This window comes from Schistocerca gregaria, unplaced genomic scaffold (assembly GCF_023897955.1).
Source record: "Schistocerca gregaria isolate iqSchGreg1 unplaced genomic scaffold, iqSchGreg1.2 ptg000077l, whole genome shotgun sequence".
Lineage (NCBI taxonomy): Eukaryota > Metazoa > Arthropoda > Insecta > Orthoptera > Acrididae > Schistocerca > Schistocerca gregaria.
This window is the reverse complement of record NW_026061710.1, coordinates 4,977,137-5,553,852: the sequence shown is the minus strand read 5'-3', so window position 1 is coordinate 5,553,852 and position 576,716 is coordinate 4,977,137.

Here is a 576,716-nt window from a genome sequence, read left to right as displayed (position 1 = left end):
AACAGTCACCATGCGCACTTTACTCCATGGGATTAATGTCTGAAACTGTCTTCGCTTTGATCGTTGCCTGGAAGACCAGTAGTTGTTTCCGACGCACATCTCGTGGCATTCTGTAATGTGTGGAATATCAGAGTGTTGATGAAACACAGAAATTGCATCGGGATTGAATACAACAGTCACCATGCGCACTTTTCTCCACGGGAGTATTGTCTCAAACAGTCTACGCTTTGATCGTTCCCTGGAAGACCAGTAGTAGTTTCCGATGCACGTCGGGTGGCATTCTGTAATCTGTGGACTATCAGAGTGTTGATGAAACACAGAAATTGCATCGGGATTTAATACAACAGTCACCATGCGCACTTTCCTACATGGGGTAAGCCTCAAACAGTCTACGCTTTAATCGTCCCCTGGAAGACCAGTAGTAGTTTCCGATGAACATCTGGAGGCATTCTGTAATCTGTGGACTATCAGAGTGTTATTGAAACACAGGAAATGCATCGGGATTAAATACAACAGTCACCACGCGCACTTTCCTCCATGGGAGTAATGTCTCAAACAGTCTACGCTTTGATCGTTCCCTGGAAGACCAGTAGTAGTTTCCGATGAACATCTGGAGGCATTCTCTAATCTGTGGACTATCAGAGTGTTGATGAAACACAGAAATTGCATCGGGATTGAATACAACAGTCACGATGCGCACTTTCCTCCACGGGAGTAATGTCTCAAACAGTCTATGCTTTGATCGTTCCCTGGAAGACCAGTAGTAGTTTCCGATGCACATCTGGTGGCATTCTGTAATCTGTACATTATCAGAGTGTTGATGAAACACAGATTTTGTATCGGGATTGAATACAACAGCCTCCATGTGCACTCTCCTCCATGGGAGTAATGTCTCTAACAGTCTACGATTTGATCGTTCCCTGGAAGACCAGTAATAGTTTCCGATGCACATCTGGAGGCTTTCTTTTATCTGTGGACTATCAGAGTGTTGATGAAACACAGTAATTGCATCGTGATTGAATACAACAGTCACCAGGCGCACTTTCCTCCACGGGAGTAATGTCTCAAACAGCCTACGATTTGATCGTTCACTGGAAGAAAAGTAGTAGTTTTAGATGCACATCTGGCGGCATTCTGTAATCTGTAGATTATCAGAGTGTTGATGAAATACTGAAATTGCATCGGGATTGAATATAACAGTCACCATGCGCACTTTCCTCCATGGAAGTAATGTCTCTAACAGTCTACGCTTTGATCGTTCCCTGGAAGACCAGTAGTAGTTACCGATGCACATATGGAGGCATTCTGTAATCTGGTGAATATCAGAGTGTTGATGAAACACAGAAATTGCACCGGGATTGAATACATCAGTCACCATGCGCACTTTCATACACGGGACGTATGTTTCAAACAGTCTACGCTTTGATCGTTCCCTGGAAGACCAGTAGTAGTTTCCGATGTACATCTGGTGGCATTCTGTAATCTGTGGAATATCAGAGTGTTGATGAACCACAGAATTTGCATCGGGATTGAATATAACAGTCAACATGCGCACTTTACTCCATGGGATTAATGTCTGAAACTGTCTTCGCTTTGATCGTTGCCTGGAAGACCAGTAGTTGTTTCCGACGCACATCTCGTGGCATTCTGTAATGTGTGGAATATCAGAGTGTTGATGAAACACAGAAATTGCATCGGGATTGAATAGAACAGTCACCATGCGCACTTTTCTCCACGGGAGTATTGTCTCAAACAGTCTACGCTTTGATCGTTCCCTGGAAGACCAGTAGTAGTTTCCGATGCACGTCTGGTGGCATTCTGAAATCTGTGGACTATCAGAGTGTTGATGAAACACAGTAATTGCATCGGGATTGAATACAACAGTCACCATGCGCACTTTCCTCCACGGGAGTAATGTCTCAAACAGCCTACGATTTGATCGTTCCCTGGAAGAAAAGTAGTAGTTTCAGATGCACATCTGGCGGCATTCTGTAATCTGTAGATTATCAGAGTGTTGATGAAACACAGAAATTGCATCGGGATTGAATATAACAGTCACCATGCGCACTTTCCTCCATGGGAGTAATCCACAAACAGTCTACGCTTTAATCGTTCCCTGGAAGACCAGTAGTAGTTTCCGATGCACATCTGGAGGCATTCTGTAATCTGTGGACTATCAGAGTGTTGATGAAACTCAGAAAATGCATCGGAATTGAATACAACAGTCACCATGCGCACTTTCTTCCATGGGAGTAATGTCTCAAACAGTCTACGCTTTGATCGTTCCCTGGAAGACCAGTAGTAGTTACCGATGCACATCTGGAGGCATTCTGTAATCTGTGGACTATCAGAGTGTTGATGAAACACAGAAATTGCACCGGGATTGAATACATCAGTCACCATGCACACTTTCATACACGGGAGGTATGTTTCAAACAGTCTACGCTTTGATCGTTCCCTGGAAGACCAGTAGTAGTTTCCGATGCACGTCTGGTGGCATTCTGTAATCTGTGGACTATCAGAGTGTTGATGAAACACAGAAATTGCATCGGGATTGAATACAACAGTCACCATGCGCACTTTCCTCCATGGGAGTAATCCTCAAACAGTCTACGTTTTAATCGTTCCCTGGAAGACCAGTAGTAGTTTCCGATGCACATCTCGTGGCATTCTGTTATCTGTAGACTATCAGAGTGTTGATGAAACACAGAAAATGCATCGGGATTCAATACAACAGTCACCATGCGAACTTTCCTCCATGGGAGTAATGTCTCAAAACTTTTTTGCTTTGGTCGTTCCCTGGAAGACCAGTAGTAGTTTCCGATGCACATCTGGTGGCATTCTGTAATCTGTGGACTATCAGAGTGTTGATGAAACACAGAAATTGCATCGGGATTGAATACAACAGTCACCATGCGCACTTTCCTCCACGGGAGTATTGTCTCAAACAGTCTACGATTTGATCGTTCCCTGGAAGACCAGTATTAGTTTCCGATGAACATCTGGTGGCATTCTGTAATCTGTAGAGTAGCAGAGTGTTGATGAAACACAGAAATTGCATCGGGATTGAAAACAACAGTCACCATGCGCACTCTCCTCCATGGGAGTAATGTCTCTAACAGTCTACACTTTGATCGTTCCTTGGAAGACCAGTAATAGTTTCCGATGCACATCTGGAGGCTTTCTATTATCTGTGGACTATCAGAGTGTTGATGAAACACAGTAATTGCATCGGGATTCAATACAACAGTCACCATGTACACTCTCCTCCACAGGAGTAATATCTCAAACAGTCTACGATTTGATCGTTCCCTGGAAGAAAAGTAGTAGTTTCAGATGCACATCTGGCGGCATTCTGTAATCTGTATATTATCAGAGTGTTCGTGAAACACAGAAATTGCACCGGGAATGAATACATCAGTCACCATGCGCACTTTCATACACGGGAGGTACGATTCAGACAGTCTACGCTTTGATCGTTTAATGGAAGACCAGTAGTAATTTCCGATGTACATCTGGTGTCACTCTGTAATCTGTGGACTATCAGAGTGTTGATGAACCACAGAATTTGCATCGGGATTAAATACAACAGTCACCATCCGCACTTTCCTCCATGGGATTAATGTCTGAAACAGTCTTCGCTTTGATCGTTGCCTGGAAGACCAGTAGTAGTTTCCGATGGACATCTCGTGGCATTCTGTAATGTGTGGACTATCAGAGTGTTGATGAAACACAGAAATTGCATCGGGATTGAATACAACAGTCACCATGCGCACTTTCCTCCACGGGAATAATGTCCCAAACCATCAACGATTTTATCGTTCCCTGGAAGACCAGTAGTAGTTTGCGATGCTCGTCGGGTGGCATTCTGTAATCTGTGGGCTATAAGAGTGTTGATGAAACACAGAAATTGCATCGGGATTTAATACAACAGTCACCATGCACACTTTCATACACGGGAGGTATGTTTCAAACAGTCTACGCTTTGATCGTTCCCTGGAAGACCAGTAGTAGTTTCCGATGCACGTCTGGTGGCATTCTGTAATCTGTGGACTATCAGAGTGTTGATGAAACACAGAAATTGCATCGGGATTAAATACAACAGTCACCACGCGCACTTTCCTCCATGGGAGTAATCCTCAAACAGTCTACGTTTTAATCGTTCCCTGGAAGACCAGTAGTAGTTTCCGATGCACATCTGGATGTATTCTGTAACCTGTGGGCTATCAGAGTGTTGATGAAACTCAGAAAATGCATCGGAATTGAATACAACAGTCACCATGCGCACTTTCTTCCATGGGAGTAATGTCTCAAAGAGTCGACGCTTTGATCGTTCCCTGGAAGACCAGTAGTAGTTACCGATGCACATCTGGAGGCATTCTGTAATCTGTGGACTATCAGAGTGTTGATGAAACACAGAAATTGCATCGGGATTGAATACAACAGTCACCATGCGCACTTTCCTCCATGGGAGTAATGTCTTAAACAGTCTACGCTTTGATCGTTACCTGGAAGACCAGTAGTAGTTTCCGATGCACATCTCGTGGCATTCTGTTATCTGTAGACTATCAGAGTGTTGATGAAACACAGAAAATGCATCGGGATTCAATACAACAGTCACCATGCGAACTTTCCTCCATGGGAGTAATGTCTCAAAATTTTTTTGCTTTGATCGTTCCCTGGAAGACCAGTAGTAGTTTCCGATGCACATCTGGTGGCATTCTGTAATCTGTGGACTATCAGAGTGTTGATGAAACACAGAAATTGCATCGGGATTGAATACAACAGTCACCATGCGCACTTTCCTCCACGGGAGTATTGTCTCAAACAGTCTACGATTTGATCGTTCCCTGGAAGACCAGTATTAGTTTCCGATGAACATCTGGTGGCATTCTGTAATCTGTAGACTAGCAGAGTGTTGATGAAACACAGAAATTGCATCGGGATTGAAAACAACAGTCACCATGCGCACTCTCCTCCATGGGAGTAATGTCTCTAACAGTCTACACTTTGATCGTTCCCTGGAAGACCAGTAATAGTTTCCGATGCACATCTGGAGGCTTTCTATTATCTGTGGACTATCAGAGTGTTGATGAAACACAGTAATTGCATCGGGATTCAATACAACAGTCACCATGTACACTCTCCTCCACAGGAGTAATATCTCAAACAGTCTACGATTTGATCGTTCCCTGGAAGAAAAGTAGTAGTTTCAGATGCACATCTGGCGGCATTCTGTAATCTGTATATTATCAGAGTGTTCGTGAAACACAGAAATTGCACCGGGAATGAATACATCAGTCACCATGCGCACTTTCATACACGGGAGGTACGATTCAGACAGTCTACGCTTTGATCGTTTAATGGAAGACCAGTAGTAATTTCCGATGTACATCTGGTGTCACTCTGTAATCTGTGGACTATCAGAGTGTTGATGAACCACAGAATTTGCATCGGGATTAAATACAACAGTCACCATCCGCACTTTCCTCCATGGGATTAATGTCTGAAACAGTCTTCGCTTTGATCGTTGCCTGGAAGACCAGTAGTAGTTTCCGATGGACATCTCGTGGCATTCTGTAATGTGTGGACTATCAGAGTGTTGATGACACACAGAAATTGCATCGGGATTGAATACAACAGTCACCATGCGCACTTTCCTCCACGGGAATAATGTCCCAAACAATCAACGATTTTATCGTTCCCTGGAAGACCAGTAGTAGTTTCCGATGCTCGTCGGGTGGCATTCTGTAATCTGTGGGCTATAAGAGTGTTGATGAAACACAGAAATTGCATCGGGATTTAATACAACAGTCACCATGCGCACTTTCCTACATGGGGTAATCCTCAAACAGTCTACGCTTTAATCGTCCCCTGGAAGACTAGTAGTAGTTTCCGATGAACATCTGGAGGCATTCTGTAATCTGTGGACTATCAGAGTGTTGATGAAACACAGGAAATGCATCGGGATTAAATACAACAGTCACCACGCGCACTTTCCTCCATGGGAGTAATGTCTCAAACAGTCTACGCTTTGATCGTTCCCTGGGAGACCAGTAGTAGTTTCCGATGCACGTCTGGTGGCATTCTGTAATCTGTGGACTATCAGAGTGTTGATGAAACAGAGAAATTGCATCGGGATTGAATACAACAGTCACCATGCGCACATTCCTCCATGGGAGTAATGCCTCAAACAGTCTACGCTTTGATCGTTCAATAAAACACCAGTAGTAGTTTCCGATGCACATCTGGAGGCATTCTGTAATCTGTGGACTATCAGAGTGTTGATGAAACACAGAAATTGCATCGGGATTGAATACAACAGTCACCATGTGCACTTTCCTCCATGGGAGTAATGTCTTAAACAGTCTACGCTTTCATCGTTCCCTGGAAGACCAGTAGTAGTTTCCGATGCATATCTCGTGGCATTCTGTTATCTGTAGACTATCAGAGTGTTGATGAAACAAAGAGAATGCATCGGGATTGAATACAAGAGTCACCATGCGAACTTTCCTCCATTGGAGTAATGTCTCAAAAATTTTTCGCTTTGATCGTTCACTGGAAGACCAGTAGTAGTTTCAGATGCACATCAGAAGTCATTCTGTAATCTGTGGACTATCAGAGTGTTGATGAAACACAGAAATTGCATCGGGATTGAATACAACAGTCACCATGCGCACTTTCCTACATGGGGTAATCCTCAAACAGTCTACGCTTTAATCGTCCCCTGGAAGACCAGTAGTAGTTTCCGATGAACATCTGGAGGCATTCTGTAATCTGTGGACTATCAGAGTGTTGATGAAACACAGGAAATGCATCGGGATTAAATACAACAGTCACCACGCGCACTTTCTTCCATGGGAGTAATGTCTCAAACAGTCTACGCTTTGATCGTTCCCTGGAAGACCAGTAGTAGTTTCCGATGTACATCTGGTGGCATTCTGTAATCTGTGGAATATCAGAGTGTTGATGAACCACAGAATTTGCATCGGGATTGAATATAACAGTCACCATGCGCACTTTCCTCCATGGGATTAATGTCTGAAACTGTCTTCGCTTTGATCGTTGCCTGGAAGACCAGTAGTTGTTTCCGATGCACATCTCGTGGCATTCTGTAATGTGTGGAATATCAGAGTGTTGATGAAACACAGAAGTTGCATCGGGATTGAATACAACAGTCACCATGCGCACTTTTCTCCACGGGAGTATTGTCTCAAACAGTCTACGCTTTGATCGTTCCCTGGAAGACCAGTAGTAGTTTCCGATGCACGTCTGGTGGCATTCTGAAATCTGTGGACTATCAGAGTGTTGATGAAACAAAGAAATTGCATCGGGATTGAATACAACAGTCACCATGCGCACTTTCCTCCATGGGAGTAATCCTCAAACAGTCTACGCTTTAATCGTTCCCTGGAAGACCAGTAGTAGTTTCCGATGCACATCTGGAGGCATTCTGTAATCTGTGGAGTATCAGAGTGTTGATGAAACTCAGAAAATGCATCGGAATTGAATACAACAGTCACCATGCGCACTTTCTTCCATGGGAGTAATGTCTCAAACAGTCTACGCTTTGTTCGTTCCCTGGAAGACCAGTAGTAGTTAGCGATGCACATCAGGAGGCAATCTGTAATCTGTGGACTATCAGAGTGTTGATGAAACACAGAAATTGTATCGGGATTGAATACAACAGTCACCATGCGCACATTCCTCCATGGGAGTAATGTCTCTAACTGTCTACGCTTTGATCGTTCCCTGGAAGACCAGTAGTAGTTACCGACGCACATCTGGAGGCATTCTGTAATCTGTGGACTATCAGAGTGTTGATGAAACACAGAAATTGCACCGGGATTGAATACATCAGTCACCATGCACACTTTCATACACGGGAGGTATGTTTCAAACAGTCTACGCTTTGATCGTTCCCTGGAAGACCAGTAGTAGTTTCCGATGCACGTCTGGTGGCATTCTGTAATCTGTGGACTATCAGAGTGTTGATGAAACACAGAAATTGCATCGGGATTGAATACAACAGTCACCATGCGCACTTTCCTCCATGGGAGTAATCCTCAAACAGTCTACGCTTTAATCGTTCCCTGGAAGACCAGTAGTAGTTTCCGATGCACATCTGGAGGTATTCTGTAACCTGTGGACTATCAGAGTGTTGATGAAACTCAGGAAATGCATCGGAATTGAATACAACAGTCACCATGCGCACTTTCTTCCATGGGAGTAATGTCTCAAACAGTCGACGCTTTGATCGTTCCCTGGAAGACCAGTAGTTGTTACCGATGCACATCTCGTGGCATTCTGTTATCTGTAGACTATCAGAGTGTTGATGAATCACAGAAAATGCATCGGGATTCAATACAACAGTCACCATGCGAACTTTCCTCCATGGGAGTAATGTCACAAAAATTTTTCGCTTTGATCGTTCCCTGGAAGACCAGTAGTAGTTTCCGTTGCACATCTGGTGGCATTCTGTAATCTGTGGACTATCAGAGTGTTGATGAAACACAGTAATTGCATCGGGATTGAATACAACAGTCACCATGTACACTTTCCTCCACAGGAGTAATATCTCAAACAGTCTACGATTTGATCGTTCCTTGGAAGAAAAGTAGTAGTTTCGTATGCACATCTGGCGGCATTCTGTAATCTGTATATTATCAAAGTGTTGATGAAACACAGAAATTGCATCGGGATTGAAGAAATCAGTCACCAGGCCTACATACCTCAATAAAAGTAATGTCTCAAACAGTCTACGGTTTGATCGTTCCCTGGAAGACCAGTAGTAGTTTACGATGCACATTTGGTGGCATTCTGTAATCTGTGGACTATCAGAGTGGTGATGAAACACAGTAATTGCATCGGGATTGAATACAACAGTCACCATCCGCACTTTCCTACATGGGAGTAATGTCTGAAACAGTCTTCGCTTTGATCGTTGCCTGGAAGACCAGTAGTAGTTTCCGATGCACATCTCGTGATATTCTGTAATGTGTGGACTATCAGAGTGTTGATGAAACACAGAAATTGCATCGGGATTGAATACAATAGTCACCATGCGCACTTTCCTCCACGGGAGTAATGTCTCAAACAGTCTACCCTTTGATCGTTCCCTGGAAGACCAGTAGTAGTTTCAGATGCACATCTGAAGGAATTCTGTAATCTGTGGACTATCAGAGTGTTGCCGAAACACAGAAATTGCATCGGGATTGAAGAAATCAGTCATCAGGCCTTCATTCCTCAATAAAAGTAATGTCTCAAACAGTCTACGGTTTGATCGTTCCCTGGTAGACCAGTAGTAGTTTCCGATGCACATCTGGAGGTATTCTGTAACCTGTGGACTATCAGAGTGTTGATGAAACTCAGGAAATGCATCGGAATTGAATACAACAGTCACCATGCGCACTTTCTTCCATGGGAGTAATGTCTTAAACAGTCTACGCTTTGATCGTTCCCTGGAAGACCAGTAGTAGTTTCCGATGCACGTCTGGTGGCATTCTGTAATATGTGGACTATCAGAGTGTTGATGAAACAGAGAAATTGCATTGGGATTGAATACAACAGTCACCATGCGCACATTCCTCCATATGAGTAATGTCTCTAACAGTCTACGATTTGATCGTTCCCTGGAAGACCAGTAATAGTTTCCGATGCACATCTGGAGGCTTTCTGTTATCTGTGGACTATCAGAGTGTTGATGAAACACAGAAATTGCACCGGGATTGAATACATCAGTCACCATGCGCACTTTCATACACGGGACGTATGTTTCAAACAGTCTACGCTTTGATCGTTCCCTGGAAGACCAGTAGTAGTTTCCGATGTACATCTGGTGGCATTCTGTAATCTGTGGAATATCAGAGTGTTGATGAACCACAGAATTTGCATCGGGATTGAATATAACAGTCACCATGCGCACTTTCCTCCATGGGATTAATGTCTGAAACTGTCTTCGCTTTGATCGTTGCCTGGAAGACCAGTAGTTGTTTCCGATGCACATCTCGTGGCATTCTGTAATGTGTGGAATATCAGAGTGTTGATGAAACACAGAAATTGCATCGGGATTGAATACAACAGTCACCATGCGCACTTTTCCCCACGGGAGTATTGTCTCAAACAGTCTACGCTTTGATCGTTCCCTGGAAGACCAGTAGTAGTTTCCGATGCACGTCTGGTGGCATTCTGAAATCTGTGGACTATCAGAGTGTTGATGAAACAAAGAAATTGCATCGGGATTGAATACAACAGTCACCATGCGCACTTTCCTCCATGGGAGTAATCCTCAAACAGTCTACGCTTTAATCGTTCCCTGGAAGACCAGTAGTAGTTTCCGATGCACATCTGGAGGCATTCTGTAATCTGTGGAGTATCAGAGTGTTGATGAAACTCAGAAAATGCATCGGAATTGAATACAACAGTCACCATGCGCACTTTCTTCCATGGGAGTAATGTCTCAAACAGTCTACGCTTTGATCGTTCCCTGGAAGACCAGTAGTAGTTTCCGATGAACATCTGGAGGCATTCTCTAATCTGTGGACTATCTGAGTGTTGATGAAACACAGAAATTGCACCGGGATTGAATACATCAGTCACCATGCACACTTTCATACACGGGAGGTATGTTTCAAACAGTCTACGCTTTGATCGTTCCCTGGAAGACCAGTTGTGTTTCCGATGCACGTCTGGTGGCATTCTGTAATCTGTGGACTATCAGAGTGTTGATGAAACACAGAAATTGCATCGGGATTGAATACAACAGTCACCATGCGCACTTTCCTCCATGGGAGTAATCTTCAAACAGTCTACGCTTCAATCGTTCCCTGGAAGACCAGTAGTAGTTTCCGATGCACATCTGGAGGTATTCTGTAACCTGTGGACTATCAGAGTGTTGATGAAACTCAGGAAATGCATCGGAATTGAATACAACAGTCACGATGCGCACTTTCTTCCATGGGAGTAATGTCTCAAACAGTCGACGCTTTGATCGTTCCCTGGAAGACCAGTAGTAGTTACCGATGCACATCTCGTGGCATTCTGTTATCTGTAGACTATCAGAGTGTTGATGAAACACAGAAAATGCATCGGGATTCAATACAACAGTCACCATGCGAACTTTCCTCCATGGGAGTAATGTCACAAAAATTTTTCGCTTTGATCGTTCCCTGGAAGACCAGTAGTAGTTTCCGTTGCACATCTGGTGGCATTCTGTAATCTGTGGACTATCAGAGTGTTGATGAAACACAGTAATTGCATCGGGATTGAATACAACAGTCACCATGTACACTTTCCTCCACAGGAGTAATATCTCAAACAGTCTACGATTTGATCGTTCCCTGGAAGACCAGTAGTAGTTTCCGATGAACATCTGGAGGCATTCTCTAATCTGTGGACTATGTGACTGTTGATGAGACACAGAAATTGCATCGGGATTGAATACAACAGTCGCCATTCGCACTTTCCTCCACGGGAGTAATGTCTCAAACAGCCTACGATTTGATCGTTCCCTGGAAGACCAGTATTAGTTTCCGGTGAACATCTGGTGGCATTCTGTAATCTGTAGACTTTTAGAGTGTTGATGAAACACAGAAATTGCATCGGGATTGAATACAACAGTCACCAGGCGCACTTTCCTCCACGGGAGTAATGTCTCAAACAGTCTACGATTTGATCGTTCCCTGGAAGAAAAGTAGTAGTTTCAGATGCACATCTGGCGGCATTCTGTATTCTGTAGATTATCAGAGTGTTGATGAAACACAGAAATTGCATCGGGATTGAATATAACAGTCACAATGCGCACTTTCCTCTATGGGAGTAATGTCTTTAACAGTCTACGCTTTGATCGTTCCCTGGAAGACCAGTAGTAGTTACCGATGCACACATGGAGGCATTCTGTAATCTGTGGACTATCAGAGTGTTGATGAAACACAGAAATTGCACCGGGATTGAATACATCAGTCACAATGCGCACTTTCATACACAGGAGGGATGTTTCAAACAGTCTACGCTTTGATCGTTCCCTGGAAGACCAGTAGCAGTTTCCGATGCACATCTGGTGGCATTCTGTAATCTGTGGACTATCAGAGTGTTGATGAACCACAGAATTTGCATCGGGATTGAATACAACAGTCACCATCCGCACTTTCCTCCTTGGGAGTAATGTCTGAAACAGTCTTCGATTTGATGGTTTCCTGGAAGACCAGTAGTAGTTTCCGATGCACATCGCGTGGCATTCTGTAATGTGTGGACTATCAGAGTGTTGATGAAACACAGAAATTGCATCGGGATTCAATACAACTGTCACCATGCGCACTTTCCTCCATGGGAGTAATATCTCAAACAGTCTACGCTTTGATCGTTCCCTGTAAGACCAGTAGTAGTTTCCGATGCACATCTCGTGGCATTCTGTAATCTGTGGACTATCAGAGTGTTGATGAAGCACAGAAATTGCATCGGGATTGAATACAGCAGTCACCATGCGCACTTTCCTCCATGGGAGCAGTGTCTCAAACAGTCTACGCTTTGATCGTTCCCTTTAAGACCAGTAGTCGTTTCCGATGCACATCTGGTGGCTTTCTGTAATCTGTGGACTATCAGAGTGTTGAAGAAACACAGAATTTAATCGTTATTGAATACAACAGTCACCATGCGCACTTTCCTCCATGGGAGTAATTCTCAAATATTCTACGATTTGATAGATCCCTGGAAGTCCCGTAGAAGTTTCCGATGCACGTCTGGTGGCATTCTGTAATCTGTGGAGTATCAGAGTGTTGATGAAGCACAGAAACTGCATCGGGATGGAATACAACAGTCACCATGCGCACTTTCTTCCATTGGAGTAATGTCTGTAACTGTGTACGCTTTGATCGTTCATTGAAAGACCAGTAGTAGTTTCCGATGCACATCTGGAGGCTTTCCGTATTCTGTGGACTATCAGAGTGTCGATGAAACACAGAAATTGCATCGGGATTGAATACAAAAGTCACCATGCGCACTTTCCTACATGGGAGTAATGTCTCAAACAGTCTACGCTTTGATCGTTCCCTGGAAGACCAGTACTAGTTTCCGATGCACATCTGGAGGCATTCTGTAACCTTTGGACTATCAGAGTGTTGATGAAACACAGAAATTGCATCGGGATTGAATACAACAGTCACCATCCGCACTTTCCTCCATGGGATGGATGTCTCAAACAGTCTACGCTTTGATCGTTCCCTGGAACACTAGTAGTAGTTTCCGATGCACATCTGGTGGCATTCTGTAATCTGTGGACTATCAGAGTGTTGATGAAACACAGAAATTGCATCGGGATTGAACACAACAGTCACCATGCGCACTTTCCTCCATGGGAGTAATGTCTCAAACAGTCTACGGTTTTATCGTTCCCTGGAAGACCAGTAGTAGTTTCCGATGCAAATCTGGAGGCATTCTGTAATCTGTGGACTATCCGAGTGTTGATGAAACACAGAAATGGCATCGGGATTGAATACAACAGTCACCATCCGCACTTTCATCTATGGGAGTAATGTCTGAAACAGTCTACGCTTTGATCGTTCCCTGGAAAACCAGTAGTAGTTTCCGATGCACATCTCGTGGCATTCTGTAATCTGTGGACTAACAGAGTGTTGATGAAACACAGAAAATGCATCGGGATTGAATACAACAGTCCCCATGCGAAATTTACTCCATGGGAGTAATGTCTAAAAAATTTTTCGCTTTGATCGTTCCCTGGAAGACCAGTAGTAGTATCCGATGCACATCTGAAGGCATTCTGTAATCTGTTTACTATCAGAGTGTTGACGAAACACAGAAATTGCATCGGGATTGAATACAACAGTCACCAGGCCTACATTAGTCAATAAAAGTAATGTCTCAAACAGTCTACGCTTTCATCGTTCCCTGGAAGACCAGTAGTAGTTTCCGATGAACATCTGGAGGCATTCTGTAATCTGTGGACTATCAGAGTGTTGATGAAACACAGAAATTGCATAGGGATTGAATACAACAGTCACCATGCGCACTTTCCTCCACGGGAGTAATGTCACAAACAGTCTACGCTTTGATCGTTCCCTGGAAGACCAGTAGTAGTTTCCGATGCACATCTGGTGGCATTCTGTAATCTGTAGGCTATCAGAGCGTTGACGAAACACAGAAATTGCATCGGGATCGAATACAAGAGTCACCATGCGCACTTTCCTCCATGGGAGTAATGTTTCTAACAGTCTACGCTTTGATCGTTCCCTAGAAGACCAGTAGTAGTTTCTGATGCACAAATGGAGGCTTTCTGTTATCTGTGGAGTATCAGAGTGTTGATGAAACACAGAAATTTCATCGGCATTGGGTACAGCAGTCAACATGCGCACTTTCTTCCACGAGAAGTATGTCTCAAACAGTCTACGCTTGGATTGTTCCCTGGAAGACCAGTAGTAGTTTCCGATGGACATCTGGTGGCATTCTTTAATCTGTGGACGATCAGAGTGTTGATGAAACACAGAAATTGCATCGGGATTGAATACATCAGTCACCATGCGCACTTTCCTCCATGGGAGTAATGTCTCAAAGAGTCCACGCTTTGATCGTTCCCTGGAAGACCAGTAGTAGTTTCCGATGAAAATCTGGAGGCATTCTGTAATCTGTGGACTATCAGAGTGTTGATGAAATACAGAAATTGCATCGGGATATAAAACAACATTCACCATGCACACTTTCCTCCATGTTAGTAATGTCTCTAACAGTCTACGCTTTGATCGTTCCCTGGAAGACCAGTAGTAGTTTCCGATGCACATCTGGAGGCTTTCTGTAAACTGTGGACTATCAGACTGTGACGAAACACAGATATGGCATCGGGAATGAATACAACAGTCTCCATGATCAGTTTCCTCCATGGGAGTAATGTCTCAATCAGTCTACGCTTTGATCGTTCCCTGGAAGACCAGTAGTAGTTTCCGATGCACATCTGAATTCATTCTGTAATCTGTGGACTATCATAGTGTTGATGAAACACAGAAATTGCTTCGGGATTGAATACAACAGTCACCATGCGCACTTTCCTCCATGGGAGTAATGTCTCAAACAGTCTACGCTTTCATCGTTCCCTGGAAGCTCAGTAGTAGTTTCCGATGCACATCTGGAGGCATTCTGTAATCTGTGGACTATCAGAGTGTTGGTGAAACACAGAAATTGCATCGGGATTGAATACAACAGTCACCATGCGCACTTTCCTCCACAGGAGTAATATCTCAAACAGTCTACGATTTCATCGTTCCCTGGAAGAAAAGTAGTAGTTTTAGATGCATATCTGGCGGCATTCTGTAATCTGTAGATTATCAGAGTGTTGATGAAACACAGAAATTGCATCGGGATTGAATATAACAGTCACAATGCGCACTTTCCTCCATGGGAGTAATGTCTCTAACAGTCTACGCTTTGATCGTTCCCTGGAAGACCAGTAGTAGTTACGAATGCATATATGGAGGCATTCTGTAATCTGTGGACTATCAGAGTGTTGATGAAACACAGAAATTGCATCTGGATTGAATACATCAGTCACCATGCGCACTTTCATACACAGGAGGTATGTTTCAAATAGTCTACGCTTTGATCGTTCCGTGGAAGACCAGTAGCAGTTTCCGATGCACATCTGGTGGCATTTTGTAATCTGTGAACTACTAGAGTGTTGATGAACCAGAGAATTTGCATCGGGATTGAATACAACAGTCAAAATCCGCACTTTCCTCCATGGGAGTAATGTCTGAAACAGTCTTCGCTTTGATCGTTGCCTGGAAGACCAGTAGTAGTTTCCGAAACACATCTCGTGGCATTCTGTAATGTGTGGACTATCAGAGTGTTGATGAAACACAGAAATTGCATCGGGATTGAATACAACAGTCACCATGCGCACTTTCCTCCACGGGAGTAATGTCTCAAACAGTCTACGCTTTGATCGTTCCCTAGAAGACCAGTAGTAGTTTCAGATGCACATCTGAAGGCAATCTGTAATCTGTGGACTATCAGAGTGTTGACGAAACACAGAAATTGCATCTTGATTGAATACATCAGTCACCATGCGCACTTTCATACACAGGAGGTATGTTTCAAATAGTCTACGCTTTGATCGTTCCGTGGAAGACCAGTAGCAGTTTCAGATGCACATCTGGTGGCACTCTGTAATCTGTGGACTATTAGAGTGTTGATGAACCAGAGAATTTGCATCGGGATTGAATACAACAGTCAAAATCCGCACTTTCCTCCATGGGAGTAATGTCTGAAACAGTCTTCGCTTTGATCGTTGCCTGGAAGACCAGTAGTAGTTTCCGAAACACATCTCGTGGCATTCTGTAATGTGTGGACTATCAGAGTGTTGATGAAACACGGAATTTCATCGGGATTGAATACAACAGTCACCATGCGCACTTTCCTCCATGGGAGTGATTCTCAAACATTCTACGATTTGATAGTTCCCTGGAAGACCTTAGAAGTTTCCGATGCACGTCTTGTGGAATTCTGTAATCTGTGGAGTATCATAGTGTTGATGAAACACAGAAATTGCATCGGGATTGAATACAACAGTCACCATGCGCCCTTTCCTCCATGGGAGTAATGTCTCAAACAGTCTACGGTTTTATCGTTCCCTGGAAGACCAGTAGTAGTTTCCGATGCAAATCTGGAGGCATTCTGTAAACTGTGGACTATCAGAGAGTTGATGAAACACAGAAATGGCATCGGGATTGAATACAACAGTCACCATCCGCACTTTCATCCATGCGAGTAATGTCTGAAACAGTCTACGCTTTGATCGTTCCCTGGAAAACCAGTAGTAGTTTCCGATGCACATCTCGTGGCATTCTGTAATCTGTGGACTAACAGAGTGTTGATGAAACACAGAAAATGCATCGGGATTGAATACAACAGTCTCCATGTGAACTTTCCTCCATGGGAGTAATGTCTAAAACATTTTCGCTTTGATCGATCCCTGGAAGACCAGTAGCAGTTTCCGATGCACATCTGAAGGCATTCTGTAATCTGTTTACTATCAGAGTGTTGACGAAACACAGAAATTGCACCAGGATTGAATACAACAGTCACCAGGCCTACAATAGTCAATAAAAGTAATGTCCCAAACAGTCTACGCTTTCATCGTTCCCTGGAAGACCAGTAGTAGTTTCCGATACACATCTGGATGCATTCTGTAATCTGTGGACTATCAGAGTGTTGGTGAAACACAGATATTGCATCGGGATTGAATACAACAGTCACCATGCGCACTTTCCTCCATGGGAGCAGTGTCTCAAACAGTCTACGCTTTGATCGTTCCCTTTAAGACCAGTAGTCGTTTCCGATGCACATCTGGTGGCTTTCTGTAATCTGTGGACTATCAGAGTGTTGAAGAAACACAGAATTTAATCGTTATTGAATACAACAGTCACCATGCGCACTTTCCTCCACGGGAGTAATTCTCAAATATTATACGATTTGATAGATCCCTGGAAGTCCCGTAGAAGTTTCCGATGCACGTCTGGTGGCATTCTGTAATCTGTGGAGTATCAGAGTGTTGATGAAGCACAGAAACTGCATCGGGATGGAATACAACAGTCACCATGCGCAGTTTCTTCCATTGGAGTAATGTCTGTAACTGTGTACGCTTTGATCGTTCATTGAAAGACCAGTAGTAGTTTCCGATGCACATCTGGAGGCTTTCCGTATTCTGTGGACTATCAGAGTGTCGATGAAACACAGAAATTGCATCGGGATTCAATACAACAGTCACCATGCGCACTTTCCTACATGGGAGTAACGTCTCAAACGGTCTACGCTTTGATCGCTTCCTGGAAGACCAGTACTAGTTTCCGATGCACATCTGGAGGCATTCTGTAACCTTTGGACTATCAGAGTGTTGATGAAACACAGAAATTGCATCGGGATTGAATACAACAGTCACCATCCGCACTTTCCTCCATGGGATGGATGTCTCAAACAGTCTACGCTTCGATCGTTCCCTGGAACACTAGTAGTAGTTTCCGATGCACATCTGGAGGCATTCTGTAATCTGTGGACTATCAGAGTGTTGATGAAACACAGAAATTGCATCGGGATTGAACACAACAGTCACCATGCGCACTTTCCTCCATGGGAGTAATGTCTCAAACAGTCTACGGTTTTATCGTTCCCTGGAAGACCAGTAGTAGTTTTCGATGCAAATCTGGAGGCATTCTGTAATCTGTGGACTATCCGAGTATTGATGAAACACAGAAATGGCATCGGGATTGAATACAACAGTCACCATCCGCACTTTCATCCATGGGAGTAATGTCTGAAACAGTCTACGCTTTGATCGTTCCCTGGAAAACCAGTAGTAGTTTCCGATGCACATCTCGTGGCATTCTGTAATCTGTGGACTAACAGAGTGTTGATGAAACACAGAAAATGCATCGGGATTGAATACAACAGTCCCCATGCGAAATTTACTCCATGGGAGTAATGTCTAAAAAATTTTTCGCTTTGATCGTTCCCTGGAAGACCAGTAGTAGTTTCCGATGCACATCTGAAGGCATTCTGTAATCTGTTTACTATCAGAGTGTTGACGAAACACAGAAATTGCATCGGGATTGAATACAACAGTCACCAGGCCTACATTAGTCAATAAAAGTAATGTCTCAAACAGTCTACGCTTTCATCGTTCCCTGGAAGACCAGTAGTAGTTTCCGATGAACATCTGGAGGCATTCTGTAATCTGTGGACTATCAGAGTGTTGATGAAACACAGAAATTGCATCGGGATTGAATACAACAGTCACCATGCGCACTTTCCTCCACGGGAGTAATGTCACAAACAGTCTACGCTTTGATCGTTCCCTGGAAGACCAGTAGTAGTTTCCGATGCACATCTGGTGGCATTCTGTAATCTGTAGGCTATCAGAGCGTTGACGAAACACAGAAATTGCATCGGGATCGAATACAAGAGTCACCATGCGCACTTTCCTCCATGGGAGTAATGTTTCTAACAGTCTACGCTTTAATCGTTCCCTAGAAGACCAGTAGTAGTTTCTGATGCACAACTGGAGGCTTTCTGTTATCTGTGGAGTATCAGAGTGTTGATGAAACACAGAAATTTCATCGGCATTGGGTACAACAGTCAACATGCGCACTTTCTTCCACGAGAAGTATGTCTCAAACAGTCTACGCTTGGATTGTTCCCTGGAAGACCAGTAGTAGTTTCCGATGGACATCTGGTGGCATTCTTTAATCTGTGGACGATCAGAGTGTTGATGGAACACAGAAATTGCATCGGGATTGAATACATCAGTCACCATGCGCACTTTCCTCCATGGGAGTAATGTCTCAAAGAGTCCACGCTTTGATCGTTCCCTGGAAGACCAGTAGTAGTTTCCGATGCACATCTGAATTCATTCTGTAATCTGTGGACTATCATAGTGTTGATGAAACACAGAAATTGCTTCGGGATTGAATACTTCAGTCACCATGCGCACTTTCATACACAGGAGGTATGTTTCAAATAGTCTACGCTTTGATCGTTCCGTGGAAGACCAGTAGCAGTTTCCGATGCACATCTGGTGGCATTTTGTAATCTGTGGACTACTAGAGTGTTGATGAACCAGAGAATTTGCATCGGGATTGAATACAACAGTCAAAATCCGCACTTTCCTCCATGGGAGTAATGTCTGAAACAGTCTTCGCTTTGATCGTTGCCTGGAAGACCAGTAGTAGTTTCCGAAACACATCTCGTGGCATTCTGTAATGTGTGGACTATCAGAGTGTTGATGAAACACGGAATTTAATCGGGATTGAATACAACAGTCACCATGCGCACTTTCCTCCATGGGAGTGATTCTCAAACATTCTACGATTTGATAGTTCCCTGGAAGACCTGTAGAAGTTTCCGATGCACGTCTTGTGGAATTCTGTAATCTGTGGAGTATCATAGTGTTGATGAAACACAGAAATTGCATCGGGATTGAATACAACAGTCACCATGCGCACTTCCCTACATGGGAGTAATTTCTCAAACAGTCTACGCTTTGATCGTTCCCTGGAAGACCAGTACTAGTTTCCGATGCACATCTGGAGGCATTCTGTAATCTGTGGACTATCAGAGTGTTGATGAAACACAGAAATTGCAACGGGATTGAATACAACAGTCACCATGCGCACTTTCCTCCATGGGAGTAATGTCTCAAACAGTCTACGGTTTTATCGTTCCCTGGAAGACCAGTAGTAGTTTCCGATGCAAATCTGGAGGCATTCTGTAATCTGTGGACTATCAGAGTGTTGATGAAACACAGAAATGGCATCGGGATTGAATACAACAGTCACCATCCGCACTTTCATCCATAGGAGTAATGTCTGAAACAGTCTACGCTTTGATCGTTCCCTGGAAAACCAGTAGTAGTTTCCGATGCACATCTCGTGGCATTCTGTAATCTGTGGACTAACAGAGTGTTGATGAAACACAGAAAATGCATCGGGATTGAATACAACAGTCTCCATGTGAACTTTCCTCCATGGGAGTAATGTCTAAAACATTTTCGCTTTGATCGTTCCCTGGAAGACCATTAGCAGTTTCAGATGCACATCTGAAGGCATTCTGTAATCTGTTTACTATCAGACTGTTGACGAAACACAGAAATTGCACCAGGATTGAATACAACAGTCACCAGGCCTACAATAGTCAATAAAAGTAATGTCCCAAACAGTCTACGCTTTCATCGTTCCCTGGAAGACCAGTAGTAGTTTCCGATACACATCTGGATGCATTCTGTAATCTGTGGACTATCAGAGTGTTGGTGAAACACAGATATTGCATCGGGATTGAATACAACAGTCACCATGCGCACTTTCCTCTCTTGGAGAAATGTCTTAAACAGTCTACGCTTTGATCGTTCCCTGGAAGACCAGTAGTAGTTTCCGATGCACATCTCGTGGCATTCTGTAATCTGTGGACTATCAGAGTGTTGATGAAGCACAGAAATTGCATCGGGATTGAATACAACAGTCACCATGCGCACTTTCCTCCATGGGAGCAGTGTCTCAAACAGTCTACGATTTGATCGTTCCCTTTAAGACCAGTAGTCGTTTCCGATGCACACCTGGTGGCTTTCTGTAATCTGTGGACTATCAGAGTGTTGAAGAAACACAGAATTTAATCGTTATTGAATACAACAGTCACCATGCGCACTTTCCTCCATGGGAGTAATTCTCAAATATTCTACGATTTGATAGATCTATGGAAGTCCCGTAGAAGTTTCCGATGCACGTCTGGTGGCATTCTGTAATCTGTGGAGTATCAGAGTGTTGATGAAACACAGAAACTGCATCGGGATGGAATACAACAGTCACCATGCGCACTTTCTTCCATTGGAGTAATGTCTGTAACTGTGTACGCTTTGATCGTTCATTGAAAGACCAGTAGTAGTTTCCGATGCACATCTGGAGGCTTTCCGTATTCTGTGGACTATCAGAGTGTCGATGAAACACAGAAATTGCATCGGGATTCAATACAACAGTCACCATGCGCACTTTCCTACATGGGAGTAATGTCTCAAACAGTCTACGCTTTGATCGTTCCCTGGAAGACTAGTACTAGTTTCCGATGCACATCTGGAGGCATTCTGTAATCTTTGGACTATCAGAGTGTTGATGAAACACAGAAATTGCATCGGGATTGAATACAACAGTCACCATCCGCACTTTCCTCCATGGGATGGATGTCTCAAACAGTCTACGCTTTGATCGTTCCCTGGAACACTAGTAGTAGTTTCCGATGCACATCTGGAGGCATTCTGTAATCTGTGGACTATCCGAGTGTTGATGAAACACAGAAATGGCATCGGGATTGAATACAACAGTCACCATCCGCACTTTCATCCATGGGAGTAATGTCTGAAACAGTCTACGCTTTGATCGTTCCCTGGAAAACCAGTAGTAGTTTCCGATGCACATCTCGTGGCATTCTGTAATCTGTGGACTAACAGAGTGTTGATGAAACACAGAAAATGCATCGGGATTGAATACAACAGTCCCCATGCGAAATTTCCTCCATGGGAGTAATGTCTAAAAAATTTTTCGCTTTGATCGTTCCCTGGAAGACCAGTAGTAGTTTCCGATGCACATCTGAAGGCATTCTGTAATCTGTTTACTATCAGAGTGTTGACGAAACACAGAAATTGCATCGGGATTGAATACAACAGTCACCAGGCCTACATTAGTCAATAAAAGTAATGTCTCAAACAGTCTACGCTTTCATCGTTCCCTGGAAGACCAGTAGTAGTTTCCGATGAACATCTGGAGGCATTCTGTAATCTGTGGACCATCAGAGTGTTGATGAAACACAGAAATTGCATCGGGATTGAATACAACAGTCACCATGCGCACTTTCCTCCACGGGAGTAATGTCACAAACAGTCTACGCTTTGATCGTTCCCTGGAAGACCAGTAGTAGTTTCCGATGCACATCTGGTGGCATTCTCTAATCTGTAGGCTATCAGAGCGTTGACGAAACACAGAAATTGCATCGGGATTGAATACAAGAGTCACCATGCGCACTTTCCTCCATGGGAGTAATGTTTCTAACAGTCTACGCTTTGATCGTTCCCTAGAAGACTAGTAGTAGTTTCTGATGCACAACTGGAGGCTTTCTGTAATCTGTGGAGTATCAGAGTGTTGATGAAACACAGAAATTTCATCGGCATTGGGTACAACAGTCAACATGCGCACTTTCATCCACGAGAAGTATGTCTCAAACAGTCTACGCTTGGATTGTTCCCTGGAAGACCAGTAGTAGTTTCCGATGGACATCTGGTGGCATTCTTTAATCTGTGGACGATCAGAGTGTTGATGAAACACAGAAATTGCATCGGGATTGAATACATCAGTCACCATGCGCACTTTCCTCCATGGGAGTAATGTCTCTAACAGTCTACGCTTTGATCGTTCCCTGGAAGACCAGTAGTAGTTACCAATGCATATATGGAGGCATTCTGTAATCTGTGGACTATCAGAGTGTTGATGAAACACAGAAATTGCATCTGGATTGAATACATCAGTCACCATGCGCACTTTCATACACAGGAGGTATGTTTCAAATAGTCTACGCTTTGATCGTTCCGTGGAAGGCCAGTAGCAGTTTCCGATGCACATCTGGTGGCATTTTGTAATCTGTGGACTACTAGAGAGTTGATGAACCAGAGAATTTGCATCGGGATTGAATACAACAGTCAAAATCCGCACTTTCCTCCATGGGAGTAATGTCTGAAACAGTCTTCGCTTTGATCGTTGCCTGGAAGACCAGTAGTAGTTTCCGAAACACATCTCTTAGCTTTCTGTAATAAGTGGACTATCAGAGTGTTGATGAAACACAGAAATTGCATCTGGATTGAATACATCAGTCACCATGCGCACTTTCATACGCAGCAGGTATGTTTCAAATAGTCTACGCTTTGATCGTTCCGTGGAAGACCAGTAGTAGTTTCCGATGCACATCTGGAGGCTTTCTGTAAACTGTGGACAATCAGACTGTGACGAAACACAGATACGGCATCGGGATTGAATACAACAGTCACCATGCGCACTTTCCTCCACGGGAGTAATGTCTCAAACAGTCTACGCTTTGATCGTTCCCTAGAAGACCAGTAATAGTGTCCGATGCACATCTGGAGGCTTTCCGTTATCTGTGGACTATCAGAGTGTTGATGAAACACAGAAATTGCATCGGGATTGAATACAACAGTCACCATGCTCACTTTCCTTAACGGGAGTAATGTCTCAAACACTCTTCGCTTTGATCGTTCCCTGGAAGACTAGTTTCCGATGCACATCTGGAGGCATTCTGTAATCTGTGTACTATCAGAGTGTTGGTGAAACACAGAAATTGCATCGGGATTGAATACAACAGTCACCATGCGCACTTTCCTCCATGGGAGAAATGTCTCAAACAGTCTACGTTTTGATCGTTCACTGGAAGACCAGTAGTAGTTTCCGATGCACATCTCGTGGCATTCTGTAATCTGTGGACTATCAGAGTGTTGATGAAACACAGAAATTGCATCGGGATTGAATACAACAGTCACCACACGCACTTTCCTCCATGGGAGCAGTGCCTCAAAGGGTTTACGCTTTGATCGTTCCCTGGAAGACCAGTAGTAGTTTCCGATGCACATCTGGTGGCATTCATTAATCTGTGGACTATCAGAGTGTTGATGAAACACAGAAATTGCATCGGGATTGAATACATCAGTCACCATGCGCACTTTCCTCCATGGGAGTAATGTCTCAAAGAGTCTACGCTTTGATCGTTATCTGGAAGACCAGTAGTAGTTTCCGATGAAAATCTGGAGGCATTCTGTAATCTGTGGACTATCAGAGTGTTGATGAAATACAGAAATTGCATCGGGATTGAAAACAACAGTCACCATGCGCACTTTCCTCCATGGGAGTAATGTCTCTAACAGTCTACGCTTTGATCGTTCCCAGGAAGACCAGTAGTAGTTTCCGATGCACATCTGGACGCATTCTGTAATCTGTGGACTATCAGAGTGTTGATGAAACACAGAAATTGCATCGGGATTGAATACAACAGTCACCATGCGCACTTTCCTCAATAGGAGTAATTTCTCTAACAGTCTACGCTTTGATCGTTCCCTCTAAGACCAGAAGTAGTTACCGATGCACATCTGGAGGCTTTCCGTAAACTGTGGACTATCAGAGTGTTGATGAAGCACAGAAATTGCATCGGATTGAATACAACAGTCACCATGCTCACTTTCCTTCACGGAAGTAATGTCTCAAACACTCTACGCTTTGATCGTTCCCTGGAAGACCAGTAGTAGTTTCCGATGCACATCTGGAGGCATTCTGTAATCTGTGTACTATCAGAGTGTTGATGAAATACAGAAATTGCATCGGGATTGAATACAACAGTCAGCATGCGCACATTCCTCCATGGGAGAAATGTCTCAATAAGTCTACGCTTTGATCGTTCACTGGAAGACCAGTAGTAGTTTCCGATGCACATCTCGTGGCATTCTGTAATCTGTGGACTATCAGAGTGTTGATGAAACACAGAAATTGCACCGGGTATGAATACAACAGTCACAATGCGCACTTTCCTCCATGGGAGTAATGTCTCTAACAGTCTACGCTTTGATCGTTTCCTGGAAGACCAGTAGTAGTTACCAATGCATATATGGAGACATTCTGTAATCTGTGGACTATCAGAGTGTTGATGAAACACAGAAATTGCATCTGGATTGAATACATCAGTCACCATGCGCACTTTCATTACACAGGAGGTATGTTTCAAATAGTCTACGCTTTGATCGTTCCGTGGAAGACCAGTAGCAGTTTCCGATGCACATCTGGTGGCATTCTGTAATCTGTGGACTATCAGAGTGTTGATGAACCAGAGAATTTGCATCGGGATTGAATACAACAGTCAAGATCCGCCCTTTCCTCCATGGGAGTAATGTCTGAAACAGTCTTCGCTTTGATCGTTGCCTGGAAGACCAGTAGTAGTTTCCGAAACACATCTCGTGGCATTGTGTAATGTGTGGACTATCAGAGTGTTGATGAAACACAGAAATTGCATCGGGATTGAATACAACAGTCACCATGCGCACTTTCCTCCACGGGAGTAATGTCTCAAACAGTCTACGCTTTGATCGTTCCCTAGAAGACCACTAGTAGGTTCAGATGCACATCTGAAGGCATTCTGTAATCTGTGGACTATCAGAGTGTTGACGAAACACAGAAATTCCATCGGGATTGAAGAAATCAGTCACAAGGCCTACATTCCTCAATAAAAGTAATGTCTCAAACAGTCTACGCTTTGATCGTTACCTGGAAGACCAGTATTAGTTTCCGATGAACATCTGTTGGCATTCTGTAATCTGTAGACTATCAGAGTGTTGATGAAACACAGACATTGCATCGGGATTGAATACAACAGTCACCATGCGCACTCTCCTCCATGGGAGTAATGTCTCTAACAGTCTACGCTTTGATCGTTCCCTGGAAGACCAGTAATAATTTCCGATGCACATCTGGAGGCTTTCCGTTATCTGTATACTATCAGAGTGTTGATGAAACACAGAAATTGCATCGGGATTGAATACAACAGTCACCATGCGCACTCTCCTCCATGGGAGTAATGTCTCTAACAGTCTACGCTTTGATCGTTCCCTGGAAGACCAGTAGTAGTTACCGATGCACATATGGAGGCATTCTGTAAACTGTGGACTATCAGAGTGTTGATGAAACACAGAGATTGCACCGGGATTAAATACATCAGTCACCATGCGCACTTTCATACACAGGAGGTATGTTTCAAACAGTCTACGCTTTGATCGTTCCCTGGAAGACCAGTAGCAGTTTTCGATGCACATCTGGTGGCATTCTGTAATCTGTGGACTATCAGAGTGTTGATGAACCACAGAATTTGCATCGGGATTGAATACAACAGTCACCATCCGCAGTTTCCTCCTTGGGAGTAATGTCTGAAACAGTCTTCGCTTTGATGGTTACCTGGAAGACCAGTAGTAGTTTCCGATGCACATCGCGTGGCATTCAGTAATGTGTGGACTATCAGAGTGTTGACGAAACACAGAAATTGCATCGGGATTGAATACAACAGTCACCATGCGCACTTTCCTACATGGGAGTAACGTCTCAAACAGTCTACGCTTTGATCACTTCCTGGAAGACCAGTAGTAGTTTCCGATGCACATCTGGTGCCATTCTGTAATCTGTGGACTATCAGAGTGTTGATGAAGCACAGAAATTGCATCGGGATTGAATACAACAGTCACCATGCGCACTTTCCTCCATGGGAGCAGTGTCTCAAACAGTCTACGCTTTGATCGTTCCCTTTAAGACAAGTAGTAGTTTCCGATGCACATCTGGTGGCTTTCTGTAATCTGTGGACTATCAGAGTGTTGATGAAACACGGAATTTAATAGGGATTGAATACAACAGTCACCATGCGCACTTTCCTCCATGGGAGTGATTCTCAAACATTCTACGATTTGATAGTTCCCTGGAAGACCCGTAGAAGTTTCCGATGCACGTCTTGTGGCATTCTGTAATCTGTGGAGTATCAGAGTGTTGATGAAACACAGAAATTGCATCGGGATTGAATGCAACAGTCCCCATGCGCACTTTCCTCCATGGGAGTAATGTCTCAAACAGTCTACGGTTTTATCGTTCCCTGGAAAACCAGTAGTAGTTTCCGATGCACATCTCGTGGCATTCTGTAATCTGTGGACTAACAGAGTGTTGATGAAACACAGAAAATGCATCGGGATTGAATACAACAGTCCCCATGCGAACTATCCTCCATGGGAGTAATGTCTAAAATATTTTCGCTTTGATCGTTCCCTGGAAGACCAGTAGTAGATTCCGATGCACATCTGAAGCCATTCTGTAATCTGTTTACTATCAGAGTGTTGACGAAACACAGAAATTGCATCGGGATGAATACAACAGTCACCAGGCCTACATTAGTCAATACAAGTAATGTCTCAAACAGTCTACGCTTTCATCGTTAGCTGGAAGACCAGTAGTAGTTTCCGATACACTTCTGGTGGCATTCTGTAATCTGTGGAGTATCAGAGTGTTGATGAAACACAGAAATTGCATCGGGATGGAATACAACAGTCACCATGCGCACTTTCCTCCATTGGAGTAATGTCTGTAACTGTGTACGCCTTGATCGTTCATTGAAAGACGAGTAGTAGTTTCCGATGCACATCTGGAGGCTTTCCGTATTCTGTGGACTATCAGAGTGTCGATGAAACACAGAAATTGCATCGGGATTGAATACAACAGTCACCATGCGCACTTTCCTACATGGGACTAATGTCTACGCTTTGATCGTTCCCTGGAAGACCAGTACTAGTTTCCGATGCACATCTGGAGGCATTCTTTAATCTTTGGACTATCAGAGTGTTGATGAAACACAGAAAGTGCGTCGGGATTTAATACAACAGTCACCATCCGCAATTTCCTCCATGGGAAGGATGTCTCAAACAGTCTACGCTTTGATCGTTCCCTGGAACACCAGTAGTAGTTTCCGATGCACATCTGGAGGCATTCTGTAATCTGTGGACTATCAGAGTGTTGATGAAACACAGAAATTGCATCGGGATTGAATACAACAGTCACCATGCGCACTTTCCTCCATGGGAGTAATGTCTCAAACAGTCTACGGTTTTATCGTTCCCTGGAAGACCAGTAGTAGTTTCCGATGCAAATCTGGAGGCATTCTGTAATCTGTGGACTATCAGAGTGTTGATGAAACACAGAAATGGCATCGGGATTGAATACAACATTCACCAGGCCTACATTAGTCAATAAAAGTAATGTCTCAAAGAGTCTAAGCTTTGATCGTTCCCTGGAACACCAGTAGTAGTTTCCGATGCACATCTGGAGGCATTCTGTAATCTGTGGACTATCAGAGTGTTGATGAAACTCAGAAATTGCATCGGGATGGAATACAACAGTCACCATGCGCACTTTCCTCCATTGGAGTAATGTCTGTAACTGTGTACGCTTTGATCGTTCATTGAAAGACCAGTAGTAGTTTCCGATGCACATCTGGAGGCTTTCCGTATTCTGTGGACTATCAGAGTGTCGATGAAACACAGAAATTGCATCGGGATTGAATACAACAGTCACCATGCGCACTTTCCTACATGGGAGTAATGTCTCCAACAGTCTACGCTTTGATCGTTCCCTGGAAGACCAGTACTAGTCTCCGATGCACATCTGGAGGCATTCTGTAATCTTTGGACTATCAGAGTGTTGATGAAACACAGAAATTGCATTGGGATTGAATACAACAGTCACTATGCGCACTTTCCTCCATGGGAGTAATGTCTCAAACAGTCTACGGTTTTATCGTTCCCTGGAAGACCAGTAGTAGTTTCCGATGCAAATCTGGAGGCATTCTGTAATTTGTGGACTATCAGAGTGTTGATGAAACACAGAAATGGCATCGGGATTGAATACAACATTCACCAGGCCCACACTAGTCAATAAAAGTAATGTCTCAAACAGTCTACGCTTTGATAGTTCCCTGGAGCACCATTAGTAATTTCCGATGCACATCTGGAGGCATTCTGTAATCTGTGGACTATCAGAGTGTTGATGAAACACAGAAATTGCATCGGGATTGAATACAACCGTCACCATGCGCACTTTCCTCCATGGGAGTAATGTCTCAAACAGTCTACGGTTTAATCGTTCCCTGGAAGACCAGTAGTAGTTTCCGATGCAAATCTGGAGGCATTCTGTAATCTGTGGACTATCATAGTGTTGATGAAACACAGAAATGGCATCGGGATTGAATACAACAGTCACCAAGCCTACATTAGTCAATAAAAGTAATGTCTCAAACAGTCTACGCTTTCATCGTTCCCTGGAACACCAGTAGTAGTTTCCGAAGCACATCTGGTGGCATTCTGTAATCTGTAGGCTTTCAGAGTGTTGATGAAACACAGAAATTGCATCGGGATTGAATACAACAGTCACCATGCGCACTTTCCTCCATGGGAGTTATGTCTCTAACAGTGTACGCTTTGATCGTTCCCTAGAAGACCAGTAGTAGTTTCTAATGCACAACTGGAGGCTTTCTGTAATCTGTTGAGTATCAGAGTGTTGATGAAACACAGAAATTTCATCGGCATTGGGTACAACAGTCACCATGCTCACTTTCCTTCACGGGAGTAATGTCTCAAACACTCTACGCTTTGATCGTTCCCTGGAAGACCAGTAATAATTTCCGATGCACATCTGGAGGCTTTCCGTTATCTGTATACTATCAGAGTGTTGATGAAACACAGAAATTGCATCGGGATTGAATACAACAGTCACCATGCGCACTCTCCTCCATGGGAGTAATGTCTCTAACAGTCTACGCTTTGATCGTTCCCTGGAAGACCAGTAGTAGTTACCGATGCACATATGGAGGCATTCTGTAAACTGTGGACTATCAGAGTGTTGATGAAACACAGAGATTGCACCGGGATTAAATACATCAGTCACCATGCGCACTTTCATACACAGGAGGTATGTTTCAAACAGTCTACGCTTTGATCGTTCCCTGGAAGACCAGTAGCAGTTTTCGATGCACATCTGGTGGCATTCTGTAATCTGTGGACTATCAGAGTGTTGATGAACCACAGAATTTGCATCGGGATTGAATACAACAGTCACCATCCGCAGTTTCCTCCTTGGGAGTAATGTCTGAAACAGTCTTCGCTTTGATGGTTACCTGGAAGACCAGTAGTAGTTTCCGATGCACATCGCGTGGCATTCAGTAATGTGTGGACTATCAGAGTGTTGACGAAACACAGAAATTGCATCGGGATTGAATACAACAGTCACCATGCGCACTTTCCTACATGGGAGTAACGTCTCAAACAGTCTACGCTTTGATCACTTCCTGGAAGACCAGTAGTAGTTTCCGATGCACATCTGGTGCCATTCTGTAATCTGTGGACTATCAGAGTGTTGATGAAGCACAGAAATTGCATCGGGATTGAATACAACAGTCACCATGCGCACTTTCCTCCATGGGAGCAGTGTCTCAAACAGTCTACGCTTTGATCGTTCCCTTTAAGACAAGTAGTAGTTTCCGATGCACATCTGGTGGCTTTCTGTAATCTGTGGACTATCAGAGTGTTGATGAAACACGGAATTTAATAGGGATTGAATACAACAGTCACCATGCGCACTTTCCTCCATGGGAGTGATTCTCAAACATTCTACGATTTGATAGTTCCCTGGAAGACCCGTAGAAGTTTCCGATGCACGTCTTGTGGCATTCTGTAATCTGTGGAGTATCAGAGTGTTGATGAAACACAGAAATTGCATCGGGATTGAATGCAACAGTCCCCATGCGCACTTTCCTCCATGGGAGTAATGTCTCAAACAGTCTACGGTTTTATCGTTCCCTGGAAAACCAGTAGTAGTTTCCGATGCACATCTCGTGGCATTCTGTAATCTGTGGACTAACAGAGTGTTGATGAAACACAGAAAATGCATCGGGATTGAATACAACAGTCCCCATGCGAACTATCCTCCATGGGAGTAATGTCTAAAATATTTTCGCTTTGATCGTTCCCTGGAAGACCAGTAGTAGATTCCGATGCACATCTGAAGCCATTCTGTAATCTGTTTACTATCAGAGTGTTGACGAAACACAGAAATTGCATCGGGATGAATACAACAGTCACCAGGCCTACATTAGTCAATACAAGTAATGTCTCAAACAGTCTACGCTTTCATCGTTAGCTGGAAGACCAGTAGTAGTTTCCGATACACTTCTGGTGGCATTCTGTAATCTGTGGAGTATCAGAGTGTTGATGAAACACAGAAATTGCATCGGGATGGAATACAACAGTCACCATGCGCACTTTCCTCCATTGGAGTAATGTCTGTAACTGTGTACGCCTTGATCGTTCATTGAAAGACGAGTAGTAGTTTCCGATGCACATCTGGAGGCTTTCCGTATTCTGTGGACTATCAGAGTGTCGATGAAACACAGAAATTGCATCGGGATTGAATACAACAGTCACCATGCGCACTTTCCTACATGGGACTAATGTCTACGCTTTGATCGTTCCCTGGAAGACCAGTACTAGTTTCCGATGCACATCTGGAGGCATTCTTTAATCTTTGGACTATCAGAGTGTTGATGAAACACAGAAAGTGCGTCGGGATTTAATACAACAGTCACCATCCGCAATTTCCTCCATGGGAAGGATGTCTCAAACAGTCTACGCTTTGATCGTTCCCTGGAACACCAGTAGTAGTTTCCGATGCACATCTGGAGGCATTCTGTAATCTGTGGACTATCAGAGTGTTGATGAAACACAGAAATTGCATCGGGATTGAATACAACAGTCACCATGCGCACTTTCCTCCATGGGAGTAATGTCTCAAACAGTCTACGGTTTTATCGTTCCCTGGAAGACCAGTAGTAGTTTCCGATGCAAATCTGGAGGCATTCTGTAATCTGTGGACTATCAGAGTGTTGATGAAACACAGAAATGGCATCGGGATTGAATACAACATTCACCAGGCCTACATTAGTCAATAAAAGTAATGTCTCAAAGAGTCTAAGCTTTGATCGTTCCCTGGAACACCAGTAGTAGTTTCCGATGCACATCTGGAGGCATTCTGTAATCTGTGGACTATCAGAGTGTTGATGAAACTCAGAAATTGCATCGGGATGGAATACAACAGTCACCATGCGCACTTTCCTCCATTGGAGTAATGTCTGTAACTGTGTACGCTTTGATCGTTCATTGAAAGACCAGTAGTAGTTTCCGATGCACATCTGGAGGCTTTCCGTATTCTGTGGACTATCAGAGTGTCGATGAAACACAGAAATTGCATCGGGATTGAATACAACAGTCACCATGCGCACTTTCCTACATGGGAGTAATGTCTCCAACAGTCTACGCTTTGATCGTTCCCTGGAAGACCAGTACTAGTCTCCGATGCACATCTGGAGGCATTCTGTAATCTTTGGACTATCAGAGTGTTGATGAAACACAGAAATTGCATTGGGATTGAATACAACAGTCACTATGCGCACTTTCCTCCATGGGAGTAATGTCTCAAACAGTCTACGGTTTTATCGTTCCCTGGAAGACCAGTAGTAGTTTCCGATGCAAATCTGGAGGCATTCTGTAATTTGTGGACTATCAGAGTGTTGATGAAACACAGAAATGGCATCGGGATTGAATACAACATTCACCAGGCCCACACTAGTCAATAAAAGTAATGTCTCAAACAGTCTACGCTTTGATAGTTCCCTGGAGCACCATTAGTAATTTCCGATGCACATCTGGAGGCATTCTGTAATCTGTGGACTATCAGAGTGTTGATGAAACACAGAAATTGCATCGGGATTGAATACAACCGTCACCATGCGCACTTTCCTCCATGGGAGTAATGTCTCAAACAGTCTACGGTTTAATCGTTCCCTGGAAGACCAGTAGTAGTTTCCGATGCAAATCTGGAGGCATTCTGTAATCTGTGGACTATCATAGTGTTGATGAAACACAGAAATGGCATCGGGATTGAATACAACAGTCACCAAGCCTACATTAGTCAATAAAAGTAATGTCTCAAACAGTCTACGCTTTCATCGTTCCCTGGAACACCAGTAGTAGTTTCCGAAGCACATCTGGTGGCATTCTGTAATCTGTAGGCTTTCAGAGTGTTGATGAAACACAGAAATTGCATCGGGATTGAATACAACAGTCACCATGCGCACTTTCCTCCATGGGAGTTATGTCTCTAACAGTGTACGCTTTGATCGTTCCCTAGAAGACCAGTAGTAGTTTCTAATGCACAACTGGAGGCTTTCTGTAATCTGTTGAGTATCAGAGTGTTGATGAAACACAGAAATTTCATCGGCATTGGGTACAACAGTCACCATGCTCACTTTCCTTCACGGGAGTAATGTCTCAAACACTCTACGCTTTGATCGTTCCCTGGAAGACCAGTAGTAGTTTCCGATGCACATCTGGAGGCATTCTGTAATCTGTGTACTATCAGAGTGTTGGTGAAACACAGAAATTGCATCGGAATTGAATACAACAGTCACCATGCGCTCTTTCCTCCATGGGAGAAATGTCTCAAACAGTCTACGCTTTGATCGTTCACTGGAAGACCAGTAGTAGTTTCCGATGCACATCTCGTGGCATTCTGTAATCTGTGGACTATCAGAGTGTTGATGAAACACAGAAATTGCATCGGAATTGAATACAACAGTCACCACGCGCACTTTTCTCCATGGGAGCAGTGCCTCAAAGGGTTTACGCTTTGATCGTTCCCTGGAAGACCAGTAGTAGTTTCCGATGCACATCTGGTGTCATTCTGTAATCTGTGGACTATCAGGGTGTTGATGAAACACATAAATTGCATCGGGAATGAATACAACAGTTATCATGCGCTTTTTCCTCCATAAAAGTAATGTCTCATACAGTCTACGATTTGATCGTTCCCTCGAAGAACAGCAGTAGTTTCGAAAGCACAGCTGGAGGCATTCCGTTATCTGTGGACTATCAGAGTGTTGATGAAGCACAGAAATTGCGTCGGGATTGAATACAACAGTCACCATGCGCACTTTCCTCCACAAAAGTAATGTCTCAAACAGTCTACGCTTTGATCGTTCCCTGGGAGACCAGTAGGAGTTTCGGAAGCACATCTGGAGGCATTCTGTAATCTGTGGACTATCAGAGTGTTGATGAAACACAGAAAATTCATCGGGATTGAATACAACAGTCACCATGCGCACTTTCCTCCATGGGAGTAATATCTCAAACAGTCTACGCTTTGATCGTCCCCTGGAAGACCAGTAGTAGCTTCTGATGAACATCTGGAGGCATTCTGTAATCGGTGGACTATCAGACTGTTGATGAAACACAGATATTGCGTCAGGATTGAATACAACAGTCACCATGCGCACTTTTCTCCATGGGAGTAATTACTCAAACAGTCTAAGCTTTTATCGTTCCCTGGAAGACCAGTAGTAGTTACCGATGGACATCTGGAGGCATTCTGTAATCTGTGGACCTTCATAATGCGGATTGAAACACAGAAATTTCCTCGGGAATGAATACAACAGTCACCATGCGCACTTTCCTCCATGTAGTAATGTCTCAAACAGTCTACGATTTGATCGTTCCCTGGAAGACCAGTAGTAGTTACCGATGCACATCTACAGGCATTCTGTAATCTGTGGACTATCAGAGTGTTTATGAAACACAGAAATTGCATCGGGATTGAATACAACAGTCACCATGCGCACTCTCCTCCATTGGAGTAATGTCTCTAACAGTCTACACTTTGATCATTACCTGGAAGACCTGTAGTAGTTTGCAATTCACATCTGGATGCATTCTGTAATCTGTGGACTATTTGAGTGTTGATGAAACACAGAAATTGAATCGGGATTGAATACAACAGTCACCAATCGCACTCTCCTCCATGGGAGTAATGTCTCAAACAGTCTACGCTTTGAACGTTCCCTTGAAGACCAGTAATAGTTTCCGATGCACATCTGGAGGAATTCTGTAATGTGTGGACCATCAGAGTGTTGATGAGACACAGATATCGCATTGGGATTCTATACAACAGTCAACATGCGCACTTTCCTAAATGGGAGCAGTGTCTCAAACAGTCTACGCTTTGATCGTTCCCTGGAAGACCAGTAGTAGTTTCTGATGCACGTTTCGTGGCATTCTGTAATCTGTGGGGTATCAGAGTGTTGATGAAACACAGAAATTACATCGGGATTGAATGCAACAGTCACCATGCGCCCTTCCTCCATGGGAGTAATCCTCAAACAGCCTACGCTTTAATCGATCCCTGGAAGACCAGTAGTAGTTTCCGATGCACATCTGGAGGCATTCTGTAATCTGTGGACTATCAGAGTGTTGATGAAACTCAGAAAATGCATCGGAATTGAATACAACAGTCACCATGCGCACTTTCCTCCATGGCAGTAATGTCTCAAACTGTCTACGCTTTGATCGTTCCCTGGAAGACCAGTAGTAGTTACCGATGCACATCTGGAGGCATTCTGTAATCTGTGGACTATCAGAGTGTTGATGAAACACAGAAATTGCATCGGGATTGAATACATCAGTCACCATGCTTACTTTCCTCCGTGGGAGTACTGTCTCCAACAGTCTACGCTTTGATCGTTCCCTGGAAGACCAGTAGTAGTTTCCGATGCACATCTGGTGGCATTCTGTAATCTGTGGACTATCAGAGTGTTGATGAAACACAGAAATTGCATCGGGATTGAATACAACAGTCACCATGCGCACTTACCTCAATGAGGGTAATTCTCAAACTGACTACGCTTTGATCGTTCCCTGGAAGACCAGTAGTAGTTACCGATGCACATCTGGAGGCATTCTGTAATCTGTGGACCTTCAAAGTGTGGATTGAAACACAGAAATTTCATCAGGATTGAATACAACAGTCACCATGTGCACTTTCCTCCATGGAGTAATGTCTCAATCAGTCTACGCTTTGATCGTTCCCTGGAAGACCAGTAGTAGTTACCGATGCACATCTAGAGGCATTCTGTAATCTGTGGACTATCAGAGTGTTGATGAAACACAGAAATTGCATCGGGATTGAATACAACAGTCACCATGCGCACTTTCCTCCATTGGAGTAATGTCTCTAACAGTCTACACTTTGATCATTACGTGGAAGACCTGTAGTAGTTTGCAATTCACATCTGGATGCATTCTGTAATCTGTGGACTATTTGAGTGTTGATGAAACACTGAAATTGAATAGGGATTGAATACAACAGTCACCATGCGCACTTTCCTCCATGGGAGTAATGTTTTAAACGGTCTACGCATTGAACGTTCCCTTGAAGACCAGTAGTAGTTTCCGATGTACATCTGGAGGAATTCTGTAATCTGTGGACTATCAGAGTGTTGATGAGACACAGATATTGCATCGGGATTCAATACAACAGTCAACATGCGCACTTTCCTAAATGGGAGCAGTGTCTCAAACAGTCTACGGTTTGATCGTTCCCTGGAAGACCAGTAGTAGTTTCCGATGCACGTCTGGTGGCATTCTGTAATCTGTGGGGTATCAGAGTGTTGATGAAACACAGAAATAGCATCGGGATTGAATGCAACAGTCACCATGCGCACTTTCCTCCATGGGAGTAATCCTCAAACAGTCTGCGCTTTAATCGATCCCTGGAAGACCAGTAGTAGTTTCCGATGCACATCTGGAGGCATTCTGTAATCTGTGGACTATCAGAGTGTTGATGAAACTCAGAAAATGCATCGGAATTGAATACAACAGTCACCATGCGCACTTTCCTCCATGGGAGTAATGTCTCAAACTGTCTACGCTTTTATCGTTCCCTGGACGACCAGAAGTAGTTACCGATGCACATCTGGAGGCATTCTGTAATCTGTGGACTATCAGAGTGTTGATGAAACACAGAAATTTTATCGGGATTGAATACCACAGTCACCATGCGCACTTTCCTCCATGGGAGTAATGTCTCTAACAGTCTACGCTTTGATCGTTCCCTGGAAACCAGTAGTAGTTACCGATGCACATCTGGAGGCGTTCTGTAATCTGTGGACTATCAGAGTGTTGATGAAACACAGAAATTGCATCGGAATTGAATACATCAGTCACCATGCTCACTTTCCTCCGTGGGAGTAATGTCTCCAACAGTCTACGCTTTGATCACTTCCTGGAAGACCAGTATTAGTTTCCGATGCACATCTGGTGCCATTCTGTAATCTGTGGATTATCAGAGTGTTGATGAAACACAGAAATAGCATCGGGATTGAATACAACAGTCACCATGCGCACTTTCCTCCACGGGAAGTATGTCTCAAACAGTCTACGCTTTCATCGTTACCTGGAAGCCCAGTAGTAGTTTCCGATGCACATCTGGATGCATTCTGTAATCAGTGGACTATCAGAGTGTTGGTGAAACACATAAATTGCATCGGGATTGAATACAACAGTCACCATGCGCACTTTCCTCCATGGGAGAAATGTCTTAAACAGTCTACGCTTTGATCGTTCCCTGGAAGACCAGTAGTAGTTTCCGATGCACATCTCGTGGCATTCTCTAATCTGTGGACTATCAGAGTGTTGATGAACCACAGAAATTGAATCGGGATTGAATACAACAGTCACCATGCGCACTTTCCTCCATGGGAGCAGTGTCTCAAACAGTCTACGATTTGATCGTTCCCTTTAAGACCAGTAGTAGTTTCCGATGCACATGTGGTGGCTTTCTGTAATCTGTGGACTATCAGAGTGTTTATGAAACACAGAAATTGCATCGGGATTGAATAAAACAGTCACAATGCGCACTTACCTCCATGGGAGCAATTCTCAAACATTCTACGATTTGAAACTTCCCTGGAGGACCAGCAGAAGTTTCCGATGCACGTCTGGTGGCATTCTGTAATATGTGGACTATCAGAGTGTTGATTAAATACAGAAATTCTATCGGAATTGATTACAACAGTCACCATGCGCACTTTCCTCCACGGGAGTGATGTCTCAAATAGTCTACGATTTGATCGTTCAGTGGAAGACCAGTAGTAGTTTCTGATGCACATCTGGTGGCATTCTGTATTCTGTGGAGTATCAGAGTGTTGATGAAACACAGAAATTGCATCGGGATTGAATACAACAGTCACCATTCGCACTTTCCTCCACTTTAGTAATGTTTCAAACAGTCTACGCTTTGATCGTTCCCTGGAAGACCAGTAGTAGTTTCCGATGCACATCTGGTGGCATTCTGTAATTTGTGGACTATCACAGTGTTGATTAAACACAGAAATTGCATCCGGATGGAATACAACAATCACCGTGCGCACTTTCCTCCATTGGAGTAATGTCTGTAACTGTGTACGCTTTGAACGTTCCCTGAAAGACCAGTAGTAGTTTCCGATGCACATCTTGAGGCTTTCCGTATTCTGTGGACTATCAGAGTGTTGATGAAACACAGAAATTGCTTCGGGATTGAATACAACTGTCACCATGCGCACTTTCCTACAGGGGAGTAATGTCTCAAACAGTCTACGCTTTGATCGTTCCCTGGAAGACCAGTAGCAAATTCCGATGCACATCTGGAGGCATTCTGTAATCTGTGGACTATCAGAGTGTTGATGAAACACAGATATTGCATCGGGATTGAATGCGACAGTCACCATGCGCACTTTCCTCCATGGGAGTAATGTCTCAAACAGTCTACGCTTTGAACGTTCCCTTGAAGACCAGTAGTAGTTTCCGATGCACATCTGGAGGAATTCTGTAATGTGTGGACTATCAGAGTGTTGATGAGACACAGATATTGCATCGGGATTCAATACAAGAGTCAACATGCACACTTTCCTAAATGGGAGCAGTGTCTCAAACAGTCTACGCTTTGATCGTTCCCTGGAAGACCAGTAGTAGATTCCGATGCACGTCTGGTGGCATTCTGTAATCAGAGTGTTGATGAAACACATAAATTGCAACGGGATTGAATGCAACAGTCACCATGCGCACTTTCCTCCATGGGAGTAATCCTCAAACAGTCTACGCTTTAATCGATCCCTGGAGGACCAGTAGTAGTTTCCGATGCACATCTGGAGGCATTCTGTAATCTGTGGACTATCAGAGTGTTGATGAAACTCAGAAAATGCATCGGAATTGAATACAACAGTCACCATGCGCACTTTCCTCCATGGGAGTAATGTCTCAAAATGTCTACGCTTTTATCGTTCCCTGGAAGACCAGAAGTAGTTACCGATGCACATCTGGAGGCATTCTGTAATCTGTGGACTATCAGAGTGTTGATGAAACACAGAAATTGTATCGGGATTGAATACCACAGTCACCATGCGCACTTTCCTCCATGGGAGTAATGTCTTTAACAGTCTACGCTTTGATCGTTCCCTGGAAGACCAGTAGTAGTTACCGATGCACATCTGGAGGCATTCTGTAATCTGTGGACTATCAGAGTGTTGATGAAACACAGAAATTGCATCGGGATTGAATACATCAGTCACCATGCTCACTTTCCTCCGTGGGAGTAATGTCTCCATCAGTCTACGCTTTGATCACTTCCTGGAAGACCAGTAGTAGTTTCCGATTCACATCTGGTGCCATTCTGTAATCTGTGGACTATCAGAGTGTTGGTGAAACACAGAAATTGCATCGAGATTGAATACAACAGTCACCATGCGCACTTACCTCAATGGGGGTAATTCTCAAACTGACTACGCTTTGATCGTTCCCTGGAAGACCAGTAGTAGTTACCGATGCACATCTGGAGGCATTCTGGAATCTGTGGACCTTCAAAGTGTGGATTGAAACACAGAAATTTCCTCGGGATTGAATACAACAGTCACCATGCGCACTTTCCTCCATGGGAGAAATGTCTTAAACAGTCTACGCTTTGATCGTTCCCTGGAAGACCAGTAGTGGTTTCCGATGCACATCTCGTGGCATTCTGTAATCTGTGGACTATCAGAGTGTTGATGAAACACAGAAATTGCATCGGGATTGAATACAACAGTCACCATGCGCACTTACCTCAATGGGGGTAATTCTCAAACTGACTACGCTTTGATCGTTCCCTGGAAGACCAGTAGTAGTTACCGATGCACATCTGGAGGCATTCTGTAATCTGTGGACCTTCAAAGTGTGGATTGAAACACAGAAATTTCCTCGGGATTGAATACAACAGTCACCATGCGCACTTTCCTCCATGGAGTAATGTCTCAAACAGTCTACGATTTGATCGTTCCCTGGAAGACCAGTAGTAGTTACCGATGCACATCTAGAGGCATTCTGTAATCTGTGGACTATCAGAGTGTTGATGAAACACAGAAATTGCATCGGGATTGAATACAACAGTCACCATGCGCACTTTCCTCCAATGGGAGTAATGTCTCTAACAGTCTACACTTTGATCATTACCTGGAAGACCTGTAGTAGTTTGCAATTCACATCTGGATGCATTCTGTAATCTGTGGACTATTTGAGTGTTGATGAAACACTGAAATTGAATCGGGATTGAATACAACAGTCACCATGCGCACCTTCCTCCATGGGAGTAATGTCTCAAACAGTCTACGCTTTGAACGTTCCATTGAAGACCAGTAGTAGTTTCCGATGCACATCTGGAGGAATTCTGTAATCTGTGGACTATCAGAGTGTTGATGAGACACAGATATTGCATCGGGATTCAATGCAACAGTCACCATGTGCAGTTTCCTAAATGGGAGCAGTGTCTCAAACAGTCTACGCTTTGATCGTTCCCTGGAAGACCAGTAGTAGTTTCCGATGCACGTCTGGTGGCATTCTGTAATCTGTGGGGTATCAGAGTGTTGATGAAACACAGAAATTGCATCGGGATTGAATGCAACAGTCACCATGCGCACTTTCCTCCATGGGAGTAATCGTCAAACAGTCTACGCATTAATCGATCCCTGGAAGACCAGTAGTAGTTTCCGATGCACATCTGGAGGCATTCTGTAATCTGTGGACTATCAGAGTGTTGATGAAACTCAGAAAATGCATCGGAATTGAATACAACAGTCACCATGCGCACTTTCCTCCATGGGAGTAATGCCTCAAACTGTCTACGCTTTTATCGTTCCCTGGAAGACCAGAAGTAGTTACCGATGCACATCTGGAGGCATTCTGTAATCTGTGGACTGTCAGAGTGTTGATGAAACACAGAAATTGTATCGGGATTGAATACCACAGTCACCATGCGCACTTTCCTCCATGGGAGTAAGTCTCTAACAGTCTACGCTTTGATCGTTCCCTGGAAGACCAGTAGTAGTTACCGATGCACATCTGGAGGCATTCTGTAATCTGTGGACTATCAGAGTGTTGATGAAACACAGAAATTGCATCGGAATTGAATACATCAGTCACCATGCTCACTTTCCTCCGTGGGAGTAATGTCTCCAACAGTCTACGCTTTGATCACTTCCTGGAAACCAGTAGTAGTTTCCGATGCACATCTGGTGCCATTCTGTAAACTGTGGACTATCAGAGTGTTGATGAAACACAGAAATAGCATCGGGATTAAATACAACAGTCACCATGCGCACTTTCCTCCACGGGAAGTATGTCTCAAACAGTCTACGCTTTCATCGTTACCTGGAAGACCAGTAGTAGTTCCCGACGCACATCTGGAAGCATTCTGTAAACTGTGGACTATCAGAGTGTTGGTGAAACACAGAAATTGCATCGGGATTGAATACAACAGTCACCATGCGCACTTTCCTCCATGGGAGAAATGTCTTAAACAGTCTACGATTTGATCGTTCCCTGGAAGACCAGTAGTAGTTTCCGATGCACATCTGGAGGCGTTCTGTAATCTGTGGACTATCAGAGTGTTGATGAAACACAGAAATTGAATCGGGATTGAATACAACAGTCACCATGCGCACTTTCCTCCATGGGATCAGTGTCTCAAACAGTCTACGATTTGATCGTTCCCTTTAAGACCTGTAGTAGTTTCCGTTGCTCATCTGGAGGTATTCTGTAATCTGTGGACTATCAGAGTGTTGGTGAAAGACAGAAATTGCATCGGGATTGAATACAACAGTCACCATGTGCACTTTCGTCCATGGGAGCAGTGCCTCAAACAGTCTACGCTTTGATCGTTCCCTTTAAGACCAGTAGTAGTTTCTGATGCACATCTGGAGGCATCCTGTAATCAGTGGAATATCAGAGTCTTGATGAAACACAGAAATTGCATCGGGATTGAATACAACAGTCACCATGCGCACCTTCCTCAATGGGAGTAATGTCTCAAAGAGTTTACGCTTTGATCGTTCCCTGGAAGACCAGTAGTAGTTACCGATGCACATCTGGAGGCATTCTGTAATCTGTGGACTATCAGAGTGTTGATGAAACACAGAAATTGATTCGGGTTGAATACAACAGTCACCATGCGCACTTTCCTCCATTGGAGTAATGTCTCTAACAGTCTACACTTTGATCATTCCCTGGAAGACCAGTAGTAGTTTGCAATTCACATCTGGTGGCATTCTGTAATCTGTGGACTATTTGAGTGTTGATAAAACACAGAAATTGCATCGGGATTGAATACAACAGCACCATGCGCACCTTCCTCCATGGGAGTAATGTCTCAAACAGTCTACGCTTTGAACGTACCCTTGAAGACCAGTAGTAGTTTCCGATGCACATCTGGAGGAATTCTGTAATCTGTAGACTATCAGAGTGTTGATGAGACACAGATATTGAAACGGGATTCAATACAACAGTCACCATGCGCACTTTCTTACATGGGAGCAGTGTCTTAAACAGTCTACGCTTTGATCGTTCCCTGGAAGACCAGTAGTAGTTTCCGATGCACATCTGGAGGCATTCTTTAATCTGTGGACTATCAGAGTGTTGATGAAACACAGAAATTGCATCCGGATTGAATACAACAGTCCCCATGCGCACTTTCCTCCATGGGAGTAGTGTCTCAAACATTCTACGTTTTAATCGTTCCCTGGAAGATCAGAAGTAGTTTCCGATGGACACCTGAAGGCTTTCTGTAATCTGTGGACTATCAGAGAGTTGATGAAACACAGAAATTGCATTGGGATTGAATACAACAGTCACCATGCGCACTTTCCTCCAAGGGAGCAATGTCTCAAACAGTCTACGCTTTGATCGTTCCCTGGAAGCCCAGTAGTAGTTTCCGTTGCTCATCTGGAGGCATTCTGTAATCTGTGGACTATCAGAGTGTTGGTGAAACACAGAAATTGCATCGGGATTGATTACAACAGTCACCATGCGCACTTTCCTCCATGGGAGCAGTGCCTCAAACAGTCTACGCTTTGATCGTTCCCTTTAAGACCAGTAGTAGTTTCTGATGCAAATCTGGAGGCATTCTGTAATCAGTAGAATATCAGAGTCTTGATGAAACACAGAAATTGCATCGGGATTGAATACAACTGTCACCATGCGGACCTTCCTCAATGGGAGTAATGTCTCAAAGAGTTACGCTTTGATCGTTCCCTGGGAAACCACTAGTAGTTTCCGATGCACAACTGGAGACATTCTGTAACCTGTGGAGTATCAGAGTGTTGATGAAACACAGAAATTGCATCGGGATTAATTACAACAGTCACCATGCGCACTTTCCTCCACGGGAGTAATGTCTCAAACAGTCTACGTTTTGATTGTTCCCTGGAAGACCAGTAGTAGTTTCCGATGGACATCTGGTGGCATTCTGTATTCTGTAGACTATCAGAGTGTTGATGAAACACAGTAATTGCATCGGGATTGAATACAACAGCCACCATGCCCACTTTCCTCCATAAAAGTAATGTCTCAAACAGTCTACGCTTTGATCGTTCCCAGGAAGACCAGCAGTAGCTTCCGATGCACATCTGGAAGCATTCGGTAAACTGTGGACTATCAGAGTGTAAATGAAACATAGAAATTGCATCGGGACTGAATACAACAGCCACCATGCGCACTTTCCTCCATGGGGTTATTCTCAATCAGTGTACGCTTTGATCGTTACCTGGAAGACCAGTAGTAGTTTCCGATGCACATCTGGAGGCATTCTGTAATCTGTCGACCTTCAAAGTGTAGATTGAAACACAGAAATTGCCTCGGGATTGAATACAACAGTCACCATGCGCACTTTCCTCCATAAAAATAATGTCTCAAACAGTATACGCTTTGATCGTTCCCTGGAAGACCAGTAGTAGTTTCCAAAGCACATCTGGAGGCATTCTGTAATCTGTGGACTATCAGAGTGTTGATGAAACACAGAAATTGCTTCGAGATTGAATACAACAGTAACCATGTGCACTTTCCTCCATGGGGGTAATTCTCAAACAGTCTATGCTTTGATTGTTCCCTGGAAGACTAGTAGTAGTTTCCGAAGCACATCTGGAGGCATTCTGTAATTTGTGGATCTTCAAAGTGTGGATAGAATACAACAGTCTCCATGGGCACTTTCCTCCATGGGAGTAATGTGGCATAGAGTCTACGCTTTGACCGTGTCCTATAAGACCAGTAAAAGTTTCCGATGCACATCTGGAGGCATTCTGTAATCTGTGGACCTTCAAAGTGTTGATGAAACACGGATATTGCGTCGGGATTGAAGACGACAGTCACCATGCGCACTTTCCTCTATGGAGTAATGTCTCAAACAGTCTATGCTTTGATCGTTCCCTGGAAGACCAGAAGTAGTTACCGATGCACATCTGGAGGCATTCTGTAATCTGTGGACTATCAGAGTGTTGATGAAACACAGAAATTGCATCGGGGTTGAATACAACAGTCACCGTGCGCACTTTCCTCCATTGGAGTAATGTCTCTAACAGTCTACACTTTGATCATACCCTGGAAGACCAGTAGTAGTTTGCAATTCACACATGGAGGCATTCTGTAATCTGTGGACTATTTGAGTGTTGATGAAACACAGAAATTGCATCGGGATTGAATACAACAGTCACCATGCGCACTTTCCTCCATGGGAGTAATGTCTCAAACAGTCTACGCTTTGAACGTTCCCTTGAAGCCCAGTAGTAGTTTCCGAAGCACATCTGGAGGAATTCTGTAAACTGTGGACTATCAGAGTGTTGATGAGACACAGATATTGCATCGGGATTCAATACAACAGTCACCATGCGCACTTTCCTACATGGGAGCAGTGTCTCAAACAGTCTACACTTTGATCGTTCCCTGGAAGACCAGTAGTAGTTGCCGATTCTTATCTGGAGGCATTCTGTAATCTGTGTACTATCAGAGTGTTAATGAAACACAGTAATTGCATCGGGATTGAATGCAACAGCCACCATGCCCACTTTCCTCCATAAAAGTAATGTCTCAAACAGTCTACGCTTTGATCGTTTCCTGGAAGACCAGCAGTAGTTTCCGATGCACATCTGGAAGCATTCTGTAAACTGTGGACTATCAGAGTGTAAATGAAACATAGAAATTGCATCGGGACTGAATACAACAGCCACCATGCGCACTTTCCTCCATGGGGTTCTTCTCAAACAGTGTACGCTTTGATCGTTCCCTGGAAGACCAGTAGTAGTTTCCGATGCACATCTGGAGGCATTCTGTAATCTGTGGACTATCAGAGTGTTGATGAAACACAGAAATTGCATCGGGATTGAATACAACAGTCCCCATGCGCACTTTCCTCCATGGGAGTAGTGTCTCAAACAGTCTACGTTTTAATCGTTCCCTGGAAGATCAGAAGTAGTTTCCGATGGACACCTGAAGGCTTTCTGTAATCTGTGGACTATCAGAGACTTGATGAAACACAGAAATTGCATCGGGATTGAATACAACAGTCACCATGCGCACTTTCCTCCACGGGAGCAATGTCTCAAACAGTCTACGCTTTGATCGTTCCCTGGAAGCCCAGTAGTAGTTTCCGTTGCTCATCTGGAGGCATTCTGTAATATGTGGACTATCAGAGTGTTGGTGAAACACAGAAATTGCATCGGGATTGATTACAACAGTCACCATGCGCACTTTCCTCCATGGGAGCAGTGCCTCAAACAGTCTACGCTTTGATCGTTCCCTTTAAGACCAGTAGTAGTTTCTGATGCACATCTGGAGGCATTCTGTAATCAGTAGAATATCAGAGTCTTGATGAAACACAGAAATTGCATCGGGATTGGATACAACAGTCACCATGCGCACCTTCCTCAATGGGAGTAATGTCTCAAAGAGTTACGCTTTGATCGTTCCCTGGGAAACCACTAGTAGTTTCCGATGCACAACTGGAGGCATTCTGTAACCTGTGGAGTATCAGAGTGTTGATGAAACACAGAAATTGCATCGGGATTAATTACAACAGTCACCGTGCGCATTTTCCTCCACGGGAGTAATGTCTCAAACAGTCTACGCTTTGATCGTTCCCTGGAAGACCAGTAGTAGTTTCCGATGGACATCTGGTGGCATTCTGTAATCTGTAGACTATCAGAGTGTGGATGAAACACAGTAATTGCATCGGGATTGAATACAACAGCCACCATGCCCACTTTCCTCCATAAAAGTAATGTCTCAAACAGTATACGCTTTGATCGTTCCCTGGAAGACCAGTAGTAGTTTCCAAAGCACATCTGGAGGCATTCTGTAATCTGTGGACTATCAGAGTGTTGATGAAACACAGAAATTGCATCGGGATTGAATACAACAGTAACCATTCGCATTTTTCCTCCATGGGAGTAATGTCTCAAACAGTTTACGTTTCGATCGTTCCCTGGAAGACCAGTAGTAGTTTCCGATGCACATCAGGGGGCATTCTTTTATGTGTGGACTATCAGAGTGTTGATGAAACACAGAAATTGCATCGGGATTGAATACAACAGACACCATGCGCACTTTCCTCCATGGGAGTAATGTCTCAAACAGTCTAAGCTTTGACCGTTCCCTGCAAGACCTGTAGTAGTTTCCGAAGCACATCTGGAGGTATTCTGTACCCTGTGGACCTTCAAAGTGTTGATGAAACACACAAATTGAAGCGGGATTGAATACAACAGTCACCATGCGAATTTCCCTCCATGGGAGTATTGTCTCAAACAGTCTAAGCTTTGACCGTTCCCTGGGAAACCACTAGTAGTTTCCGATGCACAACGGGAGGCATTCTGTAACCTGTGGAGTATCAGAGTGTTGATGAAACACAGAAATAGCATCGGGATTGAATACAACAGTCACCATGCGCACTTTCCAACTTGGGGGTAATTCTCAAACAGTCTACGCTTTGATGGTTCCCTGGAAGACCAGTAGTAGTTGCCGATTCTTATCTGGAGGCATTCTGTAATCTGTGGACTATCAGAGTGTTGATGAAACACAGTAATTGCATCGGGATTGAATACAACAGCCACCATGCCCACTTTCCTCCATAAAAGTAATGTCTCAAACAGTCTACGCTTTGATCGTTTCCTGGAAGACCAGCAGTAGTCTCCGATGCACATCTGGAAGCATTCTGTAAACTGTGGACTATCAGAGTGTAAATGAAACATAGAAATTGCATCGGGACTGAATACAACAGCCACCATGCGCACTTTCCTCCATGGGGTTCTTCTCAAACAGTGTACGCTTTGATCGTTCCCTGGAAGACCAGTAGTAGTTTCCGATGCACGTCTGGAGGCATTCTGCAATCTGAGGACTATCAGAGTGTTGATGAAACAAAGAAATTGCATCGGGATTGAATACAACAGTCCCCATGCGCACTTTCCTCCATGGGAGTAGTGTCTCAAACAGTCTACGTTTTAATCGTTCCCTGGAAGATCAGAAGTAGTTTCCGATGGACACCTGAAGGCTTCCTGTAATCTGTGGACTATCAGAGAGTTGATGAAACACAGAAATTGCATCGGGATTGAATACAACAGTCACCATGCGCACTTTCCTCCAAGGGAGCAATGTCTCAAACAGTCTACGCTTTGATCGTTCCCTGGAAGCCCAGTAGTAGTTTCCGTTGCTCATCTGGAGGCATTCTGTAATCTGTGGACCATCAGAGTGTTGGTGAAACACAGAAATTGCATCGGGATTGATTACAACAGTCACCATGCGCACTTTCCTCCATGGGAGCAGTGCCTCAAACAGTCTACGCTTTGATCGTTCCCTTTAAGACCAGTAGTAGTTTCTGATGCACATCTGGAGGCATTCTGTAATCAGTAGAATATCAGAGTCTTGATGAAACACAGAAATTGCATCGGGATTGGATACAACAGTCACCATGCGCACCTTCCTCAATGGGAGTAATGTCTCAAAGAAATACGCTTTGATCGTTCCCTGGGAAACCACTAGTAGTTTCCGATGCACAACTGGAGGCATTCTGTAACCTGTGGAGTATCAGAGTGTTGATGAAACACAGAAATTGCATCGGTATTAATTACAACAGTCACCGTGCGAACTTTCCTCCACGGGAGTAATGTCTCATACAGTCTACGCTTTGATCGTTCCCTGGAAGACCAGTAGTAGTTTCCGATGGACATCTGGTGGCATTCTGTAATCTGTAGACTATCAGAGTGTTGATGAAACACAGTAATTGCATCGGGATTGAATACAACAGCCACCATGCCCACTTTCCTCCATAAAAGTAATGCCTCAAACAGTCTACGCTTTGATCGTTCCCAGGAAGACCAGCAGTAGCTTCCGATGCACATCTGGAAGCATTCGGTAAACTGTGGACTATCAGAGTGTAAATGAAACATAGAAATTGCATCGGGACTGAATACAACAGCCACCATGCGCACTTTCCTCCATGGGGTTATTCTCAATCAGTGTACGCTTTGATCGTTACCTGGAAGACCAGTAGTAGTTTCCGATGCACATCTGGAGGCATTCTGTAATCTGTCGACCTTCAAAGTGTAGATTGAAACACAGAAATTGCCTCGGGATTGAATACAACAGTCACCATGCACACTTTCCTCCATAAAAATAATGTCTCAAACAGTATACGCTTTGATCGTTCCCTGGAAGACCAGTAGTAGTTTCCAAAGCACATCTGGAGGCATTCTGTAATCTGTGGACTATCAGAGTGTTGATGAAACACAGAAATTGCATCGGGATTGAATACAACAGTAACCATGCGCACTTTCCTCCATGGGGTTAATTCTCAAACAGTCTACGCTTTGATTGTTCCCTGGAAGACTAGTAGTAGTTTCCGATGCACATCTGGAGGCATTCTGTAATTTGTGGACCTTCAAAGTGTGGATTGAATACAACAGTCTCCATGGGCACTTTCCTCCATGGGAGTAATGTGGCATAGAGTCTACGCTTTGACTGTGTCCTGTAAGACCAGTAAAAGTTTCCGATGCACATCTGGAGGCATTCTGTAATCTGTGGACCTTCAAAGTGTTGATGAAACACGGGTATTGCGTCAGGATTGAATACGACAGTCACCATGCACACTTACCTTCTGGGAGTAATGTCTCAAACAGTCTACGCTTTGATCGTTCACTGGAAGACCAGTAGTAGTTTCCGACGCACATCTGGAGGCATTCTGTAATCTGTGGACCCTCAAAGTGTGGATTGAAACACAGAAATTGCCTCGGGATTGAATACAACAGTCACCATGCGCACTTTCCTCCATGGAGTAATGTCTCAAACAGTCTATGCTTTGATCGTTCCCTGGAATTCCAGAAGTAGTTACCGATGCACATCTGGAGGCATTCTGTAATCTGTGGACTATCAGAGTGTTGATGAAACACAGAAATTGCATCGGGATTGAATACAACAGTCACCGTGCGCACTTTCCTCCATTGGAGTAATGTCTCTAACAGTCTACACTTTGATCATTCCCTGGAAGACCAGTAGTAGTTTGCAATTCACACATGGAGGCATTCTGTAATCTGTGGACTATTTGAGTGTTGATGAAACACAGAAATTGCATCGGGATTGAATACAACAGTCACCATGCGCACTTTCCTCCATGGGAGTAATGTCTCAAACAGTCTACGCTTTGAACGTTCCCTTGAAGCCCAGTAGTAGTTTCCGAAGCACATCTGGAGGAATTCTGTAAAGTGTGGACTATCAGAGTGTTGATGAGACACAGATATTGCATCGGGATTCAATACAACAGTCACCATGCGCACTTTCCTACATGGGAGCAGTGTCTCAAACAGTCTACGCTTTGATCGTTCTCTGGAAGACCAGTAGTAGTTTCCGATGCACATCTGGAGGCATTCTGTAATCTGTGGACTATCAGAGTGTTGATGAATCACAGATATTGCATCGGGATTGAATACAACAGTCCCCATTCGCACTTTCCTCCTTGGGAGTAGTGTCTCAAACAGTCTACGTTTTAATCGTTCCCTGGAAGATCAGAAGTAGTTTCCGATGGACACCTGAAGGCATTCTGTAATCTGTGGACTATCAGAGAGTTGATGAAACACAGAAATTGCAAGGGGTTGAATACAACAGTCACCATGCGCACTTTCCTCCAAGGGAGTAATGTCTCAAACAGTCTACGTTTTGATCGTTCCCTGGAAGACCAGTAGTAGATTCCGATGCACATCTGGAGTCATTCTGTAATCTTTGTAGTATCAGAGTGTTGATGAAACACAGAAATTGCATCGGGATTGAATATAACAGTCACCATGCGCACTTTCCTCCATAAAAGTAAAGTCTCAAACAGTCTACGCTTTGATCGTTCCCTGGAAGACCGGTAGTAGTTTCCGAAGCACATCTGGAGACATTCTGTAATCTGTGGCCTATCAGAGTGTTGATGAAACACAGAAATTGCATCGGGATTGAATACAACAGTCACCATGCGCACTTTCCTCCATGGGAGTAATGTCTCAAACAGTCTAAGCATTGACCGCTCCCTGGGAAACCACTAGTAGTTTCCGATGCACAACGGGAGGCATTCTGTAACCTGTGGAGTATCAGAGTGTTGATGAAACACATAAATTGCATCGGGATTGAATACAACAGTCACCATGCGCACTTTACTACTAGGGGGTAATTCTCAAACAGTCTGCGCTTTCATCGTTCCCTGGAAGACCAGTAGTAGTTGCCGATTCTTATCTGGAGGCATTCTGTAATCTGTGGACGATCAGAGTGTTGATGAAACACAGTAATTGCATCGGGATTGAATACAACAGCCACCATGCCGACTTTCCTTTATAAAAGTAATGTCTCAAACAGTATACGCTTTGATCGTTCCCTGGAAGACCAGTAGTAGTTTCCAAAGCATATCTGGACGCATTCTGTAATCTGTGGTCTATCAGAGTGTTGATGAAACACAGAAATTGCATCGGGATTGAATACAACAGTAACCATGCGCATTTTTCCTCCATGGGAGTAATGTCTCAAACAGTTTACGTCTTGATCGTTCCCTGGAAGACCAGTAGTAGTTTCCGATGCACATCAGGGGGCATTCTTTTATGTGTGGACTATCAGAGTGTTGATGAAACACAGAAATTGCATCGGGAATGAATACAACAGACACCATGCGCACTTTCCTCCATGGGAGTAATGTCTCAAACAGTCTAAGCTTTGACCGTTCCCTGCAAGACCTGTAGTAGTTTCCGATGCACATCTGGAGGCATTCTGCACCCTGTGGACATTCAAAGTGTTGATAAAAGACAGAAATTGAAGCGGGATTGAATACAACAGTCACCATGCGAATTTCCCTCCATGGGAGTATTGTCTCAAACAGTCTAAGCTTTGACCGTTCCCTGGGAAACCACTAGTAGTTTCCGATGCACAACGGGAGGCATTCTGTAACCTGTGGAGTATCAGAGTGTTGATGAAACACAGAAATTGCATCGGGATTGAATACAACAGTCACCATGCGCACTTTCCTACTTGGGGGTAATTCTCAAACAGTCTACGCTTTGATCGTTCCCTGGAAGACCAGTAGTAGTTGCCGATTCTTATCTGGAGGCATTCTGTAATCTGTGGACTATCAGAGTGTTGATGAAACACAGTAATTGCATCGGGATTGAATACAACAGCCACCATGCCCACTTTCCTCCATAAAAGTAATGTCTCAAACAGTCTACGCTTTGATCGTTAACCTGGAAGACCAGCAGTAGTTTCCGATGCACATCTGGAAGCATTCTGTAAACTGTGCACTATCAGAGTGTAAATGAAACATAGAAATTGCATCGGGACTGAATACAACAGCCACCATGCGCACTTTCTTCCATGGGGTTCTTCTCAAAGAGTGTACGCTTTGATCGTTCCCTGGAAGACCAGAAGTAGTTTCCGATGCACATCTGGAGGCATTCTGTAATCTGTCGACCTTCAAAGTGTAGATTGAAACACAGAAATTGCTTCGGGATTGAATACAACAGTCACCATGCGCACTTTCCTCCATAAAACTAATGTCTCAAACAGTATACGCTTTGATCGTTCCCTGGAAGACCAGTAGTAGTTTCCAAAGCACATCTGGAGGCATTCTGTAATCTGTGGACTATCAGAGTGTTGATGAAACACAGAAATTGCATCGGGATTGAATACAACAGTAATCATGCGCACTTTCCTCCATGGGAGTAATGTCTCAAACAGTTTACGTCTTGATCGTTCCCTGGAAGACCAGTAGTACTTTCCGATGCACATCAGGGGGCAGTCTTTTATGTGTGGACTATCAGAGTGTTGATGAAACACAGAAATTGCATCGGGATTGAATACAACAGACACCATGCGCACTTTCCTCCATGGGAGTAATGTCTCAAACAGTCTACGCTTTGATCGTTCCCTGCAAGACCTGTAGTAGTTTCCGATGCACATCTGGAGGCATTCTGTACCCTGTGGACCTTCAAAGTGTTGATGAAACACAGAAATTGCATCGGGATTGAATACAACAGACACCATGCGCACTTTCCTCCATGGGAGTTATGTCTCAAACAGTCGACGATTTGATCGTTCCCTGCAAAACCAGTACTAGTTTCCTATGCATATCCGGAGGTATTCTGTAATCTGTGGACCTTCAAATTGTTGATGAAACACAGAAATTGCATCCGGATTGAATACAACAGGCATCATGTGCATTTTCGTCGATGGGAGTAATGTCTCAAACAGTCTACGCTTTGATCGTTCCCTGGAAGACCAGTAGTAGTTTCCGATGCACATCTGGTGTCATTCTATAATGTGTGGACTATCAGAGTGTTGTTGACACACAGAAATTGCATCGGGATTGAATACAACATTCACCATGCGCACATACTTCCATGGGAGTAATGTCCCAAACAGTCTACGCTTTGATCGATTCCTGGAAGTCCAGTAGTAGTTTCCGATGCACATCTGGAGGCATTCTATAATGTGTGGACTATCAGAGTGTTGAAGAAACACAGAAATAGCATCGGGATTGAATAAAACAGTCACCATGCGCACTTTCCTCCATGAGAGTAATGTCTCAAACAGTCTACGGTTTGATCGTACCCTGGAGGACTAGTAGTAGTTTCCGATGCACATCCGGTGTCATGCTGTAATCTGTGGACTATCAGAGTGTTGTTGAAACACAGAAATTTCATCGGGATTGTATACAACAGTCACTATGTGCACTTTCCTCCATGGGAGTAATGTCTCAAACAGTCTACGATTTGAACGTTCCCTGCAAGGCCAGTAGTAGTTTATGATGCACATCTGGAGGCATTCTGTAATCTGTGGTCCTTCAAAGTGTTGATGAAACACAGAAATTGTTTCGGGATTGAATACAACAGTCACCATGCGCACTTTCTTCTATGGGAGTAATGTCTCAAATAGTCTCCGCATTGATCGATTCCTGTAGGACCAGTAGTAGTTTCCGTTGCAGATCTTGAGGCATTCTGTATTCTGTGGCCCTTCAAAGTGTTGATGAAATACAGAAATTGCATCGGGAAGTAATACAACAGTCACCATGCGCACTTTCCTCAATGGGAGTAATGTCTCAAAGAGTTTACGATTTTATCATTCATGGAAGACCAGTAGTAGTTTCCGATGCACATCTGGGGCCATTCTGTGATGTGTGGACTATCAGAGTGTTGATAAAACACAGAAATTGCTTCTGGATTGAATACAACAGTGAAAATGCGCACTTTCCTCCATGGAAGTAATGTCTCAATCAGTCTACGATTTGATCGTTCCCTGCAAGACCAGTAGTAGTTTCCGATGCACATCTAGTGTCATTCTGTAATCTGTGGACATTTAAAGTGTTGATGAAACACAGAAATTGCCTCGGGATTGAATACAACAGTCACTATGTGCACTTTCCTCCATGGGAGTAATTTGGCATAGAGTCTACACTTTGACCGTTTCCTATAAGACCAGTAAAAGTTTCCGATGCACATCTGGAGGCATTCTGTAATCTGTGGACCTTCAAAGTGCTGATGAAACAGGGATATTGCGTCGGGATTGAATACAACAGTCATCATGCGCATTTTCCTCGATGGGAGTAATGTCTCAAACAGTCTACGCTTTGATCGTTCCCTGGAAGACCAGTAGTAGTTCCCGATGCACATCTGGTGTCATTCTATAATGTGTGTTTATCAGAGTGTTGTTGACACACAGAAATTGCATCGGGATTCAATACAACATTCACCAGGAGCACTTTCCTCCATGGGAGTATTATCCCAAACAGTCTACGCTTTGATCGATTCCTGGAAGTCCAGTAGTAGTTTCCGATGCACATCTGGAGGCATTCTGTAATCTGTGGACCTTCATAGTGTTGATGAAACACTGAAATTGCATCGGGATTGAATACAACAGTCACCATGCGCACTTTCCTCCGTGGGAGTAATGTCTCAAACAGTCTATGCTTTTATCGTTCCCTGGAACACCAGTAGTTGTTTCCGATGCACATCTGGAGGCATTCTGAAATCTGTCGACTATCAGAGTGTTGATGAAACACAGAAATTGCATCGGGATATTATACAACAGTCACCATGCGCACTTTCCTCCATGGGAGTAATGTCTCAAACAGTCTACACTTTTATCGTTCCCTGGAAGACCAGTAGATGTTTCCGATGCACATCTGGAGGCATTCTGAAATCTGTCGACTGTCAGAGTGTTGATGAAACACAGAAATTGCTTCGGGATATTATACAACAGACACCATGCGCACTTTTCTCCATGGCAGTAATGTCTCAATCAGTTTACGCTTTGATCGTTCCCTGGATGACCAGTAGTATTTTCCTATGCTTATCTGTTGGCATTCTGTAATGTGTGGAATATCAGAGTGTTGATGAAACACAGAAATTGCATCGTGGTTGAATACAACAGTCACCATGCGCACTTTCCTCCATGGGAGTAATGTCTCAAACAGTCTACGGTTTGCTCGTTCCCTGGAGGTCAAGTAGTAGTTTCCGATGCACATCCGGTGTCATGCTGTAATCTGTGGACTATCAGAGTGTTGTTGAAACACAGAAATTTCATCAGGATTGAATACAACAGTAACCATGTGCACTTTCCTGCATGGGAGTAATGTCTCAAACAGTCTACGATTTGATCGTTACCTGCAAGACCTGTAGTAGTTTCCGATGCACATCTGGAGGCATTCTGTAATCTGCGGACGTTCAAAGTGTTGATAAAACACAGAAATTGAAGCGGGATTGAATACAACAGTCACCATGCGAATTTCCCTCCATGGGATTAATTTCTAATACAGTCTACAATTTGATCGTTTCCTGGAGGACCGGTAGTAGCTTCCGATGCACATCTGGTGGCATTCTGTAATCTGTGGACCTTCCAAGTGTTGATGAAACACAAAAATTGCATCGGGATTGAATACAACAGTCACAATGCGCACTTTCCTCCATGGGAGTAATGTCTCAAACAGTCGACGATTTGATCGTTTCCTGCAAAACCAGTACTAGTTTCCTATGCATATCCGGAGGTATTCTGTAATCTGTGGATCTTCAAAGTGTTGATGAAACACAGAAATTGCATCCGGATTGAATACAACAGTCATCATGCGAATTTTCCTCGATGGGAGTAGTGTCTCAAACAGTCTACGCTTTGATCGTTCCCTGGAAGACCAGTAGTAGTTTTGGATGCACATCTGGTGTCATTCTATAATGTGTGGACTATCAGAGTGTTGTTGACACACAGAAATTGCATCGGGATTGAATACAACATTCACCAGGAGCACTTTCCTCCATGGGAGTAATGTCCCAAACAGTCTACGCTTTGATCGATTCCTGGAATTCCAGTAGTAGTTTCCGATGCACATCTGAAGGCATTCTGTAATCTGTGGACCTACAAAGTGTAGATAAAACACAGAAATTGCTTCTGGATTGAATACAACAGTCACCTTGACTCTTTCCTCCATGGAAGTAATGTCTCAATCAGTCTACGCTTTGATCGTTCCCTGCGAGACCAGTAGTAGTTTCCGATGCACATCTGGTGTCATTCTGTAATCTGTGGACATTTAAAGTGATGATGAAACACAGAAATTGCCTCGGGATTGAATACAACAGTCACCATGCGCACTTTCCTCCATGGCAGTAATTTGGCATACAGTCTACACTTTGACCGTTTCCTATAAGACCAGTAAGAGTTTCCGATGCACATCTGGAGGCATTCTGTAATCTGCGGTCCTTCGAAGTGTTGATGAATCAGGGATACTGCGTCGGGACTGAATACGACAGTCACCATGCGCACTTACCTTTTGGGAGTAATGTCTCAAACAGTCTTCGCTTTGATCGTTCACTGGAAGACCAGTAGTAGTTTCCGATGCACATCTGGTATCATTCTGTAATATGTGGCCTATCAGAGTGTTGATGAAACACAGAAATTGCATTGGGATTGAATACAACAGTCACCATGCGCACTTTCCTCAATGGGAGTAATGTCTCAAACAGTTTACGCTTTTATAGTTCCGTGGAAGACCAGTAGTTGTTTCCGATGCACATCTGGGGGCATTCTGTAATGTGTGGACTATCAGAGTGTTGATGAAACACAGAAATTGCATCGGGATTGAATTCAACAGTCACCATGCGCACTTTCCTCCATGGGAGTAATGTCTCGAACAGTCTACGCTTTGATCGTTCCCTGCAAGTCCAGTAGTAGTTTCCGATGCACACCTGGAGGCCTTCCGTAAATTGTGGACCTTCAAAGTGTTGATGAAACACAGAAATTGCCGCGGGATTGAATACAACAGTCACCATGCGCACTTTCCTCCATGGTAGTAATGTCTCAAACTGTCTACGCTTTGATCGTTTCCTATAGGACCAGTAGTAGTTTACGATGCACATCTGGAGGCATTCTGTATTCTATGGCCCTTCAGAGTGTTGATGAAACACAGAAATTGCATCAGGATTGAATACAACAGGCACCATGCGCACTTTCCCCCATGGGAGTAATGTCTCAAACAGTTTACGCTTTGATCTTTCCCTGGATCTCCAGTAGTAGTTTCCGATGCACGTATAGAGGCATCTTTTACGTGTGGACTATCAGAGTGTTGATGAAACACAGAAATTGCATCGGGATTGAATACAACAGACACCATGCGCACTTTCCACCATGGGAGTAATGTCTCAAACAGTGTACGCTTTGATCGTTCCCTTCAAGACCTGTAGTAGATTCCGATGCACATCTGGAGGCATTCTGTAATCTGTGGACCTTCAAAGTGTTGATGAAACACAGAAATTGCCTCGTGATTGAATACAACAGTCATCATGCGCTCTTTCCTCCTTGTAAGTAATGTCTCAAACAGTCAACGGTTTGATCGTTTCCTGGAAGACCAGTAGTAGTTTCCGATGCACATCTGGAGGCATTCTGTAATCTGTGGACCTTCATAGTTTTGACGAAACACAGAAATAGCATTGGGATTGAATACAACAGTCACCATGCGCACTTTCCTCCATGGGAGTAATGTCTCAAACAGTCTACGCTTTGATCGTTCCCTGGAAGACAAGTAGTAGTTTCCGATGCACATCTGGAGGCATTCTGAAATCTGTGGACTATCAGAGTGTTGATGAAGCACAGAAATTGCATCTGGATTGAATAAAACAGTCGCCATGCGCACTTTCCTCCATGGGGGTAATGTTTTAAGCAGTCTAAGTTTTGATCGTTCCCTGGAAGACCAGTAGTAGTTTCCGATGCACATCTGGAGGCATTTTGTAATCTGTAAACTATCAGAGTGTTGTTCAAACACAGAAATTGCATCGGGATTGAATACAGCAGACACCATGCGCACATTCCTCCATGGGGGTAATGTTTTAAACAGTCTACGCTTTGATCGTTCCCTGTAAGACCAGTAGTAGTTTCTGAAGCACATCTGGTGTCATTCTGTAATCTGTTGACTATCAGAGTGTTGATGAAACAAAGAAATTGCATCGGGACTGAATACAACAGTCACCATCCGCACTTTCCTCCATGTTAGTAATGTCTCAAACAGTCTACGCTTTGATCGTTCCCTGGAAGACCAGTAGTAGTTTCCGATTCACATCTGGTGACATTCTGTAATCTGTGGACTATCAGAGTGTTGTTGAAACACAGAAATTTCATGGGGATTGAATACAACAATTACCATTGGCACTTTCCTCCATGGGAGTAATGTCTCAAACAGTCTACGCTTTGAACGTTTCCTGGAAGACCAGTAGCAGTTTGCGATGCACATCTGGAGGCATTCTGTAATCTGTGGTCCTTCAAAGTGTTGATGAAGCACAGAAATTGCATCGGGATTGAATACAACAGTCACAATGCGCACTTGCCTCCATGGGAGTAATGTCTCAAACAGTTGACGATTTGATCGTTTCCTGCAAAACCAGTACTAGTTTCCTATGCATATCCGGAGGCATTCTGTAATCTGTGGTCCTTCAAAGTGTTGATGAAACACAGAAATTGCATCGGGATTGAATACAACAGTCACCATGCGTCCTTTCCTCCATGGGAGTAATGTCTCAAACAGTCTACGCTTTGATCGTTCCCTGGAAGACCAGTAGTAGTTTCCTATTCACATCTGGTGACATTCTGTAATCTGTGGACTATCAGAGTGTTGTTGAAACACAGAAATTGCATCGGGATTGAATACAACAGTCACCAAGCGCACTTTCCTCCATGGGAGTAATGTCTCAAACTGTCTACGTTTTGATCGATTCCTATAGGACCAGTAGTAGTTTACGATGCACATCTGGAGGCATTCTGTATTCTATGGCCCTTCAAAGTGTTGATGAAACACAGAAATTGCATCAGGATTGAATACAACAGGCACCATGCGCACTTTCCCCCATTGGAGTTATGTCTCAAACAGTTTACGCTTTGATCTTTCCCTGGATCTCCAGTAGTAGTTTCCGATGCACGTATAGAGGCATCTTTTACGTGTGGACTATCAGAGTGTTGATGAAACACAGAAATTGCATCGGGATTGAATACAACAGACACCATGCGCACTTTCCTCCATGGGAGTAATGTCTCAAACAGTCTACGCTTTGATCGTTCCCTTCAAGACCTGTAGTAGATTCCGATAAACATCTGGAGGCATTCTGTAATCTGTGGATCTTCATAGTGTTGATGAAACACAGAAATTGCCTCGTGATTGAATACAACAGTCATCATGCGCTCTTTCCTGCATGTAAGTAATGTCTCAAACAGTCTACGGTTTGATCGTTTCCTGGAAGACCAGTAGTAGTTTCCGATGCACATCTGGAGGCATTCTGTAATCTGTGGACCTTCATAGTTTTGACGAAACACAGAAATAGCATTGGGATTGAATACAACAGTCAACATGCGCACTTTCCTCCATGGGTGTAATGTCTCAAACAGTCTACGCTTGGATCGTTCCCTGGAAGACAAGTAGTAGTTTCCGATGCACATCTGGAGGCATTCTGAAATCTGTGGGCTATCAGAGTGTTGATGAAGCACAGAAATTGCATCTGGATTGAATAAAACAGTCGCCATGCGCACTTTCCTCCATGGGGGTAATGTTTTAAACAGTCTAAGATTTGATCGTTCCCTGGAAGACCAGTAGTAGTTTCCGATGCACATCTGGAGGCATTTTGTAATCAGTAAACTATCAGAGTGTTGTTCAAACACAGAAATTGCATCGGGATTGAATACAACAGTCACCATGCCAACTTTCCTCCATGGGAGTTATGTCTCAAACAGTTTACGTTTTGATCGTTCCCTGGAAGACCAGTAGTACTCTCCGATGCACATCTGGGGCCATTCTGTGATGCGTGGAGTATCAGAGTGTTGATGAAACACAAAAATTGAATCGGGATTGAATACAGCAGACACCATGCGCACTTTCCTCCATGGGAGTAATGTCTCATACAGTCTACGCTTTGATCGTTCCCTGGAAAACCAGTAGTAGTTTCCGATGCACATCTGGAGGCATTCTGTAATCTGTGGACTATCAGAGTGTTGATGAAACACAGAAATTGCATTAGGATTGAATACAACCTTCACCATGCGCTCTTTCCTCCATGGGAGTAATGTCTCAAACAATTTACGCTTTGATCGTTCCCTGTAAGACCAGTAGTAGTTTCTGAAGCACATCTGGTGTCATTCTGTAATCTGTTGACTATCAGAGTGTTGATGAAACAAAGAAATTGCATCGGGACTGAATACAACAGTCACCATCCGCACTTTCCTCCATGTTAGTAATGTCTCAAACAGTCTACGCTTTGATCGTTCCCTGGAAGACCAGTAGTAGTTTCCGATGCACATCTGGTGACATTCTGTAATCTGTGGACTATCAGAGTGTTGTTGAAACACAGAAATTGCATCGGGATTGAATACAACAGTCACCATTGGCACTTTCCTCCATGGGAGTAATGTCTCAAACAGTCTACGCTTTGAACGTTTCCTGGAAGACCAGTAGCAGTTTGCGATGCACATCTGGAGGCATTCTGTAATCTGTGGTCCTTCAAAGTGTTGATGAAGCACAGAAATTGCATCGGGATTGAATACAACAGTCACAATGCGCACTTGCCTCCATGGGAGTAATGTCTCAAACAGTTGACGATTTGATCGTTTCCTGCAAAACCAGTACTAGTTTCCTATGCATATCCGGAGGTATTCTGTAATCTGTGGACCTTCAAAGTGTTGATGAAACACAGAAATTGCATCCGGATTGAATACAACAGACATCATGCGCATTTTCCTCGATGGGAGTAATGTCTCAAACAGTCTACGCTTTGATCGTTCCCTGGAAGACCAGTAGTAGCTCCCGATGCACATCTGGTGTCATTCTACAATGTGTGTTTATCAGAGTGTTGTTGACACACAGAAATTGCATCGCGATTGAATACAACATTCACCAGGAGCACTTTCCTCCATGGGAGTAATAACCCAAACAGTCTACGCTTTGATCGATTCCTGGAAGTCCAGTAGTAGTTTCCGATGCACATCTGGAGGCATTCTGTAATCTGTGGACCTTCAAAGTGTTGATGAAACACTGAAATTGCATCGGGATTGAATACAACAGTCACCATGCGCACTTTCCTCCATGGGAGTAATGTCTCAAACAGTCTATGCTCTTATCGTTCCCTGGAAGACCAGTAGTTGTTTCCGATGCACATCTGGAGGCATTCTGAAATCTGTCGACTATCAGAGTGTTGATGAAACACAAAAAATTGCATCGGGATATTATACAACAGTCACCATGCGCACTTTCCTGCATGGGAGTAATGTCTCAAACAGTCTACGATTTGATCGTTACCTGCAAGACCTGTAGTGGTTTCCGATGCACATCTGGAGGCATTCTGTAATCTGCGGACCTTCAAAGTGTTGATGAAACACAGAAATTGAAGCGTGATTGAATACAACAGTCACCATGCGAATTTCCCTCCATGGGATTAATTTCTAATACAGTCTACAATTTGATCGTTTCCTGGAGGACCGGAAGTAGCTTCCGATGCACATCTGGTGGCATTCTGTAATCTGTGGACCTTCAAAGTGTTGATGAAACACAGAAATTGCATCGGGATTGAATACAACAGTCACAATGCGCACTTTCCTCCATGGGAGTAATGTCACAAACAGTCGATGATTTGATCGTTTCCTGCAAAACCAGTACTAGTTTCCTATGCATATCCGGAGGTATTCTGTAATCTGTGGACCTTCAAAGTGTTGATGAAACACAGAAATTGCATCCGGATTGAATACAACAGTCATCATGCTCATTTTCTTCGATGGGAGTAGTGTCTCAAACAGTCTACGCTTTGATCGTTCCCTGGAAGACCACTAGTAGTTTCCGATGCACATCTGGTGTCATTCTATAATGTGTGGAGTATCAGAGTGTTGTTGACACACAGAAATTGCATCGGGATTGAATACAACATTCACCAGGAGCACTTTCCTCCATGGGAGTAATGTCCCAAACAGTCTACGCTTTGATCGATTCCTGGAAGTCCAGTAGTAGTTTCCGATGCACATCTGGAGGCATTCTGTAATCTGTGGACCTTCAAAGTGTAGATAAAACACAGAAATTGCTTCTGGATTGAATACAACAGTCACCTTGGCTCTTCCCTCCATGGAAGTAATGTCTCAATCAGTCTACGCTTTGATCGTTCCCTGCAAGACCAGTAGTAGTTTCCGATGCACATCTGGTGTCATTCTGTAATCTGTGGACATTTAAAGTGTTGATGAAACACAGAAATTGCCTCGGGATTGAATACAACAGTCACCATGCGCACTTTCCTCCATGGGAGTAATTTGGCATAGAGTCTACACTTTGACCGTTTCCTATAAGACCAGTAAAAGTTTCCGATGCACATCTGGAGGCATTCTGTAATCTGCGGACCTTCAAAGTGTTGATGAAACAGGGATACAGCGTCGGGACTGAATACGACAGTCACCATGCGCACTTACCTTTTGGGAGTAATGTCTCAAACAGTCTTCGCTTTGATCGTTCACTGGAAGACTAGTAGTAGTTTCCGATGCACATCTGGTGTCATTCTGTAATCTGTGGCCTATCAGAGTGTTGATGAAACACAGAAATTGCATCGGGATTGAATACAACAGTCAACATACTCACATTCCTCCATGGGAGTAATGTCTCAAAAAGTTTACGCTTTGATCGATTCCTATAGGACCAGTAGTAGTTTACGATGCACATCTGGAGGCATTCTGTATTCTATGGCCCGTCAAAGTGTTGATGAAACACAGAAATTGCATCAGGATTGAATACAACAGGCACCATGCGCACTTTCCCCCATGGGAGTAATGTCTCAAACAGTTTACGCTTTGATCTTTCCCTGGATCTCCAGTAGTAGTTTCCGATGCACGTATAGAGGCATCTTTTACGTGTGGACTATCAGAGTGTTGATGAAACACAGAAATTGCATCGGGATTGAATACAACAGACACCATGCGCACTTTCCTCCATGGGAGTAATGTCTCAAACAGTCTACGCTTTGATCGTTCCCTTCAAGACCTGTAGTAGATTCCGATGCACATCTGGAGGCATTCTGTAATCTGTGGACCTTCAAAGTGTTGATGAAACACAGAAATTGCCTCGTGATTGAATACAACAGTCATCATGCGTTCTTTCCTCCGTGTAAGTAATGTCTCAAACAGTCTACGGTTTGATCGTTTCCTGGAAGACCAGTAGTAGTTTCCGATGCACATCTGGAGGCATTCTGTAATCTGTGGACCTTCATAGTTTTGACGAAACACAGAAATAGGATTGGGATTAAATACAACAGTCACCATGCGCACTTTCCTCCATGGGAGTAATGTCTCAAACAGTCTACGCTTTGATCGTTCCCTGGAAGACAAGTAGTAGTTTCCGAAGCACATCTGGAGGCTTTCTGAAATCTGTGGACTATCAGAGTGTTCATGAAGCACAGAAATTGCATCTGGATTGAATAAAACAGTCGCCATGCGCACTTTCCTCCATGGGGGTAATGTTTTAAACAGTCTAAGATTTGATCGTTCCCTGGAAGACCAGTAGTAGTTTCCGATGCACATCTGGAGGCATTTTGTAATCTGTAAACAATCAGAGTGTTGTTCAAACACAGAAATTGCATCGGGATTGAATACTACAGTCACCATGCCAACTTTCCTCCATGGGAGTTATGTCTCAAACAGTTTACGCTTTGATCGTTCCCTGGAAGACCAGTAGTACTCTCCGATGCACATCTGGGGCCATTCTGTGATGTGTGGACTATCAGAGTGTTGATGAAACACAAAAATTGAATCGGGATTGAATACAGCAGACACCATGCGCACTTTCCTCCATGGGAGTAATGTCTCATACAGTCTACGCTTTGATCGTTCCCTGGAAAACCAGTAGTAGTTTCCGATGCACATCTGGAGGCATTCTGTAATCTGTGGACTATCAGAGTGTTGATGAAACACAGAAATTGCATTAGGATTGAATACAACACTCACCATGCGCTCTTTCCTCCATGGGAGTAATGTCTCAAACAATTTACGCTTTGATCGTTCCCTGTAAGACCAGTAGTAGTTTCCGAAGCACATCTGGTGTCATTCTGTAATCTGTTGACTATCAGAGTGTTGATGAAACAAAGAAATTGCATCGGGACTGAATACAACAGTCACCATCCGCACTTTCCTCCATGTTAGTAATGTCTCAAACAGTCTACGCTTTGATCGTTCCCTGGAAGACCAGTAGTAGTTTCCGATTCACATCTGGTGACATTCTGTAATCTGTGGACTATCAGAGTGTCGTTGAACCACAGAAATTGCATCGGGATTGAATACAACAGTCACCATTGGCACTTTCCTCCATGGGAGTAATGTCTCAAACAGTCTACGCTTTGAACGTTTCCTGGAAGACCAGTAGCAGTTTGCGATGCACATCTGGAGGCATTCTGTAATCTGTGGTCCTTCAAAGTGTTAATGAAACACAGAAATTGCATCGGGATTGAATACTACAGTCACCATGCGTCCTTTCCTCCATGGGAGTAATGTCTCAAACAGTCTACGCTTTGATCGTTCCCTGCAAGACCAGTAGTAGTTTCCGATGCACATCTGGGAGCATTTTGTAATCTGTGGACCTTCAAAGTGTTGATGAAACACAGAAATTGCCGCGGGATTGAATACAACAGTCACCATGCGCTGTTTCCTCTATGGGAGTAATGTCTCATATAGTCTACGGTTTGATCGTTTCCTGGAGGACCGGTAGTAGTTTCCGATGCACATCTGGTGGCATTCTGTAATTTGTGGACCTTCAATGTGTTGATGAAACACAGAAATTGCATCGGGATTAAATACAACAGTCACCATGCGCACTTTCCTCCGTGGGAGTAATGTCTGAAACAGTCTACGTTTTGATCGTTCCCTGGAGGACAAGTAGTAGTTTCCGATGCACATCTGGTGGCATTCTGTAATCTGTGGACCTTCAAAGTGTTGATGAAACACAGAAATTGCCGCGGGATTGAATACAACAGTCACCATGAGCACTTTCCTCCATGGGAGTAATGTCTCAAACAGTTTACGCTTTGATCGTTCCCTGGAAGACCAGTAGTACTTTCCGATGCACATCTGGTGGCATTCTGTAATTTGTGGACCTTCAAAGTGTTGATGAAACACAGAGATTGCATCGGGATTGAATACAACAGTCACCATGCGCACTTTCTTCCATGGGAATAATGTATCAAACAGTCTACGCTTTGATCGTGCCCTGGAAGACCAGTAGTAATTCCCGATGCACATCTGGTGTCATTCTGTAATCTGTTGACTATCAGAGTGTTGATGAAACAAAGTAATTGCATCGGGACTGAATACAACAGTCACCATCCGCACTTTCCTCCATGTTAATAATGTCTCAAACAGTCTACGCTTTGATCGTTCCCTGGAAGACCAGTAGTAGTTTCCGATTCACATCTGGTGACATTCTATAATATGTGGACTATCAGAGTGTTGTTGACAAACAGAAATTGCATCGGGATTGAATACAACAGTCACCATGCGCACTTTCCTCCATAGGAGTAATGTCTCAAACAGTCTACGCTTTGATCGTTCCGTGGAAGACAAGTAGTAGTTTCCGATGCACATCTGGAGGCATTCTGAAATCTGTGGACTATCAGAGTGTTGATGAAACACAGAAATTGCATCTGGATTGAATAAAAAAAGGCGCCATGCGCACTTTCCTCCATGGGGGTAATGTTTTAAACAGTCTAAGTTTTGATCGTTCCCTGGAAGACCAGTAGTAGTTTCCGATGCACATCTGGAGGCATTTTGTAATCTGTAAACTATCAGAGTGTTGTTCAAACACAGAAATTGCATCGGGATTGAATACAACAGTCACCATGCCAACTTTCCTCCATGGGAGTTATGTCTCAAACAGATTACGCTTTGATCGTTCCCTGGAAGACCAGTAGTACTCTCCGATGCACATCTGGGGCCATTCTGTGATGTGTGGACTATCAGAGTGTTGATGAAACACAAAAATTGAATCGGGATTGAATACAGCAGACACCATGCGCACTTTCCTCCATGGGAGTAATGTCTCATACAGTCTACGCTTTGATCGTTCCCTGGAAAACCAGTTGTAGTTTCCGATGCACATCTGGAGGCATTCTGTAATCTGTGGACTATCAGAGTGTTGATGAAACACAGAAATTGCAACGGGATTAAATAAAACAGTCAACATGCGCACTTTCCTCCATGAGAGTAATGTCTCAAACAGTCTACGTTTTGATCGTTCCCTGGAGGACAAGTAGTAGTTTCCGATGCACATCTGGTGTCATTCTGTAATCTGTGGACTATCAGAGTGTTGATGAAACACAGAAATTGCATCGGGATTGAATACAACAGTCACCATGCGCACTTGCCTCCATGGGAGTAATATCTCAATCAGTTTACGCTTTGATCGTTCCCTCGAAGACCAGTAGTAGATTCCGATGCACATCTGGGGGCATTCTGTAATCTGTGGACTATCAGAGTGTTGATGAAACACAGAAATTGCATTAGGATTGAATACAACAGTCACCATGCGCTCTTTCCTCCATGGGAGTAATGTCTCAAACAATTTACGCTTTGGTCGTTCCCTGTAAGACCAGTAGTAGTTTCCGAAGCACATCTGGTGTCATTCTGTAATCTGTTGACTATCAGAGTGTTGATGAAACAAAGTAATTGCATCGGGACTGAATACAACAGTCACCATCCGCACTTTCCTCCATGTTAATAATGTCTCAAACAGTCTACGCTTTGATCGTTCCCTGGAAGACCAGTAGTAGTTTCCGATTCACATCTGGTGACATTCTATAATATGTGGACTATCAGAGTGTTGTTGACAAACAGAAATTGCATCGGGATTGAATACAACAGTCACCATGCGCACTTTCCTCCATAGGAGTAATGTCTCAAACAGTCTACGCTTTGATCGTTCCGTGGAAGACAAGTAGTAGTTTCCGATGCACATCTGGAGGCATTCTGAAATCTGTGGACTATCAGAGTGTTGATGAAACACAGAAATTGCATCTGGATTGAATAAAAAAAGGCGCCATGCGCACTTTCCTCCATGGGGGTAATGTTTTAAACAGTCTAAGTTTTGATCGTTCCCTGGAAGACCAGTAGTAGTTTCCGATGCACATCTGGAGGCATTTTGTAATCTGTAAACTATCAGAGTGTTGTTCAAACACAGAAATTGCATCGGGATTGAATACAACAGTCACCATGCCAACTTTCCTCCATGGGAGTTATGTCTCAAACAGATTACGCTTTGATCGTTCCCTGGAAGACCAGTAGTACTCTCCGATGCACATCTGGGGCCATTCTGTGATGTGTGGACTATCAGAGTGTTGATGAAACACAAAAATTGAATCGGGATTGAATACAGCAGACACCATGCGCACTTTCCTCCATGGGAGTAATGTCTCATACAGTCTACGCTTTGATCGTTCCCTGGAAAACCAGTTGTAGTTTCCGATGCACATCTGGAGGCATTCTGTAATCTGTGGACTATCAGAGTGTTGATGAAACACAGAAATTGCATTAGGATTGAATACAACAGTCACCATGCGCTCTTTCCTCCATGGGAGTAATGTCTCAAACAATTTACGCTTTGATCGTTCCCTGTAAGACCAGTAGTAGTTTCCGAAGCACATCTGGTGTCATTCTGTAATCTGTTGACTATCAGAGTGTTGATGAAACAAAGAAATTGCATCGGGACTGAATACAACAGTCACCATCCGCACTTTCCTCCATGTTAGTAATGTCTCAAACAGTCTACGCTTTGATCGTTCCGTGGAAGACCAGTAGTAGTTTCCGATTCACATCTGGTGACATTCTGTAATCTGTGGACTATCAGAGTGTCGTTGAAACACAGAAATTGCATCGGGATTGAATACAACAGTCACCATTGGCACTTTCCTCCATGGGAGTAATGTCTCAAACAGTCTACGCTTTGAACGTTTCCTGGAAGACCAGTAGCAGTTTGCGATGCACATCTGGAGGCATTCTGTAATCTGTGGTCCTTCAAAGTGTTAATGAAACACAGAAATTGCATCGGGATTGAATACAACAGTCACCATGCGTCCTTTCCTCCATGGGAGTAATGTCTCAAACAGTCTACGCTTTGATCGTTCCCTGCAAGACCAGTAGTAGTTTCCGATGCACATCTGGAGGGATTTTGTAATCTGTGGACCTTCAAAGTGTTGATGAAACACAGAAATTGCCGCGGGATTGAATACAACAGTCACCATGCGTCTTTCCTCTATGGGAGTAATGTCTCATATAGTCTACGGTTTGATCGTTTCCTGGAGGACCGGTAGTAGTTTCCGATGCACATCTGGTGGCATTCTGTATTTTGTGGACCTTCAAAGTGTTGATGAAACACAGAAATTGCATCGGGATTAAATACAACATTCACCATGCGCACTTTACTCCGTGGGAGTAATGTCTGAAACAGTCTACGTTTTGATCGTTCCCTGGAGGACAAGTAGTAGTTTCCGATGCACATCTGGTGGCATTCTGTAATCTGTGGACCTTCAAAGTGTTGATGAAACACAGAAATTGCCGCGGGATTGAATACAACAGTCACCACGCGTACTTTCCTCCATAGGAGTAATGTCTCAAACAGTTTACGCTTTGATCGTTCCCTGGGAGACCAGTAGTAGTTTCCGATGCACATCTGGTGGCATTCTGTAATTTGTGGACCTTCAAAGTGTTGATGAAACACAGAGATTGCATCGGGATTGAATACAACAGTCACCATGCGCACTTTCTTCCATGGGAGTAATGTACCAAACAGTCTACGCTTTGATCGTGCCCTGGAAGACCAGTAGTAGTTTCCGATGCACATCTGGAGGCATTCTGAAATCTGTCGACCATCAGAGTGTTGAGGAAACACAGGAATTGCATTGGGATTGTATACAACAGTCACCATGCGCACTTTTCTCCATCGGAGTAATGTCTCAAACTGTTTACGCTTTGATCGTTCCCTAGAAGACCAGTAGTATTTTCCCATGCGCATCTGGGGGCATTCTGTAATGTGTGGAATGTCAGAGTGTTGATGAAACACGTAATTGCATAGGGATTGAATACAACAGTCACCATGCGCACTTTCCTCCATGTTAGTAATGTCTCAAAAAGTTTACGCTTTGATCGTTCCCTGGAAGACCAGTAGTAGTTTCAGATGTACATTCGGGTTCATTCTGTAATCTGTGGACTATCAGAGTGTTGATGAAACACAGAAATTGCAACGGGATTAAATAAAACAGGCAACATGTGCACTTTCCTCCATGAGAGTAATGTCTCAAACAGTCTACGTTTTGATCGTTCCCTGGAGGACAAGTAATAGTTTCCGATGCACATGTGGTGTTATTCTGTAATCTGTGGACTATCAGAGTGTTGATGAAACACAGAAATTGCATCGGGATTTAATACAACAGTCACCATGCGCACTTGCCTCCATGGGAGTAATATCTCAAGCAGTTTACGCTTTGATCGTTCCCTCGAAGACCAGTAGTAGATTCCGATGCACATCTGGGGGCATTCTGTAATCTGTGGACTATCAGAGTGTTGATGAAACACAGAATTTGCATTAGGATTGAATACAACAGTCACCATGCGCTCTTTCCTCCATGGGAGTATTGTCTCAAACAATTTACGCTTTGATCATTCCCTGTAAGACCAGTAGTAGTTTCCGAAGCACATCTGGTGTCATTCTGTAATCTGTTGACTATCAGAGTGTTGATGAAACAAAGAAATTGCATTGGGACTGAATACAACAGTCACCATCCGCACTTTCCTCCATGTTAGTAATGTCTTAAACAGTCTACGCTTTGATCGTTTCCTGGAGGACCGGTAGTAGTTTCCGATTCACATCTGGTGACATTCTATAACATGTGGACTATCAGAGTGTTGTTGACAAACAGAAATTGCATCGGGATTGAATACAACAGTCACCATGCGCACTTTCCTCCATGGGAGTAATGTCTCAAACAGTCTACGCTTTGATCGTTCCGTGGAAGACAAGTAGTAGTTTCCGATGCACATCTGGAGGCATTCTGAAATCTGTGGACTATCAGAGTGTTGATGAAACACAGAAATTGCATCTGGATTGAATAAAAAAAGGCGCCATGCGCACTTTCCTCCATGGGGGTAATGTTTTAAACAGTCTAAGTTTTGATCGTTCCCTGGAAGACCAGTAGTAGTTTCCGATGCACATCTGGAGGCATTTTGTAATCTGTAAACTATCAGAGTGTTGTTCAAACACAGAAATTGCATCGGGATTGAATACAACAGTCACCATGCCAACTTTCCTCCATGGGAGTTATGTCTCAAACAGTTTACGCTTTGATCGTTCCCTGGAAGACCAGTAGTACTCTCCGTTGCACATCTGGGGCCATTCTGTGATGTGTGGACTATCAGAGTGTTGATGAAACACAAAAATTGAATCGGGATTGAATACAGCAGACGCCATGCGCACTTTCCTCCATGGGAGTAATGTCTCATACAGTCTACGCTTTGATCGTTCCCTGGAAAACCAGTAGTAGTTTCCGATGCACATCTGGAGGCATTCTGTAATCTGTGGACTATCAGAGTGTTGATGAAACACAGAAATTGCATTAGGATTGAATACAACAGTCACCATGCGCTCTTTCCTCCATGGGAGTAATGTCTCAAACAGTTTAGGCTTTGATCGTTCCCTGTAAGACCAGTAGTAGTTTCCGAAGCACATCTGGTGTCATTCTGTAATCTGTTGACTATCAGGGTGTTGATGAAACAAAGAAATTGCATCAAGACTGAATACAACAGTCACCATCCGCACTTTCCTCCATGTTAGTAATGTCTCAAACAGTCTACGCTTTGATCGTTCCCTGGAACACCAGTAGTAGTTTCCGATTCACATCTGGTGACATTCTGTAATCTGTGGACTATCAGAGTGTTGTTGAAACACAGAAATTGCATCGGGATTGAATACAACAGTCACCATTGGCACTTTCCTCCATGGGAGTAACGTCTCAAACAGTCTACGCTTGGAACGTTTCTTGGAAGACCAGTAGCAGTTTGCGATGCACATCTGGAGGCATTCTGTAATCTGTGGTCCTTCAAAGTCTTGATGAAACACAGAAATTGCATCGGGATTGAATACAACAGTCACCATGCGTCCTTTCCTCCATGGGAATAATGTCTCAAACAGTCTACGCTTTGATCGTTCCCTGCAAGACCAGTAGTAGTTTCCGATGCACATCTGGAGGATCCTTGTAATCTGTGGGCCTTCGAAGTGTTGATGAAACACAGAAATCGCCGCGGGATTGAATACAACAGTCACCATGCGCTCTTTCCTCTATGGGAGTAATGTCTCATATAGTCTACGGTTTGATCGTTTCCTGGAGGATCGGTAGTAGTTTCCGATGCACATCTGGTGGCATTCTGTAATTTGTGGGCCTTCAAAGTGTTGATGAAATACAGAAATTGCATCGGGACTAAATACAACAGTCACCATGCGCACTTTCCTCCATGGGAGTAATGTCTGAAACAGTCTACGTTTTGATCGTTCCCTGGAGGACAAGTAGTAGTTTCCGATGCACATCTGGTGGCATTCTGTAATCTGTGGACCTTCAAAGTGTTGATGAAACACAGAAATTGCCGCGGAATTGAAAACAACAGTCACCATGCGCACTTTCCTCCATGGGAGTAATGTCTCAAACAGTCTACGCTTTGATCGTTCCCTGGAAGACTAGTAGCAGTTTCCGATGCACATCTGGTGTCATTCTATAATATGTGGACTATCAGAGTGTTGTTGACAAACAGAAATTGCATCGGGATTGAATACAACAGTCACCATGCGAACTTTCCTCCATGGGAGTAATGTCACAAACAGTCTACGCCTTGATCGATTCCTGGAAGTCCAGTAGTAGATTCCGATGCACATCTGGGGGCATTCAATAATCTGTGGACTATCAGAGTGTTGATGAAACACAGAAATTGTATTGGGATTGAATACAACAGTCACCATGCGCACTTTCCTCCATGGGAGTAATGTCTCAATAATTTACGCTTTGGTCGTTCCCTGGAAGACCAGTAGTAGTTTCCGAAGCACATCTGGAGGCATTCAGTAATGCGTGGACTATCCGGGTGTTGATGAAACACAGAAATTGCAGAGGGATTGGATACAACAGACACCATACGCACTTCCCTCCATGGGAGTAATGTCTCAAACTGTCTACGCTTTGATCGTTCCCTGCAAGACCAGTAGTAGTTTCCGATGCACTTCTGGAGGCAATCTGTAATCTGTGGACCTTCAAAGTGTTGATGAAAGTCAGAAATTGCATCGGGATTGAATACAACAGTCATCATGCGCACTTTCCTCCATATGAGTAATGTCTCAAACAGTCTACGTTTTGATCGTTCCCTGGAGGACAAGTAGTAGTTTCCGATGCACATCTGGTGTCATTCTGTAATCTGTGGACTATCAGAGTGTTGATGAAACACAGAAATTGCATCGGGATTGAATACAACAGTCGCCATGCGCACTTGCCTATATGGGAGTAATATCTCAATCAGTTTACGCTTTGATCGTTCCCTCGAAGACCAGTAGTAGATTCCGATGCACATCTGGGTGCATTCTGTAATCTGTGGACTATCAGGGTGTTGATGAAACACAGAAATTGCATTAGGATTGAATACAACAGTCACCATGCGCTCTTTCCTCCATGGGAGTAATGTCTCAAACAATTTACGCTTTGATCGTTCCCTGTAAGACCAGTAATAGTTTCCGAAGCACATCTGGTGTCATTCTGTAATCTGTTGACTATCAGAGTGTTGATAAAACAAAGAAATTGCATCGGGACTGAATACAACAGTCACCATCCGCACTTTCCTCCATGTTAGTAATGTCTCAAACAGTCTACGCTTTGATCGTTCCGTGGAAGACAAGTAGTAGTTTCCGATGCACATCTGGAGGCATTCTGAAATCTGTGGACTATCAGAAGATTGATGAAACACAGAAATTGCATCTGGATTGAATAAAAAAAATCGCCATGCGCACTTTCCTCCATGGGGGTAATGTTTTAAACAGTCTAAGTTTTGATCGTTCCCTGGAAGACCAATAGTAGTTTCCGATGCACATCTGGAGGCATTTTGTAATCTGTAAACTATCAGAGTGTTGTTCAAACACAGAAATTGCATCGGGATTGAATACAACAGTCACCATGCCAACTCTCCTCCATGGGAGTTATGTCTCAAACAGATTACGCTTTGATCGTTCCCTGGAAGACCAGTAGTACTCTCCGATGCACATCTGGGGCCATTCTGTGATGTGTGGACTATCAGAGTGTTGATGAAACACAAAAATTTAATCGGGATTGAATACAGCAGACACCATGCGCACTTTCCTCCATGGGAGTAATGTCTCATACTGTCTACGCTTTGATCGTTCCCTGGAAAACCAGTAGTAGTTTCCGATGCACATCTGGAGGCATTCTGTAATCTGTGGACTATCAGAGTGTTGATGAAAAACAGAAATTGCATTAGGATTGAATACAACAGTCACCATGCGCTCTTTCCTCCATGGGAGTAATGTCTCAAACAATTTACGCTTTGATCGTTCCCTGTAAGACCAGTAGTAGTTTCCGAAGCACATCTGGTGTCATTCTGTAATCTGTTGACTATCAGAGTGTTGATGAACCAAAGAAATTGCATCGGGACAGAATACAACAGTCACCATCCGCACTTTCCTCCATGTTAGTAATGTCTCAAACAGTCTACGCTTTGATCGTTTCCTGGAGGACCGTTAGTAGTTTCCGATGCACATCTGGTGGCGTTCTGTAATTTGTGGGCCTTCAAAGTGTTGATGAAATACAGAAATTGCATCGGGATTAAATACAACAGTCACCATGCGCACTTTCCTCCATGGGAGTAATGTCTCATACAGTCTACGTTTTGATCGTTCCCTGGAGGACAAGTAGTAGTTTCCGATGCACATCTGGTGGCATTCTGTAATCTGTGGACCTTCAAAGTGTTGATGAAACACAGAAATTGCCGCGGGATTGAATACAACAGTCACCATGCGCACTTTCCTCCATGGGAGCAATGTCTCAAACAGTCTACGCTTTGATCGTTCCCTGGAAGACCAGTAGCAGTTTCCGATGCACATCTGGTGTCATTCTATAATATGTGGACTATCAGAGTGTTGTTGACAAACAGAAATTGCTTCGGGATTGAATACAACAGTCACCATGCGCACTTTCCTCCATGGGAGTAATGTCACAAACAGTCTACGCCTTGATCGATTCCTGGAAGCCCAGTAGTAGATTCCGATGCACATCTGGGGGCATTCTGTAATCTGTGGACTATCAGAGTGTTGATGAAACACAGAAATTGCATTGGGATTGAATACAACAGTCAACATTCGCACTTTCCTCCATGGGAGTAATGTCTCAATAATTTACGCTTTGGTCGTTCCCTGGAAGACCAGTAGTAGTTTCCGATTCACGTCTGGTGACATTCTGTAATCTGTGGACTATCAGAGTGTTGTTGAAACACAGAAATTGCATCGAGATTGAATACAACAGTCACCATTGGCACTTTCCTCCATGGGAGTAATGTCTCAAACAGTCTACGCTTTGAACGTTTCTTGGAAGACGAGTAGCAGTTTGCGATGCACATCTGGAGGCAGTCTGTAATCTGTGGTCCTTCAAAGTCTTGATGAAACACAGAAATTGCATCGGGATTGAATACAACAGTCACCATGCGTCCTTTCCTCCATGGGAATAATGTCTCAAACAGTCTACGCTTTATTCGTTCCCTGCAAGACCAGTAGTAGTTTCCGATGCACTTCTGGAGGATCCTTGTAATCTGTGGGCCTTCAAAGTGTTGATGAAACACAGAAATTGCCGCGGGATTGAATACAACAGTCACCATGCGCTCTTTCCTCTATGGGAGTAATGTCTCATATAGTCTACGGTTTGATCGTTCCCTGGAGGACCGGTAGTAGTTTCCGATGCACATCTGGTGGCGTTCTGTAATTTGTGGGAATTCAAAGTGTTGATGAAATACAGAAATTGCATCGGGATTAAATACAACAGTCACCATGCGCACTTTCCTCCATGGGAGTAATGTCTGAAACAGTCTACGTTTTCATCGTTCCCTGGAGGACAAGTAGTAGTTTCCGATGCACATCTGGTGGCATTCTGTAATCTGTGGACCTTCAAAGTGTTGATGAAACACAGAAATTGCCGCGGGATTGAATACAACAGTCACCATGCGCACTTTCCTCCATGGGAGTAATGTCTCAAACAGTCTACGCTTTGATCGTTCCAAGGAAGACCAGTAGCAGTTTCCGATGCACATCTGGTGTCATTCTATAATATGTGGACTATCAGAGTGTTGTTGAGAAACAGAAATTGCATCGGGATTGAATACAACAGTCACCATGCGCACTTTCCTCCATGGGAGTAATGTCACAAACAGTCTACGCCTTGATCGATTCCTGCAAGACCAGTAGTAGTTTCCGATGCACATCTGGAGGCATTCTGTAATCTGTGGACCTTCAAAGTGTTGATGAAAGTCAGAAATTGCATCGGGATTGAATACAACAGTCATCATGCGCACTTTCCTCCATGGGAGTAATGTCTCAAACAGTCTACGATTTGATCGTTTCCTGGAAGACCAGTAGTAGTTTCCGATGCTCATCTGGAGGCATTCTGTAATCTATGGACCCTCGAAGTTTAGATGAAACACAGAAATTGCATCGGGATTGAATACAACAGTCACCATGTGCACTTTTCTCCATGGGAGTATTGTCTCAAAGAGTCTACGCTTTGATCGTTCCCTGGAAGACCAGTAGCAGTTTCCGATGAACATCTGGTGTCATTCTGTAATCTGTTGACTATCAGAGTGTTGATGAAACACAGAAATTGCATCGGGACTGAATACAAAAGTCACCATCCGCACTTTCCTCCATGTTAGTAATGTCTCAAACAGTTTACGCTATGATCGTTACCTGGAAGACCTGTAGTAGTTTCCGATGCACATCTGGTGACATTCTGTAATCTGTGGACTATCAGAGTGTTGTTGAAACACAGAAATTGCATCGGGATTGAATACAACAGTCACCATTGGCACTTTCCTCCATGGGAGTAATGTCTCAAACAGTCTACGCTTTGAACGTTACCTGGAAGCCCAGTAGTAGTTTCCGATGCACATCTGGAGGCATTCTGTAATCTGTGGACCTTCAATGTGTCGATGAAACACCGAAATTGCATCGGGATTGAATACAACAGTCACCATGCGCACTTTCCTCCATGGGAGTAATGTCTCAAACAGTTTAGACTTTGATCGTTCCCTGGAAGATCAGTAGAAGTTTCCGATGCACATCTGGGGCCATTCTGTAATGTGTGGACTATCAGAGTGTTGATGAAACACAGAAATTGCATCAGGATTGAATACAACACACACCATGCTCACTTTCCTCCATGGGAGTAATGTCTCAAACAGTTTACGCATTGATCGTTCCCTGGAAGACCAGTAGTAGTTTCCGATGCACATCTTGGGAGCATTCTGTAATGTGTGGACTATCAGAGGGTTGATGAAACACAGAAATTGCATCGGTATTGAACACAACAGTCACCATGCGTCCTTTCCTCCATGGGAGTAATGTCTCAAACAGTCTACGCTTTGATCGTTCAGTGCAAAACCAGTAGTAGTTTCCGATGCACATCTGGAGGCATTTTGTAATCTGTGGACCTTCAAAGTGTTGATGAAACACAGAAATTGCCGCGGGATTGAATACAACAGTCACCATGCGCACTTTCCTCCATGGGAGAAATGTCTCATATAGTCTACGGTTTGATCGTTTCCTGGAGGACCGGTAGTAGTTTCCGATGCACATCTGGTGGCATTCTGTAATTTGTGGACCTTCAAAGTGTTGATGAAACACAGAAATTGCATCGGGATTGAATACAACAGTCACCTTGCGCACTTTCCTCCATGGGAATAATGTCTGAAACAGTCTACGTTTTGATCGTTCCCTGGAGGGCAAGTAGTAGTTTCCGATGCACATCTGGTGTCATGCTGTAATCTGTGGACTATCAGAGTGTTGATGAAAGACAGAAATTGCATCGGGATTGAATACAACAGTCACCATTGGCACTTACATCCATGGGAGGAATGTCTCAAACAGTCTACGCCTTGATCGTTACCTGGAAGACCAGTAGTAGTTTACGATGCACATCTGGGGGCATTCTGTATTCTGTGGACTATCGGAGTGTTGATGAAACACAGAAATTGCTTCGGGATTGAGTACAACGGTCACCATGCGCACTTTCCTCCATGGGAGTAATGTCTCAAACAGTCTACGCTTTGATCGTTCCCTGCAAAACCAGTAGTAGTTTCCGATGCACAACTGGTGTCATTCTGTAATATGTGGACTATCAGAGTGTTGTGGAAAAACAGAAATTGCATCGGGATTGAATACAACAGTCACCATGCACACTTTCCTCCAGGGGAGTAGTGTCTCAAACAGTCTACGCTTTGATCGTTTCCTGGAAGACCAGTAGTAGTTTCCGATGCACATCTGGAGGCATTCTGTAATCTGTGGACCTTCAAAGTGTTGATGAAACACAGAAATTGCATCGGGATTGAATACAACAGTCACCATGCGCACTTTCCTCCATGGGAGTAATGTCTAAAACAGTTCACGCTTTGATCGTTCCCTGGAAGACCAGTAGTAGTTTCCGATGCACATCTGGAGGCTATCTGAAATCTGTCGACTATCAGAGTGTTGTTGAAACACAGAAATTGCATCGGGATTGAATACAACAGTCAACATGTTCACTTTCCTCCATTGGAGTAATGTCTCAAACAGTTTACGCTTTGATCGTTCCTGGAAGACCGGTAGAAGTTTCCGATGCACATCTGGGGCATTCTGTAATGTGTGGACTATGAGAGTGTTGATGAAACACAGAAATTGCATCAGGATAGAATACAACACTCACCATACGTCGTTTCCTCCATGGGAGTAATGTCTCAAACAGTATACGCTTTGATCGTTCCCTACAAGACCAGTAGTAGTTTCCGATGCACATCTGGAAGCATTCTGTAATTTGTTGACCTTCAAAGTGTTGATGAAACACAGAAATTGCATCTGGAGTGATTACAAGAGTCACCATGCGCACTTTCCTCCATGGGAGTAATGTCTCAAACAGTTTAGGTTTTGATCGTTCCCTGGAAGATCAGTAGAAGTTTCCGATGCAAATCTGGGGCCATTCTGTAATCTCTTGACTATCAGAGTGTTGATGAAGCACAGAAATTGCATCGGGACTGAATAGAACAGTCACCATCCGCACTTTCCTCCATGTTAGTGATGTCCCAACAGTCTACGCTTTGAACGTTCCCTGGAAGACCAGTAGTAGTTTCCGATGCACATCTGGTGACATTCTGTAATCTGTGGACTATCAGAGTGTTGTTGAAACACAGTAATTGCATCGGGATTGAATACAACAGTCACCATTCTCACTTTCCTCCATGGGAGTAATGTCCCAAACAGAGTACGCTTTGAACATTTCCTGGAAGACCAGTAGTAGTTTCCGATGCACATCTGGAGCCATTCTGTAATCTGTGGACCTTCAAAGTGTTGATGAAACACAGAAATTGCATCGGGATTGAATACAACAGTCACCATGCGCACTTTCCTCCATGGGAGTAATGTCTCAAACAGTTTAGGCTTTGATCGTTCCCCGGAAGATCAGTAGAAGTTTCCGATGCACATCTGGGGCCATTCTGTAATGTGTGGACTATCAGAGTGTTGATGAAACACAGAAATTGCATCGGGATTGAATACAACAGTCACCATGCGCACTTTCCTACATGGGAGTAATGTCTCAAACAGTCTACGCTTTGATCGTTCCTTGCAATACCAGTTGTAGTTTCCGATGCACATCTGGAGGAATTTTGTAATCTGTGGACCTTCAAAGTGTTGATGAAACACAGAAATTGCATTGGGATTGAATACAACAGTCACCATGCGCACTTTCCTCCATGGGAGTAATGTCTCAAACAGTCTGCGTTTTGATCGTTCCCTGGAGGACAAGTAGTAGTTTCCGATGCACATCTGGAGGCATTCTGTAATTTGTAGACCTTCAAAGTGTTGCTGAATCACAGAAATTGCATCGGGACTGAATACAAGAGTCACCATCCGCACTTTCCTCCATGTTAGTAATGTCTCAAACAGTCTACGCTTTGAACGTTCCCTGGAAAACCAGTAGTAGTTTCCGATGCACATCTGGTGACATTCTGTAAACTGTGGACTATCAGAGTGTTGTTGAAACACAGAAATTGCATCGGGATTAAATACTACAGTCACCATTGGCACTTTCCTCCATGGGAGTAATGTCTCAAACAGAGTACGCTTTGAACATTTCCTGGAAGACCAGTAGTAGTTTCCGATGCACATCTTGGGGGCATTCTGTAATGTGTGGACTATCAGAGTGTTGATGAAACACAGAAATTGCATTGGCATAGAATACAACAGTCACCATGCGTCCTTTCCTCCATGGGAGTAATGTCTCAAACGGTCTACGCTTTGATCGTTCCCTGCAATACCAGTTGTAGTTTCCGATGCACATCTGGAGGAATTTTGTAATCTGTGGACCTTCAAAGTGTTGATGAAACACAGAAATTGCCGCGGGATTGAATACAACACTCACCATGCGCACTTTCCTCCATGGGAGTAATGTCTCAAACAGTTTACGCCTTGATCGTTCCCTGGAAGACCAGTAGTAGTTTCCGATGCACATCTTGGGGGCATTCTGTAATGTGTGGACTATCAGAGTGTTGATGAAACACAGAAATTGCATTGAAATTGAATACAACAGTCACCATGCGTACTTTCCTCCATGGGAGTAATGTCTCAAACAGTCTACGCTTTGATCGTTCCCTGCAATACCAGTTGTAGTTTCCGATGCACATCTGGAAGAATTTTGTAATCTGTGGACCTTCAAAGTGTTGATGAAACACAGAAATTGCCGCGGGATTGAATACAACAGTCACCATGAGCACTTTCCTCCATGGGAGTAATGTCTCAAACAGTCTACGTTTTGATCGTTCCCTCTAGGACAAGTAGTAGTTTCCGATGCACATCTGGTGTCATGCTGTAATCTGTGGACTATCAGAGTGTTGATGAAACACAGAAATTGCATCGGGATTGAATACAACTGTCACCATGCGCACTTTCATCCATGGGAGTAATGTCTCAAACAGTTTACGCTTTGATCGTTCCCTGGAAGACCAGTAGTAGTTTCCGATGCACATCTGGGGGCATTCTGTAATCTGTGGACTATCAGAGTGTTGATGAAAAACAGAAATTGCATCGGGATTGAATACAACAGTCACCATGCGCCCTTTCCTCCATGGGAGTAATGTCTCAAACAGTCTACGCTTTGATCGTTATCTGCAAAACCAGTAGTAGTTTCCGATGCACGTCTGGAGGCATTCTGTAATCTGTGGACTTTCAAAGTGTTGATGAAACACAGAAATTGAATCGGGATTGTATGCAACAGTCACCATGCGCACTTTCCTCCATGTGAGTAATGTCTCATACAGCCTACGCTTTGATCGTTTCCTGGAGGACCGGTTGTAGTTTCCGAGGCACATCTGGTATAATTATGTAATCTGTGGACCTTCAAAGTGATGATGAAACACAGAAATTGCATCGGGATTGAACACAACAGTCACAATGCGCACTTTCCTCCATGGGAGTAATGTCTCAAACAGTCTACGCTTTGATCGTTCCCTGGAAGACCAGTAGTAGTTTCCGATGCACATATGGAGCCATTCTGTAATCTGTGGACCTTCAAAGTGTTGATGAAACACAGAAATTGCATCGGGATTGAATACAACAGTCGCCATTGGCACTTTCCTCCATGGGAGTAATGTCTCAAACAGAGTACGCTTTGAACATTTCCTGGAAGACCAGTAGTAGTTTCCCATTCACATCTGGAGCCATTCTGTAATCTGTGGACCTTCAAAGTGTTGATGAAACACAGAAATTGCATCGGGATTGAATACAACAGTCACCATGCGCCCTTTCCTCCATGGGAGTAATGTCTCAAACAGTTTAGGCTTTGATCGTTCCCTGGAAGATCAGTAGAAGTTTCCGATGCACATCTGGGGCCATTCTGTAATGTGTGGACTATCAGAGTGTTGATGAAACACAGAAATTGCATCAGGATTGAATACAACACTCACCATGCGCACTTTCCTCCATGGGAGTAATGTCTCAAACAGTCTACGCTTTGATCTTTCCCTGCAATACCAGTAGTAGTTTCCGATGCACATCTGGAGGAATTTTGTAATCTGTGGACCTTCAAAGTGTTGATGAAACACAGAAATTGCCGCGGGATTGAATACAACAGTCACCATGCGCACTTTCCTCCAAAATGAGTAATGTCTCAAACAGTCTACGTTTTGATCGTTCCCTGGAGGACAAGTAGTAGTTTCCGATGCACATCTGGTGTCATGCTCTAATCTGTGGACTATCAGAGTGTTGATGAAACACAGAAATTGCATCCGGATTGAATACAACACTCACCATGCGCACTTTCCTCCATGGGAGTAATGTCTCAAACAGTCTACGCTTTCATCTTTCCCTGCAATATCAGTAGTAGTTTCCGATGCACATCTGGAGGAATTTTGTAATCTGTGGACCTTCAAAGTGTTGAGGAAACACAGAAATTGCATCCGGATTGAATACAACTGTCACCATGCGCACTTTCATCCATGGGAGTAATGTCTCAAACCGTTTACGCTTTGATCGTTCCCTGGAAGACCAGTAGTAGTTTCCGATGCACATCTGGGGGCATTTTGTAATCTGTGGACTATCAGAGTGTTGATGAAAAACAGAAATTACATCGGGATTGAATACAACAGTGACCATGCGCACTTTCCTCCATGGGAGTAATGTCTCATACAGTCTTCGCTTTGATCGTTCCCTGCAAAACCAGTAGTAGTTTCCGATGCACATCTGGAGGCATTCTGTAATCTGTGGACCTTCAAAGTGTTGATGAAACACAGAAATTGCATCGGGATTGTATACAACAGTCACCATGCGCACTTTCCTCCATGTGAGTAATGTCTCATACGGTCTACGATTTGATCGTTTCCTGGAGGACCGGTTGAAGTTTCCGATGCACATCTGGTATCATTATGTAATCTGTGGACCTTCAAAACGATGATGAAACACAGAAATTGCATCGGGATTCAACACAACAGTCACAATGCGCACTTTCCTCCATGGGAGTAATGTCTCAAACAGTCTACGCTTTGATCGTTCCCTGGAAGACCAGTAGTAGTTTCCGATGCACATCTGGAGCCATTCTGTAATCTGTGGACCTTCAAAGTGTTGATGAAACACTGAAATTGCCGCGGGATTGAATACAACAGTCACCATGCGCACTTTCCTCCATGGGAGTAATGTCCCAAACAGAGTACGCTTTAAACATTTCCTGGAAGACCAGTAGTAGTTTCCGATGCACATCTGGTGACATTCTGTAATCTGTGGACTATCAGAGTGTTGTTGAAACACAGAAATTGCATCGGGATTGAATACAACAGTCACCATTGGCACTTTCCTCCATGGGAGTAATGTCCCAAACAGAGTACGCTTTGAACATTTCCTGGAAGACCAGTAGTAGTTTCCGATGCACATCTGGAGCCATTATGTAATCTGTGGACCTTCAAAGTGTTGATGAAACACAGAAATTGCATCGGGATTGAATACAACAGTCACCATGCGCACTTTCCTCCATGGGAGTAAGGTCTCAAACAGTTTAGGCTTAGATCGTTCCCTGGCAGATCAGTAGAAGTTTACGATGCATATCTGGGGCCATTCTGTAATGTGTGGACTATCAGAATGCTGATGAAACACAGAAATTGCATCGGGATTGAATACAACACTCACCATGCGCACTTTCCTCCATGGGAGTAGTGTCTCAAACAGTTTACGCTTTGATCGTTCCCAGGAAGACCAGTAGTAGTTTCCGATGCACATCTTGGGGGCATTCTGTAATGTGTGGACTATCAGAGTGTTGATGAAACACAGAAATTGCATCGGGATTGAATACAACAGTCACCATGCGCACTTTCCTACATGGGAGTAATGTCTCAAACAGTCTACGCTTTGATCGTTCCCTGGAAGACCAGTAGTAGTTTCCGATGCACATCTTGGGGGCATTCTGTAATGTGTGGACTATCAGAGTGTTGATGAAACACAGAAATTGCATCGGGATTGAATACAACAGTAACCATGCGCACTTTCCTACATGGGAGTAATGTCTCAAACAGTCTACCCTTTGATCGTTCCCTGCAATACCAGTAGTAGTTTCCGATGCACATCTGAAGGCAATCTGTAATTTGTGGACCTTCAAAGTGTTGATGAATCACAGAAATTGCATCGGGATTGAATACAACAGTCACCATTGGCACTTTCCTCCATGGGAGTAATGTCTCAAACAGAGTACGCTTTGAACATTTCCTGGAAGACCAGTAGTAGTTTCCTATGCACATCTGGAGCCATTCTGTAATCTGTGGACCTTCGAAGTGTTGATGAAACACAGAAATTGCATCGGGATTGAATACAACAGTCACCATGCGCACTTTCCTCCATGCGAGTAATGTCTCAAACAGTCTGCGTTTTGATCGTTCCCTGGAGGACAAGTAGTAGTTTCCGATGCACATCTGGAGGCATTCTGTAATTTGTGGACCTTCAAAGTGTTGCTGAATCACAGAAATTGAATCGGGACTGAATACAAGAGTCACCATCCGCACTTTCCTCCATGTTAGTAATGTCTCAAACAGTCTACGCTTTGAACGTTCCCTGGAAGACCAGTAGTAGTTTCCGATGCACATCTGGTGACATTCTGTAATCTGTGGACTATCAGAGTGTTGTTGAAACACAGAAATTGCATCGGGATTGAATACAACAGTCACCATTGGCACTTTCCTCCATGGGAGTAATGTCTCAAACAGAGTACGCTTTGAACATTTCCTGGAAGACCAGTAGTAGTTTCCTATGCACATCTGGAGCCATTCTGTAATCTGTGGACCTTCAAAGTGTTGATGAAACACAGACATTGCATCGGGATTGAATACGACAGTCACCATGCGCACTTTCCTCCATGGGAGTAGTGTCTCAAACAGTTTAGGCTTTGATCGTTCCCTGGAAGATCAGTAGAAGTTTCCGATGCACAACTGGGCCATTCTGTAATGTGTGGACTATCAGAGTGTTGATGAAACACAGAAATTGCATCAGGATTGAATACAACAATCACCATGCGCACTTTCCCCCAAGGGAGTAATGTCTCAAACAATTTACGCTTTGATCGTTCCCTGGAAGACCAGTAGTAGTTTCCGATGCACATCTTGGGGGCATTCTGTAATGTGTGGACTATCAGAGTGTTGATGAAACACAGAAATTGCGTTGGCATAGAATACAACAGTCACCATGCGTCCTTTCCTCCATGGGAGTAATGTCTCAAACAGTCTACGCTTTGATCGTTCCCTGCAATACCAGTTGTAGTTTCCGATGCACATCTGGAGGAATTTTGTACTCTGTGGGCCTTCAAAGTGTTGATGAAATACAGAAATTGCCGCGGGATTGAATACAACACTCACCATGCGCACTTTCCTCCATGGGAGTAATGTTTCAAACAGTTTACGCTTTGATCGTTCCCTGGAAGACCAGTAGTAGTTTCCGATGCACATCTTGGGGGCATTCTGTAATGTGTGGACTATCAGAGTGTTGATGAAACACAGAAATTGCATCAGGATTGAATACAACACACACCATGCTCACTTTCCTCCATGGGAGTAATGTCTCAAACAGTTTACGCATTGATCGTTCCCTGGAAGACCAGTAGTAGTTTCCGATGCACATCTTGGGAGCATTCTGTAATGTGTGGACTATCAGAGGGTTGATGAAACACAGAAATTGCATCGGTATTGAACACAACAGTCACCATGCGTCCTTTCCTCCATGGGAGTAATGTCTCAAACAGTCTACGCTTTGATCGTTCAGTGCAAAACCAGTAGTAGTTTCCGATGCACATCTGGATGCATTTTGTAATCTGTGGACCTTCAAAGTGTTGATGAAACACAGAAATTGCCGCGGGATTGAATACAACAGTCACCATGCGCACTTTCCTCCATGGGAGAAATGTCTCATATAGTCTACGGTTTGATCGTTTCCTGGAGGACCGGTAGTAGTTTCCGATGCACATCTGGTGGCATTCTGTAATTTGTGGACCTTCAAAGTGTTGATGAAACACAGAAATTGCATCGGGATTGAATACAACAGTCACCTTGCGCACTTTCCTCCATGGGAATAATGTCTGAAACAGTCTACGTTTTGATCGTTCCCTGGAGGGCAAGTAGTAGTTTCCGATGCACATCTGGTGTCATGCTGTAATCTGTGGACTATCAGAGTGTTGATGAAAGACAGAAATTGCATCGGGATTGAATACAACAGTCACCATTGGCACTTACATCCATGGGAGGAATGTCTCAAACAGTCTACGCCTTGATCGTTACCTGGAAGACCAGTAGTAGTTTACGATGCACATCTGGGGGCATTCTGTATCCTGTGGACTATCGGAGTGTTGATGAAACACAGAAATTGCTTCGGGATTGAGTACAACGGTCACCATGCGCACTTTCCTCCATGGGAGTAATGTCTCAAACAGTCTACGCTTTGATCGTTCCCTGCAAAACCAGTAGTAGTTTCCGATGCACAACTGGTGTCATTCTGTAATATGTGGACTATCAGAGTGTTGTGGAAAAACAGAAATTGCATCGGGATTGAATACAACAGTCACCATGCACACTTTCCTCCAGGGGAGTAGTGTCTCAAACAGTCTGCGCTTTGATCGTTTCCTGGAAGACCAGTAGTAGTTTCCGATGCACATCTGGAGGCATTCTGTAATCTGTGGACCTTCAAAGTGTTGATGAAACACAGAAATTGCATCGGGATTGAATTCAACAGTCACCATGCGCACTTTCCTCCATGGGAGTAATGTCTAAAACAGTTCACGCTTTGATCGTTCCCTGGAAGACCAGTAGTAGTTTCCGATGCACATCTGGAGGCTATCTGAAATCTGTCGACTATCAGAGTGTTGTTGAAACACAGAAATTGCATCGGGATTGAATACAACAGTCAACATGTTCACTTTCCTCCATTGGAGTAATGTCTCAAACAGTTTACGCTTTGATCGTTCCTGGAAGACCGGTAGAAGTTTCCGATGCACATCTGGGGCATTCTGTAATGTGTGGACTATCAGAGTGTTGATGAAACACAGAAATTGCATCAGGATAGAATACAACACTCACCATACGTCGTTTCCTCCATGGGAGTAATGTCTCAAACAGTATACGCTTTGATCGTTCCCTACAAGACCAGTAGTAGTTTCCGATGCACATCTGGAAGCATTCTGTAATTTGTTGACCTTCAAAGTGTTGATGAAACACAGAAATTGCATCTGGATTGATTACAAGAGTCACCATGCGCACTTTCCTCCATGGGAGTAATGTCTCAAACAGTTTAGGTTTTGATCGTTCCCTGGAAGATCAGTAGAAGTTTCCGATGCAAATCTGGGGCCATTCTGTAATCTGTTGACTATCAGAGTGTTGATGAAGCACAGAAATTGCATCGGGACTGAATAGAACAGTCACCATCCGCACTTTCCTCCATGTTAGTGATGTCCCAACAGTCTACGCTTTGAACGTTCCCTGGAAGACCAGTAGTAGTTTCCGATGCACATCTGGTGACATTCTGTAATCTGTGGACTATCAGAGTGTTGTTGAAACACAGTAATTGCATCGGGATTGAATACAACAGTCACCATTCTCACTTTCCTCCATGGGAGTAATGTCCCAAACAGAGTACGCTTTGAACATTTCCTGGAAGACCAGTAGTAGTTTCCGATGCACATCTGGAGCCATTCTGTAATCTGTGGACCTTCAAAGTGTTGATGAAACACAGAAATTGCATCGGGATTGAATACAACAGTCACCATGCGCACTTTCCTCCATGGGAGTAATGTCTCAAACAGTTTAGGCTTTGATCGTTCCCTGGAAGATCAGTAGAAGTTTCCGATGCACATCTGGGGCCATTCTGTAATGTGTGGACTATCAGAGTGTTGATGAAACACAGAAATTGCATCAGGATTGAATACAACACTAACCATGCGCATTTTCCTCCATGGGAGTAATGTCACAAACAGTTTACGCTTTGATCGGTCCCTGGAAGACCAGTAGTAGTTTCCGATGCACATCTTGTGAGCATTCTGTAATGTGTGGACTATCAGAGTGTTGATGAAACACAGAAATTGCATCGGGATTGAATACAACAGTCACCATGCGCACTTTCCTACATGGGAGTAATGTCTCAAACAGTCTACGCTTTGATCGTTCCCTGCAATACCAGTTGTAGTTTCCGATGCACATCTGGAGGAATTTTGTAATCTGTGGACCTTCAAAGTGTTGATGAAACACAGAAATTGCATCGGGATTGAATACAACAGTCACCATGCGCACTTTCCTCCATGGGAGTAATGTCTCAAACAGTCTGCGTTTTGATCGTTCCCTGGAGGACAAGTAGTAGTTTCCGATGCACATCTGGAGGCATTCTGTAATTTGTAGACCTTCAAAGTGTTGCTGAATCACAGAAATTGCATCGGGACTGAATACAAGAGTCACCATCCGCACTTTCCTCCATGTTAGTAATGTCTCAAACAGTCTACGCTTTGAACGTTCCCTGGAAAACCAGTAGTAGTTTCCGATGCACATCTGGTGACATTCTGTAATTTGTGGACCTTCAAAGTGTTGATGAAACACAGAAATTGCATCGGGATTAAATACTACAGTCACCATTGGCACTTTCCTCCATGGGAGTAATGTCTCAAACAGAGTACGCTTTGAACATTTCCTGGAAGACCAGTAGTAGTTTCCGATGCACATCTTGGGGGCATTCTGTAATGTGTGGACTATCAGAGTGTTGATGAAACACAGAAATTGCATTGGCATAGAATACACAGTCACCATGCGTCCTTTCCTCCATGGGAGTAATGTCTCAAACGGTCTACGCTTTGATCGTTCCCTGCAATACCAGTTGTAGTTTCCGATGCACATCTGGAGGAATTTTGTACTCTGTGGGCCTTCAAAGTGTTGATGAAATACAGAAATTGCCGCGGGATTGAATACAACACTCACCATGCGCACTTTCCTCCATGGGAGTAATGTTTCAAACAGTTTACGCTTTGATCGTTCCCTGGAAGACCAGTAGTAGTTTCCGATGCACATCTTGGGGGCATTCTGTAATGTGTGGACTATCAGAGTGTTGATGAAACACAGAAATTGCATCAGGATTGAATACAACACACACCATGCTCACTTTCCTCCATGGGAGTAATGTCTCAAACAGTTTACGCATTGATCGTTCCCTGGAAGACCAGTAGTAGTTTCCGATGCACATCTTGGGAGCATTCTGTAATGTGTGGACTATCAGAGGGTTGATGAAACACAGAAATTGCATCGGTATTGAACACAACAGTCACCATGCGTCCTTTCCTCCATGGGAGTAATGTCTCAAACAGTCTACGCTTTGATCGTTCAGTGCAAAACCAGTAGTAGTTTCCGATGCACATCTGGATGCATTTTGTAATCTGTGGACCTTCAAAGTGTTGATGAAACACAGAAATTGCCGCGGGATTGAATACAACAGTCACCATGCGCACTTTCCTCCATGGGAGAAATGTCTCATATAGTCTACGGTTTGATCGTTTCCTGGAGGACCGGTAGTAGTTTCCGATGCACATCTGGTGGCATTCTGTAATTTGTGGACCTTCAAAGTGTTGATGAAACACAGAAATTGCATCGGGATTGAATACAACAGTCACCTTGCGCACTTTCCTCCATGGGAATAATGTCTGAAACAGTCTACGTTTTGATCGTTCCCTGGAGGGCAAGTAGTAGTTTCCGATGCACATCTGGTGTCATGCTGTAATCTGTGGACTATCAGAGTGTTGATGAAAGACAGAAATTGCATCGGGATTGAATACAACAGTCACCATTGGCACTTACATGAATTGGGAGGAATGTCTCAAACAGTCTACGCCTTGATCGTTACTTGGAAGACCAGTAGTAGTTTACGATGCACATCTGGGGGCATTCTGTATCCTGTGGACTATCGGAGTGTTGATGAAACACAGAAATTGCTTCGGGATTGAGTACAACGGTCACCATGCGCACTTTCCTCCATGGGAGTAATGTCTCAAACAGTCTACGCTTTGATCGTTCCCTGCAAAACCAGTAGTAGTTTCCGATGCACAACTGGTGTCATTCTGTAATATGTGGACTATCAGAGTGTTGTGGAAAAACAGAAATTGCATCGGGATTGAATACAACAGTCACCATGCACACTTTCCTCCAGGGGAGTAGTGTCTCAAACAGTCTGCGCTTTGATCGTTTCCTGGAAGACCAGTAGTAGTTTCCGATGCACATCTGGAGGCATTCTGTAATCTGTGGACCTTCAAAGTGTTGATGAAACACAGAAATTGCATCGGGATTGAATTCAACAGTCACCATGCGCACTTTCCTCCATGGGTGTAATGTCTAAAACAGTTCACGCTTTGATCGTTCCCTGGAAGACCAGTAGTAGTTTCCGATGCACATCTGGAGGCTATCTGAAATCTGTCGACTATCAGAGTGTTGTTGAAACACAGAAATTGCATCGGGATTGAATACAACAGTCAACATGTTCACTTTCCTCCATTGGAGTAATGTCTCAAACAGTTTACGCTTTGATCGTTCCTGGAAGACCGGTAGAAGTTTCCGATGCACATCTGGGGCATTCTGTAATGTGTGGACTATCAGAGTGTTGATGAAACACAGAAATTGCATCAGGATAGAATACAACACTCACCATACGTCGTTTCCTCCATGGGAGTAATGTCTCAAACAGTATACGCTTTGATCGTTCCCTACAAGACCAGTAGTAGTTTCCGATGCACATCTGGAAGCATTCTGTAATTTGTTGACCTTCAAAGTGTTGATGAAACACAGAAATTGCATCTGGATTGATTACAAGAGTCACCATGCGCACTTTCCTCCATGGGAGTAATGTCTCAAACAGTTTAGGTTTTGATCGTTCCCTGGAAGATCAGTAGAAGTTTCCGATGCAAATCTGGGGCCATTCTGTAATCTGTTGACTATCAGAGTGTTGATGAAGCACAGAAATTGCATCGGGACTGAATAGAACAGTCACCATCCGCACTTTCCTCCATGTTAGTGATGTCCCAACAGTCTACGCTTTGAACGTTCCCTGGAAGACCAGTAGTAGTTTCCGATGCACATCTGGTGACATTCTGTAATCTGTGGACTATCAGAGTGTTGTTGAAACACAGTAATTGCATCGGGATTGAATACAACAGTCACCATTCTCACTTTCCTCCATGGGAGTAATGTCCCAAACAGAGTACGCTTTGAACATTTCCTGGAAGACCAGTAGTAGTTTCCGATGCACATCTGGAGCCATTCTGTAATCTGTGGACCTTCAAAGTGTTGATGAAACACAGAAATTGCATCGGGATTGAATACAACAGTCACCATGCGCACTTTCCTCCATGGGAGTAATGTCTCAAACAGTTTAGGCTTTGATCGTTCCCTGGAAGATCAGTAGAAGTTTCCGATGCACATCTGGGGCCATTCTGTAATGTGTGGACTATCAGAGTGTTGATGAAACACAGAAATTGCATCAGGATTGAATACAACACTAACCATGCGCATTTTCCTCCATGGGAGTAATGTCTCAAACAGTTTACGCTTTGATCGGTCCCTGGAAGACCAGTAGTAGTTTCCGATGCACATCTTGTGAGCATTCTGTAATGTGTGGACTATCAGAGTGTTGATGAAACACAGAAATTGCATCGGGATTGAATACAACAGTCACCATGCGCACTTTCCTACATGGGAGTAATGTCTCAAACAGTCTACGCTTTGATCGTTCCCTGCAATACCAGTTGTAGTTTCCGATGCACATCTGGAGGAATTTTGTAATCTGTGGACCTTCAAAGTGTTGATGAAACACAGAAATTGCATCGGGATTGAATACAACAGTCACCATGCGCACTTTCCTCCATGGGAGTAATGTCTCAAACAGTCTGCGTTTTGATCGTTCCCTGGAGGACAAGTAGTAGTTTCCGATGCACATCTGGAGGCATTCTGTAATTTGTAGACCTTCAAAGTGTTGCTGAATCACAGAAATTGCATCGGGACCGAATACAAGAGTCACCATCCGCACTTTCCTCCATGTTAGTAATGTCTCAAACAGTCTACGCTTTGAACGTTCCCTGGAAAACCAGTAGTAGTTTCCGATGCACATCTGGTGACATTCTGTAAACTGTGGACTATCAGAGTGTTGTTGAAACACAGAAATTGCATCGGGATTAAATACTACAGTCACCATTGGCACTTTCCTCCATGGGAGTAATGTCTCAAACAGAGTACGCTTTGAACATTTCCTGGAAGACCAGTAGTAGTTTCCGATGCACATCTGGTGACATTCTGTAAACTGTGGACTATCAGAGTGTTGTTGAAACACAGTAATTGCATCGGGATTGAATACAACAGTCACCATTCTCACTTTCCTCCATGGGAGTAATGTCCCAAACAGAGTACGCTTTGAACATTTCCTGGAAGACCAGTAGTAGTTTCCGATGCACATCTGGAGCCATTCTGTAATCTGTGGACCTTCAAAGTGTTGATGAAACACAGAAATTGCCGCGGGATTGAATACAACACTCACCATGCGCACTTTCCTCCATGGGAGTAATGTCTCAAACAGTTTACGCCTTGATCGTTCCCTGGAAGACCAGTAGTAGTTTCCGATGCACATCTTGGGGGCATTCTGTAATGTGTGGACTATCAGAGTGTTGATGAAACACAGAAATTGCATTGAAATTGAATACAACAGTCACCATGCGTCCTTTCCTCCATGGGAGTAATGTCTCAAACAGTCTACGCTTTGATCGTTCCCTGCAATACCAGTTGTAGTTTCCGATGCACATCTGGAAGAATTTTGTAATCTGTGGACCTTCAAAGTGTTGATGAAACACAGAAATTGCCGCGGGATTGAATACAACAGTCACCATGAGCACTTTCCTCCATGGGAGTAATGTCTCAAACAGTCTACGTTTTGATCGTTCCCTGGAGGACAAGTAGTAGTTTCCGATGCACATCTGGTGTCATGCTGTAATCTGTGGACTATCAGAGTGTTGATGAAACACAGAAATTGCATCGGGATTGAATACAACTGTCACCATGCGCACTTTCATCCATGGGAGTAATGTCTCAAACAGTTTACGCTTTGATCGTTCCCTGGAAGACCAGTAGTAGTTTCCGATGCACATCTGGGGGCATTCTGTAATCTGTGGACTATCAGAGTGTTGATGAAAAACAGAAATTGCATCGGGATTGAATACAACAGTCACCATGCGCCCTTTCCTCCATGGGAGTAATGTCTCAAACAGTCTACGCTTTGATCGTTATCTGCAAAACCAGTAGTAGTTTCCGATGCACGTCTGGAGGCATTCTGTAATCTGTGGACTTTCAAAGTGTTGATGAAACACAGAAATTGCATCGGGATTGTATGCAACAGTCACCATGCGCACTTTCCTCCATGTGTGTAATGTCTCATACAGCCTACGCTTTGATCGTTTCCTGGAGGACCGGTTGTAGTTTCCGAGGCACATCTGGTATAATTATGTAATCTGTGGACCTTCAAAGTGATGATGAAACACAGAAATTGCATCGGGATTGAACACAACAGTCACAATGCGCACTTTCCTCCATGGGAGTAATGTCTCAAACAGTCTACGCTTTGATCGTTCCCTGGAAGACCAGTAGTAGTTTCCGATGCACATATGGAGCCATTCTGTAATCTGTGGACCTTCAAAGTGTTGATGAAACACAGAAATTGCATCGGGATTGAATACAACAGTCGCCATTGGCACTTTCCTCCATGGGAGTAATGTCTCAAACAGAGTACGCTTTGAACATTTCCTGGAAGACCAGTAGTAGTTTCCCATTCACATCTGGAGCCATTCTGTAATCTGTGGACCTTCAAAGTGTTGATGAAACACAGAAATTGCATCGGGATTGAATACAACAGTCACCATGCGCCCTTTCCTCCATGGGAGTAAAGTCTCAAACAGTTTAGGCTTTGATCGTTCCCTGGAAGATCAGTAGAAGTTTCCGATGCACATCTGGGGCCATTCTGTAATGTGTGGACTATCAGAGTGTTGATGAAACACAGAAATTGCATCAGGATTGAATACAACACTCACCATGCGCACTTTCCTCCATGGGAGTAATGTCTCAAACAGTCTACGCTTTGATCTTTCCCTGCAATACCAGTAGTAGTTTCCGATGCACATCTGGAGGAATTTTGTAATCTGTGGACCTTCAAAGTGTTGATGAAACACAGAAATTGCCGCGGGATTGAATACAACAGTCACCATGCGCACTTTCCTCCAAAATGAGTAATGTCTCAAACAGTCTACGTTTTGATCGATCCCTGGAGGACAAGTAGTAGTTTCCGATGCACATCTGGTGTCATGCTGTAATCTGTGGACTATCAGAGTGTTGATGAAACACAGAAATTGCATCCGGATTGAATACAACACTCACCATGCGCACTTTCCTCCATGGGAGTAATGTCTCAAACAGTCTACGCTTTCATCTTTCCCTGCAATATCAGTAGTAGTTTCCGATGCACATCTGGAGGAATTTTGTAATCTGTGGACCTTCAAAGTGTTGATGAAACACAGAAATTGCATCCGGATTGAATACAACTGTCACCATGCGCACTTTCATCCATGGGAGTAATGTCGCAAACCGTTTACGCTTTGATCGTTCCCTGGAAGACCAGTAGTAGTTTCCGATGCACATCTGGGGGCATTTTGTAATCTGTGGACTATCAGAGTGTTGATGAAAAACAGAAATTACATCGGGATTGAATACAACAGTGACCATGCGCACTTTCCTCCATGGGAGTAATGTCTCATACAGTCTACGCTTTGATCGTTCCCTGCAAAACCAGTAGTAGTTTCCGATGCACATCTGGAGGCATTCTGTAATCTGTGGACCTTCAAAGTGTTGATGAAACACAGAAATTGCATCGGGATTGTATACAACAGTCACCATGCGCACTTTCCTCCATGTGAGTAATGTCTCATACGGTCTACGATTTGATCGTTTCCTGGAGGACCGGTTGAAGTTTCCGATGCACATCTGGTATCATTATGTAATCTGTGGACCTTCAAAACGATGATGAAACACAGAAATTGCATCGGGATTCAACACAACAGTCACAATGCGCACTTTCCTCCATGGGAGTAATGTCTCAAACAGTCTACGCTTTGATCGTTCCCTGGAAGACCAGTAGTAGTTTCCGATGCACATCTGGAGCCATTCTGTAATCTGTGGACCTTCAAAGTGTTGATGAAACACTGAAATTGCCGCGGGATTGAATACAACAGTCACCATGCGCACTTTCCTCCATGGGAGTAATGTCCCAAACAGAGTACGCTTTAAACATTTCCTGGAAGACCAGTAGTAGTTTCCGATGCACATCTGGTGACATTCTGTAATCTGTGGACTATCAGAGTGTTGTTGAAACACAGAAATTGCATCGGGATTGAATACAACAGTCACCATGCGCACTTTCCTCCATGGGAGTAATGTCTCAAACAGTTTACGCCTTGATCGTTCCCTGGAAGACCAGTTGTAGTTTCCGATGCACATCTGGAGGAATTTTGTAATCTGTGGACCTTCAAAGTGTTGATGAAACACAGAAATTGCCGCGGGATTGAATACAACACTCACCATGCGCACTTTCCTCCATGGGAGTAATGTCTCAAACAGTTTACGCCTTGATCGTTCCCTGGAAGACCAGTAGTAGTTTCCGATGCACATCTTGGGGGCATTCTGTAATGTGTGGACTATCAGAGTGTTGATGAAACACAGAAATTGCATTGAAATTGAATACAACAGTCACCATGCGTCCTTTCCTCCATGGGAGTAATGTCTCAAACAGTCTACGCTTTGATCGTTCCCTGCAATACCAGTTGTAGTTTCCGATGCACATCTGGAAGAATTTTGTAATCTGTGGACCTTCAAAGTGTTGATGAAACACAGAAATTGCCGCGGGATTGAATACAACAGTCACCATGAGCACTTTCCTCCATGGGAGTAATGTCTCAAACAGTCTACGTTTTGATCGTTCCCTGGAGGACAAGTAGTAGTTTCCGATGCACATCTGGTGTCATGCTGTAATCTGTGGACTATCAGAGTGTTGATGAAACACAGAAATTGCATCGGGATTGAATACAACTGTCACCATGCGCACTTTCATCCATGGGAGTAATGTCTCAAACAGTTTACGCTTTGATCGTTCCCTGGAAGACCAGTAGTAGTTTCCGATGCACATCTGGGGGCATTCTGTAATCTGTGGACTATCAGAGTGTTGATGAAAAACAGAAATTGCATCGGGATTGAATACAACAGTCACCATGCGCCCTTTCCTCCATGGGAGTAATGTCTCAAACAGTCTACGCTTTGATCGTTATCTGCAAAACCAGTAGTAGTTTCCGATGCACGTCTGGAGGCATTCTGTAATCTGTGGACTTTCAAAGTGTTGATGAAACACAGAAATTGCATCGGGATTGTATGCAACAGTCACCATGCGCACTTTCCTCCATGTGTGTAATGTCTCATACAGCCTACGCTTTGATCGTTTCCTGGAGGACCGGTTGTAGTTTCCGAGGCACATCTGGTATAATTATGTAATCTGTGGACCTTCAAAGTGATGATGAAACACAGAAATTGCATCGGGATTGAACACAACAGTCACAATGCGCACTTTCCTCCATGGGAGTAATGTCTCAAACAGTCTACGCTTTGATCGTTCCCTGGAAGACCAGTAGTAGTTTCCGATGCACATATGGAGCCATTCTGTAATCTGTGGACCTTCAAAGTGTTGATGAAACACAGAAATTGCATCGGGATTGAATACAACAGTCGCCATTGGCACTTTCCTCCATGGGAGTAATGTCTCAAACAGAGTACGCTTTGAACATTTCCTGGAAGACCAGTAGTAGTTTCCCATTCACATCTGGAGCCATTCTGTAATCTGTGGACCTTCAAAGTGTTGATGAAACACAGAAATTGCATCGGGATTGAATACAACAGTCACCATGCGCCCTTTCCTCCATGGGAGTAAAGTCTCAAACAGTTTAGGCTTTGATCGTTCCCTGGAAGATCAGTAGAAGTTTCCGATGCACATCTGGGGCCATTCTGTAATGTGTGGACTATCAGAGTGTTGATGAAACACAGAAATTGCATCAGGATTGAATACAACACTCACCATGCGCACTTTCCTCCATGGGAGTAATGTCTCAAACAGTCTACGCTTTGATCTTTCCCTGCAATACCAGTAGTAGTTTCCGATGCACATCTGGAGGAATTTTGTAATCTGTGGACCTTCAAAGTGTTGATGAAACACAGAAATTGCCGCGGGATTGAATACAACAGTCACCATGCGCACTTTCCTCCAAAATGAGTAATGTCTCAAACAGTCTACGTTTTGATCGATCCCTGGAGGACAAGTAGTAGTTTCCGATGCACATCTGGTGTCATGCTGTAATCTGTGGACTATCAGAGTGTTGATGAAACACAGAAATTGCATCCGGATTGAATACAACACTCACCATGCGCACTTTCCTCCATGGGAGTAATGTCTCAAACAGTCTACGCTTTCATCTTTCCCTGCAATATCAGTAGTAGTTTCCGATGCACATCTGGAGGAATTTTGTAATCTGTGGACCTTCAAAGTGTTGATGAAACACAGAAATTGCATCCGGATTGAATACAACTGTCACCATGCGCACTTTCATCCATGGGAGTAATGTCGCAAACCGTTTACGCTTTGATCGTTCCCTGGAAGACCAGTAGTAGTTTCCGATGCACATCTGGGGGCATTTTGTAATCTGTGGACTATCAGAGTGTTGATGAAAAACAGAAATTACATCGGGATTGAATACAACAGTGACCATGCGCACTTTCCTCCATGGGAGTAATGTCTCATACAGTCTACGCTTTGATCGTTCCCTGCAAAACCAGTAGTAGTTTCCGATGCACATCTGGAGGCATTCTGTAATCTGTGGACCTTCAAAGTGTTGATGAAACACAGAAATTGCATCGGGATTGTATACAACAGTCACCATGCGCACTTTCCTCCATGTGAGTAATGTCTCATACGGTCTACGATTTGATCGTTTCCTGGAGGACCGGTTGAAGTTTCCGATGCACATCTGGTATCATTATGTAATCTGTGGACCTTCAAAACGATGATGAAACACAGAAATTGCATCGGGATTCAACACAACAGTCACAATGCGCACTTTCCTCCATGGGAGTAATGTCTCAAACAGTCTACGCTTTGATCGTTCCCTGGAAGACCAGTAGTAGTTTCCGATGCACATCTGGAGCCATTCTGTAATCTGTGGACCTTCAAAGTGTTGATGAAACACTGAAATTGCCGCGGGATTCAATACAACAGTCACCATGCGCACTTTCCTCCATGGGAGTAATGTCCCAAACAGAGTACGCTTTAAACATTTCCTGGAAGACCAGTAGTAGTTTCCGATGCACATCTGGTGACATTCTGTAATCTGTGGACTATCAGAGTGTTGTTGAAACACAGAAATTGCATCGGGATTGAATACAACAGTCACCATTGGCACTTTCCTCCATGGGAGTAATGTCCCAAACAGAGTACGCTTTGAACATTTCCTGGAAGACCAGTAGTAGTTTCCGATGCACATCTGGAGCCATTATGTAATCTGTGGACATTCAAAGTGTTGATGAAACACAGAAATTGCATCGGGATTGAATACAACAGTCACCATGCGCACTTTCCTCCATGGGAGTAAGGTCTCAAACAGTTTAGGCTTAGATCGTTCCCTGGCAGATCAGTAGAAGTTTACGATGCATATCTGGGGCCATTATGTAATGTGTGGACTATCAGAATGTCGATGAAACACAGAAATTGCATCGGGATTGAATACAACACTCACCATGCGCACTTTCCTCCATGGGAGTAGTGTCTCAAACAGTTTACGCTTTGATCGTTCCCAGGAAGACCAGTAGTAGTTTCCGATGCACATCTTGGGGGCATTCTGTAATGTGTGGACTATCAGAGTGTTGATGAAACACAGAAATTGCATCGGGATTGAATACAACAGTCTCCATGCGCACTTTCCTACATGGGAGTAATGTCTCAAACAGTCTACGCTTTGATCGTTCCCTGGAAGACCAGTAGTAGTTTCCGATGCACATCTTGGGGGCATTCTGTAATGTGTGGACTATCAGAGTGTTGATGAAACACAGAAATTGCATCGGGATTGAATACAACAGTAACCATGCGCACTTTCCTGCATGGGAGTAATGTCTCAAACAGTCTACCCTTTGATCGTTCCCTGCAATACCAGTAGTAGTTTCCGATGCACATCTGGAGGCAATCTGTAATTTGTGGACCTTCAAAGTGTTGATGAATCACAGAAATTGCATCGGGATTGAATACAACAGTCACCATTGGCACTTTCCTCCATGGGAGTAATGTCTCAAACAGAGTACGCTTTGAACATTTCCTGGAAGACCAGTAGTAGTTTCCTATGCACATCTGGAGCCATTCTGTAATCTGTGGACCTTCGAAGTGTTGATGAAACACAGAAATTGCATCGGGATTGAATACAACAGTCACCATGCGCACTTTCCTCCATGCGAGTAATGTCTCAAACAGTCTGCGTTTTGATCGTTCCCTGGAGGACAAGTAGTAGTTTCCGATGCACATCTGGAGGCATTCTGTAATTTGTGGACCTTCAAAGTGTTGCTGAATCACAGAAATTGAATCGGGACTGAATACAAGAGTCACCATCCGCACTTTCCTCCATGTCTCAAACAGTCTACGCTTTGAACGTTCCCTGGAAGACCAGTAGTAGTTTCCGATGCACATCTGGTGACATTCTGTAATCTGTGGACTATCAGAGTGTTGTTGAAACACAGAAATTGCATCGGGATTGAATACAACAGTCACCATTGGCACTTTCCTCCATGGGAGTAATGTCTCAAACAGAGTACGCTTTGAACATTTCCTGGAAGACCAGTAGTAGTTTCCTATGCACATCTGGAGCCATTCTGTAATCTGTGGACCTTCAAAGTGTTGATGAAACACAGACATTGCATCGGGATTGAATACGACAGTCACCATGCGCACTTTCCTCCATGGGAGTAATGTCTCAAACAGTTTAGGCTTTGATCGTTCCCTAGAAGATCAGTAGAAGTTTCCGATGCACAACTGGGGCCATTCTGTAATGTGTGGACTATCAGAGTGTTGATGAAACACAGAAATTGCATCAGGATTGAATACAACAATCACCATGCGCACTTTCCCCCAAGGGAGTAATGTCTCAAACAATTTACGCTTTGATCGTTCCCTGGAAGACCAGTAGTAGTTTCCGATGCACATCTTGGGGGCATTCTGTAATGTGTGGACTATCAGAGTGTTGATGAAACACAGAAATTGCGTTGGCATAGAATACAACAGTCACCATGCGTCCTTTCCTCCATGGGAGTAATGTCTCAAACAGTCTACGCTTTGATCGTTCCCTGCAATACCAGTTGTAGTTTCCGATGCACATCTGGAGGAATTTTGTACTCTGTGGGCCTTCAAAGTGTTGATGAAATACAGAAATTGCCGCGGGATTGAATACAACACTCACCATGCGCACTTTCCTCCATGGGAGTAATGTCTCAAACAGTCTACGTTTTGATCGTTCCCTGGAGGACAAGTAGTAGTTTCCGATGCACATCTGGTGTCATGCTGTAATCTGTGGACTATCAGAGTGTTGATGAAACACAGAAATTGCATCGGGATTGAATACAACTGTCACCATGCGCACTTTCATCCATGGGAGTAATGTCTCAAACAGTTTACGCTTTGATCGTTCCCTGGAAGACCAGTAGTAGTTTCCGATGCACATCTGGGGGCATTCTGTAATCTGTGGACTATCAGAGTGTTGATGAAAAACATAAATTGCATCGGGATAGAATACAACAGTCACCATGCGCACTTTCCTCCATGGGAGTAGTGTCTCAAACAGTCTACGTTTTGATCGTTATCTGCAAAACCAGTAGTAGTTTCCGATGCACATCTGGAGGCATTCTGTAATCTGTGGACTTTCAAAGTGTTGATGAAACACAGAAATTGCATCGGGATTGTATGCAACAGTCACCATGCGCACTTTCCTCCATGTGAGTAATGTCTCATACAGCCTACGCTTTGATCGTTTCCTGGAGGACCGGTTGTAGTTTCCGAGGCACATCTGGTATCATTATGTAATCTGTGGACCTTCAAAGTGATGATGAAACACAGAAATTGCATCGGGATTGAACACAACAGTCACAATGCGCACTATCCTCCATGGGAGTAATGTCTCAAACAGTCTACGCTTTGACCGTTCCCTGGAAGACCTGTAGTAGTTTCCGATGCACATCTGGAGCCATTCTGTAATCTGTGGACCTTCAAAGTGTTGATGAAACACAGAAATTGCCGCGAGACTGAATACAACAGTCACCATGCGCACTTTCCTCCATGGGAGTAATGTCTCAAATAGTTTACGCTTTGATCGTTCCCTGCAAGACCAGTAGTAGTTTCCGATGCACTTCTGGGGGCATTCTGTAATGTGTGGACTATCAGAGTGTTGATGAAACACAGAAATTGCATCAGGATACAATTCAACACTCACCATGCGCACTTTCCTCCATGGGAGTAATATCTCAAATAGTTTACGCTTTGATCGTTCCCTGGAAGACCAGTTGTAGTTTCCGATGCACATCTGGGGGCATTCTGTAATGTGTGGACTATCAGAGTGTTGATGAAACACAGAAATTGCATCAGGATACAATTCAACACTCACCATGCGCACTTTCCTCCATGGGAGTAATATCTCAAATAGTTTACGCTTTGATCGTTCCCTGGAAGACCAGTAGTAGATTCCGATGCACATCTGGAGGTATTCTGAAATCTGTCGACTATCACAGTGTTGTTGAAACACAGAGATTGCATCGGGATTGAATACAACAGTCAACATGCGCACTTTCCTCCATTGGAGTAATGTCTCAAACAGTTTACGCTTTGATCGTTCCTGGAAGACCGGTAGAAATTTCCGATGCACATCTGGGGGCATTCTGTAATGTGTGGACTATCAGAGTGTTGATGAAACACAGAAATTGCATCGGGATTGAATATAACAGTCACCATACGTCGTTTAGTCGATGGGAGTAATGTCTCAAACAGTATACGCTTTGATCGTTCCCTACAAGACCAGTAGTAGTTTCCGATGCACATCTGGAGGCATTCTGTAATTTGTGGACCTTCTAAGTGTTGATGAAACACAGTAATTGCATCGGGATTGAATACAAGAGTCACCATGCGCACTTTCCTCCATGGGAGTAATGTCTGAAAAGTTTAGGCTTTGATCGTTCCCTCGAAGATCAGTAGAAGTTTCCGATGCAAATCTGGGGCCATTCTGTTATCTGTTGAATATCAGAGTGTTGATGAAACACAGAAATTGCATCGGGACTAAATACAACAGTCACCATCCGCACTTTCCTCCATGTTAGTAATGTCTCAATTAGTATACGCTTTGAACGTTCCCTGGAAGACCAGTAGTAGTTTCCGATGCACATCTGGTGACATTCTGTAATCTGTGGACTATTAGAGTGTTGTTGAAACACAGAAATTGCATCGGGATTGAATACAACAGTCGCCATTGGCACTTTCGTCCATGGGAGTAATTTCTCAGACAGAGTACGCTTTGAGCATTTCCTGGAAGACCAGTAGTAGTTTCCGATTCACATCTGGAGCCATTCTGTAATCAGTGGACCTTCAAAGTGTTGATGAAACACAGAAATTGCAGCGGGATTGAATACAACAGTCACCATGCGCACTTTCCTCCATGGGAGTAATGTCTCAAACAGTTTAGGCTTTGGTCGTTCCCTGGAAGATCAGTAGAAGTTTCCGATGCACATCTGGGGCCATTCTGTAATGTGTGGACTATCAGAGTGTTGATGAAACACAGAAATTGCATCAGGATTGAATACAACACTCACCATGCGCACTTTCCTCCATGGGAGTAATGTCTCAAACTGTCTACGCTTTGATCTTTCCCTGCAATACCAGTAGTAGTTTCCGATGCACATCTGGAGGAATTTTGTAATCTGTGGTCCTTCAAAGTGTTGATGAAACACAGAAATTGCCGCGGGATTGAATACAACAGTCACCATGCGCACTTTCCTCCAAAATGAGTAATGTCTCAAACAGTCTACGTTTTGATCGTTCCCTGGATTACAAGTAGTAGTTTCCGATGCACATCTGGTGTCATGCAGTAATCTGTGGACTATCAGAGTGTTGATGAAACACTGAAATTGCCGCGAGATTGAATACAACAGTCACCATGCGCACTTTCCTCCATGGGAGTAATGTCCCAAACAGAGTACGCTTTGAACATTTCCTGGAAGACCAGTAGTAGTTTCCGATGCACATCTGGTGACATTCTGTAATCTGTGGACTATCAGAGTGTTGTTGAAACACAGAAATTGCATCGGGATGTAATACAACAGTCACCATTGGCTCTTTCCTCCATGGGAGTAATGTCCCAAACAGAGTACGCTTTGAACATTTCCTGGAAGACCAGTAGTAGTTTCCGATGCACATCTGGAGCCATTCTGTAATCTGTGGACCTTCAAAGTGTTGATGAAACACAGAAATTGCATCGGGATTGAATACAAAAGTCACCATGCGCACTTTCCTCCATGGGAGTAAGGTCTCAAACAGTTTAGGCTTTGATCGTTCCCTGGCAGATCAGTAGAAGTTTCTGATGCACATCTGGGGCCATTCTGTAATGTGTGGACTATCAGAATGTTGATGAAACACAGAAATTGCATCGGGATTGAATACAACACTCACCATGCGCACTTTCCTCCATGCTAGTAGTGTCTCAAACAGTTTACGCTTTGATCGTTCCCAGGAAGACCAGTAGTAGTTTCCGATGCACATCTTGGGGGCATTCTGTAATGTGTAGACTATCAGAGTGTTGATGAAACACAGAAATTGCATCGGGATTGAATACAAGAGACACTATGCGCATTTTCCTCCATGGGAGTAATGTCTCAAACAGTTTAGGCTTCGATCGTTCCCTCGAAGATCAGTTGAAGTTTCCGATGCAAATCTGGGGCCATTCTGTAATCTGTTGAATATCAGAGTGTTGATGAAACACAGAAATTGCATCGGGACTAAATACAACAGTCACCATCCGCACTTTCCTCCATGTTAGTAATGTCTCAAACAGTATACGCTTTGAACGTTCCCTGGAAGACCAGTAGTCGTTTCCGATGCACATCTGGTGACATTCCGTAATCTGTGGACTATCAGAGTGTTGTTGAAACACAGAAATTGCATCGGGATTGAATACAACAGTCGCCATTGGCACTTTCGACCATGGGAGTAATGTCTCAGACAGAGTACGCTTTGAACATTTCCTGGAAGGCCAGTAGTAGTTTCCGATGCACATCTGGAGCCATTCTGTAATCAGTGGACCTTCAAAGTGTTGATGAAACACAGAAATTGCATCGGGATTGAATACAACAGTCACCATGCGCACTTTCCTCCAAAATGAGTAATGTCTCAAACAGTCTACGTTTTGATCGTTCCCTGGAGGACAAGTAGTAGTTTCCGATGCACATCTGGTGTCATGCTGTAATCTGTGGACTATCAGAGTGTTGATGAAACACAGAAATTGCATCCAGATTGAATACAACTGTCACCATGCGCACTTTCATCCGTGGGAGTAATGTCTCAAACAGTTTATGCTTTGATCGTTCCCTGGAAGACCAGTAGTAGTTTCCGATGCACATCTGGGGGCATTTTGTAATCTGTAGACTATCAGAGTGTTGATTGAAAACAGAAATTACATCGGGATTGAATACAACAGTGACCATGCGCACTTTCCTCCATGGGAGTAATGTCTCATACAGTCTACGCTTTGATCGTTCCCTGCAAAACCAGTAGTAGTTTCCGATGCACATCTGGAGGCATTCTGTAATCTGTGGACCTTCAAAGTGTTGATGAAACACAGAAATTGCATCGGGATTGTATACAACAGTCACCATGCGCACTTTCCTCCATGTGAGTAATGTCTCATACAGTCTACGATTTGATCGTTTCCTGGAGGACCGGTTGTAGTTTCCGATGCACATCTGGTATCATTATGTAATCTGTGGACCTTCAAAGTGATGATGAAACACAGAAATTGCATCGGGATTCAACACAACATTCACAATGCGCACTTTCCTCCATGGGAGTAATGTCTCAAACAGTCTACGCTTTGATCGTTCCCTGGAAGACCAGTAGTAGTTTCCGATGCACATCTGGAGCCATTCTGTAATCTGTGGACCTTCAAAGTGTTGATGAAACACTGAAATTGCCGCGAGATTGAATACAACAGTCACCATGCGCACTTTCCTCCATGGGAGTAATGTCCCCAACAGAGTACGCTTTGAACATTTCCTGGAAGACCAGTAGTAGTTTCCGATGCACATCTGGTGACATTCTGTAATCTGTGGACTATCAGTGTGTTGTTGAAACACAGTAACTGCATCGGGATGTAATACAACAGTCACCATTGGCTCTTTCCTCCATGGGAGTAATGTCCCAAACAGAGTACGCTTTGAACATTTCCTGGAAGACCAGTAGTAGTTTCCGATGCACATCTGGAGCCATTCTGTAATCTGTGGACCTTCAAAGTGTTGATGAAACACAGAAATTGCATCGGGATTGAATACAACAATCACCATGCGCACTTTCCTCCATGGGAGTAAGGTCTCAAACAGTTTAGGCTTTGATCGTTCCCTGGCAGATCAGTAGAAGTTTCTGATGCGCATCTGGGGCCATTCTGTAATGTGTGGACTATCAGAATGTTGATGAAACACAGAAATTGCATCGGGATTGAATACAACACTCACCATGCGCACTTTCCTCCATGCTAGTAGTGTCTCAAACAGTTTACGCTTTGATCGTTCCCAGGAAGACCAGTAGTAGTTTCCGATGCACATCTTGGGGGCATTCTGTAATGTGTGGACTATCAGAGTGTTGATGAAACACAGAAATTGCATCGGGATTGAATACAAGAGTCACCATGCGCACTTTCCTTCATGGGAGTAATGTCTCAAACAGTCTACGCTTTGATCGTTCCCTGGAAGACCAGTAGTAGTTTCCGATGCACATCTTGGGGGCATTCTGTAATGTGTGGACTATCAGAGTGTTGATGAAACACAGAAATTGCATCGGGATTGAATATAACAGTCACCATACGTCGTTTAGTCGATGGGAGTAATGTCTCAAACAGTATACGCTTTGATCGTTCCCTACAAGACCAGTAGTAGTTTCCGATGCACATCTGGAGGCATTCTGTAATTTGTGGACCTTCTAAGTGTTGATGAAACACAGTAATTGCATCGGGATTGAATACAAGAGTCACCATGCGCACTTTCCTCCATGGGAGTAATGTCTGAAAAGTTTAGGCTTTGATCGTTCCCTCGAAGATCAGTAGAAGTTTCCGATGCAAATCTGGGGCCATTCTGTTATCTGTTGAATATCAGAGTGTTGATGAAACACAGAAATTGCATCGGGACTAAATACAACAGTCACCATCCGCACTTTCCTCCATGTTAGTAATGTCTCAATTAGTATACGCTTTGAACGTTCCCTGGAAGACCAGTAGTAGTTTCCGATGCACATCTGGTGACATTCTGTAATCTGTGGACTATTAGAGTGTTGTTGAAACACAGAAATTGCATCGGGATTGAATACAACAGTCGCCATTGGCACTTTCGTCCATGGGAGTAATTTCTCAGACAGAGTACGCTTTGAGCATTTCCATGGAAGACCAGTAGTAGTTTCCGATTCACATCTGGAGCCATTCTGTAATCAGTGGACCTTCAAAGTGTTGATGAAACACAGAAATTGCCGCGGGATTGAATACAACAGTCACCATGCGCACTTTCCTCCAAAATGAGTAATGTCTCAAACAGTCTACGTTTTGATCGTTCCCTGGATTACAAGTAGTAGTTTCCGATGCACATCTGGTGTCATGCAGTAATCTGTGGACTATCAGAGTGTTGATGAAACACAGAAATTGCATCCGGATTGAATACAACTGTCACCATGCGCACTTTCATCCATGGGAGTAATGTCTCAAACAGTTTACGCTTTGATCGTTCCCTGGAAGACCAGTAGTAGTTTCCGATGCACATCTGGGGGCATTTTGTAATCTGTGGACTATCAGAGTGTTGATGAAAAACAGAAATTACATCGGGATTGAATACAACAGTGACCATGCGCACTTTCCTCCATGGGAGTAATGTCTCATACAGTCTACGCTTTGATCGTTCCCTGCAAAACCAGTAGTAGTTTCCGATGCACATCTGGAGGCATTCTGTAATCTGTGGACCTTCAAAGTGTTGATGAAACACAGAAATTGCATCGGGATTGTATACAACAGTCACCATGCGCACTTTCCTCCATGTGAGTAATGTCTCATACAGTCTACGATTTGATCGTTTCCTGGAGAACCGGTTTTAGTTTCCGATGCACATCTGGTATCATTATGTAATCTGTGGACCTTCAAAGTGATGATGAAACACAGAAATTGCATCGGGATTCAAGACAACAGTCACAATGCGCACTTTCCTCCATGGGAGTAATGTCTCAAACAGTCTACGCTTTGATCGTTCCCTGGAAGACCAGTAGTAGTTTCCGATGCACATCTGGAGCCATTCTGTAATCTGTGGACCTTCAAAGTGTTGATGAAACACTGAAATTGCCGCGAGATTGAATACAACAGTCACCATGCGCACTTTCCTCCATGGGAGTAATGTCCCAAACAGAGTACGCTTTGAACATTTCCTGGAAGACCAGTAGTAGTTTCCGATGCACATCTGGTGACATTCTGTAATCTGTGGACCATCAGAGTGTTGTTGAAACACAGAAATTGCATCGGGATGTAATACAACAGTCACCATTGGCTCTTTCCTCCATGGGAGTAATGTCCCAAACAGAGTACGCTTTGAACATTTCCTGGAAGACCAGTAGTAGTTTCCGATGCACATCTGGAGCCATTCTGTAATCTGTGGACCTTCAAAGTGTTGATGAAACACAGAAATTGCATCGGGATTGAATACAAAAGTCACCATGCGCACTTTCCTCCATGGGAGTAAGGTCTCAAACAGTTTAGGCTTTGATCGTTCCCTGGCAGATCAGTAGAAGTTTCTGATGCACATCTGGGGCCATTCTGTAATGTGTGGACTATCAGAATGTTGATGAAACACAGAAATTGCATCGGGATTGAATACAACACTCACCATGCGCACTTTCCTCCATGCTAGTAGTGTCTCAAACAGTTTACGCTTTGATCGTTCCCAGGAAGACCAGTAGTAGTTTCCGATGCACATCTTGGGGGCATTCTGTAATGTGTAGACTATCAGAGTGTTGATGAAACACAGAAATTGCATCGGGATTGAATACAAGAGACACCATGCGCACTTTCCTCGATGGGAGTAATGTCTCAAACAGTTTAGGCTTTGATCGTTCCCTCGAAGATCAGTAGAAGTTTCCGATGCAAATCTGGGGCCATTCTGTAATCTGTTGAATATCAGAGTGTTGATGAAACACAGAAATTGCATCGGGACTATATACAACAGTCTCCATCCGCACTTTCCTCCATGTTAGTAATGTCTCAAACAGTATACGCTTTGAACGTTCCCTGGAAGACCAGTAGTCGTTTCCGATGCACATCTGGTGACATTCCGTAATCTGTGGACTATCAGAGTGTTGTTGAAACACAGAAATTGCATCGGGATTGAATACAACAGTCGCCATTGGCACTTTCGACCATGGGAGTAATGTCTCAGACAGAGTACGCTTTGAACATTTCCTGGAAGGCCAGTAGTAGTTTCCGATGCACATCTGGAGCCATTCTGTAATCAGTGGACCTTCAAAGTGTTGATGAAACACAGAAATTGCTTCGGGATTGAATACAACAGTCACCATGCGCACTTTCCTCCAAAATGAGTAATGTCTCAAACAGTCTACGTTTTGATCGTTCCCTGGAGGACAAGTAGTAGTTTCCGATGCACATCTGGTGTCATGCTGTAATCTGTGGACTATCAGAGTGTTGATGAAACACAGAAATTGCATCCAGATTGAATACAACTGTCACCATGCGCACTTTCATCCGTGGGAGTAATGTCTCAAACAGTTTATGCTTTGATCGTTCCCTGGAAGACCAGTAGTAGTTTCCGATGCACATCTGGGGGCATTTTGTAATCTGTAGACTATCAGAGTGTTGATTGAAAACAGAAATTACATCGGGATTGAATACAACAGTGACCATGCGCACTTTCCTCCATGGGAGTAATGTCTCATACAGTCTACGCTTTGATCGTTCCCTGCAAAACCAGTAGTAGTTTCCGATGCACATCTGGAGGCATTCTGTAATCTGTGGACCTTCAAAGTGTTGATGAAACACAGAAATTGCATCGGGATTGTATACAACAGTCACCATGCGCACTTTCCTCCATGTGAGTAATGTCTCATACAGTCTACGATTTGATCGTTTCCTGGAGGACCGGTTGTAGTTTCCGATGCACATCTGGTATCATTATGTAATCTGTGGACCTTCAAAGTGATGATGAAACACAGAAATTGCATCGGGATTCAACACAACATTCACAATGCGCACTTTCCTCCATGGGAGTAATGTCTCAAACAGTCTACGCTTTGATCGTTCCCTGGAAGACCAGTAGTAGTTTCCGATGCACATCTGGAGCCATTCTGTAATCTGTGGACCTTCAAAGTGTTGATGAAACACTGAAATTGCCGCGAGATTGAATACAACAGTCATCATGCGCACTTTCCTCCATGGGAGTAATGTCTCAAACAGAGTACGCTTTGAACATTTCCTGGAAGACCAGTAGTAGTTTCCGATGCACATCTGGTGACATTCTGTAATCTGTGGACTATCAGTGTGTTGTTGAAACACAGTAACTGCATCGGGATGTAATACAACAGTCACCATTGGCTCTTTCCTCCATAGGAGTAATGTCCCAAACTGAGTACGCTTTGAACATTTCCTGGAAGACCAGTAGTAGTTTCCGATGCACATCTGGAGCCATTCTGTAATCTGTGGACCTTCAAAGTGTTGATGAAACACAGAAATTGCATCGGGATTGAATACAACAATCACCATGCGCACTTTCCTCCATGGGAGTAAGGTCTCAAACAGTTTAGGCTTTGATCGTTCCCTGGCAGATCAGTGGAAGTTTCTGATGCGCATCTGGGGCCATTCTGTAATGTGTGGACTATCAGAATGTTGATGAAACACAGAAATTGCATCGGGATTGAATACAACACTCACCATGCGCACTTTCCTCCATGCTAGTAGTGTCTCAAACAGTTTACGCTTTGATCGTTCCCAGGAAGACCAGTAGTAGTTTCCGATGCACATCTTGGGGGCATTCTGTAATGTGTGGACTATCAGAGTGTTGATGAAACACAGAAATTGCATCGGGATTGAATACAAGAGTCACCATGCGCACTTTCCTTCATGGGAGTAATGTCTCAAACAGTCTACGCTTTGATCGTTCCCTGGAAGACCAGTAGTAGTTTCCGATGCACATCTTGGGGGCATTCTGTAATGTGTGGACTATCAGAGTGTTGATGAAACACAGAAATTGCATCGGGATTGAATACAACAGTAACCATGCGCACTTTCCTACATGGGAGTAATGTCTCAAACAGTCTACGCTTTGATCGTTCCCTGCAATACCAGTAGTAGTTTCCGATGCACATCTGGAGGCATTCTGTAATTTGTGGACCTTCAAAGTGTTGATGAATCACAGAAATTGCATCGGGATTGAATACAACAGTCACCATTGGCACTTTCCTCCATGGGAGTAATGTCTCAAACAGAGTACGCTTTGAACATATCCTGGAAGACCAGTAGTAGTTTCCGATTGACATCAGGAGCCATTCTGTAATCTGTGGACCTTCAAAGTGTTGATGAAACACAGAAATTGCATCGGGATTGAATACAACAGTCACCATGCGCCCTTTCCTCCATGGGAGTAATGTCTCAAACAGTTTAGGCTTTGATCGTTCCCTGGAAGATCAGTAGAAGTTTCCGATGCACATCTAGGGCCATTCTGTAATGTGTGGACTATCAGCCTGTTGATGAAACACAGAAAGTACATCGGGATTGAATCCAACACTCACCATGCGCACTTTCCTCCATGGGAGTAATGTCTCAGTTTACGCTTTTATCGTTCCCTGGAAGACCAGTAGCAGTTTCCGATGCACATCTTGGGGGCAATCTGTAATGTGTGGACTATCAGAGTGTTGATGAAACACAGAAATTGCATTGGCATTGAATACAACAGTCACCATGCGTCCTTTCCTCCATGGGAGTAATGTCTGAAACACTCTACGCTTTGATCGTTCCCTGCAATACCAGTTGTAGTTTCCGATGCACATCTGGAGGAATTTTGTAATCTGTGGACCTTCATAGTGTTGATGAAACACAGAAATTGCCGCGGGATTGAATACAACAGTCACCATGCGCACTTTCCTCCACGAGAGTAATGTCTCAAACAGTTTACGCTTTGATCGTTCCTGGAAGACCGGTAGAAGTTTCCGATGCACATCTGGGGGCATTCTGTAATGTGTGGACTATCAGAGTGTTGATGAAACACAGAAATTGCATCGGGATAGAATACAACAGTCACCATGCGAACTTTCCTCCATGGGAGTAATGTCTCAAACAGTTTACGCTTTGGTCGTTCCCTGGAAGACCAGTAGTAGTTTCCGATGCACATCTTGGGGGCATTCTGTAATGTGTGGACTATCAGTGTGTTGATGAAACACAGAAATTGCATCGGGATTGAATACAACAGTCACCATGTGTCCTTTCCTCCATGGGAGTAATGTCTCAAACAGACTACGCTTTGATCGTTCCCTGCAATACCAGTATTGGTTTCCGATGCTCATCTGGAGGAATTTTGTAATCTGTGGACCTTCAAAGTGTTGATGAAACACAGAAATTGCCGTGGAATTGAATACAACAGTCACCATGCGCACTCTCCTCCATGGGAGTAATGTCTCAAACAATCTACGTTTTGATCGTTCCCTGGAGGACAAGTAGTAGTTTCCGATGCACATCTGGTGTCATGCTGTAATCTGTGGACTATCAGAGTGTTGATGAAACACAGAAATTGCATCGGGATTGAATACAACTGTCACCATGCGCACTTTCATTAATGGGAGTAATGTCTCAAACAGTTTACGCTTTGATCGTTCCCTGGAAGACCAGTAGTAGTTTCCGATGCACATCTGGGGGCATTCTGTAATCAGTGGACCTTCAAAGTGTTGATGAAACACAGAAATTGCATCGGGATTGAATACAACAGTCACCATGCGCACTTTCCTCCATTGGAGTAATGTCTCAAACAGTCTACGCTTTGAACGTTGCCTGGAAGACCAGTAGTAGTTTCCGATGCAAATCTGGGGCCATTCTGTAATCTGTTGACTATCAGAGTGTTGATGAAACACAGAAATTGCATCGGGACTGAATACAACAGTCACCATCCGCACTTTCCACCATGTTAGTAATGTCTCAAACAGTCTACGCTTTGAACGTTCCCTGAAAGACCAGTAGTAGTTTCCGATGCACATCCGGTGACATTCTGTAATCTGTGGACTATCAGAGTGTTGTTGAAACACAGAAATTGCATCGAGATTGAATACAACAGTCACCATTGGCACTTTCCTCCATGGGAGTAATGTCTCAAACAGTCTACGCTTTGAAAATTTACTGGAAGACCAGTAGTAGTTTCCGATGCACATCTGGTGTCATGCTGTAATCTGTGGACTATCAGAGTGTTGATGAAACACAGAAATTGCATCGGGATTGAATACAACTGTCCCCATGCGCACTTTCATCCATGGGAGTAACGTCTCAAACAGTTTACGCTTTGATCGTTCCCTGGAAGACCATAGTAGTTTACGATGCACATCTGGGAGCATTCTGTAATCTGTGGACTATCAGAGTGTTGATGAATAACAGAATTTGCATCGGGATTGAATACAACAGTGACCATGCGCACTTTCCACCATGGGAGTAATGTCACAAACAGTCTAAGCTCTGATCGTTCCCTGCAAAACCAGTAGTAGTTTCCGATGCACATCTGGAGGCATTCTGTTATCTGTGGACCTTCAAAGTGTTGATGAAACACAGAAATTGCATCGGGATTGAATACAACTGTCACCATGCGCACTTTCCTCCATGTGAGTAATGTCTCATACAGTCTACGCTTTGATCGTTTCCTGGAGGACCGGTTGTAGTTTCCGATGCACATCTAGTATCATTATGTAATCTGTGGACCTTCAAAGTGATGATGAAACACAGAAGTTGCATCGGGATTGAACACAACAGTCACAATGCGCACTTTCCTCCATGGGAGTAATGTCTCAAACAGTCTACGCTTTGATCGTTCCCTGGAAGACCAGTAGTAGTTTCCGTTGCACATCTGGAGGCATTCTGAAATCTGTCGACTATCAGAGTGTTGTTGAAACACAGAAATTGCATCGGGATTGAATACAACAGTCAACATGCGCACTTTCCTCCATTGGAGTAATGTCTCAAACAGTTTACGCTTTGATCGTTCCCTGGAAGACCGGTAGAAGTTTCCGATGTTCATCTGGGGGCATTCTGTAATGTGTGGCCTATCAGAGTGTTGATGAAACACAGAAATTGCATCAGGATAGAATACAACACTCACCATGCGCACTTTCCTCCATGGGAGTAATGTCTCAAACAGTTTACGCTTTGAACATTTCCTGGAAGACCCGTAGTAGTTTCCGATGCACATCTGGAGGCATTCTGTAATCTGTGGACCTTCAAAGTGTTGATGAAACACAGAAATTGCATCGGGATTGAATACAACAGTCACCATGCGCACTTTCCTCCATTAGAGTAATGTCTCAAACAGTTTAGGCTTTGATCGTTCCCTTTAGGACAAGTAGTAGTTTCCGATGCACATCTGGTGACATTCTGTAATCTGTGGACTATCAGAGTGTTGATGAAACACAGAAATTGCATCGGGATTGAATACAACAGTCACCATTGGCACTTTCTTCCATGGGAGTAATGTCTCAAACAGAGTACGCTTTTAACATTTCCTGGAAGACCAGTAGTAGGTTCCGATACACATCTGGAGCCATTCTGTAATCTGTGGACCTTCAAAGTGTTGATGAAACACAGAAATTGCATCGGGATTGAATACAACACTCACCATTCGCACTTTCCTCCATGGGAGTAATGTCTCAAACAGTTTACGCTTTGATCGTTCCCTGGAAGACCACTAGTAGTTTCCGATGCACATCTTGGGGGCATTCTGTAATGTGTGGACTATCAGTGTGTTGATGAAACACAGAAATTGCATCGGGATTGAATACAACAGTCACCATGTGTCCTTTCCTCCATGGGAGTAATGTCTCAAACAGACTACGCTTTGATCGTTCCCTGCAATACCAGTAGTAGTTTCCGATGCACATCTGGAGGAATTTTGTAATCTGTGGACCTTCAAAGTGTTGATGAAACACAGATATTGCCGTGGGATTGAATACAACAGTCACCATGCGCACTTTCCTCCATGGGAGTAATGTCTCAAACAATCTACGTTTTGATCGTTCCCTGGAGGACAAGTAGTAGTTTCCGATGCACATCTGGTGTCATGCTGTAATCTGTGGACTATCAGAGTGTTGATGAAACACAGAAATTGCATCGGGATTGAATACAACTGTCACCATGCGCACTTTCATCCATGGGAGTAATGTCTCAAACAGTCTACGCTTTGATCGTTCCCTGGAAGACCAGTAGTAGTTTCCGATGCACATCTGGGGGCATTCTGTAATCAGTGGACCTTCAAGGTGTTGATGAAACACAGAAATTGCATCGGGATTGAATACAACAGTCACCATGCGCACTTTCCTCCATTGGAGTAATGTCTCAACAGTCTACGCTTTGAACGTTCCCTGGAAGACCAGTAGTAGTTTCCGATGCAAATCTGGGGCCATTCTGTAATCTGTTGACTATCAGAGTGTTGATGAAACACAGAAATTGCATCGGGACTGAATACAACAGTCACCATCCGCACTTTCCTCCATGTTAGTAATGTCTCAAACAGTCTACGCTTTGAACGTTCCCTGGAAGACCAGTAGTAGTTTCCGATGCACATCCGGTGACATTCTGTAGTCTGTGGACTATCAGAGTGTTGTTGAAACACAGAAATTGCATCGGGATTGAATACAACAGTCACCATTGGCACTTTCCTCCATGGGAGTAATGTCTCAAACAGTCTACGCTTTGAACATTTCCTGGAAGACCAGTAGTAGTTTCCGATGCACATCTGGTGTCATGCTGTAATCTGTGGACTATCAGAGTGTTGATGAAACACAGAAATTGCATCGGGATTGAATACAATTGTCACCATGCGCACTTTCATCCATGGGAGTATTGTCTCAAACAGTTTACGCTTTGATCGTTCCCTGGAAGACCAGTAGTACTTTCCGATGCACATCTGGGTGCATTCTGTAATCTGTGGACTATCAGAGTGTTGATGAATAACAGAATTTGCATCGGGATTGAATACAACAGTGACCATGCGCACTTTCCACCATGGGAGTAATGTCACAAACAGTCTACGATCTGATCGTTCCCTGCAAAACCAGTAGTAGTTTCCGATGCACATCTGGAGGCATTCTGTTATCTGTGGACCTTCAAAGTGTTGATGAAACACAGAAATTGCATCGGGATTGAATACAACTGTCACCATGCGCACTTCCCTCCATGTGAGTAATGTCTCATACAGTCTACGCTTTGTACGTTTCCTGGAGGACCAGTTGTAGTTTCCGATGCACATCTGGTTCATTATGTAATCTGTGGACCTTCAAAGTGATGATGAAACACAGAAATTGCATCGGGATTGAACACAACAGTCACAATGCGCACTTTCCTCCATGGGAGTAATGTCTCAAACAGTCTACGCTTTGATCGTTCCCTGGAAGACCAGTAGTAGTTTCCGATGCACATTTGGAGGCATTCTGAAATCTGTCGACTATCAGAGTGTTCTTGAAACACAGAAATTGCATCGGGATTGAATACAACAGTCAACATGCGCACTTTCCTCCATTGGAGTAATGTCTCAAACAGTTTACGCTTTGATCGTTCCCTGGAAGACCGCTAGAAGTTTCCGATGTTCATCTGGACGCATTCTGTAATGTGTGGCCTATCAGAGTGTTGATGAAACACAGAAATTGCATCAGGATATAATACAACACTCACAATGCGCACTTTCCTCCATGGGAGTAATGTCTCAAACAGTTTACGCTTTGAACATTTCCTGGAAGACCAGTAGTAGTATCCGATGCACATCTGGAGGCATTCTGTAATCTGTGGATCTTCAAAGTGTTGATGAAACACAGAAATTGCATCGGGATTGAATACAACAGTCACCATGCGCACTTTCCTCCATTAGAGTAATGTCTCAAACAGTTTAGGCTTTGATAGATCCCTGGAAGACCAGTAGTAGTTTCCGATGCACATCTGGTGACATTCTGTAATCTGTGGACTATCAGAGTGTTGTTGAAACACAGAAATTGCATCGGGATTGAATACAACAGTCACCATTGGCACTTTCCTCCATGGGAGTAATGTCTCAAACAGTCTACGCTTTGAACGTTACCTGGAAGACCAGTAGTAGTTTCCGATGCACATCTGGAGGCATTCTGTAATCTGTGGACCTTCAAAGTGTTGATGAAACACAGAAATGGCATCGGGATTGAATACAACAGTCACCATGCGCACTTTCCTCCATGTTAGTAATGTCTCAAACAGTCTACGCTTTGAACGTTCCCTGGAAGACCAGTAGTAGTTTCCGATGCACATCTGGTGACATTCTGTAATCTGTGGACTATCAGAGTGTTGTTGAAACACAGAAATTGCATCGGGATTGAATACAACAGTCACCATGCGCACTTTCCTCCATGGGAGTAGTGTCTCAAACAATCTACGTTTTGATCGTTCCCTGGAGGACAAGTAGTAGTTTCCGATGCACATCTTGTTGGCAATCTGTAATGTGTTGCTTATCAGAGTGTTGATGAAACACAGAAATTGCATCGGGATTGAATACAACAGTCACCATACGTCGTTTCCTCCATGGGAGTAATGTCTCAAACAGTCTACGCTTTGTTCGTTCCCTACAAGACCAGTAGTAGTTTCCGATGCACATCTGGAGGCATTCTGTAATCTGTGGACCTTCAAACTGTTGATGAAACACAGAAATTGCATCGGGATTGAATACAACAGTCACCATGCGAACTTTCCTCCATGTGAGTAATGTCTCAAACAGTCTACGCTTTGAACGTTCCCTGGAAGACCAGTACTAGTTTCCGATGCAAATCTGGGGCCATTCTGTAATCTGTTGACTATCAGAGTGTTGATGAAACAGAAATTGCATCGGGACTGAATACAACAGTCACCATCCGCACTTTCCTCCATGTTAGTAATGTCTCAAACAGTCTACGCTTTGAACGTTCCCTGGAAGACCACTAGTAGTTTCCGATGCACATCAGGTGACATTCTGTAATCTGTGGACTATCAGAGTGTTGTTGAAACACAGAAATTTCATAGCGATTGAATACAACAGTCACCATTGGCACTTTCCTCTATGGGAGTAATATCTCAAACAGTCTACGCTTTGAACATTTCCTGGAAGACCAGTAGTAGTTTCCGATGCATATCTGGTGCCATTCTGTAATCTGTGGACTATCAGAGTGTTGATGAAACACAGAAATTGCATCGGGATTGAATACAACTGTCACCATGCGCATTTTCCTCGATGGGAGTAATGTCTCAAACAGTCTACGCTTTGATCGTTCCCTGGAAGACCAGTAGCAGTTTCCGATGCACATCTGGTGTCATTCTATAATATGTGGACTATCAGAGTATTGTTGACACACAGAAATTGCATCGGGATTGAATACAACAGTCACCATGCGCACTTTCCTCCATGGGAGTAATGTCTCAAACAGTCTACGCTTTGATCGTTCCCTGGAAGACCAGTACTAGTTTCCGATGCAAATCTGGGGCCATTCTGTAATCTGTTGACTATCAGAGTGTTGATGAAACAGAAATTGCATCGGGACTGAATACAATAGTCACCATCCGCACTTTCCTCCATGTTAGTAATGTCTCAAAGAGTCTACGCTTTGAACGTTCCCTGGAAGACCAGTAGTAGTTTCCGATGCACATCAGGTGACATTCTGTAATCTGTGGACTATCAGAGTGTTGTTGAAACACAGAAATTTCATAGCGATTGAATACAACAGTCACCATTGGCACTTTCCTCCATGGGAGTAATATCTCAAACAGTCTACGCTTTGAACATTTCCTGGAAGACCAGTAGTAGTTTCCGATGCATATCTGGTGCCATTCTGTAATCTGTGGACTATCAGAGTGTTGATGAAACACAGAAATTGCATCGGGATTGAATACAACTGTCACCATGCGCATTTTCCTCGATGGGAGTAATGTCTCAAACAGTCTACGCTTTGATCGTTCCCTGGAAGACCAGTAGCAGTTTCCGATGCACATCTGGTGTCATTCTATAATATGTGGACTATCAGAGTATTGTTGACACACAGAAATTGCATCGTGATTGAATACAACAGTCACCATGCGCTCTTTCCTCCATGGGAGTAATGTCTCAAACATTTTACGCTTTGGTCGTTCCCTGGAAGACCAGTAGTAGTTTCCGAAGCACATCTGGGGGCATTCTGTAATGCGTGGACTATCCGAGTGTTGATGAAACACAGAAATTGCAGAGGGATTGCATACAACAAACAACCATGCGCACTTCCCTCCATGGGAGTAATGTCTCAAACTGTCTACGCTTTGATCCTTCCCTGCAAGACCAGTAATAGTTTCCGATGCACATCTTTAGACATTCTGTAATCTGTGGACCTTCAAAGTGTTGATGAAACACAGAAATTGCATCGGGACCGAATACAACAGTCACCATCCGCACTTTCTTTCATGTTAGTAATGTCTCAAACAGTCTACGCTTTGATCGTTCCCTGGAAGACCAGTAGTAGTTTCCGATGCACATCTGGTGACATTCTGCAATCTGTGGACTATCAGAGTGTTGTTGAAACACAGAAATTTCATCGCGATTGAATACAACAGTCACCATTGGCACTTTCCTCCATGGGAGTAATGTCTCAAACAGTCTACGCTTTGAACGTTACCTGGAAGACCAGTAGTAGTTTCCGATGCACATCTGGAGCCATTCTGTAATCTGTGGACCTTCAAAGTGTTGATGAAACACAGAAATTGCATCGGGATTGAATACAACAAACACCATGCGCACTTTCCTCCATGGGAGTAATGTCTCAAACAGTTTAGGCTTTGATCGTTCCCTGGACGATAAGTAGAAGTTTCCGATGCACATCTGGGGCCATTCTGTAATGTGTGGACTATCAGAGTGTTGATGAAACACAGAAATTGCATCAGGATTGAATACAACACTCACCATGCGCACTTTCCTCCATGGGAGTAATGTCTCAAACAGTTTATGCTTTGATCGTTCCCTGGAAGACCAGTAGTAGTTTCTGATGCACATCTTGGGGGCATTCTGTAATGTGTGGACTATCAGAATGTTGATGAAACACAGAAATTGCATCGGGATTGAATACAACAGTCACCATGCGTCCTTTCCTCCATGGGAGTAATGTCTCAAACAGTCTACGCTTTGATCGTTCCCTGCAAGACCAGTAGTAGTTTCCGATGCACATCTGGTGGCATTTTGTAATCTGTGGACCTTCAAAGTGTTGACGAAACACAGAAATTGAGGCGGGATTGAATACAACAGTCACCATGCGCACTTTCCTCCATGGGAGTAATGTCTCATATAGTCTACGGTTTGATCGTTTCCTGGACGACCAGTAGCAGTTTCCAATGCACATCTGGTGGCATTCTGTAATATGTGGACCTTCAAAGTGTTGATGAAACACAGACATTGCATCGGGATTGAATACAACAGTCACCATGCGCACTTTCCTCCATGGGAGTAAAGTCTGAAACAGTCTACGTTTTGATCGTTCCCTGGAGGACAAGTAGTAGTTTCCGATGCACATCTGGTGTCATGCTGTAATCTGTGGACTATCAGAGTGTTGATGAAACACAGAAATTGCATCGGGATTGAATACAACAGTCACCATGCGCACTTTCATCCATGGGAGTAATGTCTCAAACTGTCTACGCTTTGATCGTTCCCTGCAAGACTAGTAGTAGTTTCCGATGCACATCTGGAGACATTCTGTAATCTGTGGACCTTCAAAGTGTTGATGAAACACAGAAATTGCATCGGGACCGAATACAACAGTCACCATCCGCACTTTCCTTCATGTTAGTAATGTCTCAAACAGTCCACGCTTTGATCGTTCCCTGGAAGACCAGTAGTAGTTTCCGATGCACATCTGGTGACATTCTGCAATCTGTGGACTATCAGAGTGTTGTTGAAACACAGAAATTGCATCGCGATTGAATACAACAGTCACCATGTGTCCTTTCCTCCATGGGAGTAATGTCTCAAACAGTCTACGCTTTGAACGTTACCTGGAAGACCAGTAGTAGTTTCCGATGCACATCTGGAGCCATTCTGTAATCTGTGGACCTTCAAAGTGTTGATGAAACACAGAAATTGCATCGGGATTGAATACAACAAACACCATGCGCACTTTCCTCCATGGGAGTAATGTCTCAAACAGTTTAGGCTTTGATCGTTCCCTGGAAGATAAGTAGAAGTTTCCGATGCACATCTGGGGCCATTCTGTAATGTGTGGACTATCAGAGTGTTGATGAAACACAGAAATTGCATCAGGATTGAATACAACACTCACCATGCGCACTTTCCTCCATGGGAGTAATGTCTCAAACAGTTTATGCTTTGATCGTTCCGTGGAAGACCAGTAGTAGTTTCTGATGCACTTCTTGGGGGCATTCTGTAATGTGTGGACTATCAGAATGTTGATGAAACACAGATATTGCATCGGGATTGAGTACAACAGTCACCATGCGTCCTTTCCTCCATGGGAGTAATGTCTCAAACAGTCTACGCTTTGATCGTTCCCTGCAAGACCAGTAGTAGTTTCCGATGCACATCTGGTGGCATTATGTAATCTGTGGACCTTCAAAGTGTTGATGAAACACAGAAATTGAGGCGGGATTGAATACAACAGTCACCATGCGCACTTTCCTCCATGGGAGTAATGTCTCATATAGTCTACGGTTTGATCGTTTCCTGGACGACCAGTAGCAGTTTCCAATGCACATCTGGTGGCATTCTGTAATTTGTGGACCTTCAAAGTGTTGATGAAACACAGACATTGCATCGGGATTGAATACAACAGTCACCATGCGCACTTTCCTCCATGGGAGTAATGTCTGAAACAGTCTACGTTTTGATCGTTCCCTGGAGGACAAGTAGTAGTTTCCGATGCACATCTGGTGTCATGCTGTAATCTGTGGACTATCAGAGTGTTGATGAAACACAGAAATTGCATCGGGATTGAATACAACAGTCACCATGCGCACTTTCATCCATGGGAGTAATGTCTCAAACTGTCTACGATTTGATCGTTCCCTGCAAGACCAGTAGTAGTTTCCGATGCACATCTGGAGGCATTCTGTAATCTGTGGACCTTCAAAGTGTTGATGAAACACAGAAATTGCATCGGGACCGAATACAACAGTCACCATCCGCACTTTCCTTCATGTTAGTAATGTCTCAAACAGTCTACGCTTTGATCGTTCCCTGGAAGACCAGTAGTAGTTTCCGATGCACATCTGGTGACATTCTGCAATCTGTGGACTATCAGAGTGTTGTTGAAACACAGAAATTGCATCGGGATTGAATACAACAGTCACCATGCGCACTTTCCTCCATGGCAGTAATGTCTCAAACAGTTTAGGCTTTGATCGTTCCCTGGAAGACCAGTAGTAGTTTCCGATGCACATCTGGTGACATTCTGTAATCTGCGGACTATCAGAGTGTTGTTGAAACACAAAAATTGCATCGGGATTGAATACAACAGTCACCATGCGCACTTTCCTCCAGGGGAGTAATGTCTCAAACAGTTTAGGCTTTGATCGTTCCCTGGAAGATCAGTAGAAGTTTCCGATGCACATCTGGGGCCATTCTGTAATGTGAGGACTATGAGAGTGTTGATGAAACACAGAAATTGCATCAGGATTGAATACAACACTCACCATGCGCACTTTCCTCCATGGGAGTAATGTCTCAAACAGTTTACGCTTTGATCGTTCATGGGAAGACCAGTAGTAGTTTCCGATGCACATCTTGGGGGCATTATGTAATGTGTGGACTATCAGAGTGTTGATGAAACACAGAAATTGCAACGGGATTGAATACAACAGTCACCATGCGTCCTTTCCTCCATGGGAGTAATGTCTCAAACAGTCTACGCTTTGAACGTTCCCTGGAAGACCAGTAGTAGTTTCCGATGCTAATCTGGGGCCATTCTGTAATCTGTTGACTATCAGAGTGTTGATGAAACACAGAATTTGCATCGGGATTGAATACAACAGTCACCATTGGCACTTTCCTCCATGGGAGTAATGTCTCAAACAGTCTACGCTTTGAACATTTCCTGGGAGACCAGTAGTAGTTTCCGATGCACATCTGGTATCATTATGTAATCTGTGGAGCTTCAAAGTGATGATGAAACACAGAAATTGCATCGGGATTGAACACAACAGTCACAATGCGCACTTTCCTCCATGGGAATAATGTCTCAAACAGTCTACGCTTTGATCGTTCCCTGGAAGACCGGTAGAAGTTTCCGATGTTCATCTGGGGGCATTCTGTAATGTGTGGACTATCAGAGTGTTGATGAAACGCAGAAATTGCATCAGGATAGAATACAACACTCACCATGCGCACTTTCCTCCATGGGAGTAATGTCTCAAACAGTTTACGCTTTGATCGTTCCCTGGAAGACCAGTAGTAGTTTCCAATGCACATCTTGGGGGCAATCTGTAATGTGTGGCTTATCAGAGTGTTGATGAAACACAGAAATTGAATCGGGATTGAATACAACAGTCACCATACGTCGTTCCTCCATGGGAGTAATGTCTCAAACAGTCTACGCTTTGATCGTTCCCTACAAGACCAGTAGTAGTTTCCGATGCACATCTGGAGGCATTCTGTAATCTGTGGACCTTCAAAGTGTTGATGAAACACAGATATTGCATCGGGATTGAATACAACAGTCACCATGCGCACTTTCCTCCATGGGAGTAATATCTCAAACAGTCTACGCTTTGAACGTTCTCTGGAAGACCAGTACTAGTTTCCGATGCAAATCTGGGGCCATTCTGTAATCTGTTGACTATCAGAGTGTTGATGAAACACAGAAATTGCATCGGGACTGAATACAACAGTCACCATCCGCACTTTCCTCCATGTTAGTAATGTCTCAAACAGTCTACGCTTTGAACGTTCCCTGGAAGACCAGTAGTAGTTTCCGATGCACATCAGGTGACATCCTGTAATCTGTGGACTATCAGAGTGTTGTTGAAACACAGAAATTTCATCGCGATTGAATACAACAGTCACCATTGGCACTTTACTCCATGGGAGTAATGTCCCAAACAGTCTACGCTTTGAATATTTCCTGGAAGACCAGTAGTAGTTTCCGATGCACATCTGGAGCCATTCTGTAATCTGTGGACCTTCAAAGTGTTGATGAAACACAGAAATTGCATCGGGATTGAATACAACAGTCATCATGCGCACTTTCCTCCATGGGAGTAATGTCTCAAACAGTTTAGGCTTTGATCGTTCCCTGGAAGATCAGTAGAAGTTTCCGATGCACATCTGGGGCCATTCTGTAATGTGTGGACTATCAGAGTGTTGATGAAACACAGAAATTGCATCGGGATTCAATACAACAGTCACCATGCGTCCTTTCCTCCATGGGAGTAATGTCTCAAACAGTCTACGCTTTGATCGTTCCCTGCAATACCAGTAGTAGTTTCCGATGCACATCTGGAGGAATTTTGTAATCTGTGGACCTTCAAAGTGTTGATGAAACACAGAAATTGCCACGGGATTGAATACAACAGTCACCATGCGCACTTTCCTCCATGGGAGTAATGTCTCAAACAATCTACGTTTTGATCGTTCCCTGGAGGACAAGTAGTAGTGTCCGATGCACATCTGGTGTCATCCTGTAATCTGTGGACTATCAGAGTGTTGATGAAACACAGAAATTGCATCGGGATTGAATACAACTGTCACCATGCGCATTTTCCTCGATGGGAGTAATGTCTCAAACAGTCTACGCTTTGATCGTTCCCTGGAAGACCAGTAGCAGTTTCCGATGCACATCTGGTGTCATTCTATAATATTTGGACTATCAGAGTGTTGTTGACACACAGAAATTGCATCGGGATTCAATACAACAGTCACCATGCGCACTTTCCTCCATTGGAGTAATGTCTCAAACAGTCTACGCTTTGATCGTTCCCTGTAAGACCAGTAGTAGTTTCCGATGCACATCTGGACACATTCTGTAATCTGTGGACCTTCAAAGTGTTGATGAAACACAGAAATTGCATCGGGACCGAATACAACAGTCACCATCCGCACTTTCCTTCATGTTAGTAATGTCTCAAACAGTCTACGCTTTGATCGTTCCCTGGAAGACGAGTAGTAGTTTCCGATGCACATCTGGTGACATTCTGCAATCTGTGGACTATCAGAGTGTTGTTGAAACACAGAAATTGCATCGGGATTGAATACAACAGTCACCATTGGCACTTTCCTCCATGGGAGTGATGTCTCAAACAGTCTACGCTTTGAACGTTACCTGGAAGACCAGTAGTAGTTTCCGATGCACATCTGGAGCCATTCTGTAATCTGTGGACCTTCAAAGTGTTGATGAAACACAGAAATTGCATCGGGATTGAATAGAACAGTCACCATGCGCACTTTCCTCCATGGGAGTAATGTCTCAAACAGTTTAGGCTTTGATCGTTCCCTGGAAGATCAGTAGAAGTTTCCGATGCACATCTGGGGCCATTCTGTAATGTGTGGACTACCAGAGTGTTGATGAAACACGGAAATTGCATCAGGATTGAATACAACACTCACCATGCGCAATTTCCTCCAGGGGAGTAATGTCTCAAACAGTTTATGCTTTGATCGTTCCCTGGAAGACCAGTAGTAGTTTCTGATGCACATCTTGCGGGCATTCTGTAATGTGTGGACTATCAGAATGTTGATGAAACACAGAAATTGCATCGGGATTGAATACATCAGTCACCATGCGTCCTTTCCTCCATGGGAGTAATGTCTCAAACAGTCTACGCTTTGATCGTTCCCTGCAAGACCAGTAGTAGTTTCCGATGCATATCTGGTGGCATTTTGTAATCTGTGGACCTTCAAAGTGTTGATGAAACACAGAATTTGAGGCGGGATTGAATACAACAGTCACCAGGCGCACTTATCTCCATGGGAGTAATGTCTCATATAGTCTACGGTTTGATCGTTTCCTGGACGACCGGTAGTAGTTTCCAATGCACATCTGGTGGCATTCTGTAATTTGTGGACCTTCAAAGTGTTGATGAAACACAGACATTGCATCGGGATTGAATACAACAGTCACCATGCGCACTTTCCTCCATGGGAGTAATGTCTGAAACAGTCTACGTTTTGATCGTTCCCTGGAGGACAAGTAGTAGTTTCCGATGCACATCTGGTGTCATGCTGTAATCTGTGGATTATCAGAGTGTTGATGAAACACAGAAATTGCATCGGGATTGAATACAACAGTCACCATGCGCACTTTCATCCATGGGAGTAATGTCTCAAACAGTCTACGATTTGATCGTTCCCTGGAAGACCAGTAGTAGTTTCCGATGCACATCTTGGGGCATTCTGTATTCTGTGGACTATCGGAGTGTTGATGAAACACAGAAATTGCATCGGGATTGAATACAACAGTCACCATGCGCACTTTCCTCCATGGGAGTAATGTCTCAAACAGTTTACGCTTTGATCGTTCCCTGTAAGCCCAGTAGAAGTTTCCGATGCACATCTGGGGGCATTCTGTAATGTGTGGACTATCAGAGTGTTGATGAAACACAGAAATTGCGTCAGGATAGAATACAACACCCATCATGCGCACTTTCCTCCATGGGAGTAATGTCTCAAACAGTTTACGCTTTGATCGTTCCCTGGAAGACCAGTAGTAGTTTCCGATGCACATCTTGGGGGCAATCTGTAATGTGTGGACTATCAGAGTGTTGATGAAACACAGAAATTGCATCGGGATTGAATACAACAGTCACCATGCGTCCTTTCATCATGGGAGTAATGTCTCAAACAGTCTACAATTTGATTGTACCCTACAAGACCAGTAGTAGTTTCCGATTCACATGTGGAGGCATTTTGTAATCTGTGGACCTTCAAAGTGTTGATGAAACACAGAAATTGCCGCGGGACTGAATACAACAGTCACCATGCGCACTTTCCTCCATGGGAGTAATGTCTCATACAGTCTACGCTTTGATCGTTTCCTGGAGGACCGGTAGTAGTTTCCGATGCACTTCTGGTGTCATTCTGTAATCTGTGGACCTTCAAAGTGGTGATGAAACACAGAAATTGCTGCGGGATTGAACACAACAGTCACAATGCGCACTTTCCTCCATGGGAGTATTGTCTCAAACAGTTTACGCTTTGATCGTTCCCTGGAAGACCAGTAGTAGTTTCGGATGCACATCTTGGGGGCAATCTGTAATGTGTGGACTATCAGAGTGTTGTTGAAACACTGAAATTGCATCGGGATTGAATACAACAGTCACCACACGTCGTTTCCTCCATGGGAGTATTGTCTCAAACAGTCTACGCTTTGATCGTTCCCTACAAGACCAGTAGTAGTTTCCGATGCACATCTGGAGGCATTCTGTAATCTGTGGACCTTCAAAGTGTTGATGAAACACAGAAATTGCATCGGGATTGAATAGAACAGTCACCATGCGCACTTTCCTCCATGGGAGTAATGTCTCAAACAGTTTAGGCTTTGATCGTTCCCTGGAAGATCAGTAGAAGTTTCCGATGCACATCTGGGGCCATTCTGTAATGTGTGGACTACCAGAGTGTTGATGAAACACGGAAATTGCATCAGGATTGAATACAACACTCACCATGCGCAATTTCCTCCATGGGAGTAATGTCTCAAACAGTTTATGTTTGATCGTTCCCTGGAAGACCAGTAGTAGTTTCTGATGCACATCTTGCGGGCATTCTGTAATGTGTGGACTATCAGAATGTTGATGAAACACAGAAATTGCATCGGGATTGAATACATCAGTCACCATGCGTCCTTTCCTCCATGGGAGTAATGTCTCAAACAGTCTACGCTTTGATCGTTCCCTGCAAGACCAGTAGTAGTTTCCAATGCATATCTGGAGGCATTTTGTAATCTGTGGACCTTCAAAGTGTTGATGAAACACAGAATTTGAGGCGGGATTGAATACAACAGTCACCATGCGCACTTTCCTCCATGGGAGTAATGTCTCATATAGTCTACGGTTTGATCGTTTCCTGGACGACCGGTAGTAGTTTCCAATGCACATCTGGTGGCATTCTGTAATTTGTGGACCTTCAAAGTGTTGATGAAACACAGACATTGCATCGGGATTGAATACAACAGTCACCATGCGCACTTTCCTCCATGGGAGTAATGTCTGAAACAGTCTACGTTTTGATCGTTCCCTGGAGGACAAGTAGTAGTTTCCGATTCACATCTGGTGTCATGCTGTAATCTGTGGATTATCAGAGTGTTGATGAAACACAGAAATTGCATCGGGATTGAATACAACAGTCACCATGCGCACTTTCATCCATGGGAGTAATGTCTCAAACAGTCTACGATTTGATCGTTCCCTGGAAGACCAGTAGTAGTTTCCGATGCACATCTGGGGGCATTCTGTATTCTGTGGACTATCGGAGTGTTGATGAAACACAGAAATTGCATCGGGATTGAATACAACAGTCACCATGCGCACTTTCCTCCATGGGAGTAATGTCTCAAACAGTTTACGCTTTGATCGTTCCCTGTAAGCCCAGTAGAAGTTTCCGATGCACATCTGGGGGCATTCTGTAATGTGTGGACTATCAGAGTGTTGATGAAACACAGAAATTGCGTCAGGATAGAATACAACACTCACCATGCGCACTTTCCTCCATGGGAGTAATGTCTCAAACAGTTTACGCTTTGATCGTTCCCTGGAAGACCAGTAGTAGTTTCCGATGCACATCTTGGGGGCAATCTGTAATGTGTGGACTATCAGAGTGTTGATAAAACACAGAAATTGCATCGGGATTGAATACAACAGTCACCATGCGTCCTTTCATCATGGGAGTAATGTCTCAAACAGTCTACAATTTGATTGTTCCCTACAAGACCAGTAGTAGTTTCCGATTCACATGTGGAGGCATTTTGTAATCTGTGGACCTTCAAAGTGTTGATGAAACACAGAAATTGCCGCGGGACTGAATACAACAGTCACCATGCGCACTTTCCTCCATGGGAGTAATGTCTCATACAGTCTACGCTTTGATCGTTTCCTGGAGGACCGGTAGTAGTTTCCGATGCACATCTGGTGTCATTCTGTAATCTGTGGACCTTCAAAGTGATGATGAAACACAGAAATTGCATCGGGATTGAATACAACAGTCACCATGAGCACTTTCCTCCATGGGAGTAATGTCTCAAACAGTTTAGGCTTTGATCGTTCCCTGGAAGATCAGTAGAAGTTTCCGATGCAAATCTGGTGCCATTCTGTAATCTGTTGACTATCAGAGTGTTGATGAAACACAGAAATTGCATCGGGACTGAATACAACAGTCACCATCCGCACTTTCCCCCATGTTAGTAATGTCTCAAACAGTCTACGCTTTTAACGTTCCCTGGAAGACCAGTAGTAGTTTCCGATGCACATCTGGTGACATTCTGTAATCTGTGGACTATCAGAGTGTTGTTGAAACACAGAAATTGCATCGGGATTGAATACAACAGTCACCATGCGTCCTTTCCTCCATGGGAGTAATTTCTCAAACAGTCTACGCTGTGATCGTTCCCTGGAAGACCAGTAGTAGTTTCCGATGCACATCTGGAGGTATTCTGAAATCTGTCGACTATCAGAGTGTTGTTGAAACACATAAATTGCATCGGGATTTAATACAACAGTCAACATGCGCACTTTCCTCCATTGGAGTAATGTCTCAAACAGTTTACGCTTTGATCCTTCCCTGGAAGACCGGTAGAAGTTTCCGATGCACATCTGGGGGCATTCTGTAATGTGTGGACTATCAGAGTGTTGATGAAACACAGAAATTGCATCAGGATAGAATACAACACTCACCATGCGCACTCTCCTCCATGGGAGTAATGTCTCAAACAGTTTACGCTTTGATCGTTCCCTGGAAGACCAGTAGTAGTTTCCGATGCACATCTTGGGGGCAATCTGTAATGTGTGGACTATCAGAGTGTTGATGAAACACAGAAATTGCATCGGGATTGAATACAATAGTCACCATACGTCGTTTCCTCCATGGGAGTAATGTCTCAAACAGTCTACGCTTTGATCGTTCCCTACAAGACCATTAGTAGTTTCCGATGCACATCTGGAGGCATTCTGTAATCTGTGGACCTTCAAAGTGTTGATGAAACACAGAAATTGCATCGGGATTGAATACAACAGTCACCATGCGCACTTTCCTGCATGGGAGTAATGTCTCAAACAGTTTAGGCTTTGATTGTTCCCTGGAAGACCAGTAGTAGTTTCCGATGCACATCTGGTGACATTCTGTAATCTGTGGACTATCAGAGTGTTGTTGAAACACAGAAATTGCATCGGGATTGAATACAACAGTCACCATGCGTCCTTTTCTCCATGGGAGTAATGTCTCAAACAGTCTACGCTTTGAACGTTCCCTGGAAGACCAGTAGTAGTTTCCGATGCACATCTGGTGACATTCTGTAATCTGTGGACTATCAGAGTGTTGTTGAAACACAGAAATTGCATCGGGATTGAATACAACAGTCACCATGCGTCCTTTTCTCCATGGGAGTAATGTCTCAAACAGTTTACGCTTTGATCGTTCCTTGGAAGACCAGTAGTAGTTTCCGATGCACATCTTGGGGGCATTCTGAAATGTGTGGACTATCAGAGTGTTGATGAAACACAGAAATTGCATCGGGATTGAATACAACAGTCACCATGCGTCCTTTCCTCCATGGGAGTAATGTCTCAAACAGTCTACGCTTTGATCGTTACCTGCAATACCAGTATTAGTTTCCGATGCACATCTGGAGGAATTCGGTAATCTGTGGACCTTCAAACTGAAGAGGAAACACAGAAATTGCCGCGGGATTGAACACAACAGTCACAATGCGCACTTTCCTCCATGGGAGTAATGTCCCAAACAGTCTACGCTTTAATCGTTCCCTGGAAGACCAGTAGTAGTTTCCGATGCACATCTGGAGGCATTTTGAAAGCTGTCGTCTATCAGAGTGTTGTTGAAACACAGAAATTGCATCGGGATTGAATACAACAGTCAACATGCGCACTTTCCTCCATTGGAGTAATGTCTCAAACAGTTTACGATTTGATCGTTCCCTCTAAAGCCGGTGGAAGTTTCCGATGCACATCTGGGGGCATTCTGTAATGTGTGGACGATCAGAGTGTTGATGAAACACAGAAATTGCATCAGGATAGAATACAACACTCACCATGCGTACTTTCCTCCATGGGGGTAATGTCTCAAACAGTTTACGCTTTGATCGTTCCCTACAAGACCAGTAGTAGTTTCTCGATGCACAACTGGAGACATTCTGTAATCTGTGGACTATCAGAGTGTTGATGAAACACAGAAATTGCATCAGGATAGAATACAACACTAAACATGCGCACTTTCCTCCATGGGAGTAATGTCTCAAACAGTCTACGCTTTGATCGTTCCCTGGAAGACCAGTAGAAGTTTCCGATGCACATCTGGAGGCATTCTGTAATCTGTTGACTATCGGAGTGTTGATGAAACACAGAAATTGCATCGGGATTGAATACAACAGTCACCATGCGTCCTTTCCGCCATGGGAGTAATGTCTCAAACAGTCTACGTTTTGATCGTTCCCTACAAGACCAGTATTAGTTTCCGATGCACATCTGGCATTTTGTAATCTTTGGACCTTGAAAGTGTTGATGAAACACAGAAATGGCATCGGAATTTAATACAACAGTCACCATGCTCACTTTCCTCCATGGGAGTAATGTCTCATACAGTCTACGCTTTGATCGTTTCCTGGAGGACCGGTAGTAGTTTCCGATGCACATCTGGTGGCATTCTGTAATCTGTGGACCTTCAAAGTGTTGATGAAACACAGAAATTGCATCGGGATTGAATACAACAGTCACCATGCGCACTTTCCTCCATGGGAGTAATGTCTCAAACAGTCTACGTTTTGATCGTTCCCTGGAGGACAAGTAGTAGTTTCCGATGCACATCTGGTGTCATGCTGTCATCTGTGGACTATCAGAGTGTTGATGAAACACAGAAATTGCATCGGGAGTGAATACAACAGTCATCATGCGCATTTTCCTCCATGGGAGTAATGTCTCAAACAGTCTACGCTTTGATCATTCCCTGGAAGACCAGTAGTAGGTTCCGAAACACATCTGGTGTCATTCTGTAATGTGTGGACTATCAGAGTGTTGATGAAAAACAGAAACTGCATCGGGACTGAATACAACAGTCACCATGCGCACTTTCCTTCATGGGAGTAATGTCTGAAACAGTCTACGATTTTATCGTTCCTTGCAAACCCAGTAGTAGTTTCCGATGCATATCTAGAGGCATTCTGTAATCTGTGGACCTTCAAAGGGTTGAGGAAACACAGAAATTGCCTCGGGATTGAACACAACAGTCATCATGCGCATTTTCCTCCATGGGAGTAATGTCTCAATCAGTCTACGCTTTGATCATTCCCTGGAAGACCAGTTCCGATGCACATCTTGTGTCAGCCTGTAATGTGTGGACTAGCAGAGTGTTATTGACACACAGAAATAGCATCGGGATTGAATACAACAGTCACCATACGCACTTTCCTCCATGGGAGTAATGTTTCAAACAGTCTACGCTTTGATCTTTCCCTGCAAGACCAGTAGTAGTTTCCGATGCACATCTGGAGGCATTCTGTAATCTGTGGAACTTCAAAGTGTTGATGAAAAACAGAAATTGCATCGGGATTGAATACAACAGTCACCATGCGCACTTTCCTCCATGGGAGTAATGTCTCAAACAGTTTACTCTTTGATCGTTCCCTGGAAGACCGGTAGTAGGTTCCGATGCACATCTGGTGTCGTTCTGTAATGTGTGGACTATCAGAGTGTTGATGAAAAACAGAAATTGCATCGGGATTGAATACAACAGTCACCATGCGCACTTTCCTTCATGGGAGTAATGTCTCAAACAGTCTACGATTTGATCGTTCCCTGGAAGAGTAGTAGTAGTTTCCGATACTCATCTGGGGGCCTTTTGAAATGTGTGGACTATCAAAGTGTTGATGAAACACAGAAGTTGCCTCGGGATTGAATACAACAGTCATCATGCGCATTTCCCTCCATGGGAGTAATGTCTCAAACAGTCTACGCTTTGATCGTTTCCTGGAAGACCAGTAGTAGCTTCCGATGCACATCTGGAGGCATTCTGTAATCTGTGGACCTTCAAAGTGTTGATGAAACACAGAAATTGCATCGGGATTGAATACAACAGTCACCATGCGCACTTTCCTCCATGGGAGTAATGTCTCAAACAGTTTACGCTTTGATCGTTCCCTGGAAGACCAGTATTAGTTTCCGATGCACATCTGGCATTTTGTAATCTGTGGACCTTCATAGTGTTGATGAAACACAGAAATGGCATCGGGATTGAATACAACAGTCACCATGCGCACTTTCCTCCATGGGAGTAATGTCTCATACAGTCTACGATTTGATCGTTTCCTGGAGGACCGGTAGTAGGTTCCGATGCACATCTGGTGTCATTCTGTAATGTGTATACTATCAGAGTGTTGATGAAACACACAAATTGCATCAGGATAGAATACAACACTCTTCATGCGCACTTTCCTCCATGGGAGTAATGTCTCAAACAGTTTCACCTTTGATCGTTCCCTGGAAGACCAGTATTAGTTTCCGATGCACATCTGGCATTTTGTAATCTGTTGACCTTCATAGTGTTGATGAAACACAGAAATGGCATCGGGATTGAATACAACAGTCACCATGCATCCTTTCCGCCATGGGAGTAATGTCTCAAACAGTCTACGCTTTGATCGTCCCCTACAGAACCAGTATTAGTTTCCGATGCACATCTGGCATTTTGTAATCTTTGGACCTTCAAAGTGTTGATGAAACACAGAAATTGCATCGGCATTGAATACAACAGTCACCATGCGCACTTTCCTCCATGGGAGTAGTGTCTCAAACTGTCTACGTTTTGATCGTTTCCTGGAGGACCGGTAGTAGTTTCCGACGCACATCTGGTGGCATTCTGTAATCTGTGGACCTTCAAAGTGTTGATGAAACACAGAAATTGCATAGGCATTGAATACAACAGTCACCATGCGCACTTTTCTCCATGGGAGTAGTGTCTCAAACAGTCTACGTTTTGATCGTTCCCTGGAGGACAAGTAGTAGTTTCCGATGTACATCTGGTGTCATGCTGTAATCTGTGGACTATCAGAGTGTTGATGAAACACAGAAATTGCCTCGGGATTGAACACAACAGTCATCATGCGCATTTTCCTCCATGGGAGTAATGTCTCAGTCAGTCTACGCTTTGATCATTCCCTGGAAGACCAGTAGTAGGTTCCGATGCACATCTTGTGTCATTCTATAATGTGTAGACTAGCAGAGTGTTATTGACACACAGAAATTGCATCGGCACTGAATACAACAGTCACCATGCGCACTTTCCTGCATGGGAATAATGTTTCAAACAGTCTACGCTTTGATCTTTCCCTGCAAGACCAGTAGTAGTTTCCGATGCACATCTGGAGGCATTCTGTAATCTGTGGACCTTCAAAGTGTTGATGAAACACTGAAGTGCGCACTTTCCTCCACGGGAGTAATGTCTCAAACAGGCTACGCTTTGATCCTTCCCTACAAGAACAGTAGTAGTTTCCGATCCACATCTGGCATTTTGTAATCAGTGGACCTTCAAAGTGTTGATGGAACAAAGAAATTGCCGCGGGATTTAATACAACAGTCACCATGCGCACTTTCCTCCATGAAAGTAATGTCTCAATCAGTTTACGCTTTGATCGTTCCCTGGAAGATCGGTAGTAGGTTCCGATGCACATCTGGTGTCATTCTGTAATGTGTGGACTATCAGAGTGTTGATGAAAAACAGAAATTGCATCGGAATTGAATACAACAGTCACTATGCGCACTTTCCTTCATGGGAATAATGTCTCAATCAGTCTACGATTTGATCGTTCCCTGGAAGAGTAGTAGTAGTTTCCGATGCTCATCTGGGGGCCTTCCGAAATGTGTGGACTATCAAAGTGTTGATGAAACTCAGAAGTTGCCTCGGGATTGAATACAACGGGCATCATGCGCATTTCCCTCCATGAGAGTAATGTCTCAAACAGTCTACTCTTTGATCGTTTCCTGGAAGACCAGTAGTAGCTTCCGATGCACATCTGGAGGCATTCTGTAATCTGTGGACCTTCAAAGTGTTGATGAAACACAGAAATTGCATCGGGATTGAATACAACAGTCACCATGCGCACTTTCCTCCATGGGAGTAATGTCTCAAACAGTTTACGCTTTGATCGTTCCCTGGAAGACCAGTAGAGGTTTCCGATGCACGTCTGGGGGCATTCTGTAATGTGTGGACTATCAGAGTGTTGATGAAACACAGAAATTGCATCAGGATAGAATACAACACTCACCATGTGCACTTTCCTCCATGGGAGTAATGTCTCAAACAGTATACGCTTTGATCGTTCCCTACAAGACCAGTAGTAGTTTCCGATGCACATCTGGCATTTTGTAATCTGTGGACCTTCAAAGTGTAGATGAGACACAGAAATTACCGCGGGATTGGATACAACAGTCATCATGCGCATTTTCCTCCATGGGAGTAATGTCTCAAACAGTCTACGCTTTGATCATTTCCTGGAAGACCAGTAGTAGGGTCCGATGCACATCTGGTGTTATTCTGTAATGTGTGGACTATCAGAGTGTTATTGACACATAGAAATTGCATCGGGATTGAATACAACAGTCAGCATGCACACTTTCCTCCATGGGAGAAATGTCTCAATTAGTCTACGCTTTGATCGTTCCCGGCACGACCAGTAGTAGTTTCCGATGCACATCTGGAGGCATTCTGTAATCAGTGGACTTTCAAAGTGTTGATGAAACACAGAAATTGCATCGGGATTGAATACAACAGTCACAATGCGCACTTTCCTCCATGGTAGTAATGTCTCAAACAGTCTACGCTTTGATCGTTCCCTGGAAGACCAGTAGAAGTTTCCGATGCACATCTGGGGGCATTCTGTAATGTGTGGACTCTCAGAGTGTTGATGAAACACAGAAATTGCATCAGGATAGAATACAACACTCAACATGCGCACTTTCCTCCATAGGAGTAATGTCTCAAACAGTTTACGCTTTGATCGTTCCCTGGAAGACCAGTATTAGTTTCCTATGCACATCTGGCATTTTGTAATCTTTGGACCTTCAAAGTGTTGATGAAACACAGAAATGGCATCGGGATTGAATACAACAGTCACCATGCGCACTTTCCTCCATGGGAGTAATGTCTCATACAGTCTACGCTTTGATCGTTTCCTGGAGGACCGGTAGTAGTTTCCGATGCACATCTGGTGGCATTCTGTAATCTGTGGACCTTCAAAGTGTTGATGAAACACAGAAATTACATCGGGATTGAATACAACAGTCACCATGCGCACTTTCCTCCATGGGAGTAATGTCTCAAACAGTCTACGTTTTGATCGTTCCCTGGAGGACAAGTAGTAGTTTCCGATGCACATCTGGTTTCATGCTGTAATCTGTGGACTATCAGAGTGTTGATAAAACACAGAAATTGCATCGGGAGTGAATACAACAGTCATCATGCGCATTTTCCTCCATGGGAGTAATGTCTCAAACAGTCTACGCTTTGATCATTCCCTGGAAGACCAGTAGTAGGTCCCGATACACATCTGGTGTCATTCTGTAATGTGTGGACTATCAGAGTGTTGATGAAAAACAGAAATTGCATCGGGACTGAATACAACAGTCACCATGTGCACTTTCCTTCATGGGAGTAATGTCTGAAACAGTCTACGATTTTATCGTTCCCTGCAAAACCAGTAGTAGTTTCCGAAGCATATCTGGAGGCATTCTGTAATCTGTGGACCTTCAAAGTGTTGATGAAACACAGAAATTGCCTCGGGATTGAATACAACAGTCATCATGCACATTTTCCTCCATGGGAGTAATGTCTCAATCAGTCTACGCTTTGATCATTCCCTGGAAGACCAGTAGTAGGTTCCGATGCACATCTTGTGTCATTCTGTAATGTGTGGCCTAGCAGAGTGTTATTGACACACAGAAATTGCATCGGGATTGAATACAACAGTCTCCATGCGCACTTTCCTCTATGTTAGTAATGTTTCAAACAGTCTACGCTTTAATCTTTCCCTGCAAGACCAGTAGTAGTTTCCGATGCACATCTGGATGCATTCTGTAATCTGTGGACCTTCAAAGTGTTGATTAAACACTGAAGTGCGCACTTTCCTCCACGGGGGTAATGTCTCAAACAGGCTACGCTTTGATCGTTCCCTACAAGACCAGTAGTAGTTTCCGATCCACATCTGGAGGCATTCTGTAATCTGTGGACCTTCAAAGTGTTGATGAAACACAGAAATTGCATCGGGATTGAATACAACAGTCACCATACGCACTTTCCTCCATGGGAGTAATGTCTCAAACAGTTTACGCTTTGATCGTTCCCTGAAAGACCGGTAGAAGTTACCGATGCACATCTGGTGGCATTCTGTAATGTGTGGACTATCAGAGTGTTGATGAAACACAGAAATTGCATCGGGATTGAATACAACAGTCACCATGCGCACTTTCCTCCATGGGAGTAATGTCTCAAACAGTTTACGCTTTAATCGTTCCCTGGAAGACCAGCATTAGTTTCCGATGCACATCTCGCATTTTGTAATCTGTGGACCATCATAGTGTTGATGAAACACCGAAATCGCATCGGGATTGAATACAACAGTCACCATGCCCACATTCCTCCATGGGAGTAATGTCTCATACAGTCTACGCTTTGATCGTTTCCTGGAGGACCGGTAGTAGGTTCCGATGCACATCTGTTGTCATTCTGAAATGTGTGGACTATCAGAGTGTTGATGAAACACAGAAATTGCATCAGGATAGAATACAACACTCAACATGCGCACTTTCCTCCAGGGGAGTAATGTCTCAAACTGTTTACACTTTGATCGTTCCCTGGAAGACCGGTAGAAGTTACCGATGCACATCTGGGGGCATTCTGTAATGTGTGGACTATCAGAGTGTTGATGAAACACAGAAATTGCATCAGGATAGAACACAACACTCACCATGCGCACTTTCCTCCATGGGAGTAATGTCTCAAACAGTTTACGCTTTGATCGCTCACTGGAAGACCAGTAGTAGTTTCCGATGCACATCTTGGGGGCAATCTGTAATGTGTGGACTATCAGAGTGTTGCTGAGACACAGAAATTGCATTGGGATTGAATACAACAGTCACCATACGTCCTTTCCTCCATGGGTGTAATGTCTGAAACAGGCTACGCTTTGACCGTTCCCTACAAGACCAGTAGTAGTTTCCGATGCACATCTGGCATTTTGTAATCTGTGGACCTTCAAAGTGTTGATGAAACACAGTAATTGCATCGGGATTGAATACAACAGTCACCATGCGCACTTTCCTCCATGGGAGTAATGTCTCATACAGTCTACGCTTTGATCGTTTCCTGGAGGACCGGTAGTAGGTTCCGATGCACATCTGTTGTCATTCTGTAATGTGTGGACTATCAGAGTGTTGATGAAACACAGAAATTGCATCAGGATAGAATACAACACTCAACATGCGCACTTTCCTCCATGGGAGTAATGTCTCAAACAGTTTCAGCTTTGATCGTTCCCTGGAAGACCAGTACTAATTTCCGATGCACATCTGGCATTTTGTAATCTGTGGACCTTCATAGTGTTGATGAAACACAGAAATGGCATCGGGGTTGAATACAACAGTCACCATGCATCCTTTCCGCCATGGGAGTAATGTCTCAAACAGTCTACGCTTTGATCGTTCCCTACAAGACCAGTATTAGTTTCCGATGCACATCTGGCATTTTGTAATCTTTCGACCTTCAAAGTGTTGTTGAAACACAGAAATGGCTTCGGGATTGAATACAACAGTCACCATGCGCACTTTCCTCCATGGGAGTAATGTCTCATACAGTCTACGCTTTGATCGTTTCCTGGAGGACCGGTAGTAGTTTCCGATGCACATCTGGTGGCATTCTGTAATCTGTGGACCTTCAAAGTGTTGATGAAACAAAGAAATTGCATCTTGATTGAATACAACAGTCACCATGCGCACTTTCCTCCATGGGAGTAGTGTCTCAAACAGTCTGCGTTTTGATCGTTCCCTGGAGGACAAGTAGTAGTTTCCGATGCACATCTGGTGTCATGCTGTAATCTGTGGACTATCAGAGTGTTGATGAAACACAGAAATTGCATCGGGAGTGAATACAACAGTCATCGAGAGCCTTTTCCTCCATGGGAGTAATGTCTCAAACAGTCTACGCTTTGATCATTCCCTGGAAGACCAGTAGTAGGTTCCGATACACATCTGGTGTCATTCTGTAATGTGTGGACTATCAGAGTGTTGATGAAAAACAGAAATTGAATCGGGACTGAATACAATAGTCACCATGCGCACTTTCCTTCATGGGAGTAATGTCTGAAACAGTCTACGATTTGATCGTTCCCTGCAAAACCAGTAGTACTTTCCGAAGTATATCTGGAGGCATTCTGTAATCTGTGGACCTTCAAAGTGTTGATGAAACACAGAAATTGCCTCGGGCTTGAATACAACAGTCATCATGCGTATTTTCCTCCATGGGAGTAATGTCTCAATCAGTCTACGCTTTGATCATTCCCTGGAGGACCAGTAGTAGGTTCCGATGCACATCTTGTGTCATTCTGTAATGTGTGGCCTAGCAGAGTGTTATTGACACACAGAAATTGCATCGGGATTGAATACAACAATCACCATGCGCACTTTCCTCCATGGGAGTAATGTTTCAAACAGTCTACGCTTTGATCTTTCCCTGCAAGTCCAGTAGTAGTTTCCGATGCACATCTGGAGGCATTCTGTAATCTGTGGACATTCAAAGTGTTGATGAAACACTGAAGTGCGCACTTTCCTCCACGGGAGTAATGTCTCAAACAGGCTACGCTTTGATCGTTCCCGACAAGACCAGTAGTACTTTCCGATCAACATCTGGAGGCATTCTGTAATCTGTGGACCTTCAAAGTGTTGATGAAACACAAAAATTGCATCGGGATTGAATACAACAGTCACCATGCGCACTTTCCTCCATGGGAGTAATGTCTCAAACAGTTTACGCTTCGATCGTTCCCTGGAAGACCGGTAGAAGTTACCGATGCACATCTGGGGGCATTCTGTAATGTGTGGACTATCAGAGTGTTGATGAAACACAGAAATTGCATCAGGATAGAATACAACACTCAACATGCGCACTTTCCTCCATGGGAGTAATGTCTCAAACAGTTTACGCTTTGATCGCTCACTGGAAGGCCAGTAGTAGTTGCCGATGCACATCTTGGGGGCAATCTGTAATGTGTGGACTATCAGAGTGTTGATGAGACACAGAAATTGCATCGGGATTGAATACAACAGTCACCATACGTCCTTTCCTCCATGGGAGTAATGTCTCAAACAGTCTACGCTTTGATCGTTCCCTACAAGACCAGTAGTAGTTTCCGATGCACATCTGGCATTTTGTAATCTGTGGACCTTCAAAGTGTTGATGAAACACTAAAATTGCCGCGGGATTGAATGCAACAGTCACCATGCGCACTTTCCTCCATGGGAGTAATGTCTCATACAGTCTACGCTTTGATCGTTTCCTGGAGGACAGGTAGTAGTTTCCGATGCACATCTGGAGGCACTCTGTAATCTGTGGACCTTCAAAGTGTTGATGAAACACAGAAATTGCATCGGGATTGAATACAACAGTCACCATGCGCACTTTCCTCCGTGGGAGTAATGTCTCAAACAGTCTACGTTTTTATCGTTCCCTGGAGGACAAGTAGTAGTTTCCGATGCACATCTGGAGGCATTCTGTAATCTGTGGACCTTCAAAGTGTTGATGAAACACAGATATTGCATCGGGATTGAATACAACAGTCACCATGCGCACTTTCCTCCATGGGAGTAATGTCTCAAACAGTTTACGCTTTGATCGTTCCCTGGATGACCGGTAGTAGGTTCCGATGCACATCTGGTGTCATTCTGTAATATGTGGACTATCAGAGTGTTGAAGAAAAACAGATATTGCATCGGGATTGAATACAACAGTCACCATGCGCACTTTCCTTCATGGGAGTAATGTCTCAAACAGTCTACGATTTGATCGTTCCCTGGAAGAGTAGTAGTAGTTTCCGATGCTCATCTGGGGGCCTTCCGAAATGTGTGGACTATCAAAGTGTTGATGAAACACAGAAGTTGCCTCGGGATTGAATACAACAGTCATCATGCGCATTTCCCTCCATGGGAGTAATGTCCCAAACAGTCTACGCTTTGATCGTTCCCTGGAAGACCGGTAGAAGTTACCGATGCACATCTGGGGGCATTCTGTAATGTGTGGACTATCAGAGTGTTGATGAAACACAGAAATTGCATCAGGATAGAATACAACACTCAACATGCGCACTTTCCTCCATGGGAGTAATGTCTCAAACAGTTTACGCTTTGATCGCTCACTGGAAGGCCAGTAGTAGTTTCCGATGCACATCTTGGGGGCAATCTGTAATGTGTGGACTATCAGAGTGTTTATGAGACACAGAAATTGCATCGGGATTGAATACAACACTCACCATGCGCACTTCCCTCCATGGGAGTAATGTCTCAACCAGTATACGCTTTGATCGTTCCCTACAAGACCAGTAGTAGTTTCCGATGCACATCTGGCATTTTGTAATCTGTGGACCTTCAAAGTGTTGATGAAACACAGAAATTGCCTCGGTTTTGAATGCAACAGTCACCATGCGCACTTTCCTCCATGGGAGTAATGTCTCATACAGTCTACGCTTTGATCGTTTCCTGGAGGACAGGTAGTAGTTTCCGATGCACATCTGGTGGCATTCTGTAATCTGTGGACCTTCAAAGTATTGATGAAACACAGAAATTGCATCGGGATTGAATACAACAGTCACCATGCGCACTTTCCTCCATGGGAGTAATGTCTCAAACAGTCTACGTCTTTATCGTTCCCTGGAGGACAAGTAGTAGTTTCCGATGCACATCTGGAGGCATTCTGTAATCTGTGGACCTTCAAAGTGTTGATGAAACACAGAAATTGCATCGGGATTGAATACAACAGTCACCATGCGCACTTTCCTCCATGGGAGTAATGTCTCAAACAGTTTACGCTTTGATCGTTCCCTGGAAGACCAGTAGAATTTTCCGATGCACGCCTGGGGGCATTCTGTAATGTGTGGACTATCAGAGTGTTGATGAAACACAGAAATTGCATCAGGATAGAATACAACACTCACCATGCGCACTTCCCTCCATGGGAGTAATGTCTCAACCAGTATACGCTTTGATCGTTCCCTACAAGACCAGTAGTAGTTTCCGATGCACATCTGGCATTTTGTAATCTGTGGACCTTCAAAGTGTAGATGAAACACAGAAATTGCCGCGGTATTGGATACAACAGTCACCATGCGCACTTTCCTCCGTGGGAGTAATGTCTCATTCAGTCTACGTTTTCATCGTTTCCTGGAGGACAAGTAATAGATTCCGATGCACATCTGGTGTCATGCTTTAATCTGTGGACTATCAGAGTGTTGATGAAACACAGAAATTGCATCGGGATTGAATACAACAGTCATCATGCGCATTTTCCTCCATGGGAGAAATGTCTCATACAGTCTACGCTTTGATCGTTTCCTGGAGGACAGGTAGTAGTTTCCGATGCACATCTGGTGGCATTCTGTAATCTGTGGACCTTCAAAGTGTTGATGAAACACAGAAATTGCATCGGGATTGAATACAACAGTCACCATGCGCACTTTCCTCCATGGGAGAAATGTCTCAAACAGTCTACGCTTTGATCGTTCCCTGCAAGAACAGTAGTAGTTTCCGATGTACATCTGGAGGCATTCTGTAATCTGTGGACCTTCAAAGTGTTGATGAAACACAGAAATTGCGTCGAGATTGAATGCAACAGTCACCATGCGCACTTTCCTCCATGGGAGTAATGTCTCAAACAATTTACGCTTTGATCGATACCTGGAAGACCAGTAGTAGTTTCCGATGCACATCTGGGGGCATTCTGTAATGCGTGGACTATCAAAGTGTCGATGAAACACAGAAATTGCAGAGGGATTGAATACAACAGTCACCATGCGCACTTTCCTCCATGGGAGTAATGTCTCAAACAGTCTACTTTTTGAATGTTCCCTGGAGGACAAGTAGTAGTTTCCGATGCACATCTGGTGTCATGCTTTAATCTGTGGACTATCAGAGTGTTGATGAAAAACAGAAATTGTATCGGGATTGAATAGAACAGTCACCATGCGCACTTTCCTCCATGGGAGTAATGTCTCAAACAGTCTACGATTTGATCGTTCCCTGCAAAACCAGTTGTAGTTTCCGATGCATATCAGGAGGCATTCTGTAATCTGTGGACCTTCAAAGTGTTGATGAAACACTTAAGTGCGCACTTTCCTCCATGGGAGTAATGTCTCAAACAGTCTACGCTTTGATCATTCCCTGCAAGACCAGTAGTAGTTTCCGATCACATCTGGAGGCATTCTGTAATCTGTGGACCTTCAAAGTGTTGATGAAACACAGAAATTGCATCGGGATTGAATGCAACAGTCACCATGCGAACTTTCCTCCATGGGAGTAATGTCTCAAACAGTCTACGATTTGATCGTTCCCTGGATGACCAGTAGTAGTTTCCGATGCACATCTGGAGGCATTCTGTATTCTGTGGACTATCAGAGTGTTGATGAAACACAGAAATTGCATCGGGATTGAATACAACAGTCATCATTCGCATTTTCCTCCATGGGAGTAATGTCTCAAACAGTCTACTCTTTGATTATTCCCTGGAAGACCAGTAGTAGGTTCCGATGCACATCTGGTGTCATTCTGTAATGTGTGGACCTTCAAAGTGTAGATGAAACACAGAAATTGCCGCGGGATTGAATACAACAGTCACCATGCGCACTTTCCTCCATGGGAGTAATGTCTCAAACTGTCTACGCTTTGATGATCGTTCCCTGCAAGACCAGTAGTAGTTTCCGATGCACATCTGGAGGCATTCTGTAATGCGTGGACTATCAGAGTGTTGATGAAACACAGAAATTGCGGAGGGATTGAATACAACAGACAACATGCGCACTTTCCTCCATGGGAGTAATGTCTCAAACTGTCTACGCTTTGATCGTTCCCTGCAAGACCAGTAGTAGTTTCCGATGCACATCCTGAGGCATTCTGTAATCTGTGGACCTTCAAAGTGTTGATGAAACACAGAAATTGCATCAGGATAGAATACAACACTCACCATGCGCACATTCCTCCATGGGAGTAATGTCTCAAACAGTCTACGCTTTGATCGTTCCCTACAAGACCAGTAGTAGTTTCCGATGCACATCTGGCATTTTGTAATCTGTGGACCTTCAAAGTGTAGATGAAACACAGAAATTGCCGCGGTATTGGATACAACAGTCACCATGCGCACTTTCCTCCGTGGGAGTAATGTCTCATTCAGTCTACGTTTTCATCGTTTCCTGGAGGACAAGTAATAGATTCCGATGCACATCTGGTGTCATGCTTTAATCTGTGGACTATCAGAGTGTTGATGAAACACAGAAATTGCATCGGGATTGAATACAACAGTCATCATGCGCATTTTCCTCCATGGGAGAAATGTCTCATACAGTCTACGCTTTGATCGTTTCCTGGAGGACAGGTAGTAGTTTCCGATGCACATCTGGTGGCATTCTGTAATCTGTGGACCTTCAAAGTGTTGATGAAACACAGAAATTGCATCGGGATTGAATACAACAGTCACCATGCGCACTTTCCTCCATGGGAGAAATGTCTCAAACAGTCTACGCTTTGATCGTTCCCTGCAAGAACAGTAGTAGTTTCCGATGTACATCTGGAGGCATTCTGTAATCTGTGGACCTTCAAAGTGTTGATGAAACACAGAAATTGCGTCGAGATTGAATGCAACAGTCACCATGCGCACTTTCCTCCATGGGAGTAATGTCTCAAACAATTTACGCTTTGATCGATACCTGGAAGACCAGTAGTAGTTTCCGATGCACATCTGGGGGCATTCTGTAATGCGTGGACTATCAAAGTGTCGATGAAACACAGAAATTGCAGAGGGATTGAATACAACAGTCACCATGCGCACTTTCCTCCATGGGAGTAATGTCTCAAACAGTCTACTTTTTGAATGTTCCCTGGAGGACAAGTAGTAGTTTCCGATGCACATCTGGTGTCATGCTTTAATCTGTGGACTATCAGAGTGTTGATGAAAAACAGAAATTGTATCGGGATTGAATAGAACAGTCACCATGCGCACTTTCCTCCATGGGAGTAATGTCTCAAACAGTCTACGATTTGATCGTTCCCTGCAAAACCAGTTGTAGTTTCCGATGCATATCAGGAGGCATTCTGTAATCTGTGGACCTTCAAAGTGTTGATGAAACACTTAAGTGCGCACTTTCCTCCATGGGAGTAATGTCTCAAACAGTCTACGCTTTGATCATTCCCTGCAAGACCAGTAGTAGTTTCCGATCACATCTGGAGGCATTCTGTAATCTGTGGACCTTCAAAGTGTTGATGAAACACAGAAATTGCATCGGGATTGGATGCAACAGTCACCATGCGAACTTTCCTCCATGGGAGTAATGTCTCAAACAGTCTACGATTTGATCGTTCCCTGGATGACCAGTAGTAGTTTCCGATGCACATCTGGAGGCATTCTGTATTCTGTGGACTATCAGAGTGTTGATGAAACACAGAAATTGCATCGGGATTGAATACAACAGTCATCATTCGCATTTTCCTCCATGGGAGTAATGTCTCAAACAGTCTACTCTTTGATTATTCCCTGGAAGACCAGTAGTAGGTTCCGATGCACATCTGGTGTCATTCTGTAATGTGTGGACCTTCAAAGTGTAGATGAAACACAGAAATTGCCGCGGGATTGAATACAACAGTCACCATGCGCACTTTCCTCCATGGGAGTAATGTCTCAAACTGTCTACGCTTTGATGATCGTTCCCTGCAAGACCAGTAGTAGTTTCCGATGCACATCTGGAGGCATTCTGTAATGCGTGGACTATCAGAGTGTTGATGAAACACAGAAATTGCGGAGGGATTGAATACAACAGACAACATGCTCACTTTCCTCCATGGGAGTAATGTCTCAAACTGTCTACGCTTTGATCGTTCCCTGCAAGACCAGTAGTAGTTTCCGATGCACATCCTGAGGTATTCTGTAATCTGTGGACCTTCAAAGTGTTGATGAAACACAGAAATTGCATCAGGATAGAATACAACACTCACCATGCGCACATTCCTCCATGGGAGTAATGTCTCAAACAGTCTACGCTTTGATCGTTCCCTACAAGACCAGTAGTAGTTTCCGATGCACATCTGGCATTTTGTAATCTGTGGACCTTCAAAGTGTAGATGAAACACAGAAATTGCCGCGGGATTGAATACAACAGTCACCATGCGCACATTCCTCCATGGGGGTAATGTCTCAAACAGTCTACTCTTTGATCATTCCCTGGAAGACCAGTAGTAGGTTCCGATGCACATCTGGTGTCATTCTGTAATGTGTGGACAATCAGAGTGTTGATGAAATACAGAAATTGTATCGGGATTGAATAGAACAGTCACCATGCGCACTTTCCTCCATGGGAGTAATGTCTCAAACAGTCTACGATTTGATCGTTCCCTGCAAAACCAGTTGTAGTTTCCGATGCATATCTGGAGGCATTCTTTAATCTGTGGACCTTCAAAGTGTTGATGAAACACTTAAGTGCGCACTTTCCTCCATGGGAGTAATGTCTCAAACAGTCTAAGCTTTGATCGTTCCCTGCAATACCAGTTGTAGTTTCCGATGCAAATCTGGAGGCATTCTGTAATCCTTAGACCTTCAAAGTGTTGATGAAACACAGAAATTGCATCGGGATTGAATGCAACAGTCACCATGCGCACTTTCCTCCATGGGAGTAATGTCTCAAACAGTCTACGCTTTAATCGTTCCCTGGAAGACCAGTAGTAGTTTCTGATGCACATCTGGAGGCATTCTGTAATCTGTGGACTATCAGAGTGTTGATGAAACACAGAAATTGCATCAGGATAGAATACAACACTCACCATGCGCACATTCCTCCATGGGAGTAATGTCTCAAACAGTCTACGCTTTGATCGTTCCCTACAAGACCAGTAGTAGTTTCCGATGCACATCTGGCATTTTGTAATCTGTGGACCTTCAAAGTGTAGATGAAACACAGAAATTGCCGCGGGATTGAATACAACAGTCACCATGCGCACATTCCTCCATGGGGGTAATGTCTCAAACAGTCTACTCTTTGATCATTCCCTGGAAGACCAGTAGTAGGTTCCGATGCACATCTGGTGTCATTCTGTAATGTGTGGACAATCAGAGTGTTGATGAAATACAGAAATTGTATCGGGATTGAATAGAACAGTCACCATGCGCACTTTCCTCCATGGGAGTAATGTCTCAAACAGTCTACGATTTGATCGTTCCCTGCAAAACCAGTTGTAGTTTCCGATGCATATCTGGAGGCATTCTTTAATCTGTGGACCTTCAAAGTGTTGATGAAACACTTAAGTGCGCACTTTCCTCCATGGGAGTAATGTCTCAAACAGTCTAAGCTTTGATCGTTCCCTGCAATACCAGTTGTAGTTTCCGATGCAAATCTGGAGGCATTCTGTAATCTGTAGACCTTCAAAGTGTTGATGAAACACAGAAATTGCATCGGGATTGAATGCAACAGTCACCATGCGCACTTTCCTCCATGGGAGTAATGTCTCAAACAGTCTACGCTTTAATCGTTCCCTGGAAGACCAGTAGTAGTTTCTGATGCACATCTGGAGGCATTCTGTAATCTGTGGACTATCAGAGTGTTGATGAAACACAGAAATTGCATTGGGATTGAATACAACAGTCACCATGCGCACTTTCCTCCATGGGAGTAATGTCTCAAACAATTTACGCTTTGATCATTCCCTGCAAGACCAGTAGTAGTTTCCGATGCACATCTGGAGGCATTCTGTAATCTGTGGACCTTCAAAGTATTGATGAAACATAGAAATTGCATCGGGATTGAATACAACAGTCACTATGCACACATTCCTCCATGGGAGTAATGTCTCAAACAGTCTACGCTTTGATCGTCCCTGGAAGACCAGTAGTAGTTTCCGATGCACATCTGGAGGCATTCTGTAATCTGTGGACTATCAGAGTGTTGATGAAACACAGAAATTGCATCGGGATAGAATACAACAGTCATCATTCACATTTTCCTCCATAATAGTGATGTCTCAAACAGTCTACTCTTTGATTATTCCCTGGAAGCACAGTAGTAGGTTCCGATGCACATCTGGTGTCATTCTGTAATGTGTGGACCTTCAAAGTGTAGATGAAACACAGAAATTGCCGCGGGATTGAATACAACAGTCACCATGCGCACTTTCCTCCATGGGAGTAATGTCTCAAACAGTCTACGATTTGATCGTTCCCTGGAGGACAAGTAGTAGTTTCCGATGCATATCTGGAGGCATTCTGTAATCTATGGACCATCAAAGTGTTGATGAAACACAGATATTGCCTCGGGATTGAATACAACAGTCATCATGCGCATTTTCCTCCATGGGAGTAATGTCTCAAACAGTCTACGCTTTGATCATTTCCTGGAAGACCAGTAGTAGGTTCCGATGCACATCTGGTGTCATTCTGTAATGTGTGGACTATCAGAGTGTTATTGACACACAGAAATTGCATCGGGATTGAATCCAACAGTCACCATGCGCACTTTCCTCCATGGGAGTAATGTCTCAATCTGTCTACGCTTTGATCGTTCCCGGCACGACCTGTAGTAGTTTCCGATGCACATCTGGAGGCATTCTGTAATCTGTGGACCTTCAAAGTGTTGATGAAACACTGAAGTGCGCACTTTCCTCCATGGGAGTAATGTCTCAAACAGTCTACGCCTTGATCGTTCCCTGCAAGACCAGTAGTAGTTTCCGATGCACATCTGGAGGCATTCTGTAATCTGTGGACCTTCAAAGTGTTGATGAAACACAGAAATTGCATCGGGATTGAATGCAACAGTCACCATGCTCACTTTCCTCAATGGGAGTAATGTCTCAAACAATTTACGCTTTGATCGATCCCTGGAAGATTAGTAGTAGTTTCCGATGCACATCTGGGGGCATTCTGTAATGCGTGGACTATCAGAGTGTTATTGACACACAGAAATTGCATCGGGATTGAATCCAACAGTCACCATGCGCACTTTCCTCCATGGGAGTAATGTCTCATACTGTCTACGCTTTAATCGTTCCCTGCAAGACCAGTAGTAGTTTCCGATGCACATCTGGAGGAACTCTGTAATCTGTGGACCTTCAAAGTGTTGATGAAACACAGAAATTGCTTCAGGATAGAATACAACACTCACCATGCGCACTTTCCTCCATGGGAGTAATGTCTCAAACAGTCTACGCTTTGATCGTTCCCTACAAGACCAGTAGTAGTTTGCGATGCACATCTGGCATTTTGTAATCTGTGGACGTTCAAAGTGTAGATGAAACACAGAAATTGCCGCGGGATTGAATACAACAGTCACCATGCGCACATTCCTAAATGGGAGTAATGTCTCATTCAGTCTACGCTTTGATCGTTTCCTGGAGGACCGGTAGTAGTTTCCGATGCACATCTGGAGGCATTCTGTAATCTGTGGACCTTCAAAGTGTTGATGAAACACTGAAGTGCGCACTTTCCTCCATGGGAGTAATGTCTCAAACAGTCTACGCCTTGATCGTTCCCTGCAAGACCAGTAGTAGTTTACGATGCACATCTGGAGGCATTCTGTAATCTGTGGACCTTCAAAGTGTTGATGAAACACAGAAATTGCATCGGAATTGAATACAACAGTCACCATGCGCACTTTCCTCCATGGGAGTAATGTCTCAAACAGTCTACATTTTGAATGTTCCCTGGAGGACAAGTAGTAGTTTCCGATGCACATCTGGTGTCATGCTTTAATCTGTGGACTATCAGAGTGTTGATGAAAAACAGAAATTGTATCGGGATTGAATAGAACAGTCACCATGCGCACTTTCCTCCATGTGAGTAATGTCTCAAACAGTCTACGATTTGATCGTTCCCTGCAAAACCAGTTGTAGTTTCCGATGCATATCAGGAGGCATTCTGTAATCTGTGGACCTTCAAAGTGTTGATGAAACACTTAAGTGCGCACTTTCCTCCATGGGAGTAATGTCTCAAACAGTCTACGCTTTGATCATTCCCTGCAAGACCAGTAGTAGTTTCCGATCACATCTGGAGGCATTCTGTAATCTGTGGACCTTCAAAGTGTTGATGAAACACAGAAATTGCATCGGGATTGAATGCAACAGTCACCATGCGAACTTTCCTCCATGGGAGTAATGTCTCAAACAGTCTACGATTTGATCGTTCCCTGGATGACCAGTAGTAGTTTCCGATGCACATCTGGAGGCATTCTGTATTCTGTGGACTATCAGAGTGTTGATGAAACACAGAAATTGCATCGGGATTGAATACAACAGTCATCATTCGCATTTTCCTCCATGGGAGTAATGTCTCAAACAGTCTACTCTTTGATTATTCCCTGGAAGACCAGTAGTAGGTTCCGATGCACATCTGGTGTCATTCTGTAATGTGTGGACCTTCAAAGTGTAGATGAAACACAGAAATTGCCGCGGGATTGAATACAACAGTCACCATGCGCACTTTCCTCCATGGGAGTAATGTCTCAAACTGTCTACGCTTTGATGATCGTTCCCTGCAAGACCAGTAGTAGTTTCCGATGCACATCTGGAGGCATTCTGTAATGCGTGGACTATCAGAGTGTTGATGAAACACAGAAATTGCGGAGGGATTGAATACAACAGACAACATGCGCACTTTCCTCCATGGGAGTAATGTCTCAAACTGTCTACGCTTTGATCGTTCCCTGCAAGACCAGTAGTAGTTTCCGATGCACATCCTGAGGCATTCTGTAATCTGTGGACCTTCAAAGTGTTGATGAAACACAGAAATTGCATCAGGATAGAATACAACACTCACCATGCGCACATTCCTCCATGGGAGTAATGTCTCAAACAGTCTACGCTTTGATCGTTCCCTACAAGACCAGTAGTAGTTTCCGATGCACATCTGGCATTTTGTAATCTGTGGACCTTCAAAGTGTAGATGAAACACAGAAATTGCCGCGGGATTGAATACAACAGTCACCATGCGCACATTCCTCCATGGGGGTAATGTCTCAAACAGTCTACTCTTTGATCATTCCCTGGAAGACCAGTAGTAGGTTCCGATGCACATCTGGTGTCATTCTGTAATGTGTGGACAATCAGAGTGTTGATGAAATACAGAAATTGTATCGGGATTGAATAGAACAGTCACCATGCGCACTTTCCTCCATGGGAGTAATGTCTCAAACAGTCTACGATTTGATCGTTCCCTGCAAAACCAGTTGTAGTTTCCGATGCATATCTGGAGGCATTCTTTAATCTGTGGACCTTCAAAGTGTTGATGAAACACTTAAGTGCGCACTTTCCTCCATGGGAGTAATGTCTCAAACAGTCTAAGCTTTGATCGTTCCCTGCAATACCAGTTGTAGTTTCCGATGCAAATCTGGAGGCATTCTGTAATCCTTAGACCTTCAAAGTGTTGATGAAACACAGAAATTGCATCGGGATTGAATGCAACAGTCACCATGCGCACTTTCCTCCATGGGAGTAATGTCTCAAACGGTCTACGCTTTAATCGTTCCCTGGAAGACCAGTAGTAGTTTCTGATGCACATCTGGAGGCATTCTGTAATCTGTGGACTATCAGAGTGTTGATGAAACACAGAAATTGCATCAGGATAGAATACAACACTCACCATGCGCACATTCCTCCATGGGAGTAATGTCTCAAACAGTCTACGCTTTGATCGTTCCCTACAAGACCAGTAGTAGTTTCCGATGCACATCTGGCATTTTGTAATCTGTGGACCTTCAAAGTGTAGATGAAACACAGAAATTGCCGCGGGATTGAATACAACAGTCACCATGCGCACATTCCTCCATGGGGGTAATGTCTCAAACAGTCTACTCTTTGATCATTCCCTGGAAGACCAGTAGTAGGTTCCGATGCACATCTGGTGTCATTCTGTAATGTGTGGACAATCAGAGTGTTGATGAAATACAGAAATTGTATCGGGATTGAATAGAACAGTCACCATGCGCACTTTCCTCCATGGGAGTAATGTCTCAAACAGTCTACGATTTGATCGTTCCCTGCAAAACCAGTTGTAGTTTCCGATGCATATCTGGAGGCATTCTTTAATCTGTGGACCTTCAAAGTGTTGATGAAACACTTAAGTGCGCACTTTCCTCCATGGGAGTAATGTCTCAAACAGTCTAAGCTTTGATCGTTCCCTGCAATACCAGTTGTAGTTTCCGATGCAAATCTGGAGGCATTCTGTAATCTGTAGACCTTCAAAGTGTTGATGAAACACAGAAATTGCATCGGGATTGAATGCAACAGTCACCATGCGCACTTTCCTCCATGGGAGTAATGTCTCAAACAGTCTACGCTTTAATCGTTCCCTGGAAGACCAGTAGTAGTTTCTGATGCACATCTGGAGGCATTCTGTAATCTGTGGACTATCAGAGTGTTGATGAAACACAGAAATTGCATTGGGATTGAATACAACAGTCACCATGCGCACTTTCCTCCATGGGAGTAATGTCTCAAACAATTTACGCTTTGATCATTCCCTGCAAGACCAGTAGTAGTTTCCGATGCACATCTGGAGGCATTCTGTAATCTGTGGACCTTCAAAGTATTGATGAAACATAGAAATTGCATCGGGATTGAATACAACAGTCACTATGCACACATTCCTCCATGGGAGTAATGTCTCAAACAGTCTACGCTTTGATCGTCCCTGGAAGACCAGTAGTAGTTTCCGATGCACATCTGGAGGCATTCTGTAATCTGTGGACTATCAGAGTGTTGATGAAACACAGAAATTGCATCGGGATAGAATACAACAGTCATCATTCACATTTTCCTCCATAATAGTGATGTCTCAAACAGTCTACTCTTTGATTATTCCCTGGAAGCACAGTAGTAGGTTCCGATGCACATCTGGTGTCATTCTGTAATGTGTGGACCTTCAAAGTGTAGATGAAACACAGAAATTGCCGCGGGATTGAATACAACAGTCACCATGCGCACTTTCCTCCATGGGAGTAATGTCTCAAACAGTCTACGATTTGATCGTTCCCTGGAGGACAAGTAGTAGTTTCCGATGCATATCTGGAGGCATTCTGTAATCTATGGACCATCAAAGTGTTGATGAAACACAGATATTGCCTCGGGATTGAATACAACAGTCATCATGCGCATTTTCCTCCATGGGAGTAATGTCTCAAACAGTCTACGCTTTGATCATTTCCTGGAAGACCAGTAGTAGGTTCCGATGCACATCTGGTGTCATTCTGTAATGTGTGGACTATCAGAGTGTTATTGACACACAGAAATTGCATCGGGATTGAATCCAACAGTCACCATGCGCACTTTCCTCAATGGGAGTAATGTCTCAATCTGTCTACGCTTTGATCGTTCCCGGCACGACCTGTAGTAGTTTCCGATGCACATCTGGAGGCATTCTGTAATCTGTGGACCTTCAAAGTGTTGATGAAACACTGAAGTGCGCACTTTCCTCCATGGGAGTAATGTCTCAAACAGTCTACGCCTTGATCGTTCCCTGCAAGACCAGTAGTAGTTTCCGATGCACATCTGGAGGCATTCTGTAATCTGTGGACCTTCAAAGTGTTGATGAAACACAGAAATTGCATCGGGATTGAATGCAACAGTCACCATGCTTACTTTCCTCAATGGGAGTAATGTCTCAAACAATTTACGCTTTGATCGATCCCTGGAAGATTAGTAGTAGTTTCCGATGCACATCTGGGGGCATTCTGTAATGCGTGGACTATCAGAGTGTTATTGACACACAGAAATTGCATCGGGATTGAATCCAACAGTCACCATGCGCACTTTCCTCCATGGGAGTAATGTCTCATACTGTCTACGCTTTAATCGTTCCCTGCAAGACCAGTAGTAGTTTCCGATGCACATCTGGAGGAACTCTGTAATCTGTGGACCTTCAAAGTGTTGATGAAACACAGAAATTGCTTCAGGATAGAATACAACACTCACCATGCGCACTTTCCTCCATGGGAGTAATGTCTCAAACAGTCTACGTTTTGATCGCTCCCTGGAGGACAAGTAGTAGTTTCCGATGCACATCTGGTGTCATGCTTTAATCTGTGGACTATCAGGGTGTTGATGAAACACAGAAATTGCATCGGGATTGAATACAACAGTCATCATGCGCATTTTCCTCCATGGGAGTAATGTCTCAAACAGTCTGCTCTTTGATCATTCCATGGAAGACCAGTAGTAGGTTCCGGTGCACATCTGGTGTCATTCTGTAATGTGTGGACAATCAGAGTGTTGATGAAAAACAGAAATTGTATCGGGATTGAGTAGAACAGTCACCATGCGCACTTTCCTCCATGGGAGTAATGTCTCAAACAGTCTACGATTTGATCGTTCCCTGCAAAACCAGTTGTAGTTTCCGATGCATATCTGGAGGCATTCTGTAATCTGTGGACCTTCAAAGTGATGATGAAAAACTTAAGTGCGCAGTTTCCTCCATGGGAGTAATGTCTCAAACAGTGTAAGCTTTGATCGTTCCCTGCAAGACCAGTAGTAGTTTCCGATGCACATCTGGAGGCATTCTGTAATCTGTGGACCTTCAAAGTGTTGATGAAACACAGAAATTGTATCGGGATTGAATGCAACAGTCACCATGCGCACTTTCCTCCATTGGAGTAATGTCTCAAACAGTCTACGCTTTGATCGTTCCCTGGAAGACCAGTAGTAGTTTCCGATACACATCTGGAGGCATTCTGTAATCTGTGGTGTATCAGAGTGTGGATGAAACTAAGAAATTGCATCGGGAATGAATACAACAGTCACCATGCGCACTTTCCTCCATGGGAGTAATGTCTCAAACAGTCTACATTTTGATCGTTCCCTGGATGACAAGTAGTAGTTTCCGATGCACATCTGGTATCATGCTTTAATCTGTGGACTATCAGAATGTTGATGAAACGCAGAAATTGCATCGGGATTGAATACAACAGACATCATTCGCATTTTCCTCCATGGGAGTAATGTCTCAAACAGTCTACTCTTTGATTATTCCCTGGAAGCCCAGTAGTAGGTTCCGATGCACATCTTGTGTCATTCTGTAATGTGTGGACCTTCAAAGTGTAGATGAAACACAGAAATTGCCGCGGGATTGAATACAACAGTCACCATGCGCACTTTCCTCCATGGGAGTAATGTCTCAAACAGTCTACGCTTTGATCGTTCCCTGGAGGACAAGTAGTAGTTTCCGATGCATATCTGGAGGCATTCTGTAATCTATGGACCATCAAAGTGTTGATGAAACACAGAAATTGACTCGAGATTGAATACAACAGTCATCATGCGCATTTTCCTCCTTGGGAGTAATGTCTCAAACAGTCTACGCTTTGATCATTTCATGGAAGACCAGTAGTAGGTTCCGATGCACATCTGGTGTCATTCTGTAATGTGTGGACTATCAGAGTGTTATTGACACACAGAAATTGCATCAGGATTGAATCCAACAGTCACCATGCGCACTTTCCTCCATGGGAGTAATGTCTCAATCTGTCTACGCTTTGATCGTTCCCGGCACGACCAGTAGTAGTTTCCGATGCACATCTGGAGGCATTCTGTAATCTGTGGACCTTCAAAGTGTTGATGAAACACTGAAGTGCGCACTTTCCTCCATGGGAGTAATGTCTCAAACAGTCGACGCCTTGATCGTTCCCTGCAAGACCAGTAGTAGTTTCTGATGCACATCTGGAGGCATTCTGTAATCTGTGGACCTTCAAAGTGTTGATGAAACACAGAAATTGCATCGGGATTGAATGCAACAGTCACCATGCGCACTTTCCTCCATGGGAGTAATGTCTCAAACAATTTACGCTTTGATCGATCCCTGGAAGACCAGTAGTAGTTTCCGATGCACATCTGGGGGCATTCTGTAATGCGTGGACTATCAGAGTGTTGATGAAACACAGAAATTGCAGAGGGATTGAATACAACAGACACCATACGCACTTTCCTCCATGGGAGTAATGTCTCAAACTGTCTACGCTTTGATCGTTCCCTGCAAGACCAGTAGTAGTTTCCGATGCACATCTGGAGCCATTCTGTAATCTGTGGACCTTCAAAGTGTTGATGAAACACAGAAATTGCATCAGGATAGAATACAACACTCACCATGCGCACTTTCCTTCATGGGAGTAATGTCTCAAACAGTCTACGCTTTGATCGTTCCCTACAAGACCAGTAGTAGTTTGCGATGCACATCTGGCATTTTGTAATCTGTGGACCTTCAAAGTGTAGATGAAACACAGAAACTGCCGCGGGATTGAATACAACAGTCACCATGCGCACATTCCTCCATGGGAGTAATGTCTCATTCAGTCTACGCTTTGATCGTTTCCTGGAGGACCGGTAGTAGTTTCCGATGCACATCTGGTGGCATCCTGTAATCTGTTTCCTTTCAAATGTTGATGAAACACAGAAATTGCATCGGGATTGAGTGCAACAGTCATCATGCGATTTTTCCTCCATGGGATTAATGTCTCAAACAGTCTACTGTTTGATCATTCCCTGGAAGACCAGTAGTAGGTTCCGATGCACATCTGGTGTCATTCTGTAATGTGTGGACAATCAGAGTGTTGATGAAAAACAGAAATTGTATCGGGATTGAATAGAACAGTTATCATGCGCACTTTCCTCCATGGGAGTAATGTCTCAAACAGTCTACGAATTGATCGTTCCCTGCAAAACCAGTTGTAGTTTCCGATGCATATCTGGAGGCATTCTGTAATCTGTGGACCTTCAAAGTGTTGATGAAACACTGATGTGCGCACTTTCCTATATGGGAGTAATGTCTCAAACAGTCTAAGCTTTGATCGTTCCCTGCAAGACCAGTAGTAGTTTCCGATGCACATCTGGAGGCATTCTGTAATCTGTGGACCTTCAAAGTGTTGATGAAACACAGAAATTGCATCTGGGTTGAATACAACAGTCACTATGCGCACATTCCTCCGTGGGAGTAATGTCTCAAACAGTCTACGCTTTGATCGTTCCCTGGAAGACCAGTAGTAGTTTCCGATGCACATCTGGGGGCATTCTGTAATGCGTGGACTATCAGAGTGTTGATGAAACACAGAAATTGCAGAGGGATTGAATACAACAGGCACCATGCGCACTTTCCAACATGGGAGTAATGTCTCAAACAGTCTACGTTTGATCGTACCCTGGAAGACCAGTAGTAGTTTCCGATGCACATCTGGTGTCATTCTGTAATATGTGGACTATCAGAGTGTTGATGAAACACAGAAATTGCATCGGGATTGAATACAACAGTCACCATGCACACTTCCCTGCATGGGAGTAATATCTCATACAGTCCACGATTTGATCGTTTCCTGGAGGACCGGTAGTAGTTTCCGATGCACATCGGGTGGCATTCTGTAATCTGTGGCCCTTCAAAGTGTTGATGAAACATAGAAATAGCATCGGGATTGAATACAACAGTCACTATGCGCATAATTCCTCCATGGGAGTAATGTCTCAAACAGTCTACGCTTTGATCGTTCCCTGGAAGACCAGTAGTACTTTCCGATACACATCTGGAGGCATTCTGTAATCTGTGGACTATCAGAGTGTTGATGAAACACAGAAGTTGCATCGGGATTGAATACAACAGTCACCATGCGCACTTTTCTAAATGGGAGTAATGTCTCAAACAGTCTACGCTTTGATCGTTCCCTGGAAGACCAGTAGTATTTTCCGATTCACATCTGGACGCATTCTGAAATATGTGGACTATCAGAGTGTTGATGAAACACAGAAATTGCATCGGGATTGAATACAACAGTCACCATGCGCACTTTCCTCCATGGGAGTAATGTCTCAAACAGTTTACGCTTTGATCGTTCCCTGGAAGACCAGTAGTAGTTTCCGATGCACATCTGGGTGCATTCTGTATTCTGTGGACTATCGGAGTGTTGATGAAACACAGAAATTGCATAGGGATTGAATACAACAGTCAGCATGCGCAATTTCCCCCATGGGAGTAATGTCTCAAACAGTCTACGCTTTGATCGTTCCCTGCAAGACCAGTAGTAGTTTCCGAGGCACATCTGGAGGCATTCTGTAATCTGTGGACCTTCAAAGTGTTGATGAAACACAGAAATTGCCGCGGTATTGAATACAACAGTCACCATGCGCACTTTCCTCCATGTGAGTAATGTCTCATACAGTCTACGCTTTGATCGTTTCCTGGAGGACCGGTTGTAGTTTCCGATGCACATCTGGTATCGTTATGTAATCTGTGGACCTTCAAAGTGATGATGAAACACAGAAATTGCCTCGGGATTGAATACAACAGTCACCATGCGCACTTTCCTCAATGGGAGTAATGTCTCAAACAGTCTACGTTTTGATCGTTCCCAGGGGGACAAGTAGTAGTTTCCGATGCACATCTGGTGTCATTCTGTAATCTGTGGACAATCAGAGAGTTGTTGAAACACAGAAATTGCCTCGGGATTGAATACAACAGTCAACATGCGCACTTCCCTCCATGGGAGTAATGTCTCAAACAATTTACGCTTTGATCGTTCCCTGGAAGACCAGTAGTAGTTTCCGATGCACATCTGGGGGCATTCTGTAATGCGTGGACTATCAGAGTGTTGATGAAACACAAAAATATCAGAGGGATTGAATACAACAGGCACCATGCGCACTTTCCTGCATGGGAGTAATGTTTCAAACAGTCTACGCTTTGATCTTTCCCTGCAAGACCAGTAGTAGTTTCCGATCCACATCTGGAGGCATTCTGTAATCTGTGGACCTTCAAAGTGTTGATGAAACACTGAAGTGCGCACTTTCCTCCATGGGAGTAATGTCTCAAACAGGCTACGCTTTGATCGTTCCCTACAAGAACAGTAGTAGTTTCCGATCCACATCTGGCATTTTGTAATCTGTGGACCTTCAAAGTGTTGATGAAACACAGAAATTGCCGCGGGATTGAATACAACAGTCACCATGCGTACTTTCCTCCATGGGAGTAATATCTCATACAGTCTACGCTTTGATCGTTTCCTGGAGGACAGGTAGTAGTTTCCGATGCACATCAGGTGGCATTCTGTAATCTGTGGACCTTCAAAGTGTTGATGAAACACAGAAATTGCATCGGGATTGAATACAACAGTCACCATGCGCACTTTCCTCCATGGGAGTAATGTCTCAAACAGTCTACGCTTTTATCGTTCCCTGAAGGACAAGTAGTAGTTTCCGATGCACATCTGGAGGCATTCTGTAATCTGTGGACCTTCAAAGTGTTGATGAAACACAGAAATTGCATCGGGATTGAATACAACAGTCACCATGCGCACTTTCCTCCATGGGAGTAATGTCTCAAACAGTTTACGCTTTGATCGTTCCCTGGAAGATCGGTAGTAGGTTCCGATGCACATCTGGTGTCATTCTGTAATGTGTGGACTATCAGAGTGTTGATGAAAAACAGAAATTGCATCGGGATTGAATACAACAGTCACCATGCGCATATTCCTTCATGGGAATAATGTCTCAAACAGTCTACGATTTGATCGTTCCCTGGAAGAGTAGTAGTAGTTTCCGATGCTCATCTGGGGGCCTTCCGAAATGTGTGGACTATCAAAGTGTTGATGAAACACACAAGTTGCCTGGGGATTGAATACAACAGTCATCATGCGCATTTCCCTCCATGGGAGTAATGTCTCAAACAGTCTACTCTTTGATCGTCTCATGGAAGACCAGTAGTAGCTTCCGATGCACATCTGGAGGCATTCTGTAATCTGTGGACCATCAAACTGTTGATGAAACACAGAAATTGCATCGGGATTGAATACAACAGTCACCATGCGCACTTTCCTCCATGGGAGTAAAGTCTCAATCAGTTTACGCTTTGATCGTTCCCTGGAAGACCAGTAGAAGTTTCCGATGCACGTCTGGGGGCATTCTGTAATGTGTGGACTATCAGAGTGTTGATGAAACACAGAAATTGCATCAGGATAGAATACAACACTCACCATGTGCACTTTCCTCCATGGGAGTAATGTCTCAAACAGTATACGCTTTGATCGTTCCCTACAAGACCAGTACTAGTTTCCGATGCACATCTGGCATTTTGTAATCTGTGGACCTTCAAAGTGTTCATGAAACACTGAAGTGCGCACTTTCCTCCATGGGAGTAATGTCTCAAGCAGTCTACAATTTTATCGTTCCCTGCAAGACCAGTAGTAGTTTCCGATGCACATCTGGAGGCATTCTGTAATCTGTGGACCTTCAAAGTGTTGATGAAACTCAGAAATTGCATCGGGATTGAATACAACAGTCACCATGCGCACTTCCCTCCATGGGAGTAATGTCTCAAACAGTCTACGTTTTTATCGTTCCCTGGAGGACAAGTAGTAGTTTCCGATGCACATCTGGAGGCATTCTGTAATCTGTGGACCTTCAAAGTGTTGATGAAACACAGAAATTGCATCAGGATAGAATACAACACTCAACATGCGCACTTTCCTCCATGGAAGTAATGTCTCAAACAGTTTACGCTTTGATCGTTCCCTGGAAGACCAGTATTAGTTTCCTATGCACATCTGGCATTTTGTAATCTGTGGACCTTCATAGTGTTGATGAAACACAGAAATGGCATCGGGATTGAATACAACAGTCACCATGCGCACTTTCCTCCATGGGAGTAATGTCTCATACAGTCTACGCTTTGATCGTTTCCTGGAGGACCGGTAGTAGTTTCCGATGCACATCTGGTGTCATTTTGTAATCTGTGGACCTTCAAAGTGTTGATGAAACACAGAAATTGCATCGGGATTGAATACAACAGTCACCATGCGCACTTTCCTCCATGGGAATAATGTCTCAAACAGTCTACGTTTTGATCGTTCCCTGGAGGACAAGTAGTAGTTTCCGATGCACATCTGGTGTCTTGCTGTAATCTGTGGACTATCAGAGTGTTGATAAAACACAGAAATGGCATCGGGAGTGAATACAACAGTCATCATGCGCATTTTCCTCCATGGGAGTAATGTCTCAAACAGTCTACGTTTGATCGTACCCTGGAAGACCAGTAGTAGTTTCCGATGCACATCTGGTGTCATTCTGTAATATGTGGACTATCAGAGTGTTGATGAAACACAGAAATTGCATCGGGATTGAATACAACAGTCACCATGCACACTTTCCTCCATGGGAGTAATGTCTCAAAGAGTCTACGCTTTGATCGTTTCCTGGAAGACCAGTAGTAGTTTCCGATGCACATCTTGGGGGCAATCTGTAATGTGTGGACTATCAGAGTGTTGATAAAACACAGAAATGGCATCGGGAGTGAATACAACAGTCATCATGCGCATTTTCCTCCATGGGAGTAATGTCTCAAACAGTCTACGTTTGATCGTACCCTGGAAGACCAGTAGTAGTTTCCGATGCACATCTGGTGTCATTCTGTAATATGTGGACTATCAGAGTGTTGATGAAACACTGAAATTGCATCGGGATTGAATACAACAGTCACCATGCACACTTCCCTGCATGGGAGTAATATCTTATACAGTCCACGATTTGATCGTTTCCTGGAGGACCGGTAGTAGTTTCCGATGCACATCGGGTGGCATTCTGTAATCTGTGGCCCTTCAAAGTGTTGATGAAACATAGAAATAGCATCGGGATTGAATACAACAGTCACCATGCGCACTTTCCTAAATGGGAGTAATGTCTCAAACAGTCTACGCTTTGATCGTTCCCTGGAAGACCAGTAGTATTTTCCGATTCACATCTGGACGCATTCTGAAATATGTGGACTATCAGAGTGTTGATGAAACACAGAAATTGCATCGGGATTGAATACAACAGTCACCATGCGCTCTTTCCTCCATGGGAGTAATGTCTCAAACAGTTTACGCTTTGATCGTTCCCTGGAAGACCAGTAGTAGTTTGCGATGCACATCTGGGGGCATTCTGTATTCTGTGGACTATCGGAGTGTTGATGAAACACAGAAATTGCATAGGGATTGAATACAACAGTCAGCATGCGTAATTTCCTCCATGGGAGTAATGTCTCAAACAGTCTACGCTTTGATCGTTCCCTGCAAGACCAGTAGTAGTTTCCGAGGCACATCTGGAGGCATTCTGTAATCTGTGGACCTTCAAAGTGTTGATGAAACACAGAAATTGCCGCGGTATTGAATACAACAGTCACCATGCGCACTTTCCTCCATGTGAGTAATGTCTCATACAGTCTACGCTTTGATCGTTTCCTGGAGGACCGGTTGTAGTTTCCGATGCACATCTGGTATCGTTATGTAATCTGTGGACCTTCAAAGTGATGATGAAACACAGAAATTGCCTCGGGATTGAATACAACAGTCACCATGCGCACTTTCCTCAATGGGAGTAATGTCTCAAACAGTCTACGTTTTGATCGTTCCCAGGGGGACAAGTAGTAGTTTCCGATGCACATCTGGTGTCAATCTGTAATCTGTGGACAATCAGAGAGTTGTTGAAACACAGAAATTGCCTCGGGATTGAATACAACAGTCAACATGCGCACTTCCCTCCATGGGAGTAATGTCTCAAACAATTTACACTTTGATCGTTCCCTGGAAGACCAGTAGTAGTTTCCGATGCACATCTGGGGGCATTCTGTAATGCGTGGACTATCAGAGTGTTGATGAAACACAAAAATATCAGAGGGATTGAATACAACAGGCACCATGCGCACTTTCCTGCATGGGAGTAATGTTTCAAACAGTCTACGCTTTGATCTTTCCCTGCAAGACCAGTAGTAGTTTCCGATCCACATCTGGAGGCATTCTGTAATCTGTGGACCTTCAAAGTGTTGATGAAACACTGAAGTGCGCACTTTCCTCCATGGGAGTAATGTCTCAAACAGGCTACGCTTTGATCGTTCCCTACAAGAACAGTAGTAGTTTCCGATCCACATCTGGCATTTTGTAATCTGTGGACCTTCAAAGTGTTGATGAAACACAGAAATTGCCGCGGGATTGAATACAACAGTCACCATGCGTACTTTCCTCCATGGGAGTAATATCTCATACAGTCTACGCTTTGATCGTTTCCTGGAGGACAGGTAGTAGTTTCCGATGCACATCAGGTGGCATTCTGTAATCTGTGGACCTTCAAAGTGTTGATGAAACACAGAAATTGCATCGGGATTGAATACAACAGTCACCATGCGCACTTTCCTCCATGGGAGTAATGTCTCAAACAGTCTACGCTTTTATCGTTCCCTGAAGGACAAGTAGTAGTTTCCGATGCACATCTGGAGGCATTCTGTAATCTGTGGACCATCAAAGTGTTGATGAAACACAGAAATTGCATCGGGATTGAATACAACAGTCACCATGCGCACTTTCCTCCATGGGAGTAATGTCTCAAACAGTTTACGCTTTGATCGTTCCCTGGAAGATCGGTAGTAGGTTCCGATGCACATCTGGTGTCATTCTGTAATGTGTGGACTATCAGAGTGTTGATGAAAAACAGAAATTGCATCGGGATTGAATACAACAGTCACCATGCGCATATTCCTTCATGGGAATAATGTCTCAAACAGTCTACGATTTGATCGTTCCCTGGAAGAGTAGTAGTAGTTTCCGATGCTCATCTGGGGGCCTTCCGAAATGTGTGGACTATCAAAGTGTTGATGAAACACACAAGTTGCCTGGGGATTGAATACAACAGTCATCATGCGCATTTCCCTCCATGGGAGTAAAGTCTCAATCAGTTTACGCTTTGATCGTTCCCTGGAAGACCAGTACAAGTTTCCGATGCACGTCTGGGGGCATTCTGTAATGTGTGGACTATCAGAGTGTTGATGAAACACAGAAATTGCATCAGGATAGAATACAACACTCACCATGTGCACTTTCCTCCATGGGAGTAATGTCTCAAACAGTATACGCTTTGATCGTTCCCTACAAGACCAGTACTAGTTTCCGATGCACATCTGGCATTTTGTAATCTGTGGACCTTCAAAGTGTTCATGAAACACTGAAGTGCGCACTTTCCTCCATGGGAGTAATGTCTCAAGCAGTCTACAATTTTATCGTTCCCTGCAAGACCAGTAGTAGTTTCCGATGCACATCTGGAGGCATTCTGTAATCTGTGGACCTTCAAAGTGTTGATGAAACTCAGAAATTGCATCGGGATTGAATACAACAGTCACCATGCGCACTTCCCTCCATGGGAGTAATGTCTCAAACAGTCTACGTTTTTATCGTTCCCTGGAGGACAAGTAGTAGTTTCCGATGCACATCTGGAGGCATTCTGTAATCTGTGGACCTTCAAAGTGTTGATGAAACACAGAAATTGCATCAGGATAGAATACAACACTCAACATGCGCACTTTCCTCCATGGAAGTAATGTCTCAAACAGTTTACGCTTTGATCGTTCCCTGGAAGACCAGTATTAGTTTGATCTGCACATCTGGCATTTTGTAATCTGTGGACCTTCATAGTGTTGATGAAACACAGAAATGGCATCGGGATTGAATACAACAGTCACCATGCGTCCTTTCCGCCATGGGAGTAATGTCTCAAACAGTCTACGCTTTGATCGTTCCCTACAAGACCAGTATTAGTTTCCGATGCACATTTGGCATTTTGTAATCTTTGGACCTTCAAAGTGTTGATGAAACACAGAAATGGCATCGGGATTGAATACAACAGTCACCATGCGCACTTTCCTCCATGGGAATAATGTCTCAAACAGTCTACGTTTTCATCGTTCCCTGGAGGACAAGTAGTAGTTTCCGATGCACATCTGGTGTCTTGCTGTAATCTGTGGACTATCAGAGTGTTGATAAAACACAGAAATGGCATCGGGAGTGAATACAACAGTCATCATGCGCATTTTCCTCCATGGGAGTAATGTCTCAAACAGTCTACGCTTTGATCATTCCCTGGAAGACCAGTAGTAGGTTCCGATACACATCTGGTGTCATTCTGTAATGTGTGGACTATCAGAGTGTTGATGAAAAACAGAAATTGCATCGGGACTGAATACAACAGTCACCATGCGCACTTACCTTCATGGGAGTAATGTCTGAAACAGTCTACGATTTTATCGTTCCCTGCAAAACCAGTAGTAGTATCCGAAGCATATCTGGAGGCATTCTGTAATGTGTGGCCTAGCAGAGTGTTATTGACACACAGAAATTGCATCGGGATTGAATACAACAGTCACCATGTGCACTTTCCTCCATGGGAGTAATGTTTCAAACAGTCTACGCTTTGATCTTTCCCTGCAAGACCAGTAGTAGTTTCCGATGCACATCTGGAGGCATTCTGTAATTTGTGGACCTTCAAAGTGTTGATTAAACACTGATGTGCGCACTTTCCTCCACGGGAGTAATGTCTGAAACAGGCTACGCTTTGATCGTTCCCTACAAGACCAGAAGTAGTTTCCGATCCACATCTGGAGCCATTCTGTAATCTGTGGACCTTCAAAGTGTTGATGAAAAACAGAAATTGCATCGGGATTGAATACAACAGTCACCATGAGCACTTTCCTCCATGGGAGTAATGTCTCAAACAGTTTACGCTTTGATCGTTCACTGGAAGACCGGTAGAAGTTACCGATGCACATCTAGGGGCATTCTGTAATGTGTGGACTATCAGAGTGTTGATGAAACACAGAAATTGCATCATGATAGAACACAACACTCATCATGCGCACTTTCCTCCATGGGAGTAATGTCTCAAACAGTTTACGCTTTGATCGCTCACTGGAAGACCAGTAGTAGTTTCCGATGCACATCTTCGGAGCAATCTGTAATGGGTGGACTATCAGAGTGTTGATGAGACACAGAAATTGCATCGGGATTGAATACAACAGTCACCATACGTCCTTTCCTCCATGGGAGTAATGTCTGAAACAGTCTACGTGTTGATCGTTCCCTGGAGGACAAGTAATAGATTCCGATGCACATCTTGTGTCATGATTTAAACTGTGGACTATCAGAGTGTTGATGAAACACAGAAATTGCATCGGGATTGAATACAGCAGTCATCATTCGCATTTTCCTCCATGGGAGTAATGTCTCAAACAGTCTAGTCTTTGATCGTTCCCTGGAGGACATGTAGTAGTTTTCGATGCATATCTGGAGGCATTCTGTAATCTGTGGACCATCAAAGTGTTGATGAAACACAGAAATTGCCTCGGGATTGAATACAACAGTCACCATGCGCACTTTCCTCCATGGGAGTAATGTCTCATACAGTCTACGCTTTGATCGTTTCCTGGAGGACCGGTAGTAGTTTCCGATGCACATCTGGTGGCATTCTGTAATCTGTGGACCTTCAAAGTGTTGATGAAACACAGAAATTGTATCAAGATTGAATACAACAGTCACCATGCGCACTTTCCTCCATGGGAGTAATGTCTCAAACAGTCTACGCTTTGATCATTCCCTGGAAGACCAGTAGTAGGTTCCGATACACATCTGGTGTCATTCTGTAATGTGTGGACTATCAGAGTGTTGATGAAAAACAGAAATTGCATCGGGAGTGAATACAACAGTCACCATGCGCACTGTCCTTCATGGGAGTAATGTCTGAAACAGTCTACGATTTTATCGTTCCCTGCAAAACCAGTAGTAGTATCCGAAGCATATCTGGAGGCATTCTGTAATCTGTGGACCTTCAAAGTGTTGATGAAACACAGAAATTGCCTCGGGATTGAATACAACAGTCATCATGCGCATTTTCCTCCATGGGAGTAATGTCTCAATCAGTCTACGCTTCGATCATTCCCTGGAGGACCAGTAGTAGGTTCTGATGCACATCTTGTGTCATTCTGTAATGTGTGGCCTAGCAGAGTGTTATTGACACACAGAAATTGCATCGGGATTGAATACAACAGTCACCATGCGCACTTTCCTCCATGGGAGTAATGTTTCAAACAGTCTACGCTTTGATCTTTCCCTGCAAGACCAGTAGTAGTGTCCGATGCACATCTGGAGGCATTCTGTAATCTGTGGACCTTCAAAGTCTTGATTAAACACTGAAGTGCGCACTTTCCTCCACGGGAGTAATGTCTGGAACAGGCTACGCTTTGATCGTTCCCTACAAGACCAGTAGTAGTTTCCGATCCACATCTGGAGCCATTCTGTAATCTGTGGACCTTCAAAGTGTTGATGAAACACAGAAATTGCATCATGATAGAACACAACACTCACCATGCGCACTTTCCTCCATGGGAGTAATGTCTCAAACAGTTTACGCTTTGATCGCTCACCGGAAGACCAGTAGTAGTTTCCGATGCACATTTTGGGGGCAATCTGTAATGTGTGGACTATCAGAGTGTTGATGAGACACAGAAATTGCATCGGGATTGAATACAACAGTCACCATACGTCCTTTCCTCCATGGGAGTAATGTCTGAAACAGTCTACGCTTTGACCGTTCCCTACAAGACCAGTAGTAGTTTCCGATGCACATCTGGCATTTTGTGATCTGTTGGACCTTCAAAGTGTTGATGAAACACAGAAATTGCGGCGGGATTGAATACAACAGTCACCATGCGCACTTTCCTCCATGGGAGTAATGTCTCATACAGTCTACGCTTTGATTGTTTCCTGGAGGACAGGTAGTAGTTTCCGATGCACATCTGGTGTCATGCTGAGATCTGTGGACTTTCATAGTGTTGATGAAACACAGAAATTGCATCAGGATAGATTACAACACTCAACATGCGCACTTTCCTCCATGGGAGTAATGTCTCAAACAGTTTCAGCTTTGATCGTTCCATGGAAGACCAGTACTAGTTACCGATGCACATCTGGCATTTTGTAATCTGAGGACCTTCATAGTGTTGATGAAACACAGAAATGGCATCGGGATTGAATACAACAGTTACCATGCATCCTTTCCGCCATGGGAGTAATGTCTCAAACAGTCTACGCTTTGATCGTTCCCTACAAGACCAGTATTAGTTTCCGATGCACATCTGGCATTTTGTAATCTTTGGACATTCAAAGTGTAGGTGAAACACAGAAATGGCATCGGGATTGAATACAACAGTCACCATGGGCACTTTCCTCCATGGGAGTAATGTCTCATACAGTCTACGATTTGATCGTTTCCTGGAGGACCGGTAGTAGTTTCCGATGCAAATCTGGTGGCATTCTGTAATCTGTGGACCTTCAAAGTGTTGATGAAACGCAGAAATTGCATCGGGATTGAATACAACAGTCACCATGCTCACTTTCCTCCATGGGAGTAGTGTCTCAAACAGTCTACGTTTTGATCGTTCCCTTTAGGACAAGTAGTAGTTTCCGATGCACATCTGGTGTCATGCTGTAATCTGTGGACTATCAGAGTGTTGACGAAACACAGAAATTGCATCGGGAGTGAATACAACAGTCTTTACGCGCATTTTCCTCCATGGGAGTAATGTCTCAAACAGTCTACGCTTTGATCATTCCCTGGAATACCAGTAGTAGGTTCCGATACACATCTGGTGTCATTCTGTAATGTGTGGACTATCAGAGTGTTGATGAAAAACAGAAATTGAATCGGGACTGAATATAATAGTCACCATGCGCACTTTCCTTCATGGGAGTAATGTCTGAAACAGTCTACGATTTGATCGTTCCCTGCAAAACCAGTAGTAGTTCCCGAAGCATATCTGGAGGCATTCTGTAATCTGTGAACCTTCAAAGTGTTGATGAAACACATCACATTGCCTCGGGATTGAATACAACAGTCATCATGCGTATTTCCCTCCATGGGAGTAATGTCTCAATCAGTCTACGCTTTGATCATTCCCTGGAAGACCAGTAGTAGGTTCCGATGCACATCTTGTGTCATTCTGTAATGTGTGGACTAGCAGAGTGTTATTGACACACAGAAATTGCATCGGGATTGAATACAACAGTCACCATGCGCACTTTCCTCCATGGGAGTAATGTTTCAAACAGTCTACGCTTTGATCTTTCCCTGCAAGACCAGTAGTAGTTTCCGATGCACATCTGGAGGCATTCTGTAATCTGTGGACTTTCAAAGTGTTGATGAAACACTGAAGTGCGCACTTTCCTCCACGGGAGTAATGTCTCAAACAGGCTACGCTTTGATCGTTCCCTACAAGACCAGTAGTAGTTTCCGATCCACATCTGGAGGCATTCTGTAATCTGTGGACCTTCAAAGTGTTGATGAAACACAGAAATTGCATCGGGATTGAATACAACAGTCACCATGCGCACTTTCCTCCATGGGAGTGATGTCTCAAACAGTTTACGCTTTGATCGTTCCCTGGAAGACCGGTAGAAGTTACCGATGCACATCTGGGGGCATTCTGTAATGTGTGGACTATCAGAGTGTTGATGAAACACAGAAATTGCATCAGGATAGAATACAACACTCACCATGCGCACTTTCCTCCATGGGAGTAATGTCTCAAACAGTTTACGCTTTGATCGCTCACTGGAAGACCAGTAGTAGTTTCCGATGCACATCTTGGGGGCAATCTGTAATGTGTGGACTATCAGAGTGTTGATGAGACACAGAAATTGCATCGTGATTGAATACAACAGTCACCATACGTCCTTTCCTCCATGGGAGTAATGTCTCAAAAAGTCTACGCTTTGATCGTTCCCTACAAGACCAGTAGTAGTTTCCGATGCACATCTGGCATTTTGTAATCTGTGGACCTTCAATGTGTTGATGATACACAGAAATTGCCGCGGGATTGAATACAACAGTCACCATGCGCACTTTCCTCCATGGGAGTAATGTCTCATAGAGTCTACGCTTTGATCGTTTCCTGGAGGACAGGTAGTAGTTTCCGATGCACATCTGGTGCCATTCTGTAATCTGTGGTCCTTCAAAGTGTTGATGAAACACAGAAATTGCATCGGGATTGAATACAACACTCACCATGCGCACTTTCCTCCATGGAGTAATGTCTCAAACAGTCTACGTTTTTATCGTTCCCTGGAGGACAAGTAGTAGTTTCCGATGCACATCTGGAGGCATTCTGTAATCTGTGGACCTTCAAAGTGTTGATGAAACACAGAAATTGCATCGGGATTGAATACAACAGTCACCATGCGCACTTTCCTCCATGGGAGTAATGTCACAAACAGTTTACGCTTTGATCGTTCCCTGGAAGACCGGTAGTAGGTTCCGATGCACATCTGGTGTCATTCTTTAAGGTGTGGACTATCAGAGTGTTGATAAAAAACAGAAATTGCATCGGGATTGAATACAACAGCCACCATGCGCACTTTCCTTCATGGGAGTAATGTCTCAAACAGTCTACGATTTGATCGTTCCCTGGAAGAGTAGTAGTAGTTTCCGATGCTCATCTGGGGGCCTTCCGAAATGGGTGGACTATCAAAGTGTTGATGAAACACAGAAGTTGCCTCGGGATTGAATACAACAGTCATCATGCGCATTTCCCTCCATGGGAGTAATGTCTCAAACAGTCTACGCTTTGATCGTTTCCTGGAAGACCAGTAGTAGCTTCCGATGCACATCTGGAGGCATTCTGTAATCTGTGGACCTTCAAAGTGTTGATGAAACACAGAAATTGCATCGGGATTGAATACAACAGTCACCATGCGCACTTTCCTCCATGGGAGTAATGTCTCAAACAGTTTACGCTTTGATCGTTCCCTGGAAGACCAGTAGAAGTTTCCGATGCACGTCTGGGGGCATTCTGTAATGTGTGGACTATCAGAGTGTTGATGAAACACAGAAATTGCATCAGGATAGAATACAACACTCACCATGCGCACTTTCCTCCATGGGAGTAATGTCTCAAACAGTATACGGTTTGATCGTTCCCTGGAAGACCAGTAGTAGTTTCCGATGCACATCTGGCATTTTGTAATCTGTGGACCTTCAAAGTGTAGATGAAACACAGAAATTGCCGCGGGATTGGATACAACAGTCACCATGCGCACTTTCCTCCATGGGAGTAATGTCTCATACAGTCTACGCTTTCATCGTTTCCTGGAGGACAAGTAATAGACTCCGATGCACATCTGGTGTCATGCTTTAATCTGTGGACTATCAGAGTGTTGATGAAACACAGAAATTGCATCGGGAGTGAATACAACAGTCAACACGCGCATTTTCCTCCATGGGAGTAATGTCTCAAACAGTCTACGCTTTGATCATTCCCTGGAAGACCAGTAGTAGGTTCCGATACACATCTGGTGTCATTCTGTAATGTGTGGACTATCTGAGTGTTGGTGAAAAACAGAAATTGAATCGGGACTGAATACAATAGTCACCATGCGCACTTTCCTTCATGGGAGTAATGTCTGAAACAGTCTACGATTTGATCGTTCCCTGCAAAACCAGTAGTAGTTCCCGAAGCATATCTGAAGGCATTCTGTAATCTGTGGACCTTCAAAGTGTTGATGAAACACAGAAATTGCCTCGGGATTGAATACAACAGTCATCATGCGTATTTTCCTCCATGGGAGTAATGTCTCAATCAGTCTACGCTTTGATCATTCCCTGGAAGACCAGTAGTAGGTTCCGATGCACATCTTGTGTCATTCTGTAATGTGTGGACTAGCAGAGTGTTATTGACACACAGAAATTGTATCGGGATTGAATACAACAGTCACCATGCGCACTTTCCTCCATGGGAGTAATGTTTCAAACAGTCTACGCTTTGATCTTTCCGTGCAAGACCAGTAGTAGTTTCCGATGCACATCTGGAGGCATTCTGTAATCTGTGGACTTTCAAAGTGTTGATGAGACACTGAAGTGCGCACTTTCCTCCACGGGAGTAATGTCTCAAACAGGCTACGCTTTGATCGTTCCCTACAAGACCAGTAGTAGTTTCCGATCCACATCTGGAGGCATTCTGTAATCTGTGGACCTTCAAAGTGTTGATGAAACACAGAAATTGCATCGGGATTGAATACAACATTCACCATGCGCACTTTCCTCCATGGGAGTAATGTCTCAAAAAGTCTACGCTTTGATCGTTCCCTACAAGACCAGTAGTAGTTTCCGATGCACATCTGGCATTTTGTAATCTGTGGACCTTCAAAGTGTTGATGAAACACAGAAATTGCCGCGGGATTGAATACAACAGTCACCATGCGCACTTTCCTCCATGGGAGTAATGTCTCATACAGTCTACGCTTTGATCGTTTCCTGGAAGAGTGGTAGTAGTTTCCGATGCTCATCTGGCGGCCTTCCGAAATGTGTGGACTATCAAAGTGTTGATGAAACACAGAAGTTGCCTCGGGATTGAATACAACAGTCATCATGCGCATTTCCCTCCATGTGAGTAATGTCTCAAACAGTCTACGCTTTGATCGTTTCCTGGAAGACCAGTAGTAGCTTCCGATGCACATCTGGAGGCATTCTCTAATCTGTGGACCTTCAAAGTGTTGATGAAACACAGAAATTGCATCGGGATTGAATACAACAGTCACCATGCGCACTTTCCTCCATGGGAGTAATGTCTCAAACAGTTTCCGCTTTGATCGTTCCCTGGAAGACCAGTAGAAGTTTCCGATGCACGTCTGGGGGCATTCTGTAATGTGTGGACTATCAGAGTGTTGATGAAACACAGAAATTGCATCAGGATAGAATACAACACTCACCATGCGCACTTTCCTCCATGGAAGTAATGTCTCAAACAGTCTACGCTTTGATCATTTCCTGGAAGACCAGTAGTAGGGTCCGATGCACATCTGGTGTCATTCTGTAATGTGTGGACCTTGAAAGTGTTGATGAAACACTGAAGTGCACACTTTCCTCCATGGGAGAAATGTCTCAAACAGTCTACGCTTTGATCGTTCCCTGCAAGAACAGTAGTAGTTTCCGATGCACATCTGGAGGCATTCTGTAATCTGTGAACTATCAGAGTGTTGATGAAACACAGAAATTGCATCGAGATTGAATGCAACAGTCACCATGCGCACTTTCCTCCATGGAAGTAATGTCTCAAACAATTTACGCTTTGATCGATCCCTGGAAGACCAGTAGTAGTTTCCGATGCACATCTTGGGGCATTCTGTAATTCGTGGACTATCAGAGTGTCGATGAAACACAGAAATTGCAGAGGGATTGAATACAACAGTCACCATGCGCACTTTCCTCCATGGGAGTAATGTCTCAAACAGTCTACGCTTTGATCGTTCCCTGGAGGACATGTAGTAGTTTCCGATGCACATCTGGCATTTTGTAATCTGTGGACCTTCATAGTGTTGATGAAACACAGAAATGGCATCGGGATTGAATACAACAGTCACCATGCATCCTTTCCGCCATGGGAGTAATGTCTCAAACAGTCTACGCTTTGATCGTTCCCTACAAGACCAGTATTACTTTCCGATGCACATCTGGCATTTTGTAATCTTTGGACATTCAGAGTGTTGATGAAACACAGAAATGGCATCGGGATTGAATACAACAGTCACCATGCGCACTTTCCTCCATGGGAGTAATGTCTCATACAGTCTACGCTTTGATCGTTTCCTGGAGGACCGGCAGTAGTTTCCGATGCAAATCTGGTGGCATTCTGTAATCTGTGGACCTTCAAAGTGTTGATGAAACGCAGAAATTGCATCGGGATTGAATACAACAGTCACCATGCGCACTTTCCTCCATGGGAGTAGTGTCTCAAACAGTCTACGTTTTGATCGTTCCCTGGAGGACAAGTAGTAGTTTCCGATGCACATCTGGTGTCATGCTGTAATCCGTGGACTATCAGAGTGTTGATGAAACACAGAAATTGCATCGGGAGTGAATACAACAGTCATCACGCGCATTTTCCTCCATGGGAGTAATGTCTCAAACAGTCTACGTTTTGATCATTCCCTGGAAGACCAGTAGTAGGTTCCGATACACATCTGGTGTCATTCTGTAATGTGTGGACTATCTGAGTGTTGATGAAAAACAGAAATTGAATCGGGACTGAATACAATAGTCACCATGCGCACTTTCCTTCATGGGAGTAATGTCTGAAACAGTCTACGATTTGATCGTTCCCTGCAAAACCAGTAGTAGTTCCCGAAGCATATCTGGAGGCATTCTGTAATCTGTGGACCTTCAAAGTGTTGATGAAACACAGAAATTGCCTCGGGATCGAATGCAACAGTCATCATGCGTATTTTCCTCCATGGGAGTAATGTCTCAATCAGTCTACGCTTTGATCATTCCCTGGAAGACCAGTAGTAGGTTCCGATGCACATCTTGTGTCATTCTGTAATGTGTGGACTAGCAGAGTGTTATTGACACACAGAAATTGCATCGGGATTGAATACAACAGTCACCATGCGCACTTTCCTCCATGGGAGTAATGTTTCAAACAGTCTACGCTTTGATCTTTCCCTGCAAGACCAGTAGTAGTTTCCGATGCACATCTGGAGGCATTCTGTAATCTGTGGACTTTCAAAGTGTTGATGAAACACTGAAGTGCGCACTTTCCTCCACGGGAGTAATGTCTCAAACAGGCTACGCTTTGATCGTTCCCTACAAGACCAGTAGTAGTTTCCGATCCACATCTGGAGGCATTCTGTAATCTGTGGACCTTCAAAGTGTTGATGAAACACAGAAATTGCATCGGGATTGAATACAACAGTCACCATGCGCACTTTCCTCCATGGGACTAATGTCTCAAACAGTTTACGCTTTGATCGTTCCCTGGAAGACCAGTAGAAGTTACCGATGCACATCTGGGGGCATTCTGTAATGTGTGGACTATCAGAGTGTTGATGAAACACAGAAATTGCATCAGGATAGAATACAACACTCACCATGCGCACTTTCCTCCATGGGAGTAATGTCTCAAACAGTTTACGCTTTGATCGCTCACTGGAAGACCAGTAGTAGTTTCCGATGCACATCTTGGGGGCAATCTGTAATGTGTGGACTATCAGAGTGTTGATGAGACACAGAAATTGCATCGGGATTGAATACAACAGTCACCATACGTCCTTTCCTCCATGGGAGTAATGTCTCAAAAAGTCTACGCTTTGATCGTTGCCTACAAGACCAGTAGTAGTTTCCGATGCACATCTGGCATTTTGTAATCTGTGGATCTTCAAAGAGTTGATGAAACACAGAAATTGCCGCGGGATTGAATACAACAGTCACCATGCGCACTTTCCTCCATGGGAGTAATGTCTCATACAGTCTACGCTTTGATTGTTTCCTGGAGGACAGGTAGTAGTTTCCGATGCACATCTGGTGGCATTCTGTAACCTGTGGACCTTCAAAGTGTTGATGAAACACAGAAATTTGCAGCGGGATTGAATACAACAGTCACCATGCGCACATTCCCCCATGGAGTAATGTCTCAAACAGTCTACGTTTTTATCGTTCCCTGGAGGACAAGTAGTAGTTTCCGATGCACATCTGGAGGCATTCTGTAATCTGTGGACCTTCAAAGTGTTGATGAAACACAGAAATTGCATCGGGATTGAATACAACAGTCACCATGCGCACTTTCCTCCATGGGAGTAATGTCTCAAACAGTTTACGCTTTGATCGTTCCCTGGAAGACCGGTAGTAGGTTCCGATGCACATCTGGTGTCATTCTGTAATGTGTGGACTATCAGAGTGTTGATGAAAAACAGAAATTGCATCGGGATTGAATACAACAGTCACCATGCGCACTTTCCTTCATGGGAGTAATGTCTCAAACAGTCTACGATTTGATCGTTCCCTGGAAGAGTAGTAGTAGTTTCCGATGCTCATCTGGCTGCCTTCCGAAATGTGTGGACTATCAAAGTGTTGATGAAACACAGAAGTTGCCTCCGGATTGAATACCACAGTCATCATGGGCATCTCCCTCCATGGGAGTAATGTCTCAAACAGTATACGGTTTGATCGTTCCCTACGAGACCAGTAGTAGTTTCCGATGCACATCTGGCATTTTGTAATCTGTGGACCTTCTAAGTGTAGATGAAACACAGAAATTGCCGCGGGATTGGATACAACAGTCACCATGCGCACTTTCCTCCATGGGAGTAATGTCTCATACAGTCTACGCTTTCATCGTTTCCTGGAGGACAAGTAATAGATTCCGCTGCACATCTGGTGTCATGCTTTAATCTGTGGACTATCAGAGTGTTGATGAAACACAGAAATTGCATCGGGATTGAATACAACAGTCATCATTCGCATTTTCCTCCATGGGACTAATGTCTCAAACAGTCTACGCTTTGATCGTTCCCTGGAGGACATGTAGTAGTTTCCGATGCATATCTGGAGGCATTCTGTAATCTGTGGACCATCAAATTGTTGATGAAACACAGAAATTGTTTCGGGATTGAATACAACAGTCATCATGCGCATTTTCCTCCATGGGAGTAATGTCTCAAACAATTTACGCTTTGATCGATCCCTGGAAGACCAGTAGTAGTTTCCGATGCACATCTGGGGGCATTCTGTAATGCGTGGACTATCAGAGTGTCGATGAAACACAGAAATTGCAGAGGGATTGAATACAACAGTCACCATGCGCACTTTCCTCCATGGGAGTAATGTCTCAAACAGTCTACTTTTTGATCGTTCCCTGGAGGACCAGTAGTAGTTTCCGATGCACATCTGGTGTCATGCTTTAATCTGTGGACTATCAGAGTGTTGATGAAAAACAGAAATTGTATCGGGATTGAATAGAACAGTCACCATGCGCTCTTTCCTCCATGGGAGTAATGTCTCAAACTGTCTACGCTTTGATGATCGTTCCCTGCAAGACCAGTAGTAGTTTCCGATGCACATCTGGAGGCATTCTGTAATGCGTGGACTATCAGAGTGTTGATGAAACACAGAAATTGCAGAGGGATTGAATACAACAGACACCATGCGCACTTTCCTCCATGGGAGTAATGTCTCAAACTGTCTACGCTTTGATCGTTCCCTGCAAGACCAGTAGTAGTTTCCGATGCACATCTGGAGGCATTCTGTAATCTGTGGACCTTCAAAGTGTTGATGAAACACAGAAATTGCATCAGGATAGAATACAACACTCACCATGCGCACTTTCCTCCATGGGAGTAATGTCTCAAACAGTCTACGCTTTGATCGTCCCTGGAAGACCAGTAGTAGTTTCCGATGCACATCTGGTGACATTCTGTAATCTGTGGCCCTTCAAAGTGTTGATGAAACACAGAAATTGCATCGGGATTGAATACAACAGTCACCATGCGCACTTTCCTCCATGGGAGTAATGTCTCAAACAGTCTACGTTTTGATCGTTCCCTGGAGGACAAGTAGTAGTTTCCGATGCACATCTGGTGTAATGCTTTAATCTGTGGACTATCAGAGTGTTGATGAAACACAGAAATTGCATCGGGATTGAATACAACAGTCATCATGCGCATTTTCCTCCATGGGAGTAATGTCTCAAACAGTCTACTCTTTGATCATTCCCTGGAAGACCTGTAGTAGGTTCCGATGCACATCTGGTGTCATTCTGTAATGTGTGGACAATCAGAGTGTTGATGAAAAACAGAAATTGTATCGGGATAGAATAGAACAGTCACCATGCGCACTTTCCTCCATGGGAGAAATGTCTCAAACAGTCTACGATTTGATCGTTCCCTGCAAAACCAGTTGTAGTTTCCGATGCATATCTGGAGGCATTCTTTAATCTGTGGACCTTCAAAGTGTTGATGAAACACTTAAGTGCGCACTTTCCTCCATGAGAGTAATGTCTCAAACAGTCTAAGCTTTGATCGTTCCCTGCAAGACCAGTAGTAGTTTCCGATGCACATCTGGGGGCTTTCTGTAATGCGTGGACTATCAGTGTGTTGATGAAACACAGAAATTGCAAAGGGATTGAATGCAACAGTCACCATGCGCACTTTCCTCCATGGGAGTAATGTATCAAACAGTCTACGCTTTAATCGTTCCCTGGAAGACCAGTAGTAGTTTCCGATGCACATCTGGAGGCATTCTGTAATCTGTGGACTATCTGAGTGTTGATGAAACACAGAAATTGCTTTGGGATTGAATACAACAGTCACCATGCGCACTTTCCTCCATGGGAGTAATGTCTCAAACAATTTACGCTTTGATCATTCCCTGCAAGACCAGTAGTAGTTTCCGATGCACATCTTGAGGCTTTCTGTAATCTGTGGACCTTCAAAGTGTTGATGAAACATAGAAATTGCATCAGGATTGAATACAACAATCAGTATGCACACATTCAACCATGGGAGTAATGTCTCAAACAGTCTACGCTTTGATCGTCCCTGGAAGACCAGTAGTAGTTTCAGATGCACATCTGGAGGCATTCTGTAATGTGTGGACTATCAGAGTGTTGATGAAACACAGAAATTGCATCGGTATTGAATACAACAGTCATCATTCGCATTTTCCTCCATGGGAGTAATGTCTCAAACAGTCTACTCTTTGATTATTCCCTGGAAGACCAGTAGTAGGTTCCGATGGACATCTGGTGTCATTCTGTAATGTGTAGACCTTCAAAGTGTGGATGAAACACAGAAATTGCCGCGGGATTGAATACAATATTCACCATGCGCACTTTCCTCCATGGGAGTAATGTCTCAAACAGTCTACGTTTTGATCGTTCCCTGGTAGACAAGTAGTAGTTTCCGATGCATATCTGGAGGCATTCTGTAATCTATGGACCATCAAAGTGTTGATGAAACACAGAAATTGCCTCGGGATTGAATACAACAGTCATCATGCGCATTTTCCTCCATGGGAGTAATGTCTCAAACAGTCTACGCTTTGATCATTTCCTGGAAGACCAGTAGTAGGTTCCGATGCACATCTGGTGTCATTCTGTAATGTGTGGACTATCAGAGTGTTATTGACACACAGAAATTGCATCGGGATTGAATCCAACAGTCACCATGCGCACTTTCCTCCATGGGAGTAATGTCTCAATCTGTCTACGCTTTGATCGTTCCCGGCACGACCAGTAGTAGTTTCCGATGCACATCTGGAGGCATTCTGTAATCTGTGGACCTTCAAAGTGTTGATGAAACACTGAAGTGCGCACTTTCCTCCATGGGAGTAATGTCTCAAACAGTCTACGCCTTGACCGTTCCCTGCAAGACCAGTAGTAGTTTCCGATGCACATCTGGAGGCATTCTGTAATCTGTGGACCTTCAAAGTGTTGATGAAACACTGAAGTGCGCACTTTCCTCCATGGGAGTATTGTCTCAAACAGTCTACGCCTTGATCGTTCCCTGCAAGACCAGTAGTAGTTTCCGATGCACATCTGGAGGCATTCTGTAATCTGTGGACCTTCAAAGTGTTGATGAAACACAGAAATTGCATCGGGATTGAATACAACAGTCACCATTCGCACTTTCCTCCATGGGAGTAATGTCTCAAACAGTCTACTCTTTGATCATTCCCTGGAAGACCAGTAGTAGGTTCCGATGCACATCTGGTGTCATTCTGTAATGTGTGGACAATCAGAGTGTTGATGAAAAACAGAAATTGTATCGGGATTGAATAGAACATCACCATGCGCACTTTCCTCCATGGGAGTAATGTCTCAAACAGTCTACGATTTGATCGATCCCTGCAAAACCAGTTGTAGTTTCCGATGCATATCTGGAGGCATTCTGTAATCTGTGGACCTTCAAAGTGTTGATGAAACACTTAAGTGCGCACTTTCCTCCATGGGAGTAATGTCTCAAACAGTCTAAGCTTTGATCGTTCAATGCAAGACCAGTAGTAGTTTCCGATACACATCTGGAGGCATTCTGTAACCTGTGGACTATCAGAGTGTTGATGAAACACAGAAATTGCATCGGGATGAATACAACAGTCACCATGCGCACTTTCCTCCATGGGAGTAATGTCTCAAACAGTCTACGTTTTGATCTTTCCCTGGCGGACAAGTAGTAGTTTCCGATGCACATCTGGTGTCATGCTTTAATCTGTGGACTATCAGAGTGTTGATGAAACACAGAAATTGCATCGGGATTGAATACAACAGTCATCATTCGCATTTTCCTCCATGGGAGTAATGTCTCAAACAGTCTACTCTTTGATTATTCCCTGGAAGCCCAGTAGTAGGTTCCGATGCACATCTGGTGTCATTCTGTAATGTGTGGACCATCAAAGTGTAGATGAAACACAGAAATTGCCGCGGGATTGAATACAACAGTCACCATGCGCACTTTCCTCCATGGGAGTAATGTCTCAAACAGTCTACGTTTTGATCGTTCCCTGGAGGACAAGTAGTAGTTTCCGATGCATATCTGGAGGCATTCTGTAATCTATGGACCATCAAAGAGTTGATGAAACACAGAAATTGCCTCGGGATTGAATACAACAGTCATCATGCGCATTTTCCTCCATGGGAGTAATGTCTCAAACAGTCTACGCTTTGATCATTTCCTGGAAGACCAGTAGTAGGTTCCGATGCACATCTGGATGCATTCTGTAATGTGTGGACTATCAGAGTGTTATTCACACACAGAAATTGCATCGGGATTGAATCCAACAGTCACCATGCGCACTTTCCTCCATGGGAGTAATGTCTCAATCTGTCTACGCTTTGATCGTTCCCGGCACGACCAGTAGTAGTTTCCGATGCACATCTGGAGGCATTCTGTAATCTGTGGACCTTCAAAGTGTTGATGAAACACTGAAGTGCGCACTTTCCTCCATGGGAGTAATGTCTCAAACAGTCTACGCCTTGAACGTTCCCTGCAAGACCAGTAGTAGTTTCCGATGCACATTTGGATGCATTCTGTAATCTGTGGACCATCAAAGTGTTGATGAAACACAGAAATTGCCTCGGGATTGAATACAACAGTCATCATGCCGCATTTTCCTCCATGGGAGTAATGTCTCAAACAGTCTACGCTTTGATCATTTCCTGTAAGACCAGTAGTAGGGTCCGATGCACATCTGGTGTCATTCTGTAATGTGGTGACTATCAGAGTGTTATTGACACACAGAAATTGCATCGGGATTGACTACAACAGTCACCATTCGCACTTTCCTCCATGGGAGAAATGTCTCAATCAGTCTACGCTTTGATCGTTCCAGGCACAACCAGTAGTAGTTTCCGATTCACATCTGGAGGCATTCTGTAATCTGTGGACCTTCAAAGTGTTCATGAAACACTGAAGTGCGCACTATCCTCCATGGGAGTAATGTCTCAAGCAGTCTACGCTTTGATCGTTCCCTGCAAGACCAGTAGTAGTTTCCGATGCACATCTGGAAGCATTCTGTAATCTGTGGACCTTCAAAGTGTTGATGAAACTCAGAAATTGCATCGGGATTGAATACAACAGTCACCATGCGCACTTCCCTCCATGGGAGTAATGTCTGAAACAGTCTACGTTTTTATCGTTCCCTGGAGGACAAGTTGTAGTTTCCGATGCACATCTGGAGGCATTCTGTAATCTGTGGACCTTCAAAGTGTTGATGAAACACAGAAATTGCATCGGGATTGAATACAACAGTCACCATGCGCACTTTCCTCCATGGGAGTAATGTCTCAAACAGTCTACGCTTTGATCGTTCCCTGCAAGACTAGTAGAAGTTTCCGATGCACATCTGGGGGCATTCTGTAATGTGTGGACTATCAGTGTGTTGATGAAACACAGAAATTGCAGAGGGATTGAATACTACAGTCACCATGCGCACTTTCCTCCATGGGAGTAATGTCTCAAACAGTCTACTCTTTGATCATTCCCTGGAAGACCAGTAGTAGGTTCCGATGCACATCTGGTGTCATTCTGTAATGTGTTGACAATCAGAGTGTTGATGAAAAACAGAAATTGTATCGGGATTGAATAGAACAGTCACCATGCGCACTTTCCTCCATGGGAGTAATGTCTCAAACAGTCTACGATTTGATCGTTCCCTGCAAAACCAGTTGTAGTTTCCGATGCATATCTGGAGGCATTCTGTAATCTGTGGACCTTCAAAGTGTTGATGAAACACTTAAGTGCGCACTTTCCTCCATGGGAGTAATGTCTCAAACAGTCTAAGCTTTGATCGTTCCCTGCAAGACCAGTAGTAGTTTCCGATACACATCTGGAGGCATTCTGTAATCTGTGGACTATCAGAGTGTTGATGAAACACAGAAATTGCATCGGGATTGAATACAACAGTCACCATGCGCACTTTCCTCCATGGGAGTAATGTCTCAAACAGTCTACGATTTGATCGTTCCCAGGCGTACAAGTAGTAGTTTCCGATGCACATCTGGTGTCATGCTTTAATCTGTGGACTATCAGAGTGTTGATGAAACACAGAAATTGCATCGGGATGGAATACAACAGTCACCATGCGCACTTTCCTCCATGGGAGTAATGTCTCAAACAGTCTACGCTTTGATCGTTCCCTGGAGGACAAGTAGTAGTTTCCGATGCATATCTGGAGGCATTCTGTAATCTATGGACCATCAAAGTGTTGATGAAACACAGAAATTGCCTCGGGATTGAATACAACAGTCATCATGCGCATTTTCCTCCATTGGAGTAATGTCTCAAACAGTCTACGCTTTGATCATTTCCTGGAAGACCAGTAGTAGGTTCCGATGCACATCTGGTGTCTTTCTGTAATGTGTGGAATATCAGAGTGTTATTGAAACACAGAAATTGCATCGGGATTGAATCCAACAGTCACCATGCGCACTTTCCTCCATGGGAGTAATGTCTCAATCTGTCTACGCTTTGATCGTTCCCGGCACGACCAGTAGTAGTTTCCGATGCACATCTGGAGGCATTCTGTAATCTGTGGAACTTCAAAGTGTTGATGAAACACAGAAATTGCATCGGGATTGAATACAACAGTCACCATGCGCACTTTCCTCCATGGGAGTAATGTCTCAATCAGTCTACGCTTTGATCATTCCCTGGAAGACCAGTAGTAGGTCCCGATGCACATCTTGTGTCATTCTGTAATGTGTGGACTAGCAGAGTGTTATTGACACACAGAAATTGCATCGGGATTGAATACAACAGTCACCATGCGCACTTTCCTCCATGGGAGTAATGTTTCAAACAGTCTACGCTTTGATCTTTCCCTGCAAGACCAGTAGTAGTTTCCGATGCACATCTGGAGGCATTCTGTAATCTGTGGACTTTCAAAGTGTTGATGAAACACTGAAGTGCGCACTTTCCTCCACGGGAGTAATGTCTCATACAGTCTACGCTTTCATCGTTTCCTGGAGGACAAGTAATGGATTCCGCTGCACATCTGGTGTCATGCTTTAATCTGTGGACTATCAGAGTGTTGATGAAACACAGAAATTGTTTCGGGATTGAATACAACAGTCATCATGCGCATTTTCCTCCATGGGAGTAATGTCTCAAACAGTCTACGCTTTGATCATTTCCTGGAAGACCAGTAGTAGTTTCCGATGCACATCTGGGGGCATTCTGTAATGCGTGGACTATCAGAGTGTCGATGAAACACATAAACTGCAGAGGGATTGAATACAACAGTCACCATGCGCACTTTCCTCCATGGGAGTAATGTCTCAAACAGTCTACGATATGATCGTTCCCTGCAAAACCAGTTGTAGTTTCCGATGCATATCTGGAGGCATTCTGTAATCTGTGGACCTTCAAAGTGTTGATGAAACACTTAAATGCGCACTTTCCTCCATGGGAGTAATGTCTCAAACAGTCTATGCTTTGATCGTTCCCTGCAAGACCAGTAGTAGTTTCCGATGCACATCTGGAGGCATTCTGTAATCTGTGGACCTTCAAAGTGTTGATGAAACACAGAAATTGCATCGGGATTGAATGCAACAGTCACCATGCGCACTTTCCTCCATGGGAGTAATGTCTCAAATTGTCTACGCTTTGATGATCGTTCCCTGCAAGACCAGTAGTAGGTTCTGATGCACATCTGTTGGCATTCTGAAATGCGTGGACTATCAGAGTGTTGATGAAACACAGAAATTGCATTGGGATTGAATACAACAGTCACCATGCGCACTTTCCTCCATGGGAGTAATGTCTCAAACAATTTACGCTTTGATCATTCCCTGCAAGACCAGTAGTAGTTTCCGATGCACATCTGGAGGCATTCTGTAATCTGTGGACCTTCAAAGTGTTGATGAAACATAGAAATTGCATCGGGATTGAATACAACAATCACTATGCACACATTCCTCCATGGGAGTAATGTCTCAAAGAGTCTACGCTTTGATCGTCCCTGGAAGACCAGTAGTAGTTTCCGATGCACATCTGGAGGCATTCTGTAATCTGTAGACTATCAGAGTATTGATGAAACACAGAAATTGCATCGGGATTGAATACAACAGTCATCATTCGCATTTTCCTCCATGGGAGTAATGTCTCAAACAGTCTACTCTTCGATTATTCCCTGGAAGACCAGTAGTAGGTTCCGATGCACATCTGGTGTCATTCTGTAATGTGTTGACCTTCAAAGTGTAGATGAAACACAGAAATTGCCGCGGGATTGAATACAACATTCACCATGCGCACTTTCCTCCATGGGAGTAATGTCTCAAACAGTCTACGTTTTGATCGTTCCCTGGAGGACAAGTAGTAGTTTCCGATGCATATCTGGAGGCATTCTGTAATCTATGGACCATCAAAGTGTTGATGAAACACAGAAATTGCCTCGGGATTGAATACAACCGCCATCATGCGCATTTTCCTCCATGGGAGTAATATCTCAAACAGTCTACGCTTTGATCATTTCCTGGAAGACCAGTAGTAGGTTCCGATGCACATCTGGTATCATTCTGTAATGTGTGGACTATCAGAGTGTTATTGACACACAGAAATTGCATCGGGATTGAATCCAACAGTCACCATGCGCACTTTCCTCAATGGGAGTAATGTCTCAATCTGTCTACGCTTTCATCGTTCCCGGCACGACCAGTAGTAGTTTCCGATGCACATCTGGAGGCATTCTGTAATCGGTGGACCTTCAAAGTGTTGATGAAACACTGAAGTGCGCACTTTCCTCCATGGGAGTAATGTCTCAAACAGTCTACGCCTTGACCGTTCCCTGCAAGACCAGTAGTAGTTTCCGATGCACATCTTTAGGCATTCTGTAATCTGTGGACCTTCAAAGTGTTGATGAAACACTGAAGTGCGCACTTTCCTCATTGGGAGTAATGTCTCAAACAGTCTACGCCTTGATCGTTCCCTGCAAGACCAGTAGTAGTTTCCGATGCACATCTGGAGTCATTCTGTAATCTGTGGACCTTCAAAGTGTTGATGAAACACAGAAATTGCATCGGGATTGAATACAACAGTCACCATGCGCACTTTCCTCCATGGGAGTAATGTCTCAAACAGTCTACGTTTTGATCGTTCCCTGGAGGACAAGTAGTAGTTTCCGATGCACATCTGGTGTCATGCTTTAATCTGTGCACTATCAGTATGTTGATGAAACACAGAAATTGCATCGGGATTGAATACAACAGTCATCATGCGCATTTTCCTCCATGGGAGTAATGTCTCAAACAGTCTACTCTTTGATCATTCCCTGGAAGACCAGTAGTAGGTTCCGATGCACATCTGGTGTCATTCTGTAATGTGTGGACAATCAGAGTGTTGATGAAAAACAGAAATTGTATCGGGATTGAATAGAACAGTCACCATGCGCACTTTCCTCCATGGGAGTAATGTCTCAAACAGTCTACGATTTGATCGTTCCCTGCAAAACCAGTTGTAGTTTCCGATGCATATCTGGAGGCATTCTGTAATCTGTGGACCTTCAAAGTGTTGATGAAACACTTAAGTGCGCACTTTCCTCCATGGGAGTAATGTCTCAAACAGTCTAAGCTTTGATCGTTCCCTGCAAGACCAGTAGTAGTTTCCGATACACATCTGGAGGCATTCTGTAATCTGTGGACTATCAGAGTGTTGATGAAACACAGAAATTGCATCGGGATTGAATACAACAGTCATCATTCGCATTTTCCTCCATGGGAGTAATGTCTCAAACAGTCTACTCTTTGATTATTCCCTGGAAGCCCAGTAGTAGGTTCCGATGCACATCTTGTGTCATTCTGTAATGTGTGGCCTAGCAGAGTGTTATTGACACACAGAAATTGCATCGGGATTGAATACAACAGTCACCATGCGCACTTTCCTCCATGGGAGTATTGTTTCAAACAGTCTACACTTTGATCTTTCCCTGCAAGACCAGTAGTAGTTTCCGATGCACATCTGGAGGCATTCTGTAATCTGTGGACTTTCAAAGTGTTGATGAAACACTGAAGTGCGCACTTTCCTCCACGGGAGTAATGTCTCATACAGTCTACGCTTTCATCGTTTCCTGGAGGACAAGTAATGGATTCCGCTGCACATCTGGTGTCATGCTTTAATCTGTGGACTATCAGAGTGTTGATGAAACACAGAAATTGTTTCGGGATTGAATACAACAGTCATCATGCGCATTTTCCTCCATGGGAGTAATGTCTCAAACAGTCTACGCTTTGATCATTTCCTGGAAGACCAGTAGTAGTTTCCGATGCACATCTGGGGGCATTCTGTAATGCGTGGACTATCAGAGTGTCGATGAAACACATAAACTGCAGAGGGATTGAATACAACAGTCACCATGCGCACTTTCCTCCATGGGAGTAATGTCTCAAACAGTCTACGATTTGATCGTTCCCTGCAAAACCAGTTGTAGTTTCCGATGCATATCTGGAGGCATTCTGTAATCTGTGGACCTTCAAAGTGTTGAGGAAACACTTAAATGCGCACTTTCCTCCATGGGAGTAATGTCTCAAACAGTCTATGCTTTGATCGTTCCCTGCAAGACCAGTAGTAGTTTCCGATGCACATCTGGAGGCATTCTGTAATCTGTGGACCTTCAAAGTGTTGATGAAACACAGAAATTGCATCGGGATTGAATGCAACAGTCACCATGCGCACTTTCCTCCATGGGAGTAATGTCTCAAACTGTCTACGCTTTGATGATCGTTCCCTGCAAGACCAGTAGTAGTTTCCGATGCACATCTGTTGGCATTCTGAAATGCGTGGACTATCAGAGTGTTGATGAAACACAGAAATTGCATTGGGATTGAATACAACAGTCACCATGCGCACTTTCCTCCATGGGAGTAATGTCTCAAACAATTTACGCTTTGATCATTCCCTGCAAGACCAGTAGTAGTTTCCGATGCACATCTGGAGGCATTCTGTAATCTGTGGACCTTCAAAGTGTTGATGAAACATAGAAATTGCATAGGGATTGAATACAACAATCACTATGCACATATTCCTCCATGGGAGTAATGTCTCAAAGAGTCTACGCTTTGATCGTCCCTGGAAGACCAGTAGTAGTTTCCGATGCACATCTGGAGGCATTCTGTAATCTGTAGACTATCAGAGTATTGATGAAACACAGAAATTGCATCGGGATTGAATACAACAGTCATCATTCGCATTTTCCTCCATGGGAGTAATGTCTCAAACAGTCTACTCTTCGATTATTCCCTGGAAGACCAGTAGTAGGTTCCGATGCACATCTGGTGTCATTCTGTAATGTGTTGACCTTCAAAGTGTAGATGAAACACAGAAATTGCCGCGGGATTGAATACAACATTCACCATGCGCACTTTCCTCCATGGGAGTAATGTCTCAAACAGTCTACGTTTTGATCGTTCCCTGGAGGACAAGTAGTAGTTTCCGATGCATATCTGGAGGCATTCTGTAATCTATGGACCATCAAAGTGTTGATGAAACACAGAAATTGCCTCGGGATTGAATACAACAGCCATCATGCGCATTTTCCTCCATGGGAGTAATATCTCAAACAGTCTACGCTTTGATCATTTCCTGGAAGACCAGTAGTAGGTTCCGATGCACATCTGGTGTCATTCTGTAATGTGTGGACTATCAGAGTGTTATTGACACACAGAAATTGCATCGGGATTGAATCCAACAGTCACCATGCGCACTTTCCTCAATGGGAGTAATGTCTCAATCTGTCTACGCTTTCATCGTTCCCGGCACGACCAGTAGTAGTTTCCGATGCACATCTGGAGGCATTCTGTAATCGGTGGACCTTCAAAGTGTTGATGAAACACTGAAGTGCGCACTTTCCTCCATGGGAGTAATGTCTCAAACAGTCTACCCCTTGACCGTTCCCTGCAAGACCAGTAGTAGTTTCCGATGCACATCTTTAAGCATTCTGTAATCTGTGGACCTTCAAAGTGTTGATGAAACACTGAAGTGCGCACTTTCCTCATTGGGAGTAATGTCTCAAACAGTCTACGCCTTGATCGTTCCCTGCAAGACCAGTAGTAGTTTCCGATGCACATCTGGAGTCATTCTGTAATCTGTGGACCTTCAAAGTGTTGATGAAACACAGAAATTGCATCGGGATTGAATACAACAGTCACCATGCGCACTTTCCTCCATGGGAGTAATGTCTCAAACAGTCTACGTTTTGATCGTTCCCTGGAGGACAAGTAGTAGTTTCCGATGCACATCTGGTGTCATGCTTTAATCTGTGCACTATCAGCGTGTTGATGAAACACAGAAATTGCATCGGGATTGAATACAACAGTCATCATGCGCATTTTCCTCCATGGGAGTAATGTCTCAAACAGTCTACTCTTTGATCATTCCCTGGAAGACCAGTAGTAGGTTCCGATGCACATCTGGTGTCATTCTGTAATGTGTGGACAATCAGAGTGTTGATGAAAAACAGAAATTGTATCGGGATTGAATAGAACAGTCACCATGCGCACTTTCCTCCATGGGAGTAATGTCTCAAACAGTCTACGATTTGATCGTTCCCTGCAAAACCAGTTGTAGTTTCCGATGCATATCTGGAGGCATTCTGTAATCTGTGGACCTTCAAAGTGTTGATGAAACACTTAAGTGCGCACTTTCCTCCATGGGAGTAATGTCTCAAACAGTCTAAGCTTTGATCGTTCCCTGCAAGACCAGTAGTAGTTTCCGATACACATCTGGAGGCATTCTGTAATCTGTGGACTATCAGAGTGTTGATGAAACACAGAAATTGCATCGGGATTGAATACAACAGTCATCATTCGCATTTTCCTCCATGGGAGTAATGTCTCAAACAGTCTACTCTTTGATTATTCCCTGGAAGCCCAGTAGTAGGTTCCGATGCACATCTTGTGTCATTCTGTAATGTGTGGCCTAGCAGAGTGTTATTGACACACAGAAATTGCATCGGGATTGAATACAACAGTCACCATGCGCACTTTCCTCCATGGGAGTATTGTTTCAAACAGTCTACACTTTGATCTTTCCCTGCAAGACCAGTAGTAGTTTCCGATGCACATCTGGAGGCCTTCTGTAATCTGTGGACCTTCAAAGTGTTGATTAAACACTGAAGTGCGCACTTTCCTCCACAGGAGTAATGTCTGAAACAGGCTACGCTTTGATCGTTCCCTACAAGACCAATAGTAGTTTCCGATGCACATCTGGAGGCATTCTGTAATGCGTGGACTATCAGAGTGTTGATGAAACACAGAAATTGCATCGGGATTGAATACAACAGTCATCATTCGCATTTTCCTCCATGGGAGTAATGTCTCAAACAGTCTACTCTTCGATTATTCCCTGGAAGACCAGTAGTAGGTTCCGATGCACATCTGGTGTCATTCTGTAATGTGTTGACCTTCAAAGTGTAGATGAAACACAGAAATTGCCGCGGGATTGAATACAACATTCACCATGCGCACTTTCCTCCATGGGAGTAATGTCTCAAACAGTCTACGTTTTGATCGTTCCCTGGAGGACAAGTAGTAGTTTCCGATGCATATCTGGAGGCATTCTGTAATCTATGGACCATCAAAGTGTTGATGAAACACAGAAATTGCCTCGGGATTGAATACAACAGCCATCATGCGCATTTTCCTCCATGGGAGTAATGTCTCAAACAGTCTACGCTTTGATCATTTCCTGGAAGACCAGTAGTAGGTTCCGATGCACATCTGGTGTCATTCTGTAATGTGTGGACTATCAGAGTGTTATTGACACACAGAAATTGCATCGGGATTGAATCCAACAGTCACCATGCGCACTTTCCTCAATGGGAGTAATGTCTCAATCTGTCTACGCATTCATCGTTCCCGGCACGACCAGTAGTAGTTTCCGATGCACATCTGGTGGCATTCTGTAATCGGTGGACCTTCAAAGTGTTGATGAAACACTGAAGTGCGCACTTTCCTCCATGGGAGTAATGTCTCAAACAGTCTACGCCTTGACATTTCCCTGCAAGACCAGTAGTAGTTTCCGATGCACATCTTTAGGCATTCTGTAATCTGTGGACCTTCAAAGTGTTGATGAAACACTGAAGTGCGCACTTTCCTCATTGGGAGTAATGTCTCAAACAGTCTACGCCTTGATCGTTCCCTGCAAGACCAGTAGTAGTTTCCGATGCACATCTGGAGTCATTCTGTAATCTGTGGACCTTCAAAGTGTTGATGAAACACAGAAATTGCATCGGGATTGAATACAACAGTCACCATGCGCACTTTCCTCCATGGGAGTAATGTCTCAAACAGTCTACGTTTTGATCGTTCCCTGGAGGACAAGTAGTAGTTTCCGATGCACATCTGGTGTCATGCTTTAATCTGTGCACTATCAGCGTGTTGATGAAACACAGAAATTGCATCGGGATTGAATACAACAGTCATCATGCGCATTTTCCTCCATGGGAGTAATGTCTCAAACAGTCTACTCTTTGATCATTCCCTGGAAGACCAGTAGTAGGTTCCGATGCACATCTGGTGTCATTCTGTAATGTGTGGACAATCAGAGTGTTGATGAAAAACAGAAATTGTATCGGGATTGAATAGAACAGTCACCATGCGCACTTTCCTCCATGGGAGTAATGTCTCAAACAGTCTACGATTTGATCGTTCCCTGCAAAACCAGTTGTAGTTTCCGATGCATATCTGGAGGCATTCTGTAATCTGTGGACCTTCAAAGTGTTGATGAAACACTTAAGTGCGCACTTTCCTCCATGGGAGTAATGTCTCAAACAGTCTAAGCTTTGATCGTTCCCTGCAAGACCAGTAGTAGTTTCCGATACACATCTGGAGGCATTCTGTAATCTGTGGACTATCAGAGTGTTGATGAAACACAGAAATTGCATCGGGATTGAATACAACATTCATCATTCGCATTTTCCTCCATGGGAGTAATGTCTCAAACAGTCTACTCTTTGATTATTCCCTGGAAGCCCAGTAGTAGGTTCCGATGCACATCTTGTGTCATTCTGTAATGTGTGGCCTAGCAGAGTGTTATTGACACACAGAAATTGCATCGGGATTGAATACAACAGTCACCATGCGCACTTTCCTCCATGGGAGTATTGTTTCAAACAGTCTACACTTTGATCTTTCCCTGCAAGACCAGTAGTAGTTTCCGATGCACATCTGGAGGCCTTCTGTAATCTGTGGACCTTCAAAGTGTTGATTAAACACTGAAGTGCGCACTTTCCTCCACAGGAGTAATGTCTGAAACAGGCTACGCTTTGATCGTTCCCTACAAGACCAGTAGTAGTTTCCGATGCACATCTGGAGGCATTCTGTAATGCGTGGACTATCAGAGTGTTGATGAAACACAGAAATTGCATCGGGATTGAATACAACAGTCATCATTCGCATTTTCCTCCATGGGAGTAATGTCTCAAACAGTCTACTCTTCGATTATTCCCTGGAAGACCAGTAGTAGGTTCCGATGCACATCTGGTGTCATTCTGTAATGTGTTGACCTTCAAAGTGTAGATGAAACACAGAAATTGCCGCGGGATTGAATACAACATTCACCATGCGCACTTTCCTCCATGGGAGTAATGTCTCAAACAGTCTACGCTTTGATCGTTCCCTGGAGGACAAGTAGTAGTTTCCGATGCATATCTGGAGGCATTCTGTAATCTATGGACCATCAAAGTGTTGATGAAACACAGAAATTGCCTCGGGATTGAATACAACAGCCATCATGCGCATTTTCCTCCATGGGAGTAATGTCTCAAACAGTCTACGCTTTGATCATTTCCTGGAAGACCAGTAGTAGGTTCCGATGCACATCTGGTGTCATTCTGTAATGTGTGGACTATCAGAGTGTTATTGACACACAGAAATTGCATCGGGATTGAATCCAACAGTCACCATGCGCACTTTCCTCAATGGGAGTAATGTCTCAATCTGTCTACGCTTTCATCGTTCCCGGCACGACCAGTAGTAGTTTCCGATGCACATCTGGTGGCATTCTGTAATCGGTGGACCTTCAAAGTGTTGATGAAACACTGAAGTGCGCACTTTCCTCCATGGGAGTAATGTCTCAAACAGTCTACGCCTTGACATTTCCCTGCAAGACCAGTAGTAGTTTCCGATGCACATCTGGAGGCATTCTGTAATCTGTGGACCTTCAAAGTGTTGATGAAACACTGAAGTGCGCACTTTCCTTATTGGGAGTAATGTCTCAAACAGTCTACGCCTTGATCGTTCCCTGCAAGACCAGTAGTAGTTTCCGATGCACATCTGGAGTCATTCTGTAATCTGTGCACCTTCAAAGTGTTGATGAAACACAGAAATTGCATCGGGATTGAATACAACAGTCATCATGCGCATTTTCCTCCATGGGAGTAATGTCTCAAACAGTCTACTCTTTGATCATTCCCTGGAAGACCAGTAGTAGGTTCCGATGCACATCTGGTGTCATTCTGTAATGTGTGGACAATCAGAGTGTTGATGAAAAACAGAAATTGTATCGGGATTGAATAGAACAGTCACCATGCACACTTTCCTCCATGGGAATAATGTCTCAAACAGTCTACGCTTTGATCGTTCCCTGCAAGACCAGTAGTAGTTTCCGATGCACATCTGGGGGCCTTCTGTTATGTGTGGACTATCAGAGTGTTGATGAAACACAGAAATTGCATCGGCATTGAATACAACAGTCACCATGCGCACTTTCCTGCATGGGAGTAATGTCTCAAACCGTCTACGCTTTGATCGTTCCGTGGAAGACCAGTAGTAGTTTCCGATGCACATCTGGGGGCCTTCTGTAATGTGTAAACTATCAGAGTGTTGATGAAACACAGAAATTGCATCGGGATTGAATACAGCAGTCACCATGCGCACTTTCCTCCATGGGAGTAATGTCTCAAACAGTCTACGCTTTGATCCTTCCCTGGAAGACCAGTAGTAGTTTCCGATGCACATCTGGAAGCATTCTGTAATCTGTGGACCTTCAAAGTGTTGATGAAACACAGAGATTGCATCGGGATTGAATACAATAGTCACCATGCGCACTTTCCTCCATGATCGTTTCCTGGAGGACCGGTTGTGGTTTCCGATGCACATCAGGTATCATTATGTAATCTTAGTACCTTCAAAGTGTATAGAAACACAGAAATTGCATCGGGATTGAATACAACAGTCACCATGCGCACTCTCCTCCATGGGGTGTAATGTCTCAAACAGTCTACGTTTTGATCGTTCCCAGGAGGACAAGTAGTAGTTTCCAATGCACGTCTGGTGTCATTCTGTAATCTGTGCACTATCAGAGTGTTGATGAAACACAGAAATTGCATCGGGATTGAATACAGCAGTCACCATGCGCACTTTCCTCCCTGGGAGTAATGTCTCAAACAGTTAACGGTTTGTCGTTTCCTGGAAGAACAATAGTAGTTTCCGATGCACATCTGGGGGCATTCTGTAATCTGTGGACTATCAGAGTGTTGATGAAACACAGAAATTGCTTCGGCATTGAATACAACAGTCACCATGCGCTCTTTCCTCCATGGGAGTAATGTCTCAAACAGTCTACGTTTGATCCTTCCCTGGAAGACCAGTAGTAGTTTCCGATGCTCATCTGGGGGCCTTCTGAAATGTGTGGACTATCAGAGTGTTGATGAAACACAGAAGTTGCCTCGGGATTGAATACAACAGTCATCATGCGCATTTTCCTCCATGGGTAGTAATGTCTCAAACAGTCTATGCTTTGATCATTCCCTGGAAGACCAGTAGTAGATTCCGATGCACATCTGGAGGCATTCTGTAAAATGTGGACTATCAGAGTGCTGATGAAACACAGAAATTGCATCGGGATTGAAAACAACACTCACCATGCACACTTTCCTCCATGGGAGTAATGTCTCAAACAGTTTACGCTTTGATCGTTCCCTGGAAGACCAGTAGTAGTTTCCGGTGACCATCTGGGGGCATTCTGTAATGTGTGGAATATCAGAGTGTTGATGAAACAGAGATATTGCTTCGGGATTAAATACAACAGTCACCATGCGCACTTTCCTCCATGGGAGTAATGTCTCAGACAGTTTAAGCTTTGATCGTTCCCTGGAAGACCAGTAGTAGTTACCGATGCACATCTGTGGCATTCTGTAATGTGTGGACTATCAGTGTGTTGATGAAACACAGAAATTGCATCGGGATTGAAAACAACACTCACCATGCGCTCTTTCCTCCATGGGAGTAATGGCTCAAACAGTCTACGCTTTGATCGTTCCCTGCAAGACCAGTAGTAGTATCCGATGCACATCTGGAGGCATTCTGTAATCTGTGGACCTTCAAAGTGTTGATGAAACACAGAAATTTCATCGGGATTGAATACAACAGTCACAATGCGCACTTTCCTCCATGATCGTTTCCTGGAGGACCGGTTGTGGTTTCCGATGCACATCAGGTATCATTATGTAATCTTAGTACCTTCAAAGTGTATAGAAACACAGAAATTGCATCGGGATTGAATACAACAGTCACCATGCGCACTCTCCTCCATGGGGTGTAATGTCTCAAACAGTCTACGTTTTGATCGTTCCCAGGAGGACAAGTAGTAGTTTCCAATGCACATCTGGTGTCATTCTGTAATCTGTGCACTATCAGAGTGTTGATGAAACACAGAAATTGCATCGGGATTGAATGCAGCAGTCACCATGCGCACTTTCCTCCCTGGGAGTAATGTCTCAAACAGTTTACGGTTTGTCGTTCCCTGGAAGAAAAATAGTAGTTTCCGATGCACATCTGGGGGCATTCTGTAATCTGTGGACTATCAGAGTGTTGATGAAACACAGAAATTGCATCGGCATTGAATACAACAGTCACCATGCGCTCTTTCCTCCATGGGAGTAATGTCTCAAACAGTCTACGTTTGATCCTTCCCTGGAAGACCAGTAGTAGTTTCCGATGCTCATCTGGGGGCCTTCGGAAATGTGTGGACTATCAAAGTGTTGATGAAACACAGAAGTTGCCTAGGGATTGAATACAACAGTCATCATGCGCATTTTCCTCCATGGGTAGTAATGTCTCAAACAGTCTATGCTTTGATCATTCCCTGGAAGACCAGTAGTAGGTTCCGATGCACATCTGGTGTCATTCTGTAATGTGTGGACTATCAGAGTGTTATTGACACACAGAAATTGCATCGGGATTGAATACAACAGTCACCATGCGCACTTTCCTCCATGGGAGTAATGCCTCAAACAGTCTACGCTTTGATCGTTCCCTGCAAGACCAGTAGTAGTTTCCGATGCACATCTGGGGGCCTTCTGTTATGTGTGGACTATCAGAGTGTTGATGAAACACAGAAATTGCATCGGCATTGAATACAACAGTCACCATGCGCACTTTCCTGCATGGGAGTAATGTCTCAAACCGTCTACGCTTTGATCGTTCCGTGGAAGACCAGTAGTAGTTTCAGATGCACATCTGGGGGCCTTCTGTAATGTGTGGACTATCAGAGTGTTGATGAAACACAGAAATTGCATCGGGATTGAATACAGCAGTCACCATGCGCACTTTCCTCCATGGGAGTAATGTCTCAAACAGTCTACGCTTTGATCCTTCCCTGGAAGACCAGTAGTACTTTCCGATGCTCATCTGGGGGTCTTCTGTAATGTGTGGACTATCAGAGTGTTGATGAAACAAAGAAATTGCATCGGGATTGAATACAACAGTCACCATGCGCACTTTCCTCCATGGGAGTAATGTCTCGAACAGTCTACGCTTTGATCGATCCCTGCAAGACCAGTAGTAGTTTCCGATGCACATCTGGAGGCATTCTGTAATCTGTGGACCGTCAAAGTCTTGATGAAACACTGAAGTGAGCACTTTCCTCTATGGGAGTAATGTATCAAACATTCTACGCTTTGATCGTTCCCTGCAAGGCCAGTAGTACTTTCCGGTGCACATCTGGAAGCATTCTGTAATCTGTGGACCTTCACAGTGTTGATGAAACACAGAGATTGCATCGGGATTGAATACAACAGTCACCATTCGCACTTTCCTCCATGATCGTTTCCTGGATGACCGGTTGTAGTTTCCGATGGACATCTGGTGGCATTATGTAATCTTTGTACCTTCAAAGTGTTGATGAAACACAGAAATTGCATCGGGATTGAATACAACAGTCACCATGCGCACTTTCCTCCAAGGGAGTAGTGTCTCAAACAGTTTATGGTTTGATCGTTCCCTGGAAGACCGTTGTAGTTTCCGATGCACATCTGGGGGCATTCTGTATTGTGTGGACTATCAGAGTGTTGATGAAACAAAGAAATTGCATCGGGATTGAATACAGCAGTCACCATGCGCACTTTCCTCCATGGGAGTAATGACTCAAGCAGTCTACGCTTTGATCCTTCCCTGGAAGACCAGTAGTAGTTTCCGATGCTCATCTGGGGGTCTTCTGTAATGTGTGGACTATCAGAGTGTTGATGAAACACAGAAATGGCATCGGGATTGAAAACAACAGTCACCATGCACACTTTCCTCCATGGGAATAATGTCTCAAACAGTCTACGGTTTGATCGCTCCCTGCAAGACCAGTAGTAGTTTCCGATGCACATCTGGAAGCATTCTGTAATCTGTGGACCTTCAAAGTGTTGATGAAACACAGAGATTGCATCGGGATTGAATACAATAGTCACCATGCGCACTTTCCTCCATGATCGTTTCATGGAGGACCGGTTGTGGTTTCCGATGCACATCAGGTATCATTATGTAATCTTAGTACCTTCAAAGCGTATAGAAACACAGAAATTGCATCGGGATTGAATACAACAGTCACCATGCGCACTCTCCTCCATGGGGTGTAATGTCTCAAACAGTCTACGTTTTGATCGTTCCCAGGAGGACAAGTAGTAGTTTCCAATGCACATCTGGTGTCATTCTGTAATCTGTGCACTATCAGAGTGTTGATGAAACACAGAAATTGTATCGGGATTGAATACAGCAGTCACAATGCGCACTTTCCTCCCTGGGAGTAATGTCTCAAACAGTTTACGGTTTGTCGTTCCCTGGAAGAACAATAGTAGTTTTCGATGCACATCTGGGGGCATTCTGTAATCTGTGGACTATCAGAGTGTTGATGAAACACAGAAATTGCATCGGCATTGAATACAACAGTCACCATGCGCTCTTTCCTCCATGGGAGTAATGTCTCAAACAGTCAACGTTTGATCCTTCCCTGGAAGACCAGTAGTAGTTTCCGATGCTCATCTGGGGTCCTTCTGGAATGTGTGGACTATCAAAGTGTTGATGAAACACAGAAGTTGCCTCGGGATTGAATACAACAGTCATCATGCGCATTTTCCTCCATGGGTAGTAATGTCTCAAACAGTCTATGCTTTGATCATTCCCTGGAAGACCAGTAGTATGTTCCGATGCACATCTGGTGTCATTCTGTAATGTGTGGACTATTAGAGTGTTATTGACACACAGAAATTGCATCGGGATTGAATACAACAGTCACCATGCGCACTTTCCTCCATGGGAGTAATGCCTTAAACAGTCTACGCTTTGATCGTTCCCTGCAAGACCAGTAGTAGTTTCCGATGCACAACTGGGGGCCTTCTGTTATGTGTGGACTATCAGAGTGTTGATGAAACACAGAAATTGCATCGGCATTGAATACAACAGTCATCATGCGCACTTTCCTGCATGGGAGTAATGTCTCTAACCGTCTACGCTTTGATCGTTCCGTGGAAGACCAGTAGTAGTTTCCGATGCACATCTGGGGGCCTTCTGTAATGTGTGGACTATCAGAGTGTTGATGAAACACAGAAATTGCATCGGGATTGAATACAGCAGTCACCATGCGCACTTTCCTCCATGGGAGTAATGTCTCAGACAGCCTACGTTTTGATCCTTCCCTGGAAGACCAGTAGTAGTTTCCGATGCTCATCTGGGGGTCTTCTGTAATGTGTGGACTATCAAAGTGTTGATGAATCACAGAAATTGCCCCGGGATTGAATACAACAGTCATCATGAGCATTTACATCCATGGCCGTAATGTCTCAAACAGTCTTCGCTTTGATCGTTCCCTGGAAGACCAGTAGTAGTTTACGATGCACATCTGGAGGCATTCTGAAAAATGTGGACTATCAGAGTGTTGATGAAACACAGAAATTGCATCGGGATTGAAAACAACAGTCACCATGCACACTTTCCTCCATGGGAGTAATGTCTCAGACAGTTTAAGCTTTGATCGTTCCCTGGAAGTCCAGTAGTAGTTACCGATGCACATCTGTGGCATTCTGTAATGTGTGGACTATCAGTGTGTTGATGAAACACAGGAACTGCATCGGGATTGAATACAACAGTCACCATGCTCTCTTTCCTCCATGGGAGTAATGGCTCAAACAGTCTACGTTTTGATCGTTCCCTGCAAGACCAGTAGTAGTATCCGATGCAAATCTGGAGGCATTCTGTAATCTGTGGACCTTCAAATTGTTGATGAAACACAGAAATTTCATCGGGATTGAATACAACAGTCTCCATGCGCACATACCTCCATGGGCGTAATGTCTGAAACAGTTTACGCTTTCATCGTTCCCTGGAAGACTAATAGTAGTTTCCGATGAACATCTGGGGGCATTCTGTAATGTGTGGACTATCAGAGTGTTTATGAAAAAAAGAAATTGCATCGTGATTGAATAGAACAGTTACCATGCGCACTTTCCTCCATGGGAGTATTGTCTCAAACAGCCTACGTTTTGATCGTTCCCAGGAAAACAAGTAGTAGTTTCCGATGCACATTTGGAGGCATTCTGAAATCTGTGGACTATCAGAGTGTTATTGAAACACAGAAATTGCATCGTGATTGAATACAACAGTCACCATGCGCACTTTCCTGCATGGCAGGATTGTCTGAAACAATTTACGCTTGATCGTTTCCTAGAAGACCAGTAGTAGTTTCCGATGCTCATCTGGGGGCCTTCTGTAATGTGTGGATTATCAGAGTGTTGATGAATCACAGAAATTTCATCGGGATTGAATACAACAGTCACCATGCGCACATTCCTCCATGGGCGTAATGTCTCAAACAGTTTACGCTTTGTTCGTGCCCTGGAAGACCAATAGTACTTTCCGATGAACATCTGGGGTCATTCTGTAATGTGTGGACTATCAGAGTGTTGATGAAACAAAGAAATTGCATCGGGATTGAATACAACAGTCACCATGCGCACTTTCCTCCATGGGAGTAATGTCTCGAACAGTCTACGCTTTGATCGTTCCCTGCAAGACCAGTAGTAGTTTCCGATGCACATCTGGAGGCATTCTGTAATCTGTGGACCGTCAAAGTCTTGATGAAACACTGAAGTGAGCACTTTCCTCTATGGGAGTAATGTATCAAACATTCTACGCCTTGATCGTTCCCTGCAAAGCCAGTAGTACTTTCCAGTGCACATCTGGAAGCATTCTGTAATCTGTGGACCTTCACAGTGTTGATGAAACACAGAGATTGCATCGGGATTGAATACAACAGTCACCATTCGCACTTTCCTCCATAATCGTTTCCTGGATGACCGGTTGTAGTTTCCGATGGACATCTGGTGGCATTATGTAATCTTTGTACCTTCAAAGTGTTGATGAAACACAGAAATTGCATCGGGATTGAATACAACAGTCACCATGCGCACTTTCCTCCATGGGAGTAATGTCTCAAACAGTTTACGCTCTGATCGTTCCCTGGAAGACCAGTAGTAGTTTCCGATGCACATCTGGGGGCATACTGTAATATTTGGAATATCAGAGTGTTGATGAAACACAGAAATTGCATCGGGATTGAATACAACAGTCACCATGCGCACTTTCCTCCATGGGAGTAGTGTCTCAAACAGTTAATGGTTTGATCGTTCCGTGGAAGACAGTTGTAGTTTCCGATGCACATCTGGGGGCATTCTGTATTGTGTGGACTATCAGAGTGTTGATGAAACATAGAACTGGCATCGGGTTTGACTACAACTGTCACCATGCGCACTTTCCTCCATGGGAGTAATGTCTCAAACAGTCTACGCTTTGATCGTTCCCTGGAAGACCAGTAGTAGTTTCCGATGCACATCTGGTGTCATTCTGTAATCTGTGGACCTTCAAAGTGGTGATGAAACACAGAAATTGCAGCGGGATTGAACACTACAATCACAATGCGCACTTTCCTCCATGGGAGTAATGTCTCAAACAGTTTACGCTTTGATCGTTCCCTGGAAGACCAGTAGTAGTTACCCATGCACATCTGGGAGCATTCTGTAATCTGTGGACTATCAGAGTGTTGTTGAAACACAGAAATTGCATCGGGATTGTATACAACAGTCACCATGCGCAATTTTCCTCCATGGGAGTAATATCTCAATTAGTCTACGCTTTGATCGTTCCCTGGAAGACAAGTAGTAGTTTGCGATGCACATATGGTGTCATTCTGTAATCTGTGGACTATCAGAGTGTTGATGAAACACAGAAATTGCATCGGGATTGAATACAACAGTCACCATGCGCACTTTCCTCCACTGGAGTAATGTCTCAAACAGTTTACGCTTTGAACGTTCCCGGGAAGACCAGTAGTAGTTTCCCATGCACATCTGGGAGCATTCTGTAATCTGTGGACTATCAGAGTGTTGATGAAACACAGAAATTGCATCGGCATTGAATACAACAGTCACCATGCGCACTTTCCTGCATGGGAATAATGTCTCAAGCCGTCTACGCTTTGATCGTTCCGTGGAAGACCAGTAGTAGTTTCCGATGCACATCTGGGGGCCTTCTGTAATGTGTGGACTATCAGAGTGTTGATGAAACACAGTAATTGCATCGGGATTGAATACAACAGTCACCATGCGCACTTTCCTCCATGGGAGTAATGTCTCAAACAGTCTACGCTTTGATCGTTCCCTGGAAGACCAGTAGTAGTTTCCGATGCTCATCTGGGTGTCTTCTGTAATGTGTGGACTATCAAAGTGTTGATGAAACACAGAAATTGCCTCGGGATTGAATACAACAGTCATCATGCGCATTTACCTCCATGGCAGTAATGTCTCAAACAGTCTACGCTTTGATCGTTCCCTGGAAGACCAGTAGTAGTTTACGATGCACATCTGGAGGCATTCTGAAATCTGTGGACTATCAGAGTGTTGATGAAACACAGAAATTGCATCGGGATTGAATACAACAGTCACCATGCGCACTTTCCTCCATGGGAGTAATCTCTCAAACAGTTTACGCTTTAATCGTTATCTGGAAGACCAGTAGTAGTTTCATAATGCACATCTGGGGCATTCTGTAATGTGTGGAATATCAGAGTGTTGATGAAACACAGATATTGCTTCGGTATTAAATACAACAGTCACCATGCGCACTTTCCTCCATGGGAGTAATGTCTCAGACAGTTTACGCTTTGATCGTACCCTGGAAGACCAGTAGTAGTTTCCGATGCACATATGGGGCATTCTGTAATGTGTGGACTATCAGTGTGTTGATGAAACACAGAAATTGCATCGGGATTCAATACAACAGTCACCATGAGCTCTTTCCTCCATGGGAGTAATGTCTTAAACAGTCTACGCTTTGATCGTTCCCTGCAAGACCAGTAGTAGTATCCGATGCACATCTGGAGGCATTCTGTAATCTGTGGACCTTCAAAGTGTTGATGAAACACAGAAATTGCAGCGGGATTGAATACAACAGTCACCATGCGCACTTTCCTCCATGGCTGTAATGTCTCAAACAATTTACGCTTTGATCGTTTCCTGGAAGACCAGTAGTAGTTTCCGATGCTCATCTGGGGGCCTTCTGTAATGTGTGGATTATCAGACTGTTGATGAAACACAGAAATTTCATCGGGATTGAATACAATAGTCACCATGCGCACTTTCCTCCATGGGAGTAATGTCTCAAACAGTTAACGCTTTGATCGTTCCCTGGAAGACCAATAGTAGTTTCGGATGAAGATCTGGGGGCATTCTGTAATGTGTGGACTATCAGAGTGTTGATGAAACAAAGAAATTGCATCGGGATTGAATACAACAGTCACCATGCGCACTTTCCTCCATGGGAGTAATGTCTCAAACAGCCTACGCTTTGATCGTTCCCAGGAGGACAAGTAGTAGTTTCCGATGCACATCTGGAGGCATTCTGAAATCTGTGGACTATCAGAGTGTTGTTGAAACACAGAAATTACATCGGGATTGAATACAACAGTCATCATGCGCATTTTCCTCCATGGTAGTAATGTCTCAGTCTACGCTTTGATCATTCCCTGGAAGACCAGTAGTAGGATCCGATGCACATCTGGTGTCATTCTTTAATGTGCGGACTATCAGAGTGTTATTGACACACAGAAATTGCATCGGGATTGAATACAACAGTCACCATGCGCACTTTCCTCCATGGGAGTAATGTCTCAAACAGTCTACGCTTTGATCGTTCGTCTCAAGACCAGTAGTAGTTTCCGATGCACATCTAGAGGCATTCTGTAATCTGTGGACCTTCAAAGTGTTGATGAAACACTTAAGTGCGCACTTTCCTCCATAGGAATAATGTCTCAAACAGTCTACGCTTTGATCGTTCCCTGCAAGACCAGTAGTAGTTTCCGATGCACATCTGGAAGCATTCTGTAATCTGTGGACCTTCAAAGTGTTGATGAAACACAGAGATTGCATCGGGATTGAATACAACAGTCACCATGCGCACTCTCCTCCATGGGGTGTAATGTCTCAAACAGTCTACGTTTTGATCGTTCCCAGGAGGACAAGTAGTAGTTTCCAATGCACATCTGGTGTCATTCTGTAATCTGTGCACTATCAGAGTTTTGATGAAACACAGAAATTGCATCGGGATTGAATACAGCAGTCACCATGCGCACTTTCCTCCCTGGGAGTAATGTCTCAAACAGTTTACGGTTTGTCGTTCCCTGGAAGAACAATAGTAGTTTCCGATGCACATCTGCGGGCATTCTGTAATCTGTGGACTATCAGAGTGTTGATGAAACACAGAAATTGCATCTGGATTGATTAGAACAGTCACCATGCGCTCTTTCCTTCATGGGAGTAATGTCTCAAACAGTCTACGTTTGATCCTTCCCTGGAAGACCAGTAGTAGTTTCCGATGCTCATCTGGGGGCCTTCTGAAATGTGTGGACTATCAAAGTGTTGATGAAACACTGAAGTTGCCTCCGGATTGAATACAACAGTCATCATGCGCATTTTCCTCCGTGGGTAGTAATGTCTCAAACAGTCTATGCTTTGATCATTCCCTGGAAGACCAGTAGTAGGTTCCGATGCACATCTGGTGTCATTCTGTAATGTGTGGACTATCAGAGTGTTATTGACACACAGAAATTGCATCGGGATTGAATACAACAGTCACCATGCGCACTTTCCTCCATGGGAGTAATGTCTCAAACAGTCTACGCTTTGATCGTTCCCTGCAAGACCAGTAGTAGTTTCGATGCACATCTGGGGGCCTTCTGTTATGTGTGGACTATCAAAGTGTTGATGAAACACAGAAATTGCATTGGCATTGAATACAACAGTCACCATGCGCACTTTCCTGCATGGGAGTAATGTCTCAAACCGTCTACGCTTTGATCGTTCCGTGGAAGACCAGTAGTAGTTTCCGATGCACATCTGGGGGCCTTCTGTAAAGTGCGGACTATCAGAGTGTTGATGAAACACAGAAATTGCATCGGGATTGAATACAGCAGTCACCATGCGCACTTTCCTCCATGGGAGTAATGTCTCAAACAGTCTACGCTTTGATCCTTCCCTGGAAGACCAGTAGTAGTTTCCGATGCTCATCTGCGGGTCTTCTGTAATGTGTGGCCTATCAAAGTGTTGATGAAACACAGAAATTGCATCGGGATTGAAAACAACAGTCACCATGCACACTTTCCTCCATGGGAGTAATGTCTCAAACAGTTTACGCTTTGATCGTTCCCTGGAAGACCAGTAGTAGTTTCCGGTGCACATCTGGTGGCATTCTGTAATGTGTGGAATATCAGAGTGTTGATGAAACACAGATATTGCTTCGGGATTAAATACAACAGTCACCATGCGCACTTTCCTCCATGGGAGTATTGTCTCAGACAGTTTAAGCTTTGATCGTTCCCTGGAAGACCAGTAGTAGTTACCGATGCACATCTGTGGCATTCTGTAATGTGTGGACTATCAGTGTGTTGATGAAACACAGAAATTGCATCTTGATTGAATACAACAGTCACCATGCGCTCTTTCCTCCATGGGAGTAATGTCTCAAACAGTCTACGATTTGAACGTTCCCTGCAAGACCAGTAGTAGTATCCGATGCACATCTGGAGGCATTCTGTAATCTGTGGACCGTCAAAGTCTTGATGAAACACTGAAGTGAGCACTTTCCTCTATGGGAGTAATGTATCAAACATTCTACGCTTTGATCGTTCCCTGCAAAGCCAGTAGTACTTTCCAGTGCACATCTGGAAGCATTCTGTAATCTGTGGACCTTCACAGTGTTGATGAAACACAGAGATTGCATCGGGATTGAATACAACAGTCACCATTCGCACTTTCCTCCATAATCGTTTCCTGGATGACCGGTTGTAGTTTCCGATGGACATCTGGTGGCATTATGTAATCTTTGTACCTTCAAAGTGTTGATGAAACACAGAAATTGCATCGGGATTGAATACAACAGTCACCATGCGCACTTTCCTCCATGGGAGTAATGTCTCAAACAGTTTACGCTTTGATCGTTCCCTGGAAGACCAGTAGTAGTTTCCGATGCACATCTGGGGGCATACTGTAATATTTGGAATATCAGAGTGTTGATGAAACACAGAAATTGCATCGGGATTGAATACAACAGTCACCATGCGCACTTTCCTCCATGGGAGTAGTGTCTCAAACAGTTAATGGTTTGATCGTTCCCTGGAAGACAGTTGTAGTTTCCGATGCACATCTGGGGGCATTCTGTATTGTGTGGACTATCAGAGTGTTGATGAAACACAGAAATTGCATCGGGATTGAAAACAACAGTCACCATGCGAACTTTCCTCCATGGGAGTAATGTGTCAAAGAGTTTACGCTTTGATCGTTCCGTGGAAGACCAGTAATAGTTTCCGATGCACATCTGGGGGCATTCTGTAATGTGTGGACTATCAGAGTGTTGATGAAACATAGAACTGGCATCGGGTTTGACTACAACTGTCACCATGCGCACTTTCCTCCATGGGAGTAATGTCTCAAACAGTCTACGCTTTGATCGTTCCCTGGAAGACCAGTAGTAGTTTCCGATGCACATCTGGTGTCTTTCTGTAATCTGTGGACCTTCAAAGTGGTGATGAAACACAGAAATTGCAGCGGGATTGAACACTACAATCACAATGCGCACTTTCCTCCATGGGAGTAATGTCTCAAACAGTTTACGCTTTGATCGTTCCCTGGAAGACCAGTAGTAGTTACCCATGCACATCTGGGAGCATTCTGTAATCTGTGGACTATCAGAGTGTTGTTGAAACACAGAAATTGCATCGGGATTGTATACAACAGTCACCATGCGCAATTTTCCTCCATGGGAGTAATGTCTCAATTAATCTACGCTTTGATCGTTCCCTGGAAGACAAGTAGTAGTTTTTCGATGCACATATGGTGTCATTCTGTAATCTGTGGACTATCAGAGTGTTGATGAAACACAGAAATTGCATCGGGATTGAATACAACAGTCACCATGCGCACTTTCCTCCACTGGAGTAATGTCTCAAACAGTTTACGCTTTGAACGTTCCCGGGAAGACCAGTAGTAGTTTCCCATGCACATCTGGGAGCATTCTGTAATCTGTGGACTATCAGAGTGTTGATGAAACACAGAAATTGCATCGGCATTGAATACAACAGTCACCATGCGCACTTTCCTGCATGGGAATAATGTCTCAAGCCGTCTACGCTTTGATCGTTCCGTGGAAGACCAGTAGTAGTTTCCGATGCACATCTGGGGGCCTTCTGTAATGTGTGGACTATCAGAGTGTTGATGAAACACAGTAATTGCATCGGGATTGAATACAACAGTCACCATGCGCACTTTCCTCCATGGGAGTAATGTCTCAAACAGTCTACGCTTTGATCGTTCCCTGGAAGACCAGTAGTAGTTTCCGATGCTCATCTGGGTGTCTTCTGTAATGTGTGGACTATCAAAGTGTTGATGAAACACAGAAATTGCCTCGGGATTGAATACAACAGTCATCATGCGCATTTACCTCCATGGCAGTAATGTCTCAAACAGTCTACGCTTTGATCGTTCCCTGGAAGACCAGTAGTAGTTTACGATGCACATCTGGAGGCATTCTGAAATCTGTGGACTATCAGAGTGTTGATGAAACACAGATATTGCATCGGGATTGAATACAACAGTCACCATGCGCACTTTCCTCCATGGGAGTAATCTCTCAAACAGTTTACGCATTAATCGTTATCTGGAAGACCAGTAGTAGTTTCCTAATGCACATCTGGGGCATTCTGTAATGTGTGGAATATCAGAGTGTTGATGAAACACAGATATTGCTTCGGTATTAAATACAACAGTCACCATGCGCACTTTCCTCCATGGGAGTAATGTCTCGGACAGTTTACGCTTTGATCGTACCCTGGAAGACCAGTAGTAGTTTCCGATGCACATCTGGGGCATTCTGTAATGTGTGGACTATCAGTGTGTTGATGAAACACAGAAATTGCATCGGGATTCAATACAACAGTCACCATGAGCTCTTTCCTCCATGGGAGTAATGTCTTAAACAGTCTACGCTTTGATCGTTCCCTGCAAGACCAGTAGTAGTATCCGATGCACATCTGGAGGCATTCTGTAATCTGTGGACCTTCAAAGTGTTGATGAAACACAGAAATTGCAGCGGGATTGAATACAACAGTCACCATGCGCACTTTCCTCCATGGCTGTAATGTCTCAAACAATTTACGCTTTGATCGTTTCCTGGAAGACCAGTAGTAGTTTCCGATGCTCATCTGGGGGCCTTCTGTAATGTGTGGATTATCAGACTGTTGATGAAACACAGAAATTTCATCGGGATTGAATACAATAGTCACCATGCGCACTTTCCTCCATGGGAGTAATGTCTCAAACAGTTTACGCTTTGATCGTTCCCTGGAAGACCAATAGTAGTTTCGGATGAAGATCTGGGGGCATTCTGTAATGTGTGGACTATCAGAGTGTTGATGAAACAAAGAAATTGCATCGGGATTGAATACAACAGTCACCATGCGCACTTTCCTCCATGGGAGTAATGTCTCAAACAGCCTACGCTTTGATCGTTCCCAGGAGGACAAGTAGTAGTTTCCGATGCACATCTGGAGGCATTCTGAAATCTGTGGACTATCAGAGTGTTGTTGAAACACAGTAATTGCATCGGGATTGAATACAACAGTCATCATGCGCATTTTCCTCCATGGTAGTAATGTCTCAGTCTACGCTTTGATCATTCCCTGAAAGACCAGTAGCAGGATCTGATGCACATCTGGTGTCATTCTTTAATGTGCTGACTATCAGAGTGTTATTGACACACAGCAATTGCATCGGGATTGAATACAACAGTCACCATGCGCACTTTCCTCCATGGGAGTAATGTCTCAAACAGTCTACGCTTTGATCGTTCGTCGCAAGACCAGTAGTAGTTTCCGATGCACATCTAGAGGCATTCTGTAATCTGTGGACCTTCAAAGTGTTGATGAAACACTTAAGTGCGCACTTTCCTCCATAGGAATAATGTCTCAAACAGTCTACGCTTTGATCGTTCCCTGCAAGACCAGTAGTAGTTTCCGATGCACATCTGGAAGCATTCTGTAATCTGTGGACCTTCAAAGTGTTGATGAAACACAGAGATTGCATCGGGATTGAATACAAAAATCACCATGCGCACTCTCCTCCATGGGGTGTAATGTCTCAAACAGTCTACGTTTTGATCGTTCCCAGGAGGACAAGTAGTAGTTTCCAATGCACATCTGGTGTCATTCTGTAATCTGTGCACTATCAGAGTTTTGATGAAACACAGAAATTGCATCGGGATTGAATACAGCAGTCACCATGCGCACTTTCCTCCCTGGGAGTAATGTCTCAAACAGTTTACGGTTTGTCGTTCCCTGGTAGAACAATAGTAGTTTCCGATGCACATCTGCGGGCATTCTGTAATCTGTGGACTATCAGAGTGTTGATGAAACACAGAAATTGCATCTGGATTGAATACAACAGTCACCATGCGCTCTTTCCTTCATGGGAGTAATGTCTCAAACAGTCTACGTTTGATCCTTCCCTGGAAGACCAGTAGTAGTTTCCGATGCTCATCTGGGGGCCTTCTGAAATGTGTGGACTATCAAAGTGTTGATGAAACACTGAAGTTGCCTCCGGATTGAATACAACAGTCATCATGCGCATTTTCCTCCGTGGGTAGTAATGTCTCAAACAGTCTATGCTTTGATCATTCCCTGGAAGACCAGTAGTAGGTTCCGATGCACATCTGGTGTCATTCTGTAATGTGTGGACTATCAGAGTGTTATTGACACACAGAAATTGCATCGGGATTGAATACAACAGTCACCATGCGCACTTTCCTCCATGGGAGTAATGTCTCAAACAGTCTACGCTTTGATCGTTCCCTGCAAGACCAGTAGTAGTTTCGATGCACATCTGGGGGCCTTCTGTTATGTGTGGACTATCAAAGTGTTGATGAAACACAGAAATTGCATCGGCATTGAATACAACAGTCACCATGCGCACTTTCCTGCATGGGAGTAATGTCTCAAACCGTCTACGCTTTGATCGTTCCGTGGAAGACCAGTAGTAGTTTCCGATGCACATCTGGGGGCCTTCTGTAAAGTGCGGACTATCAGAGTGTTGATGAAACACAGAAATTGCATCGGGATTGAATACAGCAGTCACCATGCACACTTTCCTCCATGGGAGTAATGTCTCAAACAGTTTACGCTTTGATCGTTCCCTGGAAGACCAGTAGTAGTTTCCGGTGCACATCTGGTGGCATTCTGTAATGTGTGGAATATCAGAGTGTTGATGAAACACAGATATTGCTTCGGGATTAAATACAACAGTCACCATGCGCACTTTCCTCCATGGGAGTATTGTCTCAGACAGTTTAAGCTTTGATCGTTCCCTGGAAGACCAGTAGTAGTTACCGATGCACATCTGTGGCATTCTGTAATGTGTGGACTATCAGTGTGTTGATGAAACACAGAAATTGCATCGGGATTGAATACAACAGTCACCATGCGCTCTTTCCTCCATGGGAGTAATGTCTCAAACAGTCTACGCTTTGAACGTTCCCTGCAAGACCAGTAGTAGTATCCGATGCACATCTGGAGGCATTCTGTAATCTGTGGACCGTCAATGTCTTGATGAAACACTGAAGTGAGCACTTTCCTCTATAGGAGTAATGTATCAAACATTCTACGCTTTGATCGTTCCCTGCAAAGCCAGTAGTATTTTCCAGTGCACATCTGGAAGCATTCTGTAATCTGTGGACCTTCACAGTGTTGATGAAACACAGAGATTGCATCGGGATTGAATACAACAGTCACCATTCGCACTTTCCTTCATAATCGTTTCCTGGATGACCGGTTGTAGTTTCCGATGGACATCTGGTGGCATTATGTAATCTTTGTACCTTCAAAGTGTTGATGAAACACAGAAATTGCATCGGGATTGAATACAACAGTCACCATGCGCACTTTCCTCCATGGGAGTAATGTCTCAAACAGTTTACGCTTTGATCGTTCCCTGGAAGACCAGTAGTAGTTTCCGATGCACATCTGGGGGCATACTGTAATATTTGGAATATCAGAGTGTTGATGAAACACAGAAATTGCATCGGGATTGAATACAACAGTCACCATGCGCACTTTCCTCCATGGGAGTAGTGTCTCAAACAGTTAATGGTTTGATCGTTCCCTGGAAGACAGTTGTAGTTTCCGATGCACATCTGGGGGCATTCCGTATTGTGTGGACTATCAGAGTGTTGATGAAACACAGAAATTGCATCGGGATTGAAAACAACAGTCACCATGCGAACTTTCCTCCATGGGAGTAATGTGTCAAAGAGTTTACGCTTTGATCGTTCCGTGGAAGACCAGTAATAGTTTCCGATGCACATCTGGGGGCATTCTGTAATGTGTGGACTATCAGAGTGTTGATGAAACATAGAACTGGCATCGGGTTTGACTACAACTGTCACCATGCGCACTTTCCTCCATGGGAGTAATGTCTCAAACAGTCTACGCTTTGATCGTTCCCTGGAAGACCAGTAGTAGTTTCCGATGCACATCTGGTGTCATTCTGTAATCTGTGGACCTTCAAAGTGATGATGAAACACAGAAATTGCAGCGGGATTGAACACTACAATCACAATGCGCACTTTCCTCCATGGGAGTAATGTCTCAAACAGTTTACGCTTTGATCGTTCCCTGGAAGACCAGTAGTAGTTACCCATGCACATCTGGGAGCATTCTGTAATCTGTGGACTATCAGAGTGTTGTTGAAACACAGAAATTGCATCGGGATTGTATACAACAGTCACCATGCGCAATTTTCCTCCATGGGAGTAATGTCTCAATTAGTCTACGCTTTGATCGTTCCCTGGAAGACAAGTAGTAGTTTGCGATGCACATATGGTGTCATTCTGTAATCTGTGGACTATCAGAGTGTTGATGAAACACAAAAATTGCATCGGGATTGAATACAACAGTCACCATGCGCACTTTCCTCCACTGGAGTAATGTCTCAAACAGTTTACGCTTTGAACGTTCCCGGGAAGACCAGTAGTAGTTTCCCATGCACATCTGGGAGCATTCTGTAATCTGTGGACTATCAGAGTGTTGATGAAACACAGAAATTGCATCGGCATTGAATACAACAGTCACCATGCGCACTTTCCTGCATGGGAATAATGTCTCAAGCCGTCTACGCTTTGATCGTTCCGTGGAAGACCAGTAGTAGTTTCCGATGCACATCTGGGGGCCTTCTGTAATGTGTGGACTATCAGAGTGTTGATGAAACACAGTAATTGCATCGGGATTGAATACAACAGTCACCATGCGCACTTTCCTCCATGGGAGTAATGTCTCAAACAGTCTACGCTTTGATCGTTCCCTGGAAGACCAGTAGTAGTTTCCGATACTCATCTGGGTGTCTTCTGTAATGTGTGGACTATCAAAGTGTTGATGAAACACAGAAATTGCCTCGGGATTGAATACAACAGTCATCATGCGCATTTACCTCCATGGCAGTAATGTCTAAAACAGTCTACGCTTTGATCGTTCCCTGGAAGACCAGTAGTAGTTTACGATGCACATCTGGAGGCATTCTGAAATCTGTGGACTATCAGAGTGTTGATGAAACACAGAAATTGCATCGGGATTGAATACAACAGTCACCATGCGCACTTTCCTCCATGGGAGTAATGTCTCAAACAGTTTACGCTTTAATCGTTATCTGGAAGACCAGTAGTAGTTTCCTAATGCACATCTGGGGCATTCTGTAATGTGTGGAATATCAGAGTGTTGATGAAACACAGATATTGCTTCGGTATTAAATACAACAGTCACCATGCGCACTTTCCTCCATGGGAGTAATGTCTCAGACAGTTTACGCTTTGATCGTACCCTGGAAGACCAGTAGTAGTTTCCGATGCACATCTGGGGCATTCTGTAATGTGTGGACTATCAGTGTGTTGATGAAACACAGAAATTGCATCGGGATTCAATACAACAGTCACCATGAGCTCTTTCCTCCATGGGAGTAATGTCTTAAACAGTCTACGCTTTGATCGTTCCCTGCAAGACCAGTAGTAGTATCCGATGCACATCTGGAGGCATTCTGTAATCTGTGGACCTTCAAAGTGTTGATGAAACACAGAAATTGCAGCGGGATTGAATACAACAGTCACCATGCGCACTTTCCTCCATGGCTGTAATGTCTCAAACAATTTACGCTTTGATCGTTTCCTGGAAGACCAGTAGTAGTTTCCGATGCTCATCTGGGGGCCTTCTGTAATGTGTGGATTATCAGACTGTTGATGAAACACAGAAATTTCATGGGGATTGAATACAATAGTCACCATGCGCACTTTCCTCCATGGGAGTAATGTCTCAAACTGTTTACGCTTTGATCGTTCCCTGGAAGACCAATAGTAGTTTCGGATGAAGATCTGGGGGCATTCTGTAATGTGTGGACTATCAGAGTGTTGATGAAACAAAGAAATTGCATCGGGATTGAATACAACAGTCACCATGCGCACTTTCCTCCATGGGAGTAATGTCTCAAACAGCCTACGCTTTGATCGTTCCCAGGAGGACAAGTAGTAGTTTCCGATGCACATCTGGAGGCATTCTGAAATCTGTGGACTATCAGAGTGTTGTTGAAACACAGAAATTGCATCGCGATTGAATACAACAGTCATCATGCGCATTTTCCTCCATGGTAGTAATGTCTCAGTCTACGCTTTGATCATTCCCTGGAAGACCAGTAGTAGGATCCGATGCACATCTGGTGTCATTCTTTAATGTGCGGACTATCAGAGTGTTATTGACACACAGAAATTGCATCGGGATTGAATACAACAGTCACCATGCGCACTTTCCTCCATGGGAGTAATGTCTCAAACAGTCTACGCTTTGATCGTTCGTCGCAAGACCAGTAGTAGTTTCCGATGCACATCTAGAGGCATTCTGTAATCTGTGGACCTTCAAAGTGTTGATGAAACACAGAGATTGCATCGGGATTGAATACAACAGTCACCATGCGCACTCTCCTCCATGGGGTGTAATGTCTCAAACAGTCTACGTTTTGATCGTTCCCAGGAGGACAAGTAGTAGTTTCCAATGCACATCAGGTGTCATTCTGTAATCTGTGCACTATCAGAGTTTTGATGAAACACAGAAATTGCATCGGGATTGAATACAGCAGTCACCATGCGCACTTTCCTTCATGGGAGTAATGTCTCAAACAGTCTACGTTTGATCCTTCCCTGGAAGACCAGTAGTAGTTTCCGATGCTCATCTGGGGGCCTTCTGAAATGTGTGGACTATCAAAGTGTTGATGAAACACTGAAGTTGCCTCCGGATTGAATACAACAGTCATCATGCGCATTTTCCTCCGTGGGTAGTAATGTCTCAAACAGTCTATGCTTTGATCATTCCCTGGAAGACCAGTAGTAGGTTCCGATGCACATCTGGTGTCATTCTGTAATGTGTGGACTATCAGAGTGTTATTGACACACAGAAATTGCATCGGGATTGAATACAACAGTCACCATGCGCACTTTCCTCCATGGGAGTAATGTCTCAAGCAGTCTACGCTTTGATCGTTCCCTGCAAGACCAGTAGTAGTTTCGATGCACATCTGGGGGCCTTCTGTTATGTGTGGACTATCAAAGTGTTGATGAAACACAGAAATTGCATCGGCATTGAATACAACAGTCACCATGCGCACTTTCCTGCATGGGAGTAATGTCTCAAACCGTCTACGATTTGATCGTTCCGTGGAAGACCAGTAGTAGTTTCCGATGCACATCTGGGGGCCTTCTGTAAAGTGCGGACTATCAGAGTGTTGATGAAACACAGAAATTGCATCGGGATTGAATACAGCAGTCACCATGCGCACTTTCCTCCATGGGAGTAATGTCTCAAACAGTCTACGCTTTGATCCTTCCCTGGAAGACCAGTAGTAGTTTCCGATGCTCATCTGGGGGTCTTCTGTAATGTGTGGACTATCAAAGTGTTGATGAAACACAGAAATTGCATCGGGATTGAAAACAACAGTCACCATGCACACTTTCCTCCATGGGAGTAATGTCTCAAACAGTTTACGCTTTGATCGTTCCCTGGAAGACCAGTAGTAGTTTCCGGTGCACATCTGGTGGCATTCTGTAATGTGTGGAATATCAGAGTGTTGATGAAACACAGATATTGCTTCGGGATTAAATACAACAGTCACCATGCGCACTTTCCTCGATGGGAATATTGTCTCAGACAGTTTAAGCTTTGATCGTTCCCTGGAAGACCAGTAGTAGTTACCGATGCACATCTGTGGCATTCTGTAATGTGTGGACTATCAGTGTGTTGATGAAACACAGAAATTGCATCGGGATTGAATACAACAGTCACCATGCGCTCTTTCCTCCATGGGAGTAATGTCTCAAACAGTCTACGCTTTGAACGTTCCCTGCAAGACCAGTAGTAGTATCCGATGCACATCTGGAGGCATTCTGTAATCTGTGGACCTTCAAAGTGTTGATGAAACACAGAAATGTCATCGGGATTGAATACAGTCACCATGCGCACATTCCTCCATGGGCGTAATGGCTGAAACAGTTTACGATTTGATCGTTCCCTGGAAGACCAATAGTAGTTTCCGATGAACATCTGGGGGCATTCTGTAATGTGTGGACTATCAGAGTGTTTATGAAAAAAAGAAATTGCATCGTGATTGAATAGAACAGTTACCATGCGCACTTTCCTCCATGGGACTATTGTCTCAAACAGCCTATGTTTTGATCGTTCCCAGGAAAACAAGTAGTAGTTTCCGATGCACATTTGGAGGCATTCTGAAATCTGTGGACTATCAGAGTGTTGTTGAAACACAGAAATTGCATCGGTATTGAATACAACAGTCACCATGCGCACTTTCCTCCATGGCAGTAATGTCTCAAACTGTCTACGTTTTGATCGTTCCCTGGAGGACAAGTAGTAGTTTCCGATGTACATCTGGTGTCATGCTTTAATCTATGGGCTATCAGAGTGTTGATTAAACACAGAAATTGCATCGGGATTGAATACAACAGTCATCATGGGCATTTTCCTCCATGGGAGTAATGTCTCATACAGTCTACGCTTTGATCATTCCCTGGAAGACCAGTAGTAGGATCCAATGCACATCTGGTGTCATTCTGTAATGTGTGGACTATCAGAGTGTTATTGACACACATAAATTGCATCGGGATTGAATACAACAGTCACCATACGCACTTTCCTCCATGGCAGTAATGTCTCAAACAGTCCACGTTTTGATCGTTCCCTTTAGGACAAGTAGTAGTTTCCGATGCACATCTGGTGTCATGCTTTAATCTATGGACTATCAGAGTGTTGATGAAACACAGAAATTGCCTCGGGATTGAATACATCAGTCATCATGCGCACTTTCCTCCATGGGAGTAATGTCTCAGACAGTTTAAGCTTTGATCGTTCCCTGGAAGACCAGTAGAAGTTACCGATGCACATCTGTGGCATTCTATAATGTGTGCACTATCAGTGTGTTGATGAAACACAGAAATTGCATCGGAATTGAATACAACAGTCACCATGCGCACTATCCTCCATAGGAATAATGTCTCAAACAGTCTACGCTTTGATCGTTCCCTGCAAGACCAGTAGTAGTTTCCGATGCACATCTGGAAGCATTCTGTAATCTGTGGACCTTCAAAGTGTTGATGAAACACAGAGATTGCATCGGGATTGAATACAACAGTCACCATGCGCACTCTCCTCCATGGGGTGTAATGTCTCAAACAGTCTATGTTTTGATCGTTCCCAGGAGGACAAGTAGTAGTTTCCCATGCACATCTGGTGTCATTCTGTAATCTGTGCACTATCAGAGTTTTGATGAAACACAGAAATTGCATCGGGATTGAATACAGCAGTCACCATGCGCACTTTCCTCCCTGGGAGTAATGTCTCAAACAGTTTACGGTTTGTCGTTCCCTGGTAGAACAATAGTAGTTTCCGATGCACATCTGCGGGCATTCTGTAATCTGTGGACTATCAGAGTGTTGATGAAACACAGAAATTGCATCTGGATTGAATACAACAGTCACCATGCGCTCTTTCCTTCATGGGAGTAATGTCTCAAACAGTCTACGTTTGATCCTTCCCTGGAAGACCAGTAGTAGTTTCCGATGCTCATCTGGGGGCCTTCTGAAATGTGTGGACTATCAAAGTGTTGATGAAACACTGAAGTTGCCTCCGGATTGAATACAACAGTCATCATGCGCATTTTCCTTCGTGGGTAGTAATGTCTCAAACAGTCTATGCTTTGATCATTCCCTGGAAGACCAGTAGTAGGTTCCGATGCACATCTGGTGTCATTCTGTAATGTGTGGACTATCAGAGTGTTATTGACACACAGAAATTGCATCGGGATTGAATACAACAGTCACCATGCGCACTTTCCTCCATGGGAGTAATGTCTCAAACAGTCTACGCTTTGATCGTTCCCTGCAAGACCAGTAGTAGTTTCGATGCACATCTGGGGGCCTCCTGTTATGTGTGGACTATCAAAGTGTTGACGAAACACAGAAATTGCATCGGCATTGAATACAACAGTCACCATGCGCACTTTCCTGCATGGGAGTAATGTCTCAAACCGTCTACGCTTTGATCGTTCCGTGGAAAACCAGTAGTAGTTTCCGATGCACATCTGGGGGCCTTCTGTAAAGTGCGGACTATCAGAGTGTTGATGAAACACACAAATTGCATCGGGATTGAATACAGCAGTCACCATGCGCACTTTCCTCCATGGGAGTAATGTCTCAAACAGTCTACGCTTTGATCCTTCCCTGGAAGACCAGTAGTAGTTTCCGATGCTCATCTGGGGGTCTTCTGTAATGTGTGGACTATCAAAGTGTTGATGAAACACAGAAATTGCATCGGGATTGAAAACAACAGTCACAATGCACACTTTCCTCCATGGGAGTAATGTCTCAAACAGTTTACGCTTTGATCGTTCCCTGGAAGACCAGTAGTAGTTTCCGGTGCACATCTGGTGGCATTCTGTAATGTGTGGAATATCAGAGTGTTGATGAAACACAGATATTGCTTCGGGATTAAATACAACAGTCACCATGCGCACTTTCCTCGATGGGAGTATTGTCTCAGACAGTTTAAGCTTTGATCGTTCCCTGGAAGACCAGTAGTAGTTACCGATGCACATCTGTGGCATTCTGTAATGTGTGGACTATCACTGTGTTGATGAAACACAGAAATTGCATCGGGATTGAATACAACAGTCACCATGCGCTCTTTCCTCCATGGGAGTAATGTCTCAAACAGTCTACGCTTTGAACGTTCCCTGCAAGACCAGTAGTAGTAACCGATGCACATCTGGAGGCATTCTGTAATCTGTGGACCTTCAAAGTGTTGATGAAACACAGAAATGTCATCGGGATTGAATACAACAGTCACCATGCGCACATTCCTCCATGGGCGTAATGGCTGAAACAGTTTACGATTTGATCGTTCCCTGGAAGACCAATAGTAGTTTCCGATGAACATCTGGGGGCATTCTGTAATGTGTGGACTATCAGAGTGTTTATGAAAAAAAGAAATTGCATCGTGATTGAATAGAACAGTTACCATGCGCACTTTCCTCCATGGGAGTATTGTCTCAAACAGCCTATGTTTTGATCGTTCCCAGGAAAACAAGTAGTAGTTTCCGATGCACATTTGGAGGCATTCTGAAATCTGTGGACTATCAGAGTGTTGTTGAAACACAGAAATTGCATCGGTATTGAATACAACAGTCACCATGCGCACTTTCCTCCATGGCAGTAATGTCTCAAACTGTCTACGTTTTGATCGTTCCCTGGAGGACAAGTAGTAGTTTCCGATGTACATCTGGTGTCATGCTTTAATCTGTGGACTATCAGAGTGTTGTTGAAACACAGAAATTGCATCGGTATTGAATACAACAGTCACCATGCGCACTTTCCTCCATGGCAGTAATGTCTCAAACTGTCTACGTTTTGATCGTTCCCTGGAGGACAAGTAGTAGTTTCCGATGTACATCTGGTGTCATGCTTTAATCTATGGACTATCAGAGTGTTGATGAAACACAGAAATTGCCTCGGGATTGAATACAACAGTCATCATGCGCACTTTCCTCCATGGGAGTAATGTCTCAGACAGTTTAAGCTTTGATCGTTCCCTGGAAGACCAGTAGAAGTTACCGATGCACATCTGTGGCATTCTATAATGTGTGCACTATCAGTGTGTTGATGAAACACAGAAATTGCATCGGAATTGAATACAACAGTCACCATGCGCTCTTTCCTCTATGGGAGTAATCTCTCAAACAGTCTACGCTTTGATCGTTCCCTGCAAGACCAGTAGTAGTATCCGATGCACATCTGGAGGCATTCTGTAATCTGTGGACCTTCAAAGTGTTGATGAAACACAGAAATTGCAGTGGGATTGAATACATCAGTCACCATGCGCACTTTCCTCCATGGCAGTAATGTCTGAAACAATTTACGCTTGATCGTTTCCTAGGAGACCAGTAGTAGTTTCCGATGCTCATCTGGGGACTTTCTGTAATGTGTGGTTTATCAGAGTGTTCATGAAACACAGAAATTTCATCGGGATTGAATACAACAGTCACCATGCGCACATTCCTCCATGGGCGTAATGTCTCAAACAGTTTACGGTTTGTTCGTGCCTTGGAAGACCAATAGTACTTTCCGATGAACATCTGGGGGCATTCTGTAATGTGTGGACTATCAGAGTGTTGATGAAACAAAGAAATTGCATCGGGATTGAATACAACAGTCACCATGCGCACTTTCCTCCATGGGAGTAATGTCTCGAACAGTCTACGCTTTGATCGTTCCCTGCAAGACCAGTAGTAGTTTCCGATGCACATCTGGAGGCATTCTGTAATCTGTGGACCGTCAAAGTCTTGATGAAACACTGAAGTGAGCACTTTCCTCTATGGGAGTAATGTATCAAACATTCTACGCTTTGATCGTTCCCTGCAAGGCCAGTAGTACTTTCCGATGCACATCTGGAAGCATTCTGTAATCTGTGGACCTTCACATTGTTGATGAAACACAGAGATTTCATCGGGATTGAATACAACAGTCACAATTCGCACTTTCCTCCATGATCGTTTCCTGGATGACCGGTTGTAGTTTCCGATGGACATCTGGTGGCATTATGTAATCTTTGTACTTTCAAAGTGTTGATGAAACACAGAAATTGCATCGGGATTGAATACAACAGTCACCATGCGCACTCTCCTCCATGGGGTGTAATGTCTCAAACAGTCTACGTTTTGATCGTTCCCAGGAAGACAAGTAGTAGTTTCCAATGCACATATGGTGTCATTCTGTAATCTGTCTACTATCAGAGTGTTGATGAATCACAGAAATTGAATCGGGATTGAATACAACAGTCACCATGCACACTTTCCGCCACGGGAGTAATGTCTCCAACAGTTTACGTTTTGATCGTTACCTGGAAGACCAGTAGTAGTTTCCCATGCACATCTGGGAGCATTCGGTAATCTGTGGACTATCAGAATGTTGATGAAACACAGAAATTGCATCGGTATTTAATACAACAGTCACCATGCGCACTTTCCTCCATAGGAGTAATGTCTCAAACCGTCTACGCTTTGATTGTTCCCTGCAAGACCAGTAGTAGTTTCCGATGGACATCTGGGGGCCTTCCGTTATGTCTGGACTATCAGAGTGTTGATGAAACAGAGAAATTGCATCGGTATTGAATACAACAGTCACCATCGTACTTTCCTCCATGGGAGTAATGTCTCAAACAGTCTACGCTTTGATCGTTCCCTGCAAGACCAGTAGTAGTTTCCGATGCACATCTGGGGGCCTTCTGTTATGTGTGGACTATCAGAGTGTTGATGAAACACAGAAATTGCATCGGCATTGAATACAACAGTCACCATGCGCACTTTCCTACATCGCAGTAATGTCTCAAACAGTCTACGCTTTGATCGTTCCTTGGAAGACCAGTAGTTGTTTCCGATGCACATCTGGTGTCTTTCTGTAATGTGTGGACTATTTGATGTTGATGAAACACAGAAATTGCATCGGGATTGAATACAACAGTCACCATGCGCACTTTCCTCCATGGGAGTAATGTCACAAATAGTCTACGCTTTGATCGTTTCCTGGAAGACCAGTAGCAGTTTCCGATGCACATCTGGAGGGATTCTGTAATCTGTGTACCTTCAAAGTGTTGATGAAACACTGAAATTGCATCGGGATTGAATACAACAGTAACCATGCGCACATTCCTCCATGGCAGTAATCTCTCAAACAGTTTACGCTTTGATAGTTTCCTGGAAGACCAGTAGTAGTTTCCGATGCTCATCTGGGGGCCTTCTGTATTGTGTGGACTATCAGAGTGTTGATGAAACACAGAACTGGCATCGGGATTGAATACAACCCTCACCATGCGCACTTTCCTCCATGGGAGTAACGTCTCAAACAGTCTACGCTTTGATCGTTCCCTGCAAGACAATTAGTAGTTTCCGATGCACATCTGGGGGCCTTCTGTTATGTGTGGACTATCAGAGTGTTGATGAAACACAGAAATTGCATCGGCAGTGAATACAACTGTCACCATGCGCACTTTCCTGCATGGGAGTAATGTCTCAAACAGTTTACGCTTTGTCGTTCCCTGGAAGACCAGTAGTAGTTTCCGATGCACATCTTGGGGCATTCTGTAATGTTTGGAGTATCAGAGTGTTGATGAAACACAGAAATTGCAGCGGGATTGAATACAACAGTCACCATGCGCACTTTTCTCCATGGGAGTAAAGTCTCAAACAGTCTACGCTTTGATCGTTCCCTGGAAGACCAGTAGTAGTTTCCGATGCTCATCTGGGAGTCTTCTGTAATGTGTGGACTATCAAAGTGTTGATGAAACCCAGAAATTGCCTCGGGATTGAATACAACAGTCACCATGCGCATTTACCTCCATGGCAGTAATGTCTCAAACAGTCTACGCTTTGATCGTTCCCTGGAAGACCAGTAGTAGTTTACGATGCACATCTGGAGGCATTCTGAAATCTGTGGACTATCAGAGTGTTGATGAAACACAGAAATTGCATCGGGATTGAATACAACAGTCACCATGCGCACTTTCCTCCATGGGAGTAATGTCTCAAACAGTTTACGCTTTGTCGTTCCCTGGAAGACCAGTAGTAGTTTCCGATGCACATCTTGGGGCATTCTGTAATGTTTGGAGTAACAGAGTGTTGATGAAACACAGAAATTGCAGCGGGATTGACTACAACTGTCGCCATGCACACTTTCCTCCATGGCAGTAATGTCTCAAACAGTTTACGTTTTGATAGTTTCCTGGAAGACCAGTAGTAGTTTCCGATGCTCATCTGGGGGCCTTCTGTAATGTGTGGACTATCAGAGTGTTGATGAAAAACAGAATTTTCATCGGGATTGAATACAACAGTCACCATGCGCACTTTCCTCCATGGGAGTAATGTCTCAAACAGTCTACGCTTTGATCGTTCCCTGGAAGACCAGTAGTAGTTTCCGATGCAGATCTGGTGTCATTCTGTAATGTGTGGACTATCATAGTGTTGTTGACACACAGAATTTGCATCGGGATTGAATACAACAGTCACCATGCGCACTTTCCTCCATTGGAGTAATGTCTCAAACAGTCTACGCTTTGATCGATTCCTGGAAGACCAGTAGTAGTTTCCGATGCACATCTGGAGGCATTCTGCAATCTGTGGGCCTTCAAAGTGTTAATGAAACACTGAATTTGCATCGGGATTGAATACAACCGTCACCATGCGCACTTTCCTCCATGGGAGTCATGTCTCAAACAGTCTACGTTTTGATCGATTCCTGGAAGACCAGTAGTAGTTTCCGATGCACATCTGGAAGGATTCTGTAATCTGTGTACCTTCAAAGTGTTGATGAAACACTGAAATTGCATCGTGATTGAATACAACAGTAACCATGCGCACATTCCTCCATGGCAGTAATCTCTCAAACAGTTTACGCTTTGATAGTTTCCTTGAAGACCAGTAGTAGTTTCCGATGCTTATCTGGGGGCCTTCTGTATTGTGTCGACTATCAGAGTGTTGATGAAACACAGAACTGGCATCGGGATTGAATACAACCCTCACGATGCGCACTTTCCTCCATGGGAGTAATGTCTCAAACAGTTTACGCTTTGATCGTTCCCTGGAAGACCAGTAGTAGTTTCCGATGCACATCAGGGGGCATTTCGTAATCTGTGGACTATCAGAGTGTTGATGAAACACAGAAATTGCATCGGAATTGAATACAACAGTCACCATGCGCACTTTCCTCCATGGGAGTAATCTCTCAAACAGTCTACGCTTTGATCGTTCCCTGCAAGACCATTAGTAGTTTCCGATGCACATCTGGGGGCCTTCTGTTATGTGTGGACTATCAGAGTGTTGATGAAACACAGAAATTGCATCGGCAGTGAATACAACTGTCACCATGCGCACCTTCCTGCATGGGAGTAATGTCTCAAGCCGTATACGCTTTGATCGTTCCGTGGAAGACCAGTAGTAGTTTCCGACGCACATCTGGGGGCCTTCTGTAATGTGTGGACTATCAGAGTGTTGATGAAAGACAGAAATTGCATCGGGATTGAATACAACAGTCACCATGCGCACTTTTCTCCATGGGAGTAAAGTCTCAAACTGTCTACGCTTTGATCGTTCCCTGGAAGACCAGTAGTAGTTTCCGATGCTCATCTGGGAGTCTTCTGTAATGTGTGGAATATCAAAGTGTTGATGAAGCACAGAAATTGCCTTGGGATTGAATACAACAGTCAACATGCGCATTTACCTCCATGGCAGTAATGTCTCAAACAGTCTACGCTTTGATCGTTCCCTGGAAGACCAGTAGTAGTTTACGATGCACATCTGGAGGCATTCTGAAATCTGTGGACTATCAGAGTGTTGATGTAACACAGAAATTGCATCGGGATTGAATACAACAGTCACCATGCGCACTTTCCTCCATGGGAGTAATGTCTCAAACAGTTCACGCTTTGTCGTTCCCTGGAAGACCAGTAGTAGTTTCCGATGCACATCTTGTGGCATTCTGTAATGTTTGGAGTATCAGAGTGTTGATGAAACACAGAAATTGCAGCGGGATTGAATACAACTGTCACCATGCGCACTTTCCTCAATGGCAGTAATGTCTCAAACAGTCTACGCTTTGATCGTTCCCTGGAAGACCAGTAGTAGTTTCCGATGCACATCTGGAGGCATTCTGTAATCTGTGGACTATCAGAGTGTTGATGAAACACAGAAATTTCATCGGGATTGAATACAACATTCACCATGCGCACTTTCCTCCATGGGAGTAATGTCTCAAACAGTTTACGCTTTGATCGTTCCCTGGGAGACCTATTGTAGTTTCCGATGAACATCTGGGGGCATTCTGTAATGTGTGGACTATAAGAGTGTTGATGAAACACAGAAATTGCATCGGGATTGAATACAACAGTCACCATGCGCCCTTTCCTCCATGGCAGTAATGTCTCAAACAGTCTACGCTTTGATCGTTCCCTGGAAGACCAGTAGTAGTTTACGATGCACATCTGGAGGCATTCTGAAATCTGTGGACTATCAGAGTGTTGATGAAACACAGAACTGGCATCGGGATTGAATACAACCCTCACCATGCGCACTTTCCTCCATGGGAGTAACGTCTCAAACAGTCTACGCTTTGATCGTTCCCTGCAAGACAATTAGTAGTTTCCGATGCACATCTGGGGGCCTTCTGTTATGTGTGGACTATCAGAGTGTTGATGAAACACAGAAATTGCATCGGCAGTGAATACAACTGTCACCATGCGCACTTTCCTGCATGGGAGTAATGTCTCAAACAGTTTACGCTTTGTCGTTCCCTGGAAGACCAGTAGTAGTTTCCGATGCACATCTTGGGGCATTCTGTAATGTTTGGAGTATCAGAGTGTTGATGAAACACAGAAATTGCAGCGGGATTGAATACAACAGTCACCATGCGCACTTTTCTCCATGGGAGTAAAGTCTCAAACAGTCTACGCTTTGATCGTTCCCTGGAAGACCAGTAGTAGTTTCCGATGCTCATCTGGGAGTCTTCTGTAATGTGTGGACTATCAAAGTGTTGATGAAACACAGAAATTGCCTCGGGATTGAATACAACAGTCACCATGCGCATTTACCTCCATGGCAGTAATGTCTCAAACAGTCTACGCTTTGATCGTTCCCTGGAAGACCAGTAGTAGTTTACGATGCACATCTGGAGGCATTCTGAAATCTGTGGACTATCAGTGTGTTGATGAAACACAGAAATTGCATCGGGATTGAATACAACAGTCACCATGCGCACTTTCCTCCATGGGAGTAATGTCTCAAAGAGTTTACGCTTTGTCGTTCCCTGGAAGACCAGTAGTAGTTTCCGATGCACATCTTGGGGCATTCTGTAATGTTTGGAGTAACAGAGTGTTGATGAAACACAGAAATTGCAGCGGGATTGACTACAACTGTCGCCATGCACACTTTCCTCCATGGCAGTAATGTCTCAAACAGTTTACGTTTTGATAGTTTCCTGGAAGACCAGTAGTAGTTTCCGATGCTCATCTGGGGGCCTTCTGTAATGTGTGGACTATCAGAGTGTTGATGAAAAACAGAATTTTCATCGGGATTGAATACAACAGTCACCATGCGCACTTTCCTCCACGGGAGTAATGTCTCAAACAGTCTACGCTTTGATCGTTCCCTGGAAGACCAGTAGTAGTTTCCGATGCAGATCTGGTGTCATTCTGTAATGTGTGGACTATCATAGTGTTGTTGACACACAGAATTTGCATCGGGATTGAATACAACAGTCACCATGCGCACTTTCCTCCATTGGAGTAACGTCTCAAACAGTCTACGCTTTGATCGATTCCTGGAAGACCAGTAGTAGTTTCCGATGCACATCTGGAGGCATTCTGCAATCTGTGGGCCTTCAAAGTGTTAATGAAACACTGAAATTGCATCGGGATTGAATACAACCGTCACCATGCGCACTTTCCTCCATGGGAGTCATGTCTCAAACAGTCTACGATTTGATCGATTCCTGGAAGACCAGTAGTAGTTTCCGATGCACATCTGGAAGGATTCTGTAATCTGTGTACCTTCAAAGTGTTGATGAAACACTGAAATTGCATCGTGATTGAATACAACAGTAACCATGCGCACATTCCTCCATGGCAGTAATCTCTCAAACAGTTTACGCTTTGATAGTTTCCTGGAAGACCAGTAGTAGTTTCCGATGCTTATCTGGGGGCCTTCTGTATTGTGTCGACTATCAGAGTGTTGATGAAACACAGAACTGGCATCGGGATTGAATACAACCCTCACGATGCGCACTTTCCTCCATGGGAGTAATGTCTCAAACAGTTTACGCTTTGATCGTTCCCTGGAAGACCAGTAGTAGTTTCCGATGCACATCAGGGGGCATTTCGTAATCTGTGGACTATCAGAGTGTTGATGAAACACAGAAATTGCATCGGAATTGAATACAACAGTCACCATGCGCACTTTCCTCCATGGGAGTAATCTCTCAAACAGTCTACGCTTTGATCGTTCCCTGCAAGACCATTAGTAGTTTCCGATGCACATCTGGGGGCCTTCTGTTATGTGTGGACTATCAGAGTGTTGATGAAACACAGAAATTGCATCGGCAGTGAATACAACTGTCACCATGCGCACCTTCCTGCATGGGAGTAATGTCTCAAGCCGTATACGCTTTGATCGTTCCGTGGAAGACCAGTAGTAGTTTCCGACGCACATCTGGGGGCCTTCTGTAATGTGTGGACTATCAGAGTGTTGATGAAAGACAGAAATTGCATCGGGATTGAATACAACAGTCACCATGCGCACTTTTCTCCATGGGAGTAAAGTCTCAAACTGTCTACGCTTTGATCGTTCCCTGGAAGACCAGTAGTAGTTTCCGATGCTCATCTGGGAGTCTTCTGTAATGTGTGGACTATCAAAGTGTTGATGAAGCACAGAAATTGCCTTGGGATTGAATACAACAGTCAACATGCGCATTTACCTCCATGGCAGTAATGTCTCAAACAGTCTACGCTTTGATCGTTCCCTGGAAGACCAGTAGTAGTTTACGATGCACATCTGGAGGCATTCTGAAATCTGTGGACTATCAGAGTGTTGATGTAACACAGAAATTGCATCGGGATTGAATACAACAGTCACCATGCGCACTTTCCTCCATGGGAGTAATGTCTCAAACAGTTCACGCTTTGTCGTTCCCTGGAAGACCAGTAGTAGTTTCCGATGCACATCTTGTGGCATTCTGTAATGTTTGGAGTATCAGAGTGTTGATGAAACACAGAAATTGCAGCGGGATTGAATACAACTGTCACCATGCGCACTTTCCTCAATGGCAGTAATGTCTCAAACAGTCTACGCTTTGATCGTTCCCTGGAAGACCAGTAGTAGTTTCCGATGCACATCTGGAGGCATTCTGTAATCTGTGGACTATCAGAGTGTTGATGAAACACAGAAATTTCATCGGGATTGAATACAACAGTCACCATGCGCACTTTCCTCCATGGGAGTAATGTCTCAAACAGTTTACGCTTTGATCGTTCCCTGGGAGACCAATAGTAGTTTCCGATGAACATCTGGGGGCATTCTGTAATGTGTGGACTATAAGAGTGTTGATGAAACACAGAAATTGCATCGGGATTGAATACAACAGTCACCATGCGCCCTTTCCTCCATGGCAGTAATGTCTCAAACAGTCTACGCTTTGATCGTTCCCTGGAAGACCAGTAGTAGTTTCCGATGCAGATCTGGTGTCATTCTGTAATGTGTGGACTATCATAGTGTTGTTGACACACAGAAATTTCATCGGAATTGAATACAACAGTCACCATGCTCACTTTCCTCCATGGGAGTAGTGTCTCAAACAGTTTCCGCTTTGATCGTTCCTTGGAAGACCAGTAGTAGTTTCCCATGCACATCTGGGTGCGTTCTGTAATCTGTGGACTATCAGAGTGTTGATGAAACACAGATATTGCATCGGTATTGAATACAACAGTCACCATGCGCACTTCCCTCCATGGGAGTAATGTCTCAATTAGTCTACGTTTTGATCGTTCCCTGGAAGACAAGTAGTAGTTTCCGATGCACATATTGTGTCATTCTGTAACCTGTCTACTATCAGAGTGTTGATGAATCACAGAAATTGAATCGGGATTGAATACAACAGTCACCATGCGCACTATCCTCCTTAGGAGTAATGTCTCAAACCGTCTACGCTTTGATTGTTCCCTGCAAGACCAGTAGTAGTTTCCGATGCACATCTGGGGGCCTTCCGTTATGTGTGGACTATCAGAGTGTTGATGAAACAGAGAAATTGCATCGGTATTGAATACAACAGTCACCATCGTACTTTCCTCCATGGGAGTAATGTCACAAATAGTCTACGCTTTGATCGTTTCCTGGAAGACCAGTAGTAGTTTCCGATGCTCATCTGAGGGTCTTCTGTAATGTGTGGACTATTAAAGTGTTGATGAAACACAGAAATTGCCTCGGGATTTAATACAACAGTCATCATGCGCATTTACCTCCATAGAAGGAATGTCTCAAACAGTCTACGCTTTGATCGTTCCCTGGAAGACCAGTAGTAGTTTACGATGCACATCTGGAGGCATTCTGAAATCTGTGGACTATCAGAGTGTTGATGAAACAAAGAAATTGCATCGGGCTTGAATACAACAGTCACCATGCGCACTTTCCTCCATACGAGTAATGTCTCAAACAGTTTACGCTTTGATCGTTCCCTGGAAGACCAATAGTAGTTTCCGATGAACATCTGGGGGCATTCTGTAATGTGTGGACTATAAGAGTGTTGATGAAACAAAGAAATTGCATCGGGATTGAATACAACAGTCACCATGTTCCCTTTCCTCCATGGCAGTAATGTCTCAAACAGTCTACGCTTTGATCGTTCCCTGGAAGACCAGTAGTAGTTTCCGATGCAGATCTGGTGTCATTCTGTAATGTGTGGACTATCATAGTGTTGTTGACACACAGAAATTTCATCGGGATTGAATACAACAGTCATCCTGCGCACTTTCCTCCATGGGAGTAGTGTCTCAAACAGTTTCCGCTTTGATCGTTCCTTGGAAGACCAGTAGTAGTACTTCCCATGCACATCTGGGAGCATTCTGTAATCTGTGGACTATCAGAGTGTTGATGAAACACAGATATTGCATCGGTATAGAATACAACAGTCACCATGCGCACTTCCCTCCATGGGAGTAATGTCTTAATTAGTCTACGTTTTGATCGTTCCCTGGATGACAAGTAGTAGTTTCCGATGCACATATGGTGTCATTCTGTAATCTGTCTACTATCAGAGTGTTGATGAATCACAGAAATTGAATCGGGGTAGAATACAACAGTCACCATGCGCACTTTCCTCCACGGGAGTAATGTCTCCAACAGTTTACGCTTTGATCGTTACCTGGAAGACCAGTAGTAGTTTCCCATGCACATCTGGGAGCATTCGGTAATCTGTGGACTATCAGAATGTTGATGAAACACAGAAATTGCATCGGTATTTAATACAACAGTCACCATGCGCACTTTCCTCCATAGGAGTAATGTCTCAAACCGTCTACGCTTTGATTGTTCCCTGCAAGACCAGTAGTAGTTTCCGATGGACATGTGGGGGCCTTCCGTTATGTGTGGACTATCAGAGTGTTGATGAAACAGAGAAATTGCATCGGTATTGAATACAACAGTCACCATCGTACTTTCCTCCATGGGAGTAATGTCTCAAACAGTCTACGCTTTGATCGTTCCCTGCAAGACCAGTAGTAGTTTCCGATGCACATCTGGGGGCCTTCTGTTATGTGTGGACTATCAGAGTGTTGATGAAACACAGAAATTGCATCGGCATTGAATACAACAGTCACCATGCGCACTTTCCTACATCGCAGTAATGTCTCAAACAGTCTACGCTTTGATCGTTCCTTGGAAGACCAGTAGTAGTTTCCGATGCACATCTGGTGTCTTTCTGTAATGTGTAGACTATTTTATGTTGATGAAACACAGAAATTGCATCGGGATTGAATACAACAGTCACCATGCGCACTTTCCTCCATGGGAGTAATGTCACAAATAGTCTACGCTTTGATCGTTTCCTGGAAGACCAGTAGTAGTTTCCGATGCTCATCTGAGGGTCTTCTGTAATGTGTGGACTATTAAAGTGTTGATGAAACACAGAAATTGCCTCGGGATTTAATACAACAGTCATCATGCGCATTTACCTCCATAGCAGGAATGTCTCAAACAGTTTACGCTTTGATCGTTCCCTGGAAGACAAGTAGTAGTTTCCGATGCACATATGGTGTCATTCTGTAATCTGTCTACTATCAGAGTGTTGATGAATCACAGAAATTGAATCGGGATTGAATACAACAGTCACCATGCGCACTTTCCTCCACGGGAGTAATGTCTCCAACAGTTTAAGCTTTGATCGTTACCTGGAAGACCAGTAGTAGTTTCCCATGCACATCTGGAAGCATTCGGTAATCTGTGGACTATCAGAATGTTGATGAAACACAGAAATTGAATCGGTATTTAATACAACAGTCACCATGCGCACTTTCCTCCACAGGAGTAATGTCTCAAACCGTCTACGCTTTGATTGTTCCCTGCAAGACCAGTAGTAGTTTCCGATGGACATCTGGGGGCCTTCCGTTATGTGTGGACTAACAGAGTGTTGATGAAACAGAGAAATTGCATCGGTATTGAATACAACAGTCACCATCGTACTTTCCTTCATGGGAGTAATGTCTCAAACAGTCTACGCTTTGATCGTTCCCTGCAAGACCAGTAGTAGTTTCCGATGCACATCTGGGGGCCTTCTGTTATGTGTGGACTATCAGAGTGTTGATGAAACACAGAAATTGCATCGGCATTGAATACAACAGTCATCATGCGCATTTACCTCCATAGCAGGAATGTCTCAAACAGTTTACGCTTTGATCGTTCCCTGGAAGACAAGTAGTAGTTTCCGATGCACATATGGTGTCATTCTGTAATCTGTCTACTATCAGAGTGTTGATGAATCACAGAAATTGAATCGGGATTGAATACAACAGTCACCATGCGCACTTTCCTCCACGGGAGTAATGTCTCCAACAGTTTAAGCTTTGATCGTTACCTGGAAGACCAGTAGTAGTTTCCCATGCACATCTGGAAGCATTCGGTAATCTGTGGACTATCAGAATGTTGATGAAACACAGAAATTGAATCGGTATTTAATACAACAGTCACCATGCGCACTTTCCTCCACAGGAGTAATGTCTCAAACCGTCTACGCTTTGATTGTTCCCTGCAAGACCAGTAGTAGTTTCCGATGGACATCTGGGGGCCTTCCGTTATGTGTGGACTAATAGAGTGTTGATGAAACAGAGAAATTGCATCGGTATTGAATACAACATTAACCATCGTACTTTCCTCCATGGGAGTAATGTCTCAAACAGTCTACGCTTTGATCGTTCCCTGCAAGACCAGTAGTAGTTTCCGATGCACATCTGGGGGCCTTCTGTTATGTGTGGACTATCAGAGTGTTGATGAAACACAGAAATTGCATCGGCATTGAATACAACAGTCACCATGCGCACTTTCCTCCATCGCAGTAATGTCTCAAACAGTCTACGCTTTGATCGTTCCTTGGAAGACCAGTAGTAGTTTCCGATGCACATCTGGTGTCTTTCTGTAATGTGTGGACTATTTGATGTTCATGAAACACAGATATTGCATCGGGATTGAATATAACAGTCACCATGCGCACTTTCCTCCATGGGAGTAATGTCACAAATAGTCTACGCTTTGATCGTTTCCTGGAAGACCAGTAGTTGTTTCCGATGCTCATCTGAGGGTCTTCTGTAATGTGTGGACTATTAAAGTGTTGATGAAACACAGAAATTGCGTCGGGATTTAATACAACAGTCATCATGCGCATTTACCTCCATAGCAGGAATGTCTCAAACAGTCTACGCTTTGATCGTTCCCTGGAATACCAGTAGTAGTTTACGATGCACATCTGGAGGCATTCGGAAATCTGTGGACTATCAGAGTGTTGATGAAACAAAGAAATTGCATCGGGATTGAATACAACAGTCACCATGCGCACTTTCCTCCATACGAGTAATGTCTCAAACAGTTTACGCTTTGATCGTTCCCTGGAAGACCAGTAGTAGTTTCCGATGCACATCTGGAGGCATTCTGTAATGTGTGGAATATCAGAGTGTTGATGAAACACAGATATTGCTTCGGTATTAAATACAACAGTCACCGTGCGCACTTTCCTCCATGGGAGTAATGTCTCAGACAGTTTACGCTTTGATCGTTCCCTGGAAGACCAGTAGTAGTTTCCGATGCACATCTGGGGCATTCTGTAATGTGTGGACTATCAGTGTGTTGATGAAACACAGAAATTGCATCGGGATTGAATACAACAGTTACCATGCACTCTTTCCTCCATGGGAGAATTGTCTCAAACAGTCTAGGCTTTGATCGTTCCCTGCAAGACCAGTAGTAGTTTCCGATGCACATCTGGAGGCATTCTGTAATCTGTGGACCTTCAAAGTGTTGATGAAACACAGAAATTGCATCGGGATTGAATACAACATTCACCATGCGCACTTTCCTCCATTGGAGTAATGTCTCAAACACTCTACGTTTTCATCGTTCCCTGGAAGACCAGCAGTAGTTTCCGATGCATATCTGGTGGCCTTCTGTAATGTGTGGACTATCAGAGTGTTGATGAAACACAGAAATTGCATCGGAATTGAATACAACGGTCACCATTTGCACTTTCCTACATCACAGTAATAACTCAAACAGTCTACGCTTTGATCGTTCCTTGGAAGACCAGTAGTAGTTTCCGATGCACATCCGGTGTCTTTCTGTAATGTGTGGCCTATCAGAGTGTTGATGAAACACAGGAACAGCATCGGGATTGAATACAACAGTCACCATGCACACTTTCCTCCATGGGAGTAATGTCTCAAACAATCTACGCTTTGATCGTTCCCTGGAAGACCAGTAGTAGTTTCCGATGCTCATCTGGGGGTCTTCTGTAATGTGTGGACTATCAAAGTGTTAATGAAACACAGATATTGCCTCGGGATTGAATACAACAGTCATCATGCGCATTTACCTCCATGGCAGTAATGTCTCAAACAGTCTACGCTTTGATCGTTCGCTGGAAGACCAGTAGTAGTTTACGATGCACATCTGGAGGCATTCTGAAATCTGTGGACTATCAGAGTGTTGATGAAACACAGAAATTCCATCTTGATTGAATACAACAGTCACCATGCGCACTTTCCTCCATGGGAGTAATGTCAAAAACAGTTTACGCTTTGATCGTTCCCTGGAAGACCAGTAGTAGTTTCCGATGCACATCTGGGGGCATTCTGTAATTTGTGGACTATCATAGTGTTGTTGACACACAAAATTTGCATCGGGATTGAATACAACAGTCACCATGTGCACTTTCCTCCATTCGAGTAATGTCTCAAACAGTCTACGCTTTGATCTATTCCAGGAAGACCAGTAGTAGTTTCCCATGCACATCTGGAGGCATTCTGCAATCTGTGGGCCTTCAAAGTGTTAATGAAACACTGAAATTGCATCGGGATTGAATACAACAGTCACCATGCGCACTTTCCTCCATGGGAGTCATGTCTCAAACAGTCTACGTTTTGATCGATTCCTGGAAGACCAGTAGTAGTTTCCGATGCACATCTGGAGGGATTCTGTAATCTGTGTACCTTCAAAGTGTTGATGAAACACTGAAATTGCATCGGGATTGAATACAACAGTCACCATGCGCACTTTCCTCCATGGGAGTAATGTCTCAAACAGTCTACGCTTTGATCGTTCCCTGCAAGACCATTAGCAGTTTCCGATGCACATCTGGGGGCCTTCTGTTATGTGTGGACTATCAGAGTGTTGATGAAACACAGAAATTGCATCGGCAGTGAATACAACTGTCACCATGCGCACTTTCCTGCATGGGAGTAATGTCTCAAACCGTATACGCTTTGATCGTTCCGTGGAAGACCAGTAGTAGTTTCCGATGCACATCTGGGGGCCTTCTGTAATGTGTGGACTATCAGAGTGTTGATGAAACACAGAAATTGCGTCGGGATTGAATACAACAGTCACCATGCGCACTTTTCTCCATGGGAGTAAAGTCTCAAACAGTCTACGCTTTGATCGTTCCCTGGAAGACCAGTAGTAGTTTCCGATGCTCATCTGGGAGTCTTCTGTATTGTGTGGACTATCAAAGTGTTGATGAAACACAGAAATTGCCTCGGGATTGAATACAACAGACAACATGCGCATTTACCTCCATGGCAGTAATGTCTCAAACAGTCTACGCTTTGATCGTTCCCTGGAAGACCAGTGGTAGTTTACGATGCACATCTGGAGGCATTCTGAAATCTGTGGACTATGAGAATGTTGATGAAACACAGAAATTGCATCGGGATTGAATACGACAGTCACCATGAGCACTTTCTTCCATGTGAGTAATGTCTCAAACAGTTTACGCTTTGTCGTTCCCTGGAAGACCAGTAGTAGTTTCCGATGCACATCTTGGGGCATTCTGTAATGTTTGGAGTATCAGAGTGTTGATGAAACACAGAAATTGCAGCGGGATTGAATACAACTGTCACCATGCGCACTTTAATCCATGGCAGTAATGTCTCAAACAGTTTACGCTTTGATCGTTTCCTGGAAGACCAGTAGTAGTTTCCGATGCTCATCTGGGGGCCTTCTGTAATGTGTGGACTATCCGAGTGTTGATGAAACACAGAAATTTCATCGGGATTGAATACAACAGTCACCATGCGCACTTTCCTCCATGGGAGTAATGTCTCAAACAGTTTACGCTTTGATCGTTCCCTGGGAGACCAATAGTAGTTTCCGATGAACATCTGGGGGCATTCTGTAATGTGTGGACTATAAGAGTGTTGATGAAACACAGAAATTGCATCGGGATTGAATACAACAGTCACCATGCGCCCTTTCCTCCATGGCAGTAATGTCTCAAACAGTCTACGCTTTGATCGTTCCCTGGAAGACCAGTAGTAGTTTCCGATGCAGATCTGGTGTCATTCTGTAATGTGTGGACTATCATAGTGTTAATGACACACAGAAATTTCATCGGGATTGAATACAACAGTCACCATGCGCACTTTCCTCCATGGAGTAGTGTCTCAAACAGTTTCCGCTTTGATCGTTCCTTGGAAGACCAGTAGTAGTTTCCCATGCACATCTGGGAGCATTCTGTAATCTGTGGACTATCAGAGTGTTGATGAAACACAGATATTGCATCGGTATTGAATACAACAGTCACCATGCGCACTTACCTCCATGGGAGTAATGTCTTAATTAGTCTACGTTTTGAACGTTCCCTGGAAGACAAGTAGTAGTTTCCGATGCACATATGGTGTCATTCTGTAATCTGTCTACTATCAGAGTGTTGATGAATCACAGAAATTGAATCGGGATTGAATACAACAGTCACCAAGCGCACTTTCCTCCACGGGAGTAATGTCTCCATCAGTTTACGCTTTGATCGTTACCTGGAAGACCAGTAGTAGTTTCCCATGCACATCTGGGAGCATTCGGTAATCTGTGGACTATCAGAATGTTGATGAAACACTGAAATTGCATCGGTATTTAATACAACAGTCACCATACGCACTTTCCTCCATAGGAGTAATGTCTCAAACCGTCTACGCTTTGATCGTTCCCTGGAAGACCAGTAGTAGTTTCCGATGCACATCTGGGGGCCTTCTGTTATGTGTGGACTATCAGAGTGTTGATGAAACACAGAAATTGCATCGGCATTGAATACAACAGTCACCATGCGCACTTTCCTACATCGCAGTAATGTCTCAATCAGTCTACGCTTTGATCGTTCCTTGGAAGACCAGTAGTAGTTTCCGATGCACATCTGGTGTCTTTCTGTTATGTGTGGACTATTTGATGTTGATGAAACACAGAAATTGCATCGGGATTGAATACAACAGTCACCATGCGCACTTTCCTCCATGGGAGTAATGTCACAAATAGTCTACGCTTTGATCGTTTCCTGGAAGACCAGTAGTAGTTTCCGATGCTCATCTGAGGGTCTTCTGTAATGTGTGGACTATTAAAATGTTGATGAAACACAGAAATTGCCTCGGGATTTAATACAACAGTCATCATGCGCATTTACCTCCATAGCAGGAATGTCTCAAACAGTCTACGCTTTGATCGTTCCCTGGAAGACCAGTAGTAGTTTATGATGCACATCTGGAGGCATTCTGAAATCCGTGGACTATCAGAGTGTTGATGAAACAAAGAAATTGCATCGGGATTGAATACAACAGTCACCATGCGCACTTTCCTCCATACGAGTAATGTCTCAAACAGTTTACGCTTTGATCGTTCCCTGGAATAGCAGTAGTAGTTTCCGATGCACATCTGGAGGCATTCTGTAATGTGTGGAATATCAGAGTGTTGATGAAACACAGATATTGCTTCGGGATTAAATACAACAGTCACCATGCGCACTTTCCTCCCTGGGAGTAATGTCTCAGACAGTTTACGCTTTGTTTGTTCCCTGGAAGACCAGTAGTAGTTTCCGATGCACATCTGGGGCATTCTGTAATGTGTGGACTATCAGTGTGTTGATGAAACACAGAAATTGCATCGGGATTGAATACAACAGTCACCATGCGCTCTTTCCTCCATGGGAGTATTGTCTCAAACAGTCTACGCTTTGATCGTTCCCTGCAAGACCAGTAGTAGTTTCCGATGCACATCTGGAGGCGTTCTGTAATCTGTGGACCTTCAAAGTGTTGATGAAACACAGAAATTGCCGCGGGATTGAATACAACAGTCACCATGCGCACTTTCCTCCATGGCAGAAATGTCTCAAACAGTTTACGCTTTGATCGTTTCCTGGAAGACCAGTAGTAGTTTCCGATGCTCATCTGGGGGCCTTCTGTAATGTGTGGACTATCAGAGTGTTGATGAAACACAGAAATTTCATCGGGATTGAATACAACAGTCACCATGCGCATTTTCCTCCATGGGAGTAATGTCTCAAACAGTTTACGCTTTGATCTTTCCCTGGAAGACCAATAGTAGTATCCGATGAACATCTGGCGGCATTCTGTAATGTGTGGACTATCAGAGTGTTGATGAAACAAAGAAATTGCATCGGGATTGAATACAACAGTCACCATGCGCACTTTCCTCCATGGGAGTAATGTCTCAAACATTCTGCGTTTTGATCGTTCCCAGGAGGACAAGTAGTAGTTTCCGATGCACATCTGGTATCATTCTGTAATCTGTGGACTATCAGAGTGTTGATGAAACACAGAAATTGCATCTGGATTGAATACAACAGTCACCATGCGGACTTTCCTCCATTGGAGTAATTTCTCAAACACTCTACGCTTTGATCGATTCCTGGAAGACCAGTAGTAGTTTCCGATGCACATCTGGAGGCATTCTGTAATCTGTGGACCTTCAAAGTGTTGATGAAACACTGAAATTGCATCGGGATTGAATACAACAGTCTCCATGCGCACTTTCCTCTAGGGGAGTAATGTCTCAAACAGTCTATGCTTTGATCGTTCCCTGGAAGACAAGTAGTAGTTTCCGATGCACATCTGGAGGCATTCTGAAATCTGTGGACTATCAGAGTGTTGTTGAAACACAGAAATTGCATCCGGATTGAATACAACACTCACCATGCGCACTTTTCTCCATGGCAATAATGTCTCAAACAGTCTACGCTTTGATCGTTCCCTGGAAGACCAGTAGTAGTTTCCGATGCAGATCTGGTGTCATTCTGTAATGTGTGGACTATCATAGTGTTATTGACACACAGAAATTGCATCGCGATTGAATACAACAGTCACCATGCGAACTTTATTCCATTGGAGTAATGTCTCAAACAGTCTACGCTTTGATCGTTCCCTGCAAGTCCAGTAGTAGTTTCCGATGCTCATCTGGGGGCCTTCTGTTATGTGTGGACTATCAGAGTGTTGATGAAACACAGAAATTGCATCGGCATTTAATACAACAGTCACCATGCGCACTTTCCTGCATGGGAGTAATGTCTCATACAGTCTACGCTTTGATCGTTCCCTGGAAGACCAGTAGTAGTTTCCGATGCCCATCTGCGGGCCTTCTGTAATGTGCGGACTATTAGAATGTTGATGAAACACAGAACTTGCATCGGGATTGAATACAACAGTCACCATGCGCACTTTTCTACATCGCAGTAATGTCTCAAACAGTCTACGCTTTGATCGTTCCTTGGAATACCAGTAGTAGTTTCCGATGCACATCTGGTGTCTTTCTGTAATGTGTGGACTATCAGAGTGTTGATGAAACACAGAAATTGCCTCGGGATTGAATACAACAATCACCATGCGCACTTTCCTCCATGTGAGTAATGTCTCAAATAGTCTACGCTTTGATCGTTCCCTGGAAGACCAGTAGTAGTTTCCGATGCTCATCTGAGGGTCTTCTGTAATGTGTGGACTATCAAAGTGTTGATGAAACACAGAAATTGCCTCGGGATTTAATACAACAGTCATCAGGCGCATTTACCTCCATAGCAGTAATGTCTCAAACGGTTTACGCTTTGATCGTTCCCTGGAAGACCAGTAGTAGTTTACAATGCACATCTGGAGGCATTCTGAAATCTGTGGACTATCAGAGTGTTGATGAAACACAGAAATTGAATCGGGATTGAATACAAGTCACCATGCGCACTTTCCTCCATGTGAGTAATGTCTCAAATAGTCTACGCTTTGATCGTTCCCTGGAAGACCAGTAGTAGTTTCCGATGCACATCTGGGGCATTCTGTAATGTGTGGACTATCAGTGTGTTGAAGTAACACAGAAATTGCATCGGGATTGAACACAACAGTTACCATGCGCACTTTCCTCCATGGGAATAATGTCTCAAACAGTCTACGCTTTGATCGTTCCCTGCAAGACCAGTAGTAGTTTCCGATGCACATTTGGATGCATTCTGTAATCTGTGGACCTTCAAAGTGTTGATGAAACACAGAAATTGCATCGGGATTGAATACAACAGTCACCATGCGCACTTTCCTCCATTGGAGTAATTTCTCAAACTGTCTACGCTTTGATCGATCCTGGAAGACCAGTAGTAGTTTCCGATGCACATCTGGAGGCATATTGTAATCTGTGGCCCTTCAAAGTGTTGATGAAGCACTGAAATTGCATCGGGATTGAATACAACAGTCACCATGTGCACTTTCCTCTATGGAAGTAATGTCTCAAACAGTCTACGCTTTGATCGTTCCCTGGAAGACAAGTAGTAGTTTCCGATGCACATCTGGATTCATTCTGAAATCTGTGGACCATCAGAGGGTTGTTGAAACACAGAAATTGCATCGGGATTGAATACAACAGTCACCATGCGCACTTTCCTCCATGGCAGTAATGTCTCAAACAGTCTACACTTTGATCGTTCCCTGGAAGACCAGTAGTAGTTTCCGATGCAGATCTGGTGTCATTCTGTAATGTGTGGACTATGACAGTGTTGTTGACACACAGAAATTGCATCGGGATTGAATACAAAAGTCACCATGCGCACTTTCCTCCATTGGAGTAATGTCTCAAACAGTCTACGATTTGATCGATTCCTGGAAGACCAGTAGTAGTTTCCGATGCACATCTGGAGGCATTCTGTAATCTGTGTACCTTCAAAGAATTGATGAAACACTGAAATTGCATCGGGATTGAATACAACAGTCACCATCCGCACTTTCCTCCATGGGAGTAATGTCTCTAACAGTCTACGTTTTGATCGTTCCCTGGAAGACCAGTAGTAGTTTCCGATGCACTTCTGGGGGCCTTCTGTAATGTGTGGACTATCAGAGTGTTGATGAAACACAGAAATTGCATCGCGATTGAATACAACAGTCACCATGCGCACTTTCCTACATCGCAGTAATGTCTCAAACAGTCTTCGCTTTGATCGTTCCTTGGAAGACCAGTAGTAGTTTCCGATGCACATCTGGTGTCTTTCAGTAACGTGTGGACTATCAGAGTGTTGTTGAAACATAGGAATTGCATCGGGATTGACTACAACAGTCACCACGCGCACTTTCCTCCATGGGAGTAATGTCTCAAACAGTCTACGATTTGATCGTTCCCTGGAAGACCAGTAGTAGTTTTCGATGCTCATCTGGGGGTCTTCTGTAATGTGTGGACTATCAAAGTGTTGATGAAACACAGAAATTGCCTCGTGATTGAATACAACAGTCATCATGCGCATTTACCTCCATGGCAGTAATGTCTCAAACAGTCTACGATTTGATCGTTCCCTGGAAGACCAGTAGTAGTTTACGATGCACATCTGGAGGCATTCTGAAATCTGTGGACTATCAGAGTGTTGATGAAACACAGAAATTGCATCTTGATTGAATACCACATTCACCATGCGCACTTTCCTCCATGGGAGTAATGTCTCAAACAGTTTACGCTTTGATCGTTTCCTGGAAGACTAGTAGTAGTTTCCGATGCACATCTGAGGGCATTCTGTAATGTGTGGAATATCAGAGTGTTGATGAAACACCGATATTGCCTTCGGGATTAAATACAACAGTCACCATGCGCACATTCCTCCATGGGAGTAATGTCTCAGACAGTTTACGCTTTGATCGTTCCCTGGAAGACCAGTAGTTGTTTCCGATGCACATCTGGAGCATTCTGTAATGTGTGGACTATCAGTGTGTTGATGAAACACAGAAATTGCATCGTAATTAAATACAACAGTCACCATTTGCACTTCCTCCATGGTAGTAATGTCTCAAACAGTTTACACTTTGATCGTTTCCTGGAAGACCAGTAGTAGTTTCCGATGCTCATCTGGGGGCCTTCTGTAATGTGTGGACTATCAGAGTGTTGATGAAACACAGAAATTTCATCGGGATTGAATACAACAGTCACCATGCGCACTTTTCCTCCATGGGAGTAATGTCTCAAACAGTTTACGCTTTGATCGTTCCCTGGAAGACCAATAGTAGTATCCGATGAACATCTGGGGGCATTCTGTAATGTGTGGACTATCAGAGTGTTGATGAAACAAAGAAATTGCATCGGGATTGAATACAACAGTCACCATGCGCACTTTCCTCCATGGGAGTAATGTCTCAAACAGTCTACGTTTTGATCGTTCCCAGGAGGACAAGTAGTAGTTTCCGATGCACATCTGGTGTCATTCAATAATCTGTGGACGATCAGAGTGTTGATGAAACACAGAAATTGCATCGGGATTGAATACAACAGTCGCCATGTACACTTTCCTCCATTGGAGTAATTTTTCAGACAATCTACGCTTTGATCGATTCCTGGAAGACCAGTAGTAGTTTCCGATGCACATCTATAGGCATTCTGTAATCTGTGGACCTTCAATGTGTTGATGAAACACTGAAATTGCATCGGGATTGAATACAACAGTCACCATGCTCACTTTCCTCTAGGGGAGTAATGTCTCAAACAGTCTACGCTTTGATCGTTCCCTGGAAGACAAGTAGTAGTTTCCGATGCCCATCTGGAGGCATTCTGAAATCTGTGGACTATCAGAGTGTTGTTGACACACAGAAATTGCATCGGGATTGAATACAACAGTCACCATGCGCACTTTCCTCCATTGGAGTAATGTCTCAAAAAGTGTACGCTTTGATCGATTCCTGGAAGACCAGTAGTAGTTTCCGATGCACATCTGGAGGCATTCTGTATTCTGTGGACTATCAGAGTGTTGATGAATCACAGATTGCATCGGGATTCAATACAACAGTCACCATGCGCACTTTCCTCCACGGGAGTAATGTCTGAAACAGTTTTCGCTTTGATCGTTCCCTGAAAGACCAGTAGTAGTTTCCCATGCACATCTGGGAGCATTCTGTAATCGGTGGACTATCAGAGTGTTGATGAAACACAGGAATTGCATCGGGATTGAATACAACAGTCACCATGCGCACTTTCCTCCATGGGAGTAAAGTCTCAAACAGTCTACGCTTTGATCGATCCCTGGAAGACCAGTAGTAGTTTCCGATGCACATCTGGGGGCATTCTGTAATGTGTGGAATATCAGAGTGTTGATGAAACACTGAAATTGCATCGGGATTGAATACAACAGTCACCATGCGCACTTTCCTCTATGGGAGTAATGTCTCAAACAGTCTACGTTTTGATCGTTCCCTGGAAGACCAGTAGTAGTTTCCGATGCAGATCTGGTGTCATTCTGTAATGTGTGGACTATCAGTGTGTTGATGAAACACAGATATTGCATCGGAATGGATTGCAACAGTCACCATGCGCTCTTTCCTCCATGGGAGTAATGTCTCAAACAGTCTACGCTTTGATCGTTCCCTGCAAGACCAGTAGTAGTTTCCGATGCACATCTGGAGGCATTCTGTAATCTGTGGACATTCAAAGTGTTGATGAAACACAGAAATTGCCGCGGGATTTAATATACAGTCACCATGCGCACCTTCCTCCATGGCAGTAATGTCTCAAACAGTTTACGCTTTGATCGTTTCCTGGAAGACCAGTAGTAGCTTCCGAAGCTCATCTGGGGGCCTTCTGTAATTTGTTGACTATCATAGTGTTTTTGACACACAGAAATTACATCGGGATTGAATATAACAGTCACCAAGCGCACTGTCCTCCATGGGAGAAATGTCTCAAACAGTTTACGCTTTGATCGTTCCCTGGAAGACCAATATTAGTATCCGATGAACATCTGGGGGCATTCTGTAATGTGTGGACTACCAAAGTGTTGATGAAACACAGGAATTGCCTCGGTATTGAATACAACAGTCATCATGCGCATTTACCTCCATGGCAGTAATGTCTCAAACAGTCTACGTTTTGATCGTTCCGAGGAGGACAAGTAGTAGTTTCCGATGCACATCTGGTGTCGTTCAATAATCTGTGGACTATCAGAGTGTTGATGAAACACAGAAATTGCATCGGGATTGAATACAACAGTCACCGTGTGCACTTTCCTCCATTGGAGTAGTTTCTCAAACAGTCTACGCTATGATCGATTCCTGGAAGACCAGTAGTAGTTTCCGATGCACATCTGGGGGCATTCTGTAATGTGTGGAATATCAGAGTGTTGATGAAACACAGATATTGCTTCGGGATTAAACAAAACGGTCACCATGCGCACTTTCCTCCATGGGAGTAATGTCTCAGACAGTTTACTCATTGATCGTTCCCTGGAAGACCAGTAGTAGTTTCTGATGCACATCTGGGGCATTCTGTAATGTGTGGACTATCAGTGTGTTGATGAAACACAGAAATTGCATCGGGATTGAATACAACAGTCACCATGCGCTCTTTCCTCCATGGGAGTAATGTCTCAAACAGTCTACGCTTTGATCGTTCGCTGCCAGACCAGTAGTAGTTTCCGATGCACATCTGGAGGCATTCTGTAATCTGTGGACCTTCAAAGTGTTGATGAAACACAGAAATTGCCGCGGGATTGAATACAACAGTCACCATGTGCACTTTCCTCCATGGCAGTAATGTCTCAAAGAGTTTACGCTTTGATCGTTTCCTGGAAGACCAGTAGTAGTTTCCGATGCTCATCTGGGGGCCTTCTGTAACGTGTGGACTATCGGAGTCTTGATGAAACACAGTAATTTCATCGGGATTGAATACAACAGTCACCATGCGCACTTTCCTCCGTGGGAGTAATGTCTCAAACAGTTTACGCTTTGATCGTTCCTTGGAAGACCAATAGTAGTATCCGATGAACATCTGGGGGCATTCTGTATTCTGTGGACTATCAGAGTGTCGATGAAACACAGATTGCATCGGGATTCAATACAACAGTCACTATGCGCACTTTCCTCCACGGGAGTAATGTCTGAAACAGTTTTCGCTTTGATCGTTCCCTGGAAGACCAGTAGTAGTTTCCCATGCACATCTGGGAGCATTCTGTAATCTGTGGACTATCAGAGTGTTGATGAAACACAGAAATTGCATCGGTATTTAATACAACAGTCACCATGCGCACTTTCCTCCATGGGAGTAATGTCTCAAACCGTCTACGCTTTGATCGTTCCCTGCAAGACCAGTAGTAGTTTCCGATGCACATCTGTGGGCCTTCCGTTATGTGTGGACTATCAGAGTGTTGATGAAACACTGAAATTGCATCGGGATTGAATACAACAGTCACGATGCGCACTTTCCTCTATGGGAGTAATGTCTCAAACAGTCTACGTTTTGATCGTTCCCTGGAAGACCAGTAGTAGTTTCCGATGCAGATCTGGTGTCATTCTGTAATGTGTGGACTATCATAGTGTTGTTGACACACAGAAATTGCATCGGGATTGAATACAACAGTCACCATGCGCACTTTCCTCCATGGGTGTAATGTCTCAGACAGTTTACTCATTGATCGTTCCCTGGAAGACCAGTAGTAGTTTCTGATGCACATCTGGGGCATTCTGTAATGTGTGGACTATCAGTGTGTTGATGAAACACAGAAATTGCATCGGGATTGAATACAACAGTCACCATGCGCTCTTTCCTCCATGGGAGTAATGTCTCAAACAGTCTACGCTTTGATCGTTCCCTGCCAGACCAGTAGTAGTTTCCGATGCACATCTGGAGGCATTCTGAAATCTGTGGACTATCAGGGTGTTGTTGACACACAGAAATTGCATCGGGATTGAATACAACAGTCACCATGCGCACTTTCCTCCATGGCAGTAATGTCTCAAACAGTCTACGCTTTGATCGTTCCCTGGAAGACCAGTAGTAGTTTCCGATGCAGATCTGGTGTCATTCTGTAATGTGTGGAGTATCATAGTGTTTTTGACACACAGAAATTGCATCGGGATTGAATACAACAGTCACCATGCGCACTTACCTCCATTGGAGTAATATCTCAAAAAGTGTACGCTTTGATCGATTCCTGGAAGACCAGTAGTAGTTTCCGATGCACATCTGGAGGCATTCTGTATTCTGTGGACTATCAGAGTGTCGATGAAACACAGATTGCACCGGGATTCAATACAACAGTCACCATGCGCACTTTTCTCCACGGGAGTAATGTCTGAAACAGTTTTCGCTTTGATCGTTCCCTGGAAGACCAGTAGTAGTTTCCCATGCACATCTGGGAGCATTCTGTAATCTGTGGACTATCAGAGTGTTGATGAAACACAGAAATTGCATCGGTATTTAATACAACAGTCACCATGCGCACTTTCCTCCATGGGAGTAATGTCTCAAACCGTCTACGCTTTGATCGTTCCCTGCAAGACCAGTAGTAGTTTCCGATGCACATCTGTGGGCCTTCCGTTATGTGTGGACTATCAGAGTGTTGATGAAACACTGAAATTGCATCGGGATTGAATACAACAGTCACCATGCGCACTTTCCTCTATGGGAGTAATGTCTCAAACAGTCTACGTTTTGATCGTTCCCTGGAAGACCAGTAGTAGTTTCCGATGCAGATCTGGTGTCATTCTGTAATGTGTGGACTATCATAGTGTTGTTGACACACAGAAATTGCATCGGGATTGAATACAACAGTCACCATGCGCCCTTTCCTCCATTGGAGTAATGTCTCAAACAGTCTACGCTTTGATCGATTCCTGGAAGACCAGTAGTAGTTTCCGATGCACATCTGAAGGCTTTCTGTAATCTGTGTACCTTCAAAGTGTTGATGAAACACTGAAATTGCATCGGGATTGAATACAACAATCACCATGCGCACTTTCCTCCTTGGGAGTAATGTCTCAAACAGTCTACGATTTGATCGTTCCCTGGAAGACAAGTAGTAGTTTCCGATGCACATCTGGGGGCCTTCTGTAATGTGTGGACTATCAGAGTGTTGATGAAACAAAGAAATTGCATCGGGATTGAATACAACAGTCACCATGCGCACTTTCCTCCATGGGAGTAATGTCTCAAACAGTCTAAGTTTTGATCGTTCCCAGGAGGACAAGTAGTAGTTTCCGATGCACATCTGGTGTCATTCAATAATCTGTGGACTATCAGAGTGTTGATGAAACACAGTAATTGCATCGGGATTGAATACAACAGTCACCATGCGCACTTTCCTCCATTGGAGTAATGTCTCAAACAGTCTACGCTTTGATCGATTCCTGGAAGACCAGTAGTAGTTTCCGATGCACATCTGGAGGCATTCTGTAATCTGTGTACCTTCAAAGTGTTGATGAAACACTGACATTGCATCGGGATTGAATACAACAGTTACCATGCGCACTTTCCTCCACAGGAGTAATATCTCAAACAGTCTACGATATGATCGTTCCCTGGATGAAAAGTAGTAGTTTCAGATGCACATCAGCCGGTATTCTGTAATTTGTGGAATATCAGAGTGTTGATGAAACACAGATATTGCTTCGGGATTCAATACAACAGTCATCATGCGCATTTACCTCCATGGCAGTAATGTCTCAAACAGTTTACGCTTTGATCGTTCCCTGGAAGACCAGTAGTAGTTTCCGATACACATCTGGGCATTCTGTAATGTGTGGACTATCAGTGTGTTGATGAAACACAGAAATTGCATCGGGATTGAATACAACAGTCACCATGCGCTCTTTCTTCCATGGGAGTAATGTCTCAAACAGTCAACGCTTTGATCGTTCCCTGCAAGACCAGTAGTAGTTTCCGATGCACATCTGGAGGCATTCTGCAATCTGTGGACCTTCAAAGTGTTGATGAAACACAGAAATTGCCGCGGGATTGAATACAACAGTCACCACGCGCACTTTCCTCCATGGCAGTAATGTCTCAAACAGTTTACGCTTTGATCGTTCCCTGGAAGACCAATAGTAGTATCCGTTGAACATCTGGGGGCATTCTGTAATGTGTGGACTATCAGAGTGTTGATGGAACAAAGAAATAGCATCGGGATTGAATACAACAGTCACCATGCGCACTTAACTCCATGGGAGTAATGTCTCAAACAGTCTACGCTTTGATCGTTCCATGGAAGACAAGTTGTAGTTTCCGATGCACATCTGGAGGCATTCAATAATCTGTGGACTATCAGAGTGTTGATGAAACACAGAAATTGCATCGGGATAGAATACAACAGTCACCATGCGCACTTTCCTCCAATGGAGTAATGTCTCAAACAGTCTACGCTTTGATCGATTCCTGGAAGACCAGTAGTAGTTTCCGATGCACATCTGGAGGTATTCTGTAATCTGTGTACCTTCAAAGTGTTGATGAAACACTGAAATTGCATCGGGATTGAATACAACAGTCACCATGCGCACTTTCCTACATCGCAGTAATGTCTCAAACAGTCTACGCTTTGATCGTTCCCTGGAAGGCCAGTAGTAGTTTCCGATGCACATCTGGTGTCTTTCTGTAATGTGTGGACTATCAGAGTGTTGATGAAACACAGGAATTGCATCGGGATTGAATACAACAGTCAACATGCGCACTTTCCTCCATGGGAGTAATGTCTCAAACAGTCTACGCTTTGATCGTTCCCTGGAAGACCAGTAGTAGTTTTCGATGCTCATCTGGGGGTCTTCTGTAATGTGTGGACTATCAAAGTGTTGATGAAACACAGAAATTGCCTCGGGATTGAATACAACAGTCATCATGCGCATTTACCTGCATTGCAGTAATGTCTCAAACAGTCTACGCTTTGATCGTTCCCTGGAAGACAAGTTGCAGTTTCCGATGCACATCTGGAGGCATTCTGAAATCTGTGGACTATCAGAGTGTTGTTGACACACAGAAATTGCATCGGGATTGAATACAATAGTCACCATGCGCTCTTTCCTCCATGGCAGTTATGTCTCAAACAGTCTACGCTTTGATCGTTCCCTGGAAGACCAGTAGTAGTTTTCGATGCTCATATGGGGGTCTTCTGTAATGTGTGGACTACCAAAGTGTTGATGAAACACAGAAATTTCATCGGGATTGAATACAACAGCCATCATGCGCATTTACCTCCATGGCAGTAATGTCTCAAACAGTCTACGCTTTGATCGTTCGCTGGAAGACCAGTAGTAGTTTCCGATGCACATCTGGAGGCATTCTGAAATCTGTGGACTATCAGGGTGTTGTTGACACACAGAAATTGCATCGGGATTGAATACAACAGTCACCATGCGCACTTTCCTCCATGGCAGTAATGTCTCAAACAGTCTACGCTTTGATCGTTCCCTGGAAGACCAGTAGTAGTTTCCGATGCAGATCTGGTGTCATTCTGTAATGTGTGGAGTATCATAGTGTTTTTGACACACAGAAATTGCATCGGGATTGAAGACAACAGTCACCATGCGCACTTACCTCCATTGGAGTAATATCTCAAAAAGTGTACGCTTTGATCGATTCCTGGAAGACCAGTAGTAGTTTCCGATGCACATCTGGAGGCATTCTGTATTCTGTGGACTATCAGAGTGTCGATGAAACACAGATTGCACCGGGATTCAATACAACAGTCACCATGCGCACTTTTCTCCACGGGAGTAATGTCTGAAACAGTTTTCGCTTTGATCGTTCCCTGGAAGACCAGTAGTAGTTTCCCATGCACATCTGGGAGCATTCTGTAATCTGTGGACTATCAGAGTGTTGATGAAACACAGAAATTGCATCGGTATTTAATACAACAGTCACCATGCGCACTTTCCTCCATGGGAGTAATGTCTCAAACCGTCTACGCTTTGATCGTTCCCTGCAAGACCAGTAGTAGTTTCCGATGCACATCTGTGGGCCTTCCGTTATGTGTGGACTATCAGAGTGTTGATGAAACACTGAAATTGCATCGGGATTGAATACAACAGTCACCATGCGCACTTTCCTCTATGGGAGTAATGTCTCAAACAGTCTACGTTTTGATCGTTCCCTGGAAGACCAGTAGTAGTTTCCGATGCAGATCTGGTGTCATTCTGTAATGTGTGGACTATCATAGTGTTGTTGACACACAGAAATTGCATCGGGATTGAATACAACAGTCACCATGCGCCCTTTCCTCCATTGGAGTAATGTCTCAAACAGTCTACGCTTTGATCGATTCCTGGAAGACCAGTAGTAGTTTCCGATGCACATCTGAAGGATTTCTGTAATCTGTGTACCTTCAAAGTGTTGATGAAACACTGAAATTGCATCGGGATTGAATACAACAATCACCATGCGCACTTTCCTCCATGGGAGTAATGTCTCAAACAGTCTACGATTTGATCGTTCCCTGGAAGACAAGTAGTAGTTTCCGATGCACATCTGGGGGCCTTCTGTAATGTGTGGACTATCAGAGTGTTGATGAAACAAAGAAATTGCATCGGGATTGAATACAACAGTCACCATGCGCACTTTCCTCCATGGGAGTAATGTCTCAAACAGTCTAAGTTTTGATCGTTCCCAGGAGGACAAGTAGTAGTTTCCGATGCACATCTGGTGTCATTCAATAATCTGTGGACTATCAGAGTGTTGATGAAACACAGTAATTGCATCGGGATTGAATACAACAGTCACCATGCGCACTTTCCTCCATTGGAGTAATGTCTCAAACAGTCTACGCTTTGATCGATTCCTGGAAGACCAGTAGTAGTTTCCGATGCACATCTGGAGGCATTCTGTAATCTGTGTACCTTCAAAGTGTTGATGAAACACTGACATTGCATCGGGATTGAATACAACAGTTACCATGCGCACTTTCCTCCACAGGAGTAATATCTCAAACAGTCTACGATATGATCGTTCCCTGGATGAAAAGTAGTAGTTTCAGATGCACAACAGCCGGTATTCTGTAATTTGTGGAATATCAGAGTGTTGATGAAACACAGATATTGCTTCGGGATTCAATACAACAGTCATCATGCGCATTTACCTCCATGGCAGTAATGTCTCAAACAGTTTACGCTTTGATCGTTCCCTGGAAGACCAGTAGTAGTTTCCGATGCACATCTGGGCATTCTGTAATGTGTGGACTATCAGTGTGTTGATGAAACACAGAAATTGCATCGGGATTGAATACAACAGTCACCATGCGCTCTTTCTTCCATGGGAGTAATGTCTCAAACAGTCAACGCTTTGATCGTTCCCTGCAAGACCAGTAGTAGTTTCCGATGCACATCTGGAGGCATTCTGCAATCTGTGGACCTTCAAAGTGTTGATGAAACACAGAAATTGCCGCGGGATTGAATACAACAGTCACCACGCGCACTTTCCTCCATGGCAGTAATGTCTCAAACAGTTTACGCTTTGATCGTTCCCTGGAAGACCAATAGTAGTATCCGTTGAACATCTGGGGGCATTCTGTAATGTGTGGACTATCAGAGTGTTGATGGAACAAAGAAATAGCATCGGGATTGAATACAACAGTCACCATGCGCACTTAACTCCATGGGAGTAATGTCTCAAACAGTCTACGCTTTGATCGTTCCCTGGAAGACAAGTTGTAGTTTCCGATGCACATCTGGAGGCATTCAATAATCTGTGGACTATCAGAGTGTTGATGAAACACAGAAATTGCATCGGGATAGAATACAACAGTCACCATGCGCACTTTCCTCCAATGGAGTAATGTCTCAAACAGTCTACGCTTTGATCGATTCCTGGAAGACCAGTAGTAGTTTCCGATGCACATCTGGAGGTATTCTGTAATCTGTGTACCTTCAAAGTGTTGATGAAACACTGAAATTGCATCGGGATTGAATACAACAGTCACCATGCGCACTTTCCTACATCGCAGTAATGTCTCAAACAGTCTACGCTTTGATCGTTCCCTGGAAGACCAGTAGTAGTTTCCGATGCACATCTGGTGTCTTTCTGTAATGTGTGGACTATCAGAGTGTTGATGAAACACAGGAATTGCATCGGGATTGAATACAACAGTCAACATGCGCACTTTCCCCATGGGAGTAATGTCTCAAACAGTCTACGCTTTGATCGTTCCCTGGAAGACCAGTAGTAGTTTTCGATACTCATCTGGGGGTCTTCTGTAATGTGTGGACTATCAAAGTGTTGATGAAACACAGAAATTGCCTCGGGATTGAATACAACAGTCATCATGCGCATTTACCACCATGGCAGTAATGTCTCAAACAGTCTACGCTTTGATCGTTCCCTGGAAGACAAGTTGCAGTTTCCGATGCACATCTGGAGGCATTCTGAAATCTGTGGACTATCAGAGTGTTGTTGACACACAGAAATTGCATCGGGATTGAATACAATAGTCACCATGCGCTCTTTCCTCCATGGCAGTTATGTCTCAAACAGTCTACGCTTTGATCGTTCCCTGGAAGACCAGTGGTAGTTTTCGATGCTCATCTGGGGGTCTTCTGTAATGTGTGGACTACCAAAGTGTTGATGAAACACAGAAATTTCATCGGGATTGAATACAACAGCCATCATGCGCATTTACCTCCATGGCAGTAATGTCTAAAACAGTCTACGCTTTGATCGTTCGCTGGAAGACCAGTAGTAGTTTACGATGCACATCTGGAGGCATTCTGAAATCTGTGGACTATCAGAGTGTTTTTGACACACAGAAATTGCATCGGGATCGAATACAACAGTCACCATGCGCACTTTCCTCCATGGGAGTAATGTCTCAAACAGTCTAAGTTTTGATCGTTCCCAGGAGGACAAGTAGTAGTTTCCGATGCACATCTGGTGTCATTCAATAATCTGTGGACTATCAGAGTGTTGATGAAACACAGTAATTGCATCGGGATTGAATACAACAGTCACCATGCGCACTTTCCTCCATTGGAGTAATGTCTCAAACAGTCTACGCTTTGATCGATTCCTGGAAGACCAGTAGTAGTTTCCGATGCACATCTGGAGGCATTCTGTAATCTGTGTACCTTCAAAGTGTTGATGAAACACTGACATTGCATCGGGATTGAATACAACAGTTACCATGCGCACTTTCCTCCACAGGAGTAATATCTCAAACAGTCTACGATATGATCGTTCCCTGGATGAAAAGTAGTAGTTTCAGATGCACAACAGCCGGTATTCTGTAATTTGTGGAATATCAGAGTGTTGATGAAACACAGATATTGCTTCGGGATTCAATACAACAGTCATCATGCGCATTTACCTCCATGGCAGTAATGTCTCAAACAGTTTACGCTTTGATCGTTCCCTGGAAGACCAGTAGTAGTTTCCGATGCACATCTGGGCATTCTGTAATGTGTGGACTATCAGTGTGTTGATGAAACACAGAAATTGCATCGGGATTGAATACAACAGTCACCATGCGCTCTTTCTTCCATGGGAGTAATGTCTCAAACAGTCAACGCTTTGATCGTTCCCTGCAAGACCAGTAGTAGTTTCCGATGCACATCTGGAGGCATTCTGCAATCTGTGGACCTTCAAAGTGTTGATGAAACACAGAAATTGCCGCGGGATTGAATACAACAGTCACCACGCGCACTTTCCTCCATGGCAGTAATGTCTCAAACAGTTTACGCTTTGATCGTTCCCTGGAAGACCAATAGTAGTATCCGTTGAACATCTGGGGGCATTCTGTAATGTGTGGACTATCAGAGTGTTGATGGAACAAAGAAATAGCATCGGGATTGAATACAACAGTCACCATGCGCACTTAACTCCATGGGAGTAATGTCTCAAACAGTCTACGCTTTGATCGTTCCCTGGAAGACAAGTTGTAGTTTCCGATGCACATCTGGAGGCATTCAATAATCTGTGGACTATCAGAGTGTTGATGAAACACAGAAATTGCATCGGGATAGAATACAACAGTCACCATGCGCACTTTCCTCCAATGGAGTAATGTCTCAAACAGTCTACGCTTTGATCGATTCCTGGAAGACCAGTAGTAGTTTCCGATGCACATCTGGAGGTATTCTGTAATCTGTGTACCTTCAAAGTGTTGATGAAACACTGAAATTGCATCGGGATTGAATACAACAGTCACCATGCGCACTTTCCTACATCGCAGTAATGTCTCAAACAGTCTACGCTTTGATCGTTCCCTGGAAGACCAGTAGTAGTTTCCGATGCACATCTGGTGTCTTTCTGTAATGTGTGGACTATCAGAGTGTTGATGAAACACAGGAATTGCATCGGGATTGAATACAACAGTCAACATGCGCACTTTCCCCATGGGAGTAATGTCTCAAACAGTCTACGCTTTGATCGTTCCCTGGAAGACCAGTAGTAGTTTTCGATACTCATCTGGGGGTCTTCTGTAATGTGTGGACTATCAAAGTGTTGATGAAACACAGAAATTGCCTCGGGATTGAATACAACAGTCATCATGCGCATTTACCACCATGGCAGTAATGTCTCAAACAGTCTACGCTTTGATCGTTCCCTGGAAGACAAGTTGCAGTTTCCGATGCACATCTGGAGGCATTCTGAAATCTGTGGACTATCAGAGTGTTGTTGACACACAGAAATTGCATCGGGATTGAATACAATAGTCACCATGCGCTCTTTCCTCCATGGCAGTTATGTCTCAAACAGTCTACGCTTTGATCGTTCCCTGGAAGACCAGTGGTAGTTTTCGATGCTCATCTGGGGGTCTTCTGTAATGTGTGGACTACCAAAGTGTTGATGAAACACAGAAATTTCATCGGGATTGAATACAACAGCCATCATGCGCATTTACCTCCATGGCAGTAATGTCTCAAACAGTCTACGCTTTGATCGTTCGCTGGAAGACCAGTAGTAGTTTACGATGCACATCTGGAGGCATTCTGAAATCTGTGGACTATCAGAGTGTTTTTGACACACAGAAATTGCATCGGGATCGAATACAACAGTCACCATGCGCACTTTCCTCCATTGGAGTAATGTCTCAAACAGTCTACGCTTTGATCGATTCCTGGAAGACCAGTAGTAGTTTCCGATGCACATCTGGGGGCCTTCCGTTATGTGTGGACTATCAGAGTGTTGATGAAACAGAGAATTTGCATCGGTATTGAATACAACAGTCACCATGCGCACATTCCTCCATGGGAGTAATGTCTCAAACAGTCTACGCTTTGATCGTTCCCTGCAAGACCAGTAGTAGTTTCCGATGCACATCTGGGGGCCTTCTGTTATGTGTGGACTATCAGAGTGTTGATGAAACACAGAAATTGCATCGGCATTGAATACAACAGTCACCATGCGCACTTTCCTGCATGGGATTAATGTCTCAAACCGTCTACGCTTTGATCGTTCCTTGGAAGACCAGTAGTAGTTTACGATGCACATCTGGAGGCATTCTGAAATCTGTGGACTATCAGAGTGTTGATGAAACACAGAAATTGCATCGGGATTGAATACAACAGTCACCATGCGCACTTTCCTCCATGGGAGTAATGTCTCAAACAGTTTACGGTTTGATCGTTCCCTGGAAGACCAGTAGTAGTTTCCGATGCACATCTGGAGGCATTCTGTAATCTGTGGACCTTCAAAGTGTTGATGAAACACAGAAATTGCCGCGGGATTGAATACAGCAGTCACCATGCGCACTTTCGTCCATGGCAGTAGTGTCTCAAACTGTTTACGCGTTGATCGTTTCCTGGAAGACCAGTAGTAGTTTCCGATGCTCATCTGGGGGCCTTCTGTAATGTGTGGACCATCAGAGTGTTGATGAAACACAGAAATTTCATCGGGATTGAATACAACAGTCACCATGCGCACTTTCCTCCATGGGAGTTATGTCTCAAACAGTTTACGCTTTGATCGTTCCCTGGAAGACCAATAGTAGTATCCGATGAACATCTGGGGGCATTCTGTAATGTGTGGACTATCAGAGTGTTGATGAAACAAAGAAATAGCATCGGGATTGAATACAACAGTCACCATGCGCACTTTCCTCCATGGGAGTAATGTCTCAAACAGTCTACGTTTTTATCGTTCCGTGGAGGACAAGTAGTAGTTTCCGATGCACATCTGGTGTCATTCAATAATCTGTGGACTATCAAAGTGTTGATGAAACACAGAAATTGCATCGGGATTGAATACAACAGTCACCATGTGCACTTTCCTCCATTGGAGTAGTTTCTCAAACAGTCTACGCTTTGATCGATTCCTGGAAGACCAGTAGTAGTTTCCGATGCACATCTGGAGGCATTCTGTAATCTGTGGACCTTCAAAGTGTTGATGAAACACTGAAATTGCATCGGGATTGAATACAACAGTCACCATGCGCACTTACCTCCAGGGGAGTAATGTCTCAAACAGTCTACGCTTTGATCGTTCCCTGGAAGACAAGTAGTAGTTTCCGATGCACATCTGGAGGCATTCTGAAATCTGTGGACTATCAGAGTGTTGTTGACACACAGATATTGCATCGGGATTGAATACAATAGTCACCATGCGCGCTTTCCTCCATGGCAGTAATGTCTCAAACAGTCTACCCTTTGATCGATTCCTGGAAGACCAGTAGTAGTTTCCGATGCACATCTGGGGGCCTTCCGTTATGTGTGGACTATCAGAGTGTTGATGAAACAGAGAAATTGCATCGGTATTGAATACAACAGTCACAATGCGCACTTTCCTCCATGGGAGTAATGTCTCAAACAGTCTACGCTTTGATCGTTCCCTGGAAGACCAGTAGTAGTTTCCGATGCACATCTGTAGGCATTCTGTAATCTGTCGACCTTCAAAGTGTTGATGAAACACAGAAATTGCCGCGGGATTGAATACAACAGTCACCATGCGCACTTTCCTCCATGGCAGTAATGTCTCAAGGAGTTTTCGCTTTGATCGTTTCCTGGAAGACCAGTAGTAGTTTCCGATGCTCATCTGGGGGCCTTCTGTAATGTGTGGACTATCGGAGTGTTGATGAAACACAGAAATTTCATCGGGATTGAATACAACAGTCACCATGCGCACTTTCCTCCATGGGAGTAATGTCTCAAACAGTTTACGCTTTGATCGTTCCCTGGAAGACCAATAGTAGTATCCGATGAACATCTGGGGGCATTCTGTAATGTGTGGACTATCAGAGTGTTGATGAAACAAAGAAATTGCATCGGGATTGAATACAACAGTCACCATGCCAACTTTCCTCCATGGGAGTAATGTCTCAAACAGTCTACGTTTTGATCGTTCCCAGGAGGACAAGTAGTAGTTTCCGATGCACATCTGGTGTCATTCAATAATCTGTGGACTATCAGAGTGTTGATGAAACACAGAAATTGCATCGGGATTGAATACAACAGTCACCATGCGCACTTTCCTCCATTGGAGTAATGTCTCAAACAGTCTACGCTTTGATCGATTCCTGGAAGACCAGTAGTAGTTTCCGATGCACATCTTGAGGCATTCTGTAATCTGTGTACCTTCAAAGTGTTGATGAAACACTGAAATTGCATCGGGATTGAATACAACAGTTACCATGCGCACTTTCCTCCACAGGAGTAATATGTCAAACAGTCTACGATTTGATCGTTCCCTGGAAGAAAAGTAGTAGTTTCAGATGCACATCTGGCGGTATTCTGTAATGTGAGGAATATCAGAGTGTTGATGAAACACAGATATTGCTTCGGGATTGAATACAACAGTCATCATGCGCATTTACCTCCATGGCAGTAATGTCTCAAACAGTTTACGCTTTGATCGTTCCCTGGAAGACCAGTAGTAGTTTCCGATGCACATCTGGGGCATTCTGTAATGTGTGGACTATCAGTGTGTTGATGAAACACAGAAATTGCATCGGGATTGAATACAACAGTCACCATGCGCTCTTTCTTCCATGGGAGTAATGTCTCAAACAGTCAACGCTTTGATCGTTCCCTGCTAGACCAGTAGTAGTTTCCGATGCACATCTGGAAGCATTCTGTAATCTGTGGACCTTCAAAGTGTTGATGAAACAAAGAAATTGCCGCGGGATTGAATACAACAGTCACCATGCGCACTTTCCTCCATGGCAGTAATGTCTCAAACAGTTTACGCTTTGATCGTTCCCAGGAGGACAAGTAGTAGTTTCCGATGCACATCTGGTGTCATTCAATAATCTGTGGACTATCAGAGTGTTGATGAAACACAGAAATTTCATAGGGATGAATACAACAGTCACCATGCGCACTGTCCTCCATGGGAGTAATATCTCAAACAGTCTACGTTTTGATCGTTCCCAGGAGGACAAGTAGTAGTTTCCGATGCACATCTGGTGTCATTCAATAATCTGTGGACTATCAGAGTGTTGATGAAACACAGAAATTGCATCGGGATAGAATACAACAGTCACCATGCGCACTTTCCTCCAATGGAGTAATGTCTCAAACAGTCTACGCTTTGATCGATTCCTGGAAGACCAGTAGTAGTTTCCGAAGCACATCTTTAGGCATTCTGTAATCTGTGTACCTTCAAAGTGTTGATGAAACACTGAAATTGCATCGGGATTGAATACAATAGTCACCATGCGCACTTTCCTCCATGGGAGTAACGACTCAAACAGTCTACGTTTTGATCGTTCCCTGGAAGACCAGTAGTAGTTTCCGATGCACATCTGGGGGCCTTCTGTAATGTGTGGACTATCAGAGTGTTTATGAAACACAGAAATTGCATCGGGATTGAATGCAACAGTCACCATGCGCACTTTCCTACATCGCAGTAATGTCTCAAACAGTCTACGCTTTGATCGTTCCCTGGAAGACCAGTAGTAGTTTCCGATGCACATCTGGTGTCTTTCTGTAATGTGTGGACTATCAGAGTGTTGATGAAACACAGGAATTGATCGGGATTGAATACAACAGTCACCATTTGCACTTTCCTCCATGGGAGTAATGTCTCAAACAGTCTACGCTTTGATCGTTCCCTGGAAGACCAGTAGTAGTTTACGATGCACATCTGGAGGCATTCTGAAATCTGTGGACTATCAGAGTGTTGATGAAACACAGAATTGCATCTTGATTGAATACAACAGTCACCATGCGCTCTTTCCTCCAATGGAGTAATGTCTCAAACAGTCTACGCTTTGATCGATTCCTGGAAGACCAGTAGTAGTTTCCGATGCACATCTTTAGGCATTCTGTAATCTGTGTACCTTCAAAGTGTTGATGAAACACTGAAATTGCATCGGGATTGAATACAGCAGTCACCATGCGCACTTTCCTCCATGGGAGTAACGACTCAAACAGTCTACGTTTTGATCGTTCCCTGGAAGACCAGTAGTAGTTTCCGATGCACATCTGGGGGCCTTCTGTAATGTGTGGACTATCAGAGTGTTTATGAAACACAGAAATGGCATCGGGATTGAATGCAACAGTCACCATGCGCACTTTCCTACATCGCAGTAATGTCTCAAACAGTCTACGCTTTGATCGTTCCCTGGAAGACCAGTAGTAGTTTCCGATGCACATCTGGTGTCTTTCTGTAATGTGTGGACTATCAGAGTGTTGATGAAACTCAGGAATTGCTTCGGGATTGAATACAACAGTCACCATTTGCACTTTCCTCCATGGGAGTAATGTCTCAAACAGTCTACGCTTTGATCGTTCCCTGGAAGACCAGTAGTAGTTTTCGATGCTCGTCTGGGGGTCTTCTGTAATGTGTGGACTATCAAAGTGTTGATGAAACACAGAAATTGCCTCGGGATTGAATACAACAGTCATCATGCGCATTTACCTCCATGGCAGTAATGTCTCAAACAGTCTACGCTTTGATCGTTCCCTGGAAGACCAGTAGTAGTTTACGATGCACAATTGGAGGCATTCTGAAATCTGTGGACTATCAGAGTGTTGATGAAACACAGAAATTGCATCTTGATTGAATACAACAGTCACCATGCGCACTTTCCTCCATGGGAGTAATGTCTCAAACAGTTTACGCTTTGATCGTTCCCTGGAAGACCAGTAGTAGTTTCCGATGCACATCTGGGGGCATTCTGTAATGTGTGGAATATCAGAGTGTTGATGAAACACAGATATTGCTTCGGGATTAAATACAACAGTCACCATGCGCACTTTCCTCCATGGGAGTAATGTCTCAGACAGTTTACGCATTGATCGTTCCCTGGAAGACCAGTAGTAGTTTCCGATGCACATCTGAGGCATTCTGTAATGTGTGGACTATCAGTGTGTTGATGAAACACAGAAATTGCATCGGGATTGAATACAACAGTCACCATGCGCTCTTTCCTCCATGGGAGTAATGTCTCAAAGAGTCTACGCTTTGATCGTTCCCTGCAAGACCAGTAGTAATTTCCGATGCACATCTGGAGGCATTCTGTAATCTGTGGACCTTCAAAGTGTTGATGAAACACAGAAATTGCCGCGGGATTGAATACAACAGTCACCATGCGCACTTTCCTCCATGGCAGTAATGTCTCAAACAGTTTACGCTTTGATCGTTTCCTGGAAGACCAGTAGTAGTTTCCGATGCTCATCTGGGGGCCTTCTGTAATGTGTGGACTATCAGAGTGTTGATGAAACACAGAAATTTCATAGGGATGAATACAACAGTCACCATGCGCACTTTCCTCCATGGGAGTAATGTCTCAAACAGTTTACGCTCTGATCGTTCCCTGGAAGACCAATAGTAGTATCCGATGAACATCTGGGGGCATTCTGTAATGTGTGGGCTATCAGAGTGTTGATGGAACAAAGAAATTGAATCGGGATTGAATACAACAGTCACCATGCGCACTGTCCTCCATGGGAGTAATATCTCAAACAGTCTACGTTTTGATCGTTCCCAGGAGGACAAGTAGTAGTTTCCGATGCACATCTGGTGTCATTCAATAATCTGTGGACTATCAGAGTGTTGATGAAACACAGAAATTGCATCGGGATAGAATACAACAGTCACCATGCGCACTTTCCTCCAATGGAGTAATGTCTCAAACAGTCTACGCTTTGATCGTTCCCTGCAAGTCCAGTAGTAGTTTCCGAAGCACATCTTTAGGCATTCTGTAATCTGTGTACCTTCAAAGTGTTGATGAAACTCTGAAATTGCATCGGGATTGAATACAATAGTCACCATGCGCACGATCCTCCATGGGAGTAACGACTCAAACAGTCTACGTTTTGATCGTTCCCTGGAAGACCAGTAGTAGTTTCCGATGCACATCTGGGGGCCTTCTGTAATGTGTGGACTATCAGAGTGTTTATGAAACACAGAAATTGCATCGGGATTGAATGCAACAGTCACCATGCGCACTTTCCTACATCGCAGTAATGTCTCAAACAGTCTACGCTTTGATCGTTCCCTGGAAGACCAGTAGTAGTTTCCGATGCACATCTGGTGTCTTTCTGTAATCTGTGGACTATCAGAGTGTTGATGAAACACAGGAATTGATCGGGATTGAATACAACAGTCACCATTTGCACTTTCCTCCATGGGAGTAATGTCTCAAACAGTCTACGCTTTGATCGTTCCCTGGAAGACCAGTAGTAGTTTTCGATGCTCATCTGGGGGTCTTCTGTAATGTGTGGACTATCAAAGTGTTGATGAAACACAGAAATTGCCCCGGGATTGAATACAACAGTCATCATGCGCATTTACCTCCATGGTAGTAATGTCTCAAACAGTCTACGCTTTGATCGTTCCCTGGAAGACCAGTAGTAGTTTACGATGCACATCTGGAGGCATTCTGAAATCTGTGGACTATCAGAGTGTTGATGAAACACAGAAATTGCATCTTGATTGAATACAACAGTCACCATGCGCACTTTCCTCCAATGGAGTAATGTCTCAAACAGTCTACGCTTTGATCGATTCCTGGAAGACCAGTAGTAGTTTCCGATGCACATCTTTAGGCATTCTGTAATCTGTGTACCTTCAAAGTGTTGATGAAACACTGAAATTGCATCGGGATTGAATACAGCTGTCACCATGCGCACTTTCCTCCATGGGAGTAACGACTCAAACAGTCTACGTTTTGATCGTTCCCTGGAAGACCAGTAGTAGTTTCCGATGCACATCTGGGGGCCTTCTGTAATGTGTGGACTATCAGAGTGTTTATGAAACACAGAAATGGCATCGGGATTGAATGCAACAGTCACCATGCGCACTTTCCTACATCGCAGTAATGTCTCAAACAGTCTACGCTTTGATCGTTCCCTGGAAGACCAGTAGTAGTTTCCGATGCACATCTGGTGTCTTTCTGTAATGTGTGGACTATCAGAGTGTTGATGAAACTCAGGAATTGCTTCGGGATTGAATACAACAGTCACCATTTGCACTTTCCTCCATGGGAGTAATGTCTCAAACAGTCTACGCTTTGATCGTTCCCTGGAAGACCAGTAGTAGTTTTCGATGCTCATCTGGGGGTCTTCTGTAATGTGTGGACTATCAAAGTGTTGATGAAACACAGAAATTGCCTCGGGATTGAATACAACAGTCATCATGCGCATTTACCTCCATGACAGTAATGTCTCAAACAGTCTACGCTTTGATCGTTCCCTGGAAGACCAGTAGTAGTTTACGATGCACAATTGGAGGCATTCTGAAATCTGTGGACTATCAGAGTGTTGATGAAACACAGAAATTGCATCTTGATTGAATACAACAGTCACCATGCGCACTTTCCTCCATGGGAGTAATGTCTCAAACGGTTTACGCTTTGATCGTTCCCTGGAAGACCTGTAGTAGTTTCCGATGCACATCTGGGGGCATTCTGTAATGTGTGGAATATCAGAGTGTTGATGAAACACAGATATTGCTTCGGGATTAAATACAACAGTCACCATGCGCACTTTCCTCCATGGGAGTAATGTGTCAGACAGTTTACGCATTGATCGTTCCCTGGAAGACCAGTAGTAGTTTCCGATGCACATCTGAGGCATTCTGTAATGTGTGGACTATCAGTGTGTTGATGAAACACAGAAATTGCATCGGGATTGAATACAACAGTCACCATGCGCTCTTTCCTCCATGGGAGTAATGTCTCAAAGAGTCTACGCTTTGATCGTTCCCTGCAAGACCAGTAGTAATTTCCGATGCACATCTGGAGGCATTCTGTAATCTGTGGACCTTCAAAGTGTTGATGAAACACAGAAATTGCCGCGGGATTGAATACAACAGTCACCATGCGCACTTTCCTCCATGGCAGTAATGTCTCAAACAGTTTACGCTTTGATCGTTTCCTGGAAGACCAGTAGTAGTTTCCGATGCTCATCTGGGGGCCTTCTGTGATGTGTGGACTATCAGAGTGTTGATGAAACACAGAAATTTCATAGGGATGAATACAACAGTCACCATGCGCACTTTCCTCCATTCGAGTAATGTCTCAAACAGTTTACGCTCTGATCGTTCCCTGGAAGACCAATAGTAGTATCCGATGAACATCTGGGGGCATTCTGTAATGTGTGGGCTATCAGAGTGTTGATGGAACAAAGAAATTGCATCGGGATTGAATACAACAGTCACCATGGGCACTGTCCTCCATGGGAGTAATATCTCAAACAGTCTACGTTTTGATCGTTCCCAGGAGGACAAGTAGTAGTTTCCGATGCACATCTGGTGTCATTCAATAATCTGTGGACTATCAGAGTGTTGATGAAACACAGAAATTGCATCGGGATAGAATACAACAGTCACCATGCGCACTTTCCTCCAATGGAGTAATGTCTCAAACAGTCTACGCTTTGATCGATTCCTGGAAGACCAGTAGTAGTTTCCGAAGCACATCTTTAGGCATTCTGTAATCTGTGTACCTTCAAAGTGTTGATGAAACACTGAAATTGCATCGGGATTGAATACAATAGTCACCATGCGCACTTTCCTCCATGGGAGTAACGACTCAAACAGTCTACGTTTTGATCGTTCCCTGGAAGACCAGTAGTAGTTTCCGATGCACATCTGGGGGCCTTCTGTAATGTGTGGACTATCAGAGTGTTTATGAAACACAGAAATTGCATCGGGATTGAATGCAACAGTCACCATGCGCACTTTCCTACATCGCAGTAATGTCTCAAACAGTCTACGCTTTGATCGTTCCCTGGAAGACCAGTAGTGGTTTCCGATGCACATCTGGTGTCTTTCTGTAATGTGTGGACTATCAGAGTGTTGATGAAACACAGGAATTGATCGGGATTGAATACAACAGTCACCATTTGCACTTTCCTCCATGGGAGTAATGTCTCAAACAGTCTACGCTTTGATCGTTCCCTGGAAGACCAGTAGTAGTTTTCGATGCTCATCTGTGGGTCTTCTGTAATGTGTGGACTATCAAAGTGTTGATGAAACACAGAAATTGCCTCGGGATTGAATACAACAGTCATCATGCGCATTTACCTCCATGGCAGTAATGTCTCAAACAGTCTACGCTTTGATCGTTCCCTGGAAGACCAGTAGTAGTTTACGATGCACATCTGGAGGCATTCTGAAATCTGTGGACTATCAGAGTGTTGATGAAACACAGAAATTGCATCTTGATTGAATACAACAGTCACCATGCGCACTTTCCTCCATGGGAGTAATGTCTCAAACAGTTTACGCTTTGATCGTTCCCTGGAAGACCAGTAGTAGTTTCCGATGCACATCTGGGGGCATTCTGTAATGTGTGGAATATCAGAGTGTTGATGAAACACAGATATTGCTTCGGGATTAAATACAACAGTCACCATGCGCACTTTCCTCCATGGGAGTAATGTCTCAGACAGTTTACGCATTGATCGTTCCCTGGAAGACCAGTAGTAGTTTCCGATGCACATCTGAGGCATTCTGTAATGTGTGGACTATCAGTGTGTTGATGAAACACAGAAATTGCATCGGGATTGAATACAACAGTCACCATGCGCCCTTTCCTCCATGGGAGTAATGTCTCAAACAGTCTACGCTTTGATCGTTCCCTGCAAGACCAGTAGTAATTTCCGATGCACATCTGGAGGCATTCCGTAATCTGTGGACCTTCAAAGTGTTGATGAAACACAGAAATTGCCGCGGGATTGAATACAACAGTCACCATGCGCACTTTCCTCCATGGCAGTAATGTCTCAAACAGTTTACGCTTTGATCGTTTCCTGGAAGACCAGTAGTAGTTTCCGATGCTCATCTGGGGGCCTTCTGTAATGTGTGGACTATCAGAGTGTTGATGGAACAAAGAAATTGCATCGGGATTGAATACAACAGTCAGCATGCGCACTTTCCTCCATGGGAGTAATGTCTCAAACAGTCTACGTTTTGATCGTTCCGAGGAGGACAAGTAGTAGTTTCCGATGCACATCTGGTGTCATCCAATAATCTGTGGACTATCAGAGTGTTGATGAAACACAGAAATTGCATCGGGATTGAATACAACAGTCACCGTGTGCACTTTCCTATATAGGAGTAGTTTCTCAAACAGTCTACGCTTTGATCGATTCCTGGAAGACCAGTAGTAGTTTCCGATGCACATCTGGAGGCATTCTGTAATCTGTGGACTATCAGAGTGTTGACGATACACTGAAATTTAATCGGGATTGAATACAACAGTCACCATGCGCACTTTCCTCTAGGGGAGTAATGTCTCAAACAGTCTACGCTTTGATCGTTCCCTGGAAGACAAGTAGTAGTTTCCGATGCACATCTGGAGTCATTCTGAAATCTGTGGACTATCAGAGTGTTGTTGACACACAGAAATTGCATCGGGATTGAATACAATAGTCACCATGCGCTCTTTCCTCCATGGCAGTAATGTCTCAAACAGTGTACGCTTTGATCGTTCCCTGGAAGACCAGTAGTAGTTTCCGATGCAGATCTGGTGTCATTCTGTAATGTGTGGACTATCATAGTGTTTTTGACACACAGAAATTGCATCGGGATTGAATATAACAGTCACCAAGCGTACTTTCCTACATTGGAGTAATGTCTCAAACACTCTACGCTTTGATTGATTCCTGGAAGACCAGTAGTAGTTTCTGATGCACATCTGGGGGCCTTCCGTTATGTGTGGACTATCAGAGTGTTGATGAAACAGAGAAATTGCATCGGTATTGAATACAACAGTCACCATGCGCACTTTCCTCCATGGGAGTAATGTCTCAAACAGTCTACGTTTTGATCGTTCCCTGGAAGACCAGGAGTAGTTTTCGATGCTCATCTGGGGGTCTTCTGTAATGTGTGGACTACCAAAGTGTTGATGAAACACAGAAATTGCCTCGGGATTGAATACAACAGTCATCATGCGCATTTACCTCCATGGCAGTAATGTCTCAAACAGTCTACGCTTTGATCGTTCCCTGGAAGACCAGTAGTAGTTTACGATGCACATCTGGGGGCCTTCCGTTATGTGTGGACTCTCAGAGTGTTGATGAAACAGAGAAATTGCATCGGTATTGGATACAACAGTCACCATGCGCACATTCCTCCATGGGAGTAATGTCTCAAACAGTCTACGCTTTGATCGTTCCCTGCAAGACTAGTAGTAGTTTCCGATGCACATCTGGGGGCCTTATGTTATGTGTGGACTATCAGAGTGTTGATGAAACACAGAAATTGCATCGGCATGGAATACAACAGTCACCATGCGCACTTTCCTGCATTGGGATTAATGTCTCAAACCGTCTACGCTTTGATCGTTCGCTGGAAGACCAGTACTAGAATCCGATGCACATTTGGGGGCCTTCTGTAATGTGTGGACTATCAGAGTTTTGATGAAACACAGAAATTGCATCGGGATTGAATACAACAGTCACCATGCGCACTTTCCTACATCGCAGTAATGTCTCAAACATTCTACGCTTTGATCGTTCCTTGGAAGACCAGTAGTAGTTTCCAATGCTCATCTGGGGGCCTTCTGTAATGTGTGGACTATCGGAGTGTTGATGAAACACAGAAATTTCATCGGGATTGAATACAACAGTCACCATGCGCACTTTCCTCCATGGGAGTAATGTCTCAAACAGTTTACGCTTTGATCGTTCCCTGGAAGAAAAATAGTAGTATCCGTTGAACATCTGGGGGCATTCTGTAATGTGTGGACTATCAGAGTGTTGATGAAACAAAGAAATTGCATCGGGATTGAATACAACAGTCACCATGCGCACTTTCCTCCATGGGAGTAATTTCTCAACAGTCTACGTTTTGATCGTTCCCAGGAGGACAGGTACTAGTTTCCGATGCACATCTGGTGTCATTCAATAATCTGTGGACTATCAGAGTGTTGATGAAACACAGAAATTGCATCGGGATAGAATACAACAGTCACCATGCGCACTTTCCTCCAATGGAGTAATGTCTCAAACAGTCTACGCTTTGATCGATTCCTGGAAGACCAGTAGTAGTTTCCGATGCACATCTGGAGGCATTCTGTAATCTGTGTACCTTCAAAGTGTTGATGAAACACTGAAATTGCATCGGGATTGAATACAACAGTCACCATGCGCACTTTCCTCCATGGGAGTAATGTCTCAAACAGTTTACGCTTTGATCGTTCCCTGGAAGACCAGTAGTAGTTTCCGATGCACATCTGGGGGCATTCTGTAATGTGTGGAATATCAGAGTGTTGATGAAACACAGATATTGCTTCGGGATTAAATACAACAGTCACCATGCGCACTTTCCTCCATGGGAGTAATGTCTCAGACAGTTTACGCATTGATCGTTCCCTGGAAGACCAGTAGTAGTTTCCGATGCACATCTGAGGCATTCTGTAATGTGTGGACTATCAGTGTGTTGATGAAACACAGAAATTGCATCGGGATTGAATACAACAGTCACCATGCGCCCTTTCCTCCATGGGAGTAATGTCTCAAACAGTCTACGCTTTGATCGTTCCCTGCAAGACCAGTAGTAATTTCCGATGCACATCTGGAGGCATTCCGTAATCTGTGGACCTTCAAAGTGTTGATGAAACACAGAAATTGCCGCGGGATTGAATACAACAGTCACCATGCGCACTTTCCTCCATGGCAGTAATGTCTCAAACAGTTTACGCTTTGATCGTTTCCTGGAAGACCAGTAGTAGTTTCCGATGCTCATCTGGGGGCCTTCTGTAATGTGTGGACTATCAGAGTGTTGATGAAACACAGAAATTTCATAGGGATGAATACAACAGTCACCATGCGCACTTTCCTCCATGGGAGTAATGTCTCAAACAGTTTACGCTTTGATCGTTCCCTGGAAGACCAATAGTAGTATCCGATGAACATCTGGGGGCATTCTGTAATGTGTGGACTATCAGAGTGTTGATGGAACAAAGAAATTGCATCGGGATTGAATACAACAGTCACCATGCGCACTTTCCTCCATGGGAGTAATGTCTCAAACAGTCTACGTTTTGATCGTTCCGAGGAGGACAAGTAGTAGTTTCCGATGCACATCTGGTGTCATCCAATAATCTGTGGACTATCAGAGTGTTGATGAAACACAGAAATTGCATCGGGATTGAATACAACAGTCACCGTGTGCACTTTCCTATATAGGAGTAGTTTCTCAAACAGTCTACGCTTTGATCGATTCCTGGAAGACCAGTAGTAGTTTCCGATGCACATCTGGAGGCATTCTGTAATCTGTGGACTATCAGAGTGTTGACGATACACTGAAATTTAATCGGGATTGAATACAACAGTCACCATGCGCACTTTCCTCTAGGGGAGTAATGTCTCAAACAGTCTACGCTTTGATCGTTCCCTGGAAGACAAGTAGTAGTTTCCGATGCACATCTGGAGTCATTCTGAAATCTGTGGACTATCAGAGTGTTGTTGACACACAGAAATTGCATCGGGATTGAATACAATAGTCACCATGCGCTCTTTCCTCCATGGCAGTAATGTCTCAAACAGTGTACGCTTTGATCGTTCCCTGGAAGACCAGTAGTAGTTTCCGATGCAGATCTGGTGTCATTCTGTAATGTGTGGACTATCATAGTGTTTTTGACACACAGAAATTGCATCGGGATTGAATATAACAGTCACCAAGCGTACTTTCCTACATTGGAGTAATGTCTCAAACACTCTACGCTTTGATTGATTCCTGGAAGACCAGTAGTAGTTTCTGATGCACATCTGGGGGCCTTCCGTTATGTGTGGACTATCAGAGTGTTGATGAAACAGAGAAATTGCATCGGTATTGAATACAACAGTCACCATGCGCACTTCCCTCCATGGGAGTAATGTCTCAAACAGTCTACGTTTTGATCGTTCCCTGGAAGACCAGGAGTAGTTTTCGATGCTCATCTGGGGGTCTTCTGTTATGTGTGGACTACCAAAGTGTTGATGAAACACAGAAATTGCCTCGGGATTGAATACAACAGTCATCATGCGCATTTACCTCCATGGCAGTAATGTCTCAAACAGTCTACGCTTTGATCGTTCCCTGGAAGACCAGTAGTAGTTTACGATGCACATCTGGGGGCCTTCCGTTATGTGTGGACTCTCAGAGTGTTGATGAAACAGAGAAATTGCATCGGTATTGGATACAACAGTCACCATGCGCACATTCCTCCATGGGAGTAATGTCTCAAACAGTCTACGCTTTGATCGTTCCCTGCAAGACTAGTAGTAGTTTCCGATGCACATCTGGGGGCCTTATGTTATGTGTGGACTATCGGAGTGTTGATGAAACACAGAAATTTCATCGGGATTGAATACAACAGTCACCATGCGCACTTTCCTCCATGGGAGTAATGTCTCAAACAGTTTACGCTTTGATCGTTCCCTGGAAGACCAATAGTAGTATCCGTTGAACATCTGGGGGCATTCTGTAATGTGTGGACTATCAGAGTGTTGATGAAACAAAGAAATTGCATCGGGATTGAATACAACAGTCACCATGCGCACTTTCCTCCATGGGAGTAATTTCTCAACAGTCTACGTTTTGATCGTTCCCAGGAGGACAGGTACTAGTTTCCGATGCACATCTGGTGTCATTCAATAATCTGTGGACTATCAGAGTGTTGATGAAACACAGAAATTGCATCGGGATAGAATACAACAGTCACCATGCGCACTTTCCTCCAATGGAGTAATGTCTCAAACAGTCTACGCTTTGATCGATTCCTGGAAGACCAGTAGTAGTTTCCGATGCACATCTGGAGGCATTCTGTAATCTGTGTACCTTCAAAGTGTTGATGAAACACTGAAATTGCATCGGGATTGAATACAACAGTCACCATGCGCACTTTCCTCCATGGGAGTAATGTCTCAAACAGTTTACGCTTTGATCGTTCCCTGGAAGACCAGTAGTAGTTTCCGATGCACATCTGGGGGCATTCTGTAATGTGTGGAATATCAGAGTGTTGATGAAACACAGATATTGCTTCGGGATTAAATACAACAGTCACCATGCGCACTTTCCTCCATGGGAGTAATGTCTCAGACAGTTTACGCATTGATCGTTCCCTGGAAGACCAGTAGTAGTTTCCGATGCACATCTGAGGCATTCTGTAATGTGTGGACTATCAGTGTGTTGATGAAACACAGAAATTGCATCGGGATTGAATACAACAGTCACCATGCGCCCTTTCCTCCATGGGAGTAATGTCTCAAACAGTCTACGCTTTGATCGTTCCCTGCAAGACCAGTAGTAATTTCCGATGCACATCTGGAGGCATTCCGTAATCTGTGGACCTTCAAAGTGTTGATGAAACACAGAAATTGCCGCGGGATTGAATACAACAGTCACCATGCGCACTTTCCTCCATGGCAGTAATGTCTCAAACAGTTTACGCTTTGATCGTTTCCTGGAAGACCAGTAGTAGTTTCCGATGCTCATCTGGGGGCCTTCTGTAATGTGTGGACTATCAGAGTGTTGATGAAACACAGAAATTTCATAGGGATGAATACAACAGTCACCATGCGCACTTTCCTCCATGGGAGTAATGTCTCAAACAGTTTACGCTTTGATCGTTCCCTGGAAGACCAATAGTAGTATCCGATGAACATCTGGGGGCATTCTGTAATGTGTGGACTATCAGAGTGTTGATGGAACAAAGAAATTGCATCGGGATTGAATACAACAGTCACCATGCGCACTTTCCTCCATGGGAGTAATGTCTCAAACAGTCTACGTTTTGATCGTTCCGAGGAGGACAAGTAGTAGTTTCCGATGCACATCTGGTGTCATCCAATAATCTGTGGACTATCAGAGTGTTGATGAAACACAGAAATTGCATCGGGATTGAATACAACAGTCACCGTGTGCACTTTCCTATATAGGAGTAGTTTCTCAAACAGTCTACGCTTTGATCGATTCCTGGAAGACCAGTAGTAGTTTCCGATGCACATCTGGAGGCATTCTGTAATCTGTGGACTATCAGAGTGTTGACGATACACTGAAATTTAATCGGGATTGAATACAACAGTCACCATGCGCACTTTCCTCTAGGGGAGTAATGTCTCAAACAGTCTACGCTTTGATCGTTCCCTGGAAGACAAGTAGTAGTTTCCGATGCACATCTGGAGTCATTCTGAAATCTGTGGACTATCAGAGTGTTGTTGACACACAGAAATTGCATCGGGATTGAATACAATAGTCACCATGCGCTCTTTCCTCCATGGCAGTAATGTCTCAAACAGTGTACGCTTTGATCGTTCCCTGGAAGACCAGTAGTAGTTTCCGATGCAGATCTGGTGTCATTCTGTAATGTGTGGACTATCATAGTCTTTTTGACACACAGAAATTGCATCGGGATTGAATATAACAGTCACCAAGCGTACTTTCCTACATTGGAGTAATGTCTCAAACACTCTACGCTTTGATTGATTCCTGGAAGACCAGTAGTAGTTTCTGATGCACATCTGGGGGCCTTCCGTTATGTGTGGACTATCAGAGTGTTGATGAAACAGAGAAATTGCATCGGTATTGAATACAACAGTCACCATGCGCACTTTCCTCCATGGGAGTAATGTCTCAAACAGTCTACGTTTTGATCGTTCCCTGGAAGACCAGGAGTAGTTTTCGATGCTCATCTGGGGGTCTTCTGTAATGTGTGGACTACCAAAGTGTTGATGAAACAACTAAATTGCCTCGGGATTGAATACAACAGTCATCATGCGCATTTACCTCCATGGCAGTAATGTCTCAAACAGTCTACGCTTTGATCGTTCCCTGGAAGACCAGTAGTAGTTTACGATGCACATCTGGGGGCCTTCCGTTATGTGTGGACTATCAGAGTGTTGATGAAACAGAGAAATTGCATCGGTATTGGATACAACAGTCACCATGCGCACATTCCTCCATGGGAGTAATGTCTCAAACAGTCTACGCTTTGATCGTTCCCTGCAAGACCAGTAGTAGTTTTCGATGCACATCTGGGGGCCTTCTGTTATGTGTGGACTATCAGAGTGTTGATGAAACACAGAAATTGCATCGGCATTGAATACAACAGTCACCATGCGCACTTTCCTGCATTGGGATTAATGTCTCAAACCGTCTACGCTTTGATCGTTCCCTGGAAGACCAGTACTAGAATCCGATGCACATCTGGGGGCCTTCTGTAATGTGTGGACTATCAGAGTTTTGATGAAACACAGAAATTGCATCGGGATTGAATACAACAGTCACCATGCGCACTTTCCTACATCGCAGTAATGTCTCAAACATTCTACGCTTTGATCGTTCCTTGGAAGACCAGTAGTAGTTTCCAATGCTCATCTGGGGGCCTTCTGTAATGTGTGGAATATCAGAGTGTTGATGAAAAACAGATACTGCATCGGGATTAAATACAACACTCACCATGCGCACTTTCCTCCATGGGAGTAATGTCTCAAACAGTTTACGCTTTGATCGTTCCCTGGAAGACTAGTAGTAGTTTAAGATGCACATCTGGGGCCTTCTGTAATGTGTGGACTATCGGAGTGTTGATGAAAGAAAGAAATTGCATCGGGATTGAATACAACAGTCACCATGCGCACTTTCCTCCATGGGAGTAATTTCTCAACAGTCTACGTTTTGATCGTTCCCAGGAGGACAGGTACTAGTTTCCGATGCACATCTGGTGTCATTCAATAATCTGTGGACTATCAGAGTGTTGATGAAACACAGAAATTGCATCGGGATAGAATACAACAGTCACCATGCGCACTTTCCTCCAATGGAGTAATGTCTCAAACAGTCTACGCTTTGATCGATTCCTGGAAGACCAGTAGTAGTTTCCGATGCACATCTGGAGGCATTCTGTAATCTGTGTACCTTCAAAGTGTTGATGAAACACTGAAATTGCATCGGGATTGAATACAACAGTCACCATGCGCACTTTCCTCCATGGGAGTAATGTCTCAAACAGTCTACGCTTGGATCGTTCCCTGAAAGACCAGTAGTAGTTTTCGATGCTCATCTGGGGGTCTTCTGTAATGTGTGGACTATCAAAGTGTTGATGAAACACAGAAATTGCCTCGGGATTGAATACAACAGTCATCATGCGCATTTACCTCCATGGCAGTAATGTCTCAAACAGTCTACGCTTTGATCGTTCCCTGGAAGACCAGTAGTAGTTTACGATGCACATCTGGAGGCATTCTGAAATCTGTGGACTATCAGAGTGTTAATGAAACACAGAAATTGCATCCTGATTGAATACAACAGTAACCATGCGCCCTTTCCTCCATGGGAGTAATGTCTCAAACAGTTTACGCTTTGATCGTTCCCTGCAAGACCAGTAGTAGTTTCCGATGCACATCTGGAGGCACTCTGTACTCTGTGGACCTTCAATGTGTTGATGAAACACAGATATTACTTCGGGATTAAATACAACGGTCACCATGCGCACTTTCCTCCATGGGAGTAATGTCTCAGACAGTTTACGCTTTGATCGTTCCCTGGAAGACCAGTAGTAGTTTCCGATGCACATCTGAGGCATTCGGTATTGTGTGGACTATCAGTGTGTTGATGAAACACAGAAATTGCATCGGGATTGAATACAACAGTCACCATGCGCTCTTTCCTCCATGGAAGAAATGTCTCAAAGAGTCTACGCTTTGATCGTTCCCTGCAAGACCAGTAGTAGTTTCCGATGCACATCTGGAGGCATTCTGTAATCTGTGGACCTTCAAAGTGTTGATGAAACACAGAAACTGCCGCGGGATTGAATACAACATTCACCATGCGCACTTTCCTCCATGGCAGTAATGTCTCAAACAGTTTACGCTTTGATCGTTTCCTGGAAGACCAGTAGTAGCTTCCGATGCTCATCTGGGGGCCTTCTGTAATGTGTGGACTATCAGAGTGTTGATGAAACACAGAAATTTCATAGGGATTGAATACAACAGTCACCATGCGCACTTTCCTCCATGGGAGTAATGTCTCAAACAGTTTACCCTTTGATCGTTCCCTGGAAGACCAATAGTAGTATCCGATGAACATCTGGGGGCATTCTGTAATGTGTGGACTATCAGAGTGTTGATGGAACAAAGAAATTGCATCGGGATTGAATACAACAGTCACCATGCGCACTTTCCTCCATGGGAGTAATGTCTCAAACAGTCTACGTTTTGATCGTTCCGTGGAGGACAAGTAGTAGTTTCCGATGCACATCTGGTATCATCCAATAATCTGTGGACTATCAGAGTGTTGATGAAACACAGAAATTGCATCGGGATTAAATACAACAGTCACCGTGTGCACTTTCCTATATAGGAGTAGTTTCTCAAACAGTCTACGCTTTGATCGATTCCTGGAAGACCAGTAGTAGTTTCCGATGCACATCTGGAGGCATTCTGTAATCTGTGGACTATCAGAGTGTTGACGATACACTGAAATTGCATCGGGATTGAATACAACAGTCACCATGAGCACTTTCCTCTAGGGGAGTAATGTGTCAAACAGTCTACGCTTTGATCGTTCCCTGGAAGACAAGTAGTAGTTTCCGATGCACATCTGGAGTCATTCTGAAATCTGTGGACTATCAGAGTGTTGTTGACACACAGAAATTGCATCGGGATTGAATACAATAGTCACCATGCGCTCTTTCCTCCATGGCAGTAATGTCTCAAACAGTCTACGCTTAGATCGTTCCCTGGAAGACCAGTAGTAGTTTTCGATGCTCATCTGGGGGTCTTCTGTAATGTGTGGACTACCAAAGTGTTGATGAAACACAGAAATTGCCTCGGGATTGAATACAACAGTCATTATGCGCATTTACCTCCATGGCAGTAATGTCTCAAACAGTCTACGCTTTGATCGTTCGCTAGAAGTGCAGTAGTAGTTTACGATGCACATCTGGATGCATTCTGAAATCTGTGGACTATCAGAGTGTTTATGAAACACAGAAATTGCATCTTGATTGAATACAACAGTCACCATGCGCACTTTCCTCCATGGGAGTAATGTCTCAAACAGTTTACGCTTTGATCGTTCCTGGAAGACCAGTAGTAGTTTCCGATGCAGATCTGGTGTCATTCTGTAATGTGTGGACTATCATAGTGTTTTTGACACACAGAAATTGCATCGGGATCGAATACAACAGTCACCATGCGCACTTTCCTCCATGGGAGTAATGTCTCAAACAGTTTACGCTTTGATCGTTCCCTGGAAGACCAATAGTAGTGTCCGAAGAACATCTGGGGGCATTCTGTAATGTGTGGACTATCAGAGTGTTGATGAAACAAAGAAATAGCATCGGGATTGAATACAACAGTCACCATGCGCACTTTCCTCCATGGGAGTAATGTCTCAAACAGTCTATGTTTTGATCGTTCCGTGGAGGACAAGTAGTAGTTTCCGATGCACATCTGGTGTCATTTAATAATCAGTGGACTATCAGAGTGATGATGAAACAGAAATTGCATCGGGATTGAATACAACAGTCACCATGCGCACTTTCCTCCATGGGAGTAATGTCTCAAACAGTCTACGCTTTGATCGTTCCCTGGAAGACCAGTAGTAGTTTTCGATGCTCATCTGGGGGTCTTCTGTAATGTGTGGTCTATCAAAGTGTTGATGAAACACAGAAATTGCCTCAGGATTGAATACAACAGTCATCATGCGCATTTACCTCCATGGCAGTAATGTCTCAAACAGTCTACGCTTTGATCGTTCCCTGGAAGACCAGTAGAAGTTTACGATGCACATCTGGAGGCATTCTGAAATCTGTGGACTATCAGAGTGTTGATGAAACACAGAAATTGCATCTTGATTGAATACAACAGTCACCATGCGCACTTTCCTCCATGGGAGTAATGCCTCAAACAGTTTACGCTTTGATCGCTCCCTGGAATTCCAGTAGTAGTTTCCGATGCACATCTGGGGGCTTTCTGTAATGTGTGGAATATCAGAGTGTTGATGAAACACAGATATTGCTTCGGGATTAAATACAACAGTCACCATGCGCACTTTCCTCCATGGGAGTAATGTCTCAGACAGTTTACGCTTTGATCGTTCCCTGGAAGACCAGTAGTAGTTTCCGATGCACATCTGAGGCATTCTGTAATGTGTGGACTATCAGTGTGTTGATGAAACACAGAAATTGCATCGGGATTGAATACAACAGTCACCATGCGCTCTTTCCTCCATGGGAGTAAAGTCTCAAAGAGTCTACGCTTTGATCGTTCCCTGCAAGACCAGTAGTAGTTTCCGATGCACATCTGGAGGCATTCTGTAATCTGTGGACCTTCAAAGTGTTGATGAAACACAGAAATTGCCGCGGGATTGAATACAACAGTCACCATGCGCACTTTCCTCCATGGCAGTAATGTCTCAAACAGTTTACGCTTTGATCGTTTCCTGGAAGACCAGTAGTAGTTTCCGATGCTCATCTGGGGGCCTTCTGTAGTGTGTGGACTATCAGAGTGTTGATGAAACACAGAAATTTCATTGGGATTGAATACAACAGTCACCATGCGCACTTTCCTCCATGGGAGTAATGTCTCAAACAGTTTACGCTTTGATCGTTCCCTGGAAGACTAATAGTAGTATCCGATGAACATCTGGGGGCATTCCGTAATGTGTGGACTATCAGTGTGTTGATGGAACAAAGAAATTGCATCGGGATTGAATACAAAAGTCACCATGCGCACTTTCCTCCATGGGAGTAATGTCTCAAACAGTCTACGTTTTGAACGTTCCGAGGAGGACAAGTAGTAGTTTCCGATGCACATCTGGTGTCATCCAATAATCTGTGGACTATCAGAGTGTTGATGAAACACAGAAATTGCATCGGGATTGAATACAACAGTCACCGTGTGCACTTTCCTATATAGGAGTAGTTTCTCATACAGTCTACGCTTTGATCGATTCCTGGAAGACCAGTAGTAGTTTCCGATGCACATCTGGAGGCATTCTGTAATCTGTGGACTATCAGAGTGTTGACGATACACTGAAATTGCATCGGGATTGAATACAACAGTCACCATGCGCACTTTCCTCTAGGGGAGGAATGTCTCAAACAGTCTACGCTTTGATCGTTCCCTGGAAGACAAGTAGTAGTTTCCGATGCACATCTGGAATCATTCTGAAATCTGTGGACTATCAGAGTGTTGTTGACACACAGAAATTGCATCGGGATTGAATACAATAGTCACCATTTGCTCTTTCCTCCATGGCAGTAATGTGTCAAACAGTGTACGCTTTGATCATTCCCTGGAAGACCAGTAGTAGTTTCCGATGCAGATCTGGTGTCATTCTGTAATGTGTGGACTATCATAGTGTTTTTGACACACAGAAATTGCATCGGGATTGAATATAACAGTCACCATGTGCACTTTCCTCCATTGGAGTAATGTCTCAAACAGTCTACGCTTTGATCGATTCCTAAAAGACCAGTAGTAGTTTCTGATGCACATCTGGGGGCCTTCCGTTATGTGTGGACTATCAGAGTGTTGATGAAACAGAGAAATTGCATCGGTATTGAATACAACAGTCACCATGCGCACTTTCCTCCATGGGAGTAATGTCTCAAACAGTCTACGTTTTGATCGTTCCCTGGAAGACCAGTAGTAGTTTTCGATGCTCATCTGGTGGTCTTCTGTAATGTGTGGACTACCACAGTGTTGATGAAACACAGAAATTGCCTCGGGATTGAATACAACAAACGTCATGCGCATTTACCTCCATGGCAGTAATGTCTCAAACAGTCTACGCTTTGATCGTTCCCTGGAAGACCAGTAGTAGTTTACGATGCACATCTGGATGCATTCTGAAATCTGTGGACTATCAGAGTGTTTATGAAACACAGAAATTGCATCTTGATTGAATACAACAGTCACCATGCGCACTTTCCTCCATGGGAGTAATGTCTCAAACAGTTTACGCTTTGATCATTCCCTGGAAGACCAGTAGTAGTTTCCGATGCAGATCTGGTGTCATTCTGTAATGTGTGGACTATCATAGTGTTTTTGACACACAGAAATTGCATCGGGATCGAATACAACAGTCACCATGCGCACTTTCCTCCATTGGAGTAATGTCTCAAACAGTCTACGCTTTGATCGATTCCTGGAAGACCAGTAGTAGTTTCCGATGCACATCTGGGGGCCTTCCGTTATGTGTGGACTATCAGAGTGTTGATGAAACAGAGAAATTGCATCGGTATTGAATACAACAGTCACCATGCGCACATTCCTCCATGGGAGTAATGTCTCAAACAGTCTACGCTTTGATCGTTCCCTGCAAGACCAGTAGTAGTTTCCGATGCACATCTGGAGGCATTCTGTAATCTGTGGACCTTCAAAGTGTTGATGAAACACAGAGATTGCCGCGGGATTGAATACAGCAGTCACCATGAGCACATTCCTCCATGGCAGTAATGTCTCAAACTGTTTACGCTTTGATCGTTTCCTGGAAGACCAGTAGTAGTTTCCGATGCTCATCTGGGGGCCTTCTGTAATGTGTGGACTATCAGAGTGTTGATGAAACACAGAAATTTCATCGGGATTGAATACAACAGTCACCATGCGCACTTTCCTCCATGGGTGTAATGTCTCAAACAGTTTACGTTTTGATCGTTCCCTGGAAGACCAATAGTAGTATCCGATGAACATCTGGGGGCATTCTGTAATGTGTGGACTATCAGAGTGTTGATGAAACAAAGAAATAGCATCGGGATTGAATACAACAGTCACCATGCGCACTTTCCTCCATGGGAGTAATGTCTCAAACAGTCTACGTTTTGATCGTTCCGTGGAGGACAAGTAGTAGTTTCCGATGCACATCTGGTGTCATTAAATAATCTGTGGACTATCAGAGTGTTGATGAAACACAGAAATTGCATCGGGATTGAATACAACAGTCACCGTGTGCACTTTCCTCCATTGGAGTAGTTTCTCAAACAGTCTACGCTTTGATCGATTCCTGGAAGACCAGTAGTAGTTTCCGATGCACATCTCGAGGCATTCTGTAATCTGTGGACCTTCAAAGTGTTGATGAAACACTGAAATTCCATCGGGATTGAATACAACAGTCACCATGCGCACTTACCTCTAGGGGAGTAATGTCTCTAACAGTCTACGCTTTGATCGTTCCCTGGAAGACCAGTAGTAGTTTCCGATGCACATCTAGAGGCATTCTGAAATCTGTGGACTATCAGAGTGTTGTTGACACACAGATATTGCATCGGGATTGAATACAATAGTCACCATGCGCTCTTTCCTCCATGGCAGTAATATCTCAAACAGTCTACCCTTTGATCGATTCCTGGAAGACCAGTAGTAGTTTCCGATGCACATCTGGGGGCCTTCCGTTATGTGTGGACTATCAGAGTGTTGATGAATCAGAGAAATTGCATCGGTATTGAATACAACAGTCACCATGCGCACTTTCCGCCATGGGAGTAATGTCTCAAACAGTCTACGCTTTGATCGGTCCCTGGAAGACCAGTAGTAGTTTCCGATGCTCATCTGGGGGCCTTCTGTAGTGTGTGGACTATCAGAGTGTTGATGAAACACAGAAATTTCATAGGGATTAAATACAACAGTCACCATGCGCACTTTCCTCCATGGGAGTAATGTCTCAAACAGTTTACGCTTTGATCGTTCCCTGGAAGACTAATAGTAGTATCCGATGAACATCTGGGGGCATTCCGTAATGTGTGGACTATCAGAGTGTTGATGGAACAAAGAAATTGCATCGGGATTGAATACAAAAGTCACCATGCGCACTTTCCTCCATGGGAGTAATGTCTCAAACAGTCTACGTTTTGAACGTTCCGAGGAGGACAAGTAGTAGTTTCCGATGCACATCTGGTGTCATCCAATAATCTGTGGACTATCAGAGTGTTGATGAAACACAGAAATTGCATCGGGATTGAATACAACAGTCACCGTGTGCATTTTCCTATATAGGAGTAGTTTCTCATACAGTCTACGCTTTGATCGATTCCTGGAAGACCAGTAGTAGATTCCGATGCACATCTGGAGGCATTCTGTAATCTGTGGACTATCAGGGTGTTGACGATACACTGAAATTGCATCGGGATTGAATACAACAGTCACCATGCGCACTTTCCTCCATGGCAGTAATGTGTCAAACAGTGTACGCTTTGATCGTTCCCTGGAAGACCAGTAGTAGTTTCCGATGCAGATCTGGTGTCATTCTGTAATGTGTGGACTATCATAGTGTTTTTGACACACAGAAATTGCATCGGGATTGAATATAACTGTCACCATGTGCACTTTCCTCCATTGGAGTAATGTCTCAAACAGTCTACGCTTTGATCGATTCCTAAAAGACCAGTAGTAGTTTCTGATGCACATCTGGGGGCCTTCCGTTATGTGTGGACTATCAGAGTGTTGATGAAACAGAGAAATTGCATCGGTATTGAATACAACAGTCACCATGCGCACTTTCCTCCATGGGAGTAATGTCTCAAACAGTCTACGCTTTGATCGTTCCCTGGAAGACCAGTAGTAGTTTTCGATGCTCATCTGGGGGTCTTCTGTAATGTGTGGACTACCACAGTGTTGATGAAACACAGAAATTGCCTCGGGATTGAATACAACAAACATCATGCGCATTTACCTCCATGGCAGTAATGTCTCAAACAGTCTACGCTTTGATCGTTCCCTGGAAGACCAGTAGTAGTTTACGATGCACATCTGGATGCATTCTGAAATCTGTGGACTATCAGAGTGTTTATGAAACACAGAAATTGCATCTTGATTGAATACAACAGTCACCATGCGCACTTTCCTCCATGGGAGTAATGTCTCAAACAGTTTACGCTTTGATCATTCCCTGGAAGACCAGTAGTAGTTTCCGATGCAGATCTGGTGCCATTCTGTAATGTGTGGACTATCATAGTGTTTTTGACACACAGAAATTGCATCGGGATCGAATACAACAGTCACCATGCGCACTTTCCTCCATTGGAGTAATGTCTCAAACAGTCTACGCTTTGATCGATTCCTGGAAGACCAGTAGTAGTTTCCGATGCACATCTGGGGGCCTTCCGTTATGTGTAGACTATCAGAGTGTTGATGAAACAGAGAAATTGCATCGGTATTGAATACAACAGTCACCATGCGCACATTCCTCCATGGGAGTAATGTCTCAAACAGTCTACGCTTTGATCGTTCCCTGCAAGACCAGTAGTAGTTTCCGATGCACATCCGGGGGCCTTCTGTTATGTGTGGACTATCACAGTGTTGATGCAACACAGAAATTGCATCGGCATTGAATACAACAGTCACCATGCGCACTTTCCTGCATTGGGATTAATGTCTCAAACCGTCTACGCTTTGATCGTTCCCTGGAAGACCAGTACTAGATTCCGATGCTCATCTGGGGGCTTCTGTAATGTGCGGACTATCAGAGTTTTGATGAAACACAGAAATTGTATCGGGATTGAATACAACAGTCACCATGCGCACTTTCCTACATCGCAATAATGTCTCAAACAGTCTACGCTTTGATCGTTCCTTGGAAGACCAGTAGTAGTTTACGATGCACATCTGGAGGCATTCTGAAATCTGTGGACTATCAGAGTGTTGATGAAACACAGAAATTGCATCGGGATTGAATACAACAGTCACCATGCGCACTTTCCTCCATGGGAGTAATGTCTCACACAGTTTACGGTATGATCGTTCCCTGGAAGACCAGTAGTAGTTTCCGATGCACATCTGGGGGCATTCTGTAATGTGTGGAATATCAGAGTGTTGATGAGACACAGATATTGCTTCGGGATTGAATACAACAGTCACCATGCGCACTTTCCTCCATGGGAGTAATGTCTCAAACAGTCTACGCTTTGATCGTTCCCTGCAAGACCAGTAGTAGTTTCCGATGCACATCTGGAGGCATTCTGTAATCTGTGGACCTTCAAAGTGTTGATGAAACACAGAGATTGCCGCGGGATTGAATACAGCAGTCACCATGAGCACATTCCTCCATGGCAGTAATGTCTCAAACTGTTTACGCTTTGATCGTTTCCTGGAAGACCAGTAGTAGTTTCCGATGCTCATCTGGGGGCCTTCTGTAATGTGTGGACTATCAGAGTGTTGATGAAACACAGAAATTTCATCGGGATTGAATACAACAGTCACCATGCGCACTTTCCTCCATGGGAGTAATGTCTCAAACAGTTTATGTTTTGATCTTTCCCTGGAAGACCAATAGTAGTATCCGATGAACATCTGGGGGCATTCTGTAATGTGTGGACTATCAGAGTGTTGATGAAACAAAGAAATAGCATCGGGATTGAATACAACAGTCACCATGCGCACTTTCCTCCATGGGAGTAATGTCTCAAACAGTCTACGTTTTGATCGTTCCGTGGAGGACAAGTAGTAGTTTCCGATGCACATCTGGTGTCATTAAATAATCTGTGGACTATCAGAGCGTTGATGAAACACAGAAATTGCATCGGGATTGAATACAACAGTCACCGTGTGCACTTTCCTCCATTGGAGTAGTTTCTCAAACAGTCTACGCTTTGATCGATTCCTGGAAGACCAGTAGTAGTTTCCGATGCACATCTCGAGGCATTCTGTAATCTGTGGACCTTCAAAGTGTTGATGAAACACTGAAATTGCATCGGGATTGAATACAACAGTCACCATGCGCACTTACCTCTAGGGGAGTAATGTCTCTAACAGTCTACGCTTTGATCGTTCCCTGGAAGACAAGTAGTAGTTTTCGATGCTCATCTGGGGGTCTTCTGTAATGTGTGGACTCCCAAAGTGTTGATGAAACACAGAAATTGCCTCGGGATTGAATACAACACTCATCATGCGCATTTACCTCCATGGCAGTAATGTCTCAAACAGTCTACGCTTTGATCGTTCCCTGGAAGACCAGTAGTAGTTTACGATGCACATCTGGAGGCATTCTGAAATCTGTGGACTATCAGAGTGTTGATCAAACACAGAAATTGCATCTTGATTGAATACAACAGTCACCATGCGCACTTTCATCCATGAGAGTAATGTCTCATACAGTCTACGCTTTGATCGATTCCTGGAAGACCAGTAGTAGTTTCCGATGCACATCTGAAGGCATTCCGTAATCTTTGGACTATCAGAGTGTTGATGAATCACAGAAATTGCATCGGGATTGAATACAACAGTCACCATGCGCACTTTCCTCCATGGGAGTAATGTCTCAAACAGTCTACGCTTTGATCGTTCCCTGAAAGACCAGTAGTAGTTTCCGATGCACATCTGGTGGCATTCTGTAATCTGTGGACTGTCAGAGTGTTGATGAAACTCAGAAACTGCATCGGTATTGAATGCAACAGTCACCATGCGCACTTTCTTCCACGGGAGTAGTGTCTCAAACAGTCTACTCTTTGATCGTTCCCTGGAGGATCAGTAGTAGTTTCCGATGCACATCTGGAGGCTTTCTGTAATCTGTGGACCATCAGAGTGTTGATGAAACACAGAAATTGCATCGGGATTGAATACAACAGTCACCATGCGCACTTTCCTCCATGAGAGTAATGTCTCATACAGTCTACGCTTTGATCGATTGCTGGAAGACCAGTAGTAGTTTCCGATGCACATCTGGAGGCATTCTGTAATCTGTGGACTATCAGAGTGGTGATGAAACACAGAAATTGCATCGGGATTCAATACAACAGTCACCATGCGCACTTTCCTCCACAGGGGTAATGTCTAAAACAGTTTACGCTTTGATCGTTCCCTGGAAGACCAGTAGTTGTTTCCCATGCACATCTGGGAGCATTCTGTAATCTGTGGACTATCAGAGTGTTGATGAAACACAGAAATTGCATCGGTATTTAATACAACAGTCACCATGCGCACTTTCCTCCATGGGAGTATTGTCTCAAGCCGTCTACGCTTTGATCGTTCCCTGCAAGACCAGTAGTAGCTTTCGATGCACATCTGGGGGCCTTCTGTTATGTGTGGACTATCAGAGTGTTGATGAAACACTAAAATTGCATCGGGATTGAATACAACAGTCACCATGCGCACTTTCCTCCATGGGAGTAATGTCTCAGACAGTTTACGCTTTGATTGTTCCCTGGAAGACCAGTTGTAGTTTCCGATGCACATCTGGGGCATTCTGTAATTTGTGGACTATCAGTGTGTTGATGAAACACAGAAATTGCATCGGGATTGAATACAACAGTTACCATGCGCTCTTTCCTCCATGGGAGTAATGTCTCAAACAGTTTACGCTTTGATCGTTCCCTGCAAGACCAGTAGTAGTTTCCGATGTACATCTGGAGGCATTCAGTGATCTGTGGACCATCAAAGTGTTGATGAAACACAGAAATTGCATCGGGATTGAATACAACAGTCACCATGCGCACTTTCCTCCAATGGAGTAATTTCTCAAACAGTCTACGCTTTGATCGATTCCTGGAAGACCAGTAGTAGTTTCCGATGCACATCTGGAGGCATTCTGTAATCTGTGGACCTTCAATGTTTTGATGAAACACTAAAATTGCATCGGGATTGAATACAACAGTCACCATGCGCACTTTCCTCCATGTCAGTAATGTCCCAAACTGTCTACGCTTTAATCGTTCCTGGAAGACCAGTAGTAGTTTCCGATGCAGATCTGGTGTCATTCTGTAATGTGTAGACTATCATAGTGTTGTTGACAAACAGAAATTGCATCGGGATTGAATACAACAGTCACCATGCGCACATTCATCCATTGGAGTAATGTCTCAAACAGTCTACGCTTTGATCGATTCCTGGAAGACCAGTAGTAGTTTACGATGCACATCTGGAGGCATTCTGAAATCTGTGGACTATCAGAGTGTTGATGAAACACAGAAATTGCATCTTGATTGAATAAAACAGTCACCATGCTCACTTTCCTCCATGGGAGTAATGTCTCAAACAGTTTACGCTTTGATCGTTCCCTGGAAGACCAGTAGTAGTTTCCGATGCACATCTGGGGGCATTCTGTAATGTGTGGAATATCAGAGTGTTGATGAACCACTGATATTGCTTCGGGATTAAATACAACAGTCACCAAGCGCACTTTCCTCAATGGGAGTAATGTCTCAGACAGTTTACGCTTTAATCGTTCCCTGGAAGACCAGTAGTAGTTTCCGATGCACATCTGGGGCATTCTGTAATGTGTGAACTATCAGAGTGTTGATGTAACACAGAAATTTCATCGGGATTGAATACAACAGTCACCATGCGCTCTTTTCTCCATGGGAGTAATGTCTCAAACAGTTTACGCTTTGATCGTTCCCTTGAAGACCAATAGTGGTTTCCGATGAACATCTGGGGGCATTCTGTAATGTGTGGACTATCAGAGTTTTTATGAAACAAAGAAATTGCATCGGGATTGAATACAACAGTCACCATGCGCACTTTCCTCTATGGGAGTAATGTCTCAAACAGACTACATTTTGATCGTTCCCAGGAGGACAAGTAGTAGTTTCCGATGCACATCTGGTGTCATTCTGTAATCTGTGGACTATCAGAGTGTTGATGAAACACAGAAATTGCATCGGGATTGAATACAACAGTCACCATGCGCACTTTCCTCCATGGGAGTAATGTCTCAAACAGTTTACGCTTTGATCGTTCCCTGGAAGACCAGTAGTAGTTTCCGATGCACATCTGGGGGCATTCTGTAATGTGTGGAATATCAGAGTGTTGATGAAAAACAGATATTGCTTCGGGATTAAATACGATAGTCACCATGCGCACTTTCCTCCTTGGGAGTAATGTCTCAGATAGTTTACGCTTTGATCGTTCCCTGGAAGACCAGTAGTAGTTTCCGCTGCACATCTGGGGCATTCTGTAATGTGTGGACTATCAGTGTGTTGAAGAAACACAGAAATTTCATCGGGATTGAATACAACAGTTACCATGCGCTCTTTCCTCCATGGGAGTAATGTCTCAAACAGTCTACGCTTTGATCGTTCCCTGCAAGACCAGTAGTAGTTTCCGATGTACATCTGGAGGCATTCTGTAATCTGTGGACCTTCAAAGTGTTGATGAAACACAGAAATTGCATCGGGATTGAATACAACAGTCACCATGCGCACTTTCCTCCATGGGAGTAATGTCTCAAACGGTCTACGCTTTGATCGATTCCTGGAAGACCAGTAGTAGTTTCCAATGCACATCTGGAGGCATTCTGTAATCTGTGGACCTTCAAAGTTTTGATGAAACACTGAAATTGCATCGGGATTGAATACAACAGTCACCATGCGCACTTTCCTCCATGGCAGTAATGTCTCAAACAGTCTACGCTTTAATCGTTCCTGGAAGACCAGTAGTAGTTTCCGATGCACATCTGGTGGCATTCTGTAATCTGTGGACTATCAGAGTGTTGAACACATAATTTGCAACTTGATTGAATACAACAGTCACCATGCGCACTATCCTCCATGGGAGTAATGTCTCAGACAGTTTACGCTTTGATCGTTCCCTGGAAGACCAGTAGTAGTTTCCGATGCACATCTGGGGCATTTTGAAATGTGTGGACTATCAGTGTGTTGATGAAACACAGAAATTGCATCGGGATTGAATACAACAGTCACCATGCGCTCTTTCCTCCATGGGAGTAATGTCTCAAACAGTCTACGCTTTGATCGTTCCCTGCAAGACCAGTAGTAGTTTCCGATGCACATCTGGAGGCATTCTGTAATCTGTGGACCTTCAAAGTGTTGATGAAACACAGAAATTGGGCGGGATTGAATACAACAGTCACCATGCGCACTTTCCTCGATCAGAGTAATGTCTCAAACAGTTTACGCTTTGATCGTTCCCTGGAAGACCAGTAGTAGTTTAAGATGCACATCTGGGGCATTCTGTAATGTGTGGACTATCAGTGTGTTGATGAAACACAGAAATTGCATCGGGATTGAATACAACAGTCACCATGCGCTCTTTCCTCCATGGGAGTAATGTCTAAAAGAGTCTACGCTTTGATCGTTCCCTGCAAGACCAGTAGTAGTTTCCGATGCACATCTGGAGGCATTCGGTAATCTGTGGACCTTCAAAGTGTTGATGAACCACAGAAATTGCCGCGGGATTAAATACAACAGTCACCATGCGCACTTTCCTCCATGGCAGTAATGCCTCAAACAGTTTACGCTTTGATCGTTTCCTGGAAGACCAGTAGTAGTTTCCGATGCTCATCTGGGGTCTTTCTGTAATTTGTGTACTACCAGAGTGTTGATGAAACACAGAAATTTCATCGGGATTCAATACAACAGTCACCATGCGCAATTTCCTCCATGGGAGTAATGTCTCAAACAGTTTACGCTTTGATCGTTCCCTGGAAGACCAATAGTAGTTTCCGATGGACATCTGGGGGTATTCTGTAATGTGTGGACTATCAGAGTGTTGATGAAACAAAGAAATTGCATCGGGATTGAATACAACAGTCACCATGCGCACTTTCCTCCATGGGAGTAATGTCTCAAACCGTCTACGATTTGATCGTTCCCTGCAAGACCAGTAGTAGTTTCCGATGCACATCTGGAGGCATTCTGTAATCTGTGGACTATCAGAGTGTTGAACACATAATTTGCAACTTGATTGAATACAACAGTCACCATGCGCACTATCCTCCATGGGAGTAATGTCTCAGACAGTTTACGCTTTGATCGTTCCCTGGAAGACCAGTAGTAGTTTCCGATGCACATCTGGGGCATTTTGAAATGTGTGGACTATCAGTGTGTTGATGAAACACAGAAATTGCATCGGGATTGAATACAACAGTCACCATGCGCTCTTTCCTCCATGGGAGTAATGTCTCAAACAGTCTACGCTTTGATCGTTCCCTGCAAGACCAGTAGTAGTTTCCGATGCACATCTGGAGGCATTCTGTAATCTGTGGACCTTCAAAGTGTTGATGAAACACAGAAATTGGGCGGGATTGAATACAACAGTCACCATGCGCACTTTCCTCGATCAGAGTATCGTCTCAAACAGTTTACGCTTTGATCGTTCCCTGGAAGACCAGTAGTAGTTTAAGATGCACATCTGGGGCATTCTGTAATGTGTGGACTATCAGTGTGTTGATGAAACACAGAAATTGCATCGGGATTGAATACAACAGTCACCATGCGCTCTTTCCTCCATGGGAGTAATGTCTAAAAGAGTCTACGCTTTGATCGTTCCCTGCAAGACCAGTAGTAGTTTCCGATGCACATCTGGAGGCATTCGGTAATCTGTGGACCTTCAAAGTGTTGATGAACCACAGAAATTGCCGCGGGATTAAATACAACAGTCACCATGCGCACTTTCCTCCATGGCAGTAATGCCTCAAACAGTTTACGCTTTGATCGTTTCCTGGAAGACCAGTAGTAGTTTCCGATGCTCATCTGGGGTCTTTCTGTAATTTGTGTACTATCAGAGTGTTGATGAAACACAGAAATTTCATCGGGATTCAATACAACAGTCACCATGCGCAATTTCCTCCATGGGAGTAATGTCTCAAACAGTTTACGCTTTGATCGTTCCCTGGAAGACCAATAGTAGTTTCCGATGGACATCTGGGGGTATTCTGTAATCTGTGGACTATCAGAGTGTTGATGAAACAAAGAAATTGCATCGGGATTGAATACAACAGTCACCATGCGTACGTTCCTCCATGGGAGTAATGTCTCAAACAGTCTACGTTTTGATCGTTCCCAGGAGGACAAGTAGTAGTTTCCGATGCACATCTGGTGTCATTCTGTAATCTGTGGACTATCAGAGTGTTGATGAAACACAGAAATTGCATCGGGATTGAATTCAACAGTCACCATGCGCACTTTCCTCCATGGGAGTAATTTCTCAAACAGTCTACGCTTTGATCGATTTCTGGATGACCAGTAGTAGTTTCCGATGCACATCTGGAGGCATTCTGTAATCTGTGGACCTTCAAAGTGTTGATGAAACACTGAAATTGCATCGGGATTGAATACAACAGTCACCATGCGCACTTTCCTCTAGGGGAGTAATGTCTCAAACAGTCTACGCTTTGATCGTTCCCTGGCAGACAAGTAGTTGTTTCCGATACACATTTGGAGGCATTCTGAAATCTGTGGACTATCAGAGTGTTGTTGAAACACAGAAATTGCATGGGGATTGAATACAACAATCACCATGCTCACTTTCCTCCGTGGCAGTAATGTCTCAAACAGTCTTCGCTTTGATCGTTCCCTGGAAGACCAGTAGTAGTTTCCGATGCAGATCTGGTGTCATTCTGTAATGTGTGGATTATCATAGTGTCTTTGACACACAGAAATTGCATCGTGATTGAATACAACAGTCACCATGCACACTTTCCTCCATGGGAGTAATGTCTCAAACAGTTTACCCTTTCATCGTTCCCTGGAAGACCAATAGTAGTTTCCGATGAACATCTGGGGGCATTCTGTAAAGTGTGGACTATCAGAGTGTTGATGAAACGAAGAAATTGCATCGGGATTTAATACAACAGTCACCATGCGCACTTTCCTCCATGGGAGTAATGTCTCAAACAGTCTACGTTTTGATCGTTCCCAGGAGGACAAGTAGTAGTTTCCGATGCACATCTGGTGTCATTCTGTAATCTGTGGACTATCAGAGTGTTGATGAAACACAGAAATTGCATCAGGATTGAATACAACAGTCACCATGCTCACTTTCTTCCATTGGAGTAATTTCTCAAACAGTCTACGCTTTGATCGATTCCTGGAAGACCAGTAGTAGTTTCCGATGCACATCGGGAGGCATTCTGTAATCTGTGGACCTTCAAAGTGTTGATGAAACACTGAAATTGCATCGGGATTGAATACAACAGTCACCATGCGCACTTTCCTCTAGGGGAGTAATGTCTCAAAGAGTCTACGCTTTGATCGTTCCCTGGAAGACAAGTAGTAGTTTCCGATGCACATCTGGAGGCATTCTGAAATCTGTGACTATCAGAGTGTTGATAAAACACAGAAATTGCATCGGAAATGAATGCAACAGTCACCATGCGCACTTTACTCCACGGGAGTAATGTCTCAAACAGTTTACGCTTTGATCGTTCCCTGGAAGACCAGTAGTAGTTTCCGATGCACATCTGGGAGCATTCTGTAATCTGTGGACCTTCAAAGTGTTGATGAAACACAGAAATTGCCGCGGGATTGAATACAACAGTCACCATGCGCACTTTCCTCGATGGGAGTAATGTCTCAAACAGTTTACGCTTTGATCGTTCCCTGAAAGACCAGTAGTAGTTTCCGATGCACATCTGGGGGCATTCTCTAATGTGTGGAATATCAGAGTGTTGATGAAACACAGATATTGCATCGGTATTAAATACAACACTCACCATGGGCACTTATCTCCATGGGAGTAATGTCTCAACAGTTTACGCTTTGATCGTTCCCTGGAAGACCAGTAGTAGTTTAAGATGCACATCTGGGGCATTCTGTAATGTGTGGACTATCAGTGTCTTGATGAAACACAGAAATTGCATCGGGATTGAATACAACAGTCACCATGCGCACTTTCCTCCATGGGAGTAATTTCTCAAACAGTCTACGCTTTGATCGATTTCTGGAAGACCAGTAGTAGTTTCCGATGCACATCTGGAAGCATTCTGTAATCTGTGGACCTTCAAAGTGTTGATGAAACACTGAAATTGCATCGGGATTGAATACAACAGTCACCATGCGCACTTTCCTCTAGGGGAGTAATGTCTCAAACAGTCTACGCTTTGATCGTTCCCTGGAAGACAAGTAGTAGTTTCCGATGCACATCTGGAGGCATTCGGAAATCTGTGGACTATCAGAGTGTTGATGAAACACAGAAATTGCATCGGGATTGAATACAACAGTCACGATGCGCACTTTCCTGCACGGGAGTAATGTCTCAAACAGTTTACGCTTTGATCGTTCCCTGGAAGACCAGTAGCAGTTTCCGATGCACATCTGGGAGCATTCTGTAATCTGTGGACTATCAGAGTGTTGATGAAACACAGAAATTGCATCGGTATTTAATACAACAGTCACCATGCGCACTTTCCTCCATGGGAGTAATGTCTCAAACCGTCTACGCTTTGATCGTTCCCTGCAAGACCAGTAGTAATTTCCGATGCACATCTGGAGGCATTCTGAATCTGTGGACTATCAGAGTGTTGAACACAGATTTTGCAACTTGATTGAATACAACAGTCACCATGCACACTTTCCTCCATGGGAGTAATGTGTCATACAGTTTACGCTTTGATCGTTCCCTGGAAGACCAGTAGTAGCTTACGATGCACATCTCGGGGCATTCTGTAATGTGTGGAATATCAGAGTGTTGATGAAAAACAGATACTGCATCGGGATTAAATACAACACTCACCATGCGCACTTTCCTCCATGGGAGTAATGTCTCAAACAGTTTACGCTTTGATCGTTCCCTGGAAGACTAGTAGTAGTTTAAGATGCACATCTGGGGCATTCTGTAATGTGTGGACTATCAGTGTCTTGATGAAACACAGAAATTGCATCGGGATTGAATACAACAGTCATCATGCACTCTTTCCTCCATGGGAGTAATATCTCAAACAGTCTACGCTTTGATCGTTCCCTGCAAGACCAGTAGTAGGTTCCGATGCACATCTGGATTCATTCTGTAATCTGTGGACCTTCAAAGTGTTGATGAAACACAGAAATTGCCGCGGAATTAAACACAACAGTCACCATGCGCACTTTCCTCCATGGCATTAATGTCTCAAACAGTTTACGCTTCGATCGTTCCCTGGAAGACCAGTAGTAGATTCCGATGCACATCTTGGGGCATTCTGTAATGTGTGGACAATCAGTGTGTTGAAGAAACACAGAAATTGCATCGGGATTGAATACAACAGTCACCATGCGCACTTTACTCCATGGGAGTAATGTCTCAAACATTCTACGCTTTAACCGTTCCCTGCAAGACCAGTAGTAGTTTCCGATACACATCTGGGGGACTTCTGTAATGTGTGGACTATCAGAGTGTTGATGAAACACAGAAATTGCATCGGGATTGAATACAACAGTCACCATGCTCACTTTCCACCATGGGAGTAATGTCTCAAAAGTTTACGCTTGATCGTTCCCTGGAAGACCAGTAGTAGTTTCCGACGCACGTCTGGGGGCCTTCTGTAATCTGTGGACTATCAGAGTGTTGATGAAACACAGGAATTGCATCGGGATTGAATACAACAGTCACCATGCGCACTACCCTCCATGGCAGTAATATCTCAAACAGTCTACGCTTTGATCGATCCCAGGAAGACCAGTAGTAGTTTCCGATGAACATCTGCGGGCATTCTGTAATGTGTGGATTATCAGAGTGTTGTTGAAACACAGAAATTGCATCGGGAATGTATACAACAGTCACCATGCGCAAATTTCCTCCATGGGAGTAATGTCTCAAAGAGTCTAAGCTTTGATCGTTCCCTGGAAGCCCAGTAGTAGTTTCCGATGCCTATCTGGAGGCATTCTGTAATCTGTGGACAATCAGAGTGTTGTTGGAACACATAAAGTGCATCGGGATTGAATACAACAGTCACCATGCGCACTTTCGTCCATGGGAGTAATGTCTCAATTAGTCTACGCTTTGATCGTTCCCTGGAAGACAAGTAGTAGTTTCCGATGCACATATGGTGTCACTCTGTAATCTGTGGACTATCAGAGTGTTGATGAAACACAGAAATTGAATCGGGATTGAATACAACAGTCACCATGCGCACTTTCCTCCACGGGAGTAATGTCTCAAACAGTTTACGCTTTGATCGTTCCCTGGAAGACCAGTAGTAGTTTCCCATGCACATCTGGGAGCATTCTGTAATCTGTGGACCATCAGAGTGTTGATGAAACACAGAGATTGCATCGGTATTTAATACAACAGTCACCATGCGCACTTTCCTGCATGGGAGTAATGTCTCAAACCGTCTACGCTTTGATCGTTCCCTGCAAGACCAGTAGTAGTTTCCGATGCACATCTGGGGGCCTTCTGTTACGTGTGGACTATCAGAGTGTTGATGAATCACAGAAATTGCATCGGCATTGAATACAACAGTCGCAATGCGCACTTTCCTGAATGGGAGTAAGGTCTCAAACAGTTTACGCTTTGATCGTTACCTGGAAGACCAGTAGTAGTTTCCGATGCACATCTGGGGGCCTTCTGTAATGTGTGGACCATCAGAGTGTTGATGAAACACAGAAATTGCATCGTAATTGAATACAACTGTCACCATGCGCACTTTCCTACATCGCAGTAATGTCTCAAACAGTCTACGCTTTGATCGTTCCCTGCAAGTCCAGTAGTACTTTCCGATGCACATCTGGTGTCTTTCTGTAATGTGTGGACTATCAGGGTGTTGATGAAACACAGAAATAGCATCGGGATTAAATACAGCAGTCACCATGCGCACTTTCCTCAATGGAAGTAATGTCTCAAACAGTTTACGCTTTTGATCGTTCCCTGGAAGACCAGTAGTAGTTTCCGATGAACATCTGGGCTCATTCTGTAATGTGTGGACTATCGGAGTGTTGTTGAAACACAGAAATTGCATCGGGATTGTATACAACAGTCACCTTGCGCACTTTCCTCCATGGGAGTAATGTCTCAAACAATCTACGCTTTGATCGTTCCCTAGAAGACCAGTAGTAGTTTCCGATGCACAACTGGAGGCTTTCTGTAATCTGTGGACTATCAGAGTGTTGTTGAAACACAGAAATTGCATCGGGATTGAATACAACAGTCACCATGCGCACTTTCCTCCATGGCAGTAATGTCTCAAACAGTCTAGGCTTTGACGTTCCCTGGAAGACCAGTAGTAGTTTCCGATGAACATCTGGGGGCATTCTGTAATGTTTGGAATATCAGAGTGTTGATGAAACACAGTTATTGAATCGGGATTAAATATAACAGTCACCATGCGCACTTTCCTCCATGGGAGTAATGTCTCAAACAGTTTACGCTTTGATCGTTCCCTGGAAGACCAGTAGTAGTTTCCGATGCTCATCTGGGGCATTCTGTAATGTGTGTGCTATCAGTGACTTGATGAAACACAGAAATTGCATCGGGATTGAATACAACAGTCACCATGCGCACTTTCCTCCATGGCAGTAATGTCTCAAACAGTTTACGCTTTGATCGTTCCCTGGAAGACCAGTAGTAGTTTCCGATGCTCATCTGGGGGCATTCTGTAATGTGTGGACTATCAGAGTGTTGATGAAACACAGAAATTGCATCGGGATTGAATACAACAGTCACCTTGCGCACTTTACTGCATGGGAGTAAGGTCTGAAACAGTTTACGCTTTGATCGTTCCCTGCAAGACAAGTAGTAGTTTCCGATGCACATCTGGGGGCCTTCTGTTATGTGTGGACTATCAGAGTGTTGATGAAACACAGAAATTGCATCGGCATTGAATAGAACAGTCACCATGCGCACTTACCTGCATGGGAGTAATGTCTCAAACAGTCTACGCTTTGATCGTTCCCTGCAAGACCAGTGTTTGTTTCCGATGCACATCTGGAGGCATTCTGTAATCTGTGGACCTTCAAAGTGTTGATGAAACACAGAAATTGACGCGGGATTGAATCCAACAGTCACCATGCGCACTTTCCTCCATGGGAGTAATGTCTCAAACAGTTTACGCTTTGATCGTTCCCTTTAAGACCAGTAGTAGTTACCGATGCACATCTGGAAGCATTCTGTAATCTGTGGACCATCAGAGTGTTGATGAAACACAGAAATTGCATTAGCATTGAATACCACAGTCACCATTCGCACTTTCCTCCATATGAGTAATGTCTCAATTAGTCTACGCTTTGATCGTTCTCTCGAAGACAAGTAGTAGTTTCCGATGCTCATATGGTGTCATTCTGTAATCTGTGGACTATCAGAGTGTTGATGAAACACAGAAATTCCATCGGTATTTAATACAACAGTCACCATGCGCCCTTTCGTCCATGGGAGTAATGTCTCAATTAGTCTACGCTTTGATCGTTCCCTGGAAGGCAAGTAGTAGTTTCCGATGCACATATGGTGTCATTCTGTAATCTGTGGACTATCAGAGTGTTGATGAAACACAGAAATTGAATCGGGATTGAATACAACAGTCACCATGCGCACTTTCCTCCACGGGAGTAATGTCTCAAACAGTTTACGCTTTGATCGTTCCCTGGAAGACCAGTATTAGTTTCCCATGCACATCTGGGAGCATTCTGTAATCTGTGGACCATCAGAGTGTTGATGAATCACAGAAATTGCATCGGCATTGAATACAACAGTCGCAATGCGCACTTTCCTGAATGGGAGTAAGGTCTCAAACAGTTTACGCTTTGATCGTTCCCTGGAAGACCAGTAGTAGTTTCCGATGCACATCTGGGGGCCTTCTGTAATGTGTGGACCATCAGAGTGTTGATGAAACACAGAAATTGCATCGTAATTGAATACAACTGTCACCATGCGCACTTTCCTACATCGCAGTAATGTCTCAAACAGTCTACGCTTTGATCGTTCCCTGCAAGTCCAGTAGTACTTTCCGATGCACATCTGGTGTCTTTCTGTAATGTGTGGACTATCAGAGTGTTGATGAAACACAGAAATTGCATCGGCGTTGAATACAAGAGTCACCATGCGCACTTTCCAGCATGGGAGTAATGTCTCAAACAGTTTACGCTTTGATCGTTCCCTGGAAGACCAGTAGTAGTTCCCGATGCACATCTGGGGGCCTACTGTAATGTTTGGACTATCAGAGTGTTGATGAAACACAGAAATTGCATCGGGATTGAATACAACAGTCACCATGCGTAGTTTCATACATCGAAGTAATGTCTGAAACAGTCTACGATTTGAGCGTTCCCTGCAAGACCAGTAGTAGTTTCCGTTGCACATCTGGTGTCTTTCTGTAATGTGTGGACTATCAGGGTGTTGATGAAACACAGAAATAGCATCGGGATTAAATACAGCAGTCACCATGCGCACTTTCCTCAATGGAAGTAATGTCTCAAACAGTTTACGCTTTTGATCGTTCCCTGGAAGACCAGTAGTAGTTTCCGATGAACATCTGGGCTCATTCTGTAATGTGTGGACTATTGGAGTGTTGTTGAAACACAGAAATTGCATCGGGATTGTATACAACAGTCACCTTGCGCACTTTCCTCCATGGGAGTAAAGTCTCAAACAATCTATGCTTTGATCGTTCCCTAGAAGACCAGTAGTAGCTTCCGATGCACATCTGGAGGCTTTCTGTAATCTGTGGACTATCAGAGTGTTGTTGAAACACAGAAATTGCATCGGGATTGAATACAACAGTCACCATGCGCACTTTCCTCCATGACAGTAATGTCTCAGACAGTCTAGGCTTTGACGTTCCCTGGAAGACCAGTAGTAGTTTCCGATGAACATCTGGGGGCATTCTGTAATGTTTGGAATATCAGAGTGTTGATGAAACACAGATATTGAATCGGGATTATATATAACAGTCACCATGCGCACTTTCCTCCATGGGAGTAATGTCTCAAACAGTTTACGCTTTGATCGTTCCCTGGAAGACCAGTAGTAGTTTCCGATGCACATCTGGGGCATTCTGTAATGTGTGTGCTATCAGTGTCTTGATGAAACACAGAAATTGCATCGGGATTGAATACAACAGTCACCATGCGCACTTCCCTCCATGGCAGTAATGTCTCAAACAGTTTACGCCTTGATCGTTCCCTGGAAGACCAGTAGTAGTTTCCGATGCACATCTGGGGGCATTCTGTAATGTGTGGACTATCAGAGTGTTGATGAAACACAGAAATTGCATCGCGATTGAATACAACAGTCACCTTGCGCACTTTACTGCATGGGAGTAAGGTCTGAAACAGTTTACGCTTTGATCGTTCCCTGCAAGACAAGTAGTAGTTTCCGATGCACATCTGGGGGCCTTCTGTTATGTGTGGACTATCAGAGTGTTGATGAAACACAGAAATTGCATCGGCATTGAATAGAACAGTCACCATGCGCACTTACCTGCATGGGAGTAATGTCTCAAACAGTCTACGCTTTGATCGTTCCCTGCAAGACCAGTGTTTGTTTCCGATGCACATCTGGAGGCATTCTGTAATCTGTGGACCTTCAAAGTGTTGATGAAACACAGAAATTGACGCGGAATTGAATCCAACAGTCACCATGCGCACTTTCCTCCATGGGAGTTATGTCTCAAACAGTTTACGCTTTGATCGTTCCCTTTAAGACCAGTAGTAGTTACCGATGCACATCTGGAAGCATTCTGTAATCTGTGGACCATCAGAGTGTTGATGAAACACAGAAATTGCATTAGCATTGAATACCACAGTCACCATTCGCACTTTCCTAAATATGATTAATGTCTCAATTAGTCTACGCTTTGATCGTTCTCTCGAAGACAAGTAGTAGTTTCCGATGCTCATATGGTGTCATTCTGTAATCTGTGGACTATCAGAGTGTTGATGAAACACAGAAATTGCATCGGTATTTAATACAACAGTCACCATGCGCACTTTCCTCCATGGGAGTAATGTCTCACACAGTCTACGCTTTGATCGTTCCCTGCAAGACAAGTAGTAGTTTCCGATGCACATCTGTGGGCCTTCTGTTATGTGTGGACTATCAGAGTGTTGATGAAGCACAGAAATTGCATCGGAATTGAATACAACAGTCACCATGCGCACTTTCCTACATCGTAGTAATGTCTCAAACAGTCTACGCTTTGATCGTTCCCTGGAAGACCAGTAGTAGTTTACGATGCACATGTGGTGACTTTCTGTAATGTGTGGAATATCAGAGTGTTGATGAAACACAGAATTTGCATCGGGATAGTATACAGCTGTCATCATGCGCACTTTTTTCCATGGGAGTAGTGTCTCAAACGGTTTACGCTTTGATCGTTCAATGGAAGACCAGTAGTAGTTTCCGATGAACATCTGGGCTCATTCTGTAATGTGTGGTCTATCGGAGTGTTGGTGAAACACAGAAATTGCATTAGGATTGTATACAACAGTCACCATGCGCACTTTTCTCCATGGGAGCAATGTCTCAAACAATCTACGCTTTGATCGTTCCCTGGAAGACCAGTAGTAGTTTCAGGTGCACATCTGGAGGCATTCTGTAATCTGTGGACTATCAGAGTGTTCATGAAACACAGAAATTGCATCGGGATTGAATTCAACAGTCACCATGCACACTTTCCTACATCGCAGTAATGTCTCAAACAGTCTACGCTTTGATCGTTCCCTGGAAGACCAGTAGTAGTTTCCGATGGACATCTGGTGTCATTCCGTAATGTGTGGACTATCAGATTGTTGATGAAACACAGAAATTGCATCGGGATTGAATACAACAGTCACCATGCGCCATCTCCTCCATGGCAGTAATGTCGCAAACAGTTTACGCTTTGATCGTTCCCTGGAAGACCAGTAGTAGTTTCCGATGAACATCTGGGGAATTCTGTAATGTGTGGACTATCAGAGTGTTGTTGAAACACAGAAATTGCATCAGGATTGTATACAACAGTCACCATGCGCAATTTTCCTCCATCGGAGTAATGTCTCAAACAGTTTAGGCTTTGATCGTTCCCTGGAAGACCAGTAGTAGTTTCCGATGCACAGCTGGGGGCATTCTGTAATGTGTGGACTCTCAGAGTGTTGATGAAACACCGAAATTGCATCGGGATTGAATACAACAGTCACCATGCGCACTTTCTTCCATTAGAGTAATGTCTCAAACAGTCTACGATTTGATAGTTCCCTGCAAGACCAGTAGTAGATTCCGATGTACATCTGGAGGCATTCTGTAATCTGTGGACCTTCAAAGTGTTGATGAAACACAGAAATTGACGCGGGATTGAATACAACAGTCGCCATGCGCACTTTCCTCCATTGGAGTAATGTCTCAAACAATCTACGCTTTGATCGTTCCCTGCAAGACCAGTAGTAGTTTCCGATGCACATCTCGGGGCCTTCTGTTATGTGTGGACTATCAGAGTATTGATGAAACACAGAAATTGCATCGGCATTGAATAAACAGTCCCCATGCACACTTTCCTCAATGGGAGTAATGTCTCAAACAGTCTACGTTTTGATTGTTCCCTGGAAGACCATTATTAGTTTCCGATGCACATCTGGAGGCATTTTGTAATCTGTAATCTATCAGAGTGTTGTTCAAACACAGAAATTGCATCGAGATTGAATACAACAGTCTCGATGCGCACTTTCCTCCATGGGAGTTATGTCTCAAACAGTTTACGCTTTGATCGTTCCCTGGAAGACCAGTAGTACGTTCCGATGCACATCTGGGGCCATTCTGTGATGTGTGGACTATCAAAGTGTTGATGAAACACGGAAATTGCGTCGGGATTGAATACGACAGTCACCATGCACACTTACCTCCATGGGAGTAATGTCTCTAACAGTCTACGCTTTGAGCGTTCCCAGGAAGACCAGTATTAGTTTCCGATGCACATCCGGAGGCATTCTCTAATCTGTGGAATATCAGAGTGTTGATGAAACACAGAAATTGCATCGGGATTGAATACAACAGTCACCATGCGCACTTACCTCCATGGGAGTAATGTCTCAAACAGTCTACGCTTTGATCGTTCCCTGGAAGACCAGTAGTAGTTTGCGATGCACATCTGGTGTCTTTCTGTAATGTGTGGACTATCAGAGTGTTGATGAAACACAGAAATTGAATCGTAATTGAGTACAACTGTCACCATGCGCACTTTCCTCCATGGCAGTAATGTCTCAAACAGTCTACGCGTTTATCGTTCCCTGGAAGACCAGTAGTAGTTTCCGATGCTCATCTGGTGTCATTCCGTAATGTGTGGAATATCAGATTGTTGATGAAACACAGAAATTGCATCGGGATTGAATACAACAGTCACCATGCGCCATCTCCTCCATGGCAGTAATGCCGCAAACAGTTTACGCTTTGATCGTTCCCTGGAAGACCAGTAGTAGTTTCCGATGAACATCTGGGGAATTCTGTAATGTGTAGACTATCAGAGTGTTGATGAAACACATAAATTGCATCGGGATTGTAAACAACAGTCACCATGCGCTATTTTCCTCCATCGGAGTAATGTCTCAAACAGTTTAGGCTTTGATCGTTCCCTGGAAGACCAGTAGTAGTTTCCGATGCACAGCTGGGGGCATTCTGTAATGTGTGGACTATCAGAGTGTTGATGAAACACAGAAATTGCATCGTGATTGAATACAACAGTCACCGTGCGCCATCTCCTCCATGGCAGTAATGTCGCAAACAGTTCACCCTTTGATCGTTCCCTGGAAGACCAGTAGTAGTTTCCGATGAACATCCGGGGAATTCTGTAATGTGTGGACTATCAGAGTGTTGTTGAAGCACAGAAATTGCATCGGGATTGTATACAACAGTCACCATGCGTTATTTTCCTCCATCGGAGTAATGTCTCAAACAGTTTAGGCTTTGATCGTTCCCTGGAAGACCAGTAGTAGTTTCCGATGCACAGCTGGGGGCATTCTGTAATGTGTGGACTATCAGAGTGTTGATGAAACACAGAAATTGCATCGGGATTGAATACAACAGTCACCATGCGCACTTTCTTCCATTGGAGTAATGTCTCAAACAGTCTACGATTTGATCGTTCCCTGCAAGACCAGTAGTAGTTTCCGATGCACATCTGGAGGCATTCTGTAATCTGTGGACCTTCAAAGTGTTGATGAAACACAGAAATTGCCGCGGGATTGAATACAACAGTCACCATGCGCACTTTCTTCCATGGCAGTAATGTCTCAAACAGTCTACTATTTGATCGTTCCCTGCAAGACCAGTAGTAGTTTCAGATGCACATCTCGGGGCCTTCTGTTATGTGTATACTATCAGAGTGTTGATGAAACACAGAAATTGCACGGGCATTGAATAAAACAGTCACCATGCGCACTTTCCTCCATGGGAGTAATGTCTCAAACAGTCTACGTTTTGATCGTTCCCTGGAAGACCAGTATTAGTTTCCGATGCACATCTGGAGGCATTTTGTAATCTGTAAACTATCAGAGTGTTGTTCAAAGACAGAAATTGCATCGGGATTGAATACAACAGTCACCATGCGCACTTTCCTCCATGGGAGTAATGTCGCAAACAATTTACGGTTTGATCGGTACCAGGAAGACCAGTAGTAGTTTCCGATGCACATCTGGAGGCATTCAGTAATCTGTGGACCTTCAAAGTGTTGATGAAACACAGAAATTGACGCGGGATTGAATAAAACAGTCGCCATGCGCACTTTCCTCCATTGGAGTAATGTCTCATGCAATCTACGCTTTGATCGTTCCCTGCAAGACCAGTAGTAGTTTCCGATGCATATCTCGGGGCCTTCTGTTATGTGTGGACTATCAGAGTATTGATGAAACACAGAAATTGCATCGGCATTGAATAAACAGTCACCATGCACACTTTCCTCAATGGGAGTAATGTCTCAAACAGTCTACGTTTTGATCGTTCCCTGGAAGACCATTATTAGTTTCCGATGCACATCTGGAGGCATTTTGTAATCTGTAAACTATCAGAGTGTTGTTCAAACACAGAAATTGCATCGGGATTGAATACAACAGTCTCGATGCGCACTTTCCTCCATGGGAGTTATGTCTCAAACAGTTTACGCTTTGATCGTTCCCTGGAAGACCAGTAGTACGTTCCGATGGACATCTGGGGCCATTCTGTGATGTGTGGACTATCAAAGTGTTGATGAAACACGGAAATTGCGTCGGGATTGAATACGACAGTCACCATGCGCACTTACCTCCATGGGAGTAATGTCTCTAACAGTCTACGCTTTGATCGTTCCCAGGAAGACCAGTATTAGTTTCCGATGCACATCTGGAGGCATTCTCTATCTGTGGAATATCAGAGTGTTGATGAAACACAGAAATTGCATCGGGATTGAATACAACAGTCACCATGCGCACTTTCCTCCATGGGAGTAATGTCTCAAACAATTTACGCTTTGATCGGTCCCAGGAAGACCAGTAGTAGTTTCCTATGCACATCTGGGGGCATTCTGTAATGCGTGGACTATCAGAGTGTTGATGAAACACAGAAATTGCAGAGGGATAGAATACAACAGACACCATGCGCACTTTCCTCCATGGGAGTAATATCTCAAACAGTCTACATTTTGAGCGTTCCCTGCAAAACCAGTAGTAGTTTCCGATGCACATCTGGGGCTTTCTGTTATGTGTGGACTATCAGAGTGTTGATGAAACACAGAATTTGCATCGGCATTGAATACAACAGTCACCATGCGCACTTTCCTGCATGGGAGTAATGTCTCAAACAGTTTACGCTTTGATCGTTCCCTGGAAGACCAGTAGTAGTTCCCGATGCACATCTGGGGGCCTTCTGTAATGTGTGGACTATCAGAGTGTTGATGAAACACAGAAATTGCATCGGGATTGAATACAACAGTCACCATGCGCACTTCTCTCCATGGGAGTAATGTCTCAAACAGTCTACGCTTTGATCGTTCCCTGGAAGACCAGTAGTAGTTTCCGATGCACATCTGGTGTCTTTCTGTAATGTGTGGGCTATCAGAGTGTTGATGAAACACAGAAATTGAATCGTAATTGAGTACAACTGTCACCATGCGCACTTTCCTCCATGGCAGTAATGTCTCAAACAGGCTACGCTTTGATCGTTCCCTGGAAGACCAGTAGTAGTTTCCGATGCTCATCTGGTGTCATTCCGTAATGTGTATACTATCAGATTGTTGATGAAACACAGAAATTGCATCGGGATTGAATACAACAGTCACCATGCGCACTTTCTTCAATTGGAGTAATGTCTCAAACAGTCTACGATTTGATAGTTCCCTGCAAGACCAGTAGTAGCTTCCGATGCACATCTGGGGCCATTCTGTAATGCGTGGACTATCAGAGTGTTGATGAAACACAGAAATTGCAGAGGGATTGAATACAAGAGACACCATGCGCACTTTCCTCCATGGGAGTAATATCTCAAACAGTCTACATTTTGAGCGTTCCCTGCAAAACAAGTAGTAGTTTCCGATGCACATCTGGGGGCCTTCTGTTATGTGTGGACTATCAGAGTGTTGATGAAACACAGAACTTGCATCGGCATTGAATACAACAGTCACCATGCGCACTTTCCTGCATGGGAGTAATGTCTCAAACAGTTTACGCTTTGATCGTTCCCTGGAAGACCAGTAGTAGTTCCCGATGCACATCTGGGGGCCTTCTGTAATGTGTGGACTATCAGAGTGTTGATGAAACACAGATATTGCATCGGGATTGAATACAACAGTCACCATGCGCACTTCCCTCCATGGGAGTAATGTCTCAAACACTCTACGCTTTGATCGTTCCCTGGAAGACCAGTAGTAGTTTCCGATGCACATCTCGGGGCCTTCTGTTATGTGTATACTATCAGAGTGTTGATGAAACACAGAAATTGCATGGGCATTGAATAAAACAGTCACCATGCGCACTTTCCTCCATGGGAGTAATGTCGCAAACAATTTACGGTTTGATCGGTACCAGGAAGACCAGTAGTAGATTCTGATGCACATCTGGAGGCATTCTGTAATCTGTGGACCTTCAAAGTGTTGATGAAACACAGAAATTGACGCGGGATTGAATGCAACAGTCGCCATGCGCACTTTCCTCCATTGGAGTAATGTCTCAAACAATCTACGCTTTGATCGTTCCCTGCAAGACCAGTAGTAGTTTCCGATGCACATCTCGGGGCCTTCTGTTATGTGTGGACTATCAGAGTATTGATGAAACACAGAAATTGCATCGGCATTGCATAAACAGTCACCATGCACACTTTCCTCAATGGGAGTAATGTCTCAAACAGTCTACGTTTTGATCGTTCGCTGGAAGACCATTATTAGTTTCCGATGCACATCTGGAGGCATTTTGTAATCTGTAAACTATCAGAGTGTTGTTCAAACACAGAAATTGCATCGGGATTTAATACAACAGTCTCGATGCGCACTTTCCTCCATGGGAGTAATGTCTCTAACAGTCTACGCTTTGATCGTTCCCAGGAAGACCAGTATTAGTTTCCGATGCACATCTGGTGGCATTCTCTAATCTGTGGAATATCAGAGTGTTGATGAAACACAGAAATTGCAGAGGGATTGAATACAACAGACACCATGCGCACTTTCCTCCATGGGAGTAATATCTCAAACAGTCTACATTTTGAGCGTTCCCTGCAAAACCAGTAGTAGTTTCCGATGCACATCTGGGGGCCTTCAGTTATGTGTGGACTATCAGAGTGTTGATGAAACACAGAATTTGCATCGGCATTGAATACAACAGTCACCATGCGCACTTTCCTGCATGGGAGTAATGTCTCAAACAGTTTACGCTTTGATCGTTCCCTGGAAGACCAGTAGTAGTTCCCGATGCACATCTGGGGGCCTTCTGTAATGTGTGGACTATCAGAGTGTTGATGAAACACAGAAACTGCATCGGGATTGAATACAACAGTCACCATGCGCACTTCTCTCCATGGGAGTAATGTCTCAAACAGTCTACGCTTTGATCGTTCCCTGGAAGACCAGTAGTAGTTCCCGATGCACATCTGGGGGCCTTCTGTAATGTGTGGACTATCAGAGTGTTGATGAAACACAGAAATTGCATCGGGATTGAATACAACAGTCACCATGCGCACTTCTCTCCATGGGAGTAATGTCTCAAACTGTCTACGCTTTGATCGTTCCCTGGAAGACCAGTAGTAGTTTCCGATGAACATCTGGGGTATTCTATAATGTGTGGACTATCAGAGCGTTGTTGAAACACAGAAATTGCATCGGGATTGTATACAACAGTCACCATGTGCAATTTTCCACCATCTCAGTAATGTCTCAAACAGTTTAGGCTTTGATCGTTCCCTGGAAGACCAGTAGTAGTTTCCGATGTACAGCTGGGGGCATTCTGTAATGTGTGGACTATCAGAGTGTTGATGAAACACAGAAATTGCATCGGGATTGAATACAACAGTCACCATGCGCACTTTCTTCCATTGGAGTAATGTCTCAAACAGTCTACGATTCGATAGTTCCCTGCAAGACCAGTAGTAGTTTCCGATGCACATCTGGAGGCATTCTGTAATCTGTGGACCTTCAAAGTGTTGATGAAACACAGAAATTGACGCGGGATTGAATACAACAGTCGCCATGCGCACTTTCCTCCATTGGAGTAATGTCTCAAATAATCTACGCTTTGATCGTTCCCTGCAAGACCAGTAGTAGTTTCCGATGCACATCTCGTGGCCTTCTGTTATGTGTGGACTATCAGAGAGTTGATGAAACACAGAAAGTGTATCGGCATTGAATAAACAGTCACCATGCACACTTTCCTCAATGGGAGTAATGTCTCAAACAGTCTACGTTTTGATCGTTCCCTGGAAGACCATTATTAGTTTCCGATGCACATCTGGAGGCATTTTGTAATCTGTAAACTATCAGAGTGTTGTTCAAACACAGAAATTGCATCGGGATTGAATACAACAGTCTCGATGCGCACTTTCCTCCATGGGAGTTATGTCGCAAACAGTTTACGCTTTAATCGTTCAATGGAAGACCAGTAGTATGTTCCGATGCACATCTGGGGCCATTCTGTGATGTGTGGACTATCAAAGTGTTGATGAAACACGGAATTGCGTCGGGATTGAATACGACAGTCACCTTGCGCACTTACCTCCATGGGAGTAATGTCTCTAACAGTCTACGCTTTGATCGTTCCCAGGAAGGCCAGTATTAGTTTCCGATGCACATCTGGAGGCATTCTCTAATCTGTGGAATATCAGAGTGTTAATGAAACAAAGATATTGCATCGGGATTGAATACAACAGTCACCATGCGCACTTTCCTCCATGGGAGTAATGTCTTAAACAATTTACGCTTTGATCGGTCCCAGGAAGACCAGTAGTAGTTTCCGATGCACATCTGGGGGCATTCTGTAATGTGTGGACTATCAGAGTGTTGATGAAACACAGAAATTCCAGAGGGATTGAATACAACAGACACCATGCGCACTTTCCTCCATGGCAGTAATGTCTCAAACAGTCTACCCTTTGATCGTTCCCTGCAAGACCAGTAGTAGTTTCCGATGCACATTTCGGGGCCTTCTGTTATGTGTATACTATCAGAGTGTTGATGAAACACAGAAATTGCATGGGCATTGAATAAAACAGTCACCATGCGCACTTCCCTCCATGGGAGTAATGTCTCAAACAGTCTACGTTTTGATCGTTCCCTGGCAGACCAGTATTAGTTTCCGATGCACATCTCTAGGCATTTTGTAATCTGTAAACTATCAGAGTGTTGTTCAAAGACAGAATTTGCATCGGGATTAAATACAACAGTCACCATGCGCACTTTCCTTCATGGGAGTAATGTCTCAAACAGTTTACGCTTTGATCGTTCCCTGGAAGGCCAGTAGTAGTTCCCGATGCACCTCTGGGGGCCTTCTGTAATGTGTGGACTATCAGAGTGTTGATGAAACACAGAAATTGCATCGTCATTGAATACAACAGTCACCATGCGCACTTCCCTCCATGGGAGTAATGTCTCAAACAGTCTACGCTTTGATCGTTCCCTGGAAGACCAGTAGCAGTTTCCGATGCACATCTGGTGTCTTTCTGTAATGTGTGGACTATCAGAGTGTTGATGAAACACAGAAATTGCATCGGGATTGAATACAGCAGTCACCATGCGCACTTTCCTCCATGCGAGTAATGTCTCAAACAGTTTACGCTTTGATCGTTCCCTGGAAGACCAGTAGAAGTTTCCGATGAACATCTGGGCTCATACTGTAATGTGTGGACAATCAGATTGTTGATGAGACACAGAAATTGCATCGTGATTGAATACAACAGTCACCGTGCGCCATCTCCTCCATGGCAGTAATGTCGCAAACAGTTCACCCTTTGATCGTTCCCTGGAAGACCAGTGGTAGTTTCCGATGAACATCTGGGGAATTCTGTAATGTGTGGACTATCAGAGTGTTGTTGAAACACAGAAATTGCATCGGGATTGTATACAACAGTCACCATGCGAAATTTTCCTCCATCGGAGTAATGTCTCAAACAGTTTAGGCTTTGATCGTTCCCTGCAAGACCAGTAGTAGTTTCCGTTGCACATCTGGAGGCATTCTGTAATCTGTGGACCTTCAAAGTGTTGATGAAACACAGAAATTTCCGCGGGATTGCATACCACAGTCACCATGCGCACTTTCCTCCATGGGAGTAATGTCTCAAACAGTTTAAGATTTGATCGTTCCCTTTAAGACCAGTAGTAGTTACCGATTCACATCTGGGGGCATTCTGTAATCTGTGGACTATCAGAGTGTTGATGAAACACAGAAATTGCATCGGGATTGTATACAACAGTCACCATGCGCACTTTCCTCCTTGGGAGTAATGTCTCAAACAGTTTACGCTTTGATCGTTCCCTGGAAGTCCAGTAGTAGTTTCCGATGCACATCTGGGGGCATTCTGTAATGTGTGGACTATCAGTGTCTTGATGAAACACAGATATTGCATCGGCATTGAATACAACAGTCACCATGCGCACTTTCCTCCATAGAAGTAATGTCTCAAACAGTCTGCGCTTTGATCGTTCCCTGCTAGACCAGTAGTAGTTTCCGATGCACATCTGGGGCATTCTGCAATGTGTGGACTATCAGTGTCTTGATGAAACACAGATATTGCATCGGTATTGAATACAACAGTCACCATGCACACTTTCCTCCATGGGAGTAATGTCTCAAACAGTTTACGCTTTGATCGTCCCCTGGAAGACCGGTAGTAGTTTCCGATGCACATCCGGGGGACTTCTGTTATGTGTGGACTATCAGAGTGTTGATGAAACACAGAAATTGCATAGGAATTGAATACAACAGTCACCATGCGCACTTTCCTCCATGGCAGTAATGTCACAAACAGTCTACGCTTTGATCGTTCCCTGGAAGACCAGTAGTAGTTTCCGATGCATATCTGGTGTCATTCTGAAATGTGTGGACTATCAGAGTGTTGTTGAAACACAGAAATTGCATCGGGATTGTATACAACAGTCACCATGCGCAATTTTCCTCCATCGGAGTAATGTCTCAAACAGTTTAGGCTTTGATCGTTCCCTGGTAGACCAGTAGTAGTTTCTGATGCACAGCTGGGGGCATTCTGTAATGTGTGGACTATCAGAAGGTTGATGAAACACAGAAATTGCATCGGGATTGAATACAACAGTCACCATGCGCACTTTCCTCCATTGGAGTAATGTCTCAAACAGTCTACGCTTTGATCGTTCCCTGCAAGACCAGTAGTAGTTACCGATGCACATCTGGAGGCATTCTGTAATCTGTGTACCTTCAAAGTGTTGATGAAACACACAAATTGCCGCGGGATGGAATACAACAGTCGCCACGCGCACTTTCCTGTATTGGAGTAATGTCTCAATCAGTCTACGCTTTGATCGTTCCCTGCAAGACCAGTAGTAGTTTCCGATGAACATCTGGGCTCATTCTGTAATGTGTGGACTATTGGAGTGATGTCGGAACGCAGAAATTGCATCGGGATTGCATACAACAGTCACCATGCGCACTTTCCTCCATGGGAGTAATGTCTCAAACAATCTACGCTTTGATCTTTCCCTTTAAGACCAGTAGTAGTTTCCGATGCACATCTGGAGGAATTCTGTAATCTGTGGACTATCAGAGTGTTGTTGAAACACAGAAATTGCATCGGGATTGAATACAACAGTCACCATGCGCACTTTCCTCCATGGCAGTAATGTCTCAAACAGTCTACGCTTTGATCGTCCCCTGGAAGACCAGTAGTAGTTTCCGATGCACATCTGGGTGCATTCTGTAATGTGTGGAATATCAGAGTGTTGATGAAACACAGATATTGCATCGGGATTAAATACATCAGTCACCATGCGCACTTTCCTCCATGAGAGTAATGTCTCAAACAGTTTACGCTTTGATCGTTGCCTGGAAGACCAGTAGTAGTTCCCGAAGCACATCTGGGGCATTATGTAATGTGTGGACTATCAGTGTCTTGATGAAAGACAGAAATTGCATCAGGATTGAATACAACAGTCACCATGGCCTCTTTCCTCAGTGCGTGTAATGTCTCAAACAGTCTACGCTTTGATCGTTCCCTGCAAGACCAGTAGTAGTTTCCGATGCACATCTATTTCATTCTGTAATGTGTGGACTATCATTGTCTTGATGAAACACAGATATTGCATCGGTGTTGAATACAACAGTCACCATGCACACTTTCTTCCATGGGAGTAATGTCTCAAACAGTTTACGCTTTGATCCTTTCCTGGAAGACCGGTAGTAGTTTCCGATGCACATCTGGGGGACTTCTGTAATGTGTGGACTATCAGTGTGTTGACGAAACACAGAAATTGCACCGGGATTGAATACAACAGTCACCATGCGCACTTTCCTCCATGGCAGTAATGTCTCAAACAGTCTACGCTTTGATCGTTCCCTGGAAGACCAGTAGTGGTTTCCGATGTACATCTGGTGTCATTCTGTAATGTGAGGACTATCAGAGTGTTGTTGAAACACAGAAATTGCATCGGGATTGTATACAACAGTCACCATACGCAATTTTCCTCCATTGGAGTAATGTCTCAAACAGTCTACGCTTTGATAGTTCCCTGCAAGACCAGTAGTAGTTTCCGATGCACATCTGGGCATTCTGTAATGTGTGGACTATCAGTGTCTTGATGAAACACAGATATCGCATCGGTATTGAATACAACAGTCACCATGCACACTTTCCTCCATGGGAGTAATGTCTCAAACAGTTTACGCTTTGATCGTTCCCTGGAAGACCGGTAGTAGTTTCCGATGCACATCTGGGGGACTTCTGTAATGTGTGGACTATCAGAGTGTTGATGAAACACAGAAATTACATCGGAATTGAATACAACAGTCACCATGCGTACTTTCCTCCATGGCAGTAATGTCTCAAACAGTCTACGCTTTGATCGTTCCCTGGAAGACCAGTAGTAGTTTCCGATGCACATCTGGTGTCATTCTGTAATGTGTGGACTATCAGAGTGTTGTTGAAACACAGAAATTGCATCGGGATTGTATACAACAGTCACCATGCGCAATTTTCCTCCATCGGAGTAATGTCTCAAACAGTTTAGACTTAGATCGTTCCCTGGTAGACCAGTAGTAGTTTCCGATGCACATCTGGGGGCATTCTGTATTGTGTGGACTATCAGAGTGTTGATGAAACACAGAATTTGCATCGGGATTGAATACAACAGTCACCATGCGCACTTTCCTCCACTGGGGTAATGTCTCAAGCAGTCTACGCTTTGATCGTTCCCTGCAAGACCAGTAGTAGTTTCCGATGCACATCTGGAGCCATTCTGTAATCTGTGGACCTTCAAAGTGTTGATGAAACACAGAAATTGCCGCGGGATTGAATACAACAGTCGCCATGCGCACTTTCCTCCATTGGAGTAATGTCTCAAACAGTCTACGCTTTGATCGTTAACTGCAAGACCAGTAGTAGTTTCCGATGAACATCTGGGCTCATTCTGTAATGTGTGGACCATAGGAGTGATGTTGAAACGCAGAAATTGCATCGGGATATCATACAACTGGCACCATGCGCACTTTCCTCTATGGGAGTAATGTCTCAAACAATCTACGTTTTGATCTTTCCCTTTAAGACCAGTAGTAGCTTCCGATGCACATCTGGAGGCATTCTGTAATCTGTGGACTATCAGAGTGTTGTTGAAACACAGAAATTGCATCGGGATTGAATACAACAGTCACCATGCGCACTTTCCTCCATGGCAGTAATGTCTCAAACAGTCTACGCTTTGATCGTTCCCTGGAAGACCAGTAGTAGTTTCCGATGCACATCTGGGTGCATTCTGTAATGTGTGGAATATCAGAGTGTTGATGAAACACAGAAATTGCATCGGGATTGAGTACAACAGTAACCAGGCGCACTTTCCTCCATGGGAGTAATGTCTCAAACAGTCTACGCTTTGTTCGTTCCCTGCATGACCAGTAGTAGTTTCCGTTGCACATCTGGAGGCATTCTGTAATCTGTGGACCTTCAAAGTGTTGATGAAACACAGAAATTTCCGCGGGATTGCATACCACAGTCACCATGCGCACTTTCCTCCATGGGAGTAATGTCTCAAACAGTTTAAGATTTGATCGTTCCCTTTAAGACCAGTAGTAGTTACCGATTCACATCTGGGGGCATTCTGTAATCTGTGGACTATCAGAGTGTTGATGAAACACAGAAATTGCATCAGGATTGTATACAACAGTCACCATGCGCACTTTCCTCCTTGGGAGTAATGTCTCAAACAGTTTACGCTTTGATCGTTCCCTGGAAGTCCAGTAGTAGTTTCCGATGCACATCTGGGGGCATTCTGTAATGTGTGGACTGTCAGTGTCTTGATGAAACACAGATATTGCATCGGCATTGAATACAACAGTCACCATGCGCACTTTCCTCCATAGAAGTAATGTCTCAAACAGTCTGCGCTTTGATTGTTCCCTGCTAGACCAGTAGTAGTTTCCGATGCACATCTGGGGCGTTCTGTAATGTGTAGACTATCAGTGTCTTGATGAAATACAGATATTGCATCGGTATTGAATACAACAGTCACCATGCACACTTTCCTCCATGGGAGTAATGTCTCAAACAGTTTACGCTTTGATCGTCCCCTGGAAGACCGGTAGTAGTTTCCGATGCACATCTGGGGGACTTCTGTTATGTGTGGATTATCAGAGTGTTGATGAAACACAGAAATTGCATAGGAATTGAATACAACAGTCACCATGCGCACTTTCCTCCATGGCAGTAATGTCACAAACAGTCTACGCTTTGATCGTTCCCTGGAAGACCAGTAGTAGTTTCCGATGCATATCTGGTGTCATTCTGAAATGTGTGGACTATCAGAGTGTTGTTGAAACACAGAAATTCCATCGGGATTGTATACAACAGTCACCATGCCCAATTTTCCTCCATCGGAGTAATGTCTCAAACAGTTTAGGCTTTGATCGTTCCCTGGTAGACCAGTAGTAGTTTCTGATGCACAGCTGGGGGCATTCTGTAATGTGTGGACTATCAGAGTGTTGATGAAAGACAGAAATTGCATCGGGATTGAATACAACAGTCACCATGCGCACTTTCCTCCATTGGAGTAATGTCTCAAACAGTCTACGCTTTGATCGTTCCCTGCAAGACCAGTAGTAGTTACCGATGCACATCTGGAGGCATTCTGTAATCTGTGTACCTTCAAAGTGTTGATGAAACACACAAATTGCCGCGGGATTGAATACAACAGTCGCCACGCGCACTTTCCTATATCGGAGTAATGTCTCAATCAGTCTACGCTTTGATCGTTCCCTGCAAGACCAGTAGTAGTTTCCGATGAACATCTGGGCTCATTCTGTAATGTGTGGAGTATTGGAGTGATGTCGGAACGCAGAAATTGCATCGGGATTGCATACAACAGTCACCATGCGCACTCTCCTCCATGGGAGTAATGTCTCAAACAATCTACGCTTTGATCTTTCCCTTTAAGACCAGTAGTAGTTTCCGATGCACATCTGGAGGCATTCTGTAATCTGTGGACTATCAGAGTGTTGTTGAAACACAGAAATTGCATCGGGATTGAATACAACAGTCACCATGCGCACTTTCCTCCATGGCAGTAATGTCTCAAACAGTCTACGCTTTGATCGTCCCCTGGAAGACCAGTAGTAGTTTCCGATGCACATCTGGGAGCATTCTGTAATGTGTGGAATATCAGAGTGTTGATGAAACACAGATATTGCATCGGGATTAAATACATCAGTCACCATGCGCACTTTCCTCCATGAGAGTAATGTCTCAAACAGTTTACGCTTTGATCGTTGCCTGGAAGACCAGTAGTAGTTCCCGAAGCACATCTGGGGCATTATGTAATATGTGGACTATCAGTGTCTTGATGAAAGACAGAAATTGCATCAGGATTGAATACAACAGTCACCATGCCCTCTTTCCTCAGTGCGAGTAATGTCTCAAACAGTCTACGCTTTGATCGTTCCCTGCAAGACCAGTAGTAGTTTCCGATGCACATCTGGAGGCATTCTGTAATCTGTGGACCTTCAAAGTGTTGATGAAACACAGAAATTTCCGCGGGATAGCATACCACAGTCACCATGCGCACTTTCCTCCATGGGAGTAATGTCTCAAACAGTTAATGATTTGATCGTTCCCTTTAAGACCAGTAGTAGTTACCGATTCACATCTGGAGGCATTCTGTAATCTGTGGACTATCAGAGTGTTGATGAAACACAGAAATTGCATCAGGATTGTATACAACAGTCACCATGCGCACTTTGCTCCATGGGAGTAATGTGTCAAACAGTTTACGCTTTGATCGTTCCCTGGAAGTCCAGTAGTAAATTCCGATGCACTTCTGGGGGCATTCTGTAATGTCTGGACTATCAGTGTCTTGATGAAACACAGATATTGCATCGGGATTGAATACAACAGTCACCATGCGCACTTTCCTCCATGGGAGTAATGTCTCAAACAGTCTACGCTTTGATCGTTCCCTGCAAGACCAGTAGTAGTTTCCGATGCACATCTATTTCATTCTGTAATGTGTGGGCTATCATTGTCTTGATGAAACACAGATATTGCATCGGTGTTGAATACAACAGTCACCATGCACACTTTCTTCCATGGGAGTAATGTCTCAAACAGTTTACGCTTTGATCCTTCCCTGGAAGACCGGTAGTAGTTTCCGATGCACATCTGGGGGACTTCTGTAATGTGTGGACTATCAGTGTGTTGACGAAACACAGAAATTGCACCGGGATTGAATACAACAGTCACCATGCGCACTTTCCTCCATGGCAGTAATGTCTCAAACAGTCTACGCTTTGATCGTTCCCTGGAAGACCAGTAGTAGTTTCCGATGTACATCTGGTGTCATTCTGTAATGTGAGGACTATCAGAGTGTTGTTGAAACACAGAAATTGCATCGGGATTGTATACAACAGTCACCATACGCAATTTTCCTCCATCGGAGTAATGTCTCAAACAGTTTACGCTTTGATCGTTCCCTGGTAGACCAGTAGTAGTTTCCGATGCACATCTGGGGGCATTCTGTAATGTGTGGACTATCAGAGTGTTGATGAAACACAGAAATTGCATCGGGATTGAATACAACAGTCACCATGCGCACTTTCCTCCATTGGGGTAATGTCTCAAACAGTCTACGCTTTGATCGTTCCCTGCAAGACCAGTAGTAGTTTCCGATGCACATCTAGAGGCATTCTGTAATCTGTGGACCTTCAAAGTGTTGATGAAACACAGAAATTGCCGCGGGATTGAATACAACAGTCACCATGCGCACTTCCCTCCATGGGAGTAATGTCTCAAACAGTCTACGCTTTGATCGTTCCCTGGAAGACCAGTACTAGTTTCCGATGCACATCTGGAGGCAATCTGTAATCTGTGGACCTTCAAAGTGTTGATGAAACACAGAAATTTCCGCGGGATTGCATACCACAGTCACCATGCGCAATTTCCTCCATGGGAGTAATGTCTCAAACAGTTTACGATTTGATCGTTCCCTTTAAGACGAGTAGTAGTTACCGATTCACATCTGGAGGCATTCTGTAATCTGTGTACTATCAGAGTGTTGATGAAACACAGATATTGCATAAGGATTGTATACAACAGTCACCATGCGCACTTTGCTCCATGGGAGTAATGTCTCAAACAGTTTACGCTTTGATCGTTCCCTGAAAGTCCAGTAGTAGTTTCCGATGCACGTCTGGGGGCATTCTGTAATGTGTGGAATATCAGAGTGTTGATGAAACACAGAAATTGCATCGGGATTGAGTACAACAGTAACCAGGCGCACTTTCCTCCATGGGAGTAATGTCTCAAACAGTCTACGCTTTGTTCGTTCCCTGCATGACCAGTAGTAGTTTCCGTTGCACATCTGGAGGCATTCTGTAATCTGTGGACCTTCAAAGTGTTGATGAAACACAGAAATTTCCGCGGGATTGCATACCACAGTCACCATGCGCACTTTCCTCCATGGGAGTAATGTCTCAAACAGTTTAAGATTTGATCGTTCCCTTTAAGACCAGTAGTAGTTACCGATTCACATCTGGGGGCATTCTGTAATCTGTGGACTATCAGAGTGTTGATGAAACACAGAAATTGCATCAGGATTGTATACAACAGTCACCATGCGCACTTTCCTCCTTGGGAGTAATGTCTCAAACAGTTTACGCTTTGATCGTTCCCTGGAAGTCCAGTAGTAGTTTCCGATGCACATCTGGGGGCATTCTGTAATGTGTGGACTGTCAGTGTCTTGATGAAACACAGATATTGCATCGGCATTGAATACAACAGTCACCATGCGCACTTTCCTCCATAGAAGTAATGTCTCAAACAGTCTGCGCTTTGATTGTTCCCTGCTAGACCAGTAGTAGTTTCCGATGCACATCTGGGGCGTTCTGTAATGTGTAGACTATCAGTGTCTTGATGAAATACAGATATTGCATCGGTATTGAATACAACAGTCACCATGCACACTTTCCTCCATGGGAGTAATGTCTCAAACAGTTTACGCTTTGATCGTCCCCTGGAAGACCGGTAGTAGTTTCCGATGCACATCTGGGGGACTTCTGTTATGTGTGGATTATCAGAGTGTTGATGAAACACAGAAATTGCATAGGAATTGAATACAACAGTCACCATGCGCACTTTCCTCCATGGCAGTAATGTCACAAACAGTCTACGCTTTGATCGTTCCCTGGAAGACCAGTAGTAGTTTCCGATGCATATCTGGTGTCATTCTGAAATGTGTGGACTATCAGAGTGTTGTTGAAACACAGAAATTCCATCGGGATTGTATACAACAGTCACCATGCCCAATTTTCCTCCATCGGAGTAATGTCTCAAACAGTTTAGGCTTTGATCGTTCCCTGGTAGACCAGTAGTAGTTTCTGATGCACAGCTGGGGGCATTCTGTAATGTGTGGACTATCAGAGTGTTGATGAAAGACAGAAATTGCATCGGGATTGAATACAACAGTCACCATGCGCACTTTCCTCCATTGGAGTAATGTCTCAAACAGTCTACGCTTTGATCGTTCCCTGCAAGACCAGTAGTAGTTACCGATGCACATCTGGAGGCATTCTGTAATCTGTGTACCTTCAAAGTGTTGATGAAACACACAAATTGCCGCGGGATTGAATACAACAGTCGCCACGCGCACTTTCCTATATCGGAGTAATGTCTCAATCAGTCTACGCTTTGATCGTTCCCTGCAAGACCAGTAGTAGTTTCCGATGAACATCTGGGCTCATTCTGTAATGTGTGGAGTATTGGAGTGATGTCGGAACGCAGAAATTGCATCGGGATTGCATACAACAGTCACCATGCGCACTCTCCTCCATGGGAGTAATGTCTCAAACAATCTACGCTTTGATCTTTCCCTTTAAGACCAGTAGTAGTTTCCGATGCACATCTGGAGGCATTCTGTAATCTGTGGACTATCAGAGTGTTGTTGAAACACAGAAATTGCATCGGGATTGAATACAACAGTCACCATGCGCACTTTCCTCCATGGCAGTAATGTCTCAAACAGTCTACGCTTTGATCGTCCCCTGGAAGACCAGTAGTAGTTTCCGATGCACATCTGGGTGCATTCTGTAATGTGTGGAATATCAGAGTGTTGATGAAACACAGATATTGCATCGGGATTAAATACATCAGTCTCCATGCGCACTTTCCTCCATGAGAGTAATGTCTCAAACAGTTTACGCTTTGATCGTTGCCTGGAAGACCAGTAGTAGTTCCCGAAGCACATCTGGGGCATTATGTAATATGTGGACTATCAGTGTCTTGATGAAAGACAGAAATTGCATCAGGATTGAATACAACAGTCACCATGCCCTCTTTCCTCAGTGCGAGTAATGTCTCAAACAGTCTACGCTTTGATCGTTCCCTGCAAGACCAGTAGTAGTTTCCGATGCACATCTGGAGGCATTCTGTAATCTGTGGACCTTCAAAGTGTTGATGAAACACAGAAATTTCCGCGGGATAGCATACCACAGTCACCATGCGCACTTTCCTCCATGGGAGTAATGTCTCAAACAGTTAATGATTTGATCGTTCCCTTTAAGACCAGTAGTAGTTACCGATTCACATCTGGAGGCATTCTGTAATCTGTGGACTATCAGAGTGTTGATGAAACACAGAAATTGCATCAGGATTGTATACAACAGTCACCATGCGCACTTTGCTCCATGGGAGTAATGTGTCAAACAGTTTACGCTTTGATCGTTCCCTGGAAGTCCAGTAGTAAATTCCGATGCACTTCTGGGGGCATTCTGTAATGTCTGGACTATCAGTGTCTTGATGAAACACAGATATTGCATCGGGATTGAATACAACAGTCACCATGCGCACTTTCCTCCATGGGAGTAATGTCTCAAACAGTCTACGCTTTGATCGTTCCCTGCAAGACCAGTAGTAGTTTCCGATGCACATCTATTTCATTCTGTAATGTGTGGACTATCATTGTCTTGATGAAACACAGATATTGCATCGGTGTTGAATACAACAGTCACCATGCACACTTTCTTCCATGGGAGTAATGTCTCAAACAGTTTACGCTTTGATCCTTCCCTGGAAGACCGGTAGTAGTTTCCGATGCACATCTGGGGGACTTCTGTAATGTGTGGACTATCAGTGTGTTGACGAAACACAGAAATTGCACCGGGATTGAATACAACAGTCACCATGCGCACTTTCCTCCATGGCAGTAATGTCTCAAACAGTCTACGCTTTGATCGTTCCCTGGAAGACCAGTAGTAGTTTCCGATGTACATCTGGTGTCATTCTGTAATGTGAGGACTATCAGAGTGTTGTTGAAACACAGAAATTGCATCGGGATTGTATACAACAGTCACCATACGCAATTTTCCTCCATCGGAGTAATGTCTCAAACAGTTTACGCTTTGATCGTTCCCTGGTAGACCAGTAGTAGTTTCCGATGCACATCTGGGGGCATTCTGTAATGTGTGGACTATCAGAGTGTTGATGAAACACAGAAATTGCATCGGGATTGAATACAACAGTCACCATGCGCACTTTCCTCCATTGGGGTAATGTCTCAAACAGTCTACGCCTTGATCGTTCCCTGCAAGACCAGTAGTAGTTTCCGATGCACATCTAGAGGCATTCTGTAATCTGTGGACCTTCAAAGTGTTGATGAAACACAGAAATTGCCGCGGGATTGAATACAACAGTCACCATGCGCACTTCCCTCCATGGGAGTAATGTCTCAAACAGTCTACGCTTTGATCGTTCCCTGGAAGACCAGTACTAGTTTCCGATGCACATCTGGAGGCAATCTGTAATCTGTGGACCTTCAAAGTGTTGATGAAACACAGAAATTTCCGCGGGATTGCATACCACAGTCACCATGCGCAATTTCCTCCATGGGAGTAATGTCTCAAACAGTTTACGATTTGATCGTTCCCTTTAAGACGAGTAGTAGTTACCGATTCACATCTGGAGGCATTCTGTAATCTGTGTACTATCAGAGTGTTGATGAAACACAGATATTGCATAAGGATTGTATACAACAGTCACCATGCGCACTTTGCTCCATGGGAGTAATGTCTCAAACAGTTTACGCTTTGATCGTTCCCTGGAAGTCCAGTAGTAGTTTCCGATGCACGTCTGGGGGCATTCTGTAAGGTGTGGACTATCAGAGTGTTGATGAAACACAGATATTGCATCGGGATTGAATGCAACAGTCACCATGCGCGTTTTCCTCCATGGGAGTAATGTCTCAAACAGTCTACGCTTTGATAGTTCCCTGCAAGACCAGTAGTAGTTTCCGATGCACATCTGGGGGCATTCTGTATTGTGTGGACTATCAGAGTGTTGATGAAACACAGAAATTGCATCGGGATTGAATACAACAGTCACCATGCGCACTTTCCTCCACTGGGGTAATGTCTCAAGCAGTCTACGCTTTGATCGTTCCCTGCAAGACCAGTAGTAGTTTCCGATGCACATCTGGAGCCATTCTGTAATCTGTGGATCTTCAAAGTGTTGATGAAGCACAGAAATTGCCGCGGGATTGAATACAACTGTCGCCATGCGCACTTTCCTCCATTGGAGTAATGTCTCAAACAGTCTACGCTTTGATCGTTAACTGCAAGACCAGTAGTAGTTTCCGATGAACATCTGGGCTCATTCTGTAATGTGTGGACCATAGGAGTGATGTTGAAACGCAGAAATTGCATCGGGATATCATACAACTGGCACCATGCGCACTTTCCTCCATGGGAGTAATGTCTCAAACAATCTACGCTTTGATCTTTACCTTTAAGACCAGAAGTAGCTTCCGATGCACATCTGGAGGCATTCTGTAATCTGTGGACTATCAGAGTGTTGTTGAAACACAGAAATTGCATCGGGATTTAATACAACAGTCACCATGCGCACTTTCCTCCATGGCAGTAATGTCTCAAACATTCTACGCTTTGATCGTTCCCTGGAAGACCAGTAGTAGTTTCCGATGCACATCTGGGTGCATTCTGTAATGTGTGGAATATCAGAGTGTTGATGAAACACAGATATTGAATCGGTATTGAATACAACAGTCACCATGCACACTTTCTTAAAAGGGAGTAATGTCTCAAACAGTTTACGCTTTGATCGTTGCCTTGAAGACCAGTAGTAGTTTCCGAAGCACATCTGTTGCATTCTGTAATGTGTGATCTATCAGTGTCTTGATGAAACACAGAAATTGCATCGGGACTGAATACAATAGTCACCATGCGCTCTTTCCCCAGTGGGAGTAATGTCTCAAACAGTCTACGCTTTGATCGTTCCCTGCAAGACCAGTAGTAGTTTCCGATGCACATCTGGAAGTATTCTGTAATCTGTGGCAGTTCAAAGTGTTGATGAAATTTCCGCGGGATTGCATACCACAGTCACCATGCGCACTTTCCTCCATGGGAGTAGTGTCTCAAACACTTAATGATTTGATCGTTCCCTTTAAGGCCAGTAGTAGTTACCGAGTCAATCTCGGGGCATTCTGTAATCTGTGGACTATCAGAGTGTTGATGAAACACAGAAATTGCATCAGGATTGTATACAACAGTCACCATGCGCACTTTGCTCCATGGGAGTAATGTCTCAAACAGTTTACGCTTTGATCGTTCCCTGGAAGTCCAGTAGTAGTTTCCAATGCACTTCTGGGGGCATTCTGTAATGTGTGGACTATCAGTGTCTTGATGAAACACAGATATTGCATCGGGATTGAATACAACAGTCACCATGCGCACTTTCCTCCATGGGAGTAATGTCTCAAACAGTCTACGCTTTGATCATTCCCTGCAAGACCAGTAGTAGTTTCCGATGCACATCTGGGGCATTCTGTAATGTGTGGACTATCAGTGTCTCGATGAAACACAGATATTGCATCGGTATTGAATACAACAGTCACCATGCACACATTCTTAAAAGGGAGTAATGTCTCAAACAGTTTACGCTTTGATCGTTCCCTGGAAGACCGGTAGTAGTTTCCGATATACATCTGGGGGACTTCTGTAATGTGTAGACTATCAGAGTGTTGATTAAACACAGAAATTGCATCGGAATTGAATACAACAGTCACCATGCGCACTTTCCTCCATGGCAGTAATGTCTCAAACAGTCTATGCTTTGATCGTTCCCTGGAAGACCAGTAGTAGTTTCCGATGCACATCTGGTGTCATTCTGTAACGTGTGGACTATCAGAGTGTTGTTGAAACACAGAATTTGCATCGGGATTGTATACAACAGTCACCATGCTCAATTTTCCTCCATCGGAGTAATGTCTCAAACAGTTTAGGCTTTGATCGTTCCCTGGTAGACCAGTAGTAGTTTCCGATGCACTTCGGGGGGCATTCAGTAATGTTTGACTATCAGAGTGTTGATGAAACACAGAAATTGCATCGGGATTGAATACAACAGTCACCATGCGCACTTTCCTCCATTGGGGTAATGTCTCAAACAGTCTACGCTTTGATCGTTCCCTGCAGGACCAGTAGTAGTTTCCGATGCACATCTGGAGGCATTATGTAATCTGTGGACCTTCAAAGTGTTGATGAAACACAGAAATTGCCGCGGGATTGAAATCAACAGTCACCATGCGCAATTCCCTCCATGGTAGTAATGTCTCAAACAGTCTACGCTTTGATCGTTCCCTTGAAGACCAGTAGTAGTTTCCGATGCACATCTGGAGGCATTCTGTAATCTGTAGACCTTCAAAGTGTTGATGAAACACAGAAATTTCCGCGGGATTGCCTACCACAGTCACCATGCGCACTTTCCTCCATGGGAGTAATGTCTCAAACAGTTTACGATTTGTTCGTTCCCTTTAAGACCAGTAGTAGTTACCGATGCACTTCTGGCGGCATTCTGTAATGTGTGGACTATCAGTGTCTTGATGAAATACAGATATTGCATCGGGATTGAATGCAACAGTCACTATGCGCATTTCCCTCCATGGGAGTAATGTCTCAAACAGACTACGCTTTGATCGTTCCCTGCAAGACCAGTAGTAGTTTCCGATGCACATCTGGGGCATTCTGTAATGTGTGGACTATCAGTGCCTTGATGAAACACAGATATTGTATCGGTGTTGAATACAACAGTCACCATGCACACTTTCCTCCATGGGAGTAATGTCTCAAACAGTTTACGCTTTGATCGTTCCCTGGAAGACCGGTAGTAGTTTCCAATGCACATCTGGGGGACTTCTGTAATGTGTGGACTATCAGAGTGTTGATGAAACACAGAAATTGCATCGACATTGAATACAACAGTCACCATGCGCACTTTCCTAGATTGGGGAAATGTCTCAATCAGTCTACGATTTGATCGTTCCCTGCAAGACCAGTAGTAGTTTCCGATGCACATCTGGAGGCATTCTGTAATCTGTGGACTATAGGAGTGATGTTGAAACGAAGAAATTGCATCGGGATTGCATACAACAGTCACCATGCGCTCTTTCCTCCATGGGAGTAATGTCTCAAACAATCTACGCTTTGATCTTTCCCTTTAAGACCAGTAGTAGTTTAGGATGCACATCTCGAGGCATTCTGTAATCTGTGGACTATCAGAGTGTTGTTGAAACACAGAAATTGCATCGGGATTGAATACAACAGTCACCATGCGCACTTTCCTCCATGGCAGTAATGTTTCAAACAGTCTACGCTTTGATCGTTCCCTGGAAGACCAGTAGTAGTTTCCGATGCACATCTGGGTGCATTCTGTAATGTGTGGAATATCAGAGTGTTGATGAAACACAGATATTGCATCGGGATTAAATACATCAGTCACGATGCGCACTTTCCCCCATGGGAGTAATGTGTCAAACAGTTTACGCTTTGATCGTTCCCTGGAAGACCGGTAGTAGTTTCCGATATACATCTGGGGGACTTCTGTAATGTGTGGACTATCAGAGTGTTGATGAAACACAGAAATTGCATCGGAATTGAATACAACAATCACCATGCGCACTTTCCTCCATGGCAGTAATGTCTCAAACAGTCTACGCTTCGATCGTTCCCTGGAAGACCAGTAGTAGTTTCCGATGCACATCTGGTGTCATCTGTAATGTGTGGACTATCAGAGTGTTGTTGAAACACAGAAATTGCATCGGGACTGTATACAACAGTCACCATGCGCAATTTTCCTCCATCGGAGTAATGTCTCGAACAGTTTAGACTTTGATCGTTCCCTGGTAGACCAGTAGTAGTTTCCGATGCACATCTGGGGGCATTCTGTAATGTGTGGACTATCAGAGTGTTGATGAAACACAGAAATTGCATCGGGATTGAATACAACAGTCACCATGCGCACTTTCCTCCAATGGGGTAATGTCTCAATCAGTCTACGACTTGATCGTTCCCTGCAAGACCAGTAGTAGTTTCCGATGCACATCTGGAAGCATTATGTAATCTGTGGACCTTCAAAGTGTTGATGAAACACAGAAATTGCCGCGGGATTGAAATCAACAGTCACCATGCGCACTTCCCTCCATGGGAGTAATGTCTCAAACAGTCTACGCTTTCATCGTTCCCTGGAAGACCAGTAGCAGTTTCCGATGCACATCTGGAGGCATTCTGTAATCTGTAGACCTTCAAAGTGTTGATGAAACACAGAAATTTCCGCGGGATTGCCTACCACAGTCACCATGCGCACTTTCCTCCATGGGAGTAATGTCTCAAACAGTTTACGATTTGATCGTTCCCTTTAAGACCAGTAGTAGTTACCGATGCACTTCTGGCGGCATTCTGTAATGTGTGGACTATCAGTGTCTTGATGAAACACAGATATTGCATCGGGATTGAATGCAACAGTCACCATGCGCATTTTCCTCCATGGGAGTAATGTCTCAAACAGACTACGCTTTGATCGTTCCCTGCAAGACCAGTAGTAGTTTCCGATGCACATATGGGGCATTCTGTAATGTGTGGACTATCAGTGTCTTGATGAAACACAGATATTGTATCGGTGTTGAATACAACAGTCACCATGCACACTTTCCTCCATGGGAGTAATGTCTCTAACAGTTTACGCTTTGATCGTTCCCTGGAAGACCGGTAGTAGTTTCCGATGCACATCTGGGGGACTTCTGTAATATGTGGACTATCAGAGTGTTGATGAAACACAGAAATTGCATCGAAATTGTATACAACAGTCACCGTGCGCACTTTCCTCCATGGCAGTAATGTCTCAAACAGTCTACGCTTCGATCGTTCCCTGGAAGACCAGTAGTAGTTTCCGATGCACATCTGGTGTCATTCTGTAATGTGTGGACTATCAGAGTGTTGTTGAAACACAGAAATTGCATCGGGACTGTATACAACAGTCACCATGCGCAATTTTCCTCCATCGGAGTAATGTCTCGAACAGTTTAGACTTTGATCGTTCCCTGGTAGACCAGTAGTAGTTTCCGATGCACATCTGGGGGCATTCTGTAATGTGTGGACTATCAGAGTGTTGATGAAACACAGAAATTGCATCGGGATTGAATACAACAGTCACCATGCGCACTTTCCTCCATTGGGGTAATGTCTCAATCAGTCTACGATTTGATCGTTCCCTGCAAGACCAGTAGTAGTTTCCGATGCACATCTGGAGGCATTCTGTAATCTGTGGACCTTCAAAGTGTTGATGAAACACAGAAATTGCCGCGGGATTGAATACAACAGTCGCCATGCGCACTTTCCTCCATTGGAGTAATGTCTCAAACAGTCTACGCTTTGATCGTCAACTGCAAGTCCAGTAGTAGTTCCGATGAACATCTGGGCTCATTCTGTAATGTGTGGACTATAGGAGTGATGTTGAAACGAAGAAATTGCATCGGGATTGCATACAACAGTCACCATGCGCTCTTTCCTCCATGGGAGTAATGTCTCAAACAATCTACGCTTTGATCTTTCCCTTTAAGACCAGTAGTAGTTTCCGATGAACATCTCGAGGCATTCTGTAATCTGTGGACTATCAGTGTGTTGTTGAAACACAGAAATTGCATCGGGATTGAATACAACAGTCACCATGCGCACTTTCCTCCATGGCAGTAATGTCTCAAACAGTCTACGCTTTGATCGTTCCCTGGAAGACCAGTAGTAGTTTCCGATGCTCATCTGGGTGCATTCTGTAATGTGTGGAAAATCAGAGTGTTGATGAAACACAGATATTGCATCGGGATTAAATACAACAGTCACCATGCGCACTTTGGTCCATGGGAGTAATGTCTCAAACAGTTTAAGCTTTGATCGTTGCCTGGAAGACCAGTAGTAGTTTCCGAAGCACATCTGTTGCATTCTGTAATGTGTGGCCTATCAGTGTCTTGATGAAACACAGAAATTGCATCAGGATTGAATACAACAGTCACCATGCGCTCTTTCCTCAGTGGGAGTAATGTCTCAAACAGTCTACGCTTTGATCGTTCCCTGCAAGATCAGTAGTAGTTTCCGATGCACAACTGGAGACATTCTGTAATCTGTGGACCTTCAAAGTGTTGATGAAACAAAGAAATTGCCGCGGGATTGATTACAACAGTCACCATGCGCACTTTCCTCCATGGCAGTAATGTCTCAAACAGTCTACGCTCTGATCGTTGCCTGGAAGACCGGTAGTAGTTTCCGATGCACATCTTGGGCATTCTGTAATGTGTGGACTATCAGTGTCTTGATGAAACACAGAAATTGCATCAGGATTGAATACAACAGTCACCATGCGCTCTTTCCTCAGTGGGAGTAATGTCTCAAACAGTCTACGCTTTGATCGTTCCCTGCAAGACCAGTAGTAGTTTCCGATGCACATCTGGAGGCATTCTGTAATCTGTGGACCTTCGAAGTGTTGATGAAACAAAGAAATTTCCGCGGGATTGCATACCACAGTCTCCATGCGCACTTTCCTCCATGGGAGTAATGTCTCAAACAGTTAATGATTTGATCGTTCCCTTTAAACCCAGTAGTAGTTACCGAGTCAATCTCGAGGCATTCTGTAACCTGTGGACTATCAGAGTGCTGATGAAACACAGAAATTGCATCAGGATTGAATACAACAGTCACCATGCGCTCTTTCCTCAGTGGGAGTAATGTCTCCAAGAGTCTTTGCTTTGATCGTTCCCTGCAAGACCATTAGTAGTTTCCGATGCACATCTGGAGGCATTCTGTAATCTGTGGACCTTGAAAGTGTTGATGAAACACAGAAATTGCATCGGAATTGAATACAACAGTCACCATGCGCACTTTCCTCCATGGCAGTAATGTATCAAACAGTCTACGCTTTGATCGTTCCGTGGAAGACCAGTAGTAGTTTCCGATGCACATCTGGTGTCATTCTGTAATGTGTGGACTATCAGAGTGTTGTTGAAACACAGAAATTGCGTCGGGATTGTATACAACGGTCACCATGCGCAATTTTCCTCCATCGGAGTAATGTCTCAAACAGTTTAGGCTTTGATCGTTCCCTGGTAGACCAGTAGTAGTTTCCGATGCACATCAGGGGGCATTCTGTAATGTGTGGACTATGAGAGTGTTGATGAAACACAGAAATTGCATCGGGATTGAATACAACAGTCACCATGCGCACTTTCCTCCATTGGGGTAATGTCTCAAACAGTCTGCGCTTTGATCGTTCCCTGCAAGACCAGTAGTAGTTTTCGATGCACATCTGGAGGCATTCTGTAAACTGTGGACCTTCAAAGTGTTGATGAAACACAGAAATTGCATCGGGATTGAATACAACAGTCACCATGCGCACTTCCCTCCATGGGAGTAATGTCTCAAACAGTCTAGCGCTTTGATCGTTCCCTGGAAGACCAGTAGTAGCTTCCGATGCACATCTGGAGGCATTCTGTAATCTGTGGACCTGCAAAGTGTTGATGAAACACAGAAATTTCCGCGGGACTGCATACCACAGTCACCATGCGCACTTTCCTCCATGGGAGTAATGTCTCAAACAGTTTACGATTTGGTCGTTCCCTTTAAGACCAGTAGTAGTTACCGATTCACATCTGGAGGCATTCTGTAATCTGTGGACTATCAGAGTGTTGATGAAACACAGAAAATGCATCAGGATTGTACACAACAGTCACCAGGCGCACTTTGCTCCATGGGAGTAATGTCTCAAACAGTTTACGCTTTGATCGTTCCCTGGAAGTCCAGTAGTAGTTTCCGATGCACTTCTGGGGGCATTCTGTAATGTGTGGACTATCAGTGTCTTGATGAAACACAGATATTGCATCGGGATTGAATGCAACAGTCACCATGCTCACTTTCCTCCATGGGAGTAATGTCTCAAACAGTCTACGCTTTGATCGTTCCCTGCAAGACCAGTATTAGTTTCCGATGCACATCTGGGGCATTCTGTAATGTGTGGACTATCAGTGTCTTGATGAAACACAGATATTGCATCGGTATTGGATACAACAGTCACCATGCACACTTTCCTCCATGGGAGTAATATCTCAAACAGTATAGACTTTGAGCGTTCCCTGGAAGACCGGTAGTTGTTTCCGATGCACATCTGGTGGACTTCTGTAATGTGTGGACTATCAGAGTGTTGATGAAACACAGAAATTGCATAGGAATTGAATGCAACAGTCACCATGCGCACTTTCCTCCATGGCAGTAATGTCTCAAACAGTTTAGACTTTGATCGTTCCCTGGTAGACCAGTAGTAGTTTCCAATGCACATCTGGGGGCATTCTGTAATGTGTGGACTATCAGTGTCTTGATGAAACACAGATATTGCATCGGTATTGAATACAACAGTCACCATGTACACTTTCCTCCATGGCAGTAATGTCTCAAACAGTCTACGCTTTGATCGTTCCCTGGAAACCAGTAGTAGTTTCCGATGCACATCTGGGTGCATTCTGTAATGTGTGGAATATCAGAGAGTTGATGAAACACAGATATTGCATCGGGATTAAATACAACAGTCACCATGCGCACTTTCCTCCATGGGAGTAATGTCTCAAACAGTCTACGCTTTGATCGTTCCCTGGAAGACCAGTAGTAGCTTCCGATGCACATCTGGGGGCATTCTGTAATCTGTGGACCTTCAAAGTGTTGATGAAACACAGAAATTGAAGCGGGATTGAATACAACAGTCACCATGCGCACTTCCCTCCATGGGAGTAATGTCTCAAACAGTCTACGCTTTGATCGTTCCCTGGAGGACCAGTAGTAGCTTCCGATGCACATCTGGAGGCATTCTGTATTCTGTGGACCTGCAAAGTGTTGATGAAACACAGAAATTTCCGCGGGATTGCATACCACAGTCACCATGCGCACTTTCCTCCATGGGAGTAATGTCTGAAACAGTTTACGATTTGATCGTTCCCTTTAAGACCAGTACTAGTTACCGATTCACATCTGGAGGCATTCTGTAATCTGTGGACTATCAGAGTGTTGTTGAAGCACAGAAATTGCATCCGGATTGTATACAACAGTCACCATGCGCAATTTTCCTCCATCGGAGTAATGTCTCAAACAGTTTAGACTTTGATCGTTCCCTGGTAGACCAGTAGTAGTTTCCAATGCACATCTGGGGGCATTCTGTAATGTGTGGACCATCAGAGCGTTGATGAAACACAGAAATTGCATCGGGATTGAATACAACAGTCACCACGCGCACTTTCCTCCATTGGGGTAATGTCTCAATCAGTCTACGCTTTGATCGTTCCCTGCAAGACCAGTAGTAGTTTCCGATGCACATCTGGAGGCATTCTGTAATCTGTGGACCTTCAAAGTGTTGATGAAACAAAGAAATTGCCACGGGATTGAATACAACAGTCGCCATGCGCACTTTCCTCCATGGGAGTAATGTCTCAAACAATCTAAGTTTGATCTTTCCCTTTGAGAAAAGTAGTAGTTTCCGATGCACATCTGGAGGCATTCTGTAATCTGTGGACCATCAGAGTGTTGTTGAAACACAGAAATTGCATCGGGATTGAATACAACAGTCACCATGCGCACTTTCCTCCATGGCAGTAATGTCTCAAACAGTCTACGCTTTGATCGTTCCCTGGAAACCAGTAGTAGTTTCCGATGCACATCTGGGTGCATCTGTAATGTGTGGAATATCAGAGTGTTGATGAAACACAGATATTGCATCGGGATTAAATACAACAGTCACCATGCGCACTTCCCTCCTTGGGAGTAATGTCTCAAACAGTCTACGCTCTGATCGTTCCCTGGAAGACCAGTAGTAGTTTCCGATGCACATCTGGAAGCATTCTGTAATCTGTGGACCTTCAAAGTGTTGATGAAACACAGAAATTGCCGCTGGATTGAATACAACAGTCACCATCCGCACTTTCCTCCATGGGAGTAATGTCTCAAACAGTTTACGCTTTGATCGTTCCCTTTAAGACCAGTAGTAGCTACCGATGCACATCTGGAGGCATTCTGAAATCTGTGGACTATCAGAGTGTTGATGAAACACAGAAATTGCATCAGGATTGAATACAACCGTTACCATGCGCACTTTCCTCCATGGGAGTAACGTCTCAAACAGTTTACGCTTTGATCGTTCCCTGGATGACCAGTAGTAGTTTCCGATGCACATCTGGGGGCATTCTGTAATGTGTGGACTGTCGGAGTGTTGATGAAACACAGAAATTGCATCGGCATTGAATACAACAGTCACCATGCACACTTTCCTCCATTGGAGTAATGTCTCATTTAGTCTACGCTTTGATCGTTCCCTGGAAGACAAGTAGTAGTTTCCGATGCATATATGGTGTCATTCTGTAATCTGTGGACAATCAGAGTGATGTTGAAACACAGAAATTGCATCGGGATTGAATACAACAGTCACCATGCGCACTTTCCTCCACGGGAGTAATGTCTCAAACAGTCTACGCTTTGATCGTTCCCTGGAAGACCAGTAGTAGTTTCCCATGCACATCTGGAGGCATTCTGTAATCTGTGGACTCTCAGAGTGTTGTTGAAACACAGAAATTGCATCGGGATTGAATACAACAGTCACCATGCGCACTTTCCTTCATGGCAGTAATGTCTCAAACAGTTTACGCTTTGATCGTTCCCTGGAAGACCAGTAGTAGTTCCCGATGCACATCTGGGGGCCTTCTGTAATGTGTGGACTATCAGAGTGTTGATGAATCACAGAAAGTGCATCGTAATTGGATACAACAGTCACCATGCGCACTTCCCTCCATGGGAGTAATGTCTCAAACAGTCTACGCTTTGATCGTTCCCTGGAAGACCAGTAGTAGTTTCCGATGCACATCTGGAGGCATTCTGTAATCTGTGGACCTTCAAAGTGTTGATGAAACACAGAAATTGCCGCTGGATTGAATACAATAGTCACCTTCCGCACTTTCCTCAATGGGAGTAATGTCTCAAACAGTTTACGCTTTGATCGTTCCCTGGAAGACCAGTAGTAGTTTCCGATGCACATCTGGAGGCATTCCGTAATGTATGGACTATCAGAGTGTTGATGAAACACAGAAATTGCATCGGGATTGAATACAACAGTCACCATGCGCACTTTCCTGCATGGGAGTAAGGTCTCAAACCGTTTACACTTTGATCGTTCCCTGGAAGAACAGTCGTAGTTTCCGAAGCACATCTGGGGGGATTCTGTAGTTTGTGGACTATCAGAGTGTTGATGAAACACAGAAATTGCATCGGGACTGAATACAATAGTCACCATGCGCACTTTTCTCCATGGGAGTAATGTCTCAAACAGTCTACGCTTTGATAGTTCCCTGCAAGACCAGTAGTAGTTTCCGATGCACATCTGGTGGCATTCTGTAATCTGTGGACCTTCAAAGTGTTGATGAAACACAGAAAATGCCGCGGGATTGAATACAACAGTCACCATGCGCGCTTTCCTCCATGGGAGTAATGTCTCAAACCGTTTACGCTTTGATCGTTCCCTGGAAGAACAGTAGTAGTTTCCGATGCACTTCTGGGGGCATTCTGTAATGTGTGGACTGGCGGAGTGTTGATGAAACACAGAAATTGCATCGGCATTGAATGCAACAGTCACCATGCGCACTTTCCTGCATGGGAGTAATGTCTCAAACGGTTTACGCTTTGATCGTTCCCTGGAAGACCAGTAATAGTTTACGATGCACATCAGGAGGCATTCGTTAATCTGTGGACTATCAGAGTGTTGATGAAACGCAGAAATTGCATCGGGATTGAATACAACAGTCACCATGCGCACTTTCCTCCATGGGAGTAATGTCTCAAACAGTTTACGCTTTGATCGTTCCCTGGAGGACCAGGAGTAGTTTCCGATGCACATCTGGGGGCATTCTGTAATGTGTGGACTATCAGAGTGCTGATGAAACACAGAAATTGCATCGGGATTGAATACAACAGTCACCATGCGCACTTTCCTGCATGGGAGTAATGTCTCAAACAGTCTACGCTTTGATCGTTCCCTGCAAGACCAGCAGTAGTTTCCGATGCACATCTGGGGCATTCTGTAATGTGTGAACTATCAGTGTCTTGATGAAACACAGAAATTGCATCGGGATTGAATACAACAGTCACCATGCGCTCTTTGCTCCATGGGAGTAATGTCTCAAACAGTCTACGCTTTGATCGTTCCCTGCAAGACCAGTAGTAGTTTCCTATGCCTATCTGGAGGCTATCTGGAATCTGCGGACTATCAGAGTGTTGTTGAAACACATAAATTGCATCGGGATTGAATACAACAGTCACCATGCGCACTTTCCTCATGGCAGTAATGTCTCAAACAGTCTACGTTTGGATCGATTCCTGGAAGACCAGTAGTATTTTCCTATGCACATCTGGAGGCATTCTGTAATCTGTGGACCTTCAAAGTGTTGATGAAACACAGAAATTGCATCGGGATTTTATACAACAGTCACCATGCGCACTTTCCTCCACGGCATTAATGTCTCAAACAGTTTAAGCTTTGATCGTTCCCTGGAACACCAATATTAGTTTGAGATGTACATCTGGGGGCATTCGGTAATGTGTGGACTATCAGAGTGTTGATGAATCACAGAAATTGCATCTGGATTGAATACAACAGTCACCATGCGCACTTTCCTCCATGGGAGTAATGTCTCAAACAGTTTACGCTTTGATCGATCCCTGGAAGACCAATAGTAGTTTCCGATGAACATCTGGGGGCATTCTGTAATGTGTGGACTATCATAGTGTAGATGAAACACAGAAATTGCATCGGGATTGAATACAACAGTCACTATGCGCACTTTCCTCCATGGGAGTAATGTCTCAAATAGTTTACACTTTCATCCTTCCCTGGAAGACCAGTAGTAGTTTCCGATGAACATCTGGGGGAATTCTGTAATGTGTGGACTATCAGAGTGTTGTTGAAACACAGAAATTGCATCGGGTTTGAATACAACAGTCACCATGCGCTCTTTCCCCCATCTGAGTAATGTCTCAAACAGTTTACGCTTTGATCGTTCCCTGGAAGACCAGTAGTAGTTTCCGATGCACATCTGGGTGCATTCTGTAATGTGTGGAATATCAGAGTGTTGATGAAACACAGATATTGCATCGGGATTAAATACAACAGTCACCATGCGCACTTTCCTCCATGGGAGTAATGTCTCAAACAGTTTACGCTTTGATCGTTTCCTGGAAGACAAGTAGTAGTTTCCGAAGCACATCTGTTGCATTCTGTAATGTGTGGTCTATCAGTGTCTTGATGAAACACAGATATTGCATCAGGATTGAATACAACAGTCACCATGCGCTCTTTCCTCACTGGGAGTAATGTCTCAAACAGTCTACGCTTTGATCGTTCCCTGCAAGATCAGTATTAGTTTCCGATGCACATCTGGAGACATTCTGTAATCTGTGGACCTTCAAAGTGTTGATGAAACACAGAAATCGCCGCGGGATTGAATACAACAGTCACCATGCGCACTTTCCTCCATGGCAGTAATGTCTCAAACAGTTTACGCTTTGATCGTTCCCTGGAAGGCCAGTAGTAGTTCCCGATGAACATCTGGGGGCCTTCTGTAATGTGTGGACTATCAGATTGTTGATGAAACACAGAAATTGCATCGGGATTGAATGCAACAGTCACCATGCGCACTTCCCTCCATGGGAGTAATGTCTCAAACAGTCTACGCTTTGATCGTTCCCTGGAAGACCAGTAGTAGTTTCCGATGCACATCTGGAGGCATTCTGTAATCTGAGGACCTTCAAAGTGTTGATGAAACACAGAAATTGCCGCTGGATTGAATACAACAGTCACCATCCGCACTTTCGTCCAAGGGAGTAATGTCTCAAACAGTTTACGCTTTGATCGTTCCCTGGAAGACCAGTAGTAGTTTCCGATGTACATCTGGAGGCATTCCGTAAGGTGTGGACTATCAGAGTGTTGATGAAACACAGAAATTGCATCGGGATTGTATACAACAGTCACCATGCGCACTTTCCTGCATGGGAGTAAGGTCTCAAACCGTTTACACTTTGATCGTTCCCTGGAAGAACAGTCGTAGTTTCCGAAGCACATCTGGGGGGATTCTGTAGTTTGTGGACTATCAGATTGTTGATGAAACACAGAAATTGCATCGGGACTGAATACAATAGTCACCATGCGCACTTCTCTCCATGGGAGTAATGTCTCAAACAGTCTACGCTTTGATAGTTCCCTGCAAGACCAGTAGTAGTTTCCGATGCACATCTGGTGGCATTCTGTAATCTGTGGACCTTCAAAGTGTTGATGAAACACAGAAAATGCCGCGGGATTGAATACAACAGTCACCATGCACGCTTTCCTCCATGGGAGTAATGTCTCAAACCGTTTACGCTTTGATCGTTCCCTGGAAGAACAGTAGTAGTTTCCGATGCACTTCTGGGGGCATTCTGTAATGTGTGGACTGGCGGAGTGTTGATGAAACACAGAAATTGCATCGGCATTGAATGCAACAGTCACCATGCGCACTTTCCTGCATGGGAGTAATGTCTCAAACGGTTTACGCTTTGATCGTTCCCTGGAAGACCAGTAATAGTTTACGATGCACATCAGGAGGCATTCGTTAATCTGTGGACTATCAGAGTGTTGATGAAACGCAGAAATTGCATCGGGATTGAATACAACAGTCACCATGCGCACTTTCCTCCATGGGAGTAATGTCTCAAACAGTTTACGCTTTGATCGTTCCCTGAAGGACCAGGAGTAGTTTCCGATGCACATCTGGGGGCATTCTGTAATGTGTGGACTATCAGAGTGCTGATGAAACACAGAAATTGCATCGGGATTGAATACAACAGTCACCATGCGCACTTTCCTGCATGGGAGTAATGTCTCAAACAGTCTACGCTTTGATCGTTCCCTGCAAGACCAGCAGTAGTTTCCGATGCACATCTGGGGCATTCTGTAATGTGTGAACTATCAGTGTCTTGATGAAACACAGAAATTGCATCGGGATTGAATACAACAGTCACCATGCGCTCTTTGCTCCATGGGAGTAATGTCTCAAACAGTCTACGCTTTGATCGTTCCCTGCAAGACCAGTAGTAGTTTCCTATGCCTATCTGGAGGCTATCTGGAATCTGCGGACTATCAGAGTGTTGTTGAAACACATAAATTGCATCGGGATTGAATACAACAGTCACCATGCGCACTTTCCTCCATGGCAGTAATGTCTCAAACAGTCTACGTTTGGATCGATTCCTGGAAGACCAGTAGTATTTTCCTATGCACATCTGGAAGCATTCTGTAATCTGTGGACCTTCAAAGTGTTGATGAAACACAGAAATTGCATCGGGATTTTATACAACAGTCACCATGCGCACTTTCCTCCACGGCATTAATGTCTCAAACAGTTTAAGCTTTGATCGTTCCCTGGAACACCAATATTAGTTTGAGATGAACATCTGGGGGCATTCGGTAATGTGTGGACTATCAGAGTGTTGATGAATCACAGAAATTGCATCTGGATTGAATACAACAGTCACCATGCGCACTTTCCTCCATGGGAGTAATGTCTCAAACAGTTTACGCTTTGATCCTTCCCTGGAAGACCAGTAGTAGTTTCCGATGTACATCTGGGGGCATTCTCTAATGTATGGACTTTCAGAGTGTTGTTGAAACACAGAAATTGGATCGGGATTGTATACAACAGTCAGCATGCGCAATTTTCCTTCATCGGAGTAATGTCTCAAACAGTTTGGGCTTTGATCGTTCCCTGGAAGGCCAGTAGTAGTTTCCGATGCACATCTGGGGGCATTATGTAATGTGTGGACTATCGGAGTGTTGATGAAACACAGAAATTGCATCGGGATTGAATACAACAGCCACCATCCGCACTTACTTCCATGGGTGTAATGTCTCAAACAATCTACTCTTTGATCGTTCCCTGTAAGACCCGTAGTAGTTTCCGATGCACATCTGGAGCCATTCTGTAATCTGTGGACCTTCAAAGTGTTAATGAAACACAGAAATTGAAGCGGGATTGAATACAACAGTCACCATGCGCACTTTCCAACATGGGAGTAATGTCTCAATCAGTACAGGCTTTAATCGTTCCCTGGAAGACCAGTAGTAGTTTCCGATGCACATCTGGGGGCATTTTGTAATGTGTGGACTATCAGAGTGTTGATGAAACACAGAAATTGCATCGGGATTGAATACAACAGTCACCATGCGCTCTTTCCCGCATTTGAGTAATGTCTCAAACAGTTTACGCTTTGATCGTTCCCTGGAAGACCAATAGTAGTTTCCGATGAACATCTGGGGGCATTCTGTAATGTGTGGACTATCATAGTGTAGATGAAACACAAAAATTGCATCGGGATTGAATACAACAGTCACTATGCGCACTTTCCTCCATGGGAGTAATGTCTCAAATAGTTTACACTTTCATCCTTCCCTGGAAGACCAGTAGTAGTTTCCGATGAACATCTGGGGGAATTCTGTAATGTGTGGACTATCAGAGTGTTGTTGAAACACAGAAATTGCATCGGGTTTGAATACAACAGTCACCATGCTCTCTTTCCCCCATCTGAGTAATGTCTCAAACAGTTTACGCTTTGATCGTTCCCTGGAAGACCAGTAGTAGTTTCCGATGCACATCTGGGTGCATTCTGTAATGTGTGGAATATCAGAGTGTTGATGAAACACAGATATTGCATCGGGATTAAGTACAACAGTCACCATGCGCACTTTCCTCCATGGGAGTAATGTCTCAAACAGTTTACGCTTTGATCGTTTCCTGGAAGACAAGTAGTAGTTTCCGAAGCACATCTGTTGCATTCTGTAATGTGTGGTCTATCAGTGTCTTGATGAAACACAGATATTGCATCAGGATTGAATACAACAGTCACCATGCGCTCTTTCCTCACTGGGAGTAATGTCTCAAACAGTCTACGCTTTGATCGTTCCCTGCAAGATCAGTATTAGTTTCCGATGAACATCTGGAGACATTCTGTAATCTGTGGACCTTCAAAGTGTTGATGAAACACAGAAATCGCCGCGGGATTGAATACAACAGTCACCATGCGCACTTTCCTCCATGGCAGTAATGTCTCAAACAGTTTACGCTTTGATCGTTCCCTGGAAGGCCAGTAGTAGTTCCCGATGAACATCTGGGGGCCTTCTGTAATGTGTGGACTATCAGATTGTTGATGAAACACAGAAATTGCATCGGGATTGAATGCAACAGTCACCATGCGCACTTCCCTCCATGGGAGTAATGTCTCAAACAGTCTACGCTTTGATCGTTCCCTGGAAGACCAGTAGTAGTTTCCGATGCACATCTGGAGGCATTCTGTAATCTGAGGACCTTCAAAGTGTTGATGAAACACAGAAATTGCCGCTGGATTGAATACAACAGTCACCATCCGCACTTTCGTCCATGGGAGTAATGTCTCAAACAGTCTACGCTTTGATCGTTCCCTGGAAGACCAGTAGTAGTTTCCGATGCACATCTGGAGGCATTCTGTAATCTGAGGACCTTCAAAGTGTTGATGAAACACAGAAATTGCCGCTGGATTGAATACAACAGTCACCATCCGCACTTTCGTCCATGGGAGTAATGTCTCAAACAGTTTACGCTTTGATCGTTCCCTGGAAGACCAGTAGTAGTTTCCGATGCACATCTGGTGGCATTCTGTAATCTGTGGACACTCAAAGTGTTGATGAAACACAGAAAATGCCGCGGGATTGAATACAACAGTCACCATGCGCGCTTTCCTCCATGGGAGTAATGTCTCAAACAGTTTACGCTTTGATCGTTCCCTTTAAGACAAGCAGTAGTTACCGATGCACATCTGGAGGCATTCTGAAATCTGTGGACTATCAGAGTGTCGATGAAACACAGAAATTGCATCAGGATTGAATACAACCGTCACCATGCGCACTTTCCTCCATGGGAGTAATGTCTCAAACAGTTTACGCTTTGATCGTTCCCTGGATGACCAGTAGTAGTTTCCGATGCACATCTGGGGGCATTGTGTAATGTGTGAACTGTCGGAGTGTTGATGAAACACAGAAATTGCATCGGCATTGAATACAACAGTCACCATGCGCACTTTCCTCCATGGGAGTAATGTCTCATTTAGTCTACGCTTTGATCGTTCCCTGGAAGACAAGTAGTAGTTTCCGATGCACATATGGTGTCATTCTGTAATCTGTGGACAATCAGAGTGATGTTGAAACACAGAAATTGCATCGGGATTGAATACAACAGTCACCATGCGCACTTTACTCCACGGGAGTAATGTCTCAAACAGTCTACGCTTTGATCGTTCCCTGGAAGACCAGTAGTAGTTTCCCATGCACATCTGGGAGCATTCTGTAATGTGTGGACTATCAGAGTGTTGATGAAACACAGAAATTGCATCGGTATTTAATACAACAGTCACCATGCGCACTTTCGTCCATTGCAGTAATGTCTCAAACAGTCTACGCTTTGATCGTTAACTGCAAGACCAGTAGTAGTTTCCGATGAACATCTGGGCTCAATCTGTAATGTGTGGACTATAGGAGTGATGTTGAAACGCAGAAATTGCATCGGGATTGCATACAACATTCGCCATGCGCACTTTCCTCCATGGCAGTAATGTCTCAAACAATCTACGCTTTGATCTTTCCCTTTAAGACCAGTAGTAGTTTCCGATGCACATCTGGGTGCATTCTGTAATGTGTGGAATATCAGAGTGTTGATGAAACACAGATATTGCATCGGGATTAAATACAACAGTCACCATGCGCACTTTCCTCCATGGGAGTAATGTCTCAAACAGTTTACGCTTTGATCGTTGATTGGAAGACCAGTAGTAGTTTCCGAAGAGCATCTGTTGCATTCTGTAATGTGTTGTCTATCAGTGTCTTGATGAAACAAAGAAATTGCTTCAGGATTGAATACAACAGTCACCATGCGCTCTTTCCTCACTGGGAGTAATGTCTCAAACAGTCTACGCTTTGAACCTTCCCTGCAAGATCAGTAGTAGTTTCCGATGCACATCTGGAGACATTCTGTAATCTGTGGACCTTCAAAGTGTTGATGAAACACAGATAATGCCGCGGGATTGAATACAACAGTCACCATGCACACTTTCCTTCATGGCAGTAATGTCTCGAACAGTTTACGCTTTGATCGTTCCCTGGAACACCAATATTAGTTTGTGATGAACATCTGGGGGCATTCGGTAATGTGTGGACTATCAGAGTGTTGATAAATCACAGAACTTGCATCTGGATTGAATACAACAGTCACCATGCGCACTTTCCTCCATGGGAGTAATGTCTCAAACAGTTTACGCTTTGATCCTTCCCTGGAAGACCAGTAGTAGTTTCCGATGTACATCTGGGGGCATTCTCTAATGTGTGGACTTTCAGAGTGTTGTTGAAACACAGAAATTTGTTCGGGATTGTATACAACAGTCAGCATGCGCAATTTTCCTTCATCGGAGTAATGTCTCAAACACTTTAGGCTTTGATCGTTCCCTGAAAGGCCAGTAGTAGTTTCCGATGCACATCTGGGGGCATTCTGTAATGTGTGGACTATCGGAGTGTTGATGAAACACAGAAATTGCATCGGGATTGAATACAACAGTCAGCATGCGCAATTTTCCTTCATCGGAGCAATGTCTCAAACACTTTAGGCTTTGATCGTTCCCTGGAAGGCCAGTAGTAGTTTCCGATGCACATCTGGGGGCATTCTGTAATGTGTGGACTATCGGAGTGTTGATGAAACACAGAAATTGCATCGGGATTGAATACAACAGCCACCATGCGCACTTTCTTCCATGGGTGTAATGTCTCAAACAGTTTAGGCTTTGATCCTTCCCTGCAATACCAGTAGTAGTTTCCGATGCACATCTGGGGGGATTCTGTAATTTGTGGACTATCAGAGTGTTGATGAAACACAGAAATTGCATCGGGATTGAATACAACACTCACCATGCGCACTTTTCTCCATGGGAGTAATGTCTCAAACAGTCTACGCTTTGATCATTCCGTGCAAGACCAGTAGTAGTTTCCGATGCTCATCTGGGGGCCTTCTGTAATGTGTGGACTATCAGAGTGTTGATGAAACACAGAAATTGCATCGGGATTGAATACAACAGTCACCATGCGCTCTTTCCCCCATCTGAGTAATGTCTCAAACAGTTTACGCTTTGATCGTTCCCTGGAAGACCAATAGTAGTTTCCGATGAACATCTGGGGGCATTCTGTAATGTGTGGACTATCAGAGTGTAGATGAAACACAGAAATTGCATCGGGATTGAATACAACAGTCACTATGCGCACTTTCCTCCATGGGAGTAATATCTCAAATAGTTTACACTTTCATCCTTCCCTGGAAGACCAGTAGTAGTTTCCGATGAACATCTGGGGGAATTCTGTAATGTGTGGACTATCAGAGTGTTGTTGAAACACAGAAATTGCATCGGGTTTGAATACAACAGTCACCATGCGCTCTTTCCCCCATCTGAGTAATGTCTCAAACAGTTTACGCTTTGATCGTTCCCTGGAAGACCAGTAGTAGTTTCCGATGCACATCTGGGTGCATTCTGTAATGTGTGGACTATCAGTGTCTTGATGAAACACAGATATTGCATCAGGATTGAATACAACAGTCACCATGCGCTCTTTCCTCACTGGGAGTAATGTCTCAAACAGTCTACGCTTTGATCGTTCCCTGCAAGATCAGTATTAGTTTCCGATGCACATCTGGAGACATTCTGTAATCTGTGGACCTTCAAAGTGTTGATGAAACACAGAAATTGCCGCGGGATAGAATACAACAGTCACCATGCGCACTTTCCTCCATGGCAGTAATGTCTCAAACAGTTTACGCTTTGATCGTTCCCTGGAAGACCAGTAGTAGTTCCCGATGAACATCTGGGGGCCTTCTGTAATGTGTGGACTATCAGATTGATGATGAAACACAGAAATTGCATCGGGATTGAATACAACAGTCACCATGCGCACTTCCCTCCATGGGAGTAATGTCTCAAACAGTCTACGCTTTGATCGTTCCCTGGAAGACCAGTAGTAGTTTCCGATGCACATCTGGAGTCATTCTGTAATCTGTGGACCTTTAAAGTGTTGATGAAACACAGAAATTGCCGCTGGATTGAATACAACAGTCACCATCCGCACTTTCGTCCATGGGAGTAATGTCTCAAACAGTTTACGCTTTGATCGTTCCCTGGAAGACCAGTAGTAGTTTCCGATGAACATCTGGAGGCATTCCGTAAGGTGTGGACTATCAGAGTGTTGATGAAACACAGAAATTGCATCGGGATTGAATACAACATTCACCATGCGCACTTTCCTGCATGGGAGTAAGGTCTCAAACCGTTTACGCTTTGATCGTTCCCTGGGAGAACAGTAGTAGTTTCCGAAGCACATCTGGAGGGATTCTGTAATTTGTGGACTATCAGAGTGTTGATGAAACACAGATATTGCATCGGGACTGAATACAATAGTCACCATGCGCACTTTCCTCCATGGGAGTATGTCTCAAACAGTCTACGCTTTGATAGTTCCCTGCAAGACCAGTAGTAGTTTCCGATGCACATCTGGTGGCATTCTGTAATCTGTGGACCTTCAAAGTGTTGATGAAACACAGAAAATGCCGCGGGATTGAATACAACAGTCACCATGCGCGCTTTCCTCCATGGGAGTAATGTCTCAAACAGTTTACGCTTTGATCGTTCCCTTTAAGACCAGCAGTAGTTACCGATGCACATCTGGAGGCATTCTGAAATCTGTGGACTATCAGAGTGTCGATGAAACACAGAAATTGCATCAGGATTGAATACAACCGTCACCATGCGCACTTTCCTCCATGGGAGTAACGTCTCAAACAGTTTACGCTTTGATCGTTCCCTGGATGACCAGTAGTAGTTTCCGATGCACATCTGGGGGCATTCTGTAATGTGTGAACTGTCGGAGTGTTGATGAAACACAGAAATTGCATCGGCATTGAATACAACAGTCACCATGCGCACTTTCCTCCATGGAAGTAATGTCTCATTTAGTCTACGCTTTGATCGTTCCCTGGAAGACAAGTAGTAGTTTCCGATGCACATATGGTGTCATTCTGTAATCTGTGGACAATCAGAGTGATGTTGAAACACAGAAATTGCATCGGGATTGAATACAACAGTCACCATGCGCACTTTACTCCACGGGAGTAATGTCTCAAACAGTCTACGTTTTGATCGTTCCCTGGAAGACCAGTAGTAGTTTCCCATGCACATCTGGGAGCATTCTGTAATCTGTGGACTATCAGAGTGTTGATGAAACACAGAAATTGCATCGGTATTTAATACAACAGTCACCATGTGCACTTTCGTCCATTGCAGTAATGTCTCAAACAGTCTACGCTTTGATCGTTAACTGCAAGACCAGTAGTAGTTTCCGATGAACATCTGGGCTCAATCTGTAATGTGTGGACTATAGGAGTGATGTTGAAACGCAGAAATTGTATCGGGATTGCATACAACAGTCGCCATGCGCACTTTCCTCCATGGCAGTAATGTCTCAAACAATCTACGCTTTGATCTTTCCCTTTAAGACCAGTAGTAGTTTCCGATGCACATCTGGAGGCATTCTGTAATCTGTGGACTATCAGAGTGTTGTTGAAACACAGAAATTGCATCGGGATTGAATACAACAGTCACCATGCGCACTTTCCTCCATGGCAGTAATGTCTCAAACAGTCTACGCTTTGATCGTTCCCTGGAAGACCAGTAGTAGTTTCCGATGCACATCTGGGTGCATTCTGTAATGTGTGGAATATCAGAGTGTTGATGAAACACAGATATTGCATCGGGATTAAATACAACAGTCACCATGCGCACTTTCCTCCATGGGAGTAATGTCTCAAACAGTTTACGCTTTGATCGTTGATTGGAAGACCAGTAGTAGTTTCCGAAGAGCATCTGTTGCATTCTGTAATGTGTTGTCTATCAGTGTCTTGATGAAACACAGAAATTGCTTCAGGATTGAATACAACAGTCACCATGCGCTCTTTCCTCACTGGGAGTAATGTCTCAAACAGTCTACGCTTTGAACCTTCCCTGCAAGATCAGTAGTAGATTCCGATGCACATCTGGAGACATTCTGTAATCTGTGGACCTTCAAAGTGTTGATGAAACACAGAAATTGCCGCGGGATTGAATACAACAGTCACCATGCCCACTTTCCTTCATGGCAGTAATGTCTCGAACAGTTTACGCTTTGATCGTTCCCTGGAACACCAATATTAGTTTGAGATGAACATCTGGGGGCATTCGGTAATGTGTGGACTATCAGAGTGTTGATAAATCACAGAACTTGCATCTGGATTGAATACAACAGTCACCATGCGCACTTTCCTCCATGGGAGTAATGTCTCAAACAGTTTACGCTTTGATCCTTCCCTGGAAGACCAGTAGTAGTTTCCGATGTACATCTGGGGGCATTCTCTAATGTGTGGACTTTCAGAGTGTTGTTGAAACACAGAAATTGGATCGGGATTGTATACAACAGTCAGCATGCGCAATTTTCCTTCATCGGAGTAATGTCTCAAACACTTTAGGCTTTGATCGTTCCCTGGAAGGCCAGTAGTAGTTTCCGATGCACATCTGGGGGCATTCTGTAATGTGTGGACTATCGGAGTGTTGATGAAACACAGAAATTGCATCGGGATTGAATACAACAGCCACCATGCGCACTTTCTTCCATGGGTGTAATGTCTCAAACAATCTACTCTTTGATCGTTCCCTGCAAGACCCGTAGTAGTTTCCGATGCACATCTGGAGCCATTCTGTAATCTGTGGACCTTCAAAGTGTTAATGAAACACAGAAATTGAAGCGGGATTGAATACAACAGTCACCATGCGCACTTTCCAACATGGGAGTAATGTCTCAAACAGTTCACGCTTTAATCGTTCCCTGGAAGACCAGTAGTAGTTTCCGATGCACATCTGGGGGCATTTGGTAATGTGTGGACTATCAGAGTGTTGATGAAACACAGAAATTGCATCGGGATTGAATACAACAGTCACCATGTGCCCTTTCCTGCATGGGAGTAATGTCACAAACAGTTTACACTTTGATCGTTCCCTGGAAAACCAGTAGTAGTTTCCGATGCACATCTGGGTGCATTCTGTAATGTGTGGACTATCAGAGATTTGATGAAACACAGAAATTGCATCGGGATTGAATACAACAGTCACCATGCGCATTTCCCTCCATGGGAGTAATGTCTCAAACAGTTTACGCTTTGATCCTTCCCTGCAATACCAGTAGTAGTTTCCGATGCACATCTGGGGGGATTCTGTAATTTGTGGACTATCAGAGTGTTGATGAAACACAGAAATTGCATCGGGATTGAATACAACACTCACCATGCGCACTTTTCTCCATGGGAGTAATGTCTCAAACAGTCTACGCTTTGATCGTTCCGTGCAAGACCAGTAGTAGTTTCCGATGCTCATCTGGGGGCCTTCTGGAATGTGTGGACTATCAGAGTGTTGATGAAACACAGAAATTGCATCGGGATTGAATACAACAGTCACCATGCCCCCTTTCCCCCATCTGAGTAATGTCTCAAACAGTTTACGCTTTGATAGTTCCCTGGAAGACCAATAGTAGTTTCCGATGAACATCTGGGGGCATTCTGTAATGTGTGGACTATCAGAGTGTTGTTGAAACACAGAAATTGCATCGGGTTTGAATACAACAGTCACCATGCGCTCTTCCCCCATCTGAGTAATGTCTCAAACAGTTTACGCTTTGATCGTTCCCTGGAAGACCAGTAGTAGTTTCCGATGCACATCTGGGTGCATTCTGTAATGTGTGGACTATCAGTGTCTTGATGAAACACAGATATTGCATCAGGATTGAATACAACAGTCACCATGCGCACTTCCCTCCATGGGAGTAATGGCTCAAACAGTCTACGCTTTGATCGTTCCCTGGAAGACCAGTAGTAGTTTCCGATGCACATCTGGAGGCATTCTGTAATCTGTGGACCTTCAAAGTGTTGATGAAACACAGAAATTGCCGCTGGATTGAATACAACAGTCACCATCCGCACTTTCGTCCATGGGAGTAATGTCTCAAACAGTTTACGCTTTGATCGTTCCCTGGAAGACCAGTAGTAGTTTCCGATGCACATCTGGAGGCATTCCGTAAGGTGTGGACTATCAGTGTGTTGATGAAACACAGAAATTGCATCGGGATTGAATACAACAGTCACCATGCGCACTTTCCTGCATGGGAGTAAGGTATCAAACCGTTTACGCTTTGATCGTTCCCTGGAAGACCAGTAGTAGTTTCCGAAGCACATCTGGAGGGATTCTGTAATTTGTGGACTATCAGAGTGTTGATGAAACACAGATATTGCATCGGGACTGAATACAATAGTCACCATGCGCACTTTCCTCCATGGGAATATGTCTCAAACAGTCTACGCTTTGATAGTTCCCTGCAAGACCAGTAGTAGTTTCCGATGCACATCTGGTGGCATTCTGTAATCTGTGGACCTTCAAAGTGTTGATGAAACACAGAAAATGCCGCGGGATTGAATACAACAGTCACCATGCGCGCTTTCCTCCATGGGAGTAATGTCTCAAACAGTTTACGCTTTGATCGTTCCCTTTAAGACCAGCAGTAGTTACCGATGCACATCTGGAGGCATTCTGAAATCTGTGGACTATCAGAGTGTCGATGAAACACAGAAATTGCATCAGGATTGAATGCAACCGTCACCATGCGCACTTTCCTCCATGGGAGTAACGTCTCAAACAGTCTACGCTTTGATAGTTCCCTGCAAGACCAGTAGTAGTTTCCGATGCACATCTGGTGGCATTCTGTAATCTGTGGACCTTCAAAGTGTTGATGAAACACAGAAATTGAAGCGGGATTGAATACAACAGTCACCATGCGCACTTTCCAACATGGGAGTAATGTCTCAAACAGTTCACGCTTTAATCGTTCCCTGGAAGACCAGTAGTAGTTTCCGATGCACATCTGGGGGCATTTTGTAATGTGTGGACTATCAGAGTGTTGATGAAACACAGAAATTGCATCGCGATTGAATACAACAGTCACCATGCGCCCTTTCCTGCATGGGAGTAATGTCACAAACAGTTTACGCTTTGATCGTTCCCTGGAAGACCAGTAGTAGTTTCCGATGCACATCAGGGTGCATTCTGTAATGTGTGGACTATCAGAGATTTGATGAAACCCAGAAATTGCATCGGGATTCAATACAACAGTCACCATAAGCATTTTCCTCCATGGGAGTAATGTCTCAAACAGTCTACGCTTTGATCCTTCCCTGCAATACCAGTAGTAGTTTCCGATGCACATCTGGGGGGATTCTGTAATTTGTGGACTATCAGAGAGTTGATGAAACACAGAAATTGCATCGGGATTGAATACAACACTCACCATGCACACTTTTCTCCATGGGAGTAACGTCTCAAACAGTCTACGCTTTGATCATTCCGTGCAAGACCAGTAGTAGTTTCCGATGCTCATCTGGAGGCATTCCGTAAGGTGTGGACTATCAGAGTGTTGATGAAACACAGAAATTGCATCGGGATTGAATACAACAGTCACCATGCGCACTTTCCTGCATGGGAGTAAGGTCTCAAACCGTTTACGCTTTGATCGTTCCCTGGAAGAACAGTAGTAGTTTCCGAAGCAGATCTGGGAGGATTCTGTAATTTGTGGACTATCAGAGTGTTGATGAAACACAGATATTGCATCGGGACTGAATACAATAGTCACCATGCGCATTTTCCTCCATGGGAGTATGTCTCAAACAGTCTACGCTTTGATAGTTCCCTGCAAGACCAGTAGTAGTTTCCGATGCACATCTGGTGGCATTCTGTAATCTGTGGACACTCAAAGTGTTGATGAAACACAGAAAATGCCGCGGGATTGAATACAACAGTCACCATGCGCGCTTTCCTCCATGGGAGTAATGTCTCAAACAGTTTACGCTTTGATCGTTCCCTTTAAGACCAGCAGTAGTTACCGATGCACATCTGGAGGCATTCTGAAATCTGTGGACTATCAGAGTGTCGATGAAACACAGAAATTGCATCAGGATTGAATACAACCGTCACCATGCGCACTTTCCTCCATGGGAGTAATGTCTCAAACAGTTTACGCTTTGATCGTTCCCTGGATGACCAGTAGTAGTTTCCGATGCACATCTGGGGGCATTGTGTAATGTGTGAACTGTCGGAGTGTTGATGAAACACAGAAATTGCATCGGCATTGAATACAACAGTCACCATGCGCACTTTCCTCCATGGGAGTAATGTCTCATTTAGTCTACGCTTTGATCGTTCCCTGGAAGACAAGTAGTAGTTTCCGATGCACATATGGTGTCATTCTGTAATCTGTGGACAATCAGAGTGATGTTGAAACACAGAAATTGCATCGGGATTGAATACAACAGTCACCATGCGCACTTTACTCCACGGGAGTAATGTCTCAAACAGTCTACGCTTTGATCGTTCCCTGGAAGACCAGTAGTAGTTTCCCATGCACATCTGGGAGCATTCTGTAATGTGTGGACTATCAGAGTGTTGATGAAACACAGAAATTGCATCGGTATTTAATACAATAGTCACCATGCGCAATTTCGTCCATTGCAGTAATGTCTCAAACAGTCTACGCTTTGATCGTTAACTGCAAGACCAGTAGTAGTTTCCGATGAACATCTGGGCTCAATCTGTAATGTGTGGACTATAGGAGTGATGTTGAAACGCAGAAATTGCATCGGGATTGCATACAACAGTCGCCATGCGCACTTTCCTCCATGGCAGTAATGTCTCAAACAATCTACGCTTTGATCTTTCCCTTTAAGACCAGTAGTAGTTTCCGATGCACATCTGGGTGCATTCTGTAATGTGTGGAATATCAGAGTGTTGATGAAACACAGATATTGCATCGGGATTAAATACAACAGTCACCATGCGCACTTTCCTCCATGGGAGTAATGTCTCAAACAGTTTACGCTTTGATCGTTGATTGGAAGACCAGTAGTAGTTTCCGAAGAGCATCTGTTGCATTCTGTAATGTGTTGTCTATCAGTGTCTTGATGAAACAAAGAAATTGCTTCAGGATTGAATACAACAGTCACCATGCGCTCTTTCCTCACTGGGAGTAATGTCTCAAACAGTCTACGCTTTGAACCTTCCCTGCAAGATCAGTAGTAGTTTCCGATGCACATCTGGAGACATTCTGTAATCTGTGGACCTTCAAAGTGTTGATGAAACACAGAAAATGCCGCGGGATTGAATACAACAGTCACCATGCACACTTTCCTTCATGGCAGTAATGTCTCGAACAGTTTACGCTTTGATCGTTCCCTGGAACACCAATATTAGTTTGAGATGAACATCTGGGGGCATTCGGTAATGTGTGGACTATCAGAGTGTTGATAAATCACAGAACTTGCATCTGGATTGAATACAACAGTCACCATGCGCACTTTCCTCCATGGGAGTAATGTCTCAAACAGTTTACGCTTTGATCCTTCCCTGGAAGACCAGTAGTAGTTTCCGATGTACATCTGGGGGCATTCTCTAATGTGTGGACTTTCAGAGTGTTGTTGAAACACAGAAATTGGTTCGGGATTGTATACAACAGTCAGCATGCGCAATTTTCCTTCATCGGAGTAATGTCTCAAACACTTTAGGCTTTGATCGTTCCCTGAAAGGCCAGTAGTAGTTTCCGATGCACATCTGGGGGCATTCTGTAATGTGTGGACTATCGGAGTGTTGATGAAACACAGAAATTGCATCGGGATTGAATACAACAGCCACCATGCGCACTTTCTTCCATGGGTGTAATGTCTCAAACAATCTACTCTTTGATCGTTCCCTGCAAGACCCGTAGTAGTTTCCGATGCACATCTGGAGCCATTCTGTAATCTGTGGACCTTCAAAGTGTTAATGAAACACAGAAATTGAAGCGGGATTGAATACAACAGTCACCATGCGCACTTTCCAACATGGGAGTAATGTCTCAAACAGTTCACGCTTTAATCGTTCCCTGGAAGACCAGTAGTAGTTTCCGATGCACATCTGGGGGCATTCTGTAATGTGTGGACTATCGGAGTGTTGATGAAACACAGAAATTGCATCGGGATTGAATACAACAGCCACCATGCGCACTTTCTTCCATGGGTGTAATGTCTCAAACAGTTTAGGCTTTGATCCTTCCCTGCAATACCAGTAGTAGTTTCCGATGCACATCTGGGGGGATTCTGTAATTTGTGGACTATCAGAGTGTTGATGAAACACAGAAATTGCATCGGGATTGAATACAACACTCACCATGCGCACTTTTCTCCATGGGAGTAATGTCTCAAACAGTCTACGCTTTGATCATTCCGTGCAAGACCAGTAGTAGTTTCCGATGCTCATCTGGGGGCCTTCTGTAATGTGTGGACTATCAGAGTGTTGATGAAACACAGAAATTGCATCGGGATTGAATACAACAGTCACCATGCCCTCTTTCCCCCATCTGAGTAATGTCTCAAACAGTTTACGCTTTGATCGTTCCCTGGAAGACCAATAGTAGTTTCCGATGAACATCTGGGGGCATTCTGTAATGTGTGGACTATCAGAGTGTAGATGAAACACAGAAATTGCATCGGGATTGAATACAACAGTCACTATGCGCACTTTCCTCCATGGGAGTAATATCTCAAATAGTTTACACTTTCATCCTTCCCTGGAAGACCAGTAGTAGTTTCCGATGAACATCTGGGGGAATTCTGTAATGTGTGGACTATCAGAGTGTTGTTGAAACACAGAAATTGCATCGGGTTTGAATACAACAGTCACCATGCGCTCTTTCCCCCATCTGAGTAATGTCTCAAACAGTTTACGCTTTGATCGTTCCCTGGAAGACCAGTAGTAGTTTCCGATGCACATCTGGGTGCATTCTGTAATGTGTGGACTATCAGTGTCTTGATGAAACACAGATATTGCATCAGGATTGAATACAACAGTCACCATGCGCTCTTTCCTCACTGGGAGTAATGTCTCAAACAGTCTACGCTTTGATCGTTCCCTGCAAGATCAGTATTAGTTTCCGATGCACATCTGGAGACATTCTGTAATCTGTGGACCTTCAAAGTGTTGATGAAACACAGAAATTGCCGCGGGATTGAATACAACAGTCACCATGCGCACTTTCCTCCATGGCAGTAATGTCTCAAACAGTTTACGCTTTGATCGTTCCCTGGAAGACCAGTAGTAGTTCCCGATGAACATCTGGGGGCCTTCTGTAATGTGTGGACTATCAGATTGATGATGAAACACAGAAATTGCATCGGGATTGAATACAACAGTCACCATGCGCACATCCCTCCATGGGAGTAATGTCTCAAACAGTCTACGCTTTGATCGTTCCCTGGAAGACCAGTAGTAGTTCCCGATGAACATCTGGGGGCCTTCTGTAATGTGTGGACTATCAGATTGATGATGAAACACAGAAATTGCATCGGGATTGAATACAACAGTCACCATGCGCACATCCCTCCATGGGAGTAATGTCTCAAACAGTCTACGCTTTGATCGTTTCCTGGAAGACCAGTAGTAGTTTCCGATGCACATCTGGAGTCATTCTGTAATCTGTGGACCTTTAAAGTGTTGATGAAACACAGAAATTGCCGCTGGATTGAATACAACAGTCACCATCCGCACTTTCGTCCATGGGAGTAATGTCTCAAACAGTTTACGCTTTGATCGTTCCCTGGAAGACCAGTAGTAGTTTCCGATGAACATCTGGAGGCATTCCGTAAGGTGTGGACTATCAGAGTGTTGATGAAACACAGAAATTGCATCGGGATTGAATACAACAGTCACCATGCGCACTTTCCTGCATGGGAGTAAGGTATCAAACCGTTTACGCTTTGATCGTTCCCTGGAAGACCAGTAGTAGTTTCCGAAGCACATCTGGAGGGATTCTGTAATTTGTGGACTATCAGAGTGTTGATGAAACACAGATATTGCATCGGGACTGAATACAATAGTCACCATGCGCACTTTCCTCCATGGGAATATGTCTCAAACAGTCTACGCTTTGATAGTTCCCTGCAAGACCAGTAGTAGTTTCCGATGCACATCTGGTGGCATTCTGTAATCTGTGGACCTTCAAAGTGTTGATGAAACACAGAAAATGCCGCGGGATTGAATACAACAGTCACCATGCGCGCTTTCCTCCATGGGAGTAATGTCTCAAACAGTTTACGCTTTGATCGTTCCCTTTAAGACCAGCAGTAGTTACCGATGCACATCTGGAGGCATTCTGAAATCTGTGGACTATCAGAGTGTCGATGAAACACAGAAATTGCATCAGGATTGAATGCAACCGTCACCATGCGCACTTTCCTCCATGGGAGTAACGTCTCAAACAGTCTACGCTTTGATAGTTCCCTGCAAGACCAGTAGTAGTTTCCGATGCACATCTGGTGGCATTCTGTAATCTGTGGACCTTCAAAGTGTTGATGAAACACAGAAATTGAAGCGGGATTGAATACAACAGTCACCATGCGCACTTTCCAACATGGGAGTAATGTCTCAAACAGTTCACGCTTTAATCGTTCCCTGGAAGACCAGTAGTAGTTTCCGATGCACATCTGGGGGCATTTTGTAATGTGTGGACTATCAGAGTGTTGATGAAACACAGAAATTGCATCGCGATTGAATACAACAGTCACCATGCGCCCTTTCCTGCATGGGAGTAATGTCACAAACAGTTTACGCTTTGATCGTTCCCTGGAAGACCAGTAGTAGTTTCCGATGCACATCAGGGTGCATTCTGTAATGTGTGGACTATCAGAGATTTGATGAAACCCAGAAATTGCATCGGGATTCAATACAACAGTCACCATAAGCATTTTCCTCCATGGGAGTAATGTCTCAAACAGTCTACGCTTTGATCCTTCCCTGCAATACCAGTAGTAGTTTCCGATGCACATCTGGGGGGATTCTGTAATTTGTGGACTATCAGAGAGTTGATGAAACACAGAAATTGCATCGGGATTGAATACAACACTCACCATGCACACTTTTCTCCATGGGAGTAACGTCTCAAACAGTCTACGCTTTGATCATTCCGTGCAAGACCAGTAGTAGTTTCCGATGCTCATCTGGAGGCATTCCGTAAGGTGTGGACTATCAGAGTGTTGATGAAACACAGAAATTGCATCGGGATTGAATACAACAGTCACCATGCGCACTTTCCTGCATGGGAGTAAGGTCTCAAACCGTTTACGCTTTGATCGTTCCCTGGAAGAACAGTAGTAGTTTCCGAAGCAGATCTGGGAGGATTCTGTAATTTGTGGACTATCAGAGTGTTGATGAAACACAGATATTGCATCGGGACTGAATACAATAGTCACCATGCGCATTTTCCTCCATGGGAGTATGTCTCAAACAGTCTACGCTTTGATAGTTCCCTGCAAGACCAGTAGTAGTTTCCGATGCACATCTGGTGGCATTCTGTAATCTGTGGACACTCAAAGTGTTGATGAAACACAGAAAATGCCGCGGGATTGAATACAACAGTCACCATGCGCGCTTTCCTCCATGGGAGTAATGTCTCAAACAGTTTACGCTTTGATCGTTCCCTTTAAGACCAGCAGTAGTTACCGATGCACATCTGGAGGCATTCTGAAATCTGTGGACTATCAGAGTGTCGATGAAACACAGAAATTGCATCAGGATTGAATACAACCGTCACCATGCGCACTTTCCTCCATGGGAGTAATGTCTCAAACAGTTTACGCTTTGATCGTTCCCTGGATGACCAGTAGTAGTTTCCGATGCACATCTGGGGGCATTGTGTAATGTGTGAACTGTCGGAGTGTTGATGAAACACAGAAATTGCATCGGCATTGAATACAACAGTCACCATGCGCACTTTCCTCCATGGGAGTAATGTCTCATTTAGTCTACGCTTTGATCGTTCCCTGGAAGACAAGTAGTAGTTTCCGATGCACATATGGTGTCATTCTGTAATCTGTGGACAATCAGAGTGATGTTGAAACACAGAAATTGCATCGGGATTGAATACAACAGTCACCATGCGCACTTTACTCCACGGGAGTAATGTCTCAAACAGTCTACGCTTTGATCGTTCCCTGGAAGACCAGTAGTAGTTTCCCATGCACATCTGGGAGCATTCTGTAATGTGTGGACTATCAGAGTGTTGATGAAACACAGAAATTGCATCGGTATTTAATACAATAGTCACCATGCGCAATTTCGTCCATTGCAGTAATGTCTCAAACAGTCTACGCTTTGATCGTTAACTGCAAGACCAGTAGTAGTTTCCGATGAACATCTGGGCTCAATCTGTAATGTGTGGACTATAGGAGTGATGTTGAAACGCAGAAATTGCATCGGGATTGCATACAACAGTCGCCATGCGCACTTTCCTCCATGGCAGTAATGTCTCAAACAATCTACGCTTTGATCTTTCCCTTTAAGACCAGTAGTAGTTTCCGATGCACATCTGGGTGCATTCTGTAATGTGTGGAATATCAGAGTGTTGATGAAACACAGATATTGCATCGGGATTAAATACAACAGTCACCATGCGCACTTTCCTCCATGGGAGTAATGTCTCAAACAGTTTACGCTTTGATCGTTGATTGGAAGACCAGTAGTAGTTTCCGAAGAGCATCTGTTGCATTCTGTAATGTGTTGTCTATCAGTGTCTTGATGAAACAAAGAAATTGCTTCAGGATTGAATACAACAGTCACCATGCGCTCTTTCCTCACTGGGAGTAATGTCTCAAACAGTCTACGCTTTGAACCTTCCCTGCAAGATCAGTAGTAGTTTCCGATGCACATCTGGAGACATTCTGTAATCTGTGGACCTTCAAAGTGTTGATGAAACACAGAAAATGCCGCGGGATTGAATACAACAGTCACCATGCACACTTTCCTTCATGGCAGTAATGTCTCGAACAGTTTACGCTTTGATCGTTCCCTGGAACACCAATATTAGTTTGAGATGAACATCTGGGGGCATTCGGTAATGTGTGGACTATCAGAGTGTTGATAAATCACAGAACTTGCATCTGGATTGAATACAACAGTCACCATGCGCACTTTCCTCCATGGGAGTAATGTCTCAAACAGTTTACGCTTTGATCCTTCCCTGGAAGACCAGTAGTAGTTTCCGATGTACATCTGGGGGCATTCTCTAATGTGTGGACTTTCAGAGTGTTGTTGAAACACAGAAATTGGTTCGGGATTGTATACAACAGTCAGCATGCGCAATTTTCCTTCATCGGAGTAATGTCTCAAACACTTTAGGCTTTGATCGTTCCCTGAAAGGCCAGTAGTAGTTTCCGATGCACATCTGGGGGCATTCTGTAATGTGTGGACTATCGGAGTGTTGATGAAACACAGAAATTGCATCGGGATTGAATACAACAGCCACCATGCGCACTTTCTTCCATGGGTGTAATGTCTCAAACAATCTACTCTTTGATCGTTCCCTGCAAGACCCGTAGTAGTTTCCGATGCACATCTGGAGCCATTCTGTAATCTGTGGACCTTCAAAGTGTTAATGAAACACAGAAATTGAAGCGGGATTGAATACAACAGTCACCATGCGCACTTTCCAACATGGGAGTAATGTCTCAAACAGTTCACGCTTTAATCGTTCCCTGGAAGACCAGTAGTAGTTTCCGATGCACATCTGGGGGCATTCTGTAATGTGTGGACTATCGGAGTGTTGATGAAACACAGAAATTGCATCGGGATTGAATACAACAGCCACCATGCGCACTTTCTTCCATGGGTGTAATGTCTCAAACAGTTTAGGCTTTGATCCTTCCCTGCAATACCAGTAGTAGTTTCCGATGCACATCTGGGGGGATTCTGTAATTTGTGGACTATCAGAGTGTTGATGAAACACAGAAATTGCATCGGGATTGAATACAACACTCACCATGCGCACTTTTCTCCATGGGAGTAATGTCTCAAACAGTCTACGCTTTGATCATTCCGTGCAAGACCAGTAGTAGTTTCCGATGCTCATCTGGGGGCCTTCTGTAATGTGTGGACTATCAGAGTGTTGATGAAACACAGAAATTGCATCGGGATTGAATACAACAGTCACCATGCCCTCTTTCCCCCATCTGAGTAATGTCTCAAACAGTTTACGCTTTGATCGTTCCCTGGAAGACCAATAGTAGTTTCCGATGAACATCTGGGGGCATTCTGTAATGTGTGGACTATCAGAGTGTAGATGAAACACAGAAATTGCATCGGGATTGAATACAACAGTCACTATGCGCACTTTCCTCCATGGGAGTAATATCTCAAATAGTTTACACTTTCATCCTTCCCTGGAAGACCAGTAGTAGTTTCCGATGAACATCTGGGGGAATTCTGTAATGTGTGGACTATCAGAGTGTTGTTGAAACACAGAAATTGCATCGGGTTTGAATACAACAGTCACCATGCGCTCTTTCCCCCATCTGAGTAATGTCTCAAACAGTTTACGCTTTGATCGTTCCCTGGAAGACCAGTAGTAGTTTCCGATGCACATCTGGGTGCATTCTGTAATGTGTGGACTATCAGTGTCTTGATGAAACACAGATATTGCATCAGGATTGAATACAACAGTCACCATGCGCTCTTTCCTCACTGGGAGTAATGTCTCAAACAGTCTACGCTTTGATCGTTCCCTGCAAGATCAGTATTAGTTTCCGATGCACATCTGGAGACATTCTGTAATCTGTGGACCTTCAAAGTGTTGATGAAACACAGAAATTGCCGCGGGATTGAATACAACAGTCACCATGCGCACTTTCCTCCATGGCAGTAATGTCTCAAACAGTTTACGCTTTGATCGTTCCCTGGAAGACCAGTAGTAGTTCCCGATGAACATCTGGGGGCCTTCTGTAATGTGTGGACTATCAGATTGATGATGAAACACAGAAATTGCATCGGGATTGAATACAACAGTCACCATGCGCACATCCCTCCATGGGAGTAATGTCTCAAACAGTCTACGCTTTGATCGTTCCCTGGAAGACCAGTAGTAGTTCCCGATGAACATCTGGGGGCCTTCTGTAATGTGTGGACTATCAGATTGATGATGAAACACAGAAATTGCATCGGGATTGAATACAACAGTCACCATGCGCACATCCCTCCATGGGAGTAATGTCTCAAACAGTCTACGCTTTGATCGTTCCCTGGAAGACCAGTAGTAGTTTCCGATGCACATCTGGAGTCATTCTGTAATCTGTGGACCTTTAAAGTGTTGATGAAACACAGAAATTGCCGCTGGATTGAATACAACAGTCACCATCCGCACTTTCGTCCATGGGAGTAATGTCTCAAACAGTTTACGCTTTGATCGTTCCCTGGAAGACCAGTAGTAGTTTCCGATGAACATCTGGAGGCATTCCGTAAGGTGTGGACTATCAGAGTGTTGATGAAACACAGAAATTGCATCGGGATTGAATACAACAGTCACCATGCGCACTTTCCTGCATGGGAGTAAGGTCTCAAACCGTTTACGCTTTGATCGTTCCCTGGGAGAACAGTAGTAGTTTCCGAAGCACATCTGGAGGGATTCTGTAATTTGTGGACTATCAGAGTGTTGATGAAACACAGATATTGCATCGGGACTGAATACAACAGTCACCATGCGCACTTTCCTCCATGGGAGTATGTCTCAAACAGTCTACGCTTTGATAGTTCCCTGCAAGACCAGTAGTAGTTTCCGATGCACATCTGGTGGCATTCTGTAATCTGTGGACCTTCAAAGTGTTGATGAAACACAGAAAATGCCGCGGGATTGAATACAACAGTCACCATGCGCGCTTTCCTCCATGGGAGTAATGTCTCAAACAGTTTACGCTTTGATCGTTCCCTTTAAGACCAGCAGTAGTTACCGATGCACATCTGGAGGCATTCTGAAATCTGTGGACTATCAGAGTGTCGATGAAACACAGAAATTGCATCAGGATTGAATACAACCGTCACCATGCGCACTTTCCTCCATGGGAGTAACGTCTCAAACAGTTTACGCTTTGATCGTTCCCTGGATGACCAGTAGTAGTTTCCGATGCACATCTGGGGGCATTCTGTAATGTGTGAACTGTCGGAGTGTTGATGAAACACAGAAATTGCATCGGCATTGAATACAACAGTCACCATGCGCACTTTCCTCCATGGGAGTAATGTCTCATTTAGTCTACGCTTTGATCGTTCCCTGGAAGACAAGTAGTAGTTTCCGATGCACATATGGTGTCATTCTGTAATCTGTGGACAATCAGAGTGATGTTGAAACACAGAAATTGCATCGGGATTGAATACAACAGTCACCATGCGCACTTTACTCCACGGGAGTAATGTCTCAAACAGTCTACGCTTTGATCGTTCCCTGGAAGACCAGTAGTAGTTTCCCATGCACATCTGGGAGCATTCTGTAATCTGTGGACTATCAGAGTGTTGATGAAACACAGAAATTGCATCGGTATTTAATACAACAGTCACCATGTGCACTTTCGTCCATTGCAGTAATGTCTCAAACAGTCTACGCTTTGATCGTTAACTGCAAGACCAGTAGTAGTTTCCGATGAACATCTGGGCTCAATCTGTAATGTGTGGACTATAGGAGTGATGTTGAAACGCAGAAATTGCATCGGGATTGCATACAACAGTCGCCATGCGCACTTTCCTCCATGGCAGTAATGTCTCAAACAATCTACGCTTTGATCTTTCCCTTTAAGACCAGTAGTAGTTTCCGATGCACATCTGGAGGCATTCTGTAATCTGTGGACTATCAGAGTGTTGTTGAAACACAGAAATTGCATCGGGATTGAATACAACAGTCACCATGCGCACTTTCCTCCATGGCAGTAATGTCTCAAACAGTCTACGCTTTGATCGTTCCCTGGAAGACCAGTAGTAGTTTCCGATGCACATCTGGGTGCATTCTGTAATGTGTGGAATATCAGAGTGTTGATGAAACACAGATATTGCATCGGGATTAAATACAACAGTCACAATGCGCACTTTCCTCCATGGGAGTAATGTCTCAAACAGTTTACGCTTTGATCGTTGATTGGAAGACCAGTAGTAGTTTCCGAAGAGCATCTGTTGCATTCTGTAATGTGTTGTCTATCAGTGTCTTGATGAAACACAGAAATTGCTTCAGGATTGAATACAACAGTCACCATGCGCTCTTTCCTCACTGGGAGTAATGTCTCAAACAGTCTACGCTTTGAACCTTCCCTGCAAGATCAGTAGTAGATTCCGATGCACATCTGGAGACATTCTGTAATCTGTGGACCTTCAAAGTGTTGATGAAACACAGAAATTGCCGCGGGATTGAATACAACAGTCACCATGCCCACTTTCCTTCATGGCAGTAATGTCTCGAACAGTTTACGCTTTGATCGTTCCCTGGAACACCAATATTAGTTTGAGATGAACATCTGGGGGCATTCGGTAATGTGTGGACTATCAGAGTGTTGATAAATCACAGAACTTGCATCTGGATTGAATACAACAGTCACCATGCGCACTTTCCTCCATGGGAGTAATGTCTCAAACAGTTTACGCTTTGATCCTTCCCTGGAAGACCAGTAGTAGTTTCCGATGTACATCTGGGGGCATTCTCTAATGTGTGGACTTTCAGAGTGTTGTTGAAACACAGAAATTGGATCGGGATTGTATACAACAGTCAGCATGCGCAATTTTCCTTCATCGGAGTAATGTCTCAAACACTTTAGGCTTTGATCGTTCCCTGGAAGGCCAGTAGTAGTTTCCGATGCACATCTGGGGGCATTCTGTAATGTGTGGACTATCGGAGTGTTGATGAAACACAGAAATTGCATCGGGATTGAATACAACAGCCACCATGCGCACTTTCTTCCATGGGTGTAATGTCTCAAACAATCTACTCTTTGATCGTTCCCTGCAAGACCCGTAGTAGTTTCCGATGCACATCTGGAGCCATTCTGTAATCTGTGGACCTTCAAAGTGTTAATGAAACACAGAAATTGAAGCGGGATTGAATACAACAGTCACCATGCGCACTTTCCAACATGGGAGTTATGTCTCAAACAGTTCACGCTTTAATCGTTCCCTGGAAGACCAGTAGTAGTTTCCGATGCACATCTGGGGGCATTTGGTAATGTGTGGACTATCAGAGTGTTGATGAAACACAGAAATTGCATCGGGATTGAATACAACAGTCACCATGTGCCCTTTCCTGCATGGGAGTAATGTCACAAACAGTTTACACTTTGATCGTTCCCTGGAAAACCAGTAGTAGTTTCCGATGCACATCAGGGTGCATTCTGTAATGTGTGGACTATCAGAGATTTGATGAAACACAGAAATTGCATCGGGATTGAATACAACAGTCACCATGCGCATTTCCCTCCATGGGAGTAATGTCTCAAACAGTTTACGCTTTGATCCTTCCCTGCAATACCAGTAGTAGCTTCCGATGCACATCTGGGGGGATTCTGTAATTTGTGGACTATCAGAGTGTTGATGAAACACAGAAATTGCATCGGGATTGAATACAACACTCACCATGCGCACTTTTCTCCATGGGAGTAATGTCTCAAACAGTCTACGCTTTGATCGTTCCGTGCAAGACCAGTAGTAGTTTCCGATGCTCATCTGGGGGCCTTCTGGAATGTGTGGACTATCAGAGTGTTGATGAAACACAGAAATTGCATCGGGATTGAATACAACAGTCACCATGCCCCCTTTCCCCCATCTGAGTAATGTCTCAAACAGTTTACGCTTTGATCGTTCCCTGGAAGACCAATAGTAGTTTCCGATGAACATCTGGGGGCATTCTGTAATGTGTGGACTATCAGAGTGTTGTTGAAACACAGAAATTGCATCGGGTTTGAATACAACAGTCACCATGCGCTCTTCCCCCATCTGAGTAATGTCTCAAACAGTTTACGCTTTGATCGTTCCCTGGAAGACCAGTAGTAGTTTCCGATGCACATCTGGGTGCATTCTGTAATGTGTGGACTATCAGTGTCTTGATGAAACACAGATATTGCATCAGGATTGAATACAACAGTCACCATGCGCTCTTTCCTCACTGGGAGTAATGTCTCAAACAGTCTACGTTTTGATCGTTCCCTGCAAGATCAGTATTAGTTTCCGATGCACATCTGGAGACATTCTGTAATCTGTGGACCTTCAAAGTGTTGATGAAACACAGAAATTGCCGCGGGATTGAATACAACAGTCACCATGCGCACTTTCCTCCATGGCAGTAATGTCTCAAACAGTTTACGCTTTGATCGTTCCCTGGAAGACCAGTAGTAGTTCCCGATGAACATCTGGGGGCCTTCTGTAATGTGTGGACTATCAGATTGTTGATGAAACACAGAAATTGCATCGGGATTGAATACAACAGTCACCATGCGCACTTCCCTCCATGGGAGTAATGTCTCAAACAATCTACGCTTTGATCGTTCCCTGGAAGACCAGTAGTAGTTTCCGATGCACATCTGGAGGCATTCTGTAATCTGTGGACCTTCAAAGTGTTGATGAAACACAGAAATTGCCGCTGGATTGAATACAACAGTCACCATCCGCACTTTCGTCCATGGGAGTAATGTCTCAAACAGTTTACGCTTTGATCGTTCCCTGGAAGACCAGTAGTAGTTTCCGATGCACATCTGGAGGCATTCCGTAAGGTGTGGACTATCAGTGTGTTGATGAAACACAGAAATTGCATCGGGATTGAATACAACAGTCACCATGCGCACTTTCCTGCATGGGAGTAAGGTCTCAAACCGTTTACGCTTTGATCGTTCCCTGGAAGAACAGTAGTAGTTTCCGAAGCACATCTGGAGGGATTCTGTAATTTGTGGACTATCAGAGTGTTGATGAAACACAGATATTGCATCGGGACTGAATACAATAGTCACCATGCGCACTTTCCTCCATGGGAGTATGTCTCAAACAGTCTACGCTTTGATAGTTCCCTGCAAGACCAGTAGTAGTTTCCGATGCACATCTGGTGGCATTCTGTAATCTGTGGACCTTCAAAGTGTTGATGAAACACAGAAAATGCCGCGGGATTGAATACAACAGTCACCATGCGCGCTTTCCTCCATGGGAGTAATGTCTCAAACAGTTTACGCTTTGATCGTTCCCTTTAAGACCAGCAGTAGTTACCGATGCACATCTGGAGGCATTCTGAAATCTGTGGACTATCAGAGTGTCGATGAAACACAGAAATTGCATCAGGATTGAATACAACCGTCACCATGCGCACTTTCCTCCATGGGAGTAACGTCTCAAACAGTTTACGCTTTGATCGCTCCCTGGATGACCAGTAGTAGTTTCCGATGCACATCTGGGGGCATTCTGTAATGTGTGAACTGTCGGAGTGTTGATGAAACACAGAAATTGCATCGGCATTGAATACAACAGTCACCATGCGCACTTTCGTCCATTGCAGTAATGTCTCAAACAGTCTACGCTTTGATCGTTAACTGCAAGACCAGTAGTAGTTTCCGATGAACATCTGGGCTCAATCTGTAATGTGTGGACTATAGCAGTGATGTTGAAACGCAGATATTGCATCGGGATTAAATACAACAGTCACCATGCGCACTTTCCTCCATGGGAGTAATGTCTCAAACAGTTTACGCTTTGATCGTTGATTGGAAGACCAGTAGTAGTTTCCGAAGAGCATCTGTTGCATTCTGTAATGTGTTGTCTATCAGTGTCTTGATGAAACAAAGAAATTGCTTCAGGATTGAATACAACAGTCACCATGCGCTCTTTCCTCACTGGGAGAAATGTCTCAAACAGTCTACGCTTTGAACCTTCCCTGCAAGATCAGTAGTAGTTTCCGATGCACATCTGGAGACATTCTGTAATCTGTGGACCTTCAAAGTGTTGATGAAACACAGAAATTGCCGCGGGATTGAATACAACAGTCACCATGCCCACTTTCCTTCATGGCAGTAATGTCTCGAACAGTTTACGCTTTGATCGTTCCCTGGAAGACCAGTAGTAGTTCCCGATGCACATCTGGGGGCCTTCTGTAATGTGTGGACTATCAGAGTGTTGATGAAACACAGATTTTGCATCGGGATTGAATACAACAGTCACCATGCGCACTTTCCTGCATGGGAGTAAGGTCTCAATTCGTTTACGATTTGATCGTTCCCTGGAAGAACAGTAGTAGTTTCCGAAGCACATCTGGTGTCATTCTGTAATGTGTGGACCTTCAAAGTGTTGATGAAACACAGAAAATGCCGCGGGATTGAATACAACAGTCACCATGCGCGCTTTCCTCCATGGGAGTAATGTCTCAAACCGTTTACGCTTTGATCGTTCCCTGCAAGACCAGTAGTAGTTTCCGATGTACATCTGAGGGCCTTCTGTAATGTGTGGACTATCAGATTGTTGATGAAACACAGAAATTGCATCGGGGTTGAATACAACAGTCACCATGCGCACTTTCATACATCGCAGTAATGTCTCAAACAGTCTACGATTTGATCGTTCCCTGGAAGACCAGTAGTAGTTTCCGTTGCACATCTGCTGTCTTTCTGTAATGTGTGGACTATCAGAGTTTTGATGAAACACAGAAATTGCATCACGATTAAATACAACGGTCACCATGCGCACTTTCCTTCATGGGAGTAATGTCTCAAACAGTTTACGCTTTGATCTTTCCCTGGAAGACCAGTAGTAGTTTCCGATGAACATCTGGGCTATCTCTGTAATGTGTGGACTTTCGGAGTGTTGGTGAAACACAGAAATTGCATCGGGATTGTATACAACAGTCACCATGCGCACTTTCCTCCATGGGAGCAATGTCTCAAACAATCTACGCTTTGATCGTTCCCTGGTAGACCAGTAGTAGCTTCAGATGCACATCTGGAGGCATTCTGTAATCTGTGGACTATCAGAGTGTTGTTGAAACACAGAAATTGCATCGGGATTGAATACAACAGTCACCATGCGCACTTTCCTCCATGGCAGTAATGTCTCAAACAGTCTACGCTTTGATCGTTCCCTGGAAGACCAGTAGTAGTTTACGATGCACATCTGGAGGCATTCTGAAATCTGTGGACTATCAGAGTGTTAATGAAACACAGAAATTGCATCGGGATTGAATACAACAGTCACCATGCGCACTTTCCTCCATCGGAGTAATGTCTCAAACAGTTTAGGCTTTGATCGTTCCCTGGAAGGCCAGTAGTAGTTTCCGATGCACATCTGGGGGCATTCTGTAATGTGTGGACTATCGGAGTGTTGATGAAACGCAGAAATTGCATCGGGATTGAATACAACAGCCACCATGCGCACTTTCTTCCATGGGTGTAATATCTCAAAAAATCTACGCTTTGATCGTTCCCTGCAAGACCCGTAGTAGTTTCCGATGCACATCTGGGGGCATTTTGTAATGTGTGGACTATCAGAGTGTTGATGAAACACAGAAATTGCATCGGGATTGTATACAACAGTCACCATGCGCCCTTTCCTGCATGGGAAAAATGTCACAAACAGTTTACGCATTGATCGTTCCCTGGAAGACCAGTAGTAGTTTCCGATGCACATCAGGGTGCATTCTGTAATGTGTGGACTATCAGAGATTTGATGAAACACAGAAATTGCATCGGGATTGAATACAACAGTCACCATGCGCTCTTTCCCCCATCTGAGTAATGTCTCAAACAGTTTACGCTTTGATCGTTCCCTGGAAGACCAATAGTAGTTTCAGATGAACATCTGGGGGCATTCTGTAATGTGTGGACTATCAGAGTGTTCATGAAACACAGAAATTGCATCGGGGTTGAATACAACAGTCTCTATGCGCACTTTCCTCCATGGGAGTAATGTCTCAAATAGTTTACACTTTCATCCTTCCCTGGAAGACCAGTAGTAGTTTCCGATGAACATCTGGGGGAATTCAGTAATGTGTGGACTATCAGAGTGTTGTTGAAACACAGTAATTGCATCGGGATTGAATACAACAGCCACCATGCGCACTTTCTTCCATGGGAGTAATGTCTCAAACAGTCTACGCTTTGATCGCTCCCAGGAAGACCAGTAGTAGTTTCCGATGCACATCTGGGGGCATTCTGTAATGTGTGGACTATCAGAGTGTTGTTGAAACACAGAAATTGGATCGGGATTGTATACATCAGTCACCATGCGCAATTTTCTTTCAGCGGAGTAATGTCTCAAACAGTTTAGGCTTTGATCGTTCCCTGGAAGACCAGTAGCAGTTTCCGATGCTTATCTGGGGGCATTCTGTAATGTGTGGACTATCAGAGTGTTGATGAAACACAGAAATTGCATCGGGATTGAATACAACAGCCACCATGCGCACTTTCTTCCATGGGTGTAATATCTCAAAAAATCTACGCTTTGATCGTTCCCTGCAAGACCCGTAGTAGTTTCCGATGCACATATGGAGGCATTCTGTAATCTGTGGACCTTCAAAGTGTTGATGAAACACAGAAATTGCCGCGGGATTGAATACAACAGTCACCATGCGCACTTTCCTCCATGGGAGTAATGTCTCAAACAGTTCACGCTTTAATCGCTCCATGGAAGACCAGTAGTAGTTTCCGATGCACATCTGGGGGCATTTTGTAATGTGTGGACTATCAGAGTGTTGATGAAACACAGAAATTGCATCGGGATTGAATACAACAGTCACCATGCGCCCTTTCCTGCATGGGAGAAATGTCACAAACAGTTTACGCTTTGATCGTTCCCTGGAAGACCAGTAGTAGTATCCGATGCACATCAGGGTGCATTCTGTAATGTGTGGACTATCAGAGATTTGATGAAACACAGAAATTGCATCGGGATTGAATACAACAGCCACCATGCGCACTTTCTTCCATGGGAGTAATGTCTCAAACAGTCTATGTTTTGATCGTTCCCTGCAAGACCAGTAGTAGTTTCCGATACTCATCTGGGGGCCTTCTGTAATGTGTGGACTATCAGAGTGTTGATGAAACACAGAAATTGCATCGGGATTGAATACAACAGTCACCATGCGCACTTTCCTCCATGGCAGTAATGTCTCAAACAGTCTACGCTTTGATCGTTCCCTGGAAGACCAGTAGTAGTTTCCGATGCACATCTGGGGGGATTCTGTAATTTGTGGACTATCAGAGTGTTGTTGAAACACAGAAATTGCATCGGGATTGAATACAACAGCCATTATGCGCACTTTCTTCCATGGGAGTAATGTCTCAAACAGTCTATGTTTTGATCGTTCCCTGCAAGACCAGTAGTAGTTTCCGATACTCATCTGGGGGCCTTCTGTAATGTGTGGACTATCAGAGTGTTGATGAAACACAGAAATTGCATCGGGTTTGAATACAACAGTCACCATGCGCACTTTCCTCCATCGCAGTAATGTCTCAAACAGTCTACGCTTTGATCGTTCCCTGGAAGACCAGTAGTAGTTTCCGATGCACATCTGGGGGGATTCTGTAATTTGTGGACTATCAGAGTGTTGATGAAACACAGAAATTGCATCGGGATTGAATACAACAGTCACTATGCGCACTTTCCTCCATGGGAGTAATGTCTCAAATAGTTTACACTTTCATCCTTCCCTGGAAGACCAGTAGTAGTTTCCGATGAACATCTGTGGGAATTCTGTAATGTTTGGACTATCAGAGTGTTGTTGAAACACAGAAATTGCATCGGGATTGAATACAACAGTCACCATGCGCACTTTCCTCCATCGGAGTAATGTCTCAAACAGTCTACGCTTTGATAGTTCCCTGCAATACCAGTAGTAGTTTCCCATGCACATCTGGACGCATTCTGTAATCTGTGAACCTTCAAAGTGTTGATGAAACACAGAAATTGCATCGGGATTTAATACACCATGCGCGCTTTCCTCCATTGGAGTAATGTCTCAAACAGTTTACACTTTGATCGTTCCCTGCAAGACCAGTAGTAGTACCCGATGCACATCTGGGGGCTTTCTGTAATCTGTGGACCTTCAAAGTGTTCATGAAACACAGGAATGGCATCGGGATTGCATACAACAGTCACCATGCGCACATTCCTCCATTGGAGTAATGTCTCAAACAGTCTACGCTTTGATCGCTCCCTGCAAGACCAGTAGTAGTTTCCGATGCACATCTGGGGGCCTTGTGTTATGTGTGGACTATCAGAGTGTTGATGAAACACAGAAATTGCATCGGCATTGAATAAAACAGTCACCATGCGCACTTTCCTCCATGGGAGTAATGTCTCAAACAGTCTACGTTTTGATCGTTCCCTGGAAGACCAGAATTAGTTTCTGATGCACATCGGGGGGCATTCTGTAATGTGTGGACTATCAGAGTGTTGATGACAAACAGAAATTGCATCGGGATTGAATACAACAGCCACCATGCGCACTTTCTTCCATGGGAGTAATGTCTCAAACAGTCTACGCTTTGATCGTCCCCTGGAAGACCAGTAGTACTTTCCGATGCACATCTGGGGCCATTCTGTGATGTGTGGACTATCAGAGTGTTGGAGAAACCCAGAAATTGCATCGGGACTGAATACAACAGACACCATGCGCACTTTCCTTCATGGGAGTAATGTCTCATACAGTCTACGTTTTTGTTCGTTTCCTGGAAGACGAGTAAAAGTTTCCGATGCACATCTGAAAACATTCTGTAATCTGTGGACCTTCAAAGTGTTGATGAAACACAGAAATTGCCGCGGGATTGAATACGACAGTCACCATGCGCACTTACCTCCATGGGAGTAATGTCTCAAACAGTTCACGCTTTAATCGCTCCCTGGAAGACCAGTAGTAGTTTCCGATGCACATCTGGGGGCATTTTGTAATGTGTGGACTATCAGAGTGTTGATGAAACACAGAAATTGCATCGGGATTGAATACAACAGTCACCATGCGCCCTTTCCTGCATGGGAGAAATGTCACAAACAGTTTACGCTTTGATCGTTCCCTGGAAGACCAGTAGTAGTATCCGATGCACATCAGGGTGCATTCTGTAATGTGTGGACTATCAGAGATTTGATGAAACACAGAAAATGCATCGGGATTGAACACAACAGTCACCATGCGCTCTTTCCTCCATGGGAGTAATGTCTCAAGCAGTCTACGCTTTGATCGTTCCCTGCAAGACCAGTAGTAGTATCCGATGCACATCTGGGGCACTCTGTAATGTGTGGACTATCAGTGTCTTGATGAAACACAGAAATTGCATCGGGATTGAATACAACAGTCACCATGCGCTCTTTCCTCCATGGGAGTAATGTCTCAAACAGTCTACGATTTGATCGTTCCCTGCAAGACCAGTAGTAGTTTCCGATGCCTATCTGGAGGCTATGTGTAATCTGCGGACTATCAGAGTGTTGTTGAAACACATAAATTGCATCGGGATTGAATACAACAGTTACCATGCGCACTTTCCTCCATGGGAGTAATGTCTCTAACAGTCTACGATTTGATCGATTCCTGGAAGACCAGTAGTATTTTCCGATGCACATCTGGAGGCATTCTGTCATCAGTGGACCTTCAAAGTGTTGATGAAACACAGAAATTGCATCGGGATTTTATACAACAGTCACCATGCGCACTTTCCTCCATGGCATTAATGTCTCAAACAGTTTACGCTTTGATCGTTCCCTGGAAGACCAATAGTAGTTTGAGATGAACATCTGGGGGCATTCTGTAATGTGTGGACTATCAGTGTCTTGATGAAACACAGAAATTGCATCGGGATTGAACACAACAGTCACCATGCGCTCTTTCCACCATGGGAGCAATGTCTCAAGCAGTCTACGTTTTGATCGTTCCCTGCAAGACCCGTAGTAGTTTCCGATGCACATCTGGAGGCATTCCGTAATCTGTGGACCTCCAAAGTGTTGATGAAACACAGAAATTGCCGCGGTATTGAATACAACAGTCACCATGCGCACTTTCCTCCATGGGAGTAATGTCTCAAACAGTTTACGCTTTAATCGTTCCCTGGAAGACCAAAAGTAGTTTCCGATGCACATCTGGGCGCATTTTGTAATGTGTGGACTATGAGAGTGTTGATGAAAGACAGAAATTGCATCGGGATTGAATACAACAGTCACTATGCGCACTTTCCTCCATGGGAGTAATGTCTCAAATAGTTTACACTTTCATCCTTCCCTGGAAGACCAGTAGTAGTTTCCGATGAACATCTAGGGGAATTCTGTAATGTGTGGACTATCAGAGTGTTGTTGAAACACAGAAATTGCATTGGGATTGAATACAACAGTCACCATGCGCACTTTCCTCCATTGAAGTAATGTCTCAAACAGTCTACGCTTTGAACGCTCCCTGCAAGACCAGTAGTAGCTTCCGATGCACATCTGGGGGCCTTGTATTATGTGTGGACTATCAGAGTGTTGATGAAACACAGAAATTGCATCGGCATTGAATAAAACAGTCACCATGCGCACTTTCCTCCATGGGAGTAATGTCTCAAACAGTTTACGTTTTGATCATTCCCTGGAAGTCCAGTATTAGTTTCCGATGCACATCTGGATGCATTTTGTAATCTGTAAACTATCAGAGTGTTGTTCAAACACAGAAATAGCATTGGGATTGAATACAACAGTCACCATGCGCACTTTCCTCCATGGGAGTTATGTCTCAAACAATTTACGCTTTGATCGTCCCCTGGAAGACCAGTAGTACTTTCCGATGCACATCTGGGGCCATTGTGTGATGTGTGGACTATCAGAGTGTTGATGAAACACAGAAATTGCATCGGGACTGAATACAACAGACACCATGCACACTTTCCTCCATGGGAGTAATGTCTCATACAGTCTACGTTTTTCTTCGTTTCCTGGAAGTCCAGTAAAAGTTTCCGATGCACATCTGGAGGCATTCTGTAATCTGTGGACCTTCAAAGTGTTGATGAAAGACGGAAATTGCGTCGGGATTGAAAACGACAGTCACCATGCGCACTTACCTCCATGGGAGTAATGTCTCAAACAGTCTACGCTTTGATCGCTCCCAGGAAGACCAGTAGTAGTTTCCGATGCACATCTGGAGGCATTCTGTAATCTGAGGACATTCAAAGTGTTGACGAAACACAGAAATTGCATCGGGATTGAATACAACAGTCACCATGCGCACTGTCCTCCATGGGAGTAATGTCTCAAACAGTCTACGCTTTGATCGTTCCCTGGAAGACCAGTAGTAGTTTCCGATGTACACCTGGGGGCATTCTTTAATGTGTGGACTATCAGAGTGTTGTTGAAACATAGAAATTGGATCGGGATTGTATACAACAGTCACGATGCGCAATTTTCCTTCAGCGGAGTAATGTCTCAAACAGTTTAGGCTTTGATCGTTCCCTGGAAGACCAGTAGTTGTTTCCGATGCACATCTGGGGGCATTCTGTAATGTGTGGGCTATCAGAGTGTAGATGAAACACAGAAATTGCATCGGGATTGAATACAACAGTCACCATGCGCGCTTTCCTCCATTGGAGTAATGTCTCAAACAGTTTACGCTTTGATCGTTCCCTGCAAGACCAGTAGTAGTACCCGATGCACATCTGGGGGCTTTCTGTAATCTGTGGACCTTCAAAGTGTTGATGAAACACAGGAATGGCATCGGGATTGAATACAACAGTCACCATGCGCACATTCCTCCATTGGAGTAATGTCTCAAACAGTCTACGCTTTGATCGCTCCCTGCAAGACCAGTAGTAGTTTCCGATGCACATCTGGGTGCCTTGTGTTATGTGTGGACTATCAGAGTGTTGATGAAACACAGAAATTGCATCGGCATTGAATAAAACAGTCACCATGCGCACTTTCCTCCATGGGAGTAATGTCTCAAACAGTCTACGTTTCGATCGTTCCCTGGAAGACCAGTATTAGTTTCCGATGCACATCTGGGGGCATTCTGTTATGTGTGGACTATCAGAGTGTTGATGACAAACAGAAATTGCATCGGGATTGAATACAACAGCCACCATGCGCACTTTCTTCCATGGGAGTAATGTCTCAAACAGTCTACGCTTTGATCGTCCCCTGGAAGACCAGTAGTACTTTCCGATGCACATCTGGGGCCATTCTGTGATGTGTGGACTATCAGAGTGTTGGAGAAACACAGAAATTGCATCGGGACTGAATACAACAGATACCATGCGTACTTTCCTTCATGGGAGTAATGTCTCATACAGTCTACGTTTTTGTTCGTTTCCTGGAAGACCAGTAAAAGTTTCCGATGCACATCTGAAAACATTCTGTAATCTGTGGACCTTCAAAGTATTGATGAAAGACGGAAATTGCGTCGGGATTGAATACGACAGTCACCATGCGCACTTACCACCATGGGAGTAATGTCTCAAACAGTCTACGCTTTGATCGCTCCCAGGAAGACCAGTAGTAGTTTCCGATGCACATCTGGGGGCATTCTGTAATGTGTGGACTATCAGAGTGTTGTTGAAACACAGAAATTGGATCGGGATTGTATACAAAAGTCACCATGCGCAATTTTCCTTCAGCGGAGTAATGTCTCAAACAGTTTAGGCTTTGATCGTTCCCTGGAAGACCAGTAGTAGTTTCCGATGCACATCTGGGGCAATTCTGTAATGTGTGGACTATCAAAGTGTTGATGACAAACAGAAATTGCATAGGGATTGAATACAACAGCCACCATGCGCACTTTCTTCCATGGGAGTAATGTCTCAAACAGTCTACGATTTGATCGTTCCCTGCAAGACCCGTAGTAGTTTCCGATGCACATCTGGAGGCATTCTGTAATCTGTGGACTATCAGAGTGTTGATGAAACACAGAAATTGCCGCGGGATTGAATACAACAGTCACCATGCGCACTTTCCTCCATGGGAGTAATGTCTCAAACAGTTTACGCTTTAATCGTTCCCTGTCAGACCAGTAGTAGTTTCCGATGCACATCTGGGGGCATTTTGTAATGTGTGGACTATCTGAGTGTTGATGAAACACAGAAATTGCATCGGGATTGAATACAACAGTCACCATGCGCACTTTCCTGCATGGGAGTAATGTCACAAACAGTTTACGCTTTGATCGTTCCCTGGAAGACCAGTAGTAGTTTCCGATGCACATCAGGGGCATTCTGTAATGTGTGGACTATCACAGTTTTGATGAAACACAGAAATTGCATCGGGATTGAATACAACAGTCACCATCCGCATTTTCCTCCATGGGAGTAATGTCTCAAACAGTCTACGCTTTGATCCTTCCCTGCAAGACCAGTAGCACTTTCCGATGCACATCTGGGGGCATTCTGTAATGTGTGGACTATCAGTGTCTTGATGAAACACAGAAATTGCATCGGGATTGAACAAAACAGTCACCATGCGCTCTTTCCTCCATGGGAGTAATGTCTCAAGCAGTCTACGCTTTGATCGTTCCCTGCAAGACCAGTAGTAGTATCCGATGCACATCTGGGGCACTCTGTAATGTGTGGACTATCAGTGTCTTGATGAAACACGGAAATTGCATCGGGATTGAATACAACAGTCACCATGCGCTCTTTCCTCCATGGGAGTAATGTCTCAAACAGTCTACGATTTGATCGTTCCCTGCAAGACCAGTAGTAGTTTCCGATGCCTATCTGGAGGCTATCTGTAATCTGCGGACTATCAGAGTGTTGTTGAAACACATAAATTGCATCGGGATTGAATACAACAGTTACCATGCGCACTTTCCTCCATGGGAGTAATGTCTCTAACAGTCTACGCTTTGATCGATTCCTGGAAGACCAGTAGTATTTTCCCATGCACATCTGGAGGCATTCTGTCATCTGTGGACCTTCAAAGTGTTGATGAAACACAGAAATTGCATCGGGATTTTATACAACAGTCACCATGCGCACTTTCCTCCATGGCATTAATGTCTCAAACAGTTTACGCTTTGATCGTTCCCTGGAAGACCAATAGTAGTTTCCGATCCACATCTGGGCGCATTTTGTAATGTGTGGACTATCAGAGTGTTGATGAAAGACAGAAATTGCATCGGGATTGAATACAACAGTCACTATGCGCACTTTCCTCCATGGGAGTAATGTCTCAAATAGTTTACACTTTCATCCTTCCCTGGAAGAGTAGTAGTAGTTTCCGATGAACATCTGGGGGAATTCTGTAATGTGTGGACTATCAGAGTGTTGTTGAAACACAGAAATTGCATCGGGATTGAATACAACAGTCACCATGCGCACTTTCCTCCATTAAAGTAATGTCTCAAACAGTCTACGATTTGAACGCTCCCTGCAAGACCAGTAGTAGCTTCCGATGCACATCTGGGGGCCTTGTGTTATGTGTGGATTATCAGAGTGTTGATGAAACACAGAAATTGCATCGGCATTGAATAAAACAGTCACCATGCGCACTTTCCTCCATGGGAGTAATGTCTCAAACAGTTTACGTTTTGATCGTTCCCTGGAAGTCCAGTATTAGTTTCCGATGCACATCTGGATGCATTTTGTAATCTGTAAACTATCAGAGTGTTGTTCAAACACAGAAATAGCATTGAGATTGAATACAACAGTCACCATGCGCACTTTCCTCCATGGGAGTTATGTCTCAAACAATTTACGCTTTGATCGTTCCCTGGAAGACCAGTAGTAGTTTCCGATGTACATCTGGGGGCATTCTTTAATGTGTGGACTATCAGAGTGTTGTTGAAACACAGAAATTGGATCGGGATTGTATACAACAGCCACCATGCGCAATTTTCCTTCAGCGGAGTAATGTCTCAAACAGTTTAGGCTTTGATCGTTCCCTGGAAGACCAGTAGTAGTTTCCGATGCACATCTAGGGGCTTTCTGCAATGTGTGGGCTATCAGAGTGTAGATGAAAGACGGAAATTGCGTCGGGATTCAATACGACAGTCACCATGCGCACTTACCTCCATGGGAGTAATGTCTCAAACAGTCTACGCTTTGATCGCTCCCAGGAAGACCAGTAGTAGTTTCCGATGCACATCTGGGGGCATTCTGTAATGTGTGGACTATCAGAGTGTTGTTGAACACAGAAATTGGATCGGGATTGTATACATCAGTCACCATGCGCAATTTTCTTTCAGCGGAGTAATGTCTCAAACAGTTTAGGCTTTGATCGTTCCCTGGAAGACCAGTAGCAGTTTCCGATGCTTATCTGGGGGCATTCTGTAATGTGTGGACTATCAGAGTGTTGATGAAACACTGAAATTGCATCGGGATTGAATACAACAGCCACCATGCGCACTTTCTTCCATGGGTGTAATATCTCAAACAATCTACGCTTTGATCGTTCCCTGCAAGCCCCGTAGTAGTTTCCGATGCACATATGGAGGCATTCTGTAATCTGTGGACCTTCAAAGTGTTGATGAAACACAGAAATTGCCGCGGGATTGAATACAACAGTCACCATGCGCACTTTCCTCCATGGGAGTAATGTCTCAAACAGTTCACGCTTTAATCGTTCCCTGGAAGACCAGTAGTAGTTTCCGATGCACATCTGGGTGCATTTTGTAATGTGTGGACTATCAGAGTGTTGATGAAACACAGAAATTGCATCGGGTTTGAATACAACAGTCACCATGCGCCCTTTCCTGCATGGGAGAAATTTCACAAACAGTTTACGCTTTGATCGTTCCCTGGAAGACCAGTAGTAGTATCCGATACACATCAGGGTGCATTCTGTAATGTGTGGACTATCAGAGATTTGATGAAACACAGAAATTGCATCGGGATTGAATACAACAGCCACCATGCGCACTTTCTTCCATGGGAGTAATGTCTCAAACAGTCTATGCGTTGATCGTTCCCTGCAAGACCAGTAGTAGTTTCCGATGCTCATCTGGGGGCCTTCTGTAATGTGTGGACTATCAGATTGTTGATGAAACACAGAAATTGCATCGGGATTGAATACAACAGTCACCATGCGCACTTTCCTCCATGGCAGTAATGTCTCAAACAGTCTACGCTTTGATCGTTCCCTGGAAGACCAGTAGTAGTTTCCGATGCACATCTTGGGGAATCTGTAATTTGTGGACTATCAGAGTGTTGATGAAACACAGAAATTGCATCGGGATTGAATACAACAGTCACTATGCGCACTTTCCTCCATGGGAGTAATGTCTCAAACAGTTTACGCTTTGATCGTTGCCTGGAAGACCAGTAGTAGTTTCCGAAGCACATCTGGGGGAATTCTGTAATGTTTGGACTATCAGAGTGTTGTTGAAACACAGAAATTGCATCGGGATTGAATACAACAGTCACCATGCGCACTTTCCTCCATCGGAGTAATGTCTCAAACAGTCTACGCTTTGATAGTTCCCTGCAATACCAGTAGTAGTTTCCCATGCACATCTGGACGCATTCTGTAATCTGTGGACCTTCAAAGTGTTGATGAAACACAGAAATTGCATCGGGATTTAATACACCATGCGCGCTTTCCTCCATTGGAGTAATGTCTCAAACAGTTTACGCTTTGATCGTTCCCTGCAAGACCAGTAGTAGTACCCGATGCACATCTGGGGGCTTTCTGTAATCTGTGGACCTTCAAAGTGTTGATGAAACACAGGAATGGCATCGGGATTGAATACAACAGTCACCATGCGCACATTCCTCCATTGGAGTAATGTCTCAAACAGTCTACGCTTTGATCGCTCCCTGCAAGACCAGTAGTAGTTTCCGATGCACATCTGGGGGCCTTGTGTTATGTGTGGACTATCAGAGTGTTGATGAAACACAGAATTTGCATCGGCATTGAATAAAACAGTCACCATGCGCACTTTCCTCCATGGGAGTAATGTCTCAAACAGTCTACGCTTTGATCGTCCCCTGGAAGACCAGTAGTACTTTCCGATGCACATCTGGGGCCATTCTGTGATGTGTGGACTATCAGAGTGTTGGAGAAACACAGAAATTGCATCGGGACTGAATACAACAGACACCATGCGCACTTTCCTTCATGGGAGTAATGTCTCATACAGTCTACGTTTTTGTTCGTTTCCTGGAAGACCAGTAAAAGTTTCCGATGCACATCTGAAAACATTCTGTAATCTGTGGACCTTCAAAGTATTGATGAAAGACGGAAATTGCGTCGGGATTGAATACGACAGTCACCATGCGCACTTACCTCCATGGGAGTAATGTCTCAAACAGTCTACGCTTTGATCGCTCCCAGGAAGACCAGTAGTAGTTTCCGATGCACATCTGGGGGCATTCTGTAATGTGTGGACTATCAGAGTGTTGTTGAAACACAGAAATTGCATCGGGATTGAATACAACAGTTACCATGCGCACTTTCCTCCATGGGAGTAATGTTTCTAACAGTCTACGCTTTGATCGATTCCTGGAAGACCAGTAGTATTTTCCGATGCACATCTGGAGGCATTCTGTCATCTGTGGACCTTCAAAGTGTTGATGAAACACAGAAATTGCATCGGGATTTTATACAACAGTCACCATGCGCACTTTCCTCCATGGCATTAATGTCTCAAACAGTTTACGCTTTGATCGTTCCCTGGAAGACCAATAGTAGTTTGAGATGAACATCTGGGGGCATTCTGTAATGTGTGGACTATCAGTGTCTTGATGAAACACAGAAATTGCATCGGGATTGAATACAACAGTCACCATGCGCTCTTTCCTCCATGGGAGTAATGTCTCAAACAGTCTACGATTTGATCGTTCCCTGCAAGACCAGTAGTAGTTTCCGATGCCTATCTGGAGGCTATCTGTAATCTGCGGACTATCAGAGTGTTGATGAAACACAGAAATTGCATCGGCATTGAATAAAACAGTCACCATGCGCACTTTCCTCCATGGGAGTAATGTCTCAAACAGTCAACGTTTTGATCGTTCCCTGGAAGACCAGTATTAGTTTCCGATGCACATCTGGAGGCATTTTGTTATCTGTAAACTATCAGAGTGTTGTTCAAACACAGAAATTGCATTGGGATTGAATACAACAGTCACCATGCGCACTTTCCTCCATGGGAGTTATGTCTCAAACAATTTACGCTTTGATCGTCCCCAGGAAGACCAGTAGTACTTTCCGATGCACATCTGGGGCCATTCAGTGATGTGTGGACTATCAGAGTGTTGATGAAACACAGAAATTGCATCGGGACTGAATACAACAGACACCATGCGCACTTTCCTCCATGGGAGTAATGTCTCATACAGTCTACGTTTTTGTTCGTTTCCTGGAAGACCAGTAAAAGTTTCCGATGCACATCTGGAGGCATTCTGTAATCTGTGGACCTTCAAAGTGTTGATGAAAGACGGAAATTGCGGCGGGATTGAATACGACAGTCACCATGCGCACTTACCTCCATGGGAGTAATGTCTCAAAGAGTCTACGCTTTGATCGCTACCAGGAAGACCAGTAGTAGTTTCCGATGCACATCTGGAGGCATTCTGTAATCTGAGGACATTCAAAGTGTTGATGAAACACAGAAATTGCATCGGGATTGAATACAACAGTAACCATGCGCACTGTCCTCCATGGGAGTAATGTCTCAAACAGTCTACGTTTTGATCGTTCCCTGGAAGACCAGTAGTAGTTTCCGATGTACATCTGGGGGCATTCTTTAATGTGTGGACTATTAGAGTGTTGTTGAAACACAGAAATTGGATCGGGATTGTATACAACAGCCACCATGCGCAATTTTCCTTCAGCGGAGTAATGTCTCAAACAGTTTAGGCTTTGATCGTTCCCTGGAAGACCAGTAGTAGTTTGCGATGCACATCTGGGGGCATTCTGTAATGTGTGGGCTATCAGAGTGTAGATGAAACACAGAAATTGCATCGGGATTGAATACAACAGTCACCATGCGCGCTTTCCTGCATGGGAGTAATGTCACAAACAGTTTACGCTTTGATCGTTCCCTGGAAGACCAGTAGTAGTTTCCGATGCACATCAGGGGGCATTCTGTAATGTGTGGACTATCAGAGTTTTAATGAAACACAGAAATTGCATCGGGATTGAATACAACAGTCACCATCCGCATTTTCCTCCATGGGAGTAATGTCTCAAACAGTCTACACTTTGATCCTTCCCTGCAAGACCAGTAGTAGTTTCCAATGCACATCTGGGGGGATTCTGTAATTTGTGGACTATCTGAGTGTTGATGAAACACAGAAATTGCATCGGGATTGAATACAACAGTCACCATGCGCACTTTCCTCCATGGCAGTAATGTCCCAAACAGTTTACGCTTTGATCGTTCCCTGGAAGACCAATAGTAGTTTCCGATGCACATCTGGGGGCATTCTGTAATCTGTGGACCTTCAAAGTGTTGATGAAAGACGGAAATTGCGGCGGGATTGAATACGACAGTCACCATGCGCACTTACCTCCATGGGAGTAATGTCTCAAAGAGTCTACGCTTTGATCGCTCCCAGAAAGACCAGTAGTAGTTTCCGATGCACATCTGGAGGCATTCTGTAATCTGAGGACATTCAAAGTGTTGATGAAACACAGAAATTGCATCGGGATTGAATACAACAGTCACATTGCGCACTGTCCTCCATGGGAGTAATGTCTCAAACAGTCTACGTTTTGATCGTTCCCTGGAAGACCAGTAGTAGTTTCCGATGTACATCTGGGGGCATTCTTTAATGTGTGGACTATCAGAGTGTTGTTGAAACACAGAAATTGGATCGGGATTGTATACAACAGCCACCATGCGCAATTTTCCTTCAGCGGAGTAATGTCTCAAACAGTTTAGGCTTTGATCGTTCCCTGGAAGACCAGTAGTAGTTTCCGATGCACATCTAGGGGCTTTCTGCAATGTGTGGGCTATCAGAGTGTAGATGAAAGACGGAAACTGCGTCGGGATTGAATACGACAGTCACCATGCGCACTTACCTCCATGGGAGTAATGTCTCAAACAGTCTACGCTTTGATCGCTCCCAGGAAGACCAGTAGTAGTTTCCGATGCACATCTGGGGGCATTCTGTAATGTGTGGACTATCAGAGTGTTGTTGAACACAGAAATTGGAGCGGGATTGTATACATCAGTCACCATGCGCAATTTTCTTTCAGCGGAGTAATGTCTCAAACAGTTTAGGCTTTGATCGTTCCCTGGAAGACCAGTAGCAGTTTCCGATGCTTATCTGGGGGCATTCTGTAATGTGTGGACTATCAGTGTGTTGATGAAACACTGAAATTGCATCGGGATTGAATACAACAGCCACCATGCGCACTTTCTTCCATGGGTGTAATATCTCAAACAATCTACGCTTTGATCGTTCCCTGCAAGCCCCGTAGTAGTTTCCGATGCACATATGGAGGCATTCTGTAATCTGTGGACCTTCAAAGTGTTGATGAAACACAGAAATTGCCGCGGGATTGAATACAACAGTCACCATGCGCACTTTCCTCCATGGGAGTAATGTCTCAAACAGTTCACGCTTTAATCGTTCCCTGGAAGACCAGTAGTAGTTTCCGATGCACATCTGGGGGCATTTTGTAATGTGTGGACTATCAGAGTGTTGATGAAACACAGAAATTGCATCGGGATTGAATACAACAGTCACCATGCGCCCTTTCCTGCATGGGAGAAATGTCACAAACAGTTTACGCTTTGATCGTTCCCTGGAAGACCAGTAGTAGTATCCGATGCACATCAGGGTGCATTCTGTAATGTGTGGACTATCAGAGATTTGATGAAACACAGAAATTGCATCGGGATTGAATACAACAGCCACCATGCGCACTTTCTTCCATGGGAGTAATGTCTCAAACAGTCTATGCGTTGATCGTTCCCTGCAAGACCAGTAGTAGTTTCCGATGCTCATCTGGGGGCCTTCTGTAATGTGTGGACTATCAGATTGTTGATGAAACACAGAAATTGCATCGGGATTGAATACAACAGTCACCATGCGCACTTTCCTCCATGGCAGTAATGTCTCAAACAGTCTACGCTTTGATCGTTCCCTGGAAGACCAGTAGTAGTTTCCGATGCACATCTTGGGGAATCTGTAATTTGTGGACTATCAGAGTGTTGATGAAACACAGAAATTGCATCGGGATTGAATACAACAGTCACTATGCGCACTTTCCTCCATGGGAGTAATGTCTCAAACAGTTTACGCTTTGATCGTTGCCTGGAAGACCAGTAGTAGTTTCCGAAGCACATCTGGGGGAATTCTGTAATGTTTGGACTATCAGAGTGTTGTTGAAACACAGAAATTGCATCGGGATTGAATACAACAGTCACCATGCGCACTTTCCTCCATCGGAGTAATGTCTCAAACAGTCTACGCTTTGATAGTTCCCTGCAATACCAGTAGTAGTTTCCCATGCACATCTGGACGCATTCTGTAATCTGTGGACCTTCAAAGTGTTGATGAAACACAGAAATTGCATCGGGATTTAATACACCATGCGCGCTTTCCTCCATTGGAGTAATGTCTCAAACAGTTTACGCTTTGATCGTTCCCTGCAAGACCAGTAGTAGTACCCGATGCACATCTGGGGGCTTTCTGTAATCTGTGGACCTTCAAAGTGTTGATGAAACACAGGAATGGCATCGGGATTGAATACAACAGTCACCATGCGCACATTCCTCCATTGGAGTAATGTCTCAAACAGTCTACGCTTTGATCGCTCCCTGCAAGACCAGTAGTAGTTTCCGATGCACATCTGGGGGCCTTGTGTTATGTGTGGACTATCAGAGTGTTGATGAAACACAGAATTTGCATCGGCATTGAATAAAACAGTCACCATGCGCACTTTCCTCCATGGGAGTAATGTCTCAAACAGTCTACGCTTTGATCGTCCCCTGGAAGACCAGTAGTACTTTCCGATGCACATCTGGGGCCATTCTGTGATGTGTGGACTATCAGAGTGTTGGAGAAACACAGAAATTGCATCGGGACTGAATACAACAGACACCATGCGCACTTTCCTTCATGGGAGTAATGTCTCATACAGTCTACGTTTTTGTTCGTTTCCTGGAAGACCAGTAAAAGTTTCCGATGCACATCTGAAAACATTCTGTAATCTGTGGACCTTCAAAGTATTGATGAAAGACGGAAATTGCGTCGGGATTGAATACGACAGTCACCATGCGCACTTACCTCCATGGGAGTAATGTCTCAAACAGTCTACGCTTTGATCGCTCCCAGGAAGACCAGTAGTAGTTTCCGATGCACATCTGGGGGCATTCTGTAATGTGTGGACTATCAGAGTGTTGTTGAAACACAGAAATTGGATCGGTATTGTATACAACAGCCACGATGCGCAATTTTCCTTCAGCGGAGTAATGTCTCAAACAATTTAGGCTTTGATCGTTCCCTGGAAGACCAGTAGTAGTTTCCGATGCACATCTGGGGCAATTCTGTAATGTGTGGACTATCAAAGTTTTGATGACAAACAGAAATTGCATAGGGATTGAATACAACAGCCACCATGCGCACTTTCTTCCATGGGAGTAATGTCTCAAACAGTCTACGCTTTGATCGTTCCCTGCAAGACCCGTAGTAGTTTCCGATGCACATCTGGAGGCATTCTGTAATCTGTGGACTATCAGAGTGTTGATGAAACACAGACATTGCCGCGGGATTGAATACAACAGTCACTATGTGCACTTTCCTCCATGGGAGTAATGTCTCAAACAGTTTACGCTTTAATCGTTCCCTGTCAGACCAGTAGTAGTTTCCGATGCACATCTGGGGGCATTTTGTAATGTGTGGACCATCTGAGTGTTGATGAAACACAGAAATTGCATCGGGATTGAATACAACAGTCACCATGCGCACTTTCCTGCATGGGAGTAATGTCACAAACAGTTTACGCTTTGATCGTTCCCTGGAAGACCAGTAGTAGTTTCCGATGCACATCAGGGGCATTCTGTAATGTGTGGACTATCACAGTTTTGATGAAACACAGAAATTGCATCGGGATTGAATATAACAGTCACCATCCGCATTTTCCTCCATGGGAGTAATGTCTCAAACAGTCTACGCTTTGATCCTTCCCTGCAAGACCAGTAGCACTTTCCGATGCACATCTGGGGGCATTCTGTAATGTGTGGACTATCAGTGTCTTGATGAAACACAGAAATTGCATCGGGATTGAACACAACAGTCACCATGCGCTCTTTCGTCCATGGGAGTAATGTCTCAAGCAGTCTACGCTTTGATCGTTCCCTGCAAGACCAATAGTAGTATCCGATGCACATCTGGGGCACTCTGTAATGTGTGGACTATCAGTGTCTTGATGAAACACAGAAATTGCATCGGGATTGAATACAACAGTCACCATGCGCTCTTTCCTCCATGGGAGTAATGTCTCAAACAGTCTACGATTTGATCGTTCCCTGCAAGACCAGTAGTAGTTTCCGATGCCTATCTGGAGGCTATCTGTAATCTGCGGACTATCAGAGTGTTGTTGAAACACATAAATTGCATCGGGATTGAATACAACAGTTACCATGCGCACTTTCCTCCATGGGAGTAATGTTTCTAACAGTCTACGCTTTGATCGATTCCTGGAAGACCAGTAGTATTTTCCGATGCACATCTGGAGGCATTCTGTCATCTGTGGACCTTCAAAGTGTTGATGAAAAACAGAAATTGCATCGGGACTTTATACAACAGTCACCATGCGCACTTTCCTCCATGGCATTAATGTCTCAAACAGTTTACGCTTTGATCGTTCCCTGGAAGACCAATAGTAGTTTGAGATGAACATCTGGGGGCATTCTGTAATGTGTGGACTATCAGTGTCTTGATGAAACACAGAAATTGCATCGGGATTGAACACAACAGTCACCATGCGCTCTTTCCTCCATGGGAGCAATGTCTCAAGCAGTCTACGTTTTGATCGATCCCTGCAAGACCCGTAGTAGTTTCCGATGCACATCTGGAGGCATTCCGTAATCTGTGGACCTCCAAAGTGTTGATGAAACACAGAAATTGCCGCGGTATTGAATACAACAGTCACCATGCGCACTTTCCTCCATGGGAGTAATGTCTCAAACAGTTTACGCTTTAATCGTTCCCTGGAAGACCAAAAGTAGTTTCCGATTCACATCTGGGCGCATTTTGTAATGTGTGGACTATCAGAGTGTTGATGAAAGACAGAAATTGCATCGGGATTGAATACAACAGTCACTATGCGCACTTTCCTCCATGGGAGTAATGTCTCAAATGGTTTACACTTTCATCCTTCCCTGGAAGACCAGTAGTAGTTTCCGATGAACATCTGGGGGAATTCTGTAATGTGTGGACTATCAGAGTGTTGTTGAATCACAGAAATTGCATTGGGATTGAATACAACAGTCACCATGCGCACTTTCCTCCATTGAAGTAATGTCTCAAACAGTCTACGCTTTGAACGCTCCCTGCAAGACCAGTAGTAGCTTCCGATGCACATCTGGGGGCCTTGTGTTATGTGTGGACTATCAGAGTGTTGATGAAACACAGAAATTGCATCGGCATTGAATAAAACAGTCACCATGCGCACTTTCCTCCATGGGAGTAATGTCTCAAACAGTTTACGTTTTGATCGTTCCCTGGAAGTCCAGTATTAGTTTCCGATGCACATCTGGATGCATTTTGTAATCTGTAAACTATCAGAGTGTTGTTCAAACACAGAAATAGCATTGGGATTGAATACAACAGTCACCATGCGCACTTTCCTCCATGGGAGTTATGTCTCAAACAATTTACGCTTTGATCGTCCCCTGGAAGACCAGTAGTACTTTCCGATGCACATCTGGGGCCATTGTGTGATGTGTGGACTATCAAAGTGTTGATGAAACACAGAAATTGCATCGGGACTGAATACAACAGACACCATGCACACTTTCCTCCATGGGAGTAATGTCTCATACAGTCTACGTTTTTCTTCGTTTCCTGGAAGACCAGTAAAAGTTTCCGATGCACATCTGGAGGCATTCTGTAACCTGTGGACCTTCAAAGTGTTGATGAAAGACGGAAATTGCGTCGGGATTGAAAACGACAGTCACCATGCGCACTTACCTCCATGGTAGTAATGTCTCAAACAGTCTACGCTTTGATCGCTCCCAGGAAGACCAGTAGTAGTTTCCGATGCACATCTGGAGGCATTAGTAATCTGAGGACATTCAAAGTGTTGACGAAACACAGAAATTGCATCGGGATTGAATACAACAGTCACCATGCGCACTGTCCTCCATGGGAGTAATGTCTCAAAAAGTCTACGCTTTGATCGTTCCCTGGAAGACCAGTAGTAGTTTCCGATGCACATCAGGGGGCATTCTGTAATGTGTGGAATATCAGAGTTTTGATGAAACACAGAAATTGCATCGGGATTGAATACTACAGTCACCATCCGCATTTTCCTCCAAGGGAGTAATGTCTCAAACAGTCTACGCTTTGATCCTTCCCTGCAAGCCAGTAGTAGTGTCCGATGCACATCTGGGGTGATTCTGTAATTCGTGGACTATCAGAGTGTTGATGAAACACAGAAATTGCATCGGGATTGAATACAACAGTCACCATGCGCACTTTCCTCCATGGCAGTAATGTCTCAAACAGTTTACGCTTTAATCGTTCCCTGAAAAACCTGTAGTAGTTTCCGATGCACATCTGGAGGCATTCTGAGATCTGTGGACTATCAGAGTGTTGATGAAACACAGAAATTGCATCGGGATTGAATATAAGTCACCATGGGGACTTTCCTCCATGGGAGTAATGTCTCAAACCGTTTACGCTTTGATCGTTCCCTGGAAGATGCAAATCTGGGGGCATTCTGTAATGTGTGGACTATCAGTGTCTTGATGAAACACAGAAATTGCATCGGGATTGAATACAACAGTCACCATGCGCTCTTTCCTCCATGGGAGTAATGTCTCAACCAGTCTAGGCTTTGATCGTTCCCTGCAAGACCAGTAGTAGTTTCCGATGCCTATCTGGAGGCTATCTGTAATCTGCGGACTATCAGAGTGTTGTTGAAACACATAAATTGCTTCGGGATTGAATACAACAGTTACCATGCGCAGTTTCCTCCATGGGAGTAATGTCTCTAACAGTCTACGCTTTGATCGATTCCTGGAAGACCAGTAGTATTTTCCGATGCACATCTGGAGGCATTCTGTAATCTGTGGACCTTCAAAGTGTTGATGAAACACAGAAATTGCATCGGGATTTTATACAACAGTCACCATGCGCACTTTCCTCCATGGCATTAATGTCTCAAACAGTTTACGCTTTGATCGTTCCCTGGAAGACCAATAGTAGTTTGAGTTGAACATCTGGGGGCATTCTGTAATGTGTGGACTATCAGTGTCTTGATGAAACACAGAAATTGCATCGGGATTGAACACAACAGTCACCATGCGCTCTTTCCTCCATGGGAGTAATGTCTCATGCAGTCTACGTTTTGATCGTTCCCTGCAAGACCCGTAGTAGTTTCCGATGCACATCTGGAGGCATTCTGTAATCTGTGGACCTCCAAAGTGTTGATGAAACACAAAAATTGCCGCGGTATTAAATACAACAGTCACCATGCGCACTTTCCTATATGGGAGTAATGTCTCAAACAGTTTACGCTTTAATCGTTCCCTGGAAGACCAAAAGTAGTTTCCGATGCACATCTGGGTGCATTTTGTAATGTGTGGACTATCAGAGTGTTGATGAAACACACAAATTGCATCGGGATTGAATACAACAGTCACCATGCGCTCTTTCCCGCATCTGAGTAATGTCTCAAACAGTTTACGCTTTGATCGTTTACTGGAAGACCAATAGTAGTTTTCGATGAACATCTGGGGGCATTCTGAAATGTGTGGACTATCAGAGTGTTGATGAGACACAGAAATTGCATCGGGATTGAATACAACAGTCACTATGCGCACTTTCCTCCATGGGAGTAATGTCTCAAATAGTTGACACTTTCATCCTTCCCTGGAAGACCAGTAGTAGTTGCCGATGAACATCAGGGGGAATTCTGTAATGTGTGGACTATCAGAGTGTTGTTGAAACACAGAAATTGCATCGGGATAGAATACAACAGTCACCATGCGCACTTTCCTCCATCGGAGTAATGTCTCAAACAGTGTACGTTTTGATAGTTCCCTGCAATACCAGTAGTAGTTTCCCATGCACATCTGGACGCATTCTGTAATCTGTGGACCTTCAAAGTGTTGATGAAACACAGAAATTGCATCATGATTTAATACAACAGTCACCATGCGCAAATTCCTGCATTGGAGTAATGTCTCAAACAGTCTTCGCTTTGATCGTTCCCTGCAAGACCAGTAGTAGTACCCGATGCACATCTGGGGGCTTTCTGTAATCTGTGGACTTTCAAAGTGTTGATGAAACACAGAAATGGCATCGGGATTGAATACAACAGTCACCATGCGCACTTTCCTCCATTGGAGTAATGTCACAAACAGTCTACGCTTTGATCGCTCCCTGCAAGACCAGTAGTAGTTTCCGATGCACATCTGGGGGCCTTGTGTTATGTGTGGACTATCAGAGTGTTGATGTAACACAGAAATTGCATCGGCATTAAATAAATCAGTCACCATGCGCACTTTCCTCCATGGGAGTAATGTCTCAAACAGTCAACGTTTTGATCGTTCCCTGGAAGACCAGTATTAGTTTCCGATGCACATCTGGAGGCATTTTAAATCTGTAAACTATCAGAGTGTTGTTCAAACACAGAAATTGCATTGGGATTGAATACAACAGTCACCATGCGCACTTTCCTCCATGGGAGTTATGTCTCAAACAATTTACGATTTGATCGTCCCCTGGAAGACCAGTAGTACTTTCCGATGCACATCTGGGGCCATTCTGTGATGTGTGGACTATCAGAGTGTTGATGAAACACAGAAATTGCATCGGGACTGAATTCAACAGACACCATGCGCACTTTCCTCCATGGGAGTAATGTCTCATACAGTCTCCGTTTTTGTTCGTTTCCTGGAAGACCAGTAAAAGTTTCGGATGCACATCTGGAGGCATTCTGTAATCTGTGGACCTTCAAAGTGTTGATGAAAGACGGAAATTGCGGCGGGATTGAATACGACAGTCACCATGCGCACTTACCTCCATGGGAGTAATGTCTCAAAGAGTCTACGCTTTGATCGCTCCCAGGAAGACCAGTAGTAGTTTCCGATGCACATCTGGAGGCATTCTGTAATCTGAGGACATTCAAAGTGTTGATGAAACACAGAAATTGCATCGGGATTGAATACAACAGTAACCATGCGCACTGTCCTCCATGGGAGTAATGTCTCAAACAGTCTACGTTTTGATCGTTCCCTGGAAGACCAGTAGTAGTTTCCGATGTACATCTGGGGGCATTCTTTAATGTGTGGACTATTAGAGTGTTGTTGAAACACAGAAATTGGATCGGGATTGTATACAACAGCCACGATGCGCAATTTTCCTTCAGCGGAGTAATGTCTCAAACAGTTTAGGCTTTGATCGTTCCCTGGAAGACCAGTAGTAGTTTGCGATGCACATCTGGGGGCATTCTGTAATGTGTGGGCTATCAGAGTGTAGATGAAACACAGAAATTGCATCGGGATTGAATACAACAGTCACCATGCGCGCTTTCCTGCATGGGAGTAATGTCACAAACAGTTTACGCTTTGATCGTTCCCTGGAAGACCAGTAGTAGTTTCCGATGCCCATCAGGGGGCATTCTGTAATGTGTGGACTATCAGAGTTTTAATGAAACACAGAAATTGCATCGGGATTGAATACAACAGTCACCATCCGCATTTTCCTCCATGGGAGTAATGTCTCAAACAGTCTACACTTTGATCCTTCCCTGCAAGACCAGTAGTAGTTTCCGATGCACATCTGGGGGGATTCTGTAATTTGTGGACTATCTGAGTGTTGATGAAACACAGAAATTGCATCGGGATTGAATACAACAGTCACCATGCGCACTTTCCTCCATGGCAGTAAAGTCCCAAACAGTTTACGCTTTGATCGTTCCCTGGAAGACCAATAGTAGTTTCCGATGCACATCTGGGGGCATTCTGTAATCTGTGGACCTTCAAAGTGTTGATGAAAGACGGAAATTGCGGCGGGATTGAATACGACAGTCACCATGCGCACTTACCTCCATGGGAGTAATGTCTCAAAGAGTCTACGCTTTGATCGCTCCCAGAAAGACCAGTAGTAGTTTCCGATGCACATCTGGAGGCATTCTTAATCTGAGGACATTCAAAGTGTTGATGAAACACAGAAATTGCCGCGGTATTGAATACAACAGTCACCATGCGCACTTTCCTCCATGGGAGTAATGTCTCAAACCGTTTACGCTTTAATCGTTCCCTGGAAGACCAAAAGTAGTTTCCGATGCACATCTGGGTGCATTTTGTAATGTGTGGACTATTAGAGTGTTGTTGAAACACAGAAATTGGATCGGGATTGTATACAACAGCCACGATGCGCAATTTTCCTTCAGCGGAGTAATGTCTCAAACAGTTTAGGCTTTGATCGTTCCCTGGAAGACCAGTAGTAGTTTGCGATGCACATCTGGGGGCATTCTGTAATGTGTGGGCTATCAGAGTGTAGATGAAACACAGAAATTGTATCGGGATTGAATACAACAGTCACCATGCGCACTTTCCTCCATGGCAGTAATGTCTCAAACAGTTTACGCTTTAATCGTTCCCTGCAAGACCCGTAGTAGTTTCCGATGCACATCTGGAGGCATTCTGAAATCTGTGGACTATCAGAGTGTTGATGAAACACAGAAATTGCATCGGGATGGAATATAACAGTCACCATGCGGACTTTCCTCCATGGGAGTAATGTCTCAAACAGTTTACGCTTTGATCGTTCCCTGGAAGGCCAGTAGTACTATGCGATGCAAATCTGGGGGCATTCTTAAATGTGTGGTCTATCAGTGTCTTGATGAAACACAGAAATTGCATCGGGATTGAACACAACAGTCACCATTCGCTCTTTCCTCCATGGGAGTAATGTCTCAAGCAGTCTACGCTTTGATCGTTCCCTGCAAGACCAGTAGTAGTCTCCGATGCACATATGGAGGCATTCTGTAATCTGTGGACCTCCAAAGTGTTGATGAAACACAGAAATTGCCGCGGTATTGAATACAACAGTCACCATGCGCACTTTCCTCCATGGGAGTAATGTCTCAAACCGTTTACGCTTTAATCGTTCCCTGGAAGACCAAAAGTAGTTTCCGATGCACATCTGGGTGCATTTTGTAATGTGTGGACTATCAGAGTGTTGATGAAACACAGAAATTGCATCGGGATTGAATACAACAGTCACCATGCACACATTCCTGCATGGGAGTAATGTCTCAAACAGTCTACGCTTTGATCGTTCCCTGCAAGACCAGTAGTAGTTTCCGATGCACATCTGGAGCATTCTGTAATGTGTGGACCATCAGTGTCTTGATGAAACACAGAAATTGCATCGGGATTGAATACAACAGTCACCATGCGCTCTTTGCTCCATAGGAGTAATGTCTCAAACAGTCTACGCTTTGATCGTTCCCTGCAAGTCCAGTAGTAGTTTCCGATGCGTATCTGGAGGCTATCTGTAATCTGCGGACTACCAGAGTGTTGTTGCAACACATAAATTGCATCGGGATTGCATACAACAGTCACCATGCGCACTTTCCTCCATGGGAGTAATGTCTCAAACAGTCTACGTTTGGATCGATTCCTGGAAGACCAGTAGTATTTTCCGATGCACATCTGGAGGCATTCTGTAATCTGTGGACCTTCAAAGTGTTGATGAAACACAGAAATTGCATCGGGATTTTATACAACAGTCACCATGCGCACTTTCCGCCATGGCATTAATGTCTCAAACAGTTTACGCTTTGATCCTTCCCTGGAAGACCAGTAGTAGTTTCCGATGTACATCTGGGGGCATTCTGTAATGTGTGGACTATCAGAGTGTTGTTGAAACACAGAAATTGGATCGGGATTGTATACAAGAGTCACCATGCGCAATTTTCCTTCATCGGAGTAATGTCTCAAACAGTTTAGGCTTTGATCGTTCCCTGCAAGACCCGTAGTAGTTTCCGATGCACATCTGGAGGCATTCTGTAATCTGTGGACCTTCAAAGTGTTGATTAAAGACAGAAATTGCCGCGGGATTGAATACAACAGTCACCATGCGCACTTTCCTCCATGGGAGTAATGTCTCAAATAGTTTACGCTTTAATCGTTCCCTGGCAGACCAGTAGTAGTTTCCGATGCACATCTGAGGGCATTTTGTAATGTGTGGACAATCTGAGTGTTGATGAAACACAGAAATTGCATCGGGATTGAATACAACAGCCACCATGTGCACTTTCCTCCATGGGAGTAATGTCTCAAACAGTCTACGTTTGGATCGATTCCTGGAAGACCAGTAGTATTTTCCGATGCACATCTGGAGGCATTCTGTAATCTGTGGACCTTCAAAGTGTTGATGAAACACAGAAATTGCATCGGGATGTTATACAACAGTCACCATGCGCACTTTCCGCCATGGCATTAGTGTCTCAAACAGTTTACGCTTTGATCCTTCCCTGGAAGACCAGTAGTAGTTTCCATGTACATCTGGGGGCATTCTGTAATGTGTGGACTATCAGAGTGTTGTTGAAACACAGACATTGGATCGGGATTGTATCCAACAGTCACCATGCGCAATTTTCCTTCATCGGAGTAATGTCTCAAACAGTTTACGCTTTGATCGTTCCCTGGAAGACCAGTAGTAGTTTCCGATGCACATCAGGGGGCATTCTGTAATGTGTGGACTCTCAGAGTTTTGATGAAACACAGAAATTGCATCGGGATTGAATACAACAGTCACCATGCGCATTTTCCTCCATGGGAGTAATGTCTCAAACAGTCTACGCTTTGATCCTTCAATGCAAGACCAGTAGCAGTTTCCGATGCACATCTGGGGGGATTCTGTAATCTGTGGACTATCAGAGTGTTGATGAAACACAGAAATTTCATCGGGATTGAATACAACAGTCACAATGCGCACTTTCCTCCATGGGAGTAATGTCTCAAACAGTCTACGTTTGGATCGATTCCTGGAAGACCAGTAGTAGTTTCCGATGCACATCTGGGGGCATTCTGTAATGTGTGGAATATCAGAGTGTTGATGAAACACAGATATTTTTTCGGTATTTAATACAACAGTCACCATGCGCACTTTCCTCCATGGGAGTAATGCCTCAGACAGTTCCCTGGAAGACCAGTTGTAGTTTCGGATGCACATCTGGGGCATTCTGTAATGTGTGGACTATCAGTGTGTTGATGAAACACAGAAATTGCATCCAGATTGAATACAACAGTCACCATGGGCACTTTACGCCATGGCATTAATGTCTCAAACAGTTTACGCTTTGATCGTTCCCTGGAAGACCAATAGTAGTTTGACATGAACGTCTGGGGGCATTCTGTAATGTGTGGACTATCTGAGTGTTGATGAAACACAGAAATTGCTTCGGGATTGAATACAACAGTCACCATGCGCACTTTCCTCCATGGGAGTAATGTCTCAAACAGTTTACGCTTTGATCGTTCACTGCAACACCAGTAGTAGCTTCCAATGCTCATCTGGGGGTCTTCTGCAATGTGTGGACTATCAGAGTGTTGATGAAACACAGAAATTGCATCGGGATTGAATACAACAGTCACCATGCGCTCTTTCCCCCATCTGAGTAATGTCTCAAACAGTTTACGCTTTCATCGTTCCCTGGAAGACCAATAGTAGTTTCCGTTGAACATCTGGGGGCATTCTGTAATGTGTGGACTATCAGAGTGTTGTTGAAACACAGGAATTGCATCGGGATTGTATACTACAGTCACCATGCGCAATTTTCCTTCAGCGGAGTAATGTCTCAAACAGTTTAGGCTTTGATCGTTCCCTGGAAGACCAGTAGTAGTTTGCGATGCACATCTGGGGGCATTCTGTAATGTGTGGGCTATCAGAGTGTAGATGAAACACAGAAATTGCATCGGGATTGAATACAACAGTCACCATGCGCGCTTTCCTGCATGGGAGTAATGTCACAAACAGTTTACGCTTTGATCGTTCCCTGGAAGACCAGTAGTAGTTTCCGATGCACATCAGGGGGCATTCTGTAATGTGTGGACTATCGGTGTTTTAATGAAACACAGAAATTGCATCGGGATTGAATACAACAGTCACCATCCGTATTTTCCTCCATGGGAGTAATGTCTCAAACAGTCTACACTTTGATCCTTCCCTGCAAGACCAGTAGTAGTTTCCGATGCACATCTGGGGGGATTCTGTAATTTGTGGACTATCTGAGTGTTGATGAAACACTGAAATTGCATCGGGATTGAATACAACAGTCACCATGCGCACTTTCCTCCATGGCAGTAATGTCCCAAACAGTTTACGCTTTGATCGTTCCCTGGATGACCAATAGTAGTTTCCGATGCACATCTGGGGGCATTCTGTAATCTGTGGACCTTCAAAGTGTTGATGAAAGACGGAAATTGCGGCGGGATTGAATACGACAGTCACCAAGCGCACTTACCTCCATGGGAGTAATGTCTCAAAGAGTCTACGCCTTGATCGCTCCCAGAAAGACCAGTAGTAGTTTCCGATGCACATCTGGAGGCATTCTGTAATCTGAGGACATTCAAAGTGTTGATGAAACACAGAAATTGCATCGGGATTGAATACAACAGTCACCATGCGCACTGTCCTCCATGGGAGTAATGTCTCAAACAGTCTACGTTTTGATCGTTCCCTGGAAGACCAGTAGTAGTTTCCGATGTACATCTGGGGGCATTCTTTAATGTGTGGACTATCAGAGTGTTGTTGAAACACAGAAATTGGATCGGGATTGTATACAACAGCCACCATGCGCAATTTTCCTTCAGCGGAGTAATGTCTCAAACAGTTTAGGCTTTGATCGTTCCCTGGAAGACCAGTAGTAGTTTCCGATGCACATCTGGGGGCATTCTGTAATGTGTGGGCTATCAGAGTGTAGATGAAACACAAAAATTGCATCGGGATTGAATACAACAGTCACCATGCGCGCTTTCCTGCACGGGAGTAATGTCACAAACAGTTTACGCTTTGATCGTTCCCTGGAAGACCAGTAGTAGTTTCCGATGCACATCAGGGGGCATTCTGTAATGTGTGGACTATCAGAGTTTTGATGAAACACAGAAATTGCATCGGGATTGAATACAACAGTCACCATCCGCATTTTCCTCCATGGGAGTAATGTCTCAAACAGTCTACACTTTGATCCTTCCCTGCAAGACCAGTAGTAGTTTCCGATGCACATCTGGGGGGATTCTGTAATTTGTGGACTAACAGAGTGTTGATGAAACACAGAAATTGCATCGGGATTGAATACAACAGTCACCATGCGCACTTTCCTCCATGGCAGTAATGTCTCAAACAGTTTACGCTTTAATCGTTCCCTGCAAGACCCGTAGTAGTTTCCGATGCACATCTGGGGGCATTCTGAAATCTGTGGACTATCAGAGTGTTGATGAAACACAGAAATTGCATCGGGATGGAATATAACAGTCACCATGCGGACTTTCCTCCATGGGAGTAATGTCTCAAACAGTTTACGCTTTGATCGTTCCCTGGAAGGCCAGTAGTACTTTCCGATGCAAATCTGGAGGCATTCTTAAATGTGTGGTCTATCAGTGTCTTGATGAAACACAGAAATTGCATCGGGATTGAACACAACAGTCACCATTCGCTCTTTCCTCCATGGGAGTAATGTCTCAAGCAGTCTACGCTTTGATCGTTCCCTGCAAGACCAGTAGTAGTTTCCGATGCACATCTGGAGGCATTCTGTAATCTGTGGACCTCCAAAGTGTTGATGAAACACAGAAATTGCCGCGGTATTGAATACAACAGTCACCATGCGCACTTTCCTCCATGGGAGTAATGTCTCAAACCGTTTACGCTTTAATCGTTCCCTGGAAGACCAAAGTAGTTTCCGATGCACATCTGGGTGCATTTTGTAATGTGTGGACTATCAGAGTGTTGATGAAACACAGAAATTGCATCGGGATTGAATACAACAGTCACCATGCACACATACCTGCATGGGAGTAATGTCTCAAACAGTCTACGCTTTGATCGTTCCCTGCAAGACCAGTAGTAGTTTCCGATGCACATCTTGAGCATTCTATAATGTGTGGACTATCAGTGTCTTGATGAAACACAGAAATTGCATCGGGATTGAATACAACAGTCACCATGCGCTCTTTGCTCCATAGGAGTAATGTCTCAAACAGTCTACGCTTTGATCGTTCCCTGCAAGTCCAGTAGTAGTTTCCGATGCGTATCTGGAGGCTATCTGTAATCTGCGGACTACCAGAGTGTTGTTGAAACTCATAAATTGCATCGGGATTGCATACAACAGTCACCATGCGCACTTTCCTCCATGGGAGTAATGTCTCAAACAGTCTACGTTTGGATCGATTCCTGGAAGACCAGTAGTATTTTCCGATGCACATCCGGAGGCATTCTGTAATCTGTGGACCTTCAAAGTGTTGATGAAACTCAGAAATTGCATCGGGATTTTATACAACAGTCACCATGCGCACTTTCCGCCATGGCATTAATGTCTCAAACAGTTTACGCTTTGATCGTTCCCTGGAAGACCAATAGTAGTTAGACATGAACGTCTGGGGGCATTCTGTAATGTGTGGACTATCTGAGTGTTGATGAAACACAGAAATTGCTTCGGGATTGAATACAACAGTCACCATGCGCACTTTCCTCCATGGGAGTAATGTCTCAAACAGTTTACGCTTTGATCGTTCCCTGCAACACCAGTAGTAGTTTCCAATGCTCATCTGGGGGCCTTCTGCAATGTGTGGACTATCAGAGTGTTGATGAAACACAGAAATTGCATCGGGATTCAATACAACAGTCACCATGCGCTCTTTCCCCCATCTGAGTAATGTCTCAAACAGTTTACGCTTTGATCGTTCCCTGGAAGACCAATAGTAGTTTCCGTTGAACATCTGGGGGCATTCTGTAATGTGTGGACTATCAGTGTGTTGTTGAAACCCAGGAATTGCATCGGGATTGTATACTACAGTCACCATGCGCAGTTTTCCTCCATCGGAGTAATGTCTCAAACAGTTTAGGTTTTGATCGTTCCCTGGATGACCAGTAGTAGTTTCCGATGCACAGCTGAGGGCATTCTGTAAAATGTGGACTATCAGAGTGTTGATGAAACACAGAAATTGCATCGGGATTGAATACAACAGTCACCATGCGCACTTTCCTCCATTGGAGTAATGTCTCAAACAGTCTACGCTTTGATCGTTCCCTGCAAGACCAGTAGTAGTTTCCCATGCACATCTGGACGCATTCTGTAATCTGTGGTCCTTCAAAGTGTTGATGAAACACAGAAATTGCATCGGGATTGAATACAACAGTCACCATGCGCACTTTCCTCCATTGGAGTAATGTCTCAAACAGTCTACGCTTTGATCGCTCCCTGCAAGACCAGTAGTAGTTTCCGTTGCACATCTGGGGGCCTTGTGTTATGTGTGGACTATCAGAGTGTTGATGAAACACAGAAATTGCATCGGCATTCAATAAAACAGTCACCATGCGCACTTTCTGCCATGGGAGTAATGTCTCAAAGTGTCTACGTATTGATCGTTCCCTGGAAGACCAGTATTAGTTTCCGATGCACATCTGGAGGCATTTTGTAATTTGTAAAGTATCAGAGTGTTGTTCAAACACAGAAATTGCATTGGGATTGAATACAACAGTCACCATGCGCACTTTCCTCCATGGGAGTTATGTCTCAAACAGTTTACGCTTTGATCGTCCCCTGGAAGACCAGTAGTACTTTCCGATTCACATCTGGGGCCATTCTGTGATGTGTGGACTATCAGAGTGTAGATGAAACACAGAAATTGCATCGGGATTGAATACAACAGACACCATGCGCACTTTCCTCCATGGGAGTAATGTCTCATACAGTCTACGTTTTTGTTCGTTTCCTGGAAGACCAGTAAAAGTTTCCGATGCACATCTGGAGGCATTCTGTAATCTGTGGACCTTCAAAGTGTTGATGAAACACGGAAATTGCGTGGGGATTGAATACGACAGTCACCATGCGCACTGTCCTCCATGGGAGTAATGTCTCAAACAGTCTACGCTTTGATCGTTCCCTGCAAGACCAGTAGTAGCTTCCGATGTACATCTGGGGGCATTCTGTAATGTGTGGACTATCAGGGTGTTGATGAAACACAGAAATTGCATCGGGATTGAATACAACAGTCACCATGCGCACTGTCCTCCATGGGAGTAATGTCTCAAACAGTCTACGCTTTGATCGTTCCCTGGAAGACCAGAAGTAGTTTCCAATGTACATCTGGGGGCATTCTGTAATGTGTGGACTATCAGAGTGTTGTTGAAACACAGAAATTGGATCGGGATTGTATACAAAAGTCACCATGCGCAATTTTCCTTCAGCGGAGTAATGTCTCTAACAGTTTAGGCTTTGATCGTTCCCTGGAAGACCAGTTGTAGTTTCCGATGCACTTCTGGGGCATTCTGTAATGTGTGGACTATCAGAGTGTTGATGACAAACAGAAATTGCATCGGGATTGAATACAACAGCCACCATGCGCACTTTCTTCCATGGGAGTAATGTCTCAAACAGTCTACGCTTTGATCGTTCCCTGCAAGACCCGTAGTAGTTTCCGATGCCCATCTGGAGGCATTCTGTAATCTGTGGACCTTCAAAGTGTTGATGAAACACAGAAATTGCCGCGGGATTGAATACAACAGTCACCATGCGCACTTTCCACCATGGGAGTAATGTCTCAAACAGTTTACGCTTTAATCGTTCCCTGGCAGACCAGTAGTAGTTTCCGATGCACATCTGGGGGCATTTTGTAGTGTGTGGACTATCTGAGTGTTGATGAAACACAGAAATTGCATCGGGATTGAATACAACAGTCACCATGCGCACATTCCTGCATGGGAGTAATGTCTCAAACAGTTTACGCTTTGATCGTTCCCTGCAAGACCCGTAGTAGTTTCCGATGCCCATCTGGAGGCATTCTGTAATCTGTGGACCTTCAAAGTGTTTATGAAACACAGAAATTGCCGCGGGATTGAATACAACAGTCACCATGCGCACTTTCCTCCATGGGAGTAATGTCTCAAACAGTTTAGGCTTTAATCGTTCCCTGGCAGACCAGTAGTAGTTTCCGATGCACATCTGGGGGCATTTTGTAGTGTGTGGACTATCTGAGTGTTGATGAAACACAGAAATTGCATCGGGATTGAATACAACAGTCACCATGCGCACTTTCCTGCATGGGAGTAATGTCACAAACAGTTTACGCTTTGATCGTTCTCTGGAAGACCAATAGTAGTTTCCGATGCACATCAGGGGGCATTCTGTAATGTGTGGACTATCAGAGTTTTGATGAAACACAGAAATTGCATTGGGATTGAATACAACAGTCACCATGCGCACTTTCCTGCATGGGAGTAATGTCACAAACAGTTTACGCTTTGATCGTTCCCTGGAAGACCAGTAGTAGTTTCCGTTGCACATCAGGGGGCATTCTGTAATGTGTGGACTATCAGAGTGTTGATGAAAGACAGAAATTGCATCTGTATTGAATACAACAGTCACCATGCGCTCTTTCCTCCATGGGAGTAATGTCTCATACAGTCTACGTTTTTGTTCGTTTCCTGGAAGACCAGTAAAAGTTTCCGATGCACATCTGGAGGCATTGTGTAATCTGTGGACCTTCAAAGTGTTGATGAAACACGGAAATTGCGTCGGGATTGAATACGACAGTCACCATGCGCACTTACCTCCATGGGAGTAATGTCTCAAACAGTCTACGCTTTGATCGCTCCCAGGAAGACCAGTAGTAGTTTCCGATGCACATCTGGAGGCATTATGTAATCTGTGGACATTCAAAGTGTTGATGAAACACAGAAATTGCATCGGGATTGAATACAACAGTCACCATGCGCACTGTCCTCCATGGGAGTAATGTCTCAAACAGTCTTCGGTTTGATCGTTCCCTGGAAGACCAGTAGTAGTTTCCGATGTACATCTGGGGGCATTCTGTAATGTGTGGACTATCAGAGTGTTGTTGAAACACAGAAATTGGGTCGGGATTGTATACAAAAGTCACCATGCGCAATTTTCCTTCAGCGGAGTAATGTCTCTAACAGTTTAGGCTTTGATCGTTCCCTGGAAGACCAGTTGTAGTTTCCGATGCACATCTGGGGCATTCTGTAATGTGTGGACTATTAGAGTGTTGATGACAAACAGAAATTGCATCGGGATTGAATACAACAGCCACCATGCGCACTTTCTTCCATGGGAGTAATGTCTCAAACAGTCTACGCTTTGATCGTTCCCTGCAAGACCTGTAGTAGTTTCCGATGCCCATCTGGAGGCATTCTGTAATCTGTGGACCTTCAAAGTGTTGATGAAACACAGAAATTGCCGCGGGATTGAATACAACAGTCACCATGCGCACTTTCCTCCATGGGAGTAATGTCTCAAACAGTTTACGCTTTAATCGTTCCCTGGCAGACCAGTAGTAGTTTCCGATGCACATCTGGGGGCATTTTGTAGTGTGTGGACTATCTGAGTGTTGATGAAACACAGAAATTGCATCGGGATTGAATACAACAGTCACCATGCGCACATTCCTGCATGGGAGTAATGTCACAAACAGTTTACGCTTTGATCGTTCCCTGGAAGACCAATAGTAGTTTCCGATGCACATCAGGGGGCATTCTGTAATGTGTGGACTATCAGAGATTTGATGAAACACAGAAATTGCATCTGTATTGAATACAACAGTCACCATGCGCTCTTTCCTCCATGGGAGAAATGTCTCATACAGTCTACGTTTTTGTTCGTTTCCTGGAAGACCAGTAAAAGTTTCCGATGCACATCTGGAGGCATTGTGTAATCTGTGGACCTTCAAAGTGTTGATGAAACACGGAAATTGCGTCGGGATTGAATACGACAGTCACCATGCGCACTTACCTCCATGGGAGTAATGTCTCAAACAGTCTACGCTTTGATCGCTCCCAGGAAGACCAGTAGTAGTTTCCGATGCACATCTGGAGGCATTATGTAATCTGTGGACATTCAAAGTGTTGATGAAACACAGAAATTGCATCGGGATTGAATACAACAGTCACCATGCGCACTGTCCTCCATGGGAGTAATGTCTCAAACAGTCTTCGGTTTGATCGTTCCCTGGAAGACCAGTAGTAGTTTCCGATGTACATCTGGGGGCATTCTGTAATGTGTGGACTATCAGAGTGTTGTTGAAACACAGAAATTGGGTCGGGATTGTATACAAAAGTCAACATGCGCAATTTTCCTTCAGCGGAGTAATGTCTCTAACAGTTTAGGCTTTGATCGTTCCCTGGAAGACCAGTTGTAGTTTCCGATGCACATCTGGGGCATTCTGTAATGTGTGGACTATTAGAGTGTTGATGACAAACAGAAATTGCATCGGGATTGAATACAACAGCCACCATGCGCACTTTCTTCCATGGGAGTAATGTCTCAAACAGTCTACGCTTTGATCGTTCCCTGCAAGACCTGTAGTAGTTTCCGATGCCCATCTGGAGGCATTCTGTAATCTGTGGACCTTCAAAGTGTTGATGAAACACAGAAATTGCCGCGGGATTGAATACAACAGTCACCATGCGCACTTTCCTCCATTGGTGTATTGTCTCAAACAGTTTACGCTTTAATCGTTCCCTGGCAGACCAGTAGTAGTTTCCGATGCACATCTGGGGGCATTTTGTAATGTGTGGACCTTCAAAGTGTTTATGAAACACAGAAATTGCCGCGGGATTGAATACAACAGTCACCATGCGCACTTTCCTCCATGGGAGTAATGTCTCAAACAGTTTAGGCTTTAATCGTTCCCTGGCAGACCAGTAGTAGTTTCCGATGCACATCTGGGGGCATTTTGTAGTGTGTGGACTATCTGAGTGTTGATGAAACACAGAAATTGCATCGGGATTGAATACAACAGTCACCATGCGCACATTCCTGCATGGGAGTAATGTCTCAAACAGTTTACGCTTTGATCGTTCCCTGCAAGACCCGTAGTAGTTTCCGATGCCCATCTGGAGGCATTCTGTAATCTGTGGACCTTCAAAGTGTTTATGAAACACAGAAATTGCCGCGGGATTGAATACAACAGTCACCATGCGCACTTTCCTCCATGGGAGTAATGTCTCAAACAGTTTACGCTTTGATCGTTCCCTGGAAGACCAGTAGTAGTTTCCGTTGCACATCAGGGGGCATTCTGTAATGTGTGGACTATCAGAGTGTTGATGAAAGACAGAAATTGCATCTGTATTGAATACAACAGTCACCATGCGCTCTTTCCTCCATGGGAGTAATGTCTCATACAGTCTACGTTTTTGTTCGTTTCCTGGAAGACCAGTAAAAGTTTCCGATGCACATCTGGAGGCATTGTGTAATCTGTGGACCTTCAAAGTGTTGATGAAACACGGAAATTGCGTCGGGATTGAATACGACAGTCACCATGCGCACTTACCTCCATGGGAGTAATGTCTCAAACAGTCTACGCTTTGATCGCTCCCAGGAAGACCAGTAGTAGTTTCCGATGCACATCTGGAGGCATTATGTAATCTGTGGACATTCAAAGTGTTGATGAAACACAGAAATTGCATCGGGATTGAATACAACAGTCACCATGCGCACTGTCCTCCATGGGAGTAATGTCTCAAACAGTCTTCGGTTTGATCGTTCCCTGGAAGACCAGTAGTAGTTTCCGATGTACATCTGGGGGCATTCTGTAATGTGTGGACTATCAGAGTGTTGTTGAAACACAGAAATTGGGTCGGGATTGTATACAAAAGTCACCATGCGCAATTTTCCTTCAGCGGAGTAATGTCTCTAACAGTTTAGGCTTTGATCGTTCCCTGGAAGACCAGTTGTAGTTTCCGATGCACATCTCGGGCATTCTGTAATGTGTGGACTATTAGAGTGTTGATGACAAACAGAAATTGCATCGGGATTGAATACAACAGCCACCATGCGCACTTTCTTCCATGGGAGTAATGTCTCAAACAGTCTACGCTTTGATCGTTCCCTGCAAGACCTGTAGTAGTTTCCGATGCCCATCTGGAGGCATTCTGTAATCTGTGGACCTTCAAAGTGTTGATGAAACACAGAAATTGCCGCGGGATTGAATACAACAGTCACCATGCGCACTTTCCTCCATGGGAGTAATGTCTCAAACAGTTTACGCTTTAATCGTTCCCTGGCAGACCAGTAGTAGTTTCCGATGCACATCTGGGGGCATTTTGTAGTGTGTGGACTATCTGAGTGTTGATGAAACACAGAAATTGCATCGGGATTGAATACAACAGTCACCATGCGCACATTCCTGCATGGGAGTAATGTCACAAACAGTTTACGCTTTGATCGTTCCCTGGAAGACCAATAGTAGTTTCCGATGCACATCAGGGGGCATTCTGTAATGTGTGGACTATCAGAGTTTTGATGAAACACAGAAATTGCATTGGGATTGAATACAACAGTCACCATGCGCACTTTCCTGCATGGGAGTAATGTCACAAACAGTTTACGCTTTGATCGTTCCCTGGAAGACCAGTAGTAGTTTCCGTTGCACATCAGGGGGCATTCTGTAATGTGTGGACTATCAGAGTGTTGATGAAAGACAGAAATTGCATCTGTATTGAATACAACAGTCACCATGCGCTCTTTCCTCCATGGGAGAATTGTCTCATACAGTCTACGTTTTTGTTCGTTTCCTGGAAGACCAGTAAAAGTTTCCGATGCACATCTGGAGGCATTGTGTAATCTGTGGACCTTCAAAGTGTTGATGAAACACGGAAATTGCGTCGGGATTGAATACGACAGTCACCATGCGCACTTACCTCCATGGGAGTAATGTCTCAAACAGTCTACGCTTTGATCGCTCCCAGGAAGACCAGTAGTAGTTTCCGATGCACATCTGGAGGCATTATGTAATCTGTGGACATTCAAAGTGTTGATGAAACACAGAAATTGCATCGGGGATTGAATACAACAGTCACCATGCGCACTGTCCTCCATGGGAGTAATGTCTCAAACAGTCTTCGGTTTGATCGTTCCCTGGAAGACCAGTAGTAGTTTCCGATGTACATCTGGGGGCATTCTGTAATGTGTGGACTATCAGAGTGTTGTTGAAACACAGAAATTGGGTCGGGATTGTATACAAAAGTCAACATGCGCAATTTTCCTTCAGCGGAGTAATGTCTCTAACAGTTTAGGCTTTGATCGTTCCCTGGAAGACCAGTTGTAGTTTCCGATGCACATCTGGGGCATTCTGTAATGTGTGGACTATTAGAGTGTTGATGACAAACAGAAATTGCATCGGGATTGAATACAACAGCCACCATGCGCACTTTCTTCCATGGGAGTAATGTCTCAAACAGTCTACGCTTTGATCGTTCCCTGCATGACCTGTAGTAGTTTCCGATGCCCATCTGGAGGCATTCTGTAATCTGTGGACCTTCAAAGTGTTGATGAAACACAGAAATTGCCGCGGGATTGAATACAACAGTCACCATGCGCACTTTCCTCCATTGGTGTATTGTCTCAAACAGTTTACGCTTTAATCGTTCCCTGGCAGACCAGTAGTAGTTTCCGATGCACATCTGGGGGCATTTTGTAATGTGTGGACTATCTGAGTGTTGATGAAACACAGAAATTGCATCGGGATTGAATACAACAGTCACCATGCGCATTTTCCTCCATGGGAGTAATGTCTCAAACAGTTTACGCTTTGATCGTTAACTGGAAGACCAGTAGTACTTTCCGATGCACATCTGGGGGCATTCTGTAATGTGTGGACCATCAGTGTCTTGATGAAACACAGAAATTGCATCGGGATTGAACACAACAGTCACCATGCGCTCTTTCCTCCATGGGAGTAATGTCTCAAGCAGTCTACGCTTTGATCGTTCCCTGCAAGACCAGTAGTAGTTTCCGATGCACATCTGGGGCATTCTGTAATGTGTGGACTATCAGAGTGTTGATGACAAACAGAAGTTGCATCGGGATTGAATACAACAGCCACCATGCGCACTTTCTTCCATGGGAGTAATGTCTCAAACAGTCTACGCTTTGATCGTTCCCTGCAAGACCCGTAGTAGTTTCCGATGCCCATCTGGAGGCATTCTGTAATCTGTGGACCTTCAAAGTGTTTATGAAACACAGAAATTGCCGCGGGATTGAATACAACAGTCACCATGCGCACTTTCCTCCATGGGAGTAATGTCTCAAACAGTTTACGCTTTAATCGTTACCTGGCAGACCAGTAGTAGTTTCCGATGCACATCTGGGGGCATTTTGTAGTGTGTGGACTATCTGAGTGTTGATGAAACACAGAAATTGCATCGGGATTGAATACAACAGTCACCATGCGCACTTTCCTGCATGGGAGTAATGTCACAAACAGTTTACGCTTTGATCGTTCCCTGGAAGACCAATAGTAGTTTCCGATGCACATCAGGGGGCATTCTGTAACGTGTGGACTATCAGAGTTTTGATGAAACACAGATATTGCATCGGGATTGAATACAACAGTCACCATGCGCATTTTCCTCCATGGGAGTAATGTCTCCAACAGTTTACGCTTTGATCGTTAACTGGAAGACCAGTATTACTTTCCGATGCACATCAGGGGGCATTCTGTAATGTGTGGACTATCAGAGTGTTGATGAAACACAGAAATTGCATCTGGATTGAATACAACAGTCACCATGCGCACTTTCCTCCATGGGAGAAATGTCTCATACAGTCTACGTTTTTGTTCGTTCCCTGGAAGACCAGTTGTAGTTTCCGATGCACATCTGGGGCATTCTGTAATGTGTGGACTATCTGAGTGTTGATGACAAACAGAAATTGCATCGGGATTAAATACAACAGCCGCCATGCGCACTTTCTTCCATGGGAGTAATGTCTCAAACAGTCTACGCTTTGATCGTTCCCTGCAAGACCCGTAGTAGTTTCCGATTCCCATCTGGGGGCATTCTGTAATCTGTGGACCTTCAAAGTGTTGATGAAACACAGAAATTGCCGCGGGATTGAATACAACAGTCACCATGCGCACTTTCCTCCATGGGAGTAATGTCTCAAACAGTTTACGCTTTAATCGTTCCCTGGCAGAGCAGTAGTAGTTTCCGATGCACATCTGGGGGCATGTTGTAATGTGTGGACTATCTGAGTGTTGATGAAACACAGAAATTGCATCAGGATTGAATACAACAGTCACCATGCGCACTTTCCTGCATGGGAGTAATGTCACAAACAGTTTACGCTTTGATCGTTCACTGGAAGACCAATAGTAGTTTCCGATGCACATCAGGGGGCATTCTGTAATGTGTGGACTATCAGAGTTTTGATGAAACACAGAAACTGCATCGGGATTGAATACAACAGTTACCATGCGCACTTTCCTCCATGGGAGTAATGTCTCAAACAGTTTACGCATTAATCGTTCCCTGGCAGAGCAGTAGTAGTTTCCGATGCACATCTGGGGGCATTTTGTAATGTGTGGACTATCTGAGTGTTGATGAAACACAGAAATTGCATCGGGATTGAATACAACAGTCACCATGCGCACTTTCCTGCATGGGAGTAAAACTTTGATCGTTCCCTGGAAGACCAGTAGTAGTTTCCGATGCACATCAGGGGGCATTCTGTAATGTGTGGACTATCAGAGTTTTGATGAAACACAGAAATTGCATCGGGATTGAATACAACAGTCACCATGCGCACTGTCCTCCATGGGAGTAATGTCTCAAACAGTCTACGCTTTGATCGTTCCCTGGAAGACCAGTAGTAGTTTCCGATGTACATCTGGGGGCATTCTGTAATGTGTGGACTATCAGAGTGTTGTTGAAACACAGAAATTGGATCGGGATTGTATACAAAAGTCACCATGCGCAATTTTCCTTCAGCGGAGTAATGTCTCTAACAGTTTAGGCTTTGATCGTTCCCTGGAAGACCAGTTGTAGTTTCCGATGCACATCTGGGGCATTCTGTAATGTGTGGACTATCTGAGTGTTGATGACAAACAGAAATTGCATCGGGATTAAATACAACAGCCACCATGTGCACTTTCTTCCATGGGAGTAATGTCTCAAACAGTCTACGCTTTGATCGTTCCCTGCAAGACCCGTAGTAGTTTCCGATTCCCATCTGGGGGCAACCTGTAATCTGTGGACCTCCAAAGTGTTGATGAAACACAGAAATTGCCGCGGGATTGAATACAACAGTCACCATGCGCACTTTCCTCCATGGGAGTAATGTCTCAAACAGTTTACGCTTTAATCGTTCCCTGGCAGAGCAGTAGTAGTTTCCGATGCACATCTGGGGGCATGTTGTAATGTGTGGACTATCTGAGTGTTGATGAAACACAGAAATTGCATCGGGATTGAATACAACAGTCACCATGCGCACTTTCCTGCATGGGAGTAATGTCAGAAACAGTTCACGCTTTGATCGTTCCCTGGAAGACCAATAGTAGTTTCCGATGCACATCAGGGGGCATTCTGTAATCTGTGGACTATCAGAGTTTTGATGAAACACAGAAACTGCATCGGGATTGAATACAACAGTTACCATGCGCACTTTCCTCCATGGGAGTAATGTCTCAAACAGTTTACGCTTTAATCGTTCCCTGGCAGAGCAGTAGTAGTTTCCGATGCACATCTGGGGGCATTTTGTAATGTGTGGACTATCTGAGTATTGATGAAACACAGAAATTGCATTGGGATTGAATACAACAGTCTCCATGCGCACTTTCCTGCATGGGAGTAATGTCACAAACAGTTTAAACTTTGATCGTTCCCTGGAAGACCAATAGTAGTTTCCGATGCACATCAGGGGGCATTCTGTAATGTGTGGACTATCAGAGTTTTGATGAAACACAGAAATTGCATCGGGATTGAATACAACAGTCACCATGCGCACTGTCGTCCATGGGAGTAATGTCTCAAACAGTCTACGCTTTGATCGTTCCCTGCAAGACCAGTAGTAGTTTCCGATGTACATCTGGGGGCATTCTGTAATGTGTGGACTATCAGAGTGTTGTTGAAACCCAGAAATTGGATCGGGATTTTATACAACAGTCACCATGCGCAATTTTCCTTCAGCGGAGTAATGTCTCAAACAGTTTAGTCTTTGATCGTTCCCTGGAAGACCAGTAGTAGTTTCCGATGCACATCTGGGGGCATTCTGTAATGTGTGGACTATCAGAGTGTTGATGACAAACAGAAATATCATCGGGATTGAATACAACAGCCAACATGCGCACTTTCTTCCATGGGAGTAATGTCTCAAACAGTCTACGCTTTAATCGTTCCCTGGCAGACCAGTAGTAGTTTCCGATGCACATCTGGGGGCATGTTGTAATGTGTGGACTATCTGAGTGTTGATGAAACACAGAAATTGCATCGGGATTGAATACAACAGACACCATGCGCACTTTCCTGCATGGGAGTAATGTCACAAACAGTTTACGCTTTGATCGTTCCCTGGAAGACCTGTAGTAGTTTCCGATGCACATCAGGGGGCATTCTGTAATGTGTGGACTATCACAGTGTTGATGAAACACAGAAATAGCATCTGGATTGAATACAACAGTCACCATGCGCACTTTCCTCCATGGGAGTTATGTCTCAAACAGTTTACGCTTTGATCGTCCCCTGGAAGACCAGTAGTACTTTCCGATGCACATCTGGGGCCATTCTGCGATGTGTGGACTATCAGAGTGTAGATGAAACACAGAAATTGCATCGGGATTGAATACAACAGACACTATGCGCCCTTACCTCCGTGGGAGTAATGTCTCAAACAGTCTACGCTTTGATCGCTCCCAGGAAGACCAGTAGTAGTTTCCGATGCACATCTGGAGGCATTCTGTAATCTGTGGACATTCAAAGTGTTGATGAAACACAGAAATTGCAATGGGATTGAATACAACAGTCACCATGCGCACTGTCCTCCATGGGAGTAATGTCTCAAACAGTCTACGCTTTGATCGTTCCCTGCAAGACCAGTAGTAGTTTCCGATGTACATCTGGGGGCATTCTGTAATGTGTGGACTATCAGAGTGTTGTTGAAACACAGAAATTGGATCGGGATTTTATACAACAGTCACCATGCACAATTTTCCTTCAGCAGAGTAATGTCTCAAACAGTTTAGGCTTTGATCGTTCCCTGGAAGACCAGTAGTAGTTTCCGATGCACATCTGGGGGCATTCTGTAATGTGTGGACTATCAGAGTGTTGATGACAAACAGAAATTGCATCGGGATTGAATACAACAGTTACCATGCGCACTGTCCTCCATGGGAGTAATGTCTCAAACAGTCTACGTTTTTGTTCGTTTCCTGGAAGACCAGTAAAAGTTTCCGATGCACATCTGGAGGCATTCTGTAATCTGTGGACCTTCAAAGTGTTGATGAAACACGGAAATTGCGTCGGGATTGAATACGACAGTCACCATGCGCACTTACCTCCATGGGAGTAATGTCTCAAACAGTCTACGCTTTGATCGCTCCCAGGAAGACCAGTAGTAGTTTCCGATGCACATCTGGAGGCATTCTGTAATCTGTGGACATTCAAAGTGTTGATGAGACTCAGATATTGCATCGGGATTGAATACAACAGTCACCATGCGCACTGTCCTCCATGGGAGTAATGTCTCAAACAGTCTACGCTTTGATCGTTCCCTGGAAGACCAGTAGTAGTTTCCGATGTACACCTGGGGGCATTCTGTAATGTGTGGACTATCAGAGTGTTGTTGAAACACAGAAATTGGATCGGGATTGTATACAAAAGTCACCATGCGCAATTTTCCTTCAGCGGAGTAATGTCTCTAACAGTTTAGGCTTTGATCGTTCCCTGGAAGACCAGTTGTAGTTTCCGATGCACATCTGGGGCATTCTGTAATGTGTGGACTATCAGAGTGTTGATGACAAACAGAAATTGCATCGGGATTGAATACAACAGCCACCATGCGCTCTTTCTTCCATGGGAGTAATGTCTCAAACAGTCTACGCTTTGATCGTTCCCTGCAAGAAACGTAGTAGTTTCCGATGCCCATCTGGCGGCATTCTGTAATCTGTGGACCTTCAAAGTGTTGATGAAACACAGAAATTGCCGCGGGATTGAATACAACAGTCACCATGCGCACTTTCCTCCATGGGAGTAATGTCTCAAACAGTTTACGCTTTAATCGTTCCCTGGCAGACCAGTAGTAGTTTCCGATGCACATCTGGGGGCATTTTGTAATGTGTGGACTATCTGAGTGTTGATGAAACACAGAAATTGCATCGGGATTAAATACAACAGTCACCATGCGCACTTTCCTGCATGGGAGTAATGTCACAAACAGTTTACGCTTTGATCGTTCCCTGGAAGACCAATAGTAGTTTCCGATGCACATCTGGAGGCATTCTGTAATCTGTGGACCTTCAAAGTGTTGATGAAACACAGAAATTGCATCGGGATTTTATACAACATTCACCATGCACACTTTCCTCCATGGCATTAATGTCTCAAACAGTTTACGCTTTGATCGTTCCCTGGAAGACCAATAGTAGTTTCCGATGCACATCTGGGGCATTCTGTAATGTGTGGACTATCTGTGTCTTGATGAAACACAGAAATTACATCGGGATTGAATACAACAGTCGCCATGCGCTCTTTGCTCCATGGAATTAATGTCTCAAACAGTCTACGCTTTGATCGTTCCCTGCAAGACCAGTAGTAGTTTCCAATGCCTATCTGGAGGCTATCTGTAATCTGCGGACTACCAGAGTGTTGTTGAAACACATAAATTGCATCGGGCTTGCATACAACAGTCACCATGCGCACTTTCCTCCATGGGTGTAATGTCTCAAACAGTCTACGTTTGGATCGATTCCTGGAAGACCAGTAGTATTTTCCGATGCAAATCTGGAGGCATTCTGTAATCTGTGGACCATCAAAGTGTTGATGAAACACAGTAATTGCATCGGGATTTTATACAACAGTCACCATGCGCACTTTCCGAAATGGGAGTAATGTCTCAAACAGTCTAAGTTCGGATCGATTCCTGGAAGACCAGTAGTATTTTCCGATGCAAATCTGGAGGCATTCTGTAATCTGTGGACCTTCAAAGTGTTGATGAAACACAGAAATTGCATCGGGAATGAATACAACAGTCACCATGCACACTGTCCTCCATGGCAGTAATGTCTCAAACAGTCTACGCTTTGATCGTTCCCTGGAAGACCAGTAGTAGTTTCCGATGTACATCTGGGGGCATTCTGTAATGTGTGGACTATCAGAGTGTTGTTGAAACACAGAAATTGCATCTGGATTTTATACAACATTCACCATGCACACTTTCCTCCATGGCATTAATGTCTCAAACAGTTTACGCTTTGATCGTTCCCTGGAAGACCAATAGTAGTTTCCGATGCACATCTGGGGCATTCTGTAATGTGTGGACTATCTGTGTCTTGATGAAACACAGAAATTGCATCGGGATTGAATACAACAGTCACCATGCGCTCTTTGCTCCATGGAATTAATGTCTCAAACAGTCTACGCTTTGATCATTCCCTGCAAGACCAGTAGTAGTTTCCAATGCCTATCTGGAGGCTATCTGTAATCTGCGGACTACCAGAGTGTTGTTGAAACACATAAATTGCATCGGGCTTGCATACAACAGTCACCATGCGCACTTTCCTCCATGGGTGTAATGTCTCAAACAGTCTACGTTTGGATCGATTCCTGGAAGACCAGTAGTAGTTTCCGATGCACATCTGGGGCATTCTGTAATGTGTGGACTATCAGTGTCTTGATGAAACACAGATATTGCATCAGGGATTGAATACAACAGTCACCATGCGCTCTTTGCTCCATGGGAGTAATGTCTCAAACAGTCTACGCTTTGATCGTTTCCTGCAAGACCAGTAGTAGTTTCCGATGCCTATCTGGAGGCTATCTGTAATCTGCGGACTACAAGAGTGTTGTTGAAACACATAAATTGCATCGGGATTGCATACAACAGTCACCATGCGCACTTTCCTCCATGGGAGTAATGTCTCAAACAGTCTACGTTTGGATCGATTCCTGGAAGACCAGTAGTATTTTCCGATGCAAATCTGGAGGCATTCTGTAATCTGTGGACCTTCAAAGTGTTGATGAAACCCAGAAATTGCATCGGGATTTTATACAACAGTCACCATGCGCACTTTCCGCCATGGCATTAGTGTCTCAAACAGTTTACGCTTTGATCGTTCCCTGGAAGACGAATAGTAGTTTGAGATGAACATCTGGGGGCATTCTGTACTGTGTGGACTATCAGAGTGTTGATGAAACACAGAAATTGCATCGGGATTGAATACAACAGTCACCATGCGCACTTTCCGCCATGGGAGTAATGTCTCAAACAGTCTAAGTTCGGATCGATTCCTGGAAGACCAGTAGTATTTTCCGATGCAAATCTGAGGGCATTCTGTAACCTGTGGACCTTCAATGTGTTGATGAAACACAGAAATTGCATCGGGATTGAATACAACAGTCACCATGCGCAATTTTCCTTCAGCGGAGTAATGTCTCAAAAGTTTAGGCGTCGATCGTTCCCTAGAAGACCAGTAGTAGTTTCCGATGCACATCTGGGGGCATTCTGTAATGTGTGGACTATCAGAGTGTTGATGACAAACAGAAATTGCATCGGGATTGAATACAACAGCCACCATGCGCACTTTATTCCATGGGAGTAATGTCTCAAACTGTCTACGCTTTGATCGTTCCCTGCAAGACCCGTAGTAGTTTCCGATGCACATCTGGAGGCATTCTGTAATCTGTGGACTTTCCAAGTGTTGATGAAACACAGAAATTGCCGCGGGATTGAATACAACAGTCACCATGTGCACTTTCGTCCGTGGGAGTAATGTCTCAAACAGTTTACGCTTTAATCGTTCCCTTGCAGACCAGTAGTAGTTTCCGATGCACATCTGGAGGCATTCTGTAATCTGTGGACCTTCAAAGTGTTGATGAAACACGGAAATTGCGTCGGGATTCAATACGACAGTCACCATGCGCACTTACCTCCATGGGAGTAATGTCTCAAACAGTCTACGCTTTGATCGCTCCCAGGAAGACCAGTAGTAGTTTCCGATGCACATCTGGGGCATTCTGTAATGTGTGGACTATCAGTGTCTTGATGAAACACAGAAATTGCATCGGGATTGAACACAACAGTCACCATGCGCTCTTTCCTCCATGGGAGTAATGTCTCAAGCAGTCTACGTTTTGATCGTTCCCTGCAAGACCCGTAGTAGTTTCCGATGCACATCTGGAGGCATTCTGTAATCCGTGGACCTCCAAAGTGTTGATGAAACACAGAAATAGCCGCTGTATTGAATACAACAGTCACCATGCGCACTTTCCTCCATGATGGTAATGTCTCAAACTGTTTACGCTTTAATCGTTCCCTGGAAGACCAAAAGTAGTTTCCGATGCACATCTGGGTGCATTTTGTAATGTGTGGACTGTCAGAGTGTTGATGAAACACAGAAATTGCATCGGGATTGAATACAACAGTCACCATGCGCACTTTCCTGCATGGGAGTAATGTCTCAATCAGTCTACGCTTTGATCGTTCCCTGCAAGACCAGTAGTAGTTTCCGATGCACATCTGGGGCATTCTGTAATGTGTGGACTATCAGTGTCTTGATGAAACACAGATATTGCATCAGGGATAGAATACAATAGTCACCATGCGCTCTTTGCTCCATGGGGGTAATGTCTCAAACAGTCTACGCTTTGATCGTTTCCTGCAAGACCAGTAGTAGTTTCCGATGCCTATCTGGAGGCTATCTGTAATCTGCGGACTACAAGAGTGTTGTTGAAACACATAAATTGCATCGGGATTGCATACAACAGTCACCATGCGCACTTTCCTCCATGGGAGTAATGTCTCAAACAGTCTACGTTTGGATCGATTCCTGGAAGACCAGTAGTATTTTCCGATGCAAATCTGGAGGCATTCTGTAATCTGTGGACCTTCAAAGTGTTGATGAAACCCAGAAATTGCATCGGGATTTTATACAACAGTCACCATGCGCACTTTCCGCCATGGCATTAGTGTCTCAAACAGTTTACGCTTTGATCGTTCCCTGGAAGACGAATAGTAGTTTGAGATGAACATCTGGGGGCATTCTGTAATGTGTGGACTATCAGAGTGTTGATGAAACACAGAAATTGCATCGGGATTGAATACAACAGTCACCATGCGCACTTTCGTCCATGGGAGTAATGTCTCAAACAGTTTACGCTTTGATCCTTCCCTGGAAGACCAGTAGTAGTTTCCGATGTACATCTGTTGGCATTCTGTAATGTGTGGACTATCAGAGTGTTGTTGAAACACAGAAATTGGATCGGGATTGTATACAACAGTCACCATGCGCAATTTTCCTTCATCGGAGTAATGTCTCAAACAGTTTAGGCTTTGATCGTTCCCTGGAAGACCAGTAGTAGTTTCCGATGCACATCTGGGGCCATTCTGTAATGTGTGGACTATCAGAGTGTTGATGAAACACAGAAATTGCATCGGGATTGAATACAACAGACACCATGCCCACTTTCTTCCATGGGAGTAATGTCTCAAACAGTCTACGCTTTGATCGTTCCCTGCAAGACCCGTAGTAGTTTCCGATGCACATCTGGGGACATTCTGTAATCTGTGGACGTTTAAAATGTTGATTAAACACAGAAATTGCGTCGGGATTGAATACGACAGTCACCATGCGCACTTACCTCCATGGGAGTAATGTCTCAAACAGTCTACGCTTTGATCGCTCCCAGGAAGACCAGTAGTAGTTTCCGATGCACATCTGGAGGCATTCTTTAATCTGTGGACATTCAAAGTGTTGATGAAACACAGAAATTGCATCGGGATTGAAAACAACAGTCACCATGCGCACTTTCCTCCATGGGAGTAATGTCTCAAACAGTCTACGCTTTGATCGTTCCCTGGAAGACCAGTAGTCGTTTCCGATGCACATCTGGAGGCATTCTGTAATCTGTGGACTATCAGAGTGTTGATGAAACACAGAAATTGCATCGGGATTGAATGCAAGAGTCACCATGCGCACTTTCCTCCATGGGATTAATGTCTCAAACAGTTTACGCTTTGATCCTTCCCTGGAAGACCAGTAGTAGTTTCCGATGTACATCTGGGGGCATTCTGTAATCTGTGGACTATCAGAGTGTTGTTGAAACACATAAATTGCATCGGGATTGAATACAACAGTTACCATGCGCACTTTCCTCCATGGGAGTAATGGCTCTAACAGTCTACGCTTTGATCGATTCCTGGAAGACCAGTAGTATTTTCCGATGCACATCTGGAGGCATTCTGTAATCTGTGGACCTTCAAAGTGTTGATGAAACACAGAAATTGCATCGGGATTTTATACAACAGTCACCATGCGCACTTTCCTCCATGGCATTAATGTCTCAAACAGTTTACGCTTTGATCGTTCCCTGGAAGACCATTAGTAGTTTGAGATGAACATCTGGGGGCATTCTGTAATGTGTGGACTATCAGTGTCTTGATGAAACACAGAAATTGGATCGGGATTGAACACAACAGTCACCATGCGCTCTTTCCTCCATGGGAGTAATGTCTCAAGCAGTCTACGTTTTGATCGTTCCCTGCAAGACCCGTAGTAGTTTCCGATGCACATCGGGAGGCATTCTGTAATCTGTGGACCTCCAAAGTGTTGATGAAACACAGAAATTGCCGCGGTATTGAATACAACAGTCACCATGCGCACTTTCCTCCATGGGAGTAATGTCTCAAACAGTTTAGGCTTTAATCGTTCCCTGGCAGACCAGTAGTAGTTTCCGATGCACATCTGGGTGCATTTTGTAATGTGTGGACTATCAGGGTGTTGATGAAACACAGAAATTGCAACGGGATTGAATACAACAGTCACCATGCGCACTTTCCTGCATGGGAGTAATGTCTCAATCAGTCTACGCTTTGATCGTTCCCTGCAAGACCAGTAGTAGTTTCCGATGCACATCTGGGGCATTCTGTAATGTGTGGACTATCAGTGTCTTGATGAAACACAGAAATTGCATCGGGATTGAATACAACAGTCACCATGCGCTCTTTGCTCCATGGGAGTAATGTCTCAAACAGTCTACGCTTTAAAGGTTCCCTGCAAGACCAGTAGTAGTTTCCGATGCCTATCTGGAGGCTATCTGTAATCTGCGGACTACCAGAGTGTTGTTGAAACACATAAATTGCATCGGGATTGCATACAACTGTCACCATGGGCACTTTCCTCCATGATAGTAATGTCTCAAACAGTCTACGTTTGGATCGATTCCTGGAAGACCAGTAGTATTTTCCGATGCACATCTGGAGGCATTCTGTAATCTGTGGACCTTCAAAGTGTTGATGAAATACAAAAATTGCATCGGGATTTTATACAACAGTCATCATGCGCACTTTCCGCCATGGCATTAACGTCTCAAACAGTTTACGCTTTGATCGTTCCCTGGAAGACCAATAGTAGATTCAGATGAACATCTGGGGGCATTCTGTAATGTGTGGACTATCAGAGTGTTGATGAAACACAGAAATTGCATCGGGATTGAATACAACAGTCACCATGCGCACTTTCGTCCATGGGAGTAATGTCTCAAACAGTCTACGCTTTGATCGTTCCCTGGAAGACCAGTAGTAGTTTCCGATGCACATCTGGAGGCATTCTGTAATCTGTGGACTATCAGAGTGTTGATGAAACACAGAAATTGCATCGGGGATTGAATACAAGAGTCACCATGCGCTCTTTCCTCCATGGGATTAATGTCTCAAACAGTTTACGCTTTGATCCTTCCCTGGAAGACCAGTAGTAGTTTCCGATGCACATCTAGGGGCATTCTGTAATGTGTGGACTATCAGAGTGTTGATGAAAAACAGAAATTGCATCGGGATTGAATACAACAGCCACCATGCGCACTTTCTTCCATGGGAGTTATGTCTCAAGGAGTCTACGCTTTGATCGTTCCCTGCAAGACCCGTAGTAGTTTCCGATGCACATCTGGAGGCATTCTGTAATCTGTGGACCTTCAAAGTGTTGATGAAACACAGAAATTGCCGCGGGATTGAATACAACAGTCACCATGCGCACTTTCCTTCGTGGCAGTAATGTCTCAAACAGTCTACGCTTTGATCGTTCCCTGCAAGACCAGTAGTAGTTTCCGATGCTCATCTAGGGGCCTTCTGTAATGTGTGGACTATCAGAGTGTTGATGAAACACAGAAATTGCATCGGTATTGAATACAACAGTCACCATGCGCCCTTTCCCCCATCTGAGTAATGTCTCAAACAGTTTACGCTTTGATCGTTCCCTGGAAGACCAATAGTAGTTTCCGATGAACATCTGGGGGCATACTGTAATGTGTGGACTATCAGAGTGTTGATGAGACACAGAAATTGCATCGGGATTGAATACAACAGTCACCATGCGCACTTTCCTGCATGGGAGTAATGTCTCAAACAGTCTACGCTTTGATCGTTCCCTGCCAGACCAGTAGTAGTTTCCGATGCACATCTGGGGGCCTTGTGTTATGTGTGGACTATCAGAGTGTTGATAAAACACAGAAATTGCATCGGCATTGAATAAAGCAGTCACCATGCGCACTTTCCTGAATGGGAATAATGTCTCAAACAGTCTACGTTTTGATCTTTCCCTGGAAGACCAGTATTAGTTAACGATGCACATCGGGAGGCATTTTGTAATCTGTAAACTATCAGAGTGTTGTTCAAACACAGAAATTGCATTGGGATTGAATACAACAGTCACCATGCGCACTTTCCTCCATGGGAGTAATGTCACAAACAGTTTACGCCTTGATCGTTCCCTGGAAGACCAGTAGTAGTTTCCGATGCACATCAAGGGGGCATTCTGTAATGTGTGGACTATCAGAGTGATGATGAAACACAGAAATTGCATCAGGATTGAATACAACAGACACCATGCGCACTTTCCTCCATGGGAGTAATGTCTCAAATTGTTTACGCTTTAATCGTTCCCTGGCAGACCAGTAGTTGTTTCCGATGCACATCTGGGGGCATTTTGTAATGTTTGGACTATCTGAGTGTTGATGAAACACAGAAATTGCATCGGGATTGAATACAACAGTCACCATGCGCACTTTCCTGCATGGGAGTAATGTCACAAACAGTTTACGCTTTGATCGTTCCCTGGAAGACCAGTAGTAGATTCCGATGCACATCAGGGGGAATTCTGTAATGTGTGGACTATCAGAGTTTTGATGAAACACAGAAATTGCATCGGGATTGAATACAACAGTCACCATGAGCATTTTCCTCCATGGGAGTAATGTCTCAAACAGTCTACGCTTTGATCCTTCCCTGCAAGGCCAGTAGTAGTTTCCGATGCACATGTGGGGGGATTCTGTAATTTGTGGACTATCAGAGTGTTGATGAAACACAGAAATTGCATCGGGATTGAATACAACAGTCACCATGCGCACGTTCCTCCATGGGAGCAATGTCTCAAACAGTCTACGATTTGATCGTTCCCTGTAAGACCAGTAGTAGTTTCCGATGCTCATCAGGGGGCCTTCTGTAATGTGTGGACTATCAGAGTGTTGATGAAACACGGAAATTGCATCGGGATTGAATACAACAGTCTCCATGCGCTCTTTCCCCCATCTGAGTAATGTCTCAAACAGTTTACGCTTTGATCGTTCCCTGGAAGACCAATAATAGTTTCCCATGCACATCTTGACGCATTCTGTAATCTGTGGACCTTCAAAGTGTTGATGAAACACAGAAATTGCATCGGGATTTAATACAACAGTCACCAGCGCACTTTCCTCCATTGGAGTAATGACTCAAACAGTCTACGATTTGAACGTTCCCTGCAAGACCAGTAGTAGTTTCCGATGCACATCTGGGGGCCTTCTGTAATCTGTGGACCTTCAAAGTGTTGATGAAACACAGAAATTGCATCGGGATTGAATACAACAGTCACCATGCGCACTTTCCTCCATTGGAGTAATATCTCAAACAGTCTTCGCTTTGATCGCTCCCTGCAAGACCAGTAGTAGTTTGCGATGCACATCTGGGGGCCTTGTGTTATGTGTGGACTATCAGAGAGTTGATGAAACACAGAAATTGCATCGGCATTGAATAAAACAGTCACCATGCGCACTTTCCTCCATGGGAGTAATGTCTCAAACAGTCTACGTTTTGATCGTTCCCTGGAAGACCAGTATTAGTTTCCGATGCACATCTGGAGGCATTTTGTAATCTGTAAAGTATCAGAGTGTTGTTGAAACACAGAAATTGCATTGGGATTGAATACAACAGTCACCATGCGCACTTTCCTCCATGGGAGTTATGTCTCAAACAGTTTACGCTTTGATCGTTCCCTGGAAGATCAGTAGTACTTTCCAATGCACATGTGGGGCCATTCTGTGATGTGTGGACTATCAGAGTGTTGATGAAACACAGAAATTGCATCGGGATTGAATACAACAGACACCATGCGCACTTTCCTCCATGGGAGTAATGTCTCAAACATTCTACCCTTTGAATGTTCCCTGGAAGACCAGTAGTAGTTTCCGATGCACATCTGGAGGCATTCTGTAATCAGTGGACTATCAGAGTGTTGATGAAGCACAGAAATTGCATCGGGATTGAATACAAGAGTCACCATGCGCACTTTCCTCCATGGGAGTAATGTCTCAAACAGTTTACGCTTTGATCCGTCCCTGGAAGACCAGTAGTAGTTTCCGATGTACATCTGGGGGCATTCTGTAATGTGTGGACTGTCAGAGTGTTGTTGAAACACAGAAATTGGTTCGGGATTGTATACAACAGTCACCATGCGCAATTTTCCTTCACCGGAGTAATGTCTCAAACAGTTTAGGCTTTGATCGTTCCCTGGAAGACCAGTAGTAGTTTTCGATGCACATCTGGGGGCATTCTGTAATGTGTGGACTATCAGAGTGTTGATGAAAAACAGAAATTGCATCGGGATTGAATAAACAGCCACCATGCGCACTTTCTTCCATGGGAGTAATGTCTCAAAGAGTCTACGCTTTGATCGGTCCCTGCAAGACCCGTAGTAGTTTCCGATGCACATCTGGAGGCATTCTTTAATCTGTGGACCTTCAAAGTGTTGATGAAACACAGAAATTGCCGCGGGATTGAATACAACAGTCACCATGCGCACTTTCCTCCATAGGAGTAATGTCTCAAACAGTTTACGCTTTAATCGTTCCCTGGAAGACCAGTAGTAGTTTCCGATGCACATCTGGGGGCATTTTGTAATGTGTGGACTATCTGAGTGTTGATGAAACACAGAAATTGCATCGGGATTGAATACAACAGTCACTATGCGCACTTTCCTGCATGGGAGTAATTTCACAAAAAGTTTACGCTTTAATCGTTCCCTGGAAGGCCAGTAGTAGTTTCCGATGCACATCAGGGGGCATTCTGTGATGTGTGGACTATCTGAGTGTTGATGAAACACAGAAATTGCATCGGGATTGAATACAACAGTCACCATGCGCATTTTCCTCCATGGGAGTAATGTCTCAAACAGTCTACGCTTTGATCGTTCCATGCAAGACCAGTAGTAGTTTCCGATGCACATCTGGGGGGATCCTGTAATCTGTGGACTATCAGAGTGTTGATGAAACACAGAAATTACATCGGAATTGAATACAACCGTCACCATGCGCACTTTCCTCCATGGCAGTAATGTCTCAAACAGTCTACGCTTTGATCGTTCCCTGCAAGACCAGTACAAGTTTCCGATGCTCATCTGGGGACCTTCTGTAATGTGTGGACTATCAGAGTGTTGATGAAACACAGAAATTGCATCGGGATTGAATACAACAGTCACCATGCGCTCTTTCCCCCATCTGAGTAATGTATCAAACAGTTTACGCTTTGATCGTTCCCTGGAAGACCAATAGTAGTTTCCGATGAACATCTGGGGGCATACTGTAATGTGTGGACTATCAGAGTGTTGATGAAACACAGAAATTGCATCGGGATTGAATACAACAGTTACCATGCGCACTTTCCTCCATGGGAGTAATGTCTCTAACAGTCTACGCTTTGATCGATTCCTGGAAGACTAGTAGTATTTTCCGATGCACATCTGGAGGCATTCTGTAATCTGTGGACATTCAAAGTGTTGATGAAACACAGAAATTGCATCGGGATTTTATACAACAGTCACCATGCGCACTTTCCTCCATGGCATTAATGTCTCAAAAAGTTTACGCTATGATCGTGCAATGGAAGACCAATAGTAGTTTGAGATGAACATCTGGGGGCATTCTGTAATGAGTGAACTATCAGTGTCTTGATGAAACACAGAAATTGCATCGGGATTGAACACAACAGTCACCATGCGCTCTTTCCTCCATGGGAGTAATGTCTCAAGCAGTCTACGTTTTGATCGTTCCCTGCAAGACCCGTAGTAGTTTCCGATGCACATCTGGAGGCATTCTGTAATCTGTGTACCTCCAAAGTGATGATGAAACACAGAAATTGCCGCGGTATTGAATACAACAGTCACCATGCGCACTTTCCTCCATTGGAGTAATGTCTCACACACTTTACGCTTTAATCGTTCCCTGGAAGACCAAAAGTAGTTTCCGATGCACATCTGGGTCCATTTTGTAATGTGTGGACTATCAGAGTGTTGATGAAACACAGAAATTGCATCGGGATTGAATACAACAGTCACCATGCGCACTTTCCTTCATGGGAGTAATGTCTCAATCAGTCTACGCTTTGATCGTTCCCTGCAAGCCCAGTAGTAGTTTCCGATGCACATCTGGGGCACTCTGTAATGTGTGGACTATCAGTGTCTTGATGAAACACAGAAATTGCATCGAGATTGATTACAACAGTCACCATGCGCTCTTTGCTCCATGGGAGTAATGTCTCAAACAGTCTACGCTTTGATCGTTCCCTGCAAGACCAGTAGTAGTTTCCGATGCCTATCTGGAGGCTATCGGTAATCTGCGGACTACCAGAGTGTTGTTGAAACACATAAATTGCATCGGGATTGCATACAACAGTCAACATGCGCACTTTCCTCCATGGGAGTAATGTCTCAAACAGTCTACGTTTGGATCGATTCCTGGAAGACCAGTAGTATTTTCGATGCACATCTGGAGGCATTCTTTAATCTGTGGACATTCAAAGTGTTGATGAAACACTGAAATTGCATCGGGATTTTATACAACAGTCTTCATGCGCACTTTCCGCCATGGCATTGATGTCTCAAACAGTTTACGCTTTGATCGTTCCCTGGAAGACCAATAGTAGTTTGAGATGAACATCTGGGGGCATTCTGTAATGTGTGGACTATCAGAGTGTTGTTGAAACACAGAAATTGGATCGGGATTGTATACAACAGTCACCATGCGCAATTTTCCTTCATCGGAGTAATGTCTCAAACAGTTTAGGCTTTGATCGTTCCCTGGAAGACCAGTAGTAGTTTCCGATGCACATCTGGGGGCATTCTGTAATGTGTGGACTATCAGAGTGTTGATGAAACACAGAAATTGCATCGGGATTGAATACAACAGTCACCATGCGCACTTTCCTCCATGGGAGTAATGTCTCAAACAGTCTACGTTTGGATCGATTCCTGGAAGACCAGTAGTATTTTCGATGCACATCTGGAGGCATTCTTTAATCTGTGGACATTCAAAGTGTTGATGAAACACTGAAATTGCATCGGGATTTTATACAACAGTCTTCATGCGCACTTTCCGCCATGGCATTGATGTCTCAAACAGTCTACGCTTTGATCGTTCCCTGGAAGACCAGTAGTAGTTTCCGATGCACATCTGGAGGCATTCTGTAATCTGTGGACTATCAGAGTGTTGATGAAACACAGAAATTGCATTGGGATTGAATACAAGAGTCGCCATGCGCACTTTCCTCCATGGGATTAATGTCTCAAACAGTTTACGCTTTGATCCTTCCCTGGAAGACCAGTATTAGTTTCCGATGTACATCTGGGGGCATTCTGTAATGTGTGGACTATCAGAGTGTTGTTGAAACACAGAAATTGGATCGGGATTGTATACAACAGTCACCTCGCGCAATTTTCCTTCACCGGAGTAATGTCTCAAACAGTTTAGGCTTTGATCGTTCCCTGGAAGACCAGTAGTAGTTTCCGATGCACATCTGGGGGCATTCTGTAATGTGTGGACTATCAGAGTGTTGATGAAAAACAGAAATTGCATCGGGATTGAATACAAAAGCCACCATGCGCACTTTCTTGCATGGGAGTAATGTCTCAAAGAGTCTACGCTTTGATCGTTCCCTGCAAGACCCGTGGTAGTTTCCGATGCACATCTGGAGGCATTCTGTAATCTGTGGACCTTCAAAGTGTTGATGAAACACAGAAATTGCCGCGGGATTGAATACAACAGTCACCATGCCACTTTCCTTCATGGCAGTAATGTCTCAAACAGTCTACGCTTTGATCGTTCCCTGCAAGACCAGTAGTAGTTTACGATGCTCATCGTAAGGCCTTCTGTAATGTGTGGACTATCAGAGTGTTGATGAAACACAGAAATTGCATCGGTATTGAATACAACAGTCACCATGCGCCCTTTCCCCCATCTGAGTAATGTCTCAAACAGTTTACGCTTTGATCGTTCCCTGGAAGACCAATAGAAGTTTCCGATGAACATCTGGGGGCATACTGTAATGTGTGGACTATCAGAGTGTTGATGAAACACAGAAATTGCATCGGGATTGAATACAACAGTCACCATGCGCACTTTCCTGCATGGGAGTAATGTCTCAAACAGTCTACGCTTTGATCGTTCCCTGCAAGACCCGTAGTAGTTTCCCATGCACATCTGGAGGCATTCTGTAATCTGTGGACCTTCAAAGTGTTGATGAAACACGGAAATTGCGTCGGGATTGAATGCGACAGTCACCATGAGCACTTACCCTCATGGGAGTAATGTCTCAAACAGTTTACGCTTTGATCGTTCCCTGGAAGACCAGTAGTAGTTTCCGATGCACATCAGGGGGCATTCTGTAATGTGTGGACTATCAGAGTTTTGATGAAACACAGAAATTGCATCGAGATTGAATACAACAGTCACCATGCGCACTTTCCTCCATGGGAGTAATGTCTCAAACAGTCTACGCTTTGATCGTTCCCTGCCAGACCAGTAGTAGTTTCCAATGCACATCTGGGGGGGTTCTGTAATTTGTGGAATATCAGATTGTTGATGAAACACAGATATTGCATCGGGATTGAATACAAGAGTCACCATGCGCACTTTCCTCCATGGGAGTAATGTCTCAAACAGTCTACGCTTTGATCTTTCCCTGCAAGACCAGTAGTAGTTTCCGATGCACATCTGGAGGCATTCTGTAATCTGTGGACCTTCAAAGTGTTGATGAAACACAGAAATTGACGCGGGATTGCCAAGAACAGTCACCATGCGCTCTTTCCTCAATGGGAGTAATGTCTCAAACACTCTACGCTTTGATCGTTCCCTGCAAGACCAGTAGTAGTTTCCGATGCACATCTGGGGGCCTAGTGTTATGTGTGGACTATCAGAGTGTTGATAAATACAGAAATTGCATCGGCATTGAATAAAACAGTCACCATGCGCACTTTCCTGAATGGGAGTAATGTCTCAAACAGTCTACGTTTTGATCTTTCCCTGGAAGACCAGTATTAGTTGCCGATGCACATCTGGAGGCATTTTGTAATCTGTAAACTATCAGAGTGTTGTTCAAACACAGAAATTGCATTGGGATTGAATACAACAGTCACCATGTGCACTTTCCTCCATGGGAGTAATGTCTCATACAGTCTACGCTTTGATCATTCCCTGTAAGACCAGTAGTAGTTTCCGATGCACTTTCTCCAGGGATTCTGTAATTTGTGGACTATCAGAGTGTTGATGATACACAGAAATTGCATCGGGATCGAATACAACCGTCACCATGTGCACTTTCCTCCATGGCAGTAATGTCTCAAACAGTCTACGCTTTGATCCTTCCCTGCAAGACCAGTAGAAGTTTCCGATGCCCATCTGGGGGCCTTCTGTAATGTGTGGACTATCAGAGTGTTGATGCAAGACAGAAATTGCATCGGGATTGAATACAACAGTCACCATGCGCACTTTCCCCCATCTGAGTAATGTATCAAACAGTTTACGCTTTGATCGTTCCCTGGAAGATCAATAGTAGTTTCCGATGAACATCTGGGGGCATACTGTAATGTGTGGACTATCAGAGTGTTGATGAAACACAGAAATTGCATCGGGATTGAATACAACAGTCACTATGCGCACTTTCCTCCATTGGAGTAATGTCTCAAATAGTTTACGCTTTCATCCTTCCCTGGAACACCAGTAGTAGTTTCCGATGAACATCTGGGGGAATTCTGTAATCTGTGGACTATCAGAGTGTTGATGAAACACAGAAATTGCATCGGGATTGAATACAAGAGTCACCATGCGCACTTTCCTCCATGGGATTAATGTCTCAAACAGTTTACGCTTTGATCCTTCCCTGGAAAACCAGTATTAGTTTCCGATGTACATCTGGGGGCATTCTGTAATGTGTGGACTATCAGAGTGTTGTTGAAACACAGAAATTGGATCGGGATTGTATACAACAGTCACCTTGCGAATTTTCCTTCACCGGAGTAATGTCTCAAACAGTTTAGGCTTTGATCGTTCCCTGGAAGACCAGTAGTAGTTTCCGATGCACATCTGGGGGCATTCTGTAATGTGTGGACTATCAGAGTGCTGATGAATAACAGAAATTGCATCGGGATTGAATACAACAGTCACCATGCGCACTTTCCTCCATAGGGGTAATGTCTCAAACAGTTTACGCTTTGATCGTTCCCTGGAAGACCAGTAGTAGTTTCCGAAGCACATCTGGGGGCATTCTGTAATGTGTGGACTATCAGAGTGTTGATGAAAACCAGAAATTGCATCGGGATTGAATACAACAGCCACCATGCGCACTTTCTTCCATGGGAGTAATGTCTCAAAGAGTCTACGCTTTGATCGTTCCCTGCATGACCCGTAGTAGTTTCCGATGCACATCTGGAGGCATTCTGTAATCTGTGGACCTTCAAAGTGTTGATGAAACACAGAAATTGCCGCGGGATTGAATACAACAGTCACCATGCGCACTTTCCTGCATGGGAGTAATTTCACAAACAGTTTACGCTCTGATCGTTCCCAGGAAGACCAGTAGTAATTTCCGATGCACATCAGGGGGCATTCTGTAATGTGTGGACTATCAGAGATTTGATGAAACACAGAAATTGCATCGGGATTGAATACAACAGTCACCATGCGCATTTTCCTCCATGGGAGTAATTTCACAAACAGTTTACGCTCTGATCGTTCCCTGGAAGACCAGTAATAGTTTCCGATGCACATCAGGGCCATTCTGTAATGTGTGGACTATCAGAGATTTGATGAAACACAGAAATTGCATCGCGATTGAATACAACAGTAACCATGCGCATTTTCCTCCATGGGAGTTATGTCTCAACCAGTCTACGCTTTGATCATTCCCTGCAAGACCAGTAGTAGGTTCCGATGCACATCTCCGGGGATTCTGTAATTTGTGGACTATCAGACTGCTGATGAAACACAGAAATTGCATCGGGATTGAATACAACCGTCACCATGCGCACTTTCCTCCATGGCAGTAATGTCTCAATCAGTCTACGCTTTGATCGTTCCCTGCAAGACCAGTAGTAGTTTCCCATGCACATCTGGACGCATTCTGTAATCTGTGGATCTTGAAAGTGTTGATGAAACACAGAAATAGCATCGGGATTGAATACAACAGTCACCATGCACACTTTCCTCTATGGGAGTAATGTCTCATACAGTTTACGCTTTGATCGTTCCCTGCAAGACCAGTAGTAGTTTCCGATGTACATCTGTGGGCCTTCTGTAACCTGTGGACCTTCAAAGTGTTGATGAAACACAGAAATTGCATCGGGATTGAATACAACAGTCACCATGCGCACTTTCCTCCATTGGAGTAATGTCTCAAACCGTATACGCTTTGATCGCCTCTGCAAGACCAGTCGTAGTTTCCGATGCACATCTGGGGGCCTTGTGTTATGTGTGGGCTATCAGAGTGTTGATGAAACACAGAAATTTCATCGGCATTGAATAAAACAGTCACCATGCGCACTTTCCTCCATGGGAGTAATGTCTCAAACAGTCTACGTTTTGATCGTTCCCCGGAAGACAAGTATTAGTTTCCCATGCACATCTGGAGGCATTTTGTAATCTGTAAACTATCAGAGTGATGTTCAAACACGGAAATTGCATCGGGATTGAATAAAACAGTCACCATGCGCACTTACCTCCATTGGAGTAATGTCTCAAACAGTTTACGCTTTGATCGTCCCCTGGAAGACCAGTAGTACTTTCCGATGCACATCTGGGGCCATTCTGTGATGTGTGGACTATCAGAGTGTTGATGAAACACAGAAATTGCATCGGGATTGAATACAACAGACACCATGCTTACTTTCCTCCATGGGAGTAATGTCTCATACAGTCTACGTTTTTGTTCGTTTCCTGGTAGACCAGTAAAAGTTTCCGATGCACATCTGGAGGCATACTGTAATCTGTGGACCTTCAAAGTGTTGATGAAACACGGAAATAGCGTCGGGATTGAATACGACAGTCACCATGCGCACTTACCTCCATGGGTGTAATGTCTCAAACAGTCTACGCTTTGATCGTTCGCAGGAAGACCAGTACTAGTTTCCGATGCACATCTGGTGTCATTCTGTAATCTATTGACTATCAGAGTGTTGATGAAACACAGAAATTGCATCGGGACTGAATACAACAGTCACCATCCGCACTTTCCTCCAAGTTAGTAATGTCTCAAACCGTCTACGCATTGATCGTTCCCTGGAAGACCAGTAGTAGCTTCCGATGCACATCTGAAGTCATTCTGTAATCTGTTTACTATCCGAGTGTTGACGAAACACAGAAATTGCTTCGGGATTGAATACAACAGTCACCAGGCCTACATTAGTCAATAAAAGTAATGTCTCAAAAAGTCTACGCTTTGATCGATCCCTGGAAGACCAGTAGTAGTTTCCGATGAACATCTGGAGGAATCCTACAATCTGTGGACAATCAGAGTGTTGATGAAACACAGAAATTGCATCTGGATTGAATACAACAGTCACCATGCGCACTTTCCTCCACGGGAGTAATGTCTCAAACAGTCTACGTTCGGATCGATACCTGGAAGACCAGTAGTATTTTCCGATGCAAATCTGGAGGCATTCTGTAATCTGTGGACCTTCAAAGTGTTGATGAAACACAGAAATATCATCGCGATTTTATACAACAGTCACCATGCGCACTTTCCGATATGGCATTAGTGTCTCAAACAGTTTACGCTTTAATCGTTCCCTGGAAGACCAATAGTAGTTTGAGATGAACATCTGGGGGCATTCTGTAATGTGTGGACTATCAGAGTGTTGATGAAACACAGAAATTGCATCGGGATTGAATACAACAGTCACCATGCGCACTTTCGTCCATGGGAGTAATGTCTCAAACAGTTTACGCTTTGATCCTTCCATGGAAGACCAGTAGTAGTTTCCGATGTACATCTGTTGGCATTCTGTAATGTGTGGACTATCAGAAAGTTGTTGAAACACAAAAATTGGATCGGGATAGTATACAACAGTCACCATGCGCAATTTTCCTTCATCGGAGTAATGTCTCAAACAGTTTAGGCTTTGATCGTTCCCTAGAAGACCAGTAGTAGTTTCCGATGCACATCTGGATGCATTCTGCAATCTGTGGACATTCAAAGTGTTGATGAAACACAGAAATTGCATCGGGATTGAATACAACAGTCACCATGCGCACTGTCCTCCATGGGAGTAATGTCTCAAAGAGTCTACGCTTTGATCGTTCCCTGGAAGACCAGTAGTAGTTTCCGATGTACATCTGGGGGCATTATGTAATGTGTGGACTATCTGAGTGTTGTTGAAACACAGAAATTGGATCGGGATTGAATACAACAGTCACCATGCACAATTTTCCTTCAGCGGAGTAATGTCTCAAACAGTTTAGGCGTTGATCGTTCAGTGGAAGACCAGTAGTTGTTTCCGATGCACATCTGGGGGAATTCTGTAATGTGTGGACTATCAGATTGTTGATGACAAACAGAAATTGCATCGGGATTGAATACAACAGCCACCATGCGCACTTTCTTCCATGGGAGTAATGTCTAAAACAGTCTATGCTTTCATCGTTCCCTGCAAGACCCGTAGTAGTTTCCGATGCACATCTGGAGGCATTCTGTAATCTGTGGACTTTCCAAGTGTTGATGAAACACAGAAATTGCTGCGGGATTGAATACAACAGTCACCATGCGCACTTTCCTCCATGGGAGTAATGTCTGAAACAGTTTACGCTTTAATCGTTCCCTGGCAGACCAGTAGTAGTTTCCGATGCACATCTGGAGGCATTCTGTAATCTGTGGACCTTCAAAGTGTTGATGAAACACAGAAATTGCGTCGGGATTGAATACGACAGTCACCATGCGCACTTACCTCCATGGGAGTAATGTCTCAAACAGTCTACGCTTTGATCGCTCCCAGGAAGACCAGTAGTAGTTTCCGATGCACATCTGGAGGCATTCTGTAATCTGTGGACAGTCAAAGTGTTGATGAAACACAGAAATTGCATCGGGATTGAATACAACAGTCACCATGCGCACAGTCCTCCATGGGAGTAATGTCTCAAACAGTCTACGCTTTGATCGTTCCCTGGAAGACCAGTAGTAGCTTCCGATGTACATCTGGGGGCATTCTGTAATGTGTGGACTATCAGAGTGTTGTTGAAACACAGGAATTGGATCGGGATTGTATTCAAAAGTCACCATGCGCAATTTTCCTTCAGCGGAGTAATGTCTATAATAGTTTAGGCTTTGATCGTTCCCTGGAAGACCAGTAGCAGTTTCCGATGCACATCTGGGGCATTCTGTAATGTGTGCACTATCAGTGTCTTGATGAAACACAGAAATTGCATCGGGGTTGAATACAACAGTCACCATGCGCTCTTTCCTCCATGGGAGTAATGGCTCAAACAGTCTACGCTTTGATCGTTCCCTGCAAGACCAGTAGTAGTTTCCGATGGCTATCTGGAGGCTATCTGTAATCTGCGGACTATCAGAGTGTTGTTGAAACACATAAATTGCATCGGGATTGAATACAACAGTTACCATGCGCACTTTTCTCCATGGGAGTAATGTCTCAAACAGTCTACGCTTTGATCGATTCCTGGAAGACCAGTAGTATTTTCCGATGCACATCTGGAGGCATTCTGTAATCTGTGGACCTTCAAAGTGTTGATGAAACACAGAAATTGCATCGGGATTTTATACAACTGTCACCATGCACACTTCCCTCCATGTCATTAAAGTCTGAAACAGTTTACGCTTTGATCGTTCCCTTGAAGACCAATAGTAGTTTGAGATGAACATCTGGGGCATTCTGTAATGTCCGGACTATCAGTGTCTTGATGAAACACAGAAATTGCATCGGGATTGAACACAACAGTCACCATGCGCCCTTTCCTCCATGGGAGTAATGTCACAAGCAGTCTACGTTTCGATCGTTCCCTGCAAGACCAGTAGTAGTTTCCGATGCACATCTGGAGGCATTCTGTAATCCGTGGACCTCCAAAGTGTTGATTAAACACAGAAATTGCCGCGGTATTGAATACAACAGTCACCATGCGCACTTTCCTCCATGGGAGTAATGTCTCAAACAGTTTACGCTTTAATCGTTCCCTGGAAGACCAAAAGTAGTTTCCGATGCACATCTGGGTGCATTTTGTAATGTGTGGACTATCAGAGTGTTGATGAAACACAGAAATTGCATCGGGATTGAATACAAAAGTCACCATGCGCACTTTCCTGCATGGGAGTAATGTCTCAATCAGTCTACGCTTTGATCGTTCCCTGCAAGACCAGTAGTAGTTTCCGATGCACATCTGGGGCATTCTGTAATGTGTGGACTATCAGTGTCTTGATGAAACACAGAAATTGCATCGGGATTGAATACAACATTCACCATGCGCTCTTTGCTCCATGGGAGTAATGTCTCAAACAGTCTACGCTTTGATCGTTTCCTGCAAGACCAGTAGTAGTTTCCGATGCCTATCTGGAGGCTATCTGTTATCTGCGGACTACCAGAGAGTTGTTGAAACACATAAATTGCATCGGGATTGCATACAACAGTCACCATGCGCACTTTCCTCCATGGGAGTAATGTCTCAAACAGTCTACGTTTGGATCGATTCCTGGAAGACCAGTAGTATTTTCCGATGCAAATCTGGAGGCATTCTGTAATCTGTGGACCTTCAAAGTGTTGATGAAACACAGAAATTCCATCGGGATTTTATACAACAGTCACCATGCGCACATTCCGCCATGGCATTAGTGTCTCAAACAGTTTACGCTTTGATCGTTCCCTGGAAGACCAATAGTAGTTTGAGATGAACATCTGGGGGCATTCTGTAATGTGTGGAATATCAGAGTGTTGATGAAACACAGAAATTGCATCGGGATTGAATACAACAGCCACCATGCGCACTTTCTTCCATGGGAGTAATGTCTCAAACAGTCTACGCTTTGATCGTTCCCTGCAAGACCCGTAGTAGTTTCCGATGCACATCTGGAGACATTCTGTAATCTGTGGACCTTCAAAGTGTTGATTAAACACAGAAATTGCGTCGGGATTGAATACGACAGTCACCATGCGCACTTACCTCCATGGGAGTAATGTCTCAAACAGTCTACGCTTTGATCGCTCCCAGGAAGACCAGTAGTAGTTTCCGATGCACATCTGGAGGCATTCTTTAATCTGTGGACATTCAAAGTGTTGATGAAACACAGAAATTGCATCGGGATTGAATACAACAGTACCATGCGCACTTTCCTCCATGGGAGTAATGTCTCAAACAGTCTACGCTTTGATCGTTCCCTGGAAGACCAGTAGTAGTTTCCGATGCACATCTGGAGGCATTCTGTAATCTGTGGACTATCAGAGTGTTGATGAAACACAGAAATTGCATTGGGATTGAATACAAGAGTCACCATGCGCACTTTCCTCCATGGGATTAATGTCTCAAACAGTTTACGCTTTGATCCTTCCCTGGAAGACCAGTAGTAGTTTCCGATGTACATCTGGGAGCATTCCGTAATCTGTGGACTATCAGAGTGTTGTTGAAACACATAAATTGCATCGGGATTGAATACAACAGTTACCATGCGCACTTTCCTGCATGGGAGTAATGTCTCAAACAGTCTACGCTTTGATCGTTCGCAGGAAGACCAGTAGTAGTTTCCGATGCACATCTGGTGTCATTCTGTAATCTATTGACTATCAGAGTGTTGATGAAACACAGAAATTGCATCGGGACTGAATACAACAGTCATCATCCGCACTTTCCACCATGTTAGTAATGTCTCAAACCGTCTACGCTTTGATCGTTCCCTGGAAGACCAGTAGTAGTTTCCGATGCACATCTGAAGTCATTCTGTAATCTGTTTACTATCAGAGTGTTGACGAAACACAGAAATTGCATCGGGATTGAATACAACAGTCACCAGGCGTACATTAGTCAATAAAAGTAATGTCTCAAAAAGTCTACGCTTTGATCGATCCCTGGAAGACCAGTAGTAGTTTCCGATGAACATCTGGAGGAATCCTACAATCTGTGGACAATCAGAGTGTTGATGAAACACAGAAATTGCATCTGGATTGAATACAACAGTCACCATGCGCACTTTCCTCCACGGGAGTAATATCTCAAACAGTCTACGTTCGGATCGATTCCTGGAAGACCAGTAGTATTTTCCGATGCAAATCTGGAGGCATTCTGTAATCTGCGGACCTTCAAAGTGTTGATGAAACACAGAAATTGCATTGGGATTTTATACAAAAGTCACCATGCGCACTTTCCGACATGGCATTAGTGTCTCAAACAGTTTACGCTTTAATCGTTCCCTGGAAGACCAATAGTGGTTTGAGATGAACATCTGGGGGCATTCTGTAATGTGTGGACTATCAGAGTGTTGATGAAACACAGAAATTGCATCGGGATTGAATACAACAGTCACCATGCGCACTTTCGTCCATGGGAGTAATGTCTCAAACAGTTTACGCTTTTATCCTTCCATGGAAGACCAGTAGTAGTTTCCGATGTACACCTGTTGGCATTCTGTAATGTGTGGACTATCAGAGAGTTGTTGAAACACAGAAATTGGATCGGGATTGTATACAACAGTCACCATGCGCAATTTTCCTTCATCGGAGTAATGTCTCAAACAGTTTAGGCTTTGATCGTTCCCTGGAAGACCAGTAGTAGTTTCCGATGCACATCTGGAGGCATTCTGTAATCCTTGGACCTCCAAAGTGTTGATGAAACACAGAAATTGCCGCGGTATTGAATACAACAGTCACCATGCGCACTGTCCTCCATGGGAGTAATGTCTCAAACAGTTTACGCTTTAATCGTTCCCTGGCTGACCAGTAGTAGTTTCCGATGCACATCCGGAGGCATTCTGTAATCTGTAGACCTTCAAAGTGTTGATGAAACACGGAAATTGCGTCGGGATTGAATACGACAGTCACCATGCGCACTTACCTCCATGGGAGTAATGTCTCAAACAGTCTACGCTTTGATCGCTCCCAGGAAGACCAGTAGTACTTTCCGATGCACATCTGGAGGCATTCTGTAATCTGTGGACATTCAAAGTGTTGATGAAACACAGAAATTGCATCGTCATTGAATACAACAGTCACCATGCGCACAGTCCTCCATGGGAGTAATGTCTCAAACAGTCTACGCTTTGATCGTTCCCTGGAACTCCAGTAGTAGTTTCCGATGTACATCTGGGGGCATTCTGTAATGTGTGGACTATCAGAGTGTTGTTGAAACACAGAAATTGGATCGGGATTGTATACAAAAGTCACCATGCGCAATTTTCCTTCAGCGGAGTAATGTCTCTAATAGTTTAGGCTTTGATCGTTCCCTGGAAGACCAGTAGTAGTTTCCGATGCACATCTGGAGGCATTCTGTAATCCTTGGACCTCCAAAGTGTTGATGAAACACAGAAATTGCCGCGGTATTGAATACAACAGTCACCATGCGCACTGTCCTCCATGGGAGTAATGTCTCAAACAGTTTACGCTTTAATCGTTCCCTGGCTGACCAGTAGTAGTTTCCGATGCACATCCGGAGGCATTCTGTAATCTGTAGACCTTCAAAGTGTTGATGAAACACGGAAATTGCGTCGGGATTGAATACGACAGTCACCATGCGCACTTACCTCCATGGGAGTAATGTCTCAAGCAGTCTACGTTTTGATCGTTCCCTGCAACACCAGTAGTAGTTTCCGATGGCTATCTGGAGGCTATCTGTAATCTGCGGACTATCAGAGTGTTGTTGAAACACATAAATTGCATCGGGATTGAATACAACAGTTACCATGCGCACTTTTCTCCATGGGAGTAATGTCTCAAACAGTCTACGCTTTGATCGATTCCTGGAAGACCAGTAGTATTTTCCGATGCACATCTTGAGGCATTCTGTAATCTGTGGACCTTCAAAGTGTTGATGAAACACAGAAATTGCATCGGGATTTTATACAACAGTCACCATGCGCACTTTCCTCCATGTCATTAAAGTCTGAAACAGTTTACGCTTTGATCGTTCCCTTGAAGACCAATAGTAGTTTGAGATGAACATCTGGGGCATTCTGTAATGTCCGGACTATCAGTGTCTTGATGAAACACAGAAATTGCATCGGGATTGAACACAACAGTCACCATGCGCCCTTTCCTCCATGAGAGTAATGTCTCAAGCAGTCTACTTTTTGATCGTTCCCTGCAACACCAGTAGTAGTTTCCGATGCACATCTGGAGGCATTCTGTAATCCGTGGACCTCCAAAGTGTTGATGAAACACAGAAATTGCAGCGGTATTGAATACAACAGTCACCATGCGCACTTTTCTCCATGGGAGTAATGTCTCAAACAGTTTACGCTTTAATCGTTCCCTGGAAGACCAAAAGTAGTTTCCGATGCACATCTGGGTGCATTTTGTAATGTGTGGACTATCAGAGTGTTGATGAAACACAGAAATTCCATCGCGATTGAATACAAAAGTCACCATGCGCACTTTCCTCCATGGGAGTAATGTCTCAAACAGTCTACGTTTGGATCGATTCCTGGAAGACCAGTAGTATTTTCCGATGCAAATCTGGAGGCATTCTGTAATCTTTGGACCTTCAAAGTGTTGATGAAACACAGAAATTGCATCGGAATTTTATACAACAGTCACCATGCGCACTTTCCGCCATGGCATTAGTGTCTCAAACAGTTTACGCTTTGATCGTTCCCTGGAAGACCAATAGTAGTTTGAGATGAACATCTGGGGGCATTCTGTAATGTGTGGACTATCAGAGTGTTGATGAAACTCAGAAATTGCATCGGGATTGAATACAACAGCCACCATGCGCACTTTCTTCCATGGGAGTAATGTCTCAAACAGTCTACGCTTTTGATCGTTCCCTGCAAGATCCGTAGTAGTTTCCGATGCACATCTGGAGACATTCTGTAATCTGTGGACCTTCAAAGTGTTGATTAAACACAGAAATTGCGTCGGGATTGAATACGACAGTCACCATGCGCACTTACCTCCATGGGAGTAATGTCTCAAACAGTCTACGCTTTGATCGCTCCCAGGAAGACCAGTAGTAGTTTCCGATGCACATCTGGAGGCATTCTTTAATCTGTGGACCTTCAAAGTGTTGATGAAACACAGAAATTGCATCGGGATTGAATACAACAGTCACCATGCGCACTTTCCTCCATGGGAGTAATGTCTCAAACAGTCTACGCTTTGATCGTTCCCTGGAAGACCAGTAGTAGTTTCCGATGCACATCTGGAGGCATTCTGTAATCTGTGGACTATCAGAGTGTTGATGAAACACAGAAATTGCATTGGGATTGAATACAAGAGTCACCATGCGCACTTTCCTCCATGGGATTAATGTCTCAACCAGTTTAAGCTTTGATCCTTCCCCGGAAGACCAGTAGTAGTTTCCGATGTACATCTGGGGGCATTCTGTAATCTGTGGACTATCAGAGTGTTGTTGAAACACATAAATTGCATCGGGATTGAATACAACAGTTACCATGCGCACTTTCCTGCACGGGAGTAATGTCTCAAACAGTCTACGCTTTGATCGTTCGCAGGAAGACCAGTAGCAGTTTCCGATGCACATCTGGTGTCATTCTGTAATCTATTGGCTATCAGAGTGTTGATGAAACACAGAAATTGCATCGGGACTGAATACAACAGTCACCAGGCCTACATTAGTCAATAAAAGTAATGTCTCAAAAAGTCTACGCTTTGATCGATCCCTGGAAGACCAGTAGTAGTTTCCGATGAACAGCTGGAGGAATCCTACAATCTGTGGACAATCAGAGTGTTGATGAAACACAGAAATTGCATCTGGATTGAATACAACAGTCACCATGCGCACTTTCCACCACGGGAGTAATGTCTCAAACAGTCTACGTTCGGATCGATTCCTGGAAGACCAGTAGTATTTTCCGATGAAAACCTGGAGGCATTCTGTAATCTGTGGACCTTCAAAGTGTTGATGAAACACAGAAATTGCATCGGGATTTTATACAACAGTCACCATGCGCACTTTCCGCCATGGCATTAGTGTCTCAAACAGTTTACGCTTTGATCGTTCCCTGGAAGACCAATAGTAGTTTGAGATGAACATCTGGGGGCATTCTGTAATGTGTGGACTATCAGAGTGTTGATGAAACACAGAAATTGCATCGGGATTGAATACAACAGTCACCATGCGCACTTTCGTCCATGGGAGTAATGTCTCAAACAGTTTACGCTTTGATCCTTCCATGGAAGACCTGTAGTAGTTTCCGATGTACATCTGTTGGCATTCTGTAATGTGTGGACTATCAGAGAGTTGTTGAAACACAGAAATTGGATCGGGATTGCATACAACAGTCACCATGCGCAATTTTCCTTCATCGGAGTAATGTCTCAAACAGTTTAGGCTTTGATCGTTCCCTGGAAGACCAGTAGTAGTTTCCGATGCACATCTGGAGGCATTCTGTAATCTGTGGACATTCAAAGTGTTGATGAAACACAGAAATTGCATCGGGATTGAATACAACAGTCACCATGCGCACTGCCCTCCATGGGAGTAATGTCTCAAACAGTCTACGCTTTGATCGTTCCCTGGAAGACCAGTAGTAGTTTCCGATATACATCTGGGGGCATTCTGTAATGTGTGGACTATCAGAGTGTTGTTGACACACAGAAATTGGATCGGGATTGTATACAACAGTCACCATGCACAATTTTCCTTCAGCGGAGTAATGTCTCAAACAGTTTAGGCGTTTATCGTTCAGTGGCAGACCAGTTGAAGTTTCCGATGCACATCTAGGGGCATTCTGTAATGTTTGGACTATCAGAGTGTTGATGACAAACAGAAATTGCATCGGGATTGAATACAACAGCCACCATGCGCACTTTCTTCCATGGGAGTAATGTCTCAAACAGTCTACGCTTTGATCGTTCCCTGCAAGACCCGTAGTAGTTTCCGAGGAACATCTGGAGGCATTCTGTAATCTGTGGACTTTCCAAGTGTTGATGAAACAAAGAAATTGCCGCGGGATTGAATACAACAGTCACCATGCGCACTTACCTCCATGGGAGTAATGTCTCAAACAGTTTACGCTTTAATCGTTCCCTGGCAGACCAGTAGTAGTTTCCGATGCACATCTGGAGGCATTCTGTAATCTGTGGACCTTCAAAGTGTTGATGAAACACGGAAATTGCGTCGGGATTCAATATGACAGTCACCATGCGCACTTACGTCCATGGGAGTAATGTCCCAAACAGTCTACGCTTTCATCGCTCCCAGGAGGACCAGTAGTAGTTTCCGATGCACATCTGGAGGCATTCTGTAATCTGTGGACTATCAGAGTGTTGTTGAAAAACATAAATTGCATCGGGATTGAATACAACAGTTACCATGCGCACTTTCCTCCATGGGAGTAATGTCTCAAACAGTCTACGCTTTGATCGTTCGCAGGAAGACCAGTAGTAGTTTCCGATGCACATCTGGTGTCATTCTGTAATCTATTGACTATCAGAGTGTTGATGAAACACAGAAATTGCATCGGGACTGAATACAACAGTCACCATCCGCACTTTCCTCCATGTTAGTAATGTCTCAAACCGTCTACGCTTTGATCGTTCCCTGGAAGACCAGTAGTAGTTTCCGATGCACATCTGAAGTCATTCTGTAATCTGTTTACTATCAGAGTGTTGACGAAACACAGAAATTGCATCGGGATTGAATACAACAGTCACCAGGCCTACATTAGTCAATAAAAGTAATGTCTCAAAAAGTCTACGCTTTGATCGATCCCTGGAAGACCAGTAGTAGTTTCCGATGAACATCTGGAGGAATCCTACAATCTGTGGACAATCAGAGTGTTGATGAAACACAGAAATTGCATCTGGATTGAATACAACAGTCACCATACGCACTTTCCTCCACGGGAGTAATGTCTCAAACAGTCTACGTTCGGATCGATTCCTGGAAGGCCAGTAGTATTTTCCGATGCAAATCTGGAGGCATTCTGTAATCTGTGGACCTTCAAAGTGTTGATGAAACACAGAAATTGCATCGGGATTTTATACGACAGTCACCATGCGCACTTTCCGCCATGGCATTAGTGTCTCAAACAGTTTACGCTTTGATCGTTCCCTGGAAGACCAATAGTAGTTTGAGATGATCATCTGGGGGCATTCTGTAATGTGTGGACTATCAGAGTGTTGATGAAACACAGAAATTGCATCGGGATTGAATACAACAGTCACCATGCGCACTTTCGTCCATGGGAGTAATGTCTCAAACAGTTTACGCTTTGATCCTTCCATGGAAGACCAGTAGTAGTTTCCGATGTACATCTGTTGGCATTCTGTAATGTGTGGACTATCAGATAGTTGTTGAAACACAGAAATTGGATCTGGATTGTATACAACAGTCACCATGCGCAATTTTCCTTCATCGGAGTAATGTCTCAAACAGTTTAGGCTTTGATCGTTCCCTGGAAGACCAGTAGTAGTTTCCGATGCACATCTGGAGGCATTCTGTAATGTGTGGACTATCAGAGTGTTGTTGACACACAGAAATTGTATCGGGATAGTATACAACAGTCACCATGCACAATTTTCCTTCAGCGGAGTAATGTCTCAAACAGTTTATGAGTTTATCGTTCAGTGGAAGACCAGTAGTAGTTTCCGATGCACATCTAGGGGCATTCTGTAATGTTTGGACTATCAGAGTGTTGATGACAAACAGAAATTGCATCGGGATTGAATACAACAGCCACCATGCGCACTTTCTTCCATGGGAGTAATGTCTCAAACAGTCTACGCTTTGATCGTTCCCTGGAAGACCAGTAGTAGTTTCCGATGTACATCTGGGGGCATTCTGTAATGTGTGGACTATCAGAGTGTTGTTGAAACACAGAAATTGGATCGGGATTGTATACAAAAGTCACCATACGCAATTTTCCTTCAGCGGAGTAATGTCTCTGATAGTTTAGGCTTTGATCGTTCCCTGGAAGACCAGTAGCAGTTTCCGATGCACATCAGGGGCATTCTGTAATGTGTGGACTATCAGTGTCTTGACGAAACACAGAAATTGCATCGGGGTTGAATACAACAGTCACCATGCGCTCTTTCCTCCATGGGAGTAATGTCTTAAACAGTCTACGCTTTGATCGTTCCCTGGAAGACCAGTAGTAGCTTCCGATGCACATCTGGAGGCATTCTGTAATCTGTGGACTATCAGAGTGTTGTTGAAACACATAAATTGCATCGGGATTGAATACAACAGTTACCATGCGCACTTTCCTCCATGGGAGTAATGGCTCTAAGAGTCTACGCTTTGATCGATTCCTGGAAGACCAGTAGTATTTTCCGATGCACATCTGGAGGCATTCTGTAATCTGTGGACCTTCAAAGTGTTGATGACACACAGAAATTGCATCGGGATTTTATACAACAGTTACCATGCGCACTTTCCTCCATGGGAGTAATGTCTCAAACAGTCTACGCTTTGATCGTTCGCAGGAAGACCAGTAGTAGTTTCCGATGCACATCTGGTGTCATTCTGTAATCTATTGACTATCAGAGTGTTGATGAAACACAGAGATTGCATCGGGACTGAATACAACAGTCACCATCCGCACTTTCCTCCATGTTAGTAATGTCTCAAACCGTCTACGCTTTGATCGTTCCCTGGAAGACCAGTAGTAGTTTCCGATGCACATCTGAAGTCATTCTGTAATCTGTTTACTATCAGAGTGTTGACGAAACACAGAAATTGCATCGGGATTGAATACAACAGTCACCAGGCCTACATTAGTCAATAAAAGTAATGTCTCAAAAAGTCTACGCTTTGATCGATCCCTGGAAGACCAGTAGTAGTTTCCGATGAACATCTGGAGGAATCCTACAATCTGTGGACAATCAGAGTGTTGATGAAACACAGAAATTGCATCTGGATTGAATACAACAGTCACCATGCGCACTTCCGTCCATGGGAGTAATGTCTTAAACAGTTTACGCTTTGATCCTTCCATGGAAGACCAGTAGTAGTTTCCGATGTACATCTGTTGGCATTCTGTAATGTGTGGACTATCAGAGTGTTGATGACAAACAGAAATTGCATCGGGATTGAATACAACAGCCACCTTGCGTACTTTCTTCCATGGGAGTAATGTCTCAAACAGTCCACGCTTTGATCGTTCCCTGGAAGACCAATAGTAGTTTGAGATGAACATCTGGGGGCATTCTGTAATGTGTGGACTATCAGAGTGTTGATGAAACACAGAAATTGCATCGGGATTGAATACAACAGCCATCATGCGCACTTTCTTCCATGGGAGTAATGTCTCAAACAGTCTACGCTTTGATCGTTCCCTGCAAGACCCGTAGTAGTTTCCGATGCACATCTGGAGGCATTCTTTAATCTGTGGACATTCAAAGTGTTGATGAAACACAGAAATTGCATCGGGATTGAATACAACAGTCACCATCCGCTCTTTCCTCCATGGGGGTAATGGCTCAAACAGGCTACGCTTTGATCGTTCCCTGCAAGACCAGTAGTAGTTTGCGATTGCTATCTGGAGGCTATCTGTAATCTGCGGACTATCAGAGTGTTGTTGAAACACATACATTGCATCGGGATGGAATACAACAGTTACCATGCGCCCTTTCCTCCATGGGAGTAATGTCTCAAGCAGTCTACGTTTTGATCGTTCCCTGCAAGACCAGTAGTAGTTTCCGATGCACATCTGGAGGCATTCTGTAATCCGTGGACCTCCAAAGTGTTGATGAAACACAGAAATTACCGCGGTATTGAATACAACAGTCACCATGCGCACTTTCCTCCATGGGAGTAATGTCTCAAACAGTTTACGCTTTAATCGTTCCTTGGAAGACCAAAAGTAGTTTCCGATGCACATCTGGAGGCATTCTGTAATCTGTGGACATTCAAAGTGTTGATGAAACACAGAAATTGCATCGGGATTGAATACAACAGTCACCATGCGCACTGCCCTCCATGGGAGTAATGTCTCAAACAGTCTACGCTTTGATCGTTCCCTGGAAGACCAGTAGTAGTTTCCGATGTACATCTGGGGGCATTCTGTAATGTGTGGACTATCAGAGTGTTGTTGACACACAGAAATTGGATCGGGATTGTATACAACAGTCACCATGCACAATTTTCCTTCAGCGGAGTAATGTCTCAAACAGTTTAGGCGTTTATCGTTCAGTGGAAGACCAGTAGTAGTTTCCGATGCACATCTAGGGGCATTCTGTAATGTTTGGACTATCAGAGTGTTGATGACAAACAGAAATTGCATCGGGATTGAATACAACAGCCACAATGCGCACTTTCTTCCATGGGAGTAATGTCTCAAACAGTCTACGCTTTGATCGTTCCCTGCAAGACCCGTAGTAGTTTCCGATGCACATCGGGAGACATTCTGTAATCTGTGGACCTTCAAAGTGTTTGTTTAAACACAGAAATTGCGTCGGGATTGAATACAACAGTTACCATGCGCACTTTCCTCCATGGGAGTAATGGCTCTAAAAGTCTACGCTTTGATCGATTCCTGGAAGACCAGTAGTATTTTCCAATGCACATCAGGAGGCATTCTGTAATCTGTGGACCTTCAAAGAGTTGTTGAAACACAGAAATTGCATCGGGATTTTATACAACAGTCACCATGCGCACTTTCCTCCATGGGAGTAATGTCTCAAACAGTTTACGCTTTAATCGTTCCCCGGAAGACCAAAAGTAGTTTCCGATGCACATCTGGGTGCATTTTGTAATGTGTGGACTATCAGAGTGTTGATGGAACACAGAAATTGCATCGGGATTGAATACAACAGTCACCATGCGCACTTTCCTGCATGGGAGTAATGTCTCAATCAGTCGACGCTTTGATCGTTCCCTGCAAGACCAGTAGTAGTTTCCGATGCACATCTGGGGCATTCTGTAATGTGTGGACTATCAGTGTCTTGATGAAACACAGAAATTGCATCGGGATTGAATACAAGAGTCACCATGCGCACTTTCCGCCATGGCATTAATGTCTCAAACAGTTTACGCTTTGATCGTTCCCTGGAAGACCACTAGTAGTTTGAGATGAACATCTGGGGGCATTCTGTAATGTGTGCACTATCAGAGTGTTGATGAAACACAGAAATTGCATCGGGATTGAATACAACAGTCACCATGCGCACTTTCGTCCATGGGAGTAATGTCTCAAACAGTTTACGCTTTGATCCTTCCCTGGAAGACCAGTAGTAGTTTCCGATGTACATCTGTTGGCACTCTGTAATGTGTGGACCATCAGAGTGTTGTTGAAACACAGAAATTGGATCGGGATTGTATACAACAGTCAATATTCGCAATTTTCCTTCATCGGAGTAATGTCTCAAACAGTTTAGGCTTTGATCGTTCCCTGGAAGACCAGTAGTAGTTTCCGATGCACATCTGGGGTATTCTGTAATGTGTGGACTATCAGTGTCTTGATGAAACACAGAAATTGCATCGGGATTGAATACAACAGTCACCATGCGCTCTTTGCTCCATGGGAGTAATGTCTCAAACAGTCTACGCTTTGATCGTTCCCTGCAAGACCAGTAGTAGTTTCCGATGCCTATCTGGATTCATTCTGTAATCTGTGGACCTTCAAAGTGTTGATGAAACACAGAAATTGCATCGGGATTTTATACAACAGCCTTCATGTGCACTTTCCGCCATGGCATTAATGTCTCAAACAGTTTACGCTTTGATCGTTCCCTGGAAGACCAATAGTAGTTTGAGATGAACATCTGGGGGCATTCTGTAATGTGTGGACTATCAGAGTGTTGATGAAACACAGATATTGCATCGGGATTGAATATAACATTCACCATGCGCACTTTCGTCCATGGGAGTAATGTCTCAAACTGTTTACGCTTTGATCCTTCCCTGGAAGACCAGTAGTAGTTTCCGATGTACATCTGTTGGCATTCTGTAATGTGTGAACTATCAGAGTGTTGTTGAAACACAGAAATTGGATCGGGATTGTATACAACAGTCACCATGCGCAATTTTCCTTCATCGCAGTAATGTCTCAAACAGTTTAGGCTTTGATCGTTCCCTGGAAGACCAGTAGTAGTTTCCGATGCACATCTGGGGGCATTCTGTAATGTGTGGACTATCAGAGTGTTGATGAAACACAGAAATTGCATCGGGATTGAATACGACAGTCACCATGCGCACTTACCTCCATGGGAGTAATGTCTCAAACAGTCTACGCTTTGATCGCTCCCAGGAAGACCAGTAGTAGTTTCCGATTCACATCTGGAGGCATTCTTTAATCTGTGGACATTCAAAGTGTTGATGAAACACAGAAATTGCATCGGGATTGAATGCAACAGTCACCATCCGCACTTTCCTCCATGGGAGTAATGTCTCAAACAGTCTACGCTTTGATCGTTCCCTGGAAGACCAGTAGTAGTTTCCGATGCACATCTGGAGGCATTCTGTAATCTGTGGACTATCAAAGTGTTGATGAAACACAGAAATTGCATCGGGATTGAATACAAGAGTCACCATGCGCACTTTCCTCCATGGGATTAATGTCTCAAACAGTTTACGCTTTGATCCTTCCCTGGAAGACCAGTAGTAGTTTCCGATGTACATCTGGGGGCATTCTGTAATGTGTGGACTATCAGAGTGTTGTTGAAACACAGAAATTGGATCGGGATTGTATACAACAGTCAGCATGCGCAATTTTCCTTCACCGGAGTAACGTCTCAAACAGTTTAGGCTTTGATCGTTCCCTGAAAGACCAGTAGTAGTTTCCGATGCACATCCGGGGGCATACTGTAATGTGTGGACTATCAGAGTGTTGATGAAGCACAGAAATTGCATCGGGATTGAATACAACAGTCACCATGCGCACTTTCCTCCATGGGATTAATGTCTCAAACAGTTTACGCTTTGATCCTTCCCTGGAAGACCAGTAGTAGTTTCCGATGTACATCTGGGGGCATTCTGTAATGTGTGGACTATCAGAGTGTTGATGAAAAACAGAAATTGCAACGGGATTGAATACAACAGCCACCATGCGCACTTTCTTCAATGGGAGTAATGTCTCAAAGAGTCTACGCTTTGATCGTTCCCTGCAAGACCCGTAGTAGTTTCCGATGCACATCTGGAGGCATTCTGTAATCTGTGAACCTTCAAAGTGTTGATGAAACACAGAAATTGTTGCGGGATTGAATACAACAGTCACCATGCGCACTTTATTTCATGGCAGTAATGTCTCAAACAGTCTACGCTTTGATCGTTCCTTGCAAGACCAGTAGTAGTTTCCGATGCTCATCTGGGGGCCTTCTGTAATGTGTGGACTATCAGAGTGTTGATGAAACACAGAAATTGCATCGGTATTGAATACAACAGTCACCATGCGCCCTTTCCCCCATCTGAGTAATGTCCCAAACAGTTTACGCTTTGATCGTTCCCTGGAAGACCAATAGTAGTTTCCGATGAACATCTGGGGGCATACTGTAATGTGTGGACTATCAGAGTGTTGATGAAACACAGAAATTGCATCGGGGTGAATACAACAGTCACCATGCGCACTTTCCTGCATGGGCGTAATGTCTCAAACAGTCTACGCTTTGATCGTTCCCTGCAAGACCAGTAGTAGTTTGCGATGCACATCTGGGGGCCTTGTGTTATGTGTGGACTATCAGAGTGTTGATAAAACACAGAAATTGCATCGGCATTGAATAAAACAGTCACCATGCGCACTTTCCTCCATGGGAGTAATGTCTCAAACAGTCTACGTTTTGATCTTACCCTGGAAAACCAGTATTAGTTGCCGATGCACATCTGGGGGCATTCTGTAATGTGTGGACTGTCAGAGTGTTGTTGAAACACAGAAATTGGATCGGGATTGTATACAACAGTCACCATGCGCACTTTCCTCCATGGGAGTAATGTCACAAACAGTTTACGCTTTGATCGTTCCCTGGAAGACCAGTAGTACTTTCCGATGCACATCTGGGGCCATTCTGTGATGTGTGGACTATCAGAGTGTTGATGAATCACAGAAATTGCATCGGGATTGAATACAACAGACACCATGCGCACTTTCCTCCATGGGAGTAATGTCTCAAACAGTCTACGCTTTGATCGTTCCCTGGAGGACTAGTGGTAGTTTCCGATGCACATCTGGAGGCATTCTGTAATCAGTGGACTATCAGAGTGTTGATGAAACACAGAAATTGCATCATGATTGAATACAACAGTCACCATGCGCACTTTCCTCCATGGGAGTAATGTCTCTACCAGTCTACGCTTTGATCGTTCCCTGGAAGACCAGTAGTTGTTTCCGATGTACATCTGGGGGCATTCTGTAATGTGTGGACTGTCAGAGTGTTGTTGAAACACAGAAATTGGATCGGGATTGTATACAACAGTCACCATGCGCAATTTTCCTTCACCGGAGTAATGTCTCAACCAGTTTAGGCTTTGGTCGTTCCCTGGAAGACCAGTAGCAGTTTCCGATGCACATCTGGGGGCATTCTGTAAAGTGTGGCCTATCAGAGTGTTGATGAAAAACAGAAATTGCATCGGGATTGAATACAACAGCCACCATGCGCACTTTCTTCCATGGGAGTAATGTCTCAAAGAGTCTACGCTTTGATCGTTCCCTGCAACACCCGTAGTAGTTTCCCATGCACATCTGGAGGCATTCTGTAATCTGTGGACCTTCAAAGTGTTGATGAAACACAGAAATTGCCGCGGGATTGAATACAACAGACACCATTCGCACTTTCCTCCATGGGAGTAATATCTCAAACAGTTTACGCTTTAATCGTTCCCTGGAAGACCAGTAGTAGTTTCCGATGCACATCTGGGGGCATTTTGTAATGTGTGGACTATCGGAGTGTTGATGAAACACAGAAATTGCATCTGGATTGAATACAACAGTCACCATGCGCACTTTAATGCACGGGAGTAATTTCACAAACAATTTACGCTTTGATCGTTCCCTGGAAGACCAGTAATAGTTTCCGATGCACTTCAGGGGGCATTCTGTAATGTGTGGACTATCAGAGATTTGATGAAACACAGAAATTGCATCGGGATTGAATACAACAGTCACCATGCGCATTTTCCTCCATGGGAGTAATGTCTCAAACAGTCTACGCTTTGATCGTTCCCTGCAAGACCAGTAGTAGTTTCCGATGCACATATGGGGGGATTCTGTAATTTGTGGACTATCAGAGTGTTGATGAAACACAGAAATTGCATCGGGATTGAATACAACCGTCACCATGCGCACTTTCCTCCATGGCAGTAATGTCTCAAACAGTCTACGCTTTGATCGTTCCCTTCAAGACCAGTAGAAGTTTCCGATGCTCATCTGGGGGCCTTCTGTAATGTGTGGACTATCAGAGTGTTGATGAAACACAGAAATTGCATCGGGATTGAATACAACAGTCACCATGCCCTCTTTCCCCCATCTGAGTAATGTATCAAACAGTTTACGCTTTGATCGTTCCCTGGAAGACCAATAGTAGTTTCCGATGAACATCTGGGGGCATACTGTAATGTGTGGACTATCAGAGTGTTTATGAAACACAGAAATTGCATCGGGATTGTATACAACAGTCACCATGCGCAATTTTCCTCCATCGGAGTAATGTCTCAAACAGTTTAGGCTTTGATCGTTCCCTGGAAGACCAGTAGTAGTTTCCGATGCACAGCTGGGGGCATTCTGTAATGTGTGGACTATCAGAGTGTTGATGAAACACAGAAATTGCATCGGGATTGAATACAACAGTCACCATGCGCACTTTCCTCCATTGGAGTAATGTCTCAAACAGTCTACGTTTTGATCGTTCCCTGCAAGACCAGTGGTAGTTTCCCATGCACATCTGGACGCATTCTGTAATCTGTGGACCTTCAAAGTGTTGATGAAACACAGAAATTGTATCGGGATTGAATACAACAGTCACCATGCGCACTTTCCTCAATTGGAGTAATGTCTCAAGCAGTCTACGATTTGATCGTTCCCTGCAAGACCACTAGTAGTTTCCGATGCACATCTGGGGGCCTTCTGTAATCTGTGGACCTTCAAAGTGTTGATGAAACACAGAAATTGCATCGGCATTGAATAAAACAGTCACCATGCGCACTTTCCTCCATGGGAGTAATGTCTCAAACAGTCTACGTTTTGATCTTTCCCTGGAAGACCAGTATTAGTTTCCGATGCACATCTGGAGGCATTTTGTAATCTGTAAACTATCAGAGTGTTGTTCAAACACAGAATTTGCATTGGGATTGAATACAACAGTCACCATGCGCACTTTCCTCCATGGGAGTTATGTCTCAAACAGTTTACGCTATGATCGTCCCCTGGAAGACCAGTAGTACTTTCCGATGCACATCTGGGGCCATTCTGTGATGTGTGGACTATCAGAGTGTTGATGAAACACAGAAATTGCATCGGTATTGAATACAACAGACACCATGCTCACTTTCCCCCATGGGAGTAGTGTCTCATACAGTCCACGTTTTTGTTCGTATCCTGAAAGACCAGTAAAAGTTTTCGATGCGCAACTGGAGACATTCTGTAAACTGTGGACCTTCAAAGTGTTGATGAAACACGGAAATTGCGTCGGGAATTGAATATGACAGTCACCATGCGCACTTACCTCCATGGGGGTAATGTCTCAAACAGTCTACGCTTTGATCGCTCCCAGGAGGACCAGTAGTAGTTTCCGATGCACATCTGGAGGCATTCTGTAATCTGTGGACATTCAAAGTGTTGATGAAACACAGAAATTGCATCGGGATTGAATACAACAGTGACCATGCGCACTTTCCTCCATGGGAGTAATGTCTCAAACAGTCTACGCTTTGATCGTTCCCTGGAAGACCAGTAGTAGTTTCAGATGCACATCTGGAGGCATTCTGTAATCTGTGGACTATCAGAGTGTTGATGAAACACGGAAATTGCATCGGGATTAAATACAACAGACACCATGCGCACTTTCCTCCATGGGAGTAATGTCTCTAACAGTCTACGCTTTGATCGTTCCCTGGAAGACCAGTAGTAGTTTCGATGCACATATGGTGGCATTCTGTAATCCTTGGACTATCAGAGTGTTGTTGAAACACAGAAATTGCATCGGGATTGTATACAACAGTCACCATTCGCATTTTTCCTTCATCGGAGTAATGTCTCAAACAGTTTAGGCTTTGATCGTTCCCTGGAAGACCAGTACTAGTTTCCGATGCACATCTGGGGGCATTCTGTAATGTGTGGACTATCAGTGTGTTGATGAAACACAGAAATTGCATCGGGATTGAATACAACAGACACCATGCGCACTTTCCTCCATGGTAGTAATGTCTCATACAGTCTACGTTTTTGTTCGTTTCCTGGTAGACCAGTAAAAGATTCCGATGCACATCTGGAGGCATTCTGTAATCTGTGGACCTTGAAAGTGTTGATGAAACACAGAAATTGCATCGGGATTGAATACATCAGTCACCATGCGCACTTTCCTTCATTGGAGTAATGTCTCAAACAGTCTACGCTTTGATCGTCTCTGCAAGACCAGTGTAGTTTCCGATGCACATCTGGGGGCCTTGTGTTATGTGTGGACCATCAGAGTGTTGATGAAACACAGAAATTTCATCGGCATTGAATAAAACAGTCACCATGCGCACTTTCCTCCATGCGAGTAATGTCTCAAACAGTCTACGTTTTGATCGTTCCCTGGAAGACCAGTATTAGTTTCCCATGCACATCTGGAGGCATTTTGTAATCTGTAAACTATCAGAGTGTTGTTCAAACTCTGAAATTGCATCGGGATTGAATAAAACAGTCACCCTACGCACTTACCTCCATTGGAGTAATGTCTCAAACAGTTTACGCTTTGATCGTCCCCTGGAAGACCAGTAGTACTTTCCGATGCACATCTGGGGCCATTCTGTGATGTGTGGACTATCAGAGTGTTGATGAAACACAGAAATTGCATCGGGACTGAATACAACAGTCACCATCCGCACTTTCCTCCATGTTAGTAATGTCTCAAACAGTCTACGCTTTGATCGTTCCATGGAAGACCAGTAGTAGTTTCCGATGCACATCTGAAGTCATTCTGTAATCTGTTTACTATCAGAGTGTTGACGAAACACAGAAATTGCATCGGAATTGAATACAACAGTCACCAGGCCTACATTGGTCAATAAAAGTAATGTCTCAAAAAGTCTACGCTTTGATCGATCCCTGGAAGAGCAGTAGTAGTTTCCTATGAACATCTGGAGGAATCCTACACTCTGTGGACAATCAGAGTGTTAATGAAACACAGAAATTGCATCTGGATTGAATACAACAGTCACCATGCGCACTTTCCTCCACGGGAGTAATGTCTCAAACAGTCTACGCTTTGATCGTTCCCTGGAAGACCAGTAGTAGTTTCCGATGCACATCTGGGGGCATTTTGTAATGTGTGGACTATCAGAGTGTTGATGAAACACAGAAATATCATCGGGATTGAATACAACAGTCACCATGCGCACTTTCCTCCATGGGAGTAATGTCTCAAACAGTTTACGCTTTGATACTTCCCTGAAAGACCAGTATTAGTTTCCGATGCACATCTGGAGGCATTTTGTAATCTGTAAACTATCGGAGTATTCTTCAAACACAGAAATTGCATCGGGATTGAATACAACAGTCACCATGCGCACTTTCCTCCATGGGAGTTATGTCTCAAACAGTTTACGCTTTGATCGTTCCCTGGAAGACCACTAGTACTTTCCGATGCACTTCTGGTGCCATTCTGTGATGTGTGGACTATTAGAGTGTTGATGAAACACAGAAATTGCATCGGGATTGAATACAACAAACACCATGCGCACTTTCCTCCGTGGCATTAATGTCTCAAACAGTTTACGCTTTGATCGTTCCCTGGAAGACCAATAGTAGTTTGAGATGAACATCTGGGGGCATTCTGTAATGTGTGGACTATCAGAGTGTTGATGAAACACAGAAATTGCATCGGGATTGAATACAACAGTCACCATGTGCACTTTCCTCAATGGGAGTAATGTCTAAAACAGTCTACGCTTTGATAGTTCCCTGGAAGACCAATAGTAGTTTGAGATGAACATCTGGGGGCATTCTGTAATGTGTGGACTACAAGAGTGTTGTTGAAACACAGACATTGCATCGGGATTGAATACAACAGTCACCATGCGCACTTTCCTCCATGAGAGTAATGTCTCAAACAGTTTACGCTTTGATCGTTCCCTGGAAGACCAGTAGTAGTTTTCGATGCACATCTGGGGGCATTTTGTAATGTGTGGACTATCAGTGTGTTGATGAAACACAGAAATTGCATCGGGATTGAATACAACAGTCACCACGCGCACTTTCTTCCATGTGAGCAATGTCTCAAACAGTCTACGCTTTGATCGTTCCCTGCAAGACCCGTAGTAGTTTCCCATGCACATCTGGAGGCATTCTGTAATCTGTGGACCTTCAAAGTGTTGATGAAACACGGAAATTGCGTCGGGATTGAATGCGACAGTCACCATGAGCACTTACCTCCATGGGAGTAATGTCTCAAACCGTTTACGCTTTGATCGTTCCCTGGAAGACCAGTAGTAGTTTCCGATGCACATCAGGGGGCATTCTGTAATGTGTGGACTATCATAGTTTTGATGAAACACAGAAATTGCATCGAGATTGAATACAACAGTCACCATGCGCACTTTCCTCCATGGGAGTAATGTCTCAAACAGTCTACGCTTTGATCGTTCCCTGCCAGACCAGTAGTAGTTTCCAATGCACATCTGGGGGGATTCTGTAATTTGTGGAATATCAGATTGTTGATGAAACACAGAAATTGCATCGGGATTGAATACAAGAGTCACCATGCGCACTTTCCTCCATGGGAGTAATGTCTCAAACAGTCTGCGCTTTGATCTTTCCCTGCAAGACCAGTAGTAGTTTCCGATGCACATCTGGAGGCATTCTGTAATCTGTGGACCTTCAAAGTGTTGATGAAACACAGAAATTGACGCGGGATTGCCAAGAACAGTCACCATGCGCTCTTTCCTCAATGGGAGTAATGTCTCAAACAGTCTACGCTTTGATCGTTCCCTGCAAGACCAGTAGTAGTTTCCGATGCACATCTGGGGCATTCTTAATGTGTGGACTATCAGTGTCTTGATGAAACACAGAAATTGCATCGGGATTGAATACACCAGTCACCATGCGCACTTTCCTCCATGGGAGTAATGTCTCAAACAGTTTATGCTTTGATCGTTCCCCTGAAGACCAGTAGTAGTTTCCGATGCTCATCTGGGGGCCTTCTGTAATGTCTGGACTCTCAGAGTGTTGATGAAACACAGAAATTGCATCGGGATTGAATACAACAGTCACTATGCTCACTTTCCTCCACGGGAGTAATGTCTCAAAAAGTTTACGCTTTCATCCTTCCCTTGAAGACCAGTAGTAGTTTCCGATGCACATCTGGGGGCATTCTGTAATCTGTGGACCTTCAAAGTGTTGATGAAAGACAGAAATTGCCGCGGGATTTAATACAACAGTCACCATGCGCACTTTCCTCCATGGGAGTATTGTCTCAAACAGTTTACGCCTTGATCGTTCCCTGGAAGATCAGTAGTAGTTTCCGATGCACATCTGGGGGCATTCTGTAATGTGTGGACTATCAGAGTGTTGATGAAACACAGAAATTGCATCGGGATTGAATACAACAGTCACCACGCGCACTTTCTTCCATGGGAGCAATGTCTCAAACAGTCTACGCTTTGATCGTTCCCTGCAAGACCCGTAGTAGTTTCCCATGCACATCTGGAGGCATTCTGTAATCTGTGGACCTTCAAAGTGTTGATGAAACACAGAAATTGACGCGGGATTGCCCACAACAGTCACCATGCGCTCTTTCGTCAATGGGAGTAATGTCTCAAACAGTCTACGCTTTGATCGTTCCCTGCAAGACCAGTAGTAGTTTCCGATGCACATCTGGGGCATTCTTAATGTGTGGACTATCAGTGTCTTGATGAAACACAGAAATTGCATCGGTATTGAATACAACAGTCACCATGCGCACTTTCCTCCATGGGAGTAATGTCTCAAACAGTTTACGCTTTGATCGTTCCCCTGAAGACCAGTAGTAGTTTCCGATGCTCATCTGGGGGCCTTCTGTAATGTCTGGACTATCAGAGTGTTGTTGAAACACAGAAATTGCATCGGGATTGTTTACAACAGTCACCATGCGCAATTTTCCTCCATCAGAGTAATGTCTCAAACAGTTCAGGCTTTGATCGTTCCCTGGAAGACCAGTAGTAGTTTCCGATGCACAGCTGGGGGCATTCTGTAATGTGTGGACTATCAGAATTATGATGAAACACAGAAATTGCATCGGGATAGAATACTACAGTCACCATGCGCACTTTCCTCCATTGGAGTAATGTCTCAAACAGTCTACGCTTTGATCGTTCCCTGCAAGAGCAGTAGTAGTTTCCGATTCACATCTGGGGCCTTGTGTTATGTGTGGACTATCAGACTATTGATGAAACACATAAATTGCATCGGCATTGAATAAAACAGGCACCATGCGCACTTTCCTCCATGGGAGTAATGTCTCAAACAGTCTACGTTCTGATCGTTCCCTGGAAGACCAGTATTAGTTTCCGATGCACATCTGGAGGCATTTTGTAATCTGTAAACTATCAGAGTGTTATTCAAACACAGAAATTGCATCGGGATTGAATACAACAGTCACCATGCGGACTTTCCTCCATGGGAGTTATGTCTCAAACAGTTTACGCTTTGATCGTCCCCTGGAAGACCAGTAGTAATTTCCGATGCACATCTGGGGCCATTCTGTGATGTGTGGACTATCAGAGTGTTGATGAAAAACAGAAATTGCATCGGGATTGAATAAAACAGTCACCATGCGCACTTTCCTCCATGGGAGTAATGTCTCAAACAGTCTACGTTTTGTTCGTTTCCTGGAAGACCAGTAAAAGTTTCCGATGCACATCTGGAGGCATTCTGTAATCTGTGGACCTTCAAAGTGTTTATGAAACACCGAAATTGCGTCGGGATAGAATACGACAGTCACCATGCGCACTTACCTCCATGGGAGTAATGTCTCAAACAGTCTACGCTTTGATCGTTCCTAGGAAGACCAGTAGTAGTTTCCGACGCTCATCTGGAGGCATTACGTAATCTGTGGACATTCAAAGTGTTGATGAAACACAGAAATTGCATCGGGATTGAAAACAACAGTCGCCATGCGCACTTTCCTCCATGGGAGTAATGTCTCTAACAGCCTACGCTTTGATCGTTCTCTGGAAGACCAGTAGTAGTTTCCGATGTACATCTGGAGGCATTCTGTAATCTGTGGACTATCAGAGTGTTGATGAAACACAGAAATTGCATCCTGATTGAATACAACAGTCACCATGCGCACTTTCCTCCATAGGAGTAATGTCCAAACACTTTACGTTTGATCCTTCCCTGGAAGACCAGTAGTAGTTTCCGATGAATATCTGGGGGCATTCTGTAATGTGTGGACTATCAGAGTGTTATTGAAACAGAGAAATTGCATCGGAATTGTATACAACAGTCACCATGCGCTATTTTCCTTCATCGGAGTAATGTCTCAAACAGTTTTGGCTTTGATCTTTCCCTGGAAGACCAGTACTAGTTTCCGATGCACATCTGGGAGCATTCTGTAATGTGTGGACTATCAGAGTGTTGATGAAACACAGAAATTGCATCGGGATTGAATACAACAGTCACCATGCGCACTTTCCTCCATGGGAGTAGTGTCTCAAACAGTTTACGCTTTGATCGTTACCTGGAAGACCAGTAGTAGTTTTCGATGCACATCTGGGGGCATTTTGTAATGTGTGGACTATCAGAGTGTTGATGAAACACAGAAATTGCATGGGGATAGAATACAACAGTCACCATGCGCACTTTCCTGCATGGGAGTAATGTCTCAAACAGTTTACGCTTTGATCGTTCCCTGGATGACCAGTAGTAGTTTCCGATGCACATCAGGGGGCTTTCTGAAATGTGTGGACTATCAGAGTTTTGATGAAACACAGATATTGCATCGGGATTGAATACAACAGTCACCATGAACACTTTCCTCCATGGGAGTATTGTCTCAAACAGTTTACGCTTTGATCGTTCCCTGGAAGACCAGTAGTAGTTTCCGATGCACATCAGGGGGCTTTCTGTAATGTGTGGACTATCAGAGTTTTGATGAAACACAGTAATTGCATCGGGATTGAATACAACAGTCACCATGCACACTTTCCTCCATGGGAGTTATGTTTCAAACAGTCTACGCTTTGAACCTTCCCTGCAAGACCAGTAGTAATTTCCGATGCACATCTGGGGGGTTTCTGTTTTTTTGTGGACTATTAGAGTGTTGATGAAACACAGAAATTGCATCGGGATTGAATACAACAGTCACCATGCGCACTTTCCTTCATGGGAGTAATGTCTCGAACAGTCTACTCTTAGATCGTTCCCTGTAAGACCAGTAGTAGGTTCCGATGCACATCTGGAGGCATTCTGTACTCTGTGGACCTTCAAGTGTTGATGAAACACAGAAATTGTCGCGGAATTGGATAGAAAAGTCACCGTGCGCATTTTCCTCCATGGGTGTAATGTCTCAAACAGTTTACGCTTTGATCATACCCTTTAAGAGCAGTAGTAGATACCGGTGCACATCTGGAGGCATTCGGTAATCTGTGGACTATCAGAGTGTTGATGAAATACAGAAATTGCATCAGGATTGTTTACAACATTCACCATGCGCACTTTCCTCTATGGGAGTAATGTCTCAAACAGTTTACGCTTTGATCGTTCCCTGGAAGTCCAGTAGTAGTTTCCGATGCACATCTGGGGGCATTCTGTAATGTGTGGACTATCAGAGTGTTGATGAAACGCAGAAATTGCATCGGTATTGAATACAACAGTCACCATGCGCTCTTTCCTCCATGGGAGTAATGTCTCAAACAGTCTACGCTTTGATCGTTCCCTGCAAGACCAGTAGTAGTTTCCGATGCACATCTGGGGCATTCTGTAATGTGTGGACTATCAGTGTCTTGACGAAACAAAGAAATTGCATCGGTATTGATTACAACAGTCACCATGCACTCTTTCCTCCATGGGAGTAATGTCTCAAACAGTTTGCTCTTTGAGCGTTCCCTGGAAGACCGGTTGTAGTTTCCGATGCACATCTGGGGGCCCTCTGTAATGTGTGGACTATCAGAGTGTTGATGAAACACAGAAATTGCATCGGAATTGAATACAACAGTCACCATAAGCACTTTCCTCCATGGCAGTAATGTCTCAAAAAGTCTACGCTTTGATCGTTCCCTGCAAGACCAGTAGTAGTTTCCGATGCACATCTGGTGTCATTCTGTAATGTGTGGACTATTAGAGTGTTGATGAAACACAGAAATATAATCGGGATTGAATACAACAGTCACCATGCGCACTTTCCTCCATGGGAGTAATGTCTCAAACAGATTACGCTTTGATCGTTCCCTGGAAGACCAATAGTAGTTTCCGATGAACATCTGGGGGCATTAGGTAATGTGTGGACTATCAGGGTGTTGATGAAACACAGAAATTGCATCGCGATTGAATACAACATTCACTATGCGCACTTTCCCCCATGGGAGTAATGTCTCAAACAGTTTACGCTTTGATCCTTCCCTGGAAGACCAGTAGTAGTTTCCGATGAATATCTGGGGGAATTCTGTAATGTGTGGACTATCAGAGTGTTGTTGAAACACAGAAATTGCATCGGGATTGTATACAACAGTCACCATGCGCAATTTTCCTCAATCGGAGTAATGTCTCAAACAGTTTAGGCTTTGATCGTTCCCTGGAAGACCAGTAGTAGTTTCCGATGCACATCTGGAGGCATTCTGAAATCTGTGGACCTTCAAAGTGTTGATGAAACACAGAAATTGCATCGGGATTGAATACAACAGTCACCATGTGCACTTTCCTGCATGGGAGTAATGTCTCAAACAGTTTACGCTTTGATAGTTCCATGGAAGACCAGTAGTAGTTTCCGATGCACATCTGGGGCATTCTGTAATTTGTGGACCGTCAGGGTGTTGATGAAATACAGAAATTGCATCGGGATTGAATACAACAGTCACCATGCTCACTTTCCTCCACGGTAGTAATGTCTCAAACAGTTTACGCTTTCATCCTTCCCTTGAAGAGCAGTAGTAGTTTCCGATGAACATCTGGGGGAATTCTGTAATGTGTGGACTATCAGAGTGTTGTTGAAACACAGAAATTGCATCGGGATTGTTTACAACAGTCACCATTCGCAATTTTCCTCCATCAGAGTAATGTCTCAAACAGTTTAGGCTTTGATCGTTCCCTGGAAGACCAGTAGTAGTTTCCGATGCACAGCTGGGGGCATTCTGTAATGTGTGGACTATCAGAGTTATGATGAAACACAGAAATTGCATCGGGATAGAATACAACAGTCACCATGCGCACTTTCCTCCATTGGAGTAATGTCTCAAACAGTCTACGCTTTGATCGTTCCCTGCAAGAGCAGTAGGAGTTTCCGATTCACATCTGGGGTCTTGTGTTATGTGTGGACTATCAGACTATTGATGAAACACATAAATTGCATCGGCATTGAATAAAACAGGCACCATGCGCACTTTCCTCCATGGGAGTAATGTCTCAAACAGTCTACGTTCTGATCGTTCCCTGGAAGACCAGTATTAGTTTCCGATGCACATCTGGAGGCATTTTGTAATCTGTAAACTATCAGAGTGTTGTTCAAACACAGAAATTGCATCGGGATTGAATACAACAGTCACCATGCGGACTTTCCTCCATGGGAGTTATGTCTCAAACAGTTTACGCTTTGATCGTCCCCTGGAAGACCAGTAGTAATTTCCGATGCACATCTGGGGCCATTCTGTGATGTGTGGACTATCAGAGTGTTGATGAAAAACAGAAATTGCATCGGGATTGAATAAAACAGTCACCATGCGCACTTTCCTCCATGGGAGTAATGTCTCAAACAGTCTACGTTTTGTTCGTTTCCTGGAAGACCAGTAAAAGCTTCCGATGCACATCTGGAGGCATTCTGTAATCTGTGGACCTTCAAAGTGTTTATGAAACACCGAAATTGCGTCGGGATAGAATACGACAGTCACCATGCGCACTTACCTCCATGGGAGTAGTGTCTCAAACAGTCTACGCTTTGATCGTTCCTAGGAAGACCAGTAGTAGTTTCCGACGCTCATCTGGAGGCATTATGTAATCTGTGGACATTCAAAGTGTTGATGAAACACAGAAATTGCATCGGGATTGAAAACAACAGTCGCCATGCGCACTTTCCTCCATGGGAGTAATGTCTCTAACAGCATACGCTTTGATCGTTCTCTGGAAGACCAGTAGTAGTTTCCGATGTACATCTGGAGGCATTCTGTAATCTGTGGACTATCAGAGTGTTGATGAAACACAGAAATTGCATCGGGATTGAATACAACAGTCACCATGCGCACTTTCCTCCATGGGAGTAATGTCCAAACACTTTACGTTTGATCCTTCCCTGGAAGACCAGTAGTAGTTTCCGATGAACATCTGGGGGCATTCTGTAATGTGTGGACTATCAGAGTGTTATTGAAACAGAGAAATTGCTTCGGAATTGTATACAACAGTCACCATGCGCTATTTTCCTTCATCGGAGTAATGTCTCAAACAGTTTTGGCTTTGATCATTCCCTGGAAGACCAGTACTAGTTTCCGATGCACATCTGGGGGCATTCTGTAATGTGTGGACTATCAGAGTGTTGATGAAACACAGAAATTGCATCGGGATTGAATACAACAGTCACCATGCGCACTTTCCTCCATGGGAGTAATGTCTCAAACAGTTTACGCTTTGATCGTTCCCTGGAAGACCAGTAGTAGTTTCCGATGCACATCAGGGGGCTTTCTGTAATGTGTGGACTATCAGAGTTTTGATGAAACACAGAAATTGCATCGGGATTGAATACAACAGTCACCATGCACACTTTCCTCCATGGGAGTAATGTCTCGAACAGTCTACTCTTAGATCGTTCCCTGTAAGACCAGTAGTAGGTTCCGATGCACATCTGGACGCATTCTGTACTCTGTGGACCTTCAAGTGTTGATGAAACACAGAAATTGTCGCGGAATTGGATAGAAAAGTCACCGTGCGCACTTTCCTCCATGGGTGTAAGGTCTCAAACAGTTTACGCTTTGATCGTTCCCTTTAAAAGCAGTAGTAGATACCGATGCACATCTGGAGGCATTCGGTAATCTGTGGACTATCAGAGTGCTGATGAAATACAGAAATTGCATCAGGATTGTTTACAACATTCACCATGCGCACTTTCCTCTATGGGAGTAATGTCTCAAACAGTTTACGCTTTGATCGTTCCCTGGAAGTCCAGTAGTAGTTTCCGATGCACATCTGGGGGCATTCTGTAATGTGTGGACTATCAGAGTGTTGATGAAACACAGAAATTGCATCGGGATTGAATACAACAGTCACCAAGCGCTCTTTCCTCCATGGGAGTAATGTCTCAAACAGTCTACGCTTTGATCGTTCCCTGCAAGACCAGTAGTAGTTTCCCATGCACATCTGGGGCATTCTGTAATGTGTGGACTATCAGTGTCTTGACGAAACAAAGAAATTGCATCGGTATTGAATACAACAGTCACCATGCACTCTTTCCTCCATGGGAGTAATGTCTCAAACAGTTTGCTCTTTGAGCGTTCCCTGGAAGACCGGTTGTAGTTTCCGATGCACATCTGGGGGCCCTCTGTAATGTGTGGACTATCAGAGTGTTGATGAAACACAGAAATTGCATCGGAATTGAATACAACAGTCACCATAAGCACTTTCCTCCATGGCAGTAATGTCTCAAAAAGTCTACGCTTTGATCGTTCCCTGCAAGACCAGTAGTAGTTTCCGATGCACATCTGGTGTCATTCTGTAATGTGTGGACTATTAGAGTGTTGATGAAACACAGAAATATTATCGGGATTGAATACAACAGTCACCATGCGCACTTTCCTCCATGGGAGTAATGTCTCAAACAGATTACGCTTTGATCGTTCCCTGGAAGACCAATAGTAGTTTCCGATGAACATCTGGGGGCATTCGGTAATGTGTGGACTATCAGGGTGTTGACGAAACACAGAAATTGCATCGGGATTGAATACAACATTCACTATGCGCACTTTCCCCCATGGGAGTAATGTCTCAAACAGTTTACGCTTTGATCCTTCCCTGGAAGACCAGTAGTAGTTTCCGATGAACATCTGGGGGAATTCTGTAATGTGTGGACTATCAGAGTGTTGTTGAAACACAGAAATTGCATCGGGATTGTATACAACAGTCACCATGCGCAATTTTCCTCAATCGGAGTAATGTCTCAAACAGTTTAGGCTTTGATCGTTCCCTGGAAGGCCAGTAGTAGTTTCCGATGCACATCTGGATGCATTCTGTAATCTGTGGACCTTCAAAGTGTTGATGAAACACAGAAATTGCATCGGGATTGAATACAACAGTCACCATGCGCACTTTCCTGCATGGGAGTAATGTCTCAAACAGTTTACGCTTTGATCGTTCCATGGAAGACCAGTAGTAGTTTCCGATGCACATCTGGGGCATTCTGTAATGTGTGGACTATCAGTGTCTTGATGAAACACAGAAATTGCATCGGTATTGAATACAACAGTCACCATGCGCACTTTCCTCTATGGGAGTAATGTATCGAACAGTCTACTCTTTGATCGTTCCCTGCAAGACCAGTAGTAGGTTCCGATGCACATCTGGAGGCATTCTGTACTCTGTGGACCTTCAAGTGTTGATGAAACACAGAAATTGACGCGGAATTCGATAGAAAAGTCACCATGCGCACTTTCCTCCATGGGAGTAGTGTCTCAAACAGTTTACGCTTTGATCGTTCACTTTAGGAGCAGTAGTAGATACCGATGCACATCTGGAGGCATTCTGTAATCTGTGGACTATCAGAGTGTTGATGATATACAGAAATTGCATCAGGATTGTTTACAACATTCACCATGCGCACTTTCCTCTATGGGAGTAATGTCTCAAACAGTTTACGCTTTGATCGTTCCCTGGAAGTCCAGTAGTAGTTTCCGATGCACATCTGGGGGCATTCTGTAATGGGTGGACTATCAGAGTGTTGATGAAACACAGAAATTGCATCGGGATTGAATACAACAGTCACCATGCGCTCTTTCCTCCATGAGAGTAATGTCTCAAACAGTCTACGCTTTGATCGTTCCCTGCAAGACCAGTAGTAGTTTCCGATGCACATCTGGGCCATTCTGTAATGTGTGGACTATCAGTATCTTGATGAAACACAGAAAGTGCATCGGTATTGAATACAACAGTCACCATGCGCAATTTTCCTCAATCGGAGTAATGTCTCAAACAGTTTAGGCTTTGATCGTTCCCTGCAAGACCAGTAGTAGTTTCCGATGCACATCTGGGGGCCTTCTGTTATGTGTGGACTATCAGAGTGTTGATGAAACACAGAAATTGCATCGGCATTGAATAAAAGAGTCACCATGCACACTTTCCTCCATGGGAGTAATGTCTCAAACAGTCTACGTTTTGATCGTTCCCTGGAAGACCAGTAATAGTTTCCGATGTACATCTGGAGGCATTTTGTATTCTGTAAACTATCAGAGTGTTGTTCAAACACAGAAATTGCATTGGGATTGAATACAACAGTCACCATGCGCACTTTCCTCAATGGGAGTTATGTCTCAAACAGTTTACGCTTTGATCGTTCCCTGGAAGACCAGTAGTACTTTCCGATGCACATCTGGGGCCATTCTGTGATGTGTGGACTATCAGAATGTTGATGAAACACAGAAATTGCATCGGGATTGAATAGAACAGACACTATGCGCACTTTCCTCCATGTGAATAATGTCTCATACAGTCTACGCTTTGTTCGTTTCCTGGAAGACCAGTAAAAGTTTCCGATGCACATCTGGAGGCATTCTGTAATCTGTGGACATTCAAAGTGTTGATGAAACACGGAAATTACGTCGGGATTGCATGCGACAGTCACCATGCGCACTTACCTCCATGGGAGTAATGTCTCAAACAGTCTACGCTTTGATCGTTCCCTTTAAGACCAGTAGTAGTTTCCGATGCACATCAGGAGGCATTCTGTAATCAGTGGACTATCAGAGTGTTGACGAAACACAGAAATTGCAGAGGGATTGAATACAACAGTCATCATGCGCACTTTCCTCCATGGGAGTAATGTCTCAAACAGTCTACGGTTTGGTCGTTTCCTGGAAGACCAGTAGTAGTTTCCGATGCACATCATGAGGCATTCTGTAATCTGTGGACCTTCAAAGTTTTGCTGAAACACAGATATTGCATCGGGATTGAATACAACAGTCACCATGCGCACTTTCCTCCATGGGAGTATTGTCTCAAAGAGTCTACGCTTTGATCGTTCCCTGGAAGACCAGTAGTAGTTTCCGAGGCACATCTGGTGTCATTCTGTAATCTGTTGACTATCAGAGTGTTGATGAAACACAGAAATTGCATCGGGATTGAATACAACAGTCACCATCCGCACTTTCCTCCATGGGAGTAATGTCTCAAACAGTCTACGCCATGATCGTTCCCTGGAAGACCAGTAGTAGTTTCCGATGCACATCTGGTGTCATTCTGTAATCTGTGGACTATCAGAGTGTTGTTGAAACACAGAAATTGCATCGGGATTGAATACAACAGTCACCATGCGCACTTTAATCCATGGGATTAATATCCCAAACAGTCTACGCTTTGATCGTTTCCTGGAAGACCAGTAGTAGTTTCCGATGCACATCTGGAGGCATTCTGTAATCTGTGGTCCTTCAAAGTGTTGATGAAACACAAAAATTGCATCCGGATTGAATACAACAGTAACCATGCGCACTTTCCTGCATGGGAGTAATGTCTCAAACAGTTTACGCTTTGATCGTTCCCTGGAAGACAAGTAGAAGTTTCCGACGCACATCTGGGGGCATTCTGTAATGTGTGGACTATCAGAGTGTTGATGAAACACAGAAATTGCATCAAGATTGAATACAACACTCACCATGCGCACTTTCCTCCATGGGAGTAATGTCTCAAACAGTTTGCGCTTTGATCGTTCACTAGAAGACCAGTAGTAGTTTCCGATGCACATCTTGGGGGCATTCTGTAATGTGTGGACTATCAGAGTGTTGATGAAACACAGAAATTGCATCGGGATTGAATACAACAGTCACCATTCGTCCATTCCTCCATGGGAGTAATGTCTCAAACAGTCTATGCTCTGATCGTTCCCTGCAAGACCAGTAGTAGTTTCCGATTCACATCTGGAGGCATTTTGTAATCTGTGGACCTTCAAAGTGTTGATGAAACACAGAAATTGCCGTGGGATTGAAAACAACAGTCAGCATGCGCAATTTCCTCGATGGTAGTAATGTCTTAAACAGTCTACGCTTGGATCGTTCCTTGCAAGACCAGTAGTAGTTTCCGATGCACATCTGGAGAAATTCTGTAATCTTTGGACCTTCAAAGTGTTGATGAAACACGGAAATTGCGTCGGGATTGAATGCGACAGTCACCATGCGCACTTACCTCCATGGGAGTAGTGTCTCAAACAGTCTACGCTTTGATCGTTTCCTGGAAGACCAGTAGTTGTTTCCGATGCACATCTGGAGGCATTCTGTAATCTGTGGACCTTCAAAGTGTTGATGAAACACAGAAATTGCATCGGCATTGAATACAACAGTCCGCATGCGCTATTTCCTGCATGGGAGTAATGTCTCAAACAGTTTACGCTTGGATCGTTCCCTGGAAGACCAGTAGAAGTTTCCGATGCACATCTGGGGGCATTCTGTAATGTGTGGACTATCAGGGTGTTGATGAAACACAGAAATTGCATCAGGATTGAATACAACACTCACCATGCGCACTTTCCTCCATTGGAGTAATGTCTCAAACAGTCTACGCTTTGATCCTTCCCTGCAAGACCAGTAGTAATTTCCGATGCACATCTGGGGGGTTTCTGTTTTTTTGTGGACTATTAGAGTGTTGATGAAACACAGAAATTGCATCGGGATTGAATACAACAGTCACCATGCGCACTTTCCTTCATGGGAGTAATGTCTCGAACAGTCTACTCTTAGATCGTTCCCTGTAAGATCAGTAGTAGGTTCCGATGCACATCTGGAGGCATTCTGTACTCTGTGGACCTTCAAGTGTTGATGAAACACAGAAATTGTCGCGGAATTGGATAGAAAAGTCACCATGCGCACTTTCCTCCATGGGTGTAATGTCTCAAACAGTTTACGCTTTGATCGTTCCCTTTAAGAGCAGTAGTAGATACCGATGCACATCTGGAAGCATTCGGTAATCTGTGGACTATCAGAGTGTTGATGAAATACAGAAATTGCATCAGGATTGTTTACAACATTCACCATGAGCACTTTCCTCTATGGGAGTAATGTCTCAAACAGTTTACGCTTTGATCGTTCCCTGGAAGTCCAGTAGTAGTTTCCGATGCACATCTGGGGGCATTCTGTAATGTGTGGACTATCAGAGTGTTGATGAAACACAGAAATTGCATCGGGATTGAATACAACAGTCACCATGCGCTCTTTCCTCCATGGGAGTAATGTCTCAAACAGTCTACGCTTTGATCGTTCCCTGCAAGACCAGTAGTAGTTTCCGATGCACATCTGGGCATTCTGTAATGTGTGGAATATCAGTGTCTTGACGAAACAAAGAAATTGCATCGGTATTGAATACAACAGTCACCATGCACTCTTTCCTCCATGGGAGTAATGTCTCAAACAGTTTGCTCTTTGAGCGTTCCCTGGAAGACCGGTTGTAGTTTCCGATGCGCATATGGGGGCCCTCTGTAATGTGTGGACTATCAGAGTGTTGATGAAACACAGAAATTGCATCGGAATTGAATACAACAGTCACCATAAGCACTTTCCTCCATGGCAGTAATGTCTCAAAAAGTCTACGCTTTGATTGTTCCCTGCAAGACCAGTAGTAGTTTCCGATGCACATCTGGTGTCATTCTGTAATGTGTGGACTATTAGAGTGTTGATGAAACACAGAAATATTATCGGGATTGAATACAACTGTCACCATGCGCACTTTCCTGCATGGGAGTAATGTCTCAAACAGTTTACGCTTTGATCGTTCCATGGAAGACCAGTAGTAGTTTCCGATGCACATCTGGGGCATTCTGTAATGTGTGGACTATCAGTGTCTTGATCAAACACAGAAATTGCATCGGTATTGAATACAACAGTCACCATGCGCACTTTCCTCCATGGGAGTAATGTCTCGAACAGTCTACTCTTAGATCGTTCCCTGCAAGACCAGTAGTAGTTTCCGATGCACATCTGGAGGCATTCTGTACTCTGTGGACCTTCAAGTGTTGATGAAACACAGAAATTGTCGCGGAATTGGATAGAAAAGTCACCATGCGCACTTTCCTCCATGGGAGTAATGTCTCAAACAGTTTACGCTTTGATCGTTCACTTTAAGAGCAGTAGTAGATACCGATGCACATCTGGAGGCATTCTGTAATCTGTGGACTATCAGAGTGTTGATGAAATACAGAAATTGCATCAGGATTGTTTACAACATTCACCATGCGCACTTTCCTCTATGGGAGTAATGTCTCAAACAGTTTACGCTTTGATCGTTCCCTGGAAGTCCAGTAGTAGTTTCCGATGCACATATGGGGGCATTCTGTAATGGGTGGACTATCAGAGTGTTGATGAAACACAGAAATTGCATCGGGATTGAATACAAGAGTCACCATGCGCTCTTTCCTCCATGAGAGTAATGTCTCAAACAGTCTACGCTTTGATCGTTCCCTGCAAGACCAGTAGTAGTTTCCGATGCACATCTGGGGCATTCTGTAATGTGTGGACTATCAGTGTCTTGATGAAACACAGAAATTGCATCGGTATTGAATAGAACAGTCACCATGCGCAATTTTCCTCAATCGGAGTAATGTCTCAAACAGTTTAGGCTTTGATCGTTCCCTGCAAGACCAGTAGTAGTTTCCGATGCACATCTGGGGGCCTTCTGTTATGTGTGGACTATCAGAGTGTTGATGAAACACAGAAATTGCATCGGCATTGAATGAAAGAGTCACCATGCACACTTTCCTCCATCGGAGTAATGTCTCAAACAGTCTACGTTTTGATCGTTCCCTGGAAGACCAGTAATAGTTTCCGATGTACATCTGGAGGCATTTTGTAATCTGTAAACTATCAGAGTGTTGTTCAAACACAGAAATTGCATTGGGATTGAATACAACAGTCACCATGCGCACTTTCCTCAATGGGAGTTATGTCTCAAACAGTTTACGCTTTGATCGTTCCCTGGAAGACCAGTAGTACTTTCCGATGCACATCTGGGGCCATTCTGTGATGTGTGGACTATCAGAGTGTTGATGAAACACAGAAATTGCATCGGGATTGAATAGAACAGACACTATGCGCACTTTCCTCCATGTGAATAATGTCTCATACAGTCTACGCTTTGTTCGTTTCCTGGAAGACCAGTAAAAGTTTCCGATGCACATCTGGAGGCATTCTGTAATCTGTGGACATTCAAAGTGTTGATGAAACACGGAAATTACGTCGGGATTGCATGCGACAGTCACCATGCGCACTTACCTGCATGGGAGTAATGTCTCAAACAGTCTACGCTTTGATCGTTCCCTTTAAGACCAGTAGTAGTTTCCGATGCACATCAGGAGGCATTCTGTAATCAGTGGACTATCAGAGTGTTGACGAACAACAGAAATTGCAGAGGGATTGAATACAACAGTCATCATGCGCACTTTCCTCCATGGGAGTAATGTCTCAAACAGTCTACGGTTTGATCGTTTCCTGGAAGACCAGTAGTAGTTTCCGATGCACATCATGAGGCATTCTGTAATCTGTGGACCTTCAAAGTTTTGCTGAAACACAGATATTGCATCGGGATCGAATACAACAGTCATCATGCGCACTTTCCTCCATGGGAGTATTGTCTCAAAGAGTCTACGCTTTGATCGTTCCCTGGAAGACCAGTAGTAGTTTCCGAGGCACATCTGGTGTCATTCTGTAATCTGTTGACTATCAGAGTGTTGATGAAACACAGAAATTGCATCGGGATTGAATACAACAGTCACCATCCGCACTTTCCTCCATGGGAGTAATGTCTCAAACAGTCTACGCCATGATCGTTCCCTGGAAGACCAGTAGTAGTTTCCTAACACATCTGGTGTCATTCTGTAATCTGTGGACTATCAGAGAGTTGTTGAAACACAGAAATAGCATCGGGATTGAATACAACAGTCACCATTCGTCCATTCCTCCATGGGAGTAATGTCTCAAACAGTCTACGCTCTGATCGTTCCCTGCAAGACCAGTAGTAGTTTCCGATTCACATCTGGAGGCATTTTGTAATCTGTGGACCTTCAAAGTGTTGATGAAACACAGAAACTGCATCGGCATTGAATACAACAGTCACCATGCGCACTTTCCTGCATGGGAGTAATGTCTCAAACAGTTTATGCTTTGATCGTTCCCTGGAAGACCAGTAGAAGTTTCCGATGCACGTCTGGGGGCATTCAGTAATGTGTGGACTATCAGAGTGTTGATGAAACACAGAAATTGCATCAGGATTGAATACAACACTCACCATGCGCACTTTCCTCCATTGGAGTAATGTCTCAAACAGTTTACGCTTTGATCGTTGCCTGGAAGACCAGTAGTAGTTTCCGATGCACATCTTGGGGGCATTCTGTAATGTGTGGACTATCAGAGTGTTGATGAAACACAGAAATTTCATCGGGATTGAATACAACAGTCACCATTCGTCCATTCCTCCATGGGAGTAATGTCTCAAAGAGTCTACGCTCTGATCGTTCCCTGCAAGACCAGTAGTACTTTCCGATGCACATCTGGAGGCATCCTGTAATCTGTGGACCTTCAAAGTGTTGATGAAAAACTGAAATTGCATCGGGATTGAATACAACAGTGACCATGCTCACTTTCCTCCATGGGAGTAATGTCTCAATCAGGCTACGCTTTGATCGTTCCCTGCAAGACCAGTAGTAGTTTCCGATCCACATCTGGAGGCATTCTGTAATCTGTGGAACTTTAAAGTGTTGATGAAATACTGAAATTGCATCTGGATTGGATACAACAGCCACCATGCACACTTTCCTCCATGGGAGTAATGTCTCAATCACTCTACGCTTCGATCGATCCCTGGAAGACCAGTAGTAGTTTCCGATGCACATCTGGATGCATTCTGAAATTTGTGGACTATCAGAGTGTTGATGAAACACAGAAATTGCATCGGGATTGTATACAACAGTCACCATGCGCACTTTCCTCCATGGGAGTAATGTCTCAAACAGGTTACGCTTTGATCGTTACCTGGAAGACCAGTATTAGTTTCCGATGCACATCTGGAGGCATTTTGTAATCTGTAAACTATCAGAGTGTTGTTCAAACACAGAAATTGCATTTGGATTGAATACAACAGTCACCATGCGCACTTTCCTCAATGGGAGTTATGTCTCAATTAGTTTACGATTTGATCGTTCCCTGGAAGACCAGTATTACTTTCCGATGCACATCTGGGGCCATTCTGTGATATGTGGACTATCAGAGTGTTGATGAAACACAGAAATTGTATCAGGATTGAATACAACAGACACCATACGCACTTTCCTCCATGGGAATAATGTCTCATACAGTCTACGCTTTGTTCGTTTCCTGGAAGACCAGTAAAAGTTTCCGATGCACATCTGGAGGCATTCTGTAATCTGTGGACCTTCAAAGTGTTGATGAAACACGGAAATTGCGTCGGGATTGAATGCGACATTCACCATGCGCACTTACCTCCATGGGAGTAGTGTCTCAAACAGTCTACGCTTTGATCGTTCCCGGGAGGACCAGTAGTAGCTTCCGATGAACATCTGGAGGCATTCTGTAATCTGTGGAAATTCAAAGTGTTGATGAAACACAGAAATTGCATCGGGATTGAATACAACAGTCACCATGCGCACTTTCCTGCATGGGAGTAATGTCTCAAACAGTTTACGCTTTGATCGTTCCCTGGAAGACCAGTAGAAGTTTCCGATGCACATCTGGGGACATTCTGTAAAGTGTGGACTATCAGAGTGTTGATGAAACACAGAAATTGCATCAGGTTTGAATACAACACTCACCATGCGCACTTTCCTCCATGGGAGTAATGTCTCAAACAGTTTACGCTTTGATCGTTCCCTGGAAGACCAGCAGTAGTTTACGATGCACATCTTGGGGGCATTCTATAATGTGTGGACTATCAGAGTGTTGATGAAACACAGATATTGCATCGGGATTGAATACAACAGTCACCATTCGTCCATTCCTCCATGGGAGTAATGTCTCAAACAGTCTACGCTCTGATCGTTCCCTGCAAGACCAGTAGTAGTTTCCGGTGCACATCTGGAGGCATTTTGTAATCTGTGGACCTTCAAAGTGTTGATGTAACACAGAAATTGCCGTGGGATTGATTACAACAGTCACCATGCGCACTCTCCTCCATGGGAGTAATGTCTCAAACAGTCTACGTTTGGATCGTACCCTGCAAGACCAGTAGTAGTTTCCGATGCACATCTGGAGAAATTCTGTAATCTTTGGACCTTCAAAGTGTTGATGAAACACGGAAATTGCGTCGGGATTGAATGCGACAGTCACCATGCGCACTTACCTCCATGGGAGTAGTGTCTCAAACAGTCTACGCTTTGATCGTTTCCTGGAAGACCAGTAGTTGTTTCCGATGCACATCTGGAGGCATTCTGTAATCTGTGGACCTTCAAAGTGTTGATGAAACACAGAAATTGCATCGGCATTGAATACAACAGTCCGCATGCGCTATTTCCTGCATGGGAGTAATGTCTCAAACAGTTTACGCTTGGATCGTTCCCTGGAAGACCAGTAGAAGTTTCCGATGCACATCTGGGGGCATTCTGTAATGTGTGGACTATCAGGGTGTTGATGAAACACAGAAATTGCATCAGGATTGAATACAACACTCACCATGCGCACTTTCCTCCATTGGAGTAATGTCTCAAACAGTCTACGCTTTGATCCTTCCCTGCAAGACCAGTAGTAATTTCCGATGCACATCTGGGGGGTTTCTGTTTTTTTGTGGACTATTAGAGTGTTGATGAAACACAGAAATTGCATCGGGATTGAATACAACAGTCACCATGCGCACTTTCCTTCATGGGAGTAATGTCTCGAACAGTCTACTCTTAGATCGTTCCCTGTAAGACCAGTAGTAGGTTCCGATGCACATCTGGAGGCATTCTGTACTCTGTGGACCTTCAAGTGTTGATGAAACACAGAAATTGTCGCGGAATTGGATAGAAAAGTCACCATGCGCACTTTCCTCCATGGGTGTAATGTCTCAAACAGTTTACGCTTTGATCGTTCCCTTTTTAGAGCAGTAGTAGATACCGATGCACATCTGGAAGCATTCGGTAATCTGTGGACTATCAGAGTGTTGATGAAATACAGAAATTGCATCAGGATTGTTTACAACATTCACCATGAGCACTTTCCTCTATGGGAGTAATGTCTCAAACAGTTTACGCTTTGATCGTTCCCTGGAAGTCCAGTAGTAGTTTCCGATGCACATCTGGGGGCATTCTGTAATGTGTGGACTATCAGAGTGTTGATGAAACACAGAAATTGCATCGGGATTGAATACAACAGTCACCATGCGCTCTTTCCTCCATGGGAGTAATGTCTCAAACAGTCTACGCTTTGATCGTTCCCTGCAAGACCAGTAGTAGTTTCCGATGCACATCTGGGCATTCTGTAATGTGTGGAATATCAGTGTCTTGACGAAACAAAGAAATTGCATCGGTATTGAATACAACAGTCACCATGCACTCTTTCCTCCATGGGAGTAATGTCTCAAACAGTTTGCTCTTTGAGCGTTCCCTGGAAGACCGGTTGTAGTTTCCGATGCGCATATGGGGGCCCTCTGTAATGTGTGGACTATCAGAGTGTTGATGAAACACAGAAATTGCATCGGAATTGAATACAACAGTCACCATAAGCACTTTCCTCCATGGCAGTAATGTCTCAAAAAGTCTACGCTTTGATTGTTCCCTGCAAGACCAGTAGTAGTTTCCGATGCACATCTGGTGTCATTCTGTAATGTGTGGACTATTAGAGTGTTGATGAAACACAGAAATATTATCGGGATTGAATACAACTGTCACCATGCGCACTTTCCTGCATGGGAGTAATGTCTCAAACAGTTTACGCTTTGATCGTTCCATGGAAGACCAGTAGTAGTTTCCGATGCACATCTGGGGCATTCTGTAATGTGTGGACTATCAGTGTCTTGATCAAACACAGAAATTGCATCGGTATTGAATACAACAGTCACCATGCGCACTTTCCTCCATGGGAGTAATGTCTCGAACAGTCTACTCTTAGATCGTTCCCTGCAAGACCAGTAGTAGTTTCCGATGCACATCTGGAGGCATTCTGTACTCTGTGGACCTTCAAGTGTTGATGAAACACAGAAATTGTCGCGGAATTGGATAGAAAAGTCACCATGCGCACTTTCCTCCATGGGAGTAATGTCTCAAACAGTTTACGCTTTGATCGTTCACTTTAAGAGCAGTAGTAGATACCGATGCACATCTGGAGGCATTCTGTAATCTGTGGACTATCAGAGTGTTGATGAAATACAGAAATTGCATCAGGATTGTTTACAACATTCACCATGCGCACTTTCCTCTATGGGAGTAATGTCTCAAACAGTTTACGCTTTGATCGTTCCCTGGAAGTCCAGTAGTAGTTTCCGATGCACATATGGGGGCATTCTGTAATGGGTGGACTATCAGAGTGTTGATGAAACACAGAAATTGCATCGGGATTGAATACAACAGTCACCATGCGCTCTTTCCTCCATGAGAGTAATGTCTCAAACAGTCTACGCTTTGATCGTTCCCTGCAAGACCAGTAGTAGTTTCCGATGCACATCTGGGGCATTCTGTAATGTGTGGACTATCAGTGTCTTGATGAAACACAGAAATTGCATCGGTATTGAATAGAACAGTCACCATGCGCAATTTTCCTCAATCGGAGTAATGTCTCAAACAGTTTAGGCTTTGATCGTTCCCTGCAAGACCAGTAGTAGTTTCCGATGCACATCTGGGGGCCTTCTGTTATGTGTGGACTATCAGAGTGTTGATGAAACACAGAAATTGCATCGGCATTGAATGAAAGAGTCACCATGCACACTTTCCTCCATGGGAGTAATGTCTCAAACAGTCTACGTTTTGATCGTTCCCTGGAAGACCAGTAATAGTTTCCGATGTACATCTGGAGGCATTTTGTAATCTGTAAACTATCAGAGTGTTGTTCAAACACAGAAATTGCATTGGGATTGAATACAACAGTCACCATGCGCACTTTCCTCAATGGGAGTTATGTCTCAAACAGTTTACGCTTTGATCGTTCCCTGGAAGACCAGTAGTACTTTCCGATGCACATCTGGGGCCATTCTGTGATGTGTGGACTATCAGAGTGTTGATGAAACACAGAAATTGCATCGGGATTGAATAGAACAGACACTATGCGCACTTTCCTCCATGTGAATAATGTCTCATACAGTCTACGCTTTGTTCGTTTCCTGGAAGACCAGTAAAAGTTTCCGATGCACATCTGGAGGCATTCTGTAATCTGTGGACATTCAAAGTGTTGATGAAACACGGAAATTACGTCGGGATTGCATGCGACAGTCACCATGCGCACTTACCTCCATGGGAGTAATGTCTCAAACAGTCTACGCTTTGATCGTTCCCTTTAAGACCAGTAGTAGTTTCCGATGCACATCAGGAGGCATTCTGTAATCAGTGGACTATCAGAGTGTTGACGAAACACAGAAATTGCAGAGGGATTGAATACAACAGTCATCATGCGCACTTTCCTCCATGGGAGTAATGTCTCAAACAGTCTACGGTTTGATCGTTTCCTGGAAGACCAGTAGTAGTTTCCGATGCACATCATGAGGCATTCTGTAATCTGTGGACCTTCAAAGTTTTGCTGAAACACAGATATTGCATCGGGATCGAATACAACAGTCATCATGCGCACTTTCCTCCATGGGAGTATTGTCTCAAAGAGTCTACGCTTTGATCGTTCCCTGGAAGACCAGTAGTAGTTTCCGAGGCACATCTGGTGTCATTCTGTAATCTGTTGACTATCAGAGTGTTGATGAAACACAGAAATTGCATCGGGATTGAATACAACAGTCACCATCCGCACTTTCCTCCATGGGAGTAATGTCTCAAACAGTCTACGCCATGATCGTTCCCTGGAAGACCAGTAGTAGTTTCCGAACACATCTGGTGTCATTCTGTAATCTGTGGACTATCAGAGAGTTGTTGAAACACAGAAATAGCATCGGGATTGAATACAACAGTCACCATTCGTCCATTCCTCCATGGGAGTAATGTCTCAAACAGTCTACGCTCTGATCGTTCCCTGCAAGACCAGTAGTAGTTTCCGATTCACATCTGGAGGCATTTTGTAATCTGTGGACCTTCAAAGTGTTGATGAAACACAGAAACTGCATCGGCATTGAATACAACAGTCACCATGCGCACTTTCCTGCATGGGAGTAATGTCTCAAACAGTTTATGCTTTGATCGTTCCCTGGAAGACCAGTAGAAGTTTCCGATGCACGTCTGGGGGCATTCAGTAATGTGTGGACTATCAGAGTGTTGATGAAACACAGAAATTGCATCAGGATTGAATACAACACTCACCATGCGCACTTTCCTCCATTGGAGTAATGTCTCAAACAGTTTACGCTTTGATCGTTGCCTGGAAGACCAGTAGTAGTTTCCGATGCACATCTTGGGGGCATTCTGTAATGTGTGGACTATCAGAGTGTTGATGAAACACAGAAATTGCATCGGGATTGAATACAACAGTCACCATTCGTCCATTCCTCCATGGGAGTAATGTCTCAAAGAGTCTACGCTCTGATCGTTCCCTGCAAGACCAGTAGTACTTTCCGATGCACATCTGGAGGCATCCTGTAATCTGTGGACCTTCAAAGTGTTGATGAAAAACTGAAATTGCATCGGGATTGAATACAACAGTGACCATGCTCACTTTCCTCCATGGGAGTAATGTCTCAATCAGGCTACGCTTTGATCGTTCCCTGCAAGACCAGTAGTAGTTTCCGATCCACATCTGGAGGCATTCTGTAATCTGTGGAACTTTAAAGTGTTGATGAAATACTGAAATTGCATCTGGATTGGATACAACAGCCACCATGCACACTTTCCTCCATGGGAGTAATGTCTCAATCACTCTACGCTTCGATCGATCCCTGGAAGACCAGTAGTAGTTTCCGATGCACATCTGGATGCATTCTGAAATTTGTGGACTATCAGAGTGTTGATGAAACACAGAAATTGCATCGGGATTGTATACAACAGTCACCATGCGCACTTTCCTCCATGGGAGTAATGTCTCAAACAGGTTACGCTTTGATCGTTACCTGGAAGACCAGTATTAGTTTCCGATGCACATCTGGAGGCATTTTGTAATCTGTAAACTATCAGAGTGTTGTTCAAACACAGAAATTGCATTTGGATTGAATACAACAGTCACCATGCGCACTTTCCTCAATGGGAGTTATGTCTCAATTAGTTTACGATTTGATCGTTCCCTGGAAGACCAGTATTACTTTCCGATGCACATCTGGGGCCATTCTGTGATATGTGGACTATCAGAGTGTTGATGAAACACAGAAATTCTATCAGGATTGAATACAACAGACACCATACGCACTTTCCTCCATGGGAATAATGTCTCATACAGTCTACGCTTTGTTCGTTTCCTGGAAGACCAGTAAAAGTTTCCGATGCACATCTGGAGGCATTCTGTAATCTGTGGACCTTCAAAGTGTTGATGAAACACGGAAATTGCGTCGGGATTGAATGCGACATTCACCATGCGCACTTACCTCCATGGGAGTAGTGTCTCAAACAGTCTACGCTTTGATCGTTCCCGGGAGGACCAGTAGTAGCTTCCGATGAACATCTGGAGGCATTCTGTAATCTGTGGAAATTCAAAGTGTTGATGAAACACAGAAATTGCATCGGGATTGAATACAACAGTCACCATGCGCACTTTCCTGCATGGGAGTAATGTCTCAAACAGTTTACGCTTTGATCGTTCCCTGGAAGACCAGTAGAAGTTTCCGATGCACATCTGGGGGCATTCTGTAAAGTGTGGACTATCAGAGTGTTGATGAAACACAGAAATTGCATCAGGTTTGAATACAACACTCACCATGCGCACTTTCCTCCATGGGAGTAATGTCTCAAACAGTTTACGCTTTGATCGTTCCCTGGAAGACCAGCAGTAGTTTACGATGCACATCTTGGGGGCATTCTATAATGTGTGGACTATCAGAGTGTTGATGAAACACAGATATTGCATCGGGATTGAATACAACAGTCACCATTCGTCCATTCCTCCATGGGAGTAATGTCTCAAACAGTCTACGCTCTGATCGTTCCCTGCAAGACCAGTAGTAGTTTCCGGTGCACATCTGGAGGCATTTTGTAATCTGTGGACCTTCAAAGTGTTGATGTAACACAGAAATTGCCGTGGGATTGATTACAACAGTCACCATGCGCACTCTCCTCCATGGGAGTAATGTCTCAAACAGTCTACGTTTGGATCGTACCCTGCAAGACCAGTAGTAGTTTCCGATGCACATCTGGAGGCATTCTGTAATCTGTGGACCTTCAAAGTGTTGATGAAAAACTGAAATTGCATCGGGATTGAATACAACAGTCACGATGCGCACTTTCCTCCATGATAGTAATGTCTCAAAGAGTTTACGGTTTGATCGTCCGCTGGAAGACCAGTAGTAGTTTCCGATGCACATCTGGGGGCATTCTGTAATCTGTGGACTATCAGAGTGTTGATGAAACACAGAAATTGCATAGGGATTGAATATAACAGTCACCATGCGAACTTTCCTCCATGGGAGTAATGTCTCAAACAGTTAACGCTTTGATCGTCCCTGGAAAACCAGTAGTAGTTTCCGATGCTCATCTGGGGGCCATCTGTAATGAGTGGACTATCAAAGTGTTGATGAAACACAGAAATTGCCTCGGGATTGAATACAACTGTCATCATGCGCATTTTCCTCCATGGGAGTAATGTCTCAAACAGTCTACCCTTTGATCGATCCCTGGAAGACCAGTAGTAGTTTCCGATGCACATCTGGTGTCATTCTGTAATGTGTGGACTATCATAGTGTTGATGACACACAGAAATTGCATCGGGATTGTATACAACAGTCACCATGCGCACTTTCCTCCATGGGAGTAATGTCTCAAACAGGTTACGCTTTGATCGTTACCTGGAAGACCAGTAGTAGCTTCCGATGCACATCTGGAGGCATTCTTTAATCTGTGGACCTTCAATGTGTTGATGAAACACAGAAATTGCCGCGGGATTGAATACAACAGTCACCATGCGCACTTTCCTCCATGGGAGTAATGTCTCAAACAGTCTACGTTTTGATCGTTCCCAGGAGGACAAGTAGTAGTTACCGATGCACATCTGGTGTCATTCTGTAATCTGTGGACAATCAGAGTGTTGATGGAACACAGAAATTGCATCGGAGTTGAATACAACAGTCACAATGCGCATTTTCCTCCATGATAGTAATGTCTCAAAGAGTTTACGGTTTGATCGTTCGCTGGAAGACCAGTAGTAGATTCCGATGCACATCTGAGGGCATTCTGTAATCTGTGGACTATCAGAGTGTTGATGAAACACAGAAATTGCATAGGGATTGAATACAACAGTCACCATGCGAACTTTCCTCAATGGGAGTAATGTCTCAAACAGTCAACGCTTTGATCGTCCCTGGAAGACCAGTAGTAGTTTCCGATGCACATCTGGTGTCATTCTGTAATGTGTGGACTATCATAGTGTTGATGACACACAGAAATTGCATCGGGATTGAATACAACAGACAGCATGCACACTTTCCTCCATTGGAGTAATGTCTCAAACAGTCTACGCTTTGATCGATTCCTGGAAGACCAGTAGTAGTTTCCGATGCACATCTGGAGGCATTCTGTAATCTGTGGACCTTCAAAGTGTTGATGAAACACTGAAATAGCATCGGGATTGAATACAACAGTCACCATGCGCACTTTCCTCCATGGGAGTAATGTCTCAAACAGTCTACGCTTTGATCTTTCCTTGGAAGACAAGTGGTAGTTTCCGATACACATCTGGAGGCCATCTGAAATCTGTGGACTATCAGAGTGTTGTTGAAACACAGATATTGCATCGGGATTGATTACAACAGTCACCATGCGCACTTTCCTCCATGGCAGTAATGTCTCAAACAGTCTACGCTTTGATCGTTCCCTAGAAGACCAGTAGTAGTTTCCAATGCACATCTGGAGGCATTCTGAAATCTGTGGACTATCAGAGTGTTGTTGAAACACAGAAATTGCATCGGGATTGTATACAACAGACACCATGGGCAATTTTCCTCCATGGGAGTAGTGTCTCAAACAGTCTACGCTTTGATCGTTCCCTGGAAGACCAATAGTAGTTTCTGATGCACATCTGGAGGCATTCTGTAATCTGTGGACTATCAGAGTGTTGTTGAAACACAGAAATTGCCTCGGGATTGAATACAACAGTCATCATGCGCATTTTCCTCCATGGCAGTAATGTCTCAAACAGTCTGCGCTTTGATCGATTCCTGGATGACCAGTAGTAGTTTCCGATGCACATCTGGAAGCATTCTGTAATCCGTGGACCTTCAAAGTGTTGATGAAACGCTGAAGTTGCATAAGGATTGAATACAACAGTCACCATGCTCACTTTCCTCAATGGGAGTAATGTCTCAATTAGTCTACGCTTTGATCGTTCCCTGGAAGACCAGTAGTAGTTTCCGATGCTCATCTGGGGACCTTCTGTAATGTGTGGACTATCAAAGTGTTGATGAACCACAGAAATTGCCTCGGGATTGAATACAACAGTCTTCATACGCATTTTCCTCCATGGGAGTAATGTCTCAAACAGTCTACGCTATGATCGTTCCCTGGAAGACCAGTAGTAGTTTCCGATGCACATCTGGATGCATTCTGAAATGTGTGGACTATCAGAGTGTTGTTTAAACACAGAAATTGCATTGGGATTGTATACAACAGCCACCATGCGCAATTTTCCTCCATGGGAGTAATGTCTCAAAGTTTCTACGCTTTGATCGTCTCCTGGAAGACCAGTAGTAGTTTCCGATGCCTATCTGCAGGCATTCTGTAATCTGTGGACTATCAGAGTGTTGATGAAACACAGAAATTGCATCGGGATTGAATACAACAGTCACCATGCGCACTTTCCTCCATGGCAGTAATGTCTCAAACATTCTGCGCTTCGATTGTTCCCTGGAAGACCAGTAGTAGTTTCCGATGCACATCTGGTGTCATTCTGTAATGTGTGGACTATCAGAGTGTTGATGAAACACAGAAATTGCATTGTAATGAATACAACAGTCACCATGCGCACTTTCCTCCATGGGAGTAATGTCTCAAGCAGTTTACGCTTTGATCGTTAGCTGGAAGACCAGTAGTAGTTTCCGATGCACATCTGGGGGCCATCTGTAATGTGTGGACTATCAGAGTGTTGATGAAACAAAGAAATTGCATCGGGATTGAATACAACAGTCGCAATACGCACTTTCCTCCATGGAGTAATGTCTCAAACAGTTCACGATTTTGATCGTTCCCTGGAAGACCAGTAGTAGTTTCCGATGAACATCTGCGGGCATTCTGTAATGTGTGGACTATCAGAGTGTTGTTGAAACACAGAAATTGCATCGGGATTGAATACAACAGTATCAATGCGCATTTTCCTCCATCTGAGTAATGTCTCAAACATTCTACGCTTTGATCGTTCCCTGGAAGACCAGTAGTAGTTTCCGATGCACATCTGGTGTCATTCTGTAATGTGTGGACTATCAGAGAGTTGATGAAACACCGAAATTGCATTGGGATGAATACAACAGTCACCATGCGCACTTTCCTCCATGGGAGTAATGTCTCAATCAGTTTACGCTTTGATCGTTCCCTGGAAGACTAGTTGTAGTTTCCGATGCACATCTGGGGGGCTTCTGTAATCTGTGGACTATCAGAGTGTTGATGAAACACAGAAATTGCATCGGGATTGAATACAATAGTCACCATGCGCACTTTCAACCATGGCAGTAATATCTCAAACTGTCTACGCTTTGATCGTTCCCTGGAAGACCAGTAGCAGTTTCCGATGCACATCCGGTGTCATTCTGTAATGTGTGGACTATCAGAATGTTGTTGAAACACAGATATTGCATCGGGATTGTTTACAACACTCACCATGCGCAATTTTCCTCCTTGGGAGTAATGTCTCTAAGTGTCTATGCTTTGATCGTTCCCTGGAAGACCAGTAGTAGTTTCCGATGCCTATCTGGAGGCATTCTGTAATCTGTGGAATATCAGAGTGTTGTTGAAACACATAAATTGCATCGGGATTGAATACAACAGTCACCATGCGCACTTTCCTCCACGAGAGTAATGTCTCAATTAGTCTACGCTTTGATCGTTCTCTGGAAGACCAGTAGTAGTTTCCGATGCTCATCTGGGGGCCTTCTGTAATGTGTGGACTATCAAAGTGTTGATGAAACACAAAAATTGCCTCGGGATTGAATACAATAGTCATCATGCGCATTTTCCTCCATGGGAGTAATGTCTCAAACAGTCTACGCTTTGATCGTTCCCTGGAAGACCAGTAGTAGTTTCCGATGCACATCTGGTGTCATTCTGTAATGTGTGGACAATCAGAGTGTTGTTGAAACACAGAAATTGCATCGGGACTGTATGCAACAATCACCATGCGCAATTTTCCTCCATGGGAGTAATGTCTCAAAGTGTCTACGCTTCGATCCATTCCTGGAAGACCAGTAGTAGTTTCCGATGCACATCTGGAGGCATTCTGTAATCTGTGGACCTCAAAGTGTTGATGAAACACTGAAATTGCATCGGGATTCAATACAACAGTCACCATGCGCACTTTCCTCCATGGGAGTAATGTCTCAAACAGTTTACGCTTTGATCGTTCCCTGGAAGACCAGTAGTAGAATCCGATGCACATCTGGGGGCCTTCTGTAATCTGTGGACTATCAGAGTGTTGATGAAACACAGAAATTGCATCGGGATTGAATACAACAGTCACCATGCGCACTTTCCTCCATGGCAGTAATGTCTCAAACAGTCTACGCTTTGATCGTTCCCTGGAAGACCAGTAGTAGTTTCCGATGATTATCTGGAGATATTCTGTAATGTGTGGAATATTAGAGTGTTGTTGAAACACATAAATTGCATCGGGATTGAATACAACAGTCACCATGCGCACTTTCCTCCACGGGAGTAATGTCTCAATTAGTCTACGCTTTGATCGTTCGCTGGAAGACCAGTAGTAATTTCCGATGCTCATCTGGGGGCCTTCTGTAATGTGTGGACTATCAAAGTGTTGATAAAACACAGAAATTGCGTCGGTATTGAATCCAACAGTCATCATGCGCATTTTCCTCCATCTGAGTAATGTCTCAAACAGTCTACGCTTTGATCGTTCACTGGAAGACCAGTAGTAGTTTCCGATGCACATCTGGTGTCATTCTGTAATGTGTGGACTATCAGAGTGTTGATGAAACACAGAAATTGCATCGGGATTGAATACAATAGTCACCATGCGCACTTTTAACCATGGCAGTAATATCTCAAACTGTCTACGCTTTGATCGTTCCCTGGAAGACCAGTAGTAGTTTCCGATGATTATCTGGAGATATTCTGTAACTTGTGGAATATCAGAGTGTTGTTGAAACACATAAATTGCATCGGGATTGAATACAACAGTCGCAATGCGAATTTTCCTCCACGGGAGTAATGTCTCAATTAGTCTACGCTTTGAAAGTTCCCTGGAAGACCTGTAGTAGTTTCCGATGCTCATCTGGGGCCTTCTGTAATGTGTGGACTATCAAAGTGTTGATGAAACACAGAAATTGCCTCGGGATTGAATACAACAGTCATCATGCGCATTTTCCTCCATGGGAGTAATGTCTCAAACAGTCTACGCTTTGATCGTTCCCTGGAAGACCAGTAGTAGTTTCCGATGCACATCTGGAGGCATTCTGTAATCTGTGGACTATCAGAGTGTTGTTGAAACACAGAAATTGCATCGGGATTGAATACAACAGTCACCATGCGCACTTTCCTCCATGGGAGAAACGTCTCAAACAGTCTACGCTTTGATCGTTCCCTGGAAGACCAGTAGTAGTTTCCGATGCTCATCTGGGGGCCTTCTGTAATGTGTGGACTATCAAAGTGTTGATAAAACACAGAAATTGCGTCGGTATTGAATCCAACAGTCATCATGCGCATTTTCCTCCATCTGAGTAATGTCTCAAACAGTCTACGCTTTGATCGTTCACTGGAAGACCAGTAGTAGTTTCCGATGCACATCTGGTGTCATTCTGTAATGTGTGGACTATCAGAGTGTTGATGAAACACAGAAATTGCATCGGGATTGAATACAATAGTCACCATGCGCACTTTTAACCATGGCAGTAATATCTCAAACTGTCTACGCTTTGATCGTTCCCTGGAAGACCAGTAGTAGTTTCCGATGATTATCTGGAGATATTCTGTAACTTGTGGAATATCAGAGTGTTGTTGAAACACATAAATTGCATCGGGATTGAATACAACAGTCGCAATGCGACTTTTCCTCCACGGGAGTAATGTCTCAATTAGTCTACGCTTTGAAAGTTCCCTGGAAGACCAGTAGTAGTTTCCGATGCTCATCTGGGGCCTTCTGTAATGTGTGGACTATCAAAGTGTTGATGAAACACAGAAATTGCCTCGGGATTGAATATAACAGTCACCATGCGCATTTTCCTCCATCGGAGTAATGTCTCAAACAGTCTACGCTTTGATCGTTCCCTGGAAGACCAGTAGTAGTTTCCGATGCACAATTGGTGTCATTCTGTAATGTGTGAACTATCATACTGCTGTTGACACACAGAAATTGCATCGGGATTGAATACAACAGCCACCATGCGCAATTTTCCTCCATGGGAGTAATGTCTCAAACAGTCTAGTCTTTGATCGTTCCCTGGAAGAACAGTAGTAGTTTCCAATGATTATCTGGAGATATTCTGTTATCTGTGGAATATCAGAGTGTTGTTGAAACACATAATATGCATCGGGATTGAATACAACAGTCGCAATGCGCACTTCCCTCCACGGGAGTAATGTCTCAATTAGTCTACGCTTTGATCGTTTCCTGGAAGACCAGTAGTAGTTTCCGATGCACATCTGGAGGCATTCTGTAATCTGTGGACTATCAGAGTGTTGTTGAAACACAGAAATTGCATCGGGATTGAATACAAAAGTCACCATGCGCACTTTCCTCCATGGGAGAAATGTCTCAAACAGTCTACGCTTTGATCGTTCCCTGGAAGACCAGTAGCAGTTTCCGATGCACATCTGGTGTCATTCTGTAATGTGTAGACTATCAGAGTGTTGATGAAGCACAGAAATTGCATTGGGATGAGTACAACAGTCACTATGCGCACTTTCCTACATTGGAGTAATGTCTCAAGCAGTTTACGCTTTGTTCGTTCCCTGGAAGACCAGTTGTAGTTTCCGATGCACATCTGGGGCCATCTGTAATGTGTGGACTATCAGAGTGTTGATGAAACAAAGAAATTGCATCGGGATTGAATACAACAGTCGCAATGTGCACTTTCCTCCATGGGGTAATGTCTCATACAATTCACGATTTTGATCGTTCCCTGGAAGACAAGTAGTAGTTTCCGATGAACATCCGTGGGCATTCTGTAACGTGTGGACTATCAGAGTATTGTTGAAACACAGAAATTGCATCGCAATTGAATACAACAGTCACCATGCGCACTTTCGTCCATGGGAGAAATGTCTCAAACAGTCTACGCTTTGATCGTTCCCTGGAAGACCAGTAGTACTTTCCGATGCCTATCTGGAGGCATTCTGTAATCTGTGGAATATCAGAGTGTTGTTGAAACACATAAATTGCAGCGGGATTGTATACAACAGTCACCGTGCGCACCTTCCTCCACGGGAGTAATCTCTCAATTAGTCTACGCTTTGATCGTTCCCTGGAAGACCAGTAGTAGTTTCCGATGCTCATCTGGGGGCCTTCTGTAATGTGTGGACTATCAGAGTGTTGTTGAAACACAGAAATAGCATCGGGATTGTATACAACAGTCGACATGCGCAATTTTCCTCCATGGGAGTAATGTCTCAAAGTGTCTACGCTTTGATCGTTCCCTGGAAGACCAGTAGTAGTTTACGATGCCTATCTGGAGGCATTCTGTAATGTGTGGACTATCAGAGTGTTGATGAAACACAGAAATTGCATCGGGATTGAATACAACTGTCACCATGCGCTCTTTCCTCCATGGGAGTAATGTCTCAAAGTGTCTACGCTTTGATCGTTCCCTGGAAGACCAGTAGTAGTTTCCGATGCCTATCTGGAGGCATTCTGTAATCTGTTGAATATCAGAGTGTTGTTTAAACACATACATTGCATCGGGATTGAATACAACAGTCACCATGCGCACTTTCCTCCACGGGAGTAATGTCTCAATTAGTCTAGGCTTTGATCGTTCCCTGGAAGACCAGTAGTAGTTTCCGATGCTCATCTGGGGGCCTTCTGTAATGTGTGGACTATCAAAGTGTTGATGAAACACAGAAATTGCCTCGGGATTGAATACAACAGTCATCATGCGCATTTTCCTCCATGGGAGTAATGTCTCAAACAGTCTACGCTTTGATCGTTCCCTGGAAGACCAGTAGTAGTTTCCGATGCACATCTGGAGGCATTCTGTATTCTGTGGACTATCAGAGTGTTGTTGAAACACAGAAATTGCATCGGGATTGAATATAACAGTCACCATGCGCACTTTCCTCCATGGGAGAAACGTCTCAAACAGTCTACGCTTTGATCGTTCCCTGGAAGACCAGTAGTAGTTTCCGATGCTCATCTGGGGCCTTCTGTAATGTGTGGACTATCAAAGTGTTGATGAAATACAGAAATTGCCTCGGGATTGAATACAACAGTCACCATGCGCATTTTCCTCCATCGGAGTAATGTCTCAAACAGTCTACGCTTTGATCGTTCCCTGGAAGACCAGTAGTAGTTTCCGATGCACAATTGGTGTCATTCTGTAATGTGTGAACTATCATACTGCTGTTGACACACAGAAATTGCATCGGGATTGAATACAACAGCCACCATGCGCAATTTTCCTCCATGGGAGTAATGTCTCAAACAGTCTAGTCTTTGATCGTTCCCTGGAAGAACAGTAGTAGTTTCCAATGATTATCTGGAGATATTCTGTTATCTGTGGAATATCAGAGTGTTGTTGAAACACATAATATGCATCGGGATTGAATACAACAGTCGCAATGCGCACTTCCCTCCACGGGAGTAATGTCTCAATTAGTCTACGCTTTGATCGTTTCCTGGAAGACCAGTAGTAGTTTCCGATGCACATCTGGAGGCATTCTGTAATCTGTGGACTATCAGAGTGTTGTTGAAACACAGAAATTGCATCGGGATTGAATACAAAAGTCACCATGCGCACTTTCCTCCATGGGAGAAATGTCTCAAACAGTCTACGCTTTGATCGTTCCCTGGAAGACCAGTAGCAGTTTCCGATGCACATCTGGTGTCATTCTGTAATGTGTAGACTATCAGAGTGTTGATGAAGCACAGAAATTGCATTGGGATGAGTACAACAGTCACCATGCGCACTTTCCTACATTGGAGTAATGTCTCAAGCAGTTTACGCTTTGTTCGTTCCCTGGAAGACCAGTTGTAGTTTCCGATGCACATCTGGGGCCATCTGTAATGTGTGGACTATCAGAGTGTTGATGAAACAAAGAAATTGCATCGGGATTGAATACAACAGTCGCAATGTGCACTTTCCTCCATGGGGTAATGTCTCATACAATTCACGATTTTGATCGTTCCCTGGAAGACAAGTAGTAGTTTCCGATGAACATCCGTGGGCATTCTGTAACGTGTGGACTATCAGAGTATTGTTGAAACACAGAAATTGCATCGCAATTGAATACAACAGTCACCATGCGCACTTTCGTCCATGGGAGAAATGTCTCAAACAGTCTACGCTTTGATCGTTCCCTGGAAGACCAGTAGTACTTTCCGATGCCTATCTGGAGGCATTCTGTAATCTGTGGAATATCAGAGTGTTGTTGAAACACATAAATTGCAGCGGGATTGTATACAACAGTCACCGTGCGCACCTTCCTCCACGGGAGTAATCTCTCAATTAGTCTACGCTTTGATCGTTCCCTGGAAGACCAGTAGTAGTTTCCGATGCTCATCTGGGGGCCTTCTGTAATGTGTGGACTATCAGAGTGTTGTTGAAACACAGAAATAGCATCGGGATTGTATACAACAGTCGACATGCGCAATTTTCCTCCATGGGAGTAATGTCTCAAAGTGTCTACGCTTTGATCGTTCCCTGGAAGACCAGTAGTAGTTTACGATGCCTATCTGGAGGCATTCTGTAATGTGTGGACTATCAGAGTGTTGATGAAACACAGAAATTGCATCGGGATTGAATACAACTGTCACCATGCGCTCTTTCCTCCATGGGAGTAATGTCTCAAAGTGTCTACGCTTTGATCGTTCCCTGGAAGACCAGTAGTAGTTTCCGATGCCTATCTGGAGGCATTCTGTAATCTGTTGAATATCAGAGTGTTGTTTAAACACATACATTGCATCGGGATTGAATACAACAGTCACCATGCGCACTTTCCTCCACGGGAGTAATGTCTCAATTAGTCTAGGCTTTGATCGTTCCCTGGAAGACCAGTAGTAGTTTCCGATGCTCATCTGGGGGCCTTCTGTAATGTGTGGACTATCAAAGTGTTGATGAAACACAGAAATTGCCTCGGCATTGAATACAAGAGTCATAATGCGCATTTTCCACCATGGGAGTAATGTCTCAAACAGTCTACGCTTTGATCGTTCCCTGGAAGACCAGTAGTAGTTTCCGATGCACATCTGGTGTCATTCTGTAATGTGTGGACTATCAGAGTGTTGTTGAAACACAGAAATTGCATCGGGATTGTATGCAACAGTCACCATGCGCAATTTTCCTCCAATGGAGTAATGTCTCAAAGTGTCTACGTTTTGATCGAATCAAGGAAGACCAGTAGTAGTTTCCGATGCACATCTGGAGGCATTCTGTAATCTGTGGATCTTCAAAGTGTTGATGAAACACTGAAATTGCATCGGGATTAAATACAACAGTCACCATGCGCACTTTCCTCCATGGGAGTATTGTCTCAAACAGTCTACGCTTTAATCGTTCCCTGCAAGACCTGTAGTAGTTTCCGATGCACATCTGGGGGCCTTCTGTAATGTGTGGACTATCAGAGTGTTGATGAAACACAGAAATTGCATCGGGAATGTATACAACACTCACCATGCGCACTTTCCCCCACGGGAGTAATGTCTCAATTAGTCTACGCTTTGATCGGTCCCTGGAAGACCAGTAGTAGTTTCCGATGCTCATATGGGGGCCTTCTGTAATGTGTGGACTATCAAAGTGTTGATGAAACACAGAAATTGCCTCGGGATTGAATACAACAGTCATCATGCGTATTTTCCTCCATGGGAGTAATGTCTCAAACAGTCTACTCTTTGATCGTTCCCTGGAAGACCAGTAGTAGTTTCCGATGCATATCTGGTGTCACTCTGTAATGTGTGGACTATCAGAGAGATGTTGAAACACAGAAATTGCAACGGGATTGTATGCAACAGTCACCATGCGCAATTTTCCTCCTGTGGAGTAATGTCTCAAAGTGTCTACGCTTTGATCGATTCAAGGAAGACCAGTAGTAGTTTCCTATGCACATCTGCGGGCATTCTGTAATGTGTGGACTATCAGAGTGTTGTTGAAACACAGAAATTGCATCGGTATTGAATACAAAAGTAACCATGCACACTTTTCTCCATGGGAGTAACGTCTCAAGCAGTTTAAGCTTTGATCGTTCCCTGGAAGACCAGTAGCTGTTTCCGATGCACATCTGGGGGCCGTCTGTAATCTGTGGACTATCAGAGTGTTGATGAAACACAGAAATTGCATCGGGATTGAATACAACAGTCACCATGCGCTCTTTCCTCCATGGCAGTAATGTCTCAAACAGTCTACGCTTTGATCGTTCCCTTTAAGACCAGTAGTAGTTTCCGATGCACATCTGGTGTCATTCTGTAATGTGTGGACTATCAGAGTGTTGATGAAACACGGAAATTGCATTGTAATGAATACAACAGTTACCATCCGCACTTTCCTCCATGGGAATAATGGCTCAAACTGTTTACGCTTAGATCGTTCCCTGGAAGACCAGTAGTAGTTTCCGATGCACATCTGGGGGCCTTCTGTAATGTGTGGACTATCAGAGAGATGTTGAAACACAGAAATTGCAACGGGATTGTATGCAACAGTCACCATGCGCAATTTTCCTCCTGTGGAGTAATGTCTCAAAGTGTCTACGCTTTGATCGATTCAAGGAAGACCAGTAGTAGTTTCCTATGCACATCTGCGGGCATTCTGTAATGTGTGGACTATCAGAGTGTTGTTGAAACACAGAAATTGCATCGGTATTGAATACAAAAGTAACCATGCACACTTTTCTCCATGGGAGTAACGTCTCAAGCAGTTTAAGCTTTGATCGTTCCCTGGAAGACCAGTAGTAGTTTCCGATGCACATCTGGGGGCCGTCTGTAATCTGTGGACTATCAGAGTGTTGATGAAACACAGAAATTGCATTGGGATGAGTACAACAGTCACCATGCGCACTTTCCTCAATTGGAGTAACGTCTCAAGCTGTTTACGCTTTGATCGTTCCCTGGAAGACCAGTTGTAGTTTCCGATGCACATCTGGGGCCATCTGTAATGTGTGGACTATCAGAGTGTTGATGAAACAAAGAAATTGCATTGGGATTGAATACAACAGTCGCAATGCGCACTTTCCTCCATGGAGTAATGTCTCAAACAGTTCACGACTTTGATCGTTCCCTGGAGGACAAGTAGTAGTTTCCGATGAACATCTGCGGGCATTCTGTAACGTGTGGACTATCAGAGTGTTGTTGAAACACAGAAATTGCATCGGAATTGAAATCAGCAGTCACCATGCGCACTTTCCTCCATGGGAGAAATGTCTCAAACAATCTACGCTTTGATCGTTCCCTGGAAGACCAGTAGTAGTTTCCGATGCCTATCTGGAGGCATTCTGTAATCTGTGGAATATCAGAGTGTTGTTGAAACACATAAATTGCATCATGATTGTATACAACAGTCAGCGTGCGCACCTTCCTCCACGGGAGTAATGTCTCAATTAGTCTACGCTTTGATCGTTCCCTGGAAGACCAGTAGTAGTTTCCGATGCTCATCTGGGGGCCTTCTGTAATGTGTGGACTATCAGAGTGTTGTTGAAACACAGAAATTGCATCGGAATTGAAATCAACAGTCACCATGCGCACTTTCCTCCATGGGAGAAATGTCTCAAACAATCTACGCTTTGATCGTTCCCTGGAAGACCAGTAGTAGTTTCCGATGCCTATCTGGAGGCATTCTGTAATCTGTGGAATATCAGAGTGTTGTTGAAACACATAAATTGCATCGTGATTGTATACAACAGTCACCGTGCGCACCTTCCTCCACGGGAGTAATGTCTCAATTAGTCTACGCTTTGATCGTTCCCTGGAAGACCAGTAGTAGTTTCCGATGCTCATCTGGGGCCTTCTGTAATGTGTGGACTATCAATGTGTTGATGAAACACAGAAATTGCCTCGGGATTGAATACAACATTCATCATGCGCATTTTCCTCCATGGGAGTATTGTCTCAAACAGTCTACGGTTTGATCGTTGCCTGGAAGACAAGTAGTAGTTTCCGATACACATCTGGTGTCATTCTGTAATGTGTGGACTATCAGAGTGTAGTTGAAACACAGAAATAGCATCGGGAATGTATACAACCGTCACCATGCGCAATTTTCCTCCATGGGAGTAATGTCTCAAAGTGTCTACGCTTTGATCGTTCCCTGGAAGACCAGTAGTAGTTTCCGATGCCTATCTGGAAGCATTCTGTAATCTGTGGAATATCAGAGTGTTGTTTAAACACATATATTGCATCGGGATTGAATACAACAGTCACCATGCGCACTTTCCTCCACGGGAGTAATGTCTCAATTAGTCTACGCTTTGATCGTTCCCTGGAAGACCAGTAGAAGTTTCCGATGCTCATCTGGGGGCCTTCTGTAATGTGTGGACTATCAAAGTGTTGATGAAACACAGAAATTGCCTCGGGATTGAATACAAGAGTCATCATGCGCATTTTCCTCCATGGGAGTAATGTCTTAAACAGTCTACGCTTTGATCGTTCCCTGGAAAACCAGTAGTAGTTTCTGATGCACATCTGGTGTCATTCTGTAATGTGTAGACTATCAGAGTGTTGTTGAAACACAGAAATTGAATCGGGATTGTATGCAACAGTCACCATGCGCAATTTTCCTCCATGGGAGTAATGTCTCAAAGTGTCCACGCTTTGATCGATTCAAGGAAGACCAGTTGTAGTTTCCGATGCACATCTGGAGGCATTCTGTAATCTGTGGATCTTCAAAGTGTTGATGAAACACTGAAATTGCATCGGGATTAAATTCAACAGTCACCATGCGCACTTTCCTCCATGGGAGTAATGTCTCAAGCAGTTTACGCTTTGATCGTTCCCTGGAAGACCAGTAGTAGTTTCCGATGCACATCTGGGGGCCATCTGGAATGAGTGGACTATCAGAGTGTTGATGAAACACAGAAATTGCATCGGGATTGAATACAACAGTCGCAATGCGCACATTGCTCCATGGCAATAACGTCTCAAACAGTCTACGCTTTGATCGTTCCCTGGAAGACCAGTAGTAGTTTCCGATGCACATCTAGTGTAATTCTGTAATGTGTGGACTATCAGAGTCTTGTTGAAACACAGAAATAGCATCGGGATTGTATACAACAGTCACCATGCGCAATTTTCCTCCATGCGAGTAATGTCTCAAACAGTCTACGATTTGATCGTTCCCTGGAAGACCAGTAGTAGTTTCCGATGATTATCTGGAGGCATTCTGTAATCTGTGGAATATCAGAGTGTTGTTGAATCACATAAATTGCATCGGGATTGAATACAACAGTCACCATACGCACTTTCCTCCACGGGAGTAATGTCTCAATTATTCTACGCTTTGATCGTTCCCTGGAAGACCAGTAGTAGTTTCCGATGCTCATCTCGGGGCCTTCTGTAATGTGTGGAATATCAAAGTGTTGATGAAACACAGAAATTGCCTCGGGATTGAATACAACAGTCATCATGCGCATTTTCCTATATGGGAGTAATGTCTCAAACAGACTACGCTTTGATCGTTCCCTGGAGGACCAGTAGTAGTTTCCGATGCACATCTGGTGTCATTCTGTAATGTGTGGACTATCAGAGTGTTGTTGACACACAGAAATTGCATCGGGATTGAATACAACAGTCACCATGCGCAATTTTCCTCCATGGGAGTAATGTCTCAAAGTGTCTACGCTTTGATCGATGCCTGGAAGACCAGTAGTAGTTTCCGATGCACATCTGGACGCATTCTGTAATCTGTGGACCATCAAAGTGTTGATGAAACACTGAAATTGCATCGGGATTGAATACAACAGTCACCATGCGCACATTCCTCCATGGGAGTAATGTCTCAAACAGTCTACGCTTTGATCGTTATCTGCAAGACCAGTAGTAGTTTCTGATGCACATCTGTGGGCCTTCTGTAATCTGCGGACTATCAGAGTGTTGATGAAACACAGAAATTGCATCGGGATTGAATACAACAGTCACCATGCGCACTTTCTTCCATGGTAGTAATGTCTCAAACAGTCTACGCTTTGATCGTTCCCTGAAAGACCAGTAGTACTTTCCGATGCACATCTGGTGTCATTCTGTAATGTGTGGACTATCAGAGTGTTGATGAAACACAGATATTGCATAGGGATTGAATACAACAGTCACCATGCGCACTTTCCTCCATGGGAGTAATGTCTCAAGCAGTTAACGATTTGATCGTTCCCTGGAAGACTAGTTGTAGTTTGCGATGCACATCTGGGGTCCATCTGTAATGTGTGGACTATCAGAGTGTTGATGAAACAAAGAAATTGCATCGGGATTGAATACAACAGTCGCAATGCGCACTTTCCTCCATGGATTAATGTCTCAAACAGTTCACGATTTTGATCGTTCCCTGGAAGACCAGTAGTAGGTACCGATGAACATCTGCGGGCATTCTGTAATGTGTGGACTATCAGAGTGTTGTTGAAACACAGAAATAGCATCGGGATTGTATACAACAGTCACCATGCGCAATTTTCCTCCATGCGAGTAATGTCTCAAACAGTCTACGATATGATCGTTCCCTGGAAGACCAGTTGTAGTTTCCGATGCACATCTGGGGGCCATCTGTAATATGTGGACTATCAGAGTGTTGATGAAACAAAGAAATTGCATCGGGATTGAATACAACAGTCGCAATGCGCACTTTCCTCCATGGAGTAATGTCTCAAACAGTTCACGATTTTGATCGTTACCTGGAAGACTAGTAGTAGTTTCCGATGAACATCTGCGGGCATTCTGTAATGTGTGGACTATCAGAGTGTTGTTGAAACACAGAAATTGCATCGGGATCGAATACAACAGTCACCATGCACACTTTTTTCCATGGGAGTAATGTCTCAAACAGTTTACGCTTTTATCGTTCCCTGGAAGACCTGTAGTAGTTTCCGATGCACATCTGGTGTCATTCTGTAATGTGTGGACTATCAGAGTGTTGATGAAACACAGAAATTGCATTGGGATGAATACAACAGTCACCATGCGCACTTTCCTCCATGGGAATAATGTCTCAAGCAGTTTACGCTTTGATCGTTCCCTGGAAGACTAGTTGTAGTTTCCGATGCACATCTGGGGGCCATCTGTAATGTGTGGACTATCAGAGTGTTGTAGAAACACAGAAATTGCATCGGGATTGAATACAAGAGTCACCATGCGCACTTTCCTCCATGGCAGTAATGTCTCAAACAGTCTACGCTTTGATCGTTCCCTGGAAGGCTAGTAGTAGTTTCCGATGCACATCTAAAGGCATTCTGAAATCTGTGGACTATCAGAGTGTTGTAGAAACACTGAAATTGGATCGGGATTGAATACAAGAGTCACCATGCGCACTTTCCTCCATGGCAGTAATGTCTCAAACAGTCTACGCTTTGATCGTTCCCTGGAAGACTAGTAGTAATTTCCGATGCACATCTGGAGTCATTCTGAAATCTGTGGACTATCAGAGTGTTGATGAAACACAGAAATTGCATCGGGATTGTATACAACAATCACCATGCGCGCTTTCCTCCATGGGAGTAATGTTCAAACAGTTTACGCTTTGATCGTTACCTGGAAGACCAGTAGTAGTCTACGATGAACATCTTGGGGCATTCTGTAATGTGTGGAGTATCAGAGTGTTCATGAAACACAGAAATTGCATCGGGAATGAATACAAGAGTCACCATGCGCACTTTCCTCCACGGGAGTAATGTAACAATTTGTCTACGCTTTGATCGTTCCCTGGAAGACCAGTAGTAGTTTCCGATGCACATCTGGAGGCCATGTGTAATGTGTGGACTATCAGAGTGTTGAAGAAACATAGAAACTGCATCACGATTGAATACAACAGTCGCAATGCGCACTTTCCACCAAGAAGTAATGTCTCAAACAGTTCACGATTTTGATCGTTCCCTGGAAGACTAGTAGTAGTTTCCGATGCACATGTGGGGGCCATCTGTAATGTGTGGACTATCAGAGTGTTGATGAAACAATGAAATTGCATCGGGATTGAATACAACAGTCACCATGCACACTTTCCTCCATGGGAGTAATGTCTCAAACAGTTTACGCTTTGATCGTTCCCTGGAGGACCAGTAGTAGTCTCCGATGCACATCTGGGGGCCTTCTGTAATCTGTGGACTATCAGAGTGTTGATGAAACACGGAAATTGCATTGTAATGAATACTACAGTCACCATCCGCACTTTCCTCCATGGGAATAATGTCTCAAGCAGTTTACGCTTTGATCGTTCCCTGGAAGACCAGTAGTAGGTTCCGATGCACATCTGGGGGCCAACTGTAATGTGTGGACTATCAGAGTGTTGATGAAACAATGAAATTGCATTGGGATTGAATGCAACAGTCACCATGCGCACTTTCCTCCACGGGAGTAATGTCTCAATTAGTCTACGCTTTGATCGATCCCTGGAAGACCTGTAGTAGTTTCCGATGCTCATCTGGGGGCCTTCTGTAATGTGTGGACTATCAAAGTGTTGATGAAACACAGAAATTGCCTCGGGATTGAATACAACAGTCATCATGCGCATTTTCCTCCATGGGAGTAATGTCTCAAACAGTCTACGCTTTGATCGTTCCCTGGAAGACCAGTAGTAGTTTCCGATGCACATCTGGTGTCATTCTGTAATGTGTGGACTATCAGAGTGTTGTTGACACACTGAAATTGCATCGGGATTGAATACAACAGTCACCATGCGCACTTTCCACCATGGGAGTAATGTCTCAAACGGTCTACACTTTGATCGTTATCTGCAAGAGCAGTAGTAGTTTCCGATGCACATCTGGGGGCCTTCTGTAATGTGTGGACTATCAGAGTGTTGATGAAACACAGAAATTGCATCGGGATTGAATACAACAGTCACCATGCACACTTTCCTCCATGGGAGTAATGTGTCAAACAGTTTACACTTTGATCGTTCCCGGGAAGACCAGTAGTAGTTTCCGATGCACATCTGGGGGCCTTCTGTAATGTGTGGACTATCAGAGTGTTGATGAAACACAGAAATTGCATCCGGATTGAATACAACAGTCACCATGCGCACTTTCCTCCATGGTAGTAATGTCTCAAACAGTCTACGCTTTGATCATTCCCTGGAAGACCAGTAGTACTTTCCGATGCACATCTGGTGTCATTCTGTAATGTGTGGACTATCAGAGTGTTGATGAAACACAGAAATTGCATTGCAATGAATACAACAGTCACCATGCGCACATTCCTCCATGGGAGTAGTGTCTCAAGCGGTTTACGCGTTGATCGTTCCCTGGAAGACCAGTTGTAGTTTCCGATGCACATCTGGGGGCCATCTGTAATATGTGGACTATCAGAGTGTTGATGAAACAAAGAAATTGCATCGGGATTGAATTCAACAGTCGCAATGCGCACTTTCCTCCATGGAGTAATGTCTAAAAAGTCTACGCTTTGATCGTTCCCTGGAAGACCAGTAGTAGTTTGTGATGCACATCTGGTGTCATTCTGTAATGTGTGGAATATCAGAGTGTTGATGAAACACAGAAATTGCATTGGGATGAATACAACAGTCACCATGCGCACTTTCCTCCATGGGAGTAATGTCACAAGCAGTTCACGCTTTGATCGTTCCCTGGAAGACTAGTTGTAGTTTCCGATGCTCATCTGGTGGCAGTCTGTAATGTGTGGACTATCAAAGTGTTGCTGAAACACAGAAATTGCATCGGGATTGAATACAACAGTCACCATGCGCAATTTTCCTCCATGGGAGGAATGTCTCAAAGTGTCTACGCTTTGATCGATCCCTGGAAGACCAGTAGTAGTTTCCGATGCCTATCTGGAGGCATTCTGTAATCTGTGGAATATCAGAGTGTTGTTGAAATACATAAATAGCATCGGGATTGAATACAAAAGTCACCATGCGCACTTTCCTCCACGGGAGTAATGTCTCAAACAGTCTACGCTTTGATCGTTCCCTGCAAGACCAGTAGTAGTTTCCGATGCACATCTGGGGGCCTTCTGTAATGTGTGGACTATCAGGGTGTTGATGAAACACAGAAATCGCATCGGGATTGAATACAACAGTCACCATGCGCACTTTCCTCCATGGAGTTATGTCTCAAACAGTTCACGATTTTGATCATTCCCTGGAAGACCAGTAGTAGTTTCCGATGAACATCTGCGGGCATTCTGTAATGTGTGGACTATCAGAGTGTTGATGAAACTCAGAAATTGCATTGGGATTGAATTCAACAGTCACCATGCGCACTTTCCTCCATGGCAGTAATGTCTAAAAAGTCTACGCTTTGATCGTTCCCTGGAAGACCAGTAGTAGTTTCCGATGCACATCTCGTGTCATTCTGTAATGTGTGGACTATCAGAGTATTGATGAAACACAGAAATTGCATTGGGATGAATACAACAGTCACCATGCGCACTTTCCTCCATGGGAGTAATGTCTCAAGCAGTTCACGCTTTCATCGTTCCTGGAAGACTAGTTGTAGTTTCCGATGCTCATCTGGGGGCAGTCTGTAATGTGTGGACTATCCAATTATTGATGAAACACAGAAATTGTCTCGTGATTGAATACAACAGTCATCATGCGCATTTTCCTCCATGGGAGTAATGTCTCAAACAGTCTACGCTTTGATCGTTCCCTGGAAGACCAGTAGTAGTCTACGATGAACATCTTGGGGCATTCTGTAATGTGTGGAGTATCAGAGTGTTCATGAAACACAGAAATTGCATCGGGATTGAATACAACAGTCACCATGCGCACTTTCCTCCACGGGAGTAATGTCTCAAACAGTCTACGCTTTGATCGTTCCCTGGAAGACCAGTAGTAGTTTCCGATGCCTATCTGGAGGCATTCTGTTATCTGTGGAATATCAGAGTGTTGTTGAAACACATAAATTGCATCGGGATTGAATACAACAGTCACCATACGCACTTTCCTCCACAGGAGTAATGTCCCAATTAGTCTACGCTTTGATCGTTCCCTGGAAGACCAGTTGTAGTTTCCGATGCACATCTGGAGGCCATCTGTAATGTGTGGACTATCAGAGTGTTGAAGAAACAAAGAAGTTGCATCGGGATTGAATACAACAGTCGCAATGCGCACTTTCTTCCAAGGAGTAATGTCTGAAACAGTTCACGAATTTGATCGTTCCCTGGAAGACCAGTAGTAGTTTCCGATGAACATCTGCGGGCATTCTGTAATGTGTGGACTATGAAAGTGTTGCTGAAACACAGAAATTGCATCGGGATTGAATACAACAGTCACCATGCGCAATTTTCCTCCATGGGAGTAATGTCTCAAAGTGTCTACGCTTTGATCGATCCCTGGAAGACCAGTAGTAGTTTCCGATGCCTATCTGGAGGCATTCTGTAATCTGTGGAATATCAGAGTGTTGTTGAAATACATAAATAGCATCGGGATTGAATACAACAGTCACCATGCGCACTTTCCTCCACGGGAGTAATGTCTCAAACAGTCTACGCTTTGATCGTTCCCTGCAAGACCAGTAGTAGTTTCCGATGCACATCTGGGGGCCTTCTGTAATGTGTGGACTATCAGAGTGTTGGTGAAACACAGAAATCGCATCGGGATTGAATACAACAGTCACCATGCGCACTTTCCTCCATGGAGTAATGTCTCAAACAGTTCACGATTTTGATCATTCCCTGGAAGACCAGTAGTAGTTTCCGATGAACATCTGTGGGCATTCTGTAATGTGTGGACTATCAGAGTGTTGATGAAACTCAGAAATTGCATTGGGATTGAATTCAACAGTCACCATGAGCACTTTCCTCCATGGCAGTAATGTCTAAAAAGTCTACGCTTTGATCGTTCCCTGGAAGACCAGTAGTAGTTTCCGATGCACATCTGGTGTCATTCTGTAATGTGTGGACTATCAGAGTGTTGATGAAACACAGAAATTGCATTGGGATGAATACAACAGTCACCATGCGCACTTTCCTCCATGGGAGTAATGTCTCAAGCAGTTCACGCTTTGATCGTTCCTGGAAGACTAGTTGTAGTTTCCGATGCTCATCTGGGGGCAGTCTGTAATGTGTGGACTATCCAAGTATTGATGATACACAGAAATTGTCTCGTGATTGAATACAACAGTCATCATGCGCATTTTCCTCCATGGGTGTAATGTCTCAAACAGTCTACGCTTTGATCGTTCCCTGGAAGACGAGTAGTACTTTCCGATGCACATCTGGTGTCATTCTGTATTGTGTGGACTATCATAGTGTTGGTGACACACAGTAATAGCATCGGGATTGAATTCAAGAGTCACCATGCGCACTTTCCTCCATTGGAGTAATGTCTCAAACAGTATACGCTTTGATCGATTCCTGGAAGACCAGTAGTAGTTTCCGATGCACATCTGGAGGCATTCTGTAATGTGTGGACCTTCAAAGTGATGATGAAACACTGAAACTGCGTCGGGATTGAATACAATTGTCACCATGCGCACTTACCTACATGGGAGTAATGTCTCAAACAGTCTACGCTTTGATCGTTCCCTGGAAGACAAGTAGTAGTTTCCGATGCACATCTGGAGGCATTCTGAAATCTGTGGACTATCAGAGTGTTGTACAAACATAGAAATTGAATCGGGATTGAATACAAGAGTCACCATGCGCACTTTCCTCCATAGCAGTAATGTCTCAAACAGTCTACGCTTTGATCGTTCCCTGGAAGACTAGTAGTAGTTTCCGATACACATCTGGAGGCATTCTGAAATCTGTGGACTATCAGAGTGTTGATGAAACACAGAAATTGCATCGGGATTGTATACAACAGTCACCATGCGCACTTTCCTCCATGGGAGTACTGTCTCAAAGTGTCTACGCTTTGATCGATCCCTGGAAGACCAGTAGTAGTCTACGATGAACATCTTGGGGCATTCTGTAATGTGTGGACTATCAGAGTGTTGATGAAACTCAGAAATTGCATTGGGATTGAATTCAACAGTCACCATGCGCACTTTCCTCCATGGAGTAATGTCTCAAACAGTTCACGATTTTGATCATTCCCTGGAAGACCAGTAGTAGTTTCCGATGAACATCTGCGGGCATTCTGTAATGTGTGGACTATCAGAGTGTTGATGAAACTCAGAAATTGCATTGGGATTGAATACAACATTCACCATGCGCACTTTCCTCCATGGCAGTAATGTCTAAAAAGTCTACGCTTTGATCGTTCCCTGGAAGACCAGTAGTAGTTTGCGATGCACATCTGCTGTCATTCTGTAATGTGTGGAATATCAGAGTGTTGATGAAACACAGAAATAGCATTGGGATGAATACAACGGTGACCATGCGCACTTTCCTCCATGGGAGTAATGTCTCAAGCAGTTCACGCTTTGATCGTTCCTGGAAGACTAGTTGTAGTTTCCGATGCTCATCTGGGGGCAGTCTGTATGTGTGGACTATCCAAGTATTGATGAAACACAGAAATTGTCTCGTGATTGAATACAACAGTCATCATGCGCATTTTCCTCCATGGGTGTAATGTCTCAAACAGTCTACGCTTTGATCGTTCCCTGGAAGACCAGTAGTACTTTCCGATGCACATCTGGTGTCATTCTGTAATGTGTGGACTATCATAGTGTTGGTGACACACAGTAATTGCATCGGGATTGAATACAAGAGTCACCATGCACACTTTCCTATATTGGAGTAATGTCTCAAACAGTATACGCTTTGATCGATTCCTGGAAGACCAGTAGTAGTTTCCGATGCACATCTGGAGGCATTCTGTAATGTGTGGACCTTCAAAGTGATGATGAAACACTGAAACTGCGTCGGGATTGAATACAATAGTCACCATGCGCACTTTCCTCCATGGGAGTAATGTCTCAAACAGTCTACGCTTTGATCGTTCCCTGGAAGACAAGTAGTAGTTTCCGATGCACATCTGGAGGCATTCTGAAATCTGTGGACTATCAGAGTGTTGTACAAACATAGAAATTGAATCGGGATTGAATACAAGAGTCACCATGCGCACTTTCCTCCATGGCAGTAATGTCTCAAACAGTCTACGCTTTGATCGTTCCCTGGAAGACTAGTAGTAGTTTCCGATACACATCTGGAGGCATTCTGAAATCTGTGGACTATCAGAGTGTTGATGAAACACAGAAATTGCATCGGGATTGTATGCAACAGTCACCATGCGCACTTTCCTCCATGGGAGTACTGTCTCAAAGTGTCTACGCTTTGATCGATCCCTGGAAGACCAGTAGTAGTCTACGATGAACATCTTGGGGCATTCTGTAATGTGTGGAGTATCAGAGTGTTCATGAAACACAGAAATTGCATCGGGATTGAATACAACAGTCACAATGCGCACTTTCCTCCACGGGAATAATGTCTCAAACAGTCTACGCTTTGATCGTTCCCTGGAAGACCAGTAGTAGTTTCCGATGCCTATCTGGAGGCATTCTGTTATCTGTGGAATATCAGAGTGTTGTTGAAACACATAAATTGCATCGGGATTGAATACAACAGTCACCATGCGCACTTTCCTCCACAGGAGTAATGTCCCAATTAGTCTACGCTTTGATCGTTCCCTGGAAGACCAGTTGTAGTTTCCGATGCACATCTGGAGGCCATCTGTAATGTGTGGACTATCAGAGTGTTGAAGAAACAAAGAAGTTGCATCGGGATTGAATACAACAGTCGCAATGCGCACTTTCTTCCAAGGAGTAATGTCTCAAACAGTTCACGATTTTGATCGTTCCCTGGAAGACCAGTAGTAGTTTCCGATGAACATCTGCGGGCATTCTGTAATGTGTGGACTATCAAAGTGTTGCTGAAACACAGAAATTGCATCGGGATTGAATACAACAGTCACCATGCGCAATTTTCCTCCATGGGAGTAATGTCTCAAAGTGTCTACGCTTTGATCGATCCCTGGAAGACCAGTAGTAGTTTCCGATGCCTATCTGGAGGCATTCTGTAATCTGTGGAATATCAGAGTGTTGTTGAAATACATAAATAGCATCGGGATTGAATACAACAGTCACCATGCGCACTTTCCTCCACGGGAGTAATGTCTCAAACAGTCTACGCTTTGATCGTACCCTGCAAGACCAGTAGTTGTTTCCGATGCACATCTGGGGGCCTTCTGTAATGTGTGGACTATCAGAGTGTTGATGAAACACAGAAATCGCATCGGGATTGAAAACAACAGTCACCATGCGCACTTTCCTCCATGGAGTAATGTCTCAAACAGTTCACGATTTTGATCATTCCCTGGAAGACCAGTAGTAGTTTCCGATGAACATCTGCGGGCATTCTGTAATGTGTGGACTATCAGAGTGTTGATGAAACTCAGAAATTGCATTGGGATTGAATTCAACAGTCACCATGCGCACTTTCCTCCATGGCAGTAATGTCTAAACAGTCTACGCTTTGATCGTTCCCTGGAAGACCAGTAGTAGTTTCCGATGCACATCTTGTGTCATTCTGTAATGTGTGGACTATCAGAGTGTTGATGAAACACAGAAAATGCATTGGGATGAATACAACAGTCACCATGCGCACTTTCCTCCATGGGAGTAATGTCTCAAGCAGTTCACTCTTTGATCGTTCCTGGAAGACTAGTTGTAGTTTCCGATGCTCATCTGGGGGCAGTCTGTAATGTGTGGACTATCCAAGTATTGATGAAACACAGAAATTGTCTCGTGATTGAATACAACAGTCATCATGCGCATTTTCCTCCATGGGAGTAATGTCTCAAACAGTCTACGCTTTGATCGTTCCCTGGAAGACCAGTAGTACTTTCCGATGCACATCTGGTGTCATTCTGTAATGTGTGGACTATCATAGTGTTGGTGACACACAGTAATTGCATCGGGATTGAATACAAGAGTCACCATGCGCACTTTCCTCCATTGGAGTAATGTCTCAAACAGTATACGCTTTGATCGATTCCTGGAAGACCAGTAGTAGTTTCCGATGCACATCTGGAGGCATTCTGTAATGTGTGGACCTTCAAAGTGATGATGAAACACTGAAACTGCGTCGGGATTGAATACAATAGTCACCATGCGCACTTTCCTCCATGGGAGTAATGTCTCAAACAGTCTACTCTTTGATCGTTCCCTGGAAGACCAGTTGTAGTTTCCGATGCACATCTGGAGGCCATCAGTAATGTGTGGACTATCAGAGTGTTGAAGAAACAAAGAAATTGCATCGGGATTGAATACAACAGTCGCAATGCGCACTTTCTTCCAAGTAGTAATGTTTCAAACAGTTCACGACTTTGATCGTTCCCTGGAAGACCAGTAGTAGTTTCGATGAACATCTGCGGGCATTCTGTAATGTGTGGACTATCAAAGTGTTGTTGAAACACAGAAATTGCATCGGGATTGAATACAACAGTCACCATGCGCACATTCCTCCATGGGAGTAATGTCTCAAGCAGTTTACGCGTTGATCGTTCCCTGGAAGACCAGTTGTAGTTTCCGATGCACATCTGTGGGCCATCTGTAATATGTGGACTATCAGAGTGTTGATGAAACAAAGAAATTGCATCGGGATTGAATTCAACAGTCGCAATGCGCACTTTCCTCCATGGAGTAATGTCTCAAACAGTTCACGATTTTGATCATTTCCTGGAAGACCAGTAGTAGTTTCCGATGCACATCTGGGGGCCTTCTGTAATGTGTGGACTATCAGAGTGTTGATGAAACACAGAAATTGCATCGGGATTGAATACAACAGTCACCATGCGCACTTTCCTCCATGGTAGTAATGTCTCAAACAGTCTACGCTTTGATCGTTCCCTGGAAGACCAGTAGTACTTTCCGATGCACATCTGGTGTCATTCTGTAATGTGTGGACTATCAGAGTGTTGTTGAAATACACAAATAGCATCGGGATTGAATACAACAGTCACCATGCGCACTTTCCTCCACGGGAGTAATGTCTCAAACAGTCTACGCTTTGATCGTTCCCTGCAAGACCAGTAGTAGTTTCCGATGCACATCTGGGGGCCTTCTGTAATGTGTGGACTATCAGAGTGTTGATGAAACACAGAAATCGCATCGGGATTGAATACAACAGTCACCATGCGCAGTTTCCTCCATGGAGTAATGTCTCAAACAGTTCACGATTTTGATCATTCCCTGGAAGACCAGTAGTAGTTTCCGATGAACATCTGCGGGCATTCTGTAATGTGTGGACTATCAGAGTGTTGATGAAACTCAGAAATTGCATTGGGATTGAATACAACAGACACCATGCGCACTTTCCTCCATGGCAGTAATGTCTAAAAAGTCTACGCTTTGATCGTTCCCTGGAAGACCAGTAGCAGTTTCCGATGGACATCTGGTGTCATTCTGTAATGTGTGGACTATCAGAGTGTTGATGAAACACAGAAATTGCATTGGGATGAATACAACAGTCACCATGCGCACTTTCCTTCATGGGAGTAATGTCTCAAGCAGTTCACGCTTTGATCGTTCCTGGACGACTAGTTGTAGTTTCCGATGCTCATCTGGGGGCAGTCTGTAATGTGTGGACTATCCAAGTATTGATGAAACACAGAAATTGTCTCGTGATTGAATACAACAGTCATCATGCGCATTTTCCTCCATGGGAGTAATGTCTCAAACAGTCTATGCTTTGATCGTTCCCTGGAAGACCAGTAGTACTTTCCGATGCACATCTGGTGTCATTCTGTAATGTGTGGACTATCATAGTGTTGGTGACACACAGTAATTGCATCGGGATTGAATACAAGAGTCACCATGCGCACTTTCCTCCATTGGAGTAATGTCTCAAACAGTATACGCTTTGATCGATTCCTGGAAGACCAGTAGTAGTTTCCGATGCACATCTGGAGGCATTCTGTAATGTGTGGACCTTCAAAGTGATGATGAAACACTGAAACTGCATCGGGATTGAATACAATAGTCACCATGCGCACTTTCCTCCATGGGAGTAATGTCTCAAACAGTCTACGCTTTGATCGTTCCCTGGAAGACAAGTAGTAGTTTCCGATGCACATCAGGAGGCATTCTGAAATCTGTGGACTATCAGAGTGTTGTACAAACATAGAAATTGAATCGGGATTGAATACAAGAGTCACCATGCGCACTTTCCTCCATGGCAGTAATGTCTCAAACAGTCTACGCTTTGATCGTTCCCTGGAAGACTAGTAGTAGTTTCCGATGCACATCTGGAGGCATTCTGAAATCTGTGGACTATCAGAGTGTTGATGAAACACAGAAATTGCATCGGGATTGTATACAACAGTCACCATGCGCACTTTCCTCCATGGGAGTAATGTTCAAACAGTTTACGCTTTGATCGTTCCCTGGAAGACCAGTAGTAGTCTACGATGAACATCTTGGGGCATTCTGTAATGTGTGGAGTATCGGAGTGTTCTTGAAACACAGAAATTGCATCGGGATTGAATACAACAGTCACCATGCGCACTTTCCTCCACGGGAGTAATGTCTCAAACAGTCTACGCTTTGATCGTTCCCTGGAAGACCAGTAGTAGTTTCCGATGCCTATCTGGAGGCATTCTGTTATCTGTGGAATATCAGAGTGTTGTTGAAACACATAAATTGCATCGGGATTGAATACAACAGTCACCATGCGCACTTTCCTCCACAGGAGTAATGTCCCAATTAGTCTACGCATTGATCGTTCCCTGGAAGACCAGTTGTAGTTTCCGATGCACATCTGGAGGCCATCTGTAATGTGTGGACTATCAGAGTGTTGAAGAAACACAGAAATCGCATCGGGATTGAATACAACAGTCACCATGCGCACTTTCCTCCATGGCAGTAATGTCTCTAAGATTCTACGCTTTGATCGGTTCCTGGAATACCAGTAGTAGTTACCGATGCACATCTGGGGGCCTTCTGTAATATGTGGACTATCAGAGTGTTGATGAAACACTAAAATTGCATCGGGATTGAATACAACAGTCTCCATGCGCACTTACTTCCATGGGAGTAATGTCTCAAACAGTCTACGCTTTGATCATTACCTGCAAGACCAGTAGTAGTTTCCGATGCACATCTGGGGGCCTTCTGTAAAGTGTGGACTATCAGAGTGTTGATGAAACACACCATGCACACTTTCCTCCATGGAGTAATGTCTCAAACAGTTTACGCTTTGATCGTTCCCTGGAAGACCAGTAGTAGTTTCCGATGCACATCTGGGGGCCTTCTGTAATGTGTGGACTATCAGAGTGTTGATGAAACACACCATGCACACTTTCCTCCATGGGAGTAAAGTCTCAAAAAGTTTACGCTTTGATCGTTCCCTGGAAGACCAGTTGTAGTTTACGATTCACATCTGGGGGCCATCTGTAATGTGTGGGCTATCAGAGTGTTGATGAAACAAAGAAATTGCATCGGGATTGAATACAACAGTCCCAATGCGCACTTTCCTCCATGGAGTAATGTCTCAAAGAGTTCACGATTTTGATCGTTCCCTGGAAGACCAGTAGTAGTTTCCGATGAACATCTGCGGGCATTCTGTAATGTGTGGACTATCAGAGTGTTGTTGAAACACAGAAATTGCATTTGGATGAATACAACAGTCACCATGCGCACTTTCCTCCATGGGAGTAATGTCTCAAACAGCCTACGCTTTGATCGTTCCCTGGAACACTAGTTGTAGTTTCCGATGCACATCTGGGGGCCATCTGTAATGTGTGGACTATCAGAGTGTTGATGAAACAAAGATATTGCATCGGGATTCAGTACAACAATGCGCACTTTCCTCCATGGAGAAATGTCTCAAACAGTTCACGATTTGGTCGTTCCCTGGAAGACCAGTAGTAGTTTCCGATGCACATCTGGAGGCATTCCGTAAACTGTGGACCTTCAAAGTGTTGATGAAACACTGAAATTGCATCGGGATTGAATACAACAGTCACCATGCGCTTTTTCCTCCATGGGAGTAATGTCTCCAACAGTCTACGCTTTGATCGTTCCCTGCAAGACCAGTAGTAGTTTCCGATGCACATCTGGGGGCCTTCTGTAATGTGTGGACTATCAGAGTGTTGATGAAACACAGAAATTGCTTCGGGATTGTATACAACAGTCACCATGCCCAATTTTCCTAAATGGGAGTAATGTCTCAAAGTGTCTACTCTTTGATCGATTCCTGGAAGACCAGTAGTAGTTTCCGATGCACATCTGGAGGCATTCTGTAATCTGCGGACCTTCAATGTGTTAATGAAACACTGAAATTGCATCGGGATTGAATACAACAGTCATCATGCGCACTTTTCTCCATGGGATTAATGTGTCAAACAGTCTAAGCTTTGATCGATACCTAGAAGACCAGTAGTAGTTTCCGATGCACATCTGGAGGCATTCTGTAATCTGTGGACCTTCAAAGTGTTGATGAAACACTGAAATTGCATCGGGATTGAATACAACAGTCACCGTGCGCACTTTCCTAAATTGGAATAATGTCTCAATCAGTCTACGCTTTGATCGTAACCTGGAAGTCAAGTAGTAGTTTCCGATGCACATCTGGAAGCATTCTGAAATCTGTGGACTATCAGAGTGTTGTAGAAATACAGAAATTGCATTGGGATTGAATACAACAGTCACCATGCGCACTTTCCTCCATGGCAGTAAAGTCTCAAATAGACTACTATTTGATCGTTCCCTGGAAGACCAGTAGTAGCCTCCGATGCACATCTGGAGGCATTCTGAAATCTGTGGACTATCAGAGTGTTGATGAAACACAGAAATTGCATCGGGATTGTATACAACAGTCACCATTCGCACTTTCCTCCATGGGAGTAATGTCTCAAAGAGATTAAGTTTTGATCGTTCCCTGGAAAACAAGTAGTAGTTTCCGTTGCACATCTTGGGGCATTCTGTAATGTGTGGACTATCAGAGTGCTGATGAAACACAGAAATTGCATCGGGATTGAATACAACAGTCACAATGCGCACTTTCCTCCATGGCAGTAATGTCTGAAAGAGTCTACGTTTGATCGTTCCCTGGAAGACCAGTAGTAGTTTCCGATGCACATCTGGTGTCATTCTGTAATTTGTGGACTATCAGAGTGTTTTTGAAACACAGAAATTGCATCTTGATTGTATACAACAGTCACCAAACGCAATTTTCCTCCATGGGAGTAATGTCTCAAAGTGTCTACACTTTGATCGATTCCTGGAAGACCAGTAGTAATTTCCGATGCACATCTAGAGGCATTCTGTAATCTGTGGACTATCAGAGTGTTGATGAAACACAGAAATTGCATCGGGATTTAATACAACAGTCATCATGCGCACTTTCCTCCACGGCAGTAATGTCTCAAACAGTCTACGGTTTGATCGATCCCTGGAAGACCAGTAGTAGTTTTCGATGAACATCTGGAGGCATTCTGTAATCTGTGGACTATCAGAGTGTTGATGAAACACAGAAATTGCATCGGGATTGAATACAACAGTCACCATGCTCACTTTCCTTCACGGGAGTAATGTCTCAAACACTCTACGCTTTGATCGTTCCCTGGAAGACCAGTAGTAGTTTCCGATGCACAACTGGAGGCATTCTGTAATCTGTGGACTATCAGAGTGTTGATAAAACACAGAAATTGCATCGGGATTGAATACAACAGTCACCATGCGCACTTTCCTCCTAGGGATTAATGTCTATAATAGCCTACGCTTTGATCGTTCCCTGGAAGACCAGTAGTAGTTTCCGATGCACATCTGGAGGCATTCTGTAATCTGTGGACTATCAGAGTGTTGATGAAACACAGAAATTGCATCGGGAATGAATACAACAGTCACCATGCGCACTTTCTTCCATGGGAGTAATGTCTCAAACAGTCTACGATTTGATCGTTCCCTGGAAGACCAGTAGTAGTTTCCGGTGCACATCTGGACGCATTCTGTAATCTGTGGAGCATACAGTGTTGATGAAACACGAAATTGCATCGGGATTGAATACAACAGTCACCGTGCGCACTTTCCTCCATGGGAGTAATGCCTCAAACAGTCTACGCTTTGATCGTTCTCTGCAAGACCAGTAGTAGTTTCCGATGCACATCTAGGGGCCTTCTGTAATGTGTGGACTATGAGAGTGCTGATGAAACACAGAAATTGCATCGGGATTGAATACAACAGTCACAATGCGGACTTTCCTCCATGGCAGTAATGTCTCAAAGAGTCTACGGTTTGATCGTTCCCTGGAAGACCAGTAGTAGTTTCCGATGAACATCTGGAGGCATTCTGTAATGTGTGGACAACCAGAGTGTTGATGAAACACAGAAATTGCATCGGGATTGAATACAACAGTCACCATGCGCACTTTCTTCCATGGGAGTAATGTCTCAAACAGTGTACGATTTGATCGTTCCCTGGAAGACCAGTAGTAATTTCCGATGAACATCTGGAGGCATTCTGTAATCTGTGGACTATCAGAGTGTTGATGAAACACAGAAATTGCATCGGGATTGAATACAACAGTCACCATGCTCACTTTCCTTCACGGGAGTAATGTCTCAAACACTCTACGCTTTGATCGTTCCCTGGAAGACCAGTAGTAGTTCCGATGCACAACTGGAGGCATTCTGTAATCTGTGGACTATCAGAGTGTTGATAAAACACAGAAATTGCATCGGGATTGAATACAACAGTCACCATGCGCACTTTCCTCCATGGGAGTAATGTCTATAATAGCCTACGCTTTGATCGTTCCCTGGAAGACCAGTAGAGCTTTCCGATGCACATCTGGAGGCCTTCCGTAAACTGTGGACTATCAGAGTGTTGATGAAACACAGAAATTGCATGGGGATAGAATACAACAGTCACCATGCGCACTTTCCTCCATGGGAGTAATGTCTCAAACAGTCTACTCTTTGATCGTTCCCTGGAAGACCAGTAGTAGTTTCCGATGCACATCTGGAGGCATTCTGTAATCTGTGGACTATCAGAGTGTTGATGAAACACAGAAATTGCATCGGGAATGAATACAACAGTCACCATTCGCACTTTCCTCCATGGGAGTAATGTCTCAAAGAGATTAAGTTTTGATCGTTCCCTGGAAAACCAGTAGTAGTTTCCGTTGCACATCTTGGGGCATTCTGTAATGTGTGGACAATCAGAGTGTTGATGAAACACAGAAATTGCAACGGGATTGAATACAACAGTCACCATGCGCACTTTCCTCAGTGGGAGTAATGTCTCAAACAGTCTATACTTTGATCGCTCCCTGCAAGACCAGTAGTAGTTTCCGATGCAAATCTGGGGGCCTTCTGTAATGTGTGGACTATCGGAATGTTGATGAAACACAGAAATTGCATCGGGATTGAATACAACAGTCACCATACACACTTTCCTCCATGGGAGTAATGTCTCAAACAGTTTACGCCTTGATCGTTCCCTGGAAGACCAGTAGTAGTTTCCGATGCACATCTGGAGGCATTCTGTAATCTGTGGACCTTCAAAGTGTTGATGAAACACTGAAATTGCATCGGGATTGAATACAACAGTCACCATGCGCAACTTTCCTCCATGGGAGTAATGCCTCAAACAGTCTAGGCTTTGATCGTTCCCTGCAAGACCAGTAGTAGTTTCCGATGCACATCTAGGGGCCTTCTGTAATGTGTGGACTATCAGAGTGCTGATGAAACACAGAAATTGCATCGGGATTGAATACAACAGTCACAATGCGCACTTTCTCCATGGCAGTAATGTCTGAAAGAGTCTACGTTTGATCGTTCCCTGGAAGACCAGTAGTAGTTTCCGATGCACATCTGGTGTCATTCTGTAATTTGTGGACAATCAGAGTGTTTTTGAAACACAGAAATTGCATCGGGATTATATACAACAGTCACCAAGCGCAATTTTCCTCCATGGGAGTAATGTCTCAAAGTGTCTACGCTTTGATCGATTCCTGGAAGACCAGTAGTAGTTTCCGATGCACATCTAGAGGCATTCTGTAATCTGTGGACTATCAGAGTGTTGATGAAACAACAGAAATTGCATTGGGATTGAATACAACAGTCATCATGCGCACTTTCCTCCACGGCAGTAATGTCTCAAACAGTCTACGGTTTGATCGTTCCCTGGAAGACCAGTAGTAGTTTTCGATGAACATCTGGAGGCATTCTGTAATCTGTGGACTATCAGAGTGTTGATGAAACACAGAAATTGCATCGGGATTGAATACAACTGTCACCATGCTCACTTTCCTTCACGGGAGTAATGTCTCAAACACTCTACGCTTTGATCGTTCCCTGGAAGACCAGTAGTAGTTTCCGATGCACAACTGGAGGCATTCTGTAATCTGTGGACTATCAGAGTGTTGATAAAACACAGAAATTGCATCGGGATTGAATACAACAGTCACCATGCGCACTTTCCTCCATGGGAGTAATGTCTATAATAGCCTACGCTTTGATCGTTCCCTGGAAGACCAGTAGAGCTTTCCGATGCACATCTGGAGGCTTTCCGTAAACTGTGGACTATCAGAGTGTTGATGAAACACAGAAATTGCATGGGGATAGAATACAACAGTCACCATGCGCACTTTCCTCCATGGGAGTAATGTCTCAAACAGTCTACTCTTTGATCGTTCCCTGGAAGACCAGTAGTAGTTTCCGATGCACATCTGGAGGCATTCTGTAATCTGTGGACTATCAGAGTGTTGATGAAACACAGAAATTGCATCGGGAATGAATACAACAGTCACCATGCGCACTTTCTTCCATGGGAGTAATGTCTCAAACAGTCTACGATTTGATCGTTCCCTGGAAGACCAGTAGTAGTTTCCGGTGCACATCTGGACGCATTCTGTAATCTGTGGAGCATAGAGTGTTGATGAAACACAGAAATTGCATCGGGATTGAATACAACAGTCACCTTGCGCACTTTCCTCCATGGGAGTAATGCCTCAAACAGTCTACGCTTTGATCGTTCCCTGCAAGACCAGTAGTAGTTTCCGATGCACATCTAGGGGCCTTCTGTAATGTGTGGACTATCAGAGTGCTGATGAAACACAGAAATTGCATCGGGATTGAATACAACAGTCACAATGCGCACTTTCCTCCATGGCAGTAATGTCTCAAAGAGTCTACGGTTTGATCGTTCCCTGGAAGACCAGTAGTAGTTTCCGATGAACATCTGGAGGCATTCTGTAATCTGTGCTCTATCTGAGTGTTGATGAAACACAGAAATTGCATCGGGATTGAATACAACAGTCACCATGCGCACTTTCTTCCACGGGAGTAAAGTCTCAAACAGTCTACGATTTGATCGTTCCCTGGAAGACCAGTAGAGCTTTCCGATGCACATCTGGAGGCATTCCGTAAACTGTGGACTATCAGAGTGTTGATGAAACACAGAAATTGCATGGGGATAGAATACAACAGTCACCATGCGCACTTTCCTCCATGGGAGTAATGTCTCAAACAGTCTACTCTTTGATCGTTCCCTGGAAGACCAGTAGTAGTTTCCGATGCACATCTGGAGGCATTCTGTAATCTGTGGACTATCAGAGTGTTGATGAAACACAGAAATTGCATCGGGAATGAATACAACAGTCACCATGCGCACTTTCTTCCATGGGAGTAATGTCTCAAACAGTCTACGATTTGATCGTTCCCTGGAAGACCAGTAGTAGCTTCCGGTGCACATCTGGACGCATTCTGTAATCTGTGGAGCATAGAGTGTTGATGAAACACAGAAATTGCATCGGGATTGAATACAACAGTCACCATGCGCACTTCCCTCAATGGGAGTAATGTCTCAATGAGTTTTCGCTTTGATCGTTCGATGGAAGACCAGTAGTAGTCTCCGATGCACATCTGGAGGCATTCTGTAATCTGTGGACTATCAGAGTGTTGATGAAACACAGAAATTGCATCGGGATTGAATACAACAGTCACCATGCGCACTTTCCTCCACGGCAGTAATGTCTCAAACAGTCTACGGTTTGATCGTTCCCTGGAAGACCAGTAGTAGTTTCCGATGAACATCTGGAGGCACTCTGTAATCTGTGGACTATCAGAGTGTTGATGAAACACAGAAATTGCATCGGGATTGAATACAACATTCACCATGCGCACTTTCTTCCATGGGAGTAATGTCTCAAACAGTGTACGATTTGATCGTTCCCTGGAAGACCAGTAGTAGTTTCCGATGCTCATCTGGAGGCATTCTGTAATCTGTGGACTATCAGAGTGTTGATGAAGCACAGAAATTGCATCGGGATTGTATACAACAGTCACCATTCGCACTTTCCTCCATGAGAGTAATGTCTCTAACAGTCTACGGTTTGATCGTTCCCTGGAAGACCAGTAGTAGTTTCCGATGAACATCTGGAGGCATTCTGTAATCTGTGGACTGTCAGAGTGTCGATGAAACACAGAAATTGCATCTTGAATGAATACAACAGTCACCATGCGCACTTTCTTCCATGGGAGTAATGTCTCAAACAGTCTACGATTTGATCGTTCCCTGGGAGAACTTAGTAGTTTCAGATGCACAACTGGACGCATTCTGTAATCTGTGGAGCATCAGATTGTTGATGAAACACAGAAATTGCATCGGGATTGAATACAACAGTCACCATGCGCACTTTCCTCCATGGGAGTAATGTCTCTAACAGTCTACGCTTTGATCGTTCCCTGGAAGACCAGTAGTACTTTCCGATGCACATCTGGAGGCTTTCCGTAAATTGTGGACTATCAGAGTGTTGATGAAGCACAGAAATTGCATCGGGATTGAATACAACAGTCACCATGCGCAAATTCCTCCATGGGAGTAATGTCTCAAACAGTCTACTCTTTGATCGTTCCCTGGAAGACCAGTAGTAGTTTCCGATGCACATCTGGAGGCATTCTGTAATCTGTGGACTATCAGAGTGTTGATGAAACACAGAAATTGCATCGGGATTGAACACAACAGTCACCATGCGCACTTTCTTCCATGGGAGTAATGTCTCAAACAGTCTACGATTTGATCGTTCCCTGGAAGACCAGTAGTAGTTTCCGATGCACATCTGGACGCATTCTGTAATCTGTGGACTATCAGAGTGTTGATGAAACACAGAAATTGCATCGGGATTGAATACAACAGTCACAATGCGCCTTTCCTCCATGGGAGTAATGTCTCTAACAGTCTACGCTTTGATCGTTCCCTGGAGGACCAGTAGTACTTCCCGATGCACATCTGGAGGCTTTCCGTAAACTGTGGACAATCAGAGTGTTGATGAAGCACAGAAATTGCATCGGGATTGAATACAACAGCCACCATGCGCACTTTCCTCCATAGGAGTAATGTCTCAAACAGTCTACTCTTTGATCGTTCCCTGGAAGAACAGTAGTAGTTTCCGATGCACATCTGCAGGCATTCTGTAATCTGTGGACTATCAGAGTGTTGATGAAACACAGAAATTGCATCGGGATTGAATACAACAGTCACCATGCGCACTTTCCTCCATGGGAGTAATGTCTCTAACAGTCTACGCTTTGATCGTTCCCTGGAAGACCAGTAGAGCATTCCGATGCACATTGGGAGGCTTTCCGTAGACTGTGGGCTATCAGAGTGTTGATGAAGCACAGAAATTTCATGGGGATAGAATACAACAGTCACCATGCGCACTTTTCTCCATGGGAGTAATGTCTCAAACAGTCTACTCTTTGATCGTTCCCTGGAAGACCAGTAGTAGTTTCCGATGCACATCTGGAGGCATTCTGTAATCTGTGGACTGTCAGAGTGTTGATGAAACACAGAAATTGCATCTTGAATGAATACAACAGTCACCATGCGCACTTTCTTCCATGGGAGTAATGTCTCAAACAGTCTACGATTTGGTCGTTCCCTGGAAGAACTTAGTAGTTTCAGATGCACAACTGGACGCATTCTGTAATCTGTGGAGCATCAGATTGTTGATGAAACACAGAAATTGCATCGGGATTGAATACAACAGTCACAATGCGCACTTCCCTCAATGGGAGTAATGTCTCAAAGAGTTTACGCTTTGATCGTTCGATGGAAGACCAGTAGTAGTTTCCGATGCACATCTGGAGGCATTCTGTAATCTGTGGACTATCAGAGTGTTGATGAAACACAGAAATTGCATCGGGATTGATAACAACAGTCACCATGCGCACTTTCCTCCACGGCAGTAATGTCTCAAACAGTCTACGGTTTGATCGTTCCCTGGAAGACCAGTAGTAGTTTCCGATGAACATCTGGAGGCATTCTGTAATCTGTGGACTGTCAGAGTGTTGGTGAAACACAGAAATTGCATCTTGAATGAATACAACAGTCACCATGCGCACTTTCTTCCATGGGAGTAATGTCTCAAACAGTCTACGATTTGATCGTTCCCTGGAAGAACTTAGTAGTTTGAGATGCACAACTGGACGCATTCTGTAATCTGTGGAGCATCAGATTGTTGATGAAACACAGAAATTGCATCGGGATTGAATACAACAGTCACCATGCGCACTTTCCTCCATGGGAGTAATGTCTCTAACAGTCTACGCTTTGATCGTTCCCTGGAAGACCAGTAGTACTTTCCGATGCACATCTGGAGGCTTTCCGTAAATTGTGGACTATCAGAGTGTTGATGAAGCACAGAAATTGCATCGGGATTGAATACAACAGTCACCATGCGCACTTTCCTCCATGGGAGTAATGTCTCAAACAGTCTACTCTTTGATCGTTCCCTGGAAGACCAGTAGTAGTTTCCGATGCACATCTGGAGGCATTCTGTAATCTGTGGACTATCAGAGTGTTGATGAAACACAGAAATTGCATCGGGATTGAATACAACAGTCACCATGCGCACTTTCTTCCATGGGAGTAATGTCTCAAACAGTCTACGATTTGATCGTTCCCTGGAAGACCAGTAGTAGTTTCCGATGCACATCTGGACGCATTCTGTAATCTGTGGACTATCAGAGTGTTGATGAAACACAGAAATTGCATCGGGATTGAATACAACAGTCACCATGCGCCTTTCCTCCATGGGACTAATGTCTCCAGCAGTCTACGCTTTGATCGTTCCCTGGTGGACCAGTAGTACTTCCCGATGCACATCTGGAGGCTTTCCATAAACTGTGGACTATCAGAGTGTTGATGAAGCACAGAAATTGCATCGGGATTGAATACAACAGTCACCATGCGCACTTTCCTCCATGGGAGTAATGTCTCAAACAGTCTACTCTTAGATCGTTCCCTGGAAGACCAGTAGTAGTTTCCGATGCACATCTGCAGGCATTCTGTAATCTGTGGACTATCAGAGTGTAGATGAAACACAGAAATTGCATCGGGATTGAATTCAACAGTCACCATGCGCACTTTCCTCCATGGGAGTAATGTCTCTAACAGTCTACGCTTTTATCGTTCCCTGGAAGACCAGTAGTACTTTCCGATGCACATCTGGTTGCATTCTGTAATCTGTGGACTATCAGAGATTTGATGAAACACAGAAATTGCATCAGGATTGAATACAACAGTCACCATGCTCACTTTCCTTCATGGGAGTAATGTCTAAAACACTCTACGCTTTGATCGTTCCCTGGAAGACCAGTAGTAGTTTCCGATGCACATCTGGAGGCATTCTGTAATCTGTGGACTATCAGAGTGTTGATGAAACACAGAAATTGCATCGGGATTGAATACAACAGTCACCATGCGCACTTTCCTCCATGGGAATAATGTCTCTAACTGTCTACGCTTTGATCGTTCCCTGGAAGACCAGTAGAGCTTTCCGATGCACATCTGGAGGCTTTCCGTAAACTGTCGACTATCAGAGTGTTGATGAAGCACAGAAATTGCATTGGTATAGAATAAAACAGTCACCATGCGCACTTTCCTCCATGGGAGTAATGTCTCAAACAGTCTACTCTTTGATCGTTCCCTGGAAGACCAGTAGTAGTTTCCGATGCACATCTGGACGCATTCTGTAATCTGTGGACTATCAGAGTGTTGATGAAACACAGAAATTGCATCGGGAATGAATACAACAGTCAACATGCGCACTTTCTTCCATGGGAGTAATGTCTCAAACAGTCTACGATTTGATCGTTCCCTGGAAGACCAGTAGTAGTTTCCGATGCACAACTAGACGCATTCTGTAATCTGTGGAGCATCAGAGTGTTGATGCAACACAGAAATTGCATCGGGATTGAATACAACAGTCACCATGCGCACTTCCCTCAATGGGAGTAATGTCTTAAACAGTCTACGGTTTGATCGTTCGCTGGAAGACCATTAGTAGTTTCCGATGAACATCTGGAGGCATTCTGTAATCTGTGGACTATCAGAGTGTTGATGAAACACAGAAATTTCATCGGAATTGAATACAACAGTCACCACGCGCACTTTCTTCCATGGGAGTAATGTCTCAAACAGTCTACGATTTGATCGTTCCAAGGAAGACCAGTAGTAGTTTCCGATGCACATCTGGACGCATTCTGTAATCTGTGGACTATCAGAGTGTTGATGAAACACAGAAATTGCATCGGGATTGAATACAACAGTCACCATGCGCACTTTCTTCCATGGGAGTAATATCTCAATCAGTCTAGGATTTGATCGTTCCCTGGAAGACCAGTAGTAGTTTCCGACGCACATCTGGACGCATTCTGTAATCTGTGGAGTATCAGAGTGTTGATGAAACACAGAAATTGCATCGGGATTGAATACAACAGTCACCATGCTCACTTTCCTTTACGGGAGTAATGTCTCTAACAGTCTACGCTTTGATCGTTCCCTGGAAGACCAGTAGTTGTTTCCGATGCACATCTGGAGGCATTCTGTAATCTGTGGACTATCAGAGTGTTGATGAAACACAGAAATTGCATCGGGATTGAATACAACAGTCACCATGCGCCCTGTCCTCCATGGGAGTAATGTCTCTAACAGTCTACGCTTTGATCGTTCCCTGGAAGACCAGTAGAGCTTTCCGATGCACATCTGGAGGCTTTCCGTAAACTGTGGACTATCAGAGTGTTGATGAAGCACAGAAATTGCATGGGGATAGAATACAAGTCACCATGCGCACTTTACTCCATGGGAGTAATGTCTCAAACAGTCTACTCTTTGATCGTTCCCTGGAAGACCAGTAGTAGTTTCCGATGCACATCTGGAGGCATTCTGTAATCTGTGGACTATCAGTGTGTTGATGAAACACAGAAATTGCATCGGGAATGAATACAACAGTCACCATGCGCACTTTCTTCCATGGGAGTAATGTCTCAAACAGTCTACTCTTTGATCGTTCCCTGGAAGACCAGTAGTAGTTTCCGATGCACATCTGGAGGCATTCTGTAATCTGTGGACTATCAGAGTGTTGATGAAACACAGAAATTGCCTCGGGATTGAATACAACAGTCACCATGCGCACTTTCCTCCATGGGAATAATGTCTCTAACTGTCTACGCTTTGATCGTTCCCTGGAAGACCAGTAGAGCTTTCCGATGCACATCTGGAGGCTTTCCGTAAACTGTCGACTATCAGAGTGTTGATGAAGCACAGAAATTGCATTGGTATAGAATAAAACAGTCACCATGCGCACTTTCCTCCATGGGAGTAATGTCTCAAACAGTCTACTCTTTGATCGTTCCCTGGAAGACCAGTAGTAGTTTCCGATGCACATCTGGACGCATTCTGTAATCTGTGGACTATCAGAGTGTTGATGAAACACAGAAATTGCATCGGGAATGAATACAACAGTCAACATGCGCACTTTCTTCCATGGGAGTAATGTCTCAAACAGTCTACGATTTGATCGTTCCCTGGAAGACCAGTAGTAGTTTCCGATGCACAACTAGACGCATTCTGTAATCTGTGGAGCATCAGAGTGTTGATGCAACACAGAAATTGCATCGGGATTGAATACAACAGTCACCATGCGCACTTCCCTCAATGGGAGTAATGTCTTAAACAGTCTACGGTTTGATCGTTCGCTGGAAGACCATTAGTAGTTTCCGATGAACATCTGGAGGCATTCTGTAATCTGTGGACTATCAGAGTGTTGATGAAACACAGAAATTTCATCGGAATTGAATACAACAGTCACCTCGCGCACTTTCTTCCATGGGAGTAATGTCTCAAACAGTCTACGATTTGATCGTTCCAAGGAAGACCAGTAGTAGTTTCCGATGCACATCTGGACGCATTCTGTAATCTGTGGACTATCAGAGTGTTGATGAAACACAGAAATTGCATCGGGATTGAATACAACAGTCACCATGCGCACTTTCTTCCACGGGAGTAATATCTCAATCAGTCTAGGATTTGATCGTTCCCTGGAAGACCAGTAGTAGTTTCCGACGCACATCTGGACGCATTCTGTAATCTGTGGAGTATCAGAGTGTTGATGAAACACAGAAATTGCATCGGGATTGAATACAACAGTCACCATGCTCACTTTCCTTTACGGGAGTAATGTCTCAAACAGTCTACGCTTTGATCGTTCCCTGGAAGACCAGTAGTTGTTTCCGATGCACATCTGGAGGCATTCTGTAATCTGTGGACTATCAGAGTGTTGATGAAACACAGAAATTGCATCGGGATTGAATACAACAGTCACCATGCGCCCTGTCCTCCATGGGAGTAATGTCTCTAACAGTCTACGCTTTGATCGTTCCCTGGAAGACCAGTAGAGCTTTCCGATGCACATCTGGAGGCTTTCCGTAAACTGTGGACTATCAGAGTGTTGATGAAGCACAGAAATTGCATGGGGATAGAATACAAGTCACCATGCGCACTTTCCTCCATGGGAGTAATGTCTCAAACAGTCTACTCTTTGATCGTTCCCTGGAAGACCAGTAGTAGTTTCCGATGCACATCTGGAGGCATTCTGTAATCTGTGGACTATCAGTGTGTTGATGAAACACAGAAATTGCATCGGGAATGAATACAACAGTCACCATGCGCACTTTCTTCCATGGGAGTAATGTCTCAAACAGTCTACTCTTTGATCGTTCCCTGGAAGACCAGTAGTAGTTTCCGATGCACATCTGGAGGCATTCTGTAATCTGTGGACTATCAGAGTGTTGATGAAACACAGAAATTGCCTCGGGATTGAATACAACAGTCACCATGCGCACTTTCCTCCATGGGAATAATGTCTCTAACTGTCTACGCTTTGATCGTTCCCTGGAAGACCAGTAGAGCTTTCCGATGCACATCTGGAGGCTTTCCGTAAACTGTCGACTATCAGAGTGTTGATGAAGCACAGAAATTGCATTGGTATAGAATAAAACAGTCACCATGCGCACTTTCCTCCATGGGAGTAATGTCTCAAACAGTCTACTCTTTGATCGTTCCCTGGAAGACCAGTAGTAGTTTCCGATGCACATCTGGACGCATTCTGTAATCTGTGGACTATCAGAGTGTTGATGAAACACAGAAGTTGCATCGGGAATGAATACAACAGTCAACATGCGCACTTTCTTCCATGGGAGTAATGTCTCAAACAGTCTACGATTTGATCGTTCCCTGGAAGAACTTAGTAGTTTGAGATGCACAACTGGACGCATTCTGTAATCTGTGGAGCATCAGATTGTTGATGAAACACAGAAATTGCATCGGGATTGAATACAACAGTCACCATGCGCACTTTCCTCCATGGGAGTAATGTCTCTAACAGTCTACGCTTTGATCGTTCCCTGGAAGACCAGTAGTACTTTCCGATGCACATCTGGAGGCTTTCCGTATATTGTGGACTATCAGAGTGTTGATGAAGCACAGAAATTGCATCGGGATTGAATACAACAGTCACCATGCGCACTTTCCTCCATGGGAGTAATGTCTCAAACAGTCTACCCTTTGATCGTTCCCTGGAAGACCAGTAGTAGTTTCCGATGCACATCTGGAGGCATTCTGTATTCTGTGGACTATCAGAGTGTTGATGAAACACAGAAATTGCATCGGGATTGAATACAACAGTCACCATGCGCACTTTCTTCCATGGGAGTAATGTCTCAAACAGTCTACGATTTGATCGTTCCCTGGAAGACCAGTAGTAGTTTCCGATGCACATCTGGACGCATTCTGTATTCTGTGGACTATCAGAGTTTTGATGAAACACAGAAATTGCATCGGGATTGAATACAACAGTCACCATGCGCCTTTCCTCCATGGGACTAATGTCTCTAACAGTCTACGCTTTGATCGTTCCCTTGTGGACCAGTAGTACTTCCCGATGCACATCTGGAGGCTTTCCGTAAACTGTGGACTATCAGAGTGTTGATGAAGCACAGAAATTGCATCGGGATTGAATACAACAGTCACCATGCGCACTTTCCTCCATGGGAGTAATGTCTCAAACAGTCTACTCTTAGATCGTTCCCTGGAAGACCAGTAGTAGTTTCCGATGCACATCTGCAGGCATTCTGTAATCTGTGGACTATCAGAGTGTAGATGAAACACAGAAATTGCATCGGGATTGAATTCAACAGTCACCATGCGCACTTTCCTCCATGGGAGTAATGTCTTAAACAGTCTACGGTTTGATCGTTCGCTGGAAGACCATTAGTAGTTTCCGATGAACATCTGGAGGCATTCTGTAATCTGTGGACTATCAGAGTGTTGATGAAACACAGAAATTTCATCGGAATTGAATACAACAGTCACCACGCGCACTTTCTTCCATGGGAGTAATGTCTCAAACAGTCTACGATTTGATCGTTCCAAGGAAGACCAGTAGTAGTTTCCGATGCACATCTGGACGCATTCTGTAATCTGTGGACTATCAGAGTGTTGATGAAACACAGAAATTGCATCGGGATTGAATACAACAGTCACCATGCGCACTTTCTTCCATGGGAGTAATATCTCAATCAGTCTAGGATTTGATCGTTCCCTGGAAGACCAGTAGTAGTTTCCGACGCACATCTGGACGCATTCTGTAATCTGTGGAGTATCAGAGTGTTGATGAAACACAGAAATTGCATCGGGATTGAATACAACAGTCACCATGCTCACTTTCCTTTACGGGAGTAATGTCTCAAACAGTCTACGCTTTGATCGTTCCCTGGAAGACCAGTAGTTGTTTCCGATGCACATCTGGAGGCATTCTGTAATCTGTGGACTATCAGAGTGTTGATGAAACACAGAAATTGCATCGGGATTGAATACAACAGTCACCATGCGCCCTGTCCTCCATGGGAGTAATGTCTCTAACAGTCTACGCTTTGATCGTTCCCTGGAAGACCAGTAGAGCTTTCCGATGCACATCTGGAGGCTTTCCGTAAACTGTGGACTATCAGAGTGTTGATGAAGCACAGAAATTGCATGGGGATAGAATACAAGTCACCATGCGCACTTTCCTCCACGGCAGTAATGTCTCAAACAGTCTACGGTTTGATCGTTCCCTGGAAGACCAGTAGTAGTTTCCGATGAACATCTGGAGGCATTCTGTAATCTGTGGACTGTCAGAGTGTTGGTGAAACACAGAAATTGCATCTTGAATGAATACAACAGTCACCATGCGCACTTTCTTCCATGGGAGTAATGTCTCAAACAGTCTACGATTTGATCGTTCCCTGGAAGACCAGTAGTAGTTTCCGATGCACATCTGGACGCATTCTGTATTCTGTGGACTATCAGAGTTTTGATGAAACACAGAAATTGCATCGGGATTGAATACAACAGTCACCATGCGCCTTTCCTCCATGGGACTAATGTCTCTAACAGTCTACGCTTTGATCGTTCCCTTGTGGACCAGTAGTACTTCCCGATGCACATCTGGAGGCTTTCCGTAAACTGTGGACTATCAGAGTGTTGATGAAGCACAGAAATTGCATCGGGATTGAATACAACAGTCACCATGCGCACTTTCCTCCATGGGAGTAATGTCTCAAACAGTCTACTCTTAGATCGTTCCCTGGAAGACCAGTAGTAGTTTCCGATGCACATCTGCAGGCATTCTGTAATCTGTGGACTATCAGAGTGTAGATGAAACACAGAAATTGCATCGGGATTGAATTCAACAGTCACCATGCGCACTTTCCTCCATGGGAGTAATGTCTTAAACAGTCTACGGTTTGATCGTTCGCTGGAAGACCATTAGTAGTTTCCGATGAACATCTGGAGGCATTCTGTAATCTGTGGACTATCAGAGTGTTGATGAAACACAGAAATTTCATCGGAATTGAATACAACAGTCACCACGCGCACTTTCTTCCATGGGAGTAATGTCTCAAACAGTCTACGATTTGATCGTTCCAAGGAAGACCAGTAGTAGTTTCCGATGCACATCTGGACGCATTCTGTAATCTGTGGACTATCAGAGTGTTGATGAAACACAGAAATTGCATCGGGATTGAATACAACAGTCACCATGCGCACTTTCTTCCATGGGAGTAATATCTCAATCAGTCTAGGATTTGATCGTTCCCTGGAAGACCAGTAGTAGTTTCCGACGCACATCTGGACGCATTCTGTAATCTGTGGAGTATCAGAGTGTTGATGAAACACAGAAATTGCATCGGGATTGAATACAACAGTCACCATGCTCACTGTCCTTTACGGGAGTAATGTCTCAAACAGTCTACGCTTTGATCGTTCTCTGGAAGACCAGTAGTTGTTTCCGATGCACATCTGGAGGCATTCTGTAATCTGTGGACTATCAGAGTGTTGATGAAACACAGAAATTGCATCGGGATTGAATACAACAGTCACCATGCGCCCTGTCCTCCATGGGAGTAATGTCTCTAACAGTCTACGCTTTGATCGTTCCCTGGAAGACCAGTAGAGCTTTCCGATGCACATCTGGAGGCTTTCCGTAAACTGTGGACTATCAGAGTGTTGATGAAGCACAGAAATTGCATGGGGATAGAATACAAGTCACCATGCGCACTTTCCTCCACGGCAGTAATGTCTCAAACAGTCTACGGTTTGATCGTTCCCTGGAAGACCAGTAGTAGTTTCCGATGAACATCTGGAGGCATTCTGTAATCTGTGGACTGTCAGAGTGTTGGTGAAACACAGAAATTGCATCTTGAATGAATACAACAGTCACCATGCGCACTTTCTTCCATGGGAGTAATGTCTCAAAAAGTCTACGATTTGATCGTTCCCTGGAAGAACTTAGTAGTTTGAGATGCACAACTGGACGCATTCTGTAATCTGTGGAGCATCAGATTGTTGATGAAACACAGAAATTGCATCGGGATTGAATACAACAGTCACCATGCGCACTTTCCTCCATGGGAGTAATGTCTCTAACAGTCTACGCTTTGATCGTTCCCTGGAAGACCAGTAGTACTTTCCGATGCACATCTGGAGGCTTTCCGTATATTGTGGACTATCAGAGTGTTGATGAAGCACAGAAATTGCATCGGGATTGAATACAACAGTCACCATGCGCACTTTCCTCCATGGGAGTAATGTCTCAAACAGTCTACCCTTTGATCGTTCCCTGGAAGACCAGTAGTAGTTTCCGATGCACATCTGGAGGCATTCTGTATTCTGTGGACTATCAGAGTGTTGATGAAACACAGAAATTGCATCGGGATTGAATACAACAGTCACCATGCGCACTTTCTTCCATGGGAGTAATGTCTCAAACAGTCTACGATTTGATCGTTCCCTGGAAGACCAGTAGTAGTTTCCGATGCACATCTGGACGCATTCTGTATTCTGTGGACTATCAGAGTTTTGATGAAACACAGAAATTGCATCGGGATTGAATACAACAGTCACCATGCGTTTTTCCTCCATGGGACTAATGTCTCTAACAGTCTACGCTTTGATCGTTCCCTGGTGGACCAGTAGTACTTCCCGATGCACATCTGGAGGCTTTCCGTAAACTGTGGACTATCAGAGTGTTGATGAAGCACAGAAATTGCATCGGGATTGAATACAACAGTCACCATGCGCACTTTCCTCCATGGGAGTAATGTCTCAAACAGTCTACTCTTAGATCGTTCCCTGGAAGACCAGTAGTAGTTTCCGATGCACATCTGCTGGCATTCTGTAATCTGTGGACTATCAGAGTGTAGATGAAACACAGAAATTGCATCGGGATTGAATTCAACAGTCACCATGCGCACTTTCCTCCATGGGAGTAATGTCTCTAACAGTCTACGCTTTTATCGTTCCCTGGAAGACCAGTAGTACTTTCCGATGCACATCTGGTTGCATTCTGTAATCTGTGGACTATCAGAGATTTGATGAAACACAGAAATTGCATCAGGATTGAATACAACAGTCACCATGCTCACTTTCCTTCATGGGAGTAATGTCTAAAACACTCTACGCTTTGATCGTTCCCTGGAAGACCAGTAGTAGTTTCCGATGCACATCTGGAGGCATTCTGTAATCTGTGGACTATCAGAGTGTTGATGAAACACAGAAATTGCATCGGGATTGAATACAACAGTCACCATGCGCACTTTCCTCCATGGGAATAATGTCTCTAACTGTCTACGCTTTGATCGTTCCCTGGAAGACCAGTAGAGCTTTCCGATGCACATCTGGAGGCTTTCCGTAAACTGTCGACTATCAGAGTGTTGATGAAGCACAGAAATTGCATTGGTATAGAATAAAACAGTCACCATGCGCACTTTCCTCCATGGGAGTAATGTCTCAAACAGTCTACTCTTTGATCGTTCCCTGGAAGACCAGTAGTAGTTTCCGATGCACATCTGGACGCATTCTGTAATCTGTGGACTATCAGAGTGTTGATGAAACACAGAAATTGCATCGGGAATGAATACAACAGTCAACATGCGCACTTTCTTCCATGGGAGTAATGTCTCAAACAGTCTACGATTTGATCGTTCCCTGGAAGACCAGTAGTAGTTTCCGATGCACAACTAGACGCATTCTGTAATCTGTGGAGCATCAGAGTGTTGATGCAACACAGAAATTGCATCGGGATTGAATACAACAGTCACCATGCGCACTTCCCTCAATGGGAGTAATGTCTTAAACAGTCTACGGTTTGATCGTTCGCTGGAAGACCATTAGTAGTTTCCGATGAACATCTGGAGGCATTCTGTAATCTGTGGACTATCAGAGTGTTGATGAAACACAGAAATTTCATCGGAATTGAATACAACAGCCACCACGCGCACTTTCTTCCATGGGAGTAATGTCTCAAACAGTCTACGATTTGATCGTTCCAAGGAAGACCAGTAGTAGTTTCCGATGCACATCTGGACGCATTCTGTAATCTGTGGACTATCAGAGTGTTGATGAAACACAGAAATTGCATCGGGATTGAATACAACAGTCACCATGCGCACTTTCTTCCATGGGAGTAATATCTCAATCAGTCTAGGATTTGATCGTTCCCTGGAAGACCAGTAGTAGTTTCCGACGCACATCTGGACGCATTCTGTAATCTGTGGAGTATCAGAGTGTTGATGAAACACAGAAATTGCATCGGGATTGAATACAACAGTCACCATGCTCACTTTCCTTTACGGGAGTAATGTCTCAAACAGTCTACGCTTTGATCGTTCCCTGGAAGACCAGTAGTTGTTTCCGATGCACATCTGGAGGCATTCTGTAATCTGTGGACTATCAGAGTGTTGATGAAACACAGAAATTGCATCGGGATTGAATACAACAGTCACCATGCGCCCTGTCCTCCATGGGAGTAATGTCTCTAACAGTCTACGCTTTGATCGTTCCCTGGAAGACCAGTAGAGCTTTCCGATGCACATCTGGAGGCTTTCCGTAAACTGTGGACTATCAGAGTGTTGATGAAGCACAGAAATTGCATGGGGATAGAATACAAGTCACCATGCGCACTTTCCTCCATGGGAGTAATGTCTCAAACAGTCTACTCTTTGATCGTTCCCTGGAAGACCAGTAGTAGTTTCCGATGCACATCTGGAGGCATTCTGTAATCTGTGGACTATCAGTGTGTTGATGAAACACAGAAATTGCATCGGGAATGAATACAACAGTCACCATGCGCACTTTCTTCCATGGGAGTAATGTCTCAAACAGTCTACTCTTTGATCGTTCCCTGGAAGACCAGTAGTAGTTTCCGATGCACATCTGGACGCATTCTGTAATCTGTGGAGCATCAGAGTGTTGATGAAACACAGAAATTGCATCGGGATTGAATACAACAGTCACCATGCGCACTTCCCTCAATGGGAGTAATGTCTCAAAAAGTTTACGCTTTGATCGTTCGATGGAAGACCAGTAGTAGTTTCCGATGCACATCTGGAGGCATTCTGTAATCTGTGGACTATCAGAGTGTTGATTAAACACAGAAATTGCATCGGGATTGAATACAACAGTCACCATGCGCACTTCCCTCCACGGCAGTAATGTCTCAAACAGTCTACGGTTTGATCGTTCCCTGGAAGACCAGTAGTAGTTTCCGTTGAACATCTGGAGGCATTCTGTAATCTTTGGACTATCAGAGTGTTGATGAACACAGAAATTGCATCGGGATTGAATACAACAGTCACCATGCGCACTTTCTTCCATGGGAGTAATGTCTCAAACAGTCTACGATTTGATCGTTCCCTGGAAGACCAGTAGTAGTTTCCGACGCACATCTGGAGGCATTCTGTAATCTGTGGACTATCAGAGTGTTGATGAAACACAGAAATTGCATCGGGATTGAATACAACAGTCACCATGCGCACTTTCCTACATGGGAGTAATGTCTCTAACAGTCTACGCTTTTATCGTTCCCTGGAAGACCAGTAGTACTTTCCGATGCACATCTGGTTGCATTCTGTAATCTGTGGACTATCAGAGATTTGATGAAACACAGAAATTGCATCAGGATTGAATACAACAGTCACCATGCTCACTTTCCTTCATGGGAGTAATGTCTAAAACACTCTACGCTTTGATCGTTCCCTGGAAGACCAGTAGTAGTTTCCGATGCACATCTGGAGGCATTCTGTAATCTGTGGACTATCAGAGTGTTGATGAAACACAGAAATTGCATCGGGATTGAATACAACAGTCACCATGCGCACTTTCCTCCATGGGAATAATGTCTCTAACTGTCTACGCTTTGATCGTTCCCTGGAAGACCAGTAGAGCTTTCCGATGCACATCTGGAGGCTTTCCGTAAACTGTCGACTATCAGAGTGTTGATGAAGCACAGAAATTGCATTGGTATAGAATAAAACAGTCACCATGCGCACTTTCCTCCATGGGAGTAATGTCTCAAACAGTCTACTCTTTGATCGTTCCCTGGAAGACCAGTAGTAGTTTCCGATGCACATCTGGACGCATTCTGTAATCTGTGGACTATCAGAGTGTTGATGAAACACAGAAATTGCATCGGGAATGAATACAACAGTCAACATGCGCACTTTCTTCCATGGGAGTAATGTCTCAAACAGTCTACGATTTGATCGTTCCCTGGAAGACCAGTAGTAGTTTCCGATGCACAACTAGACGCATTCTGTAATCTGTGGAGCATCAGAGTGTTGATGCAACACAGAAATTGCATCGGGATTGAATACAACAGTCACCATGCGCACTTCCCTCAATGGGAGTAATGTCTTAAACAGTCTACGGTTTGATCGTTCGCTGGAAGACCATTAGTAGTTTCCGATGAACATCTGGAGGCATTCTGTAATCTGTGGACTATCAGAGTGTTGATGAAACACAGAAATTTCATCGGAATTGAATACAACAGCCACCACGCGCACTTTCTTCCATGGGAGTAATGTCTCAAACAGTCTACGATTTGATCGTTCCAAGGAAGACCAGTAGTAGTTTCCGATGCACATCTGGACGCATTCTGTAATCTGTGGACTATCAGAGTGTTGATGAAACACAGAAATTGCATCGGGATTGAATACAACAGTCACCATGCGCACTTTCTTCCATGGGAGTAATATCTCAATCAGTCTAGGATTTGATCGTTCCCTGGAAGACCAGTAGTAGTTTCCGACGCACATCTGGACGCATTCTGTAATCTGTGGAGTATCAGAGTGTTGATGAAACACAGAAATTGCATCGGGATTGAATACAACAGTCACCATGCTCACTTTCCTTTACGGGAGTAATGTCTCAAACAGTCTACGCTTTGATCGTTCCCTGGAAGACCAGTAGTTGTTTCCGATGCACATCTGGAGGCATTCTGTAATCTGTGGACTATCAGAGTGTTGATGAAACACAGAAATTGCATCGGGATTGAATACAACAGTCACCATGCGCCCTGTCCTCCATGGGAGTAATGTCTCTAACAGTCTACGCTTTGATCGTTCCCTGGAAGACCAGTAGAGCTTTCCGATGCACATCTGGAGGCTTTCCGTAAACTGTGGACTATCAGAGTGTTGATGAAGCACAGAAATTGCATGGGGATAGAATACAAGTCACCATGCGCACTTTCCTCCATGGGAGTAATGTCTCAAACAGTCCACTCTTTGATCGTTCCCTGGAAGACCAGTAGTAGTTTCCGATGCACATCTGGAGGCATTCTGTAATCTGTGGACTATCAGTGTGTTGATGAAACACAGAAATTGCATCGGGAATGAATACAACAGTCACCATGCGCACTTTCTTCCATGGGAGTAATGTCTCAAACAGTCTACTCTTTGATCGTTCCCTGGAAGACCAGTAGTAGTTTCCGATGCACATCTGGACGCATTCTGTAATCTGTGGAGCATCAGAGTGTTGATGAAACACAGAAATTGCATCGGGATTGAATACAACAGTCACCATGCGCACTTCCCTCAATGGGAGTAATGTCTCAAAAAGTTTACGCTTTGATCGTTCGATGGAAGACCAGTAGTAGTTTCCGATGCACATCTGGAGGCATTCTGTAATCTGTGGACTATCAGAGTGTTGATTAAACACAGAAATTGCATCGGGATTGAATACAACAGTCACCAAGCGCACTTCCCTCCACGGCAGTAATGTCTCAAACAGTCTACGGTTTGATCGTTCCCTGGAAGACCAGTAGTAGTTTCCGTTGAACATCTGGAGGCATTCTGTAATCTTTGGACTATCAGAGTGTTGATGAACACAGAAATTGCATCGGGATTGAATACAACAGTCACCATGCGCACTTTCTTCCATGGGAGTAATGTCTCAAACAGTCTACGATTTGATCGTTCCCTGGAAGACCAGTAGTAGTTTCCGACGCACATCTGGAGGCATTCTGTAATCTGTGGACTATCAGAGTGTTGATGAAACACAGAAATTGCATCGGGATTGAATACAACAGTCACCATGCGCACTTTCCTACACGGGAGTAATGTCTCAAACAGTCTACTCTTTGATCGTTCCCTGGAAGACCAGTAGTACTTTCCGATGCACATCTGGTTGCATTCTGTAATCTGTGGACTATCAGAGATTTGATGAAACACAGAAATTGCATCAGGATTGAATACAACAGTCACAATGCTCACTTTCCTTCATGGGAGTAATGTCTAAAACACTCTACGCTTTGATCGTTCCCTGGAAGCCCAGTAGTACTTTCCGATGCACATCTGGAGGCATTCTGTAATCTGTGGACTATCAGAGTGTTGATGAAACACAGAAATTGCATCGGGATTGAATACAACAGTCACCATGCGCACTTTCCTCCATGGGAGTAATGTCTCTAACTGTCTACGCTTTGATCGTTCCCTGGAAGACCAGTATAGCTTTCCGATGCACATCTGGAGGCTTTCCGTAAACTGTCGACTATCAGAGTGTTGATGAAGCACAGAAATTGCATTGGTATAGAATAAAACAGTCACCATGCGCACTTTCCTCCATGGGAGTAATGTCTCAAACAGTCTACTCTTTGATCGTTCCCTGGAAGACCAGTAGTAGTTTCCGATACACATCTGGACGCATTCTGTAATCTGTGGACTATCAGAGTGTTGATGAAACACAGAAATTGCATCGGGAATGAATACAACAGTCAACATGCGCACTTTCTTCCATGGGAGTAATGTCTCAAACAGTCTACGATTTGATCGTTCCCTGGAAGACCAGTTGTAGTTTCCGATGCACAACTAGACGCATTCTGTAATCTGTGGAGCATCAGAGTGTTGATGCAACACAGAAATTGCATCGGGATTGAATACAACAGTCACCATGCGCACTTCCCTCAATGGGAGTAATGTCTCAAAGAGTTTACGCTTTGATCGTTCGATGGAAGACCAGTAGTAGTTTCCGATGCACATCTGGAGGCATTCTGTAATCTGTGGACTATCAGAGTGTTGATGAAACACAGAAATTGCATCGGGATTGAATACAACAGTCACCATGCGCACTTTCCTCCACGGCAGTAATGTCTTAAACAGTCTACGGTTTGATCGTTCGCTGGAAGACCAAGAGTAGTTTCCGATGAACATCTGGAGGCATTCTGTAATCTGTGGACTATCAGAGTGTTGATGAAACACAGAAATTGCATCGGAATTGAGTACAACAGTCACCATGCGCACTTTCTTCCATGGGAGTAATGTCTCAAACAATCTACGATTTGATCGTTCCAAGGAAGACCAGTAGTAGTTTCCGATGCACATCTGGACGCATTCTGTAATCTGTGGACTATCAGAGTGTTGATGAAACACAGAAATTGCATCGGGTTTGAATACAACAGTCACCATGCGCACATTCTTCCATGGGAGTAATATCTCAATCAGTCTAGGATTTGATCGTTCCCTGGAAGACCAGTAGTAGTTTCCGACGCACATCTGGACGCATTCTGTAATCTGTGGAGTATCAGAGTGTTGATGAAACACAGAAATTGCATCGGGATTGAATACAACAGTCACCATGCACACTTTCCTTTACGGGAGTAATGTCTCAAACAGTCTACGCTTTGATCGTTCCCTGGAAGACCAGTAGTTGTTTCCGATGCACATCTGGAGGCATTCTGTAATCTGTGGACTATCAGAGTGTTGATGAAACACAGAAATTGCATCGGGATTGAATACAACAGTCACCATGCGCCCTGTCCTCCATGGGAGTAATGTCTCTAACAGTCTACGCTTTGATCGTTCCCTGGAAGACCAGTGGAGCTTTCCGATGCACATCTGGAGGCTTCCCGTAAACTGTGGACTATCAGAGTGTTGATGAAGCACAGAAATTGCATGGGGATAGAATACAAGTCACCATGCGCACTTTCCTCCATGGGAGTAATGTCTCAAACAGTCTACTCTTTGATCGTTCCCTGGAAGACCAGTAGTAGTTTCCGATGCACATCTGGAGGCATTCTGTAATCTGTGGACTATCAGAGTGTTGATGAAACACAGAAATTGCATCGGGAATGAATACAACAGTCACCATGCGCACTTTCTTCCATGGGAGTAATGTCTCAAACAGTCTACTCTTTGATCGTTCCCTGGAAGACCAGTAGTAGTTTCCGATGCACATCTGGACGCATTCTGTAATCTGTGGAGCATCAGAGTGTTGATGAAACACAGAAATTGCATCGGGATTGAATACAACAGTCACCATGCGCACTTCCCTCAATGGGAGTAATGTCTCAAAGAGTTTACGCTTTGATCGTTCGATGGAAGACCAGTAGTAGTTTCCGATGCACATCTGGAGGCATTCTGTAATCTGTGGACTATCAGAGTGTTGATGAAACACAGAAATTGCATCGGGATTGAATACAACAGTCACCATGCGCACTTCCCTCCACGGCAGTAATGTCTCAAACAGTCTACGGTTTGATCGTTCCCTGGAAGACCAGTAGTAGTTTCCGTTGAACATCTGGAGGCATTCTGTAATCTTTGGACTATCAGAGTGTTGATGAAACACAGAAATTGCATCGGGATTGAATACAACAGTCACCATGCGCACTTTCTTCCATGGGAGTAATGTCTCAAACAGTCTACGATTTGATCGTTCCCTGGAAGACCAGTAGTAGTTTCCGACGCACATCTGGAGGCATTCTGTAATCTGTGGACTATCAGAGTGTTGATGAAACACAGAAATTGCATCGGGATTGAATACAACAGTCACCATGCGCACTTTCCTCCATGGGAGTAATGTCTCAAACAGTCTACTCTTTGATCGTTCCCTGGAAGACCAGTAGTACTTTCCGATGCACATCTGGACGCATTCTGTAATCTGTGGACTATCAGAGTGTTGATGAAACACAGAAATTGCAACGGGATTGAATACAACAGTCACCATGCGCACATTCCTCAATCGGAGTAATGTCTCTAACAGTCTACGCTTTGAACGTTCCCTGGAAGACCAGTAGTACTATCCGATGCTGATCTGGAGGCTTTCCGTAAACTGTGGACTATCAGAGTGTTGATGAAACACAGAAATTGCATCGGGGTTGAACACAACAGTCACCGTGCGCACTTTCCTCCATGGGAGTAACGTCTCAAATAGTCTACGATTTGATCGTTCGATGAAAGACCAGTAGTAGTTTCCGATGCACATCTGCAGGCATTCTGTAGTCTGTGGACTATCGGAGTGTTGATGAAACACAGAAATTTCGTCATGATTGAATACAACAGTCACCATGCGCACTTTCCTCCATGGGAGTAATTTCTCTAACAGTCTACGCTTTGATCGTTTCCTGGAAGACCAGTAGTAGTTTCCGATGCACATCTGGAGGCTTTCCGCAATTTGTGGACTATCAGAGTGTTGATGAAACACAGAAATTGCATCGGGATTGAATACAACAGTCACCATGCGCACTTTCCTACACGGGAGTAATGTCTCAAACAGTCTACGATTTGATCGTTCCCTGGAAGACCAGTAGTAGTTTCCGATGCACATCTGGTGGCATTCTGTAATCTGTGGACTATCAGAGTGTTGATGAAACACAGAAGTTGCATAGGGATTGAATACAACAGTCACCATGCGCACTTTCCTCCATTGGAGTAATGTCTCAAACAGTCTACGCTTTGATCGGACCCTGGAAGACCAGTAGTAGTTTCCGATGCACATCTGGTGGCATTCTGTAATCTGTGGACTATCAGATTGTTGATGAAACACAGAAATTGAATCGCAATTGAATACAACAGTCACCGTGCGCACTTTCCTCCACGGGAGTAATGTCTCAAACAGTCTACGCTTTGATCGTTCCCTGGATGACCAGTTGTAGTTTCCGATGCACATCTGGTGGCATTCTGTAATCTGTGGACTAACAGAGTGTTGATGAAACACAGAAATTGCATCGGGAATGAATACAACAGTCACCATGCGCAATTTCTTCCATGGGAGTAATGTCTCAAACAGTCTACGATTTGATCGTTCCCTGGAAGACCAGTAGTAGTTTCCGATGCACAACTAGACGCATTCTGTAATCTGTGGAGCATCAGAGTGTTGATGAAACACAGAAATTGCATCGGGATTGAATACAACAGTCACCATGCGCACTTCCCTCAATGGGAGTTATGTCTCAAAGAGTTTACGCTTTGATCGTTCGATGGAAGACCAGTAGTAGTTTCCGATGCACATCTGGGGCATTCTGTAATCTGTGGACTATCAGAGTGTTGATGAAACACAGAAATTGCATCGGGATTGAATACAACAGTCACCATGCGCACCTTCCTCCACGGCAGTAATGTCTCAAACAGTCTACGGTTTGATCGTTCGCTGGAAGACCATTAGTAGTTTCCGATGAACATGTGGAGGCATTCTGTAATCTGTGGACTATCAGAGTGTTGATGAAACACAGAAATTGCATCGGGATTGAATACAACAGTCACCATGCGCACTTTCATCCATGGGAGTAATGTCTCAAACAGTCTACGATTTTATCGTTCCAAGGAAGACCAGTAGTAGTTTCCGATGCACATCTGGACGCATTCTGTAATCTGTGGACTATCAGAGTGTTGATGAAACACAGAAATTGCATCGGGATTGAATACAACAGTCACCATGCGCACTTTCCTCCATGGGAGTAATGTCTCTAACAGTCTACGCTTTGATCGTTCCCTGGAAGACCTGTAGTACATTCCGATGCACATCTGGAGGCTTTCCGTAAACTGTGGACTATCAGAGTGTTGATGAAGCACAGAAATTGCATCGGGGTTGAATACAACAGTCACCATGCTCACTTTCCTTTACGGGAGTAATGTCTCAAACAGTCTACGCTTTGATCGTTCCCTGGAAGACCAGTAGTAGTTTCCGATGCACATCTGGAGGCATTCTGTAATCTGTGGACTATCAGAGTGTTGATGAAACACAGAAATAGCATCGGGAATTAATACAACAGTCACCATGCGCACTTTCTTCCATGGGAGTAATGTCTCAAGCAGTCTACTCTTTGATCGTTCCCTGGAAGACCAGTAGTAGTTTCCGATGCACATCTGGACGCATTCTGTAATCTGTGGAGCATCAGAGTGTTGATGAAACACAGAAATTGCATCGGGATTGAATACAACAGTCATCATGCGCACTTTCTTCCATGGGAGTTGTGTCTCAAACAGTCTACGATTTGATCGTTCCCTGGAAGACCAGTAGTAGTTTCCGATGCACATCTGGACGCATTCTGTAATCTGTGGACTATCAGAGTGTTGATGAAACACAGAAATTGCATCGGGATTGAATACAACAGTCACCATGCGCACTTTCCTCCATGGGAGTAATGTCTCTAACAGTCTACGCTTTGATTGTTCCCTGGAAGACCAGTAGTACTTTCGGATGCACATCTGGAGGCTTTCCGTAAACTGTGTACTATCAGAGTGTTGATGAAGCACAGAAATTGCATCGGGATTGAATACAACAGTCACCATGCGCACTTTCCTCCATGCGAGTAATGTCTCAAACAGTCTACTCTTTGATCGTTCCCTGGAAGACCAGTAGTAGTTTCCGATACACATCTGGAGGCATTCTGTAATCTGTGGACTATCAGAGTGTTGATGAAACACAGAAATTGCATCTGGATTGAATACAACAGTCACCATGCGCACTTTCCTCCATGGGAGAAATGTCTCTAACAGTCTACGCTTTGATCGTTCCCTGGAAGACCAGTAGTACTTTCCGATGCACATCTGGAGGCATTCTGTAATTTGTGGACTATCAGAGTGTTGATGAAACACAGAAATTGCATCGGGATTGAATACAACAGTCACCATGCGCACTTCCCTCAATGGGAGTTATGTCTCAAAGAGTTTACGCTTTGATCGTTCGATGGAAGACCAGTAGTAGTTTCCGATGCACATCTGGAGGCATTCTGTAATCTGTGGACTATCAGAGTGTTGATGAAACACAGAAATTGCATCGGGATTGAATACAACAGTCACCATGCGCACTTTCCTCCACGGCAGTAATGTCTCAAACAGTCTACGGTTTGATCGTTCGCTGGAAGACCATTAGTAGTTTCCGATGAACATCTGGAGGCATTCTGTAATCTGTGGACTATCAGAGTGTTGATGAAACACAGAAATTGCATCGGGATTGAATACAACAGTCACCATGCGCACTTTCTTCCATGGGAGTAATGTCTCAAACAGTCTACGATTTTATCGTTCCAAGGAAGACCAGTAGTAGTTTCCGATGCACATCTGGACGCATTCTGTAATCTGTGGACTATCAGAGTGTTGATGAAACACAGAAATTGCATCGGGATTGAATACAACAGTCACCATGCGCACTTTCCTCCATGGGAGTAATGTCTCTAACAGTCGACGCTTTGATCGTTCCCTGGAAGACCTGTAGTACTTTCCGATGCACATCTGGAGGCTTTCCGTAAACTGTGGACTATCAGAGTGTTGATGAAGCACAGAAATTGCATCGGGGTTGAATACAACAGTCACCATGCTCACTTTCCTTTACGGGAGTAATGTCTCAAACAGTCTACGCTTTGATCGTTCCCTGGAAGACCAGTAGTAGTTTCCGATGCACATCTGGAGGCATTCTGTAATCTGTGGACTATCAGAGTGTTGATGAAACACAGAAATTGCATCGGGAATGAATACAACAGTCACCATGCGCACTTTCTTCCATGAGAGTAATGTCTCAAACAGTCTACTCTTTGATCGTTCCCTGGAAGACCAGTAGTAGTTTCCGATGCACATCTGGAGGCATTCTGTAATCTGTGGGCTATCAGAATGTTGATGAAACACAGAAATAGCATCGGGAATTAATACAACAGTCACCATGCGCACTTTCTTCCATGGGAGTAATGTCTCAAACAGTCTACTCTTTGATCGTTCCCTGGAAGACCAGTAGTAGTTTCCGATGCACATCTGGAGGCATTCTGTAATCTGTGGACTATCAGAGTGTTGATGAAACACAGAAATAGCATCGGGAATTAATACAACAGTCACCATGCGCACTTTCTTCCATGGGAATAATGTCTCAAACAGTCTACTCTTTGATCGTTCCCTGGAAGACCAGTAGTAGTTTCCGATGCACATCTGGACGCATTCTGTAATCTGTGGAGCATCAGAGTGTTGATGAAACACAGAAATTGCATCGGGATTAAATACAACAGTCACCATGCGCACTTTCTTCCATGGGAGTAGTGTCTCAAACAGTCTACGATTTGATCGTTCCCTGGAAGACCAGTAGTAGTTTCCGATGCACATCTGGACGCATTCTGTAATCTGTGGACTATCAGAGTGTTGATGAAACACAGAAATTGCATCGGGATTGAATACAACAGTCACCATGCGCACTTTCCTCCATGGGAGTAATGTCTCTAACAGTCTACGCTTTGATTCTTCCCTGGAAGACCAGTAGTACTTTCGGATGCACATCTGGAGTCTTTCCGTAAACTGTGGACTATCAGAGTGTTGATGAAGCACAGAAATTGCATCGGGATTGAATACAACAGTCACCATGCGCACTTCCCTCAATGGGAGTTATGTCTCAAAGAGTTTACGCTTTGATCGTTCGATGGAAGACCAGTAGTAGTTTCCGATGCACATCTGGAGGCATTCTGTAACCTGTGGACTATCAGAGTGTTGATGAAACACAGAAATTGCATCGGGATTGAATACAACAGTCACCATGCGCACTTTCCTCCATGCGAGTAATGTCTCAAACAGTCTACTCTTTGATCGTTCCCTGGAAGACCAGTAGTAGTTTCCGATACACATCTGGAGGCATTCTGTAATCTGTGGACTATCAGAGTGTTGATGAAACACAGAAATTGCATCTGGATTGAATACAACAGTCACCATGCGCACTTTCCTCCATGGGAGAAATGTCTCTAACAGTCTACGCTTTGATCGTTCCCTGGAAGACCAGTAGTACTTTCCGATGCACATCTGGAGGCATTCTGTAATTTGTGGACTATCAGAGTGTTGATGAAACACAGAAATTGCATCGGGATTGAATACAACAGTCACCATGCGCACTTCCCTCAATGGGAGTTATGTCTCAAAGAGTTTACGCTTTGATCGTTCGATGGAAGACCAGTAGTAGTTTCCGATGCACATCTGGAGGCATTCTGTAATCTGTGGACTATCAGAGTGTTGATGAAACACAGAAATTGCATCGGGATTGAATACAACAGTCACCATGCGCACTTTCCTCCACGGCAGTAATGTCTCAAACAGTCTACGGTTTGATCGTTCGCTGGAAGACCATTAGTAGTTTCCGATGAACATCTGGAGGCATTCTGTAATCTGTGGACTATCAGAGTGTTGATGAAACACAGAAATTGCATCGGGATTGAATACAACAGTCACCATGCGCACTTTCTTCCATGGGAGTAATGTCTCAAACAGTCTACGATTTTATCGTTCCAAGGAAGACCAGTAGTAGTTTCCGATGCACATCTGGACGCATTCTGTAATCTGTGGACTATCAGAGTGTTGATGAAACACAGAAATTGCATCGGGATTGAATACAACAGTCACCATGCGCACTTTCCTCCATGGGAGTAATGTCTCTAACAGTCGACGCTTTGATCGTTCCCTGGAAGACCTGTAGTACTTTCCGATGCACATCTGGAGGCTTTCCGTAAACTGTGGACTATCAGAGTGTTGATGAAGCACAGAAATTGCATCGGGGTTGAATACAACAGTCACCATGCTCACTTTCCTTTACGGGAGTAATGTCTCAAACAGTCTACGCTTTGATCGTTCCCTGGAAGACCAGTAGTAGTTTCCGATGCACATCTGGAGGCATTCTGTAATCTGTGGACTATCAGAGTGTTGATGAAACACAGAAATTGCATCGGGAATGAATACAACAGTCACCATGCGCACTTTCTTCCATGAGAGTAATGTCTCAAACAGTCTACTCTTTGATCGTTCCCTGGAAGACCAGTAGTAGTTTCCGATGCACATCTGGAGGCATTCTGTAATCTGTGGGCTATCAGAATGTTGATGAAACACAGAAATAGCATCGGGAATTAATACAACAGTCACCATGCGCACTTTCTTCCATGGGAGTAATGTCTCAAACAGTCTACTCTTTGATCGTTCCCTGGAAGACCAGTAGTAGTTTCCGATGCACATCTGGAGGCATTCTGTAATCTGTGGACTATCAGAGTGTTGATGAAACACAGAAATAGCATCGGGAATTAATACAACAGTCACCATGCGCACTTTCTTCCATGGGAATAATGTCTCAAACAGTCTACTCTTTGATCGTTCCCTGGAAGACCAGTAGTAGTTTCCGATGCACATCTGGACGCATTCTGTAATCTGTGGAGCATCAGAGTGTTGATGAAACACAGAAATTGCATCGGGATTAAATACAACAGTCACCATGCGCACTTTCTTCCATGGGAGTAGTGTCTCAAACAGTCTACGATTTGATCGTTCCCTGGAAGACCAGTAGTAGTTTCCGATGCACATCTGGACGCATTCTGTAATCTGTGGACTATCAGAGTGTTGATGAAACACAGAAATTGCATCGGGATTGAATACAACAGTCACCATGCGCACTTTCCTCCATGGGAGTAATGTCTCTAACAGTCTACGCTTTGATTCTTCCCTGGAAGACCAGTAGTACTTTCGGATGCACATCTGGAGTCTTTCCGTAAACTGTGGACTATCAGAGTGTTGATGAAGCACAGAAATTGCATCGGGATTGAATACAACAGTCACCATGCGCACTTCCCTCAATGGGAGTTATGTCTCAAAGAGTTTACGCTTTGATCGTTCGATGGAAGACCAGTAGTAGTTTCCGATGCACATCTGGAGGCATTCTGTAACCTGTGGACTATCAGAGTGTTGATGAAACACAGAAATTGCATCGGGATTGAATACAACAGTCACCATGCGCACTTTCCTCCCCGGCAGTAATGTCTCAAACAGTCTACGGTTTGATCTTTCGCTGGAAGACCATTAGTAGTTTCCGATGAACATCTGGAGGCATTCTGTAATCTGTGGACTATCAGAGTGTTGATGAAACACAGAAATTGCATCGGGAATGAATACAACAGTCACCATGCGCACTTTCTTCCATGAGAGTAATGTCTCAAACAGTCTACTCTTTGATCGTTCCCTGGAAGACCAGTAGTAGTTTCCGATGCACATCTGGAGGCATTCTGTAATCTGTGGACTATCAGAGTGTTGATGAAACACAGGAATAGCATCGGGAATTAATACAACAGTCACCATGCGCACTTTCTTCCATGGGAGTAAGGTCTCAAACAGTCTACTCTTTGATCGTTCCCTGGAAGACCAGTAGTAGTTTCCGATGCACATCTGGACGCATTCTGTAATCTGTGGAGCATCAGAGTGTTGATGAAACACAGAAATTGCATCGGGATTGAATACAACAGTCACCATGCGCACTTTCTTCCATGGGAGTAATGTCTCAAACAGTCTACGATTTGATCCTTCCCTGGAAGACCAGTAGTAGTTTCCGATGCAAATCTGGACGCATTCTGTAATCTGTGGACTATCAGAGTGTTGATGAAACACAGAAATTGCATCGGGATTGAATACAACAGTCACCATGCGCACTTTCCTCCATGGGAGTAATGTCTCTAACAGTCTACGCTTTGATTGTTCCCTGGAAGACCAGTAGTACTTTCGGATGCACATCTGGAGGCTTTCCGTAAACTGTGGACTATCAGAGTGTTGATGAAGCACAGAAATTGCATCGGGATTGAATACAACAGTCACCATGCGCACTTTCCTCCATGGGAGTAATGTCTCAAACAGTCTACTCTTTGATCGTTCCCTGGAAGACCAGTAGTAGTTTCCGATACACATCTGGAGGCATTCTGTAATCTGTGGAATATCAGAGTGTTGATGAAACACAGAAATTGCATCGGGATTGAATACAACAGTCACCATGCGCACTTTCCTCCATGGGAGAAATGTCTCTAACAGTCTACGCTTTGATCGTTCCCTGGAAGACCAGTAGTACTATCCGATGCACATCTGGAGGCATTCTGTAATTTGTGGACTATCAGAGTGTTGATGAAACACACAAATTGCATCGGGATTGAATACAACAGTCACCATGCTCACTTTCCTTCATAGGAGTAATGTCTCAAACACTCTACGCTTTGATCGTTCCCTGGAAGACCAGTAGTAGTTTCCGATGCACATCTGGAGGCATTCTGTAATCTGTGGACTATCAAAGTGTTGTTGAAACACAGAAATTGCATCGGGATTGAATACAACAGTCACCATGCGCACTTTCCTTCATGCGAGTAATGTCTCTAACAGTCTACGCTTTGATCGTTCCCTGGAAGACCAGTAGAGCTTTCCGATGCACATCTGGAGGCTTTCCGTAAACTGTGGACTATCAGAGAGTTGATGAAGCACAGAAATTGCATTGGTATAGAATACAACAGTCACCATGCGCACTTTCCTCCATGGGAGTAATGTCTCAAACAGTCTACTCTTTGATCGTTCCCTGGAAGACCAGTAGTACTTTCCGATGCACATCTGGACGCATTCTGTAATCTGTGGACTATCAGAGTGTTGATGAAACACAGAAATTGCATCGGGATTGAATACAACAGTCACCATGCGCACATTCCTCCATGGGAGTAATGTCTCTAACAGTCTACGCTTTGATCGTTCCCTGGAAGACCAGTAGTACTATCCGATGCTCATCTGGAGGCTTTCCGTAAACTGTGGACTATCAGAGTGTTGATGAAACACAGAAATTGCATCGGGGTTGAACACAACAGTCACCATGCACACTTTCCTCCACGACAGTAATGTCTCAAATAGTCTACGCTTTGATCGTTCCCTCGCAGACCAGTAGTAGTTTCCGATGAACATCTGGAGGCATTCTGTAATCTGTTGACTATTAGAGTGTTGATGAAACACAGAAATTGCATCGGGATTGAATACAACAGTCACCATGCGCACTTTCCTCCATGGGAGTAATGTCTCAAACAGTCTACGATTTGATCGTTCGATGAAAGACCAGTAGTAGTTTCCGATGCACATCTGCAGGCATTCTGTAATCTGTGGACTATCAGAGTGTTGATGAAACACAGAAATTGCGTCATGATTGAATACAACAGTCACCACGCGCACTTTCCTCCATGGGAGTAATGTCTCTAACAGTCTACGCTTTGATCGTTCCCTGGAAGACCAGTAGTAGTTTCCGATGCACATCTGGAGCCTTTCCGTAATTTGTGGACTATCAGAGTGTTGATGAAACACAGAAATTGCATCGGGATTGAATACAACAGTCACCATGCGCAACTACCTCCACGGGAGTAATGTATCAAACCGTCTACGCTTTGATCGTTCCCCGGAAGATCACTAGTAGTTTCCGATGCACATCTGGTGGCATTCTGTAATCTGTGGACTATCAGAGTGTCGATGAAACACAGAAATTGCATCATGATTGAATACAACAGTCACCATGCGCACTTTCCTCCATGGGAGTAATGTCTCTAACAGTCTACGCTTTGATCGTTCCCTGGAAGACCAGTAGTATTTTCCGATGCACATCTGGAGGTTTTCCGTAATTTGTGGACTATCAGAGTGTTGATGAAACACAGATATTGCATCTGGATTGAATACAACAGTCACCATGCGCACTTTCCTCCACGGGAGTAATGTCTCAAACAGTCTACGCTTTGATCGTTCCCTGAAAGACCAGTAGTAGTTTCCGATGCACATCTGGTGGCATTCTGTAATCTGTGGACTATCAGAGTGTTGATGAGACACACAAGTGGCATAGGGATGAATACAACAGTCACCATGCGCACTCTCCTCCACGAGAGTAATGTCACAAACAGTCTACGATTTGATCGTTCCCTGGAAGACCAGTAGTAGTTTCCGATGCACATCTGGTGGCATTCTGTAATCTGTGGACTATCAGAGTGTTGATGAAACACAGAAGTTGCATAGGGATTGAATACAACAGTCACCATGCGCACTTTCCTCCACGGGAGTAATGTCTCAAACAGTCTACGCTTTGATCGGACCCTGGAAGACCAGTAGTAGTTTCCGATGCACATCTGGTGTCATTCTGTAATCTGTGGACTATCAGATTGTTGATGAAACACAGAAATTGAATCGCAATTGAATACAACAGTCACCGTGCGCACTTTCCTCCACGGGAGTAATGTCTCAAACAGTCTACGCTTTGATCGTTCCCTGGAAGACCAGTAGTAGTTTCCGATGCACATCTGGTGGCATTCTGTAATCTGTGGAGTATCAGAGTGTTGATTAAACACAGAAATTCCATCGGGATTGAATACAACAGTCACCATGCGCACTTTCCTCCATGGGAGTAATGTCTCAAACAGTCTACTATTTGATCGTTCCCTGGAAGACCAGTAGTAGTTTCCGATGCACATCTGGAGGCATTCTGTAATCTGTGGACTATCAGAGTGTTGATGAAACACAGAAATTGCATCGGGATTGAATACAACAGTCACCATGCGCACTTTCCTCCATGGGAGTAATGTCTCTAACAGTCTACGCTTTAATCGTTCCCTGGAAGACCAGTAGTACTTTCCGATGCACATCTGGAGGCATTCTGTAATTTGTGGACTATCAGAGTGTTGATGAAACACACAAATTGCATCGGGATTGAATACAACAGTCACCATGCTCACTTTGCTTCATGGGAGTAATGTCTCAAACACCCTACGCTTTGATCGTTCCCTGGAAGACCAGTAGTACTTTCCGATGCACATCTGGACGCATTCTGTAATCTGTGGACTATCAGAGTGTTGATGAAACACAGAAATTGCATCGGGATTGAATACAACAGTCACCATGCACACATTCCTCCATGGGAGTAATGTCTCTAACATTCTACGCTTTGATCGTACCCTGGAAGACCAGTAGTACTATCCGATGCTTATCTGGAGGCTTTCCGTAAACTGTGGACTATCAGAGTGTTGATGAAACACAGAAATTGCGTCGGGGTTGAACACAACAGTCACCATGCACACTTTCCTTCACGGCAGTAATGTCTCAAACAGTCTACGCTTTGATCGTTCCCTCGCAGACCAGTAGTAGTTTCCGATGAACATCTGGAGGCATTCTGTAATCTGTGGACTATTAGAGTGTTGATGAAACACAGAAATTGCATCGGGATTGAATACAACAGTCACCATGCGCACTTTCCTCCATGGGAGTAATGTCTCAAACAGTCTACGATTTGATCGTTCGATAAAAGACCAGTAGTAGTTTCCGATGCACATCTGCAGGCATTCTGTAATCTGTGGACTATCAGAGTGTTGATGAAACACAGAAATTGCGTCATGATTGAATACAACAGTCACCATGCGCACTTTCCTCCATGGGAGTAATGTCTCTAACAGTCTACGCTTTAATCGTTCCCTGGAAGGCCTGTAGTAGTTTCCGATGCACATCTGGAGGCTTTCCGTAATTTGTGGACTATCAGAGTGTTGATGAAACACAGAAATTGCATCGGGATTCAATACAACAGTCACCATGCGCACTTTCCTACACGGGAGTAATGTCTCAAACAGTCTACTCTTTGATCGTTCCCTGGAAGACCAGTAGTAGTTTCCGAAGCACATCTGGACGCAGTCTGTAATCTGTGGAGCATCAGAGTGTTGATGAATCACAGAAATTGCATCGGGATTGAATACAACAGTCACCATGCGCACTTTCCTGAACGGGAGTAATGTCTCAAACAGTCTACGCTTTGATCGTTCCTGGAGGACCTGTAGTAGTTTCCGATGCACGTCTGGTGGCATTCTGTAATCCGTGGACTATCAGAGTGTTGATGAAACAGAGAAATTGCCTCGGGATTGAATACAACGGTCACCATGCGCACTTTCCTTCATGGGAATAATGTCTCAAACATTCTAAGCTTTGATCGTTCCCAGGAAGACCAGTAGTAGTTTCCGATGCACATCTGGACGCATTCTGTAAACTGTGGAGCATCAGAGTGTTGATGAATCACAGAAATTGCATCGGGATTAAATACAACAGTCACCATGCGCACTTTCCTCCATGGGAGTAATGTCTCTAACAGTCTACGCTTTGATCGTTCGATGGAAGACCAGTAGTAGTTTCCGATGCACATCTGGAGGCATTCTGTAATTTGTGGACTATCAGAGTGTTGATGAAACACACAAATTGCATCGGGATTGAATACAACAGTCACCATGCTCACTTTCCTTCATAGGAGTAATGTCTCAAACACTCTACGCTTTGATCGTTCCCTGGAAGACCAGTAGTAGTTTCCGATGCACATCTTGAGGCATTCTGTAATCTGTGGACTGTCAGAGTGTTGATGAAACACAGAAATTGCATCGGGATTGAATACAACAGTCATAATGCGCACTTTCCTCCATGGGAGTAATGTCTCTAACAGTCTACGCTTTGATCGTTCCCAGGAAGACCAGTAGAGCTTTCGGATGCACATCTGGAGGCTTTCCGTAAACTGTGGACAATCAGAGTGTTGATGAAGCACAGAAATTGCATGGGGATAGAATACAACAGTCACCATGCACACTTTCCTCCATGGGAGTAATGTCTCAAACCTTCTACTCTTTGATCGTTCCCTGGAAGACCAGTAGTACTTTCCGATGCACATCTGGACGCATTCTGTAATCTGTGGACTATCAGAGTGTTGATGAAACACAGAAATTGCATCGGGATTGAATACAACAGTCACCATGCGCACATTCCTCCATGGGAGTAATGTCTCTAACAGTTTACGCTTTGATCGTTCCCTGGAACACCAGTAGTACTATCCGATGCTCATCTGGAGGCTTTCCGTAAACTGTGGACTATCAGAGTGTTGATGAAACACAGAAATTGCATCGGGGTTGAACACAACAGTCACCATGCACACTTTCCTCCACGGCAGTAATGTCTCAAACAGTCTACGCTTTGATCGTTCCCTCGCAGACCAGTAGTCGTTTCTGATGAACATCTGGAGGCATTCTGTAATCTATGGACTATCAGAGTGTTGATGAAACACAGAAATTGCATCGGGATTGAATACAACAGTCACCATGCGCACTTTCCTCCATGGGAGTAATGTCTCAAACAGTCTACGATTTGATCGTTCGATGAAAGACCAGTAGTAGTTTCCGATGCACATCTCCAGGCATTCTGTAATCTGTGGACTATCAGAGTGTTGATGAAACACAGAAATTGCGTCATGATTGAACACAACAGTCACCATGCGCACTTTCCTCCATGGGAGTAATATCTCTAACAGTCTACGCTTTGATCGTTCCCTGGAAGACCAGTAGTAGTTTCCGATGCACATCTGGAGGCATTCTGTAATTTGTGGACTATTAGAGTGTTGATGAAACACACAAATTGCATCGGGATTGAATACAACAGTCACCATGCTCACTTTCCTTCATGGGAGTAATGTCTCAAACACTCTACTATTTGATCGTTCCCTGGAAGACCAGTAGTAGTTTCCGATGCACATCTGGAGGCATTCTGTAATCTGTGGACTATCAGAGTGTTGATGAAACACAGAAATTGCATCGGGATTGAATACAACAGTCACCATGCGCACTTTCCTCCATGGGAGTAATGTCTCAAACAGTCTACGCTTTGATCGTTCCCTGGAAGACCAGTAGAGCTTTCCGATGCACATCTGGAGGCTCTCCGTAAACTGTGGACTATCAGAGTGTTGATGAAGCACAGAAATTGCATGGGGATAGAATACAACAGTCACCATGCGCACTTTCCTCTATGGGAGTAATGTCTCAAACAGTCTACTCTTTGATCGTTCCCTGGAAGACCAGTAGTACTTTCCGATGCACATCTGGACGCATTCTGTAAACTGTGGACAATCAGAGTGTTGATGAAACACAGAAATTGCATCGGGATTGAATACAACAGTCACCATGCACACATTCCTCCATGGGAGTAATGTCTCTAACAGTCTACGCTTTGATCGTTCCCTGGAAGCCCAGTAGTACTATCCGATGCTCATCTGGAGGCTTTCCGTAAACTGTGGACTACCAGAGTGTTGATGAAACACAGAAGTTGCATAGGGATGAATACAACAGTCACCATGCGCACTTTCCTTCACGGGAGTAATGTCTCAAACAGTCTACAATTTGATCGTTCCCTGGAAGACCAGTAGTAGTTTCCGATGCACATCTGGTGGCATTCTGTAATCTGTGGACTATCAGATTGTTGATGAAACACAGAAATTGAATCGCAATTGAATACAACAGTCACCGTGCGCACTTTCCTCCACGGGAGTAATATCTCAAACAGTCTACGCTTTGATCGTTCCCTGGAAGACCAGTAGTAGTTTCCGATGCACATCTGGTGGCATTCTGTAGTCTGTGGAGTATCAGAGTGTTGATTAAACACAGAAATTGCATCGGGATTGAATACAACAGTCACCATGCGCACTTTCCTCCACGGGAGTAATGTCTCAAACAGTCTACGCTTTGAACGTTCCTGGAAGACCAGTAGTAGTTTCCGATGCACGTCTGGTGCTATTGTGTAATCTGTGGACTATCAGAGTGTTGATGAAACACAGAAATTGCATCGGGATTGAATACAACAGTCACCATGCGCACTTTCCTCCACGGCAGTAATGTCTCAAACAGTCTAAGCTTTGATCGTTCCCTGGAAGACCAGTAGTAGTTTCCGATGAACATCTGGAGGCATTCTGTAATCTGTGGACTATCACAGTGTTGATGAAACACAGAAATTGCATCGGGATTGAATACAACTGTCACCATGCACACTTTCTTCCATGGGAGTAATGTCTCAAAGAGTCTACGATTTGATCGTTCCCTGGAAGACCAGTAGTAGTTTCCGATGCACATCTGGACGCATTCTGTAATCTGTGGACTATCAGAGTGTTGATGAAACACAGAAATTGCATCGGGATTGAATACAACAGTCACCATGCGCACATTCCTCCATGGGAGTAATGTCTCTAACAGTCTACGCTTTGATCGTTCCCTGGAAGACCAGTAGTACTTTCCGATGCTCATCTGGAGGCTTTCCGTAAAGTGTGGACTATCAGAGTGTTGATGAAGCACAGAAATTGCATCGGGATTGAATACAACAGTCACCATGCGCACTTTCCTCCATGGGAGTAATGTCTCAAACAGTCTACTCTTTGATCGTTCCCTTCAAGACCAGTTGTAGTTTCCGATGCACATCTGCAGGCATTCTGTAATCTGTGGACTATCAGAGTGTTGATGAAACACAGAAATTGCATCATGATTGAATACAACAGTCACCATGCGCACTTTCCTCCATGGGAGTAATGTCTCTAACAGTCTACGCTTTGATCGTTCCCTGGAAGACCAGTAGTAGTTTCCGATGCACATCCGGAGGCTTTCCGTAATTTGTGGACTATCAGAGTGTTGATGAAACACAGAAATTGCATCGGGATTGAATACAACAGTCACAATGCGCACTTTCCTACATGGGAGTAATGTCTCAAACAGTCTACGATTTGATCGTTCCCTGGAAGACCAGTAGTAGTTTCCGATGCACATCTGGTGGCATTCTGTAATCTGTGGACTATCAGAGGGGTGATGAAGCACAGAAATTGCATCGGGATTGAATACAACAGTCACCATGCGCAACTACCTCCACGGGAGTAATGTATCAAACTGTCTACGCTTTGATCGTTCCCCGGATGATCAGTAGTAGTTTCCGATGCACATCTGGTGGCATTCTGTAATCTGTGGACCATCAGAGTGTTGATGAAACACAGAAATTGCATCATGATTGAATACAACAGTCACCATGCGCACTTTCCTCCATGGGAGTAATGTCTCAAACAGCTTACGCTTTGATCGTTCGATGGAAGACCAGTAGTAGTTTCCGATGCACATCTGGTGGCATTCTGTAATCTGTGGACTATCAGAGTGTTGATGAAACACAGAAGTTGCATAGGGATGAATACAACAGTCACCATGCGCACTTTCCTCCACGGGAGTAATGTCTCAAACAGTCTACGATTAGACCGTTCCCTGGAAGACCAGTAGTAGTTTCCGATGCACATCTGGTGGCATTCTGTAATCTGTGGACTATCAGAGTGTTGATGAAACACAGAAGTTGCATAGGGATTGAATACAACAGTCACCATGCGCACTTTCCTCCACGGGAGTAATGTCTCAAACAGTCTACGCTTTAATCGGACCCTGGAAGACCAGTAGTAGTTTCCGATGCACATCTGGTGGCATTCTGTAATCTGTGGACTATCAGATTGTTGATGAAACACAGAAATTGAGTCGCAATTGAATACAACAGTCACCGTGCACACTTTCCTCCACGGGAGTAATGTCTCAAACAGTCTACGCTTTGATCGTTCCCTGGAAGACCAGTAGTAGTTTCCGATACACATCTGGTGGCATTCTGTAATCTGTGGAGTATCAGAGTGTTGATTAAACACAGAAATTGCATCGGGATTGAATACAACAGTCACCATGTGCACTTTCCTCCACGGGAGTAATGTCTCAAACAGTCTACGCTTTGAACGTTCCTGGAAGACCAGTAGTAGTTTGTGATGCACGTCTGGTGCTATTCTGTAATCTGTGGACTATCAGAGTGTTGATTAAACACAGAAATTGCATCGGGTATGAATACAACAGACACCATGCGCACTTAACTCCACGGCAGTAATGTCTCAAACAGTCTACGCATTGATCGTTCCCTGGAAGACCAGTAGTAGTTTCCGATGAACATCTGGAGGCATTCTGTAAACTGTGGACTATCAGAGTGTTGATGAAACACAGAAATTGCATCGGGATTGAATACAACTGTCACCATGCGCACTTTCTTCCATGGGAGTAATGTCTCAAACAGTCTACGATTTGATCGTTCCCTGGAAGACCAGTAGTAGTTTCCGATGCACATCTGGAAGCATTCTGTAATCTGTGGAATATCAGAGTGTTGATGAAACACAGAAATTGCATCGGGATTGAATACAACAGTCACCATGCGCACATTCCTCCATGGGAGTAATGTCTCTAACAGTCTACGCTTTGATCGTTCCCTGGAAGACCAGTAGTACTTTCCGATGCTCACCTGGAGGCTTTCCGTAAACTGTTTACTATCAGAGTGTTGATGAAGCACAGAAATTGCATCGGGATTGAATACAACAGTCACCATGCGCACTTTCCTCCATGGGAGTAATGTCTCAAACAGTCTACTCTTTGATCGTTCCCTGGAAGACCAGTAGTAGTTTCCGATGCACATCTGGAGGCATTCTGTTCTCTGTGGACTATCAGAGTGTTGATGAAACACGCAAATTGCATCTGGATTGAATACAACAGTCACCATGCGCACTTTCCTCCATGGGAGTAATGTCTCTAACAGTCTACGCTTTGATCGTTCCCTGGAAGACCAGTAGTACTTTCCGATGCACATCTGGAGGCTTTCTGTAATCTGTGGACTATCAGAGTGTTGATGAAACACAGAAATTGCATCGGGATTGAATACAACAGTCGCCATGCTCTCTTTCCTTCATGGGAGTAATGTCTCAAACACACTACGCTTTGATCGGACCCTGGAAGACCAGTAGTAGTTTCCGATGCACATCTGGAGGCATTCTGTAATCTGTGGACTATCAGAGTGTTGATGAAACACAGAAATTGCATCGGGATTGAATACAACAGTCACCATGCGCACTTTCTACCATGGGAGTAATGTCTCAAACTGTCTATTATTTGAACGTTCCCTGGAGGACCAGTAGTAGTTTCCGATGCACATCTGGACGCATTCTGTAATCTGTGAAGTATCAGAGTGTTGATGAAACACAGAAATTGCATCGGGATTGATTACAACAGTCACCATGCGCACTTTCCTCCATGGGAGTAATGTCTCAAACAGTCTACTCTTTGATCGTTCCCTGGAAGACCAGTAGTAGTTTCCGATGCAAATCTGGAGGCATTCTGTAATCTGTGGACTATCAGAGTGCTGATCAAACACAGAAATTGCATCGGGATTGAATACAACAGTCACCATGCGCACTTTCCTCCATGGGAGTAATGTCTCTAACAGTCTACGCTTTGATCGTTCCCTGGAAGACCAGTAGTACTTTCCGATGCACATCTGGAGGCATTCCGTAAACTGTGGACTATCAGAGTGTTGATGAAACACAGAAATTGCATCGGGATTGAATACAACAGTCACCATGCTCCCTTTCCTCAACGGCAGTAATGTCTCATACAGTCTACGCTTTGATCGTTCCCAGGAAGACCAGTAGTACTTTCCGATGAACATCTGGAGGCATTCTGTAATCTGTGGACTATCAGAGTGTTGATGAAACACAGAAATTGCATCGGGATTGAATACAACAGACACCATGCGCACATTCTACCATGGGAGCAATGTCTCAAACAGTCTACGATTTGATCGTTCCCTGAAAGACCAGTAGTAGTTTCCGATGCACATCTGGTGGCATTCTGTAATCTGTAGACTGTCAGAGTGTTGATGAAACACAGAAATTGCATCGGGATTGAATACAACAGTCACCATGCGCACTTTCCTCCACGGGAGTAATGTCTCAAACAGTCTACGCTTTGATCGTTCCCTGTAGGACCAGCAGTACTTTCCGATGCACATCTGGAGACTTTCCGTAAACTGTGGACTATCAGAGTGTTGATGAAGCACAGAAATTGCATCGGGATTGAATACAACAGTCACCACGCGCACTTTCCTCCATGGGAGTAATATCTCTAACAGTCTACGCTTTGGTCGTTCCCTGGAAGACGAGTAGTACTTTCCGATGCTCACCTAGAGGCTTTCCGTAAACTGTTTACTATCAGAGTGTTGATGAAGCACAGAAATTGCATCGGGATTGAATACAACAGTCACCATGCTCACTTTCCTCCATGGGAGTAATGTCTCTAACAGTCTACGCTTTGATCGTTCCCTGGAAGACCAGTAGTAGTTTCCGATGCACATCTGGAGGCATTCTGTAATCTGTGGACTATCCGAGTGTTGATGAAACACAGAAATTGCATCGGGATTGAATACAACAGTAACCATGCGAACCTTCTTCCAAGGGAGTAATGTCTCAAACACTCTACGATTTGATCGTTCCCTGGAAGACCAGTAGTAGTTTCCGATGCACATCTGGAGGCATTCTGTAATCTAAGGAGTATCAGAGTGTTGATGAAACACAGAAATTGCATCGGGATTGAATACAACAGTCACCATGCGAACTTTCCTCCATGGGAGTAATTCTCAAACAGTCTCCGCTTTCATCGTTCCCTGGAAGACCAGTAGTAGTTTCCGATGAACATCTGGAGGCATTCTGTAATCTGTGGACTATCAGAGTGTTGTGAACCACAGAAATTGCATCGGGATTGAATACAACAGTCACCATGAGCACTTTCCTCCACGGGAGTAATGTCTCAAACAGTCTACGCTTTGATCGTTCCCTGAAAGACTAGTAGTAGTTTCCGATGCACATCTGGTGGCATTCTGTAATCTGTAGACTGTCAGAGTGTTGATGAAACACAGAAATTGCATCGGGATTGAATACAACAGTCACCATGCGAACCTTCTTCCATGGGAGTAATGTCTCAAACAGTCTACGATTTGATCGTTCCCTGGAAGACCAGTAGTAGTTTCCGATGCACATCTGGTGGCATTTTGTAATCTGTAGACTATCATGGTTTTGATGAAGCACAGATATTGCATCGGGATTGAATACAACAGTCACCATTCGCACATTCCTCCATGGGAGTAATGTCTCTAACAGTGTACGCTTTGGTCGTTCCCTGGAAGAAGAGTAGTACTTTCCGATGCTCACCTAGAGGCTTTCCGTAAACTGTTTACTATCAGAGTGTTGATGAAGCACAGAAATTGCATCGGGATTGAATACAACAGTCACCATGCGCACTTTCCTCCATGGTAGTAATGTCTCAAACAGTCTACTCTTTGATCGTTCTCTGGAAGACCAGTAGGAGTTTCTGATGCACATCTGGAGGCATTCTGTTGTCTGTGGACTATCAGAGTGTTGATGAAACACACAAATTGCATCGGGATTGAATACAACAGTCACCATGCGCACTTTCCTCCATGGGAGTAATGTCCCTAACAGTCTATGCTTTGATCGTTCCCTGGAAGACTAGTAGTACTTTCCGATGCACATCTGGAGGCATTCTGTAATCTGTGGACTATCAGAGTGTTGATGAAACACAGAAATTGCATCGGGATTGAATACAACAGTCACCATGCGCACTTTCTGCCATGGGAGTAATGTCTCAAACAGTCTACGATTTGAACGTTCCCTGGAAGACCAGTAGTAGTTTCCGATGCACATCTGGACGCATTCTGTAATCTGTGAAGTATCAGAGTGTTGATGAAACACAGAAATTGCATCGGGATTGAATACAACAGTCACCATGCGCACTTTCCTCCATGGGAGTAATGTCTCAAACAGTCTACTCTTTGATCGTTCCCTGGAAGACCAGTAGTAGTTTCCGATGCAAATCTGAAGGCATTCTGTAATCTGTGGACTATCAGAGTGCTGATCAAACACAGAAATTGCATCGGGATTGAATACAACAGTCACCATGCGCACTTTCCTCCATGGGAGTAATGTCTCTACCAGTCTATGCTTTGATCGTTCCTGGAAGACCAGTAGTACTTTCCGATGCACATCTGGAGGCATTCTGTAATCTGTGGACTATCAGAGTGTTGATGAAATACACAAATTGCATCTGGATTGAATACAACAGTCACCATGCTCCCTTTCCTCAACGGCAGTAATGTCTCATACAGTCTACGCTTTGATCGTTCCCAGGAAGACCAGTAGTAGTTTCCGATGAACATCTGGAGGCATTCTGTAATCTGTGGACTATCAGAGTGTTGATGAAACACAGAAATTGCATCGGGATTGAATACAACAGTCACCATGCGCACATTCTTCCATGGGAGTAATGTCTCAAACAGTCTACGATTTGAACGTTCCCTGGAAGACCAGTAGTAGTTTCCGATGCACATCTGGACGCATTCTGTAATCTGTGGAGTATCAGAGTGTTGATGAAACACAGAAATTGCATCGGGATTGAATACAACAGTCACCATGCGAACTTCCCTCAATGGGAGTAATGTCTCAAAGAGTTTACGCTTTGATCGTTCGATGGAAGACCAGTAGTAGTTTCCGATGCACATCTGGAGGCACACTGTAATCTGTGGACTATCAGAGTGTTGATGAACAACAGAAACTGCATCGGGATTGAATACAACAGTCACCATGCGCACTTTCCTCCACGGCAGTAATGTCTCAAACAGTCTACGCTTTGATCGTTCCCTGGAAGACCAGTAGTAGTTTCCGATGAACATCTGGAGGCATTCTGTAATCTGTGGACTATCAGAGTGTTGATGAAACACAGAAATTGCATCGGGATTGAATAGAACAGTCACCATGCGCACTTTCCTCCATTGGAGTAATGTCTCAAAAATTCTACTCTTTGATCGTTCCCTGGAAGACTAGTAGTAGTTTCCGATGCACATCTGGAGGCAATCTGTAATCTGTGGACTATCAGAGTGTTGATGAAACACAGAAATTGCATCGGGATTGAATACATCAGTCACCATGCGCAGTTTCCTCCATGGGAGTAATTTCTCTAACAGTCTACGTTTTGATCGTTCCCTGGAAGACCAGTAGTACTTTCCGATGCACATCTGGAGGCATTCTGTAACTGTGGACTATCAGAGTGTTGATGAAACACAGAAATTGCATCGGGATTGAACACAACAGTCACAATGCTCACTTTCCTCCATGGGAGTAATGTCTCTAATAGTCTACGCTTTGATCGTTCCCTAGAAGACCAGTAGTACTTTCCGATACACATCTGGAGGCATTCTGTAATCTGTGGACTATCAGAGTGTTGATGAAACACAGAAATTTCATCGGGATTGAATACAACAGTCACCATGCTCACTTTCCTTCATGGGAGTAATGTCTCAAACACTCTACGCTTTGATCGTTCCCTGGAAGACCAGTAGTAGTTTCCGATGCACATCTGGAGGCATTCTGTAATCTGTGGACTATCCGAGTGTTGATGAAACACAGAAATTGCATCGGGATTGAATACAACAGTAACCATGCGAACCTTCTTCCAAGGGAGTAATGTCTCAAACACTCTACGATTTGATCGTTCCCTGGAAGACCAGTAGTAGTTTCCGATGCACATCTGGAGGCATTCTGTAATCTAAGGAGTATCAGAGTGTTGATGAAACACAGAAATTGCAACGGGATTGAATACAACAGTCACCATGCGAACTTTCCTCCATGGGAGTAATTCTCAAACAGTCTCCGCTTTCATCGTTCCCTGGAAGACCAGTAGTAGTTTCCGATGCACATCTGGTGGCATTCTGTAATCTGTGGACTATCAGAGTGTTGATGAAACACAGAAATTGCATCGGGATAGAATACAACAGTCACCATGCCAACTTTCCTAAACGGCAGTAATGTCTCAAACAGTCTACGCTATTATCGTTCCCTGGGAGACCAGTAGTAGTTTCCGATGAACATCTGGAGGCATTCTGAAATCTGTGGACTATCAGAGTGTTGTGAAACACAGAAATTAAATCGGGATTGAATACAACAGTCAGCATGAGCACTTTCCTCCACGGGAGTAATGTCTCAAACAGTCAACGCTTTGATCGTACCCTGAATGACTAGTAGTAGTTTCCGATGCATATCTGGTGGCATTCTGTAATCTGTAGACTGTCAGAGTGTTGATGAAACACAGAAATTGCATCGGAATTGAATACAACAGTCACCATGCGAACCTTCTTCCATGGGAGTAATGTCTCAAACAGTCTACGATTTGATCGTTCCCTGGAAGACCAGTAGTAGTTCCCGATGCACATCTGGTGGCATTTTGTAATCTGTAGACTATCATGGTGTTGATGAACACAGATATTGCATCGGGATTGAATACAACAGTCACCATGCGCACTTTCCTCCACGGGAGTAATGTCTCAAACAGTCTACGCTTTCATCGTTCCCTGAAAGACCAGTAGTAGTTTCCGATGCACATCTGGTATCATTCTGTAATCTGTAGACTGTCAGAGTGTTGATGAAACACAGAAATTGCATCGGGATTGAATACAACAGTCACCATGAGCACTTTCCTCCATGCGAGAAATGTCTCTAAGAGTCTACGCTTTGATCGTTCGCTGGAAGACCAGTAGTAGTTTCCGATGCACATATGGATGCTTTCTGTAATCTGTGGACTATCAGATTGTTGATGAAACACAGAAATTGCAACGGCATTGAATAAAACAGTCTCAATGCGCTGTAACCTCCATGGGAGTAATGTCTCAAACAGTCTACGGTTTGATCGTTCCCTGGAAGACCAGTAGTAGTTTCCAATGCACATCTGGTGGCATTCTGTAATCTGTAGACTATCAGAGTGTTGATGAATCACAGATATTGCATCGGGATTGAATACAACAGTCACCATGCGCACTACCCTCCATGGGAGTAATGACTCTAACAGCCTACGCTTTGATCGTTCCCTGGAAGACCAGTAGTAGTTACAGATGCACATCTGGATGCTTTCTGTAATCTGTGGACTATCAGAGTGTTGATGAAACACAGATATTGCATCGGGATTGAATACAACAGTCACCATGCGCACTTTCCTCCATGGGAGTAATGTCTCTAGCAGTCTACGCTTTGATCGTTCCCTGGAAGACCAGTAGTACTTTCCGATGCACATCTGGATGCATACTGTAATCTGTGGACTATCAGAGTGTTGATGAAACACAGAAATTGCATCGGGATTGAATACAACTTTCACCATGCACACTTTCCTTCATGGGAGTAAGGTCTCAAACACTCTACGCTTTGATCGTTCCCTGGACGCCCAGTAGTAGTTTCCGATGCACATCTGGAGGCATTCTTTAATCTGTGGGCTATCAGTGTGTTGATGAAACACAGAAATTGAATCGGGATTGAATACAACAGTCACCATGCGCACTTTCTTCCATGGGAGTAATGTCTCAATCAGTCTACGATTTGATCGTTTACTGGAAGACCAGTAGTAGTTTCCGATGCACATCTGGAGGCATTCTGTAATCTGTGGAGTATCAGAGTGTTGATGAAACACAGAAATAGCATCAGGATTGAATACAACAGTCACCATGCGAACTTTCCTCCATGGGAGTAATTCTCAAACAGTCACCGCTTTGATCGTTCCCTGGAAGACCAGTAGTAGTTTCCGATGCACATCTGGTGGCATTCTGTAATCTGTGGACTATCAGAGTGTTGATGAAACACAGAAATTGCATCGGGATTGAATACATCAGTCACCATGCGCACTTTCCTCCATGGGAGTAATGTCATTAACAGTCTACGCTTCGATCGTTCCCTGGAAGACCAGTAGTACTTTCCGATGCTCATCTGGAGGCTGTCCGTAATTTGTGGATTATCAGAGTGTTGATGAAACACAGAAATTGCATTGGGATCGAATACAACAGTCACCATGCGAACTTTCCTCCACGGCAGTAATGTCTCAAACAGTCTACGCTTTGATCGTTCCCTGAAACACTAGTAGTAGTTTCCGATGCACATCTGGTGGCATTCTGTAATCTGTAGACTGTCAGAGTGTTGATGAAACACAGAAATTGCATCGGGATTGAATACAACGGTCACCATGCGAACCTTCTTCCATGGGAGTAATGTCTCAAACAGTCTACGATTTGATCGTTCCCTGGAAGACCAGTAGTAGTTTCCGATGCACATGTGGTGGCATTTTGTAATCTGTAGACTATCATGGTGTTGATGAAGCACAGATATTGCATCGGGATTGAATACAACAGTCACCATGCACACATTCCTCCATGGGACTAATGTCTCTAACAGTCTACGCTTTGATCGTTCCCTGGAAGACCAGTAGTACTTTCCGATGCTCATCTGGAGGCATTCTGTAATCTGTGGACTATCAGAGTGTTGATGAAACACAGAAATTGCATCGGGATTGAATACAACAGTCACCATGCTCCCTTTCCTCAACGGCAGTAATGTCTCATACAGTCTACGCTTTGATCGTTCCCAGGAAGACCAGTAGTAGTTTCCGATGAACATCTGGAGGCATTCTGTAATCTGTGGACTATCAGAGTGTTGATGAAACACAGAAATTGCATCGGGATTGAATACAACAGTCACCATGCGCACATTCTACCATGGGAGTAATGTCTCAAAGAGTCTACGATTTGAACGTTCCCTGGAAGACCAGTAGTAGTTTCCGATGCACATCTGGAGGCATTCTGTAATCTGTGGAGTATCAGAGTGTTGATGAAACACAAGAATTGCATCGGGATTGAATACAACAGTCACCATGCGAACTTCCCTTAAATGGGAGTAATGTCTCAAAGAGTTTACACTTTGATCGTTCGATGGAAGACCAGTAGTAGTTTCCGATGCACATCTGGAGGCACACTGTAATCTGTGGACTATCAGAGTGTTGATGAACAACAGAAATTGCATCGGGATTGAATACAACAGTCACCATGCGCACTTTCCTCCACGGCAGTAATGTCTCAAACAGTCTACGCTTTGATCGTTCCCTGGAAGACCAGTAGTAGTTTCCGATGAACATCTGGAGGCATTCTGTAATCTGTGGACTATCAGAGTGTTGATGAAACACAGAAATTGCATCGGGATTGAATACAACAGTCACCATGCGCACTTTCCTCCATTGGAGTAATTTCTCTAACAGTCTACGCTTTGATCGTTCCCTCGAAGACCAGTAGTACTTTTCGATGCACATCTGGAGGCATTCTATAACTGTGGACTATCAGAGTGTTGATGAAACACAGAAATTGCATCGGGATTGAATACAACAGTCTCCATGCTCACTTTCCTCCATGGGAGTAATGTCTCTAACAGTCTACGCTTTGATCGTTCCCTGGAAGACCAGTAGTACTTTCCGATACACATCTGGAGGCATTCTGTAATCTGTGGACTATCAGAGTGTTGATGAAACACAGAAATTTCATCGGGATTGAATACAACAGTCACCATGCTCTCTTTCCTTCATGGGAGTAATGTCTCAAACACTCTACGCTTTGATCGTTCCCTGGAAGACCAGTAGTAGTTTCCGTTGCACATCTGGAGGCATCCTGTAATCTGTGGACTAATCGAGTGTTGATGAAACACAGAAATTGCATCGGGATTGAATACAACAGTAACCATGCGAACCTTCTTCCAAGGGAGTAATGTCTCAAACACTCTACGATTTGATCGTTCCCTGGGAGACCAGTAGTAGTTTCCGATGCACATCTGGAGGCATTCTGTAATCTAAGGAGTATCAGAGTGTTGATGAAACACAGAAATTGCAACGGGATTGAATACAAGAGTCACCATGCGAACTTCCTCCATGGGAGTAATTCTCAAACAGTCTCCGCTTTCATCGTTCCCTGGAAGACCAGTAGTAGTTTCCGATGCACATCTGGTGGCATTCTGTAATCTGTGGACTATCAGACTGTTGATGAAACACAGAAATTGCATCGGGATAGAATACAACAGTCACCATGCGAACTTTCCTAAACGGCAGTAATGTCTCAAACAGTCAACGCTTTTATCGTTCCCTGGGAGACCAGTAGTAGTTTCCGATGAACATCTGGAGGCATTCTGTAATCTGTGGACTATGAGAGTGTTGTGAAACACAGAAATTGCATCGGGATTGAATACAACAGTCACCATGAGCACTCTCCTCCACGGGAGTAATGTCTCAAACAGTCAACGCTTTGATCGTTCCCTGAAATACTAGTAGTAGTTTCCGATGCACATCTGGTGGCATTCTGTAATCTGTAGACTGTCAGGGTGTTGATGAAACACAGAAATTGCATCGGGATTGAATACAACAGTCACCATGCGAACCTTCTTCCATGGGAGTAATGTCTCAAACAGTCTACGATTTGATCGTTCCCTGGAAGACCAGTAGTAGTTCCCGATGCACATCAGGTGGCATTTTGTAATCTGTAGACTATCATGGTGTCGATGAAGCACAGATATTGCATCGGGATTGAATACAACAGTCACCATGCGCACTTTCCTCCACGGGAGTAATGTCTCAAACAATCTACGCTTTCATCGTTCCCTGAAAGGCCAGTAGTAGTTTCCGATGCACATCTGGTATCATTCTGTAATCTGTAGACTGTCAGAGTGTTGATGAAACACAGAAATTGCATTGGGGATTGAATACAACAGTCACCATGAGCACTTTCCTCCATGCGAGAAATGTCTCTATGAGTCTACGCTTTGATCGTTCGCTGGAAGACCAGTAGTAGTTTCCGATGCACATCTGGATGCTTTCAGTAATCTGTGGACTATCAGAGTGTTGATGAAACACAGATATTGCATCGGGATTGAATACAACAGTCACCATGCGCACTTTCCTCCATGGGGGTAATGTCTCTAGCAGTGTACGCTTTGATCGTTCCCTGGAAGACCAGTAGTACTTTCTGATGCACATCTGGATGCATACTGTAATCTGTGGACTATCAGAGTGTTGATGAGACACAGAAATTGCATCGGGATTGAATACAACATTCATCATGCTCACTTTCCTTCATGGGAGTAATGTCTCAAACACTCTACGCTTTGATCGTTCCCTGGACGCCCAGTAGTAGTTTCCGATGCACATCTGGAGGCATTCTTTAATCTGTGGGCTATCAGTGTGTTGATGAAACACAGAAATTGAATCGGGATTGAATACAACAGTCACCATGCGCACTCTCTTCCATGGGAGTAATGTCTCAATCAGTCTACGATTTGATCGTTTACTGGAAGACCAGTAGTAGTTTCCGATGCACATCTGGAGGCATTCTGTAATCTGTGGAGTATCAGAGTGTTGATGAAACACAGATTTTGCATCAGGATTTAATACAACAGTCACCATGTGAACTTTCCTCCATGGGAGTAATTCTCAAACAGTCACCGCTTTGATCGTTCCCTGGAAGACCAGTAGTAGTTTCCGATGCACATCTGGTGGCATTCTGTAATCTGTGGACTATCAGAGTGTTGATGAAACACAGAAATTCCATCGGGATTGAATACATCAGTCACCATGCGCACTTTCCTCCATAGGAGTAATGTCATTAACAGTCTACGCTTCGATCGTTCCCTGGAAGACCAGTAGTACTTTCCGATGCTCATCTGGAGGCTGTCCGTAATTTGTGGATTATCAGAGTGTTGATGAAACACAGAAATTGCATCGGGATAGAATACAATAGTCACCATGCGAACTTTCCTCCACGGCAGTAATGTCTCAAACAGTCTACGCTTTGATCGTTCCCTGGGAGACCAGTAGTAGTTTCCGATGAACATCTGGAGGCATTCTGTAATCTGTGGACTATCAGAGTGTTGTGAAACACAGAAATTGCATCGTGATTGAATACAACAGTCACCATGCGCACTTTCCTCCACGGGAGTAATGTCTCAAACAGTCTACGCTTTGATCGTTCCCTGAAAGACCAGTAGTAGTTTCCGATGCACATCTGATGGCATTCTGTAATCTGTAGACTGTCAGAGTGTTGATGAAACACAGAAATTGCATCGGAATTGAGTACAACAGTCACCATGAGCACTTTCCTCCACGGGAGTAATGTCTCTAACAGTCTACGCTTTGATCGTTCCCTGGAAGACCAGTACTACTTTCCGATGAACATCTGTTGGCATTCAGTAATCTGTGGACTATCAGAGTGTTGATGAAACACAGAAATTGCATCGGGATTGAATACAACAGTCACCATGCTCCCTTTCCTCCACGGCAGTAATGTCTCGAACAGTCTACGCTTTGATCGTTCCCTGGAAGACCAGTAGTAGTTTCTGATGAACATCTGGAGGTATTCTGTAATCTGTGGACTATCAGAGTGTTGATGAAACACAGAAATTGCATCGGGATTGAATACAACAGTCACCATGCGCACTTTCTACCATGGGAGTAATGTCTCAAACAGTCTACGATTTGAACGTTCCCTGGAAGACCAGTAGTAGTTTCCGATGCACATCTGGACGCATTCTGTAATCTGTGGAGTATCAGAGTGTTGATGAAACACAGAAATTGCATCGGGATTGAATACAACAGTCACCATGCGAACTTCCCTCAATGGGAGTAATGTCTCAAAGAGTTTACGCTTTGATCGTTCGATGGAAGGCCAGTAGTAGTTTCCGATGCACATCTGGAGGCACACTGTAATCTGTGGACTATCAGAGTGTTGATGAAACACGGAAATTGCATCGGGATTGAATACAACAGTCACCATGCGCACTTTCCTCCACGGCAGTAATGACTCAAACAGTCTACGGTTTGATCGTACCCTGGAAGACCAGTAGTAGTTTCCGATGAACATCTGGAGGCATTCTGTAATCTGTGGACTATCAGAGTGTTGATGAAACACAGAAATTGCATCGGGATTGAATACAACAGTCACCATGCGCACTTTCCTCCATGGGAGTAATGTCTCAAAAAGTCTACTCTTTGATCGTTCCCTGGAAGACGAGTAGTAGTTTCCGATGCACATCTGGCGGCAATCTGTAATCTGCGGACTATCAGAGTGTTTATGAAACACAGAAATTGCATCGGGATTGAATACAGCAGTCACCATGCGCAGTTTCCTCCATGGGAGTAATGTCTCTAACAGTCTACGCTTTGATCGTTCCCTGGAAGACCAGTAGTACTTTCCGATGCACATCTGGAGGCATTCTGTAGCTGTGGACTATCAGAGTGTTGATGAAACACAGAAATTGCATCGGGATTGAATACAACAGTCACCATGCTCACTTTCCTCCATGGGAGAAATGTCTCTAACAGTCTACGCTTTGATCGTTCCCTGGAAGACCAGTAGTACTTTCCGATGCACATCTGGAGGCATTCTGTAACTGTGGACTATCAGAGTGTTGATGAAACACAGAAATTGCATCGGGATTGAATACAACAGTCACCATGCTCACTTTCCTTCATGGGAGTAATGTCTCAAACACTCTACGCTTTGATCTTTCCCTGGAAGACCAGTAGTAGTTTCCGATGCACATCAGGAGGCATTCTGTAATCTGTGGACTATCCGAGTGTTGATGAAACACAGAAATTGCATCGGGATTGAATACAACAGTCACCATGCGAACTTTCTTCCATGGAAGTAATGTCTCAAACAGTCTACGATTTGATCGTTCCCTGAAAGACCAGTAGTAGTTTCCGATGCACATCTGGAGGCATTCTGTAATCTAAGGGGTATCAGAGTGTTGATGAAACACAGAAATTGCATCGGGATTGAATACAACAGTCACCATGCGAACTTTCCTCCATGGGAGTAATTCTCAAACAGTCTCCGCTTTGATCGTTCCCTGGAAGACCAGTAGTAGTTTCCGATGCACATCTGGTGGCATTCTGTAATCTGTGGACTATCAGAGTGTTGTGAAACACAGAAATTGCTTCGTGATTGAATACAACAGTCACCATGCGCACTTTCTACCATGGGAGTAATGTCTCAAACAGTCTACGATTTGAACGTTCCCTGGAAGACCAGTAGTAGTTTCCGATGCACATCTGGACGCATTCTGTAATCTGTGGAGTATCAGAGTGTTGATGAAACACAGAAATTGCATCGGGATTGAATACAACAGTCACCATGCGAACTTCCCTCAATGGGAGTAATGTCTCAAAGAGTTTACGCTTTGATCGTTCGATGGAAGGCCAGTAGTAGTTTCCGATGCACATCTGGAGGCACACTGTAATCTGTGGACTATCAGAGTGTTGATGAAACACGGAAATTGCATCGGGATTGAATACAACAGTCACCATGCGCACTTTCCTCCACGGCAGTAATGACTCAAACAGTCTACGGTTTGATCGTACCCTGGAAGACCAGTAGTAGTTTCCGATGAACATCTGGAGGCATTCTGTAATCTGTGGACTATCAGAGTGTTGATGAAACACAGAAATTGCATCGGGATTGAATACAACAGTCACCATGCGCATTTTCCTCCATGGGAGTAATGTCTCAAAAAGTCTACTCTTTGATCGTTCCCTGGAAGACGAGTAGTAGTTTCCGATGCACATCTGGCGGCAATCTGTAATCTGCGGACTATCAGAGTGTTTATGAAACACAGAAATTGCATCGGGATTGAATACAGCAGTCACCATGCGCAGTTTCCTCCATGGGAGTAATGTCTCTAACAGTCTACGCTTTGATCGTTCCCTGGAAGACCAGTAGTACTTTCCGATGCACATCTGGAGGCATTCTGTAGCTGTGGACTATCAGAGTGTTGATGAAACACAGAAATTGCATCGGGATTGAATACAACAGTCACCATGCTCACTTTCCTCCATGGGAGAAATGTCTCTAACAGTCTACGCTTTGATCGTTCCCTGGAAGACCAGTAGTACTTTCCGATGCACATCTGGAGGCATTCTGTAACTGTGGACTATCAGAGTGTTGATGAAACACAGAAATTGCATCGGGATTGAATACAACAGTCACCATGCTCACTTTCCTTCATGGGAGTAATGTCTCAAACACTCTACGCTTTGATCTTTCCCTGGAAGACCAGTAGTAGTTTCCGATGCACATCAGGAGGCATTCTGTAATCTGTGGACTATCCGAGTGTTGATGAAACACAGAAATTGCATCGGGATTGAATACAACAGTCACCATGCGAACTTTCTTCCATGGAAGTAATGTCTCAAACAGTCTACGATTTGATCGTTCCCTGAAAGACCAGTAGTAGTTTCCGATGCACATCTGGAGGCATTCTGTAATCTAAGGGGTATCAGAGTGTTGATGAAACACAGAAATTGCATCGGGATTGAATACAACAGTCACCATGCGAACTTTCCTCCATGGGAGTAATTCTCAAACAGTCTCCGCTTTGATCGTTCCCTGGAAGACCAGTAGTAGTTTCCGATGCACATCTGGTGGCATTCTGTAATCTGTGGACTATCAGAGTGTTGTGAAACACAGAAATTGCTTCGTGATTGAATACAACAGTCACCATGCGCACTTTCCTCCATGGGAGTAATGTCTCAAACAGTCTACGCTTTGATCGTTCCCTGAAAGACCAGTAGTAGTTTCCGATGCACATCTGGTGGCATTCTGTAATCTGTAGACTGTCAGAGTGTTGATGAAACACAGAAATTGCATCGGGATTGAGTACAACAGTCACCATGCGCACTTTCCTCCACGGGAGTAATGTCTCTAACAGTCTACGCTTTGATCGTTCCCTGGAAGACCAGTAGTACTTTCCGATGCACACATCTGTTGGAATTCAGTAATCTGTGGACTATCAGAGTGTTGATGAAACACAGAAATTGCATCGGGATTGAATACAACAGTCACCATGCTCCCTTTCATCAACGGCAGTAATGTCTCAAACAGTCTACGCTTTGATCGTTCCCTGGAAGACCAGTAGTAGTTTCTGATGAACATCTGGAGGCATTCTGTAATCTGTGGACTATCAGAGTGTTGATGAAACACAGAAATTGCATCGGGATTGAATACAACAGTCACCATGCGAACTTCCCTCAATGGGAGTATTGTCTCAAAGAGTTTACGATTTGATCGTTCGATGGAAGACCAGTAGTAGTTTCCGATGCACATCTGGAGGCACACTGTAATCTGTGGACTATCAGAGTGTTGATGAAACACAGAAATTGCAACGGGATTGAATACAACAGTCACCATGCGCACTTTCCTCCACGGCAGTAATGTCTCAAACAGTCTACGCTTTGATCGTACCCTGGAAGACCAGTAGTAGTTTCCGATGAACATCTGGAGGCATTCTGTAATCTGTGGACTATCAGAGTGTTGATGAAACACAGAAATTGCATCGGGATTGAATACAACAGTCACCATGCGCACTTTCCTCCATGGGAGTAGTGTCTCTAACAGTCTACGCTTTGATCGTTCCCTGGAAGACCAGTAGTACTTTCCGATGCACATCAGGAGGCATTCTGTAATCTGTGGAGTATCAGAGTGTTGATGAAACACAGAAATTGCATCAGGATTGAATACAACAGTCACCATGCGAACTTTCCTCCATGGGAGTAATTCTCAAACAGTCACCGCTTTGATCGTTCCCTGGAAGACCAGTAGTAGTTTCCGATGAACATCTGGAGGCATTCTGTAATCTGTGGACTATCAGAGTGTTGATGAAACACAGAAATTGCATCGGGATTGGATACAACAGTCACCATGCGCACTTTCCTCCATGGGAGTAATGTCTCAAAAAGTCTACTCTTTGATCGTTCCCTGGAAGACGAGTAGTAGTTTCCGATGCACATCTGGCGGCAATCTGTAATCTGTGGACTATCAGAGTGTTTATGAAACACAGAAATTGCATCGGGATTGAATACAGCAGTCACCATGCGCAGTTTCCTCCATGGGAGTAATGTCTCTAACAGTCTACGCTTTGATCGTTCCCTGGAAGACCAGTAGTACTTTCCGATGCACATCTGGAGGCATTCTGTAATCTTTGGAGTATCAGAGTGTTGATGAAACACAGAAATTGCATCAGGATTGAATACAACAGTCACCATGCGAACTTTCCTCCATGGGAGTAATTCTCAAACAGTCACCGCTTTGATCGTTCCCTGGAAGACCAGTAGTAGTTTCCGATGCACATCTGGTGGCTTCTGTAATCTGTGGACTATCAGAGTCTTGATGAAAAACAGAAATTGCATCGGGATTGTATACAACAGTCACCATGCGCACTTTCCTCCATGGGAGTAATGTCTCTAACAGTCTACGCTTCGATCGTTCCCTGGAAGACCAGTAGTAGTTTCCGATGCTCATCTGGAGGCTTTCCGTAATTTGTGGACTATGAGAGTGTTGATGAAACACAGAAATTGCATCGGGATTGGATACAACAGTCACCATGCGCACTTTCCTCCATGGGAGTAATGTCTCAAAAAGTCTACTCTTTGATCGTTCCCTGGAAGACCAGTAGTAGTTTCCGATGCACATCTGGAGGCATTCTGTAATCTAAGGAGTATCAGAGTGTTGATGAAACACAGAAATTTCATCGGGATAGAATACAACAGTCACCATGCGAACTTTCCTCCACGGCAGTAATGTCTCAAACAGTCTACGCTTTGATCGTTCCCTGGGAGACCAGTAGTAGTTTCCGAAGAACATCTGGAGGCATTCTGTAATCTGTGGACTATCAGAGTGTTGATGAAATACAGAAATTGCATCGGGATAGAATACAACAGTCACCATGCGAACTTTCCTCCACGGCAGTAATGTCACAGACAGTCTACGCTTTGATCGTTCCCTGGGAGACCAGTAGTAGTTTCCGATGAACATCTGGAGGCATTCTGTAATCTGTGGACTATCAGAGTGTTGTGAAACACAGAAATTGCATCGGGATTGAATACAACAGTCACCATGCGCACTTTCCTCCACGAGAGTTATGTCTCAAACAGTCTACGGTTTGATCGTTCCCTGGAAGACCAGTAGTAGTTTTTGATGAACATCTGGAGGCATTCTGTAATCTGTGGACTATCAGAGTGTTGATGAAACACAGAAATTGCATCGGGATTGAATACAACAGTCACCATTCGCACTTTCTACCATGGGAGTAATGTCTCAAACAGTCTACGATTTGAACGTTCCCTGGAAGACCAGTAGTAGTTTCCGATGCACATCTGGACGCATTCTGTAATCTGTGGAGTATCAGAGTGTTGATGAAACACAGAAATTGCATCGGGATTGAATACAACAGTCACCATGCGAACTTCCCTCAATGGGAGTAATGTCTCAAAGAGTTTACGATTTGATCGTTCGATGGAAGACCAGTAGTAGTTTCCGATGCACATCTGGAGGCACACTGTAATCTGTGGACTATCAGAGTGTTGATGAAACACAGAAATTGCAACGGGATTGAATACAACAGTCACCATGCGCACTTTCCTCCACGGCAGTAATGTCTCAAACAGTCTACGCTTTGATCGTACCCTGGAAGACCAGTAGTAGTTTCCGATGAACATCTGGAGGCATTCTGTAATCTGTGGACTATCAGAGTGTTGATGAAACACAGAAATTGCATCGGGATTGAATACAACAGTCACCATGCGCACTTTCCTCCATGGGAGTAATGTCTCTAACAGTCTACGCTTTGATCGTTCCCTGGAAGACCAGTAGTACTTTCCGATGCACATCAGGAGGCATTCTGTAATCTGTGGAGTATCAGAGTGTTGATGAAACACAGAAATTGCATCAGGATTGAATACAACAGTCACCATGCGAACTTTCCTCCATGGGAGTAATTCTCAAACAGTCACCGCTTTGATCGTTCCCTGGAAGACCAGTAGTAGTTTCCGATGAACATCTGGAGGCATTCTGTAATCTGTGGACTATCAGAGTGTTGATGAAACACAGAAATTGCATCGGGATTGGATACAACAGTCACCATGCGCACTTTCCTCCATGGGAGTAATGTCTCAAAAAGTCTACTCTTTGATCGTTCCCTGGAAGACGAGTAGTAGTTTCCGATGCACATCTGGCGGCAATCTGTAATCTGTGGACTATCAGAGTGTTTATGAAACACAGAAATTGCATCGGGATTGAATACAGCAGTCACCATGCGCAGTTTCCTCCATGGGAGTAATGTCTCTAACAGTCTACGCTTTGATCGTTCCCTGGAAGACCAGTAGTACTTTCCGATGCACATCTGGAGGCATTCTGTAATCTTTGGAGTATCAGAGTGTTGATGAAACACAGAAATTGCATCAGGATTGAATACAACAGTCACCATGCGAACTTTCCTCCATGGGAGTAATTCTCAAACAGTCACCGCTTTGATCGTTCCCTGGAAGACCAGTAGTAGTTTCCGATGCACATCTGGTGGCTTCTGTAATCTGTGGACTATCAGAGTCTTGATGAAAAACAGAAATTGCATCGGGATTGTATACAACAGTCACCATGCGCACTTTCCTCCATGGGAGTAATGTCTCTAACAGTCTACGCTTCGATCGTTCCCTGGAAGACCAGTAGTAGTTTCCGATGCTCATCTGGAGGCTTTCCGTAATTTGTGGACTATGAGAGTGTTGATGAAACACAGAAATTGCATCGGGATTGGATACAACAGTCACCATGCGCACTTTCCTCCATGGGAGTAATGTCTCAAAAAGTCTACTCTTTGATCGTTCCCTGGAAGACCAGTAGTAGTTTCCGATGCACATCTGGAGGCATTCTGTAATCTAAGGGGTATCAGAGTGTTGATGAAACACAGAAATTTCATCGGGATAGAATACAACAGTCACCATGCGAACTTTCCTCCACGGCAGTAATGTCTCAAACAGTCTACGCTTTGATCGTTCCCTGGGAGACCAGTAGTAGTTTCCGAAGAACATCTGGAGGCATTCTGTAATCTGTGGACTATCAGAGTGTTGATGAAATACAGAAATTGCATCGGGATAGAATACAACAGTCACCATGCGAACTTTCCTCCACGGCAGTAATGTCACAGACAGTCTACGCTTTGATCGTTCCCTGGGAGACCAGTAGTAGTTTCCGATGAACATCTGGAGGCATTCTGTAATCTGTGGACTATCAGAGTGTTGTGAAACACAGAAATTGCATCGGGATTGAATACAACAGTCACCATGCGCACTTTCCTCCACGAGAGTTATGTCTCAAACAGTCTACGCTTTGATCGTTCCCTGGAAGACCAGTAGTAGTTTCTGATGAACATCTGGAGGCATTCTGTAATCTGTGGACTATCAGAGTGTTGATGAAACACAGAAATTGCATCGGGATTGAATACAACAGTCACCATTCGCACTTTCTACCATGGGAGTAATGTCTCAAACAGTCTACGATTTGAACGTTCCCTGGAAGACCAGTAGTAGTTTCCGATGCACATCTGGACGCATTCTGTAATCTGTGGAGTATCAGAGTGTTGATGAAACACAGAAATTGCATCGGGATTGAATACAACAGTCACCATGCGAACTTCCCTCAATGGGAGTAATGTCTCAAAGAGTTTACGATTTGATCGTTCGATGGAAGACCAGTAGTAGTTTCCGATGCACATCTGGAGGCACACTGTAATCTGTGGACTATCAGAGTGTTGATGAAACACAGAATTTGCAACGGGATTGAATACAACAGTCACCATGCGCACTTTCCTCCACGGCAGTAATGTCTCAAACAGTCTACGCTTTGATCGTACCCTGGAAGACCAGTAGTAGTTTCCGATGAACATCTGGAGGCATTCTGTAATCTGTGGACTATCAGAGTGTTGATGAAACACAGAAATTGCATCGGGATTGAATACAACAGTCACCATGCGCACTTTCCTCCATGGGAGTAATGTCTCTAACAGTCTACGCTTTGATCGTTCCCTGGAAGACCAGTAGTACTTTCCGATGCACATCAGGAGGCATTCTGTAATCTGTGGAGTATCAGAGTGTTGATGAAACACAGAAATTGCATCAGGATTGAATACAACAGTCACCATGCGAACTTTCCTCCATGGGAGTAATTCTCAAACAGTCACCGCTTTGATCGTTCCCTGGAAGACCAGTAGTAGTTTCCGATTAACATCTGGAGGCATTCTGTAATCTGTGGACTATCAGAGTGTTGATGAAACACAGAAATTGCATCGGGATTGGATACAACAGTCACCATGCGCACTTTCCTCCATGGGAGTAATGTCTCAAAAAGTCTACTCTTTGATCGTTCCCTGGAAGACGAGTAGTAGTTTCCGATGCACATCTGGCGGCAATCTGTAATCTGTGGACTATCAGAGTGTTTATGAAACACAGAAATTGCATCGGGATTGAATACAGCAGTCACCATGCGCAGTTTCCTCCATGGGAGTAATGTCTCTAACAGTCTACGCTTTGATCGTTCCCTGGAAGACCAGTAGTACTTTCCGATGCACATCTGGAGGCATTCTGTAATCTTTGGAGTATCAGAGTGTTGATGAAACACAGAAATTGCATCAGGATTGAATACAACAGTCACCATGCGAACTTTCCTCCATGGGAGTAATTCTCAAACAGTCACCGCTTTGATCGTTCCCTGGAAGACCAGTAGTAGTTTCCGATGCACATCTGGTGGCTTCTGTAATCTGTGGACTATCAGAGTCTTGATGAAAAACAGAAATTGCATCGGGATTGTATACAACAGTCACCATGCGCACTTTCCTCCATGGGAGTAATGTCTCTAACAGTCTACGCTTCGATCGTTCCCTGGAAGACCAGTAGTAGTTTCCGATGCTCATCTGGAGGCTTTCCGTAATTTGTGGACTATGAGAGTGTTGATGAAACACAGAAATTGCATCGGGATTGGATACAACAGTCACCATGCGCACTTTCCTCCATGGGAGTAATGTCTCAAAAAGTCTACTCTTTGATCGTTCCCTGGAAGACCAGTAGTAGTTTCCGATGCACATCTGGAGGCATTCTGTAATCTAAGGAGTATCAGAGTGTTGATGAAACACAGAAATTTCATCGGGATACAATACAACAGTCACCATGCGAACTTTCCTCCACGGCAGTAATGTCTCAAACAGTCTACGCTTTGATCGTTCCCTGGGAGACCAGTAGTAGTTTCCGAAGAACATCTGGAGGCATTCTGTAATCTGTGGACTATCAGAGTGTTGATGAAATACAGAAATTGCATCGGGATAGAATACAACAGTCACCATGCGAACTTTCCTCCACGGCAGTAATGTCACAGACAGTCTACGCTTTGATCGTTCCCTGGGAGACCAGTAGTAGTTTCCGATGAACATCTGGAGGCATTCTGTAATCTGTGGACTATCAGAGTGTTGTGAAACACAGAAATTGCATCGGGATTGAATACAACAGTCACCATGCGCACTTTCCTCCACGAGAGTTATGTCTCAAACAGTCTACGCTTTGATCGTTCCCTGAAAGTCCAGTAGTAGTTTCCGATGCACATCTGGCGGCATTCTGTAATCTGTAGATTGTCAGAGTGTTGATGATGCACAGAAATAGCATCGGGATTGAATACAACAGTCACCATGCGAACTTTCCTCCACGGGAGTAATGTCTCAAACAGTCTACGATTTGATCGTTCCCTGGTAGACCAGTAGTAGTTTCCGATGCACATCTGGAGGCATTCTGTAATCTGTGGACTATCAGAATCTTGATGAAAAACAGAAATTGCATCGGGATTGTATACAACAGTCACCATGCGCACTTTCCTCCATGGGAGTAATGTCTCTAACAGTCTACGCTTCGATCGTTCCCTGGAAGACCAGTAGTAGTTTCCGATGCTCATCTGGAGGCTTTCCGTAATTTGTGGACTATGAGAGTGTTGATGAAACACAGAAATTGCATCGGGATAGAATACAACAGTCACCATGTGAACTTTCCTCCACGGCAGTAATGTCACAGACAGTCTACGCTTTGATCGTTCCCTGGGAGACCAGTAGTAGTTTCCGATGAACATCTGGAGGCATTCTGTAATCTGTGGACTATCAGAGTGTTGTGAAACACAGAAATTGCATCGGGATTGAATACAACAGTCACCATGCGCACTTTCCTCCAAGGGAGTAATGTCTCAAACAGTCTACGCTTTGGTCGTTCCCTGGAAGAAAAGTAGTAGTTTCCGATGCACATCTGGAGTCATTCTGTAATCTGTGGACTATCCGAGTGTTGATGAAACACAGAAATTGCATCGGGATTGAATACAACAGTCACCATGCGAACTTTCTTCCATGGGAGTAATGTCTCAAACAGTCTACGATTTCATCGTTCCCTGGAAGACCAGTAGTAGTTTCCGATGCACATCTGGAGGCATTCTGTAATCTAAGGAGTATCAGAGTGTTGATGAAACACAGAAATTTCATCGGGATAGAATACAACAGTCACCATGCGAACTTTCCTCCACGGCAGTAATGTCTCAAACAGTCTACGCTTTGATCGTTCCCTGGGAGACCAGTAGTAGTTTCCGAAGAACATCTGGAGGCATTCTGTAAACTGTGGACTATCAGAGTGTTGATGAAATACAGAAATTGCATCGGGATAGAATACAACAGTCACCATGCGAACTTTCCTCCACGGCAGTAATGTCACAGACAGTCTACGCTTTGATCGTTCCCTGGGAGACCAGTAGTAGTTTCCGATGAACATCTGGAGGCATTCTGTAATCTGTGGACTATCAGAGTGTTGTGAACACAGAAATTGCATCGGGATTGAATACAACTGTCACCATGCTCACTTTCCTTCATGGAAGTAGTGTCACAAACACTCTACACTTTCATCGTTCCCTGGAAGCCCAGTAGTATTTCCGATGCACATCTGGAGGCATTCTGTAATCTGTGGACTATCAGAGTGTTGATGAAACACAGAAATTGCATAGGGATTGAATACAACAGTCACCATGCGCAACTACCTCCACGGGAGTAATGTCTCAAACAGTCTACGCTTTGATCGTTCCCTGGAAGACCAGTAGTACTTTCCGATGTTCATCTGGAGGCTTTCCGTAATTTGTGGACTATCAGAGTGTTGATGAAACACAGAAATTGCATCGGGATAGAATACAATAGTCACCATGCGAACTTTCCTCCACGGCAGTAATGTCTCTAACAGTCTACGCTTTGATCGTTCCTTGGGAGACCAGTAGAAGTTTCCGATGAACATCTGGAGGCATACTGTAATCTGTGGACTATCAGAGTGTTGTGAAACACAGAAATTGAATCGGGATTGAATACAACAGTCACCATGCGCACTTTCCTCCACGGGAGTATTGTCTCAAACAGTCTACGCTTTGATCGTTCCCTGTAGGACCAGCAGTACTTTCCGATGCACATCTGGAGACTTTCCGTAAACTGTGGACTATCAGAGTGTTGATGAAGCACAGAAATTGCATCGGGATTGAATACAACAGTCACCATGCGCACTTTCCTCCATGAGAGTAATGTCTCAAACAGTCTACGTTTGATCGTACCCTGAAAGACCAGTAGTAGTTTCCGATACACATCTGGTGGCATTCTGTAATCTGTAGACTGTCAGAGTGTTGATGAAGCACAGAAATAGCATCGGGATTGAATACAACAGTCACCATGCGCACTTTCCTCCACGGGAGTAATGTCTCAAACAGTCTACGATTTGATCGTTCCCTGGAAGACCAGTAGTAGTTTCCGATGCACATCTGGAGGCATTCTGTAATCTAAGGAGTATCAGAGTGTTGATGAAACACAGAAATTTCATCGGGATAGAATACAACAGTCACCATGCGAACTTTCCTCCACGGCAGTAATGTCTCAAACAGTCTACGCTTTGATCGTTCCCTGGGAGACCAGTAGTAGTTTCCGAAGAACATCTGGAGGCATTCTGTAATCTGTGGACTATCAGAGTGTTGATGAAATACAGAAATTGCATCGGGATAGAATACAACAGTCACCATGCGAACTTTCCTCCACGGCAGTAATGTCACAGACAGTCTACGCTTTGATCGTTCCCTGGGAGACCAGTAGTAGTTTCCGATGAACATCTGGAGGCATTCTGTAATCTGTGGACTATCAGAGTGTTGTGAAACACAGAAATTGCATCGGGATTGAATACAACAGTCACCATGCGCACTTTCCTCCACGAGAGTTATGTCTCAAACAGTCTACGCTTTGATCGTTCCCTGAAAGTCCAGTAGTAGTTTCCGATGCACATCTGGTGGCATTCTGTAATCTGTAGATTGTCAGAGTGTTGATGATCCACAGAAATAGCATCGGGATTGAATACAACAGTCACCATGCGAACTTTCCTCCACGGGAGTAATGTCTCAAACAGTCTACGATTTGATCGTTCCCTGGTAGACTAGTAGTAGTTTCCGATGCACATCTGGAGGCATTCTGTAATCTGTGGACTATCAGAGTCTTGATGAAAAACAGAAATTGCATCGGGATTGTATACAACAGTCACCATGCGCACTTTCCTCCATGGGAGTAATGTCTCTAACAGTCTACGCTTCGATCGTTCCCTGGAAGACCAGTAGTAGTTTCCGATGCTCATCTGGAGGCTTTCCGTAATTTGTGGACTATGAGAGTGTTGATGAAACACAGAAATTGCATCGGGATAGAATACAACAGTCACCATGTGAACTTTCCTCCACGGCAGTAATGTCACAGACAGTCTACGCTTTGATCGTTCCCTGGGAGACCAGTAGTAGTTTCCGATGAACATCTGGAGGCATTCTGTAATCTGTGGACTATCAGAGTGTTGTGAAACACAGAAATTGCATCGGGATTGAATACAACAGTCACCATGCGCACTTTCCTCCAAGGGAGTAATGTCTCAAACAGTCTACGCTTTGATCGTTCCCTGGAAGAAAAGTAGTAGTTTCCGATGCACATCTGGAGTCATTCTGTAATCTGTGGACTATCCGAGTGTTGATGAAACACAGAAATTGCATCGGGATTGAATACAACAGTCACCATGCGAACTTTCTTCCATGGGAGTAATGTCTCAAACAGTCTACGATTTCATCGTTCCCTGGAAGACCAGTAGTAGTTTCCGATGCACATCTGGAGGCATTCTGTAATCTAAGGAGTATCAGAGTGTTGATGAAACACAGAAATTGCATCTTGATTGATTACAACAGTCACCATGCGAACTTTCCTCCATGGGAGTAATTCTCAAACAGTCTCCGCTTTGATCGTTCCCTGGAAGACCAGTAGTAGTTCCCGATGCACATCTGGTGGCATTCGGAAATCTGTGGACTATCAGAGTGTTGATGAAACACAGAAATTGCATAGGGATTGAATACAACAGTCACCATGCGCAACTACCTCCACGGGAGTAATGTCTCTAACAGTCTACGCTTTGATAGTTCCCTGGAACCCCAGTAGTAGTTTCCGATGCACATCTGGAGGCATTCTGTAACTGTGGACTATCAGAGTGTTGATGAAACACAGAAATTGCATCGGGATTGAATACAACTGTCACCATGCTCACTTTCCTTCATGGAAGTAGTGTCACAAACACTCTACACTTTCATCGTTCCCTGGAAGCCCAGTAGTATTTCCGATGCACATCTGGAGGCATTCTGTAATCTGTGGACTATCAGAGTGTTGATGAAACACAGAAATTGCATAGGGATTGAATACAACAGTCACCATGCGCAACTACCTCCACAGGAGTAATGTCTCAAACAGTCTACGCTTTGATCGTTCCCTGGAAGACCAGTAGTACTTTCCGATGTTCATCTGGAGGCTTTCCGTAATTTGTGGACTATCAGAGTGTTGATGAAACACAGAAATTGCATCGGGATAGAATACAATAGTCACCATGCGAACTTTCCTCCACGGCAGTAATGTCTCTAACAGTCTACGCTTTGATCGTTCCCTGGGAGACCAGTAGTAGTTTCCGATGAACATCTGGAGGCATTCTGTAATCTGTGGACTATCAGAGTGTTGTGAAACACAGAAATTGCATCGGGATTGAATACAACAGTCACCATGCGCACTTTCCTCCACGGGAGTAATGTCTCAAACAGTCTACGCTTTGATCGTTCCCTGTAGGACCAGCAGTACTTTCCGATGCACATCTGGAGACTTTCCGTAAACTGTGGACTATCAGAGTGTTGATGAAGCACAGAAATTGCATCGGGATTGAATACAACAGTCACCATGCGCACTTTCCTCCATGAGAGTAATGTCTCAATCAGTCTACGTTTGATCGTACCCTGAAAGACCAGTAGTAGTTTCCGATACACATCTGGTGGCATTCTGTAATCTCTAGACTGTCAGAGTGTTGATGAAGCACAGAAATAGCATCGGGATTGAATACAACAGTCACCATGCGCACTTTCCTCCACGGGAGTATGTCTCAAACAGTCTACGATTTGATCGTTCCCTGGAAGACCAGTAGTAGTTTCCGATGCACATCTGGAGGCATTCTGTAATCTAAGGAGTATCAGAGTGTTGATGAAACACAGAAATTTCATCGGGATAGAATACAACAGTCACCATGCGAACTTTCCTCCACGGCAGTAATGTCTCAAACAGTCTACGCTTTGATCGTTCCCTGGGAGACCAGTAGTAGTTTCCGAAGAACATCTGGAGGCATTCTGTAAACTGTGGACTATCAGAGTGTTGATGAAATACAGAAATTGCATCGGGATAGAATACAACAGTCACCATGCGAACTTTCCTCCACGGCAGTAATGTCACAGACAGTCTACGCTTTGATCGTTCCCTGGGAGACCAGTAGTAGTTTCCGATGAACATCTGGAGGCATTCTGTAATCTGTGGACTATCAGAGTGTTGTGAACACAGAAATTGCATCGGGATTGAATACAACAGTCACCATGCGCACTTTCCTCCACGGGAGTAATGTCTCAAACAGTCTACGCTTTGATCGTTCCCTGAAAGTCCAGTAGTAGTTTCCGATGCACATCTGGTGGCATTCTGTAATCTGTAGATTGTCAGAGTGTTGATGAAGCACAGAAATAGCATCGGGATTGAATACAACAGTCACCATGCGAACTTTCCTCCACGGGAGTAATGTCTCAAACAGTCTACGATTTGATCGTTCCCTGGAAGACCAGTAGTAGTTTCCGATGCACATCTGGAGGCATTCTGTAATCTGTGGACTATCAGAGTCTTGATGAAACACAGAAATTGCATCGGGATTGTATACAACAGTCACCATGCGCACTTTCCTCCATGGGAGTAATGTCTCTAACAGTCTACGCTTCGATCGTTCCCTGGAAGACCAGTAGTAGTTTCCGATGCTCATCTGGAGGCTTTCCGTAATTTGTGGACTATGAGAGTGTTGATGAAACACAGAAATTGCATCGGGATAGAATACAACAGTCACCATGTGAACTTTCCTCCACGGCAGTAATGTCACAGACAGTCTACGCTTTGATCGTTCCCTGGGAGACCAGTAGTAGTTTCCGATGAACATCTGGAGGCATTCTGTAATCTGCGGACTATCAGAGTGTTGTGAAACACAGAAATTGCATCGGGATTGAATACAACAGTCACCATGCGCACTTTCCTCCAAGGGAGTAATGTCTCAAACAGTCTACGCTTTGATCGTTCCCTTGAAGAAAAGTAGTAGTTTCCGATGCACATCTTTAGTCATTCTGTAATCTGTGGACTATCCGAGTGTTGATGAAACACAGAAATTGCATCGGGATTGAATACAACAGTCACCATGCGAACTTTCTTCCATGGGAGTAATGTCTCAAACAGTCTACGATTTCATCGTTCCCTGGAAGACCAGTAGTAGTTTCCGATGCACATCTGGAGGCATTCTGTAATCTAAGGAGTATCAGAGTGTTGATGAAACACAGAAATTGCATCTGGATTGATTACAACAGTCACCATGCGAACTTTCCTCCATTGGAGTAACTCTCAAACAGTCTCCGCTTTGATCGTGCCCTGGAAGACCTGTAGTAGTTTCCGATGCACATCTGGTGGCATTCGGAAATCTGTGGACTATCAGAGTGTTGATGATACACAGAAATTGCATAGGGATTGAATACAACAGTCACCATGCGCAACTACCTCCACGGGAGTAATGTCTCTAACAGTCTACGCTTTGATAGTTCCCTGGAAGCCCAGTAGTAGTTTCCGATGCACATCTGGAGGCATTCTGTAACTGTGGACTATCAGAGTGTTGATGAAACACAGAAATTGCATCGGGATTGAATACAACAGTCACCATGCTCACTTTCCTTCATGGAAGTAATGTCACAAACACTCTACACTTTCATCGTTCCCTGGAAGCCCAGTAGTATTTCCGATGCACATCTGGAGGCATTCTGTAATCTGTGGACTATCAGAGTGTTGATGAAACACAGAAATTGCATAGGGATTGAATACAACAGTCACCATGCGCAACTACCTCCACGGGAGTAAAGTCTCAAACAGTCTACGCTTTGATCGTTCCCTGGAAGACCAGTAGTACTTTCCGATGCTCATCTGGAGGCTTTCCGTAATTTGTGGACTATCAGAGTGTTGATGAAACACAGAAATTGCATCGGGATAGAATACAATAGTCACCATGAGAACTTTCCTCCACGGGAGTAATGTCTCAAACAGTCTACGCTTTGATCGTTCCCTGTAGGACCAGCAGTACTTTCCGATGCACATCTGGAGACTTTCCGTAAACTGTGGACTATCAGAGTGTTGATGAAGCACAGAAGTTGCATCGGGATTGAATACAACAGTCACCATGCGCACTTTCCTCCATGAGAGTAATGTCTCAAACAGTCTACGTTTGATCGTACCCTGGAAGACCAGTAGTAGTTTCCGATGCACATCTGGAGGCATTCAGTAATCTGTGGACTATCAGAGTGTTGATGAAACACAGAAATTGCATCGGGATTGAATACAACACTCACCATGCTCACTTTCCTTCATGGAAGTAATGTCTCAAACACTCTACGCTTTCATCGTTCCCTGGAAGCCCAGTAGTAGTTTCCGATGCACATCTGGAGGCATTCTGTAATCTGTGGACTATCAGAGTCTTGATGAAACACAGAAATTGCATCGGGATTGTATACAACAGTCACCATGCGCACTTTCCTCCATGGGAGTAATGTCTCTAACAGTCTACGCTTCGATCGTTCCGTGGAAGACCAGTAGTAGTCTCCGATGCTCATCTGGAGGCTTTCCGTAATTTGTGGACTATCAGAGTGTTGATGAAACACAGAAATTGCATCGGGATAGATTACAACAGTCACCATGCGAACTTTCCTCCACGGCAGTAATGTCACAGACATTCTACGCTTTGATCGTTCCCTGGGAGACCAGTAGTAGTTTCCGATGAACATCTGGAGGCATTCTGTAATCTGTGGACTATCAGAGTGTTGTGAAACACAGAAATTACATCGGGATTGAATACAACAGTCACCATGCGCACTTTCCTCCACGGGAGTAATGTCTCAAAAAGCATACGCTTTGATCGTTCCCTGAAAGACCAGTAGTAGTTTCCGATGCACATCTGGTGGCATTCTGTAATCTGTAGACTGTCAGAGTGTTGATGAAGCACAGAAATAGCATCGGGATTGAATACAACAGTCACCATGCGCACTTTCCTCCACGGGAGTAATGTCTCAAACAGTCTACGATTTGATCGTTCCCTGGAAGACCAGTAGTAATTTCCGATGCACATCTGGAGGCATTCTGTAATCTAAGGAGTATCAGAGTGTTGATGAAACACAGAAATTTCATCGGGATAGAATACAACAGTCACCATGCGAACTTTCCTCCACGGCAGTAATGTCTCAAACAGTCTACGCTTTGATCGTTCCCTGGGAGACCAGTAGTAGTTTCCGAAGAACATCTGGAGGCATTCTGTAATCTGTGGACTATCAGAGTGTTGATGAAATACAGAAATTGCATCGGGATAGAATACAACAGTCACCATGCGAACTTTCCTCCACGGCAGTAATGTCAGAGACAGTCTACGCTTTGATCGTTCCCTGGGAGACCAGTAGTAGTTTCCGATGAACATCTGGAGGCATTCTGTAATCTGTGGACTATCAGAGTGTTGTGAAACACAGAAATTGCATCGGGATTGAATACAACAGTCACCATGCGCACTTTCCTCCACGGGAGTAATGTCTCAAACAGTCTACGCTTTGATCGTTCCCTGAAAGTCCAGTAGTAGTTTCCGATGCACATCTGGTGGCATTCTGTAATCTGTAGATTGTCAGAGTGTTGATGAAGCACAGAAATAGCATCGGGATTGAATACAACAGTCACCATGCGAACTTTCCTCCACGGGAGTAATGTCTCAAACAGTCTACGATTTGATCGTTCCCTGGAAGACCAGTAGTAGTTTCCGATGCACATCTGGAGTCATTCTGTAATCTGTGGACTATCCGAGTGTTGATGAAACACAGAAATTGCATCGGGATTGAATACAACAGTCACCATGCGAACTTTCTTCCATGGGAGTAATGTCTCAAACAGTCTACGATTTCATCGTTCCCTGGAAGACCAGTAGTAGCTTCCGATGCACATCTGGAGGCATTCTGTAATCTAAGGAGTATCAGAGTGTTGATGAAACACAGAAATTGCATCTGGATTGATTACAACAGTCACCATGCGAACTTTCCTCCATGGGAGTAATTCTCAAACAGTCTCCGCTTTGATCGTTCCCTGGAAGACCAGTAGTAGTTTCCGATGCACATCTGGTGGCATTCGGAAATCTGTGGACTATCAGAGTGTTGATGAAACACAGAAATTGCATAGGGATTGAATACAACAGTCACCATGCGCAACTACCTCCACGGGAGTAATGTCTCTAACAGTCTACGCTTTGATAGTTCCCTGGAAGCCCAGTAGTAGTTTCCGATGCACATCTGGAGGCATTCTGTAACTGTGGACTATCAGAGTGTTGATGAAACACAGAAATTGCATCGGGATTGAATACAACAGTCACCATGCTCACTTTCCTTCATGGAAGTAATGTCACAAACACTCTACACTTTCATCGTTCCCTGGAAGCCCAGTAGTATTTCCGATGCACATCTGGAGGCATTTTGTAATCTGTGGACTATCAGAGTGTTGATGAAACACAGAAATTGCATAGGGATTGAATACAACAGTCACCATGCGCAACTACCTCCACGGGAGTAATGTCTCAAACAGTCTACGCTTTGATCGTTCCCTGGAAGACCAGTAGTACTTTCCGATGTTCATCTGGAGGCTTTCCGTAATTTGTGGACTATCAGAGTGTTGATGAAACACAGAAATTGCATCGGGATAGAATACAATAGTCACCATGCGAACTTTCCTCCACGGCAGTAATGTCTCTAACAGTCTACGCTTTGATCGTTCCCTGGGAGACCAGTAGTAGTTTCCGATGAACATCTGGAGGCATTCTGTAATCTGTGGACTATCAGAGTGTTGTGAAACACAGAAATTGCATCGGGATTCAATACAACAGTCACCATGCGCACTTTCCTCCACGGGAGTAATGTCTCAAACAGTCTACGCTTTGATCGTTCCCTGTAGGACCAGCAGTACTTTCCGATGCACATCTGGAGACTTTCCGTAAACTGTGGACTATCAGAGTGTTGATGAAGCACAGAAATTGCATCGGGATTGAATACAACAGTCACCATGCGCACTTTCCTCCATGAGAGTAATGTCTCAAACAGTCTACGTTTGATCGTACCCTGAAAGACCAGTAGTAGTTTCCGATACACATCTGGTGGCATTCTGTAATCTGTAGACTGTCAGAGTGTTGATGAAGCACAGAAATAGCATCGGGATTGAATACAACAGTCACCATGCGCACTTTCCTCCACGGGAGTAATGTCTCAAACAGTCTACGGTTTGATCGTTCCCTGGAAGACCAGTAGTAGTTTCCGATGCACATCTGGAGGCATTCTGTAATCTAAGGAGTATCAGAGTGTTGATGAAACACAGAAATTGCATCTGGATTGATTACAACAGTCACCATGCGAACTTTCCTCCATGGGAGTAATTCTCAAACAGTCTCCGCTTTGATCGTTCCCTGGAAGACCAGTAGTAGTTTCCGATGCACATCTGGTGGCATTCGGAAATCTGTGGACTATCAGAGTGTTGATGAAACACAGAAATTGCATATTGATTGAATACAACAGTCACCATGCGCAACTACCTCCACGGGAGTAATGTCTCTAACAGTCTACGCTTTGATAGTTCCCTGGAAGCCCAGTAGTAGTTTCCGATGCACATCTGGAGGCATTCTGTAACTGTGGACTATCAGAGTGTTGATGAAACACAGAAATTGCATCGGGATTGAATACAACAGTCACCATGCTCACTTTCCTTCATGGAAGTAATGTCACAAACACTCTACACTTTCATCGTTCCCTGGAAGCCCAGTAGTATTTCCGATGCACATCTGCAGGCATTCTGTAATCTGTGGACTATCAGAGTGTTGATGAAACACAGAAATTGCATAGGGATTGAATACAACAGTCACCATGCGCAACTACCTCCACGGGAGTAATGTCTCAAACAGTCTACGTTTTGATCGTTCCCTGGAAGACCAGTAGTACTTTCCGATGTTCATCTGGAGGCTTTCCGTAATTTGTGGACTATCAGAGTGTTGATGAAACACAGAAATTGCATCGGGATAGAATACAATAGTCACCATGCGAACTTTCCTCCACGGCAGTAATGTCTCTAACAGTCTACGCTTTGATCGTTCCCTGGGAGACCAGTAGTAGTTTCCGATGAACATCTGGAGGCATTCTGTAATCTGTGGACTATCAGAGTGTTGTGAAACACAGAAATTGCATCGGGATTGAATACAACAGTCACCATGCGCACTTTCCTCCACGGGAGTAATGTCTCAAACAGTCTACGCTTTGATCGTTCCCTGTAGGACCAGCAGTACTTTCCGATGCACATGTGGAGACTTTCCGTAAACTGTGGACTATCAGAGTGTTGATGAAGCACAGAAATTGCATCGGGATTGAATACAACAGTCACCATGCGCACTTTCCTCCATGAGAGTAATGTCTCAAACAGTCTACGTTTGATCGTACCCTGAAAGACCAGTAGTAGTTTCCGATACACATCTGGTGGCATTCTGTAATCTGTAGACTGTCAGAGTGTTGATGAAGCACAGAAATAGCATCGGGATTGAATACAACAGTCACCATGCGCACTTTCCTCCACGGGAGTAATGTCACAAACAGTCTACGATTTGATCGTTCCCTGGAAGACCAGTAGTAGTTTCCGATGCACATCTGGAGGCATTCTGTAATCTAAGGAGTATCAGAGTGTTGATGAAACACAGAAATTTCATCGGGATAGAATACAACAGTCACCATGCGAACTTTCCTCCACGGCAGTAATGTCTCAAACAGTCTACGCTTTGATCGTTCCCTGGGAGACCAGTAGTAGTTTCCGAAGAACATCTGGAGGCATTCTGTAAACTGTGGACTATCAGAGTGTTGATGAAATACAGAAATTGCATCGGGATAGAATACAACAGTCACCATGCGAACTTTCCTCCACGGCAGTAATGTCACAGACAGTCTACGCTTTGATCGTTCCCTGGGAGACCAGTAGTAGTTTCCGATGAACATCTGGAGGCATTCTGTAATCTGTGGACTATCAGAGTGTTGTGAAACACAGAAATTGCATCGGGATTGAATACAACAGTCACCATGCGCACTTTCCTCCACGGGAGTAATGTCTCAAACAGTCTACGCTTTGATCGTTCCCTGAAAGTCCAGTAGTAGTTTCCGATGCACATCTGGTGGCATTCTGTAATCTGTAGATTGTCAGAGTACTGATGAAGCACAGAAATAGCATCGGGATTGAATACAACAGTCACCATGCGAACTTTCCTCCACGGGAGTAATGTCTCAAACAGTCTACGATTTGATCGTTCCCTGGAAGACCAGTAGTAGTTTCCGATGCACATCTGGAGGCATTCTGTAATCTGTGGACTATCAGAGTCTTGATGAAACACAGAAATTGCATCGGGATTGTATA